Genomic DNA, 576,716 nt, shown 5'->3' with positions numbered 1-576,716 from the left:
GGAGAAGGACTTGGGTATTCTCATAACAAATAAGCTGAACAGCAGCATCAATGTCAGGCAGCAGCTGCTAAAGCAAACAAGATTTTAGGGTATATAAAAAGAGAGATTAGATCCTGTGATCCCAACGTATTGTTACCGTTCTATAAATCACTTGTAAAGGTACCGTCACACTAAGCGACGCTCCAGCGATCCCACCAGCAACCTGACCTGGCAGGGATCGCTGGAGCGTCGCTACACGGGTTGCTGGTGAGCTGTCAAACAGGCAGATCTCACCAGCAACCAGTGACCAGCCCCCAGCCAGCAGCGACGCGTGGAAGCGATGCTGTGATTGGTAACTAAGGTAAATATCGGGTAACCAACCCGATGTTTACCTTGGTTACCAGCGCACACCGCTTAGCGTTGGCTCCCTGCACTCCTAGCCAGAGTACACATCGGGTTAATTACCCAGGCATGAGAGCGGGAGCGTGCGGGGGGACCAGGCGCTACAGTACCCCCCCTTCCACCCCCTCCTTTTCAGGAATCTCTTAATGAGAACGGGGCATCAACATTCTCCTTTGGCTCCCAAGACCTCTCCTCAGGACCGAACCCTTTCCAGTGTGCCAGGTAGTAGGTAATACCTCAGATTGATTTCTCACCAAGGTTAGTCTTAACCTCAAATAAATCGCCATCATAGATCAGAGTAGGGGAGACACCTGGATCCTGGTGAAATAGACTCAGGATGACATGCTTGAGGAGAGATACGTGGAAAGAGTTGGGGATGCGTAGAGTGGGTGGCAACCTGAACTTGTACAATACTTAGTTGATCTGCTGGAGCACCTTGAAGGGACCGATAAAGTGAGGACCCAACTTGTATGATGGTATCTTAAGGCAGACGTATCTAGAAGAGAGCCATACCTTGTGTCTGGGCTGGAAGGAAGGAGAAACAGTAAAAAACTGAAAAGCGATAGTGTTGGCCCCCTTAAAAATAGTCTTGGTGAAATGGTGGAAGGGGATGAGGGTAAAGCCAACCTGCTGAATGACTTTTTTTCTACGGTTTTTATACAAGAAAATGCCATGGCAGATGACATGACCAGTGATACCATAAATTCACACTTGAATATTACCTGCTTAACCCAGCAGGAAGTACGCCGCCGCCTCGAAATCACTAAGGTTGACAAATCTCCGGGCCCGGATGGCATACACCCCAGAGTACTACAGGAATTGAGTTCTGTGATAGATAGACCATTATTTTTAATCTTCTCAGATTCCTTAATAACAGGGTCGGTACCGCAGGACTGGCGCATAGCAAATGTGGTGCCAATATTCAAAAAGGGGACAAAAACTGAGCCGGGAAATTATAGGCCGGTAAGTTTAACCTCTACGGTTGGTAAAATCCTTGAGGGTTTCTTGAGAGATGCTATATTGGAGTATCTCAAGAAAAATAACCTTATGACAGAGTATCAACATGGGTTTATGAGGGATCGATCCTGTCAAACTAATTTGATCAGCTTCTATGAAGAGGTAAGTTCAAGTCTGGACCAGGGAAATGCAGTGGATGTTGTGTATATGGACTTTTCAAAAGCTTTTGATACGGTGCCACACAAAAGGTTGGTACATAAAATGAGAATAATGGGGATAGGGGAAAATATGTGTAACTGGGTTAAAAACTGGCTAAGTGATAGGAAACAAAGGGTGGTTATTAATGGTACGTACTCGGACTGGGTCTCAGTTCATAGTGGGGTACCACAGGGGTCAGTATTGGGCCCACTTCTTTTCAACATATTTATAAATGACCTTGTTGGGGGCATGCGGAGTAGAATTTCAATATTTGCAGATGATACTAAACTCTGCAGGGTAATCAATACAGAGGAGGATAATTTTATATTACAGGGAGATTTATGTAAATTGGAGGATTGGGCTGAGAAGTGGCAATTGAAGTTTAATGTAGATAAATGTAAGGTCATGCACTTGGGTAGAGGAAATAACATTTATGATTATGTACTTAATCGTAGAACACTGGGTAAAACAGACACAGAAAAAGACTTGGGTGTATTGGTGGATGGTAAACTTCACTTTAGTGGACAGTGTCAGGCAGCTGCTGCCAGGGCTAATAAAATAATGGGATGTATTAAAAGAGGTATAAGTGTTCATGAAAAAAATATAGTTCTACCTCTGTACAAGTCACTAGTGCGACCACACTTAGAATACTGTGTACAATTCTGGTCACCGATATATAAGAAGGACATAGCTGAACTAGAGAGGGTGCAGAGAAGAGCCACCAAGATTATTAGAGGAATGGGTGGGCTGCAATACCAAGACAGGTTATTAAACTTGGGGTTATTTAGTTTGGAAAAACGAAGGCTTAGGGGGGATCTAATCACAATGTATAAATATATGAGGGGACAGTACAGAGACCTTTCCAAAGATCTTTTTACACCAAGGCCTGCGACTGGAACACGGGGGCATCCACTACGTCTTGAGGAAAGAAGGTTTAATCATAATCACAGACGAGGATTCTTTACTGTACGAGCAGTGAGACTATGGAACTCTCTGCCACATGATGTTGTAATGAGTGATTCACTACTAACATTTAAGCAGAGCCTGGACGCCTTTCTTGAAAAATGTAATATTACCAGTTATGTATATTAGATTTTATGACAGGGTATTGATCCAGGGAACTAGTCTGATTGCCGGATGTGGAGTCAGGAAGGAAATTTTTTCCCCATTGGAACTTGTTTGCCACATTGGGGTTTTTTTGCCTTCCTCTGGATCAACATGTTAGGCTACAGGTTGAACTAGATGGACTTAGAGTCTCCCTTCAACCTTAAAAACTATGAAAACTATGAGAATATAGGCATCTTTTGTCCGTGTGTCTCTTCATACAGTTGCAGGACTGCTCCAGAGCGGACTCTGCCCAGATGTCAGAGAATGACTTCACGAGGGTATCGACTGCCAGATTAGGACTTCACAAGGGTATCGGTTGCTGGAGGAACATACCATAGGACACAGAACTTTGAGTTGCTGCCCATAAACCACATGGAAAAGAGACTTGACGAAGGACTCACTCACATGATTGTAGAACTCCACCCACGGAAGAAGCTTGACCCAGTCGCTATGGTGTTCATCGATAAATGGCGGAAGTAGTTCATCAGGACTTGGTTTAAGTCTTCCAGTTGACCATTGGACTGCGAATGGTAGGTAGACAAAAAGTCCAAAGCGACATCCAGCATCTTGCAGACAGCTCTCCAGAACTGCGCCGTGAACTGTACCCCTCTATCAGACATGGTGTGGAAAGGAACACTACGGAAGATATGCTGGATGAATTGCTCAGTGAGAACCAGGGTGGAAGGTAACCCGGTGAGCGGCGTAAAATGGGCCATCTTCTAAAACCTGCCCACCATGACCCAGATTACGGTGCATCCAGAGGACCTCAGCAGGTCTATGATAAAGTCTATCCCAATGTGTTGCCACAGAGCAGATGGCACTGGTAAAGGAAGCAGAGGACCAGCAGGAAGAGTCTTTGGAGTCTTATTCCGAGCACACGAGGAACAGGATGAGACGAACTCCAAAACATCCTGTCATAGCTTAAGTCACCAGTAATGCCAAGAGATCAGCTGCAGGGACTTCCTCTGACCAACATGACCTGCCAGTCTGCATGAGTGCCCCCACCAAAGGACTCGTTCTCGATCTGCCTCGGCTACAAACATCTTACCGGGGGAACTTGGTGCACGACAACTGGTGCCACCATCAGCTTGGAAGGCTTTATGATGTGCAGAGGCTTCTCCTCCTGGTCCACCAACAGTAAAGACCGAGACAGCGTATTAGCCTTGATATTCTTTGCAGCAGGATGGAAGTTCAGGACAAAGTTGAAGCGGGTGAAGAACAGCGACCACCGGGCCTGTCGTAGGTTCAACCTCTGAGCCAACTGTAGATAGGACAGGTTCTTGCGGTCAGTGTAGATGACTGGATGCATCGACCGCTCCAGCAGGTATCGCCTCTCCTCCAGTGTCAACTTAATTGCCAGCAACTGTCAGTCGCCAATTGAGTAGTTGCGCTCTGCAGAAGAGCCCTGGAAAAAAAGCCACAGGCTACTATCTTACCCTTGCTTGTCCTCTGTGTAAGAACTGCACCGTCACTGGAGAGGCATCCACCTCCATGATAAACTGCTTGCTGGTCTCAGGTCTATGCAGCGCTGGAACAATAGCAAAGGCCCATTTGAGTGACAAGAAGGAGTCTTCTGCCTCCACGGTCCATATCTTCGGATTCTCCCCTTTTGCAGGTCAGAGCCAAGATGGGACAGACCAGAGATGAAAAGTGTTGGATGAACTGTGTGTAATAATTGGCAAAGCCCAAAAACCGCTGGATAGCCTTCAGCCCGTTCGGACGGGGCCACTTCAGTACGGCCAACACCTTGTCTGGATCCATCTTCAGGCCGTCTTAGAGACTATGTAGCCTAAGAAAGTCAACGGGATCTGCTTGAACAAGCACTTCTCAAGTTTGGCATAGAGGTGGTTCTCCCTCAACCTCTGAAGAACCAGACAAATACTCCTCCAGTGGGTAGGCAGGTCTGGAGAAAAGATGAGGATATCGTCCAGGTATACTACCACACAGGTGTCGAGAAGGTCTTGGAATATGTCATTTATGAATTTTTGGAAGACTGCAGGGGCATTACTAAGCCCAAAAGGCATCACCCTATACTCGTAGTGTCCATCACGAGTGTTGAAAGCTGTCTGCCATTCCTCACCTGACCGGATCCAGATCAGATTATATGCTCCACATAGATCAAGCTTAGAGAAGATCCTTGAGCCTCGAACCGGGATTAGACATTTCTCGTAGCAACGTGCCCCCCTCTGGAGTATATCTCCTGAATCCCAGTCCAATACCGGCTTGTGCAACCAAAGCCACAGTAATCCCAACAGCAGGGCATGAGCCATCCTAGGAAGTATGTGAAGAGAAATCTTCTCTGATTGCAACAATCCCACTCGCATCTCTAGGGTCTCGGTGACAAACCGGATGGGCTCAGAAAGTGGAAATAGGTTTAAATTACTTAAAATTAAGGAGGCATATTGGATTTACACATACAAACATTGCCAATGTCTGTACAACATTCACACCAGACTGGTCACATGGCTAAGACATCATGAAAGGTCCTGTAAGTCAGTGGTGGTTACCCGGGGGAACAGCAATGATTGGACCCGGAAGCAGAAGTGACCGGGAGACAGAGTCTGCAGGACACGTCGTGGGACTTGTAAGTATAATGACAATGCTTATTATTAACTATATTCTTTATTTTACAGCCACCCCCCCCCCCCGCCCCATCACATTTCTGTAAAATCCAAGTTCAGGGTTTGAATGCAAGTTCGCGTTATCTCTGACCCCGAACTTTATAAAATGTTCGGGCGAGGCTCCGAACATGAACATCAGGGGGTTCAACCATCACTAGCAGGGAGGTTCTGATTAGGAAGGAGACCCTGGTCCATACATCCAGATGTATAAGGTCCGTTCGGTGTAAATGAGGGCACTGATTTTATTATAAATTATTATTTTTTTATTCTATAATAAAATCATAAATTGAGAAAAATCCTTAAATGTTATATGACATGAGTAAACTTGTTATAGGACACGATCCCATAAATCGCACTGTAACCGTAATTCAACAGAACACACCACCTTCCTAACGGCGCAGCGCTCCACTTGTGCCTGGCTTTGTGCCAGGGGTTAACCAAGTTGGACCCTAAATAGGGCTCTGGCTAGTGATATGGACAGGAAACTGCTGTGGAAAAGTAGTAGAGGTAGACATACAATAATACAAGTTACTTCCACTCCATATAGCTGACAGTGTAACAAGATTGCCTCTATTATCAGAAGTTTATACTAATCATCAAGATCCTTCTGTAAAGAAAGTGACAAGTGATAATCACATCGGCCGCACAACCAGAGAGCGCCGACACTACGAGAGACCCACAAACACAAGTCAGACGTAGCTGAGCCTCAGAGGCTTTCTCAACGTGGTTCTTCCAGATTTACCTGTCTTTAATATGTTCACAAATCTGACAATTTTCAATCTTTTGTTAATGAAAGAGCTTGCAAAATCAACAATTTTCTCAACTGTAACTCCACCTATGTTGTCTAATTGAATGTATTTCTTGTAGGAAGCCATACGTAGGGTGTACGATGGGTAAGCCAAGGAAGAGAATACATAGGCTCTATTCAGATGCTCTTAATTCATCCGCTTTCAATCCATCAGCGGTCTCCAAGCATTTCACACAGGTACATCTGGGGGATTTGAATAGCTTCAGATTTAAAGCCATAAGAACATGTGACTGGACCCTTTAGGGCAGGGGTCGGGAACCTTTTTTCAGGCGGGGGCCATTTGGAAATTTCTACCAACCTTCAAGGGCCGCACAAAATTATCAATGTGAAAATGACCCTGCTATATTTGGTCAAACAATTAACTCACCCCTACTGTGGCGGCTGGAGTTGCTTCTCTTTGGTGCGGCAGTGATGTTTGGTGATACTAATCATGTATTTTCTTACAGCTGCTTTTTTATTTTTGTCTTGGTCTGGAGCGCAGTCAAGTCTTTGTGATAAGATTGGTAAATCATATACATCACATAACAGACACTGTATATACATCACAGGAGACACTGGAGGCACATACTGTATATCCCATAGGAGACACTGGGACTGCTGTATATACATTACAGGAGACACTGGGTGCACATATATCACTGGAGGGGCTGGGGGCATATACATCACTTAGGAGACACTGGTACTGCTGCATATACATCACATAGGAGACTATGGGACTGCTGTATATACATCACAGGATACACTGGGGGCACATACATCACACAAGGGGCTGGGGCCATGTATATTCCCCCAGCCACTCCTGTGATGTATATGCCCCAGCTCTCCTGGGATTATGTGCCCCCAGCCCCTTCTGTGATGTCTAAGTTACAGGAGATGCTGAGGGACATACACATCACAGGAGATGCTGGGGGCACATAATCACAAGAAACGCTGGGGGCATAAGCAACACAGGATGGGCTGGGGCGCAGAAGCCACAAGAAGGGCTGGGGCGCAGGCACCACACAAGAGGGGCTGGGGCGCAGGCCCCACACAAGAGGCACCACGGGGGGCACAGATATCACTTGCGGAGCCCTGACATCAATGGGGGGAGGAGGGACACACTAATCTGGGGTAATACACAGCATCGGGGGGCACACAGCACTGAGGGTTGCACGCAACTGTGGCGGTGTGACGGGGTATGCGTCAGAGCAGTAAGGGACAGCAGGCCGATGAACAATCCAAGAAGATTTAATGAGGCAGGGAGCATAAAACATCCAATATCCAAATGGTTCTTTAGAGTCCACACAAAGGAAACAGATCTGGGGCAATCCGACGCCAAGGAGAATGCAACAGTCCTCAGATGCGTTCCCTAAATCCAGCAGCGTGGCAGCTGATACTCAATGTCCAATCGTCCATGTACGGGCAAAAAGGAGTTGCCCTGAGCACAGGTCCTCACCCTTTACCCAACAAAGCATAACTAAACTAAAAAACGTGTCTAAATCTCCCACCTCTCCTTAGATGCACCCCCTTAACATTTGCTACTTGTAGCTACTAGTTAGAAAGAAGTTCCAAGACACAGTCTCCAAAGATTGTGTACTAGGGCAGCCCCCTGCAGAGGAGAACAATATATATGCAACCCCCACCAAATCAAGGACAATAGCTACTGCTGAAGCCCTATTGCAATATGATACAGGCTGGGGGGATATAATGTTACAACCCCTTCCCCCCTCAATTTGTGCACGGACTAGTGACCTCAACAGGTCGCTTGTCAAGTGCACGTAAACATGGCGGACCTGACTCAGGGCTCTTCTTGCCTGGACAATCAGTCTGCATTTTGGTGTTGGCTGCCCCTTCTATATTGTATTGTAAAGTTATAGGGTTGAAGAGCCAGGCTCCATCGTAGTAAGCGTCCATTGTCCCCAGAGACTCTGTTCAGCCAGGTGAGGGGATTGTGATCAGTAACCACAGTGAATTCTCGTCCATACAGATACGGCCTTAGTTTCCTAAGGGCCCACACTACAGCCAGACATTCTTTTTCAACAGTTGCATAGGCCACTTCTCGGTCCAGCAGTTTCCGGCTGAGATAGGCGATGGGGTGTTCGACCCCAGCTGCATTCACCTGGCTGAGTACAGGTCCCAGTCCATAAGAAGAGGCATCCGTGTGCACAATGAATCTCCTCTTGTAGTCTGGAGCAGCCAGAACAGGGTCGCAGACCAAGGCGTCCTTCAGCCGGTTAAAAGCCTCATCACAGGCTGGAGTCCAGACCACCAGCCGGGGCATCGTTTTCTTCGTGAGGTCTGTAAAGGGGCCTGGCCACACTGCTGAAATGAGAAACAAATTTTCGGTAATAACTGGCAGTGCCCAAAAAAGCCATAACTTGTTTCTTGGTTTGGGGGTACAGGCCAGTCTCTAATAGCCTGGATTTTGGCAGGTTCAGGACGTAACTTCCCTCCTCCTACTCTATGCCCTATGTATTAGACTTCACCCATCCCCAATTGGCATTTATCAGGTCGAATAGTTAGGCGTGCTGCGAGAATCTGGTCAAGAACAACAGCTACTTGATTCAGATGTTCCTCCCATGTGTGGCTGAAGACGGCGATATCATCCAGGTAGGCACAAACGAAGTCGCCACATCCCCGGAGGATCTGGTCCACCATTCTCTGAAAGGTTGCAGGGGCGTTTTTCATTCCGAAAGGCATGTTTAGAAATTCATACAGACCAAAGGGGGTTATAAAAGCCGACCTTTCTCTACCTTCCTCCGTCAGGGGAATTTGCCAGTATCCCTTACTGAGATCCAAGGTGGTGACGTATCGTGCCCCAGCTAGCCGGTCTAGAAGTTCATCAATGCGGGGCATTGGGTAAGCATCACTGATGGTATAGTCATTTAGTCATCTGTAGTTCACACAAAATCGAGTACTCCCATCTTTCTTGGGTACTAACACAACAGGAGAGGCCCAAGGACTATGGGAGGCTTGAATCACCACAAGCTGTAACATCTCCCCCAGCTCATGCTGCATGGTGTTTCTAACTGATTCTGGTACCCGGTAGGGAGCCTGCTGTATGGGACGAATGCCCTGAGTGTCCACATGATGTTGGGTTACTGTGGTTCGACCTAGTCGGGATGAGAAAGCAGCCTGTCTCTGATGGAGCACTCCCAGCATTTGTTTTTTCTGTAAGGAATCTAAGTTATCTCTCAGAGGAACCTGTTCCACAGTGGATGGGGCTCTGGCTGCTTCAACAAGATCAGGTAATGGGTCCTCATCCTCCTGACCATCTTCTGATGCCAGCCGACAGATTGCTATCATAGGTAATGTCCGATCATGGTACTCCTTAATCATATTCACATGGACAGTCTTTTGTCTTAGACCCTGATCATCTAGAGCAAGAAGGTAATTGGTGTCGTTTAGTTTTCTGAGAACCCGGAAGGGACCCTCCCATGTTGTCTGGAGTTTATTTTGCCGATGGGGAACACTCATTAAGACTTGTTGTCCCTCCACAAATTCTCGATAGCGTGCTTTGCAGTCATACCATGTCTTGTCTGGTTTGAGCCATCCGCACAAGATTCTGAGCCAAACTAGCAAGTTGAGCCAGGGTTTCACGAAGCTTGAGGACATATGGAACAACAGGGTTCCTGTATCTTCAACTTGCCCCTCCCAATATTCCTTTAGCAGAGTTAAGGGTCCTCTGACCTTTCTTCCATAGAGTAGTTCAAAGGGAGAAAACCCAGTGGACTCCTGGGGAACTTCCCGATAGGCGAACAGGAGATGGGGTAGGTACTTCTCCCAGTCTGAATCCCTGTCAGTGAAGGCCCTTAGCATATTTTTCAGTGTTTGATTAAACCATTCACAAAGTCCATTGGTTTGAGGATGGTATGCTGTAGTTCGAATTGCTCGTACTCCACAGGTGCGCCACAGACACTGCACCAACTCTGACATAAACTGGGAGCCTTGGTCTGATAAGATTTCACTTGGGAATCCTACTCGGGTGAAAATGGTAACAAGGGCCTCGGCCACCTTGGCTGCAGAAATACTTGACAAGGCCACAGCTTCTGGATATCGGGTGGTGTAGTCCACAACAGTGAGAATGTACTGCTTTCCAGATTTACTTGGTTTAGCCAGAGGTCCAATGATATCGACAGCTACTCTTTGAAAGGGCTTTGAAAGGGTTCTTCTATTATAGGGAGTGGTTGCAGGGGTGCCTTTGGGTGATCTCCGGGTCGCCCTCTACGCTGACATATGTCTCAAGTTTGGCAGAAATGCGCCACTGCTTGAGAAATTCCAGGCCAATAGAAAATTTGAGTCAATCGTCTCTCGGTGCGGGTTTTCCCTTGATGGCCAGCAGTAGGAATGTCATGAGCAAGGTGTAATAGGGAAACTCTGTATTTCTGAGGAACAATCAGCTGTTTGCTAAAAGTCCAGGGCTTATCTAAGGAGTCAGCGTTGGTAACCCGATATAGAAGTCCATTTTCTCTGATAATTTTTTTCCCATTTTCTCCTAACTGCCCTACTTCAGCCCGAGCTCTAAAGCTAGCCAGGGTGGGGTCAGTCTCTACCTCTTGTCTAAACTGAACTTTATCCCAAGTGACATTCATATGAGACCCACAAGAAGAATCACTCACCGGCTGTGAAGGCAGTTCAGGTGGCCTCATTTCCATTGATGGGTTGAACACGTCCACATCTGATGCTCTCTTGGCTTGACTTCTGGTTATCGCACCGACAAAGTGGCATTGAAGATTCCCCACATCATTCCCTAGAAGAACGTCTGCAGGAAGGCCGCTCATCACACCAATCATGCATTGTTTTGCCCCAAAGCCATAATTCAGGGTCACACTCGCTCTTGGAATGTATCTTTGAGTACCTCCAGCCAATTCAATGGCAATTCCTGGTCCCTTTTGCATTGCTTCTGGTTGAATTACTCGGGGATCTGCTATGGTGAGAAAAGCCCCAGTGTCACGAAAGCCAACAACTTTTTGGCCATCCAGCACGACCTCCTGTAGATGTTTATGCTGAAGATCAAAACAACGGGTGGCTGTGGCTCGCACCCCATAGACTCCTGGTAGGGAAGTCAACATATCAGAGTCACTTGGCAAATCATCAGGGAGTGAATCTAGCTCTTCTCCTGTTGAGGGTGTCTGTAGATAATGGACAGGCAAAGGGGGTCTGTAACTGTTTTGCCTCCGAACACCTGGACAGTGAGCTTGCAGATGACCTGGCTGCCCACATCCATAACATCTGCGTTCTATGATTCTTTCTCCACGTCGTACTCCCAAAAAGGAAGCAGGAGTAATGGGAGGCACATTCACACGGGGTCCGCCATGTGTTGGTAGTTTAGTGGGACGGTGGACATTGGAGGCCAAAAGGACAATGGACCACTGGTGTTGGGGAGCTGGTAGTTTTTTTTCTCACTGACTAGTAGCCTTTTCCATTGAGGCTTGATGGTGAGAAGCTCATCAGCTAGAGCGGCATCTTGTTCCACAGTTGACGGCTTTCTCTCACGCACCCATTCCCTGATTTCAGCAGGGCACCTGGCATAGAACTGCTCTTTCAGGATGACCTGGAGGAAGGTCTCCCAAGTTAAGGCCCCTCCTTAGGTCTCCCTCCAGCCAGCGATGGCATACTTGTTTCAGTCTGTGGCCATACATCTTGAAAGACACTTCTCCATCACAGGCTAATGTACAGAACTGAGTCCTATAAGTATCTGGGGTCACGGCATAATGTTCCAGAGTGGTCTGTTTTATCTCCCCATACTCACAATTCCACTGAAGGTCCATACCTCTATAGGCGTCGGCAGCTCCACCCTCCAAGAGGCCAACCAGGTGTCTGACTCGCTCTTTCTGGGACTTACATTAATCGGCACTGATGCTCAAAGTCCTGGAAGAAGCCCTCAATGTCGCCTGCAGCTTCATTAAATGGCTTAAAATCCTTGCGGGAGACTCTGGAGAATTCCCTTGTAGTGGGTGCTGTGGTTAGAGTTTGTCTGGAGGCTCTAGCTGCTTCCACAGCAAACCTCCTCTCCAGCAATGCCTTCTCTTGAGCTCTGCGAATGGCATCCATCTTGTATTCAAAGGTGACCTCATCTCCCAGCAGTGCCATCTCCTCCTCATACCACACAATCCATTGACTTTTTTGGGTATTTACCTCCAGCTCCCGTCTTTCCTCCCCTTGCTGTGGAAATTGTTCCTCGGTGCCATCTTGCAGGCAAGCGTTTTCCAATGCCTCAATTAGTTGCTCCTTGGAGAGTCCTTTGTAGCCGACTCCTAATTCACGGGCCTTTGTTTGTAGGCTCACCACAGTCCAGTTCTTGTACTCTGAGATTCTGGTTTCAGACGTTGATGGGCCGTTGTCCTCTATTTTTTCTGCTCTGATCCCGCTGCTGCCACCAGTTTGTGACGGATATGCGACAGAGCAGTAAGGGACACCAGACCGATGAATAATCCAAGAAGATTTAATGAGGCAGGGAGCATAAAACATCCAATATCCAAATGGTTCTTTAGAGTCCACACAAAGGAACCAGATCTGGGGCAATCCAACACCAAGGAGAATGCAACAGTCCTCAGATGCGTTCCCTAAATCCAGCAGCGTGGCTGGTTCTCCTCAATGTCCAATCGTCCATGTATGGGCAAAAAGGAGCTGGCCTCAGCACAGGTCCTCGCCTTTCACCCAACAAAGTATAACTAAACTAAAAAACGTGGCTGAATCTCCCACCTCTCCTTAGATGCACCCCCTTAACATTTGCTACTTGTAGCTACTAGTTAGAAAGAAGTTCCTAGACACAGTCTCCAGAGATTGTGTACTAGGGAAGCCCCCTGCAGAGGAGAACAATATATATGCAACCCCTACCAAATCAATGACAATAGCTACTGCTGAAGCCTGATTGCAATATGATACAGGCTGGGGGGATATAATGTTACGTGCCTCCAGCCCCTTCTGTGATGTCTAAGTTACAGGAGATGCTGAGGGACATACACATCACAGGAGATGCTGGGGGCATAAGCAACACAGGATGGGCTGGGGCACAGGCACCACACAAGAGGGGCTGGGGCGCAGGCCCCACACAAGAGGGGCTGGGGTGCAGGCACCACGGGGGGGGGGGGCACATATCACTTGCGGAGCCCTGACATCACTGGGGGAGGAGGGACACACTAACCTGGGGTAATACACAGCATCGGGGGGCACACAGCACTGAGGGTTGCACGGAACTGTGGGGGGAGGGGGCCACAAAGCACTCATTGGACGGGGCACACAGCAGCAGAGGGCTGGCGCTGGACACACAGCACCGCCGGACACACAGCACCGGAGAGCAGGCGCCAGTGACACAGCGCCCGAGGGCAGAGGGCGAGCACATGGCTCCGGAGGGCAGGCAACGCAGAGCGCCAAACCCGCCCACAATTAGTCCTCTCTCGCTGGCACTGGCCAGCGGAAAAACGCATTGGTAAGCACAGCAGCACATGTGCAGATTTAAAGGGCCGGTGGCCTGCAAAACGGCGGTGGCGGTTCAAGCACTGCCGCCCTTGGGAATCTGCCTGGGGGCTGCAGGAAAGGTCATGGCGGGCTGGAGGTTCCCCACCCCTGCTTTAGGGGGTGATCGGAGGCACAAACTTTTCAACAGGGAGACTCTATGGATCTTTCCTTTGGAGACTAGAATGCCATCAATTATAGACAAGATCTTATTAAGTTTATTAATCCTGCTTATTATTTCTTTGGCATTCTGATATCTATATATAGGAGGATTTTACGGATCGTTAAACTTGGTAGAGTACATTTGCATTCATTGGTCCCCTGCTAGTCAATTTATGGAATGTAATAACATTGCTGTCGTTACAGATACTGTGATAAGCACCAGCGTTGTATGAAGCTGTGGTGTATACGGATGACCAGTTCTCCTATCACATAATCCATTGAGAGCGTGAGATCGAGATGGACTACAGATTACATCGGTCAGATTGGAGTTTTTCTAGTTTGGATAGTCATTGTTTCTTCTTTTACGCACCAGTGTATAATAGCAGCTGCCATGTTTCTGGTAGGCAGTGGTCAGTAGCTTTGCTCTGACGCGTTGTCCAGTACTATGTGCCTGGTTTATTACACACCTGCGTTTCTTCGCGTTTGGCACAGCGGTCACCTCTTCTATTATATAGAATTTCTTATATTATCAGATAACATTGAATTGATATATGTAATGACTCCAGTTTATCATGTGTGGCGTGGTACTATGGTAATAGGTCACATGTATATATCATGTATATATGCACTATACCTTAAGTATTTACTGATGATAACATTTATTGTTTTTCTTTTTTCAGGATAGTGCATGCTGACAATGATCACTTAGAGTCTTCTCTTTACTAAATTATTGCTCGGAATCTGCTTTATGTGAATTTCTATGTTTTACGGGGAATTACGGCTGTCAGCTTCTGTCCTCTTTGTAATTAGCCACTAATTGGTTTCTACGTCACTTTCCCGAAAGTGTAACTTTCCTAGGAGTTAGTAGTTTCCAGGATGACGGTGATGAAGGCGGATCCGAAACGCGTCTGTCATTACTGCAGATTATACGTTGTCTCTGCCTTACTAACCATTTGTATGTGGTTATATTTATACTAGAAGGTGGCCCGATTCTACGCATCGGGTATTCTAGAATTTACGTATTGTGTAGTTAATGTATGATTTTTGTTATATATATATAGATGTTGTTGTGTGTAGTTACCAAGTGTTTGTGTAAGGGCTGTACATGTTCTGGGTGTTGTCTGGGTGTAGCGGGGGGGTGAGAGCGGTGTTGTTTGTGTATTGCGTTGTGTGTCGTTATTTGTGGAGCGCTGTGTGTCTGTATCGTTGTGTATGTGTGTTGCGCGGTTTGTGTGGGTGTGTGTGTGTGTGTTTTGGGGGGAGGTATGTGTTGTGCAATGTGTGTGTTGTGCGGTATGTGCGTATATTTGTGTGTGCCGCGGTGTTTGTGTGTTGGGTGTTGTGTGTCTGCGGCGTTGAGTGTGAGTCTGAGTGTGAGTCTGAGTGTGAGTCTGAGTGTGAGTCTGAGTGTGAGTCTGAGTGTGAGTGTGTCTGAGTGTGTGTCTGAGTCTGAGTGTGAGTGTGAGTCTGAGTGTGAGTCTGAGTGTGAGTCTGAGTGTGAGTCTGAGTGTGAGTCTGAGTGTGAGTCTGAGTGTGAGTCTGAGTGTGAGTGAGTGAGTGTGAGTCTGAGTGTGAGTCTGAGTGTGAGTGTGAGTCTGAGTGTGCGTCTAAGTGTGCGTCTGAGTGTGCATCTGAGTGTGAGTCTGAGTCTGTGTCTGACTGTGCGTCTGCGTCTGAGTCTGACTGTGCGTCTGAGTGTGCGTCTGAGTCTGAGTGTGCATCTGAGTGTGAGTGTGAGTCTGAGTGTGAGTGGCGGCCAATCCGTGCGGGGGGGCGGATCCGAGGCAAGGCGAGTGGCCAATCCATGCGGGTGGAGGAGCCGAGGCGAGTGGCGAATCCGTGCAGGGGGGCGGGGCCATGGCGAGCCCAGCGGCCAATCAGCTTTGTGTCACCGTAAGGACACAATTTTGGAGCATGACAGACAGACAGACAGACAGAATAAGGCAATTATATATATAGATTGATTTTTCTATGGAGTAAAGACAAGATTGTATTTTCATGGGCTCGCTGGAAATTCCTTCATAGGTCTCTTTTCATAACTTCAGTGAAGGTGTCTTAAGCTCAATGTTTCATATAGATAACCACACCAGATCACCCACACACAGGTCTGGACCAGGCACACGTCTACAGTCACCCGCACGCAGGTACGGACCAGGCACACGTCTACAGTCACCCACACACAGGTCTGGACCAGGCACCTCTACAATCACCCACACACAGGTCCGGACCAGGCACACGTCTACAGTCAGCCACACACAGGTCCGGACCAGGCACACATCTACAGTCACCCACACACAGGTCTGGACCAGGCACACATCTACAGTCACCCGCACGCAGCTCCGGACCAGGCACACGTCTACAGTCACCCACACACAGGTCTGGACCAGGCACCTCTACAATCACCCACACACAGGTCCGGACCAGGCACACGTCTACAGTCAGCCACACACAGGTCCGGACCAGGCACACATCTACAGTCACCCACACACAGGTCTGGACCAGGCACCTCTACAATCACCCACACACAGGTCCGGACCAGGCACACGTCTACAGTCAGCCACACACAGGTCCGGACCAGGCACACATCTATAGTCACCCACACACAGGTCCGGACTAGGCACACGTCTACAGTCACCCACACACAGGTCCGGACCAGGCACGTCTACAGTCACCCACACACAGGTCTGGACCAGGCACCTCTACAATCACCCACACACAGGTCCGGACCAGGCACACATCTACAGTCACCCACACACAGGTCCGGACCAGGCACACGTCTACAGTCACCCACACACAGGTCTGGACCAGGCACGTCTACAGTCACCCACACACAGGTCTGGACCAGGCACCTCTACAATCACCCACACACAGGTCCGGACCAGGCACACGTCTACAGTCACCCACACACAGGTCCGGACCAGGCACACGTCTACAGTCACCCACACACAGGTCCGGACCAGGCACACGTCTACAGTCACCCACACACAGGTCCGGACCAGGCACACGTCTACAGTCACCCACACACAGGTCCGGACCAGACACACGTCTACAGTCACCCACACACAGGTCCGGACCAGACACACGTCTACAGTCACCCACACACAGGTCCGGACCAGACACACGTCTACAGTCACCCACACACAGGTCCGGACCAGACACACATCTACAGTCACCCACACACAGGTCCGGACCAGGCACACGTCTACAGTCACCCACACACAGGTCCGGACCAGGCACACGTCTACAGTCACCCACACACAGGTCCGGACCAGGCACACATCTACAGTCACCCACACACAGGTCCAGACCAGACACACATCTACAGTCACCCACACACAGGTCCAGACCAGACACACGTCTACAGTCACCCACACACAGGTCCGGACCAGGCACATCTACAGTCACCCACACACAGGTCCGGACCAGGCACACGTCTACAGTCACCCACACACAGGTCCGGACCAGACACACATCTACAGTCACCCACACACAGGTCCAGACCAGACACACATCTACAGTCACCCACACACAGGTCCAGACCAGACACACGTCTACAGTCACCCACACACAGGTCCGGACCAGACACACATCTACAGTCACCCACACACAGGTCCGGACCAGACACACGTCTACAGTCACCCACACACAGGTCCGGACCAGGCACACATCTACAGTCACCCACACACAGGTCCAGACCAGACACACATCTACAGTCACCCACACACAGGTCCAGACCAGACACACGTCTACAGTCACCCACACACAGGTCCGGACCAGGCACATCTACAGTCACCCACACACAGGTCCGGACCAGACACGTCTACAGTCAGCCGCACTCTTATACTTAGAGCGCATGTCACACAAGCGCTGCTGAACCCTCTCCCATGTAGACGATAGTGCTGAGACCAATTGGTCCTCCCCAGGTTCCCCTGACAAGTGCCCCTCCAGAAACCTACAGCACTGAGGATGATGACCATAAACAAAAGAAAGGGGATACACCAGAGGATTCATGGCGGCGATTATTGCAGGAAAATTTGGCAGTAGGAAGAAACGAGGACCACTATTCCTGGCTATCAGAAACAAAACAATGAAAATACTGCTCCCAATTCTGATTCATACAGTCTATATGCCCATTAAACTGAGGATAAGACACTGATGAATGGGATAGAGGAACTCAGATGCCAACCATTGGTGGGCTTTCTGCGCTCGGTTAGGGATTAAACTATCAGAGACAATATTAGAGGGATTCCATGGAGTCTGACGATCTCCTATACAGTGGGGAGAAATAAGTATTTAGTCCACCAATTGTGCAAGTTCTCCCCCTTATAAAGATGAGAGAGGCCTGTAACTGACATCATAGGTGACCACAACTGAGACAAAATGAGGAAACAAATGCAGAAAATCCCCACGTCTCATTTGGCAAACTTTTTTTTTGCAAATTATGGTTGAAAATAATATATAATAAACAGGTGAAATAGATCCCTCTGTGTGTAATGACTCTATATGATAAACACGTGAAATAGATCCCTCTGTGTGTAATGACTCTATATAATATATAATAAACAGGTGAAATAGATCCCGCTGTGTGTAATGACTCTATATAATATACACGTGAAATAGATCCCTCTGTGTGTAATGACTCTATATACTATATAATAAACAGGTGAAATAGATCCCTCTGTGTGTAATGACTCTATATGATAAACACGTGAAATAGATCCCTCTGTGTGTAATGACTCTATATGATAAACACGTGAAATAGATCCCTCTGTGTGTAATGACTATATAATATATAATAAACAGGTGAAATAGATCCCGCTGTGTGTAATGACTCTATATAATATATAATATACACGTGAAATAGATCCCGCTGTGTGTAATGACTCTATATACTATATAATAAACAGGTGAAATAGATCCCTCTGTGTGTAATGACTCTATATAATATATGGCAATAGATCCCTCTGTGTGTAAAGACTCTATAATATATAATAAACAGGTGAAATAGATCCCGCTGTGTGTAGTGACTCTATATAATATATAATGAACAGGTGAAATAGATCCCGCTGTGTGTAATGACTCTATATAATATATAATAAACAGGTGAAATAGATCCCGCTGTGTGTAGTGACTCTATATAATAAACAGGTGAAATAGATCCCGCTGTGTGTAGTGACTATATATGGAGTTTCCCTTTTTGTAATGAATTACTGAAATAAATTAACGTTCTGCTGATATTGAAATTTATTGAGATGCACTTGTATTTCCTCAATACAGTTGTGCTCAAACGTTTTCCTCCCCCAGCAGATTTTTTGCTTTCTTGGCCTTTTTTCAGAGAATATGAATGATAACACACAATCTTTTCTCCTCTCATGGTTAGTGGTTGGGTGAAGCCATTTATTGTCATCTACTGTGTTTTTTTCTTTATAAATCATAATGGCAACCAAAAACATCCAAATGACCCTGATCAAAAGTTCCCATCCCCCAGTTCTTAATACCGTGTATTGCCACCTCTAACATCAATGACAGCTTGAAGTCTTTTATGGTGGATGAGGCACTTTATTTTCCCAGATGGTAAAGCTGCCCATTCTTCTTGGTCAGATGGTGAAGCTGCCCATTCATTCTTGGTGCCTCCAGTTCCTGTAAATTTCTGGGCTTTCTTGCATGAACTGTGTGCTTGAGTTCACCCCAGAGTGTCTCAATGATATTGAGGTTAGGAGACTGAGATGGCCGCTCCAGAACCTTCGCTTTGTTCTGCTGTAACCAATGACAGGTCGAATTGGCCTTGTGTTTTGGATCATTATCATGTTGGAACATCCAAGTACGTCCCATGTGCAGCTTCCAGGCTGATGAGTGCAAATTTGCCTCCAGTATTTGCTGATAACATGCTGCATTCATCTTTCCTTCATCTTTGACCAAGTTTCCTGTGCCTTTGTAGCTCACACATCCCCACGTCATCCGCGATCCACTGCCATGTTTTACAGTAGGAATGGTGTTCCTTTCATCATGCACCTTTTTCACACGTCTCCAAATGTAATGGTTGTGGTCTAAAAGTTCGCTTTTGCTCTCATCCCTCCAAATCACCTTGTTACAGAAGTTTGGAGGCTTGTCTCTGCGCTGTTTGGGGGCTCGTCTCTGGGATGTTCGGCGTATTGTAGGTGAGATACTTTATGGCATTTGAGTAGTAATGGGTTTCTTCTAGCGACTCGACCATGCAGTCCATTTTTCTTCACGTCCCTCCTTATTATGCATCTTGAAGCAGCCGCACCGCTAGTTTTCAGGGAGTCCTGGATTTCAGCTGATGTTATTTGTGGGTTTTTCTTTGCATCCTGAACAATCTTCCTGGCAGTTGTAGCTGACATTGTTGTTGGTCTACCTGATTGTGGTTTGGTTTTTACAGAGCCCCTGATTTTCCATTTGTTAATCACAGTTTGAACACTGCTGACCGGAATGATCAATTCCTTGGATATCTTTTTGTATCCCTTTCCTGTTTTATACAGTTCAACTATCTTTTCCCATAGATCCGTTGACAATTCTTTTGCTTTCCCCATGACTCACAATCCAGAAACGTCAGTGTCTGGATGAAAGATGCAAGAGTCTGTCTGGACCCCAGAAATCACTCAGCTTTTATGCACACACTGATTACAAGCAGACAGGTCACAGGTGAGGATGTCACCTTTATTAGCCATTCACACCCATTTGTGTCACCTTCTGTGCATGTTATCAGCCAAAATCACCAGGGTGTGAACTTTTCTTCAGGGTCATTTGGATGTTTTTGGTTGTCATCGTGATTTATAAAGAGAAAACAGAATAAATGGCTTCACCCAATCATTAACTATGAGCGGAAAAAAGATAGTGTGTTATCATTCATATTCTCTGAAAAAGGCCAAGGAAGCAAAAAATCTGCCGGGGGAGGGAGACTTGAGCACAACTGTGTGTGCATCTTAGTTTGTCCTACCTGCAGAGGTTGCTATAGGTACAAAACCTGAAATTATTTGTTCTTTTAGATAGTGGGCCAATATGGTGGTTCATTCAGACGCATAGTCTCAGTATTCTGGCAAAATCCATCCCTATATTTGCTATCAATGCTCTGCCTCTAGGACAGGGGAGTTTGACAAGTTGTACATAACTTGAAGCTTTGCATAGGGGTCTTTCACAATGAACCTATTTCATGTTGTTCTTATAAACCTTCCTGGCCCCATAGTACTGGGCCTCCATAGTACGGTGCTGGTTAGGCACAATCCGGAGGATGGTTGGCAGCCCAGAGATTATCGGGTGCAGTGATTTCTGTAAGAATAACTGTCTGAACACTCTTCTCTCTACCGTCTCCTCCTGAGCCTCATCCTCAGGATCAGAGCACATGGTGGACACCCCTGCTGCTTGTCCTTCAGGAAAATTATTTGAGCCTCAAAATTCTAAGGGAACATCATAACTTGGTTCTTGCAGGTCACCCAGGTAGTAAAGTGACCTTGGACCTCGTCGTTTTTGGTGGCCAAGGTTGCAATGAGATGTGGTTGATTCTGTGTCTTCCTGTTATGTTTGTGCGCGTTCTAAGACCTCGAATACTTGGCTGTCCGAGTCTCTCCTACCGTTGGCTATACCTTACAGACCATGGACACATTTATCCATGGATTTTATTACTGACCTTCCTTCATCCGCTGGAAAGACTAATTTTAGTAGTGGTGCATAGGTTTAGTAAAATGGCGCACTTCATGGCCTTAGCCACTCTCCCTGACGCTAAGAATTTTGCTCAAGTGTTTGTCCCAGAGATCGTGAAGCTTCACAGGGTTCTCTCCGATGTGGTGTGAGATCGGGGGACCCAGTTTGTATCTAAATTTTGGAGGGCGTTTTGTTCTCGCCTGCAGGTACACCTTTCCTTTTCTTCGGCGTTCCATCCGCAATCTTACGGTCAGACAGAACGTCTGAATCAGTCTAGAAATGTACCTTAGGTCACCGCATTTTGGTGCATACGGCTTTCACCCTCAGTTCTGTGCTTTTAGCAGAGATGGGTCTTTGGGGGTTCCTGGGGAGGAACGCTTTGCATCATCAGTCTCTTTTGTATGGCAGGGGGTACAGAACAATCTAAAGGTTACGGAGGACAGATACAAACGTATGGTTGATAAAAAAATTGTTTAAAAGAACAGAGTCCTCAGTGGTTGATACCTTTTAATGGCTAACTGAAAAGATGGTAATAATTGCAAGCTTTCGAGACTACTCAGGTCTCTTCATCAGGCATGGTAGAAGAGACCTGAGTAGTCTCGAAAGCTTGCAATTATTACCATCTTTTCAGTTAGCCATTAAAAGGTATCAACCACTGAGGACTCTGTTCTTTTAAACAATTTTTTTTTATCTCTACTGGCTAACACGGTACAAAGATATATTTTGGTTGATAAAAGACATTCAGGTCAGGACCTGTGTGTGAATGATCAAGTATGGCTGTCCACCAAAAATATCAAGTTGAAGATTACTTCTTGAAAACTAGGTCCTAGTTTCATTGGTTCGTACAAAGTAATCGCCCTTATTAATCCTGTGGTCTATCGTCTTGAGCTACCTCAAGCGCTTAAGATCCAGAATGTGTTTTTACAGGTCGCTGCTTACGAAATATGTTGCGTCTTTGGAGCCGTCACCCTTACAGCCACCTCCGGTTACTGTGGATAGCAATATAGAGTATCAGGTGGTAAAAATCATGGATGCTTCTTTTTTTTGCCGATCTCAATATTTGGAAGGGTTATAGGCCAGAGGAAAGGATGTGGGCACCAGCATTGGAAGTTAATGCCAATAGGATGGTATATTCCGTCCACGGATTTCGGCTCTGAGGCCCCTTGTAGAGGGAGTGGGGGGTTATGTTCACAAATGTGTCAAAGCCTGATGTGATCTCAGGGGGATCTGGGATCAGAAGCTCAGAGTATTGTGGATCGCAGATCTGCTTTAGTGCCCGTTCATCGTTTACCATGAGTTGGAGCATAATTAATGCCATCCAGTACTGAAGGGGTTAAGATTTATTTCTATCCTGCAGTGATCTAACAGGTAGTTGTAATCTCACCAGCAGCTGCTCCCTTCTATTCATTTCCACTCCTCACTATGCTGGCTATAGCTCATGTCTATGCTGTCCACTTTGAAGGAGCCTGTCTCTGGAGAAGCTGAGGTGTTGCTTCTGTTGTGGCTAGAGAAGCCGTGGAGTGTTACTTGTTGTGCCTTTCCGCACCTGTCTGCCTTACCTTCCTCGAGTTGTCTCATTGAGGTGGCGTCTCACTGGTCTTCACTAGTCCGGGTGAGTTCAGGGCCAGCGAGGGCCTAGGCATGTGATGGCGCACAGGGGAAAGGACCTGTGTAGGGACATTAGCGAGTGCAGGGATCAGCCTCAGGTGAGTGTTAGGAGGTGACCCCCGCTCTCTAGCACCAGGGTCTTCCATTGTATTGCTACCCTGGTGTTCCCTGTGTGTTGCGGTGCTCTCCGGGAGTCCTCTCGTACCGGGCGTGACATCGCAGTCTCGTTGTGACACTCCGCTTGCGCTTTGTTCTCTATAATTATATTATCTTTTATTGGGGCGATGCCGTCAGAATTTCTTTTTGGCATTAATTTATAAATAAATGTGGGACTTATTTTACTGTCATTTGTGATTTGTTTCTCGGCAGCCAATGTCCTGAGCTTGACCTCTTTATACGGAGACACGCCATTCCTGATTTCAAGGTTTCGGATGCCTTTGGTCTCATTATACTTTGTAATGTCGTACATATCCACGGACAATACTTATTTGTTATTAATCTCTGGGAGTCCATTCACCCCCCCGCTCTCTCAAGGGGTTCATCTTTTTCAGGCTGTTTCCTCTTGAAGAAAGCTCTGAAGAGCGCAGACACGTAGGAGATACCCTGGCCCGCTGTCCGGGCAGCTCAAAGCCGCTCACTACTAATACAAAGAAAACAAAAAGTAAAGACAAGTAAAACAGACACTACAAGAAAACAGTCAGCCAGCGCCTCCCGAGTCTTGTGCAGGGTGGGCTCAGTGGTCGGCACGTTGTGTGCACGTCCCAGAGCGGTGGGCTCAGTGGTCGGCACGTTATGTGCACGTCCCCGAGCGGTGGGCTCAGTGGTTGGCACGTTGTGTGCACGTCCCTGAGCGGTGAGAAGGACGCACCTACACCGTCAGAAGAACATGGACTGGACGGACTACATCCACCATCAGACCCCTCGCAGCCGGCCGTGCACAGGATCACAGAGGAGAACGCCGCGAGCTCACGAGGATGAACACGCCGGAGCTTGGAGAATATTTATTAGGTTATTACAAGGTGCACAAGGTTAATTTATATATAAAAATACATTTCTCTACTCCTGCACACGCGCAGGAGGACCGTGGAGGTGAGGAGACGCTGCGAGCACCAGTCCCCTCCACCTGCGGGTTATCATACATGTTATAGTGACAGGCCGTGAGATATATTATATACACGTATACATGACAGAGCAGACGTTATATACGGGTGTGGCAGCAAAGAGGGGGCTCAGTAATACACTGCCCAAGGCACACAGTAAAGCCCCGCTCCTCGCGGAGGGGCATGCAGAGCAGTGGCAGCGCTTCATGCCGCTTGTAACATACAGTAAAGCCGGTGTACAGCCATAGTGTCCCCCTTCCTACAACATGAAATATCAGGGACCGCTCTTAACACTGTCCGGAGAGAAGACCTCCCATCACACTCATCCTGCGGCGGTCATTAATCTGGAGCAGACCAACTCTGGTGCCACGTATGAATGCCAGAGCAGGCCCAACTCCAGAGTAAGGAGAACCGAGGAAACACAGAAGACGCCCGACATGCCACGGATCAACCGTCTAATCGAAGAAAGGATCACATACAATCGGCCCTGGACCCTTGGGGGGCCACGTAACACCTCTGAATATAAAGCCATAAGAACATTAAGATTTAGAAGACTCTGCAGTCCGACCCGAGAAGATGCTACAGAGACAGCTGTAATGTACCGCGCTGTCAGACCGAGGCCAAACCCAACATGTGCCGCCTGTAGATCTCACGTTCAGGTCTGAACACTGCCATCAGGACCACTGCTCAGAACGTCCCTGGCAGGGGCACACAACGAGAAGAGACCCCATGGGGCAACCTTCATGGATGCAGGCTCCTGCGACAGATCAGTGCGGCCCACGTCACCACCATACACAGCTGTAACCACAGGATCCCACAAGGCACTTGGTGGATGAGCAGGGACAGGGGGAGTGCTGGACAGGGGTGGGACATACTGCTCGGAGCGGCCGCTGTGACCTGGGTCCTGTGTGGCAGGTGATGGCTTTGCATAGTCAGGATGGGACGAGGCATTGATGGAGAGGTTACTTGTCTTGCATCTTCTCCAGGATTGGCACAATCATGTCAAATTTGGGTCTTTTGGCAGGATCCTCATTCATACAGATCTTCATGAGCTTGCAGATATGTGGAGAGATCCCTGGAGGAATGGTGGGACGTAGACCCTCCAGAGAGACCTACGACATAAGGGTAGAGATGGTGAGAAGACTTGTCCCCATACAACCCAATGAGTCGTGTTTTGGAGCAATAGTGGGCCGTAGACCCCACAGAGAGATCTGCGATATAAGGGTAGAGATGGTGAGAAGACCCGTCCCATACAAGCCAATGATGTGTGTTCTGGAGCAATAGTGGGCGGTAGACCCCACAGAGAGATCTGCGATATAAGGGTAGAGATGGTGAGAAGACCCCGTCCCATACAAGCCAATGATGTGTGTTCTGGAGCAATAGTGGGCGGTAGACCCCACAGAGAGATCTGCGATATAAGGGTAGAGATGGTGAGAAGACCCGTCCCATACAACCCAATGAGTCGTGTTTTGGAACAATAGTGGGCCGTAGACCCCATAGAGAGATCTGCGATATAAGGGTAGAGATGGTGAGAAGACCCCGTCCCATACAACCCAATGAGTCGTGTTTTGGAGCAATAGTGGGCCGTAGACCCCACAGAGAGATCTGCGATATGAGTAGAGATGGTGAGAAGACCCCGTCCCATACAAGCTAATGAGACGTGTTCTGGAGGAATGATGGGACGTAAACCCCACAGAGAGATCTGCGATATAAGGGTAGAGATGGTGAGAAGACCCCGTCCCATACAAGCTAATGAGACGTGTTCTGGAGGAATGGTGGGACGTAAACCCCACAGAGAGATCTGCGATATAAGGGTAAAGATAGTGAGAAGACCTCGTCCCATACAAGCCAATGATGTGTGTTCTGGAGGAATAGTGGGCCGTAGACCCCACAGAGAGGCCTACAACATACAGATATGGAAAGGGATCTTGTCACCTGCTGAATCAGACTGCTGTGATGTCGTTCTAGAGGTCGGGGTGGGGGTGGGGGGTTTGAGACCTACCTTCATCCCAATCTCCATGTTTGACAGATCTGCAAAAGGAACCTCTCGAGTCACCAATTCCCACAGCAGAACAGCGAAGCTCCACATGTCGGCTGAGCGACGGTTAATGTCCTCGGGGCGTTTCTGTAGGGCTGAAAACACCAGAGAGGACAGTCACAATGCGGACAGTTTTCACATTCGAGTAACTAATCCGAGGTCCCAGTCCAATAAGAAACCTCCAAGTGACCCCCATAATAAACTGCAGACCCCCATAAGATCTCATCCAGGGGACGGCTGGGGGTCTCATCCCACTGTGGCCCGTTTCATGTTTGCAGACATCTGGACCAGAAATGATCCCATGAGGGAAGGACAATAAGGAAGGAATTAATTAGACGTCCTCCTGATGCCGCAGACATTGCTGTAGACATGGAGCTCCGCCCGCACCACACACACGCTGCCTTATCCCGATAACCAAGATAATGGACAGAAAGATGGGAACAGCCCCCAGGGTTATGCAGAGGCCCGGAGTCATGGACGATCGGCCCGGAGTCACTGGCGATCGGCCCGCACATCGGTCCGGAGCTGGCACTGGTGACATGGATAAAGTCCACCATCAGACGTCACAGGACCCCCACCAAAGCTCGGCTCTGTACTCAGTCCCTGAGGAGCGACCACTTTTGGGGATCTCTCATCCTGGAAAGGAAGCCTAGAGCCTGGCAGGACACCTGGGCCATGCTGCAGAGCAGGCAATTGGTGAGTCTACGGTTCTTGTATGTCCAGAACTCACTGGGTCTATGTGGACAACGCTTCATCCGGCAGTGGGGATACAGGACCCCCCCCCTCACCATTCATCCAGGTAACTCCCAGAGGCAGGTGGTGTCATAGCGAACCAGACCCATATTATTCATTAATCCTGGTCGCTGGGGATTCTCATGACATGGGGAAGGGGCACAATACTCAGGGAATAATCCTCATCACCGGCGGTCTGTGACCGATCACACAATGTGGAGGGACAGGAGAGCGGATATTCCTGCAGGATAATCCTCATCACCGGCGGCCTGTGCCGATCACACAATGTGGAGGGACAGGAGAGCGGATATTCCTGCAGGATAATCCTCATCACCGGCGGTCTGTGACCGATCACACAATGTGGAGGGACAGGACAGCGGATATTACTGCAGGATAATCCTCATCACCGGCGGCCTGTGACCGATCACACAATGTGGAGGGACAGGAGAGCGGATATTCCTGCAGGATAATCCTCATCACCGGCGGTCTGTGACCGATCACACAATGTGGAGGGACAGGAGAGCGGATATTACTGCAGGATAATCCTCATCACCGGCGGCCTGTGACCGATCACACAATGTGGAGGGACAGGAGAGCGGATATTCCTGCAGGATAATCCTCATCACCGGCGGTCTGTGACCGATCACACAATGTGGAGGGACAGGACAGCGGATATTACTGCAGGATAATCCTCATCACCGGCGGTCTGTGACCAATCACACAATGTGGAAGGATAGGACAGCGGATATTAATGCAGGATAGTCCTCATCACTGGCGGTCTGTGACCGATCACACAATGTGGAAGGAGAGGACAGCGGATATTACTGCAGGATAATCCTCATCACCGGCGGTCTGTGCCGATCACACAATGTGGAGGGACAGGAGAGCGGATATTACTGCAGGATAATCCTCATCACCGGCAGCCTGTGACCGATCACACAATGCGGAGGGACAGGAGAGCGGATATTCCTGCAGGATAATCCTCATCACCGGCGGTCTGTGACCGATCACACAATGTGGAGGGACAGGAGAGCGGATATTACTGCAGGATAATCCTCATCACCGGCGGTCTGTGACCGATCACACAATGTGGAGGGACAGGAGAGCGGATATTCCTGCAGGATAATCCTCATCACCGGCGGCCTGTGACCGATCACACAATGTGGAGGGACAGGAGAGCGGATATTCCTGCAGGATAATCCTCATCACCGGTGGTCTGTGACCGATCACACAATGTGGAGGGACAGGAGAGCGGATATTACTGCAGGATAATCCTCATCACCGGCGGTCTGTGACCGATCACACAATGTGGAGGGACAGGAGAGCGGATATTACTGCAGAATAATCCTCATCACCGGCGGTCTGTGACCGATCACACAATGTGGAGGGACAGGAGAGCGGATATTACTGCAGGATAATCCTCATCACCGGCGGTCTGTGACCGATCACACAATGTGGAGGGACAGGAGAGCGGATATTACTGCAGGATAATCCTCATCACCGGCGGCCTGTGACCGATCACACAATGTGGAGGGACAGGGGAGCGGATATTCCTGCAGGATAATCCTCATCACCGGCGGTCTGTGACCGATCACACAATGTGGAGGGACAGGACAGCGGAGATTACTGCAGGATAATCCTCATCACCGGTGGTCTGTGACCGATCACACAATGTGGAGGGACAGGAGAGCGGATATTACTGCAGGATAATCCTCATCACTGGCGGTCTGTGACCGATCACACAATGTGGAGGGACAGGAGAGCGGATATTACTGCAGGATAATCCTCATCACTGGCGGTCTGTGACCGATCACACAATGTGGAGGGACAGGAGAGCGGATATTACTGCAGGATAATCCTCATCACTGGCGGTCTGTGACCGATCACACAATGTGGAGGGACAGGAGAGCGGATATTCCTGCAGGATAATCCTCATCACCGGCGGCCTGTGACCGATCACACAATGTGGAGGGACAGGAGAGCGGATATTCCTGCAGGATAATTCTCATCATCGGCGGCCTGTGACCGATCACACAATGTGGAGGGACAGGAGAGCGGATATTACTGCAGGATAATCCTCATCACTGGCGGTCTGTGACCGATCACACAATGTGGAGGGACAGGAGAGCGGATATTACTGCAGGATAATCCTCATCACCGGCGGTCTGTGACCGATCACACAATGTGGAGGGACAGGAGAGCGGATATTACTGCAGGATAATCCTCATCACCGGCGGTCTGTGACCGATCACACAATGTGGAGGGACAGGAGAGCGGATATTACTGCAGGATAATCCTCATCACCGGCGGTCTGTGACCGATCACACAATGTGGAGGGACAGGAGAGCGGATATTACTGCAGGATAATCCTCATCACCGGCGGTCTGTGACCGATCACACAATGTGGAGGGACAGGAGAGCGGATATTCCTGCAGGATAATCCTCATCACCGGCGGCCTGTGACCGATCACACAATGTGGAGGGACAGGACAGCGGATATTACTGCAGGATAATCCTCATCACCGGCGGCCTGTGACCGATCACACAATGTGGAGGGACAGGAGAGCGGATATTCCTGCAGGATAATCCTCATCACCGATGCAAAAGAGAAATGAGGACAGAACCGAAGGTGATGGGGGAAGCCACACTGATAATGTGCAGGGTGGACACGTTACCTTCAGGTGCAATCCACGCTGGGCAGTACATGCGTCCGGGACACTGGAAGGAAAGCTTCACGTCCGCCATGCTTATACGAGCAGTCATATCCTCATCAATCTGTGGAGGACGGAAAACAGACAGGAAACGTAAAGACCGAGAAAGACAGACACTGGCGCCGAGGCCCAGAGAGACAGACGCTGGCGCCGAGGCCCAGAGAGACAGACGCTGACGCCGAGGCCCAGAGAGACAGACGCTGGCGCCGAGGCCCAGAGAGACAGACGCTGGCACTAAGGAATTCCTCTAAGAGACAGACGCTGCATCTAGCCTATTAAGGCAACATGTTCCTGTCTGGATTCTCTCAGGGCCTTCTGTGCACCATGATCCACAGTGGTACATGGATAAGATGAGGGAGTTTGTGGAATTTGGTGATCCCTGCAATCACCTGATCACTGCAGATCTGAAACACAGGACATGATGGAGGTGAACAGCGAAGAGCGTGGTGAACTCACCATAACACTGCGACTGTTCAAATAATGGCGAGGAATAAGCGGCTCCAAAGTGTGGAGGAAGGCCATGCCACGGGCGATGTCCAGAGCAAACTTCACTGCCTGACACTGATCCACCACCAGATCTGTGCAGAAGAGACCATGAGAAGAACTACAAGACCGGGACCAGAGGTCAAGACCCCAAACTCCCAAAGGTCACATTACACCCCCCACTGCCCAGAGGTCACATTACACCCCCCACTGCCCATAATAACCACCTCCCAGAGGTCACATTACACCCCCCACTGCCCAGAGGTCACATTACACCCCCCACTGCCCAGTGGTCACATTACATCCCCCCTTGCCCATAATAACCACCTCCCAGAGGTCATATTACACCCCCCACTGCTCAGAAATGACATTTTTGTGTACTCACCGTAAAATGTCTTCCTTGGAGCCTTTCATTGGGGGACACAGACAGTGGGTATTATGGTGTCTCCAGGGAGGCGTGACACTAGATTTGCAAAAGTGTTAGCTCCTCCCCCCACAGCATATACCCTAGCTAGGCAGGAACTAGCTCAGTTTGGTGTAAAAGCAGTAGGAGAAGGACAACCAATACCACAAGGGTGGGAGCTGTGTCCCACAATGAAAGGCTCCAAGGAAGACATTTTAAGTTAAGTACACAAAAATGTCCTTTCCTTTCTCGCCTTTTCATTGGGGGACACAGACATTGGGACGTCCCAAAGCAGTCCCTGGGTGGGAACTGAACTATTAACAGTGTATAACATCAGACTAAGAGCTGACTAACGACTGCAACTGCAGTGAACACATATCAACACTGTCAAGAACCGAGCAGTGGCCACTTATAAATGGGCCACTGCCGCCTGAAGGACTTGTCTTCCAAGAACAGCATCCGCGGAGGCATGCGTATGCACTCTGTAGAATTTTGTAAACGTGTGCACACTGGACCAAGTAGCAGCCTTGCAAAGTTGGGCCACCGAAGCCTTATGGCGGATAGCCCAGGAAGCACCCACTGCTCGCGTAGAGTGGGCCCGCACAGATTGAGGAGCAACAACACCTCGTGTTTTGTAAGCCTCACAGATGGCAGTCCCGATCCATCGAGAAATCGTGGATTTAGAAGCCTGGTTGACCTTTTTGTGTCCTTCTGAGAGGACGAAGAGGGCATCGGACTTGCGCAACGGCGCTGTTCTTGGGATGTAGATCCACAGAGCCCTGACAAGATCTAGAGTGTGAAGGGCTTTTTCAAAAGAGTGGACCGGGACCGGGCAGAATGACGGCAACACAATGTCCTCGTTTAAGTGGAAACAAGATACGACCTTCGGGAAAAAAGAGCGGGAAGGCCAAAGGACCACCTTATCACGATGGAAAATGAGGTAAGGTGAGCGACAGGAAAGAGCCGCTAGTTCGGACACTCGCCTGATAGAGGTAATGGCGACTAAAAAGGCAACCTTCCAGGACAGTCGTTGAAGAGAGATTTCTCTCACAGGTTCGAAGGGAGGAAGCTGAAGAGCTCCGAGAACCAGATTCAGATCCCAGGGATCTAAGGGGTGGCGATAAGGAGGGACCAAATGCGCCACCCCTTGAAGAAAGGTACGGACTTGAGGGCGAGAAGCCAGCAGCTTCTGGAAAAATACTGACAAGGCAGAAACCTGTCCTTTAAGGGTACTGAGAGCCAGTCCAGAGTCCAGACAGTCTTGCAGAAAGGCAATAACATTAGGGATTGAAAAGGTAAGGGGCGACCGATTATGATGGTCACACCAGGAAAGATAGGTCTTCCAGGTCCTGTGATAAATGCTGGCGGAGGAAGGCTTGCGAGCATTAAGCATGGTATGAACTACCTTAGAAGAAAGACCTGACTTGGCTAGAATCAAGGATTCAAGTGCCACGCCGTCAAATGCAGCTGTGCTGTATTCTGGTGGAATATTGGACCTTGCGACAGAAGATCCGGGCGGTCGTGAAGACGCCAGGGAGTGTCGCCGAGCAGTTGGAGAAGCTAAGGGTACCAGGCTCTCCTGGGCCAGTCCGGGGCCACGAGGATCACCGGGATTCCCTCCTCTTTGATTTTCTTGATTACTCTCGGAATGAGAGGAAACGGAGGGAAGATGTAGGGTAGGTGGAACTGCGCCCACGGAAAGACTAGGGCGTCGGAAGCCGATCGCTAGCGGGTCTCTCGACCGGGATATGAAGGGACGTCCGTATTTTGGCATTCATTCGAGACGCTATGAGGTCCACATCCAGGAGTCCCCAACGAAGAGTGATCTGATGGAACACTTCGTCGTGGAGGGACCATTCCCCTGCCGCTAGACCTTGCCTGCTGAGAAAGTCTGCGGCCCAGTTGTCTACCCCTAGGATATGGACAGCTGAAATAATGTGCATCTCTGCCCAAAGAAGAATCCTGGATACTTCCTTCATCGCTGCCTTGCTGCGAGTTCCTCCCTGACGGTTGATGTAAGCCACGGCCGTGGCATTATCTGACTGGATCCGAACAGGGAGGCCCAATAGTAAGGGTTGAAAATTCTGAAGGGCCAAAAATATGGCTCTGATCTCCAGAACATTGATGTGCAGGGAGCGCTCGGAAGGAGACCAGCGTCCGTGAACAGTGTGGTGGAGAAACACCGCCCCCCAGCCTATCAGGCTGGCATCCGTCGTGACTACTTGCCAGTAGACCGGGCGGAAGGACTTCCCTTGAGATAGGGAGGAGGCATGAGTCCACCAGACGAGGGAGCTGAGCGCAGACCGAGATAGGCGGACTGACCGGTCTAGGGAAGCTGTATTCTTGTCCCAGGAGGATAGAAGATCCAGTTGTAGAGGGCGCAGATGGAATTGGGCAAAGGACACGGCTTCTATGACCGTCACCATCTTGCTTAACACTCTCATTCCATTCTGAAGGGATGTGTGACGGCGACAGCGGAGGGATTGGGCGGCCCGGATCAGGGAAGACCTCATGTCCACTGGAAGAAAAACCCGGGACTGAGCTGTGTCTATCAGCATACCAAAAAAGGTGATGCGCTGATGAGGAATGAGGGATGACTTGTTGAAGTTGATAAGCCACCCTAGCCTTGACAGCGTGTCTAGGCAAATCTGCACGCTTTCTGAGCAAACTTGAAGAGAGCTCCCTTTGACAAGAAGGTCGTCCAAATAGGGAACGACCAGGATGCCTCTGGGGTGTAAAATGGACATGACGGCCGCCATGACCTTTGTGAAGGCCCGAGGCGCAGTGGCCAGTCCAAAGGGGAGGGCCCTGAATTGGAAAGGACGGTGTCCTACAGCAAAGCGAGGGAACCGTTGATGAGAGACACATAAAGGAATGTGTAAATAAGTATCTTGAACGTCTATGGAAGCTAGGAATTCTCCAGGTTCCATAGCGGCTAGCACTGTTCTCAATTTCATTCGGAAAGTTTGAATCCGTACAAATTTGTTCAGCCGTTTGAGGTCCAAGATAGGACGTACAGAGCCATCTTTTTTGGGAATGACAAAAAGGTTTGAATAGAAACCTTTGCCGCACTGTTCCAGGGGCACTGGAATGATAACATTTGCTTTCTGTAAAGAGGCTATGGCCTGAAATAAGGCCTGTCTTTGCGTTTTGGACTTTGGGAGACAAGAACGCAGAAACCTGTTGGCCGGCAGGGAATGTAATTCAATCTTGTAACCTGAGGTGACGATTTCTCGAACCCAAGCATCGTGAGTGTGGTCTAGCCAGATATCCCGAAAAAGCAGAAGCCGCCGTCCAACAGGAGTCGGATCTGAGGGATACCTGGCGTCATGCTGAGGGGGCCTGTACAGAGCGAGGTCCTTGGGGTTTAGGTTGCTTGGAGTGGGAACACCAAGAAGAGCCCCTTGAGGGACCGGATCCTCGATCTGAGCGTTGGGACGAACCTTGGACTGATTGGCCTGCCCCCCAAAAACAAAAGGACTGCATGCGCCAAGGAGATTTTTTTTAAATTCCTGGATACAGGCCGCTTTTGAGGTAGAATGGTACTTTTACCACCCGTCGTCTCAGATGAGTTTGTCCAGGGATTCTCCAAACAGACGCAGGCCATGGAAGGGGAGTGTGGACAGGGATTTCTTGGAGGCACTGTCCGCATTCCATATTTTTAGCCAAAGGACTCTGCGGGCAAAGACAGCATTGGCCGCCGATAGGGCTGACAAACTAGCTGCACTTAGGGAGCCGTGAAGAAAATAATTAGAGGCTAGAGAGAACAAATCAAGGATCTCAAAAGCCACCGGGGGAATATTACAAGAGTGAAGCATCCTGCGTAGGTTCTTGCTCCACACCCCCATAGCTCTCGCGACCCATGTTAAGGAAAACAGGGGACGAAGAGAGGAGCCCGAAGCCTGGAAAATAGATTTCACCGCAGCATCAACTGCGCGGTCGGATGAGTCCTTGAGATACGCGTTGTCTGAAACGGACATAACCGTGTGTTTAGCCAGCCTGGATGCTGGCGGATCCACAACGGGGGGTACTGACCAGGGCTTAACCATTTCAGAGGGAAAGGGATAAGCGAATGAAGAGAAGGGTTTTTTATTAAACCTATCAGGGTGATCCCACCGTTTGGATATAATTTGCCGAAAAACCGGATCCTGAGCAAAGGATTTAGGAGGCTTCTTGGCCCGCTTGATTAGCGACTGAGAAGTCGGGTCAGGAGGCTGATCAGAGATCGACAGAGTGATTGACAGCCGAAATTAGTGTGTCTTCTATATGCCTAGACTCAGAAAGGACATCTGAATCAGAATCAGAGTCTTGGGAATCGTGACTACTAAACGTCACAGAGCCCGGGTCAGACTGACCATCGTCCGAGTCGGATGAGACGTAGAGGTCGCAATGGCGCCTTTTGGAAACAGCCTTTTTACGTTCTGGGGAAGAGGGACCAGACGAAGCAGGCGGGCTCCTCTGAGGGAGCTGAGCCGGGGGAAGGCTGTGGGAGCCTGAGGACGGCTGGGATATCTGAGTGGCAAGGTCATCTAACCTTTTAGACAGCAGGCATTACGTCATCAGACGGGGGAGCTGCCTGGCCGGTGGCTGGAGCAGAATCCAGAGACTGCACGGCATCCTGGTCCGGCAATGGGGTCTGTTGGGACACGGTAGAAGGGGCATCGGAGCCCCGGCATAGTGGATAGCTTCGGCCATTAGAAAACGAGCGTCCACAGGTGGTACAGGCATAGTACAGGTCCATAGAGGACACCTGGGAAGCTTTATCACCCTTACGGTTACGCATGTCAGCAATAGAGTCCTACATCCCTATAGGGGTAGAGTTATATGAGTGAGGAGCCACTAGCAGTATTATAAAGTGACTGCTATGCAGAGCCGGTATATACCGTAGCAAAATGGCATATACTGTCAAACAGCCGGCATATATCTGCAGGCAGAGCCAGTATATACCGCTAATAGCTGATATACACCGCTAGCCAGCAGGCACACATCGCTAGAGAGACAGCGATATACCGCTGAGCAGAGCGGTATATAGCGCTGCAGAAGTGCAGAGCCAAGGAGGCGATCTCACCAGTGTCTGCTCCCCACGTGGAAAATGGCGTCCAGTGTTCCTGGCAGCCTGGAGGAGAGAGACGGCTTCCGGAGGCTGATTGGTCTCAGGGCTGGGACTAAGTGTGACGGCCAATCGGAAAGGAGCTGCTCCTGAGTGAGGGAGCGGCTTCCAGAGCAGTGAGAGGGAGCGTTGCTAGAATGCAGGCCGAAGCCGGGGGCTAAATTAATGATGCTCCCTGGGATCACAGCATGCATTGCCCCACCGGCGCCTCCTCCGGCGGTGGTTTGGATGCAGGGGACTGATTCGTCGTCTCCCTACCTGCTCCTGGCACCGTCTGAAGACGTGTCGGTGATGGATGCGGGGATCTCAGGGACGCATCTTCGGCTCAAGGCTGAAGCAGGTCCTCGGCTCTGCTAGTCCTCTAGAGCTACCTTGGTGTGAGGTGCTTCCAGGGAGTCTGGAGGGGTACGCAGACCCGACCACTTGGGTGCGAGGGAAGACTGATGGCTTGTGCACGCCAGGTTTCCTCTGCCCGTACGCGGGGGGAACGGGGGTGGCAAGGCACCCTGGTATTGCCCCTATCAAAAATAGAATGAATAAGAAAAAGAAACAAAATAAAAAGTAAAAATAAAAACAAAATAAGCTGGGCTGAGGCACCTCTGGTGGAGCTCAGGCCAGACATGTCAGCCTCCCCGCTGACACTAGAAAAAACTGAGCTAGTTTCCTGCCTAGCTGGGGTATATGCTGTGGGGGGAGGAGCTAACACTTTTGCAAATCTAGTGTCACGCCTCCCTGGAGACATCATATAACCACCTCCCAGAGGTCACATTACACCCCCCACTGCCCATAATAACCACCTCCCAGAGGTCACATTACACCCCCCACTGCCCATAATAACCACCTCCCAGAGGTCACATTACACCCCCCACTGCCCATAATAACCACCTCCCAGAGGTCACATTACACCCCCCACTGCCCATAATAACCACCTCCCAGAGGTCACATTACACCCCCCACTGCCCATAATAACCACCTCCCAGAGGTCACATTACACCCCCCACTGCCCATAATAACCACCTCCCAGAGGTCACATTACACCCCCCACTGCCCATAATAACCACCTCCCAGAGGTCACATTACACCCCCCACTGCCCATAATAACCACCTCCCAGAGGTCACATTACACCCCCCACTGCCCATAATAACCACCTCCCAGAGGTCACATTACACCCCCCACTGCCCATAATAACCACCTCCCAGAGGTCACATTACACCCCCCACTGCCCATAATAACCACCTCCCAAAGGTCACATTACACCCCCCACTGCCCATAATAACCACCTCCCAGAGGTCACATTACACCCCCCACTGCCCATAATAACCACCTCCCAGAGGTCACATTACACCCCCCACTGCCCATAATAACCACCTCCCAGAGGTCACATTACACCCCCCACTGCCCATAATAACCACCTCCCAGAGGTCACATTACACCCCCCACTGCCCATAATAACCACCTCCCAGAGGTCACATTACACCCCCGCCCCTCAATACTCACTGGTTCCCTCATGCAGGACATTGTACAGGGAGCCGTACGGCATCCAATGGGTGATTAGGACCGGGTGCGGGGCCGGTGGTGACTGACAGGCTCCCAATACGGGGAGAACATTGGGATGGGAAAATATCCTAAATAAGAGAAAGAACATGTAACCAATCATGTAATCAGAAAATAAATCTGTGGGTGGAGCCAACAATTCACAGGACAACATAGAACTGCAGCCCCCCCCTCCCCCGCAGAGCGAGGGGCCGCAGCTCCCCCCCTTCCCCCCGCAGAGCGAGGGGCCGCAGCTCCCCCCCCTTCCCCCCGCAGAGCGAGGGGCCGCAGCTCCCCCCCCTTCCCCCCGCAGAGCGAGGGGCCGCAGCTCCCCCCCTTCCCCCCGCAGAGCGAGGGGCCGCAGCTCCCCCCCTTCCCCCCGCAGAGCGAGGGGCCGCAGCTCCCCCCGCAGGGAGTTACCTCAGTTTGGGGTACTCTTCATTGAAGTCTCGGCTCTTCCTGGTGCTCCAGTCCCGGATCTTTAGCACTTTGATGATTATGTCGTTGCCTTGCCAGCGACCTTTCCAGAGCTGCAGGAATAATCATCAGCCCCACTCATCATCATTGCCCCCTCCACCATCATCACTACGGGGGGCCTCAGCGGCACTCACCTCTCCGGAGTGGTTGTCGTTCAGCTTGTGGCTGAGCATCAGCTGCTTATAGTCGATCCCGGCCTGTTTATTCAGAGTACCGTTCCCTGAAGACAAGATGGAGAGAGGTGAAGAGCCGCAAGAAAGCCGCACAGACGCCCCCCCCCCTGCAAGAAAGCCGCACAGATGCCCCCCCCCCCCCTGCAAGAAAGCCGCACAGATGGCCCCCCCCCTGCAAGAAAGCCGCACAGACGCCCCCCCCCTGCAAGAAAGCCGCACAGACGCCCCCCCCTGCAAGAAAGCCGCACAGACGCCCCCCCTGCAAGAAAGCCGCACAGACGCCCCCCCCTGCAAGAAAGCCGCACAGACGCCCCCCCTGCAAGAAAGCCGCACAGACGCCCCCCCTGCAAGAAAGCCGCACAGACGCCCCCCCCCCCCGTGCAAGAAAGCCGCACAGACGCCCCCCCCTGCAAGAAAGCCGCACAGACGCCCCCCCTGCAAGAAAGCCGCACAGACGCCCCCCGCCGCCAGGGAGCCGCACAGACGCCCCCCCCCCCCCCGCCAGGGAGCCGCACAGACGCCCCCCCCCCCGCCAGGGAGCCGCACAGACGCCACCAGGACATAATACAGAAGGCAGAGGAGGCAGTGTGGACCCAGTACAGACAGCAGGGAGGAGGACGCCGGTATAACCCGGACGGCGTGTGGATGGTGCAGTCGGGTTCCCCGGGGCCTGAGGTTACAGCGAGAAGCACAAAGCGGCCACTACAAGGAAGGAGCCTCACGTGGTCGAGTTCTGGTTGTTCCTTTCCAGAATGTGTCCTTGTACGGGATTCTACTCATACTCTGCCCCATCTTCTCTGCCCGATCTGTGGGGACAAAAGGTACAAACCATCACCACACCGACACCGCACATACTCCGCTCCAGCAACACACCGTCCTCACCACACCGACACCGCACATACTCCCCTCCAGCAACACACCGTCCTCACCACACCGACACCGCACATACTCCGCTCCAGCAACACACCGTCCTCACCACACCGACACCGCACATACTCCGCTCCAGCACACACAGTCCTCACCACACCGACACCGCACATACTCCGCTCCAGCAACACACCGTCCTCACCACACCGACACCGCACATACTCCCCTCCAGCAACACACCATCCGCAACACACCATCCTCACCACACGTAGTCCCCTCCAGCAACACACCGTCCTCACCACACTGACACCGCGTGTACTCCCCTCCAGCACACACAGTCCTCACCACACCGACACCGCACGTAGTCCCCTCCAGCACACAGTCCTCACCACACGGAAACCGCACGTACTCCGCTCCAGCACACACAGCGTCCTCACCACACGGACACCGCACGCACTCCGCTCCGCTCCAGTGCACAGCGTCCTCAGCACACCCACACCGCACGTACTTCGCTCCAGCGCACAGCGTCCTCAGCACACCCACACCGCACATACTCCGCTCCAGCACACACCGTCCTCACCACACGGACACCACACGTACTCCCCTCCAGTACACACAGTCCTCACACCGACACTGCACGTACTCCCCTCCAGCACACAGTCCTCACTACACCGACACCGCACGTACTCCGCTCCAGCACACACAGCGTCCTCAGCACACCGACACCGCACGTACTCCGCTCCAGCACACACAGCGTCCTCAGCACACCGACACCGCACGTACTCCGCTCCAGCACACAGCGTCCTCAGCACACCCACACCGCACGTACTCTGCTCCAGCACACACAGCGTCCTCAGCACACCGACACCGCACGTACTCCGCTCCAGCACACAGCGTCCTCAGCACACCCACACCGCACGTACTCCGCTCCAGCACACACCGTCCTCAGCACACCCACACCGCACGTACTCCGCTCCAGCACACACAGCGTCCTCAGCACACGTACTCCGCTCCAGCGCACAGCGTCCTCAGCACACCCACACCGCACGTACTCCGCTCCAGCACACACATACACAGTCCTCACCACACAGACACAATTATACACACATACAGCTTTTCCACACGTCCGTCACTCACCCCGCAGCAGCTCGCGGAGATGGGGTTTTCCCTTGTCCAGTGGGGTCTCCCCATACTTGTTACAGATGTAAATCAGAGCAGAATTATTAACTAGGTCCTGAAAACAGAAACACGGGAGATCACAGACAGCCATGAGACGATGGGAGGCGGAGGTGAGGATTAGGTGGAGCCCGGGGCCCCAAGCTTACCTCGGCCACGTCGTCCTGGCCCCAGAAGCAGGCGTAGTGCAGGGGGGAGTTCCCGTGCTCATTCACCGCGTTCACATCAGCCTTATACTGGATGAGCTGCGGAGAGAGAAGCAACCAGTCACCGGAGAGCAACGGTACATGGCGGGGGGGGGCTGGCGGCACAGAGTCAACTCCACGGGAGGGCACACCGAGCCAACCCCAGAAAGGGCCACACAGAGGGGAAGAGGCACGCAGAGCAGACCCCACACGGGGGGCACAGGGAGAGCAGACCCCACGGGGGGGGGGCACTCAGTCAGCTCCACGGGGGGGGGGGGGGGGCACACAGAGCCGACTCCACGTGGGACACGCACAGAGCCGACCCCACGGGGGGGCACGCACAGAGCCGACCCCACGGGGGGGCACGCACAGAGCCGACCCCACGGGGGGGCACGCACAGAGCCGACCCCACGGGGGGGCACGCACAGAGCCGACCCCACGGGGGGGCACGCACAGAGCCAACTCCATGGGGGGGGAGCACACAGAGCCAACTCCACGGGGGGGGGAGCACACAGAGCCAACTCCACGGGGGGGGAGCACACAGAGCCAACTCCACGGGGGGGGAGCACACAGAGCCAACTCCACGGGGGGGGGAGCACACAGAGCCAACTCCACGGGGGGGGGAGCACACAGAGCCAACGCCACGGGGAATCCCTTATTACTAATATAATAGGCAACCAGAAAACTAGCATAGAAATTAATGAAGATGAGAATGTCAGATTAAATGAGATCGATAGGAAAAACATGGCAGATCTCTTCTCTGACTATGAACGAAATTGCAAACTAGAAATTATCAACCATCTTAATAAAATATTCCTGGAAAAATACCTACTAGAAAATTTAATACCAATAGAATTTAAATTAAATCAGAAATCACCCTTTCCTAATGACAAGGATTTTACAACTAAATGGGAAGAATACTCACAAAAATGTTCACAAGGGCTTATTACAATTACTATAGGACAAAATAATTTAGAAATTGAATAATCTAAACCTAACTCTGGATATTTATTCCCTGTCATACGATTACAAAGAAATAGACCTCATACTAAAGATAACACTGAATAAATATGAAGAACTAATAAAGAAAAAAGCTATAAATTACATAAAAGCTAGATATGAAAATAATAAGGATAGCGATATTATGGAAATTGATAACTCCACAGATTCAGAAATCATAGATGACAGTATTATTTCAAACAACGATATAAATAGATTAAGAGATAAAACAAAAAGATCTGACCAAGGATAAACCTAACAAGAATAAAAATAAAAATACTAAAAATATTAAAAATATAAAAAATACAGAATCCACTAGTTACTTAACATCGGAAAAACAGAGAAATTACTATGAAATCCATAAATCCAAACTGAAAAACAGTAGAATAAATAGTAAAGGGTATAATACCCCCACCATAGAAAAATCATACCTTCAAGACCCCGATTTACTACTCACTCCGTGCAGCCCCATGAAATATAATGGGACTGTATCTAGAAGTAATATGGAAGCTCCGACAACACAATGTAATGTAACGGAAGTGAATAATGATGATAGGGAAGAAATTCCTAATACAGAAACCGTTACCACACACAGTAATAACGACACAAATAAATCTAATGCAGTAGATGAGAACAGTATTCAGCTACTCGATCTAGCTTTATTCACAGTACACGGAGAAAACGAATCACAAAATCTCCTACAACCACATACACCCCCTTCTACAATAGACAATTCGAATAGTCATCTAAGAGAAAAAAGCCCTAAAAAGTCAACTCATTTAAATACCATGAAATTCACTCATTATTTTCGGGTGGCCCCAGGACGCCACTTCAAGAGAAAAGAGAAGGAGAGGAGGAATCAGATGTAATCAGGGAAGAAGAAACGAACGATCAGAAAACCTTCCAGAAAAAAACACAATAGATCAATTAAGGAGACAACCAATTATACCTAATAGAGATAAAACACAATTATCAGATAGACTAGATGAAAACCCAAAAGAAATAAATGAAATAAATGGATTTAAAGATAAAGTCGAAAATAAAACAGGGATTTTCAATATTTCTAACCACATACTAACAGATGAAGAAAAATCACTCCTGGGTCATGGCTTATCCTTTAGCCCGACAGCAGGACTGGACACACTCATTATACCTTGATTTAAATGAAATTTTTAAAAAAATCACCATACAAAGACATTTTCTGATTGAAGAAAAAGGAAAAACAGGACAACATCCTTCAAAAAATCAGGATACTAACGAAGCAACACAATTGAACATTAAACGTGTTGACCCAAAGAATCCAAGGAGTAATTTTTACCCACTACATCATAAAGGGTCCCACATTGAGACATTCCAACAATTGATATTGAAGGACATCAGATCCTTTAATAACTCAAAAATAAAAATTAACCTCACAAAAGGAGAACAAAGGGCTATTACCATACTACAAGAGAATAAAAATATTATCATCAAAAGAGCAGATAAGGGGGGAGGGATAGTAATAATGAATAGGACATGGTACATAGATGAGGGTAAAAAGATCCTAAATGATAATAATTATTATTTACCCCTGGACAAGGACCCCTCAATCCAAATACTAGAGGATTATAATATGATCATAAAAGAAGCTTCAGAAATTGGAATATTAAACAAAAAAAGAGAATACATTTCTTGACACCAAAAAATACTCAGTGCCATACTTTTATTATTTACCAAAAATACATAAAGACCTGATTAATCCGCCAGGACGCCCAATAATTTCAGGGGTTAATTCCATAACCAGCAATCTCTCTCATTTTGTGGATCTGTTCCTACAAGAATACGTGGTAAAGTTAGTCATATTTGAAAGATTCAACCCAATTGATTAGGGAAGTATTAGCCCTACCCCCATTGAAGAATAGTGTACTCCTCACGATGGAGGTTTCTTCACTATATAACACATACCAGGGGCCTATCAGCCATCGAAAAAGCACTACTAAAAGACATGGAAATTTCAACACCACAACAGAATTTTATACTAAGGGCAATACAATTCATCTTAGAGAATAATGTGTTTACTTTCGAGGGTGCCTATTACAAACAAATGAGGGGCTGCGCGATGGGGACGCGATTTGCACCAAGCTATGCCAACATCTTTATGGGTGCATTTGAATCCGTCTCCATCGCGCAATCTAGATTTAAGGAACATATAGTACACTATCGTCGTTTCATAGATGACCTCTTCATCATATGGAAAGGCCCCCTAGATAAATTATTACAATTCATAGAGGACATCAACAGAAACGAATGGGGTTTATCATTTATGGCCACACATTCAAAAAAGACCATCCAATTCATAGATCTACAAATCAATCTAAATGAAGAAGGAAAAATTACAACATCCACACACTTTAAACCAGTAGATGTGAACAGCTATTTAAAATATAACAGCGGACACCTACCAAGATGGATCAGAAATGAAGGGAATTTTGTTACTTACCGTAAATTCCTTTTCTTCTAGCTCCAATTGGGAGACCCAGACAATTGGGTGTATAGCTACTGCCTCCGGAGGCCACACAAAGCAGTACACTTAAAAGTGTAAGGCCCCTCCCCTTCTGCCTATACACCCCCCGTGGGATCACGGGCTCCTCAGTTTTAGTGCAAAAGCAAGAAGGAGGAAAGCCAATAACTGGTTTAAAAAACAAATTCGATCCGACGAAACATCGGAGAACTGAAACCATTCAACATGAAACAACATGTGTACCCGAAAAAACAAAAATCCCTAAGAAAACAGGGCGGGTGCTGGGTCTCCCAATTGGAGCTAGAAGAAAAGGAATTTACGGTAAGTAAACAAAATTCCCTTCTTCTTTATCGCTCCTAATTGGGAGACCCAGACAATTGGGACGTCCAAAAGCAGTCCCTGGGTGGGTAAAATAACACCTCGTGATAGGGCCGTAAAAACAGCCCTTTCCTACAGGTGGGCAACCGCCGCCTGAAGGACTTGTCTACCTAGGCTGGCGTCCGCCGAAGCGTAGGTATGCACCTGATAATGCTTGGTAAAAGTGTGCAGACTCGACCAGGTAGCCGCCTGGCACACCTGCTGAGCCGTAGCCTGGTGCCGTAATGCCCAGGACGCACCCACGGCTCTGGTAGAATGGGCCTTCAGCCCTGAGGGAACCGGAACCCCAGCAGAACGGTAGGCTTCAAGAATTGGTTCCTTGATCCACCGAGCCAGGGTGGATTTGGAAGCTTGCGACCCTTTACGCTGACCAGCGACAAGGACAAAGAGTGCATCCGAGCGGCGCAGAGGCGCCGTGCGGGAAATGTAGATTCTGAGTGCTCTCACCAGATCCAACAATTGCAAATCCTTTTCACATTGATGAACTGGATGAGGACACAAAGAAGGTAAGACGATATCCTGATTGAGATGAAAGGGGGATACCACCTTAGGGAGAAACTCCGGAATTGGGCGCAGAACCACCTTATCCTGGTGGAACACCAGGAAGGGAGATTTGCATGACAGCGCTGCTAGCTCGGACACTCTCCGAAGAGACGTGACCGCTACTAGAAAAACCACTTTCTGTGACAAGCGAGAAAGGGAAACATCCCTCATAGGCTCGAAAGGCGGCTTCTGGAGAGCAATTAGAACCTTGTTCAGATCCCAGGGCTCTAACGGCCGCTTGTAAGGAGGGACGATATGACAGACCCCTTGCAGGAACGTGCGTACCTGAGGAAGTCGTGCTAGGCGTTTCTGAAAAAATACAGACAGCGCTGAGACCTGTCCTTTAAGAGAGCCTAGCGACAAACCTTTTTCCAAACCGGATTGCAGGAATGAAAGAAGAGTAGGCAATGCAAATGGCCAGGGAGAGACTCCCTGAGCAGAGCACCAAGATAAGAAAATCTTCCACGTCCTGTGGTAGATCTTGGCGGAAGATGGTTTTCTAGCCTGTCTCATGGTGGCAATGACCTCTTGAGATAATCCTGAAGACGCTAGGATCCAGGACTCAATGGCCACACAGTCAGGTTCAGGGCCGCAGAATTCTGATGGAAAAACGGACCTTGGGACAACAAGTCTGGTCGGTCTGGAAGTGCCCACGGTTGGCATACCGTGAGGTGCCAGAGATCCGGGTACCACGACCTCCTCGGCCAGTCTGGAGCGACGAGGATGGCGCGGCGGCAGTCGGACCTGATCTTGCGCAGCACTCTGGGCAACAGTGCCAGAGGTGGGAACACATAAAGGTAGCCGGAACTGCGACCAATCTTGAACTAAGGCGTCCGCCGCCAGAGCTCGGTGATCGTGAGAGCGTGCCATGAAAGCCGGGACCTTGTTGTTGTGCCGGGACGCCATTAGGTCGACGTCCGGCATCCCCCAGCGGTGACAGATCTCCTGAAACACGTCCGGGTGAAGAGACCATTCTCCTGCGTCCATACCCTGGCGACTGAGGAAGTCTGCTTCCCAGTTTTCCACGCCTGGGATGTGAACTGCGGATATGGTGGATGTCATGTCTTCCACCCACGTCAGAATCCGCTGGACTTCCTGGAAGGCTTGCCGACTGCGTGTTCCTCCTTGGTGGTTGATATATGCCACCGCTGTGGAGTTGTCCGACTGAATTCGGATTTGCTTGCCTTCCAGCCACTGCTGGAAGGCTAGTAGGGCAAGATACACTGCTCTGATTTCCAGAACATTGATCTGAAGGGTGGACTCTTACTGAGTCCACGTACCTTGAGCCCTGTGGTGGAGAAAAACTGCTCCCCACCCTGAAAGACTCGCGTCTGTCGTAACCACCGCCCAGGATGGGGGTAGAAAGGACCTTCCTTTTGACAATGAGGTGGGAAGAAGCCACCACCGAAGAGATTCCTTGGCCGCCTGAGAAAGAGAGACGTTCCTGTCGAGGGACGTCGACTTCCCGTCCCATTGGCGGAGAATGTCCCATTGTAGTGGACGCAGATGAAACTGCGCGAAAGGGACTGCCTCCATTGTTGCTACCATCTTCCCTAGGAAGTGCATGAGGCATCTCAAGGGGTGTGACTGGCCTTGAAGGAGAGATTGCACCCCTGTCTGTAGTGAACGCTGTTTGTCCAGCGGAAGCTTCACTATCGCTGAGAGAGTATGAAACTCCATGCCAAGATATGTTAGCGATTGGGTCGGGGTCAGATTTGACTTTCAAAAGTTGATGATCCACCCGAAACTCTGGAGAGTCTCCAGCACAACGTTCAGGCTGTGTTGGCATGCCTCTTGAGAGGGTGCCTTGACCAGTAGATCGTCCAAATACGGGATCACAGAGTGACCTTGAGAGTGCAGGACTGCTACTACTGCTGCCATGACCTTGGTGAAGACCCGTGGGGCTGTCGCCAGCCCGAAAGGCAGAGCTACGAACTGAAGGTGTTCGTCTCCTATAACGAAGCGTAGAAAACGCTGATGCTCTGGAGCAATCGGCACGTGGAGATAAGCATCCTTGATGTCTATTGATGCTAGGAAATCTCCTTGAGACATTGAGGCGATGACGGAGCGGAGGGATTCCATCCGGAACCGCCTGGTTTTCACGTGCTTGTTGAGCAGTTTTAGATCCAGAACGGGACGGAAAGACCCGTCCTTTTTTGGCACCACAAACAAATTGGAGTAAAAACCGTGACCTTGCTCCTGAAGAGGAACAGGGGTCACCACTCCTTCTGCCTTTAGCGTGCACACCGCTTGCAGAAGAGCATCGGCTCGGTCGGGAGGTGGAGAAGTTCTGAAGAATCGAGTTGGAGGACGAGAACTGAACTCTATCCTGTACCCGTGAGACAGAATGTCTCTCACCCAACGGTCTTTGACCTGTGGCAGCCAAATGTCGCCAAAGCGGGAGAGCCTGCCACCGACCGAGGATGCGGAGAGAGGAGGCCGAAAGTCATGAGGAAGCCGCCTTGGTAGCGGGTCTTCCGGCTGTCTTTTTTGGGCGTGACTGAGCCCGCCAAGAATCTGAGCTCCTCTGATCCTTTTGAGTCCTTTTGGACGAGGAGAATCGGGACCTGCCCGAGCCTCGAAAGGACCGAAACCCCGACTGTCCCCTCCTCTGTTGGGGTTTGTTTTGTCTGGGCTGAGGCAAGGATGAATCCTTACCCTTGGACTGTTTAATGATTTCATCCAAACGCTCACCAAACAGTCGGTCACCAGAAAATGGCAAACTGGTTAAGCACTTTTTGGAAGCAGAATCTGCCTTCCATTCCCTTAACCACAAGGCTCTGCGTAAAACCACGGAGTTGGCGGACGCCACTGCCGTACGGCCCGTAGAGTCCAGGCCAGCATTAATCGCGTAAGACGCAAATGCAGACATTTGAGAGGTTAAGGATGCCACCTGCGGAACAGATGTACGTGTGACCGTGTCAATCTGTGTAAGACCAGCTGAAATAGCTTGGAGTGCCCATACGGCTGCGAATGCTGGAGCAAACGACGCGCCGATAGCTTCATAGATGGATTTCAACCAGAGCGCCATCTGTCTGTCAGTGGCATCTTTAAGTGCAGCCCCATCTTCCACTGCAACTATGGATCTAGCCGCAAGCCTGGAGATTGGAGGATCCACCTTGGGACACTGGGTCCAGCCCTTGACCACGTCAGGGGGAAAGGGATAACGTGTATCCTTAAGCCGTTTGGAGAAACGCTTATCTGGATAAGCGTGGTGTTTCTGGACTGACTCTCTAAAGTCAGAGTGGTCCAGAAAAGTACTTAATTTACGCTTGGGATATCTGAAATGGAATTTCTCCTGCAGCTGACTCCTCCACTGGAGGAGCTGAGGGAGAAATATCCAACATTCGATTGATGGACGCTATAAGATCATTCACTATGGCGTCACCATCAGGAGTATCCAGATTGAGAGCGGTCTCAGGATCAGAATCCTGATCAGCTACCTCCGCCTCATCATACAGAGAGTCCTCCTGCTGGGACCCTGACCAGTGTGATGAAGTCGAGGGCCGCTCATAGCGAGCCCGCTTAGGCTGTCTGGGACTGTCGTCCGTGTCAGAGCCTTCACCCTGGGATGCATGGGACACCCCCGGATCCCGGAGCTGTTCCAACTGAGGGGGACCAGGGAGCAATGATTCAACAGTGCCCATGGTCTGAGTTACTGGTCTAGACTGCAAAGTTTCTAGAATTTTAGTCATAGTCACAGACAATCTATCCGCAAAAACTGCAAACTCCGTCCCCGTCACCTGGACAGTATTCACAGGTGGTTCTCCCTGGGTCACCTCTAGCAGAGGCCCCGGCCGAGCAAGTGCCACAGGGGCCGAGCACTGCACACAATGGGGGTCAGTGGAACCTGCAGGTAGAGTAGCCTCACATGCGGTACAAGCAGCATAGAAAGCCTGTGCCTTGGCACCCTTGCTTTTTGCGGATGACATGCTGTTGTCTCCTCTGAGTAATCTAGGAGGGTATATAGCCAAGAATCACCAGCGACCGTACAGTGCAATGTATAGCATGCAAGTATAAAAATACAAATGAACACTTCGGCACTAGTGGGGTCAGCACCAGAGGTGCCGCTTACCGCCCGCGGAAACGCGGGTGTGTGGTCGCCAGAACCCCGTGTCTGGGTCTCCCAGAACTTGTCTCCCCTCTCCAGCTCAGACTGCACACAGGAATGGCTGCCGGCGTTCTGTGAAGAGGGGCGGACCGTGGGCGTGCCTCAGACAAAGTGCGGGAAACTGGCGTCCCACTGTGTCCAGTGTGAGGGCTGGAGTATGTAAAATAGACTCCAGCCCCCTGCGCTGATGTTCTGTACAGCGTCCCGCCCTTCCCCTGACTGGCAGGCCTGGGGGCGGGAACGAAGCGAAACTAGGCCGCAAAAGCCGGGGACTCGAGTAATAAGCGCGGCCGTCATATATGCACGGCCAGCGCGGAAGTCCCCGGCGCACCACAAGTCCCAGCCGCACCGCAGTGTAAACTGACAGCAGCGGCCGGCGCGGCAGTTCCCAATACATTAACTCACTCAGCAGAGCTGTAGTGAGTAGTGGCACAAGCGCGCAGCGCTGTTGTCCCCGGTGCACTAACACACCCAGCAATGCTGCAGTGTGTCTGCGCGCGGTCTGTACGGGGACACAGAGTACCTTGACGTAGCAGGGCCATGTCCCTGACGATACTCAGCTCCATATCCAGCAGATTCCCCAGCGGTTGTGGATGGAGCACGGTCTCAGTGCCTGGAGACCGGTAAAATCCCACTTCACCCAGAGCCCTAAGGGGGATGGGGAAGGAAGCAGCATGTGGGCTCCAGCCTCCGTACCCGCAATGGGTACCTCAACCTTAACAAACACCGCCGACAAAAGTGGGGTGAGAAGGGAGCATGCTGGGGGCCCTAGTATGGGCCCTCTTTTCTTCCATCCGACATAGTCAGCAGCTGCTGCTGACTAAACAGTGGAGCTATGCGTGGATGTCTGACCTCCTTCGCACAAAGCATGAAAACTGAGGAGCCCGTGATCCCACGGGGGGTGTATAGGCAGAAGGGGAGGGGCCTTACACTTTTAAGTGTACTGCTTTGTGTGGCCTCCGGAGGCAGTAGCTATACACCCAATTGTCTGGGTCTCCCAATTAGGAGCGATAAAGAAATACCATATGGGCAATATAGAAGAATTAGAAAGAACTGTACAGCAGATACGGATTATAAGAAAGAGTGCAAAATCCTTAAACACAGATTCCTGGAAAAGGGATATCCTAAAAGACTGATACAGGATGCATACAAAAGAACAAATCCCCTTACCCAGGCAATATGTGTACAACCTAAACAAATGAATGATACGAACAAGAATGAAAAATCCAAATTATCTAAATGGAGTCTCGTTACTACATTCTGCCAACCAAGAACTCATATTGAGAGACTAATCAAAAAATATTGGTTTATATTAAAAAGTGACCCCATATTAACAGATTATATACCAAACAGACCCATTATCATATACAAGAAAAATAGGAGTCTGGGTAATTTAATTGCACCAAGTAACACTGTTCAGAAACCTCTAACTGCTAAGATGAGCAACCCAAACCACTGGGGTTGCTACCCATGCCATACATCAAAATGTCTATGTTGCCAGGTAATCACAAGAGGAGAAAAAACATACATGTCAAAAACTACAAGGGAAACCTTTACAATAAAACACAGATATGATTGCCACTCTACATATGTAGTTTATTTGTTGGAGTGCCCATGTGGTATCCAATACGTGGGAAGAACCATTCAAGAAATGCATGCACGGTTGAATAAACACCGGCAGAATATAAAAAATGGATACCCCCTACATAGTGTATCAAGACACTACAATAATTTACATAATAGGGATCCAAAAATGAAACTTACAATTATAGATTCTATTGATAATAAAGATCCACAGGCAGTGAATAAACTCATCAAAAAAGAAAGCTATTGGATCTTCAAATTGGGCACGTTAGCTCCGGAAGGCCATAATGTAATGATAGATAATGTTGCTAAATATTGATAATAACTATATCCATTCAGAAAATAATTTCATAGGAGAATACGTGCATAAGAATAAATATACATGGGATTATATATATATGTGCACATATAATATATATGCATATAAACAAGTAAATAATTTAAAAATAAATAAAGGATAAAAAGAAAAAATATGAATAAAATATGATATCAATAAGCTGTATATATGGCGAGAGAAAAAATACAAATGTATTGAAAAATCAAAAGAGTTACTGGTAATATTACAAAATAAATGGGTAAAATAAATTTTGACATAAAAGAACATGCTAATAAGAACCTGATAATCTCCCATATCTGTATATTTGCACATACATACATACATATATAATATATGTATACACATACTATAATAGAAAAAGGGTAGACTATTTTTAACAATTTTATTATGATACCATATTATATTATATTTCAGAAAAAGCTGTATATATCCCGTTTTTATTAGATAATTATGTTCTATGGTTTTTATAGACTTCATATAACTTTTATAGATCTTATATAATTTTATCCGACTTTTTATAACCTACCCAAGAAAATCCTTTTAATATTTAAGGGTTAAATTATTTGTATGTATGACACACCCATAAGCCCTATCTAAGGGGTTTGTTTCACCTATAAATTTAATGTGTATTGGCTCTTGTTACACCTGAGGAAAGCAAGTGGATCTTGCTGAACGCGTTGTGAAAAGAGAATTTTGTTACTTACCGTAAATTCTTTTTCTTATAGTTCCGTCATGGGAGACCCAGCACCCTCCCTATTGCCTGTTGGCAGGTTTCTTGTTCCGTGTGTCTTCACCGGCTGTTATTGTTGTAGACAGAGGTTCCGGTTCTTCCGGATTTTACTCTGTCTCTTCTTGTGGGTGGATGTCCCCCTTCAGCTTTTGCACTAAACTGGCTAGGACTGGCTAGCAGGGGGTGTATATGCTAGGAGGGAGGAGCTACACGTTTTGAGTGTAGTAACTTTGTGTGTCCTCCGGGGGCAGTAGCTATACACCCATGGTCTGGGTCTCCCATGACGGAACTATAAGAAAAAGAATTTACGGTAAGTAACAAAATTCTCTTTTTTTCTTTATCGTTCCTATGGGAGACCCAGACCATGGGACGTTCAAAAGCAGTCCATGGGTGGGAATAAACAGACAACTGAGAAGCAGGCAAACCTAACTTCACAAATGGGCGACAGACGCCGGAAAAATGCGTCTGCCCAAGCCCGCGTCTGCCAAAGCATGAGCATGCCTTGGGTAGTGCTCCGAAAAAGTATGCAGACTATTTCGAGCTGCAGTCTGACAGACCTACTGAGCCGTAACCTGGTGCCTGAAAGGCCAAAAAGGCGCCGACAGGTCTGATCAAATGTGCTCTGATCCCCAGCGGGGAACGCACTTGAGTACACTTGTAGGTCTCGGAAATGGCCGACCTAAGCCAACGAACTAGGGTCGGCTTAGATGCCGAGAGACCGCTACGCTGACTAGCAGTCAGCACCAGAGAAAGGTGCACCGCCTAATAACGGCGGTGCGAGACACATAGATCCGGAGCGCCCGCACCAGATCCAGGATATGCAACGCTTCCTCAAGCGATGAACAGGAGCCGGACAAAAGGAAGGCAGGAAAATTGCCCCGGATAAGGTGGAAGCAGTAACCACCTTAGGGAAAAAAGTCCGGAGTCGGACGAAGACCACCTTGTCTTGATGCAAAAGACCAAAAAAAGGGGGTGACTCCGAGAGAGTGCAGCCAGAACTCTCTGGCGGGAAAATATAGCCACTAGAAAGAATACTTTCTGTGAAAGATGAAACAAAGAAACCTCCCCAAGAGGCGCATAGGGGGGTTTCCGGGACCCGGAAGGACCGGATTAAGGTCCCAGGGCTCCATAGGCCGCCGGAAAGGCGGAATGATGTTGAGATGCGCCCTCAAAGGAGCGCACCGGAGCCAGCCGGACGATACGCCGCTGGCACATACTGACAGAGCCGAGACCTGTCCCTTAATGAGGGATAGTCCTATCTGTAGACCGGACTGTGGAAGGGACAGGAGGGTCGGCAAGGCCAAAAAGGTCAAAGGACACTTTGGAGCTCGAGTCATAGCGGAGATGACTTCAGGAAGGATATCAGAAGTCGCCAAGATCCAGGACTCAAGAGCTACGCCGTCAATCTGAGAATTCAGAATTCTGACGGAAAAAAACGGACCTTTTGAGAAAAGGTCTGAACGGTCCGGAAGATGCCATGGCAACCCAAAGGACAGAAGGAGCAGGTCAGAGTACCAAGCCTGCCTGGGTCAGTCTGGAGTATGAGAATGACCCGACGGCCCCCTTTACTGATCTTGCGCAGGACTCTGAACAAGAGGTAGAGGGTGAAATACGTAAAGAGACGAAGCTGGGATCAAACATGAACCAGTGTGTCTACCGCAAAACCTGAGGATTGTGGACCACGGTTGGACAGCTGAAATAGTCTGCCTCGCAGTTTTCACATCTAGGATGTGGGCTGCGGATACGGTGTACTAGGAGTCCCTTGTCCACTGAAGAATGTTGAGCCGCCAAGATTGCCAGGCGGCTGAGAGACCCGCCCTGGAAGCTGATGTAGGAAAACGCTGTCACGTTGTCCGACTGGACTCGAATGTGCCTAGCCGCCAACAGATGGTGAAGGCTTAGAGAGCTAGAAATACAGCTCTGATTTCCAGCACATTGATCCAGAGGGCTGATTCGGACAGAGTCCAAGCGCCCTGCGCTCCACGGTGGAGATATACTGCTCCCAAGGCGGATAGGCTAGCATCCTGGTGAGGATCACCCGGGACGGGGCCAGGAAGGAGCGCCCCTGAGACAGAGTGGCCGAAGCCACCACTGAAACGAGCCCCTGGTCAGTGGCGAAGCCACCACCCCGTGGGAGGAGGGAGTTCGCTTGTACAGCGGAAAACATCCAGTCTCAGAGGACGCAGGAGAAACTGGGCAAGGAATCGCTTCCATTGACGCCACCGTCTGACCAGCACCTGTATATGGTGTCTGATAGAACGACGTCGACCGCCAGCGGAGGGACTACTGATCGACTAAGAGCAGCTTCACAAGTGCCGACAGAGTCTCAAGAAGGCCATCCAGGGCAAAAGATCACTGCAAATCCCTAGGGGTGCAGGACCTTAATCACAGCTGCCCCAATGAGAATACTCGAGGGGCCGTGGCTAACCCCAAGGGAAGAGCCACGAATTGGACCACTCCGATTGTCAAAACGTAGTCAACGCTGGTGTGAAACTGCGATTGACTCCTGCAGATAGGCATCTCTGATGCCGATGGCTGCTAGGGAATCTCCTTGGGTTCTTGATTGATCCGGTGAAAAACACACGGAACAAAACCGAGACTCCATGTGAAAAACGCCACACCTGACTATGCTTGAAAAGCTAAAGATCCAGGTCGGAAGGCACCGCCCTCTTCGGGGACTAGTAATAGATTTAAGCAAAAATCTCAGAACCGTTCCCAGTCGGGAACCGGTACAATTACTCCATTGGCCTGCAAGAAATGCCACGGCCTGTGAGAAGGCGGCGGCCTTGGAGCCGGGAGGAGTTGACAGAAAAAATCTGTTTGGCGGGTGGACAGAATTCCATCCTGTAGCCATGGGAGATATAATCCCGCCCCCACTGAACGGAGACGTGTTAGAACCCTACGTCGCCAAGTGGAGAGAGCCTGCCCCCGACCAAGGAGGTTGTTGGCGTGGCTAGATAGCTCGGAGGAAGCTGACTCAGTGGCAGCATCTCCTGCGGTCTTCTGAAGACGCAGCTACGAGTCATTTGGTTCTATGAACCTAGGCCGAGCTAGAGGACGATCAGATGGAGGAACGGAAACCACCGAAACCTCAACTGATTCCTGCCCTGGACAGGTTCCCTGGTTTAGGTTTGTGGCAAGGAAGAACACTCCCCGCCAAGAGCTTCCTTAATTTCATCCAGTTGGTTCCGAGGAAACTGGTCCCTCCGAAGCCACAGGGGCCTGCGGATAGCGAGAAAAGTAGCCAAGACCACCGCCGTGCGGAGTCCAGCATGGCAGACCTGGCAGAGGATGAAAAGACTGAAGTTCAGGCAACCGTTTTGGGCATAGAGTCCCTGTGAGGGAACGCATCTCCTCCAGAAAAGTAGAGAAGGTACAAAAAAACCCGCCTGCTGTAAAGCTGAGGAGAACGAAGCTCCTGCCACCCCCATACCGACTTGGCCAAAAGGACAACCGGGCGGACCGCAAAATCCTTTAGTGAGGAGCCATCAGCCACTGACATAACGGTCCGGGCTGAGCCACCTGAGGTGAATGAGCCCACTTCTTGACCACCATTGGTGGACAGGGGAAACACAGTCCTCAGAATCACGCTTCATGGGAAGCGACTGTCAGAGCGGACCCTGGGCTGGTCACAGGGGTCTGAAAACTGGAGTGGTTAAGGAACACACGTTGTGTTCACCTAGATAAGGTAATTCCGGCGGATTGAGGTCCAGTACAAAATTAATGTACCGTGGATCCTTATAGAGGTGCCGTCAGCCACTGATACAACTATCCGGGCTGAAAGTCTAGACACCGGAGTGGCCACCCTTGGCGAATGAGTACACTCCTTGACCACCTCTGATGGGAGGGGGAGACAGGCAGCAGAACCCCGCTGTGGGGTCTGCAGGACAGGCTGTGGGCTTGGACGCAGCGGGCTGAAAACTGGAGTGGTTAAGGAACACACTCCTCGTCCTGTTAAAGGTATACTGATGCCTTTCTGCCAGCGGGGAATACTCCCCTGATACAGGCGGATGGATGTCCAGTACAAGTATAATGGACGCAATCCAATCATTCGCATCTGCGTCACCTACGGACGGATCAATGTACATAAAGTAGCGTCCGAGCCCCTGTAGAGACATCCTCCTCGTCCAGTGAGTCAGCTCGTAATCGGAGCTGCGGGACGGGGAGGACAGGGGACCCTGCGTCTCCCTGTCAGGAGGACGGGGTCTGAGCCCAGAAGGAGAGTCCCTTGTGAGCTTTGCTGAGCGAGCTGAAGCAGAAAACACCCTGAGAAGGGGGCTGCATGCTCAGCAGATGCCGGGACAGCCGACCCCTAAAAATAGATTCCCCCAGGGGTCAGCCACCGAAACCGGAGCAGCTGGAGGGACCATTAATGAGCCTCCAAGCTGAGGGGCCACAGTGGTTATGAGCTCGGTACAGCCGTACGAGACTACCTGCAGTGGGTAATAAAAACAGCCTGCAGCCTCGCTCTGTGAGACATGCTGCAGAGGTGGGGGCTCTGTCTAGAATACCCAAGACAGGGGTTCAGCCTGGGGAGACTCCAGGCTGAGGCACCACCACATAAGAACCATTACAGTGTGGGTCTGTGCCGGTTCAGGCAATATGAGGTTACATGCAGAACATGTAGTGTACAGCCTTGGAGCTTTGCTCCTAGTGTGAGACATGCTGCTGAGGAGGAGGTTCTATAATAAAGAATTAACTCCTTCAGAATGCCCTGAGAGTGTATAAAAGTGCACAACCAGAGGTTGTGACTTATCAGGCCGCTATATGAGTGCCCCCCGGATTCCAAGCCTGGACCCCCAGCCAGATATTCACTCCCTCTGCACTGCAGAGCAGCCAGCGCCGACCAGTGTACAAAGGACGCTGAGAAAATGGCGCCAGAGTGAGGGGGAGGGCGGGGGTTAACCCAGGAGCGGGAATCGGAGGGCTAAGGAGATGTACAGGGGAGGGAATCATCTCCTCAAAAAGGAGTGTCCTCCCCTGTGCAGAGCGGCCGGCGCTGCAGTGTCCCCCTGCATGACTGACATGCAGGGGAACGAAACGAAACTAGGCCGCGGCTGAAGCCGGGGCCTAGAGTTATGCATGCGGCCGACAATCAGGCATCATCGGCGCGGTTCTCAGTAAAAACCGTGGAACCGGCCGGAAACACAGTAAAACGCAGCATTATCAAAGTAAATCACTGTTCCCTCCAATAAAAGTGCCCCACATTGCAGAAGGACCCTCTGAATAACGTCTCTATACTTAGCTTTACGACGCAGGGCCCAGTCCCTGGGTGGGGTGGGGGGTTCAGTGCTCCGTCCAGCAGGGTCCTGCAAAAGGGCTGCGGATGGAGGCCGGTCTCCTGCAAGGCAGTGAGAACCGTGTTGGCTCTAACTTCAAGCCAGAGCCCCTAAGGGATGGTGAAGGAGCGCGGCATGAAGGGCTCCTGCCCTGAAGTCAACCTTAACAGCACCGCCGCCAGGGGGGTGAGAAGGGACATGCCGGGAGTCCAGTGGACCCGCTTTTCTTCCAAATCTTTAGAAAAAATGAAAAATCAAAAAAGGATGCATGTGTGTGTGTGATCCTCCTGACACAAAGCATGAAACTGGCTAGGACTGGCTAGCAGGGGGTGTATATGCTAGGAGGGAGGAGCTACACGTTTTGAGTGTAGTAACTTTGTGTGTCCTCCGGGGGCAGTAGCTATACACCCATGGTCTGGGTCTCCCATAGGAACGATAAAGAAACAAGAGCTTTATTTTAACAATAAAGCCTTAATATCTATAAAAAAATCCTAGATCTAAGATCTATTATTAGCGCTCATAGACCGGTCATTACACACTCACCACCGAGGTTGTGCGAGGGCGCACAACCTATACAGGGGAGCGGTTATATATTATAATCTAAAGAAAATTATCCACGGGTGCTCCTCATATTGCGCTATCATTATTTTACAGTAACGCCACGGGGGGGGCACACAGAGCCAACTCCACGGGGGGGCACGCACAGAGCCGACTCCACGAAGGGGGGGGCACGCACAGAGCCGACTCCACGAAGGGGGGGGGCACGCACAGAGCCGACTCCACGAAGGGGGGGGCACGCACAGAGCCGACTCCACGGGAAGGGGGGCACGCACAGAGCCGACTTCGGGGGGGGGGGGGGGTTGGGGGGAGGGCACGCAGCGGGGAAGAGGCACACAGAGCCGACCCCTGAAAGGGCCACACAGGGGGAAAGGGGCACGCAGAGCCGACCCCACGGGGGGGGGGGGGTTGGGGGGTGGACTTGGACACAGAGCCGACCGCACAAGGGGGGCACAGTGGGGAAGGGGCACACAAAGCTGACTCCACAGGGGGTTAGGGTTAGCATGGCGGAGACGATCCCGGAAGCAGAGGGGCGGGGCGCACACACACAGCCGGCCCCCCTGGTGAGGCGGCATACACAGAGCTGACCCACCCGGGCGCGCGCACACACACACACACACACACACACACACACACACACACACACACACACACACACACTATTCCCCAAATATCCACTCCGCCCAGTATAACGCCCCCCAATACCCATAGACCGCCTAGCTGCCCAGTGTCACACCACCCAATGCCCATAAAAACACCCACGCCCACAAATACATACTCAAGTCTACCCCCAGTATCACACACTACTGCCTAATGCCCCCCAGCCCCTCCCCCAGTATCACACCCATCACCTTCTGCACGATGTCGCGGTGCCCATGACTGGCTGCCAGGTGCAGCGGAGTGTCGTCTCCCCGGTTCATGACATTGATTCGGGCGCCCCTCATTATCAGCATATCCACGATGTTACTCCTGCCTTCGCGACAAGCCCAGTGCAGGGGGCTGAAGCCGTGATCATCGCTGGAAAACACAGACTGAAGAATGAAGACCCCACACATGCGAAAGGCAAAGTAGAAGGATGAGCCCACTTACCCCTGGTTCAGGTCATTCTCCGTGTTGTCCAACCACAGACGCACAGCCACCGCGTTCCCTTCTCGACACTGTGTGAAGATGTCGTCCATGATGAGGGCAGTCACGTGTCCGCTCCTGTAAAGAACATCGGCATATGAGAGGCTTGGACTATGGAGGACCTTCACAAAGTATCGGTGTGTTCCTCACCAGCATCCCTTTCTTGTACAGTGATCACCGTGACTACAGATGGAACTAAAGCTGATGTAGAAGTTTTGCTAGAGCCCAGAAGCTAGCACTCTAATCACAGCCAGATCTGCCGTCCTACAGAGAATTACGAATAACTTCCTCTTACATCAGAGATCATTTCTAATCTCCACCAAACACCATTACCCCAGAGAGTAAGAGTCAGCAGCAGCCGCCCTGCCCAGAGGAAGGCTCACCCAGGAGGGTACTAAACTGTCCCCTACCAGCACCCCAGAGAGTAAGAGTCAGCAGCAGCTGCCCTGCCTAGAGGAAGGCTCACCCAGGAGGGTACTAAACTGTCCCCTACCAGCACCCCAGAGAGTAAGAGTCAGCAGCAGCTGCCCTGCCTAGAGGAAGGCTCAGCCAGGAGGATACTAAACTGTCCCCTACCAGCACCCCAGAGAGTAAGAGTCAGCAGCAGCTGCCCTGCCTAGAGGAAGGCTCAGCCAGGAGGATACTAAACTGTCCCCTACCAGCACCCCAGAGTGTAAGAGTCAGCAGCAGCCGCCCTGCCCAGAGGAAGGCTCAGCCAGGAGGATACTAAACTGTCCCCTACCATTACCCCAGAGTGTAAGAGTCAGCAGCAGCCGCCCTGCCCAGAGGAAGGCTCAGCCAGGAGGATACTAAACTGTCCCCTACCATTACCCCAGAGAGTAAGAGTCAGCAGCAGCCGCCCTGCCCAGAGGAAGGCTCAGCCAGGAGGATACTAAACTGTCCCCTACCATTACCCCAGAGAGTAAGAGTCAGCAGCAGCCGCCCTGCCCAGAGGAAGGCTCAGCCAGGAGGATACTAAACTGTCCCCTACCAGCACCCCAGAGTGTAAGAGTCAGCAGCAGCCGCCCTGCCCAGAGGAAGGCTCAGCCAGGAGGATACTAAACTGTCCCCTACCAGCACCCCAGAGTGTAAGAGTCAGCAGCAGCCGCCCTGCCTAGAGGAAGGCTCAGCCAGGAGGATACTAAACTGTCCCCTACCAGCACCCCAGAGAGTAAAGGCTACTTTACATGCTGCGACATCGCTAGCGATCTCATTAGCGATGTGAAATTCTACATCGCTAGTGCGATCTTTCGAGATCGCACATGCGTAAAATGACCTATGTGCGATCTCAAAAGATCGCACTTGCGATCTAGATTTTCACATCGCTAACGAGATCACTAGCAATGTCGCAGCATGTAAAGTACCCTTAAGAGTCAGCAGCAGCCGCCCTGCCCGGGGAAAGGCTCAGCCAGAAGGATACTAAACTGTCCACTACCAGTATCCAGAGTGTAAGGCTAATGTGCGCACGCTGCATTTTTTTTTTTTTTTAACCACAAAGATGCAGCGTTTTTGGCCAAAAACAAAAAAAGTAGGAATCCTCCACCTGTTTGGCCTCTACTGAAGTGAGACGTGGGATTAGCACTGTCACTCAGGTGATGTGTGGTGAAAGCTGGAGTCCTCCACCTGTCACCGCAAACCATATGAGTGACGTCACACCGCTGATCCTGCGGCTTACTTCAGCCGCGGCCTGATATGTGGTCACAAGTGGAGGACTCCAGCTGTCACCGCACATCACCTGATTGAAGTCACCGCTGATCTTGCGTGGCTCACTTCAGCCGCAGCCTGATTTGCGGTAACAGGTGGAGGACTCCAGTCAGGTGATGTGCGATGATAGCTGGAGTCCTCCACCTGTTACCGCAAATCAGGCTGCGGCTGAAGTGAGCGCGAGATCAAATGGTGACTTCAGTCAAGTGATGTGAGGTGACAGCTGAAGTCACCGCTGATCCCACGCGGCTCACTTCACTTGTAGCCTGACCCTCACAGCGAGCAGTCATATTCTATGGCCGCTCGCTGTGATGGTCAGATGTAGCCGAGCTGGAAGCGCCATGGGACTTTGTGTGGATTACGTCGGACCTGGAAGGGTGTTTTAGGGGGTTAATAAAGTGGTGAAAGAGGGGTCTTTTGTGTGTTTTATTTGAAAGAGATAGACATAGTTCCAGCAGGTCCCTCCTGCAGACTATGGTTAGCAAAGTGGGAATATTGGTTATTGCTGCCAGAACCCCTAAAATTGATTTCATCTTAAAGAGACGTGCTGGAAAAAGGGGCAATTGTCCATCAAACTACTCGATGGGGCAGCAATTAGTGATTGAGCTGAAACCCTTTCTTTGGCCTCTTTCAAAGATCAGTGTTTTGCATCAGTCTTTGATCAGTATTTAGACGCCAAAATCAGGAGCTGAACTTACAATGAAGAACTGTAATTGAAAGATTGACACCTTTTCTGTGTTTCAGACACTCTGATTTTGGCATCCAAACACTGATGCAAAATACTGACATGTGAAAGAGGTCTTATAGAGATGGCCGACCCTCAGGTAACACTAAATGAAGGTCAAGGGACACAGGTGGCTGAACTGAAAGAATTGCTTCATTACCCATTTACGTGAATTAAAAAAAAAAAAAAAAAAAACACAAAGCTGAGGATTTAATGTCTGACATTTTTATAAAAGGCATGGAAGAACTTGCTGTTTTGCCTGTCCCAAAGAGGAGGATTAATCACAGATGGCATTGCTGCAAAGAAAAAGAGAGTCACTGCTATTAAAAAAATTGAATTCTTCTTACAGCTGTGTATGTGCAGCCAAGTCATCGTATATTGCTGGATGATCACCAGCTTACTGAAGGAAAAGAAGCTCTGACAGAGGTAGAGATCAGGATGAGCGGCTACAGGACGGACAAGAGCAAGAGGAGTTGTGTCATCCAGGCCTACTGCTCCATATCTTCAGCCTCATTAGATGAGGAGTTGTGTCATCCAGGCCTACTGCTCCATATCTTCAGCCTCATTAGATGAGGAGTTGTGTCATTCAGGCCTACTGCTCCATATCTTCAGCCTCATTAGATGAGGAGTTGTGTCACCCAGGCCTACTGCTCCATATCTTCAGCCTCAGATGAGTTGTGTCATCCAGTGCTACTGCTGCCGTATCTTCATCCTCAGATGAGTTGTGTCATCCAGTGCTACTGCTGCCATAACGTCGGGAGTTTAATTTTGAAAAGTATTTGGACAACATGGAGCAGTAAAGTGTTGCCGAGGGAAAAAGATTCCATTCCCATAGTAAAACAGATTGACAACATTTCAGCAATTTTTTTTTTTTTTACTTGCTTTCATAGAAGTAGAAGAGTTTAACCGTTCATCAAAACTGACTGTGCATGAGGCAATTCCTTTATACCCTGAAGTTAGAGATGGTGCCCATGTGGTTACCATTTTGCCTCCAACCCGAGTTAGTGTAGATAGGCTGTTCTCCAGCCTTAAAACGAGGTCAGATTTGAGGTCCTCTATGAAGGAGGATCTGATGGAGGCCATACTATTTCTCAGAACGAATTCATCAACGGCACAAATGTTATTCAGGATGTTTTTGTTGAAAACTTTTCTCTCCTCTTGTGTTCTAAAGTTGTATCCAATAAATATAATTTTATGTTCTAATAGCCTGATTATTGTATCATAATAATGATACACAGAAGGATGTCACCATTGTACTACAGGAAATAGATCACTTAAACATGAGCGATGTATGAGGGAGTCAGAGCCGGAGTCAGGGATGTTGAGGACTCAGAGGTTTAGATTACTGACTGCACAGTCCTGTATAATACGCCCCGATTTCGCACAGTCTGTATCCCACAATACTGGCCAAAGTTTGGCGACCGGCGCATTGTAGTTTTCACATTTTATGACTTGTATATCAAATCGGTCAAGCCAATCCCCACAATTAATCGTTGGTGCAGACATGCGAAACGTGCGTCGGGGGTCCTATCCCGGGGTCTTGACCGATTCTGTGCAGGCACTTTGTGTGCCTATTTGATTTTTTTTTTTTTAAATCACTGTCTATATATTCTCACAGATGATTACGTGTTCTATTATCCCTATGATTTAAACAGACATATAAATGAAGTTTTATATAGGCTTGACATCATAGCACGGATAGACCTCTAGCCCACTATCTTTTTATGTGTAATGCTAGGTCTTTGTGTACACTGTGAATTTTTGGACTGTTTATAAATTTGTGCTGTTTTGTATTTCATAAAACTTTGACTATTTTAATGACCAACATACTTGCGGTTTTCCCGTCTTCATTATGTGTCACAGTTCTGGCAGAGCCTCAATATTGTGCCGCTCTGCATCTGTAGCTGGACATCATGGCTCAACAGCAGGCAAACGTCTTCTGATGGTTTGTGTAGGCTCAGTGATTATAGGCTTTATATAGGATATCCAATTTTACTTGCAGCACAGACAGATGAATCATGGAACCAGTGGTCTCTACAAAGTGTCCCAGGAGTGGGGTTTTTATTTTTCAACACGAGGACCTCAGGGCACATGTTTCTGGTACTTCTGTGATCAGCCCGTGTGGCCTAAATAATCACTCATTGCTGCAGCGCCTCCGGCCTGGTCCGCCGTGGCGGCAGCGCCTCCGGCCTGGTCCGCCGTGGCGGCAGCGCCTCCGGCCTCGTCCGGCGTGGCGGCAGCGCCTCCGGCCTCGTCCGGCGTGGCGGCAGCGCCTCCGGCCTCGTCCGGCGTGGCGGCAGCGCCACCGGCCTGGTCTCCGGCGTGGCGGCAGCGCCTCCGGCCTCGTCCGGCGTGGCGGCAGCGCCTCCGGCCTCGTCCGGCGTGGCGGCAGCGCCTCCGGCCTCGTCCGGCGTGGCGGCAGCGCCTCCGGCCTCGTCCGGCGTGGCGGCAGCGCCTCCGGCCTCGTCCGGCGTGGCGGCAGCGCCTCCGGCCTCGTCCGGCGTGGCGGCAGCGCCTCCGGCCTCGTCCGGCGTGGCGGCAGCGCCTCCGGCCTGGTCTCCACCTAGCACATCTTGATATCATTGGTCGGTGATTACACAGAACCTGCTGACAATGGATCCTGGCGATTTACACTCAGAGGCAGAATCTCTCAGACGACCAGTAATAACCTCAGTGATGGCAGCCGGGGCTGGAGGTGCCGGTATTTCTGCACGAGGCTCACATTCCAGACAGTGAAAATGTTGCTTCCATTTTTGCTTATCTGTAAGTTGTCTACGGATCCTTTAATTTCCATAATTCAAAGCCCCTCCTTGTTGGTGTTGTCATTTCAATGTTGGAGCGTATGTATGACAGCCTATACATTTTATGTCCAGTATATGGCATACAGTACAGGCGATGTATACCACTCTGGATATTTATGCACATTACACAAAGTATTCAGATCTGTATAACATTAGACAGTGTAGAAATACACTTACACCTGTAGAGCTCACTCCATGTTTAAATTATACATTTACGAGGGGCTGCTGATAAGTCTTTGGCTTTACCCAGAAAGAAACGAGATAGGATGATGAAACTTTCTATTTCTTCCACATTCTCTCCACTGATGACAACGCACTTCTTACATCGGTATTCCAAGTTCTGTAAGCCGAGCAAAAAGAAGGATTTCAGTTGTGCCTCAAACCAAGCATCCGTAGCAGCAATGGGTATCAGAAATGGAGTGACATTTGGTACCTTGAGATGTTTCTTCAGGTTTAGAAACAGATGGAAGTTGGAGGGAGCTAGATCTGGTGAATAAAGGTGGGTAGTCAACCAGCTCTGCCATGGTCGCTTGTGCAGTGTGAGAGGAGGCGTTGTCTTGTAGGAACAAGATTCCTTTGGACAGCTTGCCGCGCCTTTAGGCCCTCAGAGCTGCCTTCAATTGGTCCAAACGTTCAATGTAATACCTTGCATTGATGGTGGAACCCTTTTGAAGATAGTCCACTAGCAGCACACCCTCCTTATCCCAGAACACAGACGCCATCACCTTAGTGGCTGATTTTTGCACCCTGAACTTCTTTGGATGAGGAGAACCCTGTGCCTCCACTCTTTTGACTGCTCCTTGTTTTCAGAGTCATACAAATAAATCCAGGTGTCATCCATAGTGACCGGTCGCTCCAAGAAGTTCTTATCAGTCCGGAAAGGCTGACAAATGGACCGGGAAGTCTTTACTCGATGCTTCTCTGATCTGTTGTCAGACATTTGGGATCCACTTTGCAGATCGCTTCCTCATGTCCAAATGTTCATGGATAATGACACAAACACGATCCCGGGAAATCCCCATGATGTCTGCTATTGCTTTAGCTGAAATTGGTGGATTCTCCAGTATGAGGTTGTGCACAGCATCGACGATCTCCAGAACAACAACCACTCTCGGGCGTCCAGGACGTTCCTCATCATTGGGGCTGAAGTGGCCCGGTTTACATTTGGCAACCCGATTCTTACCTGTGGAATATGAAGGGCATTGATCCCCCAATGTCTGCGACATATCATCATGAATATCGGCCGCGGACTTTCCTTGTAGAAACCGGACTTTTATCCTCCTCTGCTCTCAGTTGCTGTGAATATCGCATTAAAATCCGTCATTTTGTTTCCCGTGTGCGTACAACACTGTTGCCATAAGCAACAAACATAAAATTTCAAAAACATATTAGACACATAAGGCTTCATGTGATGTAACATTCGTTACCATAGAAACAAAAAAGATCACAAAGCCAGGGACTTGTCAGCAGCCCCTTGTATAATTATGACTTGGCACTGTATACTCCACATAATCTATATATTACCCACGATGCATTAGGACTGGTGTTGCACACTCCAGTGTTGATGAGGGAGGTGCAGGAGTAACATCTTACCCTGGACGTGCGTCTGGGCACTTTGTTTTACTACAGTCAAAGATGGAGAACATTTGCGGCTCAAGTGAACTTTTGAGAAATGAGAGAAGAGGGTTCGGCACGCGGTGTCCAGCCCGTGCGCCGGTCACTCCACTTCATCTTGTCAGGACTGCCGTGAAAACGGCAAAAGTTACACGCCGAATGGGCAACTTTTCAAAGAGTTTTACATGAGAAATCATTTCACAGGACGGCACCAACTCCTCCACACGTCAGTCACATCCGAGGAGATGAAGGAGGAGCAGCCGCTGATTGGCTGCAGGACTAAAGGCCGCTTTACACGCTGCGATATTGTGACCGATATCGCTAGCGTGGGCACCCACCCGCATCGGTTGTGCGACACGGGCAAATCGCTGCCCGTGACGCACAACATCGCCCAGACCCGTCACACTACTTACCTGCCCTGCGACGTCGCTGTGACCGGCGAACCGCCTCCTTTTTAAGGGGGCGGTTCGTTCAGCGTCAAAGCTGCGTCACTGAACTGCAGCCCAATAGAAGCGGAGGGGAGGAGATGAGCGGCCGGAACATCCCGCCCACCTGCTTCCTTCCGCATTGCGGGCGAGATGCAGGTAAGGAGAGGTTCCTCGCTCCTGCGGTGTCACACGGAGCGATGTGTGCTGGCGCAGGAGCAACGAACAACATCGTTACTGCTGCAGCAACGATATTAGAGAATAGACCCCCATGTCACCGATGAGCGATTTTGCAACTATGCAAAATCGCTCAAAAGGTGTCACACGCAACGGCATCGCTAAAGCGACCGGATGTGCGTCACAAATTCCGTGACCCCAATGAGATCGCTTGAGCGATGTCACAACGTGTAAAGCGGCCTTAAAGTGACAACACTCGGCCCCAGGAGCGCAGCAATAACGCCGGGGACTGGAGCTGCTATTTTACATGGGGAAATCTAGTGACTGAGAAGGGGATGTGTGACAAGTGGACAATGTAACGGAAAATGCTGCCAAGCTCTGTTCTATGGGATGAAATGTCGCGTTCTGTACATTTTACACACCTTTATTGGAATCGGGTTGTAACCTTATATCTGACACATTGTGCAGTCATATACCCACATAATGTGCTGTGCATAGAGAATATTTACACACCCCTGGTAAAATACCTTGTTTTTGTCATGAAAAGAAAAGAAAAAAAAAATTCTACCAAGAAACATCTCAGGACTTTTTTCCCCAATTTAGTGTCACCCATAAGTTGTACAAGTCAAATGAGAAAAACTGAGGTCATTTTAGTAAGGAAAAAAGAAAAACAAAAACTACAATACTGTGGTTGCATAAGTGATCACACCCTGTTATAATTGTGAATGTGCTTGTGCTCAGGATCACATTTCCCCCATATCACACAGTATCAGAGCCCGGCCGCCGGCATTTACACCAATTCTGATTAACCACAGAAAGTGTCGCCGTTCTAGGATTTCCCCACTTTTTCAGGTCCATAAACAGCTGATAACACAGCAAAGGATCTCACTGTAGAAAGTTATTAGTACAGAGATTGGGCCAAAAACATTTACAAAGGATTAGCTACAGTACATCATCAAGAAGAGTGAAATATGGCTCAGTGACACTACCGAGAACGGGACGTCCCTTACATACAGAGGCTGCAAGAGGCGACAGCAACATTAAAAGAGCTGCAGGAATTTCTGGCCAGTCCTGGTTATGTCCTGCACGTGACATCAATCTGCAGTCTTCATATGTCTGGCCCGTGGGGGAGGGGGGGGGGGGTGTCAAGACAGCCTCTTTTTACAGAGAAAAAACATAGAAGCTGGTTATTTTCTGCCAAAACCTCCATTGTCAGCCAATAGCATGAGAGATATAGAGATAGATAGATACACTCATATGAAAAAGTTTGTGCACCCCTATTAATGATAACCTTTTTTCTTTATAACAATTTGGGTTTTTGCTATTCCAGTTTCATATATCTAATAACTGATGGACTGAGAAATATTTCTGGATTGAAATGAGGTTTATTGTACTAACAGAAAATGTGCAATCCGCATTTAAACTAAATTTGACCGGTGCAAAAGTATGGGCACCCTTCTCAATTTCTTGATTTGAACCCTCCTAACTACTTTTTACTGACTTACTAAAGCACTAAATTGGTTTTGTAACCTCATTGAGCTTTGACCTTCATAGGCAGATGTATCCAATCATGAGAAAAGGTATTTAAGGTGGCCACTTGCAAGTTGTTCTCCTATTTGAATCTCCTATGAAGAGGGGCATCATGGGCTCCTCAAAACAACTCTCAAATGATCTGAAAACAAAGATTATTCAACATAGTTGTTCAGGGGAAGGTACAAAACGTTGTCTCAGAGATTTAACCTGTCAGTTTCCACTGTGAGGAACATAGTAAGGAAATGGAAGAACACAGGGACAGTTCTTGTTAAGCCCAGAAGTGGCAGGCCAAGAAAAATATCAGAAAGGCAGAGAAGAAGAATGGTGAGAACAGTCAAGGACAATCCACAGACCACCTCCAAAGACCTGCAGCATCATCTTGCTGCAGATGGTGTCAATGTGCATCGGTCAACAATACAGCGCACGTTGCACAAGGAGAAGCTGTATGGGAGAGTGATGCGAAAGAAGCCGTTTCTGCAAGCACGCCACAAACAGAGTCGCCTGAGGTATGCAAAAGCACATTTGGACAAGCCAGTTACATTTTGGAAGAAGGTCCTGTGGACTGATGAAACAAAGATTGAGTTGTTTGGTCATACAAAAAGGCGTTATGCATGGAGGCAAAAAAACACAGAATTCCAAGAAAAGCACTTGCTACCCACAGTAACATTTGGTGGAGGTTCCATCATGCTTTGGGGCTGTGTGGCCAATGCCGGCCCCGGGAATCTTGTTAAAGTTGAGGGTCGCATGGATTCAACTCAGTATCAGCAGATTCTTGACAATAATGTGCAAGAATCAGTGACGAAGTTGAAGTTACGCAGGGGATGGATATTTCAGCAAGACAATGATCCAAAACACCGCTCCAAATCTACTCAGGCATTCATGCAGAGGAACAATTACACTGTTCTGGAATGGCCCATACTTTTGCACCGGTCAAATTTTGTTTAAATGCGGATTGCACATTTTCTGTTAGTACAATAAACCTCATTTCAATCCAGAAATATTACTCAGTCCATCAGTTATTAGAGATATGAAACTGAAATAGCAAAACCCAAATTGTTATAAAGAAAAAAGGGTAACATTAATAGGGGTGCCCAAACTTTTTCATATGACTGTAGATAGATCTACTTTTGGACACACCTTCTCATTGAAAGAGTTTTCGTTATCTTCAGGACTCTGAAAATTGTAGATTCACATTGAAGGCATCAAAACTATGAATTATCACATGTGGAGTGAAATACTTAACAAAAAAGTGTGAAACAACTGAAAATATGTCTTATATTCTAGGTTCTTCACAGTCGCCGCCTTTTGCTTTGATTACTGCTTTGCACACTCTTGGCATTCTCTTGATGAGCTTCAAGAGGTAGTCACCGGAAATGGTCTTCCAACAGTCTTGAAGAAGTTCCCAGACATGCTTAGTACTTGTTGGCCCTTTTGCCTTCACTCTGCGGTTCAGCTCACCCCAAACCATCTTGATTGGGTTCAGGTCTGGTGACTGTGGAGGCCAGGTCATCTGGCGTAGCACCCCATCACTCTCCTTCTTAGTCACATAGCCCTTACACAGCCTGGAGGTGTGTTTGGGGTCATTGTCCTGACGAAAAATAAATGATGGTCCAACTAAACGCAAACTGGATGCAATAGCATGCTGCTGCAAGATGCTGTGGTAACCATGCTGGTTCAGTATGCCTTCAAGTTTGAATAAATTCCCAACAGTGTCACCAGCAAAGCACCCCCCACACCATCACACCTCCTCCTCCATGCTTCACGGTGGGAACCAGCCATGTAGAGTCCATCTGTTCACCTTTTCTACAAAGACACGGTGGTTGGATCCAAAGATCTCAAATTTGGACTCCTCAGACCAAGGCACAGATTTCCACTGGTCTAATGTCCATTCCTTGTGTTCTTTACCCAAACAAGTCTCTTCTGCTGGTTGCCTGTCCTTCCTTAGCAGAGGTTTCCTAGCAGCTATTTTACCATGAAGGCTGCTGCACAAAGTCTCCTCTTAACAGTTGTTCTAGAGATGTGTCTGCTGCTAGAACTCTGTGTGGCATTGACCTGGTCTCTAATCTGAGCTGCTGTTAACCTGCGATTTCTGAGGCTGGTGACTCGGATGAACTTATCCTCCGCAGCAGAGGGGACTCTTGGTCTTCCTTTCCTGGGGCGGTCCTCATGTGAGCCAGTTTCTTTGTTGGGTTTGATGGTTTTTGCCACTGCACTTGGGGACACTTTCAAAGTTTTCCCAATTTTTCAGACTGACTGACCTTCAATTCTTAAATTAAATGATGGCCACTCGTTTTTCTTTACCTAGCATTTGTATTATGGCAAGAAAAAAGCAGCTAACAGTCTATTCAGTAGGACTATCAGCTGTGTATCCACTAGACATCTGCACAACACAACTGATGGTCCCAACCCCATTTATAAGGCAAGAAATCCCACTTATTAACCCTGACAGGGCACACCTGTGAAGTGAAAACTATTTCCAGTGACTACCTCTTGAAGCTCATCAAGAGAATGCCAAGAGTGTGTAAAGCAGTAATCAAAGCAAAAGGTGGCTACTGTGAAGAACCTAGAATATAAGACAGATTTTCAGTTGTTTTACACTTGTTTGTTAAGTATTTCATTCCACATGTGTTAATTCATAGTTTTGATGCCTTCAATGTGAATCTACAATTATCAGAGTCATGAAAATAAAGAAAACTCTTTGAATGAGAAAGTGTGTCCAAACTTTTGGTCTGTACTGTATTTATATATTTTTATTATGTTCTGTCTGTTACTGAGGGGGACTTTCTGGCCATAATTCCAAAAAGTGCAAAGTCAGCAGAAGATCCCCCTCCCACAGCGAGGGCTGGTGGGAGCAGCATAGCCTGCGGCTTACGGCAGATAGAAATAGGCATTAGCCAACGGGGATGGGATTGTGGACATTAACAATCCTGAGCGACCATCAAGTCACCAAAAGAAAGACCGCTTCTCCAGAAGATGGAAGTTCTGCAACGGCCGAGCCGGACCTGAGGCCAAGGGAGAATCTGTGGTGACCTGAGGAGGGCGCTGTATACAGGGGATCCCCGCAATCCCACAGAGGTGGACCTACTACAGGGGAGCGGGCAACGATCGGCCATTCTACAGGTGATAGACCCCAACACACAGAGACTGAAAACGTCAGAAAGTCACAGGGGACTTCACCAAAGTATTAGTGTAGGGCGTGTAGATTTATGCAAATACATTATGTTACTTCATTTTTCCACCTGAAAAGATTTCAGTTTGTTTCTCACTAGGTCTGTACAGATGAGGGGGATCACCTACATAGCAAACAGCTGGAGTCATGTATCAGCGGCGTGTACACGTATAGCCACTAATATATATATATATATATATATATATATATATATGACACCATATGTCATCCTGTACAGACCACTCTATATCCAACAAGCTGTGTATATCCCGCCCTGTATTTATATAACATACTGTGTATACTACACATATTACGCAACACCCTGTATACAGTATGTAGGCCATATTTCACCCTCCGTATATACACAACGCCATATATCAGCCCCTCATATACACACACTTACATTATTATTATTATAGAGCCATTTATTCCATGGCGCTTTACATGTGAAGGGGTGTACATAATAGTGACAAGTACCATAATCATAAACAGTACAAGGCACAGACTGGTACAGGAGGAGAGAGGACCCTGCCCGCGAGGGCTCACAGTCTACAGAGGAGAGAGGACCCTGCCCGCGAGGGCTCACAGTCTACAGGAGGAGAGAGGACCCTGCCCGCGAGGGCTCACAGTCTACAGGAGGAGAGAGGACCCTGCCCGCGAGGGCTCACAGTCTACAGGAGGAGAGAGGACCCTGCCCCCGAGGGCTCACAGTCTACAGGAGGAGAGAGGACCCTGCCCGCGAGGGCTCACAGTCTACAGGAGGAGAGAGGTCCCTGCCCGCGAGAGCTCACAGTCTACAGGAGGAGAGAGGACCCTGCCCCCGAGGGCTCACAGTCTACAGGAGGAGAGAGGACCCTGCCCCCGAGGGCTCACAGTCTACAGGAGGAGAGAGGACCCTGCCCGCGAGGGCTCACAGTCTACAGGAGGAGAGAGGACCCTGCCCGCGAGGGCTCACAGTCTACAGGAGGAGAGAGGACCCTGCCCCCGAGGGCTCACAGTCTACAGGAGGAGAGAGGACCCTGCCCGCGAGGGCTCACAGTCTACAGGAGGAGAGAGGACCCTGCCCGCGAGGGCTCACAGTCTACAGGAGGAGAGAGGACCCTGCCCGCGAGGGCTCACAGTCTACAGGAGGAGAGAGGACCCTGCCCGCGAGGGCTCACAGTCTACAGGAGGAGAGAGGACCCTGCCCGCGAGGGCTCACAGTCTACAGGAGAGAGGACCCTGCCCCCGAGGGCTCACAATCTACAGGAGGAGAGAGGACCCTGCCCGCGAGGGCTCACAGTCTACAGGAGGAGAGAGGACCCTGCCCGCGAGGGCTCACAGTCTACAGGAGGCGAGAGGACCCTGCCCGCGAGGGCTCACAGTCTACAGGAGGCGAGAGGACCCTGCCCGCGAGGGCTCACAGTCTACAGGAGAAAAGAGGACCCTGCCCGCGAGGGCTCACAGTCTACAGGAGAAAAGAGGACCCTGCCCGCGAGGGCTCACAGTCTACAGGAGAAAAGAGGACCCTGCCCACGAGGGCTCACAGTCTACAGGAGAAAAGAGGACCCTGCCCACGAGGGCTCACAGTCTACAGGAGAAAAGAGGACCCTGCCCGCGAGGGCTCACAGTCTACAGGAGGAGAGAGGACCCTGCCCGCGAGGGCTCACAGTCTACAGGAGAAAAGAGGACCCTGCCCGCGAGGGCTCACAGTCTATAGGAGGCGAGAGGACCCTGCCAGCGAGGGCTCACAGTCTACAGGAGAAAAGAGGACCCTGCCCACGAGGGCTCACAGTCTACAGGAGAAAAGAGGACCCTGCCCGCGAGGGCTCACAGTCTACAGGAGAAAAGAGGACCCTGCCCGCGAGGGCTCACAGTCTACAGGAGGAGAGAGGACCCTGCCCGCGAGGGCTCACAGTCTACAGGAGGAGAGAGGACCCTGCCCGCGAGGGCTCACAGTCTACAGGAGGAGAGAGGACCCTGCCCACGAGGGCTCAGTGTCTACAGGAGGAGAGAAGCCACTGCCCGCGAGGGCTCACAGTTTACAGGAGGAGAGAGGACCCTGCCCGCGAGGGCTCACAGTCTACAGGAGGAGAGAGGACCCTGCCCGCGAGGGCTCACAGTCTACAGGAGGAGAGAGGACCCTGCCCGCGAGGGCTCAGTGTCTACAGGAGGAGAGAAGTCACTGCCCGCGAGGGCTCACAGTCTACAGGAGGAGAGAGGACCCTGCCCACGAGGGCTCACAGTCTACAGGAGGAGAGAGGACCCTGCCCGCGAGGGCTCACAGTCTACAGGAGGAGAGAGGGCCCTGCCCGCGAGGGCTCACAGTCTACAGGAGGAGAGAGGACCCTGCCCGCGAGGGCTCACAGTCTACAGGAGGAGAGAGGACCCTGCCCGCTAGGGCTCACAGTCTACAGGAGGAGAGAGGACCCTGCCCGCGAGGGCTCACAGTCTACAGGAGGAGAGAGGACCCTGCCCGCTAGGGCTCACAGTCTACAGGAGGAGAGAGGACCCTGCCCGCGAGGGCTCACAGTCTACAAGGGATAGGTGAGGATACAGTAGGTGAGGGTGGAGATGGTTCTGCGACGTTATATCAGACTGAGGATTATGGCAGGTTGAAGGCCCCTGTATACACATTACCCCATATATCACCCCCCTGTATACACATTACCCCATATATCACCCCCCTGTATACACATTACCCCATATATCACCCCCCTGTATACACATTACCCCATATATCACCCCCCGTATACACATTACCCCATATATCACCCCCCGTATACACATTACCCCATATATCACCCCCCGTATACACATTACCCCATATATCACCCCCTGTATACACATTACCCCATATATCACCCCCCGTATACACATTACCCCATATATCACCCCCCTGTATACACATTACCCCATATATCGCCCCCCTGTATACACATTACCCCATATATCGCTCCCCTGTATACACATTACACTATATATCACCCCACTGTATACACATTACACTATATATCACATATATCACCCCCTGTATACACGTTACCCCATATATCACCCCCCTGTATACACGTTACCCCATATATCACCCCCTGTATACACATTACACTATATATCACCCCCTGTATACACGTTACCCCATATATCACCCCCTGTATACACATTACACTATATATCACCCCCTGTATACACATTACCCCATATATCGCCCCCCTGTATACACATTACCCCATATATCGCCCCCCTGTATACACATTACCCCATATATCACCCCCTGTATACACGTTACCCCATATATCACCCCCTGTATACACATTACACTATATATCACCCCCTGTATACACATTACACTATATATCACCCCCTGTATACACATTACCCCATATATCGCCCCCCTGTATACACATTACCCCATATATCGCCCCCCTGTATACACATTACCCCATATATCGCCCCCCTGTATATACATTACCCCATATATCACCCCCCTGTATACACATTACACTATATATCACCCCACTGTATACACACTACAGCATATATCACCCCCCTGTATACACATTACCCCATATATCACCCCCTGTATACACATAACCCCATATATCACCCCCTGTATACAAGTTACCCCATATATCACCCCCTGTATACACATTACCCCATATATCACCCCCCTGTATACACGTTACCCCATATATCACCCCCCTGTATACACATTACCCCATATATCACCCCCTGTATACACGTTACCCCATATATCACCCCCTGTATACACGTTACCCCATATATCACCCCCCTGTATACACACTACAGCATATATCACCCCCCTGTATACACATTACCCCATATATCACCCCCTGTATACACATTACCGCATATATCACCCCCTGTATACACATTACCCCATATATCACCCCCCTGTATACACATTACACTATATATCACCCCACTGTATACACATTACACTATATATCACCCCACTGTATACACATTACACTATATATCACCCCACTGTATACACATTACACTATATATCACCCCACTGTATACACATTACACTATATATCACCCCCCTGTATACACGTTACCCCATATATCACCCCCTGTATACACGTTACCCCATATATCACCCCCGTATACACATAACCCCATATATCACCCCCCTGTATACACATAACCCCATATATCACCCCCCTGTATACACATTACCCCATATATCACCCCCTGTATACACATTACCCCATATATCACCCCCGTATACACATAACCCCATATATCACCCCCCTGTATACACATTACCCCATATATCACCCCCTGTATACACATTACCGCATATATCACCCCCTGTATACACACTACAGCATATATCACCCCCACTGTATACACATTACCCCATATATCACCCCCTGTATACACACTACAGCATATATCACCCCCCTGTATACACATTACCCCATATATCACCCCCCTGTATACACACTACAGCATATATCACCCCCCTGTATACACACTACCCCATATATCACCCCCCTGTATACACATTACCCCATATATCACCCCCTGTATACACGTTACCCCATATATCACCACCCTGTATACACACTACCCCATATATCACCCCCCTGTATACACATTACCCCATATATCACCCCCTGTATACACGTTACCCCATATATCACCACCCTGTATACACACTACAGCATATATCACCCCCCTGTATACACATTACCCCATATATCACCCCCTGTATACACACTACAGCATATATCACCCCCCTGTATACACATTACCCCATATATCACCCCCTGTATACACATAACCCCATATATCACCCCCTGTATACACATAACCCCATATATCACCCCCTGTATACACATTACCCCATATATCACCCCCCTGTATACACGTTACCCCATATATCACCCCCCTGTATACACATTACCCCATATATCACCCCCTGTATACACATTACCCCATATATCACCCCCTGTATACACGTTACCCCATATATCACCCCCTGTATACACGTTACCCCATATATCACCCCCCTGTATACACACTACAGCATATATCACCCCCCTGTATACACATTACCCCATATATCACCCCCTGTATACACATTACCGCATATATCACCCCCTGTATACACATTACCCCATATATCACCCCCCTGTATACACATTACAGCATATATCACCCCCTGTATACACATTACCGCATATATCACCCCCCTGTATACACATTACCCCATATATCACCCCCCTGTATACACATTACCCCATATATCACCCCCCGTATACACATTACCCCATATATCACCCCCCTGTATACACATTACCCCATATATCACCCCCTGTATACACGTTACCCCATATATCACCCCCTGTATACACATTACCCCATATATCACCCCCCTGTATACACGTTACCCCATATATCACCCCCTGTATACACGTTACCCCATATATCACCCCCCTGTATACACGTTACCCCATATATCACCCCCCTGTATACACACTACAGCATATACCACCCCCCTGTATACACACTACAGCATATATCACCCCCCTGTATACACATTACCCCATATATCACCCCCTGTATACACATTACCGCATATATCACCCCCCTGTATACACATTACCCCATATATCACCCCCTGTATATACATTACCCCATATATCACCCCCCTGTATACACATAACCCCATATATCACCCCCTGTATATACATTACCCCATATATCACCCCCCTGTATACACATTACCCCATATATCACCCTCTATATACACATTACACTATATATCCCGCCTGTACACACATTACACTATATATTAAGCCCTGTACACACTGCGCCTCATACACCTGCGGTTCCGTACACTATTTTCTGTACACAGACACCGCACACACCTCACCTCTCCGCTCGCTCCCGCCTGCCCCGTTACGTGCGCGCCCCCTCGGACACGTCACATTCCGCAGCTAGGCGTCGCTACTAGGTGGAGTCTACTCCGGGTGTTCCAATAGCGATGATTTGTGGGCGGGGCTTCTATGCCTGCAGCCAATAGACTACAGTCTGGAGTGAAGCAAGGCGGGGCGGAGATGAATGACAGGGCGGGCAAACAACAGTCATTAACCAATAGGAGCAAGCGGAAACTTTATCTCCGCCCATTACTAGAGCTGAGCTCATTGACCATATATAGGGAGGTGGAGAGAGACGAGGCGATCACGTGGTGCTGAGGATTTACCGCCGTACGCGGCTCAGGGCCATGGGCGGTGCCGTGTGTCATCCTGAGGAGAGTGGAAATGTAAAGCTGGAGGCGGCAGAAAGTGACGAGGGCGAGGTGTGAGGAGAGAGAGGGGTGAGGAGGGCGAGGTGTGAGGAGGGCGAGGTGTGAGGAAAGAGAGGGCTGAGGAGGGCGAGGAGAGAGAGGGGTGAGGAGGGCGAGGTGTGAGGAAAGAGAGGGGTGAGGAGGGCGAGGAGAGAGAGGGGTGAGGGGGGCGAGGTGTGAGGAAAGAGAGGGGTGAGGAGGGCGAGGTGTGAGGAAAGAGGGATGAGGAGGGCGAGGAGAGAGAGGGGTGAGGAGAGAGAGGGGTGAGGGGGGCGAGGTGTGAGGAAAGAGAGGGCTGAGGAGGGCGAGGTGTGAGGAAAGAGGGATGAGGAGGGCGAGGTGTGAGGAAAGAGGGATGAGGAGGGCGAGGTGTGAGGAAAGAGGAATGAGGAGGGCGAGGTGTGAGGAAAGAGAGGGGTGAGGAGGGCGAGGAGAGAGAGGGGTGAGGGGGGCGAGGAGAGAGAGGGGTGAGGGGGGCGAGGTGTGAGGAAAGAGAGGGGTGAGGAGGGCGAGGTGTGAGGAAAGAGAGGGGTGAGGAGGGCGAGGAGAGAGAGGGGTGAGGGGGGCGAGGTGTGAGGAAAGAGAGGGCTGAGGAGGGCGAGGTGTGAGGAAAGAGGGATGAGGAGGGCGAGGTGTGAGGAAAGAGGGATGAGGAGGGCGAGGTGTGAGGAAAGAGGGATGAGGAGGGCGAGGTGTGAGGAAAGAGAGGGGTGAGGAGGGCGAGGTGTGAGGAAAGAGAGGGGTGAGGAGGGAGAGGTGTGAGGAAAGAGGGATGAGGAGGGCGAGGTGTGAGGAGAGAGAGGGGTGAGGAGGGCGAGGGGTGAGGAAAGAGAGGGGTGAGGAGGGCGAGGGGTGAGGAAAGAGAGGGGTGAGGAGGGCGAGGTGTGAGGAAAGAGAGGGGTGAGGAAAGAGAGGGGTGAGGAGGGCGAGGGGTGAGGAGGGCGAGGTGTGAGGAAAGAGGGATGAGGAGGGCGAGGTGTGAGGAAAGAGAGGGCTGAGGAGGGCGAGGTGTGAGGAAAGAGGGATGAGGAGGGCGAGGTGTGAGGAAAGAGAGGGGTGAGGAGGGCGAGGTGTGAGGAAAGAGAGGGGTGAGGAGGGCGAGGTGTGAGGAAAGAGGGATGAGGAGGGCGAGGTGTGAGGAGAGAGAGGGGTGAGGAGGGCGAGGGGTGAGGAAAGAGAGGGGTGAGGAGGGCGAGGGGTGAGGAAAGAGAGGGGTGAGGAGGGCGAGGTGTGAGGAAAGAGAGGGGTGAGGAAAGAGAGGGGTGAGGAGGGCGAGGGGTGAGGAGGGCGTGGTGTGAGGAAAGAGGGATGAGGAGGGCGAGGTGTGAGGAGAGAGAGGGGTGAGGAGGGCGAGGGGTGAGGAAAGAGAGGGGTGAGGAGGGCGAGGTGTGAGGAAAGAGAGGGGTGAGGAAAGAGAGGGGTGAGGAGGGCGAGGTGTGAGGAAAGAGAGGGGTGAGGAAAGAGAGGGGTGAGGAGGGCGAGGTGTGAGGAAAGAGAGGGCTGAGGAGGGCGAGGTGTGAGGAAAGAGAGGGGTGAGGAAAGAGAGGGGTGAGGAGGGCGAGGTGTGAGGAAAGAGGGATGAGGAGGGCGAGGGGTGAGGAAAGAGAGGGCTGAGGAGGGCGAGGAGAGAGAGGGGTGAGGAGAGAGAGGGGTGAGGAGGGCGAGGAGAGAGAGGGGTGAGGAGGGCGAGGAGAGAGAGGGGTGAGGAGGGCGAGGTGTGAGGAAAGAGAGGGCTGAGGAGGGCGAGGTGTGAGGAAAGAGGGATGAGGAGGGCGAGGTGTGAGGAAAGAGAGGGGTGAGGAAAGAGAGGGGTGAGGAGGGCGAGGTGTGAGGAAAGAGGGATGAGGAGGGCGAGGGGTGAGGAAAGAGAGGGGTGAGGAGGGCGAGGTGTGAGGAAAGAGAGGGGTGAGGAGGGCGAGGTGTGAGGAAAGAAAGGGCTGAGGAGGGCGAGGTGTGAGGAAAGAGGGATGAGGAAAGAGAGGGGTGAGGAGGGCGAGGTGTGAGGAAAGAGAGGGGTGAGGAAAGAGAGGGGTGAGGAGGGCGAGGTGTGAGGAAAGAGGGATGAGGAGGGCGAGGTGTGAGGAAAGAGAGGGGTGAGGGGGGCGAGGTGTGAGGAAAGAGAGGGGTGAGGAGGGCGAGGTGTGAGGAAAGAGAGGGGTGAGGAAAGAGAGGGGTGAGGAGGGCGAGGTGTGAGGAGAGAGAGGGATGAGGAGGGCGAGGTGTGAGGAGAGAGAGGGCTGAGGAGGGCGAGGTGTGAGGAAAGAGAGGGATGAGGAGGGCGAGGTGTGAGGAAAGATAGGGATGAGGAGGGCGAGGTGTGAGGAGAGAGAGGGATGAGGAGGGCGAGGTGTGAGGAAAGAGAGGGGTGAGGAGAGAGAGGGGTGAGGAGGGCGAGGTGTGAGGAAAGAGAGGGGTGAGGAGGGCGAGGTGTGAGGAAAGAGAGGGCTGAGGAGGGCGAGGTGTGAGGAAAGAGAGGGCTGAGGAGGGCGAGGTGTGAGGAAAGAGAGGGCTGAGGAGGGCGAGGTGTGAGGAAAGAAAGGGCTGAGGAGGGCGAGGTGTGAGGAAAGATAGGGATGAGGAGGGCGAGGTGTGAGGAAAGATAGGGATGAGGAGGGCGAGGTGTGAGGAAAGATAGGGATGAGGAGGGCGAGGTGTGAGGAAAGATAGGGATGAGGAGGGCGAGGTGTGAGGAAAGAGGGATGAGGAGGGCGAGGTGTGAGGAAAGATAGGGATGAGGAGGGCGAGGTGTGAGGAAAGAGGGATGAGGAGGGCGAGGTGTGAGGAAAGGGATGAGGAGGGCGAGGTGTGAGGAAAGAGGGATGAGGAGGGCGAGGTGTGAGGAAAGAGGGATGAGGAGGGCGAGGTGTGAGGAAAGAGGGATGAGGAGGGCGAGGTGTGAGGAAAGAGGGATGAGGAGGGCGAGGTGTGAGGAAAGAGAGGGGTGAGGAGGGCGAGGTGTGAGGAGAGAGAGGGGTGAGGAGGGCGAGGGGTGAGGAAAGAGAGGGGTGAGGAGAGAGAGGGGTGAGGAGGGCGAGGTGTGAGGAAAGAGGGATGAGGAGGGCGAGGTGTGAGGAAAGAGGGCTGAGGAGGGCGAGGTGTGAGGAAAGAGGGATGAGGAGGGCGAGGTGTGAGGAAAGAGAGGGCTGAGGAGGGCGAGGGGTGAGGAAAGAGAGGGCTGAGGAGGGCGAGGTGTGAGGAAAGAGGGATGAGGAGGGCGAGGTGTGAGGAAAGAGGGATGAGGAGGGCGAGGAGTGAGGAAAGAGGGATGAGGAGGGCGAGGTGTGAGGAAAGAGGGATGAGGAGGGCGAGGTGTGAGGAAAGAGGGATGAGGAGGGCGAGGTGTGAGGAAAGAGGGATGAGGAGGGCGAGGTGTGAGGAAAGAGAGGGGTGAGGAAAGAGAGGGGTGAGGAGGGCGAGGTGTGAGGAGAGAGAGGGGTGAGGAGGGCGAGGGGTGAGGAGGGCGAGGGGTGAGGAGGGCGAGGGGTGAGGAAAGAGAGGGGTGAGGAGGGCGAGGGGTGAGGAAAGAGAGGGGTGAGGAGGGCGAGGGGTGAGGAAAGAGAGGGGTGAGGAAAGAGAGGGGTGAGGAGAGAGAGGGGTGAGGAGGGCGAGGGGTGAGGAAAGAGAGGGGTGAGGAGGGCGAGGTGTGAGGAAAGAGAGGGGTGAGGAGGGCGAGGTGTGAGGAAAGAGAGGGGTGAGGAGGGCGAGGGGTGAGGAAAGAGAGGGGTGAGGAAAGAGAGGGGTGAGGAAAGAGAGGGGTGAGGAAAGAGAGGGGTGAGGAGGGCGAGGTGTGAGGAAAGAGAGGGGTGAGGAGGGCGAGGTGTGAGGAAAGAGAGGGGTGAGGAGGGCGAGGTGTGAGGAAAGAGAGGGGTGAGGAAAGAGAGGGGTGAGGAGGGCGAGGTGTGAGGAAAGAGAGGGGTGAGGAAAGAGAGGGGTGAGGAGGGCGAGGTGTGAGGAAAGAGGGGTGAGGAGGGCGAGGTGTGAGGAAAGAGAGGGATGAGGAGGGCGAGGTGTGAGGAAAGAGGGATGAGGAGGGCGAGGTGTGAGGAAAGAGGGATGAGGAGGGCGAGGTGTGAGGAAAGAGAGGGGTGAGGAGGGCGAGGTGTGAGGAAAGAGAGGGGTGAGGAAAGAGATGGGTGAGGAGGGCGAGGTGTGAGGAAAGAGAGGGGTGAGGAGGGCGAGGTGTGAGGAAAGAGAGGGGTGAGGAGGGCGAGGGGTGAGGAGGGCGAGGTGTGAGGAAAGAGAGGGGTGAGGAGGGCGAGGTGTGAGGAAAGAGGGATGAGGAGGGCGAGGTGTGAGGAAAGAGGGATGAGGAGGGCGAGGTGTGAGGAAAGAGGGATGAGGAGGGCGAGGTGTGAGGAAAGAGGGATGAGGAGGGCGAGGTGTGAGGAAAGAGGGATGAGGAGGGCGAGGTGTGAGGAAAGAGGGGTGAGGAGGGCGAGGTGTGAGGAAAGAGGGATGAGGAAAAAGAGGGCGAAATAGAGGGGTGTGAGGAGAAAGGGGGAGAAAGAGGGATGAGGAGGGCGAGGTGTGAGGAGAGGGGTGAGGAGGGCGAGGTGTGAGGAAAGAGAGGGGTGAGGAGGGCGAGGGGTGAGGAAAGAGAGGGGTGAGGAGGGCGAGGTGTGAGGAAAGAGAGGGCTGAGGAGGGCGAGGTGTGAGGAAAGAGAGGGCTGAGGAGGGCGAGGTGTGAGGAAAGAGGGCTGAGGAGGGCGAGGTGTGAGGAAAGAGAGGGATGAGGAGGGCGAGGTGTGAGGAAAGAGAGGGATGAGGAGGGCGAGGTGTGAGGAAAGAGGGATGAGGAGGGCGAGGTGTGAGGAAAGAGGGATGAGGAGGGCGAGGTGTGAGGAAAGAGAGGGATGAGGAGGGCGAGGTGTGAGGAGAGAGAGGGATGAGGAGGGCGAGGTGTGAGGAAAGAGGGGTGAGGAGGGCGAGGTGTGAGGAAAGAGGGATGAGGAAAAAGAGGGCGAAATAGAGGGGTGTGAGGAGAAAGGGGGAGAAAGAGGGATGAGGAGGGCGAGGTGTGAGGAGAGGGGTGAGGAGGGCGAGGTGTGAGGAAAGAGAGGGGTGAGGAGGGCGAGGTGTGAGGAAAGAGGGATGAGGAGGGCGAGGTGTGAGGAAAGAGGGATGAGGAGGGCGAGGTGTGAGGAAAGAGAGGGGTGAGGAGGGCGAGGTGTGAGGAAAGAGGGATGAGGAGGGCGAGGTGTGAGGAAAGAGGGATGAGGAGGGCGAGGTGTGAGGAAAGAGAGGGATGAGGAGGGCGAGGTGTGAGGAAAGAGAGGGATGAGGAGGGCGAGGTGTGAGGAAAGAGAGGGATGAGGAGGGCGAGGTGTGAGGAAAGAGAGGGATGAGGAGGGCGAGGTGTGAGGAGAGAGAGGGATGAGGAGGGCGAGGTGTGAGGAAAGAGAGGGTTGAGGAGGGCGAGGGGTGAGGAGAAAGAGGTGTGAGGAGGGCGAGGAGAAAGAGAGGGATGAGGAGGGCGAGGTGTGAGGAAAGAGGGATGAGGAGGGCGAGGTGTGAGGAAAGAGGGATGAGGAGGGCGAGGTGTGAGGAAAGAGGGATGAGGAGGGCGAGGTGTGAGGAAAGAGAGGGCTGAGGAGGGCGAGGTGTGAGGAAAGAGAGGGCTGAGGAGGGCGAGGTGTGAGGAGAAAGAGAGGGCTGAGGAGGGCGAGGTGTGAGGAGAAAGAGAGGGATGAGGAGGGCGAGGGGTGAGGAGAAAGAGGGGTGAGGAGAAAGAGAGGGATGAGGAGGGCGAGGGGTGAGGAGAAAGAGAGGGATGAGGAGGGCGAGGGGTGAGGAGAAAGAGAGGGATGAGGAGGGCGAGGGGTGAGGAGAAAGAGAGGGGTGAGGAGGGCGAGGTGTGAGGAGGGCGAGGTGTGAGGAAAGAGAGGGATGAGGAGGGCGAGGGGTGAGGAGAAAGGTGTGAGGAGGGCGAGGAGAAAGAGAGGGATGAGGAGGGCGAGGTGTGAGGAAAGAGGGATGAGGAGGGCGAGGTGTGAGGAAAGAGGGATGAGGAGGGCGAGGTGTGAGGAAAGAGGGATGAGGAGGGCGAGGTGTGAGGAAAGAGGGATGAGGAGGGCGAGGTGTGAGGAAAGAGAGGGCTGAGGAGGGCGAGGTGTGAGGAAAGAGAGGGCTGAGGAGGGCGAGGTGTGAGGAAAGAGAGGGCTGAGGAGGGCGAGGTGTGAGGAAAGAGAGGGCTGAGGAGGGCGAGGTGTGAGGAAAGAGAGGGATGAGGAGGGCGAGGTGTGAGGAAAGAGAGGGGTGAGGAGAGAGAGGGGTGAGGAGGGCGAGGTGTGAGGAAAGAGAGGGATGAGGAGGGCGAGGTGTGAGGAAAGAGAGGGGTGTGAGGTGTGAGGAAAGAGAGGGATGAGGAGGGCGAGGTGTGAGGAAAGAGAGGGGTGAGGAGAGAGAGGGGTGAGGAGGGCGAGGTGTGAGGAAAGAGGGATGAGGAGGGCGAGGTGTGAGGAAAGAGAGGGGTGAGGAGGGCGAGGTGTGAGGAAAGAGAGGGGTGAGGAAAGAGATGGGTGAGGAGGGCGAGGTGTGAGGAAAGAGAGGGGTGAGGAGGGCGAGGTGTGAGGAAAGAGGGATGAGGAGGGCGAGGTGTGAGGAAAGAGAGGGGTGAGGAGGGCGAGGGGTGAGGAGGGCGAGGTGTGAGGAAAGAGAGGGGTGAGGAGGGCGAGGTGTGAGGAAAGAGGGATGAGGAGGGCGAGGTGTGAGGAAAGAGGGATGAGGAGGGCGAGGTGTGAGGAAAGAGGGATGAGGAGGGCGAGGTGTGAGGAAAGAGGGATGAGGAGGGCGAGGTGTGAGGAAAGAGGGATGAGGAGGGCGAGGTGTGAGGAAAGAGGGATGAGGAGGGCGAGGTGTGAGGAAAGAGGGATGAGGAGGGCGAGGTGTGAGGAAAGAGGGGTGAGGAGGGCGAGGTGTGAGGAAAGAGGGATGAGGAAAAAGAGGGCGAAATAGAGGGGTGTGAGGAGAAAGGGGGAGAAAGAGGGATGAGGAGGGCGAGGTGTGAGGAGAGGGGTGAGGAGGGCGAGGTGTGAGGAAAGAGAGGGGTGAGGAGGGCGAGGGGTGAGGAAAGAGAGGGGTGAGGAAAGAGAGGGGTGAGGAGGGCGAGGTGTGAGGAAAGAGAGGGCTGAGGAGGGCGAGGTGTGAGGAAAGAGAGGGCTGAGGAGGGCGAGGTGTGAGGAAAGAGAGGGATGAGGAGGGCGAGGTGTGAGGAAAGAGAGGGATGAGGAGGGCGAGGTGTGAGGAAAGAGGGATGAGGAGGGCGAGGTGTGAGGAAAGAGGGATGAGAGGGGTGAGGAGGGCGAGGTGTGAGGAAAGAGGGATGAGGAGGGCGAGGTGTGAGGAAAGAGGGATGAGGAGGGCGAGGTGTGAGGAAAGAGAGGGATGAGGAGGGCGAGGTGTGAGGAAAGAGAGGGATGAGGAGGGCGAGGTGTGAGGAAAGAGAGGGATGAGGAGGGCGAGGTGTGAGGAGAGAGAGGGATGAGGAGGGCGAGGTGTGAGGAAAGAGAGGGGTGAGGAGGGCGAGGGGTGAGGAGAAAGAGGTGTGAGGAGGGCGAGGAGAAAGAGAGGGATGAGGAGGACGAGGTGTGAGGAAAGAGGGATGAGGAGGGCGAGGTGTGAGGAAAGAGGGATGAGGAGGGCGAGGTGTGAGGAAAGAGGGATGAGGAGGGCGAGGTGTGAGGAAAGAGAGGGCTGAGGAGGGCGAGGTGTGAGGAAAGAGAGGGCTGAGGAGGGCGAGGTGTGAGGAGAAAGAGAGGGATGAGGAGGGCGAGGGGTGAGGAGAAAGAGGGGTGAGGAGAAAGAGAGGGATGAGGAGGGCGAGGGGTGAGGAGAAAGAGAGGGATGAGGAGGGCGAGGGGTGAGGAGAAAGAGAGGGATGAGGAGGGCGAGGGGTGAGGAGAAAGAGAGGGGTGAGGAGGGCGAGGTGTGAGGAGGGCGAGGTGTGAGGAAAGAGAGGGATGAGGAGGGCGAGGGGTGAGGAGAAAGAGGTGTGAGGAGGGCGAGGAGAAAGAGAGGGATGAGGAGGGCGAGGTGTGAGGAAAGAGGGATGAGGAGGGCGAGGTGTGAGGAAAGAGGGATGAGGAGGGCGAGGTGTGAGGAAAGAGGGATGAGGAGGGCGAGGTGTGAGGAAAGAGGGATGAGGAGGGCGAGGTGTGAGGAAAGAGAGGGCTGAGGAGGGCGAGGTGTGAGGAAAGAGAGGGCTGAGGAGGGCGAGGTGTGAGGAAAGAGAGGGCTGAGGAGGGCGAGGTGTGAGGAAAGAGAGGGCTGAGGAGGGCGAGGTGTGAGGAAAGAGAGGGCTGAGGAGGGCGAGGTGTGAGGAAAGAGAGGGATGAGGAGGGCGAGGTGTGAGGAAAGAGAGGGGTGAGGAGAGAGAGGGGTGAGGAGGGCGAGGTGTGAGGAAAGAGAGGGATGAGGAGGGCGAGGTGTGAGGAAAGAGAGGGGTGTGAGGAAAGAGAGGGCTGAGGAAAGAGAGGGCTGAGGAGGGCGAGGTGTGAGGAAAGAGAGGGCTGAGGAGGGCGAGGTGTGAGGAAAGAGAGGGATGAGGAGGGCGAGGTGTGAGGAAAGAGAGGGGTGAGGAGAGAGGGGTGAGGAGGGCGAGGTGTGAGGAGGGTGAGAAGAAAGAGAGGGATGAGGAGGGCGAGGTGTGAGGAAAGAGAGGGATGAAGAGGGCGAGGTGTGAGGAAAGAGAGGGATGAGGAGGGCGAGGTGTGAGGAAAGAGAGGGATGAGGAGGGCGAGGTGTGAGGAGAGAGGGATGAGGAGGGCGAGGTGTGAGGAGGAAAGAGGGATGAGGAGGGCGAGGTGTGAGGAGGAAAGAGGGATGAGGAGGGCGAGGTGTGAGGAGGAAAGAGGGATGAGGAGGGCGAGGTGTGAGGAGGAAAGAGGGATGAGGAGGGCGAGGTGTGAGGAAAGAGAGGGATGAGGAGGGCGAGGTGTGAGGAAAGAGAGGGATGAGGAGGGCGAGGTGTGAGGAAAGAGAGGGATGAGGAGGGCGAGGTGTGAGGAAAGAGAGGGATGAGGAGGGTGAGGTGTGAGGAAAGAGAGGGATGAGGAGGGCGAGGTGTGAGGAAAGAGAGGGATGAGGAGGGCGAGGTGTGAGGAAAGAGAGGGATGAGGAGGGCGAGGGGTGAGGAGAAGGTGAGGAGGGCGAGGGGTGAGGAGAAGGAGAGGGATGAGGAGGGTGAGGAGAAGGAGAGGGATGAGGAGGGCGAGGGGTGAGGAGAAAGAGAGGGGTGAGGAGGGCGAGGTGTGAGGAAAGAGAGGGATGAGGAGGGCGAGGGGTGAGGAAAGAGAGGGGTGAGGAGGGCGAGGTGTGAGGAAAGAGAGGGCTGAGGAGGGTGAGGTGTGAGGAAAGAGGGATGAGGAGGGCGAGGTGTGAGGAAAGAGGGATGAGGAGGGCGAGGTGTGAGGAAAGAGGGATGAGGAGGGCGAGGTGTGAGGAAAGAGGGATGAGGAGGGCGAGGTGTGAGGAAAGAGGGATGAGGAGGGCGAGGTGTGAGGAAAGAGGGGTGAGGAGGGCGAGGTGTGAGGAAAGAGAGGGCTGAGGAGGGTGAGGTGTGAGGAAAGAGGGGTGAGGAGGGCGAGGTGTGAGGAGAGAGAGGGGTGAGGAGGGCGAGGTGTGAGGAAAGAGAGGGCTGAGGAAAGAGAGGGCTGAGGAAAGAGAGGGGTGAGGAGAGAGGGGTGAGGAGGGCGAGGTGTGAGGAAAGAGAGGGCTGAGGAAAGAGAGGGGTGAGGTGTGAGGAAAGAGGGCTGAGGAAAGAGAGGGGTGAGGAGGGCGAGGTGTGAGGAAAGAGAGGGCTGAGGAGGGTGAGGTGTGAGGAAAGAGAGGGGTGAGGAGGGCGAGGTGTGAGGAAAGAGAGGGGTGAGAAGGGCGAGGTGTGAGGAAAGAGAGGGCTGAGGAGGGCGAGGTGTGAGGAAAGAGAGGGCTGAGGAGAGAGAGGTGTGAGGAGGGCGAGGTGTGAGGAAAGAGAGGGGCGAGGAGAGAGGGCTGAGGAGAGAGAGGTGTGAGGAGGGTGAGGTGTGAGGAAAGAGAGGTGTGAGGAGGGCGAGGTGTGAGGAGAGAGAGGTGTGAGGAGAGAGAGGTGTGAGGAGAGAGAGGTGTGAGGAAAGAGGGCTGAGGAGGGCGAGGAGTGAGGAAAGAGAGGGATGAGGAGGGCGAGGTGTGAGGCGAGGGGGATGAGGAGGGCGAGGTGTGAGGAGAGAGAGGGGTGAGGAGGGCGAGGTGTGAGGAAAGAAAGGGATGAGGAGGGCGAGGTGTGAGGAAAGAGGGAGGAGGGCGAGGTGTGAGGACAGAGGTGTGAGGAGGGCGAGGTGTGAGGAAAGAGGGATGAGGAGGGCGAGGTGTGAGGAAAGAGGGATGAGGAGGGCGAGGTGTGAGGAAAGAGAGGGGTGAGGAGGGCGAGGTGTGAGGAAAGAGGGATGAGGAGGGCGAGGTGTGAGGAAAGAGGGATGAGGAGGGCGAGGTGTGAGGAAAGAGAGGGGTGAGGAGAGAGAGGTGTGAGGAAAGAGAGGGCTGAGGAGGATGAGGTGTGAGGAAAGAGAGGGCTGAGGAGGGCGAGGTGTGAGGAAAGAAAGGGCTGAGGAGGGCGAGGTGTGAGGAAAGATAGGGATGAGGAGGGCGAGGTGTGAGGAGAGAGAGGGGTGAGGAAAGAGAGGGATGAGGAGGGCGAGGTGAGAGGAGAGGTGTGAGGAGAGAGAGGGGTGAGGAAAGAGAGGGGTGAGGTGTGAGGAAAGAGAGGGATGAGGAGGGCGAGGAAAGAGGGGTGAGGAGGGCGAGGTGTGAGGAGAAAGAGAGGGATGAGGAGGGTGAGGTGTGAGGAGAAAGAGAGGGATGAGGAGGGCGAGGAGAAAGAGAGGGATGAGGAGGGCGAGGAGAAAGAGGGATGAGGAGGGCGAGGAGAAAGAGAGGGATGAGGAGGGCGAGGAGAAAGAGAGGGATGAGGAGGGCGAGGAGAAAGAGAGGGATGAGGAGGGCGAGGAGAAAGAGAGGGATGAGGAGGGCGAGGAGAAAGAGAGGGATGAGGAGGGCGAGGAGAAAGAGAGGGATGAGGAGGGCGAGGAGAAAGAGAGGGATGAGGAGGGCGAGGAGAAAGAGAGGGATGAGGAGGGCGAGGAGAAAGAGAGGGATGAGGAGGGCGAGGAGAAAGAGAGGGATGAGGAGGGCGAGGAGAAAGAGAGGGATGAGGAGGGCGAGGAGAAAGAGAGGGATGAGGAGGGCGAGGAGAAAGAGAGGGATGAGGAGGGCGAGGAGAAAGAGAGGGATGAGGAGGGCGAGGAGAAAGAGAGGGATGAGGAGGGCGAGGAGAAAGAGAGGGATGAGGAGGGCGAGGAGAAAGAGAGGGATGAGGAGGGCGAGGAGAAAGAGAGGGATGAGGAGAAAGAGAGGGATGAGGAGGGCGAGGAGAAAGAGAGGGATGAGGAGGGCGAGGAGAAAGAGAGGGATGAGGAGGGCGAGGAGAAAGAGAGGGATGAGGAGGGATGAGGAGAGGGATGAGGAGGGTGAGGAGAAGGAGAGGGATGAGGAGGGCGAGGGGTGAGGAGAGAGAGGGGTGAGGAAAGAGAGGGATGAGGAGGGCGAGGTGTGAGGAGAGGTGTGAGGAGAGAGAGGGGTGAGGAAAGAGAAGGGTGAGGTGTGAGGAAAGAGAGGGATGAGGAGGGCGAGGAAAGAGGGGTGAGGAGGGCGAGGTGTGAGGAGAAGGAGAGGGATGAGGAGGGCGAGGGGTGAGGAGAAGGAGAGGGGTGAGGAGGGAGAGGGGTGAGGAGGGCGAGGGGTGAGGAGAAGGAGAGGGATGAGGAGGGCGAGGGGTGAGGAGAAGGGGAGGGGTGAGGAGGGAGAGGGGTGAGGAGGGAGAGGGGTGAGGAGGGCGAGGGGTGAGGAGAAGGAGAGGGGGATGAGGGGGGTTAGGGTTATAATGTGTGTGTATATATATATATACTAGAAGGTGGCCCGATTCTACGCATCGGGTATTCTTGAATTTACGTATTGTGTAGTTAATGTATGTTTTTGTTTTATATTTATATATATATAAATGTTGTGTGTAGTTACCAAGTGTTTGTGTAGGGGCTGTACATGTTCTGGGTGTTGTCTGGGTGTGGCGGGGGGTGAGAGCGGTGTTGTTTGTGTGTTGCGTTGTTTGTAGAGCGCTGTGTGTCTGTAGCGTTGTGTGTGTGTGTTGCGCGGTTTGTGTGGGTGTGGTGTGTTTTGGGGGAGGTATGTTTTGCGCAATGTGTGTGTTGTGCGGTATGTGCGTATATTTGTGTGTGCCGCGGTGTTTGTGTGTTGGGTGTTGTGTGTGTGTGTGTGCGCGGCGTTGTCTGTGTGTGTGGGTGTCTGTAGGGCAGTGTTTGTGGTTCCCAGTGTGTGTGTGGTGTGTATGTGTGTGTGTGTGTGTTTTGGGGGGAGGTGTGCACCCCCCATCGTGCTCCATCCCCCATGCTGCGCACCCCCCATCGTGCTCCATCCCCCATGCTGTGCACCCCCCATCGTGCCCCATCCCCCATGCTGCGCACCCCCCATCGTACTCCATCCCCCATGCTGCGCACCCCCCATCGTGCTCCATCCCCCATGCTGCGCACCCCCCATCGTGCTCCATCCCCCATGCTGCGCACCCCCCATCGTGCTCCATCCCCCATGCTGCGCACCCCCCATCGTGCTCCATCCCCCATGCTGCGCACCCCCCATCGTGCTCCATCCCCCATGCTGCGCACCCCCCATCGTGCTCCATCCCCCATGCTGCGCACCCCCCATCGTGCTCCATCCCCCATGCTGCGCACTCCCCATCGTGCTCCATCCCCCATGCTGCGCACTCCCCATCGTGCTCCACAGTCACACATCAGACAGTATACACGCACACATCTGATAGCATACACTCACACACACACCCCACTTCTCCCTGTGCCCACCGGTGGGTGGTCCCAGCAGCTGTGCTGCCCGCCGTGCTCCTCTGCCGACACTCACAGATCCGATCGCATACACTCACACACACACTCACACATCAGAACACACTCACACACATCCGATCGCATACACGCACACACACACTGACGATATCGCACATACGCGCTCACACAATCACAATATCCGGAGATACCACATGCTTCCGGCCATGTGATCCTCCGGCAGGTCCTGGAAGATCACTGCACGCACAGGATCGCCGCCGAGAATCAAGCGATATCACGGGATGTTGTGAGTGTGTGGATGCGATCTGATGTGTGTGTGTGTGTGTGTGTGTGTGTGTCTGTTCTTATGTGTGTGCGTGTGTGTGTGTTCCGCCGCTGCAGGACCTTGATGCGCTCACCTGGGAGCCGGTGTACGCTGATAACCATGCTACAATATTACATGGTTACCAGCGTACCCCACTCGCACGGGAGCCCACACCAGCGTACGCCGATGTGGGCTCCCGGGGGTACAGCACTCACCTGGGAGTCGGTTCGGGGAATGCATGGGGGGGCGGGGCCAGAGCGAGCGTGAAATGCGTGAGGGGGCGGGGCGTGGCCGAGTTGCCAATGGGGGCCGGGGCGAGAGGCAAATCCGTGTGAGGGGGCGGAGCCAAGGCGAGCGGCCAATCCGTGCGGGGGGGGGCGGGGCCATAGCGAGCCCAGCGGCCAATCCGCTGTTTGTCACCGTAAGGACACAATTTTGGAGCAAGACAGACAGAATAAGGCAATTATATATATATATATATATATATAGATATATATATATACAGCAGTGTCAGTGTGCAGTGTGCACAGCTATGCCTGTTAGTGACGGCCATCATGCAGTGCAGCCACATTCCCTGGAGGAGCTAGACGGAGACAAGCGGGGGCTTCCCCATATTAATACCTATGTGTCTGTGTGTGTGTGTGTATGATGTGTATATCCATGTATGTCAGTGTATATGACTGTATGGATTTGTCTGTTTATATGTATTTTTGTGAATTTGTCTTCAAATATGTATATGCATTTTTACATACCTTGGCTGTCTTAACATTGGAATCAATAAAAAAATGTGAGTAACTTTACTCTGTGTATAAGTGACGGCTGTGAGTGATCCTGGACTGTATCTGTATTGTACTGTGTGTATAAGTGACGGCTGTGAGTGATCCTGGACTGTATCTGTATTGTACTGTGTGTATAAGTGACGGCTGTGAGTGATCCTGGACTGTATCTGTATTGTACTGTGTGTATAAGTGACGGCTGTGAGTGATCCTGGACTGTGTCTGTATTGTACTGTGTGTATAAGTGACGGCTGTGAGTGATCCTGGACTGTATCTGTATTGTACTGTGTGTATAAGTGACGGCTGTGAGTGATCCTGGACTGTATTGTATTGTGTGTGTATAAGTGACGGCTGTGAGTGATCCTGGACTGTATCTGTATGGTACTGTGATTTATCCTGGACTGTATCTGTATTGTAGTGCTGTAAATCTGAATGTGGCAGCACAGGATAAGATCCATGCTCTTTGGATTTATATCTAAATGCTACAGTTCAAACTCTACTGTTATGGCTAAGAATGTTAATGTTTTTGGGGCCCCACCAGACTTTCCGCCCAGGGGCCCCAATCAACCTTAATCTGGCCCTGTCTGTATATATAATATATACCCAGCAATAGCCCATACATTCTGCTGGATATAACAATATACGAGTATACCCGCCGGGGGCCCATACATTCTGTATATATAATAATATAGACCAGGCAGGGGCTCATATATTCTGTATATAATAAAGTATACTCGGCAGGGACCCATACACTCCATATATACAGTACAGTATAATATATACCCAGCAGGGGCCCATAGACTCTGGATATATAATGTATGCCCGGCAGGGGTCCATACATTCTCTATATATATAATAATATATACCAGGCAGGGGCCTATAGACTCTGGATATATAATGTATGCCCGGCAGGGGCCCATACATTCTGTATATATAATAATATATACCAGGCAGGGGCCTATAGACTCTGGATATATAATGTATGCCCGGCAGGGGCCCATACATTCTCTATATATAATAATATAGACCAGGCAGGGGCCCATATATTCTGTATATAATAATGTATACTCGGCAGGGACCCATACACTCCATATATACAGTACAGTATAATATATACCCAGCAGGGGCCCATAGACTCTGCATATATAATGTACGCCCGGCAGGGGTCCATACATTCTCTATATATAATAATATAGACCAGGCAGGGGCCTATAGACTCTGGATATATAATGTACGCCCGGCAGGGGCCCATACATTCTCTATAATAATATAGACCAGGCAGGGGCCCATAGACTCTGGATATATAATGTATGCCCGGCAGGGACCCATAGACTCTGGATATATAATGTATGCCCGGCAGGGGCCCATACATTCTGTATATATAATAATATAGACCAGGCAGGGGCCCATAGACTCTGGATATATAATGTATGCCCGGCAGGGGCCCATAGACTCTGGATATATAATGTATGCCCGGCAGGGGCCCATAGACTCTGGATATATAATGTATGCCCGGCAGGAGCCCATAGACTCTGGATATATAATGTATGCCTGACAGGAGCCCATAGACTCTGGATATATAATGTATGCCCGGCAGGGGCCCATAGACTCTGGATATATAATGTATGCCCGGCAGGGACCCATAGACTCTGGATATATAATGTATGCCCGGCAGGAGCCCATAGACTCTGGATATATAATGTATGCCCGGCAGGGGCCCATAGACTCTGGATATATAATGTATGCCCGGCAGGGGCCCATAGACTCTGGATATATAATGTATGCCCGGCAGGAGCCCATAGACTCTGGATATATAATGTATGCCCGGCAGGAGCCCATAGACTCTGGATATATAATGTATGCCCGGCAGGGGCCCATAGACTCTGGATATATAATGTATGCCCGGCAGGAGCCCATAGACTCTGGATATATAATGTATGCCCGGCAGGGGCCCATAGACTCTGGATATATAATGTATGCCCGGCAGGGGCCCATAGACTCTGGATATATAATGTATGCCCGGCAGGGGCCCATAGACTCTGGATATATAATGTACGCCCGGCAGGGGCCCATAGACTCTGGATATATAATGTACGCCCGGCAGGGGCCCATAGACTCTGGATATATAATGTACGCCCGGCAGGGACCCATAGACTCTGGATATATAATGTACGCCCGGCAGGGGCCCATAGACTCTGGATATATAATGTATGCCCGGCAGGAGCCCATAGACTCTGGATATATAATGTATGCCTGACAGGAGCCCATAGACTCTGGATATATAATGTATGCCCGGCAGGGACCCATAGACTCTGGATATATAATGTATGCCCGGCAGGGGCCCATAGACTCTGGATATATAATGTATGCCCGGCAGGGACCCATAGACTCTGGATATATAATGTATGCCCGGCAGGAGCCCATAGACTCTGGATATATAATGTATGCCCGGCAGGGGCCCATAGACTCTGGATATATAATGTATGCCCGGCAGGGGCCCATAGACTCTGGATATATAATGTATGCCCGGCAGGGGCCCATAGACTCTGGATATATAATGTATGCCCGGCAGGGACCCATAGACTCTGGATATATAATGTATGCCCGGCAGGAGCCCATAGACTCTGGATATATAATGTATGCCCGGCAGGGGCCCATAGACTCTGGATATATAATGTATGCCCGGCAGGGGCCCATAGACTCTGGATATATAATGTATGCCCGGCAGGGGCCCATAGACTCTGGATATATAATGTATGCCCGGCAGGGGCCCATAGACTCTGGATATATAATGTATGCCCGGCAGGAGCCCATACATTCTCTATATATAATAATATAGACCAGGCAGGGGCCCATAGACTCTGGATATATAATGTATGCCCGGCAGGGACCCATAGACTCTGGATATATAATGTATGCCCGGCAGGGGCCCATAGACTCTGGATATATAATGTATGCCCGGCAGGAGCCCATAGACTCTGGATATATAATGTATGCCCGGCAGGGGCCCATAGACTCTGGATATATAATGTATGCCCGGCAGGGGCCCATAGACTCTGGATATATAATGTATGCCCGGCAGGGGCCCATAGACTCTGGATATATAATGTACGCCCGGCAGGGACCCATAGACTCTGGATATATAATGTACGCCCGGCAGGGACCCATAGACTCTGGATATATAATGTATGCCCGGCAGGGACCCATAGACTCTGGATATATAATGTATGCCCGGCAGGGGCCCATAGACTCTGGATATATAATGTATGCCCGGCAGGGGCCCATAGACTCTGGATATATAATGTATGCCCGGCAGGGGCCCATAGACTCTGGATATATAATGTATGCCCGGCAGGGAACCATAGACTCTGGATATATAATGTATGCCCGGCAGGGGCCCATAGACTCTGGATATATAATGTACGCCCGGCAGGGACCCATAGACTCTGGATATATAATGTATGCCCGGCAGGGAACCATAGACTCTGGATATATAATGTATGCCCGGCAGGGACCCATAGACTCTGGATATATAATGTATGCCCGGCAGGGGCCCATAGACTCTGGATATATAATGTATGCCCGGCAGGGGCCCATAGACTCTGGATATATAATGTATGCCCGGCAGGGGCCCATAGACTCTGGATATATAATGTATGCCCGGCAGGGAACCATACGTTTTACCAGGATAGCCAATTAGTGAGTCTATGTCCTGAAAGCTCTTTACAATACATAGGGTATGTGCAGATGTTGCGGTAGCGTTTAATATTTTGCGTGGTGCCATTTTTCCCATCTTTATATAATGACATTTGCGGAGGACTATATAGAATGTTTTCCCATCTGTGATGTAATGATGTGGTTCTATAGGCACAGCCGTCCCTCCGTGGTGTTCATTATTACCGCTGTCTGGTGATATTACTGTATAATAATTAGGGGTAGAACATTTCTCTCCTCTGTTTGTAGCAGTCACCTATATATTCACCCTTCGTATACTGTATGGCAATTCCGCTGTTCCAGGGAGTTGTACAGAGATGGCTTCATAATGTACATTTTCTGTTTGGTATCTGCGGCTTTACATGATTCTAGCGTTACCACTGATTAGTTAGATCATCTGCTTATTTCATTTTATGGGTAAATGTGCAGTCATTATTCGCTGCATGTCCCGTAATTCACATTTTGTGCAGTTGTGTGGAGGTAATGCTGCAAGTCCATTGCTTATACCATATCCTTTGTGTGTGTATGACGGGCCCCACGGGGTCTTGGGGAATACTCGTCATCGGGCCGGTGGGGGTCAGGATATGTCACGGGTGGCCCTGCCCGGTTTTGTGACCCCATCGCTGTTAATAAAAGGGATGGACAATGGGATGATGGTTTGGATGTTGGGAGTATTATTCTCGTGATGCCATCTGTGGTGTGCAGCCAGGGATTAGCCGCCGCTGCGGGTGCTGTCCTCTGGGTCTGTCCAGCTCAGATGGTTAGGCTCCCCACAGACCCCAGGAAAGGATGATGGAGGTGGTAGTGGCCAAGGACGGGCTGACACAATGGTTGTGGTTCAAGGTCTTTACTCACTGTATGATAGCCGCCCACGGAATGCCGGTTTCTGCTGTGATGGGCCCCAGCCGATCCCGGACAAGTCGGAGGTTACCAGCGGTGTTAAAGTGTGTCCTTTCACAAGGGTTACCCCTTGATGAAGTGAATAACCCAGGCTGAGCTTCCTGCTCCAAGCCCCCGGCTCTAAGAAGAAAGAAGTTGAAGAGAATGGTGTCGTGTTGCCAGAACTGTAGTCCCGACTTGACTGTAGATTGTGTGAAGGTTGCTCCTATTTCTACTGTGGCGCCCCAGGATCTGGTTGCCACAACAGTGTTGCCCCTCCAAAGGGTTAATGCTGAGCCTAGAGGTAATTGGGGAAGTCTATTGGCCAGTAAGTACCAACATTCAACACCGTTTCTCCCTCAGGCCAGCAGAGGGAGCTCTAAACCTGGAGTTCCAGGGAGCACTTCCTTAAGCTCTGACCTCAGGGAGGAGTTAAGTAGTCTGTTATAGTGATGGGCAGTCCGGCTCTTTTTAGTGATCCGGTTCCTATGGCTCCGTTCACCAAAAAGAGACGACTTTTTTAGCTCGTTTTCGGCTCCTTATTAAATATGTGTTCACCGCAGGTGAACACATATTTAAGATTATAGTAACGCTGAAAAAAGCCCCGCCCACCCGCGGCTAAGCCCCACTTACTTACAAGCGCCCAATTAGATTGCTGAGTAGGCGGAGTTTAGCCGCGGGTGGGCGGGGTTTTGACGGCGAAAAGAGCCGTTTAGTGATTTCAGTGGCTCACCCTGGTGATCCGACTCCTCTCGTTCACAGCAGGGAGCCGGATCTTTGTGTCAGATCATTCGCGACCGACACATCACTAGTCTGTTAGGGAAGTTCAAGGAGAGAGGAGCTGAGTAAACGGTCTTGTGAGCTGGGGTTTGGAGCTAGGCTAGCTCAACCCAGGAAAAGCAGGAGCCGTAGCGAGGCACGTAGAGAAGATTCTAGGGGAGAACGGGTCAGAACCTGTTCGCCTCAGAAGAACACACTAAAAATTAGACATCGGAGTCTGTGGTTGCCAGGGTGTTAGATCCCCCAGTAACCGAATCCGAAGGGCAGGAGGACTGTAGGTCTCCTGGCCCCCAAAACAACCTGAAGGTACAGCTGCATCACCAGAGCCCAGTGTGGACCCCAGCAGGGAAGCATCAGAGAGGGCCTGCGCAGCCTATCCTACGACAAAGGGACGTGTGTCGCCCTGGGCGAGCCAGGGGACACAGATAACAACACCACTACACCCCACACTCCAGGTAGGCACACCTGCTAACCAGAAATCCTTGTTGCCTCCCTCCAGGAGTCTGTGATGCACACCAGGGGGTGGGCCAGGCGGTTGGCTCCGCCCACCAAGGAGCTCACAACTCTGGAGGCAGGAAGTAACCAGGCAGAAAGCTCAGGGACATGAAGGAGTGAAGAGCAGATTAGCCCAGGCAGGGCTTGAGTGAACAGCAGAGTAGCCCAGGCAGGGGCTAGAGGAAACAACCAGAAGTGAAAGTGAAGGAAAGGAAAGTGGAAAAGGAGGAAAGCAAGAAGTGGTGACAGAGCAGAGAGAAGGAGAAGCCTGAGAGCCCAGCTGTGTGTAGGGCTAGAACAGCAAGGTCAGCGACGGCGGTGACTGTCCGGAGGGGGACCGTTTGGAAGTTCCTGGAAGGACCCCGTTGGCTGTGTGCCCGGTGGTCTGGAGCAGTGTTCCGAAGGACAGTCAGCACCAGGGCAGGGGCCTCTCGGACCCCGGCAAGGCTAGGAGTCGCCCAATTTGCCGAATCCGTCAGTGAAGGGGACGCAGATCCCCCAGCAACAAAGTCCCGATTGACGGCAACAGCCCGACCATTACCGGGGAGACACCGCCACCGCCAAGGCACCAGTTTCCCCAGGGCCAGCGCCTGCGGGCAAAGTGTAGAGCTCCTCCGGACCAGATTGCAGTCGGGGAGCGGGTAACCGGAGGGAATCCACCGCTACCATCAGTCAAACAGGTGCAAGGAAGAGAGACGTCACCGTCACCTACCGGGAGTGCAGGTGCAACCGTCTGTGGGACCGTCCTACCAGCCGTTGGTTTACCGTACAAACTGTGTCCGTGTCTCAGGCTGAGTGAGTACCACAGTGCCGCAAGGCACAGCGCTGCCCCCGCGTCCCTGCGCCCTCCAGGCCCTACACTTCACATCTCTTCACCGGGCCCCGGGATCACCAACCCCTACCCACGGAGGGGCAACACAACACCTGGCTGCTCCAATCACCATACCCGGGACCCCCACACTGAGCAGCGGTGGTGCCATCACCACAACCGTGGGTGGCGTCACGAACTATAATCCCAACAAACACACCCCCCTTTTCACTCACGGGCGAGGAGTGTCGCTCGAGACACCCCGGGATCCGGCCCGCAGCTCGAGCCACCAGGAGCAACTGCCGGACCCGAGCAGAAGGGGTGAGCGCGGTGTGCTGACACCCTCCTCCCCGCCCGCGACAGACGTACCACCCGTCCCAGCAGCAAGAGGGCCATTGCTAACCCAGAGTGCAGGGTCCTGCAAAAGCAAAGGAAGAACAGGGAGTAGGCCTCAATACTCGACTGGCCAAGGTGATCACCCCAGGTACTTCCAGGCCGACCGGATCCCCTTCACCACCTGTGACGGTCTCCCAGGACTGGACTGTTACAAAGTAAAAGAAAAGAAGGTAAAGAGACTGTTGTTTGTGTCGGTTCTTTACACTACCTGGTTATCCCTGCACCATTTCCAAAGCACCATAGACTTTAATAAGCACCAACGGTTGCCCCAGGGTACCGCTCCACCTGTGGGGAGCAGAACCATCCCAGCTGCCATTACATCAGCCCCGGAGGTCTCATCCAGCAGCGGCGGCCCCATAGTCGCAATCCACAGGTGGCGTCACGAATATTTCCACAAACTTTAATTACAGTTACCACTCCCACAACTGCCTTATTAGTTGACCCCGCCAGGGTCACTGAGTCGGGCCCCGCCACCACTGACTACCCCCGGATTAGTCCGGCCCGACACCAGGTGTCTCAAAGCCCAGGGGTGGGCAAGTCAGCCTTGGCGTCACGAACAGGATCTCGTGCCCGGTCCCACCGGGAATTGTGCGCCTTACAGAACTGTGCTTTATAGACTGTTTCACTTGTGTGTAAAAACTGCCGCCGCCATTAGCCTCGCTGAGCGCAGGAAGAAGGGGGTCATGCCCGAAAAAGAGCGCGAAGAGAGCGCGCCATCAGAGCGGAGGTTTGTTAACCCTGCGCGACTCAGAGGAGATTTGAAAAAAAAAAGAGAGCGGAGCCTGGTAAGGTCCACTAAGGGGGAAGGAAGATGTCCGACTCAGAGGGGGAACAGGTGGCTGCTATAGCCCAAGACGCAGCAGCACCGGCCAATGTAATCCCAGTCGCCGTCGCCCCAGCTCCCGCTGCAGCAACTGTAATGCCGCTCACAATGCCATACCTCCCGGGCGCGGACTCGCTACCACAGTACTCCGGGGAGTCACATACCCTGAGCGACTTCAGAGAAAGGCTGCATAGCTTGTTTAAGGTGTACCCTCTAACTGAGAGCCAGAAAATGGGCATAATAATGGGGCAGCTAGCCGGCGCGGCCCAGCGTGAAGTGAAGTCCTGGCCTGACACTGATAAAGGGACAGTAACCCAGATACTGGCCAAGTTAAAGAGTACTTTTGACACCCGCACCGCAGCAGAAATAAAAATGAAATTCTTTGGGTGCAAACAAAGGGCTAAAGACAGCATAAGGGACTATGCCTTAAACTTGCAGGAGGCCCTGAAAGCAATTAAACAGGTGTACCCAGAGAGTGTACGTGAAGAAGACAAACTCCTAACTGTGCAGTTTATAGAAGGGCTCCTGTCAGATGCCCACAGGACACAGCTGCGTATCCTGGTCCTGCAGAACCCTGCTCTGGACTTTGCAAAGTTTAAGGACCAGGCCATTCGGGTGCTGAGAGAATCTACACAAAATGACACAGTACCCCTCCGGCATCTTGCCATCACATACCCAAAGGAAGTGCCTGCAACCCGAGCCACTGCTGGGGCTGAGGCGCAGACCCTGGAAAAGGATCCCGCTGCAGAGTTCAGACATCAGTTCCAGGAGCTGACCAAAACTGTGGCTGCCCTTGCAAAAACAGTGCAGTCTCTACAAGTCACCCCATCGCTGGCGAGAATCGAGTTGGCCTCCAGTCCAGATGACATCCCATGGATGCGGCAAAGGAGGATTCCGCAACTCGAGGAAAAGACACAGACCGGTATGAATCAGCTGGACAACCGATTTGCTCCGCTGCAGCCAGGCGGGCCACTACGCAAGGCACTGTCCTTTAAACGGGCCGAACCTGGGGTCAGGAGCCAACCCCCAGGTGTAAGAAATCCCGGCTCGACTGCCTGGCGCAACAAGTATGTGGGGGGACGACCGGTCCTTTCTGTTGTGCTGGATGGGATCCCTTTGTATGCCCTACTGGATACAGGGTCCCAGGTAACAACCATACCTTATAAACTGTACAAGAGATACTGGGTTGATTCAGACATTGACCATGGCCCAGATGATGATTTAACGATTGTAGCCAGTAATGGCCAGCCCGTGCCTCAAATTGGGTATAAAGAAGTAACCATTAAAGTGGGGCGGGTAGAATTGCCATGTCAGGGGATGATAATAGTAGATATTGATCGCAAAGAATCTAACCCACTTCTAACCATTGGTACAAATGTGATGGAAAATTGTATTGCCGGAGTGATAATTTTGTTGCATCAGGCGTCCGAAACTGCCAGCTCCGGGCAGCAGCGTGCCCTACAGAGGGAGATCAGAGCCCTGATGAGGAGGCAGCAGGTAGAGCTGGCCGGAGGAGAAATTGGCAGTGTGAGGGTAAATGACCCTCTCCCCATTGCAATACCCCCAAGAAGTGAAATGTTGATATGGTGTCGGGCAGCAATAGGCCTCAAGGGACAAGATTACTAGGCCCTGGTAGAACCTGTGTATTCAGACAGTAGGCCTGGAGTCCTGATAGCCAGAGGGGTAGCAGACGTCCGCAAGGGAAGAGTACCCGTCCGTGTCCTGAATTGTGGGGAGGAGGAGGCTAAATTGCCCCGGTATGCCACAGTAGCTAAGCTGTACACTGTCAGTAATAATACCATAAGAACCATGGAACCCTTGATCCCGTCCGACCAGGCGGAAGACAATGGTTCCAAGGGACAGCTGGAGGACTGGTGCCATAGATTGCATGTGGGCACTGACTCCAACCCTTCACACCAAAAGAATGGAGTTTACCGGGTGGTACAGGAATACGAGCGGGTCTTCAGCAAACACCCTCTAGACCAGGGGTATCAAACTCGTCAGAGTAAGTGGGCCGCACATAAAAAAAATTTAGGGCAGAGGGCCGCATTCCTTTCAAATTTAATACAATACAATATAATTGTTAATCAATTATTTCAACTATTATAACAATGCTACATGAGTATGCGCTGAGAATCAAAAATACCGTGAAGCGAAACGTCATTTTTTTATATTATTTATTTGTCAAAGAGAGTGGGCATCTGTGATTGGCATCAGCATCAAAATGTATAAGCAGGTTATTCCAACAGCCAAGCACAGACACTCATTCTCTGTCACAGCATCCGTGATTGGCTGTTGGGTCTGTCACACATAGTAGTGTAAAAAGAAATATATAAAAAAAATGACATAGCGCTCCGCAGTATTTTTGATTCTCAGCGCAGATAAAGCGGACAGCTACGGGCTTCCACCCCCAGCTGCCTGGCTTTACCTTAGCTGGCAATCAAAATACAGGGAAGCCCAATTGTTTTTTAATTAAATAATGGAAAAAAGAATGTGTGGGCTTCTGACATATTTTGATCAACAGCCAGGTAAAACCAGACAGCTGAGGGCTGGGATTCTCAGCGTGGTAAGGCCCAAGCATTTTGGGCCCCCCACGCTGAAAATCGAAGCCCACAACCGCCCCTGGAAATGGCGCATTCATCACAGCGCCATTTCCAGGTGCTTTACCTGGCTCATCCAGTGTCTTTGGTGGCAGTGGCAAGCTGGGTAATAATGGGGTTAATACCGGCTTTGTATTCTCAGCTGGTAGTAAACCCGAAATTCATGGCGTCATGTCAAATTAGATGTGATCACCATGAATTTCTAGTAAACAGTAAAAAAAACACAACACAGAAAAATATTTTATTAGAAATTAAACAAAAAACACATTTAGGGACTCCATGTTTTTTAGAAAAAAAAAAACTTCCCTCTGACGTAGTTCAAAGTCAGTGTCAGCTCAGCTTCATCGCTCTGAACAGATGAGAGTCTGTCCAGACCGACAAGAAGGCTGAGACCGAAAGTAACATTTTCCGGTCTTCCAGTCACCATCATCATCAAAATCATTTTTATCATCATCATACACACACAGCCACCTTCATCATCATACAAACACACACGTCAATAATCATCATCATTATACACACACACAGCCAACATCATCATCATACACAGCCATCGTCATCATCATCATCGTCACTCACAAACAACCACCACCACGATCATCATCAGTCACACACAGCCACCACCATCATCATCATCAGTCACACACAGCCACCACCACCATCATCAGTCGCACACAGTCACCACCACCATCATCAGTCACACACAGAACACATCACCATCAACACACACAAACATCATCATCCACACACACATACAGCTATCATCATCACAATCAACACACACACAGCCATCATCATCATCAACACACAGCCATCATCATCATCCACACACATACAGCCATCATCATCAACACACACAGCCATCATCATCCACACACACATACAGCCATCATCACCATCAACACACACAGCCATCATCATCATACACACACACACACAGCCATCATCATCACCATCAATACACACAGCCATCATCATCCACACACAAAGCCATCATCATCCACACACACATACACAATTATCATCATCCACACACACATACAGCCATCATCATCACCATCCACACACACGGCCATCATCATCATCCACACACACACAGCCATCATCATACACACACACACACATACGCAGCCATCATCATCATCCACCCACAGCCATCATCATCCACACACACATACACAGCCATCATCATCATCATCCACACACACACAGCCATCATCATACACACACACACGCACACACACTCATCATCATCAGACACACACACACCCCACACAAACACAGACACCACAAACGTTCTAACGTGCCATATGCTCTTGTTCATTCCGCTGCACCCGCCGGCAAAGCAGCTGACGTCAGCGCTGCTCGGGTCGCGCTGCTGAGCTCGAGTTGAACGCCGCTGTCGATTGGTTCGGCCTGACATCTGATTGAAAGCCACCTTTGATTGCTTCTCCCTGGCGGTGTCTCCAGTGCGGAAGTGCGGCCGGCCGCGGCTGCAATGTGAAAGTGCGACTGGCGACCGCTAAATGACTGGAGGCAGTGGAGAGCAAATATCAAGTGTTCTGCACTGTTTGTCTGCAGGCCGCATAAATCAGACTGGCGGGCTGCATGCGGCCCGGGGGCCGCGTGTTTGAGACCCCTGCTCTAGACTTTGGGCAGGTAAAAGGGGTTAAACATCAAATCCCCACTGGTGACCATCATCCCATTAAAGACAGATACCGCCCTGTACCCCCAGTTCAATATCAGCGTGCCAAAGAGATGTTACGGGAAATGAAGGAGGCTGGGGTGATCAGAGATAGTTGTAGCCCCTGGGCAGCTCCACTAGTGCTCGTAAAGAAAATAGATGGCACAATGAGAATGTGCGTTGATTACAGGCAAATTAACTGCATTACACATAAAGATGTTTATCCACTACCCAGAATAGAAGAGTCATTAGCAGCTTTAAAATCAGCTATTTCTCCACCCTGGATCTCACTAGTGGGTATTGGCAGGTTCCCGTGGCAGAGGCGGACAAGGAGAAGACTGTATTCACTACACCAATGTGCCTCTGCGAGTTCAACTGTATGCCTTTCGGGCTCTGCAACGCCCCAGGGACATTTCAGAGATTAATGGAGTGCTGCTTGGGCCATTACAACTTTGAAACCGTGTTATTGTACCTAGATGACGTCATAGTCTACTCGAAGACCTATGAAGACCACCTGAGGCACTTGGCAGAAGTGTTTGAGTCCTTGTCCGAGTATGGCCTGAAGATAAAGCCATCCAAATGTCACCTCTTGAAGCCAAAGGTACAGTACCTGGGTCATGTAGTCAGTGCAGAAGGTGTGGCACCTGATCCAGAGAAAGTCACAGTAATCAAGGACTGGCCAAGAAGACCCACCACGATAAAGGAGGTGCGGCAGTTTCTTGGGCTGGTGGGCTACTACCGAAGGTTTATTGACGGTTTCACGAAAATAGCAGCGCCTCTTCAAGATCTCCTGGTGGGTCAGCCAAAGAAGGCTAAGAAGCATAGTCCTCCATTCAAGTGGAACAGCTAAGTAGAAACATCCTTTGTCCGGTTGAAGATGGCTCTCATGGGAGAAGAAATTCTGGCCTACCCTGACTATAGCCAACCGTTTGTACTATACACAGATGCCAGTAACGTGGCATTGGGCGCAGTTCTGTCCCAGGTACAAGAAGGCAGAGAGAAAGTGATAGCCTACGCCAGTAGAAAGCTTCGTCCAACAGAAAGGAATCCAGAAAACTACAGTTCCTTTAAACTGGAGTTCCTCGCTATTGTCTGGGCAGTGACTGAACGCTTCAAGCACTATCTGGCGTCGGCCAAGTTTACCATCTTCACAGACAACAATCCGTTGACCCACCTGGCAACAGCCAAGCTAGGTGCGCTAGAACAGCGATGGATGGCTCGACTGTCCAACTTTGACTTTACCATCAAGTACCGGGCTGGCCGAAAGAATAACAATGCTGATGCGCTGTCCAGAATTCCTCACTTACTCGAGTCTGGAGAAGACCTGGATGAACTCGAAGAGATAGAGTTACCGGCTTTCCATCACCAAGGTGTCTCCCAGTGTGAGCATGCTGATAACAGAGAGTGATAGAAGAAGGGTCTTAATTCCGCGCCAAGGACTCAATGGATCCAGGAAGAGATTAATGCTTCTTTAATAACATGCACAAGTCTACGCGTTTCTGGAGACACAGCTCCCATCATCAGGACATTGGCAAGAGAACATCAATGATTTGATGTTCTCTTGCCAATGTCCTGATGAAGGGAGCTGTGTCTCCAGAAACGCGTAGACTTGTGCATGTTATTAAAGAAGCATTAATCTCTTCCTGGATCCATTGAGTCCTTGGCGCGGAATTAAGACCCTTCTTCTATCACTCTCTGTTATCAGCCAACTTTGGGACTGCTGCCTGGACCTGGATCTTATATATGCCTGTATAGTGGTTGTGACTGGCACAACCATTATAGGTGAGTGTGTTTTTATTACTATCTTCCTCCCTTTTTGGGGTAAGACCCTATTGCGCTTTTCTTTCCACAGTTTCTCATCTAGTGTGAGCATGCTGTAAGAGGGAAGCGCTCGAGCCAACACGAGGTGTCGGTCAACCCATTACTCCACCATAAATGGGAAGAAACACAGAACAGTGACCCGGCCGTCCAATTAGTCAAAGAAAAGCTAGCACAAGCTGAAAAGTGAAGTGGTGCCGAGACTGTGGTCCGTGTAACCTGAGGCGAAAAGATGATACTAGCCAGAGGTCGCCCCTGCAGCCAATTATCACGAAGCAGCCCCTTGAATTAGTGGCCATGGACCACGTGAAACTAACACCAAGCCGGTCAGGCTATGTCTATGCCCTTACCATAGTGGGCCATTACTCTCGTTTCCTGGTAGTAGTGCCTGTGAAGGACCAAACAGCCAGAACAGCAGTTAGGGCATTTCAAGCATACTTTTGTCGACCCCACGGTTATCCTGAAAGGGTACTGACTGATCAAGGCCATGCATTCGAGGCAGAAGTGTTCCAAGAATTCTGTAACATGTACGGCTGTAAGAAAATAAGAACAACACTGTACCACCCTCAAACCAATGGATTATGTGAGAAGATGAACCATGTGGTTATTGATTTGCTCAAGACTCTACCTCTAGAAGAAAGAAACCAATGGCCAGAGAAGTTGCCAGATCTAGTGGACTTGTACAATCATATACCGGTAAATTCCACCCACTGCAGCCCCGCTTACTTGATGCGAGCAAGACCTGGCAAGTTACCTGTAGACTTTGAAATGGGAACTGTGTCACCTGAAGCGGTTCAACAGATAGAAGATTGGAATATAGAGCGACAACAACAATACCACCAAGTTCAGGAATGTGTGGAAAAGAACCTGTCCCAAGCCAGAATGAGATAAGAAAAGAACTACAATCAAACAGCCCCAGCAACTCCCTTAGCACCTGGAGAACAGGTCCTCAAGAAAAATGAGAGAATGCACAAATTAGATGACTAGTGGGAAAATGAGCCCTACACAATTATCCCCTCAAATTTTGACAACAGCAAAGTGTGTCTCATAAGTAAAGACGGAGGCAGTACTTATCAAGCAGTTTCCAGAGATCGTCTGAAGGTATGCCCTGAACGGTGTAAAATCCAAGAAGAAGTTCAAGAAAGTCCCCAACTTCAAGAAAAAGAGGAAGATATGATCCAAACACTACTCGGAAAATTCCCCAAAACATGGACCCAAATAAATAAGGCTATAGTGGTACAAGTATTGACATTCCCGCAAGTGGTCGTGCCAGAAGCAGAAGAAGTCCCAGAGCCACCTGAAGAACTGTCAGTCCCACCAATAGATGTCACGCCAGCAGTGGAACAGGAGAATCAACCCCCTGTCATTGGTGAACCTGTCATACCCTTGGTGAATCAAAGACCCCGTAGGCAACAATCATGCATACCTATCAGAGTTAGGCCTACCAGCAACACTGAGGTAGTACACCCCCCAAGTAGTAGTGAATCAACACCAGTACTACGCAGGTCCCAACGTAGCACCCGGGGACAGCCCCCTCCAAAGTATAGAAAATAGAATACCGATCAGAGTGTAAATAGTTATTTGAAATGTGTTGTATAAAATGCTTTTTATTTTAGGTGATTAAGTAAATGGACAACTGGGCCACTGGACTAGGAGTGACCAAAACTTTAAGTGTATATAGTTAGCACCAGTGTGCTCACCACCCCAGAAGAAAAACCCGTCCGGCGTGCATACAATGGGGTCATCGATGCTCTGACGCACGCCCAGAGCCTACGTTGGGGGTTTTATCGCGGCGGGTCCCCCATGGAGCAGTGTAATGGACACCCGGCAGGGAGCCACACTAGACTCATAATAGTTGTCATTTAAGTTTGTAACGTTTAAGAAATGTGCATCCCATAAAGGGATGAAATGTTCTAATATCCTCTGTTTATGTTTCCTCAGTCCGGGAGTACTGGTTTTAACTAAGGGGGAGTGTGGTGCCCCAGGATCTGGTTGCCTCAACAGTGTTGCCCCTCCAAAGGGTTAATGCTGAGCCTGGAGGTAATTGGGGAAGTCTATTGGCCAGTAAGTACCAACATTCAACACCGTTTCTCCCTCAGGCCAGCAGAGGGAGTTCTAAACCTGGAGTTCCAGGGAGCACTTCCTTAAGCTCTGACCTGAGGGAGGAGTTAAGTAGTCTGTTAGGGAAGTTCAAGGAGAGAGGAGCTGAGTAGACGATCTTGTGAGCTGGGGTTTGGAGCTAGGCTAGCTCAACCCAGGAAAAGCAGGAGTCGTAGCGAGGCACGTAGAGAAGATTCTAGGGGAGAACGGGTCAGAACCTGTTCGCCTCAGAAGAACACACTAAAAATTAGACATCGGAGTCTGTGGTTGCCAGGGTGTTAGATCCCCCAGTAACCGAATCCGAAGGGCAGGAGGACTGTAGGTCTCCTGGCCCCCAAAACAACCTGAAGGTACAGCTGCATCACCAGAGCCCAGTGTGGACCCCAGCAGGGAAGCATCAGAGAGGGCCTGCGTAGCCTATCCTACGACAAAGGGACGTACCACCATTCCCAGCAGCAAGAGGGCCATTGCTAACCCAGAGGGCAGGGTCCTGCAAAAGCAAAGGAAGAACAGGCAGTAGGCCTCAATACTCGACTGGCCAAGGTGATCACCCCAGGTACTTCCAGGCCGACCGGATCCCCTTCACCACCTGTGACGGTCTCCCAGGACTGGACTGTTACAAAGTAAAAGAAAAGAAGGTAAAGAGACTGTTGTTTGTGTCGGTTCTTTACACTACCTGATTAGCCCTACACTATTTCCAAAGCACCATAGACTTTAATAAGCACCAACGGTTGCCCCGGGTACCGCTCCACCTGTGGGGAGCAGAACCATCCCAGCTGCCATTACATCAGCCCCGGAGGTCTCATCCAGCAGCGGCGGCCCCATAGTCACAATCCAGAGGTGGCGTCACGAATATTTCCACAAACTTTAATTACAGTTACCACCCCCACAACTGCCATATTAGTTGACCCCGCCAGGGTCACGAAGTTGGGCCCCGCCACCACTGACTACCCCTGGACTAGTCCGGCCCGACACTGAGTGTCCCAAAGCCCTGGGGTGGGCGAGTCACTACCCCAAGTTGTACCCGCCCCCCAGGTGGTTGTCCTAGTGACCGGGAAAGTCCCATGCCTCGTGATGGTGACCCCCAGCCTTTGCCGCCGCAGCCAGCGTGCACAAATGTTTCGGTGTTCCTGTGCTCCCCGCTCTCCTTCTTCCGTTGGAGACACCTCTCACCACCGCACATGTGTCCCGCCATCTTCCTCCTCCATGTGTACGCTCCCTGCTTCCCCCTCCTGGGGCCTTTGCGTACGGCACAGGTCCTTCGGGAATGTTCCTAGGGTATGTGTGCACATCAATTGCTGAGAGGCACTGGGTACATAAGGCCAGCTCCCACTAGGGGAGTTACCTGATCAACGTGTTTAGTTAGCTACAGTTCCTGTGCTCTAGCCACCTAGTTGTCAGGTCCCCTTGCCCGCTGTGTCTTAAGCCTTACAGTGTACTACTTCCCTCAGCTACCCTGGTGGCTTACACCACACCAGAGACTGTGCCTGTCCACCCCAGCCATGCCTCGAGCCTCAGCTACCCCAGTGGCTTGCTATGCCAGAGACTGTGCCTATACCGCCTGGCCATACCTTGAGTCTCAGCTACCTCCGTAGTCCTCGCTACACCAGGGACTGTGCCGGTTGTAATAGCGTGTCCCTCCCCCGCCTGTGCTCATGGTGTAATAGTCTGTCCCTCCTTGACTGTCCTGTATGTACTACTGGTGATAGATTGTTTGTTGTTCTCAGCATGGGACTTCTCCAATCCACAACTTGGTAAACAGAACAGAGCCAGGATGTCTAAGTCCTTTCATGTATCAAATATCCAGGGGGTGGATCTAAGGAGAGGGGGAAGAATCAATCACATGTTTTAGAGTTAGTTGATGTTTTGTTGGGGAAAGGCGAAGATCTGTGCTGAGGGCAGGTCCTTGGGCCTGTGTATGGACTATGGGACATTGAAGGTCAGCTGCTACGTGGGATTGTGTTGTCTCAGCCACGCTATCGGATTTAAGGAATACATCTAAGGACTGTTGTTGCATTTTCCTTGGCGTCGGATTGCCCTGGATCTTGTTTCCTTTGTGTGGACTCTAAAGAACCATTTTAATATTGGATGGTTTATGCTCCCTGCCTCATTAAATCTTCTTGGATTGTTCATCGGTCTGGTGTCCCTTACTGCTCTGCCGCATACCCCCTCACACCTATCCCACCTGGCCATGCCACGAACCTCAGCTACTCAGGTGGCTTATGCCATACCAAAGACTTTGCCTGTCCATCCTGGCCATGCCACCTGCTACTGCCTGTCAGCTCCTGTGACTGTCCTTGCTTTTTTGGTCAGCTGCCACAGTCACGGTCCCTGCCCTGGGAGTAGCATCTGGCAACCGTGGGCGCTTAGTGAAGCCCCTCCCATGTCATAGGGTAGGCCCCGGGTCCTCCTGTGGCCCAGTGGGTCCATTCTAGCTTGCCACTTTACCATCTGCAGCAGTGAGCATTACAGCTTGATCAGGCCATGGACTCTGCTGACGCCAGTCTTCTGACTCTGGCATAAATGTATTGTGAGATATCACAGATGCGTAAACAGCAAAGTCAAATTTTGACCCATCTACGGTCTGTGAATATCCGCCTGAACGCCCCAGCTTCTGCTCCACTGGCATCCGTACCTCTTCTGGCAGCCCCTCTTCGCTTTGACACTGACCCCAAGCAATGTCGGGGTTTCATTAACCAGTGCATCCTGCACTTTGAACTGCTGGCCCACCAGTTTTCTTGAGACCGGTCCAAGGTGGCGTACCTGATTTTGCATCTTGGTGGAGATGCTCTAGCGTGGGTCAGTACCCCTATGAGAAAGAAACAACCCAATTACCGCTGATGTTCTGGAATTCCTGCAGGCCTTCCGAAGAGTCTTTGATGAGCTAGACCATGTCGTGTTGGATGCGTCTTTGCTTCTACAGCTGCGCCAAGGAGTCAAGTCTGTGGGTCAATTTGCGGTCCAATTCCGTACCCTCTCATCTGAACTTGGATGGAATAATCAGGCTCTGGTGTCCGCCTTTTTGGGAAGATTTATCTGGGAGGATCAAGGATAAACTGGCCGGCCATGACATACCCGTCTCTTTGGATGATCTTATCTCCTTAACCACACGGGTCAATCACAGGTTCCAAAACTGATCCAAGGAAGTCGCCCTTCAAAGGAAGTCTACGTGTTTGGCTCCAGCCTTTCAGAAATTGCTAAATCCTCGAGCTCCTGCTTCAGTCCGGTTCCCGAGCCCATGCAATTAGATGACATCAAGATGGGGGAACAGTAACAAGACCATGCTAAGCCCTGGGATTATGCTTCTACTGTGGAGGAGCAGAGAACTTCGTCCAGGCCTGTCCCCTAAGACCTGAACCCTCTTATCTTGGCCTGGTAGGAGGGGTCTCCTTCAGCGAGTGCAGTTCTTCACTTTTAGCCTTATCCATGTCTATTTCGTATAAAGGGATAGAGTTCTTTGAAACGGCTCATCTGGACTCTGGTTCTGTGGGAAATTTCATTCAATGAGCTGTGATGGAGCGTCTCCAGATTCCCATCCGATGTCTTCGGAGGCCATTGACAGTGTCGTGAGGATGGAAGGCTCCTGTCTGAGCCCATACGTTTCATCTCTGAGCCGATGGAACTACATGTGGGAGATGCCCATTTCGTAGATTTCCTTCCTTGTTCTTTCCGACTTGTCTTGTCCCTTTCTTTTAGGTCTGTCTTGGCTCCGTACCCATGAGACCATTCTAGACTGGAAATCCGGCGAGGAACTCCATTGGGGGCAGAGATGTCACGAGAAGTGTTTGGAAAAAAAACATCCAACCAGTCCTGCCAAGGTACGATCCTGCCAGTTTGTCCCATCTCCTGCCTGTCTACCTGCTACCGCTTCTGCAAATTGGGATTCTGATCTGGCTTATATATCCTGAGTCATATTGCAAAGGATTGTTAAAAATCCACTTGTGACTTTTAGGATCGCTACTTCCAATAGGTGGCGCTGTGCTAGAGTTTGTCTCCTTTACTGGAGAGACAATTTGAATACCTGCTACCAGTGACTTTGTGGAAAATAGTGAGGAATTTCTGAATGTTACAGAGCCCTCTGTGATGTCTCTTCAAGTCATCAGTGCCGTACCCAAGAGGACTTCCTCAGAAAGGGGTGTCAAATCACACCCCTTTCTGAGGAAGCGACGGCGAAACGCGCGTCAAAGGGAGGTCCTGCGGTAATTATCTCTTTACTATATCCACTTTTGACTGCTCTGTTAGTGTCTCCTTATATTGGTGGGTTGTCCTTGCCATTACCTATATGAATTTATGTCCCTGAGTCTATACTCCTTACGGAGTTAGATGTCTCCTGTGTGGACTTCACTTATTTAGTTTTTCCATGGACTTAACCATTTGCTGCCATCTAGTGGAACTAGCTATGCACTGAACTTTAATATGTCATATTGTGGACTGTTGATTGTTTTGTACTTTTTGTAAACCGCATGGACCAAGGTGTATCTTGTGTTCATCTCTCCTTTTTTTAAATTGATTTTAACTATTGAATCTAATAAAGATATATTTTTTAATATATTTATATGTGGAGTTTTTCCTTGTAGGCTTTAATGTTATTATTTAACTCCCTTACTGATTTCTTTTGATCGGTTTATCGCTGAGAGGCACTGGGTACATAAGACCAGCTCCCACCAGGGGAGTTGCCTGATCAACGTGTTTAGTTACCTAGAGCTCCTGTTCCCTTGCCAGCTATTGTTACTGCACCCTAGCCAGCTAGTTGTCAGTTCCTCTTGCCTGCTGTGCCTTACAGTGTACTACTTCCCTCAGCTACCCAGTGACTTATGCCTGTGTGCCGTGCCGCTCCAGCAGCAGATCGAACCACTCGGATCCGGGGGTGGTGATCGTTCGTAGCTCGAGGGACTCCGGACCCGGGGGCTTAGGGGCCACACTCAAATGGAAAGGGAGTATTTACAGGGGGATTTGATGTACTTTGTGACGCCACCCGTGGTGTGCGGTAATTGGGGAGTTACCGCTGCTGCCGTTGAGAGTACCCGAGGTGATGGAGTGGGGCAGCTTGGTAACGTTGCCCTCCACGGGTAGGGGTAGGCCCCAGGACTCTGGTGGGAGATGCGGGGACGCAGTGCAGGGGTCAGTCGTGTACTCACTCAGCAATGAAGCAGACGCTGACAACAGGGTAAACCAAGTCTCTGTCTGAATGCCGTTGCCTCTCGAGGGAAGCTCGTCCAGGTCCCGTCCCCCACAGTACTGCCGGTGGTCCGTAATCTGCCTCCTGGCACTAAATTTTAGATTGTCCGTTGTGGCCCGGTAGCTTGGAGCTGTCCGGGCCCCGCTCCCCACTGTGGCTAAGTGGAGGAGCCTGCTCTCAGGGGCTCACGCTTGGGATTTCAGTGGGCTGCTTGCTAGGAAAGCCCTATCCACCTCGTTGCGCTAGTGCCCCTGATCTCTGAGCTGGTGGGAACAGTCCATAAAGGCCCCGTTCTCCGCAGGTTAATTGCCGGGTTGCCTAAAGCTTCTCCCCGACCTAGGGTCCATTTACCCGTTGTGCCCTCAGTCCCAGACCGGTGATAGGACCAGGCTACTGACCGTCCTTCTTGACAGGTCCCAGGCACCTAGCCTCAATCCCCTGTTACTGGGGGTTCGACTCCTCTAGGTCCAGACCACCATCTGCGACCTAGTTTACTTCTCCTCTGGGAGCTCCAACTCCCAGCTTCCTCAGAGCTCCTCACAGCTCGAGGGCTCCTACTCGACTCCTTTGACACTTCCCACCTCCCTGCCTGACCCCTAGGTGGCTGCCCTATTTCTGCTTAAGCAGCCCACTAGTGTGCCTGACAGGTGTGGTGCAAGGTGTATCTAGGATTTGGGAATGCTGATGGAGGCAGTTCTGTAGGGTAGAGACCCAGAACCATGAGGGGTTGAATACTGCATGGGTAGGGCAGTTTGTGCAGTACCCTGTGACAACCTGAATAGTCCAGGGGTGTCACACTTGTACCTGTTCATCCCAGCTATGCCTCCACCCGTAGCTACCCTGGTGGCTTACGTTACACCACAGACTGTGCCTGTCTGCCCCGGCTGTTCCTCGAGCGTCAGCTACCCTGGTGGCTTACGCCACACCACAGGCTCTGCCTGTCCGCCCCAGCCGTGCCCCCAGCCTCAGCTACCATGGTGGCTTGCTACACCAGAGACTGTGCCTTTACCACCTGGCCGTAACTCGAGCCTCAGCTACCTCCGTAGTCCTCACTACACCAGGGACTGTGCCTATCCTACATGGCTGTGCATTGAGCCTCACCCACACGAGTGGCTAAAGCCACACCAGAGACTGTGCCTGTCCGCCCCGCCGTGCCTCCAGCTTCAGCTACCGCAGTGGCTTGTGCCACACCAGTGACTCTGCCTGTCCATCGTGGCTGTGCAACCTGCTACTGCCTGTCACCTCCTGTCTCGGTCTCGGTCCCTATTCTGGAAGTAGCACCTGGCGTCCGCCTCAGAGTGGGCGCTTAGTCAAGACCCTCCCACGTAATAGGGTAGGCCCGGGTTCTCTGTCCACTCTAGCTAGCTACTTTACCATCTGCCGCGGCGAGCGTTACAGTACTATTTAAGGACTTACCTTTCGGCATTAGCTCTATCACTATCCCTGAGGAAGCCACACAGGTGGCGATACACGTGGGATCGTGGCTTTTTCCTTCCCTCCATCACCTTTACTCTATGGGATTTCAGGTTTTTCGTGATGCTATCCTGTGCCAGGATTAATCTCCTTTGGGGAGGACTTTATCACGTAATTATTGTCATTTTGTTGTGCCAGTACCCTTATTTTCTTCCCCGTTTGTGTTGGAGGGGGGTGTGACAGTGTCCTTCTCCCATATCACATAATCAACAGAGTGAGAGATGATGGAACAATCCAAAGAGCATTTATTCCAAGCAAATCAAACGGTTCTCCACCATACAGAGGGTAAAAATAGTCTAGAAACACAAATATAGTCCAGTAAGCGATAAATGTCCAGGTCTCTCTGGGGAGCCGCAGCTTCTGCCCCAGAGAATGACTCGTCCTGCTTCTCTTGAAGTTCTCAAATAGACTGACCAATTCTTCAGGCAAGCAGAGAGTTTAGGTGGATCCCAGGCTCCCCTCCCCCAGACTTAAGGACAGAAAGACTACAGGGAGTGATTGCCTACAGACAAAACAATGTACACACAAGGAATACACAGAATGGACAGTGAACCACGCCTAAAATACGAACCTACACAACATGATACACAATCCCCCATATTCCACTATCATAACCTGTCCCTCCTTCTTAATAAGTGAGTACTCCATGAAGTCTACACAGACCTCGGGCCACCTCACTTAAGTCCATTTTGCTCAGCTGTGGATAGTCCATTCTCCAGCAGATCAGTTGTTAAGACAAGCTTCCCTTTGTGTCCTCCTTCACTGAAACTGTGCTTCCTGCACCCACAAATTGGCATTGTAGATTTCCCACATCATTTCCTAGGAGAATATCTGCAGGCAGGACGCTCATCACCCCAACCACACATTGCCTGACCCCAAAGCCAAAGTCCAGATCTACAGTCGCCTTTGGGATATTCCTCCTTTGTCCTCCAGCCAATTCAATAACAATCCCTGGTCCATGATGTATCGCCTCTGGCAGAACCACCCAGGGATCAGCTATTGTGAGAAATGCCCCAGAGTCACAAAATCCAATGACTCTCTGTCCATCCAGCACAACCTCCTGTAAGTGCTAACTTTGATGGTAAGAGGAACTCGGGGCTGTGGCTCGCACCCCATAAACCCCTTGTGGTCGACCATGAGTGTCTGAGCCATTAGGCAAGACCACTTGAAGGGGTGAAAACTCGTCCCCCATTGTGTTTGGCTGTAGAGAATGAACAGGTCGATTTAGTGCTGGGTCATTCCTCGATCGACAAGCAGGGCAAGTGTTTTGCAGATGCCCAGGCTGCCCACATCGATAACATCTCCTCTGCGTCGTGTTCCTTCCAATGTGCATTCTGGAGAAGGCAGTAGGAGAACCTGGTGACAAAGGTCAGAGGCCATACACTCCAACAGGGGCATCCATGGTGCAGGGGTCAGCGGTGCACTCCAGTAGAGGTGGTGGTAACTCTTCCTCAGGTAGGATGGAATGCACAAAACGCACCAGATGAGGTGGAGGTGCATGGGGGTCCCTCCGAGTCCTTGCGGGACAACTGGATTGCAGGTGCCCAGGATGCCCGCACCCATAACATCTCCTCTCTGTGATCCCCCCAGGGCGCGGTCAGAACTGTTGGGGCCCAGGAATGTGAGGCGTGGTTGTCATCGGCCTGTGGCTGGTTGGAGGGGCAGGGGAAGGGAGGAAAAGGCCTGGGAAAGCCATACAGGTGACAAATACTATTGAAAACTCTGCTGTTAGAAATGGAAAGGAAGAACTAAGACAAAAAAAATCAAAATAATTAAAATATGGGGGAAAGAATACGCAATCACAAACTAAAATGTTTTTCTACAAATGCACAGAGCATGGGTGTGAGGTAAATCCGGAGATATGACGATAAATCATGATATTCAAGTTATGTCAGGAAGCCCTCTCCTGGTGTCACCCCCCCTTTCCTTCACACAACTCCTTCAATCAGAAAATTTACCACAGGGATAAACGATTTGTTTAGCAGATAGGTGTCAAAGGAACTGGTCTGTGTTCCACTTACACCTCCAACAGCCATCTCCTCTGATATGGAGATTAGTGTTCTCTCAGGCCTCTAAAACAAAGAGAGAGAGGAAGAGCCCCTGGGAGCTGTGTCCGCTCATCAAAGAAAGTGGACAGTGACCTGGCAAAACCAAAAGGGAGCTAGTCACCACAGGAGAGCATACTGCTGGCTCCATAATATCATACCCAGTTATGATATTACCGTGCGTCTCAGCCATACACCCCCTACATCGTTAGAATCGGGACTTCGAGACGAATCTGTGCATATCCTCGGAGTGTATATGGCACCCTGGGGCAGCGAGATATAGAGATCTGCTAGTAGGAGTCCGGTAAATGAGTCGTGCTTGGACTCAAAATGCAGAGGGGACCCGGGCGGATCTGATGGCACCAGAACCGTCCCGATCGGACCTCCCAGTCCGGAGTTGCAGGTAATAGCCCCTTCTGGGATATTACATTGACTCCATGCAGGGGGAGTGGCAGTGCTTCCCTGTGAGGTCACTAAGGTAGGAGGGGACCTGGATTTGCCCAGGTTGATAACCCTACTTCGGCCATTTTCCAGTGTTCTTTTGCTCGGGGGCCTGGTTGGGAAAGACCTGTGAGGGAGATCCTGGAAACCTGGTCCACGGCGCCCCCCTGTGGCCAGACGCACAAGGTAACTGCTGGAACTGTGTATGCCTGTTTGTAAACCATGCTTTTTCTGTAACTGTACTCTGACATAACTGTATATTCTGTAGATTCCCTATTGTATATATTGTAGTTTCTAGTGTGCTTTAGGCTGATTAAATTATATAATTAATCTCGGGCTGTTCTGTTATCTCGATCTTGAATCCCATGTCTGTGTGTTCGGCTAATAGTTACCGTGAAGCGGTTGGTGGCAGCGAGTTTGTGCCAAGGATTATTGTGGGGAGGCCAGTGAGATTCGGGGAGATTTTATATATTCCGCCCGCGGAGGTCGGGGGAATATATACCCTACTCTCACCGGGGACCCTTCAATAATCGGCATAAGTAGTATAGCGGCCTCCTTGCTTATTGTCGGGCAATTCCATAATTGGCCTGACTATAAGAGGGGCGCTAGAGAGCGCATCACGTGCTCTGTCTGTCGGTCGGGAGGTATAAAGGAGGGGTGACCCCCACTTGTTACCCCCCGATTGTGACGTACTGGTAGCCAGCGCGGGGGATTTCTGAGTGACCCCCCCGGTGGTTCGTGACAATGGGCAACAAACAAGGAGAATTGGAGTTAATAACTCAGGAAAGGAAATATGAAGTCATTGGCATCACTGAAACTTGGTGGAATGATACACACGACTGGAATACAAGGCGAGAAGGATACAACTTATTTGCAAGAAACAGACCTAAGAAATGAGGAGGAGGAGTCGCATTGTATGTTAGACAATCCTATTATCTCCACAGAGATTGAAGCTGCAGAGACTGGGAGTTCTGTGGAAGTTGTTTGGGTAAGAATACAAGGAGAAAACGAGGGAAAGAACACCATTGTAGGCGTGTACTACAGGCCGCTTCAACAAGCCGAGGATATGGATGAACTCTATACATCAGATGACCAACTTCTCAAAAAAATATGATGCTGTGATCATGGGAGATTTCAACTATCCGGACATTTGTTGGGAATCTCTCTCAGGCAAAAGTAACAGTTCCAACAAATTGTTATCCTCTGTTACTGACAACTTTATCTTCCAAAAGGTAGAGGAGAAAACAAGGGGATCTGCTACCTTGGATCTAATCCTTACAAACAGGGAGGACATGGTTGAGGAGGTGAGGGTGGCTGGGACCCTGGGAAGTAGTGACCATGCTATCATAGAGGAGGTAAGGGTGGCTGGGACCCTGGGAAGCAGTGACCATGCTATCATAGAGGAGGTAAGGGTGGCTGGGACCCTGGGAAGCAGTGATCATGCTATCATATTGGAGGTAAGGGTGGCTGGGACCCAGGGAAGCAGTGACCATGCTATCATAGAGGAGGTAAGGGTGGCTGGGACCCTGGGAAGCAGTGACCATGCCATCATAGAGGAGGTAAGGGTGGCTGGGACCCTGGGAAGCAGTGACCATGCTATCATAGAGGAGGTAAGGGTGGCTAGGCCCTGGGAAGCAGTGACCATGCTATCATAGAGGAGGTAAGGGTGGCTGGGACCCTGGGAAGCAGTGACCATGCTATCATAGAGGAGGTAAGGGTGGCTGGGACCCTGGGAAGCAGTGACCATGCTATCATAGAGGAGGTAAGGGTGGCTGGGACCCTGGGAAGCAGTGACCATGCTATCATAGAGGAGGTAAGGGTGGCTGGGACCCTGGGAAGCAGTGACCATGCTATCATAGAGGAGGTAAGGGTGGCTAGGACCCAGGGAAGCAGTGACCATGCTATCATAGAAGAGGTAAGGGTGGCTGGGACCCTGGGAAGCAGTGACCATGCCATCATAGAGGAGGTAAGGGTGGCTGGGACCCTGGGAAGCAGTGACCATGCTATCATAGAGGAGGTAAGGGTGGCTAGGCCCTGGGAAGCAGTGACCATGCTATCATAGAGGAGGTAAGGGTGGCTGGGACCCTGGGAAGCAGTGACCATGCTATCATAGAGGAGGAAAGGGTGGCTGGGACCCTGGGAAGCAGTGACCATGCTATCATAGAGGAGGTAAGGGTGGCTGGGACCCTGGGAAGCAGTGACCATGCTATCATAGAGGAGGTAAGGGTGGCTGGGACCCTGGGAAGCAGTGACCATGCTATCATAGAGGAGGTAAGGGTGGCTGGGACCCTGGGAAGCAGTGACCATGCTATCATAGAGGAGGTAAGGGTGGCTGTGACCCTGGGAAGCAGTGACCATGCTATCATAGAGGAGGTAAGGGTGGCTGGGGCCCTGGGAAGCAGAGACCATGCTATCATAGAGGAGGTAAGGGTGGCTGGGGCCCTGGGAAGCAGTGACCATGCTATCATAGAGGAGGTAAGGGTGGCTGGGACCCTGGGAAGCAGTGACCATGCTATCATAGAGGAGGTAGGGGTGGCTGGGACCCTGGGAAGCAGTGACCATGCTATCATAGAGGAGCTAATGGTGGCTGGGACCCTGGGAAGCAGTGACCATGCTATCATAGAGGAGCTAATGGTGGCTGGGACCCTGGGAAGCAGTGACCATGCTATCATAGAGGAGGTAAGGGTGGCTGGGACCCTGGGAAGCAGCGACCATGCTATCATAGAGGAGGTAAGGGTGGCTGGGACCCTGGGAAGCAGTGACCATGCTATCATAGAGGAGGTAAGGGTGGCTGGTACCCTGGGAAGCAGTGACCGTGCTATTATAGAGGAGGTAAGAGTGGCTGGGACCCTGGGAAGCAGCGACCATGCTATCATAGAGGAGGTAAGGGTGGCTGGGCCCTGGGAAGCAGTGACCATGCTATCATAGAGGAGGTAAGGGTGGCTGGGACCCTGGGAAGCAGTGACCATGCTATCATAGAGGAGGTAAGGGTGGCTGGGACCCTGGGAAGCAGTGACCATGCTATCATAGAGGAGGTAAGGGTGGCTGGGACCCTGGGAAGCAGTGACCATGCTATCATAGAGGAGGTAAGAGTGGCTGGGACCCTGGGAAGCAGTGACCATGCTATCATAGAGGAGGTAAGGGTGGCTGGGACCCTGGGAAGCAGTGACCATGCTATCATAGAGGAGGTAAGGGTGGCTGGGACCCTGGGAAGCAGTGACCATGCTATCATAGAGGAGGTAAGGGTGGCTGGGGCCCTGGGAAGCAGAGACCATGCTATCATAGAGGAGGTAAGGGTGGCTGGGGCCCTGGGAAGCAGTGACCATGCTATCATAGAGGAGGTAAGGGTGGCTGGGACCCTGGGAAGCAGTGACCATGCTATCATAGAGGAGGTAGGGGTGGCTGGGACCCTGGGAAGCAGTGACCATGCTATCATAGAGGAGCTAATGGGGCTGGGACCCTGGGAAGCAGTGACCATGCTATCATAGAGGAGCTAATGGTGGCTGGGACCCTGGGAAGCAGTGACCATGCTATCATAGAGGAGGTAAGGGTGGCTGGGACTCTGGGAAGCAGCGACCATGCTATCATAGAGGAGGTAAGGGTGGCTGGGACCCTGGGAAGCAGTGACCATGCTATCATAGAGGAGGTAAGGGTGGCTGGGACCCTGGGAAGCAGTGACCGTGCTATTATAGAGGAGGTAAGGGTGGCTGGGACCCTGGGAAGCAGCGACCATGCTATCATAGAGGAGGTAAGGGTGACTGGGACCCTGGGAAGCAGTGACCATGCTATCATAGAGGAGGAAAGGGTGGCTGGGAACCTGGGAAGCAGTGAACATGCTATCATAGAGGAGGTAAGGGTGGCTGGGACCCTGGGAAGCAGTGACCATGCTATCATAGAGGAGCTAATGGTGGCTGGGACCCTGGGAAGCAGTGACCATGCTATCATAGAGGAGGTAAAGGTGGCTGGGACCCCGGGAAGCAGCGACCATGCTATCATAGAGGAGGTAAGGGTGGCTGGGACCCTGGGAAGCAGTGACTGTGACGACATGGACTCTCATGGGTTAAAATTTCTTAACATTCAGCCAGACTATTGTTCTTATGTGTGCTAAGTCATGTTTGCTTAGCTATTGCTCTCCATACTTTTCCAGTAATCATTGTATTGTAGTTGTGTATTGATAATGTAATTACCTTAGTAGCCATTGTCTAGTCGGTGACTTGCCGACTCCATGTAGATATACTGAGTCTTTCTATGCACATCATTTAAATGAACATTATCCATGCAGCTTGAAATTCATCCAATGGGAGAAGCAATCTTGTCCAACCAATCGATGAGGACGCAGTGTATCCTAAGGGAAGGTTATGGCTATAAAAGGGACTTCTTGAAGCCACCAGGGTTGATGAAGGTTGATGGATGCTGAAGGATCCAGTCTAAGCTCTTTGGAGCTGACTAGAGGATCAGGATATCTTATGACTTCAATCTAGGGACTCCGGTTCCGGTTGGAGACCATATCCACAGCCTAGGGCAGTGATGGCGAACCTGTGGCACTCCAGCTGTTGCAAAACTACAATTCCCATCATGCCTGGCCATTCAAAGCAAAAGCTTTGGCTGTGAAGACATGATGGGAATTGTAGTTTTGCAACAGCTGGAGTGCCACAGGTTCGCCATCACTGGCCTAGGGATTTTGACTCCGGCTGCCAGGATTGTATCATCATACCAGGACTACCTAAGGAGGACACTCAGGTTGGGACAGTTCAGTCACCTGTTACAGACTTTGCAGACCTCAGCCAGCTTCCTAAATCTGGCATTATTCCTTTCTCGGTGGGTGCCCGCCAAAAGCGGGGTGCTGCTGGATTGGAGTAAGCGGCCCTGGAACCTCTGAGGCAAGGACATTCTAAATCCCTGGTGAGCCAGCGGAAGGGTGAGACTCTGTTGCCTGTTACATTTGTGTTTTTTGCTGGTTATGTGCTATGTGCCGTTAATTGTTTGGGGATCCAATAAAGTCTAATTATTGTGGTTCCCTCACCCTGTGTTGTCTGAGTAGTGTTACGCCCATGGTTAAGGAGGCCGGCGTTCAGTTGGGATGAGCCCTGAGCCACGCTGTCTTTCTAAAGTTTTAGTGGACGAGAGCACCCACTGAGCCCCATGTCTCCACAGTGACCATGCCATCATAGAGGAGGTAAGGGTGGCTGGGACCCTGGGAAGCAGTGACCATGCTATCATAGAAGAGGTAAGGGTGGCTGGGACCCTGGGAAGCAGTGACCATGCTATCATAGAGGAGGTAAGGGTGGCTGGGACCCTGGGAAGCAGTGACCATGCTATCATAGAGGAGCTAATGGTGGCTGGGACCCTGGGAAGCAGTGACCATGCTATCATAGATGAGGTAAGGGTGGCTGGGACCCTGGGAAGCAGTGACCATGCTATCATAGAGGAGGTAAGGGTGGCTGGATCCTGGGAAGCAGTGACCATGCTATCAGAGTTTTGGATAACTAGAGGAGGAAGACCAGTGAAAACTCAGACTTCAAGGCTGGATTTCAGAAAGGCAGATTTTAAGGGACTCAGAAAGAGGATAGCAGGGTGTAAAAACATTAAAATTAATACATCTAGTTATCAAATATTTCATAGTAAGACATATACGTTCATAGTTCTGTTTATGTTGGAGGGCATAGGTTATTAATAAAGTTTATAAGGGATAATTATTAAAATGCCCATATTGAATATACTTGAGTGTTGAGCATGGAAGGATATATTTAAATCCTTCCCGAAGCTTTCCGAAGTTTCCAGAAGGTTACGTAATATGGAACTATATTCAACTGTGTTCCACTAAACACCCTATATGGACTGAGCAGCTGGTATATAATACACGATGGAGGGGGCTACTGGGGGCTCCTCCACATTGCCTGCTGTGAGAAGACTCGAGGCTGCAAAGATGAAGACACGCTAAGAGATGACATCCCCTGCATTGCCGTTCAGGACCCAAAGAAAGATGGGTAAAGACTTCCCATTGATCATTATGGACTAAATGAACTCTTTGCGTAAGCCATCAAAGTATATTATTTTTTCCTTTCTGTAACTGAACTCTGGCAACTATTTTTAAATAGATAAAATACATTTATTTTCTTTACATTTTTGGAAGTTCTTTCTTTCATGCGGCTTTACGTATTTGAAGAAAAATATATTTAAGAGTATATTTTTTAACATTTTGGTGAGCCACCCATTCGTCATTTTTTTTGCATTTTTTGTTGTTCCTTCACTTTGCATAAGGGGGGTATCTCAAGTATCTCCTGCAAAGGATCAGGAATCGACAATTTATAAAAATCACGCAGAACCTAGGAAATACGTATAAGTCAAGTTGCATGAAAGTTTTTTTAATGAACTTTAAAGTTTTTACAAAGCCACAGAAGTTAACTTTTGACGTATTTTTGAGTAAGAAAGATAAAGTCAGTCCATAAGAAGTATTGGACCTTCTGAGTAAGGTGAATCAAGTCTTAGAGGATCATCCATCAGATCATCTGATCATTTCAGGTAAGAAAATGGATTTTATCTCTTCATATGTTAAGCAGAGTAAACTTCAGTTCACTTATTCAGATATTTCTAATGTAGAGGAGCTTTGGTTACGCTTTTATGGTGAGTGTGAACTTGAGAATTCACGTATAGAATGTGCAAGGTCTTTTAATAGAGAGAAACAGAAAATCAGAAATGTCTGTCATTTAGTCTATGATTTTCACAAGTTAATCGTAGAAAAGTGTAAAAATGGTGTGTCATGATGTATTTTACCTTCTCACTGTATTTGCTGTAATACTATGTCAGGATGTGATGTCACTTTCCTTTGGTTGTACTTACTGAACACTTTGAAATGTCTTGGGATGTAAGTAACCATACCTTCCCCCCATCTCCTGTGTCTCTGGGCCCATAATGCAATTATCTCTTGTCCACACAGCCAGGGGAACTTCTCATTGTTTCGTAAGCAGTGGATAACGCCAACTACACAAACCTGTAGACATCTCGGAGCCAACCTTCTAGAATCTTCTAGTGGGCCCAACCATTGCATAGACCCCTACCCTTGAGGGGCGGGCCCACGAGCTCAAACAATTCACTCCTGTTTCTAAATGCAGTTGGGAGTTGAGTTTTTGAAGAGGAAGGGAGCGAGATCTGATTCTGCGGACAGACCTCGCCGTCCAGTGGATTGTGTGGGATTTCTGGGACTCTGAAAAGGACTATTACGTTGTGATCTGGCACTTTGGATTATCGGGAGGTGCCCCCGAATCTGTTTTATTTGGACTTGTCGTGTGCTGTTCCTGTATTCCTGTTAGTAAACCTGTTGGATCATCCTCGGCCTGTTGTCTCTCTTTGCTCTGATGTACACCCCGTCACAAACTGGTGGCAGCGGCGGGATCAGAGCAGAAGAAATGGAGGACAACAGCCAATCGACGTCTGAAACCAGAACCTCAGGATACAGGAACTGGACTGTGGCGAGTCTACAAACAAAGGCCCGTGAATTAGGTGTCGGCTACAAAGGACTCTCTAAGGAGCAACTAATTGAGGCATTGGAACACGCTTGCCTGCAAGATGGCACCGAGGAACAATTTCCACAGCAAGGGGAGCAAAGACGGGAGCCGGAGGTAAATACCCAAAAAAGTCAATGGGTTGTGTGGTACAAGGAAAAGATGGCACTGCTTGGAGATGAGGCCACCATAGAAGATAAGAGGGAGGCCATGCGTGGAGCTGAAGAGAAGGAGCGCAGGATGGAGGAGATGGCATTGCTGGATAAGCAGCTCGCTGTGGAAGCCGCGAGAGGTTCCAGACAGACTGTAACCCCAGCACCCATCATGAGGGAACTTCCCAGAGTGTCCCGCAAAGACTTCAAGCAGTTTAATGAGGCTGCTGGTGACATTGAGGGCTTCTTCCAGGACTTTGAGCATCAGTGTCGATTAATGGAAGTCCCAGAAAGGGAGCGCGTCCGGCATCTGGTTGGGCTCTTAGAGGGTGGAGCTGCTGCAGCCTATAGAGCTATGGACCCTCGGTGGAACTGTGAGTATGCGGATATTAAACAGACTATTCTAGAACATTATGCTGTAACGCCAGACACTTACAGGACTCAGTTCCGTACTCTAGCATGTGATGAGGAAGTGTCCTTCAAGATGTATGCCCACAAACTCAAACATCTGTGGCATCGTTGGTTGGAGGCAGAGGAGGCCTTAACCTTGGAGACCGTCCTCCAGGTCCTCCTAAAAGAGCAGTTTTACTTCAAGTGCCCCGCTGAGATCCGGGAATGGGTGCGTGAAAGGAGACCAGCCACTGTGGAGGAAGCTGCAGCTCTAGCTGATGAGGCTCTCACCATCAAGCCTCAGTGGAAAAAACTACTACCCAGTGAGAAAAAAAACACCAACCCCCCAACGCTGGTGGCCCCTGGTCCTTCTGGCCCCAATGTTCACCATCACCCTAGACCGTCAACTCATGGGGACCTTCGTGTGACTGTGCCTCGCATTACTCATGCTCCACCTTTGGGAATACGACGCGGAGGAAGAATCCCAGAGCGCAGATGTTATGGATGTGGGCAGCCTGGGCACATGCAATTCTAATGTCCAGGTGTTCGTAGACAGAACAGCTACAGACCGCCTTTGCCTGTTCATTACCTACAGACACCTTCACCAGGAGAAGAGCTGGATTCTGTGCCTGATGACTTGCCAAGTGACTCAGATATCCTGGCTCCCCTACCCGGAGTCTATGGGGTGCGAGCTCCAGCCACCTGTTCTTCTGATCTTCAGGACAAACATCTACAGGAGGTCGTGCTGGATGGCCAAAAAGTTGTTGGCTTCCGTGACACTGGGGCTTTCCTCACCATAGCCGATCCCCGAGTAATTCAACCACAAGCAATTCAAAAGGGACCAGGAATTGCCATTGAACTGGCAGGAGGTACCCAGAGATATATTCCAAGAGCGAGTGTGACCCTGGATTATGGCTTTGGGGCAAAACAATGTGTGGTCGGTGTGATGAGCGGCCTCCCTGCAGACGTTCTTCTAGGAAATGATGTGGGGAATCTTCATTGCCACTTTGTCGGTGCGGTAACCAGAAGTCAAGCCAAGAGAGCAGCCCATGTGGACGTGTACAACCCATCCATGGAACTGAGGCCACCAGAACTGCCATTACAGCCGGTGAGTGATTCTTCTTGTGGGGATAATATGAATGTTACTTGGGATAAAGTTCAGTTTAGACAAGAAGTAGAGACTGACCCCACCCTTGCTAGTTTTAGAACTCGGGCTGAAATAGGGCAGCTAGGGGAAAACGGAGAAAGAATTATCAGAGAAAATGGACTTCTGTATCGGGTTGCCAATGCCGACTCCCTAGATAAGCCCTGGACTTATAGCAAACAGCTGATTGTTCCTCAGAAGTACAGAATTCCCCTATTACACCTGGCTCATGACATTCCTACGGCTGGCCATCAAGGCAAAACCCGCACCGAGAGACGATTGACTCAAACTTTTTATTGGCCGGGGATTTCCCAAGCAGTGGCGCATTTCTGCCGAACTTGTGACATATGTCAGCGTAGAGGGCGACCCGGAGATCACCCAAAGGCACCCCTGCAACCGCTCCCTATAATAGAAGAACCCTTTCAAAGAGTAGCTGTTGATATCATTGGACCTCTGGCTAAACCAAGTGTATCTGGAAAGCAGTACATTCTCACTGTTGTGGACTACGCCACCCGATATCCAGAAGCCGTGGCCTTGTCAAGTATCTCTGCAGCCAAGGTGACCGAGGCCTTGGTTATTATTTTTACCAGAGTAGGATTCCCCAGTGAGATCTTGTCGGACCAAGGCTCCCAGTTTATGTCAGAGTTGGTCCAGTGTCTGTGGCGCACCTGTGGAGTACGAGCGATCCGAACGACCCCGTATCATCCCCAAACAAATGGACTTTGTGAACGATTCAACGGCACTCTGAAGAATATGCTGAGGGCCTTCACGGACCGAGATTCAGACTGGGAGAAGTACCTACCCCATCTCTTGTTTGCCTATCGGGAAGTTCCCCAGGAGTCCACTGGGTTCTCCCCCTTTGAACTACTCTATGGAAGAAAGGTCCGAGGACCCTTAACCCTGCTCAAGGAATACTGGGAGGGGCAAGTTGAAGATACAGGAACCCCTGTTGTCCCTTATGTCCTAAAGCTGCGAGAAACCTTGGCCCAACTTGCTAGTTTTGCACAGAGTCATTTGCGTATGGCTCAAACCAGACAGAAGACATGGTATGACCGTAACGCACGCTATCGGGAGTTTGTAGAAGGACAACAAGTCTTAATGATTGTTCCCCATCGGCAGAATAAACTGCAGACCACATGGGAGGGTCCCTTCCGGGTTCTCAGAAAACTGAATGATACCAATTACCTTCTTGCTTTAGATGATCAGGGGCTAAGGCAAAAGACTGTCCATGTGAATATGATTAAGGAGTACCATGACCGGAACATTCCAATGATAGCAAGCTGTCGGTTGGCTTCAGAAGATGGTCAAGAGGATGAGGACTCTCTACCTGATCTCGTGGAAGCAGCGAGAGCCCCATCCACTGTGGAACAGGTTCCCCTGGGAGATTACCTGGACTCCTTACAGAAAATCCAGATGCTGGAAGTGCTTCAACAGAGACGGGCTGCTTTCTCATCCCAACCAGGTCGAACCACCGTCACCCAACATCATGTGGACACTCAGGGCATCCATCCCATACAACTGGCTCCTTACCGGGTACCTGAATCAGTTCGAAACACCATGCAGCACGAACTGGAGGAGATGTTACAGCTTGGGGTAATCCAGGCCTCCCATAGCCCTTGGGCCTCCCCTGTGGTGTTAGTACCCAAGAAGGATGGGAGTACTCGATTTTGTGTGGACTATCGGCGACTAAACGACCATACCGTCAGCGATCCTTACCCAATGCCTCGTATTGACGAACTTCTAGACCGACTGGCTGGGTCCCGATATGTCACTACCTTGGATCTCAGTAAGGGATACTGGCAGATCCCTCTAACGGACGAAGGGAGAGAACGGTCCGCTTTTATAACCCCCTTTGGTCTGTATGAATTTCTAAGCATGCCTTTTGGAATGAAAAATGCCCCGGCCACCTTCCAGAGAATGGTGGATCAGATCCTCCGGGGATGTGATGACTTTGCTTGTGCCTACTTGGATGATATCGCCGTCTTCAGCCACACATGGGAGGAACATCTGAATCAAGTAGCCATTATTTTGGACCTGATTCTTGCAGCCGGCCTAACTATTCGACCCGATAAATGCCAATTGGGGATGGGGGAAGTCCAGTACCTAGGACATAGAGTGGGAGGAGGGAAGCTCCGACCTGAGCCTGCCAAAATCCAGGCTATTAGAGACTGGCCTGTACCCCAAACTAAGAAACAAGTTATGGCTTTTCTGGGCACTGCCAGTTATTACCGAAAATTTGTTTCTCATTTCAGTACTGTGGCCAAGCCTCTTACCGACCTGACCAAGAAAACAATGCCCCGGCTGGTGATCTGGACTCCAGCCTGTGATGAGGCTTTTAACCGGCTGAAGGATGCTTTGATCTGCGATCCTGTCCTGGCTGCTCCAGACTACAAGAGGAGATTCATTGTGCAAACGGATGCCTCTGCTTATGGACTGGGAGCTGTCCTCAGCCAGGTGAATGCAGCTGGGGACGAGCATCCCATCGCCTATCTCAGCCGGAAACTGCTGGACCGAGAAGTGGCCTATGCAACTGTTGAGAAGGAATGTCTGGCTGTAGTGTGGGCCCTTAAGAAACTACGGCCGTATCTGTATGGACGGGAATTCACTGTGGTTACTGATCACAATCCCCTCACCTGGCTGAACAGAGTCTCTGGGGACAATGGACGCTTACTGCGATGGAGCCTGGCTCTGCAGCCCTATAACTTTACCATACAATATAGAAGGGGCAGCCAACACCAAAATGCAGATGGACTGTCCAGGCAAGAGGAGCCTTGAGTCCTGTCAGCCATGCCTGCGTGTACTTAACCAGCGACCTGTAGAGGTCCCTAGTACGTACACAAGTTGGGAGGGGAAGGAATTGTCATGATGTATTTTACCTTCTCACTGTATTTGCTGTAATACTATGTCAGGATGTGATGTCACTTTCCTTTGGTTGTACTTACTGAACACTTTGAAATGTCTTGGGATGTAAGTAACCATACCTTCCCCCCATCTCCTGTGTCTCTGGGCCAATAATGCAATTATCTCTTGTCCACACAGCCAGGGGAACTTCTCATTGTTTCGTAAGCAGTGGATAACGCCAACTACACAAACCTGTAGACATCTCGGAGCCAACCTTCTAGAATCTTCTAGTGGGCCCAACCATTGCATAGACCCCTACCCTTGAGGGGCGGGCCCACGAGCTCAAACAATTCACTCCTGTTTCTAAATGCAGTTGGGAGTTGAGTTTTTGAAGAGGAAGGGAGCGAGATCTGATTCTGCGGACAGACCTCGCCGTCCAGTGGATTGTGTGGGATTTCTGGGACTCTGAAAAGGACTATTACGTTGTGATCTGGCACTTTGGATTATCGGGAGGTGCCCCCGAATCTGTTTTATTTGGACTTGTCGTGTGCTGTTCCTGTATTCCTGTTAGTAAACCTGTTGGATCATCCTCGGCCTGTTGTCTCTCTTTGCTCTGATGTACACCCCGTCACATGGTGGAAATAGACAACCTGAATGGTCAGGAGAGTCAGTGACAGAGAAATCCAAAGACTGCTTAGAACCTGGAATGTCAGTCAGTGATATTGTGAATTCTGACTGTAATGTTGGCTGTAATTTTGCAAATCAGAATCTTGATAATGGCGGCAGACATGTGCTACGTGATCAAGGTCATTTTCAGGACACTGGGAAAGAAGCAGGAAATGACGTAGAGAAGCCAGAAGGGGGAGGAGCCAGAGTGGGACACGTGCAGAAAGGACATGTGGAGAGAGAAAATGGCGACGATCAGTTTCTAAAAATAGAACAGGCTAAGTTAGGGATTACACTTAGGAAAAATTTATTGGACATATGCAAATTAATTCCCGCATATAATCCTAAAATACATGTTTGCAGAAATTCAGAGATATTTGAAAGTTCCATCGAGAAGTTAAATTTAACCAATAGTGAGACGAATCAGTTATTCCGTATGTGGTTACCTCAGCATTTCTTTAGACAATTGGCATTAAAAAAGTTTTCTGACAATGAGACATTTGATTGTTCAAATGATAACGATATCATAAGGCTGAAAAATCTCATCTTCTGTGCAAGGAATGAATCTGATCCAAACTATGAGATGTTGAAAGAATTACAAATTGAACAGAATGAGAGTACGTTCTCATTTATGTCCGTTTTTGAACGTTTGTATAGGGCGGTTATTCCAAATGTGGGATTGGATGGAATGATACGTTTATTCATCAAGAAATTTAATTTCCTTGACAATGCCGCCTGTGCAGTGGCATTAAATAAAAAGTCCCTATTCGAATGTACGACATTTATCGATTTTGTTAGAAATCGCCAAAGTCAATCAAAACAGAAATTAATTAATTCTGAAAAACCAATACAAAAAAGGGAGAGTTTTTGTGAAAAACCAACAGTGTCTCCCAGATCCAGATATTTCTGGGACAGGGTATATGAAGTTCGGAGGAAAATGCATACGTGTTATAAACCATACAATCCACCCCAATTTTTGTCATCTAAAAGTCTTTTTCCACAGGAAAAACCCTTGTCACCAGTGACGGGATCGGTCACTGGGATTGAAAATCCCGGACAAATGATGAGTAATAGCTTTGAAATACAGAAACAGGTGTCTTGTGCAGATTCTCTCCCTGGGTTAGAATTTCATAGCCAGTGGCAGCTGGGTGGTCTTTCAGAGAGAGACGTTCTTTCTCATATAAGAAAAAACCTTGAATTACATAAGTTCCGAGATTCCTATAAGTTCAAAGGGAATCTAATAAATCGAATCTTTGAAGGAAAAATTAGGTATGGTCTTCAGTTAAATGAAGTGGATTTCTGGGTAAATTAATTTTATTGTTTGAGAAATATGTTTATTCATATACAGTGAATCAATACATATATATATATGTATATATATATATATATATATTAAAAGTAGTGATAGTAAATCAAGGTCATATTTTCATTTAGTAAAATGATAGTTTAACGTTATAAATTAATAATTTGATCTCTGTATATGAGCAATAATATTTAAAATAAAATAATAAGAGAAAGTAACGGATTTTAAGTGTTTCATTTTTATCATAAATATGATAATAATTTTATTCTTTTATTTCCCTCAGAATTTATCAGTAAAGCAAATTGATGGAGTATTAACTTTTTATTTTTTTTTACATATGTTCTTGTCCTCAATCAGGTAACATATATTTTCTTGTGTAAGGTTAATTCGCGAAAGCATGATTGATAATAATTATTATTTTCTCAGGTACCAATGGTCAGAGAAGTATACTTGAACGTTTCTTTTATGAATATATATATCTTCTATAGAGTTATTAGAAATGTAATCTGAGCTTTGGAGTAGTAAAACTGCTTGCTGTTTTGGAATGGTGTTCTTTGCACGTATCAGAGCATGTGACTTGGTACTAAAGCTAATAATAAATGTTTGTTTCATGGTGATATGTATAGTAGGTAATACATTGGAATTTGTTTTTTTCGAGAAGTACTTCAATTTAGTAACATAATCTTTGAAATGCGCATAGAATAATTGGGAAAACAGGGATTTGTGTCCGTCAATGTTTTTATGTGAAAGTATATGTTAAAGAACCATGACAGTCTTGTGTGTATAGATGTGTCTATGAATGATTGATTGTTTGAGCAGCTGCTAAAGTCAGAGTACTTGGATCCAGAGAGAGAGAGAAAAAAAAAAAAGGGGAATTTTTGTTTTAACTTCGAGGTTATTCTTAGACATATTTCTTTAGTATAGAGATATTAGGATTCTTTTTTATTAAGGGTTTATTCTGAAGAGTTACATTCTAGAATAAGGTTATAACGTTTTGATTTTTTTTTATATCTTTTGTGTTAGTCACTTCTTTTATTGGTACATAGATTGAAAATCATTTTTCTTTTCAAATATGGAAGTGATATTTATAATATGGTCTTGAAGATATACCACACAAATTTTAATTTAATTTAATCTAAACATAGTAATTTTTATAATATCATATTTCATGATATTGTAAGGGGGAGGTTTGGTCTCAATCACACATTTATATTTGATAAATATATGTGTTTACAGGATACTTTAATAATTAATATTTCAAGTACAAAGGAAGAATTGGGAATAAAAAAAAAATATATATTTGAAGTATATCATAATGCATAGTTATGGTAATCCTATAAGATACTGGTAACATTAAGGTTATGTATTATTTTTATTTCATTTTTTTATTTTTATTCCAATTTTCATTTTTTCTTTTATTCCTATTTTTATATTAATTATTATTTAATATTCACATTTTTAATTAAAATCTTAATTTTACAATTTTTATTTTTTCTTCAGATTTTAAATATCTCAATTGAGAAAACACTTCAATATTTAGTTCAGTAATATCTAATATAAGAATATTACTTTATTAAATATGAATCATATTAAAAGGGAAAAGTTCCATTTTTTGGAAGAAAAGATACTTCCTTCATCAATATATACAATTGTTTATTTCCTAGTAATACATTATTTTTATATTAATATGTTAACACAATAAGGATGAAATATTACTTATAGTTACACATTTCCTTATAGTAGGTTATTTAATAAATAATAGACAAATCAAATAAATTAAATTAGAGTAATAAAGATGGAAGATCGAGGTACATCTAGGTTTACCTTCCTATATTTATAAATAATATATATTATATTTTTAATCAATAATAATTTATAATGGGTATTATTGTGTTTTGATGGTATCATCCAGTCTTTTCTAAAAGGTTATTTGCTTTGATTTATAATTTACAAATGATCTAACTAAAAGCCACATTGTTGCCTTTCATATTTATAATATGATACATGTTATAGGTACACATTATATTATTTCATACTTTATATTATATTTTGGTTACATTCAACACATTGCCACCTATGGGTTTGGAAGGGTAATACACCAATGGTAAAAAAGGTCATTACAAGAGAATACTATCGTCTATACCATTATGCAGTATTTTATCATTCTGAGTATCAATCATATTAATACTTCTACGATAATAATAATGACATGGTATTACAGTATTAGAAGTTATGATACGCTGTGACATTTATTAGTGATAGTTATTGCCATATTTGGTATTTAGATTAGGGAGTGAAATCTTCAATCAAGATTACAAAAGATAAAACGACTTTATATTTTTTTTTCTAAAGTTAAAAGGGATTCTGCAAAAAGGTCCAAAAGGTAACGTCTCAAATAAGACTGTGTAACATACAAAATACACTCACTGTGCTTGCATCTCAGAAACATAGTGCTCTTTTGGTTCAAGGATGGACAATGACACATGGTCTGTGCATTAAGACCTCCCTAAAGTTACTAAGAAGAGCAATGACGTGTTAAAGTTAACCCCTGTCGTGCTGACCAAGAACGTCTTAACATCTGTCCAAAAGGATTTGACAACAGGCAGCATGGAGGATAAAAGGTGACTAATGTAAATTGCACTGCACAGACATCAAAGACTTTTGCTATTCTTCTACATTCATGAACTGTGGTTTATCAACATTGGCTATGGACTTTGTAATAAAGAATAAAGTTTATGGACTTTGATCTAACGATGATAAACGCAATACGGGACTGTATTAAATTGGTAACCATTCATTTTTATCAAAGGATTTATTTCTAAGAGATTGTGTTTATGCCGGATTACATCGGAGATAAGAGGACATCAACTCAGAGGACATCATATGGTGACCGGATTTGGTTTTTGCATTTCTTTTTAGGTCTAGCGAAGTATAGTTTTATACATTTTTATATGATTGATCAGTCACAGCCTGTCATAACATGAATCCACATTATTATATTATTGAACTTACATGAATAATGCAAATTAATTATTCTTCATCATTATTATTGATATTAATCCGTTATTGCCAAATAAGGAAAGACGATTTGTTATTTCAATGATGTATTAATTAATTTCGGGGTTACTCCACCCGCTTCAAGGGGGGTTTGTAAAAACATTAAAATTAATACATCTAGTTATCAAATATTTCATAGTAAGACATATACGTTCATAGTTCTGTTTATGTTGGAGGGCATAGGTTATTAATAAAGTTTATAAGGGATAATTATTAAAATGCCCATATTGAATATACTTGAGTGTTGAGCATGGAAGGATATATTTAAATCCTTCCCGAAGCTTTCCGAAGTTTCCAGAAGGTTACGTAATATGGAACTATATTCAACTGTGTTCCACTAAACACCCTATATGGACTGAGCAGCTGGTATATAATACACGATGGAGGGGGCTACTGGGGGCTCCTCCACATTGCCTGCTGTGAGAAGACTCGAGGCTGCAAAGATGAAGACACGCTAAGAGATGACATCCCCTGCATTGCCGTTCAGGACCCAAAGAAAGATGGGTAAAGACTTCCCATTGATCATTATGGATTAAATGAACTCTTTGCGTAAGCCATCAAAGTATATTATTTTTTCCTTTCTGTAACTGAACTCTGGCAACTATTTTTAAATAGATAAAATACATTTATTTTCTTTACATTTTTGGAAGTTCTTTCTTTCATGCGGCTTTACGTATTTGAAGAAAAATATATTTAAGAGTATATTTTTTAACACAGGGACTCAATGGCCGTATGTCCTTAAGGACAGAAATGTCCAGGAAGGATGGGACATCTTGAAAAATGAGATTCTCAAAGCCCAATTGTTAACAATCCCTAAAAGAGGGAAGAATAAGAAACATTTAAGGAAATCAGGCTGGATGAACACAGAACTTAAACACATGCTAAAAAGGAAGAAAGAAATGTTTATTAAATGGAAAGAGGGAGGCAAATCTAAAGAAGAATATAACACAGTCTGCAAAACCTGCAGGGCACACATCAGATTAGCCATAGCTGATAATGAAATAAGGCAGCAAGAGAGGTCACAAGCAATAAAAAAGGATTTGGAGTTATGTCAAAAATAAAAGAAAAGTCAAAGATGTTATAGGAATTTTACAGGATGAGAATTGTGAAGTTGTAAAAAATGATGTTGAGAAGGCCGAACTTTTTAAATTGTTATTTTGCATCTGTTTTCTATGAAAAAGTAAATGTAAAATCAACTGATCTTCACCGTTCTATTGTAGGATTAGAAGAATCCAGGCCATCAATAAACAAAGAGATAGTGAGGGAATACTCAGCTAACATTAATGAATTCAAATCCCCAGAGCACTGAAGGAGATAGAGGAAATATTAGAACCACTCTTCATAATTTTTGAAAATTCTTGGAGAAAAGGAGAAGTTCCAGAAGACTGGAGAAGAGCAAATGTTGTCCCTATCTTCAAAAAGGGGAAGAAGGTGAACCAGGGAACTACAGGCCTGTGAGCCTGACTTCCCATCCAGGAAAGATCTTTGAACAAATTATTAAACAACATTTATGCAAGTGCCTGGAGCCTGTACATTCTGCCCTCCAACCATCAGGAGCCTGTACATTCTGCTCTCCAACCACCAGGAGCCTGTGCATTCTGCCCTCCAACCACCAGGAGCCTGTACATTCTACCCTCCAACCACCAGGAGCCCGTACATTCTGCCCTCCAACCACCAGGAGCCCGTACATTCTGCCCTCCAACCATCAGGAGCCCGTACATTCTGCCCTCCAACCACCAGGAGCCCGTACATTCTGCCCTCCAACTACCAGGGGCCCGTACATTCTGCCCTCCAACCACCAGGAGCCCATACATTCTGCTCTCCAAACACCAGGAAACCATACATTCTGCCCTCCAAACACCAGGAGCCCGTACATTCTGCCCTCCAACCACCAGGAGCCCGTACATTCTGCCCTCCTGTCATGATGTATGTGCTTTTCTCCATCCCATATTTTTTGTATAAGATGCCATGTGATGTATTTTACCTTCTCACTGTATTTGCTGTAATACTATGTCAGGATGTGATGTAACTTTCCTTTGGTTGTACTTACTGAACACTTTGAAATGTCTTGGGATGTAAGTAACCATACCTTCCCCCCATCTCCTGTGTCTCTGGGCCCATAATGCAATTATCTCTTGTCCACACAGCCAGGGGAACTTCCCATTGTTTCGTAAGCAGTGGATATCGCCAACTACACAAACCTGTAGACATCTCGGAGCCAACCTTCTAGAATCTTCTAGTGGGCCCAACCATTGCATAGACCCCTACCCTTGAGGGGCGGGCCCACGAGCTCAGACAATACACTCCTGTTTCTAAGTGCAGTTGGGAGCTGAGCTTTGAAGAGGAAGGGAGCGAGATCTGATTCTGCGGACAGATCTCGCCGGCCAGTGGATTGTGTGGGATTTCTGGGACTCTGAAAAGGACTATTACGTGTACAACCCATCCATGGAAATGAGGCCACCAGAACTGCCATTACAGCCGGTGAGTGATTCTTCTTGTGGGGATAATATGAATGTCACTTGGGATAAAGTTCAGTTTAGACAAGAAGTAGAGACTGACCCCACCCTTGCTAGTTTTAGAGCTCGAGCTGAAATAGGGCAGCTAGGGGAGAACGGAGAAAGAATTATCAGAGAAAATGGACTTCTGTATCGGGTTGCCAATGCCGACTCCCTAGATAAGCCCTGGACTTATAGCAAACAGCTGATTGTTCCTCAGAAGTACAGAATTCCCCTATTACACCTGGCTCATGACATTCCTACTGCTGGCCATCAAGGCAAAACCCGCACCGAGAGACGATTGACTCAAACTTTTTATTGGCCGGGGATTTCCCAAGCAGTGGCGCATTTCTGCCGAACTTGTGACATATGTCAGCGTAGAGGGCGACCCGGAGATCACCCAAAGGCACCCCTGCAACCGCTCCCTATAATAGAAGAACCCTTTCAAAGAGTAGCTGTTGATATCATTGGACCTCTGGCTAAACCAAGTAAATCTGGAAAGCAGTACATTCTCACTGTTGTGGACTATGCCACCCGATATCCAGAAGCCGTGGCCTTGTCAAGTATTTCTGCAGCCAAGGTGGCCGAAACCTTGGTTATTATTTTTACCAGAGTAGGATTCCCCAGTGAGATCTTGTCGGACCAAGGCTCCCAGTTCATGTCAGAGTTGGTCCAGTGTCTGTGGCGCACCTGTGGAGTACGAGCGATCCGAACAACCCCGTATCATCCCCAAACAAATGCACTTTGTGAACTATTCAATGGCACTCTGAAGAATATGCTGACCGAGATTCAGACTGGGAGAAGTACCTACCCCATCTCTTGTTTTCCTATCGGGAAGTTCCCCAGAAGTCCACTGGGTTCTCCCCCTTTGAACTACTCTATGGAAGAAAGGTCCGAGGACCCTTAACCCTGCTCAAGGAATACTGGGAGGGTCAAGTTGAAGATACAGGAGCCCCTGTTGTCCCTTATGTCCTAAAGCTGCGAGAAACCCTGGCCCAACTTGCTAGTTTTGCCCAGAGTCATTTGCGTATGGCTCAAACCAGACAGAAGACATGGTATGACCGTAAAGCACGCTATCGGGAGTTTGTAGAAGGACAACAAGTCTTAATGATTGTTCCCCATCGACAGAATAAACTGCAGACCACATGGGAGGGTCCCTTCCGGGTTCTCAGAAAACTTAATGATACCAATTACCTTCTTGCTTTAGATGATCAGGGGCTAAGGCAAAAGACTGTCCATGTGAATATGATTAAGGAGTACCATGACCGGAACATTCCAATGATAGCAAGCTGTCGGTTGACTTCAGAAGATGGTCAAGAGGATGAGGACTCTCTACCTGATCTCGTGGAAGCAGCAAAAGCCCCATCCATTGTGGAACAGGTTCCCCTGGGAGATCACCTGGATTCCTTACAGAAAATCCAGATGCTGGAAGTGCTTCTATCGTGGGCGGAGGAGGGGACGCTGCGCTCTCCCACTGCTCGGGTCCGGCTGCTGCGGCTGCTGCTGCTCGGTGGTGGCTCGAGCGGTGGGCCGGATCCCGGGGACTCGAGCGGCGTTCCTCGCCCGAGAGTGAAAATGGGGTTTGATTGTGGGGATTTTAGATATTGTCCGTGACGCCACCCATGGTTGTGGTGAGATTGGTGACACCACCGCTGCTCTGGACGGGGATCCCGGGAGCGGTGACAGGGAGCAGCTTTGATGTTAGTTCTCCCCTCCGTGGGTAGGGGGTTTGGTTGTCCCGGGGCCCGGTGATGGGGTTCGTAGGGATGGATGGCAGGCGGGTTGCGGGGCCTGGTGAGGTGCAGGGTCGCAGGGGCAGCGCTGTGCCGCACGGCACGGTGGTACTCACTCAGCCAATGATGAGGACACAGTTCTCGGTAAAACACACGGCTGGATGGACGGGTCCCACAGACGGCTGCAGTGTTGTTTCTCCCGGCAAGTTGATGGTGACTGCCTTTCCCTGCACCTGTGTACTGTTTAGTTCCGATGGGTTCCCACCGGTAACCCGCTCCCCAGCTTGGATATGGGCTGGAGGAGCCCCTTTTGCCCGCAGGCTCTGGCCCTGGGAAGTTTAGCCTTGGCGGTGACTGTGTTTCCCTCTCTCGGTTGGACTGTTGCCTTCTGTCGGGTCTTGGCTGCTGGGAAACCCAGGAGGTTCCCTTCGCTAACGAATTTGGCAAATTCACGGTGACTCCTAGCCTTGCCGGGGTCCGTAAGCCCCTGCCAGATGGTGCTGACGTCTCTTTGCGTACCGGTCCGGTACCGCCGGGCCACCGCCCGTCCACGGTCCTTACGGTAAACTCCGCTAGGCCACTCCTGCAGACGGTCACCACCATCTGCCAACCTTGCTGATCCGTCCGGGCCACACACCCGGACCAACTTTAGTCTGCTCAGCTGCTACTTCGCTTCCTTCCACTTTCACCTCTCCAACTAATCTCACTGTTTTCCCTCCTCCAGGACTGTAAACTCCTCGGTGGGCGGAGACCAACCGCCTGGCTCCACCCCCTGGTGTGGACATCAGCCCCTGGAGGAAGGCAACAAGGGTTTCTGTCTGACTTCGGTGTGCCTGACCGGGAGTGTGGGGTGTGTTGGTGTTGTTCTCTGTGGCCCCTGGCTTGTCCAGGGCGCCACACTTCAACAGAGACTGGCTGCTTTCTCATCCCAACCAGGTCGAACCACCGTCACCCAACATCCTGTGGACACTCAGGGCATCCGTCCCATATAACAGGCTCCTTACCGGGTACCTGAATCAGTTCGAAACACCATGCAGCAGGAACTGGAGGAGATATTACAGCTTGGGGTAATCCAGACCTCCCATAGCCCTTGGGCCTCCACTGTGGTGTTAGTACCCAAGAAGGATGGGAGTACTCGATTTTGTGTGGACTATCGGCGACTAAACGACCATACCGTCAGCGATCCTTACCCAATGCCTCGTATTGACGAACTTCTAGACCGACTGGCTGGGTCCCGATATGTCACTACCTTGGATCTCAGTAAGGGATACTGGCAGATCCCTCTAACGGAGGAAGGGAGAGAACGGTCCGCTTTTATAACCCCCTTTGGTCTGTATGAATTTCTAAGCATGCCTTTTGGAATGAAAAATGCCCCGGCCACCTTCCAGAGAATGGTGGATCAGATCCTCCGGGGATGTGGTGACTTTGTTTGTGCCTACTTGGATGATATCGCCGTCTTCAGCCACACATGGGAGGAACATCTGCATCAAGTAGCCGTTATTCTGGACCTGATTCTTGCAGGAGGCCTAACCATTCGACCCGATAAATGCCAATTGGGGATGGGTGAAGTCCAGTACCTAGGGCATAGAGTGGGAGGAGGGAAGCTCCGTCCTGAGCCTGCCAAAATCCAGGCTATTAGAGACTGGCCTGTACCCCAAACTAAGAAACAAGTTATGGCTTTTCTGGGCACTGCCAGTTATTACCGAAAATTTGTTTCTCATTTCAGTACTGTGGCCAAGCCTCTTACCGACCTGACCAAGAAAACAATGCCCCGGCTGGTGATCTGGACTCCAGCCTGTGATGAGGCTTTTAACCGGCTGAAGGACGCTCAGATCTGCGATCCTGTCCTGGCTGCTCCAGACTACAAGCGGAGATTCATTGTGCAGACGGATGCCTCTGCTTATGGACTGGGAGCTGTCCTCAGCCAGGTGAATGCAGCCGGGGAGGAGCACCCCATCGCCTACCTCAGCAGGAAACTGCTGGACCGAGAAGTGGCCTATGCAACTGTTGAAAAAGAATGTCTGGCTGTAGTGTGGGCCCTTAGGAAACTAAGGCCGTATCTGTATGGGTGAGAATTCACTGTGGTTACTGATCACAATCCCCTCACCTGGCTGAACAGAGTCTCTGGGGACAATGGACGCTTATTACGATGGAGCCTGGCTCTGCAGCCCTATAACTTTACCATACAATATAGAAGGGGCAGCCAACACCAAAATGCAGACGGACTGTCCAGGCAAGAGGAGCCTTGAGTCCTGTCAGCCATACCTGCATGTACTTAACCAGCGACCTGTAGAGGTCCCTAGTACGTACACAAGTTGGGAGGGAAAGGGATTGTCATGATGTATGTGCTTTTCTCCATCCCATATGTTTTGTATAAGATGCCATGTGATGTATTTTACCTTCTCACTGTATTTGCTGTAATACTATGTCAGGATGTGATGTAACTTTCCTTTGGTTATACTTACTGAACACTTTGAAATGTCTTGGGATGTAAGTAACCATACCAACCCCCCCCCCATCTCCTGTGTCTCTGGGCCCATAATGCAATTATCTCTTGTCCACACAGCCAGGGGAACTTCCCATTGTTTCGTAAGCAGTGGATAACGCCAACTACACAAACCTGTAGACATCTCGGAGCCAACCTTCTAGAATCTTCTAGTGGGCCCAACCATTGCATATGTCGCGGGCGGGGAGGGTGCTGCGCTCACCCACTGCTCGGGTCCGGCTGCTGCTGCTGCTCGCTCGGTCGGTGGCTCGAGCGGTGGGCCGGATCCCGGGGACTCGAGCGGTGCTCCTCGCCCGTGAGTGAAAGGGGTGGTTTGGTTTGGGGATATTGTCCGTGACGCCACCCACGGTTTGTGGTGAGGTTGGGACACCACCGCTGCTCTGTACGGGGATCCCGGGAGCGATGTCAGGGAGCAGCTGAGTTGTTTTCTCCCCTCCGTGGGTAGGGGGGTTTGGTGGTCCCGGGGCCCGGTGATGGAGGTTGGAAGGTGGGTTGCGGAGCCTGGCCGGGTGCAGGGTTGCGGGACAGCGCAGTGCCAGACGGCACAGTGGTACTTACTCAGCCAGTAACACACACGGAGTCTCCGGTAAAACAAACGGCTGGATGGACGAGTCACACAGACGGCTGCGGCGGTCACTCCTGGTAAGTAGGCGGTAACTGTCTCTCCCTGCACCGGTGTTATGTTCTCGGCCCCAATGGCTTCCCACTGATAGCCCGCTCCCCAGCGGTATGTTGGCTAAGGGAGCCCTTTCTTTGCCCGCAGGCTCTGGCCCTGGGAGCTCTAGCTTTGGCGGTAGCTTTATCTCCCTCACGGTTTGGACGGTTGCCTTCAGTCGGGTCTTTACTGCTGGGAAACCCCGGAGGTTCCCGTTGCTGACGGATTTGACCGGTTTAACGGCGACTCCAAGCCTGGTCGGGGTCCGTAGGCCCTGCCGAATGGTGCTGGCTTCTCTTCGCTCCCCTGTTCGGTACCGGCGTGTCACCGCCCGACCCCGGTCCTACGGTTCCGCGTCGATCGGCCTCGCCTGCAGACGGTCACCACCGTCTGCCAACCTTGCTGTATGTGCCCAGGCCACGTACCCGGACACGATCAGACTGCTCCTTTACCACTTCACTTCCTTACACTTTCCCTCTCGGAACTACTCTCACTGTTCTCCAAACTAAAACTGACTTCCTTTTTCTGCCTCCAGGACTGTAAACTCCTCAGTGCTTGGGGCCAACCGCCTGGCTCCACCCCACCTGGTGTGGACATCAGCTCCTGCAGGGAGGCAACAAGGATTTGTGTGTGCGGCTGATGTGCCTAACCGGGGTGTGGGGTGTGTTGTTGCAGTACCTGTGACGTCCTGGCTTGTCCAGGGCGCCACACATAGACCCCTACCCTTGAGAGGCGGGCCCACGAGCTCAGACAATACACTCCTGTTTCTAAGTGCAGTTGGGAGCTGAGCTTTGAAGAGGAAGGGAGCGAGATCTGATTCTGCGGACAGATCTCGCCGTCCAGTGGATTGTGTGGGATTTCTGGGACTCTGAAAAGGACTATTGTGGCGCCCTGGACAAGCCAGGTCGTCACAGAACAACACCAACACACCCCACACCCCGGTTAGGCACACCAAAGCCAAACACAAAACCCTTGTTGCCTCCCTCCAGGGGCTGATGTCCACACCAGGGGGTGGGCCAGGCGGTTGGTCCCGCCCACCGAGCAGTTCACAGTCCTGGAGGCGGGAAAACAGAGCAGATTAGTTGTGGAGGAGAAAGTGAGAAGAAGGAAAGTGGCAAGAGAGCAGTCTGAAGTTGGTCCGGTTGTGTGGCCCGGACGGTACAGCAAGGTTGGCAGACGGTGGTGACCGTCTGCAGGAGAGGCTGATTGGAGCGAAACGAAAGGACCGTGGATGAGCGCGGCGGTACCGGACCGGCGAGCAAAGAGAAGCCAGCACCATCCGGCAGGGCTTACGGACCCCGACAAGGCTAGGAGTCGCCGTGGTATTGTCAAATCCGTTAGCGAAGGGAACCTCCTGGGTTTCCCAGCAGCTAAGTCCCGATAGAAGGCAACAGTCCAACCGTTAGAGGGAAACACAGCCACCGCCAAGGCTACAGTTCCCAGGGCCAGAGCACCTGCCCCCGCGACCCTGCACCTCACCAGGCCCCGCAACCCGCCTGCCATCCATCCCCACCTACCCTCACCGGGCCCCGGGACAACCAACCCCCTACCCACGGAGGGGAGAACCAACATATAAGCTGCTCCCAGTCATCGCTCCCGGGATCCCCGTCCAGAGCAGCGGTGGTGTCACAATCTCACCACAACCGTGGGTGGCGTCACGGACAATATAAATCCCCAAAACCAATCTCCCCTTTTCACTAACGGGCGAGGAGCGCCGCTCGAGGCCCCGGGATCCGGCCCGCCGCTAGAGCCACCACCGAGCAGCGAGCAAGCAGGCCGCAGCAGAGCCAGACCCGAGCAGTGGGCGAGCGCAGTGCCCTCCCCGCCCGCGACAACTTGGCGTCACGAACAGGATCTTACCTCTCTGCCGTCTGGTAGAGGTGCGCCTTGTGACCGCCGGAGGTGTCCGGCCGAAAATTTTGAGAAGCCGCCATCTTGGGCGCGAAGAATTCCCACTCGAGCGTCTCCTCAAGCAGTGGAAGCGCGAAGGCCTAAACCCTGCCCCTGTAGAGGAGGAGCCGGAAAAAGAGACTAAGGGGGACGGAATGGCGGCTGGCCGCATGTGAGCGCGGCTATAAAAGCAGGGACGCCAGGACTCTGCAGCCGTACTGAGTTCCTGGAAGGCACCATTGCTGAGATGTCTAGTCCAACTAACAACCGCGAAACCCCCGCGCCCGGCACAGCGGCGTGGGTGGAGGACCGGACCGCCCCGCTGAGTCACCGTCTGCAGGCCCGCATGCAGCTCCTCCTAGAGGAGTGGGAGGCCGACATGGCGGACGTGGTGGCTGCTATGCGAAGACGCGAGGTGGAGGGAGATCTGGAGGAGCGGGTAAGAGACCCACGCCCCTGTATTCCCGAGGGATCGGCCACTGCGGCTGAGGGGCCCGACCTGCACCCGCTCACCCTGCTGCCTCCCCCGCTACCCGCGTCAGTCGCTGCCGCCCCGCCACTAGGCCCGCTACCTGTCCAACCGGTAGCGGTACCCTGCCCGTCCGCCCGAGCGGACCAACCGGCTGCAGATGCCTGGGGCCACTCTGAACTGCTTCCCCAGGAGCCACCGAAGCTGCGGCCCCTTAACGAAAACGTATCAGAGGCCCCGGCATTGGTTGCACCAGGTTCCGTGCCCGGGACCGTGGCATGGATGAGGGCCAGAGTAGTTGAATTCAACCAACGTCAACAAAATCAAATCTCCCTCATGATGGAGCAGTGGACCAACGAGGTGGAAGCGCTGGTTGCGACTGCCCCGATGTATGCGATGGGAGCCGGCGTGATGGAACCGACGGGTGACCCACGCCTCCATGTCCCACAGGGACCGGCCACTGCGGCTGGGGGGCCTGGTCCGGTCTCGGCTCTTGTACCGTCCCTGCCATTGCCTACGGGGCGCCCCAGTGTTGACCAACCTGATCTGCTGCACCATGCTACGGCAGTAGAGCCTGATGTGCCGAGGGCCGGGGACCTGGAGACTGCAGCAGCTGGCGGCAACCCGCCTGACGCAGGGACAATTGATAATGACTCCGGACCTGTTGCCGAGCCCATCTCTGAGTTCGAGAGGGCAAGTGAACGTCTCCGCTATGAAGGAGACCAAGTGGTTTTCTATAGCCCACGCACTGGTGGAAATGGATACCGGGCACCCCTCTCTCAACAGGCCTGTCACTGCATGTTTGACATGCTGGTAGCAGAGGATGAAGCAGACACCGAAGAGTCCGAGTGATGGCAGCGGAGCCCCGCTGCAGTTGTCCCCGTTGGGACCACCAGTAACGTTTAAAGTTTCAAATGATAAGAAAAGAATGATTAACTGAAGATGTCACCTGATTTGCAACCTGATTATAACCGGTCGTTGCCGGCAAATGGTCCCCATTGGGACCCCTTTACACAAATGCGTAGAAACTGCTATGGACAAGCCCGAGAACTAGCAGGGCAACCACGAACTTGTGGTTTGTAAATAAAAATATTTGTTGGCTTTACCGTGACCGCCACCGGAAAGGCAGATTGGAGGAAGGGCCCGCAGTGGAGCAGGCTGGGGCCCAGCCACCACCGGAACCGGTGGCGATCCTCTGGAGGGGTTCAGGGGTCCCCATGGACGCGGGTCCCCTGAAAAGGACAGAACCCGCTCGGGTAACTTGTGCTGGACTGGGGTCAAGGGGTGCTGCCCATTTGCTTAGGGGCAGCATCAGGGCCAGGTTGCTTGGGTGGGAGAGAGCGGAAGCCGTTACCGTTAGCAACGTTTAAGAAATGTGCCTCCCGATGTGGGAAGAGTTATTATACTTGTATTATATGTTTACCGTTTATCTCTTTTCAGTTGTGAAAATAAAACCGGTGATGGATGGCAGCCCGCGGACGGTCTGCGTTTTACTAAGGGGGAATGTGGCGCCCTGGACAAGCCAGGTCGTCACAGAACAACACCAACACACCCCACACCCCGGTTAGGCACACCAAAGCCAAACACAAAACCCTTGTTGCCTCCCTCTAGGGGCTGATGTCCACACCAGGGGGTGGGCCAGGTGGTTGGTCCCGCCCACCGAGGAGTTCACAGTCCTGGAGGCGGGAAAACAGAGCAGATTAGTTGTGGAGGAGAAAGTGAGAGGAAGGAAAGTGGCAAGAGAGCAGTCTGAAGTTGGTCCAGGTGTGTGGCCCGGACGGTACAGCAAGGTTGGCAGACGGTGGTGACCGTCTGCAGGAGAGGCTGATTGGAGAGAAACGAAAGGACCGTGGACGGGCGGTGGCCCGGCGGTATCGGACCGGCGAGCAAAGAGAAGCCAGCACCATCCGGCAGGGCTTACGGACCCCGACAAGGCTAGGAGTCGCCGTGGAATTGTCAAATCCGTTAGCGAAGGGAACCTCCTGGGTTTCCCAGCAGCTAAGTCCCGATAGAAGGCAACAGTCCAACCGTTAGAGGGAAACACAGCCACCGCCAAGGCTACAATTCCCAGGGCCAGAGCACCTGCGGGCAAAAGGGGCTCCTTCAGCACATATCCAAGCTGGGGAGCGGGTTACCGGTGGGAACCCATTGGAGCCGTCTACACTACACAGGTGCAGGGAAAGGCAGTCACCATCAACCTACCGGGAGCAGAAACCACCGCAGCCGCCTGTGGGACCCGTCCATCCAGCCGTGTGTTTTACCAAGAACTGTGTCTTCATCATTGGCTGAGTGAGTACCACCGTGCCGTGCGGCACAGCGCTGCCCCCGCGACCCTGCACCTCACCAGGCCTCGCAACCCGCCTGCCATCCATCCCCACCTACCCTCACCGGGCCCCGGGACAACCAACCCCCTACCCACGGAGGGGAGAACCAACATCTAAGCTGCTCCCAGTCATCGCTCCCGGGATCCCCGTCCAGAGCAGCGGTGGTGTCACAATCTCACCACAACCGTGGGTGGCGTCACGGACAATATAAATCCCCAAAACCAATCTCCCCTTTTCACTCACGGGCGAGGAGCGCCGCTCGAGGCCCCGGGATCGGGCCTGCCGCTCGAGCCACCACCGAGCAGCGAGCAAGCAGGCCGCAGCAGAGCTGGACCCGAGCAGTGGGCGAGCGCAGCGCCCTCCCCGCCCGCGACACTATTACGTCGTGATCTGGCACTTTGGATTATCGGGAGGTGCCCCCGAATCTGTTTTATTTGGACTTGTCGTGTGCTGTTCCTGTATTCCTGTTAGTAAACCTGTTGGATCATCCTCGGCCTGTTGTCTCTCCTTGCTCTGCTGTACACCCCGTCACAGTGTAAAGCGGCAATTCCGTGACCCCGGTGATATCTCGTTAGCGATGTCGCTGCGTGTAAAGCGGCAATTCCATGACCCCGGCGATATCTCGTTAGCGATGTCACTGCGTGTAAAGCGGCAATTCCGTGACCCCGGCGATATCTCGTTAGCGATGTCACTGCATGTAAAGCGGCAATTCCATGACCCCGGCGATATCTCGTTAGCGATGTCACTGCGTGTAAAGCGGCAATTCCGTGACCCCGGCGATATCTCGTTAGCGATGTCACTGCGTGTAAAGCGGCAATTCCATGACCCCGGCGATATCTCGTTAGCGATGTCACTGCGTGTAAAGCGGCAATTCCGTGACCCCGGCGATATCTCGTTAGCGATGTCACTGCGTGTAAAGCGGCAATTCCGTGACCCCGGCGATATCTCGTTAGCGATGTTGCTGCATGTAAAGCGGCAATTCCGTGACCCCGGCGATATCTCGTTAGCGATGTCGCTGCGTGTAAAGCTGCAATTCCGTGACCCCGGCGATATCTCGTTAGTGATGTCACTGCGTGTAAAGCTGCAATTCCGTGACCCCGGCGATATCTCGTTAGCGATGTCACTGCGTGTAAAGCGGCAATTCCGTGACCCCGGCGATATCTCGTTAGCGATGTCGCTGCGTGTAAAGCGGCAATTCCGTGACCCCGGCGATATCTCGTTAGCGATGTCGCTGCGTGTAAAGCGGCAATTCCGTGACCCCGGCGATATCTCGCTAGTGATGTCACTGCATGTAAAGCGGCAATTCCGTGACCCCGGCGATATCTCGTTAGCGATGTCGCTGCGTGTAAAGCGGCAATTCCGTGACCCCGGCGATATCTCGTTAGCGATGTCGCTGCGTGTAAAGCGGCAATTCCGTGACCCCGGCGATATCTCGCTAGTGATGTCACTGCGTGTAAAGCGACAATTCCGTGACCCCGGCGATATCTCGTTAGCGATGTCGCTGCGTGTAAAGCGGCCGTTAGACTCCGCTCAGGATCTAGCACACTATAGAAAGAACAAGGCTACAAGCGACCACGTGACCATGTGACGTCATGCCTACTATCCGCGCGTGCATTCTATCTGCTGCAAACATACAGCACCGGAGTCCTCCACCGCAAGGGGGAAACCTGCTGAGCACTGAGCCGCTCTATGCACAGGAGACTCGATGGTCAGTGCGCTCGGAGCGCTGCATTCCTCCACCTCTAGGGGCTGAGACTCCCCGGACCGCTCTGTACGGCGTCTCACTCTATGGTGATCCAGAGCCGCTCTGTCTGCTCTTGCTCTCCTCTATGGTTATCACACAGGACACGGAGGAAAGCGTGAGAGGCAGCGGAAGAGGTGATATACTGTGTACTGTCTATATATACTGTGTGTGTACTGTATACTGTCTATATATACTGTGTGTGTACTGTATACTGTCTATATATACTGTGTATATACTGTATACTGTGTGTGTACTGTATACTGTCTATATATACTGTGTGTACTGTATACTGTGTGTGTACTGTATACTGTCTATATATACTGTGTATATACTGTATACTGTGTGTGTACTGTATACTGTCTATATATACTGTGTATATACTGTATACTGTGTGTGTACTGTATACTGTCTATATATACTGTGTGTGTGTACTGTATACTGTCTATATATACTGTGTGTGTGTACTGTATACTGTCTATATATACTGTGTATATACTGTATACTGTGTGTGTACTGTATACTGTCTATATATACTGTGTGTGTGTACTGTATACTGTCTATATATACTGTGTGTGTGTACTGTGTACTGTCTATATATACTGTGTGTACTGTATACTGTCTATATATACTGTGTGTACTGTATACTGTCTATATATACTGTGTGTACTGTATACTGTCTATATATACTGTGTATATACTGTATACTGTGTGTGTGTACTGTATACTGTCTATATATACTGTGTACTGTCTATATATACTGTGTGTGTACTGTATACTGTCTATATATACTGTGTATATACTGTATACTGTGTGTGTACTGTATACTGTCTATATATACTGTGTGTGTACTGTATACTGTCTATACTGTGTGTATATACTGTATACTGTGTGTGTGTACTGTATACTGTCTATATATACTGTGTATATACTGTATACTGTGTGTGTACTGTATACTGTCTATATATACTGTGTGTGTGTACTGTATACTGTCTATATATACTGTGTGTGTGTACTGTATACTGTCTATATATACTGTGTATATACTGTATACTGTGTGTGTACTGTATACTGTCTATATATACTGTGTGTGTGTACTGTATACTGTCTATATATACTGTGTGTGTGTACTGTGTACTGTCTATATATACTGTGTGTACTGTATACTGTCTATATATACTGTGTGTACTGTATACTGTCTATATATACTGTGTGTACTGTATACTGTCTATATATACTGTGTATATACTGTATACTGTGTGTGTGTACTGTATACTGTCTATATATACTGTGTACTGTCTATATATACTGTGTGTGTACTGTATACTGTCTATATATACTGTGTATATACTGTATACTGTGTGTGTACTGTATACTGTCTATATATACTGTGTGTGTACTGTATACTGTCTATACTGTGTGTATATACTGTATACTGTGTGTGTGTACTGTATACTGTCTATATATACTGTGTGTACTGTATACTGTCTATACTGTGTGTATATACTGTATACTGTGTGTGTGTACTGTATACTGTCTATATATACTGTGTACTGTATACTGGCTATATATACTGTATACTGTCTATATATACTGTGTGTGTACTGTATACTGTCTATATATACTGTGTGTGTACTGTATACTGTCTATATATACTGTGTGTACTGTATACTGTCTATATATACTGTGTGTACTGTATACTGTGTGTGTACTGTATACTGTCTATATATACTGTGTATATACTGTATACTGTGTGTGTACTGTATACTGTCTATATATACTGTGTGTGTGTACTGTATACTGTCTATATATACTGTGTGTGTGTACTGTATACTGTCTATATATACTGTGTGTGTGTACTGTGTACTGTCTATATATACTGTGTGTACTGTATACTGTCTATATATACTGTGTGTACTGTATACTGTCTATATATACTGTGTGTACTGTATACTGTCTATATATACTGTGTATATACTGTATACTGTGTGTGTGTACTGTATACTGTCTATATATACTGTGTACTGTCTATATATACTGTGTGTGTACTGTATACTGTCTATATATACTGTGTATATACTGTATACTGTGTGTGTACTGTATACTGTCTATATATACTGTGTGTGTACTGTATACTGTCTATACTGTGTGTATATACTGTATACTGTGTGTGTGTACTGTATACTGTCTATATATACTGTGTGTACTGTATACTGTCTATACTGTGTGTATATACTGTATACTGTGTGTGTGTACTGTATACTGTCTATATATACTGTGTACTGTATACTGGCTATATATACTGTATACTGTCTATATATACTGTGTACTGTATACAGGCTATATATACTGTGTGTGTGTACTGTATACTGTGTATATATACTGTGTGTGTACTGTGTACTGTGTGTGTACTGTATACTGTCTATATATACTGTGTATATACTGTATACTGTGTGTGTGTACTGTCTATATATACTGTGTATATACTGTATACTGTGTGTGTACTGTATACTGTCTATATATACTGTGTATATACTGTATACTGTGTATATACTGTATACTGTGTATATACTGTATACTGTCTATATATACTGTGTACTGTATACTGGCTATATATACTGTATACTGTCTATATATACTGTGTACTGTATACAGGCTATATATACTGTGTGTGTGTACTGTATACTGTGTATATATACTGTGTGTGTACTGTGTACTGTGTGTGTACTGTATACTGTCTATATATACTGTGTATATACTGTATACTGTGTGTGTGTACTGTCTATATATACTGTGTATATACTGTATACTGTGTGTGTACTGTATACTGTCTATATATACTGTGTATATACTGTATACTGTGTATATACTGTATACTGTCTATATATACTGTGCATATACTGTATACTGTGTGTGTACTGTATACTGTCTATATATACTGTGTATATACTGTATACTGTGTGTGTGTACTGTCTATATATACTGTGTATATACTGTATACTGTGTGTGTACTGTATACTGTCTATATATACTGTGTATATACTGTATACTGTGTGTGTACTGTATACTGTCTATATATACTGTGTATATACTGTATACTGTGTGTGTACTGTATACTGTCTATATATACTGTGTATATACTGTATACTGTCTATATATACTGTGTATATACTGTATACTGTGTGTGTACTGTATACTGTCTATATATACTGTGTATATACTGTATACTGTCTATATATACTGTGTATATACTGTATACTGTGTATATACTGTATACTGTGTGTGTACTGTCTATATATACTGTGTATATACTGTATACTGTGTGTGTACTGTATACTGTCTATATATACTGTGTATATACTGTATACTGTGTGTGTACTGTATACTGTCTATATATACTGTGTATATACTGTATACTGTGTGTGTACTGTATACTGTCTATATATACTGTGTATATACTGTATACTGTGTGTGTACTGTATACTGTCTATATATACTGTGTATATACTGTATACTGTGTGTGTACTGTATACTGTCTATATATACTGTGTATATACTGTATACTGTCTATATATACTGTGTATATACTGTATACTGTGTGTGTACTGTATACTGTCTATATATACTGTGTATATACTGTATACTGTGTGTGTGTACTGTCTATATATACTGTGTATATACTGTATACTGTGTGTGTACTGTATACTGTCTATATATACTGTGTATATACTGTATACTGTGTGTGTACTGTATACTGTCTATATATACTGTGTATATACTGTATACTGTGTGTGTACTGTATACTGTCTATATATACTGTGTATATACTGTATACTGTCTATATATACTGTGTATATACTGTATACTGTGTGTGTACTGTATACTGTCTATATATACTGTGTATATACTGTATACTGTGTGTGTGTACTGTCTATATATACTGTGTATATACTGTATACTGTGTGTGTGTACTGTATACTGTCTATATATACTGTGTATATACTGTATACTGTGTGTGTACTGTATACTGTCTATATATACTGTGTATATACTGTATACTGTGTGTGTGTACTATCTATATATACTGTGTATATACTGTATACTGTGTGTGTACTGTATACTGTCTATATATACTGTGTATATACTGTATACTGTGTGTGTGTACTGTCTATATATACTGTGTATATACTGTATACTGTGTGTGTACTGTATACTGTCTATATATACTGTGTATATACTGTATACGGTCTATATATACTGTGTATATACTGTATACTGTGTGTGTACTGTATACTGTCTATATATACTGTGTATATACTGTATACTGTGTGTGTGTACTGTCTATATATACTGTGTATATACTGTATACTGTGTGTGTGTACTGTATACTGTCTATATATACTGTGTATATACTGTATACTGTGTGTGTACTGTATACTGTCTATATATACTGTGTATATACTGTATACTGTGTGTGTACTGTATACTGTCTATATATACTGTATACTGTGTGTGTGTACTGTATACTGTCTATATATACTGTGTATATACTGTATACTGTGTGTGTACTGTATACTGTCTATATATACTGTGTATATACTGTATACTGTGTGTGTACTGTATACTGTCTATATATATTGTGTACTGTGTGTACTGTATACTGTCTATATATATTGTGTAGATACTGTGTACTGTGTGTGTAGATACTGTGTGTGTACTGTATACTGTCTATATATACTGTGTATATACTGTGTGTACTGTCTATATATACTGTGTATATACTGTATACTGTGTGTAGATACTGTGTACTGTGTGTGTATATACTGTGTGTGTGTACTGTATACTGTCTATATATACTGTGCATATACTGTATACTGTGTGTGTACTGTATACTGTCTATATATACTGTGTATATACTGTATACTGTGTGTGTGTACTGTATACTGTCTATATATACTGTGTATATACTGTATACTGTGTGTGTGTACTGTATACTGTCTATATATATTGTGTAGATACTGTGTACTGTGTGTGTAGATACTGTGTGTGTACTGTATACTGTCTATATATACTGTGTATATACTGTATACTGTGTGTAGATACCGTGTACTGTGTGTGTATATACTGTGTGTGTACTGTATACTGTCTATATATACTGTGTATATACTGTATACTGTGTGTACTGTCTATATATACTGTGTATATACTGTATACTGTGTGTAGATACTGTGTACTGTGTGTGTGTGTATATACTGTGTGTACTGTATACTGTCTATACTGTGTGTAGATACTGTGTACTGTGTGTGTGTAGATACTGTGTGTGTAGATACTGTGTGTGTAGATACTGTGTGTGTAGATACTGTGTGTGTAGATACTGTGTGTGTAGATACTGTATACTGTGTGTGTAGATACTGTGTGTGTAGATACTGTGTGTGTAGATACTGTGTGTGTAGATACTGTGTGTGTAGATACTGTGTGTGTAGATACTGTATACTGTGTGTGTAGATACTGTGTGTATACTGTCTATATATACTGTGTGTACTGTATAATGTCTATATATACTGTGTATATACTGTATAGTGTGAGTGTAGATACTGTATACTGTTTATATACTGTGTACTGTGTGTACTGTATACTGTCTATATATACTGTGTATATACTGTATACTGTGTGTGTAGATATAGTGTGTAGATACTGTGTGTAGATATTGTGTACATACTGTGTAGATACTGTATACTGTGTGTATATACTGTGTGTATACTGTCTATATACTGTGTGTATCCTGTATACTGTGTGTATACTGTCTATATATTTACTGTATACTGTGTGTGTGTACTGTATACTGTCTATATATACTGTGTATATACTGTGTACTGTGTGTGTACTGTATACTGTCTATATATACTGTGTACTGTGTGTGTACTGTATACTGTCTATATATACTGTGTATATACTGTGTACTGTGAGTGTAGATACTGTATACTGTTTATATACTGTGTACTGTGTGTAGATACTGTATACTGTCTATATATACTGTGTATATACGATTACTGTATACTGTGTGTGTACTGTGTGTGTGTGTGTACTGTGTATAGATACTGTATACTGTGTGTAAATACTGTATGCTGTGAGTGTAGATACTGTATACTGTTTATATACTGTGTAGCTACTGTATACTGTGTGTGTAGATACTGTATATTGTGTGTGTGCTGTATACTGTGTATCTACTGTCTATATATACTGTGTATATACTATCTACTGGATACTGTGTATAAACTATACTGTATGTATACTATCTATATATACTGTGTGAGTAGATACTGTATACTGTGGTGTAGATACTGTGTGTGTGTATACTGTGTGTAAAAGCTTTATACTGTGTATATACTGTCTATATATACTGTATACTGTGTATAAACTATACTGTGTGTATACTATCTATATATACTGTGAGTAGATACTGTGTGTGTGTATACTGTGTGTAAAAGCTTTATACTGTGTATATACTGTCTATATATACTGTCTATATATACTGTGTATATACAATCTACTGTATACTGTGTATAAACTATACTGTGTGTAAACTATATATACTGTGTGTGTAGATACTGTATACTGTGTGTGTATATACTATACTCTCTGTGTACTGTATGTAAATAAACTATCTATATATACTGTGTACTGTATGTAAATACTGTATAGTGTGTGTGTGTGTGGATACTGTATACTGTGAGTGTAGATACTTATACTGTTTATATACTATGTGTAGTTACTGTGTGTGTAGATACTGTATACTGTTTATATACTGTGTACTGTGAGTGTAGATACTGTATATTGTGTGTATACTGTGTGTAGGTACTGTATACTGTGAGTGTAGATACTGTATATATACTGTGTACTGTGAGTGTAGATACTGTATACGGTGTGTGTAGATACTGTATACTGTGAGTGTAGATACTGTATACGGTGTGTGTGTGTAGATACTGTATACTGTTTATATACTGTGTACTGTGAGTGTAGATACTGTATACGATGTGTGTGTAGATACTGTATACTGTTTATATACTGTATACGATGTGTGTGTAGATATTGTATACTGTTTATATACTGTATACGATGTGTGTGTAGATAATGTATACTGTGAGTGTAGATACTGTATACGGTGTGTGTGTAGATACTGTATACTGTTTATATACTGTGTTGTGTGTGTGTAGATACTGTGTACTGTGAGTGTAGATACTGTATACGGTGTGTGTGTAGATACTGTATACTGTTTATATACTGTGTTGTGTGTGTGTAGATACTGTGTACTGTGAGTGTAGATACTGTATACGGTGTGTGTAGATACTGTATACTGTTTGTATACTGTATATGATGTGTGTGTAGATACTGTATACTGTTTATATACTTTGTATAGATACTGTGTACGGTGTATGTGTGTAGATACTGTATACTGTTTATATACTGTGTTGTGTGTGTGGATACTGTGTACTGTGAGTGTAGATACTGTATACGCTGTGTGTGTAGATACTGTGAGTGTAGATACTGTTTATATACTGTATACGGTGTGTGTGTAGATACTGTATACTGTTTATATACTGTGTACTGTGAGTGTAGATACTGTATATTGTGTGTGTAGATACTGTATACGGTGTGTGTAGATACTGTTTATATACTGTATACGGTGTGTGTAGATACTGTATACGGTGTGTGTGTAGATACTGTATACTGTTTATATACTGTGTACTGTGAGTGTAGATATTGTATATTGTGTGTGTATACTGTGTGTAGGTACTGTATACTGTGAGTGTAGATACTGTATATATACTGTGTACTGTGAGTGTAGATACTGTATACGGTGTGTGTAGATACTGTATACTGTTTATATACTGTATACGGTGTGTGTAGATACTGTATACTGTGAGTGTAGATACTGTATACGGTGTGTGTGTGTAGATACTGTATACTGTTTATATACTGTGTTGTGTGTGTGTAGATACTGTGTACTGTGAGTGTAGATACTGTATACGGTGTGTAGATACTGTATACTGTTTATATACTGTATACGATGTGTGTGTAGATACTGTATACTTTGAGTGTAGATACTGTATACGGTGTGTGTGTAGATACTGTATACTGTTTATATACTGTGTTGTGTGTGTAGATACTGTGTACTGTGAGTGTAGATACTGTATACGGTGTGTGTAGATACTGTATACTGTTTGTATACTGGAGATGATGTGTGTGTAGATACTGTATACTGTTTATATACTTTGTGTGTAGATACTGTGTACGGTGTATGTGTGTAGATACTGTATACTGTTTATATACTGTGTTGTGTGTGTGGATACTGTGTACTGTGAGTGTAGATACTGTATACGGTGTGTGTGTAGATACTGTATACTGTTTGTATACTGTGAGTGTAGATACTGTATACGGTGTGTGCAGATACTGTTTATATACTGTATACGGTGTGTGTGTAGATACTGTATACTGTTTATATACTGTGTACTGTGAGTGTAGATACTGTATATTGTGTGTGTAGATACTGTATACGGTGTGTGTAGATACTGTTTATATACTGTATACGGTGTGTGTAGATACTGTATACGGTGTGTGTGTAGATACTGTATACTGTTTATATACTGTGTACTGTGAGTGTAGATATTGTATATTGTGTGTGTATACTGTGTGTAGGTACTGTATACTGTGAGTGTAGATACTGTATATATACTGTGTACTGTGAGTGTAGATACTGTATACGGTGTGTGTAGATACTGTATACTGTTTATATACTGTATACGGTGTGTGTAGATACTGTATACTGTGAGTGTAGATACTGTATACGGTGTGTGTGTGTAGATACTGTATACTGTTTATATACTGTGTTGTGTGTGTGTGTAGATACTGTGTACTGTGAGTGTAGATACTGTATACGGTGTGTAGATACTGTATACTGTTTATATACTGTATACGATGTGTGTGTAGATACTGTATACTGTGAGTGTAGATACTGTATACGGTGTGTGTGTAGATACTGTATACTGTTTATATACTGTGTTGTGTGTGTAGATACTGTGTACTGTGAGTGTAGATACTGTATACGGTGTGTGTAGATACTGTATACTGTTTGTATACTGGAGATGATGTGTGTGTAGATACTGTATACTGTTTATATACTTTGTGTGTAGATACTGTGTACGGTGTATGTGTGTAGATACTGTATACTGTTTATATACTGTGTTGTGTGTGTGGATACTGTGTACTGTGAGTGTAGATACTGTATACGGTGTGTGTGTAGATACTGTATACTGTTTGTATACTGTGAGTGTAGATACTGTATACGGTGTGTGCAGATACTGTTTATATACTGTATACGGTGTGTGTGTAGATACTGTATACTGTTTATATACTGTGTTGTGTGTGTGTGTAGATACTGTGTACTGTGAGTGTAGATACTGTATACGGTGTGTGTAGATACTGTATACTGTTTATATACTGTATACGGTGTGTGTAGATACTGTATACTGTTTATATACTGTGTTGTGTGTGTGGATACTGTGTACTGTGAGTGTAGATACTGTATACGGTGTGTGTAGATACTGTTTATATACTGTATACGGTGTGTGTGTAGATACTGTATACTGTTTATATACTGTGTTGTGTGTGTGTGTAGATACTGTGTACTGTGAGTGTAGATACTGTATACGGTGTGTGTAGATACTGTATACTGTTTATATACTGTATACGGTGTGTGTAGATACTGTATACGGTGTGTGTGTAGATACTGTATACTGTTTATATACTGTGTTGTGTGTGTGGATACTGTGTACTGTGAGTGTAGATACTGTATACGGTGTGTGCAGATACTGTTTATATACTGTATACGGTGTGTGTGTAGATACTGTATACTGTTTATATACTGTGTTGTGTGTGTGGATACTGTGTACTGTGAGTGTAGATACTGTATACGGTGTGTGTAGATACTGTATACTGTTTATATACTGTATACGGTGTGTGTAGATACTGTATACGGTGTGTGTGTAGATACTGTATACTGTTTATATACTGTGTTGTGTGTGTGGATACTGTGTACTGTGAGTGTAGATACTGTATACGGTGTGTGTAGATACTGTATACTGTTTATATACTGTATACGGTGTGTGTAGATACTGTATACGGTGTGTGTGTAGATACTGTATACTGTTTATATACTGTGTTGTGTGTGTGGATACTGTGTACTGTGAGTGTAGATACTGTATACGGTGTGTGTAGATACTGTTTATATACTGTGTACTGTGAGTGTAGATACTGTGTGTGTAGATACTGTTGAGGAGAGCCATAAGATGAAATACTTAGTTAACTTCTTGGCAAGGGATTGTGGGAAATATGTGATTTGCCTTACATAATTCAGGTTTCAGGTCATACACATGACACAGATATAAAGGTGGCTGCCATTGCCTGTTTCTCCACACCTTGCCTGGAATGCAAGGAATGTCCAGATGTAAGAAGATACCATATAAGGGAAGACCCCTGGTCAAGCTAGAAGACCAACCCACAGATCAGATGACATCACAGACCAAACCATCAGCATGGATCCACCAGATGACGTCCCTCCCATCACCATCACCATGGATCCATCCAATGATGTCATAGACCCGCCTACAATGACGCCCACCAATCAGCTCATGGACTAACACATTGTTCGACCTACTGACCAATGAACACATCCGGACATGCCCCTTTGCAAGGTTATATCAGAGCAAGCTCAGTTGTAATAAAGGGAGAGCATGGGCTGACTTCTGTCGAGGAAAGATGAATATCCGACTGTGTCTGATCTCATTTTTCAAGCATGCACTCGACACACACCAATTAGACCAGGCAGTAGGCAACTAGTGATCTCTGGTTAAGAGTTCACCTTAACAATACTGTATACTGTGAGTGTAGATACTCTATACTGTTTATATACTGTATACGATGTGTGTGTAGATACTGTGTACTGTGAGTGTAGCTACTGTATACTGTTTATATACTGTATACGATGTGTGTGTAGATACTGTATACTGTTTAGATACTGTATACGGTGTGTGAGTAGATACTGTATACTGTTTATATACTGTGTACTGTGTGTGTAGATACTGTATACTGTGTGTAGATACTGTATACTGTTTATATACTGTGTGTGTGTAGATACTGTGTACTGTGTGTGTGGATACTGTATATACCGCTCCATGTTTTGCACATGGGAAATCTGTCGAAGCAGCAGTGGATATTGTTAATTTCCGCACTGTACATATATATACAGTGTATGTGTGGAGGTCGTGGTGTCGGACGGGGGTGTCCACACGTGTTCCTCAGAGTGGCGTGGACATTGCGGATATCTTTGTGCTCAGTTGTGGCTTCTAGATCTTTCTGTGCCACCTATGGGGTGGGGGGGAGGGTCAGAAACCTAATCCAGGTTGATATTTCATTATTCTTGGTTTCGGCTTTGCAGTGTGGTTTAGTGTAAGATGGAGGGGAGTCCGGACAGAGCCATCTCTAATATGTCCTCAGCAGTGGGCTGCTGCATGGTAGGTGTTGGTTGCGCTGTCTGGGCAGTTGGTGTTGGTTGCGCTGTCTGGGCAGTTGGTGTTGGTAGCGCTGTCCGGCTCCCCCGATGTCCCTGGACAATTAGTCACCTGTGTGAGTGATATCTGTGCGTGGGCTTGCAGGGGACAGGTCTGGACTCTGGTGTAACAGTGTGTCCCTCCCCCGCCTGTGCTCATGGTGTAATAGTCTGTCTCTCCTTGACTGTCCTGTATGTACTACTGGTGGGGGATTGTTTGTTCTTCTCAGCATGGGACTTCTCCAATCCACAACTTGGTAAACAGAACAGAGCCAGGAGTCTAAAGTCCATTCATGTATCAAGTGTCCAGGCGGAGTTGGACTCTTCTGCCCACCTAAGGGTATGTGCGCACGTTGCTTTTTACCTGCTTTTTACCTGCTTTTTTGCTGCTTTTTCTTCTGCGCTGTTTAATGCCAAAATGGATGTGTTCTTCTATTCAAGCAAAGTCTATGGGAATTTGGGTTTCTTGTTCACACTATGTTGTTCAAAATGCTGCCTTTTTGTGGCAGAACTTTGGTCAAAAACTCAGCTTTGCAGTGCAAAACCCAAATGGCAAAAACAATTGACATGTTGCTTCTTTGAAAAGCTGAGTTTTTGACCATAGTTCTGCCTCAAAAAGGCAGCATTTTGAACAACATAGTGTGAACAAGAAACCCAAATTCCCATAGACTTTGCTTGAATAGAAGAACACATCCATTTTGGCATTAAACAGCGCAGAAGAAAAAGCAGCAAAAAAGCAGGTAAAAAGCAGGTAAAAAGCAATGTGCGCACATACCCTAAGGGGCTGATCCCAGGAGAGAAGAACAATGAGACCCATGTTAGTTCAGTTAGTTGGATCTTGGCTGGAGAAGGACTAGGATCTATAGATGAGGCTGGATCCTAGAGCCTGTGTATGGACAGTTACAGACTGGAGATCAGTGGCCAAGTGGGATTGTGTTTTGTTGTTCACTCTGTTGGACTCAAGGAACACATATAAGGACCATTGCTATATTTTCCCTGGCATCGGAATACCGGGCGGTGCCCCTGGATCTTTTGTTTTGTTGTGGACTCCTTGCAGACTTTAAGGATCTATATTTATGTTTGGTGCTTTATCTTTGTGGTTCCAATAAAGCCCTTTGGATTGTTCCTTGGCCTGGCATCCCTTACTGCTCTGCCGCATACCCCGTCACAAAGTGGTTGGCAGCGGCTGGATCAGAGCAGAAAGAATGGAGGACAACGGCCCATTAACATCTGGAATCAGAACCTCAGGATACAGGAACTGGACTGTGGGGAGCCTACAAACAAAGGAGCAACTAATTGAGGCATTGGAAAACGCTTGCCTGCAAGATGGCACCGAGGAACAATTTCCACAGCAAGGGGAGGAAAGATTAGAGGTAAATACCCAAATAAGTCAACGGGTTGTGTGGTATGAGGAGGAGATGGCACTGCTTGGAGATGAGGCCACCATAGAAGATAAGAGGGAGGCCATTCACAGAGCTCAAGAGAGGGCAGCATTGCTGGAGAGGAGATTTGCTGTGGAAGCAGCTAGAGGCTCCAGACAAACTGTAACCACAGCACCCACTATGAGGGAATTCTCCAGAGTGTCCTGCAAGGACTTTAAGCCATTTAATGAAGCTGCAGGTGACATTGAGGGATTCTTCCAGGGCTTTGAGCATCAGTGCCGATTAATGGAAGTCCCAGAAAGAGAGTGAGTCAGACTCCTGGTTGGCCTCTTGTAGGGTGGAGCTGCCGACGCCTATAGAGCTATGGACCCTCAGTGGAATTGTGAGTATGGGGAGATAAAACCGACAATTCTAGAACATTATGCCGTGACCCCAGATACTTATAGGACTCAGTTCCGTACGTTAGCCTTTGATGGGGAAGTGTCTTTCAAGATGTTTGCCAACAGACTGAAACAAGTATGCCATCGCTGGCTGGAGGGAGAGGGGGCCTTAACTTGGGAGACCTTCCTCCAGGTCATCCTAAAAGAACAGTTTTATGCCAAGTGTCCTACTGAGATAAGGGAATGGGTGCGCGAGAGGAGACCAGAGACAGTGGAACAAGCTGCTGCTCTAGCTGATGAGGTACTCACTATCAAACCTCAGTGGAAGAAGCTGCTAGTGGAGGGAGAAAAAATGACCAGCACCCCAACATCAGAGGTTCCTTGTCCTTCAGTGCCCAATGTTCCTCGACCGCCTAGATCACCACCTCATGTGGATACCTGTGTGAATGTGCCTCCAGTTGTTTCTACCACATTTTCTGGAATGCGACGAGGAGAGAAAGTAGAAGAGCGAAGATGTTATAGCTGTGGGCATCCCGGGCATCTGCGGGCCACATGCCCATCTATCCAGTGAGTCATCCTTCAAATCGACAACCACCTCCAGCACCTGCATCTCAATATCAGTCACCAAGGTCTCCTACCCACTTCTCCAAAAGGCAAACTGGAAGGAGTGAGATGTAGCGCAGATGTTATCGATGTGGGCAGCCTGGTCATCTGCAAGCTCACTGTCCAGGTGTTCAGAGGCAGAACAGCTGCAGACCACCTTTTGCCTGTCAATTATCTACAGACACAGTAGGAGAAGAGCTGGATTCAGGCCCTGAAGATTTGCCAAGTGACTCTGATATGTTGACTTCCCTACCAGGAGTCTATGGAGTGCGAGCCACAGTCACCCGTTCTTCTGATCTTCAGCATAAACATCTACAGGAGTTCGTGCTGGATGGCCAAAAAGTTGTTTGCTTTCGTGACACTGGGGCTTTTCTCACCATAGCAGATCCCCGAGTAATTCAACCAGAAACAATTCAAAAGGGACCAGCAATTACCATTGAATTGGCTGGAGGTACTCAGAGATACATTCCAAGAGCGAGTGTGACCCTGGATTATGGCATTGGGGCAAAACAATGCATGATTGGTGTGATGAGCGGCCTTCCTGCAGACATACTCCTAGGCAATGATGTGGGAGATATGCAATGCCGATTTGTGGGTGCAGGAAGCAGAGTTTAAGTGGAGGACACAAACTGGAGCCAAAAATTCAACCTTAAGGTACTGTCACACATAACGAGATCGCTAGCGAGATCGCAGCTGAGTCACCGTTTTGGTGACGCAGTAGCGATCCCGTTAGCGATCTCGTTATGTGTGACACTTACCAGTGATCAGGCCCCTGCTGTGAGATCGCCGGTCGTTGCTGAATGGTCCAGGTCATTTTCTTCAAAGGCGATGTCCTGCTGGGCAAGACACATCGCTGTGTTTGACACTGTGTGACAGGATCACAGTGACTGCTGAGATCGTTATACAGGTCGCTACCGCGACCTGTATTGTTCCTGCATCGCTGGTAAGATCTGACTGTGTGACATCTCACCTGCGATCTCCCAGCGACTTACCTGCGATCCCTATCAGGTCGCATCGTTTTCGGGATCGCTGGTAAGTCGTTGTGTGTGACTGGGCCTTTACATCTTCACCATACACTAAAGAAGATGGAGCCAACACCAAAATGCAGATGGATTGTCCAGACAGGAGGAGCCCTGAGTCAGTGTCTGCATGTTTATGTGTACTTGACAAGCGACCTGTTGAGGTCACTAGTCCGTACACAAATGGAAGGGGGAAGGGGTTGTAACAGCGTCTCCCTCCCCCGCCTGTGCTCATGGTGTAATAGTCTGTCTCTACTTGACTGTCCTGTATGTACTACTGGTGGGGGGATTGTTTGTTCTTCTCAGCATGGGACTTCTCCAATCCACAACTTGGTAAACAGAACAGAGCCAGGAGTCTAAAGTCCATTCATGTATCAAGTGTCCAGGCGGAGTTGGACTCTTCTGCCCACCTAAGGGGCTGATCCCAGGAGAGAAGAACAATGAGACCCATGTTAGTTCAGTTAGTTGGATCTCGGCTGGAGAAGCACTAGGATCTATAGCTGAGGCTGGATCCTAGAGCCTGTGTATGGACTGTTACAGATTGGAGATCAGTGGCCACGTGGGATTGTGTTTTGTTGTTCACCCTGTTGGACTCAAGGAACTCATATAAGGACCATTGCTATATTTTCCCTGGCATCGGAATACCGGGCGGTGCCCCTGGATCTTTTGTTTTGTTGTGGACTCCTTGCAGACTTTAAGGATCTATATTTATGTTTGGTGCTTTATCTTTGTGGTTCCAATAAAGCCCCGTCACATTTGTTTTTTTGGAGGGGGTTTCTCTACCACCTGCATCTTGGGGTAACGTGTATGGGGGGGTCTTGTGTCTGCGCCATTACCTCTGGTTTCATATAAGGAGAGGCCACTAATATCTTTGGCCTCTCTGCGTACAATTCGCTCTCCTTCTGCATCCTCTGTCCCTCTCATATAGGTGGAGACTGATAGTTTGCCCCGGTGGGCAGTGAGAAGCCTGGAGCAGCTCTAGCTTAGGCTTCTCCCTGAGGCTGAGAGACATATCTGCTGAGAAATCTGGTCTTTGTGTCCTCTGATCATGTGCCTCGTCAGGGTCCTCACCTGTCCGGGCATCCACAGTGTGTAGGGACCATCCCAAATCTGAGCCGGTTTGCTGTTCCTGCCATCCCCAGATACTTGGATCCTTCCTTATATCGGTTCCACACAATTATGTTTATGCTCCCGTTCTTTGTCATTGCTCCACATCCGTCCGTCTTGGGCCAATCCAGCTCTTTTTTTATCTTTGCAGTATCTTTCACTGCCCAGGAAGCAAGGCGTGATTTAACCCCCGGCACATCGACCTTTTCTGGTTTCCCTCCTGCCGTCCCATTCCCACTGTCCATTGCTACTGAGGCCATATGTTCTCCAATAAAAGTTCCCTCCAGACGTGCTGGCGGTGTCCTCAGAAATCCTCTCCACACCTATCCACGGTACACAAAATGCTCCACCGGTCACTTCTTAGGCTATGTGTCCACGGTAGAATGTACCTGCGGATTTTTCTGCATGAAAATCCGCGACTTTCGCGGCAAATCCGCACCTTGTTTTGCCGCGGATTTGCCGCAGATTTTTTTTCCCCATTCTATACCCAAAATCTGCACCAAAATCCGCAACAATAATTGACCTGCTGCAGATTTTTCCGGATCAAAATCCGCGGCAAATCCGCCGCGGAAAAATCCGCAGCATGGGCACAGCATTTCCAAAATGCCATAGAAATGGCTGGGAAGTGCCGCTGCTGCAGATTTTCGGAAAATCCGCGGTAAATCCGCGGCAAAATCCGCGCAAAATCCGCAGCGTGGGCACATAGCCTTAAGGTCACTCACAAATTAAAACTGCCTTCCGTGTTTTCCCATTTTTTTGCTCCTTTAGTTGGCTGTTTCTGATGTTACAGATGGATTATTATTAGCATTCCATACGTTTTTCCACTTTTACTCAATACATGAAGTTTCTGTAAAAACTGAATATTTTCATACTTTTGCCCTTTAGTGGCTCAGTGAACAAAACAGTGACATTTTGGGTCCACGGCAGGGAACCTCCTGTTCTCGGCCTCATTGAGATCCTGCGGTCGATCCTTAAAAAGCGACAAAATCCAGAACTTGTGATAACTCTGAGCCCTGATGAGAACAGAACGGGTTATCCGGTCAGGATCTGCCCAGAGGCCGACATCCATCCACCGTAGACACCAGAGGAGATATCCCAGCTGGTCACCAGACCAACACGGGCTACATCCCAGCAGACAATGAGCCTTCAGGCAGCAGATGGGACCCTCACTGAGACCAGAACGGGTCACCAGTAAGCACGTGCCCAGAAGACGACATCTAACCACTGTAGACATCAGAGAACACATCACAGGGAGGCCAATTACCAGATCAACATGGGCCTCTGCCCTGGCAAATGACGAGCCTGCAGACTCCTGCAGCAGATGGGACCCTCACTGATGAGACCAGACCGGGTCACCAGTAAGGATATGCCCAGAAGACCACATCTAGCCACTAGATACAAGAGGAGACATCACAGGGCGTCCGGTCACCAGACTAAAAGCAGGCTCCATTCCGGCAGGTGACAAGCCTTCAGGCAGCAGATGGGACTCTCACTCATGAGACCAGAACGGGTCACCAGTCAAGATCTGCCCAGGAAACGACATCCAGCCGCTGTAGATACCAGAGAAGACATCACAGGGCGTCCGGTCACCAGACCAACACAGGGCTCCATCCTGGCAGACAATGAGCCTTCACTGATGTGACCAGAACAGGTCACTGTTGAGGATCTGCCCAGGAGACCACATCCAGCCGCTGTAAACCCCAGAGAAGACATCCCAGGGCGGCCGTCACCATACCAATACTGGGCTCCATCCTGGCAGACAAGGAGCCTTCACTGATGTGACCAGAACAGGTCACTGTTGAGGATCTACCCAGAAGACGATATCCAGCTGCTGGGCGAAGGGCCGAGTGTGGAGAAATCAGGGGCAGCGCTGGGAATATTCAGTCTGGACAGAAACTTCATGGATTTGAAAATGTAACAATTCTGGAATGTTAATAATTATGTCAGTAACCATAGAAACGCCCGACTTAAAGAACAAGAAACACTGAAACCACAAAATGTGAAAACCAAGATTTTTGTCCTTTTCAGAAGTTTTGTCCACCTCTGTAGAGAGAGTTTCTGACGACGCGGGCTCTGCTGAGCGGACAGCAAGGGAACGCTTTTGGTTTTAACTTTTCTGGGGTCTCGATTCCTGTGTGCCACCACATGAGCCCCCATATCACTTGCAGGAGCAATGGGTTTGGCTCATACAGCGCCTGACATCACAAGTGTCTGTTGCCTGGCCCACTGCTGGTTGCCATGTTCTATATACCACTAGTGAGTAGAGACTGGTCAGTGTGGCACGTGGACATCATTACCTCAGAGCAGCAGATCCTCGTGGCTGAATGGCTTGTGGGCTCAGTGAATGCTTATCTCCACCTCACACTCCAGCCACGAGTTCCCACATCTTTCCTTCCATGCCCTCATTTCCTCCAATGGGTTTTATTTAAATAACAGCCAGAAGTCTGAACGGAGCAAGGTCTTCAAGAGGTCGTCCTGTGACAAGCAAGTCCTCCACTCACCACAGCACAGATCGGCACAGCAGTGGATTGTTATACAATGGAGCGGCAGGTGGAGGCCTCACAGCTCCTCTGCCCATCGGTGCGGGGTTATTCCCACCAAGCAATAGTTCAAACGCCTATTCACTGGACGGCCCCTATGTGGCTTGTGGCTCCGGGTGATCTGAACGTTGTTGTGTCCTCTCTGCCGGTGTGGCTCCGGGTGATCTGTACGTTGTTGCATCCTCTCTGCTGGTGTGGTGCTGGGTCATCTGTACATTGTTGACTCCTCTCTGCTGGTGTGGCTTTGGGTCATCTGTACGTTGTTGTGTCCTCTTTGCCGGTGTGGCTCTGGTTGATTTGTACGTTGTTGCATCCTCTCTGCCGGTGTGGTTCCGGTTTATCTGTACATTGTTGCGTCCTCTCTGCTGGTGTGGCTCTGGGTGATCTGTACGTTGTTGCGTCCTCTCTGCCTCTGTGGCTCCGGGAGATCTGTACGTTGTTGCGTCCTCTCTGCCGGTGTGGCTCTGGGTCATCTGTACGTTGTTGCGTCCTCTCTGCCAGTGTGGCTCTGGGTGATCTGTACATTGTTGCGTCCTCTCTGCCTCTGTGGCTCCTGTTGATCTGTACGTTGTTGCATCCTCTCTGCCGGTGTGGCTCTGGGTCATCTGTACATTGTTGCGTTCTCTCTGCTGGTGTGGCTCTGGGTGATCTGTACGTTGTTGCGTCCTCTCTGCCGATGTGGCTCCGGTTGATCCCTCCTCTCTGCCGGTGTGGCTCCAGTTGATCTGTACGTTGTTGCGTCCTCTCTGCCGATGTGGCTCTGGGTGATCTGTACGTTGTTGCGTCCTCTCTGCCGGTGTGGCTCCGGGTGATCTGTACATTGCTGGGTCCTCTCTGCCGGTGTGGCTCCGGTTGAGCTGTACGTTGTTGCGTCCTCTCTGCCGATGTGGCTCTGGTTGATTTGTACGTTGTTGCGTCCTCTCTGCCGGTGTGGCTCCGGGTGATCTGTACGTTGTTGCCTCCTCTCTGCTGGTGTGGCTCCGGTTGATCTGTACGTTGTTGCGTCCTCTCTGCCGATGTGGCTCCGGTTGATTTGTACGTTGTTGCGTCCTCTCTGCCGGTGTGGCTCCGGGTGATCTGTACATTGCTGGGTCCTCTCTGCCGGTGTGGCTCCGGTTGAGCCGTACGTTGTTGCGTTCTCTCTGCCGATGTGCCTCTGGTTGATTTGTACGTTGTTGTGTCCTTTCTGCCGGTGTGGCTCTGATTGATTTGTACGTTGTTGCGTCCTCTCTGCCGGTGTGGCTCCGGGTTATCTGTACATTGTTGGGTCCTCTCTGCCGGTGTGGCTCCGGGTGATCTGTACATTGCTGGGTCCTCTCTGCCGGTGTGGCTCCGGTTGAGCTGTACGTTGTTGCGTCCTCTCTGCCGATGTGGCTCTGGTTGATTTGTACGTTGTTGCATCCTCTCTGCCGGTGTGGCTCCGGTTGAGCTGTACGTTGTTGCGTCCTCTCTGCCGATGTGGCTCTGGTTGATTTGTACGTTGTTGCGTCCTCTCTGCCGGTGTGGCTCCGGGTGATCTGTACGTTGTTGCGTCCTCTCTGCCGGTGTGGCTCCGGGTGATCTGTACATTGGTGGATCCTCTCTGCCGGTGTGGCTCCGGTTGAGCTGTACGTTGTTGCGTCCTCTCTGCCGCTGTGGCTCCGGGTGATCTGTACATTGCTGGATCCTGTCTGCCGGTGTGGCTCCGGTTGAGCTATACGTTGTTGCGTCCTCTCTGCCGATGTGGCTCTGGTTGATTTGTACGTTGTTGCGTCCTCTCTGCCGGTGTGTCTCCGGGTGATCTGTGCGTTGTTGCGTCCTCTCTGCCGCTGTGGCTTGTGGCTTTGGATGACTGTGTATTTTTCTCCCCAGGTCTTTTCTGTCTTCTCCTCCGGTGACGCCGCCATGTTTGACACATGTGAGTGGAACGAGGAGTGCGATGACCAAACCCGGAGTCCAGGAACCATGGAGCAGAAAACGTCCCGCGCCCAAGAGAAGGTGCGACATTGTCATAGGAGACTCCCGGGTGGGGGAGGGGATGGGGCAGACTGTTTCTACCAGGGACCACGTCGCTGTGCGCCTTCTGCTTATTCCAGGGGCCGCAGTCTGCAGAGTATACAGCGACACCAGTCATATCCTCTCTGTAACTACTCATTATACACAGATCCGGGCTATGTCATGTCTTATCCTCTAGAGCTGCACTCACTATTCTGCTATTACATCATGATCCACATGCCATTAAGGCCTCATTCAGACTCGTACGATCGGGTTTTGATCCGCATTTCATCAGTTGGTGTGTCCAGATCTTCTCCACATCCCAGCCACGGGCCGCAGTGACTCTAATCACAACCAGCCGCTTCTCTGTGATATTTTGCAGATCAGTCATGAAGCACAGGCGTGTGAATGGCTCCAGTTTCTATAATGGAGCCAGGATGCATTACACTTAGCTACAGTTTGTACCCTTGATACATTGCATTCTGGGAATGTAGGACCGCCTCAGTATACACTTGTTGTAGTGTCTGTGCAGCTGGGTTTATGGATATCTGCTGTATGATGGAGTCTTGTACCTGGGCTGGAGTATAACTGTGAGAGGTAACAATAGTGATGGTCTCTCCTCCACATATCAGCAGGTGAATACTAGCAGAAAGAAGCGTCTAAAGAGAAATCGCCAGCTCCTAGAGGTTCTCCGCACCCTCAGCATACCCAGTACACTGCTCCCCGACCTCCCAACTCCTCCAGACGCCACATCACCCAAGAAACGGAAGAAAACCGCCCCAGGTCTGATCAGTGTGGCAGTATCATCTCAAGCGACCGTTCCCGCCTCGTGAGGAGGGAGGGGAAGCGACCGTTCCCGCCTCGTGAGGAGGGAGGGGAAGCGACCGTTCCCGCCTCGTGAGGAGGGAGGGGAAGCGACCGTTCCCGCCTCGTGAGGAGGGAGGGGAAGCGACCGTTCCCGCCTCGTGAGGAGGGAGGGGAAGTGACCGTTTTTTTTATTCCGCAGGTGCATCTATTTCTGAAGTTGCCTCCAGAACTGAGCCCCCCCCAGAATCTGAAGAGCGACTGAGCCGCCAACAGTGGAGAAACAAGATAAAGAATAAGAGGAGGAATCGGAACAAGTTCAAAGTCATGTCAGTGACAGGAGGAGAAACAGAGGGCCAGGAGAGGTTTGCTGGTGGAAATGGGGAAGCAGAGGCCTCAGCAGCTCAAGAGAAAAATTCCAAAAATCAGAGAAGCAAGAGAGACAAATCCCGAGGGAAGCATAATGGGGTTGTGTCTGGGAAAAGAGGCGAGAAAGAGACTCCGTGTCTCGTGAGGAGTTCTGCCAGCAAACGGTTGCAGAAGTCACAATGTCTGACAGCGGTTGACCGGAGGACCCCCAGAGATGCTGTGGCAACTAATCAACCTGCCGTCCACAAGCAGCAAGTAACCCCTCAAGATAGATCTAGACTACAAAAGCTGAAGCAGATAATGCAGCGTAACACCCCAGAGACCCCCGGTGAAGAGGACCCCCATGTAACTAACCGTAAAGGAGAGCAGCCAGAGGCTGACAATCGTGTGGCTGCAAGGGACCTGTCAGCAGAGCTGCGCTCTCGTATGGAGCTGAGACTGAATTCTGCTCGCTTCCGCTACATTAACCAACAGCTGTACGAGTCGGACAGTCATGACGCTGTCAACCTCTTCAAGCAGGACCCAGAAGCCTTCACAATCTACCACAGCGGCTTCTCCCAGCAAGTCCAGCGCTGGCCAGTCAATCCCATCACTGAGATCATCAAGTACATCAAGCACAGGTCAGTGCCATCAGTATCATGACCCCTGGAAATGTAGCTTTTTTTTTTTTTGGTGGGGGGGGGGGGTCCCATGGCTCAGGGACACGGTGCTAATGCAACTGTGGCTGATGGTAGTGATGGATTTTCCGCCGTTGATTCCTTTATAGCAACAACATCCATTGTTCATAAACTAAATGCTCTACATTGCCAACCAGCTGCAGCGAAGACTCAAATATTGTATGAAGAGAAGAAGGATTGTGTGTCCACTGTGAGTGTGGTGTCCACCTCTGGTAAGTCCTGGAGCCGCCACTTGTGCCATATCCTCCTCTGGTTAGCCCTGGAGCTGCCGCCTCCTCTGGTTAGCCCTGGAGCTGCCGCCTCCTCTGGTTAGCCCTGGAGCCGCCGCCTCCTCTGGTTAGCCCTGGAGCCGCCGCCGCCTCCTCCTCTGGTTAGCCCTGGAGCCGCCGCCTCCTCCTCTGGTTAGCCCTGGAGCCGCCACCTCCTCCTCTGGTTAGCCCTGGAGCCGCCGCCTCCTCTGGTTAGCCCTGGAGCCGCCGCCTCCGCCTCTGGTTAGCCCTGGAGCCGCCGCCGCCGCCTCTGGTTAGCCCTGGAGCCGCCGCCGCCTCCTCTGGTTAGCCCTGGAGCCGCCGCCGCCGCCTCTGGTTAGCCCTGGAGCCGCCGCCTCTGGTTAGCCCTGGAGCCGCCGCCTCTGGTTAGCCCTGGAGCCTCCGCCTCTGGTTAGCCCTGGAGCCGCCGCCGCCGCCTCTGGTTAGCCCTGGAGCCGCCGCCGCCTCCTCTGGTTAGCCCTGGAGCCGCCGCCGCCGCCTCTGGTTAGCCCTGGAGCCGCCGCCTCTGGTTAGCCCTGGAGCCGCCGCCTCTGGTTAGCCCTGGAGCCGCCGCCGCCTCTGGTTAGCCCTGGAGCCGCCGCCGCTTCTGGTTAGCCCTGGAGCCGCCGCCGCCTCTGGTTAGCCCTGGAGCCGTCGCCTCCTCTGGTTAGCCCTGGAGCCGCCGCCTCCTCTGGTTAGCCCTGCAGCCGCCGCCGCTTCTGGTTAGCCCTGCAGCCGCCGCCGCCTCTGGTTAGCCCTGGAGCCGCTGGTTAGCTCGTGTATTCTTTGCTGGTCCTGCCTCTGTGGTCATGTGATGCTCTCACTCTTCTAGGCCATCCTCCCTGGAGATCGCTGATTTCGGCTGTGGAGACGCCCTCTTGGCCCGCAGTGTGAGGAACAGGGTACATTCCTTTGACCTGGTGGCGCTAAATGAACATGTGACTGTATGCAACATGGCCAAGGTACATAGCTTCCCAACATGCCTCACTTCTACAGGATGGGTGACATTTAGGGAGGGGTCCTGTCAGGATATACAGAGATGAGGCTTTCTGCCCACAGGGAGAGTCTGCTTCTGCAGCCGGTCCTGCCTGTCTCTGCAGCCGCTCCTTCCTGTCTCTGCGGCCGCTCCTGCCTGTCTCTGCGGCCGCTCCTGCCTGTCTCTGCGGCCGCTCCTGCCTGTCTCTGCGGCCGCTCCTGCCTGCCTCTGACTGTCTCTCTTACCTCAGGTGCCGCTGCTGGACAGTTCAGTGGACATCGCCGTCTTTTGTCTCTCTTTGATGGGCAAGAATCTCTCGGCTTTCCTGGAGGAAGCAAATCGCGTCTTAAAGCCGGAGTGAGTATCTGATGTGTAGTGTCACACGTGATCTCATCATCTTGTGGCTGTAGTGTGTGTGTGTGTGTGTGTGTGTATATATAACATAATATATATATATACACACACACACACACGCAGTCATAACCCACCAGAGGGCGTTATATATATATATATATATATATATATATTATAATATAATAATATAATCTCTGCTGACACATGCACTAGCTGTACAGGATCTCTGCAGGACGCCCTCTGGTGGGGTATGACTGCCGTCCTCTCTCACGGAGTGTTAATCACTGCTGCACCCCTTGTTACATTCTATGTCCATTTCATATTTCTGTCTCTCTATGGAATGTAAACTCTCTGCTTTTTTAGAGGTGTTACTTAGTACAGCACTTAATACGGAGGTGAGCAACATATATACTTATCGTATATGACACAGAAGGGTGGTAGAAAGATGACATCTAGGGTTGTGCAGAACTGTGGAGGGGACAGGTAGGTGATAGAGATGAGGAGATGTAGGGTGGTGCAGAACTGTGGAGAGGATAGGCAGAGTGATACACAGATGATGAGGAGATGTAGGGTGGTGCAGAACTGTGGAGAAGATGGGTAGGTGATAGACAGATGATGGAGGAGGAGATGTAGAGCAGTGCAGCACTGTGGAGAAGATGGGTAGGTGATAGACAGAGACGGGAGGATATGTAGGGTGGTGCAGAACTGTTGAGAGGACGGGTAGGTGATAGAGATGAGGGAGGAGATGTAGGGTGGTGCAGAACTGTGGAGAAGATGGGTAGGTGATAGACAGAGATGGAAGGAGATGTAGGGGGTGCAGCACTGTGGAGAAGATGGGTAGGTGATAGATGATGGAGGAGGTGCAGCACTGAGGTTCTCTCTCACCCTCTTTGTATTTACAGTGGGGTGTTGCTTGTTGCCGAGGTGAGCAGTCGATTTGAGGATGTCAGACAGTTCCTTAATGCGATGTCACAGTTGGGCTTCAAGAGTGTCAATAAGGTAATGCCTTCACCTTGTGATATCTGATTTAGGCAGATAAAAACAATTCCACCCCATATTAACTCCTCATGCCTCAGCAAACAGGCAGAGCTCGCTGCGCCCTCGGTCACTCGGTAGACAAGTGACAATACGGGGACGGTCACCAGAACTTGTTGGGTCTGGATTATAAATCATGATCAATGTGGGGGAGCCGTGATGTGGGCAGTGATTACCGGACGCTGCCGCACGGCTCTGTCCTGGGTGGGGTAATGATTTATTACCGGACGCTGCCGCACGGCTCTGTCCTGGGTGGGGTAATGATTTATTACCGGACGCTGCCGCACGGCTCTGTCCTGGGTGGGGTAATGATTTATTACCGGACGCTGCCGCACGGCTCTGTCCTGGGTGGGGTAATGATTTATTACCGGACGCTGCCGCACGGCTCTGTCCTGGGTGGGGTAATGATTTATTACCGGACGCTGCCGCACGGCTCTGTCCTGGGTGGGGTAATGATTTATTACCGGACGCTGCCGCACGGCTCTGTCCTGGGTGGGGTAATGATTTATTACCGGACGCTGCCGCACGGCTCTGTCCTGGGTGGGGTAGTGATTTATTACTGGACGCTGCCGCACGGCTCTGTCCTGGGTGGGGTAATGATTTATTACCGGACGCTGCCGCACGGCTCTGTCCTGGGTGGGGTAATGATTTATTACCGGACGCTGCCGCACGGCTCTGTCCTGGGTGGGGTAATGATTTATTACCGGACGCTGCCGCACGGCTCTGTCCTGGGTGGGGTAATGATTTATTACTGGACTCTGCCGCACGGCTCTGTCCTGGGTGGGGTAATGATTTATTACCGGACGCTGCCGCACGGCTCTGTCCTGGGTGGGGTAATGATTTATTACTGGACTCTGCCGCACGGCTCTGTCCTGGGTGGGGTAATGATTTATTACTGGACTCTGCCGCACGGCTCTGTCCTGGGTGGGGTAATGATTTATTACTGGACGCTGCCCCACGGCTCTGTCCTGGGTGGGGTAATGATTTATTTCTGGACGCTGCCGCACGGCTCTGTCCTGGGTGGGGTAATGATTTATTACCAGGCGCTGCCGCACGGCTCTGTCCTGGGTGGGGTAATGATTTATTACCGGACTCTGCCGCACGGCTCTGTCCTGGGTGGGGTAATGATTTATTACCGGACGCTGCCGCACGGCTCTGTCCTGGGTGGGGTAATGATTTATTACTGGACTCTGCCGCACGGCTCTGTCCTGGGTGGGGTAATGATTTATTACTGGACTCTGCCGCACGGCTCTGTCCTGGGTGGGGTAATGATTTATTACTGGACGCTGCCCCACGGCTCTGTCCTGGGTGGGGTAATGATTTATTTCTGGACGCTGCCGCACGGCTCTGTCCTGGGTGGGGTAATGATTTATTACTGGACTCTGCCGCACGGCTCTGTCCTGGGTGGGGTAATGATTTATTACCGGACGCTGCCGCACGGCTCTGTCCTGGGTAGGGTAATGATTTATTACTGGACTCTGCCGCACGGCTCTGTCCTGGGTGGGGTAATGATTTATTACCGGACGCTGTCGCACAACTCTGTCCTGGGTGGGGTAATGATTTATTACCGGACGCTGCCCCACGGCTCTGTCCTGGGTGGGGTAATGATTTATTACCGGACGCTGCCGCACGGCTCTGTCCTGGGTGGGGTAATGATTTATTACCGGACGTTGCCGCACGGCTCTGTCCTGGGTGGGGTAATGATTTATTACCGGACGCTGCCGCACGGCTCTGTCCTGGGTGGGGTAATGATTTATTACCGGACGCTGCCGCACGGCTCTGTCCTGGGTGGGGTAATGATTTATTACCGGACGCTGCCGCACGGCTCTGTCCTGGGTAGGGTAATGATTTATTACTGGACTCTGCCGCACGGCTCTGTCCTGGGTGGGGTAATGATTTATTACCGGACGTTGCCGCACGGCTCTGTCCTGGGTGGGGTAATGATTTATTACCGAACGCTGCCGCACGGCTCTGTCCTGGGTGGGGTAATGATTTATTACCGGACGCTGCCGCACGGCTCTGTCCTGGGTGGGGTAATGATTTATTACCGGACGCTGCCGCACGGCTCTGTCCTGGGTGGGGTAATGATTTATTACTGGACTCTGCCGCACGGCTCTGTCCTGGGTGGGGTAATGATTTATTACCGGACGTTGCCGCACGGCTCTGTCCTGGGTGGGGTAATGATTTATTACCGGACGCTGCCCCACGGCTCTGTCCTGGGTGGGGTAATGATTTATTACCGGACGTTGCCGCACGGCTCTGTCCTGGGTGGGGTAATGATTTATTAGCGGACGCTGCCGCACGGCTCTGTCCTGGGTGGGGTAATGATTTATTACCGGACGCTGCTGCACGGCTCTGTCCTGGGTGGGGTAATGATTTATTACCGGACGCTGCCGCACGGCTCTGTCCTGGGTGGGGTAATGATTTATTACCGGACGCTGCCCCACGGCTCTGTCCTGGGTGGGGTAATGATTTATTACTGGACGCTGCCCCACGGCTCTGTCCTGGGTGGGGTAATGATTTATTACCGGACGCTGCCCCACGGCTCTGTCCTGGGTGGGGTAATAATTTATTACTGGACGCTGCCCCACGGCTCTGTCCTGGGTGGGGTAATGATTTATTACTGGACGCTGCCCCACGGCTCTGTTCTGGGTGGGGTAATGATTTATTACCGGACGCTGCCGCACGGCTCTGTCCTGGGTGGGGTAATGTTTTATTACCGGACGCTGCCGCACGGCTCTGTCCTGGGTGGGGTAATGATTTATTACTGGACGCTGCCCCACGGCTCTGTTCTGGGTGGGGTAATGATTTATTACTGGACGCTGCCGCACGGCTCTGTCCTGGGTGGGGTAATGTTTTATTACCGGACGCTGCCGCACGGCTCTGTCCTGGGTGGGGTAATGATTTATTACTGGACGCTGCCGCACGGCTCTGTCCTGGGTGGGGTAATGATTTATTACCGTACGCTGCCGCACGGCTCTGTCCTGGGTGGGGTAATGATTTATTACTGGACGCTGCCCCACGGCTCTGTCCTGGGTGGGGTAATGATTTATTACTGGACGCTGCCGCACGGCTCTGTCCTGGGTGGGGTAATGATTTATTACTGGACGCTGCCCCACGGCTCTGTCCTGGGTGGGGTAATGATTTATTACTGGACGCTGCCGCACGGCTCTGTCCTGGGTAGGGTAATGATTTATTACTGGACGCTGCCCCACGGCTCTGTTCTGGGTGGGGTAATGATTTATTACTGGACGCTGCCGCACGGCTCTGTCCTGGGTAGGGTAATGATTTATTACTGGACGCTGCCCCACGGCTCTGTTCTGGGTGGGGTAATGATTTATTACTGGACGCTGCCGCACGGCTCTGTCCTGGGTGGGGTAATGATTTATTACTGGACGCTGCCGCACGGCTCTGTCCTGGGTGGGGTAATGATTGATTTCCGGGCAGTGGAGGCTAGTGACATGCTGACGTAGACTTGCACTTTGGTGATTACTGTTTATTTCTCATCTCCAGAACACAGAAAATTCGCATTTCTTCCTCTTTGAATTCAATAAGACAGGACGAGCGCGAGATGCGGCCAAACATCCGGGCCTCCAGCTGAAGCCGTGCCTGTACAAGAAGAGATGAGCGCCGCTCTGAGGCCAAACATCCGGGCCTACAGTTGAAGCCGTGCCTGTACAAGAAGAGTTGAGCGCCGCTCTGCGGCCACTCAAGAAAATCAACTATGCTGCACAAATAAATTATATTTTAGAATATTTATTTTAATTTGGATGTGGATGCCTCATGCCTCGTTTTACCTATTCATCCATGACAGCCTCATTGTGTGTTGGGCTTTGAATGATGTATGCACAGAATACTTCTCGTCGTACGACGTACTGGGCTCTGAATGATTTATACAGAGAACTTGTCTCATGGTACGGCGTGCTGGGCTCCGAGTGATGTATGCAGAGACCTCGTCTAATGGTACGGTGTGCTGGGCTCCGAGTGATGTATGCAGAGACCTCGTCTAATGGTACGGTGTGCTGGGCTCCGAGTGATGTATGCAGAGACCTCGTCTAATGGTACGGCGTGCTGGGCTCCGAGTGATGTATGCAGAGACCTCGTCTAATGGTACGGCGTGCTGGGCTCCGAGTGATGTATGCAGAGACCTCGTCTAATGGTACGGTGTGCTGGGCTCCGAGTGATGTATGCAGAGACCTCGTCTAATGGTACGGTGTGCTGGGCTCCGAGTGATGTATGCAGAGACCTCGTCTAATGGTACGGTGTGCTGGGCTCCGAGTGATGTATGCAGAGACCTCGTCTAATGGTACGGCGTGCTGGGCTCCGAGTGATGTATGCAGAGACCTCGTCTAATGGTACGGCGTGCTGGGCTCCGAGTGATGTATGCAGAGACCTCGTCTAATGGTACGGTGTGCTGGGCTCCGAGTGATGTATGCAGAGACCTCGTCTAATGGTACGGTGTGCTGGGCTCCGAGTGATGTATGCAGAGACCGCGTCTAATGGTACGGTGTGCTGGGCTCCGAGTGATGTATGCAGAGACCTCGTCTAATGGTACGGTGTGCTGTGCTCCGAGTGATGTATGCAGAGACCTCGTCTAATGGTACGGTGTGCTGGGCTCCGAGTGATGTATGCAGAGACCGCGTCTAATGGTACGGTGTGCTGGGCTCCGAGTGATGTATGCAGAGACCTCGTCTAATGGTACGGTGTGCTGGGCTCCGAGTGATGTATGCAGAGACCTCGTCTAATGGTACGGTGTGCTGGGCTCCGAGTGATGTATGCAGAGACCTCGTCTAATGGTACGGTGTGCTGGGCTCCGAGTGATGTATGCAGAGACCGCGTCTAATGGTACGGTGTGCTGGGCTCCGAGTGATGTATGCAGAGACCGCGTCTAATGGTACGGTGTGCTGGGTTCCGAGTGATGTATGCAGAGACCGCGTCGCATGGTACGGTGTGCTGGGCTCCGAGTGATGTATGCAGAGACCTCGTCGCATGGTACGGTGTGCTGGGCTCCGAGTGATGTATGCAGAGACCGCGTCTAATGGTACGGTGTGCTGGGCTCCGAGTGATGTATGCAGAGACCGCGTCGCATGGTACGGTGTGCTGGGCTCCGAGTGATGTATGCAGAGAACTTGTCTAATGGTACGGTGTGCTGGGCTCCGAGTGATGTATGCAGAGACCGCGTCGCATGGTACGGTGTGCTGGGCTCCGAGTGATGTATGCAGAGAACTTGTCTCATGGTACGGTGTGCTGGGCTCCGAGTGATGTATGTGTGGCGCCACAGAGGTACTGCACCTCAGCCAGAGGTGTTATATCCCATCCTTGGTAAGAAGGGCGTCATCTATCGGTTCAATGACAAAACCTGCACACACCAATTGTTAGGTCACACACTGGGTCAGGGTTTAAAGCAGGTACTCCATTAATGCTGAGAAGCAGCGACCAGTATACCTGGTTATGGAGCCTTAAGTCCCATTCACTGGCCTGAAGGGGTGGAGCCTGGCAGGGGGGAGTGTAGGAGGAGTCAGTGGGTCAGTTAGAAAAACCGGATAGTTCAAGTTTGAACCAGACAGTCTGTGAGGAAGGGTCAGTGTGAGGCAGTCTGTCAGAGAAGTGACAGGGGACAGGAAGATCTAGTCAGAGAGGAGTGTAGCCAAAAGAAAGTTTTAGGTGAAGATCCTGGGGTCTTGTTAGGTCCAGGTGACACCGATTGAAGGGATTCCAGAGTGCCACGGATGTGCGGGAGGCCTCCGTGGACTTGTTCCACCAAGAACACCGGGGTGGAGGAATCTGGTCGCAATAATGCGGACGGACCCCAGGCTAAAGAAGAAAGACATTTCCTTTAGCAATCCGACGGTCCCGGAAGGTTGCTTCAGGCACCCGAGGCCACGACCTGCCACCCATCCCCTTCAAACGGGGGAGCAATAAAAGGACTGAGGTCAGACCGAGAGTACACTCATTTCTCCCACGTCCATAACACATGGTCTAGAATAGACTATTTTCTACTAACACAGGGTCTACTCAACAAAATGAGGAGGATCGACATACACGATCTGGTGATATCAGATCACGCCCCATTACTCCTAGACCTAGAAGAAACCTACCCCAAGGGAACAGACATACTGTGGAGATTCCCTTCACACTTAGCCCAGGACGAGAACTTCCAAAAACTGGTGAAAATGTGGTGGCAGGAATATACATGGGATAATAAGGCGCATGAGGAGAACTCCCATTTTTACTGGGACGCAGCTAAGGCAGTACTAAGGGGAAGAATAATGGGATATGTGAAAGCATTGCGAAACAAAACAACTAAAGCATACACTGAAGCCAGCAGAAGCATACACTGAAGCCAGCAGAAGGACCAGAGAAGCACACACTGAAGCCAGCAGAAGGCCCAGAGAAGCATACACTGAAGCCAGCAGAAGGACCAGAGAAGCATACACTGAAGCCAGCAGAAGGCCCAGAGAAGCACACACTGAAGCCAGCAGAAGGACCAGAGAAGCACACACTGAAGCCAGCAGAAGGACCAGAGAAGCACACACTGAAGCCAGCAGAAGGACCAGAGAAGCACACACTGAAGCCAGCAGAAGGCCCAGAGAAGCATACACTGAAGCCAGGAGAAGGCCCAGAGAAGCATACACTGAAGCCAGCAGAAGGACCAGAGAAGCACAAACTGAAGCCAGCAGAAGCATACACTGAAGCCAGCAGAAGGCCCAGAGAAGCATACACTGAAGCCAGCAGAAGCATACACTGAAGCCAGCAGAAGCATACACTGAAGCCAGCAGAAGGCCCAGAGAAGCATACACTGAAGCCAGCAGAAGGCCCAGAGAAGCATACACTGAAGCCAGCAGAAGGACCAGAGAAGCATACACTGAAGCCAGCAGAAGGCCCAGAGAAGCATACACTGAAGCCAGCAGAAGCATACACTGAAGCCAGCAGAAGGCCCAGAGAAGCATACACTGAATCCAGCAGAAGCATACACTGAAGCCAGCAGAAGGCCCAGAGAAGCATACACTGAAGCCAGCAGAAGGACCAGAGAAGCATACACTGAAGCCAGCAGAAGGACCAGAGAAGCACACACTGAAGCCAGCAGAAGCATACACTGAAGCCAGCAGAAGGCCCAAAGAAGCATACACTGAAGCCAGCAGAAGGACTAGAGAAGCATACACTGAAGCCAGCAGAAGGCCCAGAGAAGCATACACTGAAGCCAGCAGAAGGACCAGAGAAGCATACACTGAAGCCAGCAGAAGGCCCAGAGAAGCATACACTGAAGCCAGCAGAAGGACCAGAGAAGCATACACTGAAGCCAGCAGAAGGACCAGAGAAGCATACACTGAAGCCAGGAGAAGGCCCAGAGAAGCATACACTGAAGCCAGGAGAAGGCCCAGAGAAGCATACACTGAAGCCAGCAGAAGGACCAGAGAAGCATACACTGAAGCCAGCAGAAGCATACACTGAAGCCAGCAGAAGGCCCAGAGAAGCATACACTGAAGCCAGCAGAAGGACCAGAGAAGCACACACTGAAGCCAGCAGAAGCATACACTGAAGCCAGCAGAAGGCCCAGAGAAGCATACACTGAAGCCAGCAGAAGGACCAGAGAAGCATACACTGAAGCCAGCAGAAGGACCAGAGAAGCATACACTGAAGCCAGCAGAAGGCCCAGAGAAGCATACACTGAAGCCAGCAGAAGCATACACTGAAGCCAGCAGAAGGACCAGAGAAGCATACACTGAAGCCAGGAGAAGGCCCAGAGAAGCATACACTGAAGCCAGCAGAAGGCCCAGAGAAGCCTACACTGAAGCCAGCAGAAGGACCAGAGAAGCATACACTGAAGCCAGCAGAAGGACCAGAGAAGCACACACTGAAGCCAGCAGAAGCATACACTGAAGCCAGCAGAAGGACCAGAGAAGCATACACTGAAGCCAGCAGAAGGCCCAGAGAAGCATACACTGAAGCCAGCAGAAGGACCAGAGAAGCATACACTGAAGCCAGCAGAAGGCCCAGAGAAGCATACACTGAAGCCAGCAGAAGCATACACTGAAGCCAGCAGAAGGCCCAGAGAAGCATACACTGAAGCCAGCAGAAGCATACACTGAAGCCAGCAGAAGGACCAGAGAAGCACACACTGAAGCCAGCAGAAGCATACACTGAAGCCAGCAGAAGCATACACTGAAGCTAGGAGAAGGCCCAGAGAAGCATACACTGAAGCCAACAGAAGGCCCACAGAAGCATACACTGAAGCCAGCAGAAGCATACACTGAAGCCAGCAGAAGGACCAGAGAAGCATACACTGAAGCCAGCAGAAGGCCCAGAAGCATACACTGAAGCCAGCAGAAGGACCAGAGAAGCATACACTGAAGCCAGCAGAAGGACCAGAGAAGCATACACTGAAGCCAGCAGAAGGACCAGAGAAGCATACACTGAAGCCAGCAGAAGGACCAGAGAAGCATACACTGAAGCCAGGAGAAGGCCCAGAGAAGCATACACTGAAGCCAGCAGAAGGACCAGAGAAGCACAAACTGAAGCCAGCAGAAGCATACACTGAAGCCAGCAGAAGGCCCAGAGAAGCATACACTGAAGCCAGCAGAAGGACCAGAGAAGCATACACTGAAGCCAGGAGAAGGCCCAGAGAAGCACACACTGAAGCCAGCAGAAGGCCCAGAGAAGCATACACTGAAGCCAGCAGAAGGCCCAGAGAAGCATACACTGAAGCCAGCAGAAGGACCAGAGAAGCACAAACTGAAGCCAGCAGAAGCATACACTGAAGCCAGCAGAAGGCCCAGAGAAGCATACACTGAAGCCAGCAGAAGCATACACTGAAGCCAGCAGAAGCATACACTGAAGCCAGCAGAAGGCCCAGAGAAGCATACACTGAAGCCAGCAGAAGGACCAGAGAAGCACAAACTGAAGCCAGCAGAAGCATACACTGAAGCCAGCAGAAGGCCCAGAGAAGCATACACTGAAGCCAGCAGAAGGACCAGAGAAGCATACACTGAAGCCAGCAGAAGCATACACTGAAGCCAGCAGAAGCATACACTGAAGCCAGCAGAAGGCCCAGAGAAGCATACACTGAAGCCAGCAGAAGCATACACTGAAGCCAGCAGAAGGCCCAGAGAAGCATACACTGAAGCCAGCAGAAGGCCCAGAGAAGCATACACTGAAGCCAGCAGAAGGACCAGAGAAGCATACACTGAAGCCAGCAGAAGGCCCAGAGAAGCATACACTGAAGCCAGCAGAAGCATACACTGAAGCCAGCAGAAGGCCCAGAGAAGCATACACTGAATCCAGCAGAAGCATACACTGAAGCCAGCAGAAGGCCCAGAGAAGCATACACTGAAGCCAGCAGAAGGACCAGAGAAGCATACACTGAAGCCAGCAGAAGGACCAGAGAAGCACACACTGAAGCCAGCAGAAGCATACACTGAAGCCAGCAGAAGGCCCAAAGAAGCATACACTGAAGCCAGCAGAAGGACTAGAGAAGCATACACTGAAGCCAGCAGAAGGCCCAGAGAAGCATACACTGAAGCCAGCAGAAGGACCAGAGAAGCATACACTGAAGCCAGCAGAAGGCCCAGAGAAGCATACACTGAAGCCAGCAGAAGGACCAGAGAAGCATACACTGAAGCCAGCAGAAGGACCAGAGAAGCATACACTGAAGCCAGGAGAAGGCCCAGAGAAGCATACACTGAAGCCAGGAGAAGGCCCAGAGAAGCATACACTGAAGCCAGCAGAAGGACCAGAGAAGCACACACTGAAGCCAGCAGAAGCATACACTGAAGCCAGCAGAAGGCCCAGAGAAGCATACACTGAAGCCAGCAGAAGGACCAGAGAAGCATACACTGAAGCCAGCAGAAGGACCAGAGAAGCATACACTGAAGCCAGCAGAAGGCCCAGAGAAGCATACACTGAAGCCAGCAGAAGCATACACTGAAGCCAGCAGAAGGACCAGAGAAGCATACACTGAAGCCAGGAGAAGGCCCAGAGAAGCATACACTGAAGCCAGCAGAAGGACCAGAGAAGCACACACTGAAGCCAGCAGAAGCATACACTGAAGCCAGCAGAAGGACCAGAGAAGCATACACTGAAGCCAGCAGAAGGCCCAGAGAAGCATACACTGAAGCCAGCAGAAGGACCAGAGAAGCATACACTGAAGCCAGCAGAAGGCCCAGAGAAGCATACACTGAAGCCAGCAGAAGGCCCAGAGAAGCATACACTGAAGCCAGCAGAAGGCCCAGAGAAGCTGTCACAAACCACCGGGGGGGTCACTCAGAAATTCCCCGCGCTGGCTACCAGTACGTCACAATCGGGGGGTAACAAGTGGGGGTCACCCCTCCTTTATACCTCCCGACCGACAGACAGAGCACGTGACGCGCTCTCTAGCTCCCCTCTTATAGTCAGGCCAATTATGGAATTGCCCGACAATAAGCAAGGAGGCCGCTATACTACTTATGCCGATTATTGAAGGGTCCCCGGTGAGAGTAAGGTATATATTCCCCCGACCTCCGCGGGCGGAATATATAAAACCTCCCCGAATCTCACTGGCCTCCCCACAATAATCCTTGGCACAATTCGCTGCCACCAACCGATTTACGGTAACTATTAGCCGAACACACAGACGTGGGATTCAAGATCGAGATAACAGAACAGCCCAAGATTAATTATATCATTTAATCAGCCTAAAGCACACTAGAACTACAATATATACAATAGGGAATCTACAGAATATACATATGTCAGAGTACAGTTACAATCAAAGCATGGGTTACAAACAGGCATACACAGTTCCAGCAGTTACCTTGTTGCGTCTGGCCACAGGGGGGCGCTGTACCCAGGTTTCTAGGATCCTTCCCACAGATGTTTCCTACACGTGCCCCCAGCGAGAAGAACACTGGAAAATGGCCGAAGTAGGGTTATCAACCTGGGCAATCCAGGTCCCCTCCTACCTTAGTGACCTCACAGGGAAGCACTGCCACTCCCCCTGCATGGATCAGAATTATCCAGCAAAGGGGATATTGGCCATAACTTTGCCTGGGAGCGTCGTAGGCAGACGCCAATGCTCTCATTGTGACAGTTATGAATTTAGCTACAGAACGAGGGGACTCATGACCTGTCTGCCAGTTCCCCATTGGCTGATATCACGCCTGGGGCATTTCCCAATGTCCTGCTCCCATAAAAAGGGTGTGCCGGCATCGCCCGCATGCGGAGACACCATTTTTATGGTTGCCATATTTATCGGAAATATGGCTTGCGAGATATGAACCATTTTTTACTGGAGTCGTTCTGTCTGGCTATTTCCATAGCCTTGCTAATGAGATACAACTCTTGTTACAGGGTGACGGCAGGGAGTCATCCTGTGTCCATTGTTCCCACACCACCTCATCTCCATATCACAGGACATGGCCATGGAGGTGTAAGTGGAACACTGAGAACAAGAAGGGAGGGGGGCACTGCCAGGGAGTGATGAGGGATTATGACTGGAGTCATAATTCATCTTCATATCCCGGGATTTGCCTCACACCTCCCCCCTTTTGAGGGCGCTAGGGGGCAGCACACTCCGGTGTTCCCCCGTGCGCCCGTCCGCGACCTCTCCTTGTCGGGACAGCCCGTCTGCGTTACCGTGGTCACGGCCCCTTTTGTGGCGAATGGTGAAGTTGTATTGCTGGAGCGCAAGGCTCCATCGCAACAATCGCCCATTCGTCCCAGAGACGGTGTGCAACCAGCTGAGGGGATTGTGGTCCGTCTCCACGATGAAGTGGCGCCCGTATAGATAGGGTTGCAGACGCTGCAGGGCCCACACTATGGCCAGGCACTCCTTCTCCATCGTGGAATAGGCAACTTCCCTTGGTAACAGCTTCCTGCTCAGGTACAAGACTGGGTGCTCTTGGCTCGCAGAGTCCACCTGGCTGAGCACCGCACCGAGGCCGAAGTCACTGGCGTCGGTCTGTACTACAAACGGCCGCGTGAAGTCGGCTGCCTGTAGCACGGGCGGGCTGGACAGGGCGTCCTTTAGGGCCCGGAAGGCTGTCTCGCAGTCCATTGTCCAATCGACTGCAGAGGGCAGCTTCTTCTTGGTGAGGTCCGTCAAGGGCTTTGCCAGGCTACTATAGCATGGAACAAACCTCCTATAGTACCCAGCGGTCCCCAAGAAGGACATCACCTGCTTCTTGGTCCTGGGGGTGGGCCAGGATGCGATGGCTTCCACTTTCTCAGGCTCGGGCTTCAGTGTTCTCCCACCTACCCGGTGACCGAGGTACTGGACCTCGCTCATGGCCAGCTGACACTTTCCCGGCTTGATGGTCAAACCTGCCCGGTGGATCCGCCTGAGCACCTGTGCTAGATGCTCTAGGTGGTCCTCCCAGGTGGGACTGAAGACGGCAATGTCATCCAGGTACGCGGCCGCGTACCCTTCAAGTCCCTTGAGCAGGGTGTTGACCATCCGCTGGAAAGTGGCAGGGGCATTCCTCATCCCGAATGGCATCACCGTGGACTCGTACAGTCCAAATGGGGTAATAAAGGCAGAGCGTTCCCTGGCCTTGCGAGTCAGGGGGATCTGCCAATATCCCCGGCTCAGGTCCATGATGGTCAGGTACTGAGCCCCGGCCAACTGATCGAGCAGGTCATCGATGCGTGGCATTGGGTACGCATCGGCGACCGTGACAGCATTGAGCCCCCTGTAGTCCACGCAGAACCGAGTGGTTCGATCCTTCTTAGGGACGAGGACTACAGGCGAGGCCCAAGCGCTGTTGGATGCCTGGATCACCCCCAGCTTCAGCATCTCGTCAATCTCCTGGCGCATGTGTTGCTGCACCTCCAGGGAGACCCGATATGCTGAACGCCGGATCGGGGGATGATCCCCAGTGTCCACGTGATGGACAGCCAAGTCAGTCCTTCCGGGCTGGTTGGTAAACAACCCCCGGAAGGGGTGTAGGGTGGCCCACAGCTGGGACCGTTGGTCCTCCAAGAGCTGGTGGCCAACCTCCACATCCTCAATGGATCCGCCTGCCCTAACCTGGGCTAGCATATCCAAGAGGGTTTCCGCTTCTCCCTCCTCGGGCAGGTTGCACACGGGGAGCGCACATGCCTCCCGCTCATGATGTGCCTTCATCATGTTCACATGGAAGGGCTTCCGCCTTCCACGGGCAGGGTCCAGGGTGACCAGGTACGTTACAGGGTTGAGCTGCTGGTACACGAGGTATGGGCCTTCCCAGGCTGCCTGAAGCTTGTCCTGTGGTACGGGGACCAGTACCCACACCTTTTGACCCACTTGGTAGGTCCTCTCACAAGCGTTCTGGTCGTACCAACGCTTCTGATCGGCCTGGGCTTGAGCCATATTGTCGTGTACCAGTTGCGTCAAGGCCTGCATTTTGTCCCGGAAGCGCATGACATACTCGATAACCGACACTCCAGGGGTGGCCAAATCCCCTTCCCAAGCCTCTTTCACCAGAGCCAGGGGGCCCCGCACACGTCGCCCGTACAGGAGCTCAAACGGTGAGAATCCTGTTGAGGCCTGTGGAACCTCCCGGTAAGCAAATAACAGGTGTGGGAGATACCGCTCCCAGTCACGCCCATGGGAGTCGACCAACATCTTAAGCATCTGCTTTAAGGTGCCATTAAACCGCTCGCACAGGCCATTAGTCTGTGGATGGTACGGGCTGGCCACCAGATGTCGCACCTGGACTTGCTTACAGAGGGCCTCCATCAGCTGGGACATGAATTGGGTCCCCCGGTCAGTGAGCATTCCCTGGGGAAAACCCACTCGGGAGAAAATCTCCAGCAATGCGGTGGCCACCTTGTCAGCCCGAATGGACGACAAGGCCACTGCTTCTGGGTACCGGGTGGCATAGTCCACTACCGTCAGTATGAAGCGTTTCCCGGAGCTGCTGGGGATGGCCAGCGGGCCGACCAGATCCACAGCCACCCTCCTGAAAGGCTCATCGATGATGGGCAGAGATACCAGTGGGGCTTTGGGGCGTGGCCCCGCCTTCCCCACTCTCTGACAGGTTTCACACGAACGGCAGTAGGCAGCCACATCGGCCCCCATTTTTGGCCAGTAGAAATGCTGGTTTAACCTGGCCTTGGTCTTAGCGATCCCTAGGTGTCCGGCCATCGGAATCTCATGTGCGATCCGCAACAACTCCGTCCGGAACGGATAGGGTACCACCAACTGTCGGTCCCTGGGCCACGCCTCCGGTGAACCCTGCTGGACCGTGGCCCGGTACAGCCGTCCTTGGTCCCAGACCACTCGCTCCGGGTCCGAGTCCGAGGGAGGCTGTGCCGCCTGCTCCTTAAGAGCTTTCAGGCTGTCGTCAGCTTCTAACGCTGCCTGAAACCCCTGACTAGATGTGGCCAGAATCGACGAGACTGTCACATCTTCAGTCAGTACCCCGGGACCTGTGTCCTGGCCTCCACCTGACTCGGCTGCCACTTGGTCAGAAGGGGAAGAGCTATCGGACCTCCGGGAGGCCCCTTGGCTCCCAGCACTCCCACTGCGGGTGACAGCGGCCACAGCCGCTGCGACCGTGGGTCGTGCCTGCTCCTCCTCCGTTCCTGACCAAGTCGCCGGTTCAGGCAGACCTACCTGGCTTCCTGACACCCCGGTTGTGGGGGAACCATGCACCGAGATCTTACCTGGGAGCACTTCCGCTCCTGGACCGGCCCCAATCTCACCTGCCTGTTCCCCTCCTGCAGCAACAGAACCCCGCTGTGAAATCTCTGGGGACCCCACATTGGCTGTGGTAGCCCCCACCCCACACACTGGTCCTCCCCCTGCAGCACCCTGCTCTCTGCTTATCCCTGCAGAGGGCAGCAGATCCCAGCTCACAGGCTGATTACTTGTAGAGGCATTGTCACACCTTTCTCTGACCCCCTCCCCTGTCACAGCTGCAGCTGTGTGTGTGTCTATGGTGTCTGTGCAAGCAGAAATATCAGAGTTCACTCCCTCCTCCCTTACATCATTCATAGATAACACATTAACATTGTCCGGAGGCATGTCAGTACGGGCTGAAGGTTCAGCCCTTGGTTGGGGCCCAAACTGGGAGGTTATCTGCCCCAAATCTGTCCCAAGTAGCACGTTTGCAGGGATCCGATCAGTTACCCCCACCTCCCTCACCCCTCGCCCTGCGCTCCAGTCCACATAAATGTCAGCAACAGGCAGCGCCGGGTCAGTGCCTCCAATCCCGGAGACAGCGAGGGTTTTTCCAGGGATCAAGTCTTGGGGGGACACCATCTCAGGCCGCACCAGAGTCACCTCCGAGGCGCTGTCTCGCAGTCCTATGGTCACAGACCGGCCGACGGTGACAGGTTGGAAGCTGTCCAGGGACCTACCACCACCCCCACCCACACAATACACCTTGGGCGGCCCTTGGGACGGGGACGGAGCCGGGGCCTTGGGACGCTGAGGGCACATGGCCTTGAAGTGTCCAGGTAGGTTGCACTGGTGGCACCGTCTTGGTTCTGCCACGGGCCTGGAGAGGGGAGTTGAGGGGGACACCCCCTGCAGTCTAGGGGCAGGTGGGGCAGTCGCAGAATTCATCTTACCCCCTCTCCAGGTGCTGCTGGGGGCTGCTCTCCTGGCTTCAGGAGCCCGATTGTTGGTGTAGTCATCGGCCAGGGCAGCTGTAGCCGTGGACCCCTTTGGCTTCTGGTCTCGGATGAACTGGCGGAGATCCTCAGGGCAGTTCCACAAGAGTTGCTCCGTGATGAACAAGTCCAGGATCTCCGGTCCGGTGGAAAGCTGCAGGCCTTGGGTCCAGTGGTCGGCAGCTCGGGCAAGTGCCCGCCGGTGGTCAGCCCAGGAGTCCTTTGGTCCCTTCTGTAGGCTCCGGAACTTCTTGCGGTAGGACTCTGGAGTGAGGTTGTACTGTTGGATCAGGGCCCGCTTGATGGTGTCGTAGCCCTGATCTGCCTCAGCAGGCAAGTCACCAAGGATATCCAGGGCCTTACCCCTTAAACGGGGGGTCAGGTATTTGGCCCACTGGTCCTTGTCCAGATGGTGCTGCAAGCAAGTCCGTTCAAAAGCAGTCAAGAAAGAGTCCAAGTCTCCATCCTTCTCCAGCACTGGGAAGTCCTCAACACGGACCTTTGGAAGTTTGGTGTCTCGAAGGTCACGTGTGGCTGATGAGGGCCGGAGCTGAGCTAGCTGCAGCTGGTAGTCACGGTCTGCCTGTCGCTCTCGCTCTCGCTCTTCACGCGCTGCCTGCCGCTCTCGCTCCGCAGCCTCACGCTCTGCGTGCCGCTCCGCAGCCTCAGCGTCACGCGCTGCCTGCCGCTCTGCCCTGCGCTCTGCCAGGAGTTCCTTGTAGCCCTTCTGGTCTCCAGCCTGGAGAAGGGCCATAGCCATTTGAAGAAGGCTATCCGAGCCTCCCAGGCTCGGTGGAATGGCACGTGGTGATCTGCGGCACGCTGCAGAGCTAGGCGATTCACTGTCCCTTTCAGAGCGGAGGGCTGGCATCTGGCTCGTTGAGGAACCTTGGGTGAGCTCCTCCTCATCTTGTCCAGCAGTGCCAGGTTGCGCAATGTCCTCGGCAGAACGGTTTTCTGGCGTCGAGCTCCTGGAGGACTCGTGGGCAACCTCCTCATTGCTGTCCACAGCACCGTCCTCCCTCTCTTCGGCTCCTGCCTTAGCATTGGCCAGTTGCATAGCTCTGCTCCTGGTGCCATCAGCCATTCTTGCAGACTTTTGGTCACTGACACAGAACTGACACCTGATGCCTCCACACACCTTACAGTATCTGCACTCTGACACTCTAGTGTTGAGCTAGTCTGAAGACCCCAGCAGCCACAGCTGCTGCAGGCAGTCTTTAGTGTCTGGGAGTATGGGTCTCACACTCACACACACTATTATCTCGATCCCACCGCTATGCCACCAATATGTCACAAACCACCGGGGGGGTCACTCAGAAATTCCCCGCGCTGGCTACCAGTACGTCACAATCGGGGGGTAACAAGTGGGGGTCACCCCTCCTTTATACCTCCCGACCGACAGACAGAGCACGTGACGCGCTCTCTAGCGCCCCTCTTATAGTCAGGCCAATTATGGAATTGCCCGACAATAAGCAAGGAGGCCGCTATACTACTTATGCCGATTATTGAAGGGTCCCCGGTGAGAGTAAGGTATATATTCCCCCGACCTCCGCGGGCGGAATATATAAAATCTCCCCGAATCTCACTGGCCTCCCCACAATAATCCTTGGCACAATTCGCTGCCACCAACCGATTTACGGTAACTATTAGCCGAACACACAGACGTGGGATTCAAGATCGAGATAACAGAACAGCCCAAGATTAATTATATCATTTAATCAGCCTAAAGCACACTAGAACTACAATATATACAATAGGGAATCTACAGAATATACATATGTCAGAGTACAGTTACAATCAAAGCATGGGTTACAAACAGGCATACACAGTTCCAGCAGTTACCTTGTTGCGTCTGGCCACAGGGGGGCGCTGTACCCAGGTTTCTAGGATCCTTCCCACAGATGTTTCCTACACGTGCCCCCAGCGAGAAGAACACTGGAAAATGGCCGAAGTAGGGTTATCAACCTGGGCAATCCAGGTCCCCTCCTACCTTAGTGACCTCACAGGGAAGCACTGCCACTCCCCCTGCATGGATCAGAATTATCCAGCAAAGGGGATATTGGCCATAACTTTGCCTGGGAGCGTCGTAGGCAGACGCCAATGCTCTCATTGTGACAGTTATGAATTTAGCTACAGAACGAGGGGACTCATGACCTGTCTGCCAGTTCCCCATTGGCTGATATCACGCCTGGGGCATTTCCCAATGTCCTGCTCCCATAAAAAGGGTGTGCCGGCATCGCCCGCATGCGGAGACACCATTTTTATGGTTGCCATATTTATCGGAAATATGGCTTGCGAGATATGAACCATTTTTTACTGGAGTCGTTCTGTCTGGCTATTTCCATAGCCTTGCTAATGAGATACAACTCTTGTTACAGGGTGACGGCAGGGAGTCATCCTGTGTCCATTGTTCCCACACCACCTCATCTCCATATCACAGGACATGGCCATGGAGGTGTAAGTGGAACACTGAGAACAAGAAGGGAGGGGGGCTCTGCCAGGGAGTGATGAGGGATTATGACTGGAGTCATAATTCATCTTCATATCCCGGGATTTGCCTCACAGAAGCATACACTGAAGCCAGCAGAAGCATACACTGAAGCCAACAGAAGGCCCAGAGAAGCATACACTGAAGCCAGCAGAAGGACCAGAGAAGCACAAACTGAAGCCAGCAGAAGCATACACTGAAGCCAGCAGAAGGCCCAGAGAAGCATACACTGAAGCCAGCAGAAGCATACACTGAAGCCAGCAGAAGCATACACTGAAGCCAGCAGAAGGCCCAGAGAAGCATACACTGAAGCCAGCAGAAGCATACACTGAAGCCAGCAGAAGGCCCAGAGAAGCATACACTGAAGCCAGCAGAAGGACCAGAGAAGCACAAACTGAAGCCAGCAGAAGCATACACTGAAGCCAGCAGAAGGCCCAGAGAAGCATACACTGAAGCCAGCAGAAGCATACACTGAAGCCAGCAGAAGCATACACTGAAGCCAGCAGAAGGCCCAGAGAAGCATACACTGAAGCCAGCAGAAGCATACACTGAAGCCAGCAGAAGGCCCAGAGAAGCATACACTGAAGCCAGCAGAAGGCCCAGAGAAGCATACACTGAAGCCAGCAGAAGGACGAGAGAAGCATACACTGAAGCCAGCAGAAGGCCCAGAGAAGCATACACTGAAGCCAGCAGAAGCATACACTGAAGCCAGCAGAAGGCCCAGAGAAGCATACACTGAATCCAGCAGAAGCATACACTGAAGCCAGCAGAAGGCCCAGAGAAGCATACACTGAAGCCAGCAGAAGGACCAGAGAAGCATACACTGAAGCCAGCAGAAGGACCAGAGAAGCACACACTGAAGCCAGCAGAAGCATACACTGAAGCCAGCAGAAGGCCCAAAGAAGCATACACTGAAGCCAGCAGAAGGACTAGAGAAGCATACACTGAAGCCAGCAGAAGGCCCAGAGAAGCATACACTGAAGCCAGCAGAAGGACCAGAGAAGCATACACTGAAGCCAGCAGAAGGCCCAGAGAAGCATACACTGAAGCCAGCAGAAGCATACACTGAAGCCAGAAGGACCAGAGAAGCATACACTGAAGCCAGCAGAAGGACCAGAGAAGCATACACTGAAGCCAGGAGAAGGCCCAGAGAAGCATACACTGAAGCCAGGAGAAGGCCCAGAGAAGCATACACTGAAGCCAGCAGAAGGACCAGAGAAGCACACACTGAAGCCAGCAGAAGCATACACTGAAGCCAGCAGAAGGCCCAGAGAAGCATACACTGAAGCCAGCAGAAGGACCAGAGAAGCATACACTGAAGCCAGCAGAAGGACCAGAGAAGCATACACTGAAGCCAGCAGAAGGCCCAGAGAAGCATACACTGAAGCCAGCAGAAGCATACACTGAAGCCAGCAGAAGGACCAGAGAAGCATACACTGAAGCCAGGAGAAGGCCCAGAGAAGCATACACTGAAGCCAGCAGAAGGACCAGAGAAGCACACACTGAAGCCAGCAGAAGCATACACTGAAGCCAGCAGAAGGACCAGAGAAGCATACACTGAAGCCAGCAGAAGGCCCAGAGAAGCATACACTGAAGCCAGCAGAAGGACCAGAGAAGCATACACTGAAGCCAGCAGAAGGCCCAGAGAAGCATACACTGAAGCCAGCAGAAGCATACACTGAAGCCAGCAGAAGGCCCAGAGAAGCATACACTGAAGCCAGCAGAAGCATACACTGAAGCCAGCAGAAGGACCAGAGAAGCACACACTGAAGCCAGCAGAAGCATACACTGAAGCCAGCAGAAGCATACACTGAAGCTAGGAGAAGGCCCAGAGAAGCATACACTGAAGCCAACAGAAGGCCCAGAGAAGCATACACTGAAGCCAGCAGAAGCATACACTGAAGCCAGCAGAAGGACCAGAGAAGCATACACTGAAGCCAGCAGAAGGCCCAGAAGCATACACTGAAGCCAGCAGAAGGACCAGAGAAGCATACACTGAAGCCAGCAGAAGGACCAGAGAAGCATACACTGAAGCCAGCAGAAGGACCAGAGAAGCATACACTGAAGCCAGCAGAAGGACCAGAGAAGCATACACTGAAGCCAGGAGAAGGCCCAGAGAAGCATACACTGAAGCCAGCAGAAGGACCAGAGAAGCACAAACTGAAGCCAGCAGAAGCATACACTGAAGCCAGCAGAAGGCCCAGAGAAGCATACACTGAAGCCAGCAGAAGGACCAGAGAAGCATACACTGAAGCCAGGAGAAGGCCCAGAGAAGCATACACTGAAGCCAGCAGAAGGACCAGAGAAGCACACACTGAAGCCAGCAGAAGCATACACTGAAGCCAGCAGAAGCATACACTGAAGCCAGGAGAAGGCCCAGAGAAGCATACACTGAAGCCAACAGAAGGCCCAGAGAAGCATACACTGAAGCCAGCAGAAGCATACACTGAAGCCAGCAGAAGAACCAGAGAAGCATACACTGAAGCCAGCAGAAGGCCCAGAAGCATACACTGAAGCCAGCAGAAGAACCAGAGAAGCATACACTGAAGCCAGCAGAAGGACCAGAGAAGCATACACTGAAGCCAGCAGAAGGACCAGAGAAGCATACACTGAAGCCAGGAGAAGGCCCAGAGAAGCATACACTGAAGCCAGCAGAAGGACCAGAGAAGCATACACTGAAGCCAGCAGAAGGCCCAGAGAAGCACACACTGAAGCCAGCAGAAGCATACACTGAAGCCAGCAGAAGGCCCAGAGAAGCATACACTGAAGCCAGCAGAAGGACCAGAGAAGCATACACTGAAGCCAGGAGAAGGCCCAGAGAAGCATACACTGAAGCCAACAGAAGGACCAGAGAAGCACACACTGAAGCCAGCAGAAGCATACACTGAAGCCAGGAGAAGGCCCAGAGAAGCATACACTGAAGCCAACAGAAGGCCCAGAGAAGCATACACCGAAGCCAGCAGAAGCATACACTGAAGCCAGCAGAAGGACCAGAGAAGCATACACTGAAGCCAGCAGAAGGCCCAGAAGCATACACTGAAGCCAGCAGAAGAACCAGAGAAGCATACACTGAAGCCAGCAGAAGGACCAGAGAAGCATACACTGAAGCCAGCAGAAGGACCAGAGAAGCATACACTGAAGCCAGCAGAAGGCCCAGAAGCATACACTGAAGCCAGCAGAAGAACCAGAGAAGCATACACTGAAGCCAGCAGAAGGACCAGAGAAGCATACACTGAAGCCAGCAGAAGGCCCAGAAGCATACACTGAAGCCAGCAGAAGAACCAGAGAAGCATACACTGAAGCCAGCAGAAGGACCAGAGAAGCATACACTGAAGCCAGCAGAAGGACCAGAGAAGCATACACTGAAGCCAGCAGAAGGCCCAGAGAAGCACACACTGAAGCCAGCAGAAGAACCAGAGAAGCATACACTGAAGCCAGCAGAAGGACCAGAAGCATACACTGAAGCCAGCAGAAGAACCAGAGAAGCATACACTGAAGCCAGCAGAAGAACCAGAGAAGCATACACTGAAGCCAGCAGAAGGACCAGAGAAGCATACACTGAAGCCAGCAGAAGGACCAGAGAAGCATACACTGAAGCCAGCAGAAGGACCAGAGAAGCATACACTGAAGCCAGGAGAAGGCCCAGAGAAGCATACACTGAAGCCAGCAGAAGGACCAGAGAAGCACACACTGAAGCCAGCAGAAGCATACACTGAAGCCAGCAGAAGCATACACTGAAGCCAGGAGAAGGCCCAGAGAAGCATACACTGAAGCCAACAGAAGGCCCAGAGAAGCATACACTGAAGCCAGCAGAAGCATACACTGAAGCCAGCAGAAGGACCAGAGAAGCATACACTGAAGCCAGCAGAAGGACCAGAGAAGCATACACTGAAGCCAGCAGAAGGACCAGAGAAGCATACACTGAAGCCAGCAGAAGGACCAGAGAAGCATACACTGAAGCCAGCAGAAGGCCCAGAGAAGCATACACTGAAGCCAGCAGAAGGACCAGAGAAGCATACACTGAAGCCAGCAGAAGGACCAGAGAAGCATACACTGAAGCCAGCAGAAGGACCAGAGAAGCATACACTGAAGCCAGCAGAAGGACCAGAGAAGCATACACTGAAGCCAGCAGAAGGACCAGAGAAGCATACACTGAAGCCAGCAGAAGGACCAGAGAAGCATACACTGAAGCCAGGAGAAGGCCCAGAGAAGCATACACTGAAGCCAGCAGAAGGACCAGAGAAGCACACACTGAAGCCAGCAGAAGCATACACTGAAGCCAGCAGAAGCATACACTGAAGCCAGGAGAAGGCCCAGAGAAGCATACACTGAAGCCAACAGAAGGCCCAGAGAAGCATACACTGAAGCCAGCAGAAGCATACACTGAAGCCAGCAGAAGGACCAGAGAAGCATACACTGAAGCCAGCAGAAGGACCAGAGAAGCATACACTGAAGCCAGCAGAAGGACCAGAGAAGCATACACTGAAGCCAGCAGAAGGCCCAGAGAAGCATACACTGAAGCCAGCAGAAGGACCAGAGAAGCATACACTGAAGCCAGCAGAAGGACCAGAGAAGCATACACTGAAGCCAGCAGAAGGACCAGAGAAGCATACACTGAAGCCAGCAGAAGGACCAGAGAAGCATACACTGAAGCCAGCAGAAGGACCAGAGAAGCATACACTGAAGCCAGCAGAAGGCCCAGAGAAGCATACACTGAAGCCAGCAGAAGGACCAGAGAAGCATACACAAACTACATTAATAATCCATCTATTGGTAATAGGAACAAGTGGATAAAAGAGAAAGCAGAATTTGACTTGTGGGTGGACAGGGCAGAGAGGATGAGGGGCAGAGAGGATGAGGGGCAGAGAGGATGAGGGGCCAGAGAGGATGAGGGGCAGAGAGGATGAGGGGCAGAGAGGATGAGGGGCCAGAGAATTGCATCACATTATTTTAGATTTGGGAACAAGGCAGGTTCGCTTCTGGCACGAATGGCAAAGGGAATAACTCCTTTAACATCCATAACTCATTTGAGGGACCCATCTGGGGCTAGCCACAATGACCCAAAGAAAGTCAATGACCTATTTGGAGAATTCTACAAAAACCTGTATGAACAAGGGCCAGCAAATGACACAGAAGGAGGCAACTTCCTAAACAATCTGTCATTACCCACAATTACGGAGTTGGACAGGGAAATGTTAAATGCCCCAATAAACGAGGAGGAAGTGAGAACAGTTGTGAAAAACCTTAAAAATAACAAGGCCCCAGGCCCCGATGGAATGACGGGGAATTTTATAAAATACTACAGGAAGATGTTATGCCCACTTTAGTAAAAGTTTTCAACTACACTCACCAAAATAAAATTCTACTACAGTCTGGCCGTATGGCGTATATAAAGGTAATACACAAACAAGGAAAAGACCCCTCGGACCCTTCATCATACAGGCCCATATCGCTGATAAATCAAGATATTAAAATAATCTCTACAATCCTGGCAGACGGCTAGCATTGATCCTCCCATCGATAGTAGGACCACATCAAGTGGGGTTCGTTAAAAATAGGTCAGCAGTATTCAACATTCGCACAGTGTTGGCGGTACTAGACGGAACAAAAAGACCGGGCCTGATAAAGGGGAACCCTGCGTTATTGGCCTTAGACGCGGAAAAGGCCTTTGACAATGTAAATTGGCATTGGTTAGGGCTAGTATTAGATAATTTTGGCATAATGGGTACTTTTCGGAACTATATGGAGGCACTTTACGCTACGCCTGAAGCTAGAATTTCCACAATGGGCTTTCTGTCACAATCTTTTCAGCTCCAGAAGGGGACTAGTCCGGGTGCCCCCTGTCCCCTCTTCTGTTTGACTTGGCCCTTGAACCACTAGCCCAATACTTAATAAAATCAGAAGATTTCTCAGGAGTCAAGGTGGGAATAGTGAGATAAAACTAACCTGCTCTGCAGACGATCTGCTTTTATTTATGTCAGACCCAGACAAGCATCTGAAGAAGGTAATAGACAAACTGCCGGACTCTGGCTCCTTCTCAGGCTACAGGATAAATATCAGTAACAGTCAGATTCTATATGTGACCCCCCTGGGAAATAGGCAAGGTGAGGGATAGAGGTAGCCATAGCCCCCCACTACATCACTTATTTAGGAATTAAAATAGGCAGAGACTCAATGTCATTATATTGACTGAACTATCCACACCTAATGGATAAAATATCTAAAAAGCTAGACCGGTGGAGAAGTCTGTCCCTGTCCCTGTGCGGCAGAGCACATCTGATAAAGATGATAAGCGTCTCCCGCTTGCTCTATCCTCTATAAACTATCCCCTTACTGATAAAACACCGATATCAACAAGGTGCAAAAAGCGTTTGTAAAATTTTTATGGCAGGGAAAGAGACGAACAGTATCCTACTCAAAGCTGTGTCTACAGAAACAAGACGGAGGGTACAAATGCCCATGATTAGATTGTACAACCTAGCGGCACTTGCCAGACATATAAAAGACTGGATCAATGGGACAAGCTTCTCTTCTAACGTTCAGCTGGAGAGGGCGCTAACAAGCCCTTATAACCTGGTAGCGGTATTACATATGAAGCTAGATAAAATACCAGCGTACGGGAAACAGAGCTGTTTAATAAAGGACACGGTGGGGGCCTGGAGAGCACTGAGAACACTGTACAGACTCCCTTATTGTCTGTCAAAATTTACCCCGTTGTGGGAGGATCCAAATTTTATTCAAGGGTCTCAAAACAAATTATTCCAAGGATGGAAGCAGAGGGGGATACGGAGGTTGGGTGATTTACTGACAACGGAGGAGGGGAGAGTTCTGAGCTGGGCGGAGGAGGGAAGAGTTCTGAGCTGGGCGGAGGAGGGGAGAGTTCTGAGCTGGGCGGAGGAGGGGAGAGTTCTGAGCTGGGCGGAGGAGGGGAGAGTTCTGAGCTGGGCGGAGGTATCGGAAAAATTTAACATGGAAAATCACCATTACCTACAATATTTACAAATAACAACACATTACACATCAGTGGTAAAAGAGGTCGGGAAGGCGGAGAAGACGGGAGTTGTGATGTATTGATTGGTCAGGGAGCGGGACATGAATCCCTTTCCATCATATACCAACGATTGAGAGATCAAGTACAGGGCCCCTGGAAAGAGCCAATATATAAACCCTGGGAGACTGCTCTAGGCGATCCGGACATCTATGATAAAATACTAAGGGGGTTGGCATCTGTTAAAGTAATGATAAATGAACAATGGAGGGAGATGCACTTTAAGCTCGTACACAACGCAACATACGCCTTTATATACCACATAGCAGCGCACCAGTGCATTTCTTGGACCATTGCCCTAAATGTGGACTCCATAAAGCAAAACGGTTTCACTGCATATGGGAATGCCCACAGGTGAGGGGGGTATGGGAGGACGCGGGGGCTACATATTGAGGATTTGGAAAGTAGTTATACCCGTCACCCCTCAGGCCTGTTTGTTTCACTGTATAGAAGCCCCTACGGAAAGTGACAGAGCCAGTGCTCACATTCCAGATGTAATACACGTAGTATCGCTTGTAGTCAAGAAATGCCTACTTAGGAATTGGCTGATAAGACAGACACCGAGAAATACAGAAATAGCCGATACCCTAAAAACAATAATGAGGTACGACAAACTGGATTCGGAGAAACATAAGGAAAAGTCCACTAAAAGATTCTTCAAAAAGTGGAGAACATTTATTGAGCAAAGCTTCACACAAACGGAAATCACCAGGTAATGAAAGCATTGGAGCACACGTCTTGGGGGGACGACATTGAGGGGGATGCTGCAGTCGCATAGATAAATGTACACGGGGAGGGCAATAATGGAAAGCTGCTAATTGGAGATTGCTATGTCTCCTAACATCCACTTGAGATCAAAATTAGAGAACAGCACACAATGTTCTAAATGTTGTGGTCATTGTGTTGTCCTATGTGATTGTATCCTTTCATGAGGAAACTCGCAGGATTTTCCACTTATTTCATATAATTTCCTTAATTATTTGACAATCCCCATGTAACCGGCGCTGAACTTTCCAGTTTGCACTAACCTTTGCCATTCCACAGTGACTGAAACCTTCCACCAGCAGGCTGTCCAGATGAAGGCCAAGCGGGTGACTCTATCAGCCATAAAAAAAGAAGTTGGTCTTTCCAAGTCTGTGTTTTCGAGAAAATTGCATCTTTATAACATCACAAACTCTTTCAAGTCCCCCTAAGAAGGCTGGTCACCCTAGAAAGACAAATGCGAGAGAGGACAGGATAATGCGGAGAGTCTCTATGGGTAATAGTTTCCACACTGCAGTTGGAATTGCTTGGCAGTTCCACACTGAACAGGGTATCTGTCTTGTCATACAGTGTCAAGACGCTTAAGGGCATTTGGACTGAAAGCCCACTCTGCAGTGACCAAACCTTTCATTAGCAGAACAAATCATAAGGCTAGACTCCCCTTTGGTGAGGAGCATGTTGTGTGGACAGAGGAGAAGTTGCCAAAGTTTAGTTTAGTGATGAAAGCAAGTTTAATGCATTTGGGTCTGATGGGAAACATTTTTTATCGACAAACTGAGGAAAGACTGAACCCAAAGTGTGTTAAGAAGTCAGTGCGCGTCGATGAAGGAAGGGTCATGGTTTGGGGAATGTTTTCTGCAGCAGGAGTTGGACCTCTCATACAGCTACATGGCAGAGTGATAAAAGTGTGGATCAGAACCTTCACAACATGTGGCTCCTTACTCGTGTCCATCACTCAATCAGCCAGCAATTTTCATGTAGGACAATGCCCCCTGTCACACAGCAAAATGGGGAAAGCAGATCCTGGAAACCATGAAATGGCCACAGCCCAGAGTCCTGATCTAAACCCAATAGAAAACCTCTGGAAAATCCTTGGTGACAAAGTTATGGCCAAGAAACCCCCAACAGTCAAAGAACTGTGGAAGAGACCGTAAGAAGAGTGGACCAAAAACCCCCCAGAGCAATGTAAGAGACTAGTGATGTCCTGTGGCCGCAGATGTGCTGAAGTCATTCACAGCGCCGGCCGGTACACGTCCTACTGATTGTGACTGTTGTTACCTGCAGAACATTTACTGATCGTCTCTCTCTACAGTCATTGTTGCTCTCTAATTATCAGCATCACGTTTTGAGCAAAATAACATAAAGGCTTTATGGTGATAAACGTTGGATCTTTTGTAAAACCCTGTTCTAGTGGCACAGTGCACCCCTTATCCAAAACCTCCACATGTTCATCAATGGAGATTACGGTACATTATTTCTGAAAAAAAGCAAGTGATTAGACATTGTGCTTTCATTTTCAGCTCTAGTGTAGTTGAACAGGTGGAGGGTGAAATGCTGCAGCAAATAATAATCGGGCCCTTATGGGAGATTTCAACTATCCAGACATTCAGTGAGACATAGAATCTTCAGGTTCTGCTAAAAGCTGTAAGTTCTTATCTACAATTCAGGACAATTTCCTGTCTCAGATGGTAGATGAACCGACCAGGGGAGATAATAATCTGCATGATTTGGTCCTGTCAAACAGACCAGATTCAATCTCAGATCTACAGGTCCTAGAGCACTTGACAGGTCTGGGAGCACTTGGCCAGCAGTTACCACAATATGGAAAGTTTCAATGTAATATACAATAGAACATTTCCCAGGGGAAATGCTAAAACCTAAAATTTTAGGATAGCTGATTTCAACAAATTAAGGGAAGAGCTTAATCATGTAGATTGAGACAATGTCATGGGGATACCAAACATAAATGGGGTAAGTTTAAGGATATACTACTAGATTCCTGTAAAAAACTTTTACCCTCTTGTAAAATGTCCAGGAATGAAAAGAAACCACTATGGATAAATAAGACTGTACAAAGTATAAAAAAACAAAGGGCCGAGAAATCTTGAAAGCTGAGAATACAGAATAATTAATAATAATAATTATAATAATAATAAGAAATAAATAGCAGAAATAGCATTCTGGAAAAAAAAGGATGTTATTGGCCCCATAAAAGATAACAGGATAATTATAGAGGAGAAAGAAAAGGCTGAGATATTAAACAGGCACTTTTCATCGATGTTCACCAGGAACTGACTTCCAGGGATCATTCAACAAGGAAAAAATCAAAGTGCCCCTCATATAACTCATTTAACACAAGACGAAGGATGCCTGCATTTCAGTAAATTAAACATTGACAAATCCCCGGGCCTGATGGTATTCATCCACAAATATTGAGAGAATTGAGCTCAGTAATTGAAAGACTGCTGTATCTCATCTTAGACTCGCTTGTAACAGGGTTGGTACCTGAAGATTGGAGAACGGCTGACGTGGTACCGATATTTAAGAAAGGAAAAAGCAAAAACTGTGGAGAAAAGAAGCGCAATAGGGTCTTACCCGAGTAAAATACGGGGTGAATAGAGCAGATACACTCACCGAATCGAGTTGTGAGAGTCACAACTACTATGCACGTGTAAGACCTGTTAACATTTACATATATAGGTTAGAAGACTGTGGACTTTTCCTTGTTATGCTGCCACCTGCTGTCAAAACAAAGAACAGCGAGCACAAACCCCCTGCTGCTTGATTTACTTGGTACAGTCCTGAACAGGATGTGAAGAGGAGCTAGTTTTGTTTGGTAGCTGTTTATGCAGAGAAGTGTGTGTTCGGACGTGCTGAAGAAGGCAAGGCCGCATTCTGCCCTGCTGAACAAGGTCCAAGTACCTGAGTGTTGCGTGACATCTCCCCAAGACACAGATCCAAGAAAGGCTGGATGTGGAGCGAGGTGCCAGACAGCACGGGCAAATTACAGATCCGGGACAAAGACTGAACTTTAGAGGTGTCTGCGGCGGAATACGGGCCCCAACGGTGACGAGGTACCCCCCGCTGAAACCTGCAGTTAAGTGTGCACACTAATTTTAGTTAGGGACAGATAGGAAAAGACTCTGCACTGTGTTATACAAGTAAGGTAACAAGGACCCTGCGGTTGTTTTTGCTTAATAAGGATTTTTGTGTTTTGCTTTTGGGAGTACAATCTGAGGCTTCCCACCATTGACAAGCTATTCAAAGTGGTTGTATGTATATTACATTATATCTACTGCTGTGCACCTTCCCGCTTTTCTTCCCCTCCTTTCCCACACTATTCCTCCACCTGTGTTGGGCAATATGTTATTAAATTTGCATTGATATACCCCGTAGTTCCGTGCAGTACTTGCGTATCCCGTTACCTGCAGGTTATTACACACGCATGATAATCCAGGTCAACGGCAGCAGCACCCAGGATGGCTGATAACGGAGAGTAATAGAGTTGGGCTTTCAAAGCCGCGCCAATGACCGCTATGACCGATTGTAAGATTAATGTTACTTTTTATTTACATATTCAGGTCAACGCGTTTCCGGAGTCTCTGCTCCCTTCCTCAGGACATACAGGAAAAAGTACATCAAATCTCAATTATATTTAAGAAAGGTAAGATGGTGGATTCAGGCAATCCAGATCCAGGTGGATCCAGCTGACATGCAACGATATATTAGAGAGAATAATATAATAAATGACAACCAGCATGGATTTCTGAAAGACAAGTCGTGTCTAACCAGCATGCTGGGTGTCTATGAGGAGGTAAGTGCAAATCTGGATATTGGTAATGCAGTTAATGGGCTCCGAGTGATGCAGGCAGGTAACTCGTCTCGTTGTACAGCATGCTGGGCTCTGAGTGATGCAGGCAGGTAACTCGTCTCGTACGATGTGCTGGGCTCTGAGTGATGCAGGCAGAGAACTCGTCTCATGGTATGCTGTGCTGGGCCCCGAGTGATGCAGGCAGAGAACTCCTTGTACAGTGTGGTGGACTCCGAATGATGCAGATAGGGAACTCGTCTTGTGGTATGCTGTGCTGGGCTCCGAGTGATGCAGATAGGGAACTTGTCTTGTGGTATGCTGTGCTGGGCCCCGAGTGATGCAGATAGGGAACTCATCTCGTGGTATGCTGTGCTGGGCTCCGAGTGATGCAGATAGGGAACTCGTCTTGTGGTATGCTGTGCTGGGCCCCGAGTGATGGAGGCAGAGAACTCGTCTCGTGGTATGCTGTGCTGGGCTCCGAGTGATGCAGATAGGGAACTCGTCTCATTGTACAGCATGCTGGGCCCCGAGTGATGCAGGCAGAGAATGCGTCTCGTACGATGTGCTGGGCTCCGAGTGATGCAGATAGGGAACTCGTCTCGTGGTATGCTGTGCTGGGCCCCGAGTGATGCAGGCAGAGAACTCCTTGTACAGTGTGCTGGGCCCCGAGTGATGCAGGCAGAGAATGCGTCTCGTACGATGTGCTGGGCCCCGAGTGATGGAGGCAGAGAACTCGTCTCGTGGTATGCTGTACTGGGCTCCGAGTGATGCAGATAGGGAACTCGTCTCATTGTACAGCATGCTGGGCCCCGAGTGATGCAGGCAGAGAATGCGTCTCGTACGATGTGCTGGGCTCCGAGTGATGCAGGCAGAGAACTCGTCTCGTGGTATGCTGTGCTGGGCCCCGAGTGATGCAGGCAGAGAACTCGTCTCGTGGTATGCTGTGCTGGGCTCCGAGTGATGCAGGCAGAGAACTCGTCTCGTGGTATGCTGTGCTGGGCTCCGAGTGATGCAGGCAGAGAACTCGTCTCGTGGTATGCTGTGCTGGGTCCCGAGTGATGCAGATAGGGAACTCGTCTTGTGGTATGCTGTGCTGGGCCCCGAGTGATGCAGGCAGAGAATGCGTCTCGTACGATATGCTGGGCTCCGAGTGATGCAGATAGGGAACTCGTCTTGTGGTATGCTGTGCTGGGCCCCGAGTGATGCAGGCAGAGAACTCGTCTTGTGGTATGCTGTGCTGGGCTCCGAGTGATTCAGATAGGGAACTCGTCTCATTGTACAGCATGCTGGGCCCCGAGTGATGCAGGCAGAGAATGCGTCTCGTACGATGTGCTGGGCTCCGAGTGATGCAGATAGGGAACTCGTCTCGTGGTATGCTATGCTGGGCTCCGAGTGATGCAGGCAGAGAACTCGTCTCGTGGTATACTGTGCTGGGCTCCGAGTGATGCAGATAGGGAACTCGTCTCGTGGTATGCTGTGCTGGGCCCCGAGTGATGCAGGCAGAGAACTCGTCTCGTGGTATGCTATGCTGGGCTCCGAGTGATGCAGGCAGAGAACTCGTCTCGTGGTATGCTGTGCTGGGCCCCGAGTGATGCAGGCAGAGAACTCGTTTCTCGTGGTATGCTATGCTGGGCTCCGAGTGATGCAGGCAGAGAACTCGTCTCGTGGTATGCTGTGCTGGGCCCCGAGTGATGCAGGCAGAGAACTCCTTGTACAGTGTGGTGGACACCGAATGATGCAGGCAGAGCACTCGTCTCATTGTACGGTGGGCTGGGCTCCAAGTGATGCAGGCAGAGAACTCGTCTCGTGGTATGCTGTGCTGGGCCCCGTGTGATGTACGTGGGGCATATGCTTTGTCCTATAGTCCGCTGGACGTCTGATGATCTATATGGGGATAAATAAAGATGTCTGTGTCACCTTGTCAGACAATTGCTCCTGTACCGTCACTTAGCACTTCATGCAACGATCGCTGCGCTCATGTAGCAGGCAGCCATCTGTTGGGCACAAAGTTAAAATGTGTTGCTCACCTGTCCCTAGACCATCACTGGGACCTGCTTCATCCTTCCCTTGTGCTAGTCAGCATCGGCTTATTATAGAACCTTGGCTTGCACCTCTTATGCATGATCCAAGCCTTTAAAAAAAAAAAAAGACAACTTAGGTAGTTGTGTGTTGTCTGAGTATTCAGGTGGTAGTGCGTGCTGCTGCGACTCCATGTTTTCCAGTTTAGCCACACTTCTCACTACTCTGCTTCAGTCAGGTGTCCGTAATCTCAGCTGCTCGAGTGCTAACCAGCATCCAACTACCACTCAGCTCTCCTGTGCCTTATTTTGTCCACATGCGGCCCGATTAATCCACCTGTCCCCTCGCTATTCCCCAGCCTCACCACTCTGCCAATCCCTTCACTGGCTTCCCATTGCCCAAAGACTTCCGTTCAAAACACAAACCATGACATACAAAGCCATCCACAACCTGTCTCCTCCTTACATCTGTGACCGAGTCTCCCAGTACCTACCTGCACGCAACCTCAGATCCTCACATGATCTCCCTCTCTACTTCCTTATCTCCTCTTCCCACAATCGCGTACAAGATTTCTCCCGTGCCTCCCCCATACTCTGGAATGCCCTACCCCAGCATATCAGACTCTCACCTACCTTGACAAGCTTCAAAAAGAACCTGAAGACCCACCTCTTTCAACAAGCCTACAACCTACAATAACCCTCAGTCCAGTACACCACTGCGCAACCAGCTCTGTCCTCACCTGTTGTACCCTCACTCATCCCCTGTAGACTGTGAGCCCTCGCGGACAGGGTCCTCTCTCCTCCTGTAGACTATGAGCCCTCGTGGGCAGGGTCCTCTCTCCTCCTGTAGACTGTGAGCCCTCGCGGGCAGGGTCCTCTCTCCTCCTGTAGACTGTGAGCCCTCGCGGGCAGGGTCCTGTCTCCTCCTGTAGACTGTGAGCCCTCGCGGTCAGAGTCCTCTCTCCTCCTGTAGACTGTGAGCCCTCGCGGGCAGGGTCCTCTCTCCTCCTGTAGACTGTGAGCCCTCGTGGGCAGGGTCCTCTCTCCTCCTGTAGACTGTGAGCCCTTGTGGGCAGGGTCCTCTCTCCTCCTGTAGACTGTGAGCCCTTGCGGGCAGGGTCCTCTCTCCTCCTGTAGACTGTGAGCCCTTGCGGGCAGAGTCCTCTCTCCTTCTATACCAGTCTGTTTTTATAATTTTTATAATTATTGTACCTGTTTTTATGTATACTCTTTTCACTTGTAAAGCAACATGGAATAAATGATGCTATAATAATAATTATTATTATTATTATTATTATTAACAATAATAATAATAATAATGCTCAGCTCTGCTGTATCATTGTACCTGTTGGCCTACTTCAGTTATATTCCAAGGTGCACTCTCTCCTCTCAACTTTTTTTTAACAATCCTCTGAAACCCCTGGAGTAAGGCATCTACCCACATAACTATGCTCTGCACTTCTAATAAAAGGAGACCCATATAACTGGAAGGAAAAAAACCGCTCCCCAATCTATGTGGAAAATGACAAATCTGTAGTGTGATGCACGAAGCAAAGAGCCGGGTCTCCAGACATGAACGTACGCCAATGAAAAAGTAAAGGATCCAGCAACAAGAACTTATAAAACCAAATATTTTCTGCTAAACCATAAAAATACAAAAAATGGAGGAAAAAGAACAGACAAAAATGAGAAGCCCGTGCGTGTGTCAGACCTTCATGTCCTTAGTATAGGTATATAGACACTTGTGGAGGAGCCGCACATAGTTATACATGGGAGTGAGATTAATGACCACAAATCCTCAGCAAAAGAACAGATGAATATTTCCATACTGGAAAGCGAGTCACATATGTATATAATGCGCTTATACAGGAAAAACATGTCACTACAAATCCATCAGATCGGCGCGGTGGTGGCGTCCTGTGCAGCGCATGGCACTGGAGGATCCGGACGCTTCTCCGGTGACGTCTTCACCTATCTCCACCCTCCTGGATCGGTCACATGGTCCATGCCGATTCCTCTCAGGCGCTTTCAGCCGTCCGTGTTTAAATACGTACAAGCCACACGCACCGGTATGGTCATCCGTGTGCCGTCCGTGTTTGCATACATGTGACATCCGTGTGACTGATACTGGTAAAAAATGCATGATACTAAAATTAATGGTTTTTAATGCGTTAAAATGAGCAAAGTCAGAAAAATTATAGATAAAATAGACAGAATATGTCATTAGATAGACAGGGGGGCAGCTTGGCCACTGTTTACAGCATTTTTACTTTTTAATTTAAAAATAATGATGTGTGGCTCCCCCCCCTTCAATTTTCATATCCAGCACAGGCGCAGCGGCAGGTGGCAACCCTCCGCTGTCTGCTGTACCTTGGCTGGTTATTAAAAATGGAGGGGATCCCACGCTTTTTTTTTTTTTTTTTAAAATTTAAAAAAAAAATGACTGTAGAGTCCCCTCCATTTTCCTAAAACCAGCCAATGTACAGCAGACAAGATTAGAGTGGGACAGGCCATTGTTATTTGGCCTCTTCCAGCCTAACAATAGCAGCCTGCAGCTGACCCAGAAGTGGCGCATCCATTAGATGTTCCAATTCTAGTGCTGGAGTGCAGTGGCAAATGGGGTAATATTTGTGGGGTTAATGCCAGCTCCAGCAGGCATCAAGCCCTGGTATTAGTAATGGGTGACATCTAGCAGACACGCCCATTACTAATCCAGTAGTTATAGGCCCTGTGCGCACACTGCAGTTTTTGCCGCAGTTTTCGTGGCAGAAATTGTGCGGTTTTTGTTCCTAACCTTGCTGCAGTCCTTCACACTGCATTTTTTTTACCTCTAGGTTTTGCTGCAGAATTTCTGCATCAAAAAGAATGAGCATGTCACTTCTTTTCTGCAGGTAACTGTGGTTTTTGCCATAGAAATGGTAAAAAAACGCAAGTACCAACCCGCAGCAAAACCGCGGGTGCGTTTTTGCCGCAGGTGCGGTATTTTGCCAGAGGTTGCGGATTTTTCTTAAGAAAAAGTTATTTCCCAGTGCGCACAGGGCCTAAAGGAGAATACAAAAGTTTAGTTGAACAAAAAGCCCCTGACTCCAGCCCTCGTTCACCAATTTGTTTTGTTTTTTAGTTTGTTTTTTTAAAATACAAAAGGTCGTAATCCATTGTGAGGTCCTACAACGTTCCACCAAAAGCGAACCTGAAAAGACAAAAAGAGAAAATTATTCAATAAAGACAAGAGACGCCCTTTTTTCCCAATTTATTTCTCTGTCAAAGCCCTAATCCTGGTCCGCCATAATCCAATTGGGGGGCCCACGTCGATCCCCTACTGCTGGCACATTCAATGGAGAACCGACCGTTCCCCATTGATTGTGAGAGCAGCCCCTGCAGGCACACTCCCTGCAGTGACCTGGACCTCATAACGTCAGCCCAGGTCACCACAGGGGCGCTCTCAGCAGTGTGTGCGGCCGTAGCAGTGACGTCACGGGTTCATCGGAGTATCCAATGAACTCTGATGACCTCCTGACGACACCCCAGCTACACCCGCGCTACCATGGATGTCGCGACAGTGACTTCACGGGTTCATCAGAGTACATTGGGAGTTCAATATGGGAAAATAAGAAATCTAGAATCTCTAAAAACATTATAACAAAAAATAAAACAGAGGAGCCTTAGTTTACCGAATATCTCTTGTTACTATTACCATAAACAGATGTAAAACTGGATAAACAGTGACATCTCAGCAGCTCCAACACTTAATTATCCCACTTCGCTCACGTCTCTCATCTTCACCCACATTTTGCACCCATCTCTGCCTCCTACTATTTTCCTCAAACTGGACACCACCGTTATGGCATGGACGAGGTTAACAACACAAAAACATCGAAAATAGAACCTATCAAAGAAACACCTTTAGGGTATGTCTGCACTCTGCAGTTTTGTCGTAACCACAAAAATGCACCGTGGTCAAAAAAACGCATCAAAAATGCATCTGTTTTTGGTATTTTTTTTTAATCACCAATAGGATAACATCAACATGTGTTTCACTCCCGCTTCTTCAGAAGTCGTGTGGACCTGAAGAAATGGGAGTGAAACGTGCGTCGAAGGCACAGGTCCTTACATACTCTCAGCCAACAAGGTTAGTAAAATTATCTGATACTGATATGCTTTTCATTCCTTACTTGTATTTGTGCTGTACATATATCTGTTCTGTTCTGGCTCATTTTTTAATTTTGACTTAGGCTACTTTCACACTTGTGTTCAGCGGAGTCCGTCACTATGGAGAATAGCGCAGTCCGTTAACGCACTGCGCTATTCTCCATAGACTTGTATGGACGACGCACTGTAATGCAAGTGTCAGCGTTGCATCCGCTGGACGACGCAGCGTCGTTATTTTGACGCTGCGTCGGGCGGATGGAATGCTGCCTGTAACGTTTTTTTGAGCAGCAGAAACCTTTATTTTTTACTGCCATTGCTCTCTTTTTTTTTTTTTATCACAAACTTTATTTTATTTCGGTGGTCGAACGTTCAGCTGAGCGCTCGGCAGCCGGCATGTCAGGGCACTCAGCTGAGCGCTCAACCGCCGGCATGTCAGGGTACTCAGCTGAGCGCTCGGCCGCCGGCATGTGAGAGCTCTCAACTGAGCGCTCGGCCGCTGGCATGTTATAGCGCTCGGCCGCCGGCTATTAAGAGCGATCAGCTGATCGTTCACAATAGTTGGCTGCCGGTACTGTAAAGAAGAAAAAATAAATAAATAAATAAATAAAGCTTTCCGTTATTTTGTACGATCCGTAGCATTGCGTTGTGCCACTATATGCAACGCATCCGTTGCATCCGTCACACAACGCAGTGCTACGGAAGCCGTCCAACGCAAGTGTGAAACTAGCCTTAATAAATCTTGTTTTGTATTTTGGAACAAAAATGTTACATCTTCTTTATTTCTGATCTTTGATTGGAATATTGCGTATACTCATTACATTGGAGTCTATGGAGGCGAACTAGGATACACACATTTACAACCCCTTCCCCCTTCAAATTGTGTAGCTTAAACAGAGGAGCAAGCAATCTCTAATAAAACATTACAATAAAATTGACATAATTGGCCCTCTATGCTGTAAAAAGTCCGAATCCCTTAGAGCTGTGTGCTCTGCTCTACGTCCATTGGTTCAATAGTCTTTAGTCCACAGCCAGGTCCTCACAGTTTGTATCAATGTGGGGGAACTAAATGCAATCTCTGCAAATTTATGATGAAATCTAATACTTTTTCCAGCAATACAAATAAAACTTAGATCTGATAGTACTGCTTAAGCAGTACTATCTCCCTCCCCACAGATATTAACCCCTGATCTATATGGACCCTCGCTGTTCCCCTGGCCGTCCTGCATATCCATCTGTACGGACCCTTGCTGTTCCACCTGCCGTCCAGCTGAATGGACCCTTGCTATTACACCTGCCGTCCAGTTGTACGGGCCCTCGCTGTTACACCTGCATATCCATCTGTACGGACCCTTGCTGTTCCACCTTCCGTCCAGCTGTATGGACCCTTGGTGTTCCCCCGGCCGTCCTGCATATTCATCTGTACGGACCCTCACTGTTCCACCTTCCATCCAGCTGACCGGCTCCACTGCATCAACGCCTCCAGTCTGTGCTTCTTACATTGACTCATGGTCAGTTTCCCTTCCGCCCCTAAGGGCAGAGCAGTTACCTGTTTCTTCCCTTTCATCTTTATGAACGCCTGTTATAAATTTCCATTTCTTGATTCAGATGTTAGTTTTGTTTTCCTGGTCGTTTGCTGAGCTCCATGATGTGTCCCCCATTAAACGGAATTTGTCAGTAGGATTTTGCAATGTAAGCTGAAGACAGCATGCTGCAAAGGTTAACATAGAAAAAACAACTGTGCTTTTCTTATCTGTGTGTGTGATCAGTTTTTTTACTAGCCTGTGATTAGCATTAGAGGAGTAGGAAGTCTCGTTCCATCCTGTCCGGCACCCCCTGCTGTGATTGACACCTCACAGTCCATGCACACTCTATAGAGAGTCGTGAAGGCGGACAGCTCTCGGCTCAGTAAACTCAGTACTGAGATAATGTCAGAATGCTGCACACAATGATCTAAGGTAACCATGGTTAGCGTCAGAATCTCCCTACATCATACTGCTCTCAGATTACACAGCAAAAACCTGCCGACAGATTCCCTTTCACATTTCCCAGTTTGTCTCCCTCTCCCTGCCCATCAGCTTTGCTCAGCGTTCAGAGATTTGTCATAGTAAGCTGACAGCGTGCACCCTGCGCTGGCCCCATACACAGGGAGGCATATTTGTGGGAAGTGGGAGGATGAGCAGGGGTCTCTCCAGATGTGGCTTGTGGCCATCGTGGCCTCCCTGAGTGTACAGGGGGCACAGGTACTGGGCAGGGCTGCCATACTCAGCATGGTTGGCTTCTGGCTCTGCAGAGACATGCACCACCGGAAGGGCACAGAGCTGAGGGGACAGAGTCTCTTGTAGTAAATTCAGACGAGTGTCCCAGAGGGCGTGACGCAGATGAATCCCGACCAGAGAGAGTGCCACCGGCTGCAGCGAGGGCGACCGTCTGCCAGACACCTGCCAATCACAGAAAAAGATGGTTACAACGCTCGGCAGGTCCGGAAGACCAAAGACACATCAGAATCTGGTCCTAAAGCTGGATATTTCATCTATGGCGTGGATGGCGCAGGAAGCGGGGGGAAAAGGGGGTGCTCTAGTTAAAAGTACTGAGCATGGCAGTGCCCACTCATCACTAGTTACCAGTACTGAGCACCCGAGCATGGTAGTGCCCGCTCATCACTAGTTACCAGTACTGAGCACCCGAGCATGGTAGTGCCCGCTCATTACTAGTTACCAGTACTGAGCACCCGAGCATGGTAGTGCCCGCTCATCACTAGTTACCAGTACTGAGCACCCGAGCATGGTAGTGCCCGCTCATCACTAGTTACCAGTACTGAGCACCCGAGCATGGTAGTGCCCGCTCATTACTAGTTACCAGTACTGAGCACCCGAGCATGGTAGTGCCCGCTCATCACTAGTTACCAGTACTGAGCACCCGAGCATGGTAGTGCCCGCTCATCACTAGTTACCAGTACAGAGCACCCGAGCATGGTAGTGCCCACTCATCACTAGTTACCAGTACTGAGCACCGGAGCATGGTAGTGCCCGCTCATCACTAGTTACCAGTACTGAGCACCCAAGCATGGTAGTGCCCGCTCATTACTAGTTACCAGTACTGAGCACCCGAGCATGGTAGTGCCCGCTCATCACTAGTTACCAGTACTGAGCACTCGAGCATGGTAGTGCCCGCTCATCACTAGTTACCAGTACTGAGCACCCGAGCATGGTAGTGCCCACTCATCACTAGTTACCAGTACTGACTACCTGAGCATGGTAGTGCCCGCTCATCACTAGTTACCAGTACTGAGCACCCGAGCATGGTAGTGCCCGCTCATCACTAGTTACCAGTACTGAGCACCCGAGCATGGTAGTGCCCGCTCATCACTAGTTACCAGTACTGAGCACCCGAGCATGGTAGTGCCCGCTCATCACTAGATACCAGTACTGAGCACCCGAGCATGGTAGTGCCCGCTCATCACTAGTTACCAGTACTGAGCACCCGAGCATGGTAGTGCCCGCTCATCACTAGTTACCAGTACTGACTACCTGAGCATGGTAGTGCCCACTCATCACTAGTTACCAGTACTGAGCACCCGAGCATGGTAGTGCCCGCTCATCACTAGTTACCAGTACTGAGCACCCGAGCATGGTAGTGCCCGCTCATCACTAGTTACCAGTACTGACTACCTGAGCATGGTAGTGCCCACTCATCACTAGTTACCAGTACTGAGCACCCGAGCATGGTAGTGCCCGCTCATCACTAGTTACCAGTACTGAGCACCCGAGCATGGTAGTGCCCGCTCATCACTAGTTACCAGTACTGACTACCTGAGCATGGTAGTGCCCGCTCATCACTAGTTACCAGTACTGAGCACCCGAGCATGGTAGTGCCCGCTCATCACTAGTTACCAGTACTGAGCACCCGAGCATGGTAGTGCCCGCTCATCACTAGTTACCAGTACTGACTACCTGAGCATGGTAGTGCCCGCTCATCACTAGTTACCAGTATTGAGCACCTGAGCATGGTAGTGCCCGCTCATCACTAGTTACCAGTACTGAGCACCCGAGCATGGTAGTGCCCGCTCATCACTAGTTACCAGTACCGAGCACCCGAGCATGGTAGTGCCCGCTCATCACCAGTTACCAGTACTGAGCACCCGAGCATGGTAGTGCCCGCTCATCACTAGTTACCAGTACTGAGCACCCGAGCATGGTAGTGCCCGCTCATCACTAGTTACCAATACTGAGCACCTGAGCATGGTAGTGCCCACTCATCACTAGATACCAGTACAGAGCACCTGAGCATGGTAGTGCCCGCTCATCACTAGTTACCAGTACCGAGCACCCGAGCATGGTAGTGTCCGCTCATCACTAGTTACCAGTACCGAGCACCCGAGCATGGTAGTGCCCGCTCATCACTAGTTACCAGTACTGAGCACCTGAGCATGGTAGTGCCCACTCATCACTAGTTACCAGTACTGAGCACCCGAGCATGGTAGTGTCCGCTCATCACTAGTTACCAGTACTGAGCACCCGAGCATGGTAGTGCCCGCTCATCACTAGTTACCAGTACTGAGCACCCGAGCATGGTAGTGCCCGCTCATCACTAGTTACCAGTACTGAGCACCCGAGCATGGTAGTGCTCGCTCATCACTAGTTACCAGTACTGAGCACCCGAGCATGGTAGTGTCCGCTCATCACTAGTTACCAGTACTGAGCACTCGAGCATGGTAGTGCCCGCTCATCACTAGTTACCAGTACTGAGCACCTGAGCATGGTAGTGCCCGCTCATCACTAGTTACCAGTACTGAGCACCCGAGCATGGTAGTGTCCACTCATCACTAGTTACCAGTACTGAGCACCCGAGCATGGTAGTGCCCGCTCATCACTAGTTACCAGTACTGAGCACCCGAGCATGGTAGTGCCTGCTCATCACTAGTTACCAGTACTGAGCACCCGAGCATGGTAGTGCCCACTCATCACTAGTTACCAGTACTGAGCACCCGAGCATGGTAGAGCCTGCTCATCACTAGTTACCAGTACTGAGCACCCGAGCATGGTAGTGCCCACTCATCACTAGTTACCAGTACTGAGCACCCGAGCATGGTAGTGTCCACTCATCACTAGTTACCAGTACTGAGCACCCGAGCATGGTAGTGCCCGCTCATCACTAGTTACCAGTACTGAGCACCCGAGCATGGTAGTGCCTGCTCATCACTAGTTACCAGTACTGAGCACCCGAGCATGGTAGTGCCCACTCATCACTAGTTACCAGTACTGAGCACCCGAGCATGGTAGTGCCCGCTCATCACTAGTTACCAGTACTGAGCACCCGAGCATGGTAGTGCCCGCTCATCACTAGTTACCAGTACTGAGCACCCGAGCATGGTAGTGCCCGCTCATCACTAGTTACCAGTACTGAGCACCCGAGCATGGTAGTGCCCGCTCATCACTAGTTACAAGTACCGAGCACCCGAGCATGGTAGTGCCCGCTCATCACTAGTTACCAGTACTGAGTTCCCGAGCATGGTAGTGCTCGCTCATCACTAGTTACCAGTACTGAGCAGCCGAGCATGGTAGTGCCCGCTCATCACTAGTTACCAGTACTGACTACCTGAGCATGGTAGTGCCCGCTCATCACTAGTTACCAGTACTGAGCACCCGAGCATGGTAGTGCCCGCTCATCACTAGTTACCAGTACTGAGCACCTGAGCATGGTAGTGCCCGCTCATCACTAGTTACCAGTACTGACTACCTGAGCATGGTAGTGCCCGCTCATCACTAGTTACCAGTACAGAGCACCTAAGCATGGTAGTGCCCGCTCATCACTAGTTACCAGTACTGAGCACCCGAGCATGGTAGTGCCCGCTCATCGCTAGATACCAGTACTGAGCACCTGAGCATGGTAGTGCCCGCTCATCACTAGTTACCAGTACTGAGCACCCGAGCATGGTAGTGCCCACTAATCACTAGTTACCAGTACCGAGCACCCGAGCATGGTAGTGCCCGCTCATCACTAGTTACCAGTACAGAGCACCTGAGCATGGTAGTGCTCGCTCATCACTAGTTACCAGTACAGAGCCTCCGAGCATGGTAGTGCCCGCTCATCACTAGTTACCAGTACTGACCACCTGAGCATGGTAGTGCCCGCTCATCACTAGTTACCAGTACTGACCACCTGAGCATGGTAGTGCCCGCTCATCACTAGTTACCAGTACAGAGCCTCCGAGCATGGTAGTGCCCGCTCATCACTAGTTACCAGTACTGACCACCTGAGCATGGTAGTGCCCGCTCATCACTAGTTACCAGTACTGAGCACCTGAGCATGGTAGTGTCCGCTCATCACTAGTTACCAGTACTGACTACCTGAGCATGGTAGTGCCCGCTCATCACTAGTTACCAGTACAGAGCACCTGAGCATGGTAGTGCTCGCTCATCACTAGTTACCAGTACAGAGCCTCCGAGCATGGTAGTGCCCGCTCATCACTAGTTACCAGTACTGACCACCTGAGCATGGTAGTGCCCGCTCATCACTAGTTACCAGTACTGACCACCTGAGCATGGTAGTGCCCGCTCATCACTAGTTACCAGTACAGAGCCTCTGAGCATGGTAGTGCCCGCTCATCACTAGTTACCAGTACTGACCACCTGAGCATGGTAGTGCCCGCTCATCACTAGTTACCAGTACTGAGCACCTGAGCATGGTGGTGTCCGCTCATCACTAGTTACCAGTACTGACTACCTGAGCATGGTAGTGCCCGCTCATCACTAGTTACCAGTACAGAGCACCTAAGCATGGTAGTGCCCGCTCATCACTAATTACCAGTACTGAGCACCCGAGCATGGTAGTGCCCGCTCATCACTAGTTACCAGTACTGAGCACCCGAGCATGGTAGTGCCCACTCATCACTAGTTACCAGTACAGAGCACCTGAGCATGGTAGTGCTCGCTCATCACTAGTTACCAGTACAGAGCCTCCGAGCATGGTAGTGCCCGCTCATCACTAGTTACCAGTACTGACTACCCGAGCATGGTAGTGTCCGCTCATCACTAGTTACCAGTACTGAGCACCTGAGCATGGTAGTGCCCGCTCATCACTAGTTACCAGTACTGAGCACCTGAGCATGGTAGTGCTCACTCATCACTAGTTACCAGTACAGAGCACCCGAGCATGGTAGTGCCCGCTCATCACTAGTTACCAGTACTGACTACCCGAGCATGGTAGTGCTCACTCATCACTAGTTACCAGTACTGAGCACCCGAGCATGGTAGTGCTCACTCATCACTAGTTACCAGTACTGAGCACCCGAGCATGGTAGTGCCCGCTCATCACTAGTTACCAGTACCGAGCACCCGAGCATGGTAGTGCCCGCTCATCACTAGTTACCAGTACTGAGCACCCGAGCATGGTAGTGCCCGCTCATCACTAGTTACCAGTACAGAGCACCCGAGCATGGTAGTGCTCACTCATCACTAGTTACCAGTACTGCGCACCCGAGCATGGTAGTGCCCGCTCATCACTAGTTACCAGTACAGAGCCTCCGAGCATGGTAGTGCTCACTCATCACTAGTTACCAGTACTGAGCACCTGAGCATGGTAGTGCCCGCTCATCACTAGTTACCAGTACTGAGCACCCGAGCATGGTAGTGCCCGCTCATCACTAGTTACCAGTACTGAGCACCTGAGCATGGTAGTGCTCACTCATCACTAGTTACCAGTACAGAGCACCCGAGCATGGTAGTGCCCGCTCATCACTAGTTACCAGTACTGAGCAGCCGAGCATGGTAGTGCCCGCTCATCACTAGTTACGAGTACTGAGCACCTGAGCATGGTAGTGCCCGCTTATCACTAGTTACCAGTACAGAGCCTCCGAGCATGGTAGTGCTCACTCATCACTAGTTACCAGTACTGAGCACCTGAGCATGGTAGTGCCCGCTCATCACTAGTTACCAGTACTGCGCACCCGAGCATGGTAGTGCTCACTCATCACTAGTTACCAGTACAGAGCCTCCGAGCATGGTAGTGCCCGCTCATCACTAGTTACCAGTACTGAGCACCCGAGCATGGTAGTGCCCGCTCATCACTAGTTACCAGTACTGAGCACCTGAGCATGGTAGTGCTCACTCATCACTAGTTACCAGTACTGAGCACCTGAGCATGGTAGTGCCCGCTCATCACTAGTTACCAGTACTGAGCACCCGAGCATGGTAGTGCCCGCTCATCACTAGTTACCAGCACTGAGCACCCGAGCATGGTAGTGCCCGCTCATCACTAGTTACCAGTACAGAGCACCTGAGCATGGTAGTGCCCGCTCATCACTAGTTACCAGTACACAGCACCTGAGCATGGTAGTGCCCGCTCATCACTAGTTACCAGTACTGACTACCTGAGCATGGTAGTGCCCGCTCATCACTAGTTACTAGTACTGAGCACCCGAGCATGGTAGTGCCCGCTCATCACTAGTTACCAGTACTGACTACCTGAGCATGGCAGTGCCCGCTCATCACTAGTTACCAGTACTGACTACCTGAGCATGGTAGTGCCCGCTCATCACTAGTTACCAGTACAGAGCACCTGAGCATGGTAGTGCTCGCTCATCACTAGTTACCAGTACTGAACACCCGAGCATGGTAGTGGCTGCTCATCACTAGTTACCAGTACTGAGCACCCGAGCATGGTAGTGCCCGCTCATCACTAGTTACCAGTACAGAGCACCTGAGCATGGTAGTGCCCGCTCATCACTAGTTACCAGTACTGACTACCCGAGCATGGTAGTGCCCGCTCATCACTAGTTACCAGTACTCAGCACCCGAGCATGGTAGTGCCCGCTCCTCACTAGTTACCAGTACTGAGCACCCGAGCATGGTAGTGCCCGCTCATCACTAGTTACCAGTACTGAGCACCCGAGCATGGTAGTGCCCGCTCATCACTAGTTACCAGTACTGAGCACCTAAGCATGGTAGTGCCCGCTCATCACTAGTTACCAGTACTGAGCACCTGAGCATGGTAGTGCCCGCTCATCACTAGTTACCAGTACTGAGCACCTGAGCATGGTAGTGCCCGCTCATCACTAGTTACCAGTACTGAGCACCCGAGCATGGTAGTGCCCGCTCATCACTAGTTACCAGCACTGAGCACCCGAGCATGGTAGTGCCCGCTCATCACTAGTTACCAGTACTGAGCACCTGAGCATGGTAGTGCCCGCTCATCACTAGTTACCAGTACAGAGCACCTGAGCATGGTAGTGCCCGCTCATTACTAGTTACCAGTACTGACTACCCGAGCATGGTAGTGCCCGCTCATCACTAGTTACCAGTACTGAGCACCCGAGCATGGTAGTGCCCGCTCCTCACTAGTTACCAGTACTGAGCACCCGAGCATGGTAGTGCCCGCTCATCACTAGTTACCAGTACTGAGCACCCGAGCATGGTAGTGCCCGCTCATCACTAGTTACCAGTACAGAGCACCCGAGCATGGTAGTGCCCGCTCATCACTAGTTACCAGTACTGAGCACCCGAGCATGGTAGTGCCCGCTCATCACTAGTTACCAGTACTGAGCACCCGAGCATGGTAGTGCCCGCTCATCACTAGTTACCAGTACTGAGCACCCGAGCATGGTAGTGCCCGCTCATCACTAGTTACCAGTACAGAGCACCCGAGCATGGTAGTGCCCGCTCATCACTAGTTACCAGTACTGAGCACCCGAGCATGGTAGTGCCCGCTCCTCACTAGTTACCAGTACTGAGCACCCGAGCATGGTAGTGCCCGCTCATCACTAGTTACCAGTACTGAGCACCCGAGCATGGTAGTGCCCGCTCATCACTAGTTACCAGTACTGAGCACCCGAGTATGGCAGTGCCCGCTCATCACTAGTTACCAGTACTGACTACCTGAGCATGGTAGTGCCCGCTCCTCACTAGTTACCAGTACTGAGCACCCGAGCATGGTAGTGCCCGCTCATCACTAGTTACCAGTACAGAGCACCTGAGCATGGTAGTGCCCGCTCATCACTAGTTACCAGTACTGACTACCCGAGCATGGTAGTGCCCGCTCATCACTAGTTACCAGTACTGAGCACCCGAGCATGGTAGTGCCCGCTCATCACTAGTTACCAGTACAGAGCACCTGAGCATGGTAGTGCCCGCTCATCACTAGTTACCAGTACAGAGCACCTGAGCATGGTAGTGCCCGCTCATCACTAGTTACCAGTACTGAGCACCCGAGCATGGTAGTGCCCGCTCATCACTAGTTACCAGTACTGACTACCTGAGCATGGCAGTGCCCGCTCATCACTAGTTACCAGTACTGACTACCTGAGCATGGTAGTGCCCGCTCATCACTAGTTACCAGTACAGAGCACCTGAGCATGGTAGTGCCCGCTCATCACTAGTTACCAGTACTGACTACCCGAGCATGGTAGTGCCCGCTCATCACTAGTTACCAGTACTGAGCACCCGAGCATGGTAGTGCCCGCTCATCACTAGTTACCAGTACTGAGCACCCGAGCATGGTAGTGCCCGCTCATCACTAGTTACCAGTACTGAGCACCTAAGCATGGTAGTGCCCGCTCATCACTAGTTACCAGTACTGAGCACCTGAGCATGGTAGTGCCTGCTGATCACTAGTTACCAGTACTGAGCACCCGAGCATGGTAGTGCCCGCTCATCACTAGTTACCAGCACTGAGCACCCGAGCATGGTAGTGCCCGCTCATCACTAGTTACCAGTACTGAGCATCTGAGCATGGTAGTGCCCGCTCATCACTAGTTACCAGTACAGAGCACCTGAGCATGGTAGTGCCCGCTCATCACTAGTTACCAGTACTGACTACCCGAGCATGGTAGTGCCCGCTCATCACTAGTTACCAGTACTGAGCACCCGAGCATGGTAGTGCCCGCTCATCACTAGTTACCAGTACAGAGCACCCGAGCATGGTAGTGCCCGCTCATCACTAGTTACCAGTACTGAGCACCCGAGCATGGTAGTGCCCGCTCATCACTAGTTACCAGTACTGAGCACCCGAGCATGGTAGTGCCCGCTCATCACTAGTTACCAGTACTGAGCACCCGAGCATGGCAGTGCCCGCTCATCACTAGTTACCAGTACTGAGCAAATGAGCATTGCAGTGCCCGCTCCTCACTAGTTACCAGTACTGAGCACCCGAGCATGGTAGTGCCCACTCATCACTAGTTACCAGTACTGAGCACCCGAGCATGGTAGTGCCTGCTCATCACTAGTTACCAGTACTGAGCACCTGAGCATGGTAGTGCACGCTCATCACTAGTTACCAGTACTGAGCACCCGAGCATGGTAGTGCCCGCTCATCACTAGTTACCAGTACTGAGCACCCGAGCATGGTAGTGCCCGCTCATCACTAGTTACCAGTACTGAGCACCCGAGCATGGTAGTGCCCGCTCATCACTAGTTACCAGTACTGAGCACCTAAGCATGGTAGTGCCCGCTCATCACTAGTTACCAGTACTGAGCACCTGAGCATGGTAGTGCCCGCTGATCACTAGTTACCAGTACTGAGCACCCGAGCATGGTAGTGCCCGCTCATCACTAGTTACCAGTACTGAGCACCCGAGCATGGCAGTGCCCGCTCATCACTAGTTACCAGTACTGAGCAAATGAGCATTGCAGTGCCCGCTCCTCACTAGTTACCAGTACTGAGCACCCGAGCATAGCAGTGCACGCTCATCACTAGTTACCAGTACTGAGCACCCGAGCATGGTAGTGCCCGCTCATCACTAGTTACCAGTACGGAGCACCCGAGCATGGTAGTGCCCGCTCCTCACTAGTTACCAGTACTGAGCACCCGAGCATGGCAGTGCACGCTCATCACTAGTTACCAGTACTGAGCACCCGAGCATGGTAGTGCCCGCTCATCACTAGTTACCAGTACTGAGCACCCGAGCATGGTAGTGCCCACTCATCACTAGTTACCAGTACCGAGCACCCGAGCATGGTAGTGCCCGCTTATCACTAGTTACCAGTACCGAGCACCCGAGCATGGTAGTGCTCGCTCATCACTAGTTACCAGTACTGAGCACCCGAGCATGGTAGTGCCCGCTCATCACTAGTTACCAGTACTGAGCAAATGAGCATTGCAGTGCCCGCTCCTCACTAGTTACCAGTACTGAGCACCCGAGCATGGTAGTGCCCGCTCATCACTAGTTACCAGTACTGAGCAAATGAGCATTGCAGTGCCCGCTCATCACTAGTTACCAGTACTGAGCACCCGAGCATGGCAGTGCCCGCTCATCACTAGTTACCAGTACTGAGCAAATGAGCATTGCAGTGCCCGCTCCTCACTAGTTACCAGTACTGAGCACCCGAGCATGGCAGTGCACGCTCATCACTAGTTACCAGTACTGAGCACCCGAGCATGGTAGTGCCCGCTCATCACTAGTTACCAGTACTGAGCACCCGAGCATGGTAGTGCCCGCTCATCACTAGTTACCAGTACTGAGCAAATGAGCATTGCAGTGCCCGCTCCTCACTAGTTACCAGTACTGAGCACCTGAGCATGGTAGTGCCCGCTCCTCACTAGTTACCAGTACTGAGCACCTGAGCATGGTAGTGCCCGCTCATCACTAGTTACCAGTACTGAGCACCCGAGCATGGTAGTGCCCGCTCATCACTAGTTACCAGTACTGAGCACCCGAGCATGGTAGTGCCCGCTCATCACTAGTTATCAGTACTGAGCAAATGAGCATTGCAGTGCCCGCTCCTCACTAGTTACCAGTACTGAGCACCTGAGCATGGTAGTGCCCGCTCATCACTAGTTACCAGTACTGAGCACCTGAGCATGGTAGTGCCCGCTCATCACTAGTTACCAGTACTGAGCACCTGAGCATGGTAGTGCCCGCTCATCACTAGTTACCAGTACTGAGCACCTGAGCATGGTAGTGCCCGCTCATCGCTAGTTACCAGTACTGAGCACCTGAGCATGGTAGTGCCCGCTCATCGCTAGTTACCAGTACTGAGCACCCGAGCATGGTAGTGCCCACTCCTCACTAGTTACCAGTAGTGAGCACCTGAGCATGGCAGTGCCCGCTCACCACTAGTTACCAGTACTGAGCACCCGAGCATGGTAGTGCCCGCTCATCACTAGTTACCAATACTGAGCACCCGAGCATGGTAGTGCCCGCTCATCACTAGTTACGAGTACCGAGCACCCGAGCATGGTAGTGCCCGCTCATCACTAGTTACCAGTACCGAGCACCCGAGCATGGTAGTGCCCACTCATCACTAGTTACCAGTACCGAGCACCCGAGCATGGTAGTGCCCGCTTATCACTAGTTACCAGTACCGAGCACCCGAGCATGGTAGTGCTCGCTCATCACTAGTTACCAGTACTGAGCACCTGAGCATGGTAGTGTCCGCTCATCACTAGTTACCAGTAGTGAGCACCCGAGCATGGTAGTGCCCGCTCATCACTAGTTACCAGTACCCAGCACCCGAGCATGGTAGTGCCTGCTCATCACTAGTTACCAGTACCCAGCACCCGAGCATGGTAGTGCCTGCTCATCACTAGTTACCAGTACCGAGCACCCGAGCATGGTAGTGCTCGCTCATCACTAGTTACCAGTACTGAGCACCTGAGCATGGTAGTGCCCGCTCATCACTAGTTACCAGTACTGAGCACCCGAGCATGGTAGTGTCCGCTCATCACTAGTTACCAGTACCCAGCACCCGAGCATGGTAGTGCCCGCTCATCACTAGTTACCAGTACTGAGCACCCGAGCATGGTAGTGCCCGCTCATCACTAGTTACCAGTACTGAGCACCCGAGCATGGTAGTGCCCGCTCATCACTAGTTACCAGTACTGAGCACCCGTGCATGGTAGTGCCCGCTCATCACTAGTTACCAGTACTGAGCACCCGAGCATGGTAGTCCCTGCTCATCACTAGTTACCAGTACCGAGCACCCGAGCATGGTAGTGCTCGCTCATCACTAGTTACCAGTACTGAGCACCTGAGCATGGTAGTGTCCGCTCATCACTAGTTAACAGTACTGAGCACCCGAGCATGGTAGTGCCTGCTCATCACTAGTTACCAGTACAGAGCACCCGAGCATGGTAGTGCCCGCTCATCACTAGTTACCAGTACTGAGCACCTGAGCATGGTAGTGCCCGCTCATCACTAGTTACCAGTACCGAGCACCCGAGCATGGTAGTGCTCGCTCATCACTAGTTACCAGTACTGAGCACCTGAGCATGGTAGTGTCCGCTCATCACTAGTTACCAGTAGTGAGCACCCGAGCATGGTAGTGCCCGCTCATCACTAGTTACCAGTACTGAGCACCTGAGCATGGTAGTGTCCGCTCATCACTAGTTACCAGTAGTGAGCACCCGAGCATGGTAGTGCCCGCTCATCACTAGTTACCAGTACCCAGCACCCGAGCATGGTAGTGCCTGCTCATCACTAGTTACCAGTACCGAGCACCCGAGCATGGTAGTGCTCGCTCATCACTAGTTACCAGTACTAAGCACCTGAGCATGGTAGTGTCCGCTCATCACTAGTTACCAGTACTGAGCACCCGAGCATGGTAGTGTCCGCTCATCACTAGTTACCAGTACTGAGCACCCGAGCATGGTAGTGCTCGCTCATCACTAGTTACCAGTAGTGAGCACCTGAGCATGGCAGTGCCCGCTCATCACTAGTTACCAGTACTGAGCACCCGAGCATGGTAGTGCCCGCTCATCACTAGTTACCAATACTGAGCACCCGAGCATGGTAGTGCCCGCTCATCACTAGTTACGAGTACCGAGCACCCGAGCATGGTAGTGCCCGCTCATCACTAGTTACCAGTACCGAGCACCCGAGCATGGTAGTGTCCGCTCATCACTAGTTACCAGTACTGAGCACCCGAGCATGGTAGTGCCCGCTCATCACTAGTTACCAGTACTGAGCACCCGAGCATGGTAGTGTCCACTCATCACTAGTTACCAGTACTGAGCACCCGAGCATGGTAGTGCCCGCTCATCACTAGTTACCAGTACTGACTACCCGAGCATGGTAGTGCCTGCTCATCACTAGTTACCAGTACCGAGCACCCGAGCATGGTAGTGCCCGCTCATAACTAGTTACCAGTACCGAGCACCCGAGCATGGTAGTGCCTGCTCATCACTAGTTACCAGTACCCAGCACCCGAGCATGGTAGTGCCCACTCATCACTAGTTACCAGTACCGAGCACCCGAGCATGGTAGTGCCTGCTCATCACTAGTTACCAGTACCCAGCACCCGAGCATGGTAGTGCCTGCTCATCACTAGTTACCAGTACCGAGCACCCGAGCATGGTAGTGCTCGCTCATCACTAGTTACCAGTACTGAGCACCTGAGCATGGTAGTGTCCGCTCATCACTAGTTACCAGTACTGAGCACCCGAGCATGGTAGTGCCTGCTCATCACTAGTTACCAGTACCGAGCACCCGAGCATGGTAGTGCTCGCTCATCACTAGTTACCAGTACTGAGCACCCGAGCATGGTAGTGCTCGCTCATCACTAGTTACCAGTACTGAGCACCTGAGCATGGTAGTGTCCGCTCATCACTAGTTACCAGTAGTGAGCACCCGAGCATGGTAGTGCCCGCTCATCACTAGTTACCAGTACCCAGCACCCGAGCATGGTAGTGCCCGCTCATCACTAGTTACCAGTAGTGAGCACCCGAGCATGGTAGTGTCCGCTCATCACTAGTTACCAGTACCCAGCACCCGAGCATGGTAGTGCCTGCTCATCACTAGTTACCAGTACCGAGCACCCGAGCATGGTAGTGCCCGCTCATCACTAGTTACCAGTACTGAGCACCTGAGCATGGTAGTGTCCGCTCATCACTAGTTACCAGTACTGAGCACCCGAGCATGGTAGTGTCCGCTCATCACTAGTTACCAGTACTGAGCACCCGAGCATGGTAGTGCTCGCTCATCACTAGTTACCAGTAGTGAGCACATGAGCATGGCAGTGCCCGCTCATCACTAGTTACCAGTACTGAGCACCCGAGCATGGTAGTGCCCGCTCATCACTAGTTACCAATACTGAGCACCCGAGCATGGTAGTGCCCGCTCATCACTAGTTACCAGTACTGAGCACCTGAGCATGGTAGTGCCCGCTCATCACTAGTTACCAGTACCGAGCACCCGAGCATGGTAGTGCCCACTCATCACTAGTTACCAGTACCGAGCACCCGAGCATGGTAGTGCCCACTCATCACTAGTTACCAGTACTGAGCACCCGAGCATGGTAGTGCCCGCTCATCACTAGTTACCAATACTGAGCACCCGAGCATGGTAGTGCCCGCTCATCACTAGTTACCAGTACTGAGCACCCGAGCATGGTAGTGCCCACTCATCACTAGATACCAGTACAGAGCACCTGAGCATGGTAGTGCCCGCTTATCACTAGTTACCAGTACCGAGCACCCGAGCATGGTAGTGCTCGCTCATCACTAGTTACCAGTACTGAGCACCTGAGCATGGTAGTGTCCGCTCATCACTAGTTACCAGTACTGAGCACCCGAGCATGGTAGTGCCCGCTCATCACTAGTTACCAGTACTGAGCACCTGAGCATGGTAGTGTCCGCTCATCACTAGTTACCAGTACTGAGCACCCGAGCATTGTAGTGCCTGCTCATCACTAGTTACCAGTACCGAGCACCCGAGCATGGTAGTGCCCGCTCATAACTAGTTACCAGTACCGAGCACCCGAGCATGGTAGTGCCCGCTTATCACTAGTTATGAGTACCGAGCATGGTAGTGCCCGCTCATCACTAGTGGCTAGGCTCACGCGGTCCCCCTTATAAAGTATATTAAGTGATGGCTAGGCTTGGATGGGCCTTCTTATACAGCGTAGGTAGAGGTGGCTAGGCTCAGGAGGTCCTTCTTATACACTGGCTAAGCTCGGCCAAGCCACCTTATACATAACAGTGGCTAGGCTGAGTGGCTCATTAGACGGTGGCCAGGCTAGGGTGATTTCTATTCTAATATAATACAAAATATATATTGTGATATCTTGGCACTGGCAGACAGACTGTCCCAATACTTCATGTACCTCCCCGTACCTGCACTCGTAGACGGTAATGCTCCAGCTCTTGGTGGTCTTCCAGTGCTTGTTCTTGCAGGAGGCTGTGGAGCAGGTGACTTGGTTGCTGGAAGACGCTCATGTTATAGCTGACGTTGAGAGGTGAGGACTGGGAAATGTATGTGGAGAGTAGCTTTAGGCGGAGGTGTAAACCCTGGATCCAGGTCTGTAGGGACACAGGCGATGCTGGGGAGTAAACGTTCCACCTCTTTGGCACTTGACCTTCACACAGCAATTTTCTGATCTCCTGACACCTCGGACAGTGGCAGGATGAAGCAGCATCTGTAACTTCCCGTGTGGCTGCTCGGAGAAGCGTGTGCAGCAGCTTCCACTCGCCACAGAGGAAGCTGATCAGAGGACGTGGCTTGGTCTGTCCGACTGGTAGCTCCTCAGTGGTAGGAGCTGACGGAATCTCCTCAGTTTCATTTTGCCACCCAGTGGTTGTAGTTTCTGCTTTGGCATTGGAGCTGCAGATCTTGCTGAGCCCTGGCTCCTGCTGACCATCCAGCAGAAGACCTCGATTGTCCATCTCCCTTTGCATCCTCTGCTTCTCATGTTCTAGCTCCAGTAGAAGATCGAGGCACTCCATTATTGAATCCTGGAGCAGTTCAGAGGGCATATGACCCGGACCTGAAGAGCGGCAGCCAGGGCGGCCCCCAAGGTTTTCATCTGTGCGGGGGCAGGACGTCCAGATGTCCTGAGTGGCGAGAAGATCACAGAGAACCTTATGACCAGACGTTTCCGTGGTCACGTTCTTCAGCCCCTCGCTCAGGCCCAGAGCTGCTGGGTCCCTCACCGAGAGCATCTTCTGTAGAGACCGTGTGATTCCAGGGATCCATGGGCCTGAAAAGCAGAAAACATCAGAGAACAAGGCACCAGAGACCGGAAAAATTAAGAAAAGTGGGAGACTGCCCCATCACATCCACGGCACGACGGAAATCTCCTGTACCCAGCATTCAGTGCAACCAGGCCTCACACGGGGGACAGCCCCATCACATCCACCGCACGACGGAAGTCTCCTGTACCCAGCATTCAGTGCAACCAGGCCTCACACTGGGACAGCCCCATCACATCCACGGCACGACGGAAGTCTCCTGTACCCAGCATTCAGTGCAACCAGGCCTCACACGGGTGACAGCCCCATCACATCCACGGCACGACGGAAGTCTCCTGTACCCAGCATTCAGTGCAACCAGGCCTCACACGGGGACATCCCCATCACATCCACCGCACGACGGAAATCTCCTGTACCCAGCATTCAGTGCAACCAGGCCTCACACGGGGACAGCCCCATCACATCCACCGCACGACGGAAATCTCCTGTACCCAGCATTCAGTGCAACCAGGCCTCACACGGGGGACAGCCCCATCACATCCACCGCACGACGGAAGTCTCCTGTACCCAGCATTCAGTGCAACCAGGCCTCACACGGGGGACAGCCCCATCACATCCACCGCACGACGGAAATCTCCTGTACCCAGCATTCAGTGCAACCAGGCCTCACACGGGGACAGCCCCATCACATCCACCACACGACGGAAGTCTCCTGTACCCAGCATTCAGTGCAACCAGGCCTCACACGGGGACAGCCCCATCACATCCACCGCACGACGGAAATCTCCTGTACCCAGCATTCAGTGCAACCAGGCCTCACACGGGGGACAGCCCCATCACATCCACGGCACGACGGAAATCTCCTGTACCCAGCATTCAGTGCAACCAGGCCTCACACGGGGACAGCCCCATCACATCCACCACACGACGGAAATCTCCTGTACCCAGCATTCAGTGCAACCAGGCCTCACACGGGGACAGCCCCATCACATCCACGGCACGACGGAAATCTCCTATACCCAGCATTCAGTGCAACCAGGCCTCACACGGGGGACAGCCCCATCACATCCACGGCACGACGGAAATCTCCTATACCCAGCATTCAGTGCAACCAGGCCTCACACGGGGGACAGCCCCATCACATCCACCGCACGACGGAAATCTCCTGTACCCAGCATTTAGTGCAACCAGGCCTCACACGGGGACAGCCCCATCACATCCACGGCACGACGGAAATCTCCTGTACCCAGCATTCAGTGCAACCAGGCCTCACACGGGGACTGCCCCATCACATCCACGGCACGACAGAAATCTCCTGTACCCAGCATTCAGTTCAACCAGGCCTCACACGGGGACAGCCCCATCACATCCACGGCACGACAGAAATCTCCTGTACCCAGCATTCAGTGCAACCAGGCCTCACACGGGGACAGCCCCATCACATCCACGGCACGACGGAAGTCTCCTGTACCCAGCATTCAGTGCAACTAGGCCTCACACGGGACAGCCCCATCACATCCACCGCACGACAGAAATCTCCTGTACCCAGCATACAGTGCAACCAGGCCTCACAAGGGGACAGCCCCATCACATCCACCGCACGACAGAAATCTCCTGTACCCAGCATACAGTGCAACCAGGCCTCACACGGGGGACAGCCCCATCACATCCACCGCACGACGGAAGTCTCCTGTACCCAGCATGCAGTGCAACCAGGCCTCACACGGGGACATCCCCATCACATCCACCGCACGACGGAAATCTCCTGTACCCAGCATACAGTGCAACCAGGCCTCACACGGGGACAGCCCCATCACATCCACCGCACGACGGAAATCTCCTGTACCCAGCATTCAGTGCAACCAGGCTTCACACGGGGGACAGCCCCATCACATCCACCGCACGACGGAAGTCTCCTGTACCCAGCATTCAGTGCAACCAGGCCTCACACTGGGACAGCCCCATCACATCCACCGCACGACAGAAATCTCCTGTACCCAGCATTCAGTGCAACCAGGCCTCACACGGGGACAGCCCCATCACATCCATGGCACGACGGAAATCTCCTGTACCCAGCATTCAGTGCAACCAGGCCTCACACGGGGACAGCCCCATCACATCCACCGCACGACGGAAATCTCCTGTACCCAGCATTCAGTGCAACCAGGCCTCACACTGGGACAGCCCCATCACATCCACCGCACGACGGAAGTCTCCTGTACCCAGCATTCAGTGCAACCAGGCCTCACACGGGGGACAGCCCCATCACATCCACCGCACGACGGAAATCTCCTATACCCAGCATTCAGTGCAACCAGGCCTCACACTGGGACAGCCCCATCACATCCACCGCACGACGGAAGTCTCCTGTACCCAGCATTCAGTGCAACCATGCCTCACACGGGGACAGCCCCATCACATCCACCGCACGACAGAAATCTCCTGTACCCAGCATTCAGTGCAACCATGCCTCACACGGGGACAGCCCCATCACATCCACAGCACGACGGAAATCTCCTGTACCCAGCATGCAGTGCAACCAGGCCTCACACGGGGACAGCCCCATCACATCCACGGCACGACAGAAATCTCCTGTACCCAGCATTCAGTGCAACCAGGCCTCACACGGGGACAGCCCCATCACATCCACGGCACGACGGAAATCTCCTGTACCCAGCATTCAGTGCAACCAGACCTCACACGGGGGACATCCCCATCACATCCACCGCACGACGGAAATCTCCTGTACCCAGCATTCAGTGCAACCAGGCTTCACACGGGGACAGCCCCATCACATCCACCGCACGACGGAAATCTCCTGTACCCAGCATTCAGTGCAACCAGGCCTCACACGGGGACATCCCCATCACATCCACGGCACGACGGAAATCTCCTGTACCCAGCATTCAGTGCAACCAGGCCTCACACGGGGGACAGCCCCATCACATCCACCGCACGACGGAGGTCTCCTGTACCCAGCATTCAGTGCAACCAGGCCTCACACGGGTGACAGCCCTATCACATCCACGGCACGACTGAAGTCTCCTGTACCCAGCATTCAGTGCAACCAAGCCTCACATGGGTGACAGCCCCATCACATCAACCGCACGACGGAAATCTCCTGTACCCAGCATTCAGTGCAACCAGGCCTCACACGGGGGACAGCCCCATCACATCCACGGCACGACGTAAATCTCCTGTACCCAGCATTCAGTGCAACCAGGCCTCACACGGGTGACAGCCCTATCACATCCACCACACGACGGAAGTCTCCTGTACCCAGCATTCAGTGCAACCAGGCTTCACACGGGGACAGCCCCATCACATCCACGGCACGACGGAAATCTCCTGTACCCAGCATTCAGTGCAACCAGGCCTCACACGGGGGACAGCCCCATCACATCCACCACACGACGGAAATCTCCTGTACCCAGCATTCAGTGCAACCAGGCTTCACACGGGGACAGCCCCATCACATCCACGGCACGACGGAAGTCTCCTGTACCCAGCATTCAGTGCAACCAGGCCTCACACGGGGACAGCCCCATCACATCCACCACACGACGGAAATCTCCTGTACCCAGCATTCAGTGCAACCAGGCCTCACACGGGGACAGCCCCATCACATCAACCACACGACGGAAGTCTCCTGTACCCAGCATTCAGTGCAACCAGGCCTCACACGGGACAGCCCCATCACATCCACGGCACGACGGAAATCTCCTGTACCCAGCATTCAGTGCAACCAGGCCTCACACGGGGACAGCCCCATCACTGTAAAATGATTGAAATTAATACATCAAGTTATCAAATATTTCATAGTAAGATATATACGTTCATAGTTCTGTTTATGTTGGAGGGCATAGGTTATTAATAAAGTTTATAAGGGATACATATGCCCATATTGAATATACTTGAGTGCTGAGCATGGAGGGATATATTTGAATCCTTCCCGAAGCTTTCCGAAGTTTCCAGAAGGTTACGTAATATGGAACTATATTCAACTGTGTTACACTAGAATGCCCTATATGGTCTGAACAGCTGGTATATAATGCACGATGGAGGGGGCTACTGGTCGCTCCCCACATTGCCTGCTGTGAGAAGACTCGAGGCTGCAAAGATGAAGACACGCTAAGAGAAGACACCCCCTGCCTTGCCACTCAGGACCCAAAGAAAGATGGGTAAAGACTTCCCATTGATCATTATGGACTAAATGAACTCTTTGCGTAAGCTTTCAACGTATATTATTTTTCCTTTCTGTAACTGAACCCTGACAACCATTTTTAAATAGATAAAATACATTTATTTTTTACATTTTTGAGGTCTTTTCATTCATGCGCCTTTACGTATTTGAAGGAAAATATATTTAAGAGTATATTTTTTTTAACATTTTGGCGAGTCAGCTATTCGTGATTTTTTTACATTTTTTTGTTGTTCCTTCACTTTGCATAAGGGGGGTCGAAGTTATCAAAGTCATAAGTATTTTAAGTATCTCCTGCAAAGGATCAGGAATCGACAATTTATAAAAATCACGCAGAACCTAGGAAATACGTATAAGTCAAGTAGCATGAATGTTTTTTTTTTAATGAACTTTAAAGACTTTATAAAGCCACAGAAGTTAACTTTTGACGTATTTTTGAGCAAGAAAGATAGAGTCAGTCCATAAGAAGTATTGGACTGGTTGAACAAGGTGAATCAAGTCTTAGAGGATCATCCATCAGATCATCTGATCATTTCAGGTAAGAAAATGGATTTTATCTCTTCATATGTTAAACAAAGTAAACTTCAGTTCACTTATCCAGATATTTCTAATGTAGAAGAGATTTGGTTACGCTTTTATGAGGAGTGTGAACTTGAGAATTCACGTGTAGAATGTGCAAGGTCTTTTAATAGAGAGAAACAGAAAATCAGAAATGTCTGTCATTTAGTCTATGATTTTCACAAGTTAATCGTAGAAAAGTGTAAAAATGGTGGAAATAGACAACCTGAATTGTCAGGAGAGTCAGAGACAGAGAAATCCAAAGACTGCTTAGACCCTGGAATGTCAGTCAGTGATATTGTGAATTCTGACTGTAATGTTGTAAATGATCAGTCAGATGATTTAGACTGTAATTCAAATCAGAATTTTGATAATGGCGGTAGACATGTGCTACGTAATCAAGGTCATTTTCAGCATACTGGGAAAGAAGCAGGAAATGACGTAGAGAAGCCAGAAGGGGGAGGAGCCAGAATGGGACACAGGCAGAAAGCTGTCAGAGAAGGACAAGTGGAGAGAGAAAATGGCGACGATCAGTTTCTAAAAATAGAACAGGCTAAGTTAGGGATTACACTTAGAAAAAATTTATTGGACATATGCAAATTAATTCCCGCATATAATCCTAAAATACATGTTTGCAGAAATTCAGAGATATTTGAAAGTTCCATCGAGAAGTTAAGTTTAACCAATAGTGAGACGAATCAGTTATTCCGTATGTGGTTACCTCAGCATTTCTTTAGACAATTGGCTTTGAAAAAGTTTTCTGACAATGAGACATTTGATTGTTCAAATGATAACGATATCATAAGGCTGAAAAATCTCATATTCTGTACAAGGAATGAATCTGATACAAACTATGAGATGTTGAAGGAATTACAAATTGAACAAAATGAGAGTACGTTCTCATTTATGTCCGTTTTTGAACGTTTGTATAGGGCGGTTATTCCAAATGTCGGATTGGATGGAATGATACGTTTATTCATCAAGAAATTTAATTTCCTTGACAATGCCGCCTGTGCGGTGGCATTAACTAAAAAGTCCCTATTCGAATGTACGACATTTATCGATTTTGTTAGAAATCGCCAAAGTCAATCAAAACAGAAATTAATTAATTCTGAAAAACCAACACAAAAAAGGGAGAGTTTCCGTGAAAAACCAACAGTGTCTCCCAGATCCAAATATTTTTGTGACAAGATATATGAAATTCGCAGGAACCTTCATGTGAATTATAAGTCATACACCCCCCCTCTTTCCTTGTCACCTTCAATGAAAGAGAAAATTGTCACAAAATCTGATACCGATTATCTCAGACAAGCGATTTTTAAAAGCCCTGAAAGACAGAAACAGGTGTCTTGTGCAGATTCTCTCCCCTGGTCACTAGTGAAAGAAAAAAGGTGGTCCAGAGAATTTGATAGCCAGCGACAGCTGGGTGGTTTTTCAGAGAAAGATATTTTTTCTCACTTAAGGACAAAAATTGAGTTACAAAATAATTTCAATTCCAATTTTCTGGAAATTACTGTAATAAACCGAATCTTGCAAAAATTGAGGTTTGGTTTTTAGCTGGATAAAAGGGGATTTCTGGATAAATTAATTTTGCTGTTTGATAATCATAATTTTTCATATACAGTGAATATATATATATATATATATATATATATATATTAAAGGTAGTGATAGTAAATCAAGGTCATATTTTCATTTAGTCAAATGATAGTTAATGTTATAAATTAATAATTTGATCTCTGTATATGAATAATAATATTTAAAATAAAACAATAAGAGAAAGTAACGGATTCAAAGTGTTTCATTTTTACCATGAATATGATAATAATTTTATTCTTTTATTTCCCTCAGAATTTATCAGTAAAGCAGATTGATGAAGTATTAACTTTTTATTTATACATATGTTCTTGTCCTCAATCAGGTAACATATATTTTCTTGTGTAAGGTTAATTCGCGAAAGCATGATTGATAATTATTATTTTCTCAGGTACCAATGGTCAGAGAAGTATACTAGAACGTTTTTTTTTATGAATATATATATCTCCTTTAGAGTGATTAGAAATGTAATCTGAGCTTTGGAAGTGTAGTAAAACTGCTTGCTGTTTTGGAATGGTGTTCCTTGCACGTAACCAGAGCATGACTTGGTACTAAAGCTAAAAATAAATGTTTGTTCCATGGTCATATGTACAGTGTGTAATACATTGGAATTTGTTTTTTTTCGAGAAGTACTTCAAATTTGTAACATAATTTTTGAAATGCGCATAGAATATTGAAAAAAAAAGGATATGTGTTTGTCAGTTTCTATGTAGAAGTGTATGTTGGAAAAAATATGACAGTCTTGTGTGCATAGATGTGTCTATGAATGATTGATTGTCTGAGCAGCTGCAAATGTCAATGTTGAGTACTTTGGATCCAGAAAAAAAAAAAAAAAGGGGAATTTTTATTTTAACTTCGAGGTTATAATATGTATGTATAATATTAGATAATAAGTTATAGTACATAAGTATAAATGAAGGAATTTATACCGGATATATATATATCTTATTCTTAGACATTTCTTTAGTATAGAGATATTAGGATTTTTTATTAAGGGTTTATTCTGAAGAGTTACATTCTAGAATAAGGTTATAACGTTTTGATTTTTTTTTTTTATATCTTTTGTGTTAGTCACTTCTTTTATTGGTACATAGATTGAAAATCATTTTTCTTTTCAAATATGGAAGTGATAATTAAAATATGGTCTTGAAGATATGCAACACAAATTTTAATTTAATTTAATCTAAACATATTAATTTTTATAATATCATATTTCATGATATTGAAAGGGGGAGGTTTGGTCTCAATCACACACATTTATATTTGATAAATATATGTGTTTACAGGATACTTTAATAATTAATATTTCAAGTACAAAGGAAGAATTGGGAATAAAAAATATATTTGAAGTATATCATAATGCATTTATATACTAAGAGAAGTGTATTATTTGCAAGGTTACATGACTTAATTATTTTTTATAGGTTACTGATAGGTATGGTAATCCTATGTATTATTTTTATTTCAATTTTTTATTTTTATTCCAATTTTCATTTTTCCTTTTATTCCAATTTTTTATATTAATTATTATTTAATATTCACGTTTTTAATCAAAATCTTAAATTATACAATTTTTATTTTTTCTTCATATTTTAAATATCTCAATTGAGAAGACACTTCAATATTTAGTTCAGTAATATCTAATATAGGAATATTACTTTATTAAATATGAATCATATTAAAAGGGAAAAGTTCCATTTTTTGGAAGAAAAGATACTTCCTTCATCAATATATATACAATTGTTTATTTCCTAGTAACACATTATTTTTATATTAGTATGTTAACACGATAAGGATGAAATATTACTTATAGTTACACATTTCCTTATAGTAGGTTATTTAATAAATAATAGACAAATCAAATAAATTAAATTAGAGTAATAAAGATGGAAGATCAAGGTACATCTAGGTTTACCTTCCTATATTTACAAATAATATATATTATATTTTTAATCAATAATAATTTATAATGGGTATTATTGTGTTTTGATGGTATCATCCAGTCTTTTCTAAAAGGTTATTTGCTTTGATTTATAATTTACAAATGATCTAACTAAAAGCAACATTGTTGCCTTTCATATTTATAATATGATACATGTTATAGGTACACATTATATTATTTCATACTTTATATTATATTTTGGTTACATTCAACACATTGCCACCTATGGGTTTGGAAGGGTAATGCACCAACGACAAAAAGGTCATTACAAGAAAATACTATCGTCTATACCATTATACAGTATTTTATCATTCTGAGTATCAATTATATTAATACTTTTACGATAATAATAATGACATGGTATTATAGTATTAGAGTTATGATACGCTGTGACATTTATTAGTGATAGTTATTGCCATATTTGGTATTTAGGTAGGGAATGAAGTCTTCAATCAAGATTATAGAAGATAAAACGACTTTATATTTTTCCTAAAGTTAAAAAGGGATTCTGCAAAAAGGTCCAAAAGGTAACGTCTCAAATAAGACTGTGAAACATACCAAATACACTTACCGTGCTTGCATCTCAAACATAGTGCTCCTATGGTTCCAAGATGGACAATGACACATGGTCTGAGCATTAAGACCTCCCTAAAGTTACTAAGAAGAGCAATGACGTGTTAAAGTTAACCCCTGTCGTGCTGACCAAGAACGTCTTAACATCTGTCCAAAAGGATTTGACAACAGGCAGCATGGAGGATAAAAGGTGACTAATGTAAATTGCACTGCACAGACATCAAAGACTTTTGCTATTCTTCTACATTCATGAACTGTGGTTTATCAACATTGGCTATGGACTTTGTAATAAAGAATAAAGTTTATGGACTTTGATCTAACAATGATAAACGCAATATGGGACTGTATAAATTGGTAACCATTCATTTTTATCAAAGGATTTATTTCTAAGAGACTGTGTTTATGCCGGATTACATCGGAGATAAGAAGACATCAACTCAGAGGACATCATATGGTGACCGGATTTGGTTTTTGCATTTCTTTTTAGGTCTAGCGAAGTATAGTTTTATACATTTTTATATGATCAGTCACAGCCTGTCATAACATGAATCCACATTATTATATTATTGAACTTACATGAATAATGCAAATTAATTATTCTTCATCATTATTATTGATATTAATCCGTTATTGCCAAATAAGGAAAGAAGATTTGTTATTTTAATGATGTATTAATTAATTTTCGGGGTTGCTCCACCCACTTCAAGGGGGAATTGTAAAATGATTGAAATTAATACATCAAGTTATCAAATATTTCATAGTAAGATATATACGTTCATAGTTCTGTTTATGTTGGAGGGCATAGGTTATTAATAAAGTTTATAAGGGATACATATGCCCATATTGAATATACTTGAGTGCTGAGCATGGAGGGATATATTTGAATCCTTCCCGAAGTTTTCCGAAGTTTCCAGAAGGTTACGTAATATGGAACTATATTCAACTGTGTTACACTAGAATGCCCTATATGGTCTGAACAGCTGGTATATAATGCACGATGGAGGGGGCTACTGGTCGCTCCCCACATTGCCTGCTGTGAGAAGACTCGAGGCTGCAAAGATGAAGACACGCTAAGAGAAGACACCCCCTGCCTTGCCACTCAGGACCCAAAGAAAGATGGGTAAAGACTTCCCATTGATCATTATGGACTAAATGAACTCTTTGCGTAAGCTTTCAACGTATATTATTTTTCCTTTCTGTAACTGAACCCTGACAACCATTTTTAAATAGATAAAATACATTTATTTTTTACATTTTTGAGGTCTTTTCATTCATGCGCCTTTACGTATTTGAAGGAAAATATATTTAAGAGTATATTTTTTTTAACAATCACATCCACCGCACGACGGAAATCTCCTGTACCCAGCATTCAGTGCAACCAGGCCTCACACGGGACAGCCCCATCACATCCACGGCACGACGGAAATCTCCTGTACCCAGCATTCAGTGCAACCAGGCTTCACACGGGGACAGCCCCATCACATCCACCACACGACGGAAGTCTCCTGTACCCAGCATTCAGTGCAACCAGGCCTCACACGGGGACAGCCCCATCACATCCACCGCACGACGGAAATCTCCTGTACCCAGCCTTCAGTGCAACCAGGCCTCACACGGAGATAGCCCCATCACATCCACGGCACGACGGAAATCTCCTGTACCCAGCATTCAGTGCAACCAGGCCTCACACGGGGACAGCCCCATCACATCCACGGCACGACGGAAATCTCCTGTACCCAGCATTCAGTGCAACCAGGCCTCACACGGGGACAGCCCCATCACATCCACCGCACGACGGAAATCTCCTGTACCCAGCATTCAGTGCAACCAGGCTTCACACGGGGACAGCCCCATCACATCCACGGCACGACGGAAGTCTCCTGTACCCAGCATTCAGTGCAACCAGGCCTCACACGGGGACAGCGCCATCACATCCACCGCACGACGGAAATCTCCTGTACCCAGCCTTCAGTGCAACCAGGCCTCACACGGGGACAGCCCCATCACATCCACGGCACGACGGAAATCTCCTGTACCCAGCATTCAGTGCAACCAGGCTTCACACGGGGACAGCCCCATCACATCCACCGCACGACGAAAATCTCCTGTACCCAGCATTCAGTGCAACCAGGCCTCACACGGGGACATCCCCATCACATCCACGGCACGACGGAAATCTCCTGTACCCAGCATTCAGTGCAACCAGGCCTCACACGGGGACATCCCCATCACATCCACGGCACGACGGAAATCTCCTGTACCCAGCATTCAGTGCAACCAGGCCTCACACGGGGACAGCCCCATCACATCCACGGCACGACGGAAATCTCCTGTACCCAGCATTCAGTGCAACCAGGCCTCACACGGGGACAGCCCCATCACATCCACCGCACGACGGAAATCTCCTGTACCCAGCATTCAGTGCAACCAGGCCTCACACGGGGACAGCCCCATCACATCCACCGCACGACGGAAGTCTCCTGTACCCAGCATGCAGTGCAACCAGGCCTCACACGGGGACAGCCCCATCACATCCACGGCACGACGGAAATCTCCTGTACCCAGCATTCAGTGCAACCAGGCTTCACACGGGGACAGCCCCATCACATCCACAGCACGACAGAAATCTCCTGTACCCAGCATTCAGTGCAACCAGGCCTCACACGGGGACAGCCCCATCACATCCACGGCACGACGAAAATCTCCTGTACCCAGCATTCAGTGCAACCAGGCCTCACACGGGGACATCCCCATCACATCCACCGCACGACGAAAATCTCCTGTACCCAGCATTCAGTGCAACCAGGCCTCACACGGGGGACATCCCCATCACATCCACCGCACGACGGAAATCTCCTGTACCCAGCATTCAGTGCAACCAGGCCTCACACGGGGACAGCCCCATCACATCCACCACACGACGGAAATCTCCTGTACCCAGCATTCAGTGCAACCAGGCCTCACACGGGTGACCGCCCCATCACATCCACCGCACGACGAAAATCTCCTGTACCCAGCATTCAGTGCAACCAGGCCTCACACGGGGACATCCCCATCACATCCACCGCACGACTGAAATCTCCTGTACCCAGCATTCAGTGCAACCAGGCCTCACACGGGGACATCCCCATCACATCCACGGCACGACGGAAATCTCCTGTACCCAGCATTCAGTGCAACCAGGCCTCACACGGGGACAGCCCCATCACATCCACCGCACGACGGAAATCTCCTGTACCCAGCATTCAGTGCAACCAGGCCTCACACGGGGACAGCCCCATCACATCCACCGCACGACGGAAGTCTCCTGTACCCAGCATTCAGTGCAACCAGGCCTCACACGGGGACAGCCCCATCACATCCACCGCACGACGGAAATCTCCTGTACCCAGCATTCAGTGCAACCAGGCCTCACACGGGACAGCCCCATCACATCCACGGCACGACGGAAATCTCCTGTACCCAGCATTCAGTGCAACCAGGCCTCACACGGGACAGCCCCATCACGTCCACGGCATGACGGAAATCTCCTGTACCCAGCATTCAGTGCAACCAGGACTCACACGGGGACAGCCCCATCACGTCCACCGCACGACGGAAATCTCCTGTACCCAGCCTTCAGTGCAACCAGGCCTCACACGGGGACAGCCCCATCACATCCACGGCACGACGGAAATCTCCTGTACCCAGCATTCAGTGCAACCAGGCCTCACACGGGGACAGCCCCATCACATCCACGGCACGACGGAAATCTCCTGTACCCAGCATTCAGTGCAACTAGGCCTCACACGGGGACAGCCCAATCACATCCACCGCACGACGGAAATCTCCTGTACCCAGCATTCAGTGCAACCAGGCTTCACACGGGGACAGCCCCATCACATCCACCGCACGACGGAAGTCTCCTGTACCCAGCATTCAGTGCAACCAGGCCTCACACGGGGACAGCGCCATCACATCCACCGCACGACGGAAATCTCCTGTACCCAGCTTTCAGTGCAACCAGGCCTCACACGGGGACAGCCCCATCACATCCACGGCACGACGGAAATCTCCTGTACCCAGCATTCAGTGCAACCAGGCTTCACACGGGGACAGCCCCATCACATCCACCGCACGACGAAAATCTCCTGTACCCAGCATTCAGTGCAACCAGGCCTCACACGGGGACATCCCCATCACATCCACGGCACGACGGAAATCTCCTGTACCCAGCATTCAGTGCAACCAGGCCTCACACGGGGACATCCCCATCACATCCACGGCACGACGGAAATCTCCTGTACCCAGCATTCAGTGCAACCAGGCCTCACACGGGGACAGCCCCATCACATCCACCGCACGACGGAAATCTCCTGTACCCAGCATTCAGTGCAACCAGGCCTCACACGGGGACAGCCCCATCACATCCACCGCACGACGGAAGTCTCCTGTACCCAGCATGCAGTGCAACCAGGCCTCACACGGGGACAGCCCCATCACATCCACGGTACGACGGAAATCTCCTGTACCCAGCATTCAGTGCAACCAGGCTTCACACGGGGACAGCCCCATCACATCCACGGCACGACAGAAATCTCCTGTACCCAGCATTCAGTGCAACCAGGCCTCACACGGGGACAGCCCCATCACATCCACGGCACGACGAAAATCTCCTGTACCCAGCATTCAGTGCAACCAGGCCTCACACGGGGACATCCCCATCACATCCACCGCACAACGAAAATCTCCTGTACCCAGCATTCAGTGCAACCAGGCCTCACACGGGGGACATCCCCATCACATCCACCGCACGACGGAAATCTCCTGTACCCAGCATTCAGTGCAACCAGGCCTCACACGGGGACAGCCCCATCACATCCACCACACGACGGAAATCTCCTGTACCCAGCATTCAGTGCAACCAGGCCTCACACGGGTGACCGCCCCATCATATCCACCGCACGACGAAAATCTCCTGTACCCAGCATTCAGTGCAACCAGGCCTCACACGGGGACATCCCCATCACATCCACGGCACGACGGAAATCTCCTGTACCCAGCATTCAGTGCAACCAGGCCTCACACGGGGACATCCCCATCACATCCACCGCACGACGGAAATCTCCTGTACCCAGCATTCAGTGCAACCAGGCCTCACACGGGGACAGCCCCATCACATCCACCGCACGACGGAAATCTCCTGTACCCAGCATTCAGTGCAACCAGGCCTCACACGGGGACAGCCCCATCACATCCACCGCACGACGGAAGTCTCCTGTACCCAGCATTCAGTGCAACCAGGCCTCACACGGGGACAGCCCCATCACATCCACCGCACGACGGAAATCTCCTGTACCCAGCATTCAGTGCAACCAGGCCTCACACGGGACAGCCCCATCACATCCACGGCACGACGGAAATCTCCTGTACCCAGCATTCCGTGCAACCAGGCCTCACACGGGGACAGCCCCATCACATCCACCGCACGACGGAAATCTCCTGTACCCAGCCTTCAGTGCAACCAGGCCTCACACGGGGACAGCCCCATCACATCCACCGCACGACGGAAATCTCCTGTACCCAGCATTCAGTGCAACCAGGCCTCACACGGGGACAGCCCCATCACATCCACGGCACGACGGAAATCTCCTGTACCCAGCATTCAGTGCAACCAGGCCTCACACGGGGACAGCCCCATCACATCCACCGCACGACGGAAATCTCCTGTACCCAGCATTCAGTGCAACCAGGCTTCACACGGGGACAGCCCCATCACATCCACCGCACGACGGAAGTCTCCTGTACCCAGCATTCAGTGCAACCAGGCCTCACACGGGGACAGCGCCATCACATCCACCGCACGACGGAAATCTCCTGTACCCAGCCTTCAGTGCAACCAGGCCTCACACGGGGACAGCCCCATCACATCCACGGCACGACGGAAATCTCCTGTACCCAGCATTCAGTGCAACCAGGCTTCACACGGGGACAGCCCCATCACATCCACCGCACGACGAAAATCTCCTGTACCCAGCATTCAGTGCAACCAGGCCTCACACGGGGACATCCCCATCACATCCACGGCACGACGGAAATCTCCTGTACCCAGCATTCAGTGCAACCAGGCCTCACACGGGGACATCCCCATCACATCCACGGCACGACGGAAATCTCCTGTACCCAGCATTCAGTGCAACCAGGCCTCACACGGGGACAGCCCCATCACATCCACCGCACGACGGAAATCTCCTGTACCCAGCATTCAGTGCAACCAGGCCTCACACGGGGACAGCCCCATCACATCCACCGCACGACGGAAGTCTCCTGTACCCAGCATGCAGTGCAACCAGGCCTCACACGGGGACAGCCCCATCACATCCACGGCACGACGGAAATCTCCTGTACCCAGCATTCAGTGCAACCAGGCTTCACACGGGGACAGCCCCATCACATCCACGGCACGACAGAAATCTCCTGTACCCAGCATTCAGTGCAACCAGGCCTCACACGGGGACAGCCCCATCACATCCACGGCACGACGAAAATCTCCTGTACCCAGCATTCAGTGCAACCAGGCCTCACACGGGGACATCCCCATCACATCCACCGCACGACGAAAATCTCCTGTACCCAGCATTCAGTGCAACCAGGCCTCACACGGGGGACTGCCCCATCACATCCACCACACGACGGAAATCTCCTGTACTCAGCATTCAGTGCAACCAGGCCTCACACGGGTGACCGCCCCATCACATCCACCGCACGACGAAAATCTCCTGTACCCAGCATTCAGTGCAACCAGGCCTCACACGGGGACAGCCCCATCACATCCACCGCACGACGGAAATCTCCTGTACCCAGCATTCAGTGCAACCAGGCCTCACACGGGGACATCCCCATCACATCCACGGCACGACGGAAATCTCCTGTACCCAGCATTCAGTGCAACCAGGCCTCACACGGGGACAGCCCCATCACATCCACCGCACGACGGAAATCTCCTGTACCCAGCATTCAGTGCAACCAGGCCTCACACGGGGACATCCCCATCACATCCACCGCACGACGGAAATCTCCTGTACCCAGCATTCAGTGCAACCAGGCCTCACACGGGGACATCCCCATCACATCCACGGCACGACGGAAATCTCCTGTACCCAGCATTCAGTGCAACCAGGCCTCACACGGGGACAGCCCCATCACATCCACCGCACGACGGAAATCTCCTGTACCCAGCATTCAGTGCAACCAGGCCTCACACGGGGACAGCCCCATCACATCCACCGCACGACGGAAGTCTCCTGTACCCAGCATGCAGTGCAACCAGGCCTCACACGGGGACAGCCCCATCACATCCACGGCACGACGGAAATCTCCTGTACCCAGCATTCAGTGCAACCAGGCTTCACACGGGGACAGCCCCATCACATCCACGGCACGACAGAAATCTCCTGTACCCAGCATTCAGTGCAACCAGGCCTCACACGGGGACAACCCCATCACATCCACGGCACGACGGAAATCTCCTGTACCCAGCATTCAGTGCAACCAGGCCTCACACGGGGACAGCCCCATCACATCCACCGCACGACGGAAATCTCCTGTACCCAGCATGCAGTGCAACCAGGCCTCACACGGGGACATCCCCATCACATCCACGGCACGACAGAAATCTCCTGTACCCAGCATTCAGTGCAACCAGGCCTCACACGGGTGAAAGCCCCATCACATCCACCGCACGACGGAAGTCTCCTGTACCCAGCATTCAGTGCAACCAGGCCTCACACGGGGGACATCCCCATCACATCCACGGCACGACGGAAATCTCCTGTACCCAGCATTCAGTGCAACCAGGCCTCACACGGGGACAGCCCCATCACATCCACCGCACGACGGAAATCTCCTGTACCCAGCATTCAGTGCAACCAGGCCTCACACGGGGACAGCCCCATCACATCCACCGCACGACGGAAGTCTCCTGTACCCAGCATTCAGTGCAACCAGGCCTCACACGGGGACATCCCCATCACATCCACCACACGACGGAAGTCTCCTGTACCCAGCATTCAGTGCAACCAGGCTTCACACGGGGACAGCCCCATCACATCCACGGCACGACGGAAATCTCCTGTACCCAGCATTCAGTGCAACCAGGCCTCACACGGGGACATCCCCATCACATCCACGGCACGACGGAAATCTCCTGTACCCAGCATTCAGTGCAACCAGGCCTCACACGGGGACATCCCCATCACATCCACCGCACGACGGAAGTCTCCTGTACCCAGCATTCAGTGCAACCAGGCCTCACACGGGGACAGCCCCATCACATCCATGGCACGACGGAAATCTCCTGTACCCAGCATTCAGTGCAACCAGGCCTCACACGGGGGACAGCCCCATCACATCCACCGCACGACGGAAGTCTCCTGTACCCAGCATTCAGTGCAACCAGGCCTCACACGGGGACAGCCCCATCACATCCACCGCACGACGGAAATCTCCTGTACCCAGCATTCAGTGCAACCAGGCCTCACACGGAGACAGCCCCATCACATCCACCGCACGACGGAAATCTCCTGTACCCAGCATTCAGTGCAACCAGGCCTCACACGGGGACAGCCCCATCACATCCACGGCACGACAGAAATCTCCTGTACCCAGCATTCAGTGCAACCAGGCCTCACACGGGGACAGCCCCATCACATCCACCGCACGACGGAAATCTCCTGTACCCAGCATGCAGTGCAACCAGGCCTCACACGGGGACATCCCCATCACATCCACCGCACGACGGAAATCTCCTGTACCCAGCATTCAGTGCAACCAGGCCTCACACGGGGACATCCCCATCACATCCACCGCACGACGGAAATCTCCTGTACCCAGCATTCAGTGCAACCAGGCCTCACACGGGTGACAGCCCCATCACATCCACGGCACGACGGAAATCTCCTGTACCCAGCATTCAGTATAACCAGGCCTCACACGGGGACATCCCCATCACATTCACCGCACGACGGAAATCTCCTGTACCCAGCATTCAGTGCAACCAGGCCTCACACGGGGACAGCCCCATCACATCCACCACACGACGGAAGTCTCCTGTACCCAGCATTCAGTGCAACCAGGCCTCACACGGAGACAGCCCCATCACATCCACCGCACGACAGAAATCTCCTGTACCCAGCATTCAGTGCAACCAGGCCTCACACGGGGGACAGCCCCATCACATCCACGGCACGACGGAAATCTCCTGTACCCAGCATTCAGTGCAACCAGGCTTCACACGGGGACATCCCCATCACATCCACCACACGACGGAAATCTCCTGTACCCAGCATTCAGTGCAACCAGGCCTCACACGGGGACAGCCCCATCACATCCACCGCACGACAGAAATCTCCTGTACCCAGCATGCAGTGCAACCAGGCCTCACACGGGGAGAGCCCCATCACATCCACCGCACGACGGAAATCTCCTGTACCCAGCATTCAGTGCAACCAGGCCTCACACGGGTGACAGCCCCATCACATCCACCGCACGTCGGAAATCTCCTGTACCCAGCATTCAGTGCAACCAGGCTTCACACGGGGACATCCCCATCACATCCACCGCACGACGAAAATCTCCTGTACCCAGCATTCAGTGCAACCAGGCCTCACACGGGGACAGCCCCATCACATCCACCGCACGACAGAAATCTCCTGTACCCAGCATGCAGTGCAACCAGGCCTCACACGGGGACAGCCCCATCACATCCACGGCACGACGGAAATCTCCTGTATCCAGCATTCAGTGCAACCAGGCCTCACACGGGGACAGCCCCATCACATCCACCGCACGACAGAAATCTCCTGTACCCAGCATTCAGTGCAACCAGGCCTCACACGGGTGACAGCCCCATCACATCCACCGCACGACGGAAATCTCCTGTACCCAGCATTCAGTGCAACCAGGCCTCACTCGGGGACAGCCCCATCACATCCACCGCATGACGGAAATCTCCTGTACCCAGCATTCAGTGCAACCAGGCCTCACACGGGGACAGCCCCATCACATCCACCGCACGACGGAAATCTCCTGTACCCAGCATGCAGTGCAACCAGGCCTCACACGGGGACATCCCCATCACATCCACCGCACGACGGAAATTTCCTGTACCCAGCATTCAGTGCAACCAGGCCTCACACGGGGACAGCCCCATCACATCCACCGCACGACGGAAGTCTCCTGTACCCAGCATTCAGTGCAACCAGGCCTTACACGGGGACAGCCCCATCACATCCATCGCACGACGGAAATCTCCTGTACCCAGCATTCAGTGCAAGCAGGCCTCACACGGGTGTCAGCCCCATCACATCCACGGCACGACGGAAATCTCCTGTACCCAGCATTCAGTGCAACCAGGCCTCACACGGGTGACAGCCCCATCACATCCACCGCACGACGGAAGTCTCCTGTACCCAGCATTCAGTGCAACCAGGCCTCACACGGGGACAGCCCCATCACATCCACCGCACGACGGAAGTCTCCTGTACCCAGCATTCAGTGCAACCAGGCCTCACACGGGGACATCCCCATCACATCCACCGCACGACGAAAATCTCCTGTACCCAGCATTCAGTGCAACCAGGCCTCACACGGGGACAGCCCCATCACATCCACCGCACGACAGAAATCTCCTGTACCCAGCATGCAGTGCAACCAGGCCTCACACGGGGACAGCCCCATCACATCCACCGCACGACGGAAATCTCCTGTACCCAGCATTCAGTGCAACCATGCCTCACACGGGGACAGCCCCATCACATCCACCGCACGACGGAAATCTCCTGTACCCAGCATTCAGTGCAACCAGGCCTCACACGGGGACAGCCTCATCACATCCACGGCACGACGGAAATCTCCTGTACCCAGCATTCAGTGCAACCAGGCCTCACACGGGGACAGCCCCATCACATCCACCGCACGACGGAAATCTCCTGTACCCAGCATTCAGTGCAACCAGGCCTCACACGGGGACAGCCCCATCACATCCACCGCACGACGGAAATCTCCTGTACCCAGCATTCAGTGCAACCAGGCCTCACACGGGGACAGCCCCATCACATACACCGCACGACGGAAATCTCCTGTACCCAGCATTCAGTGCAACCAGGCTTCACACGGGTGTCAGCCCCATCACATCCACCGCACGACGGATATCTCCTGTACCTAGCATTCAGTGCAACCAGGCTTCACACGGGGACAGCCCCATCACATCCACCGCACGACGGAAATCTCCTGTACCCAGCATTCAGTGCAACCAGGCCTCACACGGGTGTCAGCCCCATCACATCCACCGCACGACGAAAATCTCCTGTACCCAGCATTCAGTGCAACCAGGCCTCACACGGGGACAGCCCCATCACATCCACGGCACAACGAAAATCTCCTGTACCCAGCATTCAGTGCAACCAGGCCTCACACGGGGAGAGCCCCATCACATCCACCGCACGACAGAAATCTCCTGTACCCAGCATGCAGTGCAACCAGGCCTCACACGGGGACAGCCCCATCACATCCACCGCACGACGGAAATCTCCTGTACCCAGCATTCAGTGCAACCATGCCTCACACGGGGACAGCCCCATCACATCCACCGCACGACGGAAATCTCCTGTACCCAGCATTCAGTGCAACCAGGCCTCACACGGGGACAGCCCCATCACATCCACGGCACGACGGAAATCTCCTGTACCCAGCATTCAGTGCAACCAGGCCTCACACGGGGACAGCCCCATCACATCCACCGCACGACGGAAATCTCCTGTACCCAGCATTCAGTGCAACCAGGCCTCACACGGGTGTCAGCCCCATCACATCCACCGCACGACGGATATCTCCTGTACCCAGCATTCAGTGCAACCAGGCTTCACACGGAGACATCCCCATCATATCCACCGCACGACGGAAGTCTCCTGTACCCAGCATGCAGTGCAACCAGGCTTCACACGGGGACAGCCCCATCACATCCACCGCACGACGAAAATCTCCTGTACCCAGCATTCAGTGCAACCAGGCCTCACACGGGTGTCAGCCCCATCACATCCACCGCACGATAGAAATCTCCTGTACCCAGCATTCAGTGCAACCAGGCTTCACACGGGGACATCCCCATCACATCCACCGCACGACGAAAATCTCCTGTACCCAGCATTCAGTGCAACCAGGCCTCACACGGGGACAGCCCCATCACATCCACCGCACGACAGAAATCTCCTGTACCCAGCATGCAGTGCAACCAGGCCTCACACGGGGACAGTCCCATCACATCCACCGCACGACAGAAATCTCCTGTACCCAGCATTCAGTGCAACCAGGCCTCACACGGGGACAGCCCCATCACATCCACCGCACGACAGAAATCTCCTGTACCCAGCATTCAGTGCAACCAGGCCTCACACGGGGACAGCCCCATCACATCCACCGCACGACGGAAATCTCCTGTACCCAGCATTCAGTGCAACCAGGCCTCACACGGGGACAGCCCCATCACATCCACCGCACGACGGAAATCTCCTGTACCCAGCATTCAGTGCAACCAGGCCTCACACGGGGACAGCCTCATCACATCCACAGCACGACGGAAATCTCCTGTACCCAGCATTCAGTGCAAACAGGCCTCACACGGGGACAGCCCCATCACATCCACCGCACGACGGATATCTCCTGTACCCAGCATTCAGTGCAACCAGGCCTCACACGGGGACAGCCCCATCACATCCACCGCACGACGGAAATCTCCTGTACCCAGCATTCAGTGCAACCAGGCCTCACACGGGTGTCAGCCCCATCACATCCACCGCACGACGGAAATCTCCTGTACCCAGCATTCAGTGCAACCAGGCCTCACACGGGGACAGCCCCATCACATCCACCGCACGACGGAAATCTCCTGTACCCAGCATTCAGTGCAACCAGGCCTCACACGGGGACAGCCCCATCACATCCACGGCACGACGGAAATCTCCTGTACCCAGCATTCAGTGCAACCAGGCCTCACACGGGGACAGCCCCATCACATCCACCGCACAACGGAAATCTCCTGTACCCAGCATTCAGTGCAACCAGGCCTCACACGGGGACAGCCCCATCACATCCACGGCACGACGGAAATCTCCTGTACCCAGCATTCAGTGCAACCAGGCCTCACACGGGGACAGCCCCATCACATCCACCGCACGGCGGAAATCTCCTGTACCCAGCATTCAGTGCAATCAGGCTTCACACGGGTGACAGCCCTATCACATCCACGGCACGACGGAAATCTCCTGTACCCAGCATTCAGTGCAACCAGGCCTCACACGGGGACAGCCCCATCACATCCACCGCACGACAGAAATCTCCTGTACCCAGCATTCAGTGCAACCAGGCCTCACACGGGGACAGGCCCATCACATCCACCGCACGACGGAAATCTCCTGTACCCAGCATTCAGTGCAACCAGGCCTCACACGGGGACAGCCCCATCACATCCACCGCACGACGGATATCTCCTGTACCCAGCATTCAGTGCAACCAGGCCTCACACGGGGACAGGCCCATCACATCCACCGCACGACGGAAATCTCCTGTACCCAGCATGCAGTGCAACCAGGCTTCACACGGGGACATCCTCATCACATCCATGGCACGACGGAAATCTCCTGTACCCAGCATTCAGTGCAACCAGGCCTCACACGGGGACAGCCCCATCACATCCACCGCACGACGGAAATCTCCTGTACCCAGCATTCAGTGCAACCAGGCCTCACACGGGGACAGCCCCATCACATCCACCGCACGACGGAAATCTCCTGTACCCAGCATTCAGTGCAACCAGGCCTCACACGGGGACAGCCCCATCACATCCACCGCACGACGGAAATCTCCTGTACCCAGCATTCAGTGCAACCAGGCCTCACACGGGGACATCCCCATCACATCCACGGCACGACGGAAATCTCCTGTACCCAGCATTCAGTGCAACCAGGCCTCACACGGGGGACAGCCCCATCACATCCACCGCACGACGGAAATCTCCTGTACCCAGCATTCAGTGCAACCAGGCCTCACACGGGTGACAGCCCCATCACATCCACCGCACGACGGAAATCTCCTGTACCCAGCATTCAGTGCAACCAGGCCTCACACGGGTGTCAGCCCCATCACATCCACGGCACGACGGAAATCTCCTGTACCCAGCATTCAGTGCAACCAGGCCTCACACGGGGGACAGCCCCATCACATCCACGGCACGACGGAAATCTCCTGTACCCAGCATTCAGTGCAACCAGGCTTCACACGGGGGACAGCCCCATCACATCCACGGCACGAGAGAAATCTCCTGTACCCAGCATTCAGTGCAACCAGGCCTCACACGGGGGACAGCCCCATCACATCCACCGCACGACGAAAATCTCCTGTACCCAGCATTCAGTGCAACCAGGCCTCACACGGGTGACAGCCCCATCACATCCACCGCACGACGGAAATCTCCTGTACCCAGCATTCAGTGCAACCAGGCCTCACACGGGGACATCCCCATCACATCCACGGCACGACGGAAATCTCCTGTACCCAGCATGCAGTGCAACCAGGCCTCACACGGGGACATCCCCATCACATCCACGGCACGACGGAAATCTCCTGTACCCAGCATGCAGTGCAACCAGGCCTCACACGGGGACAGCCCCATCACATCCACGGCACGACGGATATCTCCTGTACCCAGCATGCAGTGCAACCAGGCCTCACACGGGTGACAGCCCCATCACATCCACGGCACGACGGAAATCTCCTGTACCCAGCATGCAGTGCAACCAGGCCTCACACGGGGACAGCCCCATCACATCCACGGCACGACGGAAATCTCCTGTACCCAGCATTCAGTGCAACCAGGCCTCACACGGGGACATCCCCATCACATCCACCGCACGACGGAAATCTCCTGTACCGAGCATTCAGTGCAACCAGGCCTCACACGGGACAGCCCCATCACATCCACCGCACGACGGAAATCTCCTGTACCCAGCATTCAGTGCAACCAGGCCTCACACGGGGACAGCCCCATCACATCCACGGCACGACGGAAATCTCCTGTACCCAGCATGCAGTGCAACCAGGCCTCACACGGGGACAGCCCCATCACATCCACGGCACGACGGAAATCTCCTGTACCCAGCATTCAGTGCAACCAGGCCTCACACGGGGACAGCCCCATCACATCCACGGCACGACGGAAATCTCCTGTACCCAGCATTCAGTGCAACCAGGCCTCACACGGGGACAGCCCCATCACATCCACAGCACGACGGAAATCTCCTGTACCCAGCATTCAGTGCAAACAGGCCTCACACGGGGACAGCCCCATCACATCCACCACACGACGGAAGTCTCCTGTACCCAGCATTCATTGCAACCAGGCCTCACACGGGGACATCCCCATCACATCCACGGCACGACGGAAATCTCCTGTACCCAGCATTCAGTGCAACCAGGCCTCACACGGGGACAGCCCCATCACATCCACGGCACGACAGAAATCTCCTGTACCCAGCATTCAGTGCAACCAGGCCTCACACGGGTGACAGCCCCATCACATCCACGGCACGATGGAAATCTCCTGTACCCAGCATTCAGTGCAACCAGGCCTCACACGGGGACATCCCCATCACATCCACGGCACGACAGAAATCTCCTGTACCCAGCATTCAGTGCAACCAGACCTCACACGGGGACAGCCCCATCACATCCACAGCACGACGGAAATCTCCTGTACCCAGCATTCAGTGCAAACAGGCCTCACACGGGGACAGCCCCATCACATCCACCGCACGACGGAAGTCTCCTGTACCCAGCATTCAGTGCAACCAGGCCTCACACGGAGACAGCCCCATCACTGTAAAAACATTAAAATTAATACATCTAGTTATCAAATATTTCATAGTAAGACATATACGTTCATAGTTCTGTTTATGTTGGAGGGCATAGGTTATTAATAAAGTTTATAAGGGATAAACATTAAAATGCCCATATTGAATATACTTGAGTGCTGAGCGTGGAAGGATATATTTAAATCCTTCCCGAAGCTTTCCGAAGTTTCCAGAAGGTTACGTAATATGGAACTATATTCAACTGTGTTCCACTAAACACCCTATATGGACTGAGCAGCTGGTATATAATACACGATGGAGGGGGCTACTGCTCGCTCCTCCACATTGCCTGCTATCAGAAGACTCCTGTGCAAGATGAAGACACGTTGTCCGGCCTAAGAGATGACATCCCCTGCATTGCCGTTCAGGACCCAAAGAAAGATGGGTAAAGACTTCCCATTGATCATTATGGACTAAATGAACTCTTTGCGTAAGCTATCAAAGTACATTATTTTTCCTTTCTGTAACTGAACCCTGGCAACCATTTTTAAATAGATAAAATACATTTATTTTTACATTTTTGAGGTCTTTTCATTCATGCGCCTTTACGTATTTGAAGAAAAATATATTTAAGAGTATATTTTTTAACATTTTGGTGAGCCACCCATTCGTCATTTTTTCTGCATTTTTTGTTGTTCCTTCATTTTGCATAAGGGGGGTATCTCAAGTATCTCCTGCAAAGGATCAGGAATTGACAATTTATAAAAATCACGCAGAACCTAGGAAATACGTATAAGTCAAGTTGCATGAAAGTTTTTTTTTAATGAACTTTAAAGTTTTTACAAAGCCACAGAAGTTAACTTTTGACGTATTTTTGAGTAAGAAAGATAAAGTCAGTCTATAAGAAGTATTGGACCTGCTGAGTAAGGTGAATCAAGTCTTAGAGGATCATCCATCAGATCATCTGATCATTTCAGGTAAGAAAATGGATTTTATCTCTTCATATGTTAAGCAGAGTAAACTTCAGTTCACTTATTCAGATATTTCTAATGTAGAGGAGCTTTGGTTACGCTTTTATGGGGAGTGTGAACTTGAGAATTCACGTATAGAATGTGCAAGGTCTTTTAATAGAGAGAAACAGAAAATCAGAAATGTCTGTCATTTAGTCTATGATTTTCACAAGTTAATCGTAGAAAAGTGTAAAAATGGTGGAAATAGACAACCTGAATGGTCAGGAGAGTCAGTGACAGAGAAATCCAAAGACTGCTTAGAACCTGGAATGTCAGTCAGTGATATTGTGAATTCTGACTGTAATGTTGGCTGTAATTTTGCAAATCAGAATTTTGATAATGGCGGCAGACATGTGCTACGTAATCAAGGTCATTTTCAGGACACTGGGAAAGAAGTAGGAAATGACGTAGAGAAGCCAGAAGGGGGAGGAGCCAGAGTGGGACACGTGCAGAAAGGACATGTGGAGAGAGAAAATGGCGACGATCAGTTTCTAAAAATAGAACAGGCTAAGTTAGGGATTACACTTAGAAAAAATTTATTGGACATATGCAAATTAATTCCCGCATATAATCCTAAAATACATGTTTGCAGAAATTCAGAGATATTTGAAAGTTCCATCGAGAAGTTAAATTTAACCAATAGTGAGACGAATCAGTTATTCCGTATGTGGTTACCTCAGCATTTCTTTAGACAATTGGCATTAAAAAAGTTTTCTGACAATGAGAAATTTGATTGTTCAAATGATAACGATATCATAAGGCTGAAAAATCTCATCTTCTGTGCAAGGAATGAATCTGATCCAAACTATGAGATGTTGAAAGAATTACAAATTGAACAGAATGAGAGTACGTTCTCATTTATGTCCGTTTTTGAACGTTTGTATAGGGCAGTCATTCCAAATGTGGGATTGGATGGAATGATACGTTTATTCATCAAGAAATTTAATTTCCTTGACAATGCCGCCTGTGCAGTGGCATTAAATAAAAAGTCCCTATTCGAATGTACGACATTTATCGATTTTGTTAGAAATCGCCAAAGTCAATCAAAACAGAAATTAATTAATTCTGAAAAACCAATACAAAAAAGGGAGAGTTTTTGTGAAAAACCAACAGTGTCTCCTAGATCCAGATATTTCTGTGACAGGGTATATGAAGTTCGGAGGAAAATGCATACGTGTTATAAACCATACAATCCACCCCAATTTTTGTCATCTAAAAGTCTTTTTCCACAGGAAAAACCCTTGTCACCAGTGACGGGATCGGTCACTGGGATTGAAAATCCCGGACAAATGATGAGTAATAGCTTTGAAAGACAGAAACAGGTGTCTTGTGGAGATTCTCTCCCTGGGTTAGAATTTCATAGCCAGTGGCAGCTGGGTGGTCTTTCAGAGAGAGACGTTCTTTCTCATATAAGAGAAAACCTTGAATTACATAAGTTCAGAGATTCCTATAAGTTCAAAGGGAATCTAATAAATCGAATCTTTGAAGAAAAAATTAGGTATGGTCTTCAGTTAAATGAAGTGGATTTCTGGGTAAATTAATTTTATTGTTTGAGAAATATGTTTATTCATATACAGTGAATCAATACATACATATATATATATATATATATTAGAGGTAGTGATAATAAGTCAAGGTCATATTTTCATTTAGTAAAATGATAGTTTAACGTTATAAATTAATAATTTGATCTCTGTATATGAATAATAATATTTAAAATAAAATAATAAGAGAAAGTAACGGATTTTAAGTGTTTCATTTTTAGCATAAATATGATAATAATTTTATTCTTTTATTTCCCTCAGAATTTATCAGTAAAGCAAATTGATGGAGTATTAACTTTTTATTTTTTTTTTTTACATATGTTTTTGTCCTCAATCAGGTAACATATATTTTCTTGTGTAAGGTTAATTCGCGAAAGCATGATTGATAATAATTATTATTTTCTCAGGTACCAATGGTCAGAGAAGTATACTTGAACGTTTCTTTTATGAATATATATATATCTTCTATAGAGTTATTAGAAATGTAATCTGAGCTTTGGAGTAGTAAAACTGCTTGCTGTTTTGGAATGGTGTTCTTTGAACGTATCAGAGCATGTGACTTGATACTAAAGTTAATAATAAATGTTTGTTTCATGGTGATATGTACAGTAGGTAATACATTGGAATTTGTTTTTTTCGAGAAGTACTTCAATTTAGTAACATAATCTTTGAAATGCGCATAGAATAATTGGGAAAACAGGGATTTGTGTCCGTCAATGTTTTTATGTGAAAGTATATGTTAAAGAACCATGACAGTCTTGTGTGTATAGATGTGTCTATGAATGATTGATTGTTTGAGCAGCTGCTAAAGTCAGAGTACTTGGATCCAGAGAGAGAGAGAAAAAAAAAGGGGAATTTTTGTTTTAACTTCGAGGTTATTCTTAGACATATTTCTTTAGTATAGAGATATTAGGATTTTTTTTTATTTTTTATTAAGGGTTTATTCTGAAGAGTTACATTCTAGAATAAGGTTATAACGTTTTGATTTTTTTTATATCTTTTGTGTTAGTCACTTCTTTTATTGGTACATAGATTGAAAATCATTTTTCTTTTCAAATATGGAAGTGATATTTATAATATGGTCTTGAAGATATACCACACAAATTTTAATTTAATTTAATCTAAACATAGTAATTTTTATAATATCATATTTCATGATATTGAAAGGGGGAGGTTTGGTCTCAATCACACATTTATATTTGATAAATATATGTGTTTACAGGATACTTTAATAATTAATATTTCAAGTACAAAGGAAGAATTGGGAATATTTTTATTTCAATTTTTTATTTTTATTCCAATTTTCATTTTTTCTTTTATTCCTATTTTTTATATTAATTATTTAATATTCACATTTTTAATTAAAATCTTAATTTTACAATTTTTATTTTTTCTTCAGATTTTAAATATCTCAATTGAGAAAACACTTCAATATTTAGTTCAGTAATATCTAATTTAAGAATATTACTTTATTAAATATGAATCATATTAAAAGGGAAAAGTTCCACTTTTTTTGGAAGAAAAGATACTTCCTTCATCATATATACAATTGTTTACTTTCTGGTAATACATTATTTTTATTTTAATATGTTAACACAATAAGGATGAAATATTACTTATAATTACACATTTCCTTATAGTAGGTTATTTAATAAATAATAGACAAATCAAATAAATTAAATTAGAGTAATAAAGATGGAAGATCGAGGTACATCTAGGTTTACCTTCCTATATTTATAAATAATATATATTATATTTTTAATCAATAATAATTTATAATGGGTATTATTGTGTTTTGATGGTATCATCCAGTCTTTTCTAAAAGGTTATTTGCTTTGATTTATAATTTACAAATGATCTAACTAAAAGCCACATTGTTGCCTTTCATATTTATAATATGATACATGTTATAGGTACACATTATATTATTTCATACTTTATATTATATTTTGGTTACATTCAACACATTGCCACCTATGGGTTTGGAAGGGTAATACACTAATGATAAAAAAGGTCATTACAAGAAAATACTATCGTCTATACCATTATACAGTATTTTATCATTCTGAGTATCAATTATATTAATACTTCTACATAACTAAGAAGTTATGATACGCTGTGACATTTATTAGTGATAGTTATTGCCATATTTGGTATTTAGATTAGGGAGTGAAATCTTCAATCAAGATTACAAAAGATAAAAACGACTTTATATTTTTTCTAAAGTTAAAAGGGATTCTGCAAAAAGGTCCAAAAGGTAACGTCTCAAATAAGACTGTGAAACATACAAAATACACTTACCGTGCTTGCATCTCAGAAACATAGTGCTCTTTTGGTTCAAGGATGGACAATGACACATGGTCTGTGCATTAAGACCTCCCTAAAGTTACTAAGAAGAGCAATGACGTGTTAAAGTTAACCCCTATCGTGCTGACCAAGAACGTCTTAACATCTGTCCAAAAGGATTTGACAACAGGCAGCATGGAGGATAAAAGGTGACTAATGTAAATTACACTGCACAGACATCAAAGACTTTTGCTATTCTTCTACATTCATGAACTGTGGTTTATCAACATTGGCTATGGACTTTGTAATAAAGAATAAAGTTTATGGACTTTGATCTAACGATGATAAACGCAATACGGGACTGTATTAAATTGGTAACCATTCATTTTTATCAAAGGATTTATTTCTAAGAGACTGTGTTTATGCCGGATTACATCGGAGATAAGAAGACATCAACTCAGAGGACATCATATGGTGACCGGATTTGGTTTTTGCATTTCTTTTTAGGTCTAGCGAAGTATAGTTTTATACATTTTTATATGATTGATCAGTCACAGCCTGTCATAACATGAATCCACATTATTATATTATTGAACTTACATGAATAATGCAAATTAATTATTCTTCATCATTATTATTGATATTAATCCGTTATTGCCAAATAAGGAAAGAAGATTTGTTATTTCAATGATGTATTAATTAATTTCGGGGTTACTCCACCCGCTTCAAGGGGGGTTTGTAAAAACATTAAAATTAATACATCTAGTTATCAAATATCTCATAGTAAGACATATACGTTCATAGTTCTGTTTATGTTGGAGGGCATAGGTTATTAATAAAGTTTATAAGGGATAAACATTAAAATGCCCATATTGAATATACTTGAGTGCTGAGCGTGGAAGGATATATTTAAATCCTTCCCGAAGCTTTCCGAAGTTTCCAGAAGGTTACGTAATATGGAACTATATTCAACTGTGTTCCACTAAACACCCTATATGGACTGAGCAGCTGGTATATAATACACGATGGAGGGGGCTACTGCTCGCTCCTCCACATTGCCTGCTATCAGAAGACTCCTGTGCAAGATGAAGACACGTTGTCCGGCCTAAGAGATGACATCCCCTGCATTGCCGTTCAGGACCCAAAGAAAGATGGGTAAAGACTTCCCATTGATCATTATGGACTAAATGAACTCTTTGCGTAAGCTATCAAAGTATATTATTTTTCCTTTCTGTAACTGAACACTGGCAACCATTTTTAAATAGATAAAATACATTTATTTTTACATTTTTGAGGTCTTTTCATTCATGCGCCTTTACGTATTTGAAGAAAAATATATTTAAGAGTATATTTTTTAACAATCACATCCACCACACGACGGAAATCTCCTGTACCCAGCATTCAGTGCAACCAGGCCTCACACGGGGACAGCCCCATCACATCCACCGCACGACGGAAATCTCCTGTACCCAGCATTCAGTGCAACCAGGCTTCACACGGGGACAGCCCCATCACATCCACCACACGACGGAAGTCTCCTGTACCCAGCATTCAGTGCAACCAGGCCTCACACGGGGGACAGCCCCATCACATCCACGGCACGACGGAAGTCTCCTGTACCCAGCATTCAGTGCAACCAGGCCTCACACGGGGACAGCCCCATCACATCCACCACACGACGGAAGTCTCCTGTACCCAGCATTCAGTGCAACCAGGCCTCACACGGGGACAGCCCCATCACATCCACGGCACGACGGACATCTCCTGTACCCAGCATTCAGTGCAACCAGGCCTCACACGGGGACAGCCCCATCACATCCACCGCACGACGAAAATCTCCTGTACCCAGCATTCAGTGCAACCAGGCCTCACACGGGGACATCCCCATCACATCCACCGCACGACGGAAATCTCCTGTACCCAGCATTCAGTGCAACCAGGCCTCACACGGGGACATCCCCATCACATCCACCGCACGACGGAAATCTCCTGTACCCAGCATTCAGTGCAACCAGGCCTCACACGGGGACATCCCCATCACATCCACCACACGACAGAAGTCTCCTGTACCCAGCATTCAGTGCAACCAGGCCTCACACGGGGACAGCCCCATCACATCCACCGCACGACGGAAGTCTCCTGTACCCAGCATTCAGTGCAACCAGGCCTCACACGGGGACAGCCCCATCACATCCACGGCACGACGGAAATCTCCTGTACCCAGCATTCAGTGCAACCAGGCCTCACACGGGGACAGCCCCATCACATCCACGGCACGACGGAAATCTCCTGTACCCAGCATTCAGTGCAACCAGGCCTCACACGGGGGACAGCCCCATCACATCCACCGCACGACGGAAATCTCCTGTACCCAGCATTCAGTGCAACCAGGCCTCACACGGGGACATCCCCATCACATCCACAGCACGACGGAAATCTCCTGTACCCAGCATTCAGTGCAACCAGGCCTCACACGGGGACAGCCCCATCACATCCACCGCACGACGGAAATCTCCTGTACCCAGCATTCAGTGCAACCAGGCCTCACACGGGTGTCAGCCCCATCACATCCACGGCACGACGGAAATCTCCTGTACCCAGCATTCAGTGCAACCAGGCCTCACACGGGGGACAGCCACATCACATCCACGGCACGACGGAAATCTCCTGTACCCAGCATTCAGTGCAACCAGGCCTCACACGGGGACAGCCCCATCACATCCACGGCACGACGGAAATCTCCTGTACCCAGCATTCAGTGCAACCAGGCCTCACACGGGGACAGCCCCATCACATCCACCGCACGACGGAAATCTCCTGTACCCAGCATTCAGTGCAACGAGGCCTCACACGGAGACAGCCCCATCACATCCACCACACGACGGAAATCTCCTGTACCCAGCATTCAGTGCAACCAGGCCTCACACGGGGACAGCCCCATCACATCCACCGCACGACGGAAATCTCCTGTACCCAGCATTCAGTGCAACCAGGCTTCACACGGGTGACAGCCCCATCACATCCACCGCACGACGGAAATCTCCTGTACCCAGCATTCAGTGCAACCAGGCTTCACACGGGGACAGCCCCATCACATCCACCGCACGACGGAAATCTCCTGTACCCAGCATTCAGTGCAACCAGGCTTCACACGGGTGACAGCCCCATCACATCCACCGCACGACGGAAATCTCCTGTACCCAGCATTCAGTGCAACCAGGCTTCACACGGGGACAGCCCCATCACATCCACCGCACGACGGAAATCTCCTGTACCCAGCATTCAGTGCAACCAGGCCTCACATGGGGACAGCCCCATCACATCCACTGCACGACGGAAATCTCCTGTACCCAGCATTCAGTGCAACCAGGCCTCACACGGGGACAGCCCCATCACATCCACCGTACGACGGAAATCTCCTGTACCCAGCATTCAGTGCAACCAGGCCTCACACGGGTGACAGCCCCATCACATCCACCGCACGACGGAAATCTCCTGTACCCAGCATTCAGTGCAACCAGGCTTCACACGGGGACAGCCCCATCACATCCACCGCACGACGGAAATCTCCTGTACCCAGCATTCAGTGCAACCAGGCCTCACACGGGGGACATCCCCATCACATCCACCGCACGACGGAAATCTCCTGTACCCAGCATTCAGTGCAACCAGGCCTCACACGGGGACAGCCCCATCACATCCACCGCACGACGGAAATCTCCTGTACCCAGCATTCAGTGCAACCAGGCCTCACACGGGGACAGCCCCATCACATCCACCGCACGACGGAAATCTCCTGTACCCAGCATTCAGTGCAACCAGGCCTCACACGGGGACAGCCACATCACATCCACGGCACGACGGAAATCTCCTGTACCCAGCATTCAGTGCAACCAGGCCTCACACGGGTGTCAGCCCCATCACATCCACGGCATGACGGAAATCTCCTGTACCCAGCATTCAGTGCAACCAGGCCTCACACGGGGACAGCCCCATCACATCCACCGCACGACGGAAATCTCCTGTACCCAGCATGCAGTGCAACCAGGCCTCACACGGGTGTCAGCCCCATCACATCCACGGCACGACGGAAATCTCCTGTACCCAGCATTCAGTGCAACCAGGCCTCACACGGGGACAGCCCCATCACATCCACGGCACGACGGAAATCTCCTGTACCCAGCATTCAGTGCAACCAGGCCTCACACGGGGACAGCCCCATCACATCCACCGCACGACGGAAATCTCCTGTACCCAGCATTCAGTGCAACCAGGCCTCACACGGGGACAGCCCCATCACATCCACCGCACGACGGAAATCTCCTGTACCCAGCATTCAGTGCAACCAGGCCTCACACGGGTGTCAGCCCCATCACATCCACGGCACGACGGAAATCTCCTGTACCCAGCATTCAGTGCAACCAGGCCTCACACGGGGACATCCCCATCACATCCACCGCACGACGGAAATCTCCTGTATCCAGCATTCAGTGCAACCAGGCCTCACACGGGGACATCCCCATCACATCCACGGCACGACGGAAATCTCCTGTACCCAGCATTCAGTGCAACCAGGCCTCACACAGGGACATCCCCATCACATCCACCGCACGACGGAAATCTCCTGTACCCAGCATTCAGTGCAACCAGGCCTCACACGGGGACAGCCCCATCACATCCACCGCACGACGGAAATCTCCTGTACCCAGCATGCAGTGCAACCAGGCTTCACATGGATGACAGCACAACTACAGAATACCCAGAACTGGAGCGTTTAGAAGGCCTGGAAGTATAGAGCACAAAGTATGTACACAGTGCCTGCACCAGCAGAATAGTGATATTGTGAGTGCATGGTAACGCTTACCGGAGATACCTGCCGCTATCAGTGCTGACATCGTGTGGGAGAGTCCGCGGCTGCCTCGCTGGTGTGATCCTTGTAGGCAGTGCCGAATAACCGCCATGACACTCTGGGCATCTTCATCTTCTACTATGTGACCACCATATATAACACCTGCAGTGTGAGGAGAGGAGAGTGATGTGGAGGTGATCGGGAGCAGAGCAGAGCACCTCAGGCACGTTCACCTGGTCGGGGGCAGAGCAGAGTACCTCAGGCACGTTCACCTGGCCGGGGGCGGAGCAGGGCACCTCAGGCACGTTTACCTGGCCAGGGGCAGAGCAGAGCACCTCAGGCACGTTCACTGGCCAGGGGCAGAGCAGAGCACCTCAGGCGTGTTCACCTGGCCAGGAGCAGAGCACCTCAGGCACGTTCACCTGGCCGGGGGCAGAGCAGAGCACCTCAGGCACGTTCCCCTGGCCAGGAGCAGAGCAGAGCACCTCAGCCACTTTCACCTGGCCGGGGGCAGAGCAGAGCACCTCAGGAATGTTCACCTGGCCAGGAGCAGAGCAGAGCACCTCAGGCACTTTCACCTGGCCGGGGGCAGAGCAGAGCACATCAGGCGTGTTCACCTGGTCGGGGGCAGAGCAGAGCACCTCAGGCACATTGACCCACCTGGCCAGGGGCAAAGCAGAGCACCTCAAGCACAGTCACCTGGCCAGGAGCAGAGCACCTCAGGCATGTTCACCTGGCCGGGGGCAGAGCAGAGCACCTCAGGCACGTTCACCTGGTCGGGGGCAGAGCAGAGCACCTCAGGCACATTCACCCACCTGGCCAGGGGCAAAGCAGAGCACCTCAAGCACAGTCACCTGGCCGGGGGCAGAGTACCTCAGGCACGTTCACCTGGCCGGGGGCAGAGCAGGGCACCTCAGGCACGTTTACCTGGCCAGGGGCAGAGCAGAGCACCTCAGGCACGTTCACTGGCCAGGGGCAGAGCAGAGCACCTCAGGCGTGTTCACCTGGCCAGGAGCAGAGCAGAGCACCTCAGGCACGTTCACCTGGCCGGGGGCAGAGCAGAGCACCTCAGGCACGTTCACCTGGTCGGGGGCAGAGCAGAGCACCTCAGGCACAGTCACCTGGCTGGGGGTAGAGTACCTCAGGCACATTCACCTGGCCGGGGGCAGAGCACCTCAGGCACATTCACCTGGCCGGGGGCAGAGCACCTCAGGCACATTCACCTGGCCGGGGGCAGAGCAGAGCACCTCAGGCACGTTCACCTTGTGATGGACTTTGATGCCTCCACGACTGACCTCAGGTACATGATAGCACGATACTCCCCTGGGACCCCACCATTTTTCTCTGTGTGGCCTCCTGTCTCCCCTGAGGGTTGGGCTTCATTTGGTCACATATATATTGGATGATTGCTCCTTCCCACACAATGCAGCGGATACTTCGCCCCACGCCTGGTGTGGAACACACTATGTACAGGTGATGCCCCCATTCGTTACCTGCAATGAAGGGCAAAGCCTCGCCCCAGTCCTGACACTGTGACATCACCATCCTCGTGGTGCACAGAGCGTTCCTCAGATCATTCTGACTCCTGTGAAGAGTTAATAGTCGATGTCAGCGTGCTCCTCCCCATTCCCCACCCTCAGTGGATGGAGGTCGCAGCAATGGCTGTCCTCATGGGTCAATGGCATGATGCCCGCACCACTCACCAGCAATACGTGTGGCGCTGTACATGGAGGCCATACTCCTGTCTTAGCAGCAGGATATTGTGCAGAATCAAGAACTTCAGGGTGAGGGGGTCCTGCTTCCTTGCGTTCTCTGCCACATCCAAACAGCCCAGAAGAAGAACATCACGGAGCGTTAATCGTAGTGCGCAGGGGATGGAGCGGGAGCCCAACCGTAGGGCAACTGAAAAACAAACCGGGATCTCGTAGAGGGAGGACAATGAAGGAGAGCTGGGAAGAATGATGTGGTGGAGAGGGGTTTATGGGGACACTGGAGATAGGGAACACTGGAATGAGTGTGGGTCTTGTCCACGGACTCTAGAAGGAGGGGGGCATCTGGGGAGACTGGATGGAGGGGAAGGGTCTGTGTGGAAACTGCAAGGACGAGGAGGGACTGGGGAGACTGGACAGAGGGTAAAGTCCGAGGAGACTGTACGGAGGTGGAAGGGAGACTGGAAGGAATGAGGTCTGGGAAGACTGAATGAAGGCCAAGGGTCTAAAGGTGGTGTCACACACAGCGACAACGACGCCGCTGCTACGTCACCATTTTCTGTGACGTTGCAGCGACGTCCCGTCGCTGTCACTGTGTGTGACATCCAGCAACGACCTGGCCCCTGCTGTGAGGTCGCCGGTCATTGCTGAATGTCCAGCTTCATTTTTTGGTCGTCGCTCTCCCGCTGTGACGCACACATCGCTGTGTGTGACAGCGAGAGAGAGCGACGAAATGAAGCGAGCAGGGAGCAGGAGCCGGCATCTGCGGTAAGCTGTAACCAAGGTAAACATCGGGTAACCAAGGTGGTTACCCGATATTTACCTTCGTTACCAGCCTCTGCCGCTCTCACGCTGCCAGCGCCGGCTCCTGCTCTCTACACATGTAGCTGCAGTACACATTGTGTAATTAACCCGATGTGTACTGTAGCTAGGAGAGCAGGGAGCCAGCGCTCAGTGTGCGCGGCTCCCTGCTCTCTGTACATGTAGCGACGTTATGATCGCTGCTTCGGCTGCTGTGTTTGACAGCTAAGCAGCGATCATAACAGTGACTTACAAGGTCGCTGCTACGTCACAGAAAATGGTGACGTAACAGCGACGTCGTTGTCGCTGTCGTTTAGTGTGACCCCAGCTTAAGGAACCTGGAATATGAGGGGGAGGGTCTGGGGAGACTGGAATATGAGGGGAAGGGTCTGGGGAGACTGGAATATGGAGGGGAGGGACTGGGGAGACTGGAATATGAAGGGGAGGGTCTGGGGAGACTGGAATATGAGGGGAAGGGTCTGGGGAGACTGGAATATGAGGGGAAGGGTCTGGGGAGACTGGAATATGAGGGGAAGGGTCTGGGGAGACTGGAATATGAGGGGAAGGGTCTGGGGAGACTGGAATATGAGGGGAAGGGTCTGGAGAGACTGGAATATGAGGGGAAGGGTCTGGGGAGACTGGAATATGAGGGGGAGGGTCTGGGGAGACTGGGGGGAGTGTTATGATCCGGAACCATGGAAGACCACCATAAATCATTGGTAAAAGGTGACAAGAGCATTGGCAACTAACCTGGCCGCCATCCCCTTACTAACCATCAACACTAGAAGTAGCTGAGACGTGAACTAACATCCTGTGCACCGCGAACCCAGCCAGAGAACTAGCTATCCTAAAGGTAGGAAAGATGAATAACTCTCTGCCTCAGAAAATAGATTGCCAAAGAATAGCAAGCCCCCCACATTCATAGACTCCGGTGATATAGGAAAACACAATACACAGATAGATGATAGGATTAGCAAAAGTGAGGCCCTACTGACTAAATAGGACAGGATAGGAAAGGGACTGATGGTGGCCAGAGAAAAACCCTACAAAAATCCAAAAACCTGATAGTACAAAAAGCCCTCAGATCACTAGATCTGAACTCCGTCCTATACCAGGCGCTCTTGTCATACCAATGAACAGAAAGCAGGAACCATACAAATTCAAGAAGCAACAAACACATGGACTTATATGAGCAATACTCCAAACATAGCTGCAGGGAGATTCCCAGCTAAGCAACTGAGAGGGAAGATTCCTGCATGCAAATAAACTGACAATAACCACAGCAAATGATAAACTCAGATAAGAGCAAAAAGAACCAAACAACAAATAAGGAGCCAAGCACTTATCTGAGGTAGATGTGGTCTGGAGCAGGATGTAGCAGGCTGGTGAACAAAGAACAACTGACATCCAGCATTGCCTATTTAAACCCTGGTTTGCTAGCAGGCTGAGAGTTAGCAATGGAAACGCCCATTGCTCAACACACCTGGTCTCTGTCCAAACCATTCCTGGCCACAAGAGGGAGCCTCACAGCAGCAAAAGCATAACTGACATTCACAACAGGGGAGGGGGAGGGTCTGGGGAGACTTGAATATGAGGGGAAGGGTCTGGGGACACTGGAATATGAGGGGAAGGGTCTGGGGACACTGGAATATGAGGGGAAGGGTCTGGGGACACTGGAATATGAGGGGAAGGGTCTGTGGAGACTGGAATATGAGGAGAAAGGTCTAGGGAGACTTGGGGGAGGGGAGAGTCTGGGGAGACTGGAATATGAGGGGAAGGGTCTGGGGAGACTGGAATATGAGGGGAAGGGTCTGGGGAGACTGGAATATGAGGGGGAAGGGTCTGGGGAGACTGGAATATGAGGGGAAGGGTCTGGGGAGACTGGAATATGAGGGGGAAGGGTCTGGGGAGACTGGAATATGAGGGGAAGGGTTTGGGGAGACTGGAATATGAGGGTTACGGAGTAGCTGCTCCAGGTGATGCAGTTACATATTAGGGAGGGTCTTACCTGGCAGGGAGCTCAGCGTCTCCTCCTCTACAGATACACAGAGTCTGAAATCTGGAGTCACCACTGCCAGGAAAAAAGAAAGCGAATGAAATAAAGTCTAATTCTCCGCAATCCTGGAATAGTGGAGTGTTACATGTCATATCCTGGTAATGATTACACGTATTATACACCGCGTCCTCGGAACAACAGCAATGATGAGATGGGACATGTCAGACGCTGCATCCATGAAATAACGGGACATGTCACAAACCCCATTCATGGAATGATGGAATCTGCTGCAGGCCGCGTCCATGGAATGACAGGACACGGAGCACACCGCATCCACGGAATGATGGGACCTATCACATGCTGCATCCACGGAATGACGGGACATGCTGCACATTGCTTCCATGGAGTGACAGGACACATAGCATGCCACATCCTTAAAATGACGGGACCAGTTGCACACCACATCCATGGAATTACAGGAAATTTCATACTCTGCATTCACCAAATGACGGGACATGTCGTACTCCACGTACACCAAATGACGGGACATGTCACACGCCACAGAATAATGGGACATGTAGTATATCGCACCCATGGAATGATGGGACAGGTCGTATTTCGCACCCATAGAATAATTGGACATGTAGTACGACGCATCAACGGGATATGTCCTTCACTGCGTCCATGGAATAACGGGACAGGTCTTACGTCATGTCCATAGACTGACGGGATATGTTGCACGCCGCACCATGTAATGATGGGACATGTCGCATGCCACGTCCACTGAATGACAGGACAAGTCATTCTCCACACCTATGGATTGATGGAACATGTCCTACACCACGTCCATGGAATGATGAAACATGTCATACTCCACGGCCATGGAATGATGGCGCCTGTTGCATGCTGCATTCACGGAATGATGGGACAATTAGTCCTCCGCATCCATGGAATGACGACAAATCCATGGAGTGACGGGACATGCCCTACGCCGCGTCAATGGAATGATGGGACACGTCGTACTCCACTCCCATGGAATAAAGGGACCTGTCTCTTGCCACACCCATGGAATGACGGGATATGTTGTATACCACATCCATGGAATAACAGGTGTAATGCTGTTACCAGCGTCCTTGCACTGTCCTGCCTCTTTTCCCTGGCGAGGACGCTGTCACACTTACCCTTCCGGCTACTCAGTGGTTGCTTTTGCGTCTCTGCTGCCAGCTTCCAGGACCTGTGCATGCTGCGCAGATCTTCTAGGAATACACTTAGTGCGTGCACCCTAACCCGGAAGTGCTTCTCAGCCTATGGCTCAGAGGCACTATGTATTTAAAGTCTCCTCCTTCTATGGGAGATGCCTGGGCAACGTGGTCTAATCTTTGAGACGCATGCTTAGTTGTCAGGTCCCGTATCCTTGTGCGGCTGCTCTGTGGCAGTATTGCTAACACCGGTCTGTATCCCAGTACCTGCCATTCCTGCTGCGGTACCTATCCATACCAGTTGTGCCGGCTATACCTGCTTCTGCATCTATCCATACCAGCTGTACCTGCCGTACTTGCAGTCCACTTTTTCCGGTCCCTGCCGTCCAGTATGCATCAGCCATCTTGGCTGCAATGGCAAATATCAGATATTGTCTGTCTCAATACCCCTGACCCCTTAGGCTAGCTGTCACAGTACCGTGTCTCCCTGAATACCTCCTGGTGGCTACCGGCAGCCAAACACAACCTTACTATCAGAGGCTCTGGTCTGGTGAATACCAGTGTGCGCATATGTCATGCCCCTCTTGTGAACCAGTCCTACGGCCCAGTGGATCCACTCCCACTTGCAACCACGAGCACTACATTTTGCCCAGGCCCTGGATCCCGCTGGCTCCATGGCTGTCCTACTTACAGGCTGGCAGCAAGAGATGGTTCATCAACATAAGCAACAAGGCCGGATTCTGACCCACTTGCGGTAGGTGGACACCATCTGCATGCTTTGACACAAGCGTCTCCATCCACCTCTGTTCCGGCTGTAGTCCCTACTCTGGCATAAAATCCAACTCCACGCTCTGGTGCTCATTTGTCTACTCTTCCGTGGTTTGAAGGTGATCCTAAGCAATGCAAGGGACTTATAAATCAGTGCTCCTTTCACTTTTTGTCCCATCAGTTCATCTAGGATCGGGACACAGTGGCCTTTATGATGTCGCACCTGACTGGTTAGGCTTGGATCAATCCATTATGTATGGGAGAGAAGCGATTCTATCGGTCTGAACCTGCAAACCTCGGCTGGAATAATGAGGCGCTGGTAGCTGCATTCTACAAGGGTCTGTCCGGTAGAATCAAGGACAAATTGGCCTTTCCTTGACGACCTGTAATCTCTGGCTATCTGCATTGATCTCAGTTTCCAAAAGGCGAACCGAGAGTGGAGGTTGTTGCGCCTGGCTCCTACCTTCCAGAGACTTATCTATCTTGCCGCAACCTGCGGTTCCAGATGCTTCTTCTGAGCCTATGGAGGTAGATCATGTGAACTTGACAAAGCATCACCTGGATGTCAGTCACACCACAAAGGGATACTTCTACTGTGGAGATCCTACTCATCTGATCCTTTTCTGTTTTTAGAAGCCAGAAAACATCCAAGCCTAGGGTCTGTAGGAGAGGCTTCCCTAGGTGAGAGCAAGACATCTCCGTCCTTATCTGCGTCCATATCTTGTGGCAGCATCCGATTCACCGAGTCGGCCAATCTGAACTCTGGATCCGCAGGGAATGTCATACAACAGGCCATTGTGGATCATTATCAAATTTCCAGCCAATGACTTCAAGCTGCTCTGGCAGGGTCATCTGTGGATGGAAAACCTCTTTCCGAGGCTATCCTGTTCATCACCAAGCAAGTTGAAATACGGGTTAATATGCTGCACACAGAGAAAATCGCTTTTTATGGGCTTCCAGGGCTATCTCCCCCATTGCTACTGGTTCTGCCATGGCTTCAGATGCATGAACCTGTCTTGGACTGGAGATTCACAGATGTACTCAGATGGGGTCAGTCCTGTCACGAAAAATGTCTCATTCCGTTTGACCTGCCCGACCACCAGTGATTGCCTCAAATCTTCCGAGTTTGTCTTCCCCCTATTAGGCCTACATGGATGTTGTGGAGACACGGCAATCAGTGGGTGGTCTCGTCCGCTCAGGCGACACAGGGTGCAGGAACCACAATAATTAGACTTAATGGGATACCCAACAATGAAAGGCATATGACACAAAACCATGCAAACCACTTGATGTAACAGGCAACAGAGTCTCACCCTTTCGCTGGCTCACCAGGGAGTAGACTATTCGTGCCTTCGGAGCTTCCAGGTCCAAATACCCCAAACCAGGAGCACCCTGCATTTGGAAGGCACTCACCGGGAACAGGATAATGACAAGCGTAGGAAGCTTCACAAGCACAGCAATGTCCGTAGCCAGGTAACCAAATTGTCCCCAACCTGGGTGTCACGGGGTCCTTTTCCCATATCACACAATCAACAGAGAGAGAGAGAGATGGCTGTACAATCCAAAGAGCATTTATTCCAATCAAATCAAATGGTCCATAAGATAATCCACAAAACAGAGGGTAAAATTAGTCCAGTAACACAAAATTAAGCGATAAATGTCCAGGTCTCCCTGAGATGCCTCAGCTTCTCCCAGAGGTTCAATCCTTATCCCTTCTATATTCAAGATCCCAACAGACTGCCCCAGGTAAGCAAAAGGTCTCTAGGCCCACCTCCCCCCACACCCACACCCTCAAGAGGCTATAACCTTGCACTATAGGGGGTGATTACTTACAAACAATACAATGTACACAGAAGCAGTACAAATAGACAGTGAACCAAGCTTGAAATAGGAATCTGTACAGCAAGATACACCTCCTCCCATATCCAACCATCACAACCTCTCCCTCCTTCTGAATAAGTGAGTATGCCATGAGGTCTACACAGACCTCTGGCCATCTCACTTAAGTTTATGTTGCTCATCTGTAGATAGTCTATGGTTCTTCTTGCCGAGACAGTCCGTCAGCATTCTAGTGTCGGCTTCTTCGCTTGTATTGGATGGAGAAGCTGTAGGTAGTCCCTTGTACAGCGATAGGGTTTGAAGGACAAGCTTCCCTTTGTGTCCTCCTTCACTCAAACTGTGTTTCCTGCACCCACAAATCGGCATTGTAGATCTCCCACATCATTTCCTAGGAGAATATCTGCAGGCAGGCCGCTCATCACCCCAACTACACATTGCTTCACCCCAAAGCCAGAGTCCAGATCTACAGTCGCCTTTGGGATATTCCTTTTTTGTCCTCCAGCCAATTCAATAACAATCCCTGGTCCATGATGTATCGCCTTTGGCCGACCCACCCGGGGATCAGCTATGAATGAGAAAAAAGTTATTCCTCAATTGACCAGCAGAGCAAGTGTTTTGCAGATGCCCAGGCTGCCCACATCGATAACATCTCCTCTGCGTCATGCTTCTTACAATGTGCATTCTGGAGAAGGCAGTAGGAGAACCTGGTGACAAAGGCCGTAGGCTATATATTCCAACAGGGGCATCTATGGTGCAGGGGTCAGCGGTACACTCCGGTGGAGGTGGTGGTACCTCTTCCTCAGGCGGGATGGAATGCACAAAATGCACCGGACGAGATGGAGCTGTGAGGGGGTCCCTCTGAGTTCTTGCGGGACAACTGGATTGTAGATGCGCAGGTTGTCCGCACCCATTACATCTTCTCTTAGTAATTCCCCCAGGGCGTGGTCGGAACTGTTGGGGCCCAGGATTGTGAGACATGGATGGCAATGCAAAAAAGAAATCAAACAAGCAAAACTAGCTACTGAAACAAAGATCGCCGATGACATTAAAATAAATCCCAAAATCTTTTATAAATACATTAATGCCAAAAGGAAAACAAAGGATAGTATTGGCCCCTTAAAATATAATAACAAGTTAGTTATAGATGACAAACAAAAGACTGAGATATTAAATAGGCATTTCTCATCTGTGTTCACCAAGGAACTGACTGTACCAGGGATCATTCAACAAGTGAAAAATCAAAGTCCACCACCCGATATAATTAATGTAACACAAGATGAAGTACGCAAACGTCTGAGTAAATTAAACATTGACAAATCCCCCGGGCCAAATGGCATTCATCCACGAATATTGAGGGAATTGAGCTCCGTAATCGACAGACCGCTGTATCTCATCTTTTTAGACTCACTTGTAACAGGGTTGGTGCCTCAGGATTGGAGGATTGCTGATGTGGTACCGATATTTAAGAAAGGTAAGAGGGTAGATCCAGGCAACTACCGTCCAGTAAGCCTGACATCAGTAGTATGCAAAGTTTTTGAGGGCATTTTAAGGGATGACATGCAAAAATATGTTGCAGAAAATAATATAATAACTGACAGACAGCATGGATTCATGAAAAATAAGTCGTGTCTAACCAACCTGTTGGGGTTCTATGAGGAGGTAAGTGCAGACCTGGATATTGGTAATGCAGCTGATGGGGTTTATCTGGACTTTGCAAAGGCATTTGCTCCTGTACCACATAATAGCCTTATACTAAAGCTCCAGAAGCAAGGACTAGGGAAACTATATGCAACTGGCTAAGGAACTGGCTAAAAGATAGGAAACAAAGAGTAGTCATAAAGGGTACATTCTCTAAATGGGCCATAGTCAGCAGTGGGGACCGCAGGGATCTGTACTGGGAATAGTGGGGACCGCAGGGATCTGTACTGGGACCAATTCTTTTTAATCTCTTTATTAATGACCTTGTGGATGGGATTGATAGTAAAGTGTCAGTCTTTGCTGATGACACCAAACTATGTAGGATATTAAAAACTGACCTTGATAGTATAATATTACAAAAAGATCTGGATAAGATGTCAGAATGGGCAGATACTTGGCAAATGAGATGTAATGTTGATAAATGTAAAGTAATGCACCTAGGACAGAGTAATCCTATAACTGCGTATACATTAAATGGAAGTAAACTCGGGACTACAGAACAGGAGAAGGACTTGGGTATTCTCATTACAAATAAGCTGAGCAGCAGCATCAATGTCAGGCAGCAGCTGCTAAAGCAAACAAGATTCTAGGGTGTATAAAAAGAGAGATTAGATCCCGTGATCCCAACGTATTGTTACCCCTCTATAAATCACTTGTAAGGCCACATCTGGAATATGGGATTCAGTTTTGGACTCCACATTTTAAAAAGGACATTCAGAAGTTAGAGTCAGTTCAAAGGCGGCAACTGGATTATTCCAAGGAATGGAGGCCGCCAGTATGATGAGTAACGGAGGCCGCCCGTATGATGAGGAATGGAGGCCGCCCGTATGATGAGTAATGGAGGCCGCCCGTATGATGAGGAATGGAGGCTGCCTGTATGATGAGGAATGGAGGCCGCCTGTATGATGAGTAATGGAGGCCGCCTGTATGATGAGGAATGGAAGCCGCCTGTATGATGAGGAATGGAGGCCTCCCATATGATGACAGGTTGAAAAAGTTAGATATGTTTAGCTTAGAAAAAAGACGTCTCAGAGGAGATCTCATTTATATGTATAAATACACGTGTGGTCAATATAAAGGACAGCGCAGGACTTATTCCTTCCAAAGACAGTACTAAGGACCAGGGGCAGTCACTGCGGGGGAAGGAGGGGGGGGCAGTCACTGCGGGGGGAGGGGGGGCACTCACTGCGGGGGGAAGACAATACTAAGGACCAGGGGGCAGTCACTGCGGGGGGAAGAAAAGCGATTCCGACACCTAAATAGGAAAGGGTTCTTTACAGTTAGAGCAGTCAGACTGTGGAATGCGACCACAAGAGGTAGTAATGGCAGATACTATAACAGCTTTATATCAGGGCCGGATGATTTCCTCAGTACACAACATTGTTGGTTATAAATGACAGTGACCAAATGTAGAACTGGTGGAGGAAGGGTGAACTAGATGGACCTAGGTCTTTTTTCAACCTTAGTAACTATGTAACTATGTAACTATGTAACTATGATGTCATCGGCCTGTGGCTGGTTGGAGGGGCAGATATAACTGGAGAGGGTCGGGGTGCAGGAGGATCAGACTATGGCTTATTATCCAGAAGCCCCCTCCATTGCGGTCGGATAGTAAGGGCCTCATCAGCCAGGGCTGCAGCTCTACCCAAGGTGCACGGCGTGCGCTCTCTGACCCACTCCCGTATTTCTGAGGGACACTTGTACAGAAATTGTTCTATAAGAAATACCTGTATAATGTCTTCCACAGTGAAGGCGCCTTCCGCTTCCAGCCATCTCCGACATGCCTGGGACATCTTATGGGCATACATCCTAAACGATCCCCCCGTGGTGCATGGGGAGAACTGTGCCCTATGTGAGTCTGGGGTGATGGTAATCCAGGATAGTCTGCTTTACAATGTTAAAAAAGAAGGAAAGAATATACCCACAAAGGGATCACCAAGGAATAATTGTAAAAATAGAAAATCTTTATTGCAAAAAAGCAGACATATGGAACTCCATACTGGAAGTAGACACACAATGAACAATTAAAAACATTTAAAACATACACGATTCCCCTAAGCCAAAGCACATATGGAATAAATGTTAGATGGATAAATATTGTACCACACCCCTACAACCAACAATCTGGTGGCTTGCAAAATAAATGATACAAATCAAGGTAAAAAATGGTTATACCCTATATAAGCAGCATGAAAATCATGGCTAACACAGCACTTATCGGTACAGGTCAGATATTCTTACACAGACATGTGAAGGACTTGTATAACACATATAGTATAGAAACAATTCTTATGGAACTTGAACCATAGGGAAATATATAGACAAGTGCCCTGAAGAGGCTTGGCTGATTCAATAAAAGATATGGTCAAAATTAAGCTACCACTCCTGCACCAAAATATGGTAGTGATAGAGCAAATGTAATAAATTTGACCAATACAACAAGACCCCACTGAAGCAATCGTTTCTGAGGGTTAGTGCATCTAGCAGGAGCATGCACACAGCACATGAGGCATAGAGTAACTAGCACATGCAGAGAGGCATAATGGCCACATGTCCTCTGCTGTGTGCAACAGTCCAAAAGTGCCTCCTCAGCCGCCCAAGTATAACAAGGTCCAAGCTCACTGTCCCAACATACCAAAAGGCAAGGAGCCAGGTCGCAAGAGGGGTGGGATGCTTTAGCAAAGCTACCCCACGCGTATCGCCCCCAAACAGGAGGCTTCCTCAGGGGAAGAAAAATAGACAGTATACCATCCAAGGTGTGTCGTATTTAAGTCATAAAGCAAATTGAATAATCACTCACCAGCCTGTGGCTTTGGGAGGTATAGCTTTGTAGAAAACAGCATTTTTGCATGGCGGCCGCCATTTTGGCCGAATCACATGATTCGGCTGCAGATCCTCCCCAAGTCTCTACAGCGCATGTCTACAAAGGACAGCACTAATCTTAATCAAATCAAACCCTACTTGAGAGTGTAGGTCCTTATTGATAGAGCATAACCATATATAAGTAAAAAATAAAAAATACAGCTTTTTACAGTTTTTTTTTTTTTTCTCTTTTTTTTTTATTTTATAGAGTAGAATAGTTTACATATAAGTATAGTGAAGCAGATTCGGCGGCGCATGCGCACTAGCTAATAATTCGGACTTAGTGCATAGCTTGTAAGGTTACAGCACGTCTTCACATCAGACGCCGGTAACCACCACCAGACTAGTCCCAATGGAAAAGGATGTTTATTAGTACTTATTCGGAGGCCCCAGAGTAAGACAAAATAGAATGTTTATATAATAAACCCCACGGTATATAGATAGAGTGGCTCCATATCCAGCTGAACCACTTAATTAAGTCCAGGACCCTCCCCAAAACTCCACACAACATGCGTTCACACGAGCACTATATTTACAATCTAGACTGATGACACTCAGACATATGTGTCCCTACAGATAGTGCGTAATGATATATAGATGGTACAATATGTTAATTAGGTGAAATAGCCAAAAAAAAAAAAAAATAAAAAAAAAAAAAAATTGTTATATCACATTAGGTGGTGTATACATAGTGATGGTGTATTCTACCTCAAAGCATGTCCCAAAATATCGCAGTATACCGGCACAGGGCATACTAATAACCACCACCAGAAAACTCTAATGGTACATAAAGTTTGTTAGTACCCATTCTACATTATTACAGCCACACTAAAAATGCACAGAATATTGTAAGTGATATCCAAAAAATGTGGATGGAAATAATATGCTTTGATAATCACTGATAAAGCATGTCAAGCTCAATAGCACATGCATAATCATGGTCTATTAGAGCTTAGAATATAGTTCGTGATGTCACAATACATCTGTACAGAACACACCGGTGTCCACCATTGATGTTCAATTTACAGCCCCATATCAAATGTATAGGGGATTAGGCATTGCACCCTAAAAATGTATAAATGCAGTTTGGTATAATTCCTGCTTAAAAAAAAAAAAAAAAAAGGGGGCATTCGTTGTATTACCCCACTATATCTCCCACATGGAGAACTTATTTTAAGGGCTCAATTATAATCTGATGTTACCCAGAGTACATTCCAATACAGCACTAGCCATAAGATATTCCGTGCTTTGAAAAAACATATGATATTGGTACACAAAAAACTCGAAGCCACCAGATGAAGACTAAAGAATCTCCCCAACTGGCGAAAACCAATCGGGAGAATACAAACGTATCAATCATCCACATTGATGTTATTTGAAAAACTAGAGAAATGTTACGCAGTCCAGGAACACTAGTCTTAGGCGGTTAGTAAAGCGTCCAAGGTTCGGGACCGCAAGAAGTATTGTCAACTGACCCTAACGCAGGCACAAAGAAAAAGATAAAAGAAAGAAAGTGGCCAGACCAGGGATTCAAATAAAGTGTCCAGAATCATGTCCCAATGCTACAAATTTCAAAGTCTATAGACCTGTAGATTAACATCAAGTTGTCCAGAGTGAGTAGGGGCGTATCTTCTTAATACGATGTTCTTTATTCGGAACTTCAGGGTCCCCAATTCTTATAACAAATCCTTCTGTTCCAGCTAACTTCATTCAATCCAGAATGCTGAAAAAAGTGCAACTTCATCTTTTCCATGGACAAGAACTGGCTTCTATAGGTGTATACCCACGACCAGTCAAAGGCTTCCAGGGCCACCAGGTTCCTTAGAAAGACCTCAGTAGCTAAAAGGCAAAGAACAAGCATTAGTATATGGTCTTGGATCACAGATCTTTATAGAAACCAGTATATAATAGCTCCTCATTCAGTCCATGTGGAGCCAAACTTCTGAGATTGTAGATCCATTTGGACTCCTTCTGTAATAGTTCTTTAACGGGGTTTCCTCCCCTAATACCTGTTTTGACTGAATCGACGACCATCACCTTTGCATTAGTATAGCGACTCCCATGATGTGTCAAAAAATGTGAGGCCACCGAGGTAAGTGTCTTCCCTTTCTTTAAATCTGCATTAGCTGTATTAATATTAGAGAAATGTTGTTGGATTCTCTTTCTTACCTCTTGACTTGTCTGGCCTACATACAGTTTTGGGCAATCGCAAATAAGTACATATATCGCATTCCTGGAGCGGCAGTTGAAATAGGAGCTGCTGGAGATCCGCCTGGGAAAAATTGATAGAAGGGCATGATCACTTGCTTGCATGTGCGGACATACTGAACATGAGCCACAGGGGAAGGTGCCTCTCAATCTGGCACCCCTTCCCAAGCTCTGTGCCGGTCTCTTAAAGTGGCTACTGGAAAGAATACCCCCCATATTTCGGGCCCTCCTCGCCACCAGACTCGGCTTCTCTTCCAAGAAAGGGACCAATTTTTTTATCACTACGTAGAATGTCCCAATTTGATTGGAAGAGTCCATACAAGTCCTGCCACTGATTATTAAATGCGGTGATCATACTCACTGTTCCTCCTCTTTGTCATATTTTTGGTTGTAGTAGAGTCTCCCGTGCTAGGGCCTTGCAATCCTGCAGGGCACTTGACACCACGTTCCTCGGGTAACCCCTCTTCCGAAATCTATTAGATAGATCAAGGGCATGTGACTCAAAGTCATTAGGCTTACTGCAGTTTCTCTTAACTCGCATAAATTGGCCCTTCGGAATACCATTTTTTACGTGGGCCGGATGGAAGCTGTTATAATGAAGCAGGCTATTTGTAGCCGTAGGTTTGCGGTATAGAGTGGTACAGATACTGTCTTCCTCTCTAGACACCCGAAGATCCAAGAATTCAATTGAATCCTGTGAGACGCTCGAGGTCAGCTTGATGTTTAGGTTGTTACTGTTCAGAGTGAATATAAAATTCTCACACTCTTCCACTGTGCCAGACCAGAGGAGCAGTATGTCATCAATATATCTGTACCATCTAATGACATTAATTTTGAAACTGTCCAGAGTGTACACTTGTGTCTCCTCCCACCACCCCAAAAAGATATTAGCATAAGGGGGCGCACAAGACGCCCCCATTGCTGTACCGGATGTCTGGCGATAGAAAGTCCTATCAAAAACAAAATAATTCTTATCCAAGACTAGATGGAGTAGGTCTAATAGGAAAGAATCGTGCTTTCTATCGCCAGTAGTCTTTCGATCCAAAAAGAAGGAGACCGCCTGTAAGCCCAGAGAGTGTCGGATTGAGGTGTAAAGTGACTCCACATCCAAAGTGACTAAAATGGTATTAGGGGGAACACTAAGACTAGCCATCTGCTCTATCAAGTGTGTGGAATCCCTGACATATGAGGGAGAGGATTGCGCCAATGGTTGTAGGTAGAAATCTAAGTACAAGCAAGGTCTTTCGAATAAGCCACCTATTCCTGAGACTATAGGCCTACCAGGAGGTTCCGGTCTACCTTTATGAATTTTAGGTAGCATGTAAAAAGTTGGTATGACCGGATACCTTGTGGTAAGGAATTTCCTTTCCTTCAAAGATATGATGCCTTGGCCATGGGCTGCAGAGGTGAGTCTATCCAGACTTTTTTTGAAGGTGACTGTGGGGTCTGAGGGCAAAGCTGTATAACACTCCCTATTTGAAAGCTTTTGTTTGGCCTCTCTGACATACATGTCTGTTGGCCAAAGGACAACATTACCTCCCTTGTCTGCTTCTTTTATAAGAAACTCCTTGTTATCTTTGAGTTTTGTTAGGGTCCGTCTCTCCTCTGATGTCAAATTGTTAGCCCTATTATTGTCTGGATGAAGACCCTCAATCTCTCTGCAGACTTTATTGAAAAAAATATTAAAGGCCTTCAGGTGGACGCATCGCGGGAATAAACGTCGACCAGTAAACCAGACCTTGAACGCAGCTAAGGTGACAACCGAACCATCATCAAGCGATTTTTTTATCCACGGATTCAAGCGACGTAGACGGCGTACCAGGAGGGGCCGCCGGAAACCCACTTCCAGGGAGGAGAGGCAGGAGGAATCGGCTATGGCAGACCCCACCACAAAGGGAGACAAGGAGCAGGAGGCGGAATTGGTAGGAGGTAATGAATGTGATTTGCAAATTGTAAATCTTTCTAGTTATCAACTATCTAAGGTGGAATGTATGTTACTTTCTAAAGGATTGTCGTTTGCGCCGATGAGCAAGCTTGATAAATTCACAGTAACAAAGGACCTTTATCTGTTCTGTAGGCAGCTCATGTTTAAATATCTGTACAGTCAACCGGAGCTTGTGGATACACTACCACCTGAGGACAGACAAGTTTTTGAAGATCTTTTGGGCCTCTTGGAAGAGAATGAAAACGTGCAAGGTAAGAAGATACCTTTTTCTGGACGACTTTTGTCACAGGCAACTCCGCCGTTCTCATTGTGCCCGGCCATTAATATTTTTTTCAATAAAGTCTGCAGAGAGATTGAGGGTCTTCATCCAGACAATAATAGGGCTAACAATTTGACATCAGAGGAGAGACGGACCCTAACAAAACTCAAAGATAACAAGGAGTTTCTTATAAAAGAAGCAGACAAGGGAGGTAATGTTGTCCTTTGGCCAACAGACATGTATGTCAGAGAGGCCAAACAAAAGCTTTCAAATAGGGAGTGTTATACAGCTTTGCCCTCAGACCCCACAGTCACCTTCAAAAAAAGTCTGGATAGACTCACCTCTGCAGCCCATGGCCAAGGCATCATATCTTTGAAGGAAAGGAAATTCCTTACCACAAGGTATCCGGTCATACCAACTTTTTACATGCTACCTAAAATTCATAAAGGTAGACCGGAACCTCCTGGTAGGCCTATAGTCTCAGGAATAGGTGGCTTATTCGAAAGACCTTGCTTGTACTTAGATTTCTACCTACAACCATTGGCGCAATCCTCTCCCTCATATGTCAGGGATTCCACACACTTGATAGAGCAGATGGCTAGTCTTAGTGTTCCCCCTAATACCATTTTAGTCACTTTGGATGTGGAGTCACTTTACACCTCAATCCGACACTCTCTGGGCTTACAGGCGGTCTCCTTCTTTTTGGATCGAAAGACTACTGGCGATAGAAAGCACGATTCTTTCCTATTAGACCTACTCCATCTAGTCTTGGATAAGAATTATTTTGTTTTTGATAGGACTTTCTATCGCCAGACATCCGGTACAGCAATGGGGGCGTCTTGTGCGCCCCCTTATGCTAATATCTTTTTGGGGTGGTGGGAGGAGACACAAGTGTACACTCTGGACAGTTTCAAAATTAATGTCATTAGATGGTACAGATATATTGATGACATACTGCTCCTCTGGTCTGGCACAGTGGAAGAGTGTGAGAATTTTATATTCACTCTGAACAGTAACAACCTAAACATCAAGCTGACCTCGAGCGTCTCACAGGATTCAATTGAATTCTTGGATCTTCGGGTGTCTAGAGAGGAAGACAGTATCTGTACCACTCTATACCGCAAACCTACGGCTACAAATAGCCTGCTTCATTATAACAGCTTCCATCCGGCCCACGTAAAAAATGGTATTCCGAAGGGCCAATTTATGCGAGTTAAGAGAAACTGCAGTAAGCCTAATGACTTTGAGTCACATGCCCTTGATCTATCTAATAGATTTCGGAAGAGGGGTTACCCGAGGAACGTGGTGTCAAGTGCCCTGCAGGATTGCAAGGCCCTAGCACGGGAGACTCTACTACAACCAAAAATATGACAAAGAGGAGGAACAGTGAGTATGATCACCGCATTTAATAATCAGTGGCAGGACTTGTATGGACTCTTCCAATCAAATTGGGACATTCTATGTAGTGATAAAAAAATTGGTCCCTTTCTTGGAAGAGAAGCCGAGTCTGGTGGCGAGGAGGGCCCGAAATATGGGGGGTATTCTTTCCAGTAGCCACTTTAAGAGACCGGCACAGAGCTTGGGAAGGGGTGCCAGATTGAGAGGCACCTTCCCCTGTGGCTCATGTTCAGTATGTCCGCACATGCAAGCAAGTGATCATGCCCTTCTATCAATTTTTCCCAGGCGGATCTCCAGCAGCTCCTATTTCAACTGCCGCTCCAGGAATGCGATATATGTACTTATTTGCGATTGCCCAAAACTGTATGTAGGCCAGACAAGTCAAGAGGTAAGAAAGAGAATCCAACAACATTTCTCTAATATTAATACAGCTAATGCAGATTTAAAGAAAGGGAAGACACTTACCTCGGTGGCCTCACATTTTTTGACACATCATGGGAGTCGCTATACTAATGCAAAGGTGATGGTCGTCGATTCAGTCAAAACAGGTATTAGGGGAGGAAACCCCGTTAAAGAACTATTACAGAAGGAGTCCAAATGGATCTACAATCTCAGAAGTTTGGCTCCACATGGACTGAATGAGGAGCTATTATATACTGGTTTCTATAAAGATCTGTGATCCAAGACCATATACTAATGCTTGTTCTTTGCCTTTTAGCTACTGAGGTCTTTCTAAGGAACCTGGTGGCCCTGGAAGCCTTTGACTGGTCGTGGGTATACACCTATAGAAGCCAGTTCTTGTCCATGGAAAAGATGAAGTTGCACTTTTTTCAGCATTCTGGATTGAATGAAGTTAGCTGGAACAGAAGGATTTGTTATAAGAATTGGGGACCCTGAAGTTCCGAATAAAGAACATCGTATTAAGAAGATACGCCCCTACTCACTCTGGACAACTTGATGTTAATCTACAGGTCTATAGACTTTGAAATTTGTAGCATTGGGACATGATTCTGGACACTTTATTTGAATCCCTGGTCTGGCCACTTTCTTTCTTTTATCTTTTTCTTTGTGCCTGCGTTAGGGTCAGTTGACAATACTTCTTGCGGTCCCGAACCTTGGACGCTTTACTAACCGCCTAAGACTAGTGTTCCTGGACTGCGTAACATTTCTCTAGTTTTTCAAATAACATCAATGTGGATGATTGATACGTTTGTATTCTCCCGATTGGTTTTCGCCAGTTGGGGAGATTCTTTAGTCTTCATCTGGTGGCTTCGAGTTTTTTGTGTACCAATATCATATGTTTTTTCAAAGCACGGAATATCTTATGGCTAGTGCTGTATTGGAATGTACTCTGGGTAACATCAGATTATAATTGAGCCCTTAAAATAAGTTCTCCATGTGGGAGATATAGTGGGGTAATACAACGAATGCCCCCTTTTTTTTTTTTTTTTTTAAGCAGGAATTATACCAAACTGCATTTATACATTTTTAGGGTGCAATGCCTAATCCCCTATACATTTGATATGGGGCTGTAAATTGAACATCAATGGTGGACACCGGTGTGTTCTGTACAGATGTATTGTGACATCACGAACTATATTCTAAGCTCTAATAGACCATGATTATGCATGTGCTATTGAGCTTGACATGCTTTATCAGTGATTATCAAAGCATATTATTTCCATCCACATTTTTTGGATATCACTTACAATATTCTGTGCATTTTTAGTGTGGCTGTAATAATGTAGAATGGGTACTAACAAACTTTATGTACCATTAGAGTTTTCTGGTGGTGGTTATTAGTATGCCCTGTGCCGGTATACTGCGATATTTTGGGACATGCTTTGAGGTAGAATACACCATCACTATGTATACACCACCTAATGTGATATAACAATTTTTTTTTTGTTTTTTTTTATTTTTTTATTTTTTTTTGGCTATTTCACCTAATTAACATATTGTACCATCTATATATCATTACGCACTATCTGTAGGGACACATATGTCTGAGTGTTATCAGTCTAGATTGTAAATATAGTGCTCGTGTGAACGCATGCTGTGTGGAGTTTTGGGGAGGGTCCTGGACTTAATTAAGTGGTTCAGCTGGATATGGAGCCACTCTATCTATATACCGTGGGGTTTATTATATAAACATTCTATTTTGTCTAAGGGTACCTTCACACTTAGCGATGCAGCAGCGATCCGACCAGCGATCTGACCTGGTCAGGATCGCTGCTGCATCGCTACATGGTCGCTGGTGAGCTGTCAAACAGGCAGATCTCACCAGCGACCAGTGAACAGCCCCCAGCCAGCAGCGACGTGTAAGCGACGCTGCGCTTGCACGGAGCCGCCGTCTGGAAGCTGCGGAGACTGGTAACTAAGGTAAACATCGGGTATGGTTACCCGATGTTTACATTAGTTACCAGTGTGAGCAGGGAGCAGGGAGCCGCGCACACTAAGCGCTGGCTCCTTGCTCTCCTAGCTACAGTACACATCGGGTTAATTAACCCGATGTGTAATGCAGCTACATGTGCAGAGAGCAGGGAGCCGCGCACACTGCTTAGCGCTGGCTCCTTGCTCTCCTAGCTGCTGTACACATCGGGTTAATTAACCCGATGTGTACAGCAGCTACATGTGCAGAGAGCCGGAGCCGGCAGCACAGGCAGCGTGAGAGCTGCGGAGGCTGGTAACTAAGGTAAATATCGGGTAACCACCTTGGTTACCCGATGTTTATCTTGGATACAGCTTACCTCAGCTGTCAGACGCCGGCTCCTGCTCCCTGCTCGCTTCATTTGTCGCTCTCTTGCTGTCACACACAGCGATCTGTGTGTCACAGCAGGAGAGCGGCTTTGAAGAAAACGAACCAGGGCTGTGTGTAACGAGCAGCGATCTCGCAGCAGGGGCCAGATCGCTGCTCAGTGTCACACACAGCGAGATCGCTAATGAGGTCACTGCTGCGTCACAAAAAGCGTGACTCAGCAGCGATCTCGGCAGCGAGCTCGCTGTGTGTGAAGCACCCCTTACTCTGGGGCCTCCGAATAAGTACTAATAAACATCCTTTTCCATTGGGACTAGTCTGGTGGTGGTTACCGGCGTCTGATGTGAAGACGTGCTGTAACCTTACAAGCTATGCACTAAGTCCGAATTATTAGCTAGTGCGCATGCGCCGCCGAATCTGCTTCACTATACTTATATGTAAACTATTCTACTCTATAAAATAAAAAAAAAGAGAAAAAAAAAAAAAACAACTGTAAAAAGCTGTATTTTTTATTTTTTACTTATATATGGTTATGCTCTATCAATAAGGACCTACACTCTCAAGTAGGGTTTGATTTGATTAAGATTAGTGCTGTCCTTTGTAGACATGCGCTGTAGAGACTTGGGGAGGATCTGCAGCCGAATCATGTGATTTGGCCAAAATGGCGGCCGCCATGCAAAAATGCTGTTTTCTACAAAGCTATACCTCCCAAAGCCACAGGCTGGTGAGTGATTATTCAATTTGCTTTATGACTTAAATACGACACACCTTGGATGGTATACTGTCTATTTTTCTTCCCCTGAGGAAGCCTCCTGTTTGGGGGCGATACGCGTGGGGTAGCTTTGCTAAAGCATCCCACCCCTCTTGCGACCTGGCTCCTTGCCTTTTGGTATGTTGGGACAGTGAGCTTGGACCTTGTTATACTTGGGCGGCTGAGGAGGCACTTTTGGACTGTTGCACACAGCAGAGGACATGTGGCCATTATGCCTCTCTGCATGTGCTAGTTACTCTATGCCTCATGTGCTGTGTGCATGCTCCTGCTAGATGCACTAACCCTCAGAAACGATTGCTTCAGTGGGGTCTTGTTGTATTGGTCAAATTTATTACATTTGCTCTATCACTACCATATTTTGGTGCAGGAGTGGTAGCTTAATTTTGACCATATCTTTTATTGAATCAGCCAAGCCTCTTCAGGGCACTTGTCTATATATTTCCCTATGGTTCAAGTTCCATAAGAATTGTTTCTATACTATATGTGTTATACAAGTCCTTCACATGTCTGTGTAAGAATATCTGACCTGTACCGATAAGTGCTGTGTTAGCCATGATTTTCATGCTGCTTATATAGGGTATAACCATTTTTTACCTTGATTTGTATCATTTAGTTTGCAAGCCACCAGATTGTTGGTTGTAGGGGTGTGGTACAATATTTATCCATCTAACATTTATTCCATATGTGCTTTGGCTTAGGGGAATCGTGTATGTTTTAAATGTTTTTAATTGTTCATTGTGTGTCTACTTCCAGTATGGAGTTCCATATGTCTGCTTTTTTGCAATAAAGATTTTCTATTTTTACAATTATTCCTTGGTGATCCCTTTGTGGGTATATTCTTTCCTTCTTTTTTGGCATATATTACTGTATACCCGGAGATCCCATCAGGCGGTGCCCTTCCTCCCCCCCTTTTCTCCACCCGCTTTACAATGTTGTAATCCCGGTTCTGCTGTGAGTCAATGGTGCGATAAGCCTCTGCCAGGCTCCGTTCAGGAGTCCCACTAACACACACATCCAGCCAGAGTGGGGAACCTCCATCACCGCACACCGCTGCCCAAAGTCCTTGAAGAACCCCACCACATCTCCAGAAGCCTCATCAAATGGCTTGAAAAAAGCCCGGGTGATCCGCACAGGCTCCTGGATCACTGGGTTTACACTCCAACTCACATTACTCCCTCTGTCGGACTCCATTGCTTCTTGTCTCCTCTGTGCTCAGCGAGCAGCCTGTTCCTCATATTCCGGAGATACACCGGAGCCAAGAGCTGCCATCTCTTCTTCATACCACACAGACCATTGGCTTTTTGGGGCAGGGATCTCCATCCCCAGGGCTTGTCCGTCAGACATCTGGGAAGAGGTGGACTGACTCGCATCCACAAGTAGATCAATTAAGGCTTCTTTACTCAGTCCCTGGTAGTTCAGGCCCAGATCTCTGGCTCTCTCCTTTAGACTGGATGCGGTCCAGTTTCTGTACTGACTCTGTGGGTGGATCTCCATTAAGCTGTGCTCTGTTGGTCCCGCCGCTGCCACCTGTTGTGACGGGGTCCTTCTCCCATATCATACAATCAACAGAGCGAGAGGTGGCTGTACAATCCAAAGAGAATTTATTCCAAGCAAATCAAATGGTCCATAACATAATCCACAAAACAGAGGGTAAAATTGTCCAGTAGTGGCATAAATGTCCCCGTCTCTCTAAGAAGTCACAGCTTCTCCCAGAGGATCAATCCTTCTTCCTTCAAGTTCTGAAAAAGACTGCCTGAATCTCCCTGGTGAGCAGAGAGTTTACACTAGTTGGACTCTAGGCCACCTGCCCCTACACCCAGGGACGGAAGCGCCTCAAGAGGCTATAACCTTGCACTACACTGGGTGATTACTTACAAACAATACAATATACACAGAAGCAGTACAAATAATGGACAGTGAAAAATAGGAATCTGCACAGCAAGATACACCTCCCCCCCATATCCCACCATCACACTGCACTGTACAGAAAGGAAGAAAAACGCCTGAAAACATTCTCTCTGCAGATACGATACGATACGATACGATACACTTTATTGATCCCGAGGGAAATTCTGGTATCAGCAGCACAACTTACATCATAACATGAATTACATAACGAGACAGTGGAGATGACAGAAGAACATTATACATTAGATTAGGTCATACACAGCGGGGACTGAACGTAGAAGAAGTAAAGCAGCCCTTCACCTGATGATGTAACTAATGTTATTATTGTACATTCCCAGAGCAGCGACACAAATGATTCCTCTATTCTCCTTCTTACACCTCAGAAGGATTCGCCGGTTACTGAAGTCTCTTCTGTCTCATGAACAGCTCATATAATGGATGTGCATTATTATTCATAACCGCCAGACACTGCTACCCCAGCACCAGAGACCCCACACTACTACCCCAGCATCAGACACCCCCACACTACTACCTCAGCATCAGACACCCGCACACTACTACCCCAGCATCAGACACCCCCATACTACTATCCCAGCATCAGAGACCGCACACTACTACCCCAGCATCAGAGACCCCCACACTACTACCCCAGCATCAGACACCCCCACACTACTACCCCAGCATCAGACCCCCACACTACTACCCCAGCATCAGAGACCGCACACTACTACCCCAGCATCAGACACCCCCATACTACTACCCCAGCATCAGAGACCGCACACTACTACCCCAGCATCAGAGACCCGCACACTACTACCCCAGCATCAGAGACCCCCACACTACTACCCCAGCATCAGACACCCCCACACTACTACCCCAGCATCAGAGACCCCACACTACTACCCCAGCATCAGACACCCCCACACTACTACCCCAGCATCAGAGACCCCACACTACTACCCCAGCATCAGACACCCCCACACTACTACCCCAGCATCAGACACCCCCACACTACTACCCCAGCATCAGAGACCCGCACACTACTACCCCAGCATCAGAGACCCGCACACTACTACCCCAGCATCAGAGACCCCACACTACTACCCCAGCATCAGAGACCGCACACTACTACCCCAGCATCAGAGACCCACACACTACTACCCCAGCATCAGAGACCCGCACACTACTACCCCAGCATCAGAGACCCGCACACTACTACCCCAGCATCAGAGACCCGCACACTACTACCCCAGCATCAGAGACCCGCACACTACTACCCCAGCATCAGAGACCCGCACACTACTACCCCAGCATCAGAGACCCGCACACTACTACCCCAGCATCAGAGACCCCCACACTACTACCCCAGCATCAGACACCCGCACACTACTACCCCAGCATCAGAGACCCGCACACTACTACCCCAGCATCAGAGACCCGCACACTACTACCCCAGCATCAGAGACCCGCACACTACTACCCCAGCATCAGAGACCCGCACACTACTACCCCAGCATCAGAGACCCCCACACTACTACCCCAGCATCAGACACCCGCACACTACTACCCCAGCATCAGAGACCCGCACACTACTACCCCAGCATCAGAGACCCGCACACTACTACCCCAGCATCAGAGACCCGCACACTACTACCCCAGCATCGGAGACCGCACACTACTACCCCAGCATCAGAGACCGCACACTACTACCCCAGCATCAGAGACCCACACACTACTACCCCAGCATCAGAGCCCCGCACACTACTACCCCAGCATCAGACACCGCACACTACTACCCCAGCATCAGAGACCCCACACTACTACCCCAGCATCAGAGACCCCACACTACTACCCCAGCATCAGACACCCCACACTACTACCCCAGCATCAGAGACCCCACACTACTACCCCAGCATCAGACACCGCACACTACTACCCCAGCATCAGAGACCCGCACACTACTACCCCAGCATCAGACACCCGCACACTACTACCCCAGCATCAGAGACCCGCACACTACTACCCCAGCATCAGAGCCCCGCACACTACTACCCCAGCATCAGACACCCGCACACTACTACCCCAGCATCAGAGACCCGCACACTACTACCCCAGCATCAGAGACCCCCGCACACTACTACCCCAGCATCAGAGACCCGCACACTACTACCCCAGCATCAGAGACCCGCACACTACCACCCCAGCATCAGAGACCCGCACACTACTACCCCAGCATCAGACACCCCCACACTACCACCCCAGCATCAGAGACCCGCACACTACTACCCCAGCATCATAGACCCGCACACTACTACCCCAGCATCAGAGAACCGCACACTACTACCCCAGCATCAGAGCCCTGCACACTACTACCCCAGCATCAGAGACCGCACACTACTACCCCAGCATCAGAGACCCGCACACTACTACCCCAGCATCAGAGACCCCCACACTACTACCCCAGCATCAGACACCGCACACTACTACCCCAGCATCAGACACCCCCACACTACTACCCCAGCTTCAGAGACCCGCACACTACTACCCCAGCATTAGACACCCGCACACTACTACCCCAGCATCAGAGACCCGCACACTACTACCCCAGCATCAGACACCCGCACACCACTACCCCAGCATCAGAGACCCGCACACTACTACCCCAGCATCAAAGACCCCCACACTACTACCCCAGCATCAGAGCCCCGCACACTACTACCCCAGCATCAGAGACCCGCACACTACCACTCCAGCATCAGAGACCCGCACACTACTACCCCAGCATCAGAGACCCGCACACTACTACCCCAGCATCAGAGACCCGCACACTACTACCCCAGCATCAGAGACCCGCACACTACTACCCCAGCATCAGACACCCGCACTACTACCCCAGCATCAGAGACCCCCACACTACTACCCCAGCATCAGAGACCCGCACACTACTACCCCAGCATCAGAGACCCGCACAATACTACCCCAGCATCAGAGACCCGCACAATACTACCCCAGCATCAGAGACCCGCACACTACTACCCCAGCATTAGAGACCCGCACACTACTACCCCAGCATCAGAGACCCGCACACTACTACCCCAGCATCAGAGACCCGCACACTACTACCCCAGCATCAGAAACCCGCACACTACCACTCCAGCATCAGAGACCCGCACACTACTACCCCAGCATCAGAGACCCGCACACTACTACCCCAGCATCAGAGACCCGCACACTAGCACCCTAGCATATGAGTGCAGAAAAGATGGCACTTGCCACTACAGACTGGTAGAACATTTCTAACATTTTGCTGCACACATTAAAAGACCTCAGTTTCCTTAGGAAATACAATCTGCTCATCCCCTTCTTGTAGACCCTCTCTGAGTGGCATCTCCAGTCCAGTTTGCTATCCAGGTGGACCCCCAAATATTTGTACCTCTCCCCCTGCTCCACCTCCTGACCAGCAATAGTGATCGGTAAATATTCCATCTTTCTCCTGCTATAGTTGGCCACCAACTACTTAGTTTTCTTAACATTTAGTTGTAGATAGTTACCATGGCACCAATCCACAAAATTCGACACCACCCTTCTATATTCCTCATCCCCCTGTTCCCCCCTAATGTGTCTATACAGTGTATCCACCCATATCCTTTCCACCACCATTAACTTGAGAACGGCGGCAGCTATAGGCATATAAGTGGTGTCTAGGTATAGTAAAGTATCCATGCGCTACGCAATGAAACCACCTATAGCGCAACCTGGTGGAAAGCAACAGAGTTCGCATTTTTATCTCAAAAACGGAACGAGATAGAGAAAAAAAATGAATAAAAAAATTGTAGGGCATGATCACTTCAATACCAATCGACAGCTTGCATACAGAAATGCTATGATATGAAACCCATGACCCCCCCCAAAACATTGAATGCTGGTCACGCATATGGCGCTCATTAGTGGCCCCCATCAGCTGCAATGCACATCTGGACTCTGCACAGCATACTGTATCTGGCTGCAATGCACATCTGGCCTCTGCACAGCATACTGTATCTTGCTGCAATGCACATCTGGCCTCTGCACAGCATACTGTATCTGGCTGTAATGCACATCTGGCCTCTGCACAGCATACTGTATCTTGCTGCAATGCACATCTGGGCTCTGCACAGCACACTGTATCTGGCTGCAATGCACATCTGGCCTCTGCACAGCATACTGTATCTTGCTGCAATGCACATCTGGCCTCTGCACAGCATACTGTATCTTGCTGCAATGCACATCTGGCCTCTGCACAGCATACTGTATCTTGCTGTAATGCACATCTGGCCTCTGCACAGCATACTGTATCTTGCTGTAATGCACATCTGGCCTCTGCACAGCATACTGTATCTTGCTGCAATGCACATCTGGCCTCTGCACAGCATACTGTATCTTGCTGTAATGCACATCTGGACTCTGCACAGCATACTGTATCTTGCTGCAATGCACATCTGGCCTCTGCACAGCATACTGTATCTTGCTGCAATGCACATCTGGCCTCTGCACAGCATACTGTATCTTGCTGTAATGCACATCTGGACTCTGCACAGCATACTGTATCTTGCTGCAATGCACATCTGGCCTCTGCACAGCATACTGTATCTGGCTGCAATGCACATCTGCACTCTGCACAGCATACTGTATCTGGCTGCAGTGCACATCTGGCCTCTGCACAGCATACTGTATCTGGCTGCAATGCACATGTGGCCTCTGCACAGCATACTGTATCTTGCTGTAATGCACATCTGGCCTCTGCACAGCATACTGTATATGGCTGCAATGCACATCTGGCCTCTGCACAGCATACTGTATCTGGCTGCAATGCACATCTGGCCTCTGCACAGCATACTGTATCTTGCTGCAATGCACATCTGGGCTCTGCACAGCACACTGTATCTGGCTGCAATGCACATCTGGCCTCTGCACAGCATACTGTATCTTGCTGCAATGCACATCTGGCCTCTGCACAGCATACTGTATCTGGCTGCAATGCACATCTGGGCTCTGCACAGCATACTGTATCTTGCTGTAATGCACATCTGGCCTCTGCACAGCATACTGTATCTTGCTGTAATGCACATCTGGCCTCTGCACAGCATACTGTATCTTGCTGCAATGCACATCTGGCCTCTGCACAGCATACTGTATCTTGCTGTAATGCACATCTGGACTCTGCACAGCATACTGTATCTTGCTGCAATGCACATCTGGCCTCTGCACAGCATACTGTATCTTGCTGCAATGCACATCTGGCCTCTGCACAGCATACTGTATCTTGCTGCAATGCACATCTGGGCTCTGCACAGCATACTGTATCTTGCTGCAATGCACATCTGGGCTCTGCACAGCATACTGTATCTTGCTGCAATGCACATCTGGCCTCTGCACATACTGTATCTGTCTGCAATGCACATCTGGCCTCTGCACAGCATACTGTATCTGGCTGCAATGCACATGTGGCCTCTGCACAGCATACTGTATCTTGCTGTAATGCACACCTGGCCTCTGCACAGCATACTGTATCTTGCTGTAATGCACATCTGGACTCTGCACAGCATACTGTATCTTGCTGCAATGCACATCTGGCCTCTGCACAGCATACTGTATCTTGCTGTAATGCACATCTGGACTCTGCACAGCATACTGTATCTTGCTGCAATGCACATCTGGCCTCTGCACAGCATACTGTATCTTGCTGCAATGCACATCTGGGCTCTGCACAGCACACTGTATCTGGCTGCAATGCACATCTGGCCTCTGCACAGCATACTGTATCTTGCTGCAATGCACATCTGGCCTCTGCACAGCATACTGTATCTGGCTGCAATGCACATCTGGGCTCTGCACAGCATACTGTATATGGCTGCAATGCACATCTGGGCTCTGCACAGCATACTGTATCTGGCTGCAATGCACATCTGGACTCTGCAGAGCATACTGTATCTGGCTGCAATGCACATCTGGGCTCTGCACAGCATACTGTATCCTGCTGCAATGCACATCTGGGCTCTGCACAGCATACTGTATCTTGCTGCAATGCACATCTGGCCTCTGCACAGCATACTGTATATGGCTGCAATGCACATCTGGGCTCTGCACAGCATATTGTATCTGGCCTCTGCACAGCATACTGTATATGGCTGCAATGCACATCTGGGCTCTGCACAGCATACTGTATCTGGCTGCAATGCACATCTGGCCTCTGCACAGCATACTGTATCTGTCTGCAATGCACATCTGGACTCTGCACAGCATACTGTATCCTGCTGCAATGCACATCTGGGCTCTGCACAGCATACTGTATATGGCTGCAATGCACATCTGGGCTCTGCACAGCATACTGTATCTGGCTGCAATGCACATCTGGGCTCTGCACAGCATACTGTATATGGCTGCAATGCACATCTGGGCTCTGCACAGCATACTGTATCTTGCTGCACGTTGTGTAATATGGTAGGTGACACGTCTGCACACATCTGTGATACGTGGTCGTAGGTCCTGCAATGTTGGTGGAGGGGTCGCATACACCTGCTGTTTGATGTGACTTCACAGAAAGAAGTCCAATGGGATCAGGTCAGGTGAGCGGAGGCCACTCCACACAGCTCCATACCCAATGACTTGTAGGAGGTCTCCATGAGGTATCGCTTCACATCCGCAGCCTTGTGAGCTTTACACGTTGTAATCATAGAATTTCTGTGCAAAGTGTCGATTCGTATTGAATTGATGAGGCCCTATAACTTTGTAATTCACTTTTTTTCTCTATCTCATTCCGTTTTCCAGATAAAAATGCTAACTCCGTTGTTTTCCACCAGGTGGCGCTATAGGTGGTTTCATTGCGTAGCGCATGGCTACTTTACTATACCTAGACACCACTTCTATGCCTATAGCTGCCGCCGTTCTCAAGTTAATCGCGGTGGACAGGATATGGGTGGATACACTGTACAGAGAGCGGAGGGAAAAACCTGCAGATGTGTCTGTATAGAGAGCGGAGGGAAAAACCTGCAGATGTGTCTGTATAGGGAATGGAGGGAAACGTCTGGTTTCAACTTTAAATGGCCTCCTCCCTCTATGGGAAGAACCATGGAAATGTGCTCTAATCTTAGAGATGTGTTGTTAGTTATCAGGTCCCTTATCCTTGTGCTGCTTACCCTGGTCTGTATCCTAGTACCTGCCATACCCGCTTCTGCATCTATCCATACTAGATGTACCTGCCGTACTTGCGGTTACAGCCCACTCCTTCCGGTACCTGCCGTCCAGTCTGCAGCAGTCGTCCTGGCTGCACTGGTCCATATCAGAGACTGTCTGGGGTCAGCTGTCGCAGGACTGTGTCTCCCTAAATAGCTCCTGGTGGCTACCGGCTGTGACGGGGTATGCGGCAGAGCAGTAAGGGACGTCAGGCAAAGGAACAATCCAAAGGGCTTTATTGAAACCACAAAGATAAAGAACCAAACATAAATATAGATCCTTAAAGTCTGCAAGGAGTCCACAACAAAACAACAGATCCAGGGGCACCGCCCGGTATTCCGATGCCAGGGAAAATATGGCAAGAGTCCTTATATGAGTTGCTTGAGTCCAACAGGTGAACAACAAAACGCAATCCCACGTGGCCACTGATCTCCAATCTGTAACAGTTCATACACAGGCTCTAGGATCCAGCCTCAGCTATAGATCCTAGTGCTTCTCCAGCCGAGATCCAACTAACTGAACTAACATGGGTCTCATTGTTCTTCTCTCCTGGGATCAGCCCCTTAGGTGGGCAGAAGAGTCCGACTCCGCCTGGACACTTGATACATGAATGGACTTTAGACTCCTGGCTCTGTCCTGTTTACCAAGTTGTGGATTAGAAAAGTCCCATGCTGAGAAGAACAAACAATTCCCCACCAGTAGTACATACAGGACACTCAAGGAGAGACAGACAATTACAACATGAGCACAGGCGGGGGAGGGACACTCTGTTACAACCCCTTCCCCCCTCAATTTGTGTACGGACTAGTGACCTCAACAGGTCGCTTGTCAAGTACACGTAAACATGGTGGACCTGACTCAGGGATCCTCCTGTCTGGACAATCCATCTGCATTTTGGTGTTGGCTCCATCTTCTTTAGTGTATGGTGAAGATGTGGGGTTGAAAGTTCGGTTCCAGTTTGTATCCTCCTTGACTTAAACTCTGCTTCCTGCACCCACAAATTGGCATTGTATATCTCCCACATCATTGCCTAGGAGAATGTCTGCAGGAAGGCCGCTCATCACACCAATCATGCATTGTTTTGCCCCAAAGCCATAATCCAGGGTCACACTCGCTCTTGGAATATATCTCTGAGTACCTCCAGCCAATTCAATGGCAATTCCTGGTCTCTTTTGCATTGCTTCTGGTTGAATTACTTGTGGATCTGCTATGGTGAGAAAAGCCCCAGTGTCACGAAAGCCAACAACTTTTTGGCCATCCAGCACGACCTCCTGTAGATGTTTATGCTGAAGATCATAAGAACAGGTGGCTGGAGCTCGCACCCCATAGACTCCTGGTAGGGAAGTCAACATATCAGAGTCACTTGGCAAATCATCAGGGCCTGAATCCAGCTCTTCTCCTGCTGAGGGTGTCTGTAGATAATGGACAGGCAAAGGTGGTCTGCAGCTGTTCTGCCTCTGAACACCTGGACAGTGAGCTTGCAGATGACCAGGCTGCCCACATCGATAACATCCGCGCTGCGTCTCACTCCTTCCAGTTTGCCTTCTGGAGAAGTAGGTAGGAGACCTTGATGACTGATATTGAGGTGCAGGTGCTGGAGGTGGTTGTTGATTTGAAGGATGACTCCGCTGGATAGATGGGCATGTGGCCCGCAGATGCCCGAAATGCCCACAGCTATAACATCTTCGCTCTTCTACTTTCTCTCCTCGTCGCATTCCAGAAAATGTGGTAGAAACAACTGGAGGCACATTCACACTGGTATCCACATGAGGTGGTGATCTAGGAGGTCGAGGAACATTGGGCACTGAAGGACAAGGAACCTCTGGTGTTGGGGAGCTGGTCATTTTTTCTCCCTCCACTAGCAGCTTCTTCCACTGAGGTTTGGTGAGCACCTCATCAGCTAGAGCAGCAGCTTATTCCACTGTCTGTGGTCTCCTCTCGCGCACCCATTCCCGGATCTCAGTAGGGCACTTGGCATAAAACTGTTCTTTTAGGATGACCTGGACGAACGTTATCCCAAGTTAAGGCCCCCTCTCCCTCCAGCCAGCGATGGCATACTTGTTTCAGTTTGTGGGCATACATCTTGAAAGATACTTCCCCATCACAGGCTAACGTACGGAACTGAGTCCTATAAGTATCTGGGGTCACGGCATAATGTTCTAGAATTGTCTGTTTTATCTCCCCATACTCACAATTCCACTGAGGGTCCATAGCTCTATAGGCGTCGGCAGCTCCACCCTCCAAGAGGCCCACCAGGTGTCTGACTCGCTCTCTTTCTGGGACTTCCATTAATCAGCACTGATGCTCAAAGTCCTGGGAGAAGCCCTCAATGTCACCTGCAGCTTCATTAAATGGCTTAAAGTCCTTGCAGGACACTCTGGAGAATTCCCTCATAGTTGGTGCTGTGGTTACAGTTTGTCTGGAGCTTCTAGCTGCTTCCACAGCAAATCTACTCTCCAGCAATGCTGCCCTCTCTTGAGCTCTGCGAATGGCATCCCTCTTATCTTCTATGGTGGCCTCATCTCCAAGCAGTGCCATCTCCTCCTCATACCACACAACCCATTGACTTTTTTGGGTATTTACCTCCAGCTCCCGTCTTTCCTCCCCTTGCTGTGGAAATTGTTCCTCGGTGCCATCTTGCAGGCAAGAGTTTTCCAATGCCTCAATTAGTTGCTCCTTAGAGAGTCCTTTGTAGCCGACTCCTAATTCACGGGCCTTTGTTTGTAGGCTCCCCACAGTCCAGTTCTTGTACTCTGAGGTTCTGGTTCCAGATGTTAATGGGCCGTTGTCCTCCATTCTTTCTGCTCTGATCCCGCCGCTGCCAACCAGTTTGTGACGAGGTATGCGGCAGAGCAGTAAGGGACGCCAGGCCAAGGAACAATCCAAAGGGCTTTATTGGAACCACAAAGATAAAGCACCAAACATAAATATAGATCCTTAAAGTTTGCAAGGAGTCAACAACAAAACAAAAGATCCAGGGGCACCGCCCGGTATTCCGATGCCAGGGAAAATATGGCAAGGGTCCTTATATGAGTTCCTTGAGTCCAACAGGGTGAACAACAAAACACAATCCCACGTGGCCACTGATCTCCAGTCTGTAACAGTCCATACACAGGCTCTAGGATCCAGCCTCAGCTATAGATCCTAGTCCTTCTCCAGCCGAGATCCAACTAACTGAACTAACATGGGTCTCATTGTTCTTCTCTCCTGGGATCAGCCCCTTAGGTGGGCAGAAGAGTCCAACTCCGCCTGGACACTTGATACATGAATGGACTTTAGACTCCTGGCTCTGTTCTGTTTACAAAGTTGTGGATTGGAGAAGACCCATGCTGAGAAGAACAAACAATCCCCCACCAGTAGTACATACAGGACACTCAAGGAGAGACAGACTATGACAACATGACCACAGGCGGGGGAGGGAGACTCTGTTACACCGGCAGCCAAACACAACCTCACTATCAGAGGCTGTGAATACCCAGTGTGCGCCTAGGCACGTCCCTCAGGTGAACCGGTGCTACGGCCCAGGGGGTCCACTCCCGCTCGCACCCACGAGCATTATAACGGAACATGCCATAAGCCATGACCATGGAATCATGGGACATGTAAGCTGAATGACAAGACATGTCCTAAGCCAAGCTCTTAGAATGACAGGACATGTTGTATGCCGCGTCCATGGAATGACGGGACATGTTGTATGCCGCGTCCATGGAATGACGAGACCTGTCACACACCACGTCCATGGAATGACGGGACGTCCTATGCCGAGCCCATGGAATGACCGGTCATATTGTACTCCTTGCCCATGGAAAAATGTGACCTGTTGCACACCATACCCATGGAATCACGGTACTTGTTGTATGCTGCGTCCATGGGATAACGGGACGTGTCGTACTCTGTGTCCATGGAATGACAGGACAAGTCTCACGCCTCAATCACAGAATGACAGGACATGTTGTATGCCGTGTCCATGGAATGACGGGACATGTATGCCGCGTCCATGGAATGACAAGACATATTGTACTCTGCACCCACGGAATGACAAGACAAGTCCTACGCTGCAACCATAGAATGACAGGGCATGTCCTATGTCGCGTCCATGGAGTAAATGGACATGCCCTACGTCGCGTCCACGGAATAGTGGGACATGTTGCACTCCATATGGGACATGTCTCATGCCATATCCATTGAATGATGGGAGATGTGATACTCCACACTCATGGAATGATAGGACATGTACTACACCCCTTCAATGGAAAAGCAGAACATCTCGTACTCCACACCCTTGAAATGATGGGACAAGTCATACGCCACAACAATGAAATGATGGGACATGTCGTACACTGCACCAAAGGAATGACAGAACATGTCGTATGTCGCACCCATGGAAGGATGGGACATGTCGTACGCAGAGTCCATGCACTAACAGGACATGTCCTACACCACATCCACGGAATGACAGAACATGTCGTATGCCAAACCCATGGAATGATGTAACATGTTGTACGCCAACTCCATGGACTGACAGGACATGTCATACACTGCACTCATGGAATGACAGGACATGTCATATGCCGAACCCATGGAATGATGGGACATGTTGTACTCTGCACCCATAGAACGAATGAATATGATGTAAATGCCAAATGGAATGATGGGACATGTCCTAAGCTGCGTCCATATAATGACAAAATATCGATCTCTCATTACACTCCTTAAGACCTTCTGCAGAGTGAGTAATAGGGGGTGTGGGGTCTCGTACCTCCTCTAGTCTCCAGACGGTCGGCCAGCCCTGGGTGCCAGTTCAGGAGAAGCCATTGTCCTTCCCGCTGGCCTTTGAGTAGGGCATCTCTCGTGGTGGCTGGAGATGTCTCATTCCAGGAGATGATCTTTACCTGTAAGGGTCAGAGTTTAGATTGCAGTGACATCTAATGAGAGGAGATCACACTGTCAGGCCATCGGAAGATTTACCACCCACCTTCTTGCCCTTCTTCTTAGCAATGTGCAGAATGTAATTAATAGACAGATCCAGTGACCCCTGAGGATGGAGGAACAGGAGCGGAGTGCAAGGCCCTGACCGACTGATGACATCTTCCTCCTCCTCACACTTGTCTTCAGGTTCTGGCCCCAGGACACATGTGGTGAGGTGAGATAAGACCAGGCCCATGCACTCAGGCTTCAGGATGCGCCACAGAATTGCTGCCTGGAAGAGCGTCAGATGAGAGAAGCTGGAGCAAGGTATGGGCCCAATAACTGTGGAGCGGAGAGTAAAATATTCCTGCCACTGCTTGGTCTGTGCACTCAGGGATGACCGGATGCCCTGGAAAGCAGAGAGCTTCTCCAGATGTGCCAACTCTTCCCAGGACTTAGCGTCCACCCACTGCGGCCTCTGGATACAGGACGCTGAAGGCTCACACAGTGATTTCCATGCCAGTCCCAAGAATGAGAACCACTCCAGAGGATGTGGCTTCCCCACCGCCAGCAGCACATGTAGGACATGCCTGTGCTCCTCTGCGATCATGAGGAGGACACGTGTGAGGATCCCGCGAGTCAGGACCTTCTCCATTTCCTGTATACTCCCTACATGGGCATGAAGAGCCCAGCAGGCCCAATCCAGGACCGAGGAAGCAGGAAAGTGATAATGTGGAGATAATCGGGACACTTCTTCCAGTCTGGAATAAAGGTGAACACAACGCCGCGCTACAGACACATACGGGGTCATGTGCTCTTCTACGCGACACTGCAAACCTTCTACATCCAGCAGTGATGGTCGCAGTGAGGCCTGGACCTCCTCACACATGCTAACTTTTCTCAAGAAATCCTTGTCTTCCACCAGGGAGCTGGTTCCTGACGAGACGTAATCCAGCAGCTTGTCCTGACATGGAAAAAGAACATGCAATGTACATTATCTATGACAGGATTGTAAAAGTACACTCTGGAAAATGGCCTGGAAGGGTCAGCGGATGAGGACTGAGTGCACAGAACAGGAAGGGTCAAGTAATGGGGACTGTGGGTGTAGAGAACAGGAAGGGTCAGGTAATGGGGACTGTGGGTGTAGAGAACAGGAAGGGTCAGGTAATGGGGACTGTGGGTGTAGAGAACAGGAAGGGTCAGGTAATGGGGACTGTGGGTGTAGAGAACAGGAAGGGTTAGGTGATGAGGCCAGAGATATTATTATGATGCACATGGTATTCTACCATCACTTCTCTGCCATCATCTAATCACCATGTCTATCCTCCCACAGGTATGTCAATTCATTCATCCTACTTTTCCATGAACTGATCTGCTATCCCCTTCTGTCTGCTGTGTGTTTTAATACATGGTATGTCAATTCATTCATCCTACTCTCCCAATATATCTGACCTGTTCTTTCTTTGCTTCAATATCTCCCTGGCATGCTCCAGCTTCTCACTGTGACCTCTCCCCCCTCATGTTCCCCAACTTCCTTTTATGACCTTTGTTTACTCTGCCTATGTGATGCTGCATCTGGCTTCTTTGATTGAGTGATCAAGGGGTTCTTGTTGCACCCCACCCCTTCACAGCTGACTGCACTTGTATGTGTATATACTGGGGCAGCTCAAAGTCTGCACCAGACTTTGTCTGCACCATATAAGTATGATGCATTGAATTAGGCCATAATTGGGCCGGAAATGACCGGAAGGTAATTGACCACATAGTCATTGTAAACAATGTTCGTGTGTCTCTTAACTTTCACCTCTATAATACTACACTTTCTACTGCCCCCTCTGATCTCTACACCCAGTAATGAACTTTTCATCTCTCCCTCCATCCTCCCCACCCATCTCTCCCTCCATCCTCCCCACCCATCTCACCTTCCCCTAAGACATTTTCCTCAACATTACACCCAGGGCCTCCAGATGCTCACGGCCATCTCACGGCCTCTCCTGCTCCCACCTACTAACACTCTCACTGCTTCTCCCCACTGCTGGAGATATCTCTCCTAATCCTGGTCCTCCTCACCACATCCCTTTTGTCACCTCAAACCCTCATCCACAACCTAACACAAATTTCCGCACCCTCTCAAACCTCATACCCATCCACCCAGCCCCCGCTCCACCAGTCCCACTAATAGGAGCTCTATGGAACACTCGCTCTGTCTGCAACAAACTATCCTACATTCATGATCTGTTCATCACTAATAAACTCTCCTTCCTCGCCATCACAGAAACCCGGCTCACCCCGTCTGACACTGCCTCTCCTGGCTCACCCCCTCTGACACTGCCTCTCCTGGCTCACCCCCTCAGACACTGCCTCTCCTGGCTCACCCCCTCTGACACTGCCTCTCCCGGCTCACCCCCTCTGACACAGCCTCTCCTGGCTCACCCCCTCTGACACAGCCTCTCCTGCTGTACTCTCTTATGGCGGTCTCCAACTCTCTCACACCCCCCGCCCCAGCAACAAGCATGGTGGAGGAGTTGGTTTGCTCCTGTCCGACCAATGCTCCTTTACACCAATTCCACTACCACCCTCTGTTACTCTTCCCTCTTTTGAGGTGCACTCTGTACGCATCTACGCCCCCTCCAACCTTCAACTGGCTGTCATTTACCGCCCTCCAGGGCCAGCCACTGCCTTTTTTGATCATTTCACCACCTGGCTACTACACTTCCTTTCCACCGACATCCCCACCATCATCATGGGTGATTTCAACATCCCAAGTGACACTTCCCACTCATCTGTCTCCAAACTTCTAACACTCGCTTCCTCCTTTGGCCTCACCCAATTGTCTTCTGCAGCTACTCACAAAGATGGCCACACGCTGGACCTCATCTTCACTCGCCTCTGTTCCCTATCTAACCTCTCTAACTCACCTCTTCCTCTGTCTGACCACAACCTACTCACATTCTCTTCCCTCTCTTCTCCAAGTACGCAACCCCCCTCCACAAACTTTTACACCCTCGCAGAAATATCAAACACATTGATTTACACGCCCTTTCACAGTCCCTTCTCCCTCTCACAGACATTGCATTTCTACACGATGCAGATGCTGCTGCAACTTTATACAACACCACAATCTCTGCAGCTCTCGAATCAGCTGCCCCCTCACACACACCAAAACCCGCACAATCAACATGCAACCCTGGCACACGAGGCAGACTAAAGAACTGAGACGGGCTTCCAGAATTGCTGAGCGCAGATGGAAGAGGTCTCATTCCACTGAGCACTTCATTGCATATAAAGAGTCCCTCACCACCTTCAAGTCCACACTCACTGCTGCAAAACAAACCTACTTCTCATCCCTCATATCCTCTCTCTCTAACAACCCTAAACAGCTATTCAACACTTTTAATTCTCTCCTCCGTCCTCCAGCACCACCTTCCTCTCCTCTCCTCCGTCCCCTGGCACCACCTCCCTCTCCTCTCCTCTCAGCTGAAGACTTTGCCTCTTTCTTCAAGCAGAAGATTGACAACATCAGAGCAAGCCTTGGCCCACAATCACCACAGCCACTCCTCACAACTACTCAGCCTTCTTCCTCCAAATCCAGCTTCTCCACCATGACAGAAAACAATCTTTCCACTCTACTCTCAAGATCACATCTAACAACCTGTGCACTGGACCCGCTCCCATCTCACCTCATCCCCAATCTCACCACAGTCTTCATCCCAGCCCTAACCCATCTCTTCAACCTATCACTAACAAGTGGTGTATTCCCTTCATGCTTTAAACATGCCTCTATTACACCCATCCTCAAAAAGCCCTCCCTTGACCCATCCTCTGCGTCAAACTATCGCCCCATATCCCTTCTCCCCTATGCCTCAAAACTACTAGAACAGCATGTCCATCTTGAATTGTCCTCATACCTCTCCTCCTGCTCCCTCTTTGACCAGCTACAATCTGGCTTCCGACCGCATCATTCCACTGAAACTGCCCTAACTAAAGTCACTAATGACCTACTGACCGCCAAAGCCAAGCGACACTACTCTATCCTCCTCCTCCTGGACCTGTCTTCTGCCTTCGACACAGTGGACCATTCCCTCCTACTACAGATTCTCTCATCTCTGGGCATCACAGACTTGGCCCTATCTTGGATTTCTACATACCTAACCGACCAAACTTTCAGCGCCTCCCATTCTCACACCACTTTCTCATCTCGTCCCCTATCTGTCGGTGTCCCCCAAGGCTCAGTTCTTGGACCCCTGTTGTTCTCGATCTACACCTTCGGCCTGGGACAGCTCATAGAGTCCCACGGCTTCCAGTATCATCTCTATGCCGACGACACACAGATCTACCTCTCTGGACCTGACATTACCTCTCTACTAACCGAAATTCCACAATGTCTGTCTGCTATTTCATCCCTCTTCTCTGCGCGATTCCTAAAACTTAACATGGACAAAACAGAGCTCATTGTCTCTCCTCTTCCTCACTCATCTCCTCCAACAAGACTTTCCATCAAACTCGATGGTTGCTCACTCTCCCCAGTCTCACAAGCTCGTTGCCTTGGAGTGACCCTCGACACTGTTCTATCATTCAAGCCACACATCCAAGCCCTCTTCAACTCATGCAGACTACAACTCAAAAACATCTCCCGGATCCGTGCTTTCCTTAACCAAGAATCAGCAAAAACATTAGTGCATGCCCTCATCATCTCCCGCCTCGACTACTGCAACCTCCTGCTCTCTGGCCTCCCTTCCAACACTCTTGCACCCCTCCAATCTATCCTAAACTCTGCGGCCCGCTTAATCCACCTCTCCCCTCGCTATTCCCCAGCCTATCCACTCTGCCAATCCCTTCACTGGCTTCCCATCGCTCAATGACTCCAGTTCAAAACATTAACCATGACATACAAAGCCATGCACACCCTGTCTCCTCCCTACATCTGTGACCTAGTCTCCCGGTACTTACCTGCACGCAACCTCAGATCCTCACAAGATCTCCTTCTCTGCTCCTCTCTTATCTCCTCTTCCCACAATCGCGTACAAGATTTCTCGCGTAATAGCCCTCAGTCCAATACACCACTGCGCAACCAGCTCTGTTCTCACCTATTGTACCATCACCCATTCCCTGTAGACTGTGAGCCCTCGCGGGCAGGGTCCTCTCTCCTCCTATAGACTGTGAGCCCGCGCGGGTAGGGTCCTCTCTCCTCCTGTACCTGTCTGTTTTGTAGTTAATGATTGTTGTACGTATACCCTCTTTTACTTGTAAAGCGCCATAGAATGAATGGCGCTATAATAATAAATAATAATAATAATAATGAGGACTCTAGGTGCAGAGAACAGGACGGGTTAGGTGATGAGGACTGTGGGTGCAGAGAACAGGACTGGTCAGGTGATGAGGACTGTGGGTGCAGAGAACAGGACGGGTCAGGTGATAAGGACTGTGGGTGCAGAGAACAGGAAGGGTCAGGTGATGAGGACTGTGGGTGCAGAGAACAGGACGGGTCAGGTGATGAGGACTGTGGGTGCAGAGAACAGGACGGGTCAGGTAATGAGGACTGTGGGTGCAGAGAACAGGACGGGTCAGGTGATGAAGACTGTGGGTGCAGAGAACAGGAAGGGTCAGGTGATGAGGACTGTGGGTGCAGAGAACAGGATGGGTCAGGTGATGAGGACTGTGGGTGCAGAGAACAGGACGGGTCAGGTAATGAGGACTGTGGGTGCAGAGAATAGGACGGGTCAGGTGATGAGGACTGTGGGTGCAGAGAACAGGACGGGTCAGGTGATGAGGACTGTGGGTGCAGAGAACAGGACGGGTCAGGTGATGAGGACTGTGGGTGCAGGGAAGAGGACGGCTCTTATGTGGACACCTGTTCCTGGCCACTCACCTCAGCGCTTTGTAGTTCCTTCCTCATTTTTATAGCGCTCCAGATCAGACTCCGCTTCTCTTCTTGCAGCCGCGGATTTTTAAGCAGCACAATATTCTGGGCCAGTTCCTCCTCTAGCTCTGAGGAGCCAAGGCTCAGGTCTATCACGGTCACATCTTTTAGGAATGATGCCCCGACCTCTGTAATGATGGATACATCTTAGGTTATGGATTTTAGAGTCACGTTTTGGTGTAGTACAGATAGGTTTTGTACCATTCACGAAGGCGCTGAGAGGCAGGCTGGTGCTGAGGAAGAGCTGGAAGGGCACCGGGGTCTCCTCATCTGGGGCCACCGGTGGGAGTGATGGGTTCTGCAGGGAGACATCACTGTTGCTGGACGGAGGCTCCTGGCTCTTTATGGTTGATAATGGATGGAGCTGGTTTTCTTGTCTGCCTTGTGGGGAAAGAATGATCTCCAGACAAGATGGCGCCTTCTCCACATTCCTTATAAGAATGCACAGACCTGTGAATGGAAAGAAAGGTGGAATCCATAGTAATCGCAGCAATGACCGACATCTCTGTTCTCTGTAGGAGCCTGGGAACTCAAGTGACCTGATCCCATCACCTCATTGTACTTTCCTACATGACATTATCCATACAAAGTGTGACGCAGTAAAGGGAAAGTGTAGCATCGGCATTGCCACAGAGACGCCGACTTACTCACCGCCCCGCCAGGTCACCTCCTCCCCCGCTGCCGCGCAGCCAATTCACATGTGCTGCTGTCTCTTTCCCCTACCATGCACAGGGTTCCCATGAGTGTGCCTAAGATGTGCGTGAGCACACTGTGCCTCCTCTTAAAGGGCCGGCATGCCATTTCCAGGAAATGCCTCTCAGCCTGTTGCTGAGAGGCACTGGGTATTTAAGGCTTCCTCCCATTAGGGGAAGTGTCTGTGCAACGCCTTAGTCAGTCACTATCCAGTCTGCTAAGTAGTTGTCAGGTCTTGAGTTCCTGTCCTGTTATTCCTGTGTCCGTTACCCAATACCTGCCTTCACATACTAGCCTATCCCTGCCATGACCCCCATTCCTGTCTGTACCCGCCAGTCCAGCCTGCCTCAGTCAGCCCGCCTATACCGGAGTCCGTCACCTGTACTGGGGGTCAGCTGCCACAGTCCCGAGGAGAGGTACCTGGCGTCTACCTAGCGGTGGACGCTTAGTCAAACCCCTCTATCTAAGGGGTAAGCCCGGGTCAACCCTGTGGTACAGTGGGTTCACTAATCCCGCTTGCTGCCACTACACCGGCTGTGAGTGCTACAGAATGGTGGTTGATGGGGCCTATATCCCTCTGAGCATGTGCCTTTTGCACTGGTTAGGGTTAGGGTTAGGCAGAGAAAAGGTTAATTCCTGATCTTCTCTGCTAGTTCAGGTTTTGAGGCCACGCCTGATGCATAAATTGTCAGTCAGAGCTTCTCAGTGTGTGGGTGGTTGGGCTGGAGAACTGAAGCAGTCTGTGCGTAAGGAAAACCATATATCTGAATGGACTGGTGAGTCCAGAACTCTCTGCGGCGCCGAGGGCAGGCTGGACTCTGCGGCGCCGAGGGCAGGCTGGACTCTGCGGCACCGAGGGCAGGCTGGACTCTGCGGCGCCGAGGGCAGGCTGGACTCTGCGGCGCCGAGGGAAGGCTGGACTCTGCGGCGCCGAGGGAAGGCTGGACTCTGCGGCGCCGAGGGAAGGCTGGACTCTGCGGCGCCGAGGGCAGGCTGGAGTTTTTCCTTTGTTTCCCTACGCTGAAGTAAGACTGTTCACTTACGTTTTTGCATTGTGTGAATAATACACTGACCATTTTGGACTGAAAACCCGTGTGTGCCTCTTTACTGCGTCCCTGCCATCGAATACCAGAACGGAGTTTTCACATTTGGTGGCTTGAAGCAGGCAAACGCAGGGAGGCCGGGGTAACTGGGTTTGTTTGCACTTCTGGCTGGGCGCCAGTGTATGTCCTGGGTAAAAGGATTGTCACAAACTCAGTCCAGGATATCTGCGGAGGTGGAGGCTGCGGTGAAAGCGCTTATAGAGGCCACTTGTCAGCAGCACTTATTTAAGGCCGGAGTCACACTCGTGCGTGACTCACATCGAATCACCCGGAACGGCCAGACGCTCTCCGGACATGAGCGTCTCAGCTACATAGAAATACATGCAGCCAACACACTCCTGTCAGTGGAGTCACGTCTCCACCAGGGTCCACAACTGCGACTTCTCCTTCAGTCACCAGACACCGCTGTGTTCCCGCCGAGGACAGTGCTGGTGATAGGAGAGGAGTCGGTGCCAGAGGCTCTGGTGGGCGTAGGCTCCGCTCATCCACTAAGCTGGGTTTCCCTGGGACCTGCAGTACCACTGGCTGACTGTAGTGGCATGTTTTCCAGCTGAAGTTACGATCTTTCAGCTACAGCCAATGGGAAGACACCACACCCTTCTTATTCCTGCTGCAGGCTGCTGGTAGCTGCCAGATATAGTCCTGTAGCTACAGCTGCTGCTTGGTACACATCCTGATTTGTACTATTGATTCCCGTGTTTGACCCCTGCCTGCTCTCTGACGACTCTCCTGCCTGCCATCTCCGGTTTGACCTTAGCCTGATTACCTGACCACTCTCTTGTCTGTCGATTTTCGTCCCTTTTGTATCTCCTGGTTTTGACCTTGCTTGGCAACTACTTTTCTCCCGATTGCAGCCTTCCATAGGGTTTGGGGGTTCTTGGGATCCTGCTGAGTGGGTGGTTAGCCTCTAGTCTGTTTGTTTCAGCTATCCCGAGTCTGTGGTCCCGGGCAGACGTCACATGATATCTGGCCCATTAAACAGACCAAAAAAAAAATAAAAAATGGTTCCACTTCAAACTGTGGTGCATCAGGTGCAGAACCTGTCCAGCCTTGTCCAAGGACTTGCAAAGCAGGTGCAGCACTATACATCAAACCAGGTTCAAGGAAATGCAACAGCTCCCCTATTTTGTCCAGGACCCCATCTATTTCAAGGGAGCGCGTCACATTTTGGTGTCCATCGAGAAGAGCTTTGACGTCGGAGAGCTTTCCTGCCCAAGAGAGTCCAAGACAGCCACCTGAAAAACGTCCACGCCTGAGTGAGCCCAAGGATACTCACTCAGGCGCCCAGGTAAAGGATCTGGGTTTACTTTTTGTTGAGACTAAATTTTTCCATTAAAATCTGTAATATTGATAATACTCTTCTCACCCAGGGTGTGGTTACGTGTGTTACTCTGGAGGTTTCCATGCTTGTTAGAGCTTTGCATTTTGTGGGGCACTCCAGGTTCTCTCACTTGCATGCCCCCTGACTGCTGTGCCCTGATAAGGTCAATAAATACTTAATTTGTCCCACGTAGTAACCTCTACCGCCTCCTCTATGACGCGTTTATCCCTCCTACATCTGCTTCCTTAAATACCCTGCCTTTTCCTCTTCCGGCCTCTCCTCCTTGTGAGACCCGGAGTTCATCTCTGCCGGTGAGAGTTCAGACCCCCTTGCTGCGGCCATCCTTCATAGACTAAGGAGCGAGGGTGATGAATGGCTCAGTGGTGATCTGAGTGAGCATCACGTCCTCTCCCCTGAGCCTCAAGCGAACACCACCGGCGGCCCGCATAGCAAACCCGCCCGCCGGAGTGCTTGAGCCCCGACTCTTATGTGCCCCTGAGACCGCGCACTTCATCTGTGCACGCTCCGAGGCAAACCCAGTCCCCACGCTGACAGTTAGCACCTGCGGTGCCTGCACGCCCAGTTCTCACCAGGGGAAACGCGGGACCGTGCGGTATAATAAGTTCATGCATCCCCTCACAAAACATCCCACTCACCACTGCCTCGGGAGCTCGTGTGTTGTGAATGTCAGGTATGCTTTTGCTGCTGTGAGGCTCCCTCTTGTGGCCAGGAATGGTTTGGACATAGACCAGGTGTGTTGAGCAATGGGTGTTTCCATTGCTAACTCTCTGGCTATTTAAACCCTGGTCTGTTAGCAGGCTATGCTGGATGTCAGTTGTTCCTTGTACACCAGCCTGCTTCATCCTGCTCCAGACCACATCTACCCCAGATAAGTGCTTTGCTCTTTATTTGTTGTTTGGTTCTTTTTGCTCTTATCTGAGTTTGTCATTTACTGTGGTTATGTTATTGTCAGCTTATTTGCATGCAGGAATCTTCCCTCTCAGTTGCTTAGCTGGGAAGCTCCCTGCAGCTATGTTTGGAGTATTGCTCCTATAAGTCCATGTGTCTGTTGCTTCTTAAATTTGTATGGTTCCTGCTTTCTGTTCATTGGTATGACAAGAACGCCTGGTATAGGACGGAGTTCAGATCTAGCGATCTGAGGGCTTTTTGTACTATCAGGTTTTTGGATTTTTGTAGGGTTTTTCTCTGGCCACCATCAGTCCCTTTCCTATCCTGTCCTATTTAGTCAGTAGGGCCTCACGTTTTGCTAATCCTATCATGTATTGTGTTTTCCTATATCACCGCAGTCTTTGAATGTGGGGGGCTTGCTATTCTTTATCTATTTTCTGAGGCAGAGAGTTATTCATCTTTCCTTCCTTTAGGATAGCTAGTTCTCCGGCTGGGGTCGCGGTGCACAGGATGTTAGTTCACCCCTCGGCTACTTCTAGTGTTGATGGTTAGTAAGGGGATGGCGGCCAGATTAGTTGCCAATGCTCTTGTCACCTTTTACCAATGATGTATGGTGGTCATCCATGGTTCCAGATCATAACACTCGTGATAGCTATAGTTCCTCGTCTGTGGAGGAGGCTGCAGTGATGATGCCGGCCCCTGTTTCTATGAACTCCACCCCCCCCCTCTCCCTAACACTTCTGTGCCCGTTGCAGATGTTGCCCAGGCATCTATTATAAATCCTCCAACCACTATATTAACCCCTCCACAAAAATGCGTATTTTGATCGCCAGTCAGGTAAAACCAGGCAGCTGGGGGCTGGGATTCTCAGTGTGGAAAGGTCCAAGCGTTCTGAGCCCCCCACGCTAAAAAACGCATCCTGCAGCCGCCCCTGGAAATGGCACATTGTTTCTTAGCGCCATTTCCAGGTGCTGATGGAGGTGGCACGCTGGGTAATAAAGGGGTTAATGCCAGCTTTGGCTTTGTATTCTCAGATGGTACCAAGCCCGAAATTCGAAATTAGACATAGCCACCATGAATTTCTAGTAAACAGTAAAAAAAAAAAAAAAAACAAACACAACACATAAAAAAAAAAATTCTATTAGAAATAAAACAAAAAAAATATTTAGAGACTCCATCTTTATTATGTAAAAAAAAAATCCTTAGCCTGACGTAGTCCACAAGTAGAGCATGGTCAGCTCTGCTTTATCACGCTGAACAGACAGTGTCTATACAAAGTGAGAAGCAGAGAGAGCCATGTCAGCTCTGCTTCATCTCTCTATACAGAGCGAGAAGCGGGCTGACAGTAAGGGGATAATTCCACTTGCGTCTCACATTGCATCACCCCGCATGGCCTGACACTCTCAGGACAGGAGAGCCTCAGCTGCATGGAAATACTGTAGCTGACCTGCTGCTGTCGGGAGATTGTGCACCATAACGGGTGATGCGATGTGACACTCGCACAGTGAAAGTCAGAGTTCAGTTAACAGGACCTTCGATGAAGTCATAGCCATGTAACCAGTTTGTAAGCCAAAGTCTGTACAACATTCACACCATACTGGTCACATGGCTATGACGTCATGGAAGGTCCTGTAGTCGGTGGTGGTCACTGGGGGGCACAGCAATGATTAGAAGCAGAAGCGGCCAGGAGACAGAGTCTGCAGGATGCGTCGCGGGACCTGTAAGTATAATGACAAAGATTATTATTAACTATATTCTTTATTTTACAACCCCCCCCCCCCGCCCCAATCCCATAACTGTAGAGCCTGAATTCGGGGTTCGGACACAAGTTTGCGTTATCTCGATCTTTAGAAAAAGTTCGGGCGAGGCTCCTAATCCTGAACATCGGAGGGGATTGCCCATCACTACCCATAATCATTCTTCATCCTGTGTAAGACGCCGGAAACAAGCACGGAAGGCCATAATATTGATGATCGCGCTCACTTACCTGTCTGAACTCCGCACATGTAAATGTTTGAGTGTGATGCTGCCGTAGGACATGCTCCACCCTTACAAGAAGGACAGGCAACCTTTTTGCAGGACATCCTCCTCTCTCCAAAAGTGACATCTCCGTAGGACATACTCCACCCTTCTAGGAGTGACAGGCAACGTCTCTGTAGGACATCCCCCCCCTCCTCGACAAGCAACATCTCCAAAAGACGTGCTCCCCCCTCCTCCTGAAACAATAGGCAACCTCTCTGTAGGACAAGCTCCATCCTGTGGTATCGACAGGCGAAGTCGCCTTACAACATGCTCCATCCACAGCGAGTGAGAGGCAACGTCTCTGCATAATTTCCTCCCTGCTGCAGGAGCGACAGGCGACACCTCCGTAAGACATATTACACCATTCTAGGAGTGAGACAACATCTTCGTACGATGTCCATCCTGCTCTAGGAGCAAATGGAAATGTCTCCACAGGTAATGTTCCCCATTGAAGAGTGAGAGGCAACATCCCCAAAGGACAAAACTCTACTTTTCCAGGAGGGACAGGTGGTGTCTCTATAGGATCTCCATCACTCTCCAAGAGCAACAGGTGATTTTTTCATATGATGCCCTCCCCTCTCCAGGAGTGACATTAGATGTGTCTGTAGCAGATCCTCCCCCTGCAGGAGGGGACAGGCGGCATCTCCATATTACGTTCTCCCCTCTCCAGAAGCGACAGGTGATGTCTCCATATTACGTCCTCCCCTCTCCAGAAGCGACAGGTGATGTCTCCATATTACTGCCTCCCTTCTCCAGGAGTGACAGGAGACATCTCCTTAGGGGTACTAGGTGCGACGATGAACGAGCACAGAAGCGTACAATATCGCTGATCTGTGTAACGTCGTTCATTTCAATAATGTCGGGTCGGCCGCAGGTACGATGTTGTTTGTCGTTCCTGCAGCTTCACACATCGCTGTGTGTGAACCCGCAGGAACGACAAACATCTCCTTACCTGCGTCCCGCCAGTAATGTGGAAGGAAGGAGATGGGCGGGATGTTATGTCCCGCTCATCTCCGCCCCTCCGCTTCTATTGGCCGGCCGATTGGTGACATCACTGTGACGCCGAACGCACCTCCCCCTAGAAGGAGGGATTGTTCGGCAGTCACAGCGACGTCGCCGACCAGGTATGTGCGTGTGACGCTGTCATAGCGATAATGTTCGCTATGGCAGCAATCACTAGATATCGCATGTGCGATGGGGGCGGGTGTTATCGCGCTGGACATCGCTAGCAGTTGCTAGTGATGTCGCAACGTGTAAAGCCCGCTTTAGGACGTCCTCTTCTCTAGAGGAGAGTCAGGTGCCATCTCTGTAGGATGGATTTTCCTCTCCTGGAGTGAGAGTCAACATCTCAGTAGGACATGTTTCCCCCTCCAGCAGTGACCACAGGGCATCTGTCCAGCATTCATGGGTTCTCACCTCGTTGTATCGCAGATGATAGTCGCTGGGAGAACTCTATATCCGATGCATCGATTATGCACAGCTCCGGGCTCATACCTACAGGACTCTGTCTCTGATGATATCCACAGAGGTACGAAGGTGACGATTTACCTGTACCAGAGAAGGAAGGGACATGACAGCTCTGATCTCAGCACAGACACTGAGGACACAAGAAATAAAAGAAGTGGCCTGACCTTCCACTTGGTCCCCAGCACCCAGCAGAATCGGCATCCATCTCTCCACCATAAAGTCGGGATCCACTATCAGCGTTGGTCTGAGAACAGAATAGAAGCCACTCGCTCGGAGCAGAGACATTCGTGTCACAGTCTCGGTGTTCTTGGGAAGCCTTTCTTTTTGCCATAGCAATCTCTCTGAGGGAGAGCTGAGCAGCTGCAGTAAATGCTCCGGGACACCCTGCTCTTGGTTTACAGAGTCCACAGCATCTCTTATGTCATCTGGTTCCATAGAAACATCATGCCCATGGCTGAGGGACCACCACTTGGCCAGCAAACTTGTACAGCGAGTCCATGGTAAACAGCCAAGATAGGAGATGGAGGCAGAAACCAGAAGTGCATCCGTCTGGAGAGACTGGAGACGTCGCTGAGCTGTCTGGAAGATCAATGAGGCCAAAATCATACAGAAATATCAACAGTATATGCACCGTAACACCACCAACACATCTACAGGACATCCGCCATAGCACTACATCTACAGCCAAACCTACCACTCCAAAACATCACAGCCACACCACCTATAGCATATCCACCATAATACCACCACATCTACAGCATATTCACCATAACACCACGGTCACGTCCACCATAACACCACTACCACATCTACAACATATCCACCGTAACACCACTATCACATCTATAGGATATCTGCCATAGCACTACATCTACAGCATATCCACCAAAACATCAGTCACACCTACAGCATATCAACCATAATACCACCGCCACATCTACAGCATATCCACCATAACACCACCGCCACATCTACAGCATATCCACCATAACACTCCCACTACATCTACAAGATATCCACCATAACACTCCCGCCACATCGACAGCCCATATAGGTGATTGAGGTACAGTGGCGGGCTCTGTGCCTTCTCTGCAGCAGTGGCTGTACAACGTCTGTGTGGTCCTGACCTTTGAAAAGCAATGTGACTGCTGTGTCCTCCAGTTACCTGTAAAGCTGCAGTCCAGGTGCTCAGGTGGGGCTGGACTGCGAACTCGCACTCTTGGGCTGCAGCTCGCTTGCCCATCATCTGCTGCAGATCCCTCTGTAAATCGCGCTCAGTGTTTTGGGCTGTCTGCAGATTATTTGCGCTTTGGGCTTTGGCCATCTTCAGTTTTTCTTGCAGCAGCCTCTGCGCTGCCATCCTCTCTGCTGCCTTCAAGTCTTCCTCTTCCAGCTGTGACAATACAGCCTTCCCCTGCTCCAGAGTACGGAGACTGCTGCAGTAGCGCTGGAGGCCCAGGAGCCACTGACACAGCGACGCTGCGGCTGCGCTCACCGGCCGGACAAGGTGGACACCAAATTCAGGACGGTTTATTGCTGTGGTCAAAGAAGCAAAACTGCTGTCCGCCATCTCATACCCATCATAAAACTGCAAATCCTGGGGGAAGAGAAAAACGTCCCTGTCACCCACCAATCACGATATCCAAAACGAGACCCTGATGGAGACCACCAGTAACACGCCGGGGTCTGACAGCATGTATAATCTGTACAGAGGAGTAGACTATAGATTCTGTGAGACCTTGGAGTGTTACTGTCTTGATTAGAGAACTACAGTCTAACATTTGATTGTTCCCATCTAACAAAGAACCCTCAGACTGGGCCTCCTGTGAGACGCTCACTGTTTAGAGGCAACAGCCAAAATGTACACTCCCGGGAAACATAAGGCTGATCCTGTTTAGTGCAGAGCCCTACAGTCAGATTAGACTTCACACAGGCAGTAGGACTTTACACTAGACAGGGAACAGGCAAACTACACTGTATTCCTGTGAAATACTAGACTGTTCCTGTCTCATGTTAGCTCTACAATCGGTGAGATATCAGACTCTTCCTGTCTCTCGTTAGTCCTACAATCGGTGAGATATCAGACTGTTCCTGTCTCGTGTTAGCTCTACAATCGGTGAGACACCAGACTGTTCCTGTATTGTGTTAGTTCTATAATTGGTGAGATATCAGACTGTTCCTGTCTCATGCTAGCTCTACAATCGGTGAGACACCAGACTGTTCCTGTCTCGTGTTAGCTCTACAATCGGTGAGATATCAGACTGTTCCTGTCTGATAACTCACCGACTGTAGGACTGATGTAAGACTGTTCCTGCCTCGCTATATTCCTACAGCCTGTGAGATATCAGACTATTTCTGTCTTGTGTCAGTCCTACAATTGGTGAGACACCAGACTGTTCCTGTCTTGTGTCAGTCCTACAGTCGGAGAGACACCAGTGTGGCGCCCTGGACTAGCCAGGTCGTCACAGGTAACACACACACACACACACCCATCCCCACTAGACAGTTACATTAGCCAAACACAAAACCCTTGTTGCCTCCCTCCAGGGTCTGATGTCCACACCGGGTGGGGCGGAGCCAAGCGGTTGGCCCCACCCACTGAGGAGTTCACAGGCCTGGAGGCGGGAAAAGTGACAGAACAGTTTAGGAGGTTGAAATGAGAGGAGTAAAGTGGAGACTATCTGGGTTTGTGGCCCAGGCACTGACAACAAGGTTGGCAGACAGTGGTGGCCGTCTGCAGAAGTGGTGGATCGACGCGGAACCGTAGGACCGGGGTCGGGCGGTGGCCCGCCGGTACCGACCGGGGAGCAAAGTGAAGCCAGCACACACAGGCAGGGCCATCGGACCCCGACTAGGCTTGGAGTCGCCGTCAACAGTCAAATCCGAGTGTGACAGGAACCCCAGGGGTTTCCTAACAACCAAAGACCCGTTAGAAGGCAACCGTCCGCACCGTGAGGGTATACAGCTACTGCCAAAGGCTAGAGACCCAAGGGCCAGCGCCTGCGGGCAAACGGGCTCCTCCGGCATCCATACACCGGGGAGCGGACTACCGTTGGGGACCCATCGTAGTCAAGACAGTACACAAAGGTGCAGGGAAAGACAGCCGCCATCATCTGTCGGGGAGATACACTGCAGCCGGCTGCGGGACCCGTCCATCCAGCCGTTTGGTTTACCGAGGACTTTGTGCATTTCTTGCTGAATGAGTACACCCGTGCCATCCGGCACCGCGCCGCGCTGTCCCTGCAACCCTGCACCTCACCTACCCTGCCTCCCGTCACACCACCGGGCCCCGGGACCACCAACCCCTACCCACGGAGGGGGAAAACAACATCCCAGCTGCTCCCTACCATCGCTCCCGGGATCCCCGTCACCAGCAGCGGTGGTGTCCATCTTCACCACAACCCGTGGCTGGCGTCACGGACTAAATCCCCCAAACCAACCACCCTTTTCACTCACGGGTGAGGAGCGCTGCTCGAGTCCCCGGATCCGGCCCACCGCTCGAGGCACCGAGCAGCAGCCGCAGCAGCGCCGGACCCGAGCGTTAGCGAGCGCGGCAGCGGCGTCCTCCCCGCCCGCGACAACTTGGCGTCACGAACAGGATTGGACCCATCTACTTACCAGTAGAAGTGCCTGCGAGGTATCAGACTGTTCCTGTCTCGTGTCAGTCCTACAGCCTGTGAGATATCAGACTGTTCCTGCCTCGCTTCATTCCTACAGCCTGTGAGATATCAGACTGTTCCTGCCTCGCTTCATTCCTACAGCCTGTGAGATATCAGACTGTTCCTGCCTCGCTTCATTCCTACAGCCTGTGAGATATCAGACTGTTCCTGTCTCGCTTCATTCCTACAGCCTGTGAGATATCAGACTGTTCCTGTCTCGTGTCAGTCCTACAGCCTGTGAGATATCAGACTGTTCCTGCCTCGCTTCATTCTTACAGCCTGTGAGATATCAGACTGTTCCTGCCTCGCTTCATTCCTACAGCCTGTGAGATATCAGACTGTTCCTGCCTCGCTTCATTCTTACAGCCTGTGAGATATCAGACTGTTCCTGCCTCGCTTCATTCCTACAGCCTGTGAGATATCAGACTGTTCCTGCCTCGCTTCATTCTTACAGCCTGTGAGATATCAGACTGTTCCTGCCTCGCTTCATTCCTACAGCCTGTGAGATATTAGACTATTCCTGCCTCACTTCATTCCTACAGCCTGTGAGATATCAGACTGTTCCTGCCTCACTTCATTCCTACAGCCTGTGAGATATCAGACTGTTCCTGCCTCACTTCATTCCTACAGCCTGTGAGATATCAGACTGTTCCTGCCTCGCTTCATTCCTACAGCCTGTGAGATATCAGACTGTTCCTGCCTCGCTTCATTCCTACAGCCTGTGAGATATCAGACTGTTCCTGCCTCGCTTCATTCCTACAGCCTGTGAGATATCAGACTGTTCCTGCCTCGCTTCATTCCTACAGCCTGTGAGATATCAGACTGTTCCTGCCTCGCTTCATTCCTACAGCCTGTGAGATATCAGACTGTTCCTGTCTCGTGTCAGTCCTACAGCCTGTGAGATATCAGACTGTTCCTGCCTCGCTTCATTCCTACAGCCTGTGAGATATCAGACTGTTCCTGTCTCGTGTCAGTCCTACAGCCTGTGAGATATCAGACTGTTCCTGCCTCGCTTCATTCCTACAGCCTGTGAGATATCAGACTGTTCCGGTCTCGCTTCATTCCTACAGCCTGTGAGATATCAGACTATTCCTGCCTCACTTCATTCCTACAGCCTGTGAGATATCAGACTGTTCCTGCCTCGCTTCATTCCTACAGCCTGTGAGATATCAGACTGTTCCTGCCTCACTTCATTCTTACAGCCTGTGAGATATCAGTTTGTTCCTGCCTCGCTTCATTCCTACAGCCTGTGAGATATTAGACTATTCCTGCCTCGCTTCATTCCTACAGCCTGTGAGATATCAGACTATTCCTGCCTCACTTCATTCCTACAGCCTGTGAGATATCAGACTGTTCCGGTCTCGCTTCATTCCTACAGCCTGTGAGATATTAGACTGTTCCTGCCTCACTTCATTCCTACAGCCTGTGAGATATCAGACTGTTCCGGTCTCGCTTCATTCCTACAGCCTGTGAGATATCAGACTATTCCTGCCTCACTTCATTCCTACAGCCTGTGAGATATCAGACTGTTCCTGCCTCACTTCATTCCTACAGCCTGTGAGATATCAGACTGTTCCTGCCTCGCTTCATTCCTACAGCCTGTGAGATATCAGACTGTTCCTGCCTCACTTCATTCTTACAGCCTGTGAGATATCAGTTTGTTCCTGCCTCGCTTCATTCCTACAGCCTGTGAGATATTAGACTATTCCTGCCTCGCTTCATTCCTACAGCCTGTGAGATATCAGACTATTCCTGCCTCACTTCATTCCTACAGCCTGTGAGATATCAGACTATTCCTGCCTCACTTCATTCTTACAGCCTGTGAGATATCAGACTGTTCCTGCCTCGCTTCATTCCTACAGCCTGTGAGATATCAGACTGTTCCTGCCTCGCTTCATTCCTACAGCCTGTGAGGTATCAGACTGTTCCTGCCTCGCTTCATTCCTACAGCCTGTGAGATATCAGACTGTTCCTGCCTCGCTTCATTCTTACAGCCTGTGAGATATCAGACTGTTCCTGCCTCGCTTCATTCTTACAGCCTGTGAGATATCAGACTGTTCCTGCCTCGCTTCATTCCTACAGCCTGTGAGATATCACACTGTTCCTGCCTCACTTCATTCTTACAGCCTGTGAGATATCAGACTGTTCCTGCCTCGCTTCATTCCTACAGCCTGTGAGATATCAGACTGTTCCTGCCTCGCTTCATTCCTACAGCCTGTGAGATATCAGACTGTTCCTGTCTCGTGTCAGTCCTACAGCCTGTGAGATATCAGACTGTTCCTGTCTCGTGTCAGTCCTACAGCCTGTGAGATATTAGACTATTCCTGCCTCGCTTCATTCCTACAGCCTGTGAGATATCAGACTGTTCCTGCCTCGCTTCATTCCTACAGCCTGTGAGATATCAGACTGTTCCGGTCTCGCTTCATTCCTACAGCCTGTGAGATATCAGACTATTCCTGCCTCACTTCATTCCTACAGCCTGTGAGATATCAGACTGTTCCTGCCTCACTTCATTCCTACAGCCTGTGAGATATCAGACTGTTCCTGCCTCGCTTCATTCCTACAGCCTGTGAGATATCAGACTGTTCCTGCCTCGCTTCATTCTTACAGCCTGTGAGATATCAGACTGTTCCTGCCTCGCTTCATTCCTACAGCCTGTGAGATATCAGACTGTTCCTGTCTCGTGTCAGTCCTACAGCCTGTGAGATATCAGACTGTTCCTGCCTCACTTCATTCCTACAGCCTGTGAGATATCAGACTGTTCCTGCCTCGCTTCATTCCTACAGCCTGTGAGATATCAGACTGTTCCAGCCTCGCTTCATTCCTACAGCCTGTGAGATATTAGACTATTCCTGCCTCACTTCATTCCTACAGCCTGTGAGATATCAGACTATTCCTGCCTCACTTCATTCTTACAGCCTGTGAGATATCAGACTGTTCCTGCCTCACTTCATTCTTACAGCCTGTGAGATATCAGACTGTTCCTGCCTCGCTTCATTCCTACAGCCTGTGAGATATCAGACTGTTCCTGTCTCGTGTTCGTTATAATCGGTGAGACACCAGACTGTTCCAGTCTTGCATCAGTTACACAGCCGGTGAGATATTAGACTATTCCTGTCTCGTGTTAAGGGCCATTTACACGCTGCGACATCGCTAACGATATATCATCGGGGTCACGGTGTTTGTGACGCACATCTAGCGCCGTTAGCGACATCGCAGCGTGTAACAGCTAGGAGCGACGATCAACGAGCGCAAAAGAGGCAAAAATCGTTTGTCTGTGAGAGGTCGTTTATTTATGAAAAATCGTTGTCTGGTCAGTAGTGATGATGTTCCTCGTTCCTGCGGCACCAAACATCGCTATGTGTGACACCGCAGGAGCGACAAACATCTCCTTACCTGCGTCCACCGGCAATGAGGAAGGAAGGAGGTGGGCGGGATGTTTCAGCCACTCATCTCCACCCCCTACACTTCTATTGGGCGGCCACCTAGTGACGCAGCACAAACCGCCCCCCTTAGAAAGGAGGCGGATCGCTGGCCAGAGCGACGTTGCAGAGCAGGTAAGTCCGTGTGATGGGTTTAAACGATGTTGTGCGCCACGGGAAGCGATTTGCCCATGATGCACAACCGACGGGGGTGGGTACGCTCGCTAGCGATATCGGTACCGATATCGCAGCGTGTAAAGTACCCTTTAGTCCTACAAACGGTGAGCCACCAGACTGTTCCTGCCTCGCTTCATTCCTACAGTCCATGAGACTATTCTTGTCTCGCGTTAGTTCTACAGCCGGTGAGACACTTCCGTCAGTCCTAAAGTTAGTGAGACATCAGAATGTTCCTGTCTCACGTCAGTCCTGCCATCGAAGAGATATCAGACTGCTCCTGTCTCGTGTAAAGGGTACGTTACACGCTGCGATATCCGTACCGCCCCCGTCGGTTGTGCGTCACGGGCAAATCGCTGCCCGTGGTGCACAATATCGCTTACACCCGTCACACAAACTTACCTTCCCTGCGACGTCGCTGTTGCCGGCGAACCGCCTCCTTTCTAAGGGGGTGGTTCGTGTGGCATCACAGCGACGTCACACGGCAGCCGTCCAATAGCAGAGGAGGGGCGGAGATGAGCGGCTGGAACATGCCGCCCACCTCCTTCCTTCCTCATTGCCGGTGGAGGCAGGTAAGGAGATGTTTGTCGCTCCTGCGGTGCCACACATAGTGATGTGTGCTGCCGCAGGAACGAGGAACAACATCGCTACTGACCAGACAACGATTTTTCATAAATAAACGACCTCTCACAGACAAACGATTTTTGCCCCTTTTGCGATCGTTTAAAGGTCGCTCCAGCCTGTCACACGCTGCGATGTCACGAACGATGCCGGATGTGCGTCACAAACACCGTGACCCCGACGATATATCGTTAGCGATGTCGCAGCGTGTAAATGGCCCTTTAGTCCTACAGCCAGTGAGACACCAGACTGTTCTGGTCTCACTTCACTCCTACAGCCGGTGAGATGCAAAACTATTCCTGTCTCGCTTCATTCCTACAGCCGAAGAGACATCAGTGTTCCAGTCTTGTGTCAGTAGGACAGTTGGTGAGACATCAGTGTTCCAGTCTTGTGTCAGTAGGACAGTTGGAGAGACTTCAGAGTGTTCCAGTCTTGTGTCAGTAGGACAGTTGGAGAGACATCAGAGTCTTCCAGTCTTGTGTCAGTAGGACAGTCGGTGAGACATCAGTGTTCCAGTCCTGTGTCAGTAGGACAGTCTGTGAGACATCAGTGTTCCAGTCTTGTGTCAGTAGGACAGTTGGTGAGACATCGGTGTTCCAGTCTTGTGTCAGTAGCACAGTCGGTGAGACATTAGAGTGTTCCAGTCTTGTGTCAGCAGGACAGTTGGAGAGAAATCAGTGTTCCAGTCTCGTGTCAGTAGGACAGTCGGTGAGACATCAGTGTTCCAGTCTTGTGTCAGTAGGACAGTTGGAGAGACATCAGTGTTCCAGTCTTGTGACAGTAGGACAGTTGGAGAAACATCAGAGTGTTCCAGTCTTGTGTCAGTAGGACAGTCGGTGAGCATTGGTGTTCCAGTCTCGTGTCAGTAGGACAGTCGGTGAGACATCGGTGTTCCAGTCTTGTGTCAGTAGCACAGTCGGTGAGACATTAGAGTGTTCCAGTCTTGTGTCAGTAGGACAGTTGGAGAGACATTGGTGTTCCAGTCTTGTGTCAGTAGGACAGTCGGTGAGCATTGGTGTTCCAGTCTTGTGTCAGTAGGACAGTTGGAGAGACATCGGTGTTCCAGTCTTGTGTCAGTAGCACAGTCGGTGAGACATTAGAGTGTTGCAGTCTTGTGTCAGTAGGACAGTTGGAGAGACATCAGTGTTCCAGTCTTGTGTCAGTAGGACAGTTGGAGAGACATCGGTGTTCCAGTCTTGTGTCAGTAGGACAGTCGGAGAAACATCAGAGTGTTCCAGTCTTGTGTCAGTAGGACAGTCGGAGAAACATCAGAGTGTTCAGTCTTGTGTCAGTAGGACAGTCGGAGAGACATCAGTGTTCCAGTCTTATGTCAGTAGGACAGTCGGTGAGACATCAGTGTTCCAGTCTCGTGTCTGTAGGACAGTCGGTGAGACATCGGTGTTCCAGTCTCGTGTCAGTAGGACAGTTGGAGAGACATCAGTGTTCCAGTCTTGTGTCAGTAGGACAGTTGGAGAGACATCAGTGTTCCAGTCTTGTGTCAGTAGGACAGTCGGTGAGACATCGGTGTTCCAGTCTCGTGTCAGTAGGACAGTTGGAGAGACATCAGTGTTCCAGTCTTGTGTCAGTAGGACAGTTGGAGAGACATCAGTGTTCCAGTCTTGTGTCAGTAGGACAGTCGGTGAGACATCGGTGTTCCAGTCTTGTGTCAGTAGGACAGTTGGAGAGACATCGGTGTTCCAGTCTTGTGTCAGTAGGACAGTCGGAGAAACATCAGAGTGTTGCAGTCTTGTGTCAGTAGGACAGTTGGAGAGACATCAGTGTTCCAGTCTCGTGTCAGTAGGACAGTCGGTGAGACATCGGTGTTCCAGTCTTGTGTCAGTAGGACAGTTGGAGAGACATCGGTGTTCCAGTCTTGTGTCAGTAGGACAGTCGGAGAAACATCAGAGTGTTGCAGTCTTGTGTCAGTAGGACAGTCGGAGAAACATCAGAGTGTTGCAGTCTTGTGTCAGTAGGACAGTTGGAGAGACATCAGAGTGTTCCAGTCATGTTTAAATTGTTATTTTATATTTGCTCTTTTGGATTTAACACGAGTGATCGATACAGAAAAGCCGATATCTCACATTATGTACTGACACTTCATGAGGGACAATAACCATGACCTGAGCAGGACTGTATACCCCCAATATCTGCAACCCACATTCTGACCTGAGCAGGACTGTATATCCCATATACCCCCAATATCTGCTACCCACATTCTGACCTGAGCAGGACTGTATATCCCATATACCCCCAATATCTGCTACCCACATTCTGACCTGAGCAGGACCGTATACCCTGTATACCCCCAATATATGCTACCCACATTCTGACCTGACCAGGACCGTATACCCCGTATAACCAAATATCTGCTACCCACATTCTGACCTGAGCAGGACCGTATACCCTGTATACCCCCAATATCTGCTACCCACATTCTGACCTGACCAGGACCGTATACCCCGTATACCCCCAATATATGCTACCCACATTCTGACCTGACCAGGACTGTATACCCCGTATAACCAAATATCTGCTACCCACATTCTGACCTGAGCAGGACTGTATACCCCGTATACCCCCAATATCTGCTACCCACATTCTGACCTGATAAAAATTGTCTTGTCCGATGAGTAGTTTTGCATTTTCCCACCCATGGTCTCTTCCAAACACCATACAGAGGACATCGGTGACCATGACGACAGGGGCCGGGGGGGCGCGGTAGCTCCGGATTTCTTCCACATCCACAATTCTCAGTTCTTTCTGGACAGCAGCCCACTGGAGACGCGCCTGGGAGCGGGGACACATGGCTTAGATACGTGGGGGTACAATGACAGGTATAACACCATGGGGCACACTGGGTCCCCCCTTCCCCCCCTCACCTGCTCCAGGTGGGCACGTCCCTGGCCCTGCAGTCGGGTCAGCCGGACCCTCACTCTCTCCCGGGCTCTCTCCAGCTCCTCACACTCCAGCTCCACGCATCTCATCTTCTGTACTGATATTGGGGTCCCCCACCTCACCTGCTCCAGGTGGGCACGTCTCTGGCCCTGCAGTTGGGTCAGCCGGACCCTCATTCTCTCCAGGGCTCTCTCCAGCTCCTCACACTCCAGCTCCACTCATCTCATCTTCAGTACTGATATTGGGGTCCCCCCTCACCTGCTCCAGGTGGGCACGTCCCTGGCCCTGCAGTCGGCTCAGCCGGACCCTCACTCTCTCCCGGGCTCTCTCCAGCTCCTCACACTCCAGCTCCACTCATCTCATCTCATCTTCAGTACTGATATTGGGGTCCCCCTCACCTGCTCCAGGTGGGCACGTCCCTGGCCCTGCAGTCGGCTCAGCCGGACCCTCACTCTCTCCCGGGCTCTCTCCAGCTCCTCACACTCCAGCTCCACTCATCTCATCTCATCTTCAGTACTGATATTGGGGTCCCCCTCACCTGCTCCAGGTGGGCACGTCCCTGGCCCTGCAGTCGGCTCAGCCGGACCCTCACTCTCTCCCGGGCTCTCTCCAGCTCCTCACACTCCAGCTCCACTCGTCTCATCTTCTGTACTGATATTGGGGTCCCCCCCCTCACCTGCTCCAGGTCGGCACGTCCCTGGCCCTGCAGTCGGGTCAGCCGGACCCTCACTCTCCCCCGGGCTCTCTCCAGCTCCTCACACTCCAGCTCCACGCGTCTCATCTTCTGTACTGATATTGGGGTCCCCCACTCACCTGCTCCAGGTGGGAACGTCTCTGGCCCTGCAGTCGGGTCAGCCGGACCCTCACTCTCCCCCGGGCTCTCTCCAGCTCCTCACACTCCAGCTGCACGTGTCTCTCGTCTTCTATACTGATATTGGTGGTCCCCCCTCCCCCGCCCTCACCTGCTCCAGGTGGGCACGTCTCTGGCCCTGCAGTCGGCTCAGCCGGACCCTCACTCTCTCTCTGGCCGTCTCCAGCTCCTCACACTCCAGCTCCACGCGTCTCTCGTCTTCTTCAATCTTCTCCAAATCTTTCCTCCAATGTTTCATCTCCTGTTAATGAAATAAAGATACTTTTTCTATGTTCCATAAATATGAAGAAGCTCAGAGCGGAATGTGATCATATCGGGATGTGGTGATATCGGGATGTGATCATATCGGGATGTGATGATATCGGGGTGTGATGATATCAAGGTGTGATGATATCGGGGATGTGGTGATATCGGGATGTGGTGATATCGGGATGTGGTGATATCGGGATGTGATGATATCGGGGTGTGATGATATCGGGATGTGGTGATATCAGGATGTGATGATATCGGGATGTGATGATATCGGGGTGTGATGATATCGGGGATGTGATGATATTGGGGTGTGATGATATCGGGATGTGATGATATCGAGATGTGATGATATCGGGGATGTGATGATATCGGGGATGTGATGATATCGGGATGTGATGATATCGGGGATGTGATGATATCGGGGATGTGATGATATCGGGATGTGATGATATCGGGATGTGGTGATATCGGGATGTGGTGATATCGGGATGTGATGATATCGCAATGTGATGATATCCGGGTGTGATGATATCGGGGATGTGATGATATCGGGGTGTGATGATATCGCAATGTGATGATATCCGGGTGTGATGATATCGGGGATGTGATGATATCGGGGATGTGATGATATCGGGATGTGGTGATATCGGGATGTGGTGATATCGGGATGTGGTGATATCAGGATGTGATGATGCGGGGTGTGGTGATAACGGGATGTGGTGATATCGGGATGTGGTGATATCAGGATGTGATGATGCGGGGTGTGGTGATAACGGGATGTGGTGATATCGGGATGTGATGATATCGGGATGTGATGATGTCGGGGTGTGATGATATCGGGGTGTGGTGATATCGGGGTGTGGTGATATCGGGATGTGGTGATATCAGGATGTGATGATATCGGGATGTGGTGATATCGGGGATGTGATTATAACGGGGTGTGATGATATCGGGATGTGATGATATCGGGATGTGATGATATCGGGATGTGATGATGTCGGGGTGTGATGATATCGGGGATGTGATGATATCGGGGTGTGATGATATCGGGATGTGGTGATATCGGGATGTGATGATGCGGGGTGTGGTGATAACGGGATGTGGTGATATCGGGATGTGGTGATATCGGGATGTGATGATATCGGGGTGTGGTGATATCGGGGTGTGGTGATATCGGGATGTGGTGATATCGGGATGTGGTGATATCAGGATGTGATGATATCGGGATGTGGTGATATCGGGATGTGATGATATCGGGATGTGGTGATATCGGGATGTGGTGATATCGGGATGTGATGATATCGGGGTGTGATGATATCGGGGATGTGATGATATCGGGGTGTGATGATATCGGGATGTGATGATATCGGGATGTGATGATATCGAGATGTGATAATGTCGGGGTGTGATGATATCGGGGATGTGATGATATCGGGGTGTGATGATATCGGGATGTGGTGATATCGGGATGTGATGATATCGGGATGTGATGATATCGGGATGTGATGATATCGGGATGTGATGATATCGGGATGTGGTGATATTGCGATGTGATGATGCGGGATGTGATGATATCAGGATGTGGTGAAATCGGGATGTGGTGAAATCGGGATGTGGTGAAATCGGGATGTGGTGATATCGGGATGTGATGATATCGGGATGTGGTGACGCGGTGTGTGGTGATATCGGGATGTGGTGATATCGGGATGTGATAATATCGGGATGTGATGATGCGGGATGTGATGATGCGGGATGTGATGATGAAGGGTGTGGTGATATCGGGATGTGATGATATAGGGATGTGGTGACGCGGGGTGTGGTGATATCGGGATGTGGTGATATCAGGATGTGATGATGCGGGGAGTGATGATATCGGGGTGTGGTGATATCGGGATGTGATGATATCGGGATGTGATGATATCGGGATGTGATGATATCGGGATGTGATGATATCGGGATGTGGTGATATCGGGATGTGGTGATATCGGGATGTGGTGATATCGGGATGTGGTGATATCGGGATGTGGTGATATCGGGATGTGGTGATATCGGGATGTGGTGACGCGGTGTGTGGTGATATCGGGATGTGATGATATCGGTATGTCATATCGGGATGTGATGATGCGGGGTGTGGTGATATTGGGATGTGATGATATAGGGATGTGGTGACGCGGGGTGTGGTGATATCGGGATGTGATGATGCGGGATGTGATGATATCGGGATGTCATGATATCGGGATGTGATGATGCGGGGTGTGGTGATATCGGGATGTGGTGATATTGGGATGTGGTGACACGGTGTGTGGTGATATCGGGATGTGATCATATCGGGATGTGATGATATCGGGGTGTGATGATATCGGGATGTGGTGATATCGGGATGTGATCATATCGGGATGTGGTGACGCGGTGTGTGGTGATATCGGGATGTGGTGATATCAGGATGTGGTGCTATCGGGATGTGATGATATCGGGATGTGGTGATATCGGGATGTGATGATATCGGGATGTGGTGATATCGGGATGTGGTGACGCGGTGCGTGATGATATCGGGATGTCATGATATCGGGATGTGGTGATATCGGGATGTGATGATATCGGGATGTGGTGATATCGGGATGTGATCATATGGGGATGTGATGATATCGGGGTGTGATGATATCGGGATGTGGTGATATCGGGATGTGATCATATCGGCATGTGGTGACGCGGTGTGTGGTGATATCGGGATGTGGTGATATCAGGATGTGGTGCTATCGGGATGTGATGATATCGGGATGTGGTGATATCGGGATGTGATGATATCGGGATGTGGTGATATCGGGATGTGGTGACGCGGTGCGTGATGATATCGGGATGTCATGATATCGGGATGTGGTGATATCGGGATGTGGTGATATCGGGATGTGGTGATATCGGGATGTGATGATATCGGGATGTGATGATATCGGGATGTGATGATATCGGGATGTGGTGATATCGGGATGTGGTGACGCGGTGTGTGGTGATATCGGGATGTCATGATATCGGGATGTCATGATATCGGGATGTGATGACGCGGGGTGTGGTGATAACGGGATGTGATGATATAGGGATGGGTGACGCGGTGTGTGGTGATATCGGGATGTGGTGAAATCGGGATGTGGTGACGCGGTGTGTGGTGATATCGGGATGTGGTGATATCGGGATGTGGTGATGCGGTGCGTGGTAATATCGGGATGTCATGATATCGGGATGTCATGATATCGGGATGTGATGACGCGGGATGTGGTGACGCGGTGTGTGATGATATCGGGATGTGGTGATATCGGGATGTGGTGACGCGGTGCGTGGTAATATCGGGATGTCATGATATCGGGATGTCATGATATCGGGATGTGATGACGCGGGGTGTGGTGATAACGGGATGTGATGATATAGGGATGGGTGACGCGGTGTGTGGTGATATCGGGATGTGGTGATATCGGGATGTGGTGACGCGGTGTGTGGTGATATCGGGATGTGGTGATATCGGGATGTGGTGATATCGGGATGTGGTGATATCGGGATGTGATGATATCGGGATGTGATGATATCGGGATGTGGTGATATCAGGATGTGATGATATTGGGATGTGATGATGCGGGATGTGATGATATCGGGATGTGGTGATATCGAGATGTGATGATATCGGGATGTGATGATATCGGGATGTGATGATATCGGGATGTGGTGATATCGGGATGTGATGATATCGGGATGTGGTGATATTGCGATGTGATGATGCGGGATGTGATGATATCGGGATGTGATGATATCGAGATGTGATAATGTCGGGGTGTGATGATATCGGGGATGTGATGATATCGGGGTGTGATGATATCGGGATGTGGTGATATCGGGATGTGATGATATCGGGATGTGATGATATCGGGATGTGATGATATCGGGATGTGGTGATATCGGGATGTGATGATATCGGGATGTGGTGATATTGCGATGTGATGATGCGGGATGTGATGATATCAGGATGTGGTGAAATCGGGATGTGGTGAAATCGGGATGTGGTGAAATCGGGATGTGGTGATATCGGGATGTGATGATATCGGGATGTGGTGACGCGGTGTGTGGTGATATCGGGATGTGGTGATATCGGGATGTGATAATATCGGGATGTGATGATGCGGGATGTGATGATGCGGGATGTGATGATGAAGGGTGTGGTGATATCGGGATGTGATGATATAGGGATGTGGTGACGCGGGGTGTGGTGATATCGGGATGTGGTGATATCAGGATGTGATGATGCGGGGAGTGATGATATCGGGGTGTGGTGATATCGGGATGTGATGATATCGGGATGTGATGATATCGGGATGTGATGATATCGGGATGTGATGATATCGGGATGTGGTGATATCGGGATGTGGTGATATCGGGATGTGGTGATATCGGGATGTGGTGATATCGGGATGTGGTGATATCGGGATGTGGTGATATCGGGATGTGGTGACGCGGTGTGTGGTGATATCGGGATGTGATGATATCGGTATGTCATATCGGGATGTGATGATGCGGGGTGTGGTGATATTGGGATGTGATGATATAGGGATGTGGTGACGCGGGGTGTGGTGATATCGGGATGTGATGATGCGGGATGTGATGATATCGGGATGTCATGATATCGGGATGTGATGATGCGGGGTGTGGTGATATCGGGATGTGGTGATATTGGGATGTGGTGACACGGTGTGTGGTGATATCGGGATGTGATCATATCGGGATGTGATGATATCGGGGTGTGATGATATCGGGATGTGGTGATATCGGGATGTGATCATATCGGGATGTGGTGACGCGGTGTGTGGTGATATCGGGATGTGGTGATATCAGGATGTGGTGCTATCGGGATGTGATGATATCGGGATGTGGTGATATCGGGATGTGATGATATCGGGATGTGGTGATATCGGGATGTGGTGACGCGGTGCGTGATGATATCGGGATGTCATGATATCGGGATGTGGTGATATCGGGATGTGATGATATCGGGATGTGGTGATATCGGGATGTGATCATATGGGGATGTGATGATATCGGGGTGTGATGATATCGGGATGTGGTGATATCGGGATGTGATCATATCGGGATGTGGTGACGCGGTGTGTGGTGATATCGGGATGTGGTGATATCAGGATGTGGTGCTATCGGGATGTGATGATATCGGGATGTGGTGATATCGGGATGTGATGATATCGGGATGTGGTGATATCGGGATGTGGTGACGCGGTGCGTGATGATATCGGGATGTCATGATATCGGGATGTGGTGATATCGGGATGTGGTGATATCGGGATGTGGTGATATCGGGATGTGATGATATCGGGATGTGATGATATCGGGATGTGATGATATCGGGATGTGGTGATATCGGGATGTGGTGACGCGGTGTGTGGTGATATCGGGATGTCATGATATCGGGATGTCATGATATCGGGATGTGATGACGCGGGGTGTGGTGATAACGGGATGTGATGATATAGGGATGGGTGACGCGGTGTGTGGTGATATCGGGATGTGGTGATATCGGGATGTGGTGACGCGGTGCGTGGTAATATCGGGATGTCATGATATCGGGATGTCATGATATCGGGATGTGATGACGCGGGGTGTGGTGATAACGGGATGTGATGATATAGGGATGGGTGACGCGGTGTGTGGTGATATCGGGATGTGGTGATATCGGGATGTGGTGACGCGGTGTGTGGTGATATCGGGATGTGGTGATATCGGGATGTGGTGATATCGGGATGTGGTGATATCGGGATGTGATGATATCGGGATGTGATGATATCGGGATGTGGTGATATCAGGATGTGATGATATTGGGATGTGATGATGCGGGATGTGATGATATCGGGATGTGGTGATATCGAGATGTGATGATATCGGGATGTGATGATATTGCGATGTGATGATATTGGGATGTGATGATATCGAGATGTGATGATATCGAGATGTGGTGATATTGGGATGTGGTGATATTGGGATGTGGTGATATCGGGATGTGGTGATATCGGGATGTGATGATATCGGGATGTGATGATGCGGGATGTGATGATGCGGGGTGTGGTGATATCGGTGTGACGGGGTATGCAACAGAGCAGTAAGGGAAGCCAGGCCAAGGAACAATCCAAGAAGATGTAATGATGCAGGGAGCATAAAACATGCAATATTAAAATGGTTCTTTAGAGTCCACACAAAGGAAATAGGTCCGGGGGCGCCAAGGAGACTGCAAAAGTCCTCAAAGTCCAATCGTCCATGTACGGGCGATAAGGAGCTGGCCTTAGCACAGGTCCTCACCCTTCACTCAACAAAGCATAACTAAAAACTAAAACATGGGGCTGAATCTCCCACCCCTCCTTAGATCCACCCCCTTAACATTTGCTACTTGTAGCTAGAAAAGGGTTCCTAGACACAGCCTCCAGAGATTGTGTACTAGGCAAGCCCCCTGCAGAGGAGAACAATATATATGCAACCCCCCCCAAATCAAGGACAATAGCTACGGCTGAAGCCTGATTGCAATATGATACAGGCTGGGGGGATATAATGTTACATCACATCCTGACATAGTATTACAGCAAATACATGACATTTCCAGGAGGGATTTTCCGGTCGTTGATTCCTATATTATTCCCAATTACCCTTACCCGGTATCAATAATACACGGACACTGCTTTCGACTTGGTAAAAAATGGCCACAGCAGCCCTTTATTGCCTATTGTTTACACACTAACACAAGGGGGCGCCGTCCAACGGGCGTCCCCAACATTTAACAATAGGTAATACCATAATAATAATAATACAGTACGTAATACAATACGTAACCCTGGGTAGGCCTGGTCCAGAAACCACCTTCCACCACCAAAACATGATCCCTGGCCGCAACACACACCGGGCCGGAGATGAGGTATGAATCACCTACGGATCAATACCCCCCACCTTGCAGGACCCATGCCTGCAAGATCCTTGTAACCGGAGCCACTATATCCTACAAGTGACTCTCCAATCAAATAACATTATCCGTTAAACCGCCTCTGGACCAGACCTACCCCCGCCATAAGTCCGGTCCAGAAGCCATACTCCACCACCAGAACACAATCCCTGGCCGCAACACACCGACCCAGAGATATGAGGCATTAATCACCTACGGATCAATACCCCAACCTTGCAGGACCCCATGCCTGCAAGATCCCTGTAACCAAAGCCACTATATCCTACAAGTGACCCTTCAAATCACACAACCGTCAGAAACACGATCCCTGGCCGCAACACACCGACCCAGAGATGGGGGCATTAATCACCTACGGATTAAAACCCCCCCAAGTAGCATCAAGTATCAACCGTGTCTCAAAACCTTACATTCCTCTTTACCTCCAACTCAATATTATCCCCGGCTGCAACCTCCAGCCCAGAGATATGAGGCATCAATCACCTACGGATCAATCCCCCATGTGCATGACAGTAACTGTGACCTCAAAAACCTTAAAGCCCGTTAGCGACTTTAATCCAACAACATCCCCGGCTGCAACCAGCCCAGAGATAAGAGGTATTAATCACCTACGGATCAAAACCCCTATGCCTTGCAGAACCACGTGCCTGCACTGCACTTGGATCCAGAACCATGACCCCAACCAGTGACTCCTCCTGCGATTACCATTTCACCAAAATGGATCACTGACCATAACAATGGTCCCATATTTAAATGAGGTAAAAGTCACCAAAGGAGTAATACCCTTACCCAAACCAAAAACACCCGTACTTTCAATTACCTATCACCTGGGGCACTATAGCCACCTGTGACTCCCTGGCAACCATCAACTCCTTAATATATAATCCTTGGCAACAACCCTGACCCATATATAAGGCATTGATCACCAACGGAGCAATACCTCCTCCCTGCAGACAACCTTGTACCTGCAGGTCACCAGTAACCGGAGCCACTGTACCTTCCCCAGTGGCTCTCCATCCAAACACCAGTAACAATTAGAGCTCCTCTGGACCAGACCTACCCCCGCTGCTGTGACAAAGAACATAATCCCCATTATTTATGCTGACCATACACATATACCTCATACACATCATATACATATACATATATTCCCACATTACCCCGATCTTATTCACCCACTTACAAGAATCCCAAATGACAATATACATCACAATCCACATAGAAATCTCTTTTGTTTCGTTTTTTTTTTTTATTATTATTTTATACACGACACTTTCTCCAATCCTTTCTTTTCTCATTTTTTTTTTGTTGTAATGACTCTAAAAATTGAATAACTATACATGCATATAAACACACCAATAATAGCAATACACAATAGAAGGGAGGGTGGGTGGGAAGCTGTCATCCAGGAAATGAAAGAGGAGGTAATTGACTCCCACCTCCTATTATATACACCATAAAGCTCCCTCCTTTCCTTCCACCACACTCCACCCCCTAACCAATCACCTTCTTTTCCTCATTGTTAAACGAACCAACACTGTTTAACCCCATCAACTCCCTACCCTCCGGGCTGTCATGTCGCCCCTACACCCTATGGGTTCCATGGCTTTCTTGACATTTCCAGGAGGGATTTTCCGGTCGTTGATTCCTATATTATTCCCAATTACCCTTACCCGGTATCAGTAATACACGGACACTGCATGCGACTTGGTAAAAAATGGCCACAGCAGCCCTTTATTGCCTATTGTTTACACACTAACACAAGGGGGCGCCGTCCAACGGGCGTCCCCAACATTTAACAATAGGTAATACCATAATAATAATAATACAGTACGTAATACAATACGTAACCCTGGGTAGGCCTGGTCCAGAAACCACCTTCCACCACCAAAACATGATCCCTGGCCGCAACACACACCGGGCCGGAGATGAGGTATGAATCACCTACGGATCAATACCCCCCACCTTGCAGGACCCCATGCCTGCAAGATCCTTGTAACCGGAGCCACTATATCCTACAAGTGACTCTCCAATCAAACAACATTATCCGTTAAACCGCCTTTGGACCAGACCTACCCCCGCCACAGAACAGGCCACGTGACACCTTGCGTGGCCTGGACCCCCACACACCCAACGCTTGCTCCCCCAACTTGCAAGCCAAACCAACCATTAAAACCTTTCCATCCATCACTTAAACTCTGAGCATCCAATATATGCACCATCCAACGTACCCAGTCCACCTTACTGCACCGCACTCCCTGATCCTTGGTGGCAGGAGCCACCGGGTCCCTCTGAAGGCCACTCAGGCCCACCATGCCACAAGCTCCCAAACTATACCGGAATCCACACCATGCCCCGCTGGCCTTATTATAACCAATTAAATGCAGTACCGACTGTACCATCGTCCTCCCCAGTACTGACCAAAGAACCACTGTACAGTCACCCTGTACAGTCAGTCCTCCTCCTGTCTCCAGCTGAATTAAACCACCACTGGGGTTGAGATACAACAACAGGATGACACTCACACTGCTTATGCTACTGGGTCACTTCGCACCCCAAACCTAGTTCTCCCAGGAAACCGCTAAAGTGAAACCCCGCTGTAAAACGACTGCAATCCATAGCCTTGAAATTTCCCCTACAGCTGACCTTGCAGCTTCCCCAGAGCCAAATATCACTACTGGTCTCCCCTGACCGATTTATTCCGCCATCACACCCTCTGACAACAACAGAGGCTCAAGCTGTCTTCCCCAGAAAATCCCAAAATCTTCCCACATACTCAACTACCACACTATTGGACCTTCTTCATCCGAAATCAGGCCCACTTAATTTCAACGAGGCCCACACGGCCTAACGGAACCATGCTCTACCCCAAAATTAACACGGCCTCAAAAAACAAAACAACCGCAACCATCGCCCTGTACCCCTTACTGAGTCGAAGATATTGAAGCATTACCTTCGATCCCAAGGTCCCCAAGAACACCTCCAGCCATAATGCATAGTCCGCTTGCCTCCGCAAACCGGACTACGACAAGCTCCCTGTACTACAATGCCCACCGGAAAATTGCAGCCACACCACTGGCCCGATTGACTCCATATGCAACTATGGGCATCAGGAGACACAACTTTACCAAACACCATGTCCGGGCCTTTCGATCTCAAGGAAAACCTTGTGACACGCAACCCCCTTTGAGCTCTCATATTACACCCCAAGATAAATTAAAACCTTGGCCACACCATAGTATCCGCTCAAAGCCGACCACCGAGGGGCGTACCACCATTTTCCCGTAACGCACAACTGCACCTTCATACCAAATACCTTCGTGCCGTGAGACCGGAGCACCACGACTCCCTAAGCAAACCCTTACCCAGATGCCCATACCTACCACCGGGCCAAGCATTCCTTTTTTTTTTTTTTTTAAATTGTATATGAATATTAAATAGACTCCACCAGCCCACAGATGCCAGGAGTCCACCCATGCAAAACACCCAATAATACCAGATGGCCCTAAGCTATCCGACTTACACTCTATGCACCACAAGTACCCAATCCTCTAGTCCAAACCAAAACTCGCATAGTCCCCACCCGTAATCACGGCTGTCCGAAGAACTCCATTATTCCGTCCGCAGCCCACCATTGCTGTTTTACCGAGTTCACCCACAGCAGCCCAAAGCTGCCCAGCACCTACATTAACACCAATTCAGTCACGCTGGACTCAACATTCCTCCCAGCACCAACCTCCACAATGGGAGAACATGCTGACTAGCCACAAATTAACCCCATGTTACCATTGATGCGGTTGCAAACCTACAAACCCATTACAGCAACCAACACTTCACCTTCTCCTACATTTCCGCTCTCCTTTATTCACTTATCCACAGCAACCCTCGCGCCATACCAGGGCCCCGCACCTACACATCACTCACAAAAACCCCCTGAACATTCCTCGCACACACCGTACCGCGGGACCCCTCGCCCCTTTTCCTGACCCACCATAATTCATCCAATAAGAACCACCATGCATCAGAAGATTAATAATGAAACACCCAGCAAACCTTCAATAACTGCGCCGTCTCACTCGCTCACATGTGCCGCAATCATCAGCCCCCTTAACCAAGTCTCACAAGACCTAAACTGCGGTAAACGCCGAACCTCGCCATCCCCAACCTGCAACTGTAACCACCGGACCTGACGCCACCTGCACCCTCACGGCCTCGCTGCCATGAGACCACCCCGTCCGTAACTCTGCCCCTGGCCTCCAGAACAACCAACCGACCTATGAACTAACCACATGCTCCAAACCCCCCCAGCTGCTACCCATATCTCCAGACACTACTCCACTACAGCGACTGTCCCCCCACCACTACAAAAAGGCTGAAACTTAAATTGATTACCGCGCCAGGCTGCCTCCAGAGGACGCCCTCAGATCAGCCGTCACCGTCCTTTTCGCCAGTCGTCCGTCGCTGATCCCGGGACAGTCCCTCAAGCTGCAGGCACCGAATACCCGCCGGGTTCGCCCCCTGACGCCAGGAGCACCGTGTCCACATGCCCTGTTTGGGCCGATTGTCGCCTCCACAATGCTGGGCACTCCCCTCCTGGGGGAAGCCGCTACTGATGAGAGCTGCACCCTTGTCCCAATGCCTGCTCCAGGATAGACAGCAGGCCTCCTGTCTCCTCCTCGTCGCCACCTGCTGCGCCCAGTCCTCCGGTCCCGATGATCCAGCCACACAGGTGAGGTGACCCTGCAGGCGCCTCCTGTCTCCTCCTCGCCGCCGCCTACTGAGCCCAGTCCTCCGGTCCCGATAATCCAGCCACACAGGTGAGGTGACCCTGCAGGCGCCTCCTGTCTCCTCCTCGCCGCCGCCTGCTGCGCCCAGTCCTCCGGTCCCAATAATCCAAGCCACACAGGTGAGGTGACCCTGTAGGCAGCCGTCCTCCGCCCCCCCGCGGAGGGAGGGGGGCGTGTTGTCCATCCACCGCCGCTGGGCGCGCTCCCTGCCGGGAGCGGCCGCATCGCTCAAAAAATCCAGCCTGAGGCCTCACACCGGAAGTAGGCCCCCGGGCTGGACACGCCCCCTTTTCGGCCGTCGCGGCCCTGCAGGAGATTCCTCCTGACAGCCAGAGCGGGCGCTGCAAGCTACCGCTGCCCACCCAGCTGCGGAGGGTCCCCACGGGAGTGGGGGCTCTCACGTTGTCCTCCTCACCCCCACCTTCCCCAAAAGACCCCGGCGAGTCCTGAAACTGCCAGCACTACAGCAAAGAGGGGGGGGGAGGGGAAGGTGCCGAGGAGACACCCAGGCAGCCTGGGTGTAGGACTGCACTACCTGGGCGCCCTGCACCGCCATGCTGACCAGATCCGAGGATTCCTCAGGACATCATGATGGAGGTTCCCCAGCCCGTCCAAGCTGCAGATCTGCGATGTCCGGATCCATCATGCTGGATGTCATGATGGAGGTTCCCCAGCCCGTCCAAGCTGTCATCCAGGAAATGCAAGAGGAGGTAATGGACTCCCACCTCCTATTATATACACCATAAAGCTCCCTCCTTTCCTTCCACCACACTCCACCCCCTAACCAATCACCTTCTTTTCCTCATTGTTAAACGAACCAACACTGTTTAACCCCATCAACTCCCTACCCTCCGGGCTGTCATGTCGCCCCTACACCCTATGGGTTCCATGGCTTTCTGTGAGAAGGTAAAATACATCACATGGCATCTTATACAAAAAATATGGGATGGAGAAAACTACATACATCATGACAATCGGGATGTGATGATTTAGGGATGTGGTGACACGGGGTGTGGTGATATCGGGATGTGATGATGCGGGGTGTGATGATATCGTGGTGTGGTGATATCGGGATGTGATGATATCGGGATGTGATGATATCGGGATGTGATGATATCGGGATGTGGTGATATCGGGATGTGGTGACGCGGTGTGTGGTGATATCGGGATGTGGTGATATCGGGATGTGATGATGCGGGGTGTGGTGATATCGGGATGTGATGATATCAGTATGTCATATCGGGATGTGGTGATATCGGGATGTGATGATATCGGGATGTGATGATGCGGGATGTGATGATGCGGGATGTGATGATATCGGGATGTGATGATATCGGGATGTGATGATGCGGGGTGTGATGATGCAGGGTGTGGTGGATGCAGGGTGTGGTGATATTGGGATGTGATGATATCGGGATGTCATGATATCAAGATGTGATGATGCGGGGTGTGGTGGTATCGGGATGTGGTGATATTGGGATGTGGTGACACGGTGTGTGGTGATATCGGGATGTGATGATATCGGGGTGTGATGATATCGGGATGTGATGATATCGGGGTGTGATGATATCGGGATGTGATGATATCGGGATGTGATGATATCGGGATGTGATGATATCGGGATGTGATGATATCGGGGTGTGATGATATCGGGATGTGATGATATCGGGGTGTGATGATATCGGGGTGTGATGATGCGGGATGTGATGATGCGGGATGTGATGATATCGGGATGTGATGATATCGGGATGTGATGATGCGGGGTGTGATGATGCAGGGTGTGGTGGATGCAGGGTGTGGTGATATTGGGATGTGATGATATCGGGATGTCATGATATCGAGATGTGATGATGCGGGGTGTGGTGGTATCGGGATGTGGTGATATTGGGATGTGGTGACACGGTGTGTGGTGATATCGGGATGTGATGATATCGGGGTGTGATGATATCGGGATGTGATGATATCGGGATGTGATAATATCGGGATGTGATAATATCGGGGCGTGATCATATCGGGATGTGATGATATCGGGATGTGGTGATATCGGGATGTGGTGACGCGGTGCGTGGTGATATCGGGATGTCATGATATCGGGATGTGATGACGCGGGGTGTGGTGATAACGGGATGTGATGATATAGGGATGGGTGACGTGGTATGTGGTGATATCGGGATGTGGTGATATCTGGATGTGGTGACGCGGTGTGTGGTGATATCAGATGTGGTGATATCGGGATGTGATGATATCGGGATGTGATGATACGGCGTGTGGTCATGCGGGGTGTAATCATGCGGGGTGTGGTGATATCGGGATGTCATGATATCGGGATGTCATGATATCGGGATGTGATGATGCGGGTTGTGGTAATATCGGGATGTGATGATATAGGGATGTGGTGACGCGGTGTGTGGTGATATCGGGATGTGGTGATATCGGGATGTGATGATGCGGGATGTGGTGATATCGGGATGTGATGATATCGTGATTTGATGATATCGGGATGTGATGATATCGGGGTGTGGTGATGCGGTGTGTGGTGATATCGGGATGTGGTGATATCTGGCTGTGGTGACGCGGTGTGTGGTGATATTGGATGTGGTGATATCGGGATGTGATGATATCGGGATGTGATGATGCGGGGTGTGGTCATGCGGGGTGTGGTCATGCGGGGTGTCGTGATATCGGGATGTCATGATATCGGGATGTCATGATATCGGGATGTGATGATGCGGGTTGTGGTAATATCGGGATGTGATCATATAGGGATGTGGTGACGCGGTGTGTGGTGATATTGGGATGTGGTGATATCGGGATGTGGTGATATCGGGATGTGGTGATATCGGGATGTGGTGATATCGGGATATGATGATATCGTGATTTGATGATATCGGGATGTGATGACATCGGGATGTGATGATATTGGGGTGTGGTGATGCGGGGTGTGGTGACATCGGGATGTGATGATATCGGGATGTCATGATATCAGGATGTGATGATGCGGGGTGTGGTAATGCGGGGTGTGGTGATATCGGGATGTGATGATATCGGGATGTGATGATCCTGTTGGAGGCGCCATGACCTGCAGCTCAGACCGAGATTCCTGCCACTCGGCAGAACATTTACCTCCAGAATGCCTGGAAAGACTTGAGATTTCATTGTACCTTGCACAGATACAAGACCCCTGAGCCCGATGCCGCAGAACCGCCCCGGACCCTCGCCGAGCCTCCTCCATGTGTTGGGCTGTATTTGGCGTTCATGCTGACCTAGAGACTTTAGGTGGTGACACCCCCTACAGGTAAGTGTGAATAAGACTGTGTACACACATTTATTTCAGGTGATCTGCTTCATAACCACCTGACAAAGCATTATATCAAGGTGACAAAGAATGACACTGTCCTGCTGGTGAGAGCGGCTCTGGTCACACGCTCAGGCTCTTACTTCAGATTTTCAATCATACAAAGGTCAAAGAAGTGACCGGAGCGTCCTACGGGCGGCTTCTGCCTGGAGATGACCACTAAGTGACTTAATGGGACCTGTCAGGTCCCCGTGCCCCCAGGGCCACCAGCAGCAGCGTCCACCTCCTTAAATTCCCTCCCTTTATTACATTGGACACTAACAGATGTATTTCTAAAGTCTGCTTATGACATGCAGAAGAACCCTGTGACCTGTCGATGGGGCATTAGTTACCCAGACTAGTCGGCCCACACGGCAGGTTATCCCGGCCCTGGCATCACCAACGCTCTTCAAATCATGGGCGCATGCGGCTTTCTTCACTTACAACATCATAGTATCATAGTATCATAGTCTTTAAGGTTGAAGGGAGACTCTAAGTCCATCTAGTTCAACCCGTAGCCTAACGTTGATCCAGAGGAAGGCAAAAAAAACCCCAATGTGGCAAACAAGTTCCAATGGGGAAAAATTTCCTTCCTTCGTCCACATCCGGCAATCAGACTAGTTCCCTGGATCAATACCCTGTCATAAAATCTAATATACATAACTGGTAATATTACATTTTTCAAGAAAGGCGTCCAGGCTCTGCTTAATGTTAGTGGTGAATCACTCATTGCAACATCATGCGGCAGAGAGTTCCATAGTCTCACTGCTCGTACAGTAAAGAATCCTCGTCTGTGATTATGATTAAACCTTCTTTCCTCAAGACGTAGCGGATGCCCCCGTGTTCCAGTCGCAGGCCTAGGTGTAAAGAGATCTTTGGAAAGGTCTCTGTACTGTCCCCTCATATATTTATACATTGTGATTAGATCCCCCCTAAGCCTTCGTTTTTCCTGTCTTGGTATTGCAGCCCCCCCATTCCTCTAATAATCTTGGTGGCTCTTCTCTGCACCCTCTCCAGTTCAGCTATGTCCTTCTTATATATCGGTGACCAGAATTGTACACAGTATTCTAAGTGCGGTCGCACTAGTGACTTGTACAGAGGTAGAACTATATTTTTTTCATATTAACATTGAGCTTCTGAAGCCGGGTGTACGTGTCCCAGCTTCAGAGAGGCGCACTGTGCTGACTGGGTGTGCAGATGATGGCTGTTCTTCAGCTCTTCTGTGTACATGAGACATCTTCTGCACTTCTGATCATGCGCAGTATACGTGTCCCGGCTCAGAGAGGCGCACTGTGCTGACTGGGTGTGCAGATGATGGCTGTTCTTCAGCTCTTCTGTGTACATGAGACATCTTCTGCACTTCTGATCATGCGCAGTATACGTGTCCTGGCTCAGAGAGGCGCACTGTGCTGACTGGGTGTGTAGATGATTGCTGTTCTTCAGATCTTCCTTGTACATGAGTCATCTTCTGCACTTCTGATCATGCGCAGTATACGTGTCCTGGCTCAGAGAGGCGCACTGTGCTGACTGGGTGTGTAGATGATGGCTGTTCTTCAGATCTTCTGTGTACATGAGACATCTTCTGCACTTCTGATCATGTGCAGTATACGTGTCCCGGCTTCAGAGAGGCGCACTGTGCTGACTGGGTGTGTAGATGATGGCTGTTCTTCAGAGAGGTGCACTGTGCTGACTGGGTGTGCAGATGATGGCTGTTCTTCAGATCTTCTGTGTATATGAGTCATCTTCTGCACTTCTGATCATGCGCAGTATACGTGTCCCGGCTTCAGAGAGGCGCACTGTGCTGACTGGGTGTGCAGATGATGGCTGTTCTTCAGATCTTCTGTGTACATGAGTCATCTTCTGCACTTCTGATCATGTGCAGTATACGTGTCCCGGCTTCAGAGAGGCGCACTGTGCTGACTGGGTGTGCAGATGATGGCTGTTCTTCAGATCTTCTGTGTACATGAGACATCTTCTGCACTTCTGATCATGTGCAGTGTACGTGTCCCGGCTCAGAGAGGCGCACTGTGCTGACTGGGTGTGCAGATGATGGCTGTTCTTCAGATCTTCTGTGTACATGAGACATCTTCTGCACTTCTGATCATGTGCAGTGTACGTGTCCCGGCTCAGAGAGGCGCACTGTGCTGACTGGGTGTGTAGATGATGGATATTCTTCAGATCTTCTGTGTACATGAGTCATCTTCTGCACTTCTGATCATGTGCAGTGTACGTGTCCCGGCTTCAGAGAGGTGCACTGTGCTGACTGGGTGTGTAGATGATGGCTGTTCTTCAGAGAGGTGCACTGTGCTGACTGGGTGTGTAGATGATGGCTGTTCTTCAGAGAGGTGCACTGTGCTGACTGGGTGTGTAGATGATGGCTGTTCTTCAGAGAGGTGCACTGTGCTGACTGGGTGTGTAGAGGATGGATATTCTTCAGCTCTTCTGTGTACATGAGACATCTTCTGCACTTCTGATCATGCGCAGTGTACGTGTCCCGGCTTCAGAGAGGTGCACTGTGCTGACTGGGTGTGCAGATGATGGCTGTTCTTCAGCTCTTCTATGTACATGAGTCATCTTCTGCACTTCTGATCATGCGCAGTGTACGTGTCCCGGCTTCAGAGAGGTGCACTGTTCCTACTGGGTGTGCAGATGATGGATATTCTTCAGCTCTTCTGTGTACATGAGTCATCTTCTGCACTTCTGATCATGCGCAGTGTACGTGTCCCGGCTCAGAGAGGTGCACTGTGCTGACTGGGTGTGCAGATGATGGCTGTTCTTCAGCTCTTCTGTGTACATGAGTCATCTTCTGCACTTCTGATCATGTGCAGTGTACGCGTCCCGGCTTTAGAGAGGCGCACTGTGCTGACTGGGTGTGCAGATGATAGCTGTTCTTCAGCTCTTCTGTGTACATGAGTCATCTTCTGCACTTTTGATCATGCGCAGTATACGTGTCCCGGCTCAGAGAGGCGCACTGTGCTGACTGGGTGTGTAGATGATGGATGTTCTTCAAATCTTCTGTGTACATGAGTCATCTTCTGCCCTTCTGATCATGCGCAGTGTATGTGTCCCAGCTCAGAGAGGTGCACTGTGCTGACTGGGTGTGCAGATGATGGCTGTTCTTCAGCTCTTCTGTGTACATGAGTCATCTTCTGCACTTCTGATCATGCGCAGTATACGTGTCCCGGCTCAGAGAGGCGCACTGTGCTGACTGGGTGTGTAGATGATGGATGTTCTTCAAATCTTCTGTGTACATGAGTCATCTTCTGCCCTTCTGATCATGCGCAGTGTATGTGTCCCAGCTCAGAGAGGTGCACTGTGCTGACTGGGTGTGCAGATGATGGCTGTTCTTCAGCTCTTCTGTGTACATGAGTCATCTTCTGCACTTCTGATCATGCGCAGTATACGTGTCCCGGCTCAGAGAGGCGCACTGTGCTGACTGGGTGTGTAGATGATGGATGTTCTTCAAATCTTCTGTGTACATGAGTCATCTTCTGCACTTCTGATCATGCGCAGTGCGCATTTCTCTGAAGCTGGGTGTGTGTGTGTCTCGGCTTTAGAGAGGCGCACTGCGCTGACTGAATGTGTAGATGATGGATGTTCTTCAGCTTTTCTGTGTACATGAGTCATCTTCTGCACTCCTGATCATGCGCACTGCCTCTCTCTGAAGCCGGGACATCTACACCTCACTTCAGAGGCTCCATGATGTCAGTGAACAGAGACATGCACGTGATTTGTAGGGCGCTGGCGATGACGCAGGCTCTTGTAAGTCAGGTTATCGGGCTGACTAGTCTGGGGAACTAATGCTTCATCAACTCTGTGACGACATGGACACTCAATGCCTAGCATGGGTTAACTTTCTTAACATTCAGCCAGACATGAAGACAGTTTGTTTATAGATGGGGGATAATCCTTCATTGTTCTTCAAGACTCTTTGGAGTTTAGTATTGAAGTTTTTGTTGACTCATGTAACTGTTTTGGCCACTGAAGGCCAGACACCCATTGTATTACGATGCGTTAATTGGATGCAATGTAACTTAGCTGTCTCTTCCTCGTCTCTGCCATTGACCATTATTACTGGGATATTCTGTATACGGCTTGAAATCTAGCCAATAAGAGCCCAGTCTTATCCAGCAATCATGAAGACCCAAATGGTCTGAATGGAGAGGTCAGGGGTATAAGAAGAAGGACTGTCCATTTCCCAGGTAGACTCTTGCTACATGCTACCAATCTAGGACCTGCGAATCTGATTGACAAGCCATAACCTGGATTATAACACTATATGGACTTCAGCATCGAATGCAAGGATTCGGCTGTGATATCAAGGACTACCTGTGACGGGGTGTACAGCAGAGCAAGGAGAGACAACAGGCCGAGGAACGATCCAACAGGTTTATTCACAAGAACACTGGAACAGCACACGATAAGTCCACGTAAAACAGATTCGGGGGCCCTTCCCGACAATCCTCGGACCGGATTACAAAGCAATCGTCCTTACAGTAGTCCAAAGAGTTCCACACAATCCCACGGGCCGCCACACAGGCCTAGCTCCGTCCGTGTCCACAGCCACACAGGCTGGAGCTCCTGCTCCCTTCAAGTTTCAGCTCACTCTGACTGAATCTCCCAGGTAAGCAGAGTTTACACTAGTTGGACTCTAGGCCCACCTCCCCCTACTCCCAGGGATGGAAGTGCCTCAAGAGGATATAACCTTGCATTTTAGGGGGTGATTACCTACAACAATAGAAATGTACACAGAAGTAGTTCAAATAAGACAATGAACCCAGCTTGAAATAGGAATCTGTACAGCATATACAGTGAGAGGGTAAATTACATCTTCACAATCCCTCCCCCTCCCAACTTGTGTACGTACTAGGGACCTCTACAGGTCACTGGTTAAGTACACACAGGCAGAGCGTTACTTACATGTGGCTTCATGCAGCCACGAATTGGCATCGTAGCTCTCCCACATCATTGCCCAGGAGAACAGCTGCAGGCAGACCACCCATCACCCCAACCACACATCGCCTGACCCCAAAACCAAAGCTCAGATCCACAGTGGCTGTGGGAATAGTCCTCCATTGTCCACCAGCCAGTTCAATGACAATCCCAGGTCCTCTATGGATTGCCTCAGGCCGAACCACTCGGGGATCAGCCAGTGTGAGGAAAGCACCCGAGTCACAAAATCCAACAAGTCTCTGTCCATCCAGCACAACCTCCTGCAAGTGCTTACCTCGATGAGCAGAAGTCGTCATAGCTGCAGGTCGCACCCCGTAAACTCCTGGTGGTGCAACATGGGGGGCTGAGTCACTAGGCCAGTCCTCACATAGCGGTGCCACATCTTCCTCCATGGCGCTGGGCTGTAAATAATTAACAATCCGATTGGGCGCAGGATCAGTCCTCATTTGAACAGCTGGGCAGGAGACTTGCCGATGCCCTGGCTGTCCACATTGATAGCATCTGAGCTGGGTCTCCCTCCATCCAAGGCGTCCTCTTGGGTAAGGGGTAGGGGAACTTGGAGGCCGACTCCCACCTGAAGGTGCTGTAGGGGTTTGAGGATGATTCCTCCATGGGCTGGCTGGGCATGAGGCCTGCAAATGCCCGGGATGCCTACAAACATAACACCTGCGCTCTGTTACTTCCTCTCCCCGGCGTATTCCAGAAAGTGCAGTAGAAGCAACTGAAGGCACATTAACACGGGTATCAACATGTGGTGGCTTAGAGGAACGGGGAACAATGGGGGCAGAATAACTGGGGGCATCCGGTGTTGTGGAGCTGTTAGGCGTCTCTCCATCCTCCAACAAAACCCTCCACTGAGGCTTGATAGTGAGCACCTCATCAGCTAGAGCAGCAGCTTCCTCCACTGTCGCTGGTTTTCTCTCACGCACCCATTCCCGGATCTCAGCGGGGCACTGGGCAAAGAATTGTTCTTTTAGGATGACCTGGAGGAAGGTCTGCCAAGTTAAGGCTCCCTCTCCCTCCAGCCAGCGATGGCACACTTGTTTCAGTCTGTGGGCAAACATCTTGAAAGACACTTCTCCATCACAGGCTAATGTACGGAACTTAGTCCTATAAGTATCTGGGGTCACGGCATAATGTTCCAGAATGGTCTGTTTTATCTCCCCATACTCACAATTCCACTGAGGGTCCATAGCTCTATAGGCGTCGGCAGCTCCACCCTCCAAGAGGCCCACCAGGTGTCTGACTCGCTCTCTTTCTGGGACTTCCATTAATCGACACTGATGCTCAAAGTCCTGGAAGAAGCCCTCAATGTCACCAGCAGCCTCATTAAACTGCTTGAAGTCTTTGCGGGACACTCTGGGAAGTTCCCTCATGATGGGTGCTGGGGTTACAGTCTGTCTGGAACCTCTCGCGGCTTCCACAGCAAGCTGCTTATCCAGCAATGCCATCTCCTCCATCCTGCGCTCCTTCTCTTCAGCTCCACGCATGGCCTCCCTCTTATCTTCTATGGTGGCCTCATCTCCAAGCAGTGCCATCTTTTCCTTGTACCACACAACCCATTGACTTTTTTGGATATTCACCTCCGGCTCCCGTCTTTGCTCCCCTTGCTGTGGAAATTGTTCCTCGGTGCCATCTTGCAGGCAAGCGTGTTCCAATGCCTCAATTAGTTGCTCCTTAGAGAGTCCTTTGTAGCCGACACCTAATTCACGGGCCTTTGTTTGTAGACTCGCCACAGTCCAGTTCCTGTATCCTGAGGTTCTGGTTTCAGACGTCGATTGGCTGTTGTCCTCCATTTCTTCTGCTCTGATCCCGCCGCTGCCACCAGTTTGTGACGGGGTGTACAGCAGAGCAAGGAGAGACAACAGGCCGAGGAACGATCCAACAGGTTTATTCACAAGAACACTGGAACAGCACACGATAAGTCCACGTAAAACAGATTCGGGGGCCCTTCCCGACAATCCTCGGACCGGATTACAAAGCAATCGTCCTTACAGTAGTCCAAAGAGTTCCACACAATCCCACGGGCCGCCACACAGGCCAAGCTCCGTCCGTGTCCACAGCCACACAGGCTGGAGCTCCTGCTCCCTTCAAGTTTCAGCTCACTCTGACTGAATCTCCCAGGTAAGCAGAGTTTACACTAGTTGGACTCTAGGCCCACCTCCCCCTACTCCCAGGGATGGAAGTGCCTCAAGAGGATATAACCTTGCATTTTAGGGGGTGATTACCTACAACAATAGAAATGTACACAGAAGTAGTTCAAATAAGACAATGAACCCAGCTTGAAATAGGAATCTGTACAGCATATACAGTGAGAGGGTAAATTACATCTTCACACTACCTAAGGAAGGAATCCAGCTTGGGACAGTCCAGTCATCTGACTACAGACTTTACAGACCTTACACAGCTTCCTAAATCTGGCATTATTCCATTCTCGGTGGGTGCCCGCCGAAAGCGGGGTGCTGCTGGATTGGAGTAAATAGCCCTGGAACCTCTGAGGCACGGACATTCTAATCCCTGGTGAGCAGCGGAAGGGGGAGACTCTGTTGCCTGTTACATTTGTGTTTTGCTGGTTATGTGTTATGTGCCGTTAATTGTTTGGGGATCCAATAAAGTCTAATTATTGTGGTTCCCTCACCCTGTGTTGTCTGAGTAGTGTTACGCCCACGGTTAAGGAGGCCGGCGTTCAGTTGGGATGAGCCCTGGGCCACGCTGTCTTTCTAAAGGCGGCGGGTTTTAGTGGACGAGGGCACCCACTGACCCCTGTGTCTCCACAATTGGTGGCAGCAGTGGGACACTACTCATCCTGGGTTATCCAGGGGAGCTGCAGAGGACTGGTGTTCGCGGACACCGTCCAGGGCTCAACAACCAGGGAGGCACATAAGCATACCCAGCAGGCCATAGGGGAGACATTCAGGTTTCGGACGCTGCCATGTCCAACCCCACCAGCTCAGCCATGGGACAAGGACAAGAGAGGAGTTACGACCGCAGCAGTAAATGGATGCTACAGGATCTGTGCCGGAGGCGAAAGATTGAATACAGGAACACCGAGACTCGGTCGGACTTGATCCAGAAATTTGTTCATTGGGATGCCCAGAATGATGCAGATAGCGATGAGGATCCCGACGATATTGACCCAGAGGATTTAAACTATGTGCCACATCATGGATCTAGTGACAATCGGGAATCAACTTGGTCCCAAATGCCCGAGCCACAGAGTTGTTGGCTGCATTGGGGCCTAAATCCTCAAGAGAAGAGAGGGCTTGTGTTCTGGAATTTGTTTATGGGGTTCCAGGTGCCGTACTGCTAACAACAGCTGCTCGAGAAGGATGGCCCCGCTACCCAGCAGAAGCTGCACCGAAACAAAGGTCTACAAACAGGGTCTGTGACTTGCCCAATCTACGGCACTGTTATACATGTGGGCGCCATGGACATATAGATAAAGATTGTCTCCAAAACCGAGGCCGCATGCTTGGAGCCCGTCTGCCAGTCCAACCAGTCAAGGTCTGTGACATACAGAGCCAGGGACTACGAGACACTGGTTCCTCCATTACCCTGGTAAGCCCAGTTATTGTTTCCCCAGAAGACCCTTTACCAGATTCCCAATTATCCATCTCCCTGGCTGAGGGCAAGCGCTCAGACGTCCCTCTGGCATGTGTGCAGTTGGACCTAAGGACCGGCCAGGGACAGGTCGAGGTGGAGCTTGTGGACAGCCTCCCCACACCTGGTATTTTGGGAAATGACCAGGGAGAGGTTGATGTGAGACTTGTGGACAGCCTCTCCACACCTGGTATTTTGGGGACTAACCAGGAAGCGATCGATGTGGGACTTGTGAACCACCTCCCCACACCTGTCATTGTGGAGACTGACCAGAGCAAGGCTGATGTGGAGCTTATGAACAGCCTCCCCACACCTGTTATTTTGGGGTCTGACAAGGAAGAGGTCCATATGGAGCTTATGGACAGAGTCCCCACACCTGTTGTTTCGGGGACTAACCAGGAGGAAGTTGATGTAGGGCTCATGGTTGGTCTCCCCACTTCTGTTATTTCGGGGACTAACCAGGAGGAAGTTGTAGTGGGGTTCATGGATGGCCCCACCAAGCCTGTTGTTTTGGATACCACCCAGAGGGAAGTGAAAGTGGGGCTTGTGAATTACCTGCTCACACCAGTCATTTTGGAGAATGACCTAAGACAAGGACTATCCAGTCAGTTTGAAACAGCCATCACCCACTTCCAAGCCAAGCAGGACCCTGATGTGGATCTTTCTAACATCTTTTACAAGGATAATTCACATTCCGGTCTCCATCATCCACTTCTGAGCCAACAACCGTGAGTAAGCCTAACCACACTGTGGCTATTGACTGGGGGAAGATTGATAGTAAGAAATGTATGCAAGCCCAACTCATGGACCCCACCTTAGTGCTTGTCCGCAATATGGCTGCTCAACCTGGGGGAGGTAATCAGGGGGCGGTGTATAGATGCGAGCCTCCTCTGATGCTGACCTCACCATTAAAAAGGACAATGTCGTCAAGAGGAGAAGGGTGATCGGAAGCCTATCATGTCTGGCTAATATTAAGAAGGGGGAGGAATGTGAGGACATGGATTCTCAGTGCCTAGCATGGGTTAACTTTCTTAAAATTCAGCCAGACATGAAGACAGTTTTATAGATGGAGGATAATCCCTCATTGTTCTACAAGACTCTTGGGAGTTTAGTATTGAAGTTTCTATTGACTCATGTAATTGTTTTGGCCACTGAAGGCCAGACACCCATTGTATTACGATGCATTTGCTGGATGTGATTTAACTTAGCTGTCTCTTCCTCGTCTCTGCCATGGACAATTATTACTGGGATATTCTGTATATGGCTTGAAATCTAGCCAATAAGAGCCCAGTCTTATCCACCAATCGTGAAGACCCAAATGGTCTGAATAGAGTGCTCAGGGGTATAAGAAGGAGGACTGTCCATTGCCCGGGTAGACTCTTGCTACATGCTACCAATCTAGGATCTGCGGATCCGATTTGCAAGCCATAGCTGAACCTGGATTATAATACTACATTGACTTCAGCATCGAATGCAAGGATTCGGCTTTGATATCAAGGACTACCTAAGGAAGGAATCCAGCTTGGGACAGTCATCTGACTACAGACTTTGCGGACCTCAGCCAGCTTCCTAAATCTGGCGTTATTCCATTCTCGGTGGGTGCCCGCTGAAAGCGGGGTGCTGCTGGATTGGAGTAAGTAGCCCTGGAAGCTCTGAGGCAAGGACATTCTAATCCCTGGTGAGCCAGGAGAAGGGTGAGACTCTGTTGCCTGTTACATTCTGTGGTTTTGCTGGTTATGTGTTATGTGCCGTTAATTGTTTGGGGATCCAAGAAAGTCTTAATATTGTGATTCCGTCACCCTGTGTTGCGGCCGCGGGTAAGGAAGTCGGGCATTCAGTTGGGATGAGCCCTGGGCCATGCTGTCTTTCTAAAGGCGGCCGGGCCAGCGAACGAGAGCACCCACTGACCCCCGTGTTTCCACAACGGGACAGGAGTGTAATGAAAGTCACAGAAATAGACAGATAGGGGAAAACCAAAACTCTGTCACACAGCGCACACATACATAGGTAAAGACAATAAGAGATTCAGGAGAAAAACAAGAGCAGGAAGGAGGCTACAAAACAACAGAGGCAAACGACACAACCGCTCCAAGCAATAAGCACAACTCTCACGACAAAGAGTGTGGGACATCACAAATCACAGACCAACATAGACAAACTATAGTTAGCATGGGTAGAAGGATTCCACCAGCATAAATAGGAGTGGAGCAGATGTGATTGGCCTCCTCTACCACATGTGATCAAAGGAACCTAACATGCAGACCAGTAGAGATTAACTCTTGCTAGCCTGCCTATGAATCAGCAAACAACAGGTAGACACCTGAATCTGCCTGTGTTGATCCCAGACAACAGAGAAACTATTGGGCGGAAACTGGAATGACAACAGAACCTGACACCGCCATGACAACCGGCAAAGTTTGTGCAAAACTCCATGTGACAACAGTCCTCCCTTATGAATTTTACCCCCAACACCATCCTCAATTATGAACTATGATCTCCACACTGTCCCCCCACGCTGCCCCTCTCCATACTTCGCACTGCAAGCTGGCCCTCTCCATACTCAGCCCTTTATGCTGCTACTTTCCATTCTTTTCCCCCACGTTGCCCAGCTCTCCAAACTGTGCCCCCCAAGCTGCTCTTAACCCTCAGTCTATAGCAGAAGTTTCAAACACGTGGCCCGTGGGCCACATGTGGCCCCTGAGGCTGCTTTTTTGCAGCCTGCAGACCCCGTGACGATCGCAGCTCCATGCCGGGAGCCGGCGCCGGCAAGCAAGGTTTTATAGTATAGTTGAATCATTTGCGGTGCCGCTCAGAGGAGCTGTCTGCACTACACCAATGGATGACGTGCCCAATCAGATGCAAGGAGGTGATGTCGCTGTATGATGTCACCTCCTTGCATCCGATTGGCCGGAGGTAGCCATTAGTATAGTGCTCAGAGCTCCTCTGAGCGGCACCACAAATGATTCAACTGTAGTATAAAGCCCTGCCTGCCGAAGGCGGCTCCCAGCATAGAGCCGAGATCGTCAGCCGCAAACAGCAAATATGTGCCCACGATCAGGACCTGCTGTGTCCTGGACACGGCGGGTCCCTACTGTGGGGCCGCGAGTCTCCTCCGCAGGAGAATACAGGAGACCGCAGCTGCTCGTACCCACTATCAGGGTTTGGTCCGCTGCAGTCTCCTCGCTGTATTCTCAGTATGGAGGACACTTGCGACCCTGAAAGCTGCACCGCAAGGCCTGGTTTCAAGGAGGGCAGCAAAGAAGCCACTTCTCTCCAGAAAAAACATCAGGGACCGACTGATATTCTGCAAAAGGTACAGGGAGTGGACTGCTGAGGCCTGGGGTAAAGTCATTATCTCAGATGAATACCCTTTTCGATTGTTTGGTACATCTGGAAACAGCTTATTAGGAGAAGAAGAGGTGAGCGCTAAGACCAGTCTTGTCTCATGCCAACTGTTAAGCATCCTGAAACCATTCATGTGTGGGGTTGCTTCTCAGCCAAGGGAATCGCACCACTCACAGTCTTGCCTAAAAACACAGCCATGAATGAAGAATGGTACCAGAATGTCCTCCAAGAGCAACTTCTCCCAACTGTCCAAGAGCAGTTTGGTGCCCAACAATGCCTTTTCCAGCATGATGGAGCACCTTGCCATAAAGCAAAGGGATCACTAAATGGCTCATGGAACAAAACAGAGATTTTGGGTCCATGGCCTGGAAACTCCCCAGATCTTAATCCCATAGAGAACTTGTGGGCAATCATCAAGAGAAGGGTGGACAAACAAAAACCAACAAATTCTGGCAAAATGCAAGCATTGCTTATGCAATAATGGACAGCTATCAGTCAGGATTTGGTCCAGAAGTTGATTGAGAGCATGCCAGGGAGAATTGCAGAGGTCCTGAAGAAGAAGGGGCAACACTGCAAATATTGACTTGCTGCAGTAACTCAATCTAACTGTCAATAGAACCTTTTGGTCTCATAATATAATTGCAATTATATTTCTGTATGTGATGTAAACATCAGATACACACAATTAAAAAACAGAGGGCAACAGATCATGGGAAAATATCATTTTGGTGTCATTCTCACAACTTTTGGCCATGACTGTACAAGGATGGGCACAATACTACAAGGATGGGCACAAAACTACTGGGCAGAATAATACAAGGATGAGCACAATACTACAAGGATGGGCACAATACTACAAGGATGAGCACAATACTACAAGGATCAGCACAATACTACAAGGATCGGCACAATGCTACAAGGATGGGCACAATACTACAAGGATGGGCACAATACTACAAGGATGGGCACAATACTACAAGGATGGGCACAATACTACAAGGATGGGCACAATACTACAAGGATGGGCAGAATAATACAAGGATGGGCAGAATAATACAAGGATGAGCACAATACTACAAGGATGGGCAGAATACTACAAGGATGGGCACAATACTACAAGGATGGGCACAATACTACAAGGATGGGCACAATACTACAAGGATGGGCACAATACTACAAGGATGGGCACAATACTACAAGGATGGGCACAATACTACAAGGATCGGCAAAATACTACAAGGATCGGCAAAATACTACAAGGATGGGCACAATACTACAAGGATGGGCACAATACTACAAGGATGGGCACAATACTACAAGGATGGGCACAATACTACAAGGATGGGCACAATACTACAAGGATGGGCACAATACTACAAGGATGGGCACAATACTACAAGGATGGGCACAATACTACAAGGATCGGCAAAATACTACAAGGATGGGCACAATACTATAAGGATGAGTGTTGTGTCCCATGAATGGGAACAATCTGTTGTATATAATTCTTGCATTGCATATGTTTCCTCCTATCAGGAAATTCCTTTATTGTTACTAGGTAGATTAGACTGTATGAAGTTTGTCCCTATGTACCTCCCTTAGTTGGCTTCTGTATAGAAAGCTCCTCCCTTCTCCTTCAGTTTAGGGTGCTTCACACACAGAGCGAGCTCACTGCCGAGATCGCTGCTGAGTCACGCTTTTTGTGACGCAGCAGTGACCTCATTAGCGATCTCGCTGTGTGTGACAATGAGCAGCGATCTGGCCCCTGCTGCGAGATCGCTGCTCGTTACACACAGCCCTGGTTCGTTTTCTTCAAAGGCGCTCTCCCACTGTGACACACAGATCGCTGTGTGTGACAGCGAGAGAGCGACAAATGAAGCGAGCAGGGGAGCAGGAGCCGGCGTCTGACAGCTGAGGTAAGCTTGTAACCAAGATAAACATCGGGTAACCAAGGTGGTTACCCGATATTTACCTTAGTTACCAGCCTCTGCAGCTCTCACGCTGCCTGTGCTGCCGGCTCCGGCTCTCTGCACATGTAGCTGCTGTACACATCGGGTTAATTAACCCGATGTGTACAGCAGCTAGGAGAGCAAGGAGCCAGCGCTAAGCAGTGTGCGCGGCTCCCTGCTCTCTGCACATGTAGCTGCATTACACATCGGGTTAATTAACCCGATGTGTACTGTAGCTAGGAGAGCAAGGAGCCAGGGCTCCCTGCTCCCTGCACACACAGCTAAGCGGTGTGCGCTGGTAACTAATGTAAACATCGGGTAACCATACCCGATGTTTACCTTAGTTACCAGTCTCCGCAGCTTCCAGACGGCGGCTCCGTGCAAGCGCAGCGTCGCTTGCACGTCGCTGCTGGCTGGGGGCTGTTCACTGGTCGCTGGTGAGATCTGCCTGTTTGACAGCTCACCAGCGACCATGTAGCGATGCAGCAGCGATCCTGACCAGGTCAGATCGCTGGTCGGATCGCTGCTGCATCGCTAAGTGTGAAGGTACCCTTAGTCTAGAGGAACCATTACTGAAGAGATATGTCTGCAACCCTGTACAGATTATTTCTTTTCACCTGCCTTTACTTTGTACTTAATACAAGATTCTAGAGGAAAACTACAGCGTTTCTCCTTGTCTTTCTACAAGTCATCGTTGGGCTGAGTTAACACTATCTGTGGAAGGCGGTAGAGTGAGTAAAATCATACAGTTATCTAAGGGACTGATAATTAGAGCGGTTGGAGTCATTGCTACCAGGAAGAGACAGAATAGTGAAAAGGACTAGCTGTGACCGGGATTAGTATACATATATCAGTAAATAACCTGTTTCCAGGAGTGCTATACTGCATACAATCCAGAGAAAGGATTACCCCAAGGGGCTGATAACAAGCCACAGCATAAAACTTTATAGCAGCTTCTTACAAAGTGCCCTGTAAAGTATTAACCTGTTATCAGAACTGTGTGCAGCTATAAACCTAGAATCCCCCATAAGCTAATTGTAAATTGCAGCCAGAGACTTTGCAAATACATCCTGCAAACACAGACTGCTGGCTGCAGAGATTGCAACATTGTATTGATCTCCCTGACAACCAGTGCAGAGCAGCATTCACCCTTCCTGATGGAGTCAAAGAGAACCCTCTCACTACCTGCTCTAAAGCAACAAGAGGAAGACATGGACTCACACTTACATTACAGTGAAAGATCTAAGCGGTTAACCAAACCAACATGGAAGGTTAAAGAGAACCTAGAAACAGCCAGAAGTGAACTGTTTACCCAGACAGCATTACTGTGGCAAAGAGTGCAAAAACAAGTGACTGTTTTATCTGCGCCTGGTGCTCATGAGCTACCCCCAGAGGGAGACCTTGAACAACTATACTCAGCATACCAGTCCTACAAAGAGATTTGTAAAAAATATTCCTCTACCCTGCTGAGAGCAAATACGTCTGAGTCTCATAAAGAACTACAGGACTTCCAACAGCTTAATGCTGAACGAGACCAAACCGTGCGCGACATTGTGAGCGAGACTGAAGCAAAAATGGTGCAAATGTCAGTAGCGGCATCTTACAAATCCAGGTCCATTAAGAGCTCAAGTCACTCACTCAAATCAGGCTCATCAAGGTACTCAACCCTCAGCGAGCAGCTCATAAAGGCGCGCGCTGAAGCAGAAACAACAAAAGTACACGCCATCTTCGCCCAGAGAGAAGCAGAGATGAAAGCAGAATCTGCACGCAGAGAGGCAGAGATGAAAGCAGAATCTGCACGCAAGGAAGCGGAGATGAAAGCAGAATCTGCACGCAAAGAAGCAGAGATGAAAGCAGAATCTGCACGCAAGGAAGCAGAGATGAAAGCAGAATCTGCACGCAAGGAAGCAGAGATGAAAGCAGAATCTGCACGCAAGGAAGCAGAGATGAAAGCAGAATCTGCACGCAAGGAAGCAGAGATGAAAGCAGAATCTGCACGCAAGGAAGCAGAGATGAAAGCAGAATCTGCACGCGAGGAAGCAGAGATGAAAGCAGAATCTGCACGCGAGGAAGCAGAAATTGAAGCCCTTCAGAAGGAATGTGAACATGTGGCGGCCATGGCAAGGCTAAAAGTCTTTGAGCAAGCTCTGGGTGGGAGCCAAGAAGGCAGCGCCAGTTTGTGTGATCTCGACACAGAAGACTCACTTAAGCGAACAAGAGATTACGTGCTGAGCCAAGCTGACGAACTGCCAACTACCATCAACATTCCTGTCAGTGCTAACACTTCTCCAGAGCCTCAAGACACTGATCCACCTACAGCTTCCAGCCTTCTAGGTCAGTCCAATGCACCTCAGACTTTCAAGCCTGAACCTGCTTCATATTCCAATGCACAGCCACACCCTGCGCATCAGCAATCTCCGTATGCCCATGTCTACATGCAACCTAACATGCCGGCAAGGCACTACACTCCCAACAACTATGTAGTTCCGGCCCCGTATACAGCAGAGATTGTACACACTAAACCGATCACTGGTCTAAACGCCTACGCCACTCCATACTTTCCCATGTTACCGAACCAAGAAGCTACGAATCACGCAACCAGCACCACGCAGCCAGCAAATGTGCCCCCAACGTCGGAAAGATCAGACATGTCCGACTTTACGAGGTACATGATCCGCCGAGAACTCACCAACACCGGTCTCACAAAGTTCGACGACCAGCCTGAAAACTACAGAGGGTGGAAGTGTGCCTTCAAAACCGCAACGCGTGACCTCGGCATTACAGCTGCTGAAGAGCTGGACTTGCTAATCAGGTGGCTAGGGCCACGGTCTACTGAGAGAATCAAGAGACTCAGATCCGTCTACATCAGCGAACCAACAACTGGTCTCGAAACCGCATGGGACAGACTAGAGAAAGGCTTCGGAAGTCCTGAAGCAATTGAAGATGCATTGCTGAAACAACTATACGACCTTCCCAAAATATCTGGCAAGGATGCTTCAAAGTACCAGGAACTCAGCGACCTGCTGTCCGAGCTCCAGCTGGCCAAAACAGACGCACACCTACCTGGCCTCAGCTACCTGGACACCGCTCGTGGGGTGAAACCAATAGTCGCCAAGTTACCTTACAACGTGCAGGAAAGGTGGACCACGGTAGGAACAAACTATAAAAAAGAGCACCAAGTGTCCTTCCCTCCATTCTCCTACTTCTGCGAGTTCATCAACGGCATCGCGGAACGTAAGGCAGTCCCCAGCTTCACCTGTGGAGAACCCACCGGCTCCACTTTACCAGCTCCCAGATATGAGAGCCCTCATCAAAATGACAGAAAACGTAGGGGCCCAGTATCAGTCAAGAAGACCGATGTTCTACCACCTACACCGTCAGCACCAGACAAGGGCAATGAAGGCGAGAAGGCAGAAAATCCAAACTGCCAGTGTCCTATTCACAAACTGCCACATCCTCTGAAGAAGTGCATTGGCTTCAGGAAGAAACCCCTTCAAGAAAGAAAAGGAACTCTTGAAAAGGTTTAGGGTATATTTCAGGTGTTCTGCCTCTACAGAACACCTTGCCAAGGACTGTAAGGTTACAATTAAGTGCATGGAGTGTGACAGCACAGATCACGTACAAGCGCTGCACCCATCTCAGCCTGATCCTGCACCTACACCTTCTCCTACCACAAGTCATGGCGGGGAGAGTACCGGCCAAGCTGCAAACCACCTCACAGTATCCTCCTCGTGCACCGCAGTCTGCGGAGAAGATCTCTGGGACAAGACTTGTGCAAAAATATGCCTAGTAAGGGTATATCCCAAAGGTCACCCAGAAAGGGCCGTGAAGGTGTACAGCATCCTGGACGACCAGAGTAACAGGTCACTTGCCAGGTCTGAACTCTTTGACTTGTTCGGCTTAAAAGGAAATGTCTACCCTTATACACTAGGCACTTGCAGCGGCATCTCAGAAGCTTGCGGAAGAAGAGCCAGTGGTCTCGTGGTAACATCTCTTGAAAATACCGTAGAGATACCTCTACCAACACTCGTCGAGTGCAACCAGATACCGGCTAACCGGGAAGAGATTCCAACACCAGAGGCAGCTCTTCACCACCCTCACCTGAGAACTATTGCCAGCAAGATCCCACCTCTTGATCATAGTGCAAAAATCCTGATTCTGATTGGAAGGGACATCCTTCAGCTACACAAAGTACGCCAACACATCAACGGGCCACACGATGCGCCATTCGCTCAGCGCTACGACTTAGGCTAGGTGATCATAGGAAACGTCTGCGTAGGCAAAATGAAGAGTCCCGACGCAATCTCCTCCTACAAGACGCACATCCTCCCAAACGGTTGCGGCACTCACTTTCAACCATGTCCGCATCACTACGGGGTAAAAGAGAGGCTGAGCGACACCAGGTGGCGACAGCAGCCTCCCGACCGCGCGGACGCATATCATCTCTGGGATGACGACTTCGGGTCAACAGTGTTCGAGTCTACAAATGAAGACAACAAATTGGCACCGACGAGAGAAGACAAGGAATTCATAAAGATTATGGATAAAGAGTTCTCTCAAAATGACTCTAACAGTTGGGTAACCCCATTACCCTTTCGGTCTCAAAGGCCAAGGTTGCCAAACAACTCCCAGCAAGCAACCGCAAGGTCCTCCTCTCTAAAACGCACTTTGGAAAGACAACCAGAGATGGAGAAATGCTTTGTCGAGATTACGCAAAATATCCTCGACAGAGATCATGCTGAACAGTGGCACCACATTCCCACCGAACAAAACCCAGCTGACCGAGGAACGAGACTCACTGCAGCAGCCAAACTCGGCGACATGTGGCTGACACCTCCAAGTATCTTATACGAGGAGACCTGCGATAACTACGCCGGCAACATGTACGAGCTGGTGGAACCAGAATCCGACAAGGAAATTAGACCGGTCGTCTCCGCTTGCTACACTTCAGTACCATCAAAACAGAAGTTGAGACCTCATCGCTTCAAGCGCTTCACAAGTTGGTCATCTGCGGTACGAGCCGTAGCTCGTCTTATTCACATCGCTCACTGTTTCACCAACTACAAGTCTTCAACGTGCCACGGCTGGCACATGTGTGTGATTCATCCTGATGTCACCGAACTCGTGCTACTTTTACCAAAGGAGGACGTTACATGAACTAACTTTGTCGTTGGGCACTGCCACGGCGGGGAGCGTACCTTTCCTTACCCCTGCTGTACGGAGACACAACTGTCCGTGTCCAATGAACCTTGAATTTTTCCTTTGGATTAAAACTTTACCGTTGGATTATTGGGTTGGAGGAAGAGTTGGCATGTTTGCGGCTTCCCCAATCTGAAGATGGGTTTGTTGAACTTGGATTCATTTTTTACATTTTTCTACTTTTATATTTTTACGCAAGGACAATGCATCATCAACCAAGCATGGACTTGAATTCAATGCATTACTGTTGCATTTTTTGTGTTTGTCTCTCTTCTCGCTACAGGTTTCGTGACATCGAGGGACAGGATCGACTCCTTACGTCGTAGAAGGACTTGTGAAATCATATGATTTCAGATGGGGAGTGTTGTGTCCCATGAATGGGAACAACCTGTTGTATATAATTCTTGCATTGCATATTTTTCCTCCTATCAGAAAATTCCTTTATTGTTACTAGGTAGATTAGACTGTATGAAGTTTGTCCCTATGTACCTCCCTTAGTTGGCTTCTGTATAGAAAGCTCCTCCCTTCTCCTTCAGTTTAGTCTAGAGGAACCATTACTGAAGAGACATGTCTGCAACCCTGTACAGATTATTTCTTTTCACCTGCCTTTACTTTGAACTTAATACAAGATTCTAGAAGAAAACTACAGCGTTTCTCCTTGTCTTTCTACAAGTCATCGTTGGGTTGAGTTAACACTATCTGTGGAAGCCGGTAGAGTGAGTAAAATCATACAGTTATCTAAGGGACTAATAATTAGAGCGGTTGGATTCATTGCTACCAGGAAGAGACAGAATAATGAGCACAATACTACAAGGATGAGCACAATACTACAAGGATGGGCACAATACTACAAGGATGGGCACAATACTACATGGATGGGCAGAATACTGCAAAGATGGGCACAATACTGCAAGGATGGGCACAATACTGCAAGGATGGGCACAATACTACAAGGATGGGCAGAATACTACAAGGATGGGCACAATACTACAAGCATGGGCACAATACTACAGGGATGGGCACAATACTACAGGGATGGGCACAATACTACAAGCATGGGTACAATACTACAAGGATAGGCACAATACTACAGGGCACAAGTATAGACAATACTACAAGGAGTGGCGCAATTCCACAGGGCACAAGGATGGGCTCATAACTACAGGGCACAAAGATATACTACAAGGATGGGCACAATACTACAAGGATGGGCACAATACTACAAGGATGGGCACAATACTACACGGATGGGCACAATACTACTGGGCAGAATACTACAAGGATGGGCACAATACTACTGGGCAGAATACTACAAGGATGGGCACAATACTACAAGGATGGGCACAATACTACTGAGCACAATACTACAAGGATGGGCACAATACTATAAGGATGAGCACAATACTACAAGGATGAGCACAATACTACAAGAATGGGCACAATACTACACGGATGGGCACAATACTACACGGATGGGCACAATACTACAAGGATGGGCACAATACTACAAGGATGGGCACAATACTACAAGGATGGGCACAATACTACAAGGATGGGCACAATACTACAAGGATGGGCACAATACTACAAGGATGGGCACAATACTACAAGGATGAGCACAATACTACAAGGATGGGCACAATACTACAAAGATGGGCACAATACTACAAGGATGGGCACAATACTACAAGGATGGGCAGAATACTGCAAGGATGGGCACAATACTACAAGGATGGGCACAATACTACAAGGATAGGCAGAATACTACAAGGATAGGCAGAATACTACTGGGCAGAATACTACAAGGATGGGCAGAATACTGCAAGGATGGGCAGAATACTGCAAGGATGGGCACAATACTACATGGATGGGCACAATACTACAAGGATGGGCACAATACTACAAGGATGGGCACAATACTACAAGCATGGGCACAATACTACAAGCATGGGCACAATACTACAAGCATGGATACAATACTACAAGCATGGGTACAATACTACAAGGATAGGCACAATACTACAGGGCACAAGTATAGACAATACTACAAGGAGTGGCGCAATTGCACAGGGCACAAGGATGGGCTCATAACTACAAGGCACAAAAGATATACTACAAGGATGGGCACAATACTACAAGGATGGGCACAATACTACACGGATGGGCACAATACTACCGGGCAGAATACTACAAGGATGGGCACAATACTGCTGGGCAGAATACTACAAGGATGGGCACAATACTACTGGGCACAATACTACAAGGATGGGCACAATACTACAAGGATAGGCACAATACTACAGGGCACAAGTATAGACAATACTACAAGGAGTGGCGCAATTCCACAGGGCACAAGGATGGGCTCATAACTACAGGGCACAAAGATATACTACAAGGATGGGCACAATACTACAAGGATGGGCACAATACTACACGGATGGGCACAATACTACTGGGCAGAATACTACAAGGATGGGCACAATACTACTGGGCAGAATACTACAAGGATGGGCACAATACTACAAGGATGGGCACAATACTACAAGGATGGGCACAATACTACTGGGCAGAATACTACAAGGATGGGCACAATACTACAAGGATGGGCACAATACTACTGAGCAGAATACTACAAGGATGGGCACAATACTACAAGGATGGGCACAATACTACAAGGATGGGCACAATACTACTGAGCAGAATACTACAAGGATGGGCACAATACTACAAGGGTGGGCACAATACTACAAGGATGAGCACAATACTACAAGGATGGGCACAATACTACAAGGATGGGCACAATACTACAAGGATGGGCACAATACTACTGAGCAGAATACTACAAGGATGGGCACAATACTACAAGGATGAGCACAATACTACAAGGATGGGCACAATACTACAAGGATGGGCACAATACTATAAGGATGGGCACAATACTATAAGGATGGGCACAATACTACAAGGATGGGCACAATACTACAAGGATGGGCAGAATACTACAAGGATGAGCACAATACTACAAGGATGAGCACAATACTACAAGGATGGGCACAATACTACAAGGATGGGCAGAATACTACAAGGATGAGCACAATACTACAAGGAGGAGCACAATACTACAAGGATGGGCACAATACTACAAGGAGGAGCACAATACTACAAGGATGGGCACAATATTACAAGGATTGGCACAATATTACAAGGATGGGCACAATACTACAAGGATGAGCACAATACTACAAGGATGAGCACAATACTACAAGGATGGGCACAATACTACAAGGATGGGCACAATACTACAAGGATGGGCACAAAACTACAAGGATGGGCAGAATACTGCAAGGATGGGCACAATACTACAAGGATGGGCTGAATACTACAAGGATGAGCACAATACTACAAGGATGGGCACAATACTACAAGGATGGGCACAATACTATAAGGATGGGCACAATACTACAAGGATGAGCACAATACTACAAGGATGAGCACAATACTACAAGGCTGGGCACAATACTACAAGGATGGGCACAATACTATAAGGATGGGCACAATACTACAAGGATGAGCACAATACTACAAGGATGGGCACAATACTACAAGGATGAGCACAATACTACAAGGATGGGCAGAATACTACTGGGCAGAATACTACAAGGATGGGCAGAATACTACAAGGATGGGCAGAATACTGCAAGGATGGGCAGAATACTGCAAGGATGGGCAGAATACTACTGGGCAGAATACTACAAGGATGGGCACAATACTACAAGGATGGGCAGAATACTACTGGGCAGAATACTACAAGGATGGGCACAATACTACATGGATGGGCACAATACTACAAGGATGGGCACAATACTACAAGGATGGACAAAATACTACAAGGATGGGCACAATACTACATGGATGGGCACAATACTACAAGCATGGGCAGAATACTACAAGGATGGGCAGAATACTACAAGGGTGGGCAGAATACTACATGGATGGGCACAATACTACAAGGATGGGCACAATACTACAAGGATGGGCAGATTACTACAAAGATGGGCACAATACTACAAGGATGGGCACAATACTACAAGGATGGGCACAATACTACTGGGCAGAATACTACAAGGATGGGCACAATACTACAAAGATGGGCACAATACTACAAGGATGGGCTGAATACTACAAGGATGGGCACAATACTACAAGGATGGGCACAATACTACAAGGATGGGCACAATACTACAAGGATGGGCACAATACTACAAGGATGGGCACAATACTACAAGGATGGGCACAATACTACAAGGATTGGCTGAATATTACAAGGAAGGGCTGAAGTATACAATTATTACACACACTTCTATGACCCACAACCTCTCCTCCCCTTCTTCCATGTACAGACCTCCCCCGCCTCCTGTAGATGGCCGGCGCACTTCTCCATCTCCTTCATGCACTCCTGTCGCACATTACAGAGCTGCTCCACCCGATGTACAGCGCGCCGGAGCCTGGAGGGGACAAACAAACATCATTAAATCAAAGAATATCGGCCAGAGCCACACAGAGGGTCCCACACCCCTCATATACGAGCAAGAGAAAAACGTAAGAAAACAACAAAGGCTCACAATGAGGTACATATGACCTCAGGCCAAACACAAGAAGAAAGTAAGTACAGCCTCACTGATTCCACAGGAATTACCAGAATAAGCAGCAGCCAATCACACGCCTGTGTCTAATTGTCTATTAATAAGTGAGAGCACCTCTATAAAAGCAGAAGTTCTGGGATTTTGCTGGTCTGGAATAGTAAGGGATGTGCTCACATCCTGCCAAGGAGGAAAGACAACAGCAAATATCTTAGCTGCTTCCCAGCATTATAAAGCCATTTCCAAATAATTTGTGCGGTATATAATTTTTTGTGGTATATGGCGGTACCTAATAAGTGGAGGTGTATGGCGGTACCCAACACAAAGAATAGAGGCGTACGGCGCTAGCTAACAAGTGGAGGTGTATGGAGATACCTAACAAGTGGAGGTATATGGCGGTACCTAACAAGTGGAGGTGTATGGAGGTACCTAACAAGTGGAGGTGTATGGAGGTACCTAACAAGTGGAGGTGTATGGCGGTACCTAACATGTGGAGGTGTATGGAGGTACCTAACAAGTAGAGGTGTATGGAGGTACCTAACAAGTGGAGGTGTATGGCGGTACCTAACATGTGGAGGTGTATGGAGGTACCTAACAAGTGGAGGTGTATGGCGGTACCTAACAAGTGGAGGTGTATGGCGGTACCTAACAAGTGGAGGTGTATGGCGGTACCTAACAAGTGGAGGTGTATGGCGGTACCTAACAAGTGGAGGTGTACAGCGCTACCTAACAAGTGGAGGTGTATGGCGGTACCTAACAAGTGGAGGTGTATGGCGGTACCTAACAAGTGGAGGTGTATGGCGGTACCTAACAAGTGGAGGTGTATGGAGGTACTAACAAGTGGAGGTGTATGGCGGTACCTAACAAGTGGAGGTGTATGGAGGTACCTAACAAGTGGAGGTGTATGGCGGTACCTAACAAGTGGAGGTGTATGGCGGTACCTAACAAGTGGAGGTGTATGGCGGTACCTAACAAGTGGAGGTGTATGGTGGTACCTAACAAGTGGAGGTGTATGGAGGTACCTAACAAGTGGAGGTGTATGGCGGTACCCAATAAGTGGTGGTTTATGGCGGTATTCAATATATTGAGGGGTAGAGCAGTATCCAATATATTGAGGGGTACAGCAGTATCCAATATATTGAGGGGTACAGCAGTATCCAATATATTGAGGGGTACAGCAGTATCCAATATATTGAGGGGTACAGCAGTATCCAATATATTGAGGGGTACAGCAGTATCTAATATATTGAGGGGTACAGCAGTATCTAATATATTGAGGGGTACAGCAGTAGCCCCTCGAGCAGGTCACATGTTAAGTCCTAACTTGTCCCTCTATGTGGAATAACTCTGCGATATTTCTAACCCGTGATTGTGAGCTGTTGGTGACACAGGACGCTGTATAGCGGTAGATTTAGGGCGATATGTTTAGCCCCCCTATATAAGTATAACAGGTGACCGCTCGCTCCCCGCTCTCGCCTCTCCTCAGCACCGGCTGTACAGCACAGCTTTATTCTGTACATTGTATGATAGCGGTAGATTTAGGGCGATATGTTTAGCCCCCCTATATAAGTATAACAGGTGACCGCTCGCTCCCCGCTGTCGGCTGTCTTCAGCGCCGGCTTTACTGTGCAGTTTGGGGGTTTATATATCAGTCCCTTCAAAAGTGGCACCATAATAAAACCGCCCCAATATATTCACTACGGCTGCCAGGGGGTTAATTAACCCTTCACATGAAGTGAAATGACAATAAAGAAACCGGCTATGGCTGACAGTGTGGCAGTATTACATGTACCGGCTATGGCTGACAGTGTGGCGGTATTACATGTACCGGCTATGGCTGACAGTGTGGCGGTATTACATGTATCGGCTATGGCTGACAGTGTGGCGGTATTACATGTACCGGCTATGGCTGACAGTGTGGCGGTATTACATGTACCGGCTATGGCCGACAGTGTGGCGGTATTACATGTACCGGTTATGGCTGACAGTGTGGCGGTAGCGGTGCTTTGCATTTCTCGGTCGCACAGTGGCTGTGATGAATTGTAATACAAGTAAAATATATCTTTGTACCGTGTTAGCCAGTAGAGATAAAAAAATTGTTTAAAAGAACAGAGAGTCCTCAGTGGTTGATACCTTTTAATGGCTAACTGAAAAGATGGTAATAATTGCAAGCTTTCGAGACTACTCAGGTCTCTTCATCATGATGAAGAGACCTGAGTAGTCTCGAAAGCTTGCAATTATTACCATCTTTTCAGTTAGCCATTAAAAGGTATCAACCACTGAGGACTCTCTGTTCTTTTAAACAATTTTTTTATGAATTGTAATAGGCAGTTTTCTTCCCGGTGCCGGAGTCCTTGTGGCGCTTGGAGCCTGGCGGCATTACCTGAGCTGTACAGAGGGGATCCTGCTTTATGGTGGTCTTCCTCTCATGTGATTGTAGCTGGTATTTAGCCCTGGTAACGCAGGCGCAGTGATAATTAGTGTTGCGGGCAGACTGGGGACGTACTGTACTTTAGGACGTGGTCTCTACCTGGTGTGATGCATTGTTACTAGAATGGCCCAAAACAGATGTCCCCCGGACTTTCCTCCATTCGGGATGTTCCCTCTGCCCTGTGTTCGGAGGTCTGAGGTGGTCTGGGTGGTCATTCTCTCTTTATATTCCTCCTTCATACTCGGCTGTATGCGTGTAACCTGTACACTGTACCTGATATTTACATTTCTTACCTCATCTCCTCCTTGTCTATGCTGTCCTGTAGTTCTGAGGAGACTTTCACATAAATGTGTATGAAGCTGATGAATGCCCTCGGTGAGGTCAGTGGGAGATGTGGCCACTGCCGGTGACTATAATCCTGGACAAGTAGATGGATGAAGGACATTAACCTGGAAAGCTTGGAGGCTGGAGAACCTGGTAAGAGAAAATACAGGTGAAAGCGAGGACATCTGTGAACACAATGCAGCATGATGGTGGCCTTCTCATAGACCCAGGGAGAACCAAGATTCCAAGACAAAAGGCATGACACTATCCCAAACATTCAGGGTGGCCTATATCCCATAAATCCATGGTGGGCCAACATCCTGAAGAGCTAAGGTGACTCAACATCCAGAAGATCCAGTGCATGTCAACATCCAATAGATCCAAGACAGGCACTGTCCCATACTTCCAGAGCGAGCCGACCCGCCATACACCTAGGGTGGCCTAACATCCCAAAGACCCAGGGCATGCCAACATCCTGTAGAAACAGAGCGGACCGACATCCGAAAGAACCATGGGGGGCCAACATCCCAAAGACCCAAGTTGGGCCAACATCCCAAAAGACCCAAGGCGGGCCAATATCCCAAAGACCCAAGGCGGGCCAACATCCCAAAGACCCAGGGCAGGCTGCTGTCCCTTTCAGCCAGGGTGAGCCAATCTTCTGTACACCCAGGGCGGGCTGACTTCTCGTGGACTTAGGGTGGGCCAGCATCCCAAATATTGGGATATCGGCCCCCCCAAACATTCAGGGTGGTCGATATCCCATAAATCCATGGTGGGCCAACATCCTGAAGAGCTAATGGCCATGGAGGGGGAGTGCATACAGGCCATGGAGGGGGAGCGCATACAGGCCATGGAGGGGGAGAGCATACAGGTCATGGAGGGGGAGTGCATACAGGTCATGGAGGGGGAGTGCATACAGGTCATGGAGGGGGAGTGCATACAGGTCATGGAGGGGGAGTGCATACAGGCCATGGAGGGGGAGCGCATACAGGCCATGGAGGGGGAGCGCATACAGGCCATGGAGGGGGAGCGCATACAGGCCATGGAGGGGCAGAGCACATACAGGCCATGGAGGGGGAGAATGTGTCGCGGGCGGCGGGGAGCTGCGCTCGCTAACGCTCGGGTCCGGCGCTGCTGCTGCTGCTGCTCGGTGGCTCGAGCGGTGGGCCGGATCCGGGGACTCGAGCGGCGCTCCTTGCCCGTGAGTGAAAAGGGGGTGGTTTGGTTTGGGGATTTTGTCCGTGACGCCACCCACGGTTGTGGTGAAGTTGGGACACCACCGCTGCTCTGGACGGGGATCCCGGGAGCGATGACAGGGAGCAGCCGAGATGTTTCTCTCCCCTCCGTGGGTAGGGGGTTTTGGGGGTCCCGGGGCCCGGTGATGGAGACTGTAAGATGGATGGCGGGGTTCGGTGAGGTGCAGGGTCGCGGGAGGGCAGCGCAGTGCCAGGCGGCACGGTAGTACTCACTCAGCCAATGACGCAGACGGAGTCTCTGATAAAACAAATGGCTGGATGGACGGGTCCCACAGCCGGCTGCGATGGTCACTCCCGGTAGGTTGGCGGTGACTGTCTCTCCCTGCATCTGTAATGTGTCTTTGGCTCCGATGGCTTCCCACCGGTAGCCCGCTCCCCAGCGGTGTATTTGCCAGAGGAGCCTCTCTTTGCCCGCAGGCTCTGGCCCTGGGAACTCTAGCTGTGGCGGTAGCTGTATTTCCCTTCACGGTTGAGCAGTTGCCTTCAGTCGGGTCTTTGCTGCTGAGAAACCCTGGAGGTTTCCATCGCTGACGGATTTGACCGGTTTAACGGCGACTCCAAGCCTGGTCGGGGTCCGTAGGCCCTGCCGAATGGTGCTAGCTTCTCTTCGCTCCCCGGTCCGGTACCGGACCGTGACCGGTCCTTACGGTTGTGCGTCAATCGACCTCGCCTGCAGACGGTCACCACCGTCTGCCAACCTTGCTCTTAGGTGCCCGGGCCACGTACCCGGACACGGTCAGTCTGCTCTTTCTCCTCAAGTACCACCACTTGTTCCTTCACTTACACTCTCCTTACTACACTCTGACTTCCTTTCCCGCCTCCAGGACTGTGAACTCCTCAGTGGGTGGGGCCAACCGCCTGGCTCCACCCCACCTGGTGTGGACATCAGCCCCTGGAGGGAGGCAACAAGGATTTGTGTGTGACTGATGTGCCTAACCGGGGTGTGGGGTGTGTTGTTGCAGTACCTGTGACGTCCTGGCTTGTCCAGGGCGCCACAAGTGCATACAGGCCATGGAGGGGGAGTGCATACAGGCCATGGAGGGGCAGAGCACATACAGGCCATGGAGGAGGAGTGCATACAGGCCATGGAGGAGGAGTGCATACAGGCCATGGAGGGGGAGCGCATACAGGCCATGGAGGGGGAGCGCATACAGGCCATGGAGGGGGAGCGCATACAGGCCATGGAGGGGGAGCGCATACAGGCCATGGAGGGGGAGCGCATACAGGCCATGGAGGGGGAGCGCATACAGGCCATGGAGGGGGAGTGCATACAGGCCATGGAGGGGGAGAGCATACAGGCCATGGAGGGGGGGAGCATACAGGCCATGGAGGGGGAGATCATACAGGCCATGGAGGGGGAGTGCATACAGGCCATGGAGGGGGAGAGCATACAGGCCATGGAGAGGGAGAGCATACAGGCCATGGAGAGGGAGAGCATACAGGCCATGGAGAGGGAGTGCATACAGGCCATGGAGGAGGAGAGCATACAGGCCATGGAGGGGGAGTGCATACAGGCCATGGAGGGGGAGCGCATACAGGCCATGGAGGAGGAGAGCATATAGGCCATGGAGGGGGAGTGCATACAGGACATGGAGGAGGAGTGCATACAGGCCATGGAGGGGGAGTGCATACAGGCCATGGAGGGGGAGTGCATACAGGCCATGGAGGGGAAGAGCGCATACAGGCCATGGAGGGGGAGCGCATACAGGCCATGGAGGAGGAGAGCATACAGGCCATGGAGGAGGAGAGCATACAGGCCATGGAGGGGGAGTGCATACAGGCCATGGAGGGGGAGTGCATACAGGACATGGAGGAGGAGAGCATACAGGCCATGGAGGGGAGCGCATACAGGCCATGGAGAAGGAGACCATACAGGCCATGGAGGAGGAGAGCATACAGGCCATGGAGGGGGAGTGCATACAGGCCATGGAGGAGGAAACCATACAGGCCATGGAGGGGAGCGCATACAGGCCATGGAGGAGGAGTGCATACAGGCCATGGAGGGGGAGCGCATACAGGCCATGGAGGGGGGAGTGCATACAGGCCATGGAGGGGGAGCGCATACAGGCCATGGAGGAGGAGTGCATACAGGCCATGGAGGGGGAGCGCATACAGGCCATGGAGGGGGGAGTGCATACAGGTCAAGGATGGAGAGTGCATACAGGCCATGTAGGAAGAGTGCATACAGGCCATGAAAGAGGAGAGCGCATACAGGCCATGGAGGGGGAGCACATACAGGCCATGGAGGGGGAGCGCATACAGGCCATGGAGGAGGAGAGCATACAGGCCATGGAGGAGGAGAGCGCATACAGGCCATGGAGGGGGAGTCCATACAGGCCATGGAGGGGGAGTGCATACAGGCCATGGAGGGGGAGCGCATACAGGCCATGGAGGGGGAGTCCATACAGGCCATGGAGGGGGAGTGCATACAGGCCATGGAGGGGGAGAGCATACAGGCCATGGAGGGAGGAGAGCATACAGGCCATGAAGGAGTGCATACAGGCCATGGAGGAGGAGAGCGCATACAGGCCATGAAGGAGGAGTGCATACAGGCCATGGAGGAGGAGAGCGCATACAGGCCATGGAGGAGGAGTGCATACAGGCCATGGAGGGGGAGTGCATACAGGCCATGGAGGGGGAGTGCATACAGGTCATGGAGGGAGAGTGCATACAGGCCATGGAGGAGGAGTGCATACAGGCCATGAAGAAGGAGAGCGCATACAGGCCATGGAGGGGGAGTGCATACAGGCCATGGAGGGGGAGCGCATACAGGCCATGGAGGGGGAGCGCATACAGGCCATGGAGGGGCAGAGCACATACAGACCATTGAGGGGGGAGTGTATTACTTATCGGTTGCTTGGAAACAATTGTCCCTGCAGATTCTCTGCAACTCTCCACACAACTCTTCTGATAATTCTCTTCACACTGTGTGAAATCTTACGGGGAGCACCTTGTCATGGCCGGTTTATGGTGAAATGATTTCTTTCTACAGTAGTTTGCAAATTCTTATCTAACCAATATCGTCAGTATGTTTTGCAATAACAAGGTTGTGAAAGTCTTGAGACAGCTCACTGGTTTTCCCCGTTATGAGATGTTTCTTGTGTCGCTCCTTGCTAATGAGACATCTTTTTATCATCCATCAGTTGCACCAGATATTATTTCTCACTTAGCGGCAGGATTGCTTTCTAGAAACTGATAGATTTCCACTAGTGTCAAGACTTTCCATGGCTTTTTGAACCTTTCTTCATGTGTTCAATACTTTTTCCTTGTGTCATTTCTCATTTTTACATATCATTTATGGACATCTATGTGTGAATTGAATGGGTTGTTACAGACATCTGGTGAGAAATTCAGGTCAATAGCACCTTTAGAAATATATATAGTTACAAAGTTGGTGACATGTTCAATACTTATTTCACTTGCTGTATGAGCAATTCTAATACTGGCCAATCTCCCCCTCCAAGAACTGGTAGATTGAGGGTGGTTGTTTCATCAGTATTTATGCATTTGTTTTTATGACCTTAATTATTTGGGAATTTTTTTAAGTGTTCATTTTACTTCTTTAGCTTTATTATTTATTCCCATAGATCCAGGGCGGTCCGACGTCCCGTACAGCCAGGGCGGGCCAACTCCCCCTAGATCTTAAGCAGTCCAACGTCCTATAGATCCAGGGCGGTCCGACGTCCCGTAGATCCAGGGCGGGCCGACGTCCCGTAGATCCAGGGCGGGCCGACGTCCCGTAGATCCAGGGCGGGCCGATGTCCCGTAGATCCAGGGCGGGCCGATGTCCCGTAGATCCAGGGCGGGCCGACGTCCCGTAGATCCAGGGCGGGCCGACGTCCCGTAGATCCAGGGCAAGATGACTTTTTAGTAGATAGTAATAAAAAGGAGACAGCTGCACTCTGTAGTGCTAAGATATGTGGAGCAATGAATACGAAAATATAGACATGCATTACTGCTATGGAAAACATGGAAAAATTGAGATACTTGGCACAAAAATGGCCAGATTTTATGTGAGCCCAACAGCCAGCGGCAAGGAGCACCTGTTCACATTAGAAAGGTAGGCTGTGCCATCAGTCTTTTTCTTAGATTACAGGGTGACGGCTTCTTATTCAGCTCCTGCTCTTCAGCCTCAGGTGACTTTAATTCTTCCCGCTGGCGGTTGGGCTTACATAAAACTGGCCGTTTTCTGTGCCAAGTATCTCACTTTTTCCATGTTCTCCATAGCAGTAATGCATGTCTATATTCCCATATTCATTGCTCCACATATCTGAGCACCGCAGAGTGCAGCTGTCTCCTTTCTGTTACTATGCTTCATGTTCAGTTTGCACCTATTCACATTAGAAAGATAGGATGTGCCATCAGTCTTTTTCTTTGACTTTTTGGTAGAGTCAGGGCGGCCATGCTTGATATAATCACCAGATATCACACAGCACAGATTAAATACTGTATGGAAAATCAGTGACACACAAGGACCCTATAGATAACGACTGACGTGATATGGTGATGTGACGTGATATGGTGATGTGACGTGATATGGTGATATGACGTGATATGTGCGGACATCGTCCTCTGCTCTCCTGAACACGGATCACTTCTCTTCCATAGTCCATGAGTGTGGCGTCCTCACCTCGTATCTGGTAACGCTCCAGAATCTTCTCCGAGACCCGTTGGAGAGACGAGAGGCTCCATGGATGATACACATCTGTGAAGGAAAATCGCTGGAGCGATGGTGACGCGGCTCCGATCCTCTGAAGGAAAATCACATGGAGGTTACTGCGCACCTGGATATTGTACCTGGGAGAAGACAAGCGGGGACCAGTAAGTGTAATGTCTTCTATGGATCCTGGTGGTATAGCACCTGCATCCACAATTACGGTGCAGGACAGTAGGTAGTATATCCCATAAACTGTCTCTTCATCCCAACTTACTGCCGCGCCATCCACAACTTCTGCCCAGTCACCCCCACCTTCTCTTGCGTGCATACCCCGCCGCCACGAACTTCCACTATGTGTTGTGTGCCACATCACCCTCACCTTCTGCCCCGTCACCCCCACAGTCTGCCCTGTCACCCCCACTTTCTGCTGTGTGCATGCCACGTCGCCACCAACTTCCACTGTGTGTCCCATCACCCCCACCTTCTGCCCCGTGTTCCATGCAGGTCACCTCCACCTTCTGCCCCGTGTTGCATGCAGGTCACCTCCACCTTCTGCCCCGTGTTGTATTCTCCGACACTCCCACCTTCTGCCCTGTGTTGTGTGCTCCATCACCCCCCCTTCTGCCCCGTGTTATGTTCTCAGTCACCCCCATGTGTGTGCAAGTAACCCCCACCTTCTGCCCCATGTTACTTCTTGCCGTGTCTTGTGTGATGTGCTGACCCCAGTATGGCCAGGTTTCTCATGGTCTTCTCACCTCTCCCTCAGTGACTGATTGCTGGCATGCCTGTTCCCACTTTTGTCACTCATGTGCAGCAGGTCCTGCAGGACGTTCTCCTCCTGTTCTGCCCCGTCACCCCCACCTTATGCCCAGTGTTACATCTTCCCCTGTGTTATGTGATGTGGTGATCCTATTTGCCTGGTCACACAGTTTTACTATCGTCAGGTTTCTTTTGGTCTTCTCACCTCTCCCTCAGTGACTTATTGCTGAGATGCCTGTTCCCACTCTTGTCACTCATGTGCAGCAGGTCCTGCAGGACAGTCTCCTCCTGTTCTACCCAGTCAGCCCCGTGTTTCATCTTATTGTGTGTTGTGTGGTGTGCGGACCCTATTGGCTCGGTCACAGTATGGCAGGGTTGCCCATGGTCTTCTCACCTCTCCCTCAGTGACTTATTGCTGGCATGCCTGTTCCCACTCTTGTCACTCATGTGCAGCAGGTCCTGCAGGACGTTCTCCTCCTGTTCTGCACTGTACAATCCTGGGAATGTTCCCTCTCGTATTAATGCTTCCAGCTCCCCCTGAGCTCCTTGTGAGGCTCCTTCTGACAGAAGAGCAGCAGGAGAACCACATACACCAGCTCTCCAGCAGGCCTCTCGGATCACACGGTGACGTTCCTCTGGGGTCTCCTTGCCACTGAGCTCCAGCAGGGCACACTGGGTGAGCTGGGCAGCTATTCGGGCCAGACTTCTCCTCCCAGTTCCCGGATGTTTTGAGAGGAGTAAAATGTGCCCCCTCGGCAAGCAGAGAACACGAGTCAGACGGGCGAGGTGGTGGCAATCCTCAGGACTCAGAGTCAGGCTGTGCTCGACCTGCATGCTGTTTAGAGCATCACTCGGTCTCTCTCTATAAGAGTCAGCTCTCACTTGACGTCCATGGCTGTAGTCCTGGAAGAAGCTGAGGTCCTGCAGATTGTCATCACTCCCCAATAGCTCCGGGGGAAAAAGGGAATTGCTGGGTGAATTGCTGTGATCACAGGAATTAATGTCTGGTTCTGAACGGACATCCTCATTGATGTTCAGACCTGTCTCCATGTTTGTAGCCCTTGGCTGAAGTTCACTCTTTCCATCACCAGATACTGGATCCACTGTCCCGGTAACACTGGCTGTTCTCTCCGGGGTGTGACATCTCCTGAATGTTCTCATGACACAACCTCGTAAGAGATCCATGAATGTGAGATTCTCCTCATAAGTCTCAAGACCATCTCCAAAGGTACGCAAAGCTTCATGCAACCAAAGCCGCACAATGCCCCATCGTGTGAGGTCTGCAGCTGGCAAACGGGTATTGGGTATTATGGGCACATTGGTCCCGGGGGATGGACACAGGAAGATTATGCTCTGGAGTAATCTGTGCAGGTGGTGAAGGGAGAAACAGTATTTCGATGGAAAAGCTTTGGTGACTTGGTGGTAAAGACTAATGGAAGCGGTAGCCAACTCTTCACTAAACTCTTTTGGTTGCTGGAGAAATATTGACTGTTTCAACCAAACCATAAAGCGCGAACTGAACAAACTAAGGAGAATGTCTGAACTAGAGGGGGTCATCGCAAGCACACAAAACAGACGACTAAGTCTTGGACATAGCAATCCATAACCGTCTTCAGGAGACGACGCGGTGGCTAAGAAGCTGCACTGTTGCCCAGAACCGTCTGACAAAATCTGACGCACGACCTCCAGTGCTGCCTGTGTCCCAGTCCCGGGGTCTGTGAAGACACAATAAATCATACAGAGGCGTAACTTCAACATGTGTGATCCGCGCCAATATTCCGCCTCAGGACCCGCGCCGATATTCCGCCTCCGGACCCGCGCCGATATTTCGCGCAGTTATTCCACCTCCAGACCCGCTGACACAATATCCCACCTACCAGTATGGGCTTCGTGCAGATCATCCAGGAGGAAGAGTCGTCTCCCCCGACGCGCCCTGGTTTGCTTAATGTTGTGAGGAGCTTCATGCTGGCTTTTCAGCAATTGTCGGAGGTGTGCAGCTTGTAGTATCGAATTAACTGGAATCTGGATGCAGGTGGCTCCAGGAGGAACCAATGATTGGGCCAGGGTGGTCTTTACACTTCCAGGAGCCCCTACTAATAATAATGGCCATCCAGACTGGACAATGCATCGAGCAGCATACAGGAGACCTTCACTCTGAAAAATTTACAGGGGAGTGGATTCAGGTTGGATATAGGAGAAAAAAAAACTATGTGAGGGGTGTGGAGTGGGGGGATAGGTGAGTGGTGGGAGACTGGGGAGTGGAGGAAAGAGAGGTGAGTTGAGGACACAGGTGGGCAATGGGAGACTGGTGGGTGGAGGAAAGAGGTGAGTGGGGGGACACAGCTTAGTGGTGGTGGACTGGTGAGTGAAGGAAAGAGGGGTGAGCGGGGGACACAGGAGAGTGGTGGGGGACTAGTGAGTGAAGGGAACAGAGGTGAGTGGGGGACACAAGTTAGTGGAAGAAAGAGAAGTGAGCGGGGGACACAGATGAATAGAAGAGATAGTTATGACCCTGCCACTCACCTAAGTGGGAAGAGGACAGGTGAGTGGAGAAAATGAAGGTGTGGTAATATCTCGGCGTGTTTGGCTCCCTCCTTACCTGTGGCCAGCCCGGGCCAGGATTTGCTGTGAGCATCAGACAATCAGTTGTGGGGCTGACCTCAAACATGGAAGCATCTTGTGGAATTTTATCTTGCAGGACACTCGATCCAAGGGAGTTCCTCAAAAATCCATCAAATTCATCGCGATGTCTGAGGAAAGCAGAGAATATTGTCTCTATGGGGCGTAGAACGTCTAGGACAAAACCTTTAGAATTGACCTATTTGTTATGTATAAAAACCTTCAATAGGGACGTAAAATCATTGAATTAATTACTGTGTCTGAGCAAAGGATACACAACGTCTCTGCATCGCACATGGCGAACATTACTGAGAGAACTCCTCCCAAAGTGGGGGCACAAGAGCCATCTAATGAGCAGAGACAGATACTGGGGAGGGAGAAAAAGACGCCAGAGATGGTGAGAACCCAGACACAACACGGAGGGAATATTCCCCTCTCTGGCCCTAATCAATCCCTATTTCCCAGGAGGAAATCCTCCCTACCTGACCGCAGGGGTTGCCACCGTAAAGAAGACCCCCATTCTCATTGTCTGCCCCATGACTTCCCTAGTGAGCCCTCATTAGCGTGCATGCAGTAATGGAGAGTTCACCAGGATGGTCTAAATCTATGGCCAGTCATCAGGAACAGATATACAGCCGGACCGTCCTGGTAATGCCCCCTTATATATTCAGCAGATATTCTGATTATCAGGGGTCCCGATTAAGACCTCACCTAACGCTTCTCCCCTCTCAGAGCTTTATAAGGGGATCCTGTGGAGGATTTCTGTTACAGACGAAGGAGGGGAGTTTGTCAAGTCGGTCAGAGGACAAAAGGCTCAAAAGGAAAACTTCAGAGCTGCTCCGTCAGATGCCAGAGGATCCCCGACCTTCACCCCTCAGCCTCTGAACAGAGATCTAGGAATCTTGTCTTACAATGGGGTCCATTGGATTTTTTCCACAGAAGTGTGGCTGCATAAGGATAATGCCAAGAGGTCATGGACAAAATTGTAAACCCATCGGATGGTCAAAATTCAAGCCGAGGTCAGAAAATTGGAGGAATCAGGAGACAACACAAGAGCAAGGATGAGAGCTACAAGCCCGGTGAGCAGAACTCACTGACTGACGGTGGAAGTCCGAGACCCAGCTGTAGAAAAGAAAAGAACCTCATACAGGGCGGATGAAACACTTTTGGGAGTGTGTTTCATCCGCCCTGTATGAGGTTCTTTTCTGGCTAATCCTGGGATCTAACGTGCTGGTTGACTGCCTCCTAATGTACCTGAACCTTTCTATTTTGCCCTACATGGCCGCTTTTGGATCTGGTAAGACCGTTCCCTTTTGTTTGGGGATTTAATATTTGTGGTTCCCAGTTCCAGGTGGCGCTCTTAATCAATCATTCCAGGTATCCCTGTACCTCCCTCTTCAAGGTTGTTTAGGGGGTTTTGTACGTGTACTATAGGGGGCTCTGGAATTCACCGCAGCTAGACATATGGTGGTGATTCTGATTGGGTCTGTTATTGTGCCCTATTTCAGCATTGGCATCATTGTTTTTGGTGACCAAGCTCCCACGTTTTTAGTCTCACGTTTTTATTATAGTGAACACGGTTTTCACTTCTTACTATTTGTCAATTAAAAGTTATGTTTTAGGTTTCTTTAATCTATGATGCTCTGTATATCATCCAGCTATCTACTATTGTGAATATTTTGGATTCCCTTGGTATTCTGCTATTTCTGCATCTGTCCTAGAGGCACCAAAGTCCCAAGAATAAAACAGAACTGATGCTGAAATGTGTCACCCAAAGGTGCGGTGCCACCTAACGGTTGATGCAGAGGCTGAGGGGACGTGAACCATCGACAGACGTCTCAGGGGGGGCTTCTGGACACTTAGGGCCGCTTTACACGCTGCGACATCGCTAGCATTTGCTGGCGATGTCAAGCGCGATAGTACCCGCCCCCATCGTATGGCCGATATGTGGTGATCGCTGCCGTAGTGAACATTATCACTACGGCAGCGTCACACGCACATACCTGCCTAGCGACGTCGCTGTGACCAGCGAACCGCCCTCTTTCTAAGACCCTGGTGGGTCGAAACGTCGTTGGATGTTGCTTGATCACCTGTTTAAAATAAATGATTTTTCACCTTCTTGCAAATTTACATATTGAGTGCAGTGAATCTATTATTATATGACTTTAGGGCATCGCCCTCTTTTCACATGCACCGCCATCTTTTTGAAATTGAGTGCAGACCATTGGTATATCATCTCTTTCTAAGGGGGGCAGTTCATTCGGCATCACAGCGACGTCACTAAGCAGCCGCCCAATCAAAGCTGAGGGGCGGAGATGAGCGGGACGAACATCCCGCCCACCTTCTTCCTTCCTCATTGCGGCCGGGACACAGGTAAGGTGAGGTTCCTCGTTCCTGCGGTGTCACACGTAGCGATGTGCGCTGCCGCAGGAACGAGGAACAACATCGTACCTGCAGCAGCAACGATAATTGGGAATAGGGGGCCATGTCACCGATTAGCGATTTTGAACATTTTTGCAACTATTCAAAATCGCTAATAGGTGTCACACACAACGACATCGCTAACGCAGCCGGAAGTGCGTCACAAAATCCGTGACCCCAACGAGATCGCTTTAGCGATGTCATAGCGTGTAAAGCAGGCTTATCAGGAAAAGACCAATGGAACTTTCTGAAAAGATTGTCAGCATTGATGTTATTGGCTGACACCCACCATCTTTCCTCTGGTCCATAGCCTTTCCAATAAACAAAGGTCCTACAAGGATCGCCTTACCATTCTGGACTCAAGGATTTCATACTTGAGGCTGACTCCAAACACCACAAGTGGAGGGGGGTTACCAACAAAGTGCATCGGCAAACAATATATTTTGGGATACAAATTGGGAATCTGGAATCAGGGGGACATTTCAAATGGAAGATTACTGGATTAATCACCTCGATTATCTCATAAACACCAATGAACTGGGGAACCAGCTTAGTGGAGGGAACCTTGAATCTGATATTTCTAGTAGAAATCGACATGCTGTCCCAATAGCAAATCTGGGCTCCTCCATTCGCCTCTTAGGCCTAAAACACAGTTCCGCAAAAAAAGTCTGTGTGACACGGTACGTTTTTCGGGTTCGTGTTCCGTTTTTTTGGGGCGTTTCGCCGGTACGTATGGCATCCGTGTGATGGCGTATGCGAGCCGTGTGTACGTGTAAAATGTCCGTGTTTGTGTGTAAAATGCCCGTGTATGTGTACGTGGAATGTCCGTGTGGAATGTCCGTTTGTGTGTTGCACAATGTCGTTGATACATGTCGGCTAACAGCAGACAGAGTTGCGCAATGAGAATGGACTCGGGTGAACTTCACCCGACTTCATTGTCATGCCGCGGCTCTGTCTATGTGCCGCGTACTGATTAGCGGTCACCTGTGAAGGACTCACCGGTGACCGCTAATCCCCCGAGTGACTGAAGTGAGCAGCCCTCTCTCATACTTACCGCTCCCCGATCACAAGCGCGGCGAGGAACAGCTGTGCAGAGAATACGCGGCAACAATTACTTTGAATATGCCGGCCGCTCATTAATCAATCTCGTATTCCCTGCTTTCCCCACCCACAGACGCCTGTGATTGGTTACAGTCAGACACGCCCCCCACGCTGAGTGACAGGTGTCTCACTGCAACCAATCACAGCAGCCGGTGGGCGTGTCTATACTGTGCAGGAAAATAAATAAATAATTAAAAAAAATGGCGTGCGGCCCCCCCCCCAATTTTAATACCAGCCAGATAAAGCCATACAGCTGAAGGCTGGTATTCTCAGGATGGGGAGCCCCACGTTATGGGGAGCCCCCCAGCCTAACAATATCACCCAGCAGCCGCCCAGAATTGCCACATACATTATATGCGACAGTTCTGGGACTGTACCCGGCTCTTCCCGATTTGCCCTGGTGCGTTGGCAAATCGGGGTAATAAGGAGTTAATGGCAGCACATAGCTGCCAATAAGTCCTAGATTAATCATGTCAGGCGTCTCCCTGAGATACCTTCCATGATTAATCTGTAAATTACAGTAAATAAACACACACACCCGAAAAAATCCTTTATTAGAAAAAAAAAACACCAACAAATTGCCTTGTTCACCAATTTAATAAGCCCGAAAAAGCCCTCCATGTCCGGCGTAATCCAGGATGGTCCAGCGTCGCTTCCAGCTGTGCTGCATGAGGGTGACCGGAGCAGCAGAAGACACCGCCGCTCCTGTCAGCTCCACGCAGCTAATGAAGGGAATAGCACAATCAGCTGTATTCAGCGGTGGCCGCGAGTAACCTCAGTGACAGCTCAGCTGATCGCGCTATTCCCTTCATTAGCTGCGTGGAGCTGACAGGAGCGGATGTGTCTTCTGCATACTCCGTGTGCGGTACGTGCAGGCACGGACCCATAGACTAAAGCGGGTCCGTGCCTGCGTGCTGCCGGCCAAAAACGGACATGTCGTCCGTGTAGAAAAGCGCACACATGTACTTACGACACGGACACATGTTCCGTGTGATTTTACGTGTGTGTGCCATCTACCATTGAATAACATGGGTCTCCGTGTGTACGTGTCTCCGGTACGTGCAAATACGTACTGCACACGTACAAAAAAAACGGATGTGTGTTGCGGGTCTAAGCTGAAGAGGTCTGTTAGATGTACTCTGACTTCAGACCAGAGAGGCTTCAGCTTGTCTGCGGATTTACCAGCCTCGTTAGTGTCAAGTTTAGATGCCACAAAGTAATCAACATGTGGAACTGAAACCTTAAATCCATAAACTAGTATGAAATCCTCTGGGACACCAGGAGTCTGTCCAGTTACTTGGATTGAACGTTACGCCCCTCGTCTTACATTGGAGACCCTGAAGGATCTTCTCAACTTCTCAAGTTCCATGTGAATGGTGAGGAGGGCAGGAGTTCGGAGCGGTGCACATCCCACCCGCTGTTATGGCTCATTTATGAGGTCATTGGTAGTAAACTTGTACACAGTATGTATCAGCGGCCACGCCCAGAAGGCACCTGGCTAGATAGACAGGTGGTAGGTATGTATCGATGCGGTAACTGCAGTTTCTGCGAATCGATGGAACGCTGCAAGATGGTGAAAAGCTCAGCTAATGGGAAGGTTTTCTATTTACGGGATTTCTTTAACTGCAAGACAACGGGTGTTGTGTATAGGGCCACCTGCACGTGTCCTTTTGACTACGTGGGGAAAACCGTGCGTGAGCTTCGGAGACGTGTGGGAGAGCACCTGTCGGATATACGAAATAAACGCGATACACCGATTGCTCGACACATGAATGGTGTGCACCAAGGTGACACAAAACTTGTGTGTTTCTCAGCATTGGAGCTCGTCAAACACAGTCCGAGGGGTGGTGATTTCGACAGAGTGCTGTTACAAAGGGAATCGGCTTGGATTTTCAGACTAGTATCACTTACTCCGGTGGGGCTCAATGAGCAGCTCTCCTTTAATTGCTTCCTCCCCACATAATGTGCAAAAATTTGATAGGTCCCTGTAGTTTAGACAGTAGGTGCCATGTTTTTGGGAGCCTGTATCCCCTTTTGGGGACTATCCATATTTATGGAACTATCTGAAGTATCTTTTCTCAAGTGTCGTGTAGTTTCTGATAATCTGAGTCAATGAATTGATCTGGTATATTTAAAATACTATGGTATATGGCTTTCTGCCAATATTAGACCTATTAACTATATTCCTATGGTGTGTACTCTGTCAGTATGGACCGGGACCGACTATATGCGAATGATATAGTATAATGGTCAGATATATGTATTGTGTAATGACCTTTGCCATATGATCAAATTGCCCTGTTTTATGCTGCCTTTTCAGGGCCCTTATGTCATCGTAGATGCTATGGTTTCACTGAATCTATTGTGGCTGCTGTGCACCTAATTGGGGGCGATTATGACTGCTGTACAATTGCATTTATATTATTTCTAAAGTAATGGCAGATTGAATCTCTTATTGCGGTGACGTCCGATATCTCCGATCATGTGACCTTATGAGTCATGAGATGGGCGTTACCGTGCAGTGTGAGAGCTTCCTTGCTGGGCGGTCACTTATCTCCGATCATGTGACCTTATGAGTCATGAGATGGGCGTTACCGGGCAGTGTGAGAGCTTCCTTGCTGGGCGGGCACTTACCTCCGATCATGTGACCGCGTGAGCTCATGGGGAGGAGGGCCCTGCTCGATGCGAGGAGAGGAGGCTTTCTTCCTCCGTGTCATACTGCCCGGACATGCGCAGTGGTGATATGGGCCGGCGCCTGCGCAGCTGCTGCTGCAGTGACGCTGTGTGGGGGAAGTCAGGGATTCCCCACAGCTGTCTAAATCAGGGGAGGGCTATTTAAGGTGGTGTATTGTATGCAGCTCCATGACGCCTGGAGGACGGGAGCATGTTATCAAGACAGTGTTTACTGCTATGCTGCTGATCTGCTGTCTGGCGCCATGGACCTGCATACCTGAAACTATATTATCTGACAAGTGAGTTATTTATCTATTGCTGTTGTCATCTTTCACCTTGTACATGTGCTGTTAAATCTATGTTTGGTGGTCTATGTATGTTTGTCATAAAGCTGATAAGATCGTACCTATTTTCCCAGCCTCCTGATGAACCACGTGTCCTAGCGTGGGGAAACGCGTCGAGGTGGAGACGTCTTGATTATTATATAGTTGGCGGTTCACTATACCTGCTTAAGGACTAACTTTCCAAACGTCATATGGATACTCCTGGATGAAAATCCTTGATTGGGACTACAGATAAGCACGCTGTGCCAACATAGTTCCATTAGGAGATACCAAGTTAAGTTTGGTTATTGCAATGTGTCCTGCTGTGAACCAACACCATGGTTATGTATTTTAAATTGTATCAATTTGTCTTTTTTGGTTATTTGTAAACCCTGGTCTTGATATTCAAGATCAGGGGTTGCCATTTAATTGGCGTAAGACAATTGAGCTGTATATCTATGTGCACATATTGGTGGTAATTTTCTAATTGAATAAAAATTTAATATTTTCACAATTGGGGATTTTTCTATGACTAAATCAGAGTATTATCCCCTGGACCCTTAGAGGTAATATTTAAACTTGATACGTAATTCCCTGGCATGGCGGGTTTTCTTACAGGGCCTATTAATACCTCAGGTTGGGTGGAGGAGGCAATTCAGGTGTTTTCCACTAATGAACCTTATATAGGGAGTAGTGGAATTAACCTAAAAGAATCTTTTAAGGAATTGTTGGCCAATTATAAAAATAATATTCGGTCCTGGTGGGAAATAAAGGGACTCGAAAATTATATCAAGCATCAAATAGTGCCAAGGGGCTTGAGAATTAATATTGTTCCATCTCCAAGAACATCGTCTGAACAATTCCTTGGTCTCTGGCGGAAGGAGTCTATTGCTTCCTCCTTGAGGTTGATGAATTTGTTACTAGAGGAGGAGAAAAAAATCTTTGCAGAGTCTACAGGGGTTTTGAATACGGGAATAGATAATATTTTGCGTCTCAAAAGTGACCCCGACTTTGCTAGACGCGAAAATCTGTTACAGACGTCTGTTGAGCGCTTTCAGAGTAATCTAAAAGAAAGAAAGCACTCACAGTTTGTACGAGATCTTGCAGAATTTAAGGAAGACAAGGCTTATCTACCCCAATATACTAATAGACAACAATCTGCGGTATCTTCATCAGATATAGACACCTCCGACTCAGAAAGACCTAGAACAACTGGTAGTATTCCTACAGAGGCTACTGGGCGTGGACCACATACATGGATCCCCCCAAAAAAACAGCGAAAGAGGAGAGGGGGACACTTTGGGCATCAGGGATCACCGCTTTTTTCATCTTCTGGTCCCTCTGGGTCTTTTTTGGAGCAGAGACAAACAGGGGGAGTGTATCCACATACGAGAGCACATCAGGCCAGGGGAGGATTTTGAATTTATCTGACTATTCACTTACTGACCGTGACTATGCAGTTCTGTCTAAGGGACTTAATTTCATACCCTCGAATCATTTTGATTGTTTTGGTTGGATCAGAGATCTTGAATTGTTTGGGAGAAGATTGAGATGGAAATTGTTCTTTGAACACAATAGCCAGGAACAACGTAAGGCTCTTGGTATTGCAGAGGAGGATTGTCATGATGTATTTTACCTTCTCACTGTATTTGCTGTAATACTATGTCAGGATGTGATGTCACTTTCCTTTGGTTGTACTTACTGAACACTTTGAAATGTCTTGGGATGTAAGTAACCATACCTTCCCCCCATCTCCTGTGTCTCTGGGCCCATAATGCAATTATCTCTTGTCCACACAGCCAGGGGAACTTCTCATTGTTTCGTAAGCAGTGGATAACGCCAACTACACAAACCTGTAGACATCTCGGAGCCAACCTTCTAGAATCTTCTAGTGGGCCCAACCATTGCATAGACCCCTACCCTTGAGGGGCGGGCCCACGAGCTCAAACAATTCACTCCTGTTTCTAAATGCAGTTGGGAGTTGAGTTTTTGAAGAGGAAGGGAGCGAGATCTGAATCTGCGGACAGACCTCGCCGTCCAGTGGATTGTGTGGGATTTCTGGGACTCTGAAAAGGACTATTACGTTGTGATCTGGCACTTTGGATTATCGGGAGGTGCCCCCGAATCTGTTTTATTTGGACTTGTCGTGTGCTGTTCCTGTATTCCTGTTAGTAAACCTGTTGGATCATCCTCGGCCTGTTGTCTCTCTTTGCTCTGATGTACACCCCGTCACAAACTGGTGGCAGCAGCGGGATCAGAGCAGAAGAAATGGAGGACAACAGCCAATCGACGTCTGAAACCAGAACCTCAGGATACAGGAACTGGACTGTGGCGAGTCTACAAACAAAGGCCCGTGAATTAGGTGTCGGCTACAAAGGACTCTCTAAGGAGCAACTAATTGAGGCATTGGAACACGCTTGCCTGCAAGATGGCACCGAGGAACAATTTCCACAGCAAGGGGAGCAAAGACGGGAGCCGGAGGTGAATACCCAAAAAAGTCAATGGGTTGTGTGGTACAAGGAAAAGATGGCACTGCTTGGAGATGAGGCCACCATAGAAGATAAGAGGGAGGCCATGCGTGGAGCTGAAGAGAAGGAGCGCAGGATGGAGGAGATGGCATTGCTGGATAAGCAGCTCGCTGTGGAAGCCGCGAGAGGTTCCAGACAGACTGTAACCCCAGCACCCATCATGAGGGAACTTCCCAGAGTGTCCCGCAAAGACTTCAAGCAGTTTAATGAGGCTGCTGGTGACATTGAGGGCTTCTTCCAGGACTTTGAGCATCAGTGTCGATTAATGGAAGTCCCAGAAAGGGAGCGCGTCCGGCATCTGGTTGGGCTCTTAGAGGGTGGAGCTGCTGCAGCCTATAGAGCTATGGACCCTCGGTGGAACTGTGAGTATGCGGATATTAAACAGACTATTCTAGAACATTATGCTGTAACGCCAGACACTTACAGGACTCAGTTCCGTACTCTAGCATGTGATGAGGAAGTGTCCTTCAAGATGTATGCCCACAAACTCAAACATCTGTGGCATCGTTGGTTGGAGGCAGAGGAGGCCTTAACCTTGGAGACCGTCCTCCAGGTCCTCCTAAAAGAGCAGTTTTACTTCAAGTGCCCCGCTGAGATCCGGGAATGGGTGCGTGAAAGGAGACCAGCCACTGTGGAGGAAGCTGCAGCTCTAGCTGATGAGGCTCTCACCATCAAGCCTCAGTGGAAAAAACTACTACCCAGTGAGAAAAAAAACACCAACCCCCCAACGCTGGTGGCCCCTGGTCCTTCTGGCCCCAATGTTCACCATCACCCTAGACCGTCAACTCATGGGGACCTTCGTGTGACTGTGCCTCGCATTACTCATGCTCCACCTTTGGGAATACGACGCGGAGGAAGAATCCCAGAGCGCAGATGTTATGGATGTGGGCAGCCTGGGCACATGCAATTCCAATGTCCAGGTGTTCGTAGACAGAACAGCTACAGACCGCCTTTGCCTGTTCATTACCTACAGACACCTTCACCAGGAGAAGAGCTGGATTCTGTGCCTGATGACTTGCCAAGTGACTCAGATATCCTGGCTCCCCTACCCGGAGTCTATGGGGTGCGAGCTCCAGCCACCTGTTCTTCTGATCTTCAGGACAAACATCTACAGGAGGTCGTGCTGGATGGCCAAAAAGTTGTTGGCTTCCGTGACACTGGGGCTTTCCTCACCATAGCCGATCCCCGAGTAATTCAACCACAAGCAATTCAAAAGGGACCAGGAATTGCCATTGAACTGGCAGGAGGTACCCAGAGATATATTCCAAGAGCGACTGTGACCCTGGATTATGGCTTTGGGGCAAAACAATGTGTGGTCGGTGTGATGAGCGGCCTCCCTGCAGACGTTCTTCTAGGAAATGATGTGGGGAATCTTCATTGCCACTTTGTCGGTGCGGTAACCAGAAGTCAAGCCAAGAGAGCAGCTCATGTGGACGTGTACAACCCATCCATGGAACTGAGGCCACCAGAACTGCCATTACAGCCGGTGAGTGATTCTTCTTGTGGGGATAATATGAATGTTACTTGGGATAAAGTTCAGTTTAGACAAGAAGTAGAGACTGACCCCACCCTTGCTAGTTTTAGAACTCGGGCTGAAATAGGGCAGCTAGGGGAAAACGGAGAAAGAATTATCAGAGAAAATGGACTTCTGTATCGGGTTGCCAATGCCGACTCCCTAGATAAGCCCTGGACTTATAGCAAACAGCTGATTGTTCCTCAGAAGTACAGAATTCCCCTATTACACCTGGCTCATGACATTCCTACGGCTGGCCATCAAGGCAAAACCCGCACTGAGAGACGATTGACTCAAACTTTTTATTGGCCGGGGATTTCCCAAGCAGTGGCGCATTTCTGCCGAACTTGTGACATATGTCAGCGTAGAGGGCGACCCGGAGATCACCCAAAGGCACCCCTGCAACCGCTCCCTATAATAGAAGAACCCTTTCAAAGAGTAGCTGTTGATATCATTGGACCTCTGGCTAAACCAAGTAAATCTGGAAAGCAGTACATTCTCACTGTTGTGGACTACGCCACCCGATATCCAGAAGCCGTGGCCTTGTCAAGTATCTCTGCAGCCAAGGTGGCCGAGGCCTTGGTTATTATTTTTACCAGAGTAGGATTCCCCAGTGAGATCTTGTCGGACCAAGGCTCCCAGTTTATGTCAGAGTTGGTCCAGTGTCTGTGGCGCACCTGTGGAGTACGAGCGATCCGAACAACCCCGTATCATCCCCAAACAAATGGACTTTGTGAACGATTCAACGGCACTCTGAAGAATATGCTGAGGGCCTTCACGGACCGAGATTCAGACTGGGAGAAGTACCTACCCCATCTCTTGTTTGCCTATCGGGAAGTTCCCCAGGAGTCCACTGGGTTCTCCCCCTTTGAACTACTCTATGGAAGAAAGGTCCGAGGACCCTTAACCCTGCTCAAGGAATACTGGGAGGGGCAAGTTGAAGATACAGGAACCCCTGTTGTCCCTTATGTCCTAAAGCTGCGAGAAACCTTGGCCCAACTTGCTAGTTTTGCACAGAGTCATTTGCGTATGGCTCAAACCAGACAGAAGACATGGTATGACCGTAACGCACGCTATCGGGAGTTTGTAGAAGGACAACAAGTCTTAATGATTGTTCCCCATCGGCAGAATAAACTGCAGACCACATGGGAGGGTCCCTTCCGGGTTCTCAGAAAACTGAATGATACCAATTACCTTCTTGCTTTAGATGATCAGGGGCTAAGGCAAAAGACTGTCCATGTGAATATGATTAAGGAGTACCATGACCGGAACATTCCAATGATAGCAAGCTGTCGGTTGGCTTCAGAAGATGGTCAAGAGGATGAGGACTCTCTACCTGATCTCGTGGAAGCAGCGAGAGCCCCATCCACTGTGGAACAGGTTCCCCTGGGAGATTACCTGGACTCCTTACAGAAAATCCAGATGCTGGAAGTGCTTCAACAGAGACGGGCTGCTTTCTCATCCCAACCAGGTCGAACCACCGTCACCCAACATCATGTGGACACTCAGGGCATCCGTCCCATACAACTGGCTCCTTACCGGGTACCTGAATCAGTTCGAAACACCATGCAGCACGAACTGGAGGAGATGTTACAGCTTGGGGTAATCCAGGCCTCCCATAGCCCTTGGGCCTCCCCTGTGGTGTTAGTACCCAAGAAGGATGGGAGTACTCGATTTTGTGTGGACTATCGGCGACTAAACGACCATACCGTCAGCGATCCTTACCCAATGCCTCGTATTGACGAACTTCTAGACCGACTGGCTGGGTCCCGATATGTCACTACCTTGGATCTCAGTAAGGGATACTGGCAGATCCCTCTAACGGATGAAGGGAGAGAACGGTCCGCTTTTATAACCCCCTTTGGTCTGTATGAATTTCTAAGCATGCCTTTTGGAATGAAAAATGCCCCGGCCACCTTCCAGAGAATGGTGGATCAGATCCTCCGGGGATGTGATGACTTTGCTTGTGCCTACTTGGATGATATCGCCGTCTTCAGCCACACATGGGAGGAACATCTGAATCAAGTAGCCATTATTTTGGACCTGATTCTTGCAGCCGGCCTAACTATTCGACCCGATAAATGCCAATTGGGGATGGGGGAAGTCCAGTACCTAGGACATAGAGTGGGAGGAGGGAAGCTCCGACCTGAGCCTGCCAAAATCCAGGGACTCTGAAAAGGACTATTACGTTGTGATCTGGCACTTTGGATTATCGGGAGGTGCCCCCGAATCTGTTTTATTTGGACTTGTCGTGTGCTGTTCCTGTATTCCTGTTAGTAAACCTGTTGGATCATCCTCGGCCTGTTGTCTCTCTTTGCTCTGATGTACACCCCGTCACAAGGATTATGAATGTTTCCAAACCTTGACGGATTTGTTGAAGGATGGCTCAAAAAAGAGAGGGGAGGGACCTTTTACTACTTTAAAAAGACCGAGTAAAAGATCCCCCCCAATACAGAGTTGTACTAGTGTAGATATCTTTTTGAAATTGGTGCAAGACGATCTTGTAAAGATTCCGCAAGGATTTCAAGGCCATTATGATTATAATCATAATCTGACTAAAGAAGAATTGAAGGCCTTGGATTCTCTATCTAAAAATACCAATTTGGTTATCAAAAAATCCGACAAGGGGGGGAACCTTGTTATTCTGAACCATTCTAGGTATCTAAGTATGTGCCAGACCCTTCTCGGTGATCGGAACACTTATGAACAGATTCCCTCTGATCCAACCAAAATATTTACTGATATTCTTGTGTCTATTTTGGAGTGTGCTAAGCAAAATAATTTGATATCATCCAATGAACTGGAATTTTTGACTCCTCAATTTCCTGTTATACCTGTTTTTTACGCCCTACCAAAGGTGCATAAGGGCCTAGACCCTCTAAAAGGCAGACCAATTGTAGCAGGCATTGATTCATTGTCTCAGAATGTCGGTATATGTATTGATAGGGTACTTAGGCCCTTTGTTACATCTTTACCCTCGTATGTACGAGATACCCCGCACCTACTTCAGATCTTGGAGGACATCAGTGTGGGGCCAGATACAATTCTGGCCTCCATTTATGTCGAGGCGTTGTACAGTTCTATTCCTCATGATTTAGGGATCCAGGCAGTTAATTTCTTCTTGAAGACAAGATCCATTGAGTGTATGAGGCACAATACTCTTATTATAGAGCTGTTGTCTTTCACCCTCCGCCATAATTATTTTTTGTTTAACACCAAGTACTTCCACCAGCTCAGGGGTACTGCAATGGGGAGCCCTTGTGCCCCCAGTTATGCAAATCTATTCCTGGGCTGGTGGGAGGAAACGGTGGTTTTTGGGGGGGAGGATGGGGAATTTCATCAATGTATCGGACTATGGGTCCGGTACATTGATGATATCCTTATCCTCTGGACTGGATCGACTTATGATTTTGAGCTTTTTGTTGGGTCTCTTAATAAGAATGCTTTGGGGTTAAGGTTTACCTATACCTGTGATCAGAACTGTATCACCTTCCTTGATCTGACTATATCGAAGGATGAAAATGGTAAGATACAGACTGCTACCTATAGGAAACCGACGGCAACTAATTCCCTGCTAAAATGGGAGAGTCATCATCCCCTTCCCCTTAGGAGAGGGATTCCCAAAGGGCAGTTTCTGCGTATCCGCAGGAACTGCTCTAGGGAATCTGATTTTAGGGTGCAGGCGTCGGACATGTTTGGGAGGTTTCTGGATAGAGGATACCCTAGACAGGTGTTTCAGCAATCCTATGCCTTTGCTAAAAACACTAATAGACATTCTTTGATGAGACCACGAAATAGAAAAGAGGATGAGAACATCTTACGCATTATCGGTACTTACGATCTTCAGGCCGAACGTGTCTTTGGAGTAATCAAAAAACATTGGGGGGTGCTAAGGGCGGACCCTGGTCTGGCCAAGTTTATCCCCAAGACCCCATGTATTACCTATAGGAGAGGTCGGTCTATAGGGGATAAACTTGTACACAGTATGTATCAGGGGCCACGCCCAGAAGGCACCTGGCTAGATAGACAGGTGGTAGGTATGTATCGATGCGGTAACTGCAGTTTCTGCGAATCGATGGAACGCTGCAAGATGGTGAAAAGCTCAGCTAATGGGAAGGTTTTCTATTTACGGGATTTCTTTAACTGCAAGACAACGGGTGTTGTGTATAGGGCCACCTGCACGTGTCCTTTTGACTACGTGGGGAAAACCGTGCGTGAGCTTCGGAGACGTGTGGGAGAGCACCTGTCGGATATACGAAATAAACGCGATACACCGATTGCTCGACACATGAATGGTGTGCACCAAGGTGACACAAAACTTGTGTGTTTCTCAGCATTGGAGCTCGTCAAACACAGTCCGAGGGGTGGTGATTTCGACAGAGTGCTGTTACAAAGGGAATCGGCTTGGATTTTCAGACTAGTATCACTTACTCCGGTGGGGCTCAATGAGCAGCTCTCCTTTAATTGCTTCCTCCCCACATAATGTGCAAAAATTTGATAGGTCCCTGTAGTTTAGACAGTAGGTGCCATGTTTTTGGGAGCCTGTATCCCCTTTTGGGGACTATCCATATTTATGGAACTATCTGAAGTATCTTTTCTCAAGTGTCGTGTAGTTTCTGATAATCTGAGTCAATGAATTGATCTGGTATATTTAAAATACTATGGTATATGGCTTTCTGCCAATATTAGACCTATTAACTATATTCCTATGGTGTGTACTCTGTCAGTATGGACCGGGACCGACTATATGCGAATGATATAGTATAATGGTCAGATATATGTATTGTGTAATGACCTTTGCCATATGATCAAATTGCCCTGTTTTATGCTGCCTTTTCAGGGCCCTTATGTCATCGTAGATGCTATGGTTTCACTGAATCTATTGTGGCTGCTGTGCACCTAATTGGGGGCGATTATGACTGCTGTACAATTGCATTTATATTATTTCTAAAGTAATGGCAGATTGAATCTCTTATTGCGGTGACGTCCGATATCTCCGATCATGTGACCTTATGAGTCATGAGATGGGCGTTACCGTGCAGTGTGAGAGCTTCCTTGCTGGGCGGTCACTTATCTCCGATCATGTGACCTTATGAGTCATGAGATGGGCGTTACCGTGCAGTGTGAGAGCTTCCTTGCTGGGCGGTCACTTATCTCCGATCATGTGACCTTATGAGTCATGAGATGGGCGTTACCGGGCAGTGTGAGAGCTTCCTTGCTGGGCGGTCACTTATCTCCGATCATGTGACCTTATGAGTCATGAGATGGGCGTTACCGTGCAGTGTGAGAGCTTCCTTGCTGGGCGGTCACTTATCTCCGATCATGTGACCTTATGAGTCATGAGATGGGCGTTACCGGGCAGTGTGAGAGCTTCCTTGCTGGGCGGGCACTTACCTCCGATCATGTGACCGCGTGAGCTCATGGGGAGGAGGGCCCTGCTCGATGCGAGGAGAGGAGGCTTTCTTCCTCCGTGTCATACTGCCCGGACATGCGCAGTGGTGATATGGGCCGGCGCCTGCGCAGCTGCTGCTGCAGTGACGCTGTGTGGGGGAAGTCAGGGATTCCCCACAGCTGTCTAAATCAGGGGAGGGCTATTTAAGGTGGTGTATTGTATGCAGCTCCATGACGCCTGGAGGACGGGAGCATGTTATCAAGACAGTGTTTACTGTAGTGCTGCTGATCTGCTGTCTGGCGCCATGGACCTGCATACCTGAAACTATATTATCTGACAAGTGAGTTATTCATTTATTGCTGTTGTCATCTTTCACCTTGTACATGTGCTGTTAAATCTATGTTTGGTGGTCTATGTATGTTTGTCATAAAGCTGATAAGATCGTACCTATTTTCCCAGCCTCCTGATGAACCACGTGTCCTAGCGTGGGGAAACGCGTCGAGGTGGAGACGTCTTGATTATTATATAGTTGGCGGTTCACTATACCTGCTTAAGGACTAACTTTCCAAACATCATATGGATACTCCTGGATGAAAATCCTTGATTGGGACTACAGATAAGCACGCTGTGCCAACATAGTTCCATTAGGAGATACCAAGTTAAGTTTGGTTATTGCAATGTGTCCTGCTGTGAACCAACACCATGGTTATGTATTTTAAATTGTATCAATTTGTCTTTTTTGGTTATTTGTAAACCCTGGTCTTGATATTCAAGATCAGGGGTTGCCATTTAATTGGCGTAAGACAATTGAGTTGTATATCTATGTGCACATATTGGTGGTAATTTTCTAATTGAATAAAAATTTAATATTTTCACAATTGGGGATTTTTCTATGACTAAATCAGAGTATTATCCCCTGGACCCTTAGAGGTAATATTTAAACTTGATACGTAATTCCCTGGCATGGCGGGTTTTCTTACAGGGCCTTTTAATACCTCAGGTTGGGTGGAGGAGGCAATTCAGGTGTTTTCCACTAATGAACCTTATATAGGGAGTAGTGGAATTAACCTAAAAGAATCTTTTAAGGAATTGTTGGCCAATTATAAAAATAATATTCGGTCCTGGTGGGAAATAAAGGGACTCGAAAATTATATCAAGCATCAAATAGTGCCAAGGGGCTTGAGAATTAATATTGTTCCATCTCCAAGAACATCGTCTGAACAATTCCTTGGTCTCTGGCGGAAGGAGTCTATTGCTTCCTCCTTGAGGTTGATGAATTTGTTACTAGAGGAGGAGAAAAAAATCTTTGCAGAGTCTACAGGGGTTTTGAATACGGGAATAGATAATATTTTGCGTCTCAAAAGTGACCCCGACTTTGCTAGACGCGAAAATCTGTTACAGACGTCTGTTGAGCGCTTTCAGAGTAATCTAAAAGAAAGAAAGCACTCACAGTTTGTACGAGATCTTGCAGAATTTAAGGAAGACAAGGCTTATCTACCCCAATATACTAATAGACAACAATCTGCGGTATCTTCATCAGATATAGACACCTCCGACTCAGAAAGACCTAGAACAACTGGTAGTATTCCTACAGAGGCTACTGGGCGTGGACCACATACATGGATCCCCCCAAAAAAACAGCGAAAGAGGAGAGGGGGACACTTTGGGCATCAGGGATCACCGCTTTTTTCATCTTCTGGTCCCTCTGGGTCTTTTTTGGAGCAGAGACAAACAGGGGGAGTGTATCCACATACGAGAGCACATCAGGCCAGGGGAGGATTTTGAATTTATCTGACTATTCACTTACTGACCGTGACTATGCAGTTCTGTCTAAGGGACTTAATTTCATACCCTCGAATCATTTTGATTGTTTTGGTTGGATCAGAGATCTTGAATTGTTTGGGAGAAGATTGAGATGGAAATTGTTCTTTGAACACAATAGCCAGGAACAACGTAAGGCTCTTGGTACTGCAGAGGAGGATTGTCATGATGTATTTTACCTTCTCACTGTATTTGCTGTAATACTATGTCAGGATGTGATGTCACTTTCCTTTGGTTGTACTTACTGAACACTTTGAAATGTCTTGGGATGTAAGTAACCATACCTTCCCCCCATCTCCTGTGTCTCTGGGCCCATAATGCAATTATCTCTTGTCCACACAGCCAGGGGAACTTCTCATTGTTTCGTAAGCAGTGGATAACGCCAACTACACAAACCTGTAGACATCTCGGAGCCAACCTTCTAGAATCTTCTAGTGGGCCCAACCATTGCATAGACCCCTACCCTTGAGGGGCGGGCCCACGAGCTCAAACAATTCACTCCTGTTTCTAAATGCAGTTGGGAGTTGAGTTTTTGAAGAGGAAGGGAGCGAGATCTGAATCTGCGGACAGACCTCGCCGTCCAGTGGATTGTGTGGGATTTCTGGGACTCTGAAAAGGACTATTACGTTGTGATCTGGCACTTTGGATTATCGGGAGGTGCCCCCGAATCTGTTTTATTTGGACTTGTCGTGTGCTGTTCCTGTATTCCTGTTAGTAAACCTGTTGGATCATCCTCGGCCTGTTGTCTCTCTTTGCTCTGATGTACACCCCGTCACAAACTGGTGGCAGCAGCGGGATCAGAGCAGAAGAAATGGAGGACAACAGCCAATCGACGTCTGAAACCAGAACCTCAGGATACAGGAACTGGACTGTGGCGAGTCTACAAACAAAGGCCCGTGAATTAGGTGTCGGCTACAAAGGACTCTCTAAGGAGCAACTAATTGAGGCATTGGAACACGCTTGCCTGCAAGATGGCACCGAGGAACAATTTCCACAGCAAGGGGAGCAAAGACGGGAGCCGGAGGTGAATACCCAAAAAAGTCAATGGGTTGTGTGGTACAAGGAAAAGATGGCACTGCTTGGAGATGAGGCCACCATAGAAGATAAGAGGGAGGCCATGCGTGGAGCTGAAGAGAAGGAGCGCAGGATGGAGGAGATGGCATTGCTGGATAAGCAGCTCGCTGTGGAAGCCGCGAGAGGTTCCAGACAGACTGTAACCCCAGCACCCATCATGAGGGAACTTCCCAGAGTGTCCCGCAAAGACTTCAAGCAGTTTAATGAGGCTGCTGGTGACATTGAGGGCTTCTTCCAGGACTTTGAGCATCAGTGTCGATTAATGGAAGTCCCAGAAAGGGAGCGCGTCCGGCATCTGGTTGGGCTCTTAGAGGGTGGAGCTGCTGCAGCCTATAGAGCTATGGACCCTCGGTGGAACTGTGAGTATGCGGATATTAAACAAACTATTCTAGAACATTATGCTGTAACGCCAGACACTTACAGGACTCAGTTCCGTACTCTAGCATGTGATGAGGAAGTGTCCTTCAAGATGTATGCCCACAAACTCAAACATCTGTGGCATCGTTGGTTGGAGGCAGAGGAGGCCTTAACCTTGGAGACCGTCCTCCAGGTCCTCCTAAAAGAGCAGTTTTACTTCAAGTGCCCCGCTGAGATCCGGGAATGGGTGCGTGAAAGGAGACCAGCCACTGTGGAGGAAGCTGCAGCTCTAGCTGATGAGGCTCTCACCATCAAGCCTCAGTGGAAAAAACTACTACCCAGTGAGAAAAAAAACACCAACCCCCCAACGCTGGTGGCCCCTGGTCCTTCTGGCCCCAATGTTCACCATCACCCTAGACCGTCAACTCATGGGGACCTTCGTGTGACTGTGCCTCGCATTACTCATGCTCCACCTTTGGGAATACGACGCGGAGGAAGAATCCCAGAGCGCAGATGTTATGGATGTGGGCAGCCTGGGCACATGCAATTCCAATGTCCAGGTGTTCGTAGACAGAACAGCTACAGACCGCCTTTGCCTGTTCATTACCTACAGACACCTTCACCAGGAGAAGAGCTGGATTCTGTGCCTGATGACTTGCCAAGTGACTCAGATATCCTGGCTCCCCTACCCGGAGTCTATGGGGTGCGAGCTCCAGCCACCTGTTCTTCTGATCTTCAGGACAAACATCTACAGGAGGTCGTGCTGGATGGCCAAAAAGTTGTTGGCTTCCGTGACACTGGGGCTTTCCTCACCATAGCCGATCCCCGAGTAATTCAACCACAAGCAATTCAAAAGGGACCAGGAATTGCCATTGAACTGGCAGGAGGTACCCAGAGATATATTCCAAGAGCGAGTGTGACCCTGGATTATGGCTTTGGGGCAAAACAATGTGTGGTCGGTGTGATGAGCGGCCTCCCTGCAGACGTTCTTCTAGGAAATGATGTGGGGAATCTTCATTGCCACTTTGTCGGTGCGGAAACCAGAAGTCAAGCCAAGAGAGCAGCCCATGTGGACGTGTACAACCCATCCATGGAACTGAGGCCACCAGAACTGCCATTACAGCCGGTGAGTGATTCTTCTTGTGGGGATAATATGAATGTTACTTGGGATAAAGTTCAGTTTAGACAAGAAGTAGAGACTGACCCCACCCTTGCTAGTTTTAGAACTCGGGCTGAAATAGGGCAGCTAGGGGAAAACGGAGAAAGAATTATCAGAGAAAATGGACTTCTGTATCGGGTTGCCAATGCCGACTCCCTAGATAAGCCCTGGACTTATAGCAAACAGCTGATTGTTCCTCAGAAGTACAGAATTCCCCTATTACACCTGGCTCATGACATTCCTACGGCTGGCCATCAAGGCAAAACCCGCACTGAGAGACGATTGACTCAAACTTTTTATTGGCCGGGGATTTCCCAAGCAGTGGCGCATTTCTGCCGAACTTGTGACATATGTCAGCGTAGAGGGCGACCCGGAGATCACCCAAAGGCACCCCTGCAACCGCTCCCTATAATAGAAGAACCCTTTCAAAGAGTAGCTGTTGATATCATTGGACCTCTGGCTAAACCAAGTAAATCTGGAAAGCAGTACATTCTCACTGTTGTGGACTACGCCACCCGATATCCAGAAGCCGTGGCCTTGTCAAGTATCTCTGCAGCCAAGGTGGCCGAGGCCTTGGTTATTATTTTTACCAGAGTAGGATTCCCCAGTGAGATCTTGTCGGACCAAGGCTCCCAGTTTATGTCAGAGTTGGTCCAGTGTCTGTGGCGCACCTGTGGAGTACGAGCGATCCGAACGACCCCGTATCATCCCCAAACAAATGGACTTTGTGAACGATTCAACGGCACTCTGAAGAATATGCTGAGGGCCTTCACGGACCGAGATTCAGACTGGGAGAAGTACCTACCCCATCTCTTGTTTGCCTATCGGGAAGTTCCCCAGGAGTCCACTGGGTTCTCCCCCTTTGAACTACTCTATGGAAGAAAGGTCCGAGGACCCTTAACCCTGCTCAAGGAATACTGGGAGGGGCAAGTTGAAGATACAGGAACCCCTGTTGTCCCTTATGTCCTAAAGCTGCGAGAAACCTTGGCCCAACTTGCTAGTTTTGCACAGAGTCATTTGCGTATGGCTCAAACCAGACAGAAGACATGGTATGACCGTAACGCACGCTATCGGGAGTTTGTAGAAGGACAACAAGTCTTAATGATTGTTCCCCATCGGCAGAATAAACTGCAGACCACATGGGAGGGTCCCTTCCGGGTTCTCAGAAAACTGAATGATACCAATTACCTTCTTGCTTTAGATGATCAGGGGCTAAGGCAAAAGACTGTCCATGTGAATATGATTAAGGAGTACCATGACCGGAACATTCCAATGATAGCAAGCTGTCGGTTGGCTTCAGAAGATGGTCAAGAGGATGAGGACTCTCTACCTGATCTCGTGGAAGCAGCGAGAGCCCCATCCACTGTGGAACAGGTTCCCCTGGGAGATTACCTGGACTCCTTACAGAAAATCCAGATGCTGGAAGTGCTTCAACAGAGACGGGCTGCTTTCTCATCCCAACCAGGTCGAACCACCGTCACCCAACATCATGTGGACACTCAGGGCATCCGTCCCATACAACTGGCTCCTTACCGGGTACCTGAATCAGTTCGAAACACCATGCAGCACGAACTGGAGGAGATGTTACAGCTTGGGGTAATCCAGGCCTCCCATAGCCCTTGGGCCTCCCCTGTGGTGTTAGTACCCAAGAAGGATGGGAGTACTCGATTTTGTGTGGACTATCGGCGACTAAACGACCATACCGTCAGCGATCCTTACCCAATGCCTCGTATTGACGAACTTCTAGACCGACTGGCTGGGTCCCGATATGTCACTACCTTGGATCTCAGTAAGGGATACTGGCAGATCCCTCTAACGGATGAAGGGAGAGAACGGTCCGCTTTTATAACCCCCTTTGGTCTGTATGAATTTCTAAGCATGCCTTTTGGAATGAAAAATGCCCCGGCCACCTTCCAGAGAATGGTGGATCAGATCCTCCGGGGATGTGATGACTTTGCTTGTGCCTACTTGGATGATATCGCCGTCTTCAGCCACACATGGGAGGAACATCTGAATCAAGTAGCCATTATTTTGGACCTGATTCTTGCAGCCGGCCTAACTATTCGACCCGATAAATGCCAATTGGGGATGGGGGAAGTCCAGTACCTAGGACATAGAGTGGGAGGAGGGAAGCTCCGACCTGAGCCTGCCAAAATCCAGGGACTCTGAAAAGGACTATTACGTTGTGATCTGGCACTTTGGATTATCGGGAGGTGCCCCCGAATCTGTTTTATTTGGACTTGTCGTGTGCTGTTCCTGTATTCCTGTTAGTAAACCTGTTGGATCATCCTCGGCCTGTTGTCTCTCTTTGCTCTGATGTACACCCCGTCACAAGGATTATGAATGTTTCCAAACCTTGACGGATTTGTTGAAGGATGGCTCAAAAAAGAGAGGGGAGGGACCTTTTACTACTTTAAAAAGACCGAGTAAAAGATCCCCCCCAATACAGAGTTGTACTAGTGTAGATATCTTTTTGAAATTGGTGCAAGACGATCTTGTAAAGATTCCGCAAGGATTTCAAGGCCATTATGATTATAATCATAATCTGACTAAAGAAGAATTGAAGGCCTTGGATTCTCTATCTAAAAATACCAATTTGGTTATCAAAAAATCCGACAAGGGGGGGAACCTTGTTATTCTGAACCATTCTAGGTATCTAAGTATGTGCCAGACCCTTCTCGGTGATCGGAACACTTATGAACAGATTCCCTCTGATCCAACCAAAATATTTACTGATATTCTTGTGTCTATTTTGGAGTGTGCTAAGCAAAATAATTTGATATCATCCAATGAACTGGAATTTTTGACTCCTCAATTTCCTGTTATACCTGTTTTTTACGCCCTACCAAAGGTGCATAAGGGCCTAGACCCTCTAAAAGGCAGACCAATTGTAGCAGGCATTGATTCATTGTCTCAGAATGTCGGTATATATATTGATAGGGTACTTAGGCCCTTTGTTACATCTTTACCCTCGTATGTACGAGATACCCCGCACCTACTTCAGATCTTGGAGGACATCAGTGTGGGGCCAGATACAATTCTGGCCTCCATTTATGTCGAGGCGTTGTACAGTTCTATTCCTCATGATTTAGGGATCCAGGCAGTTAATTTCTTCTTGAAGACAAGATCCATTGAGTGTATGAGGCACAATACTCTTATTATAGAGCTGTTGTCTTTCACCCTCCGCCATAATTATTTTTTGTTTAACACCAAGTACTTCCACCAGCTCAGGGGTACTGCAATGGGGAGCCCTTGTGCCCCCAGTTATGCAAATCTATTCCTGGGCTGGTGGGAGGAAACGGTGGTTTTTGGGGGGGAGGATGGGGAATTTCATCAATGTATCGGACTATGGGTCCGGTACATTGATGATATCCTTATCCTCTGGACTGGATCGACTTATGATTTTGAGCTTTTTGTTGGGTCTCTTAATAAGAATGCTTTGGGGTTAAGGTTTACCTATACCTGTGATCAGAACTGTATCACCTTCCTTGATCTGACTATATCGAAGGATGAAAATGGTAAGATACAGACTGCTACCTATAGGAAACCGACGGCAACTAATTCCCTGCTAAAATGGGAGAGTCATCATCCCCTTCCCCTTAGGAGAGGGATTCCCAAAGGGCAGTTTCTGCGTATCCGCAGGAACTGCTCTAGGGAATCTGATTTTAGGGTGCAGGCGTCGGACATGTTTGGGAGGTTTCTGGATAGAGGATACCCTAGACAGGTGTTGCAGCAATCCTATGCCTTTGCTAAAAACACTAATAGACATTCTTTGATGAGACCACGAAATAGAAAAGAGGATGAGAACATCTTACGCATTATCGGTACTTACGATCTTCAGGCCGAACGTGTCTTTGGAGTAATCAAAAAACATTGGGGGGTGCTAAGGGCGGACCCTGGTCTGGCCAAGTTTATCCCCAAGACCCCATGTATTACCTATAGGAGAGGTCGGTCTATAGGGGATAAACTTGTACACAGTATGTATCAGGGGCCACGCCCAGAAGGCACCTGGCTAGATAGACAGGTGGTAGGTATGTATCGATGCGGTAACTGCAGTTTCTGCGAATCGATGGAACGCTGCAAGATGGTGAAAAGCTCAGCTAATGGGAAGGTTTTCTATTTACGGGATTTCTTTAACTGCAAGACAACGGGTGTTGTGTATAGGGCCACCTGCACGTGTCCTTTTGACTACGTGGGGAAAACCGTGCGTGAGCTTCGGAGACGTGTGGGAGAGCACCTGTCGGATATACGAAATAAACGCGATACACCGATTGCTCGACACATGAATGGTGTGCACCAAGGTGACACAAAACTTGTGTGTTTCTCAGCATTGGAGCTCGTCAAACACAGTCCGAGGGGTGGTGATTTCGACAGAGTGCTGTTACAAAGGGAATCGGCTTGGATTTTCAGACTAGTATCACTTACTCCGGTGGGGCTCAATGAGCAGCTCTCCTTTAATTGCTTCCTCCCCACATAATGTGCAAAAATTTGATAGGTCCCTGTAGTTTAGACAGTAGGTGCCATGTTTTTGGGAGCCTGTATCCCCTTTTGGGGACTATCCATATTTATGGAACTATCTGAAGTATCTTTTCTCAAGTGTCGTGTAGTTTCTGATAATCTGAGTCAATGAATTGATCTGGTATATTTAAAATACTATGGTATATGGCTTTCTGCCAATATTAGACCTATTAACTATATTCCTATGGTGTGTACTCTGTCAGTATGGACCGGGACCGACTATATGCGAATGATATAGTATAATGGTCAGATATATGTATTGTGTAATGACCTTTGCCATATGATCAAATTGCCCTGTTTTATGCTGCCTTTTCAGGGCCCTTATGTCATCGTAGATGCTATGGTTTCACTGAATCTATTGTGGCTGCTGTGCACCTAATTGGGGGCGATTATGACTGCTGTACAATTGCATTTATATTATTTCTAAAGTAATGGCAGATTGAATCTCTTATTGCGGTGACGTCCGATATCTCCGATCATGTGACCTTATGAGTCATGAGATGGGCGTTACCGTGCAGTGTGAGAGCTTCCTTGCTGGGCGGTCACTTATCTCCGATCATGTGACCTTATGAGTCATGTGATGGGCGTTACCGGGCAGTGTGAGAGCTTCCTTGCTGGGCGGGCACTTACCTCCGATCATGTGACCGCGTGAGCTCATGGGGAGGAGGGCCCTGCTCGATGCGAGGAGAGGAGGCTTTCTTCCTCCGTGTCATACTGCCCGGACATGCGCAGTGGTGATATGGGCCGGCGCCTGCGCAGCTGCTGCTGCAGTGACGCTGTGTGGGGGAAGTCAGGGATTCCCCACAGCTGTCTAAATCAGGGGAGGGCTATTTAAGGTGGTGTATTGTATGCAGCTCCATGACGCCTGGAGGACGGGAGCATGTTATCAAGACAGTGTTTACTGCTATGCTGCTGATCTGCTGTCTGGCGCCATGGACCTGCATACCTGAAACTATATTATCTGACAAGTGAGTTATTTATCTATTGCTGTTGTCATCTTTCACCTTGTACATGTGCTGTTAAATCTATGTTTGGTGGTCTATGTATGTTTGTCATAAAGCTGATAAGATCGTACCTATTTTCCCAGCCTCCTGATGAACCACGTGTCCTAGCGTGGGGAAACGCGTCGAGGTGGAGACGTCTTGATTATTATATAGTTGGCGGTTCACTATACCTGCTTAAGGACTAACTTTCCAAACGTCATATGGATACTCCTGGATGAAAATCCTTGATTGGGACTACAGATAAGCACGCTGTGCCAACATAGTTCCATTAGGAGATACCAAGTTAAGTTTGGTTATTGCAATGTGTCCTGCTGTGAACCAACACCATGGTTATGTATTTTAAATTGTATCAATTTGTCTTTTTTGGTTATTTGTAAACCCTGGTCTTGATATTCAAGATCAGGGGTTGCCATTTAATTGGCGTAAGACAATTGAGTTGTATATCTATGTGCACATATTGGTGGTAATTTTCTAACTGAATAAAAATTTAATATTTTCACAATTGGGGATTTTTCTATGACTAAATCAAAGTATTATCCCCTGGACCCTTAGAGGTAATATTTAAACTTCAAGTTTAGATGCCACAAAGTAATCAACATGTGGAACTGAAACCTTAAATCCATAAACTAGTATGAAATCCTCTGGGACACCAGGAGTCTGTCCAGTTACTTGGATTGAACGTTACGCCCCTCGTCTTACATTGGAGACCCTGAAGGATCTTCTCAACTTCTCAAGTTCCATGTGAATGGTGAGGAGGGCAGGAGTCCGGAGCGGTGCACATCCCACCCGCTGTTATGGCTCATTTATGAGGTCATTGGTAGTTCAGTTTGCGGGTCTCTGGTGCGGGCTGTGGTGAGGGTCTCATTGCTGGCGTGGGGTTTATGTATGTAGACACATGGCTGCCTCGGTTCCCTTGTACGCATCTTCCACATCTGTTCTGGGTTCATTTTCATTGTGCGCTATTCGGGCAGCTCCAGCTTCCCTTCCCAATAGGCGCTTTTTCTGATGTTATTTTTCTGTCCATCGCTGTATGAGGTTTGTTTTTCCATAATGAGTTGTACGTTTTAATGGTGCAGTATATTTTACCATCCAATGTACTGGAAAACGGGAACAAATTCCAAGTGTGGCAAAATGGAAAAACATAAAAACGCAATTCCACCAATGTTTTTCGGGCGTTCATAGACAGTGCGAATGACCAGGCAGTGGGATTCACAGGTCAGGGAGGTTACGGCGAGATCAGACATACAGAAGGGTTTTATTTCCATGGTGAAAAAAAAGATTAAATTCACAAAACGACTTCTTTTGCTTGTGCCGCCGCTTTCTGATGCCGGTGATTTTCCACTTCTCCATTGATGGAGCCATGTGCTTGTGCCACCACTTTCTCTGATGCCAGTGATTTTCCACTTCTCCTTTGATGGAGCCGTGTTCTTGTGCCGCCGCTTTTTGATGCTGGTGATTTTCCACTTCTCCTTTGATGGAGCCGTGTGCTTGTGCCACCACTTTCTCTGATGCCGGTGATTTTCCGCTTTTCCTTTGATGCAGCCGTGTGCCTGTGCCGCCGCTTTCTGATGCCGGTCATTTTCCACATTTCCTTTGATGGGGCTGTGTGCTTGTGCCTCCGCTTTCTGATGCTGGTGATTTTCCACTTCTCCTTTGATGGAGCCATGTTCTTGTGCCGCCGCTTTCTGATGCCGGTGATTTTCCACTTTTCCTTTGATGGAGCAGTGTTCTTGTGTCGCCGCTTTCTGATGCCGGTCATTTTCCACATTTCCTTTGATGGAGCCGTGTTCTTGTGCCGCCGCTTTCTGATGCCGGTGATTTTCCACTTTTCCTTTGATGGAGCCATGTTCTTGTGTCGCCGCTTTCTGATGCCGGTGATTTTCCACTTTTCCTTTGATGGAGCCGTGTGCTTGTGCCTCCGCTTTCTGATGCTGGTGATTTTCCACTTTTCCTTTGATGGAGCAGTGTTCTTGTGCCGCCGCTTTCTGATGCCGGTGATTTTCCACTTTTCCTTTGATGGAGCCGTGTGCTTGTGTTGCCGCTTTCTGATGCCGGTGATTTTCCACTTTTCCTTTGATGGAGCAGTGTTCTTGTGCCGCCGCTTTCTGATGCCGGTGATTTTCCACTTTTCCTTTGATGGAGCCATGTTCTTGTGTCGTCGCTTTCTGATGCCGGTGATTTTCCACATTTCCTTTGATGGGGCTGTGTGCTTGTGCCTCCGCTTTCTGATGCCGGTGATTTTCCACTTTTCTTTTGATGGAGCCGTGTTCTTGTGCCGCCGCTTTCTGATGCCGGTGATTTTCCACTTTTCCTTTGATTGAGCCGTGTGCTTGTGCCTCCGCTTTCTGATGCCGGTGATTTTCCACTTTTCCTTTGATGGAGCGTGTGCTTGTGCCTCCGCTTTCTGATGCCAGTGATTTTCCACTTTTCCTTTGATGGGGCTGTGTGCTTGTGCCTCCGCTTTCTGATGCCAGTGATTTTCCACTTTTCCTTTGATGGAGCCGTGTTCTTGCGTCGCCGCTTTCTGATGCCGGTGATTTTCCACTTTTCCTTTGATGGAGCCTTGTGCTTGTGCCTCCACTTTCTGATGTCAGTGATTTTCCACTTTTCCTTTGGCCCCCTTCACACGCACGTGAAAAACACGTGCATGTCTTACGTTTCGTTTTTCGGGTCAGTGTTCCGTATTTTATGGCAGTTTCTCCGGTACGTGTGACATCCATGTGATTGCGTATGCCAGCCGTGTGTGCGTGAGATACGTCCGTGTAATGTCCGTGTGTTGCCCGTGTGAAATGTTCCGTGTGTGATGCACAATGACGTTGCTACATGCCGGCTGACAGCAGACAGCGATGCGTGATGAGAATGAACTCGGGTGAACTTTACCCGACTTCATTGTCATCCCGCGGCTCTGTGTGTCGCGTACTGATTAGCGGTCACCCGTGAAGGACTCACCGGTGACCGCTAATCCCCTGAGTGACTGAAGTGAGCAGCGCGATTAGCGCTGCCGTCACTCAGGATACCCGCGGCCAGCTGTAGTCCTCCACCTGAGACCGCAACTCACCTGTGACTTCATCGCTGTCACTCGGGCGACTTGCAGTCACAGTTGGAGGATCCAGCGGTGGCCAGGAGTAACCTGAATGACATCATCGCTGATCACGCTACTCACCTCAGTTGCTGCGTGGAGCTGACAGGAGCGGCGGTGTTGTACTGCAGCTCTTGTCAGCTTCCGATGTATTAGAGCTGAGAGCGTCGCGGAACCTCCGTGGATTACACCGGACCTGGAGGGGTTTTCGGGGCTTAATAAAGTGGTGAACGAGGGTGGTTTTTTTTTGTTTATTATTACAAATAAAGGATTTTTCGTTGTGTGTTTATTTTCTTTAACTTACAGGTTAATCATGGAAGTTATCTCAGGGAGACGCTTGCCATGATTAATCTTGGACTTAGTGGCAGCTATGGGTTGCTGCCATTAACTCCTTATTACCCCGATTGCCACCGCACCAGGGCAATTCGGGATGAACCGGGTACAGTCCCGGGTGTCAGGTTTCCGGGTTTTCCAGTCCTCTTTTGAAAAAGCTTGCCCTCGGTTAACATGGAGTTTTGTGTTCTGTTGCCCTACTTCCTGTCCAGCTGCTTAAAAGGCCGCCTCTAAGCTTAGTCCAGTGCCTGAGTATACTGCTTGCTGTGTGCTCCTGCTTTGCTGCTGCTGCTACTTGATTACCTTTGGATCCTCCTGGAAATCTACCGACCGACTCCTGGACCATACCCGGTTTCTTCAACTGTGCCCGGACTCCGTCTGCCGTCTTTTGTCGGCACGTCTGCCCGGTTTCTTCCGGTTCATAACCATTCTGGACTTTCATTCCGTACGGACACTTCTGGACTTTACCGCTTGCCCCTTGTGTCCCGGCTGCACCGCATTTAGGCCTTCCGGGGTTGATTGCCGGACAGTCCCTGTATAGGGGTTTGCTCTGGTGGTCTCCCTGGGGGAGTCCGGTGCGTGGCCCCGGGAATCCCCTTCGCTCCGTTTCAGAAAGGTATTTGTTTGTGTTTGTTATACTGTGTATTTCCGTTGTGTATCTACCGTGGTTACATATCATAAAAACATCTTGTACCACAAACTCGTCTCTGGCTGTCATTGCCCTAACGCTATCGAAATCCTCAAACATACAATAGTATTACACCGGGACTGTCGCATCTAATGGATGCGGCAATTCCAGGCGGCTGCTGGATGATATTGTTAGGCTGGGGGGCTCCCCATAACGTGGAGCTCCCCATCCTGAGAATACCAGCCTTTAGCCGTTCGGCTTTACCCTGGCTGGTATCAAAATTGGGGGGAACCGAACGTCGTTTTTTTAATTATTTTTTATTTTTTTTTACTGCTCAATATTGACACGCCCACCGGCGGCTGTGATTGGTTGCAGTGAGACAACTGTCACTCAGCGTGGGGGCGTGTCTCACTACAACCAATCATAGGCGCCGGTGGGCGGGGAAAGCAGGGAATACGAGATTGAATAATGAGCGGCCGGCTTTTTAAAAATAGTAAAAGCCGCCGGATTTTTTTTAACAGCTGTGCAGCGCCGCGCCGGTGATCGGGGAGTATGAGAGAGGGGGGAGACTGACCGACGGACTGAGAGGGACAGACAAGAGAGAGAGACCGACCGACGGACTGAGGGAGATAGACCGACATACACAGAAACAGAAGAATGACCGACATCGCTAGAAAAAAAGCACAAAACGTACACGGAGCATACGGAGATGCATCCGTGTCACGTACGTGTGCTCACGGACCCATTGAGTTTAATGGGTGCGAGTGGGCGTGTTCCGTGAGGAAAACGGACATGCATCCGTGTTTTACAGACAAACAAATGTATCACGGACACACGCACCGTATGGAATAACGCACGTGTAACTCCATACATTGATTAACATTGGAGTATGTTTGCCCGTGTCTCCGGTACGTGCAGGAACGGACCTAAAACGTACCGGAGACACGTGCGTGTGAAGAGGGCCTTTGATGGAGCCGTGTGCTTGTGCCTCCACTTTCTGATGACGGTGATTTTCCACATTTCCTTTGATGGAGCCGTGTTCTTGTGCCGCCGCTTTCTGATGCCGGTGATTTTCCACTTTTCCTTTGATGGGGCTGTGTGCTTGTGCCGCCGCTTTCTGATGCCGGTGATTGTCCACTTTTCCTTTGATGGAGCCGTGTGCTTGTGTGGCCGCTTTCTGATGCCGATGATTTTCCACTTTTCCTTTGATGGAGCAGTGTTCTTGTGTCGCCGCTTTCTGATGCTGGTGATTTTCCACTTTTCCTTTCATGGGGCTGTGTGCTTGTGTTGCCGCTTTCTGATACCAGTGATTTTCCATTTTTCCTTTGATTGAGCCGTGTGCTTATACCGCCGCTTTATGATGCCGGTGATTTTCCACTTTTCCATTGATGGAGTCGTGTTCTTGTGCCACCACATTCTCTGATGCCGGTGATTTTCCGTTTTTCCTTTGATTGAGCCGTGTGCTTGTGCCGCCGCTTTCTGATGCTGGTGATTTTCCGCTTTTCCTTTGATGGAGCCGTGTGCTTGTGTCGCCACTTTCTCTGATGCTGGTGATTTTCCACTTTTCTTTGATGGAGCAGTGTGCTTGTGTTGCTGCTTTTTGATGCCGGTGATTTTCCACTTTTCCTTTGATGGAGCAGTGTGCTTGTGTTGCCGCTTACTGATGCCGGTGATTTTCCACTTTTCCTTTGATGGAGCAGTGTGCTTGTGCCGCCGCTTTCTGATGCCGGTGATTTTCCACTTTTCCTTTGATGGAGCAGTGTGCTTGTGCCGCCGCTTTCTCTGATGCCGGTGATTTTCCACTTTTCCTTTGATGGAGCCGTGTGCTTGTGTCGCCTCTTTCTCTGATGCCGGTGATTTTCCACTTTTCCTTTGATGGAGCCGTGTGCTTGTGTCGCCGCTTTCTGATGCCGGTGATTTTCCACTTTTCCTTTGATGGAGCCATGTGCTTGTGTCGCCGCTTTCTGATGCCGGTGATTTTCCACTTTTCCTTTGATAGAGCCGTGTTCTTGTGTCGCCGCTTTCTGATGCCGGTGATTTTCCACTTTTCCTTTGATGGAGTCGTGTTCTTGTGCCACCACATTCTCTGATGCTGGTGATTTTCCGTTTTTCCTTTCCTTTGATTGAGCCGTGTGCTTGTGCCGCCGCTTTCTGATACCGGTGATTTTCCACTTTTCCTTTGATGGAGTCGTGTTCTTGTGCCACCACATTCTCTGATGCCGGTGATTTTCCGTTTTTCCTTTCCTTTGATTGAGCCGTGTGCTTGTGCCGCCGCTTTCTGATACCGGTGATTTTCCGCTTTTCCTTTGATGGTGCCGTGTTCTTGTGCCGCCGCTTTCTGATGCCGGTGATTTTCCACTTATCCTTTGATGGGCTTTTCTCGTGGCGAGCCATTGTTCTTATCTGCAGCTTTGGGGCAGATGAATCGTTTTCATCGGCCTCTTCTTGCATTTTTTTCACCATGTATATACAACGCTCTGCATGTTCGGTGTTGTGGTAATCGCGGTCATCCGCGGGATCTACGTACAGCCGTCTCACTGCACTATTCTGATTTTCTTTTGCATTTTTGCCGCACTTTGAATTTTTCCCATTTTGCACTACATTTACTAGTAAAATATAAAGCGTCGTGAAAAACAACTCATACTGGAAAAAACAAAAACGGATACAGTGATGTGGAGATAAAATACAACAACGATGGGATATGGCCATTCTGGGTTGTGATTTCCTTCATTACGGCTTCTATGACGGGGTACAGGGGCCTCACGTACGGATGTCATTCTTAATGGTGGAGAGGCTGGAGCCGGCCAAACCTTCATTAATTCCAGATTTTGAAAGCTTTTTTCCCTTTGTTCGTTCTGTCTGGAGAATATACAGTATATCCATCCACAGCACCGCAGCGTACAGCGGAAATCACAGTCTCCATTAAACGCAGACACGAGGGTCCACCAGCAGACCCCAGCGCTCATGTCAGCCCATTAGAACCCCATGATCACTGTTAGAGACGAGATATTGCCGGCAGTATACAGCTGTACATACAGTATGGGCTGTTGGCTGCTAATACAAGAACTTATTGTCCGTCGTGCAGGCAGAAGCGCGTGGTCGTGTGAAGTATTCCATCTGTGTACACGCGGCCATCTGCAGACTAGACTTGCTCCACCTCTGAATTTACTTGTACTGAGCAAGGCTGTTCACGTCTAGTCTGAATGTGGCTGGGAGTATGGAAATCACATACTTGTGCTCACATGACCGCCCTCTGCTGGCACCGAGATTCCTGACAGCGTGTAGTCACAGTAAACTGACAAAGGACCGGACAAAGCCTTTCTGCTCATGGGAATGGTGGAGGGGCATATACATATGTAACAGTTGTGCCATTCTCTTACCTGGGATTGAGGAGACCCCCAAATGCCCAGATGAAGGCGTAGAGGAAGCAGGTCTGTGCCCGCTGGTCGCTGTCAGGGAGCATCGATGCTGCTGCAGGGGACTGCGCTCCATCTGCAGAGAGGGAGAATGGATGAACGAGCCCCGAATCTAAACCATTGTCCATTACTTACAGTGATGAACCTACCTTCAGATCCATGTGTTCCCTGTGGATCTTCATCATCTGCCCGGGGTTCAGCCTGCTTTGGCACACAATGGGAGTTGTCCCGGCAGAGATGTTGGTCCAGCAGAGCTTGTAGGATGGAGCAGAAGGAGGAAACGTGGTGGACTCCATGTGCGCTGTGGTGAGGAGACAGGATAGAGGTGCCATGTTCCTCCAGGAAGCAGAGGGTTCTGGGTATCAGATATTCGCTAAGAGATTGCAGCTGATGCCGAGTGCTCCGTGTGATAGTGTATCTCATGCTGGACAGCCAGGCAGTCAGTATCGCCCTCCATATTTCTTGGCCCCCACAGTGTACAATGCTGCAGAGCGAAGACACAGCAGGACTTAGGGCCGCAGTGTCTATCATCTCGAAAATCAACCTAATCCTGTTAGTGAGGTGTAGTCGCTGACCACTGGCCAATGTTAAGAAGGGCTGTGGGCCAAAGAGACAAGAAATGGGCTCTACCCACTTGGGGGCGGCTGCCCCGTCCAGTATCACCCACTTCTGGACTGCAGACTCTGTTCTGTGCAGGATGCTGATGATTACACCGTCCTTGTCTGTGCCTCTTCCGAGGAACTCAGCGGCACTTAGACTATTGGGGAAGAGATGGACGCAGTGCACAGTTTGGCAAGATGGGCCAATGGTAGCATTCACGGCTGCTTTTGTGCTCCCTTCACTGGGAGCCAGATGGTTGAGTGCCCGTTGCAAAGTCTTCCAGCATGTCGTCTTACCACTGCCTGGAGGACCAGTCAGGAGGACTCCGGGACTCTGCTGTATGGCTTGATAAAGCCTGGTAACGTTATGACTGAGTTCAGTGTGACCCTCCAGCCCTGCTTCATGAAGGTAAAGCTGTACTGCGTGGGACAGCTGAGCCATGGTCTGACTGCCGGGAAACAAGGTCACCGACATGGGGAACACACGTCTAAGGACGTCCATCAGATGACTGGACCAAGGGGATGAGGCCAGGAGAGCTCTCACCACACTTGTCTCCTCTTGTACACCAGTGCTCTCACTCTGTCTGCTGCCATTTAAGCCCAGGCCTGGTGATAATCGTTGCTGGCCCGAATCTCCAGCTGCCCTCATGGATTCTCCATCTGACCGTAGTGACACTATGGCTTTCTGGATTATGCTTTTCAGGAGAGGAAGGGCACTCGCCGCAGTCACTGCTCCCGATTCCTGGGCCAGTCCGAGGACGAAGGATAACTTCTTGGCTAAAAGTGAATGTTCTTGGAAACCTGCAGACAGAAGAGCTAGTTCTGTGATGTTCTGCAGGTCCGGAGGGCAAAACGATACTGGTCTGAGGAGAAGACGGAGGTTACCCGGCAGGACGAGAGAGGAGTGCATGTGAGGGAGAGTGATAAAGCAGCCATAGCCCCTCACCACTGACCATGGTCTATCCTCCACCTGGATGTGTTGTGGTCTCGCCACTCTTCTGTCCATATGCTCCAAACAATCTTCTTCCTTCATCAAAGCTTGGCAGGATGTCTGGATGTCACCCAGTGTTTGTCCCAGTGATGCCAGCACATTGCCTTTCAATTTGTGGGCATTGTCCAGCACGAGCCATGCGCCAGCCTGAAGAGCACCCTGCAGATGAAGCATCAGCCGGGCAACATTCAACCCGGCCCAGCACTTCAACACCACTACCTGACGCCCGAGGGCACCACCGAGAGACAGCAGAGTCTGGGTCCTGAGGCCATCATCGTACCCGATCACAGCCCCACACTGATAGTGCTCCAGTGCCAGGATCACCCCCAGAGAGGTCCTATCCGAGACTGCCGAGTTCATGACCTCCAGGTCTAACCCGACATACTCATATTCATATGGTAATAGATGCCCCAACACATCCACAACACACAGAGGAGGTGTGGGCACCCTCGATTCTTCTGTGTGGGCTGTAAGTGTTGTCCCGCTGACATCCGCCTGTGCTTCTAACCGTGGTGGTGCCCGATACTTCATCAGCTTGGCCCACAAGAAGGAATCCTGTGTCTGTATCCCCGAATCCAGAAGAACTAATGTCCTGTCCCGCTGCAGAACGGCCAGGCTAATCCATGCAGATAAGAAGGTCTGATCCTGAAGGTCAGAAAGGCATTTTGGTCTCGTCCTGTGTCTTAGCATCTGTGACAGAATCTCCACCTTCATATTGTGCCAGTCTCTGAGCCGTGACCTCTGGTCGGTGAGGATCAGTGTCTCCACATCTTCACACCACACCACCTCCTCCGTTACGATCAAGCACTGGAGATGGTAGGACCTGCCGCGCTGTGTCCAGTGCCTCAGGTCTTCATGATTCAAGCTCTGGAGGAGGCCACTCTGCCGACCGTCTGTTAGACACGCTGTGAATTCTTCTTTAAGACTTTTTCCCACTTTGTGTTCCAGTTCTATCAGCCACGAGACTGTCCTGGGGTTCCATGTAACAGGCGATGTTAACTCCAGGGCTTCTCCACATTTCCCGATCACAGCCACAGTCACATTGCTGCTGATAAGTGGGAAGGAAGACGATCCTGTAGACTCAGTGTGAAAGATGACATCAGAGAACTGTGGGAAGCAGAGAAGGGCACAGGACAGCCGATCAGGAGGGTCAGGAGAGGCAGCGAGGACATCAACCACATCCTGATCACTGAGGAAGAAAAGTCGTGGGAAGTCACAGCGTGAGACACTCAGTACATCCTTTGTCATCTCCATCATCTCCTCCATGACATTGATGCCACTCTGAAGGGCAGAGCACAAAGAATCACCATAAAACTGCCACTCTCGCCTCCGGATTGGGGTCAGGACGGACAATACCAGTGGATCAAGGAGTGTGACTTCCAGGAAGGAGCGGTAACTCTGGTCCACGGACTGGAATTGCAAGTCCTGAAAGCAACACAAGGAAGTCAGTGTGGACAGGCCCCTAACTCACTATGACAAGGATGTACATTCTGTGCCATCAACACTCACCATCTCTGACCGCAGCACGGACAGCTCCAACTCATGCTGAACTCGAGTCAGGAAAACCCAGAACCTCTGAAAAGTGACCAATAGATCCAGAATGTGGCCTGAAAATAAGAGAAGAGACAAAAGATGTCCAAGAAGCTCCATGTCCTCCCTTCACTAGAGGAACACATACAATCCACTGTAGCTCCTCCTATCACTAGAGGGATACAACAAAATTCACTCCTCGTCCTCGCATCATCAGAGGGATACAGCAGCAGATGCTCCAGATTCTCTCATTCCTGGAGGAACACGAAACACACGCCACATCCTCCCATCACCAGATGAACACAGCGGCAGAGGATCCATACCTCCCATCACTAGAGGAACACGGAAAAAATGTGCTTCACATCCTCCCATCAGCAGATGAACACAGCGGCAGAGGATCCATACCTCCCATCACCAGAGGAACATGGCAAAATGCACTTCACGTCCTCCCATCACTAGAGGAACATGGAAAAAATGTGCTTCACATCCCCCCCATCACCGGAGGAACATGGCAGCAGACACTCCACATCCCCCATCACCTGAGGAACACGGCAGCAGGCGCTCCACATCCTCCGATCCCCAAAGCAACACGGAGGCAGGAGTCATACCTCCCATCACTAGAGGAATATGACAAAATGTGCTTCATGTTCTCAGAGGGACACAGCAGCAGATGCTCCATATTCTCTCTTCCCCAGAGGAACACGAAACACATTCCACATCCTCCCATCACCAGATGAACACAGCAGCAGATGCTCTATAACCATGTTCTCCAGTCACCAAAGGAACAAAGCTCTACATCCTCCAGTCACTAGAGGAACACCGTGATACAGGCTCCATGTTCTCCTGTCACCAGAGGAACACGGTAGTAGGTGCCCCATGTCCTCCCTGAACTAAAGGAACCTGGTGGCAGGCACTAATCCTCCCATCACTCAAGTGACATAACGGCAGATGCTTCCTATACTTCCATCACCAGAGGAACACAGCAGCAGACACCCCACATACGCCCGTCACCAGAGGAACATGGTTGCAGGCACCCTACACCCACCTGTCATCAGAGGAACACTGCAGTAGATGTTCCACAATCCCCGTCACCAAAGGAACATGACGAAACACACTCTACATCTCCCCATCACCAAAGAAATTTGGCGACAGGTGCTCCATGCCCTCCCATCACCAGAGGAACAAGATATTACATGCTCCCCATCCTCTCCTGTCACCAGAGAAACACGATGACAGGCGCTCCACATCCCCCTATCACTAGAGGAACACGGCAGAAGGCGCTCCACATCCTCCCATCACTAGAGGAATACGTCAGCATGCGCACCACATCCTCCCATCACCAGAGGAACACGGCAGCAGGCACTCCACATCCCCCCATCACCAGAGGAACACGGCAGCAGGCGCTCCACATCCTCCCATCACTAGAGGAACACGGCAGCAGGCGCTCCACATCCTCCCATCACTAGAGGAACACGGCAGCAGGCACTCCACATCCCCCCATCACTAGAGGAACACGGCAGCAGGCGCTCCACATCCTCCCATCACTAGAGGAACACGTCAGCAGGCATTCCACATCCCCCCATCACTAGAGGAACACGGCAGCAGGCGCTCCACATCCTCCCATCACTAGAGGAACACGGCAGCAGGCATTCCACATCCCCCCATCACTAGAGGAACACGGCAGAAGGCGCTCCACATCCCCCCATCACTAGAGGAACACGGCAGCAGGTGCTCCACATCCTCCCATCACCAGAGGAACACGGCAGCAGGCACTCCACATCCTCCCATCACTAGAGGAACACGTCAGCAGGCGCTCCACATCCTCCCATCACCAGAGGAACACGGCAGCAGGCACTCCACATCCTCCCATCACCAGAGGAACACGGCAGCAGGCGCTCCACATCCCCCCATCACTAGAGCAACACGGCAGAAGGCGCTCCACATCCCCCCATCACTAGAGGAACACGGCAGCGGGCACTCCACATCCTCCCATCACTAGAGGAACACGGCAGCAGGCGCTCCACATCCCCCCATCACCAGAGGAACACGGCAGCAGGCGCTCCACATCCCCCCATCACCAGAGGAACACGGCAGCAGGCGCTCCACATCCTCCCATCACTAGATGAACACGTCAAAAGGCGCTCCACATCCTCCCATCACCAGAGGAACACGGCAGCAGGCACTCCACATCCTCCCATCACCAGAGGAACACGGCAGCAGGCGCTCCACATCCTCCCATCACCAGAGGAACACGGCAGCAGGCACTCCACATCCTCCCATCACCAGAGGAACACGGCAGCAGGCGCTCCACATCCTCCCATCACCAGAGGAACACGGCAGCAGGCACTCCACATCCTCCCATCACCAGAGGAACACAGCAGCAGGCGCTCCACATCCCCCCATCACTAGAGGAACACGTCAGCAGGCGCTCCACATCCTCCCATCACCAGAGGAACACGGCACCAGGCGCTCCACATCCTCCCATCACTAGAGGAACACGGCAGCAGGCACTCCACATCCCCCCATCACTAGAGGAACACGGCAGCAGGCGCTCCACATCCTCCCATCACTAGAGGAACACGGCAGCAGGCACTCCACATCCCCCCATCACTAGAGGAACACGGCAGAAGGCGCTCCACATCCCCCCATCACTAGAGGAACACGGCAGCAGGCGCTCCACATCCTCCCATCACTAGAGGAACACGGCAGAAGGCGCTCCACATCCCCCCATCACTAGAGGAACACGGCAGCAGGCGCTCCACATCCTCCCATCACCAGAGGAACACGGCAGCAGGCACTCCACATCCCCCCATCACTAGAGGAACACGGCAGCAGGCGCTCCACATCCTCCCATCACCAGAGGAACACGGCAGCAGGCGCTCCACATCCTCCCATCACTAGAGGAACACGTCAGCAGACACTCCACATCCCCCCATCACTAGAGGAACACGGCAGCAGGCGCTCCACATCCTCCCATCACCAGAGGAACACGGCAGCAGGCGCTCCACATCCTCCCATCACCAGAGGAACACGGCAGCAGGCACTCCACATCCTCCCATCACCAGAGGAACACAGCAGCAGGCGCTCCACATCCCCCCATCACTAGAGGAACACGGCAGCAGGCACTCCACATCCCCCCATCACTAGAGCAACACGGCAGAAGGCGCTCCACATCCCCCCATCACTAGAGGAACACGGCAGCAGGCACTCCACATCCTCCCATCACCAGAGGAACACGGCAGCAGGCACTCCACATCCTCCCATCACCAGAGGAACACGGCAGCAGGCGCTTCACATCCTCCCATCACCAGAGGAACACGGCAGCAGGCGCTCCACATCCTCCCATCACTAGAGGAACACGGCAGCAGGCACTCCACATCCTCCCATCACCAGAGGAACACGGCAGCAGGCACTCCACATCCCCCCATCACTAGAGGAACACGGCAGCAGGCGCTCCACATCCTCCCATCACTAGAGGAACACGGCAGCAGGTGCTCCACATCCTCCCATCACCAGAGGAACACGGCAGCAGGCGCTCCACATCCTCCCATCACTAGAGGAACACGGCAGCAGGCGCTCCACATCCCCCCATCACTAGAGGAACACGTCAGCAGACACTCCACATCCCCCCATCACTAGAGGAACACGGCAGCAAGAGCTCCACATCCTCCCATCACCAGAGGAACACGACAGCAGGCACTCCACATCCTCCCATCACCAGAGGAACACGGCAGCAGGCGCTTCACATCCTCCCATCACCAGAGGAACACGGCAGAAGGCGCTCCACATCCCCCCATCACTAGAGGAACACGGCAGAAGGCACTCCACATCCCCCCATCACTAGAGGAACACGTCAGCAGGCACTCCACATCCTCCCATCACCAGAGGAACACGGCAGCAGACACTCCACATCCCCCCATCACTAGAGGAACACGTCAGCAGGCGCTCCACATCCTCCCATCACCAGAGGAACACGGCAGCAGGCACTCCACATCCTCCCATCACCAGAGGAACACGGCAGCAGGCGCTTCACATCCTCCCATCACCAGAGGAACACGGCAGAAGGCGCTCCACATCCCCCCATCACTAGAGGAACACGGCAGAAGGCACTCCACATCCCCCCATCACTAGAGGAACACGTCAGCAGGCACTCCACATCCTCCCATCACCAGAGGAACACGGCAGCAGACACTCCACATCCCCCCATCACTAGAGGAACACGGCAGCAGGCACTCCACATCCTCCCATCACCAGAGGAACACGTCAGCAGGCACTCCACATCCCCCCATCACTAGAGGAACACGTCAGCAGGCGCTCCACATCCTCCCATCACTAGAGGAACGCGTCAGCAGGCACTCCACATCCTCCCATCACCAGAGGAACACGGCAGCAGACACTCCACATCCCCCCATCACTAGAGGAACACGTCAGCAGGCACTCCACATCCTCCCATCACCAGAGGAACACGGCAGCAGGCGCTTCACATCCTCCCATCACCAGAGGAACACGGCAGCAAGCGCTCCACATCCTCCCATCACTAGAGGAACGCGTCAGCAGGCACTCCACATCCTCCCATCACCAGAGGAACACGGCAGCAGACACTCCACATCCCCCCATCACTAGAGGAACACGTCAGCAGGCACTCCACATCCTCCCATCACCAGAGGAACACGTCAGCAGGCACTCCACATCCCCCCATCACTAGAGGAACACGTCAGCAGACACTCCACATCCCCCCATCACTAGAGGAACACGGCAGCAGGCGCTCCACATCCTCCCATCACTAGAGGAACACGGCAGCAGGCGCTCCACATCCTCCCATCACCAGAGGAACACAGCAGCAGGCGCTCCACATCCTCCCATCACTAGAGGAACACGGCAGCAGGCACTCCACATCCTCCCATCACTAGAGGAACACGGCAGCAGGCGCTCCACATCCTCCCATCACCAGAGGAACACGGCAGCAGGCACTCCACATCCTCCCATCACTAGAGGAACACGGCAGCAGGCGCTCCACATCCTCCCATCACCAGAGGAACACGGCAGCAGGCACTCCACATCCTCCCATCACCAGAGGAACACGTCAGCAGGCACTCCACATCCCCCCATCACTAGAGGAACACGGCAGAAGGCGCTCCACATCCCCCCATCACTAGAGGAACACGGCAGAAGGCGCTCCACATCCTCCCATCACTAGAGGAACACGGCAGCAGGCACTCCACATCCTCCCATCACTAGAGGAACACGGCAGCGGGCGCTCCACATCCTCCCATCACTAGAGGAACACGGCAGCAGGCACTCCACATCCCCCCATCACTAGAGGAACACGGCAGCAGGCGCTCCACATCCTCCCATCACCAGAGGAACACGTCAGCAGGCGCTCCACATCCTCCCATCACCAGAGGAACACGGCAGCAGGCACTCCACATCCTCCCATCACCAGAGGAACACGGCAGCAGGCGCTCCACATCCCCCCATCACTAGAGGAACACGGCAGCAGGCGCTCCACATCCTCCCATCACTAGAGGAACACGGCAGCAGGTGCTCCACATCCTCCCATCACTAGAGGAACACGTCAGCAGGCACTCCACATCCTCCCATCACCAGAGGAACACGGCAGCAGGCGCTCCACATCCTCCCATCACTAGAGGAACACGGCAGCAGGCGCTCCACATCCTCCCATCACTAGAGGAACACGGCAGCAGGCGCTCCACATCCTCCCATCACTAGAGGAACACGGCAGCAGGCACTCCACATCCTCCCATCACTAGAGGAACACGGCAGCAGGCGCTCCACATCCTCCCATCACTAGAGGAACACGGCAGCAGGCGCTCCACATCCTCCCATCACTAGAGGAACACGGCAGCAGGCGCTCCACATCCTCCCATCACTAGAGGAACACGGCAGCAGGCGCTCCACATCCTCCCATCACTAGAGGAACACGGCAGCAGGCGCTCCACATCCTCCCATCACTAGAGGAACACGTCAGAAGGCACTCCACATCCTCCCATCCCCAGAGGAACACGGCAGCAGGCACTCCACATCCTCCCATCACTAGAGGAACACGGCAGCAGGCGCTCCACATCCCCCCATCACTAGAGGAACACGGCAGCAGGCGCTCCACATCCTCCCATCACTAGAGGAACACGGCAGCAGGCGCTCCACATCCTCCCATCACTAGAGGAACACGGCAGCAGGCGCTCCACATCCTCCCATCACTAGAGGAACACGGCAGCAGGCGCTCCACATCCTCCCATCACTAGAGGAACACGTCAGAAGGCACTCCACATCCTCCCATCCCCAGAGGAACACGGCAGCAGGCACTCCACATCCCCCCATCACCAGAGGAACACGGCAGCAGGCACTCCACATCCCCCCATCACCAGAGGAACACGTCAGCAGGCGCTCCACATCCTCCCATCACTAGAGGAATACGACAGCAGGCGCTCCACATCCTCCCATCACTAGAGGAACACGGCAGCAGGCGCTCCACATCCCCCCATCACTAGAGGAACACGGCAGCAGGCGCTCCACATCCTCCCATCACCAGAGGAACATGGCAGCAGGCACTCCACATCCTCCCATCACTAGAGGAACACGGCAGCAGGCGCTCCACATCCTCCCATCACCAGAGGAACACGGCAGAAGGCACTCCACATCCTCCCATCACCAGAGGAACACGGCAGCAGGCGCTCCACATCCCCCCATCACTAGAGGAACACGGCAGCAGGCGCTCCACATCCTCCCATCACTAGAGGAACACGGCAGCGGGCGCTCCACATCCCCCCATCACTAGAGGAACACGGCAGCAGGTGCTCCACATCCTCCCATCACCAGAGGAACACGGCAGCAGGCGCTCCACATCCTCCCATCACTAGAGGAACGCGTCAGCAGGCACTCCACATCCTCCCATCACCAGAGGAACACGGCAGCAGGCACTCCACATCCTCCCATCACCAGAGGAACACGGCAGCAGGCATTCCACATCCCCCCATCACTAGAGGAACACGGCAGCAGGCACTCCACATCCTCCCATCACCAGAGGAACACGTCAGAAGGCGCTCCACATCCTCCCATCACCAGAGGAACACGGCAGCAGGCACTCCACATCCTCCCATCACCAGAGGAACACGGCAGCAGGCGCTCCACATCCCCCCATCACTAGAGGAACACGGCAGCAGGCGCTCCACATCCTCCCATCACTAGAGGAACACGGCAGCGGGCGCTCCACATCCCCCCATCACTAGAGGAACACGGCAGCAGGCACTCCACATCCTCCCATCACCAGAGGAACACGTCAGAAGGCGCTCCACATCCTCCCATCACCAGAGGAACACGGCAGCAGGCACTCCACATCCTCCCATCACCAGAGGAACACGGCAGCAGGCGCTCCACATCCCCCCATCACTAGAGGAACACGGCAGCAGGCGCTCCACATCCTCCCATCACTAGAGGAACACGGCAGCGGGCGCTCCACATCCCCCCATCACTAGAGGAACACGGCAGCAGGCACTCCACATCCTCCCATCACCAGAGGAACACGGTAGCAGGCGCTCCACATCCTCCCATCACTAGAGGAACGCGTCAGCAGGCGCTCCACATCCCCCCATCACTAGAGGAACACGGCAGCAGGCACTCCACATCCCCCCATCACTAGAGGAACACGGCAGCAGGCGCTCCACATCCCCCCATCACTAGAGCAACACGGCAGAAGGCGCTCCACATCCCCCCATCACTAGAGGAACACGGCAGCAGGCGCTCCACATCCCCCCATCACTAGAGCAACACGGCAGAAGGCGCTCCACATCCCCCCATCACTAGAGGAACACGGCAGCAGGCACTCCACATCCTCCCATCACTAGAGGAACGCGTCAGCAGGCACTCCACATCCTCCCATCACCAGAGGAACACGGCAGCAGGCACTCCACATCCTCCCATCACCAGAGGAACACGGCAGCAGGCACTCCACATCCTCCCATCACCAGAGGAACACGTCAGAAGGCGCTCCACATCCTCCCATCACCAGAGGAACACGGCAGCAGGCACTCCACATCCTCCCATCACCAGAGGAACACGGCAGCAGGCGCTCCACATCCTCCCATCACTAGAGGAACACGGCAGCAGGCGCTCCACATCCTCCCATCACTAGAGGAACACGGCAGAAGGCGCTCCACATCCCCCCATCACTAGAGGAACACGGCAGCAGGCACTCCACATCCTCCCATCACCAGAGGAACACGGCAGCAGGCACTCCACATCCCCCCATCACTAGAGGAACACGGCAGCAGGCACTCCACATCCTCCCATCACTAGAGGAACACGGCAGCAGGCGCTCCACATCCTCCCATCACTAGAGGAACACGGCAGTGGGCGCTCCACATCCCCCCATCACTAGAGGAACACGGCAGCAGGCGCTCCACATCCTCCCATCACCAGAGGAACACGTCAGAAGGCGCTCCACATCCTCCCATCACCAGAGGAACACGGCAGCAGGCACTCCACATCCTCCCATCACCAGAGGAACACGGCAGCAGGCGCTCCACATCCTCCCATCACTAGAGGAACACGGCAGCAGGCGCTCCACATCCTCCCATCACTAGAGGAACACGGCAGCAGGCACTCCACATCCTCCCATCACCAGAGGAACACGGCAGCAGGCACTCCACATCCTCCCATCACCAGAGGAACACGTCAGAAGGCGCTCCACATCCTCCCATCACTAGAGGAACACGGCAGCAGGCGCTCCACATCCTCCCATCACTAGAGGAACACGGCAGCGGGCGCTCCACATCCCCCCCATCACTAGAGGAACACGGCAGCAGGCACTCCACATCCTCCCATCACCAGAGGAACACGGCAGCAGGCACTCCACATCCTCCCATCACCAGAGGAACACGTCAGAAGGCGCTCCACATCCTCCCATCACTAGAGGAACACGGCAGCAGGCACTCCACATCCTCCCATCACCAGAGGAACACGTCAGAAGGCGCTCCACATCCTCCCATCACTAGAGGAACACGGCAGCAGGCGCTCCACATCCTCCCATCACTAGAGGAACACGGCAGCGGGCGCTCCACATCCCCCCCATCACTAGAGGAACACGGCAGCAGGCACTCCACATCCTCCCATCACCAGAGGAACACGGCAGCAGGCACTCCACATCCTCCCATCACCAGAGGAACACGTCAGAAGGCGCTCCACATCCTCCCATCACTAGAGGAACACGGCAGCAGGCGCTCCACATCCTCCCATCACTAGAGGAACACGGCAGCAGGCACTCCACATCCTCCCATCACCAGAGGAACACGTCAGCAGGCACTCCACATCCTCCCATCACTAGAGGAACACGGCAGAAGGCGCTCCACATCCCCCCATCACTAGAGGAACACGGCAGCAGGCGCTTCACATCCTCCCATCACTAGAGGAACACGGCAGCAGGTGCTCCACATCCTCCCATCACCAGAGGAACACGGCAGCAGGCACTCCACATCCTCCCATCACCAGAGGAACACGGCAGCAGGCGCTCCACATCCTCCCATCACTAGAGGAACACGGCAGCAGGTACTCCACATCCCCCCATCACTAGAGGAACACGGCAGCAGGCGCTCCACATCCTCCCATCACTAGAGGAACACGGCAGCAGGCACTCCACATCCCCCCATCACTAGAGGAACACGGCAGAAGGCGCTCCACATCCCCCCATCACTAGAGGAACACGGCAGCAGGCGCTCCACATCCTCCCATCACTAGAGGAACACGGCAGAAGGCGCTCCACATCCCCCCATCACTAGAGGAACACGGCAGCAGGCACTCCACATCCTCCCATCACCAGAGGAACACGGCAGCAGGCACTCCACATCCTCCCATCACCAGAGGAACACGGCAGCAGGCGCTCCACATCCTCCCATCACTAGAGGAACACGGCAGCAGGCGCTCCACATCCTCCCATCACTAGAGGAACACGGCAGCAGGCGCTCCACATCCTCCCATCACTAGAGGAACACGTCAGAAGGCGCTCCACATCCTCCCATCACTAGAGGAACACGTCAGCAGGCGCTCCACATCCTCCCATCACTAGAGGAACACGGCAGCAGGCACTCCACATCCCCCCATCACTAGAGGAACACGGCAGCAGGCGCTCCACATCCTCCCATCACTAGAGGAACACGGCAGCAGGCGCTCCACATCCCCCCATCACTAGAGGAACACGGCAGAAGGCGCTCCACATCCTCCCATCACTAGAGGAACACGGCAGCAGGCGCTCCACATCCTCCCATCACTAGAGGAACACGGCAGCAGGCACTCCACATCCTCCCATCACTAGAGGAACACAGCAGCAGGCGCTCCACATCCTCCCATCACTAGAGGAACACGGCAGCAGGCACTCCACATCCTCCCATCACCAGAGGAACACGTCAGAAGGCGCTCCACATCCTCCCATCACCAGAGGAACACGGCAGCAGGCACTCCACATCCTCCCATCACTAGAGGAACACGGCAGAAGGCGCTCCACATCCCCCCATCACTAGAGGAACACGGCAGCAGGCGCTTCACATCCTCCCATCACTAGAGGAACACGGCAGCAGGCGCTCCACATCCTCCCATCACTAGAGGAACACGGCAGCGGGCGCTCCACATCCCCCCATCACTAGAGGAACACGGCAGCAGACACTCCACATCCCCCCATCACTAGAGGAACACGGCAGCAGGCGCTCCACATCCTCCCATCACTAGAGGAACACGGCAGCAGGCACTCCACATCCCCCCATCACTAGAGGAACACGTCAGCAGGCGCTCCACATCCTCCCATCACTAGAGGAACACGGCAGCAGGCGCTCCACATCCTCCCATCACTAGAGGAACACGGCAGCAGGCACTCCACATCCTCCCATCACTAGAGGAACACGGCAGCAGGCGCTCCACATCCTCCCATCACTAGAGGAACACGGCAGCAGGCACTCCACATCCTCCCATCACTAGAGGAACACGGCAGCAGGCGCTCCACATCCTCCCATCACCAGAGGAACACGGCAGCAGGCACTCCACATCCTCCCATCACTAGAGGAACACGGCAGCAGGCGCTCCACATCCTCCCATCACTAGAGGAACACGTCAGCAGGCGCTTCACATCCTCCCATCACCAGAGGAACACGGCAGCAGGCGCTCCACATCCTCCCATCATCAGAGGAACACGTCAGCAGGCGCTTCACATCCTCCCATCACCAGAGGAACACGGCAGCAGGCGCTCCACATCCTCCCATCACCAGAGGAACACGTCAGCAGGCGCTTCACATCCTCCCATCACCAGAGGAACACGTCAGCAGACGCTCCACATCCTCCCATCACTAGAGGAACACGGCAGCAGGCGCTCCACATCCCCCCATCACCAGAGGAACACGGCAGCAGGCGCTCCACATCCTCCCATCACTAGAGGAACACGGCAGCAGGCACTCCACATCCCCCCATCACCAGAGGAACACTGTAGAATGATTATTACCAAGACTGTGAAGTCTTTGGATCCAACTGGAGATTTCATCTTGCTGAGAAGAAGAATATGGAGAAGTCCTGATGGCCTGAAGAGACAGCAGACTGTCATGGAGGAGACTGCAGAGAGCGCGTGTGTCTGGAGGAGAAGAGACGACAGATAAGGAGGAACCATGAGATGTCAGAGGAAGCGATGAGGAAGAAAATAAGGAGACGGGTCACGAGCGTCATCACAGATGTGTATATACAGATATGTGATGTACAAGAGTATACAGTCAGCGAGCAGACGTGATGTACAGGGGTATACAGTCATGTCCGCTCACCAGTCAGGAGGAATGTGCCGCTGTCCCTCGTGCCCGGCCCGCTGGCTCGTGGCCTTAATTTGCCGCTCATCGGCCTTTTGGACGCGTCCGGTGCTGGATCTTCTCTGGCGACACAAAGGAAGAATCTCACAAGACGGAATTCTCTCTGTCTCCAAAATGTCTGAATTTTCTGAAATTCCTGCAAGATGGAGAATTCTGCACGAGCCCCGAACAGCACCTGACAAAGCAGAACATCACCGTGAGATCGGGCAGAGAGCGCGCAGCCCTGGAGGTGACTGGAGGATAAGACACAATTTAACAGCAGACTAGTGAGTTCAGCTCTGGATGTGACTAGAGGATAAGACATGATATAATAGCAGAATTGTGACCGCAGCTCTGGAGGTGACTGGAGGATAAGACACGATGTAACAGCAGAGTAGTGACTGCAGCTCTGGAGGCGACTGGAGTATAACTGGTAGCTCCCCACCCCCTCACCTTCTGGAGGTCTTCCTGCTCGATGTGCAGGAGGCCGGACAGCAGCTCCCTCAGTGTCAGCGTTTCTGGCCCAGCAGAGACTTTCCCTATAACTAATGACATGAACCATTTAGTAATCAGCAGTGACACCTATGATGGACACTGACCCTCCACCTCCCCAAGTTACCAGCAAAGATGGCGTCCCAATGCTTGTGCTTCACAGCGGGGTCCAGCATTGCCTGGAGCAGGGGAAGGTGCTGAGAGAAATCCTGAAGGTTGCCCATGACACCCTGTAGGATGGGGTCCTCGCCCGGGAGGATGAGCAGCAGCTCCTGCAGACTCTTCTCCCACTGCTGCAGCTTCCCTTTCACCTGCTCCAAATTCACCTACAGAGAGGTGGTCAATCGATGGGTGAGCACTAGGGGCGTTCATCCTGGGTACACCATGCCCAGGGAATAAGCCTACTGGTTACCTTCAAGAAGGGTCTGAGCTTCCAGGCAGCAATCTGCTCCTGGCACCTGGACAGCAGCTTCCAGGAGTCCTTCTGCGCTTGAATCTTTTGCTCCCCAAGAGAAATCGCAGAGAAGTCAAAGCTTTTTCCTAAAAATACACAAGTTATCTGTCCACAAGGCTGACAGATCAAGGAGAACACGCAACCCAGAAAACACACTATCTGCAGAACAGAAGGTTTAGAACACACAACCCGGAGAACATGCAATCCTGAGAACACGAGGTGGGGAATACACAACCTAGAGATTCCAAAGTGGAGAACACAAAACTTAGAGAACACACAACCCGGAGAACACAGGTTGAACATGTTGCACAGCACAGCTTCTAGCTTCCCAGTTGCAGAAGAAAGTTCACAGAGCAGCTTACATGGGATAACAAACGCTTTACTTCTTGAGAGAACATGAGGTAATGATAAGCACAGTCATACAGCATTGCATCAGAAAGAGAACGCAAAACCAAAAAACAAAACACAAGATACTTTTTACAGTTACAGTAAGGAAAACGTTTACACAACATCGCCATCTACTGTTAGATCAGCATAAACTCCTTCACTCAAAAATAGAAGTCCTTGTCTGTTGCATATACCAAAACCCTTTCTCAATAGTAAGGACTTATTCAATTAAGCCTAATTTATTCATTAGTCTCTGATGTCTTTCAGCATTCAATGCCTTTGTGAAAATATCTGATGTCATATCTTCAGTTGGACAATATTCTAATTTCAGGATTCCTTGTTCATGGTGATCCCTCAAGAAATGATACTTCACATTTCCCAAGTCTTTGATCTCGAAATGTTGATTCAGACTCCTTAATATGTCTTTATCACTTTCTTTTTCAAAACAAAACTAAGATATCCTCAACATATATGAGTACATAGATCCATCTGTCCATCAGTCTTTTTGTGTATAAGCAAGGATCAGCTTTGCTTCTTTGACATTTTTCATTTGTGAGCACTTCTGTGATTTCATCATTCCATGCTTTAGCAGCTTGTTTTAAATTGTATATACTTTTCTGTTCGGGTTCCTTTTATCTTTGAATCCTGGAGGTTGTTCCATGTAAACATCTTCTGTTAAATCTCCATACAAAAATGCTGTCTTTACATCCAGATGCTTCAACTCCATTTGTTTCATTGCTGCAACTGCAAACAAAGTTCTTATTGTAGTATGTTTGACAACTGGAGCAAATGTTTCATCATAGTTGTCTCCATATTTTTGAGAATAACCTTTAGCTACGAGTCTTGATCGGTATCGTTCAGCTGTGCCATCTGTTTGGTATTTTACTTTAAAAAACCCATTTACATCCTATAGCTTTTCTTCCTTCTGGTAATTCTGTCAGTGTCCATGTCTTTGAGTCATGCATGGATTTTATTTCTGTTTCTGTTGCCTTTATCCATTTATTAGCTTCTTCTTGAGGAAGTCGAGATAGGTCTTCCCAAGAGGTAGGTTCATAAATTTTGCTTGTACTTGCCTTGTAAGAAAGACGATTGGTGGTTTTCCTTTGTTTTCTCTTATTGAACGTCTTGGTTCTGTGTCTGTTTGTAGTTTGTAGCTCTTCACTTTCAGTATTCTGTTTTTCATCAATTTCTACTTCTTTTTCATCAGATGTTCTTTCAGCTATGTCACTGCAGTTTTTCTCATTTTTTCTTTCTAGTGAAATCATAGTGTCTTCATTTAGATCCTCAATGAATGTCACACTGTTACTTACTGTAACTCTGTTTTGGGATCTAGGATTCTATATCCTTTGCAATTTTCACTGTATCCAACAAATATTCCTTCTATGGATCTGTTTAGAAGTTTGGAGCGTTTTTCTGTTGGAATAAATACAAAAACTTTACATCCAAAAACTCTTAAATGATTCACACTTGGTTTCTTACCCTGCCACAGTTCATATGGGGTTTTTCAGTTTTCTAGAAAAAAGTCGGTTTTGTAGATATGTAGCTGTCATTGCTGCTTCACTCCAATATTTCTCTGGTAGTTTGGAATCTGTTAGCATACATCTTATCATTTGAGTCAGAGTTGTGTTTTTGCTTTCTGCTACAGCCTTTTGTTCAGGTGTGTATGGAACAGTTTTTTGATGCTCTATACCATTTTGTCTTAAGTAGTTTCCTATTTTGTGTCCTGTGAATTCACCTCCATTATCCCTTCTAATGACAATTGCCTTCCGCTGAAACTTGTTATTTGACTTTGTCACGTAATCTACTAATCAAGCATGTGACTGTGTATATTGAGTAGTCATCTATAAAAGTCAGCATATATCTATTGCCTTCTGATGTAGTCACTTTCATGGGTCCACATATGTCAGTATGCACCAAATCAAGTGGTCTTGTGCTTTTCGTCTCACTTTCTTTAGGTATAGATATTCTTGTAGCTTTAGATTTTATACAACATTCACATCTTAAGCCTGCTTTACACGTTGCAATTTCGCATACGATATCACATGCGATTTGCAATGCCCCCATCGTATGTGCAGCACGTTCAATTTGTTGAATGTGCCACACAAACGATTAACCCCCGTCACACATACTTACCTTCCATACGACCTCGATGTGGGCGGCGAACGTCCACTTCCTGGAGTGGGAGGGACGTTCGGCGTCACAGCGACGTCACGCGGCAGCCGGCCAATAGAAGCGGAGGGGCGGAGCTGAGCGGGACGTAAACATCCCGCCCACCTCCTTCCTTCCGCATTACCGGCCGGGAGCCGCAGGACGTAGGTAAGATCTGTTCATCGTTCCTGGGGTGTCACACACTGCAATGTGTGCTACCCCGGGTACGATGAACAATCTGATGTACTATTCATGAGGAATAGACGACGTGCATGCGATGAACGTTTTACCGTTCAATCGCAATCGCACGTAGCTGTTACACACTGCAATGTAACTTACGATGCTGGATGTGCGTCACTTACGACGTGACCCCGCCGACACATTGTAAGATACATTGCAGCGTGTAAAGCGGGCTTTACGGTAATTGAGCAATCCGATATCAATAGATCCTTTGTCAATTGTTTCTTTTGTAGCTCCATTATACTTTCAGGATGTCTGTGTCCTAGACATCTATGCCACATGTGAATACAATTGTGATCATGTGTACACAACTTCATCTGTTCCTTTAGTGTGTCTAGATGATATACAGTGCCTTGTGAAAGTATTCGGCCCTTTGAGTTTTTCAACCTTTTCCCACACTTCAGGCTTCAAACAAAAGATAAAAAAGTAAAATTTTATGATGAAGAATCAACAAGTGGGACACAATTGTGAAGTTGAACAAAATGTATTGCTTATTTTAAACTTTTATAAAAAATAAATAACTGAAAATTGGGGAGTGCAATATTATTCATCCCCTTTAAGTTAATACTTTGTAGCGCCCCCTTTTGCTGCGATTACAGCACAAGTCTCTTGGGGTATAGGCTGCTTTACACACAACGATATCGCTAGCGATCTCGTTAGCGAAGTGACACGCCAGATCGTAGATACGATTTGCCGAGATCGCACATAGGTCGTTTTTGTAGCGCCGATCACAAAATGACCTATGTGCGAACTCGGCAAATCGTATCTATGATCTGGTGTGTCACATCGCCAACGAGATCGCTAGCGATATTGTTGTGTGTAAAGCAGCCTTTAGTGTCTATCAGTTTTGCACATGGAGAGACTGAAATTCTCGTCCATTCTTCCTTTGTAAACATGTGGAGCTCAGTGAGGTTGGATGGAGGCGTTTGTGAACAGCAGTTTTCAGCTCTTTCCACAAATTCTCGATTGGGTTCAGGTCTGGACTGTGACTTGGCCATTCTAACACGTGGATACGTTTATTTGTGAACCATTCCATTGTAGACTTTGCTTTATGTTTGCGATCATTGTCTTGTTGGAAGACAAATCTCCGTCCCAGTCTCATGTCTTTTGCAGACTCCAACAGGTTTTCTTCAAGAATGGTCCTGTATTTGGCTCCATCCATCTACCCATCAATTTTAACCATCTTCCCTGTCCCTGCTGAAGAAATGCAGGCCCAAACCATGATGCTGCCACCACCATGTTTGACAGTGGGGATGGTGTGTTCAGGGTGATGAGCTGTGTTGCTTTTACGCCAAACATATTGTTTGGCATTGTGCCCAAATAGTTCGATTTTGGTTTCATCTGACCAGAGCACCTTCTTCTTCCGCATGTTTGGTGTCTCCAGGTGGCTTGTGGCAAACTTTAAACAACACTTTTTATGGATATCTTTGAGAAATGGCTTTCTTCTTGCCACTCATCCATAAAGGTCAGATTTGTGCAGTGTACGACTGATTGTTGTCCTATGGACAGACTCTCCCACCTCAGCTGTAGATCTCTGCAGATCATCCGGAGTGATCATGGGCCTCTTGGCTGCATCTCTGATCAGTCTTCTCCTTGTGTGAGATGACAGTTTGGATGGACGGCCGGGTCTTGGTAGATTTGCAGTGGTATGATTCTCCTTCCATTTCAATATGATCGCTTGCACAGTGCTCCTTATTTAAAGTTTTGGAAATCTTTTTACAACCAAATCCAGCTTTAAACTTCTCCACAACAGTATCACGGACCTGCCTGTTGTGTTCCTTGGTCTTCATGATGCTCTCTGCGCTTTACACAGAAACCTGAGACTATCACAGAGCAGGGGCATTTATACGGAGACTTGATTACACACTATCTATATATATAATTGCCTTATTCTGTCTGTCTGTCTGTCTGTCTGTCTGTCATGCTCCAAAATTGTGTCCTTACGGTGACACAAAGCTGATTGGCCGCTGGGCTCGCCATGGCCCCGCCCCCCCACACGGATTGGCCTCTCGCCCCGGCTCTCTGCAGGCCCCGCCCACCTCACGCAATGCACGCTCGCTCTTGCCCAACTGACACGGAGCTCCGACTCCCAGGTGAGTACACACACACACACATCAGATCACACTCACTCTCACACACACCTCACACATCACATCCACACACTCACAACATCCTGGGATATTGCTTGCTTCTACACCGGCTCCGTCACGATCCCAGCAGCGCCAGACATAACCTTGCGATGCTGGGATCTTGACGGAGCCCGTGAACGCTGGTAACCATTATACACATCGGGTAACTAAGGTCCCTTGGTTACCAGATGTGTATCATAGTTACCAGTGTACACCGGCTCAGACATAACCTTGCGATGCTGGGATCTTGACGGAGCCCGTGAACGCTGGTAACCATTATACACATCGGGTAACTAAGGTCCCTTAGTTACCCGATGTGTATCATAGTTACCAGCGTACACCGGCTCCCGGTACACATGTGCAGGGAGCCGGCATTATACTCCTCTCCCCCCAGGACTACTCCTCCTATTACAGTCCTCCTATTATACTCCTCTCTGAGTATAATAGGAGAACTATTATAGCATGGGGGATGTAGCACGATGGGGGGTGCGCAGCATGGGGGATTGTCACGCTCCCCGGGTCCCCTGCCTTGCTTCCCGGCTCCCCTGCCTTGCTTCCCGGCTCCCCGGCTCACCTGCCACGCTCCCCGGCTTCCCTGCCTCGCTCCCCGGCTCCTCTATCAGGCGTCCCCCGCTCCACAGCCTCCAGCCCCCATCACCTGCTCTCCCCAGGCGGCTCGGTCCCCACTCCCGGCGCCCGTCGGCAGCTCTGCTCCAGGCCGGCTCCCCTGCCTCCTGTTCACCGCTCCCTGCCCTGGCTTCTGGCACCCGGGCCTCGCGCATGCGCATTAGGGCGCGCGCGCGGTCATTGACCCTTTCTTAAAGGGCCAGTGTCCTCCAACAGGATATTGAAGGATCAGGTACTGGGTATATAGGGGGATCCTTTCCAAGTGGGCGGGGCCTGTTCTTCGTGTTTTCTAAGCTAGGAGTCAGGTCTCCTTGTGTCTGTGATATAATCACCTATCTCTCTCCTAGAGCCGCTCCTGCCTCGCCAACCGGTCCTGACGATACCCGAACCCCGAACGGTGACGGCCTGCCATCCCGTCAGCTCCTGCCATCTCCGATCCCTGTGGTGACCCGTCTTCTCGCTCCATTGGTTCCGGACTCTGCCTGACGACAACTCGGCCTCCGAACCTGAGCTCCGTCACCCGGACTACCATCAGAGACCCCGTGGTCCCAGGGACTTCTTTACTCCACTCCTCTAAACGGACTGTCCTGCTAGTGCTCCGGCTACCGGACACCTTGCCCTCGGTGAGGTGTTCAGCCCAGTGGATCCACCTCCTGGGTCTGCCCGTCCTCCTGGTCCTAACAGTAAGAACAGGCCATGGATCCCGCCGAAGAACTAGCGGCCTTGCAGCAGGAACTCACACGCCAGCGCGAGACCCAGACCCGCATGCTGAACTTCATGTCTTCTGTGGATACCCGCCTGAACACGCTACAAACGACGGCCACATCCTTGGCATCTCAGGTTTCCACTGTACAATCCACGGCCACAGCTCCCGTGGCAGCCTCCTCGGATGCTTCCAGACTTCGTTTGGCTTCACCACCCCGGTACGCCGGAGATCCCAAGACCTGCAGGGGATTCCTAAACCAGTGCTCCCTTCATTTCAAGCTGCTTCCGCACTTTTTTGCCTCCGACCAAGCCAAGATGGCGTTTGTGATGTCACATCTAGAGGGTGAGGCACTGGCCTGGATGAACCCCTTGTGGGAAAAGGAGGACCCTGTAACTACCAACATCCAGGACTTCCTGCAGGCATTCAGAAACACCTTTGACGAACCTGGACGTGCCGCTGCATCCGCCTCATCACTCCTCAGGCTACGTCAGGGGACTACGACGGTAGGGCAGTATGCCATCCGCTTCCGCACTTTGGCCTCAGAATTGGGGTGGAACAATGAAGCCCTCACATCCGCCTTCTGGGAAGGACTCTCCGGCCGTATTAAGGACAAGCTGGCAGGCCGCGATGTTCCTTCCACCCTGGATGCCCTGATCGCACTAGCCACCCGCGTGGACCTCAGATTCCAGGAACGATCCAAAGAGGTGTCCCGTGAGAGACGTCCGATACGGCATTCCTCTCCTCCGCAGAAGCCCGCCGTACTTCAGTCAGCGTCGTCTGGTGTCTCTGTCCACGAGCCCATGCAGATTGACCGTTTGCGGCAGTCTGAACAACGCCGAGCGGAGCAGCTCGCCAAGGGTCTCTGCTTCTACTGCGGAGAGGGCACACACCTTCTACGCTCCTGTCCAGAGAGGCCGGGAAACTCCAAAGCCTAGGGTTGGTAGGAGAGGCCACCCTAGGTGCTGGGACTCTCTCAGACCCGGTTACGTGGACTGTTCAAGTGACAACGGGAGAGACGCGGTTCACGGCCGAGGCGTACCTCGATTCCGGGGCAGCAGGCAATTTCATCCAGCAGGCCACGGTGGACAAGTACCAGGTGCCTGTTACTCCACTCGACAAACCCCTCGTGATTGCCTCTGTAGATGGGAGACCCCTCTCTGACACCATCTCGTGGATCACCAAGCCGGTGGAACTACGTATCGGTGCCCTGCACACCGAGAACATCGCTCTCTACGTCCTCCCACACATGTCCCATCAAATCCTGCTGGGACTCCCCTGGTTACGGACACACGAACCGTCAGTCAGCTGGGGTACTGGTGAAATCACCCGATGGGGCTCCTCTTGCCACGAGAATTGTCTGAAGACTATACAGCCCATCTGACGACCTCCGGTTCCGGAGTCCCTACCGGGACTGCCCTCGGCCTATTGGTCCTTCGCGGACGTCTTTGATAAAAAGGAGTCAGAGGTACTGCCGCCACATCGTCCTTATGACTGTAACATCGACCTACTCCCGGGAACTACACCACCTCGAGGACGGATATATCCGTTGTCTCCTGCTGAAACTAGGGCCATGTCTGCCTACATCACGGAGAACCTAGCAAGGGGATTCATTCGGAGGTCCTCCTCTCCTGCAGGAGCAGGCTTCTTCTTCGTTAAGAAGAAAGAGGGCGATCTACGCCCATGCATTGACTACCGGGGATTAAACCAAATCACCGTGAAAAATAAATACCCCCTGCCGCTCATCCCCGAATTGTTTGATCGGCTTAGAGGAGCTCGTGTGTTTACCAAGTTGGATCTTCGGGGTGCCTACAACCTGGTCCGCATCCGCTCTGGGGACGAATGGAAGACCGCATTCAATACTCGGGATGGGCACTATGAATACTGTGTGATGCCCTTCGGCCTCTGTAACGCACCAGCAGTGTTTCAGGAATTGGTGAACGACGTGTTCCGGGACCTTCTCTACGTCTGTGTGGTGGTGTATCTTGACGATATCCTGGTCTTCTCTCCGGACCTCCAGACCCACAGAGAGAACGTGCAGCTGGTACTACAAAGACTGAGAGAGAATCGCCTGTACGCCAAGTACGAGAAGTGTGTATTCGAGCAGTCTTCTCTTCCCTTCTTAGGTTACGTGATCTCCGATACCAGTCTGCAGATGGACCCGGAGAAGGTCTCTTCCATTCTCAACTGGCCCCCTCCTTCCGGACTGAAGGCAATCCAACGCTTTCTGGGATTCGCAAACTATTATCGTCAGTTCATCCCTCACTTCTCTGCTCTGACTGCACCTCTCTCCGCCTTGACCAAGAAGGGGGCTAATCCAAAGGACTGGTCACCTGCGACCGACGCCGCGTTTGGCTCCCTGAAACAGGCATTTGCTTCTTCCCCTGTGCTCCACCGTCCTTAGTTAAACCGACAGTTTACCTTGGAGGTGGATGCCTCCTCCTCGGGAGCCGGAGCAGTGCTCATGCAGAAGTCCTCCTCCGGGAAGATGGTTACTTGCGGTTTCTTCTCCAAGAGCTTCTCAGCGCCTGAACGCAACTACACCATCGGTGACCGAGAGCTATTGGCAGTCAAACTGGCTCTGGAGGAATGGCGCTACCTTCTGGAGGGAGCAGTGTACCCCGTGATCATTTACACGGACCACAAGAACCTAGAATACCTGCGGTCCGCTCAGCGACTGAACTCACGGCAGGCCAGGTGGTCCTTGTTCTTTGCCAGGTTCGATTTTCAGCTCCATTTTCGACCCGCGGACAAGAATGTACGAGCAGATGCCTTGTCCAGGTCATTCATGCCCATGGAGCAGGAGGAGGAGACATCCCAGCCCATCATCTGTCCTAGTAAGATCATTCCGGTGGCTCCTGTCACCCTGGCCCAGATACCACCTGGGAAGACCTATGTCTCTGAGACTGACAGGAAAAAAGTGTTGCACTGGGGCCATGCCTCGAAAATAGCCGGCCATGCTGGTCAGAAGAAAACATGGAGTACAATTGTACGTCACTACTGGTGGCCATCCCTTCGCACGGACGTCGCTTCTTTTGTCTCAGCCTGCTCCTCTTGTGCCAGGAACAAGACGCCCAAACACCTGCCATATGGTCGTCTTCTGCCTCTGCCTATACCCTCCGTTCCGTGGCAACACATTGTGATGGACTTTATTACGGACTTGCCCCTGTCCTCCGGACACACAGTCATATGGGTCGTGGTGGATCGGTTCTCCAAAATGGCTCATTTCGTCCCTATGGCTGGACTGCCCTCTGCCCAGGAACTCGCTGACGCTTACATACAGTACATCTTCCGGTTGCATGGCTTTCCATCACACATTGTGTCCGATAGAGGAACTCAGTTTACCTCCCACTTCTGGAGGGCTCTCTGCAAACATCTGAGAGTGACTCTGGACTTTTCTTCAGCCTACCATCCTCAGTCGAATGGCCAAGTGGAACGAGTCAATCAGATCTTGACCTCCTTCTTACGTCACTACGTCAACGCCCATCACGACGACTGGTCCACGCTTCTTCCTTGGGCTGAATTCTCCCATAACCACCACGTCAGTGAGTCCTCCTCCAGCTCTCCCTTCCATGTCGTTTACGGTCTTCAGCCTTCCGTCCCATTACCTGTATCCTCTTCCTCGGATGTCCCTGCTGCTGATGCTGTAGTCCGTGACTTTTCTACAATTTGGGACTCTGTCAAGACGTCCCTTGGACGTGCTTCCCTGTGGATGAAGAGACACGCAGACAAGAGGTGCCTGGATCCCCTGTGTTTCTCTCCAGGAGATCTGGTCTGGCTTGCTTCCAAGTACGTCCGATTGAAGCTACCATCATACAAGCTGGGTCCTCGCTACATCGGGCCGTTTAAGGTCATCAGCAAAATAAATGAGGTCTCCTACAAGCTGCAGCTCCCGGCCACGATGAGAATACCCAACTCCTTCCACGTCTCCCTGCTCAAGCCAGTTGTCCTTGGTCCCTTCTCCTCTGCTGCCAGTTCTGCTCATCCTCCTATTGCTGATGATGAAATCTATGCGGTAAGGGATATCGTGGCCATGAAAACCGTACGAGGCCGACAGTTCTTCCTGGTGGACTGGGCAGGGTATGGTCCTGAGGATAGGTCCTGGGAACCCCGGGAAAATGTGGGTACTCCTCTGATACGTGCCTTCCTGTCCCGGTTGCGGGGAGGGGGGCGTAGGTGGGTACTGTCACGCTCCCCGGGTCCCCTGCCTTGCTTCCCGGCTCCCCTGCCTTGCTTCCCGGCTCCCCTGCCTCGCTTCCCGGCTCACCTGCCACGCTCCCCGGCTTCCCTGCCTCGCTCCCCGGCTCCTCTATCAGGCGTCCCCCACTCCACAGCCTCCAGCCCCCATCACCTGCGCTCCCCAGGCGGCTCAGTCCCCGCTCCCGGCGCCCGTTGGCAGCTCTGCTCCAGGCCGGCTCCCCTGCCTCCTGTTCACCGCTCCCTGCCCTGGCTTCTGGCACCCGGGCCTCGCGCATGCGCATTAGGGCGCGGTCATTGACCCTTTCTTAAAGGGCCAGTGTCCTCCAACAGGATATTGAAGGAACAGGTACTTGGTATATAGGGGGATCCTTTCCAAGTGGGCGGGGCCTGTTCTTCGTGTTTTCTAAGCTAGGAGTCAGGTCTCCTTGTGTCTGTGATATACTCACCTATCTCTCTCCTAGAGCCGCTCCTGCCTCGCCATCCGGTCCTGCCGACTCCCGAACCCCGAACAGTGACGGCCTGCCATCCCGTCAGCTCCTGCCATCTCCGATCCCTGTGGTGACCCGTCTTCTCGCTCCATTGGTTCCGGACTCTGCCTGACGACATCTCGGCCTCCGAACCTGAGCTCCGTCACCCGGACTACCATCAGAGACCCCGTGGTCCCAGGGACTTCTTTACTCCACTCCTCTAAACGGACTGTCCTGCTAGTGCTCCGGCTACCGGACACCTTGCCCTCGGTGAGGTGTTCAGCCCAGTGGATCCACCTCCTGGGTCTGCCCGTCCTCCTGGTCCTAACAGGGATGTAGCACGATGGGGAGTGCGCAGCATGGGGGATGTAGCACGATGGGGAGTTCGCAGCATGGGGGATGTAGCACGATGGGGAGTTCGCAGCATGGGGGATGTAGCACGATGGGGAGTGTGCAGCATGGGGGATGTAGCACGATGGGGAGTGCGCAGCATGGGGGATGTAGCACGATGGGGAGTGTGCAGCATGGGGGATGTAGCACGATGGGGAGTGCGCAGCATGGGGGATGTAGCACGATGGGGAGTGCGCAGCATGGGGGATGTAGCACGATGGGGAGTGCGCAGCATGGGGGATGTAGCACGATGGGGAGGTGCGCAGCATGGGGGATGTAGCACGATGGGGAGTGCGCAGCATGGGGGATGTAGCACGATGGGGAGTGCGCAGCATGGCGGATGGAGCACGATGGCGGGTGCGCAGCATGGGGGATGTAGCACGATGGGGAGTGCGCAGCATGGGGGATGTAGCACGATGGGGGATGTAGCACGATGGGGGGTGCGCAGCATGGGGGATGTAGCACGATGGGGAGGTGCGCACCTCCCCCCAACACACACACACACACACACACACACACACATACACACACAGGGAACCACAAACACCGCCATACACAGACACCCACACACACAGACAACGCTGCACACACACAACACCAAACACACAAACACCGCGGCATACATAAATATACGCACATACTGCACAACACACACATTGCACAAAACATACCTCCCCCCAAAACACACCACACCCACACAAACCGCGCAACACACACACACACACACACACACACACAGAACGCTGCAGACACACAGCGCTCCACAAACAACGCAACACACATACAACACCGCTCTCACCCCCCGCCACACCCAGAACATGTACAGCGCCCTACACAAACACTTGGTAACTACACACAACAACATCTATATATATATATATATATATATTTATATCTATATCTATAACAAAAATCATACATGAACTACACAATACGTAAATTCTAGAATACCCGATGCGTAGAATCCGGCCACCTTCTAGTAGATTATATTTATCATCATCAGTCATTTAGGACAACATTGGATCATTCAGAGATCCTTAATGAACGTCTGGAGTGAGTTTGCTGCACTGAAAGTAAAGGGGATGAATAATATTGCATGCCCCAATTTTTAGTTTATTCTTTTTTACAAAAGTTTAAAATAAGCAATAAATTTCGTTCATCTTCACAATCGTGTCCACTTTTTGTTGATTCTTCACCAGAACATTCACATTTTTATCTTTATGTTTGAAGCCTGAAATGTGGGAAAAGGTTGAAAAATTCAAGGGGCTGAATACTTTTGCAAGGCACTGTAATTGTTCATCTGCCTTGACATTGGTTATCTTATTTCCCGCTAGGATTGTACATTCATCATCTTTGAATTTTACAGTAATTCCTTTAGCTGTTAGGGTACCTTCACACTTTAGCGATGCAGCAGCGATCCGACCAGCGATCTGACCTGGTCAGGATCGCTGCTGCATCGCTACATGGTCGCTGGTGAGCTGTCAAACAGGCAGATCTCACCAGCGACCAGTGAACAGCCCCCAGCCAGCAGCGACGTGCAAGCGACGCTGCGCTTGCACGGAGCCGCCGTCTGGAAGCTGCGGAGACTGGTAACTAAGGTAAACATCGGGTATGGTTACCCGATGTTTACATTAGTCACCAGTGTGAGCAGGGAGCAGGGAGCCGCGCACACTGAGCGCTGGCTCCTTGCTCTCCTAGCTGCATTACACATCGGGTTAATTAACCCGATGTGTAATGCAGCTACATGTGCAGAGAGCAGGGAGCCGCGCACACTGAGCGCTGGCTCCTTGCTCTCCTAGCTGCTGTACACATCGGGTTAATTAACCCGATGTGTACAGCAGCTACATGTGCAGAGAGCCGGAGCCGGCAGCACAGGCAGCGTGAGAGCTGCGAAGGCTGGTAACTAAGGTAAATATCGGGTAACCACCTTGGTTACCCGATGTTTATCTTGGATACAGCTTACCTCAGCTGCCAGACGCCGGCTCCTGCTCCCTGCTCGCTTCATTTGTCGCTCTCTTGCTGTCACACACAGCGATCTGTGTGTCACAGCAGGAGAGCGGCTTTGAAGAAAACGAACCAGGGCTGTGTGTAACGAGCAGCGATCTCGCAGCAGGGGCCAGATCGCTGCTCATTGTCACACACAGCGAGATCGCTAATGAGGTCACTGCTGCGTCACAAAAAGCGTGACTCAGCAGCGATCTCGGCAGCGAGCTCGCTGTGTGTGAAGCACCCCTTAGACGTTTTACAGATAACAATCCTCCTTCTAATCCTGGAACATATAACACATCCTGTACAAGTATGTTTGAATCATGCCCAAACTTATTAGAACAGTTTAGCATTCTTTGTCCAATACCTTCCGCAGTTATTTTGCTCTCATCTGCAAGATAAATGACTTCCTTCTTATTTAAATCAATATTAGTAAATAAACTTTCATTACTTGTCATATGACTTCTTGCTCCTGAATCAATAAACTAATCTGATGATGATTTCTTATCAGTTACTTTAAATGTGCCATTCCAATTATTTACACATGAATCGGAGATTGTGTTTTTCACTTTCTGTGTATTCTCTTTATGGTGTAATCTCTGTTGTTCTGCTTTCCATATAGCACAGTCTTTCTTTAAATGTCCCTTTTTCTTACATCTGAAACATTCTTCTGTCTCTTTAATATAGGATCTCTTTGATTCTGTAGCTTTAAGAGCATTTCCACCATCTTTTTCAGTAGAATCATTTGCTCTTTCCTTCATTGATATTCATCTATGAGTCTGGTCTTCACAAACTCTAATATGATGTCTGTTTCAGGTCTTCTCTCTAGTGCATTTATTAAAGCAGTGTATGAATCTGGTAAACTGCATAATAATATGCTGTTATGTGGCTATCTTTAATATCTTCACCGATTGATCTCAGCTGTGATATCACGTCCATCATAGCGAATATCTGCTTCTGCATGTCATTGTCTGCACTCAGTCTCATGCTGTAAAGCTTTCTTAGCAGAAATAACTTGTGATTTAAGCTGGGTCGTTCATGTAGGTTTCTTAATGCCTCCCACATTCCCTGTGCTGTATCCTCATTCCTTATGTGGATTAATTAAGAATATTCCACTAATAAGCTGATAGTAGCTCTTGCTTGTCTATTTTTCTTATCCCATGTCTGATTATTATCATTGGGTCTATCTGTAGTGATTACTTCCCATAAATCATCTTTAGACAATAACATCTCCACTTTGAACTTCCATAACTGATAGTTCTCACTATTCAGCTTAGCTACTGTGAGTTTTAGCTCTGTGCTATTCATCATTATTAACTTGTCTTACTTGTTTGGAGAGAATTGTACTGAAGAATTCTCCTGCATTCACCAGGGTCTTGCTGAGCTTTCTGGTGTGCTGGGTGTGTGGTATCCTGGGATCTTGGGGTGCCTGGGATTCTTTTGGGTGTCTGGGATTCTTGTGTGCCTGGGCCCACAGAAGCTGTGCTGTGCAACAGGTTATCTTCCCAGATGCAGAAGAAAGTTCAGAGCAGCTTACATGGGATAACAAACTCTTTGCTTCTTGAGAGAAAATGAGGTAATAATAAGCACAGTCATACAGCATTGCATCAGAAAGAGAAAGCAAAAAGAAAACACGAGACTTTTTACAGTTACAATGAGTAAGGAAAACTTTTACACAACATCGCCATCTACTGTTAGATCAGCATAAAGTCCTCCTTCACACAAACATAGAAGTCCTTGTCTGTTGCATAAAGCAACAGAACACACGATCCGGAGAACATGCAACCCCAAGAACACAAAGTGGAGAACACAAGACTTATAGACAATTCATCCCAGAGAACACGAGGTGAACACACAACCCGGAGAACAGGAGGTGGAGAACACACAATATGGAAAACATGAGGTAGAGAACACACAACCCAGAGAACATGAGTTGGAGAACACAAAACCCGTAAATCATAAGGTGGGGAAAACACAATGTGGAAAACAAAAAGTGGAAAACAGAAGGTGGAAAACAGAAGGTGGAGAGCACACAACTGGGAGAACATACAACTTGGAGAATAGAAGGTTTAGAATACAGAACACAAAGATTGAGAGGTGGAGAACAAGAGTTGGAGAACACACAACTTGGAGAACAGGCAACCTGGAGAACAGAAGGTTTAGAACACACTACCCACAGAACACACAACCCAGAGAACACGAGGTAGAGATCAAACAAACAACCCAGAGAACACATAGTGGAGAACATAAAACTTAGAGAACATGCTACCCGGAGAACATGTGGCGGAAAACACACAACTCTGAGAATATGCAACTCTGAGAACATGAGATGGAGAGCATACAATATGGAAAACTTGAGGTGGAGAACAAACAACCCGAAGAACACAAGGTGGCAAACATACAACCCCGAGATTGAGAGGTGGAGAATACACAACTTGGAGAACATGCAACCTGGAGAACAGAAGGTTTAGAAAACACAATCCAGAGAACACACGACCTAGAGAACACAAGATGCAGAACAAACAACCCGGAGACAAAGCAACCTGGAGAACATGAGGTGATAAACACACAACCCAGAGATTGATAGGTGGAGAACATGAGGTGGAGAACACACAACTAGGAGAACATAAAATCTGGAGAACAAAAGGTTAAGAACACAGAACACAAAAAACACACAACTCAGAACACGAGGTGGAGAACAAACAACCCGGAGAAAAGGCAACCTGAAGAATATGAGGTGGTGAACACACAACCCAGAGATTGCGAGGTGGAGAACACAAAGTTGAGGTGGAACAGAAGGTTTAGAACTCATAATCAAGAGAACATGAGGTGGAGGACACACAACTTAGAGAACATGCAACCCGGAGAACAAAAGAAGAACACAAGGAGGAGAACACACAACTCTGAGAATATGTAACCCATAGAGCACCACACCACACTGAGAACATGCAACCTAGAGAACATGATTTAGAGAACACACAACCAGGAAAACACATAACCCATAGAAAATGGAGGTGGACAACACAAGGCTCTGAGAACACTCAACTACGAGAACATGCAAGCAGGAGAGCACGAGGTGGAGAACAAGAGGTGGAGAACAAGAGGTGGAGAACACGAGGTGGAAAACACGAGGTGGAAAACACGAGGTGGAAAACACGAGGAGGAAAACACGAGGAGGAAAACACGAGGAGGAAAACACGAGGTGGAAAACACGCGGTGGAAAACACGAGGTGGAAAACACGAGGTGGAAAACACGCGGTGGAAAACACGCGGTGGAAAACACGCGGTGGAAAACACGCAACCCAGAGAAAATTAAGTGGAGCCCATGCAACCAGAAGAACATGAGGTGAAGAGCATCAACCCAGAGAACACGAGAAGAAGACACACAACATGAAGAACACAATGTTGAGATTTCATGGTGGAGACAAAACATCATGGAGAATATGGTGATGGTATGCATATTGAACAGGATATGGAGATAGTGGAGTACAAAGAAGACTTTACATTAAGATAATGGTAGATTTTGCTCTTACCTTGTAAGATCTGACGTGAGCGACTAAAGTCTTGCAGCTGCGACAGAGAAGAACACAACTTGTGGTGCAGCGTTCCCACATCTCTCAAAATCAGGGCCACATTCTGTCCAGGATCTCGAAAATGTGAGGCAGAAGAGGCTGCAATCAGATCTTTTGCCTCTTTATAACTGGCCTGGAATGACTGTTCCAAGCTGCTGGACATGGATGGGAGGTGACCACTGAGGAACTCCGATGAGGTCTTCAGGGAATGCTGGTACATGTCCAAAATGTCAGTCAGCTGTAAATAGACCACAAGTCATGGAAAAGGGTTCTAGAGGATATTGATCACACGCCAAAAAGAGGCTTTCCCAAGTAACTTGTTTTATCACCTACTTAGGACTTCCACCAGTGACATGGGCTGTCACCTACACGGGGCCTCCATCACTGACATGGACTGCCACTTACACAGGGCCTCCACCAGTTATATGGGGCACTACCTAAACAGGGCCTCCACCAGTGATATGGGTCGCCACCTAACCAGGGCTTCCATCAGTGATACGGGCCACTGCCTAGCCATGTCCTCCACTAGTGACATGGACCGCCACCTACCCAGGGCCTCCACTAGTAACATAGGCTATCGCCTACCCATGCCCTCCACCAGTGATATGAGCTAACAACTACTCAGGACCTCCACCAGTGATATGGGCTGCCATCTAACCAGGGCCTCCACTAGAGACATGACCTGCCGCATACCCAGGGCCTCCACCAGTGATACGGGCTGCCGCACAGACGGGCCTCCACCAGTGAGGCTGATATGTTGGGATGCCTTGTTGAGGTCTACCTTGCTGTTGACTTCCTGCTCTTTTGCCGTTTGTTGCCGGTAGTTCATGCGGATGACCTCATGGAGGGAGCGGACATGTTCTACTTGCTCCTGTAATTCATGACTTATCATTCTGTGCTCAGCAACCTAAGAAATAACAGAACGTGGAAAGTTACGTGGAGAAACAGTAAAGAGAAAACTGCCAAACTCCACAACGAAAAGACAGAACATCCCACAAGGAAAAGAGGAGACATCCCACAAGGAAAAAAAGAGAGGACATCCCATGAGGAGAAGAGAGGACATCCCATGAGGAGAAGAGAGGACATCCCACGAGAAGAGAGGACGTCGCATGAGGAGAAGAGAGGACATCGCATGAGGAACACTGGAGAACATTCTCACCCGCCCCTTAGGCCTCTTTCACACATCATTTTTTTTGCCATCAGTCATAATCCATTTTGTGACTGATGCGATGGATCCGTCTCAGGATTGTGGTAAAACTAATGTGACGGATACTGTAAAAAAACAGATCCGTCGTACCCTTTTTTTTCCCTTCTGAAAGGTTATTTGTTATTAAAAACCTATAAGAACAAAGAGAGGAGAGGGAGAGGGAGAGATGATACTAAGATAGGAGGAGTAGCCAACACTAGAGAGGAAAGAGATCGTATTTGAAAGGATCTAGACACACTCAAACAATGGGCCAAGGAGAACAGAATGGTTTTTAACAGGGACAAATGTAAAGTCCTACATGTGGGTAAAAGAAATGTAAAAAGCATATATAGCATGGGAGGAATAGAACTAGGTGATAGCACCGGGGAAAGGACTTGGGCATTATAGTGGATTCCAGATTCAATATGAGCCAACAATGCAGAACTGCAGCTAAAAAGGCCAACAACATTCTGGGATGTATCAAGACAAGCTGTTGAATCTAGATCAAGAGAGGTAATTATTTCCTTATATTCTGCACTGGTCAGACCACACGTGGAATACTGTGTACAGTTCTGGGCGCCCCAATTCAAGAAAGACATCGATATATTGGAGCAAGTCCAGAGAAGAGCAACCAAGATAGTAGATGGTCTGCAAACTATGTCACATGAAGAACGGCTGAAAGAACTAGGGATGCTTAGTTTGAAAAGAGAAGGCTGAGAGGAGACTTAATAGCGGTCTACAAATATCTGAAAGGTAGAGAAGCAATGGGATAAAACTTAAAGGAAGGAGATTCAGATTAGACATTTGGAAAAACTTTCTGACAGGGAGGGTAGTCAGGGAGTGTAACAGGCGACCACGGGAGGCGGTGAGATCTCCATCAATGGAAATCTTCAAGCGGAAACTGGATAAACATATAGCTGGGATGATTTAGGAAAGCCTGCACTTGCAGGGGGTTGGACACTATGGCCCTTGAGGTCCCTTCCAACTCTACCATTTTATGATTCTATGATTGCTTGGGTGGCCCCAGTGGTCCTGGTATGCAAGAAGGACGGGTCCCTCAGGTTCTGTGTTGACTACAGAAAATTGAACGCCAACATGGTGCGGGACGCCTGTCTCCTCCCCCGAATTGAAGAATCGCTATCTGCTTTGGGGCACGCTAAGTACTTTTCCATCCTTGACCTAGTCAGTACTGGCAAGTGCCAAAGCCAAGATGGCATTCATTCTACCAATGGAACGCTATGAGTTCAGCTGGATGCCATTTGACCTCTCAAATGCACCTAGAACCTTCCAGCGACTGATGGAACATTGCCTTGGCGACATGAACTTTAAGTCTGTATTAATCTACCTGGATGATGTGCTGGTATTCGGGACCTCACTCGAAATCATCTGCAGAAGATATGGCAGGTCCTGCAATGACTGAGATTACAGGCTCAAGATCAAGCCGAAAAAATGTCAATTTTTCGGAAGACGTATAGAATACCTAGGGCATGTGGTGACTCCTGATGGGGTGAAACCAGCAATCAGCAAAGTGGAGGCCGTCCAGAAATGGCCCACACCGCATACACTATGAGAGGTGGAAGCATTTGTGGGATTGGCCGGATACTACCGGCGATTCATTCCAAAGTTTGCCCATCAAGCGGGTCTCTTGAACAAGTTGTGGCGGGGTATGGCGGGAGGTCCTAGGAACCGCCCCGTCTTGTTGGGGTCCACAACAACAGAAGGCCTTGACTGAGTGCTTTGTAGAGTTCCTGACAGGGGCTGAAGTAATAACAGATAATAACCCTTTGGCTCACCTTGAGAATGCTAAGTTGGGGGCGTTAGAGCAAAGGTGGATTGCCCGCCTGTCTAAGTTCAATTACTGGATTAAGTTCCGACTGGGAGAGAAAATAGTAATGCAGATGCTCTATCTCGAGTACCAACAGGGCTCCCAAGGGCTCCCAGCTAGCAGTGTTGACTATGAACTAGAGGATACTGAGACTACGGACCTTGGTTGACTGCCTTCCCTCTGGGACCTGGCACACTCAAGTGGGGTGGCCACTGGGATGTCCATGGTGCTTTAAAATACTCCCGCTGACTGGGTGTGGACCCAGATTGATAGCAAAGAGTTGTGGTGGTTGAAGCACTGGATCCACACAAAAACTTGGCCCCAGCCAGAAGAGAGGGAGGGTCTATCTCCGGATGGCCAAAAATTGTTGCACCAATGAGATAAGCTGAGTGTAGTACAAGACCTCCTGTGTCACAAGATCTACTTAAAATTGGAGCTGCAGTACCGTCAGCAGATTGTGATCCCAATGGCGGTGGGTCCAGCAGTTGCTCAATAGGCCCACGAGGGAGGCGCTCACTTTGGTAGTGAAAAAAAAACTTACCAGTGGTTATGTCTGCTTGTGTACTGCCCGGGGCTGGAAAACATGGTAAAGGAAGCATGTCGAACAGTGTCGAACAGCAGGCTCCTGTGCAAACCATTAAAGACGTCAGCCCCACTGGACTTGCTCATGATAGACTATGTACAATTAGGATACTCCAGCTCAGGATACTCTTACTGCTTGGTGATGACTGATCATTTTACCAAATATGCGGTATCAGTACCACCTAAAGACCAGACGGCGGAGTCAGCCGCAGAGGCAGTATTTCAGCATTTCATTTACGTATTCAGGGTGTCAACGGAGGATCCACTAACCAGGGAGCATGTTTCCAGGGTGCCTTGATGAAGGACCTCTACCATCTGTATGGGATTGAACAATCCCAGACAACACCCTATCATCCACAAGGCAATGGAGCGTGAGAATGTTTTAATCGCATACTTCTACAAAAACTACAGTCTCTAGAAGATGGTCAAAAAGCACACTGGCTAGAATACCTGCCTGAACTCATGTGGGCGTACAATAACTGAATACATAGCACCACAGGGTACTCGGCCCACATGCTAATGTTCGGGAGGACATGTGTGGCGCCCCTGACCTGGTCAGGCACCACTGAGTACTGCACCCATGCTGGGGGCGGGACAATACAGGTAATCCAGAAGGCTGACCGAGGTGTGGTTACACAGGCGCATAGTAATCAGGTCTTCCACATGGATCTTTGAGTGGACCTCTGGGGAATCCAGGAGGGGATGTGGCCTCCATCTCCACTCAAAGGGTGTGGTAGAGAGCCTGGTTGCTAGGTTGCGTAGGCAGGCACAGAGGGGAGGAAGTAGTGAGCCAGTCAGGTAGTGCAGCTCAGGGAGAGCAGTCACAAGAAGCAGACTCTGCAGGCTGTCACGATCCTGACAACGCACGTGCAGTGGCTACTGACAGGGGAGAACGGTCACCTGGTAGTGCCGACTGAAAACCACCCGAGGCTGGAGGCAAAGAGGTGGCTGAGTATGGGGACTGCCAGGGAGGTACCAGGCCCGTACGGGTTACAGGTTCCCAGAGCAGGGGCCCATTCAGTTGGCCTGCTCAACCTGCCGGTGTGGGCACTTCAGACCCTCACCATAACACCACAGAGTCCGCAGCCACGTAGCAACGAGAGGGCCCATAGTTCACAAGAGGCAAGCAGCCGGAGTGACCTGGTCCAGGCTACAAGCAGACGGGCTGAAAAAGGGGAGAACAGGCAGCAGCAACTTCCCTAAATGATCCCAGCAGGACTGCAAGTCGGGGTCACCCCAAAAACACAAGGGCTAGGAAGGCGAGTCGGTAGCCACCCTCACAAGTCAGCCTGAAGGAGCCTGGTTCCCTACTTGGTGCATCACAGCTACGCCCAGGTTATTCACCCTGCCACCTGACGTAAGTAAAAACCCTGAAAGACATTCTGCTTGTGCGTGAGAGTCATTCTGCGACCTGTGGTTCCACACACTCAAATCGAGCCCTGGGGCCAGCCCCACTCTCGGGGGGCCACACCATCTAACTGGCTCTACCAACAGCCCCAGGTGTCCCCTAATCTGCAGTGGCGGTCCCCTGACCGCAATACCGAGAGTGGCGTCACGAATCCTAAAGAAGACAACCTACTTGTGACCAGATTGTCCCTCCACGTGGAGCCCCTGAAGGTAATGCAGACCTGGGCTGAGCTCCACACATGTACAGAGATTGAGGATTTACATATGCCTAACCCCATGGCTGACCCTCCCCGGACCACAACCACATGGTCACAGAAGCACCGACGCTGGCTAAGAACAGTGCATAGGGTGGTAGGTGACCGGTTGAGACAGACTGTACACCATGACCAGGAACCGGTACAGGAGGATATGTTTGTTCCAGGTGAAAGGGTACTGGTTTAGGACTAAGATGGTCATGGAAAACTAGATGGTCGATGGGAGGTAGTGCTTTTGTTGTAAAGAGGAGGGTAGGACCCAATATTCCTGTGTATGAAGTGGAACCAGTGGGACCTCGGGGTCAGACCATAAATATCCAACGTAACATGCTTAGAAGGTGTCAATTTGAGGATCCTGCACCTGCAGAGGTGACACCTAACCCTGAAGTAATGGGAGTGGAACCGCCTGTGGATGCTGACTGGTGGGTTGTACTCACTCCTCCACAGCCTGAAAGCCCCATGACCATGGTCTTGTCCCCCAAAGAAGGTGTTATACCACCCGCGGTTCTCCCAGCAGATAGTGTCCCAAAGCAAGTGGATGTTCCACTGCTGCAGAGGACCACTAGGTCTTTAGCATGTGTTCCTCCACAGCGCTATGCACAGCAGGAGTTCATTTGGGGAGGTATGTCGGGGATGTGAGAGGGTGAGAGTATATTAGTAACCTTTATCCACTGTGAACTGCTGCAAAACGTTTATTTATGGTTCGTTGTTCATTGTATGCATTGTTAGGCGGTTTCACACTACGTTTTTTTAACATGCGTCCTGAACGTTTTTTTAACGCAAAAACGGATCCAGTGCAAATGTGTTTTCATTTCAATGCATTTGCAATGGACTCGCGTCAACATGCGTTCACTTGCGTTTGCGTGCGTTATAGTGAGGATCCAGCGACTTGCAGTTTTTTAACTTTTTTCAAAAACGCTACTTGTAGCATTTTTGAACTGCGTCCAAATAATGCAAATCGCTGGATCCTGACTAAACAGCATGCAAACGCATGTGAACGCTGGCATGCTGATAGACAGGATCCTGCTTGTCCGGAAACCAGCCTGGCGTGATCACAGTCTCTCTCTCTTTCTCCTCTCTTCTCACTCTCTTCCACTCTCTCTCTGTCCTCTCTTCTGTTCTCCTCTATTCTCTCTTCTCATCTCCTCTCCTCCTCTCCTCTCTCCTCCTCTCCTCTCTCTCTGTCCTCTCTTCTCCTCTCTTCTCTCACTCTCTTCTTCCACTTTCTCTCTGTCCTCTCCTCTCCTCTCTTCTCTCCTCTCTTCTTCCACTTTCTCTCTGTCCTCTCCTCTTTTCTCCTCTCCTCTCTTCTTCCACTCTCTCTCTGTCCTCTCTTCTGTTCTCCTCTATTCTCTCTTCTCATCTCCTCTCCTCCTCTCTCCTCCTCTCCTCTCTCTCTGTCCTCTCTTCTCCTCTCCTCTCTTCTCTCACGCTCTTCTTCCACTTTCTCTCTGTCCTCTCCTCTCCTCTCTTCTCTCCTCTCTTCTTCCACTTTCTCTCTGTCCTCTCCTCTTTTCTCCTCTCCTCTCTCTTTTGCCCCCAGCTGTGTCTGAATTTCTAGTCTGTCACGTTCAGTTCCTCTCACTCCCGATCACATGACTCGAATGCCCGCCCATAAACGTCAAGTGACAGGATCCAGTAAAATAACACTTGCGTTTGCATGCGTTTTTTTTTGTAAAAACAGGATCCGCTTTTGCAGCAAAAAAACGTTCATGAGGCATGTTAATAAAACGTAGTGTGAAAGCCGCCTTACTGACCAGCCAGAAGAGGCCGCTGTTTTGCATCTGCATTCAACTGTTTGGTTACTATAGCAACATCTCAATGGGCGTCTCCACTGGACTGAGAGGGCGGAGGAGGCGGTGTGTGAGAGGTGTGCGGCACGGAAAGGAGGTGCCGCAGAAACACCTTAAGTTAGCTGTGCAGCAGCTGTCGCAGATTCCTAATGCTGGGGCTTCTGCGGGTAGGTAGGTCCAGCTGGAGCCTACAATAGCCACTGTGCTGCAGACTTTGGTCTTACTCCTTTAGAGATGAGGAGCAGCGGGTGGGGATTGTGATCTCACTGTTGCAGGGGATCCACAATGCTGGGCTTTCTCGTTACCACATGGCTCCAGTTTTCTCCGGCCGGTGGATGAATTTTTTGAGGCCTTAGGTTTCATCTATGAAGATCCCGACCGAGTCTCCTTGGCTTAGTCCAGGCTGCGTCGCCTCCAGCAGGGAGATCAGTCAGCGGAGGGGTTTGGGGTTAATAAAGTGGTGAAAGGGGGTATATTTTTGTCTTTTATTTTAAATAAAAAAGAGTTTTTCGGTGTTTGTGCTTATTTACTTTCACTTACACATTAGTAATGGGGGTGTCTCAGACGCCTGCCATCACTAATCTTGGACTTAAGGGGGCTTTACACGCTACGATATCGTTAATGTTTTGTCGTCGGGGTCAAGTTGTTAGTGACGCACATCCGGCGTCATTAACGATATCGCAGCGTGTGACACTGACCAGCGACCTTAAGCGACCTCAAAAATGGTGAAAATTGTTCACCATGGAGAGGTCGTCCCAAACTCAAAAATTTTTAAGGGTTGTTTATCCAGGTGATTCATCGCTCATGCGGCAGCACACATCGCTATGTGTGACACCGCAGGAGTGAGGAACGTCTCCTTACCTGCCGCTGTCCCCAATGGGGAAGGAAGGAGGTGGGCGGGATGTTACGTCCTGCTCATGTCCGCCCCTCCGCTTTAATTGGCCGGCCGCTTAGTGACGTTGCGGTGACGTCGCTATGATGCCGAACGTCCCTCCCCGTTGAAGGAGGGATTGTTCGGCAGTCACAGCGACGACGACGACCAGGTAAGTATGTGTGACGCTGCCGTAGCGATAATGTTCGCTACGGCAGCGATCACAAACAATCGCATGCGCGACGGGGGCGGTTACTTACACGCTCGCTATCGCTACAAATTGCTAGCGATATCGCTACCGTGTAAAGCCCCCTTTAGTGGCTGCTATTATCTCCCTCATTACCCAAATTACCACTGCACGAGGGCAATCGGGAAGAGCCGCGTAAAGTGCTGGGACTGTCGCATCTAATAGATGCGGCAATTCCTGATATTTTTAGGCTGGGGGCGCCCAATAACCATGGGTTTTCCCAGCCTGAGAATACCAGCCCCCAGCTGTTGGGCTTTATCTGTGCTGGTATCATAATATGAGAGGATCCTACGCCAATTTTTTTATTTATTTTACTGTACGATATAGACCTGCCCACCCGACGTCTGTGATTGGAAGCCTCAGACACACTGTCACTCAAAGTGGGGGCTCATCTGACTGCAACTAATCACAGACACCAGTGGACAGGGGAAGCAGTGAATATGTATGAGCCTAATTAGCGACCCAGGAAGAAGAATGAGAGGCTGTGGGAGCAGTGGAACCGCCGCCCTGGTGACTTGGTTAGTATGAAGCGCTTGCTCCTCCCCCTTTGCACAAGATTCTGGTCCCCATAGACTTTATATAGGGCCTGTCATCTGGCCAGATACCAAGGATCATACCCCCGGTGACCCGGAGTCACCGGAGGATTGATCTGCAAATCCTCCGAAACACGGGGACAAAATGTAAAAATAATTGACACATTGCATCTTTGTGGTCACCTAATTTGTGCCGTAAAATAATTGTAGAACATCCCAATACTGTACTTGCAGGTCATCCAGGTAGTAAAGCAATCTTGGACCTCCTGTCTCGTAGTTTTTGGTGACCGAGGTTGCATCTGGATGTTGTTGACTATGTATCTGCTGGCAGTATTTGCGCATGTTCCAAGGTTACGCATACTCAGCCGTCTGGTTCTCTCCTGCCATTGGCTATCCCTAGTAGACCTTGGACGCATTTATCCATGGATGTCATTACTGACCTACTTTTTCAGGTAAAACTTTGGTCTTAGTGGTTGAGGATAAGTTTAGTAAGATGGTACATTTCATGACATTACTGCCACTTCTAAATGCCAAGACTCTGGCTCAGGTGTTCATCAATGAGATCATGAAGCTTCACCGGGTTTCTTCTGATGTGGCTTCAGATTGGGGAACCTTGCTTGTTTCCAAGATTTGGAAAGTGTTTTGTGATCGACTGGGGGTGTAGTTGTCTTTTTCTTCTGACTTCCACCCTCAGTCGAATTGTCAGACCGAGCACATAAATCAAAATTTGGAAACTTACCTTAGGTGCTTTGGGAGTTCCTGAGGAGGAACATTTTGCCTCATTGCCCTTTTCTGTATGGGGTTCAAAGTAATTTCAAGTTGATGGGAGACAGATACAGACGTATGACTGACAAAAAATGCTTGCCCGGTCCGGACCTAAGTGTGAATGACTATGTGTTGTCGACCAGGAATATCAAGTGGAAGGATTGTTCCTGAAAGTAGGGACCAAGGTATATTGGTCCCTATAAAACTAATTCAGTTGCGTTTTGTCTGGAGTTACATCAGGCTCTTGGGATCCACAATGTGTTCCACAGGTCTATGCTTAAGAAGTATATGGTGGGGGGCGTGTCTGGGACTCCATGGAGCAGGACGTGTAGAGGCTGAGCTCCTCCACCCGGGATACCAAAAATCCCTTTGCATAAGCCTTACATAAACAGGAATGGGGAAGAAGAGACCCCCAAAAACTACTAAAGACCCTGTGACTCCAGCACTGCTCACCCTGGACTCCTACCTTACAATGGAGCCGCCAGGGGAGCGGGAACAAGAGAAGGCGCAGGCAGCAGGAGCGCCACAAAGCACTTACCCCGGGACAACCGCGATGGAGGATTGTGCAGGAGGGACGGAGCGGGGATTACCCACCCGCGCCGCAGACGGAGGAGGAGGAAGAGATCGGGAGCCGGTGGATCCCGGCGGGAACGGGCCTTCCCTCGTGGGCAAGATGGCGGCGGAGGTGGTGGAGGCGGCGTGCAGCAACTTATCAGCACAGCTGCACGAGCCGGGGCATCGCCAGTCAAGTGACGCTGCGTGTCTCCAGAATGCCAGCCCAGGTGAGAAGTATGTGTTCCCCCCTGACGCGAGCACCGGTGATTCAGAGGAGATGGAGGTGATCATGCCGCCCCTCCCCCCCATAGAACTGTTAGAGCGTGGCGGTGGCTGGAGCCCGGCCGCCCACACAGATAGCGCGCAAGGGGGGTTGGAGGAGGCAGAGTGGGCATATGAGGATATGGAGCTGAGGAGTGATGGCCCTGAGGAAACAAGAGAGGAGGAAAGGAGCGACGGGGAGACTCTGGGGGAAAACTTAGAGCATGATAGGTCAGACCTTCAGCCTGCTGGAACCCCCCAGCTCCCAGGGGATAAAGTAAATATAACAGCAAATGACATGCTCTCCCCATCGGAACCTCCAACATTACTAAGTGATGCCCTTACACCCAGACCTCAAAGAGCCCATAAACCACTCAGGGACATAGGGCTCCGGAACCCGGGCCCCGCGGCTCGATGGAGGGGAGACCCTGAGCCACCCCCTGGCCCACCTGCTCTGGAAAGCAACAAAAAAAAGGCCCCCAGACAGTATGAAGGCCAGATCAATGACCACACAACCGGGGTGCCCTCCACCAGAGTGGTGGGAATTTATCAAACAAGTCCCCACCAAGACAGACTTCCAAACACTCATCTCAGAAGTCAAGGACGCCTGCAAATCTGAAATAGCAGCAGTCCGACAAGACGTTCTTTCCATCTCCAAACGAATAAACCAACTGGAGAATGAACATGGTGAAGCTAGAACAACCATCCGCCACCTCCAATCCCAAACCTCCTCTCAAGCTGACGTCATAAGAGAGTTACAGCGCCATGTTGAAGATCTGGATAACAGAGGCAGGCGACATAACATACGGGTCAGGGGCGTGCCTGAGGTCCAATCAAAGGAAGACGTCACCACAATCTTGCAAACCATATTTAATTCGCTCCTCCAACGGCCCCCAGACAACCCAATACCCATGGACAGAGCGCATAGAGCTCTCCGCCCCAAAAATCTAAAGGGGAACCCAAGAGACATTATATGTCACATCATTGACTTTCAACTTAAAGAAGAAATAATGCTCAAAGCCCGACCGCCAAAACAAGTGATGTATCAGGGCACCAAGATCCAGCTTTTTCAAGACCTATCGTGGATAACATGACAACAACGGAGGGCTCTCCGCCCTCTACTGTCATCCTTGCAGGCCCATAAGGTTCTTTATAGATGGGGGTTCCCGTTTAGCCTCACTGCACGGCGTGGAGAGGCGTCGGCCACCCTCCGGGCCCCTGCAGACCTGGAGCCTTTTTGTCGGGTTTTTGATCTTCCTGTTCCAGACTTACCAGACTGGACTCTGCCTCAACAGATGCCGCTGCTTCCTCTGAGGTGGCAACCAACTACCTCACCCCGCAAACGGCGGCCTAGGAGTTCAAGAGAAAAGGGCCCTACTTGACAGTGCCCTCCTGCACATTTATGGCTACTTATAGTCTTCAATTGGGGTTGATGGGCTCATTTTTATAGTTTTTTCTGTGATCTTTTGCCTTACTTTTGGGGGGAGGAATGTCTCCCCATTCCGGAATCCTGGGGGAGGGCGAGGACCCGAAGGACTGTTCTGTGGAGTTTCACCACTCACCCACTAGCAGAGTTTGACTAGTATAGTCGCACGTTGGTTTACAATGCAGGTTGTACTTAGTGTGTCAGTTTCTATTTAGAGTGAATGCGAGTCGGCTCTGATACTGGGATAGTGGACGAGTGGTGTCGTTTGCCATACACCTATCTCATAACTGAAAAGTTTCTATTTTTTCTGTCGAACATAGTTATGTTTTTTTCTGTTTTTCTATGTCTATCTTCTACCTACAGGTATGCGCCTCGCCAAATGCAGAGGGGTTCATGGAGTGCAGTTCTTACACACACCAAGTGGAGGTACCGGGCATTAGCCTTTACATTAGAGTATGCTGAGATTTTGGAATGGCTAGGTTAATGAGCCTTAATGTTAAGGGGCTGAATTCTGATGTAAAGAGGAGGCTGGTCCTCCAAGAGATGCGAAAATCAAAGGCGGGGGTGGTGTTTCTGCAGGAGACGCACTTCACAGAGAAAAGTTCCTTTAACTTTGCCCGCCATTGGTTTCCCCAATCCTTCTCAGCCACAACCACAAAGAAGAAGGCAGGGGTGGCAATACTGATCTCTCGCACCTGCCCACTCCAAGTGAGTAAGTGGGAAGCAGATCCCTCAGGTCGTTTCTTGATCGTCCAAGGCACTCTAAATGGAATACCACTAATTTTGTGTAACCTGTATGCACCAAACTCTAACCAGCTTAGATTTATTTCTTCAACGTTGTCACGCCTCCCGAGGGACCGTGGGACCATCCACATCATAGGAGGAGACTTTAATATGGTATTCTCAGACAAGGCTGATAGAATGCTTGCACCTTCACATTCGGCAGGCTCACATAGATCACCACATTTATCCACTGGGTTCCGCAAATTGATCCGCAAACATCAATTATTTGATCTTTGGAGAATCGATAACCCGACGGCGAGACAATATACCTTCTTCTCACATCCCCATAAATCTCATAGCCGAATTGATTACTTTTTGGGCAACACAACTTTTTCCTTACACTTAGAACACTCCAACGTGCACAAATTGGCAGTATCACTTGGTCGGACACCGCCCCTGTGTTGATATCTCTTAATCTGACAACCCCTCTCCTGAAACGCACCCACTGGAGACTGAACGAATCCTTACTCACTAACACCACCTCTCGAGAATCTCTTCGTAAAGTCATACAGAACTACTTTACAGAGAATTCTCAGTCCCTCCCATCTTTCCCATTAATATGGGAGGCCCACAAAGCAGTAGTTAGAGGGGAATGCATAGCCCTGTCTTCTAAACTCAAAAAAGATTCACAACAGCGGTACCGTCAGTGCGAAAGGGACCTCCGCACAGCAGAGAATCAGCTTCAAACTCACCCCACTAAAACTCGCCTGAAAAAAGTGATAGACTTGAGAACTAAACTAAAAGAGATCTCACATGGAAACATAGAAAGACTCTTGCGTTACTCCCGCCAGAAATACTATGAATACGGTAATAAGCCCCATACGATGCTAGCTAGAAAGCTTAGAGACCAAGCGATAACTAGTGCCCCATGCGCAATAAAAGATACTGCAGGCACCCCTCACTATGACCCCACGAAAATAGCTCAACTTTTCCACACATACTATACGTCGCTGTATTCTATCCCCCCGCGGTTACCAATGACACATCCGAATAGAACAAAAATATTAAATGACTATTTGACTGAATGTCACCTCCCAAAACTGTCTCAGGAGGCATTAGAGGACCTTAATCGAAAGGTGGAGCCAGAGGAAATTCATCAAATCATTAAGGACTTACCAGGCCACAAAGCCCCGGGTCCTGACGGGTTTACCTATCTATATTATAAGACCTTTGAGGGGGAGCTGTCCACCCATCTAACACACCTTTTTAACCTTTTCATGGAGGGTGACGCCATTCCAAACACATTTCTACACTCATATATAACTGTTATTCCTAAAGCAGGAAAAGATCCTTTGGAGTGTGCGAGTTACCATCCTATTAGCCTTCTAAACTCGGATCTTAAGATATTCACTAAACTACTGGCTGACCGCCTAAACAATTGGCTCCCACATCTGATCCATAAGGATCAGGTAGGTTTTGTCCGTTATCGCCAGGCAGGAGACAACACTCGAAGGATTTTGAATTTGGTGGACGTGGTAAATAAGGGGGGAATTGAAGCACTTCTTGTGGGGCTAGATGCGGAGAAGGCTTTCGACAGGCTGGACTGGTCCTTCATGTTCTCTGTTTTGGACCATTTCGGCCTGTCGGGGCCATTTGTTTCGGCGCTCAGGGGATTGTATTCTTCTCCTGCGGCAACAATCCGCCTCCCCAATGCACATTCGGGGCCCCTCCCTATCAGAAACGGAACTAGGCAGGGATGCCCGTTGTCCCCCCTGCTTTACGTTCTTAGCATTGAACCACTGGCGGCGCATATCAGACATAACCCAGATATTATGGGGATCAAAGTGCGGGAGAAATCCTTCAAAATAGCCTTATTTGCGGATGACGTCCTGCTGTCTCTGACCAACCCTGTGATCTCCCTACCAAATCTCCACAAGGTAATAGCCCAATACGCTAGGCTTTCGGGATATAAACTTAATTCGGACAAAACTGAGGCCTTACCTCTCAACATTCCGGAGGCTAAATTACAGTCCCTTAAACAAAATTTTAAGTACTCTTGGCGCACAGACTCTCTGCGATATCTCGGAGTCAAGATAACTTCTAATTACAAGACCATATATCAGGCAAATTTCCCACCCTTGATACGAGAAGTTGAAAATAGTCTAAAGAAATGGTCTTCCCTGCAGATCTCTTTTCTGGGTAAAATTGCCACAATTAAAATATCAATCATTCCTAAATTCCTGTACTTGTTTGAAACTCTCCCAGTACGAGTACCCCTAGGGGTGCTAAGAAAGGTTCAATCATCGCTCTTGCGTTTTATTTGGCACTCGGGAAGACATCGAATTCCAGATTCTGTCCTATGTACACCACGCACTAAGGGAGGCTTGTCTTGCCCGAATATTACACTTTATTACTATGCTTCACACCTACGTTGCCTGGCCTCCTGGACGACCTTACCAGCTTTCAATAAATGGACAGAAATAGAGAAGCTTTGGATGGCTCCTTTTCATCCAAGCTCTCTAATCTGGGGTCGACCTGTCGAAACCCCCTCTAGAGATCTCCTGGGCCCAATGGCATTCACAAGAGACTTATGGCGACAGTGTAGGATGAAGTTCCAGTTGGCATCACAATCTTCCCTGTTGACCCCCTTCCTGTTCACCCCACATCTAACTTCAGGCATGAACCCAGAAGTGGTCGGGCGGTGGGCAGAGGCAGGTCTCTATTGCTTTCGGGATATAGTTAATCCAACCACATTAAAGTTCAAGCCATTTTCGGATTTGCAACACCAATATAAGCTACCTTTCCATCTATATTTCTCGTATCAACAGATATCACACTTCTATGCGGATGTTATGGGACAGAGGGAGGTAGGCCGCCCCTCGGCATTTGAGACTCTCTGCTCAGGCCGGTCCTCGACTAGGGGACTAATCTCAGCCATTTATGCAATACTGGTGGCGGGGAATTCCTCGGACACAGTGAGACATTCATATATGAGGAGATGGGAGGGCTGGGTGGGGAGACCGCTGTCGGAGGCACTCTGGTCGGTCATTTGGGCGAGGACATTCAGGTCCTCAATTAGTACTCTCTATAAGGAAAACCAAGTTAAAGTCCTTATGACATGGTACCATACCCCGGAGTTATTGCATAAGTTTAACCGTGCTTGCCCAGATGTCTGTTGGAGATGTGGGCTCAGCGGGGCATCCTTATATCATATATTTTGGACATGCCCAGCCATAGAAGGTTTCTGGGGGGAGGTGGAAACCCTGATATGCAGATTGGGCGGTAAAAATATAAGCAGGGATCCGGTGGTCTACCTGTTGAATGCCCTCCCATCGTTTCTAAGTAAGCCAGAGATAAAATTGCTGCTTCTTTTCCTCACAGCTGCCAAGTGCTTGGTGTCACTGTTCTGGAAAAGAGTGGCGCCTCCGTCTGTCTCAGATCTGTACGCGCGAATAATAGATGTCAGAAATATGGAGAGATTAACGGCCCAGCTTCATAACACAATGGAAGGGTTTATAACAACTTGGTCTTTGTGGGACACTTTTGCGGACTCATACCAGATATAGGGTAGTGAAGGTCTCTATTGTATTGGATGTTTTTGCGCTATATATTAACGGGATCTGAGAATTTGCTATCGAGACCTCCAGGTTGGGCCCTGACCTCTATCTTCTCTTACTCTTATATGGGATAACAAACTGTTTACTTTCCATTTATCTTCTGATATGCCCCTTTTGCATTGTATTTGACTGCATGCCTGAGAATTATTTCTGATACCTGTGTATTTGTCCTAATTTTTGGTTGTAAAATATGTTGAAAAATCTTTTCAAAATAAAAAAGTTGAAGAAAAAAAAAGTATATGGTACCCTTGGAGCCGTTCCCCTGGCCGCTGGCTGCAATCATGGTTGATGGCAATTTAAAGTTTCAAATAGCTAAGATTGTTGATTCTCGTTTTCTGCATCGGTCCCTTCAATATTTGTGCACTGGAGGGGCTATGGACTGGAGGGGCTATGGACTGGAGGGGCTATGGACTGGAGGGGCTATGGACTGGAGGGGCTATGGGTCCCAGCATAAGATGTGAATGCCACAAGGTCGGCTTGTTAATTTTATGCTGGCCATCTGGATAAGCCTGGCCCTGAGTGTCTGCAGACCACTCGTAGAAGGTGGGGTACTGTCATGCGTGACAGACAGTCCTGTGGTGTTCAGCTATAGAAAGTTACAGCATTTAGCTGCGTAAACTATGCCCTGACCTTCCATTATTTCTGCTTGGTTTTCATACCTTTCTCTTTAGGACCCTATGGAATTCCTCAGCCTTTCAGCTGTTTTTCATCAGCACTTCCTTGGGGTTTCATTTTTCATTACTCTTTGCTGGAGATAGTTCCTATACCTTTAACAAGTCCTCAGTGCACGCAGTTGGCTTGAATACATCTGGAGAAAGGTTGTTGTTGTTGCAATTCCTCCCCCTGAATCATCTGGAGATAAGTTACTCGTTCACTTTCCCATTTGTTATCCCTGTGTCTTCTTTAGAACTTAGTGGGTATCATGGGGTGTGACCGGTAACTAGGAATGGGGGTGTCTGGATTGGCCCTCAGACTAATGACCCTAAATTGTCCCTTATTACATAGGTACGTCTGATGGTGGCGAGGTCTGGACTGCCAGCGTAGCCCTAACTCCTGCTCAGGCCCTGGACTAATATCACCTCTCCCCCACCACCGGAGAGGGTCAGGACAAGAGTGATGATGAATCCCACAGAAACAGGCAGACTAGGGAAAACCAAAGCACAAGCTCACTGGAAGCACACACAGGGGTAAAGACAATACGTGCTCAGGGAGAAATAAAGTACAGGGAGGAAATAAAACAATGCGGATATTTTCACAGCTACCAAATAACACTCAGCAGTTCACCAAAAGCTGGATCTCAACGAACAAAGACCGCAAAAGCTATAGTCGGCATGGAGGAACAGGTTCCAACGTCTTTAAAGGGTGGAGGCTGCTGTAATAGGTCTTCCTGTGACCCTAGCAGCAATTCACAGGCCAGCAGGAATTAACTCCTGCTAGACCAATCACCAGTGAATACAAAACTTGTTGACGCCTGGCTCTGACTGAGCAACTCAAAAGCACGAGGTGACATGTCAGACTCTGCAGTGTGAACAGGGGCAGAAATCGCCATGACACCTGGTGAGTGTACAGCAGAACACTGCATGACATGGGGTTGACGAAGCACTCATCCCATCCGCTCCCCTATCTAGGGCCTATTTCAGGGTCAGGCATCCAGCTCAGCGCATAGATGCGGAACCTATCTAGGGTGAGGGCCCAGTGGTAGGGTCGGTCAGGGGTCACCATCTCCCCTTCTCTAGACACAGGGCTTCCCTTCCCTACACTTTTGCTTGGTATTTTCTCATACCTAGCGTGACAGCACCATTTTGGAAGTAACAAAAATATGCTAACACTCATGGCGGGAATGGGCCCTTAGTGTTACAAGGTGTCAAATGTGAATGGGGAGCAGGGGTGTTACATTTGGTGTTATCGCTCACACACTCTCTCACACTGGTCACTGCAAGCTCAACATGGCGCCTCATAGCAAAGAGTTCTCTGAGGGGCGAAAAAAAAAGAATAATTGCTCTACATAGAGATGGCTGGGGCTACACGGGTGGGGGTGTGGGGGTCCGCCTGTCAGTGCTCAGACCATACGCCGCACACTGCAGAAGCTACAAAGGTGGGGGGTCCGCCTGTCAGTGCTCAGACCATACACCACACACTGCAGAGGTTACAGGGGTGTGGGGGTCCGCCTGTCAGTGCTCAGACCATACACCACACACTGCAGAGGTTACAGGGGTGGGGGGGTCCGCCTGTCAGTGCTCAGACCATACACCACACACTGCAGAGGTTACAAGGGTGGGGGGTCCGCCTGTCAGTGCTCAGACCATACGCCGCACACTGCAGAGGCTACAGGGGTGGGGGGTCCGCCTGTCAGTGCTCAGACCATACACCACACACTGTAGGTTACAGGGGTGTGGGGGTCCGCCTGTCAGTGCTCAGACCATACCCTGCACACTGCAGAGATAACAGGGGTGGGGTGTCCGCCTGTCAGTGCTCAGACCATACACCACACACTGCAGAGGTTACAGGGGTGGGGGGTCCGCCTGTCAGTGCTCAGACCATACCCTGCACACTGCAGAGGTTACAGGGGTGGGGGGTCTGCCTGTCAGTGCTCAGACCATACCCTGCACACTGCAGAGGTTACAGGGGTGGGGGGTCCGCCTGTCAGTGCTCAGACCATACACCGCACACTGCAGAGGTTACAGGGGTGGGGGGGTCCGCCTGTCAGTGCTCAGACCATACACCACACACTGCAGAGATTACAGGGGTGGGGGGTCCGCCTGTCAGTGCTCAGACCATACCCTGCACACTGCAGAGGTTACAGGGGTGGGGGGTGTGACGACATGGACACCCAATGCCTAGCATGGGTTAAAGTTTCTTAAAATCCAGCCAGACAGCATGATAGATTGTCTATGAGGGACTTCTCCCCCGTCTATTGTTTTTACAAGACTCTTGTTGACTCAATGTAATTGTGTTGGCCACTGAAAGCCAGACGTATTGTTCTCCAGACATTTCCAGTAACCATTGTATTGTAGTTGTGTATTGCTAATGTGATTACCTTAGTAGCCATTGTCTAGTCGGTGACTTGCCGACTCCATGTAGATATACTGAGTCTTTCTATGCACATCATTTAAATGAACATTATCCATGCAGCTTGAAATTCATCCAATGGGAGAAGCAATCTTGTCCAACTAATCGATGAGGACCCAGTGTATCCTAAGGGAAGGTTATGGCTATAAAAGGGACATCTTTAAGCCACCAGGGTTGATGAAGGTTGATGGATGCTGATGGATCCAGTCTAAGCTCTTTGGAGCTGACTAGAGGATCAGGATATCTTATGGCTTCAATCTAGGGGCTCCGGTTCCGGTTGGAGACCATATCCACAGCCTAGGGATTTCGACTCCGGCTGCCAGGATTGTAACATCATACCAGGACTACCTAAGGAGGACACTCAGGTTGGGACAGTTCAGTCACCTGTTACAGACTTTGCAGACCTCACACAGCTTCCTAAATCTGGCGTTATTCTAGTCACGGTGGGTGCCCGCCAAAAGCGGGGTGCTGCTGGACTGGAGTGAGTAGCCCTGGAACCTGTGAGGCATGGACATTCTAAATCCCTGGTGAGCAGCGGAAGGGTGAGACTCTGTTGCCTGTTACATTTGTGTGTTTTGCTGGTTATGTGTTATGTGCCGTTAATTGTTTGGGGATCCAATAAAGTCTAATTATTGTGGTTCCCTCACCCTGTGTTGTCTGAGTAGTGTTACGCCCACGGGTAAGGAGGCCGGCGTTCAGTTGGGATGAGCCCTGAGCCACGCTGTCTTTCTAAAGGCGGCAGGTTTTAGTGGACGAGAGCACCCACTGAGCCCCGTGTCTCCACAGGGGGGTCCGCCTGTCAGTGCTCAGACCATACCCTGCACACTGCAGAGGTTACAGGGGTGGGGGGGTCCGCCTGTCAGTGCTCAGACCATACACCGCACACTGCAGAGGTTACAGGAGTGGGGGGTCCGCCTGTCAGTGCTCAGACCATACACCACACACTGCAGAGGTTACAGGGGTGGGGGGTCCGCCTATCGGTGCACAGACCATACACCACACACTGCAGAGGTTACAGGGGTGGGGGGGTCCACCTGTCAGTGCTCAGACCATACCCAGCACACCCACCGAAGAGGTTACAGGGGTGGGGGGTCCACCTGTCAGTGCACAGACCATACACCGCACACTGCAGAGGTTACAGGGGTGGGGGGTCCGCCTGTCAGTGCTCAGACCATACACAACACACTGCAAAGGTTACAGGGGTGGGGGGTCCGCCTGTCAGTGCTCAGACCATACACCACACACTGTAGAGGTTACAGGGGTGTGGGGTCCACCTGTCAGTGCTCAGACCATACCCCGCACACTGCAGAGGTTACAGGGGTGGGGGGGTCCACCTGTCAGTGCTCAGACCATACACCACACACTGTAGAGGTTACAGGGGTGTGGGGTCCACCTGTCAGTGCTCAGACCATACCCCGCACACTGCAGAGGTTACAGGGGTGGGGGGTCCACCTGTCAGTGCTCAGACCATACACCACACACTGTAGAGGTTACAGGGGTGTGGGGTCCACCTGTCAGTGCTCAGACCATACCCCGCACACTGCAGAGGTTACAGGGGTGGGGGGGTCCACCTGTCAGTGCTCAGACCATACACCACACACTGCAGAGGTTACAGGGGTGGGGGGTCCGCCTGTCAGTGCTCAGACCATACACCGCACACTGCAGAGGTTACAGGGGTGGGGGGTCCACCTGTCAGTGCTCAGACCATACACCACACACTGCAGAGGTTACAGGGGTGGGGGGTCTGCCTGTCAGTGCTCCGACCATACACCGCACACTGCAGAGGTTACAGGAGTGGGGGGGTCCACCTGTCAAGTGCTCAGACCATACCACGCACACTGCAGAGGTTACAGGGGTCCACCTGTCAGTGCTCAGACCATACACCGCACACTGCAGAGGTTACAGGAGTGGGGGGTCCACCTGTCAGTGCTCAGACCATACACTGCACACTGCAGAGGTTACAGGAGTGGGGGGTCCACCTGTCAGTGCTCAGACCACACCCCGCACACTGCAGAGGTTACAGGAGTGGGGGGTCCACCTGTCAGTGCTCAGACCATACCCCGCACACTGCAGAGGTTACAGGGGTGGGGGGTCCACCTGTCAGTGCTCAGACCATACCCCGCACACTGCAGAGGTTACAGGGGTGGGGGGTCCACCTGTCAGTGCTCAGACCATACACCGCACACTGCAGAGGTTACAGGAGTGGGGGGTCCACCTGTCAGTGCTCAGACCATACCCCGCACACTGCAGTACTATGCTCTACATGGCTGTCATTTCAGAAGGAAGCCACTTCTAAATATGATGCACAAGAAAGCAGCAGTTTGGGGGAGACAAGCAGACTAAGGACCTGGATTACTGGAACCGTTCCTTGTCTGATGAGACAAAGATAAACTTATTTGGTTCAGATGATGTCAGCGAGTGCGGCGCCTCCAGGTGAGGAGAACAAAGACAGGTGTGCCCTGTCTACAGTCAGGCATGGTGGTGTAGGGTCATGATTTGGGGCCATGAATGCTGCCGGCTGTGGGGGCTACAGATCATTGAGGGAACCATAAATGCCACCATGTCCTGTGACACTGAAGCAGAGCAGGATCCACTGCCTTCATATTCCAATATGATAACGAACCCAAACACCTCCAGGACCCCCACTGCCTCGCTACAGAACCTGAGGGTAAAGGTGCTGGACCGGCCGAGGGTGCAATGTGGCCAGTTTCACTTAGGGATGTGCTCACTTTTGTTGGCAGTGGTTTAGACATTAATGGCTGTGTGATGAGTTATTTACACTGTTATACAAGCTGCGCACTGACACTGCACACTGTATCACAGGGTCAGATCTGCAGTACTGTCCCAGGAGAAGGTATAATAAAATCTATACAGAGATGTGAGGGGTGTACTCACTTTTGTGATATATTGTGTACACACACCGACTGCCCCTTATGTCTGATCCCAACACATCGGTTATTCTCCCTCAGATGCTCCAGACGTCTGCGCCCTTCACCCTCGGACATCTTACCTTCTGCGCACATTGAGAGAATGATGAGATTTCCGTCGAGACCCCTCTGAAGATCTCCAGAGCTTGTGATAGGTCGCAGATCAGGGAGTGAGACTTGTCGGCCACCTCTGAGGTCAGGAGGACGAGGATATCCTGCAGTATGCCAGCCAGGCCTGGACCTGACAGAGATGGCATCAGTACACATGCTCGGTGCACTCCTTACAGCACAGGTATGTCCGTCTGCAGACACCACAGACATGGTCCTCAGAGCAGCGTTCATCCTTCTTACCTGTCAGTGTATGCAGGAGCTCACAGCTGACTTCAATCAAGGAGGTGGTGATAGAATCCTTCAGTCCGCGGACTCGTCGTTCCCAATGCTGAACTTTAAGGATCAGGTCCTCATAATCTCCGGAAGAACTTCCCTGTAGATTCTCCAGACTTTGAGGAGACCAGGATTGGACATAGCGGTGGATGTCAGACAGCCAGGCATGCTCCTCACAGAATGCTCCGACCTCTAGAAGAGATTCCTGCAGAAGAGACACCAAGAGTTCGAGAGATGAAACCCACCAGCCAGAGCGGCCTCTGTGAGTCTCCACTCTGAGCAGCCTCTCGTGAACATGCACCTGTGCCTGCTGCCTCTCTCGACTATGGACCAGTGGCTGCAGGCTCTCCTGACCATACACCGATGCCTTCAGGCTCTCCTGACCATACACCGATGCCTACAGCCTCTCCTGACCATTCAATGGTGCCTACAGCCTCTCTCAACCATGCACCTGTGCCTGCAGCCTCTCTTGACCATGCACCAATTTATGTAGTCTCTCACAACCATGCAACAGTGTCTGCAGCCTGTCTTGACCGTGTATGACTAATGCAGCCTCTCTTCACCATGCACTGGTGCCTGCAGTGTCTCTTGACCATGCACTAGTGACTGCAGCATCCCTCAACCATCCACTGGTGCCTATAGCTTTTCCTGACCATGGACCTATATCTACAGTATTTCTTGACCATGCACTCATAACTGCAACCTCTCCAGATGTTGCAGTGGTGCCTGCAGCCTCTCCTAACCATGCACCGAAGCCTGAAGCCTTTTCTGAACATGCTTCGGTGCCTGCAGCCTCTCATAACCATGCACTTCTACCTACAGCCTCCCCTGACCATGCATCGGTGCCTACAGCCTCTTCCGACCATGCACTAGTGCTTACAGGCTCTCCTTACCATGCACCGGTGCCTACAGCCTCTCCGAACCATGCACCAATGCCTACAGCTTCTCCCGACCATGCATCAGTGCCTGAAGCCTCTCCCGACCATGCAGCGATGCCTACAACCTTCCTTGAGCATGTACGAGTGCCTACAGGATCTCCTGACCATGCAGCGGTGCCTACAGGCTCTGCTCACCATGCAGCGGTGCCTACAGGCTCTGCTCACCATGCAGCGGTGCCTACAGGCTCTCCTGACCATGCACTGGTGCCGACAGGCTCTCCTGACCATGCACTGGTGCCTACTGGCTCTCCTGACCATGCAGCGGTGCCTACAGGCTCTCCTCACCATGCAGCGGTGCCTACAGGCTCTCCTCACCATGCACCGGTGCCTACAAGCTCTCCTGACCATGCACTGGTGCCGACTGGCTCTCCTGACCATGCACTGGTGCCGACTGGCTCTCCTGACCATGCACTGGTGCCGACTGGCTCTCCTGACCATGCACTGGTGCCTACAAGCTCTCCTGACCATGCACTGGTGCCTACAGGCTCTCCTGACCATACATTGGGGCCTACAAGCTCTCCTGACCATACATCGGGGCCTACAGGCTCTCCTGACCATACATCGGGGCCTACAGGCTCTCCTGACCATACATCGGGGCCTACAGGCTCTCCTGACCATACATCGGGGCCTACAGGCTCTCCTGACCATACATCGGGGCCTACAGGCTCTCCTGACCATACATCAGGGCCTACAGGCTCTCCTGACCATACATCGGGGCCTACAGGCTCTCCTGACCATACATCGGGGCCTACAGGCTCTCCTGACCATACATCGGGGCCTACAGGCTCTCCTGACCATACATCGGGGCCTACAGGCTCTCCTGACCATACATCGGGGCCTACAGGCTCTCCTGACCATACATCGGGGCCTACAGGCTCTCCTTACCATACATCGGGGCCTACAGGCTCTCCTGACCATAGACCAAGGCCTACAGGTGGCTCTCTTGACCATACACCGGGGCCTACAGGCTCTCCTGACCATACACCAGGGCCTACAGGTTCTCCTGACCATACACCGGGGTCTACAGCCTCTCTTGATCATGCACCGGTGCCTACAGCCTCTCTTGACCATGCACCAGTCCCTGAAGCATCTCCTAACCATGCACTGATGCCTGCAGCCTCTCCCAACCATGCACAGGTTCCTGCAGCCTCTCCAAACCATGCACAAGTTCCTCTAGCCTCATTTGACCATGCACTGGTGCCTATAACTTCTCTTGATCATGCACCGATGTCTACAGGCTCTCCTGACCATGCACCGATGCCTACAGCGTCTCTTAACCATGCACGGGTGCTTGCACTCCCTCCGGCCCATGAACCGATGCCTACTGCCTCTCCCAACCATTCACCGATGCCTGCATCCTCTCCTGACCATGCACCAATACCTGCAGCCTCTCCTGACCATGCACCAATACCTGCAGCCTCTCCTGACCAAGCACTGATGCTTGCAGTCCCTCCTGACCATGCACGGGTGCTGGCAGCCTCTCCTGACCATGCACGGATACCTACAGCCTTTCCTGACCATTCACTGGTGCCTGCAGCCTCTTTTGACCATGCACTTGTGCATGCAGCTTTTCGCAACCATGCACTGAAACCTGCAGCCTCTCCTAACAATGCACCTGTGCCTGTAGCTTTTTGCAACCATGCAGCGAAACCTGCAACCTCTCCTGACATACACTGGTGCCTGCAGCCTCTCCTGACCATTCAGCAATACCTGCAGCCTCTACCTACAATGCACCGATATGACGCGGGCAAGGGGTGACTGACCACGTCAGGGAAGGGCTGCCCAAGGCGCTCAGATCCGTGATCGTGGCTGGGGCTCGAGTGGCAGCCAGATCGGGGGCTCGTGCAGCGGCCCGTCGCCCACAACAAATAAAAGCGGTTATTTACAGGGGAAGAGTTTGTCAGTGACGCCACCAGTGGGTTGCGGTGATGGTGGGTGACACCGCCGCTGCCTTGGTATGGGATGCCCGGGGCTGATTGAGTGAGGCAGCAAGGTAGAATCCCCTCCACGGGTAGGGGAGGTGTAGTCCCGGGGCCCGGAGGATGGTGCGGGTTTGCAGGGAGCAGTTTTTAGGAAGGGACCGGATGGTACCGGTGTACTCACTGTGGTAATAAAGCACACAAAGGCCGTATTGTAAACCAAGGCCGGATGCCGGGAGCCTCTGAAGGGGTGTGCTGGTCCCGCACACGGGTTGACAGGGCAGGGGCCCTTCCTCCTGCACTTGTAGTTTCTTGTGTGTTGACTTAACCCGCATAAAACAGGAGAAATCCGCCCCTCTGTGTTTTGTATACAGTGGGAGCTGTTGCCCGCAAAATCTGACCCGTGGGATCTCTGTGGGCTCTGGCGGACACCCTATCCCCCGCGTTGGGCTTCCGTTTCGCTCTCTGGGCTACTTGTGGGACAAAGTCTGGAACCTTGTCCCCTGCTGGCTAATCAGTAAGGTGCTTGAAGCGGTCCTTACCCTGGGGTCCAGGTACCCCGACGGTGCACGGCCTCCGGACCGGATTCCCGCTATCGGCACTGGCGGGCTACAACCCTGCCCCGGTCTACTTTAGGTCTCCCGTGACCGGATCTCCGTGGCGTGTGGCCCTGCTCTGCCATCTGCCACCTAGTCAGCTCAAGTAGTCCAGAGGCTCCAACCCCCGACTACCACTTCACTCCACACTCCTCTCACTTTCACTGTCTGGACTCATCTCCTGTGTCCCCTCCCTTGACACCTCAGGACCCCTAGGTGGGCGTTTGCCATCTGCCTGGTCAAGCCCACTGGTGTGTCCCTATTATCCCAGGGGGGTGACTAGGCTTTGTGGCTGGTGTTACCTATGCGTGGGGGTGTTGGTAGAATCCCAAGGAGAATATGATTCCTCACCCAGGAGGGGGTACAGTCATCTGTGACTACCTGGTTTTGCCAGGGCGTCACAGATACATGCAGCCTCTCCTGACCATGCACTAATACCTGCAGCCTCTCACGACTATGCATCAATACCTGCAGCCTCTCCTGACCATGCACCGGTCCCTCATGACTCTCCCAACCATGCACTGATACCTACAGCCTCTCCTGACCATGCACTGGTTCCTGCAGCTTTTCTTGACCATGCACCAATACATGCAGCCTCCCCCTACCATGCACCGATACCTGCAGCCTCTCCTGACCGTGCAACAATACCTGCAGCCTCTCCTGATCATGCACCAATACATGCAGCCTCTCCTGACCATGCACTGGTTCCTGCAGCTTTTTTTGACCATGTACCAATACATGCAGCCTCTCCCTACCATGCACCGATACCTGCAGCCTCTCCTGACCGTGCAACAATACCTGCAGCCTCTCCTGACCATGCACCAATACATGCAGCCTCTCCTGACCATGCACTGGTTCCTGAAGCTTTTTTTGACCATGTACCAATACATGCAGCCTCTCCCTACCATGCACCGATACCTGCAGCCTGTCCTGACCGTGCAACAATACCTGCAGCCTCTCCTGACCGTGCAACAATACATGCAGCCTCTCCTGACCATGCACTGGTTCCTGAAGCTTTTTTTGACCATGTACCAATACATGCAGCCTCTCCCTACCATGCACCGATACCTGCAGCCTGTCCTGACCGTGCAACAATACATGCAGCCTCTCCTGACCGTGCAACAATACATGCAGCTTCTCCTGACCATGCACTGGTTCCTGCAGCCTTTTTTGACCATTCACCAATACATACAGCCTCTCCTCACCATGCTCCCTTAGTTAGCCCTCTTTCTCACCTCGACCAGTCTGTGTAGTTTCTCTCGAGCCTCCTGTATAGAACTGTCCATGTGGAGCATGTGGGGCAGGGCCTGGAAGTTCAGGGGCAGGTAGTGAGCGCTCTGCTGGTGCCCCTCAATCTTCAGTAGTCCAAGCTTTGGCATTTCTTTGCCTTCTCCAGGTGGCAGGGCATGTGCTGCAGCAATCTGGTGGAGATTCTGCTCACAAAGAGCCGGGGGAACAGGAGGTCCTGGAAAAGAAGCTACCATCATGGATAAAGCAGTGAGTGACCGCTTGCAGATCTCAGTGGCCCCCCACGCTTCTATCTGTAACACATGTGGACACGTCAGTATCTGCTGTGGGACATTACCATGGTCTGTGCGAGGATGCATCATGGCAGGTTCCTGGTCTGTGGGATCCATCACCTGTGGATGAAGACACAATCCCCCGATCATTAGAAGATTCACAAGTCCTCAGACGAGCGCTCAATCTCCTCACCATGCGGTAATCAATTGCACCGGATCATGTGATCTGCGGTGACCTTATTATGGCGGAATAAGAACATAAATATAAGAAGTGACTGCTCCCATCATGAAAACACCTGGAACATTGAAACGAGTGGCACCAAAATGCCAAAAACTGTGCCAGGAATAGCATCGACCTCCATCCAGAGAACAGTAAAGAAGGTGCTCAGTATTATCGGAGACCCAACAAGCCCCTCAGAGCACAAATGCTCCGGACAAAACTGCCGGATGCACAATCCTCCTCCAGATCCTCAAACTAAAAACAAAACATGGTTTGTGCTCAAAATGGACGGACTAAGGAAAAGAGAAAAGCTCCTATCTTCTCTGCAAGAGGGGACTATACCTGCAACCCCACCACCTACGAGACCAGCATAAAGAACGGAGGACAACCGGAGGGACAACTGACTGCCAACACCAAGATTTATGGGTCACATGTCTATAAAGTGAACGTTTACTCCTCCGCTAGAGGAAATGAGACCGACAAGTTTATTAGGGAAGGAGGGGATAAAAAAAATGAGAAAAGACTGAAAATACATAAAAGATTGCACCAAAGAAAAGTAGAGCCAGTTAGGAGAAGGGAACAGTAGCCGTCACCAAGGGTCATTCCGAATACAGCACACACCCGGAGGAAGGAACAGAAGAATATGGGGAGGAAGGAAGGGAGGACACCGAGGATACGAAGAATTAGCTCCAAAGTCAGAAAAACTAGAGACCCCGAGGCTTTATCACTCACAGGAGACTGGACTGAGAAGGAGAACACCTGGAGGAAGAAACAGAAGAATATGGGGAGAAAGGGAGGACACCGAGGATACGAAGCATTAGCTCCAAAGACAAAAAAACCTGAGACCCCGAGGCTTTATCACTCACAGGAGACCGGACCAAAGAGGAGAACACCCGGAGGAAGGAACAGAAGAATATGGGGAGAAAGGGAGGACACCGAGGATACGAAGCATTAGCTCCAAAGACAGAAAAACCTGAGAACCCGAGGCTTTATCACTCACAGGAGACCAGATCGAAGAGGAGAACACCCAGAGGAAGGAACAGAAGAATATGGGGAGAAAGGGAGGACACCGAGGATACGAAGCATTAGCTCCAAAGACAGAAAAACCTGAGACCCCGAGGCTTTATCACTCACAGGAGACCAGATCGAGGAGGAGAACACCCGGAGGAAGAAACAGAAGAATACGGGGAGGAAGGAAAAGACACCAAGGATACGAAGCATTAGCTCCAAAGACAGAAAAACCTGAGATCCCGAGGCTTTATCACTCACAGGAGACCAGATCGAAGAGGAGAACACCCGGAAGAAGAAACAGAAGAATACGGGGAGGAAGGGAAGACATCGAAGATACGAAGAATTAGCTCCAAAGACAGAAAAACCTGAGACCTCGAGGCTTTATCACTCACAGGAGACCAGATCGAAGAGGAGAACACCCGGAAGAAGAAACAGAAGAATACGGGGAGGAAGGGAAAGACACCGAGGATACGAAGAATTAGCTCCAAAGTCAGAAAAACCTGAGACCTCGAGGCTTTATCACTCACAGGAGACTGGACTGAGGAGGAGAACACCCGGAGGAAGAAACAGAAGAATATGGGGAGAAAGGGAGGACACAGAGGATACAAAGAATTAGCTCCAAAGACAGAAAAACCCGAGACCCTGATACTTTATCACTCACAGGAAACTGGACTGAGGAGGAGAACACCCGGAGGAAGGAACAGGAGAATACGGGGAGGAAGGGAAGACACCGAGGATACGAAGAATTACCTCTAAAGACAGAAAAACCTGATACCCCGAGGCTTTATCACTTACAGGAGACCGGGCCGAGGAAGAGAACACCCGGGGGAAGAAACAGGAGAATACGGGGAGGAAGGGAAGACTGTGACGATGTGTCCCTCCCCAAGCCCCGGCCTGTATTCATGTACTCTATGCCATATAGGGTCATGTAGGTTGCTTGGCTGTCTTTGTTCTTCTCAGCTGGGGGTGACTCCAATAGACAGGGCTTCTGGAGACTTCTCCAGACATAGCCACTACTCAAAAGTGGGTGTAAACCCTTCCCATCCAGGGGGTAGATCTAAGGGGAGAGGGGAGATTTAGCCACATGTTTTGAGTTAGTTGATGCTTTGCTGGCTGAAGGACGAGGATCTGTGCTGAGGGCAGATCCTGGTGTCCGGGTATGGACTATGGGACAGCTGCTACGTGGGATTGTGTTGTCCCAGTCACACTACTGGATTTAAGGAACTCATCTAAGGACTGTTGTTGCATTTTCCTTGGCGTCGGATTGCTGGGTGGCGCCCCCCGGATCTGTTTTCTTTGTGTGGACGCTAAAGAACCATTTGGAAATTGGATGTTTTATGCTCCCTCACTGCCCAGAGGAGGAGATTTATTATCCTGCAAGACACCCGGGACAGAGGAGGAGATTTATTATCCTGCAAGACACCTGGGACAGAGGAGGAGATTTATTATCCTGCAAGACACCCGGGACCGAGGAGGAGATTTATTATCCTGCAAGACACCCGGGACCGAGGAGGAGATTTATTATCCTGCAAGACACCCGGGACCAAGGAGGAGATTTATTATCCTGCAAGACACCCGGGACCAAGGAGGAGATTTATTATCCTGCAAGACACCCGGGACAGAGGAGATTTATTATCCTGCAAGACACCCGGGACCGAGGAGGAGATTTATTATCCTGCAAGACACCCGGGACCAAGGAGGAGATTTATTATCCTGCAAGACACCCGGGACCAAGGAGGAGATTTATTATCCTGCAAGACACCCGGGACCGAGGAGGAGATTTATTATCCTGCAAGACACCCGGGACCAAGGAGGAGATTTATTATCCTGCAAGACACCCGGGACCAAGGAGGAGATTTATTATCCTGCAAGACACCCGGGACCGAGGAGGAGATTTATTATCCTGCAAGACACCCGGGACCGAGGAGGAGATTTATTATCCTGTAAGACACCCGGGACCAAGGAGGAGATTTATTATCCTGCAAGACACCCGGGACAGAGGAGGAGATTTATTATCCTGCAAGACACCCGGGACAGAGGAGATTTATTATCCTGCAAGACACCCGGGACCAAGGAGGAGATTTATTATCCTGCAAGACACCTGGGACAGAGGAGGAGATTTATTATCCTGCAAGACACCCGGGACCGAGGAGGAGATTTATTATCCTGCAAGACACCCGGGACCGAGGAGGAGATTTATTATCCTGTAAGACATCCGGGACCGAGGAGGAGATTTATTATCCTGAAATACACCTGGGACTGAGGAGATTTATTATCCTGCAAGACACCCGGGACCAAGGAGGAGATTTATTATCCTGCAAGACACCCGGGACCGAGGAGGAGATTTATTATCCTGCAGGACACCCGGGACCAAGGAGGAGATTTATTATCCTGCAAGACACCCGGGACCGAGGAGGAGATTTATTATCCTGCAAGACACCCGGGACCGAGGAGGAGATTTATTATCCTGAAAGACACCCGGGACCAAGGAGGAGATTTATTATCCTGAAAGACACCCGGGACTGAGGAGGAGATTTATTATCCTGCAAGACACCCGGGACCAAGGAGGAGATTTATTATCCTGAAAGACACCCGGGACAGAGGAGGAGATTTATTATCCTGTAAGACACCCAGAACCGAGGAGGAGATTTATTATCCTGCAAGACACCCAGAACCGAGGAGGAGATTTATTATCCTGCAAGACACCCGGGACCAAGGAGGAGATTTATTATCCTGCAAGACACCCGGGACCAAGGAGGAGATTTATTATCCTGAAAGACACCCGGGACCAAGGAGGAGATTTATTATCCTGCAAGACACCCGGGACAGAGGAGGAGATTTATTATCCTGTAAGACACCCGGGACCAAGGAGGAGATTTATTATCCTGCAAGACACCCGGGACCGAGGAGGAGATTTATTATCCTGCAAGACACCCGGGACGAAGGAGGAGATTTATTATCCTGCAAGACACCCGGGACCGAGGAGGAGATTTATTATCCTGAAAGACACCCGGGACCAAGGAGGAGATTTATTATCCTGCAAGACACCCAGAACCGAGGAGGAGATTTATTATCCTGTAAGACACCCGGGACCAAGGAGGAGATTTATTATCCTGCAAGACACCCGGGACCAAGGAGGAGATTTATTATCCTGCAAGACACCCGGGACCAAGGAGGAGATTTATTATCCTGCAAGACACCCGGGACCAAGGAGGAGATTTATTATCCTGAAAGACACCCGGGACCGAGGAGGAGATTTATTATCCTGCAAGACACCCGGGACCAAGGAGGAGATTTATTATCCTGCAAGACACCTGGGACAGAGGAGGAGATTTATTATCCTGCAAGACACCCGGGACCAAGGAGGAGATTTATTATCCTGCAAGACATCCGGGACCGAGGAGGAGATTTATTATCCTGCAAGACACCCGGGACCGAGGAGGAGATTTATTATCCTGCAAGACACCTGGGACAGAGTAGGAGATTTATTATCCTGCAAGACACCCGAGACCGAGGAGGAGATTTATTATTCTGCAAGACACCCGGGTCAAGGAGGAGATTTATTATTCTGCAAGACACCCGGGACAGAGGAGGAGATTTATTATCCTGCAAGACACCTGGGACAGAGGAAGAGATTTATTATTCTGCAAGACACCCGGGACAGAGGAGGAGATTTATTATCCTGCAAGACACCTGGGACAGAGGAGGAGATTTATTATCCTGCAAGACACCTGGGACTGAGGAAGAGATTTATTATCCTGCAAGACACCCGGGACCAAGGAGGAGATTTATTATCCTGCAAGACACCCGGGACCAAGGAGGAGATTTATTATCCTGCAAGACACCTGGGACAGAGGAGGAGATTTATTATTCTGCAAGACACCCGGGACCGAGGAGGAGATTTATTATCCTGCAGGACATCCGGGACCGAGGAGGAGATTTATTATCCTGCAAGACATCCGGGACCGAGGAGGAGATTTATTATCCTGCAAGACACCTGGGACAGAGTAGGAGATTTATTATCCTGCAAGACACCCGAGACCGAGGAGGAGATTTATTATTCTGCAAGACACCCGGGTCAAGGAGGAGATTTATTATCCTGCAAGACACCCGGGACCGAGGAGGAGATTTATTATCCTGTAAGACACCCGGGACCAAGGAGGAGATTTATTATCCTGCAAGACACCTGGGACCAAGGAGGAGATTTATTATCCTGAAAGACACCCGGGACCGAGGAGGAGATTTATTATCCTGCAAGACACCCGGGACCAAGGAGGAGATTTATTATCCTGAAAGACACCCGGGACCGAGGAGGAGATTTATTATCCTGCAAGACACCCGGGACCGAGGAGGAGATTTATTATCCTGTAAGAGACCCGGGACCAAGGAGGAGATTTATTATCCTGCAAGACACCCGGGACCAAGGAGGAGATTTATTATCCTGCAAGACACCTGGGACAGAGGAGGAGATTTATTATCCTGCAAGACACCCGGGACAGAGGAGATTTATTATCCTGCAAGACACCCGGGACCAAGGAGGAGATTTATTATCCTGCAAGACACCCGGGACCGAGGAGGAGATTTATTATCCTGCAAGACACCCGGGACCGAGGAGGAGATTTATTATCCTGCAAGACACCCGGGACAGAGGAGGAGATTTATTATCCTGCAAGACACCCGGGACCGAGGAGGAGATTTATTATCCTGCAAGACACCCGGGACAGAGGAGGAGATTTATTATCCTGTAAGACACCCGGGACAGAGGAGGAGATTTATTATCCTGCAAGACACCCGGGACCAAGGAGGAGATTTATTATCCTGCAAGACACCTGGGACCAAGGAGGAGATTTATTATCCTGCAAGACACCCGGGACCGAGGAGGAGATTTATTATCCTGCAAGACACCCGGGACCGAGGAGGAGATTTATTATCCTGCAAGACACCCGGGACCGAGGAGGAGATTTATTATCCTGCAAGACACCCGGGACCGAGGAGGAGATTTATTATCCTGCAAGACACCCAGAACCGAGGAGGAGATTTATTATCCTGCAAGACACCCGGGACCGAGGAGGAGATTTATTATCCTGCAAGACACCCGGGACAGAGGAGGAGATTTATTATCCTGCAAGACATCCGGGACCGAGGAGGAGATTTATTATCCTGTAAGACACCCGGGACCGAGGAGGAGATTTATTATCCTGCAAGACACCCGGGACCGAGGAGGAGATTTATTATCCTGCAAGACACCCGGGACCAAGGAGGAGATTTATTATTCTGCAAGACACCCGGGACCGAGGAGGAGATTTATTATCCTGCAAGACACCCGGGACCAAGGAGGAGATTTATTATCCTGCAAGACACCCGGGACCGAGGAGGAGATTTATTATCCTGCAAGACACCCGGGACCGAGGAGGAGATTTATTATCCTGCAAGACACCCGGGACCGAGGAGGAGATTTATTATCCTGCAAGACACCCGGGACCAAGGAGGAGATTTATTATCCTGCAAGACACCCGGGACCGAGGAGGAGATTTATTATCCTGCAAGACACCTGGGACAGAGGAGGAGATTTATTATCCTGCAAGACATCCGGGACCGAGGAGGAGATTTATTATCCTGCAAGACACCCGGGACCGAGGAGGAGATTTATTATCCTGCAAGACACCCAGAACCGAGGAGGAGATTTATTATCCTGCAAGACACCCGGGACCGAGGAGGAGATTTATTATCCTGCAAGACACCCGGGACAGAGGAGGAGATTTATTATCCTGCAAGACATCCGGGACCGAGGAGGAGATTTATTATCCTGTAAGACACCCGGGACCGAGGAGGAGATTTATTATCCTGCAAGACACCCGGGACCGAGGAGGAGATTTATTATCCTGCAAGACACCCGGGACCAAGGAGGAGATTTATTATCCTGCAAGACACCCGGGACCGAGGAGGAGATTTATTATCCTGCAAGACACCCGGGACCGAGGAGGAGATTTATTATCCTGCAAGACACCCGGGACCAAGGAGGAGATTTATTATCCTGCAAGACACCCGGGACCGAGGAGGAGATTTATTATCCTGCAAGACACCCGGGACCAAGGAGGAGATTTATTATCCTGCAAGACACCCGGGACCGAGGAGGAGATTTATTATCCTGCAAGACACCTGGGACAGAGGAGGAGATTTATTATCCTGCAAGACATCCGGGACCGAGGAGGAGATTTATTATCCTGAAAGACACCCGGGACAGAGGAGATTTATTATCCTGCAAGACACCCGGGACCGAGGAGGAGATTTATTATCCTGCAAGACACCCGGGACCGAGGAGGAGATTTATTATCCTGCAAGACACCCGGGACAGAGGAGGAGATTTATTATCCTGCAAGACATCCGGGACCGAGGAGGAGATTTATTATCCTGAAAGACACCCGGGACAGAGGAGATTTATTATCCTGCAAGACACCCGGGACCGAGGAGGAGATTTATTATCCTGCAAGACACCCGGGACCGAGGAGGAGATTTATTATCCTGCAAGACACCCGGGACAGAGGAGGAGATTTATTATCCTGCAAGACACCCGGGACCGAGGAGGAGATTTATTATCCTGCAAGACACCCGGGACCGAGGAGGAGATTTATTATCCTGCAAGACACCCGGGACAGAGGAGGAGATTTATTATCCTGCAAGACATCCGGGACCGAGGAGGAGATTTATTATCCTGAAAGACACCCGGGACCGAGGAGATTTATTATCCTGCAAGACACCCGGGACCGAGGAGGAGATTTATTATCCTGCAAGACACCCGGGACCGAGGAGGAGATTTATTATCCTGCAAGACACCCGGGACAGAGGAGGAGATTTATTATCCTGAAAGACATCCGGGACCGAGGAGGAGATTTATTATCCTGCAAGACACCCGGGACAGAGGAGATTTATTATCCTGCAAGACACCCGGGACAGAGGAGGAGATTTATTATCCTGCAAGACACCCGGGACAGAGGAGGAGATTTATTATCCTGCAAGACATCCGGGACCAAGGAGGAGATTTATTATCCTGCAAGACACCCGGGACCAAGGAGGAGATTTATTATCCTGCAAGACACCCGGGACCGAGGAGGAGATTTATTATCCTGCAAGACACCCAGAACCGAGGAGGAGATTTATTATCCTGTAAGACACCTGGGACAGAGGAGGAGATTTATTATTCTGCAAGACACCCGGGACCAAGGAGGAGGTTTATTATCCTGCAAGACACCCGGGACCGAGGAGGAGATTTATTATCCTGCAAGACATCCGGGACAGAGGAGGAGATTTATTATCCTGCAAGACACCTGGGACAGAGGAGGAGATTTATTATTCTGCAAGACACCCGGGACAGAGGAGGAGATTTATTATCCTGCAAGACACCCGGGACCGAGGAGGAGATTTATTATCCTGTAAGACACCTGGGACAGAGGAGGAGATTTATTATTCTGCAAGACACCCGGGACAGAGGAGGAGATTTATTATCCTGCAAGACATCCGGGACCGAGGAGGAGATTTATTATCCTGTAAGACACCTGGGACAGAGGAGGAGATTTATTATTCTGCAAGACACCCGGGACCAAGGAGGAGGTTTATTATCCTGCAAGACACCCGGGACCGAGGAGGAGATTTATTATCCTGCAAGACATCCGGGACAGAGGAGGAGATTTATTATCCTGCAAGACACCTGGGACAGAGGAGGAGATTTATTATTCTGCAAGACACCCAGAACCGAGGAGGAGATTTATTATCCTGCAAGACACCCGGGACCAAGGAGGAGATTTATTATCCTGCAAGACACCCGGGACCGAGGAGGAGATTTATTATCCTGCAAGACATCCGGGACCGAGGAGGAGATTTATTATTCTGCAAGACATCCGGGACAGAGGAGGAGATTTATTATCCTGCAAGACATCCGGGACCGAGGAGGAGATTTATTATTCTGCAAGACACCTGGGACACAGGAGGAGATTTATTATCCTGCAAGACACCTGGGACAGAGGAAGAGATTTATTATTCTGCAAGACACCTGGGACACAGGAGGAGATTTATTATCCTGCAAGACACCCGGGACCAAGGAGGAGATTTATTATCCTGCAAGACACCCGGGACAGAGGAGAAGATTTATTATTCTGCAAGACACCTGGGACAGAGTAGGAGATTTATTATCCTGCAAGACACCCGAGACCGAGGAGGAGATTTATTATTCTGCAAGACACCCGGGACCAAGGAGGAGATTTATTATCCTGCAAGACACCCGGGACCGAGGAGGAGATTTATTATCCTGAAAGACACCTGGGACTGAGGAGATTTATTATCCTGTAAGACACCCGGGACCAAGGAGGAGATTTATTATCCTGCAAGACACCCGGGACCAAGGAGGAGATTTATTATCCTGCAAGACACCCGGGACCGAGGAGGAGATTTATTATCCTGAAAGACACCCGGGACAGAGGAGGAGATTTATTATCCTGCAAGACACCCGGGACAGAGGAGGAGATTTATTATCCTGCAAGACACCCGGGACAGAGGAGGAGATTTATTATCCTGCAAGACACCCGGGACCAAGGAGGAGATTTATTATCCTGCAAGACACCCGGGACCGAGGAGGAGATTTATTATCCTGCAAGACACCCGGGACCGAGGAGGAGATTTATTATCCTGCAAGACACCCGGGACAGAGGAGGAGATTTATTATCCTGCAAGACACCCGGGACCGAGGAGGAGATTTATTATCCTGCAAGACACCCGGGACCGAGGAGGAGATTTATTATCCTGCAAGACACCCAGGACCGAGGAGGAGATTTATTATCCTGCAAGACACCCGGGACCAAGGAGGAGATTTATTATCCTGCAAGACACCCGGGACCGAGGAGGAGATTTATTATCCTGCAAGACACCCGGGACCGAGGAGGAGATTTATTATCCTGCAAGACACCCGGGACCGAGGAGGAGATTTATTATCCTGCAAGACACCCGGGACCGAGGAGGAGATTTATTATCCTGCAAGACACCCGGGACCGAGGAGGAGATTTATTATCCTGCAAGACATCCGGGACCGAGGAGGAGATTTATTATCCTGTAAGACACCCGGGACCAAGGAGGAGATTTATTATCCTGCAAGACACCCGGGACCGAGGAGGAGATTTATTATCCTGCAAGACACCCGGGACAGAGGAGGAGATTTATTATCCTGCAAGACACCCGGGACAGAGGAGGAGATTTATTATCCTGCAAGACACCCGGGACAGAGGAGGAGATTTATTATCCTGCAAGACATCCGGGACCGAGGAGGAGATTTATTATCCTGAAAGACACCCGGGACAGAGGAGATTTATTATCCTCCAAGACACCCGGGACCGAGGATGAGATTTATTATCCTGCAAGACACCCGGGACCAAGGAGGAGATTTATTATCCTGCAAGACACCCGGGACAGAGGAGGAGATTTATTATCCTGCAAGACACCCGGGACAGAGGAGGAGATTTATTATCCTGCAAGACACCCGGGACTGAGGAGGAGATTTATTATCCTGCAAGACATCCGGGACCGAGGAGGAGATTTATTATCCTGCAAGACACCCGGGACCGAGGAGGAGATTTATTATCCTGCAAGACACCCGGGACCGAGGAGGAGATTTATTATCCTGCAAGACACCCGGGACAGAGGAGGAGATTTATTATCCTGCAAGACACCCGGGACCGAGGAGGAGATTTATTATCCTGCAAGACACCCGGGACCGAGGAGGAGATTTATTATCCTGCAAGACACCCGGGACCAAGGAGGAGATTTATTATCCTGCAAGACACCCGGGACCAAGGAGGAGATTTATTATCCTGCAAGACACCCGGGACCAAGGAGGAGATTTATTATCCTGCAAGACACCCGGGACCGAGGAGGAGATTTATTATCCTGCAAGACACCCGGGACCGAGGAGGAGATTTATTATCCTGCAAGACACCCGGGACCAAGGAGGAGATTTATTATCCTGCAAGACACCCGGGACAGAGGAGGAGATTTATTATCCTGCAAGACACCCGAGACTGAGGAGGAGATTTATTATCCTGCAGGACACCCGGGACCAAGGAGGAGATTTATTATCCTGTAAGACACCCGGGACAGAGGAGGAGATTTATTATCCTGCAAGACACCCGGGACCAAGGAGGAGATTTATTATCCTGCAGGACATCCGGGACCGAGGAGGAGATTTATTATCCTGCAAGACATCCGGGACCGAGGAGGAGATTTATTATCCTGAAAGACACCCGGGACCGAGGAGGAGATTTATTATCCTGCAGGACATCCGGGACCGAGGAGGAGATTTATTATCCTGCAAGACATCCGGGACCGAGGAGGAGATTTATTATCCTGAAAGACACCCGGGACAGAGGAGATTTATTATCCTGCAAGACACCCGGGACCGAGGAGGAGATTTATTATCCTGCAAGACACCCGGGACCGAGGAGGAGATTTATTATCCTGCAAGACACCCGGGACAGAGGAGGAGATTTATTATCCTGCAAGACATCCGGGACCGAGGAGGAGATTTATTATCCTGCAAGACACCCGGGACAGAGGAGGAGATTTATTATCCTGCAGGACACCCGGGACCGAGGAGGAGATTTATTATCCTGCAAGACACCCGGGACCGAGGAGGAGATTTATTATCCTGCAAGACACCCGGGACAGAGGAGGAGATTTATTATCCTGCAAGACATCCGGGACCGAGGAGGAGATTTATTATCCTGCAAGACACCCGGGACAGAGGAGGAGATTTATTATCCTGCAGGACACCCGGGACAGAGGAGGAGATTTATTATCCTGCAAGACATCCGGGACCGAGGAGGAGATTTATTATCCTGCAAGACACCCGGGACCGAGGAGGAGATTTATTATCCTGCAAGACACCCGGGACCGAGGAGGAGATTTATTATCCTGCAAGACACCCGGGACAGAGGAGGAGATTTATTATCCTGCAAGACACCCGGGACAGAGGAGGAGATTTATTATCCTGCAAGACACCCGGGACCGAGGAGGAGATTTATTATCCTGCAAGACATCCGGGACCGAGGAGGAGATTTATTATCCTGCAAGACACCCGGGACAGAGGAGGAGATTTATTATCCTGCAAGACACCCGGGACCAAGGAGGAGATTTATTATCCTGTAAGACACCCGGGACCGAGGAGGAGATTTATTATCCTGCAAGACACCCGGGACCAAGGAGGAGATTTATTATCCTGTAAGACACCCGGGACCGAGGAGGAGATTTATTATCCTGCAAGACACCCGGGACCAAGGAGGAGATTTATTATCCTGTAAGACACCCGGGACCGAGGAGGAGATTTATTATCCTGTAAGACACCTGGGACAGAGGAGGAGATTTATTATCCTGCAAGACACCTGGGACAGAGGAGGAGATTTATTATCCTGCAAGACACCCGGGACCAAGGAGGAGATTTATTATCCTGCAAGACACCCGGGACCGAGGAGGAGATTTATTATCCTGCAAGAGACCAAAGACCGAGGATGAGATTTATTATCCTGCAAGATATATGATTTCACCCACATTGTACCTGAGGAGGAGTTCTCCAGCTTCATCCTCATTGAGGAAGATGAACTCGGCGAAAACCCCCATTGTGCTGAACGAGGAAGAGATATATCGCTTCACAAATCCAAGCCGTGCTGACTGAGGTATGTGTGATACAGCTCGTGTCAGCTGACACACAGGTCTCAGGAGCTGTAAGTCTTCAGTCTGCATCCCATATTGACATGTCAGTACGACTATGGCTGCAGTTCTCAGAGAACCCCTTTAATGCTTTTTTTGTTCAATGTTTTGTTCTTTACTTTCTAAGGGTGTGATATCTTGCTTTGCAGTGGAGTAGTATTCTAGATATGTAATATACAGGTACCTCCAGCACAGAGTCCAGCAGAGTCCCCAGCATCCGCTCTGCGCTCCGCTGTATCTGAGAGACAGGGGGGCAGAGGCGCAGGTCACCATCTTCTCCAAACTCCAGGCTGACGAGCAGAAAGGGCCTTCCAGTGATGGGCACCATCTGTAGAGAGCGGGAGGTGAGATTGCACCTGGACAAGACGACAGGATTAGGTGCTGTGCAGAGCATCTCACCTGGACAACCTCGGACACAAAAGTGCCAACACTTTGCTGCAGGATGGATGTCAGGTTCTCACAGATCATCAGTTGAACAAGAGATGAAAGACCCCCAAGTCTATGTAGCCATGACTTCACGTGCTGCAGTCGCCCCCTGGAGGCAGCTTTGTGGCTGCTCGCCGCGTCCTCCTGAGTGGTCTGCACCATGATGTAGGTGTCCTGTCTGACCTTTAGGAGAAAGGGCACACTGATCATGACACGAGTCACATCTACAGCTCCCCTCCACACTCCAGAGTGACGGCCGAGGTTCAGGGGGTGACACCAGGCTATACCCCATCTTTTCCTAAATACTTGGTCAGTGTGTCCACAGCTATAATGACATGAAGCTGAGCCATCACATCAGGAAAACTATCATTCCTGCCTACACAGCCATGCACCATGCTGTACCCTTCCACATCACTCACCTTATATCAGTCCTTCCTGTCCATCATACTTGCTGGTAACACTGCCGAGCACCATTGCCCCATCATCAGTCTTCTGCACTGATCACCTGCATCACCCTCTTATATTTGATTGATCATCCTTCTAGATCTCCTACCCCCATGCTCCACATCCTACTAGAGAGACCTCCGACTACTACTCCCCTCATCATGCAGTATACAGACACCTTCTTCTGTTGCCATGTCCTGATTACTCTGGTCTGGGCTACTGTACTGACAGTGCGGACCTGCAAACTCAGGACATGGGACAGAAGGTGTACTCCTACAGTACTGCAATACTCACAGCTATAATATCCCCGATCTCCCCTCCCCCTAGACAGACAGTTATCCCCCAATGTCCCCTCCCCCTAGACAGACCGTTATCCCCCGATGTCCCCTCCCCCTAGACAGACCGTTATCCCCTGATGTCCCCTCCCCCTAGACAGACCGTTATCCCCCGATGTCCCCTCCCCCTAGACAGACCGTTATCCCCCGATGTCCCCTCCCCCTAGACAGACAGTTATCCCCCGATGTCCCCTCCCCCTAGCCAGACCATTATCCCCCGATGTCCCCTCCCCCTAGCCAGACCATTATCCCCCGATGTCCCCTCCCCCTAGACAGACCGTTATCCCCCAATGTCCCCTCCCCCCTACATATACCGTTATCCCCCAATGTCCCCTCCCCCTAGACAGACCGAGATCCCCCGATGTCCCCTCCCCCTAGACAGACAGTTATCCCCGATGTCCCCTCCCCCTAGACAGACCATTATCCCCCGATGTCCCCTCCCCCTAGACAGACCATTATCCCCCGATGTCCCCTCCCCCTAGACAGACCGTTATCCCCCGATGTCCCCTCCCCCTAGACAGACCGTTATCCCCCAATGTCCCCTCCCCCCTACATATACCGTTATCCCCCAATGTCCCCTCCCCCTAGACAGACCGTTATCCCCCAATGTCCCCTCCCCCTAGACAGACCGTTATCCCCCAATGTCCCCTCCCCCTAGACAGACCGTTATCCCCCGATGTCCCCTCCCCCCTACATACAGTCAGGGCCAGAAATATTTGGACAGTGACACAAGTTTTGTTATTTTAGCTGTTTACAAAAACATGTTCAGAAATACAATTCTATATATAATATGGGCTGAAAGTGCACACTCCCAGCTGCAATATGAGAGTTTTCACATCCAAATCGGAGAAAGGGTTTAGGAATCATAGCTCTGTAATGCATAGCCTCCTCTTTTTCAAGGGACCAAAAGTAATTGGACAAGGGACTCTAAGGGCTGCAATTAACTCTGAAGGCGTCTCCCTCGTTAACCTGTAATCAATGAAGTAGTTAAAAGGTCTGGGGTTGATTACAGGTGTGTGGTTTTGCATTTGGAAGCTGTTGCTGTGACCAGACAACATGCGGTCTAAGGAACTCTCAATTGAGGTGAAGCAGAACATCCTGAGGCTGAAAAAAAAGAAAAAATCCATCAGAGAGATAGCAGACATGCTTGGAGTAGCAAAATCAACAGTCGGGTACATTCTGAGAAAAAAGGAATTGACTGGTGAGCTTGGGAACTCAAAAAGGCCTGGGCGTCCACGGATGACAACAGTGGTGGATGATCGCCGCATACTTTCTTTGGTGAAGAAGAACCCGTTCACAACATCAACTGAAGTCCAGAACACTCTCAGTGAAGTAGGTGTATCTGTCTCTAAGTCACCAGTAAAGAGAAGACTCCATGAAAGTAAATACAAAGGGTTCACATCTAGATGCAAACCATTCATCAATTCCAAAAATAGACAGGCTAGAGTTACATTTGCTGAAAAACACCTCATGAAGCCAGCTCAGTTCTGGAAAAGTATTCTATGGACAGATGAGACAAAGATCAACCTGTACCAGAATGATGGGAAGAAAAAAGTGTGGAGAAGAAAGGGAACGGCACATGATCCAAGGCACACCACATCCTCTGTAAAACATGGTGGAGGCAACGTGATGGCATGGGCATGCATGGCTTTCAATGGCACTGGGTCACTTGTGTTTATTGATGACATAACAGCAGACAAGAGTAGCCGGATGAATTCTGAAGTGTACCGGGATATACTTTCAGCCCAGATTCAGCCAAATGCCGCAAAGTTGACCAGACGGCGCTTCATAGTACAGATGGACAATGACCCCAAGCATACAGCCAAAGCAACCCAGGAGTTCATGAGTGCAAAAAAGTGGAACCTTCTGCAATGGCCAAGTCAATCACCAGATCTTAACCCAATTGAGCATGCATTTCACTTGCTCAAATCCAGACTTAAGACGGAAAGACCCACAAACAAGCAAGACCTGAAGGCTGCGGCTGTAAAGGCCTGGCAAAGCATTAAGAAGGAGGAAACCCGGCGTTTGGTGATGTCCATGGGTTCCAGACTTAAGGCAGTGATTGCCTCCAAAGGATTCGCAACAAAATATTGAAAATAAAAATATTTTGTTTGGGTTTGGTTTATTTGTCCAATTACTTTTGACCTCCTAAAATGTGGAGTGTTTGTAAAGAAATGTGACAATTCCTACAATTTCTATCAGATATTTTTGTTCAAACCTTCAAATTAAACGTTACAATCTGCACTTGAATTCTGTTGTAGAGGTTTCATTTCAAATCCAATGTGGTGGCATGCAGAGCCCAACTCGCGAAAATTGTGTCACTGTCCAAAGATTTCTGGACCTAACTGTATACCGTTATCCCCAATGTCCCCTCCCCCTAGACAGAGATCCCCCGATGTCCCCTCCCCCTAGACAGACCGTTATCCCCCAATGTCCCCTCCCCCTGGACAGACCGTTATCCCCCAATGTCCCCTCCCCCTAGACAGACCGTTATCCCCCAATGTCCCCTCCCCCTAGACAGACCGTTATCCCCCAATGTCCCCTCCCCCCTACATATACCATTATCCCCCAATGTCCCCTCCCCCTAGACAGACCGTTATCCCCCAATGTCCCCTCCCCCTAGACAGACCGTTATCCCCCAATGTCCCCTCCCCCTAGACAGACCGTTATCCCCCAATGTCCCCTCCCCCTAGACAGACCGTTATCCCCCAATGTCCCCTCCCCCTAGACAGACCGTTATCCCCCAATGTCCCCTCCCCCTAGACAGACCGTTATCCCCCAATGTCCCCTCCCCCTAGACAGACCGTTATCCCCCGATGTCCCCTCCCCCCTAAATATACCATTATCCCCCAATGTCCCCTCCCCCCTACATACACAGTTATCCCCCAATGTCCCCTCCCCCTAGACAGACCGTTATCCCCCCAATGTCCCCTCCCCCTAGACAGACCGTTATCCCACGATGTCCCCTCCCCCTAGACAGACAGTTATCCCCCCAATGTCCCCTCCCCCTAGACAGACCGTTATCCCCCAATGTCCCCTCCCCCTAGACAGACCGTTATCCCCCAATGTCCCCTCCCCCTAGAAAGACCATTATCCCCCCATGTCCCCTCCCCCTTACATATACCGTTATCCCCCGATGTCCCCTCCCCCTAGACAGACCGTTATCCCCCGATGTCCCCTCCCCCCTAAATATACCATTATCCCCCGATGTCCCCTCCCCCCTACATACACCGTTATCCCCCAATGTCCCATCCCCAATAGACAGAACGTTATCCCCCAATCTCCCCTCCCCCTATACCGTCTCCTCCAGTGATGGGTCATTACTGAGCTGTCTGCTGTCTCCTCTGCTGGACTATCTGTAGCACGCCAAGTAGTCCTGTAATGATAATCTCCAGCTAATTTATCAGAGATATTATCATAACTACACAAAGCAGCCCAGTAAGTGACACATCGGTGGAATCAGGATCTCTGCCTCTATGTTATGCTGCTCTCAGATTAAGTGAAAAAACCTGGCGATTCCCTTTAAATGGGACGATTTTGAAGGACTCTCTGAACAGGCCGCTGCATCTGTATTATTATGTGAGGAGTCTTTGTTCATCGGTGGTGTCAGATTTGGACCCTTTTTCCTCATGAGCTTTTGTTACTGTTTGGGTATGTAATGTGCGGGACAAGACAAAGGTTCTTCCAATGTGGCCTTATACATGACAAAAGGTTGGACACCTCGGACCTACCCCTCTATGAAGGCTCTCACCATTTCCAGGACTCGGGAGGTCAGGCCGAGGAGGCGGCACACGTGGCTCTTGGTCGTGGACTTTATGAGGAGCTGATCCGTTTCTAGTTGATCTATAGGAATGGGATTTGGGACACGTATAGGAATCGATAGCAACAAGTCCATCTCCTGGAGAAACCTGGAAACGAGCAACAAAGACGACGACATCTTTATCACATGAGGCAAATAGGAAGGGAAGGACCCAGCACCAATTCACTTAGAAATAAAACCTTATGACATCTGTATCAGTACCTGCCCTTCCTGCTGCAGTCACCACGCATAGGGCGGCACTTGTAGTTTTGTGTCCCCTGGGATTTGTAGTCCCATCCATTCTGGGAGATACAGTGTTATCTGCTGTGTGGCCTGGGTGGGGCTGCAGTTATTGAGGATCTGGACAGATACAGTGTTATCTGCTGTGTGGCCTGGGTGGGGCTGCAGTTATTGAGGATCCGGACAGATATAATGATATCTGCTGTGTGGCCTGGGTGGGGCTGCAGTTATTGGGGATCTGGACAGATACAGTGATATCTGCTGTGTGGCCTGGGTGGGGCTGCAGTTATTGAGGATCCGGACAGATACAGTGATATCTGCTGTGTGGCCTGGGTGGGGCTGCAGTTATTGAGGATCCGGACAGATACAGTGTTATCTGCGGTGTGGCCTGGGTGGGGCTGCAGTTATTGAGGATCCGGACAGATACAGTGTTATCTGCTGTGTGGCCTGCGTGGGGCTGCAGTTATTGAGGATCCGGACAGATACAGTGATATCTGCTGTGTGGCGTGAGTGGGGCTGCAGTTATTGAGGATCTGGACAGATACAGTGATATCTGCTGTGTGGCCTGGGTGGGGCTGCAGTTATTGAGGATCCGGACAGATATAGTGTTATCTGCTGTGTGGGGCTGCAGCTATTGAGGATCAGGACATGTACAGTGATATCTGCTGTGTGGCCTGGGTGGGGCTGCAGTTATTGAGGATCCGGACAGATATAATGTTATCTGCTGTGTGGCCTGGGTGGGGCTGCAGTTAGTGAGGATCCGGACAGATACAGTGTTATCTGCTGTGTGGCCTGGGTGGGGCTGCAGTTATTGAGGATCCGGACAGATACAGTGTTATCTGCTGTGTGGCCTGGGTGGGGCTGCAGTTATTGAGGATCCGCACAGATACAGTAATATCTGCTGTGTGGCCTGGGTGGGGCTGCAGTTATTGAGGATCCGCACAGATACAGTAATATCTGCTGTGTGGCCTGGGTGGGGCTGCAGTTATTGAGGATCCGGACAGATATAAGGTTATCTGCTGTGTGGCCTGGGTGGGGCTGCAGTTATTGGGGATCCGGACAGATATAATGTTATTTGCTGTGTGGCCTGAGTGGGGCTGCAGTTTTTGAGGATCGACACAGATACAGTGATATCTGCTGTGTGGCGTGAGTGGGGCTGCAGTTATTGAGGATCTGGACAGATACAGTGATATCTGCTGTGTGGCGTGAGTGGGGCTGCAGTTATTGAGGATCTGGACAGATACAGTGATATCTGCTGTGTGGCCTGGGTGGGGCTGCAGTTATTGAGGATCCGGACAGATATAGTGTTATCTGCTGTGTGGGGCTGCAGCTATTGAGGATCAGGACATGTACAGTGATATCTGCAGTGTGGCCTGGGTGGGGATGCAGTTATTGAGGATCCGGACAGATACAGTGTTATCTGCTGTGTGGCCTGGGTGGGGCTGCAGTTATTGAGGATCTGGACAGATATAATGATATCTGCGGTGTGGCCTGGGTGGGGCTGCAGTTATTGGGGATCTGGACAGATACAGTGTTATCTGCTGTGTGGCCTGGGTAAGGCTGCAGTTATTGAGGATCTGGACAGATATAATGATATCTGCTGTGTGGCCTGGGTGGGGTTGCAGTTATTGAGGATCTGGACAGATATAATGATATCTGCTGTGTGGCCTGGGTGGGGCTGCAGTTATTGAGGATCCGGACAGATACAGTGATATCTGCTGTGTGGCGTGAGTGGGGCTGCAGTTATTGAGGATCTGGACAGATACAGTGATATCTGCTGTGTGGCCTGGGTGGGGCTGCAGTTATTGAGGATCCGGACAGATATAGTGTTATCTGCTGTGTGGGGCTGCAGCTATTGAGGATCAGGACATGTACAGTGATATCTGCTGTGTGGCCTGGGTGGGGCTGCAGTTATTGAGGATCCGGACAGATATAATGTTATCTGCTGTGTGGCCTGGGTGGGGCTGCAGTTAGTGAGGATCCGGACAGATACAGTGTTATCTGCTGTGTGGCCTGGGTGGGGCTGCAGTTATTGAGGATCCGGACAGATACAGTGTTATCTGCTGTGTGGCCTGGGTGGGGCTGCAGTTATTGAGGATCCGCACAGATACAGTAATATCTGCTGTGTGGCCTGGGTGGGGCTGCAGTTATTGAGGATCCGCACAGATACAGTAATATCTGCTGTGTGGCCTGGGTGGGGCTGCAGTTATTGAGGATCCGGACAGATATAATGTTATCTGCTGTGTGGCCTGGGTGGGGCTGCAGTTATTGGGGATCCGGACAGATATAATGTTATTTGCTGTGTGGCCTGAGTGGGGCTGCAGTTTTTGAGGATCGACACAGATACAGTGATATCTGCTGTGTGGCGTGAGTGGGGCTGCAGTTATTGAGGATCTGGACAGATACAGTGATATCTGCTGTGTGGCGTGAGTGGGGCTGCAGTTATTGAGGATCTGGACAGATACAGTGATATCTGCTGTGTGGCCTGGGTGGGGCTGCAGTTATTGAGGATCCGGACAGATATAGTGTTATCTGCTGTGTGGGGCTGCAGCTATTGAGGATCAGGACATGTACAGTGATATCTGCAGTGTGGCCTGGGTGGGGATGCAGTTATTGAGGATCCGGACAGATACAGTGTTATCTGCTGTGTGGCCTGGGTGGGGCTGCAGTTATTGAGGATCTGGACAGATATAATGATATCTGCGGTGTGGCCTGGGTGGGGCTGCAGTTATTGGGGATCTGGACAGATACAGTGTTATCTGCTGTGTGGCCTGGGTAAGGCTGCAGTTATTGAGGATCTGGACAGATATAATGATATCTGCTGTGTGGCCTGGGTGGGGCTGCAGTTATTGAGGATCTGGACAGATATAATGATATCTGCTGTGTGGCCTGGGTGGGGCTGCAGTTATTGAGGATCCGGACAGATACAGTGTTATCTGCGGTGTGGCCTGGGTGGGGCTGCAGTTATTGAGGATCCGGACAGATATAATGTTATCTGCTGTGTGGCCTGGGTGGGGCTGCAGTTATTGGGGATCCGGACAGATATAATGTTATTTGCTGTGTGGCCTGAGTGGGGCTGCAGTTTTTGAGGATCGACACAGATACAGTGATATCTGCTGTGTGGCGTGAGTGGGGCTGCAGTTATTGAGGATCTGGACAGATATAATGATATCTGCGGTGTGGCCTGGGTGGGGCTGCAGTTATTGGGGATCTGGACAGATACAGTGTTATCTGCTGTGTGGCCTGGGTAAGGCTGCAGTTATTGAGGATCTGGACAGATATAATGATATCTGCTGTGTGGCCTGGGTGGGGCTGCAGTTATTGAGGATCTGGACAGATATAATGATATCTGCGGTGTGGCCTGGGTGGGGCTGCAGTTATTGAGGATCCGGACAGATACAGTGATATCTGCGGTGTGGCCTGGGTGGGGCTGCAGTTATTGAGGATCCGGACAGATACAGTGTTATCTGCTGTGTGGCCTGGGTGGGGCTGCAGTTATTGAGGATCCGGACAGATACAGTGATATCTGCGGTGTGGCCTGGGTGGGGCTGCAGTTATTGAGGATCCGGACAGATACAGTGTTATCTGCGGTGTGGCCTGGGTGGGGCTGCAGTTATTGAGGTTCTGGACGTCCTGCTGTCCATTGCCGTTAATAGTGACTCCTGCAGAAGTTCTCACTTTCCAGCTTTTGTACAGATTCCTGACTTTGCTCATGGTTTGTTTTTTGGCTTCTCTTCTGACATGTGATTTTATCCCTGCACTGATATGCTGGTTCTGTCCAGGCTACCGGACCATTCTTCTTGTTAGCTCTCAGCACCGACCAGCAGCTATATCTGTAGCCCCAGCCTTGGGTGACTGATAAGGGTGAAGGCCAGGGTAACTCCTGGGACCTGGACAATGGAGTAGCTTGTGACAAACCTGTTTGTGGAAGTCCTCTTTAGTTACACAACCACCACTCGCAAGGAGAAGGCCCAGTAAAGTCTGACCCTGTAGACCTCAAATAAGGAAAGATAAGCGAGGGGACTGGAGGACCTGAAAGCACAATTTGGGGAAAGCAGCATACCAACACCTCTACCTGGTCTGTGCTCAGGGCTAGGGGTGTGAGAAAATTAAAGGCCACCGTAAGAGAGCAGCAACGACTGTGGTGACCGACTGCTGGATCCAGGTCACTAAGAGACAGGGGGTGAAGGGAATTGGAAAGGAAAAAGTCATGGATGAAGGAGAGATTGTTACCTGCTGATCGTGGGTTCCAGGGGGAACAGTTAAAGGAGACAGACGGCATACAAGAAATATTAAAGAAATTCACAGGGTTTCAGAAAGTAACAGGGAAGGAGTTAAATTTACTATTATACATAGGGCCTGGGTTAGGGGAGATACCTCCTGCGACTAAGAAGAATAGAGAGAGCAAGCAGATGGTTAACTGATGTGTGAGTGTCTCTTGTGTTATATAGTGGGAGTCAATGGATCTATATGGTATGAGAATATGTAACGAGCATGAGAGCGGTACATAGGAGAGTAGAGGTGAGAGGGACTGATAAAGATGCCGAATGTGAGCTGTACATGGGGGAGGGGAGGAGAGAGGGACTGATATAGATGGAGAATGTGAGCTGTACATGGGGGAGGGGAGGAGAGAGGGACTGATATAGATGGAGAATGTGAGCTGTACATGGGGGAGGGGAGGACAGAGGGACTGATATGGATGGAGAATGTGAGCTGTACATGGGGGAGGGGAGGAGAGAGGGACTGATATGGATGGAGAATGTGAGCTGTACATGGGGGAGGGGAGGAGAGAGGGACTGATATAGATGGAGAATGTGAGCTGTACATGGGGGAGGGGAGGAGAGAGGGACTGATATAGATGGAGAATGTGAGCTGTACATGGGGGAGGGGAGGACAGAGGGACTGATATAGATGGAGAATGTAAGCTGTACACGGGAGAGGGGAGGAGAGAGGGACTGATATGGATGGAGAATGTGAGCTGTACATGGGGGAGGGGAGGAGAGAGGGACTGATATAGATGGAGAATGTAAGCTGTACACAGGAGAGGGGAGGAGAGAGGGACTGATATGGATGGAGAATGTGAGCTGTACATGGGAGAGGGGAGGAGAGAGGGACTGATATGGATGGAGAATGTAAGCTGTACACAGGAGAGGGGAGGAGAGAGGGACTGATATGGATGGAGAATGTGAGCTGTACATGGGAGAGGGGAGGAGAGAGGGACTGATATAGATGGAGAATGTGAGCTGTACATGGGAGAGGGGAGGAGAGAGGGACTGATATGGATGGAGAATGTGAGCTGTACATGGGGGAGGGGAGAAGAGAGGGACTGATATGGATGGAGAATGTGAGCTGTACATGGAGGAGGGGTGGAGAGATGGACTGATATGGATGGAGAATGTGAGCTGTACATGGGGAGAGGAGGAGAGAGGGACTGATATGGATGGAGAATGTGAGATGTACATGGAGGAGGGGTGGAGAGATGGACTGATATGGATGGAGAATGTGAGCTGTACATGGGGAGAGGAGGAGAGAGGGACTGATATGGATGGAGAATGTGAGCTACATATCAGGGAAGGGAGGAGAGAGGGACTGATATGGATAGAGAATGTGAGCTGTACATGGGGAGGGGAAGAGAGAGGGACTGATATGGATGGAGAATGTGAGCTGTACATGGGGGAGGGGAGGAGAGAGGGACTGATATGGATGGAGAATGTGAGCTGTACATGGGGGAGGGCAGGAGAGAGGGACTGATATGGATGGAGAATGTGAGCTGTACATGGGAGAGGGGAGGAGAGAGGGACTGATATGGATGGAGAATGTGAGCTGGACATGGGGAGGGGAGGAGAGAGGGACTGATATAGATGGAGAATGTGAGCTGTACATGGGGGAGGGGAGGAGAGAGGGACTGATATGGATGGAGAATGTGAGCTGTACATGGGGAGGGGAGGAAAGAGGGACTGATATGGATGGAGAATGTGAGCTGTACATGGGAGAGGGGAGCAGAGAGGGACTGATATAGATGGAGAATGTGAGCTGTACATGGGGGAGGGGAGGAGAGAGGGACTGATATGGATGGAGAATATGAGCTGTATATAGAGGGGAGCAGAGAGGGACTGACAGATGGAGAATGTGAGCTGTACATGGGAGAGGGGAGGAGAGAGGGACTGATATGGATGGAGAATGTGAGCTGTACATGGGGAGGGGAGGAGGGAGGGACTGATATAGATGGAGAATGTGAGCTGTACATGGAGGAGGGGTGGAGAGATGGACTGATATGGATGGAGTATGTGAGCTGTATATGGGGGAGGGGAGGAGAGAGGGACTGATATGGATGGAGAATGTGAGCTGTACATGGGAGAGGGGAGGAGAGAGGGACTGATATAGATGGAGAATGTGAGCTGTACATGGGGAGGGGAGGAGAGAGGGACTGATATAGATGGAGAATGTGAGCTGTACATGGAGGAGGGGAGGAGAGAGGGACTGATATGGATGGAGAATGTGAGCTGGACATGGGAAGGGGAGGAGAGAGGGACTGATATGGATGGAGAATGTGAGCTGTACATGGGGGAGGGGAAGAGAGAGGGACTGATATGGATGGAGAATGTGAGCTGTACATGGGGGAGGGGAGGAGAGAGCGACTGATATGGATGGAGAATGTGAGCTGTACATGGAGGAGGGGTGGAGAGATGGACTGATATGGATGGAGAATGTGAGCTGTACATGGGAGAGGGGAGGAGAGAGGGACTGTTATGGATAGAGAATGTGAGCTGTACATGGGGAGGGGAGCAGAGAGGGACTGAAATGGATGAGAATGTGAGCTGTACATGGGGGAGGGGAGCAGAGATGAACTGAAATGGATGAGAATGTGAGCTGTACATAAGGGAGGGGAGGAGAGAGGGACAGATATAGATGGAGAATGTGAGCTGTACATGGGAGGAGTGTGACGGGGTCCTTCTCCCATATCACACAATCAACAGAGCGAGAGGTGTACAATTCAATAAGCAAACCAAACGGTCCACAGTATAATCCACCACACAGAGGGTAAAATTAGTCCAGAAATATGAATATAATCCAATAAACGATAAATGTCCAGATCTCTGCGGGGAGCCGCAGCTTTTCCCTCAGAGGTTCAATCTTCTTCCTTCTCTCTTCAAGTTCTCAAACAGACTGACTCTACCCCCCAGGTAAGCAGAGTTTACAGTAGGTGGATTCCACGCCCACCTCCCCCCACACCTAGGGACAGAAGCGCTTTGTGAAGCTAGAACCTTGCACTACAGGGGGTGATTACCTACAGACAATACAATCTACACAGAAGCAGTACAAATAATAGACAGTGAACCAAGCTTAAAATAGGAATCTGCACAACATGATATGGATGGAGAATGTGAGCTACATATCAGGGAAGGGAGGAGAGAGGGACTGATATGGATGGAGAATGTGAGCTGTACATGGGGGAGGGGAGGAGGGAGGGACTGATATGGATGGAGAATGTGAGCTGTACATGGAGGAGGGGAGGAGAGAGGGACTGATATGGATGGAGAATGTGAGCTGTACATGGGGGAGGGGAGGAGAGAGGGACTGATATGGATGGAGAATGTGAGCTACATATCAGGGAAGGGAGGAGAGAGGGACTGATATGGATGGAGAATGTGAGCTGTACATGGGGAGGGGAAGAGAGAGGGACTGATATGGATGGAGAATGTGAGCTGTACATGGGGAGGGGAGGAGAGAGGCACTGATATGGATGGAGAATGTGAGCTGTACATGGAGGGGAGGAGAGAGGGACTGATATAGATGGAGAATGTGAGCTGTACATGGGGAGGGGAAGAGAGAGGGACTGATATGCATGGAGAATGTGAGCTGTACATGGGGGAGGGGAGGAGAGAGGGACTGATATGGATGGAGAATGTGAGCTGTACATGGAGGGGAGGAGAGAGGGACTGATATAGATGGAGAATGTGAGCTGTACATGGGGAGGGGAAGAGAGAGGGACTGATATGGATGGAGAATGTGAGCTGTACATGGGGGAGGGGAAGAGAGAGGGACTGATATGGATGGAGAATGTGAGCTGTACATGGGGGAGGGGAGGCGAGAGGGACTGATATGGATGGAGAATGTGAGCTACATATCAGGGAAGGGAGGAGAGAGGGACTGATATGGATGGAGAATGTGAGCTGTACATGGGGAGGGGAAGAGAGAGGGACTGATATGGATGGAGAATGTGAGCTGTACATGGGGGAGGGGAGGAGAGAGGGACTGATATGGATGGAGAATGTGAGCTACATATCAGGGAAGGGAGGAGAGAGGGACTGATATGGATGGAGAATGTGAGCTGTACATGGGAAGGGGAAGAGAGAGGGACTGATATGGATGCAGAATGTGAGCTGTACATGGGGGAGGGGAGGAGAGAGGGACTGATATGGATGGAGAATGTGAGCTGTACATGGGGAGAGGAGGAGAGAGGGACTGATATGGATGGAGAATGTGAGCTGTACATGGGGAGGGGAGGAGAGAGGGACTGATATGGATGGAGAATGTGAGCTGTACATGGGAGAGGGGAGGAGAGAGGGACTGATATGGAAAGAGAATGTGAGCTGTACATGGGGAGGGGAGGAGACAGGATGATATAGATGGAGAATGTGAGCCGTACATGGTAGAGGAGAGGGGCGAGACTGATATGGATGGAGAATGTGAGCTGTACATGGGGGAGGGGAGGAGAGAGGGACTAATATGGAAAGAGAATGTGAGCTGTACATGGGGGAGGGGAGGAGAGAGGGACAGATATGGATGGAGCATGTGAGCTGTACATGGGGAGGGAAGGAGAGAGGGAGTGATATGGATGGAGAATGTGAGCTGTACATGGGGGAGGGGAGGAGAGAGGGAGTGATATGGATGGAGAATGTGAGCTGTACATGGGGGAGAGAAGAGAGAGGGACTGATATGGATGGAGAATGTGAGCTGTACATGGGGGAGGGGAGGAGAGAGGGAGTGATATGGATGGAGAATGTGAGCTGTACATGGGGGAGGGGAGGAGAGAGGGACTGATATGGATGGAGAATGTGAGCTGTACATGGGGGAGGGGGGAGAGAGGGACTGATATGGATGGAGAATGTGAGCTGTACATGGGGGAGGGGGGAGAGAGGGACTGATATGGATGGAGAATGTGAGCTGTACATGGGGGAGGGGAGGAGAGAGGGACTGATATAGAAAGAGAATGTGAGCTGTACATGGGGAGGGGAGGAGAGAGGATGATATAGATGGCGAATGTGAGCCGTACATGGTAGAGGAGAGGGGCGAGACTGATATGGATGGAGAATGTGAGCTGTACATGGGGGAGGGGAGGAGAGAGGGACTAATATGGATGGAGAATGTGAGCTGTACATGGGGGAGGGGGGAGAGAGGGACTGATATGGATGGAGAATGTGAGCTGTACATGGGGGGGAGGGGGGAGAGAGGGACTGATATGGATGGAGAATGTGAGCTGTACATGGGGGAGGGGGGAGAGAGGGACTGATATGGATGGAGAATGTGAGCTGTACATGGGGGAGGGGAGGAGAGAGGGACTGATATGGATGGATAATGTGAGCTGTACATGGGGGGGTGGGGGGAGAGAGGGACTGATATGGATGGAGAATGTGAGCTGTACATGGGGAGGGGAGGAGAGAGGATGATATAGATGGAGAATGTGAGCCGTACATGGTAGAGGAGAGGGGCGAGACTGATATGGATGGAGAATGTGAGCTGTACATGGGGGAGGGGAGGAGAGAGGGACTAATATGGAAAGAGAATGTGAGCTGTACATGGGGGAGCGGAGGAGAGAGGGACAGATATGGATGGAGCATGTGAGCTGTACATGGGGGAGGGGGGAGAGAGGGACTGATATGGATGGAGAATGTGAGCTGTACATGGGGGGGAGGGGGGAGAGAGGGACTGATATGGATGGAGAATGTGAGCTGTACATGGGGGAGGGGGGAGAGAGGGACTTATATGGATGGAGAATGTGAGCTGTACATGGGGGAGGGGAGGAGAGAGGGACTAATATGGAAAGAGAATGTGAGCTGTACATGGGGGAGCGGAGGAGAGAGGGACAGATATGGATGGAGCATGTGAGCTGTACATGGGGGAGGGGGGAGAGAGGGACTGATATGGATGGAGAATGTGAGCTGTACATGGGGGGGAGGGGGGAGAGAGGGACTGATATGGATGGAGAATGTGAGCTGTACATGGGGGAGGGGGGAGAGAGGGACTTATATGGATGGAGAATGTGAGCTGTACATGGGGGAGGGGAGGAGAGAGGGACTGATATGGATGGATAATGTGAGCTGTACATGGGGGGGAGGGGGGAGAGAGGGACTGATATGGATGGAGAATGTGAGCTGTACATGGGGGAGGGGGGAGAGAGGGACTGATATGGATGGAGAATGTGAGCTGTACATGGGGGAGGGGAGGAGAGAGGGACTAATATGGAAAGAGAATGTGAGCTGTACATGGGGGAGCGGAGGAAAGAGGGACAGATATGGATGGAGCATGTGAGCTGTACATGGGGGAGGGGGGAGAGAGGGACTGATATGGATGGAGAATGTGAGCTGTACATGGGGGGGAGGGGGGAGAGAGGGACTGATATGGATGGAGAATGTGAGCTGTACATGGGGGAGGGGGGAGAGAGGGACTTATATGGATGGAGAATGTGAGCTGTACATGGGGGAGGGGAGGAGAGAGGGACTGATATGGATGGATAATGTGAGCTGTACATGGGGGGGAGGGGGGAGAGAGGGACTGATATGGATGGAGAATGTGAGCTGTACATGGGGGAGGGGGGAGAGAGGGACTGATATGGATGGAGAATGTGAGCTGTACATGTGGGAGGGGAGGAGAGAGGGACTAATATGGAAAGAGAATGTGAGCTGTACATGGGGGAGCGGAGGAGAGAGGGACAGATATGGATGGAGCATGTGAGCTGTACATGGGGGAGGGGAGGAGAGAGGGAGTGATATGGATGGAGAATGTGAGCTGTACATGGGGGAGGGGAGGAGAGAGGGACTGATATGGATGGAGAATGTGAGCTGTACATGGGGGAGGGGAGGAGAGAGGTACTGATATGGATGGAGAATGTGAGCTGTACATGGGGGAGGGGAGGAGAGAGGGACTGATATGGATGGAGAATGTGAGCTGTACATGGGGGAGGGGAGAAGAGAGGGAGTGATATGGATGGAGAATGTGAGCTGTACATGGGGAGGGGAGGAGAGAGGGACTGATATGGATGGAGAATGTGAGCTGTACATGGGGAGGGGAGGAGAGAGGGGCTGATATAGATGGAGAATGTGAGCTGTACATGGGGGAGGGGGGAGAGAGGGACTGATATAGATGGAGAATGTGAGCTGTACATGGGGGAGGGGGGAGAGAGGGACTGATATGGATGGAGAATGTGAGCTGTACATGGGGAGGGGAGGAGAGAGGGACTGATATGGATGGAGAATGTGAGCTGTACATGGGGAGGGGAGGAGAGAGGGGCTGATATAGATGGAGAATGTGAGCTGTACATGGGGGAGGGGGGAGAGAGGGACTGATATGGATGGAGAATGTGAGCTGTACATGGGGAGGGGAGGAGAGAGGGACTGATATGGATGGAGAATGTGAGCTTTACATGGGGGAGGGGGGAGAGAGGGACTGATATAGATGGAGAATGTGAGCTGTACATGGGGAGGGGAGGAGAGAGGGACTGATATGGATGGAGAATGTGAGCTTTACATGGGGGAGGGGAGGAGAGAGGGACTGATATGGATGGAGAATGTGAGCTGTACATGGGGAGGGGAGGAGAGAGGGACTGATATGGATGGAGAATGTGAGCTGTACATGGGGAGGGGAGGAGAGAGGGACTGATATGGATGGAGAATGTGAGCTGTACATGGGGGAGGGAGGAGAGAGGGACTGATATGGATGGAGAATGTGAGCTGTACATGGGGAGGGGAGGAGAGAGGGACTGATATGGATGGAGAATGTGAGCTGTACATGGAGGAGGTGAGGAGAGAGGGACTGATATAGATGGAGAATGTGAGCTGTACATGGGGGAGAAGAGGAGAGAGGGACTGATATGGATGGAGAATGTGAGCTGTACATGGGGAGGGGAGGAGAGAGGGACTGATATGGATGGAGAATGTGAGCTGTACATGGGGGAGGGGAGGAGAGAGGGACTGATATGGATGGAGAATGTGAGCTGTACATGGGGGAGGGGAGGAGAGAGGTACTGATATGGATGGAGAATGTGAGCTGTACATGGGGGAGGGGGGAGAGAGGGACTGATATGGAAAGAGAATGTGAGCTGTACATGGGGAGGGGAGGAGAGAGGGACTGATATGGATGGAGAATGTGAGCTGTACATGGGGGAGGGGGGAGAGAGGGACTGATATGGATGGAGAATGTGAGCTGTACATGGGGGAGGGGGGAGAGAGGGACTGATATGGAAAGAGAATGTGAGCTGTACATGTGGAGGGGAGGAGAGAGGGACTGATATGGATGGAGAATGTGAGCTATACATGGGGAGGGGAGGAGAGAGGGACTGATATGGATGGAGAATGTGAGCTGTACATGGGGAGGGGAGGAGAGAGGGACTGATATGGATGGAGAATGTGAGCTATACATGGGGAGGGGAGGAGAGAGAGACTGATATGGATGGAGAATGTGAGCTGTACATGGGGGAGGGGGGAGAGAGGGACTGATATGGATGGAGAATGTGAGCTGTACATGGGGAGGGGAGGAGAGAGAGACTGATATGGATGGAGAATGTGAGCTGTACATGGGGAGGGGAGGAGAGAGGGACTGATATGGATGGAGAATGTGAGCTGTACATGGGGGAGGGGGGAGAGAGGGACTGATATGGATGGAGAATGTGAGCTGTACATGGGGAGGGGAGGAGAGAGAGACTGATATGGATGGAGAATGTGAGCTGTACATGGGGAGGGGAGGAGAGAGGGACTGATATGGATGGAGAATGTGAGCTGTACATGGGGAGGGGAGGAGAGAGAGACTGATATAGATGGAGAATGTGAGCTGTACATGGGGGAGGGGAGGAGAGAGGGACTGATATGGATGGAGAATGTGAGCTGTACATGGGGGAGGGGAGGAGAGAGGGACTGATATAGATGGAGAATGTGAGCTGTACATGGGGGAGGGGAGGAGAGAGGGACTGATATAGATGGAGAATGTGAGCTGTACATGGGGGAGGGGAGGAGAGAGGGACTGATATAGATGGAGAATGTGAGCTGTACATGGGGAGGGGAGGAGAGAGGGACTGATATGGATGGAGAATGTGAGCTGTACATGGGGAGGGGGGAGAGAGGGACTGATATGGATGGAGAATGTGAGCTGTACATGGGAGAGGGGAGGAGAGAGGGACTGATATGGATGGAGAATGTGAGCTGTACATGGGGGAGGAGAGGAGAGAAGGACTGATATGGATGGAGAATGTGAGCTGTACATGGGGAGGGGAGGAGAGAGAGACTGATATAGATGGAGAATGTGAGCTGTACATGGGGGAGGGGAGGAGAGAGGGACTGATATGGATGGAGAATGTGAGCTGTACATGGGGGAGGGGAGGAGAGAGGGACTGATATGGATGGAGAATGTGAGCTGTACATGGGGAGGGGAGGAGAGAGAGACTGATATGGATGGAGAATGTGAGCTGTACATGGGGGAGAAGAGGAGAGAGGGACTGATATGGATGGAGAATGTGAGCTGTACATGGGGGAGGGGAGGAGAGAGGGACTGATATGGATGGAGAATGTGAGCTGTACATGGGGGAGGGGGGAGAGAGGGACTGATATGGATGGAGAATGTGAGCTGTACATGGGGGAGGGGAGGAGAGAGGGACTAATATGGATGGAGAATGTGAGCTGTACATGGGGGAGGGGGGAGAGAGGGACTGATATGGATGGAGAATGTGAGCTGTACATGGGGGGGAGGGGGGAGAGAGGGACTGATATGGATGGAGAATGTGAGCTGTACATGGGGGAGGGGGGAGAGAGGGACTGATATGGATGGAGAATGTGAGCTGTACATGGGGGAGGGGAGGAGAGAGGGACTGATATGGATGGATAATGTGAGCTGTACATGGGGGGGTGGGGGGAGAGAGGGACTGATATGGATGGAGAATGTGAGCTGTACATGGGGAGGGGAGGAGAGAGGATGATATAGATGGAGAATGTGAGCCGTACATGGTAGAGGAGAGGGGCGAGACTGATATGGATGGAGAATGTGAGCTGTACATGGGGGAGGGGAGGAGAGAGGGACTAATATGGAAAGAGAATGTGAGCTGTACATGGGGGAGCGGAGGAGAGAGGGACAGATATGGATGGAGCATGTGAGCTGTACATGGGGGAGGGGGGAGAGAGGGACTGATATGGATGGAGAATGTGAGCTGTACATGGGGGGGAGGGGGGAGAGAGGGACTGATATGGATGGAGAATGTGAGCTGTACATGGGGGAGGAGGGAGAGAGGGACTTATATGGATGGAGAATGTGAGCTGTACATGGGGGAGGGGAGGAGAGAGGGACTGATATGGATGGATAATGTGAGCTGTACATGGGGGGGAGGGGGGAGAGAGGGACTGATATGGATGGAGAATGTGAGCTGTACATGGGGGAGGGGGGAGAGAGGGACTGATATGGATGGAGAATGTGAGCTGTACATGGGGGAGGGGAGGAGAGAGGGACTAATATGGAAAGAGAATGTGAGCTGTACATGGGGGAGCGGAGGAGAGAGGGACAGATATGGATGGAGCATGTGAGCTGTACATGGGGGAGGGGAGGAGAGAGGGAGTGATATGGATGGAGAATGTGAGCTGTACATGGGGGAGGGGAGGAGAGAGGGACTGATATGGATGGAGAATGTGAGCTGTACATGGGGGAGGGGAGGAGAGAGGTACTGATATGGATGGAGAATGTGAGCTGTACATGGGGGAGGGGAGGAGAGAGGGACTGATATGGATGGAGAATGTGAGCTGTACATGGGGGAGGGGAGAAGAGAGGGAGTGATATGGATGGAGAATGTGAGCTGTACATGGGGAGGGGAGGAGAGAGGGACTGATATGGATGGAGAATGTGAGCTGTACATGGGGAGGGGAGGAGAGAGGGGCTGATATAGATGGAGAATGTGAGCTGTACATGGGGGAGGGGGGAGAGAGGGACTGATATAGATGGAGAATGTGAGCTGTACATGGGGGAGGGGGGAGAGAGGGACTGATATGGATGGAGAATGTGAGCTGTACATGGGGAGGGGAGGAGAGAGGGACTGATATGGATGGAGAATGTGAGCTTTACATGGGGGAGGGGGGAGAGAGGGACTGATATAGATGGAGAATGTGAGCTGTACATGGGGGAGGGGAGGAGAGAGGGACTGATATAGATAGAGAATGTGAGCTGTACATGGGGGAGGGGAGGAGAGAGGGACTGATATGGATGGAGAATGTGAGCTGTACATGGGGAGGGGAGGAGAGAGGGACTGATATGGATGGAGAATGTGAGCTGTACATGGGGAGGGGAGGAGAGAGGGACTGATATGGATGGAGAATGTGAGCTGTACATGGGGGAGGGAGGAGAGAGGGACTGATATGGATGGAGAATGTGAGCTGTACATGGGGAGGGGAGGAGAGAGGGACTGATATGGATGGAGAATGTGAGCTGTACATGGAGGAGGTGAGGAGAGAGGGACTGATATAGATGGAGAATGTGAGCTGTACATGGGGGAGAATAGGAGAGAGGGACTGATATGGATGGAGAATGTGAGCTGTACATGGGGAGGGGAGGAGAGAGGGACTGATATGGATGGAGAATGTGAGCTGTACATGGGGGAGGGGGGAGGGAGGGACTGATATGGATGGAGAATGTGAGCTGTACATGGGGGAGGGGGGAGAGAGGGACTGATATGGATGGAGAATGTGAGCTGTACATGGGGGAGGGGAGGAGAGAGGGACTGATATGGATGGAGAATGTGAGTTTTACATGGGGGAGGGGAGGAGAGAGGTACTGATATGGATGGAGAATGTGAGCTGTACATGGGGGAGGGGGGAGAGAGGGACTGATATGGAAAGAGAATGTGAGCTGTACATGGGGAGGGGAGGAGAGAGGGACTGATATGGATGGAGAATGTGAGCTGTACATGGGGGAGGGGGGAGAGAGGGACTGATATGGATGGAGAATGTGAGCTGTACATGGGGGAGGGGGGAGAGAGGGACTGATATGGAAAGAGAATGTGAGCTGTACATGGGGAGGGGAGGAGAGAGGGACTGATATGGATGGAGAATGTGAGCTATACATGGGGAGGGGAGGAGAGAGGGACTGATATGGATGGAGAATGTGAGCTGTACATGGGGAGGGGAGGAGAGAGGGACTGATATGGATGGAGAATGTGAGCTATACATGGGGAGGGGAGGAGAGAGAGACTGATATGGATGGAGAATGTGAGCTGTACATGGGGGAGGGGGGAGAGAGGGACTGATATGGATGGAGAATGTGAGCTGTACATGGGGAGGGGAGGAGAGAGAGACTGATATGGATGGAGAATGTGAGCTGTACATGGGGAGGGGAGGAGAGAGGGACTGATATGGATGGAGAATGTGAGCTGTACATGGGGGAGGGGGAGAGAGGGACTGATATGGATGGAGAATGTGAGCTGTACATGGGGAGGGGAGGAGAGAGAGACTGATATGGATGGAGAATGTGAGCTGTACATGGGGAGGGGAGGAGAGAGGGACTGATATGGATGGAGAATGTGAGCTGTACATGGGGAGGGGAGGAGAGAGAGACTGATATAGATGGAGAATGTGAGCTGTACATGGGGGAGGGGAGGAGAGAGGGACTGATATGGATGGAGAATGTGAGCTGTACATGGGGGAGGGGAGGAGAGAGGGACTGATATAGATGGAGAATGTGAGCTGTACATGGGGGAGGGGAGGAGAGAGGGACTGATATAGATGGAGAATGTGAGCTGTACATGGGGGAGGGGAGGAGAGAGGGACTGATATAGATGGAGAATGTGAGCTGTACATGGGGAGGGGAGGAGAGAGGGACTGATATGGATGGAGAATGTGAGCTGTACATGGGGAGGGGGGAGAGAGGGACTGATATGGATGGAGAATGTGAGCTGTACATGGGAGAGGGGAGGAGAGAGGGACTGATATGGATGGAGAATGTGAGCTGTACATGGGGGAGGAGAGGAGAGAAGGACTGATATGGATGGAGAATGTGAGCTGTACATGGGGAGGGGAGGAGAGAGAGACTGATATAGATGGAGAATGTGAGCTGTACATGGGGGAGGGGAGGAGAGAGGGACTGATATGGATGGAGAATGTGAGCTGTACATGGGGGAGGGGAGGAGAGAGGGACTGATATGGATGGAGAATGTGAGCTGTACATGGGGGAGGGGAGGAGAGAGGGACTGATATGGATGGAGAATGTGAGCTGTACATGGGGAGGGGAGGAGAGAGAGACTGATATAGATGGAGAATGTGAGCTGTACATGGGGGAGGGGAGGAGAGAGGGACTGATATGGATGGAGAATGTGAGCTGTACATGGGGGAGGGGAGGAGAGAGGGACTGATATGGATGCAGAATGTGAGCTGTACATGGGGGAGGGGAGGAGAGAGGGACTGATATGGATGGAGAATGTGAGCTGTACATGGGGAGGGGAGGAGAGAGAGACTGATATGGAAAGAGAATGTGAGCTGTACATGGGGGAGGGGAGGAGAGAGGGACTGATATGGATGGAGAATGTGAGCTGTACATGGGGGAGGGGAGGAGAGAGGGACTGATATGGATGCAGAATGTGAGCTGTACATGGGGGAGGGGAGGAGAGAGGGACTGATATGGATGGAGAATGTGAGCTGTACATGGGGAGGGGAGGAGAGAGGGACTGATATGGATGGAGAATGTGAGCTGTACATGGGGAGGGGAGGAGAGAGGGACTGATATGGATGGAGTGCACAAAGTGTGTGAAAGGGCGGTAGAAGTGACTAATTGAAGCAGCTATAACATAAATGAGACACATACATGGGGTGAATGCATTTCGCAGCACGTTTGTTTGAGTGTCTTGCATGACTTGTCTCTTGTCATGTGTGACTGCCATGTGTGACTGCCATGTGTGACTGCCATGCGTGACTGCCATGCGTGACTGCCATGCGTGACTGCCATGCGTAACTGCCATGCGTAACTGCCATGTGTGACTGCCATGCGTAACTGCCATGCGTAACTGCCATGTATAACTGCCATGCGTAACTGCCATGCGTAACTGCCATGCGTAACTGCCATGCGTAACTGCCATGCGTGACTGCCATGCGTAACTGCCATGTATGACTGCCATGTATGACTGCCATGTATAACTGCCATGTATAACTGCCATGTATAACTGCCATGTGTAACTGCCATGTGTAACTGCCATGTGTAACTGCCATGTGTGGCTGCCATGTGTAACTGCCATGTGTGACTGCCATGTGTGACCGCCATGTATAACTGCCATGTATAACTGCCATGTATAACTGCCATGTGTGGCTGCCATGTGTGACCGCCATGTGTGACCGCCATGTATGACCGCCATGTGTAACCGCCATGTGTGACCGCCATGTGTGACTGCCATGTGTGACCGCCATGTGTGACCGCCATGTGTGACCGCCATGTGTACCTGCCATGTGTGACCGCCATGTGTAACTGCCATGTGTGACCGCCATGTGTAACTGCCATGTGTGACCGCCATGTGTAACTGCCATGTGTGACCGCCATGTGTAACTGCCATGTGTGACTGCCATGTATGACTGCCATGTGTGACTGCCATGTGTGACTGCCATGTATAACTGCCATGTGTGACTGCCATGTGTGACTGCCATGTGTGACCGCCATGCGTAACTGCCATGCGTGACTGCCATGTATAACTGCCATGTGTGACTGCCATGTGTAACTGCCATGTGTGACTGCCATGTATAACTGCCATGTGTGACTGCCATGTGTAACTGCCATGTGTGACTGCCATGTGTGACTGCCATGTATAACTGCCATACGTGACTGCCATGTATAACTGCCATGTGTGACTGCCATGTGTAACTGCCATGTGTGACTGCCATGTATAACTGCCATGTGTGGCTGCCATGTGTAACTGCCATGTGTAACTGCCATGTGTAACTGCCATGTGTGACCGCCATGCGTAACTGCCATGCGTGACTGCCATGTGTGACTGCCATGTACAACTGCCATGTGTGACTGCCATGCGTAACTGCCATGTGTGACTGCCATGTATAACTGCCATGTGTGACTGCCATGTGTAACTGCCATGTGTAACTGCCATGCGTGACTGCCATGTGTGACTGCCATGTACAACTGCCATGTGTGACTGCCATGCGTAACTGCCATGTGTGACTGCCATGTATAACTGCCATGTGTGACTGCCATGTGTAACTGCCATGTGTGACTGCCATGCGTAACTGCCATGTATGACTGCCATGTGTAACTGCCATGTGTGACTGCCATGCGTAACTGCCATGTGTGACTGCCATGTGTGACTGCCATGTGTGGCTGCCATGCGTAACTGCCATGCGTGACTGCCATGTGTGACTGCCATGTGTGACTGCCATGCGTGACTGCCATGTGTGACTGCCATGTGTGACTGCCATGCGTAACTGCCATGCGTGACTGCCATGTGTGACTGCCATGTGTGACTGCCATGCGTAACTGCCATGTGTGACTGCCATGTACAACTGCCATGTGTGACTGCCATGTGTGACTGCCATGTGTGACTGCCATGCGTAACTGCCATGTGTGACTGCCATGTATAACTGCCATGTGTGACTGCCATGTGTAACTGCCATGTGTAACTGCCATGCGTGACCGCCATGCGTGACTGCCATGTGTAACTGCCATGTGTGACTGCCATGCGTAACTGCCATGTATGACTGCCATGTGTAACTGCCATGTGTGACTGCCATGCGTAACTGCCATGTGTGACTGCCATGTGTGACTGCCATATGTGGCTGCCATGCGTAACTGCCATGCGTGACTGCCATGTGTGACTGCCATGTGTGACTGCCATGTGTGACTGCCATGTGTGACTGCCATGTGTGACTGCCATGTGTGGCTGCCATGCGTGACTGCCATGTGTGACTGCCATGTGTGACTGCCATGTGTGACTGCCATGCGTGACTGCCATGTGTGACCGCCATGTGTGACTGCCATGCGTAACTGCCATGTGTGACTGCCATGTGTGACTGCCATGTGTGACTGCCATGCGTAACTGCCATGTGTGACTGCCATGTGTAACTGCCATGTGTAACTGCCATGCGTGACCGCCATGCGTGACTGCCATGTGTAACTGCCATGTGTGACTGCCATGCGTAACTGCCATGTATGACTGCCATGTGTGACTGCCATGTATAACTGCCATGTGTGACTGCCATGCGTAACTGCCATGTGTGACTGCCATGTGTGACTGCCATGTGTGACTGCCATGTGTAACTGCCATGTGTGACTGCCATGCGTAACTGCCATGTGTGACTGCCATGTGTGACTGCCATGTGTGGCTGCCATGCGTAACTGCCATGTGTGACTGCCATGTGTGGCTGCCATGCGTGACTGCCATGTGTGACTGCCATGTGTGACTGCCATGCGTGACTGCCATGTGTGACTGCCATGTGTGGCTGCCATGCGTGACTGCCATGTGTGACTGCCATGTGTGACTGCCATGTGTGACTGCCATGCGTGACTGCCATGTGTGACTGCCATGTGTGACCGCCATGTGTAACTGCCATGTGTGACCGCCATGTGTGACTGCCATGCGTGACTGCCATGTGTGACTGCCATGCGTGACTGCCATGCGTGACTGCCATGCGTGACTGCCATGTGTGACTGCCATGTGTAACTGCCATGCGTGACTGCCATGCGTGACTGCCATGCGTGACTGCCATGTGTGACCGCCATGTGTGACCGCCATGTGTGACTGCCATGTGTGACTGCCATGTGTGACTGCCATGTGTGACTGCCATGTGTGGCTGCCATGTGTGACTGCCATGTGTGACTGCCATGTGTGACTGCCATGTGTGACTGCCATGCGTGACTGCCATGTGTAACTGCCATGTGTGACTGCCATGTGTGACTGCCATGTGTAACTGCCATGTGTGACTGCCATGTGTAACTGCCATGTGTGACCGCCATGTGTAACTGCCATGTGTAACTGCCATGCGTGACCGCCATGCGTGACTGCCATGTGTGACTGCCATGTGTGACTGCCATGTATAACTGCCATGTGTGACTGCCATGTGTAACTGCCATGTGTAACTGCCATGCGTGACCGCCATGCGTGACTGCCATGTGTAACTGCCATGTGTGACTGCCATGTGTGACTGCCATGTGTAACTGCCATGTGTGACTGCCATGTGTAACTGCCATGTGTGACCGCCATGTGTAACTGCCATGTGTAACTGCCATGTGTGACCGCCATGTGTGACTGCCATGCGTGACCGCCATGCGTGACTGCCATGTGTGACTGCCATGTGTGACTGCCATGTGTAACTGCCATGTGTGACTGCCATGTATAACTGCCATGTGTGACTGCCATGTGTGACTGCCATGTGTAACTGCCATGTGTGACTGCCATGTGTGACTGCCATGTGTGACTGCCATGTGTAACTGCCATGTGTGACTGCCATGTGTGACTGCCATGCGTGACCGCCATGCGTGACTGCCATGTGTAACTGCCATGTGTGACTGCCATGCGTGACCGCCATGCGTGACTGCCATGTGTAACTGCCATGTGTGACTGCCATGTGTGACTGCCATGTGTGACTGCCATGTGTGACTGCCATGTGTGACTGCCATGTGTGACTGCCGGCCACTGCTCATCAGTTGTTCGGTATCGTCATGGTATCGGCCTGGTGTCATGATGTCAGAGGGTCAGCAGCGTGATGAGGGCGGTTTATTACTAATTCTACTTTAACCCCTAAATGCACCCGCTGTGAATTTTGCCTTTAAGCTCCTTATTAAAGAACAGCAAATTCTAAAACGTCCTGAGACATTGAACCGTGACGTGACCCGAGCGTGCACAGAAGGTCACAGTGAGGTCACCGGCAAAGGTCAGAGGGCGTCTCAGGATCATCCTGCAATGTCACCCAAAATCCAGATATCCCGACCCTTCTGTGAGTAGTGTGTGCAGAGTACGGAGGGTAAGGTGGTGTGCGCACAGCAATGGAGCGCTGTGAAGCCGCTGTGGATGTGGCGGAGTACAAGACATGGTCCTTGGAGGACGGGGCTCCATGTTACCTGCTGATATGATGCAGGGCGGCCATATAGTGGGGAACGCTCATCAGCAGCCTCCGGCGCAGCACGGCTCTCCTCCGGAGAAAACAAGTTCTCCTCACACTGCACTGCCATCTGCAGACAAAGAAGACACTGAAATACTCTGTGCTGCTGTCACACATAATCCAGCCATGTACCCTCTATACACCACAATCCCTGCCTGAAATACTCTGTGCTGCTATCACACATAATCCAGCCATGTACCCTCTATACACCACAATCCCTCCCTGAAATACTCTGTGCTGCTGTCACACATAATCCAGCCATGTACCCTCTATACACCACAATCCCTGCCTGAAATACTCTGTGCTGCTATCACACATAATCCAGCCATGTACCCTCTATACACCACAATCCCTGCCTGAAATACTCTGTGCTGCTGTCACACATAATCCAGCCATGTTCCCTCTATACACCACAATCCCTGCCTGAAATACTCTGTGCTGCTGTCACACATAATCCAGCCATGTTCCCTCTGTACACCCCAATCCCTGCCTGAAATACTCTGTGCTGCTATCACACATAATCCAGCCATGTACCCTCTATACACCACAATCCCTCCCTGAAATACTCTGTGCTGCTATTACAAATAATCCAGCCATGTTCCCTCTATACACCACAATCCCTGCCTGAAATACTCTGTGCTGCTGTCACACATAATCCAGCCATGTTCCCTCTATACACCACAATCCCTCCCTGAAATACTCTGCACTGCTATTAGACATAATCCAGCCATGTTCCCTCTATACACCACAATCCCTCCCTGAAATACTCTGTGCTGCTATTACACATAATCCAGCCATGTTCCCTCTATACACCACAATCCCTCCCTGAAATACTCTGTGCTGCTATTACACATAATCCAGCCATGTTCCCTCTATACACCACAATCCCTCCCTGAAATACTCTGTGCTGCTATTACACATAATCCAGCCATGTTCCCTCTATACACCACAATCCCTCCCTGAAATACTCTGTGCTGCTATCACACATAATCCAGCCATGTTCCCTCTATACACCACAATCCCTGCCTGAAATACTCTGTGCTGCTATTACACATAATCCAGCCATGTTCCCTCTATACACCACAATCCCTCCCTGAAATACTCTGCGCTGCTATTACACATAATCCAGCCATGTTCCCTCTATACACCACAATCCCTGCCTGAAATACTCTGTGCTGCTATTACACATAATCCAGCCATGTTCCCTCTGTACACCACAATCCCTGCCTGAAATACTCTGTGCTGCTGTCACACATAATCCAGCCATGTTCCCTCTATACACCACAATCCCTGCCTGAAATACTCTGCACTGCTATTAGACATAATCCAGCCATGTTCCCTCTATACACCACAATCCCTCCCTGAAATACTCTGCGCTGCTATTACACATAATCCAGCCATGTTCCCTCTATACACCACAATCCCTGCCTGAAATACTCTGTGCTGCTATTACACATAATCCAGCCATGTTCCCTCTATACACCACAATCCCTCCCTGAAATACTCTGCGCTGCTATTACACATAATCCAGCCATGTTCCCTCTATACACCACAATCCCTCCCTGAAATACTCTGTGCTGCTATTACACATAATCCAGCCATGTTCCCTCTATACACCACAATCCCTGCCTAAAATACTCTGTGCTGCTGTCACACATAATCCAGCCATGTACCCTCTATACACCACAATCCCTGCCTGAAATACTCTGCGCTGCTATTACACATAATCCAGCCATGTTCCCTCTATACACCACCATCCCTCCCTGAAATACTCTGTGCTGCTGTCACACATAATCCAGCCATGTTCCCTCTATACACCACAATCCCTCCCTGAAATACTCTGTGCTGCTATCACACATAATCCAGCCATGTTCCCTCTATACACCACAATCCCTGCCTGAAATACTCTGCACTGCTATTACACATAATCCAGCCATGTTCCCTCTATACACTACAATCCCTGCCTGAAATACTCTGTGCTGCTATTACACATAATCCAGCCATGTTCCCTCTATACACCACAATCCCTGCCTAAAATACTCTGTGCTGCTGTCACACATAATCCAGCCATGTACCCTCTATACACCACAATCCCTCCCTGAAATACTCTGTGCTGCTATCACACATAATCCAGCCATGTACCCTCTATACACCACAATCCCTCCCTGAAATACTCTGTGCTGCTGTCACACATAATCCAGCCATGTTCCCTCTATACACCACAATCCCTCCCTGAAATACTCTGTGCTGCTGTCACACATAATCCAGCCATGTTCCCTCTATACACCACAATCCTTGCCTGAAATACTCTGTGCTGCTGTCACACATAATCCAGCCATGTTCCCTCTATACACCACAATCCCTGCCTGAAATACTCTGTGCTGCTATTACACATAATCCAGCCATGTACCCTCTATACACCACAATCCCTCCCTGAAATACTCTGTGCTGCTATTACACATAATCCAGCCATGTTCCCTCTATACACCACAATCCCTCCCTGAAATACTCTGTGCTGCTATCACACATAATCCAGCCATGTTCCCTCTATACACCACAATCCCTGCCTGAAATACTCTGCACTGCTATTAGACATAATCCAGCCATGTTCCCTCTATACACCACAATCCCTCCCTGAAATACTCTGCGCTGCTATTACACATAATCCAGCCATGTTCCCTCTATACACCACAATCCCTGCCTGAAATACTCTGCGCTGCTATTACACATAATCCAGCCATGTTCCCTCTATACACCCCAATCCCTGCCTGAAATACTCTGTGCTGCTATTACACATAATCCAGCCATGTTCCCTCTATACACCACAATCCTTGCCTGAAATACTCTGTGCTGCTGTCACACATAATCCAGCCATGTTCCCTCTATATACCACAATCCCTGCCTGAAATACTCTGCACTGCTATTACACATAATCCAGCCATGTTCCCTCTATACACCACAATCCCTCCCTGAAATACTCTGTGCTGCTATTACACATAATCCAGCCATGTTCCCTCTATACACTACAATCCCTGCCTGAAATACTCTGTGCTGCTATTACACATAATCCAGCCATGTTCCCTCTATACACCACAATCCCTGCCTAAAATACTCTGTGCTGCTGTCACACATAATCCAGCCATGTACCCTCTATACACCACAATCCCTGCCTGAAATACTCTGCGCTGCTATTACACATAATCCAGCCATGTTCCCTCTATACACCACCATCCCTCCCTGAAATACTCTGTGCTGCTGTCACACATAATCCAGCCATGTTCCCTGTGTATACCACAATCCCTGCCTGAAATACTCTGTGCTGCTATTACACATAATCCAGCCATGTTCCCTCTATACACCACAATCCCTCCCTGAAATACTCTGTGCTGCTGTTACACATAATCCAGCCATGTACCCTCTATACACCACAATCCCTCCCTGAAATACTCTGTGCTGCTGTTACACATAATCCAGCCATGTACCCTCTATACACCACAATCCCTCCCTGAAATACTCTGTGCTGCTGTTACACATAATCCAGCCATGTTCCCTCTATACACCACAATCCCTGCCTGAAATACTCTGTGCTGCTATTACACATAATCCAGCCATGTTCCCTCTATACACCACAATCCCTCCCTGAAATACTCTGTGCTGCTGTTACACATAATCCAGCCATGTTCCCTCTATACACCACCATCCCTCCCTGACATACTCTGTGCTGCTATTACACATAATCCAGCCATGTTCCCTCTATACACCACAATCCCTCCCTGAAATACTCTGTGCTGCTGTTACACATAATCCAGCCATGTACCCTCTATACACCACAATCCCTCCCTGAAATACTTTGTGCTGCTATTACACGTAATCCAGCCATGTTCCCTCTATACACCACAATCCCTGCCTGAAATACTCTGCGCTGCTATTACACATAATCCAGCCATGTTCCCTCTATACACTACAATCCCTGCCTGAAATACTCTGTGCTGCTATTACACATAATCCAGCCATGTTCCCTCTATACACTACAATCCCTGCCTGAAATACTCTGTGCTGCTATTACACATAATCCAGCCATGTTCCCTCTATACACCACAATCCCTGCCTAAAATACTCTGTGCTGCTGTCACACATAATCCAGCCATGTACCCTCTATACACCACAATCCCTGCCTGAAATACTCTGCGCTGCTATTACACATAATCCAGCCATGTTCCCTCTATACACCACCATCCCTCCCTGAAATACTCTGTGCTGCTGTCACACATAATCCAGCCATGTTCCCTGTGTATACCACAATCCCTGCCTGAAATACTCTGTGCTGCTATTACACATAATCCAGCCATGTTCCCTCTATACACCACAACCCCTCCCTGAAATACTCTGTGCTGCTGTTACACATAATCCAGCCATGTACCCTCTATACACCACAATCCCTCCCTGAAATACTCTGTGCTGCTGTTACACATAATCCAGACATGTACCCTCTATACACCACAATCCCTCCCTGAAATACTCTGTGCTGCTGTTACACATAATCCAGCCATGTACCCTCTATACACCACAATCCCTCCCTGAAATACTCTGTGCTGCTGTTACACATAATCCAGCCATGTTCCCTCTATACACCACAATCCCTGCCTGAAATACTCTGTGCTGCTATTACACATAATCCAGCCATGTTCCCTCTATACACCACAATCCCTCCCTGAAATACTCTGTGCTGCTGTTACACATAATCCAGCCATGTTCCCTCTATACACCACCATCCCTCCCTGACATACTCTGTGCTGCTATTACACATAATCCAGCCATGTTCCCTCTATACACCACAATCCCTGCCTGAAATACTCTGTGCTGCTGTTACACATAATCCAGCCATGTTCCCTCTATACACCACAATCCCTGCCTGAAATACTCTGTGCTGCTATTACACATAATCCAGCCATGTTCCCTCTATACACCCCAATCCCTGCCTGAAATACTCTGTGCTGCTGTTACACATAATCCAGCCATGTACCCTCTATACACCACAATCCCTCCCTGAAATACTTTGTGCTGCTATTACACGTAATCCAGCCATGTTCCCTCTATACACCACAATCCCTCCCTGAAATACTCTGTGCTGCTATCACACATAATCCAGCCATGTGTTCTCTATACACCACCATCCCACCCTGAAATACTTTGTGCTGCTATTACACGTAATCCAGCCATGTTCCCTCTATACACCACAATCCCTCCCTGAAATACTCTGTGCTGCTGTTACACATAATCCAGCCATGTTCCCTCTATACACCACCATCCCTCCCTGACATACTCTGTGCTGCTGTGGCCCGCGTGCACTCAGTTTAGTTACCGTCTGAAGGTCCGCCTCTTCAGGAAGTCTCGGTAGTAGGGGATCTTCCTCAGGGTCCGGCACAGGACGGCCTCCCGATGCCAGCCCCCGAGCTCCTGCACCTCTGCGCCCGTCACCGGATCCATATGGAGAATGCCGAAGGGTGAAAACACGGAGTGCTCCGGGTGAAGGTGGGAGAGCGGGACAACCCTGAGGTCATAGCGGCTGCAGAGACAAGACACGTCCATGATGGCGGGAACATGTGCAGCCCCAGCGGTCACCGCACACGTCACTGCACACGTCACCGCCGGAGATATCCAGCCCTCTATAGGGGATCACCACGGAGGACATCACTTTCCAGGCCAGGCTGTCTGCAGCCCCAGCGGTCACCGCACACGTCACCGCACACGTCACCGCACACGTCACCGCACACGTCACTGCACACGTCACCGCCGGAGATATCCAGCCCTCTATAGGGGATCACCACGGAGGACATCACTTTCCAGGCCAGGCCTGTCTGCAGCCCCAGCGGTCACCGCACACGTCACTGCACACGTCACCACATACGTCACCGCACACGTCACCACATACGTCACCGCACACGTCACCGCCGGAGATATCCAGCCCTCTATAGGGGATCTCCACAGAGGACATCACTTTCCAGGCCAGGCCTGTCTGCAGCCCCAGTGGTCACTGCACACGTCACCGCACACGTCACCGCACACGTCACCGCACACGTCACTGCACACGTCACTGTCGGAGATATCCAGCCCTCTATAGGGGATCTCCACAGAGGACATCACTTTCCAGGCCAGGCTGTCTGCAGCCCCAGCGGTCACCGCACACGTCACTGCACACGTCACCGCCGGAGATATCCAGCCCTCTATAGGGGATCTCCACAGAGGACATCACTTTCCAGGCCAGGCCTGTCTGCAGCCCCAGTGGTCACCGCACACGTCACCGCACACGTCACCACACACGTCACTGCCGGAGATATCCAGCCCTCTATAGGGGATCTCCACAGAGGACATCACTTTCCAGGCCAGGCTGTCTGCAGCCCCAGCGGTCACCGCACACGTCACTGCACACGTCACCGCACACGTCACTGCACACGTCACTGTCGGAGATATCCAGCCCTCTATAGGGGATCTCCACAGAGGACATCACTTTCCAGGCCAGGCCTGTCTGCTGCCCCAGCGGTCACTGCACACGTCACTGTCGGAGATATCCAGCCCTCTATAGGGGATCTCCACAGAGGACATCACTTTCCAGGCCAGGCTGTCTGCAGCCCCAGCGGTCACCGCACACGTCACTGCACACGTCACTGTCGGAGATATCCAGCCCTCTATAGGGGATCACCACGGAGGACATCACTTTCCAGGCCAGGCCTGTCTGCAGCCCCAGCGGTCACCGCACACGTCACCGCACACGTCACTGCACACGTCACCGCACACGTCACTGCACACGTCACCGCCGGAGATATCCAGCCCTCTATAGGGGATCTCCACAGAGGACATCACTTTCCAGGCCAGGCCTGTCTGCAGCCCCAGCGGTCACTGCACACGTCACCACACACGTCACCGCACACGTCACCGCACACGTCACCACACACGTCACCACACACGTCACTGCCGGAGATATCCAGCCCTCTATAGGGGATCTCCACAGAGGACATCACTTTCCAGGCCAGGCCTGTCTGCAGCCCCAGCGGTCACCGCACACGTCACTGTCGGAGATATCCAGCCCTCTATAGGGGATCTCCACAGAGGACATCACTTTCCAGGCCAGGCCTGTCTGCAGCCCCAGTGGTCACCGCACACGTCACCACACACGTCACCACACACGTCACCGCACACGTCACCGCACACGTCACCGCACACGTCACCACACACGTCACCACACACGTCACTGCCGGAGATATCCAGCCCTCTATAGGGGATCTCCACAGAGGACATCACTTTCCAGGCCAGGCTGTCTGCAGCCCCAGCGGTCACCGCACACGTCACTGCACACGTCACCGCACACGTCACTGCACACGTCACCGCCGGAGATATCCAGCCCTCTATAGGGGATCTCCACAGAGGACATCACTTTCCAGGCCAGGCCTGTCTGCAGCCCCAGTGGTCACTGCACACGTCACCGCACACGTCACCACACACGTCACCGCACACGTCACCGCACACGTCACCACACACGTCACCACACACGTCACTGCCGGAGATATCCAGCCCTCTATAGGGGATCTCCACAGAGGACATCACTTTCCAGGCCAGGCTGTCTGCAGCCCCAGCGGTCACCGCACACGTCACTGCACACGTCACCGCACACGTCACCGCACACGTCACTGCACACGTCACTGTCGGAGATATCCAGCCCTCTATAGGGGATCTCCACAGAGGACATCACTTTCCAGGCCAGGCCTATCTGCAGGCGGTCAGCCATCATGGAGGCTGCCTCCACCCACTCCCGAGCCTGACCAGCACCACAAGTCGTCTCCATGTGCGCCAGGAACAGACGACAGTGGTCATCTTGGGTCACCTTTAATAGGACAGGGGCTGGTGAGCATGTGCAGTGGGATGTGCAGGTCACATGATGGAGCTTCACACTGCACGTGCTCACTGGCAGTGTCTGTGGGGTGACAACATGGCGCACATTAACCCTATAGTGATTCCCTGCCTGGACACCAGCAATGCGCTGAGCTGACCTCCGGCCTCCAGGGACTCTGCTCTTTATTATTTGTATTTGCAGAAGATGCCTTAAAATAAAGAATGATGGTGCAGATAGAGGGACGACAAACAGCCATTCTCCAAGCGCACAGACACCGCTCATCAGCAGCACGTCCTCCGCTTACACCACGTGCAATGTGCTGCGGAGAACCAAGATTATCACTGCATCAAACAGCGTCTTCATCCACCAATCATTACTGCCTATCACTCCAGAGCTGTGCTCACTATTCTGCTGTCACATCACATTTTATACTCCAGTCACCTCCAGAGCTGCACTCACTACTCTGCCGCTACATCATGTCTTATCCCCCAGTCACATCCAGAGCTGCATTCACTATTCTGCTATTACATTGTGTCACCTCCAGAGCTGCACGCTCTATTCTGCTGCTACATCATGTGTTATTGTTCTGTCACCTCCAGAGCTGCACTCACTATTCTGCTCTGGACGGGCCTATACTCACCAGTCCTGGACTTCTCGGCTTCTGTTCAGATACAGGAAGATGACTTTCCCCAGGTGTCTACACTTCACCAGCAGCTCGGCAGCTTCGTAGCCCGTCAGATGGTGACTTGTGGCCCCCGCGCTCCTCTCAGGCTCCACGTCTTGGTGCAGGATATCGAGGGCCCCGCTGCTGAATGAGAGATAAACAAACACTCACATGGGGGCCCCTAGTTGGAGACATAGAACAGTCGAGGCTCGTGGTGGGCCGGCTGCTGAGCGGGGGCGCTGTGTGACCGCTCAGCTTCGTTTTCAGCAGTCTTCCCAGCGCCTCCAGTTGTGATGACGCAGAGAACAGCTGTTAAACGAGGGGCTGCTAACTTTTGGACCAATCGAAGGCAGCTCTGAACGCCAAAAGGCGCGGCAAGCTGTCCAAAGGAATCTTGTTCCTGCAAGACAATGCCTCCGCTCACACTGCACAAAGGACCACGGCAAAACTGGCAGAGCCGGGCTTCCAGCTGGTGACCACCCACCTTATTCACCAGATCTAGCTCCCTCCAACTATCATCTGTTTCCAAACCTAAAGAAAGAAACACCTCATGGGACCAAATGTCACTCCATTTCTGATGTCATAGCTGCTACGGATGCCTGGATTGAGGCACAACCAAAATCCTTTTTGCTCGGCTTACAGAACTTGTAATACCGATGTAAGAAGTGCGTTGTCATCAGTGGAGAATATGTGGAATAAATGAAAAGTTTCATCATCCTAGCTCATTTTTTTCTGGGTAAAGCCAAAGTCTTATCAGCAGCCCCTCATATATCCAGAGATAACACCTGGGAGGTCCTTACTTCAGAGAACACCAAATAATAATCAGGACTGGGACAGGAAAACATATAGACAAGAGAAAAGTGGTGGAAAACGACAACTGATGCACTGTAGACATGAATGTGGCTGAAGACATAAGAGATCTACTGCAAGAGCCAAAGGATCCAATCAAATCAGCACAAATCTGTACCAAGTCAGACTCCACAGAGAGGACAAGGAACAGTAACTGCTGCTCTGGGAGGGATCAGACCAGCGAAAGCAATGGGTGAGGATATAAAAGACGAACAAACCCTAAATACTGCTCTACAGACCCAGCCCAAGACTGATCGGACACAAGAATCTGAACAGACCCGGCCTGAGACTGACCAGACACAAGAATCTGCACAGACCCGGCCTGAGACTGACCAGACACAAGAATCTGCACAGACCCAGCCTGAGACTGACCGGACACAAGAATCTGCAGAGACCCAGCCTGAGACTGACCGGACACAAGAATCTGCAGAGACCCAGCCTGAGACTGACCGGACACAAGAATCTGCAGAGACCCAGCCTGAGACTGACCGGACACAAGAATCTGCACAGACCCAGCCTGAGACTGACCAGACACAAGAATCTGCAGAGACCCAGCCTGAGACTGACCGGACACAAGAATCTGCAGAGACCCAGCCTGAGACTGACCAGACACAAGAATCTGCAGAGACCCGGCCTGAGACTGACCGGACACAAGAATCTGCAGAGACCCAGCCTGAGACTGACCAGACACAAGAATCTGCACAGACCCGGCCTGAGACTGACCAGACACAAGAATCTGCAGAGACCCAGCCTGAGACTGTAAAAACATTAAAATTAATACATCTAGTTATCAAACACTTTATAAAGGAACATATTATATATGATGGCAGTCATGTCTATATTGAAGGCCATAGCTTATTGATAACAGTATTTATAAGGAATTAATATTTTGAGTCTGTATTGAATATAGATAGTTGCGGACATAGTCATATATATAACTATATATAGTTGTGGAAGCTGCTAGTGAGTGACCTCATGTGTTCAGCAGAATCACCCTATATGGTTTGGACAGCTGCCATATATAACATGGTTATATATGGCAGCTGTGGGAGGGGGGCTCACTCTTGCACATGTCGCCAGTTTGCTGAAGCAGATCCATGCATCCATCCCTCCAAGATGAAGTAACTTATGCTACAGCATATCACCCTTGCGTCCGTTCAGGAACTAAGGAAAGATGAATGAAGATTTCTATTGATTTTGAAAGACTATTATTGAACTCTTTACGTAAGCTAAAAAAAAATACTATTTTTTCCTTTTCTGTAACTTGTGAGGAAAGAGTTAACCTTTTTCACTGACTTAGAAAATAATAGAAATTCATTCTCCCTGGCAAGACCGAACCAGACTTATTTGCGTAATAAACTATGAGACCAACTTCAAGGACGCAGAATGTTTTGACTTAGAAACGACTGACAAACATCTTGTTATGGAAAAAGAAACGTCATAGACTGTTATGGGAGTATAAGTCATTATATTAATTTCTCTTGCTGGGAATATGCAATCCACGCCTTAATGAATGTAGATTAATGAATATGTATGTTGCATAGTTACGCCCTAATCAACTTTGTATAACTTTGAAATGTAAACAAAATAATACAGTCTTTCTATTCGGAGCCGCACATCTCCTAGCCTTTACGTGTATAACGGTGTCTGCCTGTTTTCATTGAAGGCTAAAGGGAGGGCAGAGGGGGGTCACCGGTACCCTCTCTGCATTCGGACATCGCTGGCAACAGCTGTGACCGTTAGGTCAACCTAACATTATCTGGCGCCCGAAAAGCAGGGACCCGTGTTTCTAATCCCAGGACGCAGTGGACTGTCTTGCCATTCAGAGGAGGAGTGGACCAGACGTGGGGACCAGAAACACCTGGCCAGGTAAGAGTTGAACCTTATTCTTCTCTTTATGCTCCCCACATCTGATCTCCCCTCTCCTCAACGCGCAAAATGGTGCACTGTGAGTAGATACTGGGTTATTGGCGGGTTTCCACTGAACTCTGAGAGAGCCTTGCCAGCTGATGTTTTCTGTGCCTTGTTTGGTTGTTTGTTTGTTTGTTTGTTTCTCTGTGTTTCTCTGCCTCTCCGTGTGTCGCGTGTCTGCTCTCCTGCGCTTTACTTCTGTGCTGTTGTCCTTGTTGGTTGTCATAGATCCCATACATCAGTGAGTGTTGAAAGGGAATAGTGTACCTGCTCTGTCCAATGGATGTGATATTCACTGCCCTAGTGTTAGTGGGAATAGCCCTGTTTGCCATTGCCATCGGATATAGAGTGTATCTCTGTTACAAGAAGGCTAACCCAGCGCCATTCAACATTCTCAGCCCCCTCTGAAGTTAGGACACCACCTTTCAGTAGGAATACACATCAAGAATCAGTCTTTGGGTATCTCCAGGAAAGGTGGTTCTAGACCTCACCTTAGGTAGGAATACAAAAGGAGTTAGTCTCTGAGTATCTCCAGGATAGGTGGGTTTAGTCCAAAGGACGTTCAAGGGTCTAAAAGCTGAAGAAGATAGAAGAAGAAGAATGGTGCAAGGAATATCAAAAGACAGAAGAGCTGGATGCACCCTGCAACATCTCATTACGTGTCATCATGGCAAAAGAACAGCCAGTCAGTCCAAGGAAGTTTTCAAGACATTTGGATTGAAGGGGAAGGATCAATTGGACCCCAACAAATGGGACACAATAACAGCTACTAGAGCAGGAGTGATAGCAGATAAATCATGGACTAAACTGGTCAGAACTCTTTCTGACATTGCAAAAACAGCCCACGATCAAGGTTGGATATATCATGAAGAATCAGACACATGGGAGGAAGCTGGGAAGCAAGCTAATAAGGATCCGCAGCCCCCTCCGTACCTGTCAGCTACTCCTGGAACAGCTCCAAAAATAGCAGAATCCCCGGGATGGACCTGCACAAACTGTGGCCAACAAAATCCGGACTGGAGTGAAACATGCCTAGCCTGTGCAGCCCCACAGCACAAGCTACAAGCCACAGCACCAGTGCCTCTTTATCCCGTAGTGGAAAGAAGAGTCCTGATAAGACCACCTGTTAATTCACAAAATCCAGATGCTCCCAGAGATGCAGTTCCCCGTACATATGAAGACTACGTACGCTGGACTCCAGCCGAGCAGATGGCTTTTCTGCAAAATGCTCCAGACCCGACTAGAAACCCAGTCAGTTTTTCACGTTACCTGAACCAAATACAGGTCTCCTACAGAAGCACTTGGTTGGACATGGAAGGTTTGTGTAGAGTTAAAATGTCTCCCGAACTGTATGCCAAACTCACTGCCCACCTGACAGGACATGCTCCGGACGATACCCGTAATGTGGAATCGGGCCAAGACTTCATGATAAGACTCAATCTCTTCTGCGCCCAGGAGCAAAGAACTAAGGGCACAATGGGACCAGTGCATCAAGGTCCTGTGGAGAATGTCAGCTCATTTTACTACAGATTGATGCAGTCATTCGCAGATGAAGAGCTGGACTTACAAGCGGGTGCAATACGTCGCCTGATGGTAAGATCCTTCATGGATGGAATACATGCACCTCTGGCAGAAAGATTGAAAGCGTGCTGCCCAGAATGGAGAAACATGGAAGACATAGATCTTCTAGTCAACAAAGCAAGTGGCTTAGAAACCGACGCAAAGGATAAAAGGAGCAACAAGAAAGTTGTCATAGCAGCAGTGGACGGCCAGCCAGAAGGTACAAGAAAGAAGGCACCGACCTGCTACTATTGTGGAGTCAGAGGACGTGATCAGAGACTGTAGAAAGAAGAAGAGGGACACTCAAAACCGACCCGAGAGTCAGGAGGAGAAGACTGCCTGACTTGCGGCAGCACGGGATAGGGATGCCAGAGGTCCATTTATACATGTCCCCCTTCACATTGGCAACAAGGAAATAAGAGCTTTGGTGGACTCAGGAGCCTCACGCTCCTGAACCCCAGGAACCTAGTGCCTGAAGGATCCATCTCATCTGAAGCTACTGTAGTATCCGGATTTGATGGACAAGCCCAGATAATCCCAATAACACATCCACTGAAGGTGAAACTGGGACCACACATGTTCGTGTCTAAATTCTTAGTGTCCCCCCTGGGTGGAGATGCCCTAGTGGGAGCAGATCTACTATCAAGACTACAAGCTCAGATTGTCTACAATGAAGATGGATCTGCTATCCTGCAAATTCCAAAAGATATCCCAGAAGAAGTCCTGTGCACTCTTCAGATGATAGAAGACCAACCAGAATCTGAAGTTACACATGAAGTAAACACGGACCCAATACTTCTACAAGTTCCTGCAAAACTCTGGTCCACATCAAAAACTGACCTCGGCACACTACCCGTGCCCCCCGTAAAGGTTTCAGTCAAGCCTGGAATTATACCACCGCAGCTGAGACAATACCCTCTTAATGTTCAACAGGAAGCTGCCCTGGATTACCAGATAAAAGAACTGTTGAAGTCTGGAGCCCTCAGAATTACTAAGTCTCCTTACAACACTCCGTTGTTTCCTGTTAAGAAGAGACAAGTAAAAAAAGGTGATCCAGTTACGTACCGGATGGTACACGATCTGAGGGCAGTGAACTCAATACTGGAGCCCCTCACCCCTGTTGTACCAAATCCACATACGCTGCTTACACAGGTGCCGGCTACATCCACCCATTACACGGTCATAGACCTTGCTAATGCTTTTTTCTCAGTACCACTGGACCCAGCATGCCAAGATTTCTTTGCATTCACACACAAGCAAAATCAATATACATGGACACGCCTGCCCCAAGGTATGCAACATTCTCCTACGCTATATACTCAGGCAATGAGCAATGTACTTCGGGGCTGGGAACCCCCTGAGCACTGTGTCCTTCTTCAGTACGTGGATGATTTACTACTGTGTTGCCCTAGTGAAGAAAAATGTAAAACGGCTTCAATAAGTCTTCTTACCTTTCTGGCAGAAGTAGGATGCAAAGCGAGCAGAGATAAGTTGCAGTTCTGCAAAACGAGGGTCACTTTCTTGGGTCATTGCCTTTCTGCGGGACAAAAACACCTCAGCCCGGACAGACAAGAAGTTATCAGGAAAGCAAGCATTCCTAGAAATCTCAAACAACTCAGAGGATTTTTAGGGCTAATATCTTTCTGCAGACAGTGGATTCCCAATGCATCGCTACTCATGCAACCGCTGTATGATTGCACAAAGAATATTCCTTTCTCCCTCACAGAAGAAGCTCAACAAAATTTTCAAAAGCTCAAGGAACTAGTGATTGATGCACCTGCTCTGGCACTCCCAAACTATGATCTCACCTTTAATCTGTTCGTAGCAGAGCTTCAAGGATTTGCTGTGGGAGTACTCACCCAGAAGACGGACAAACATCACATAATCGGGTACTACTCCTCTCAACTCGACAACGTCACCAGAGCAGCACCAACCTGTGTCCGTGCTGTTACAGCAGTTTCAAACATACTGCAGAAAGCATCTGAGATCTCACTAGATTTCCCGACTACCATCCTTACTAGCCATTACATCTATGCTGTTCTCAATCAAGTGCAGCTGAAACACCTCTCCATGGCAAGACAAGTCAGACTTCAGTGCACGCTGTTGCTACCCCCAAACATCTCATTTGCTCGAGTTACAAGTCTAAACCTTGCTGATCTGCTGATCTTCACAAGTTTAGAAGGGGGGACAGAAGAGAGGACAGAAGAGAGTGACAAACGTACCAGCGCACCATTTGATCATGATTGTCAGGAACTCATTGAACATGAGGCAAAGCCCCTGCACAATATTCAGGCAACACCGCTTACAAATCCAGACTTTGAACTTTTTGTGGATGTAGCAGATACGCTGATGAAGCAGGCAAGTTCCACACCGGATTTGCAGTAGTGACTCTATATGCAGTCCTAGCCAAACAACCGCTACCTCCACGCATATCTGCTCAAGAAGCAGAACTTCTTGCCCTCATTTGGGCAATTGAGTTTCTGGAAGAACGAACAGCGAACATCTACACGGACTCAGCCTATGCACACGGCATTGTGCACGATTTTGGCACTATCTGGCAGACTAGAGGATTCCTCACAGCAACAGGAAATCCCATCAGGCATGGAGCCTCAGTGAAGAAACTAATGGAAATAGCCTTGATACCAAAACAGCTAGCAATCATAAAGGTTGCTGCCCACACCAAGGCTCAAACACCCGAGGCAAGGGGAAATCGCTTGGCCGACCAAACAGCAAAACAAGCAGCCTTACTCCCTTTGAAGGAGACGGAAACAGTGTCAACGACGGAGGAAGAAATGCAGAACCTCTTTGAGACACAAGAAAACGCCTCTGAGGAAGAAAAGGCCGGATGGCGGGCCAAGGGGGCAGAAAAGGTGGAGGGGATTTGGCGCCTAAACGGACTTCCCGTCCTGCCACGCAGTTGGTTCCCTGCCATTTTCCAAGTACTCCACTACCCCACACATGGAAGCACAAACTCAATCATGAACCAGATGCAACCTTATTGGGTAGCCCCCGGCTTCAGACAATACGCCTCCCAGAGAATAAAGGATTGTCACATCTGTCAACAACACAATCCAGGCCAGCTAACTAAAACCCCGCAAAGACACATGCCAAAGACGTTTGCCCCATTCCAAAGAGTACAAATAGACTATATACAGTTGCCAAGACATGGCATCTACGAGTTTGTACTTGTCTGTGTAGACCTCTTCTCAGGATGGCCAGAGGCCTACCCTGTCAGCTCAGCCACGGCCCGAATTACAGCAAAGAAATTGGCCTGTGAGCTGGTACCCCGGTTTGGACTCCCTGAAGTCATAGAGTCGGACTGAGGTACTCATTTCACTGGACAAGTTTTCCAGAACACCTGTGCCCTGTTAGGCATTCAGTCAGCCTTACACACACCTTACCACCCACAGTCATCAGGGAAAGTGGAAAGGTTAAATGGAACTCTAAAGCTCAAACTAGCCAAGGCAGTGGAGGAGACTGGTAGACCATGGACAGAATGTCTCCCCATAGTTCTTTACTCTATAAGGACTACCCCACAGGGAAAGCACAGGCTCTCACCCTTTGAAATACTCTTTGGTAGTGCACCCAGATTAGGATGCTACTTCCCGCAGGAGTTACACCTGCAATGTGATAGCCTAACGTCTTATGTTGTTTCCCTGCAGAAGAGACTAACTGAAACCCATCAAAGGGTCTACTCTTCTCTACCTGATCCTGATGCCATTCCAGGAACCCACTCTCTAAAGCCTGGCGACCGGGTCTACCTAAAGAAGCACGTGAAAAAGACCCTTGAGCCACGATTCGAAGGGCCTTTGACTGTCCAGCTGACCACTCCAACCTCCGTCAAACTTGAGGGGAGATCGACATGGGTCCATGCCAGCCACTGCAAGAAGGCCTAATACTGCTGATAAGTATTTCTATGTGTACTCCCTTTTTGGGGCCTTCTACACCATGGCAGAATTAATTTGAGACCCATCATGAAGTGTTAGCTGAAAAACTTGAGATCACAGACTGCTGGATATGTACACACGCACTTGTGACAGCCTCTTCCATGCCATACTTAGCCATACCAGTCCCAATAAACAAAGTGTTTCAATGGGGAGGCTGTTACAACAGACTATCAGTGTTCCAAGTGTTACTCTGTTTACTAGTTGCTTATGTAGGGTTCAAGTTGCTAATGGCTTTGTTTTCCCGCTGCTTGAAGCAATGTAGATGCAATGATTATTCAGCACCCATATGAAATCACTAATATGCCTTTTTTCTCTTCTCTACTCTTTCCTCTAGAAATCACCTTGGCGTATCATGATGAGACTCCTATCGAGAGGCATGCAGGCAGTCCTGGGTGACGGATGTGAGACGACACTCCCTGAGCAAACCCGCGGCTCAGAAAGTATCTGGAGGCTAGCCTGCTTTCTCTATAGTCCAAAGCTTCTCGATGGCCCCCTGTCCATCAATCACGCCAATAGGGGGGATTGTGAGGAAAGAGTTAACCTTTTTCACTGACTTAGAAAATAATAGAAATTCATTCTCCCTGGCAAGACCGAACCAGACTTATTTGCGTAATAAACTATGAGACCAACTTCAAGGACGCAGAATGTTTTGACTTAGAGACGACTGAAAAACATTCTTGTTATGGAAAAAGAAACGTCATAGACTGTTATGGGAGTATAAGTCATTATATTAATTTCTCTTGCTGGGAATATGCAATCCACGCCTTAATGAATGTAGATTAATGAATATGTATGTTGCATAGTTACGCCCTAATCAACTTTGTATAACTTTGAAATGTAAACAAAATAATACAGTCTTTCTATTCGGAGCCGCACGTCTCCTAGCCTTTACGTGTATAACGGTGTCTGCCTGTTTTCATTGAAGGCTAAAGGGAGGGCAGAGGGGGGTCACCGGTACCCTCTCTGCATTCGGACATCGCTGGCAACAGCTGTGACCGTTAGGTCAACCTAACAAACTTTATAATTTTGCAACCATTTTTTTAGATATAAAATACATCTATATTTTTTGAAGTTTGTCTTTCATGCGCCTTATCACGTATTTGAAGAAAAATATATTTAAGGGATATATTTTTATCATTTGGTGACCCAGCTATTCGTGTTTTTTTTTAATTTTTGGTACTTATTCCTTCACTTTGCACAACGGGGGACACAAGTAATGAATATCTCTTGCAAAGTGTCAGGAATCGACAATTTTTAAAAATCACGCAGGACCTAAAGAAAATACGGATACGTTTCAAGACGCATAAGTGTTTTTTTAAATGAAGTTTGAAGAGTTTTCAAAGCCACAGAAGCTCATCCTTTAACATGTCTTTGAAGGAAAAAGAAAAGTCAGTCCATAAAGTATTGGACATGCTGAACGGGGATCATCAATTCACGGTTGGATCATTCCAGGTAAGAAAATGGATTTTATCTCTTCTTATTCTAAACAAAGTAAAATACAGTTCAGATATTCAGATATTTGTAATGTAGAGACGCTCTGGGTAAGCCTTTATGGGAAATGTGAACTTGAGAATTCACGTGTAGAATGTGCAATGTCTTTTAATAGAGAGAAACAGAAAATCAGGAATGTCTGTCATTTAGTCCATGAATTTCACAAGTTAGTATTAGAAAAATTGAAAGATGGTGGAAATGGACAACCTGAAATGTCAGTAAGTGATATTGTTGATTTTGACTGTAATGTCTCTAATGAAAATCGAAATCAAGATGGCTGCAGACATGTGTTGTCTATTGAAGGTGACAGCGGAAAAGCAGGAAATGACAGAGAAGCCAGAAGGGGGAGGAGTCAGAGAAGGAAATGACATGGAGAAGCCAGAAGGGGGAGGAGCCAGAGTAGGAGACGTGCAAAGAGTAGTCAGAGAGCATGGCGACGATTAGTTTCTAAAAATAGAACAGACTAAATTAGGAATTAAACTTCGAAAGAATCTTTTGGACTTATGCAAATTAATTCCCGCATATGATCCCAAGATACATGTGTGCAGAAATTCAGAAATATTTGAAAGTTCTGTTGAAAAGCTAAATTTAACCAATAATGAGAAGACTCAGTTATTCCGTATGTGGATAGCACAACAATTTTTCAGACAGCTAGCATTAAAAAAAAGTCTTCTGACAATGAGACATTTGATTGTTCAAATAATGATGATGACATCACAAGGCTGAGAAATCTTATCATTTGTGAAAGAAATGAGCCTAGTCCAAATTATGAGATGTTGAAGGAATTACAAATTGAACAGAATGAGAGTACATTCTCTTTTATGTCCGTTTATATAGGACGGTCATTCCAAATGTCAGACCGAATGCAATGGTACATTTGTTCGTCAAGAAATTTAATAAAATTCTTGATACTAAAACCTGTGCTATAGCGTTAAAGAAACGGAATCTCTTTGAAAGTACCCAATTTATCGATTTTGTTAGAAATCACCAAACTCAATTAAAACAGAAATTAATTAATTCAATAAAACCAAAAAAGGAGAAATTCTGTGAAAAATCAACATTGTCTCCCAGATTCAGATATTCCTGTGACAAAATGTATGAAATTCGTAGGAAATTGCATGTAAATTACAAATCATACAATCCTTTTTCCCCAGAAAAAAAACACTCTCTTTCCTTGTCTCCATTGAAGGAGAAAATGGTCACAAGATCCGATACTGATGATCTCAGACAAGTTCTTTTTAAAAGCCCTGACAGACAGAAACAGGTGATGAACTCTCCTGAAAGAAATATTTTGTCTCATGAGTTACCGGAGTTACAAAATAATTTCATAGATTCCAATAGTTTTAAAATGGTTTTATTAGATCAGATCTTGGAAGAAAAAATTAGGTTGGTTTTCAGTTTGGGTAGAAGGGGATTTCTGAATTAACCAAATATGGTGATTCGTATTTTGATATTCATAATTATTCATATACAGTGAATCTATGCATTACATGTTGTATGAGTACACATATATATATATATATATATATATATATATATATATATATATATATATATATATATATATTATATATACACATACATACATACATACATACATACATACATACACACACACACACACACACACACACACACACACACACACACACACACACACACATATATACACATATACAGTCATATGAAAAAGTTTGGGCACCCCTATTAATGTTAACCTTTTTTCTTTATAACAATTTGGGTTTTTGCTATTTCAGTTTCATATATCTAATAACTGATGGACTGAGTAATATTTCTGGATTGAAATGAGGTTTATTGTACTAACAGAAAATGTGCAATCCGCATTTAAACTAAATTTGACAGGTGCATAAGTATGGGCACCTCAACATAAAAGGGACATTAATATTTTGTAGATCCTCCTTTTGCAGAAATCACAGCCTCTAGTCGCTTCCTGTAGCTGTTAATGAGTTCCTGGATCCTGGATGAAGGTATATTTGACCATTCATGTTTACAAAACAATTCCAGTTCAGTTAAGTTTGATGGTCGCTGAGCATGGACAGCCGCTTCACATCATCCCACAGATGTTCAATGATATTCAGGTCTGGGGACTGGGATGGCCATTCCAGAACATTGTAATTGTTCCTCTGCATGAATGCCTGAGTAGATTTGGAGCGGTGTTTTGGATCATTATCTTGCTGAAATATCCATCCCCTGCGTAACTTCAACTTCGTTACTGATTCTTGTACATTATTGTCAAGAATCTGCTGATACTGAGTTGAATCCATGCGACCCTCAACTTTAACAAGATTCCCGGTGCTGGCATTGGCCACACAGCCCCAAAGCATGATGGAACCTCCACCAAATTTTACTGTGGGTAGCAAGTGTTTTTCTTGGAATGCCGTGTTTTTTTGCCTCCATGCATAACGCCTTTTTGTATGACCAAACAACTCAATCTTTGTTTCATCAGTCCACAGGACCTTCTTCCAAAATGTAACTGGCTTGTCCAAATGTGCTTTTGCATACCTCAGGCGACTCGGTTTGTGGCGTGATTGCAGAAACGGCTTCTTTCGCATCACTCTCCCATACAGCTTCTCCTTGTGCAAAGTGCACTGTATTGTTGACCAATGCACAGTGACACCATCTGCAGCAAGATGATGCTGCAGGTCTTTGGAGGTGGTCTGTGGATTGTCCTTGACTGTTTTCACCATTCTTCTTCTCTGCCTTTCTGATATTTTTCTTGGCCTGCCACTTCTGGGCTTAACAAGAACTGTACCTGTGTTCTTCCATTTCCTTACTATGTTCCTCACAGTGGAAACTGACAGTTTAAATCTCTGAGACAACGTTTTGTACCTTCCCCTGAACAGCTATGTCGAATAATCTTTGTTTTCAGATCATTTGAGAGTTGTTTTGAGGAGCCCATGATGCCACTCTTCATAGGAGATTCAAATAAGAGAACTACTTGCAAGTGGCCACCTTAAATACCTTTTCTCATGATTGGATTCACCTGCCTATGAAGTGCAAAGTTCAATGAGGTTACAAAACCAATTTAGTGCTTTAGTAAGTCAGTAAAAAGTAGTTAGGAGTGTTCAAATCAAGAAATTGATAAGGGTGCCCATACTTTTGCACCTGTCAAATTTAGTTTAAATGTGGATTGCACATTTTCTGTTAGTACAATAAACCTCATTTCAATCCAGAAATACTGAGTCCATCAGTTATTAGATATATGAAACTGAAAAAGCTGTTGCAATACCCCTAATTGTTATAAAGAAAAAAGGTTAACATTAATAGGGGTGCCCAAACTTTTTCATATGACAGTATGTAATATATATATATATATATATATATAAGCTATGTTCATATAGCATATTATATACTTAGAATTAGTGACCATAAAATAAAATCAAAAGTTATATTTTCATGTAGGTAAATGATCATTTAATTTTATAAATTAATAATTTGATCTCTGTATATGAATAATAATATTTAAAATTTAATAAGAAAAACTATAGCTTATTTTAAGTTTATTTTTTATCATAAATATGATAATAATTTTATTGTTTTATTTCCCTCAGAATTTCTCAGTAAAGCAAATTGATGAAGTATTAAATTCTATTTATAAATTTGTTCATATCCTCAAACAGGTAGTATATATCTTATGTTGTGTAAGGCTAATCGCGAAAGCATGCTTAATTATTATTTTCTCAGGAGGAAGATAATTTGTTTTTAACATTTTTCTTTTAGGAATATGAGTACATATATCTTCCTTAGTGCTATTAGAAATGTAATCTTAGTTTTTGGAGTGGAATGCGTAAACTTGCTTGCCTTGTTGGAATGTTTTTTTAACCAAAAGCATGTGACTTTGAATACTGAGCTAATAAAAAAAAAGTGACTGTCCTGTTAGTGGCCAAACGTACAGTATGTGACTATCAAAAGGTACCTGTTATTCAGTAGTATTTAGTATATGGGATAAATAAAATGTAATTCAAGAAGTACTTCAAATTAGTATCATATCTTTGAAATGCATAGCAAAATTGAAAATCAAAACTGGATATGTGTCTGTCAATGTTTTGCATATCGATGTATATGTTAAAGAACCGTGACAGTCTATATATATATATATATATATATATATATATATATATATATATATATATATTATATATATATATATATATATATAATATGTACTGTCTGAGCAGCTGCTGACTGAAATTCTATCCAGTGAAGTCTTTGAAGCTTCCAAAGAAAAAAAAAAGGGGAAACATTTTTTTTAACTTCATGGTTATAATATATAGTATATTATATAAATAAGTTATAGTACATAAGTATTAATAATGAAGGAATGTATACAGAATATATATCTTATTCATAGACATATTTCTTTAGTGTAGATGTGTCAGGACCCATATGAAAGGTTTACTCTGAAGAATCACATTCTAGAATAAGTCTTTTTAATGTCTTGACTTTTATACAGTTTTGTTCAAATTGTCTCTCCAGTAAAGGAGACAAACTCTAGCGCAGCGCCACCTATTGGAAGTAGCGATCCTAAAAGTCACAAGTGGATTTTTAACAATCCTTTGCAATATGACTCAGGATATATAAGCCAGATCAGAATCCCAACAACAAACACTAAGGGGGAACACTATTCTATACAGTTTTGTGTTACTTATTTTACTGATACACAGATTGGTAATCATTTTCTTTTTAAATAGAAGTAATATTTAGAATATGGTCTTGAAGACAAACATAAATTTAATTTAATTTAATCTTGATATATTAATTTTTTTCATAACATTTCATGATATTAAAAGAAAAGGATTTGGTCCTAATTACATATTTATATTTGATTCAGATACATGTCTATATAATATTTGAATCATGAATATTAATGAAGTACAAAGATAAATTATTGGAAATAAAATAAAAAAAAATTGAAGTATGGTAATCACAATGCATTTATATACTAAAGAAGAGTATTGTCAGCAAGGTTACTGACTTAATTATTTCTATACGTTAATGATATGACAGGTATGGAAATCATAAGATATTGGTAATATTAAGGTTATGTGTTAAGGACATAAGCGTCATATACATAGAAGGCCTTATGTTTATTCAAATTTTTAATTTTTTTACTTTTATTCCGATTTTCATTTTTTTTCTTTTTATTCCTATTTTTTTATTTTGATTATTTTTATTCAATATTCAAATTTTGAATCAAAATTTTAATTCCATAATTTTTATTTTCCTAATTTTTAATATCTCAATTGAGAAAACACTTCAATATTTAGTTATATTAGATATTACTTAAGAATATTACTTTATAAATATGAATCATATTAAAAGGGAAAGTTCCAATTTTTGGAAGAAAAGAACACTTCATTTATTAATATATTCAATTATTTACTTCCTAGTAATACATTATTCTTAGATTAGTATGTTAACACAATAAGGATGAAATATTGGTTATAGTTACACAGTTTCTTATATATTAGGTTATTTAATAAATAATAGACAAATCAAATAAATTAAATTAGAGTAATAAAAATGGAATAAGATCGAGGTATATCTAGGTTTACCTTCCTATAGTAAAATATTATATTTTTAATCAATAATAATCATCATTTATAATGAGTAATATTGTGTTTTGATGGAATCATCCAGTCTCTCTGAAAGGTTATTTGCTTTGGTTTATAATTTTACAAATGATCTAACTAGAGGAAATAACATTTATGATTATGTACTTAATTGTAGAACACTGGGTAAAACAGACACAGAAAAAGACTTGGGTGTATGGGTGGATGGTAAACTTCACTTTAGTGGACAGTGTCAGGCAGCTGCTGCCAGGGCTAATAAAATAATGGGATGTATTAAAAGAGGTAGAAGTGTTCATGAAAAAAATATAGTTCTACCTCTGTACAAGTCACTAGTGCGACCGCACTTATATACTGTGTACAATTCTGGCCACCGATATATAAGAAGGACATAGCTGAACTGGAGAGGGTGCAGAGAAGACCACCAAGATTATTAGAGGAATGGGGGGGCTGCAATACCAAGACAGGAAAAACGAAGGCTTAGGGGGGATCTAATCACAATGTATAAATATATGAGGGGACAGTACAGAGACCTTTCCAAAGATCTCTTTACACCTAGGCCTGCGACTGGAACACGGGGGCATCCGCTACGTCTTGAGGAAAGAAGGTTTAATCATAATCACAGATGAGGATTCTTTACTGTACGAGCAGTGAGACTATGGAACTCTCTGCCGCATGATGTTGTAATGAGTGATTCACTACTAACATTAAGCAGAGCCTGGACGCCTTTCCTGAAAAATGTAATATTACCAGTTATGTATATTAGATTTTATGACAGGGTATTGATCCAGGGAACTAGTCTGATTGCCGGATGTGGACGAAGGAAGGACATTTTTTCCCCATTGGAACTTGTTTGCCACATTGGGGTTTTTTTGCCTTCCTCTGGATCAACATGTTAGGCTACGGGTTGAACTAGATGGACTTAGAGTCTCCCTTCAACCTTAAAAACTATGATACTATGATGATACTATGAACTAAATAAGCCACATTGTTGCCTTTCATATTTATAATAGGTACATATTATATTATTTTATATTACATTTTGGTTACAGTCAACACATTGCCACCTATGGGTTGTAAAGGTAATTACACCAATGACAAAAAAGGTTATTACATGAGAATACTATTGTCTATACCATTATGCAGTATTATTTCATCATTCTAAGCATCAATTATATTAATACTTCTACGATAATAATAATGACATGGTATTATAGTATTAGAGTTATGATACGCCGTGACATTTATTAGTGGTAGTATCATTACCATATTTGGTATCTAGATTAGGGAATGAAGTCTTCAATCAAGGTTACAGAAAGATGAAAGACTTTTATTATTTTTTTAACCCCTTCACGACCATGGACAAATATATCCGTCATGGAGCGTGTCCCGTTAAGCCCCGCCCCCGCGGGCAGGCGGCGTTGAAAACAGCTGATATGTGTGCCGATCAACAGCTGACATGTGTGCCTGCATGTTACGAGTGGAATCGCATTCCACCCGTAACATTAACCCCTTACATCTCGCTGCCAAAGTCTGGCAGCGAGATGTATATACGCGCGGTGAAGACTTTCACTTACCGACGCCCCCACCGGAAGTCACGTGAGTGATCACGTGACCTTCGGTGGTTGCCATCGTAGCACAGGGTCATGTGATGACGCCTGCGGCTATGACGTTTCACTTTCGTTTTCCCTCTAGCCAGAGCAGAGGGAAACAGGAAGTGACTGTATCTGCTGTTTACAGCTGTATAACTGTGATCAGCAGATAAGAGCGATCGGCTTGCTGATCGCTATAGCCCCCTAGGGGGACTAGTAAAATAAAAAAAAGTAAAAAAAAGTTTTAAAAAATAAAAAACAACAAAAAAAACAAAAGTTCAAATCACCACCCTTTCCCCCCATTGAAAATTAAAGGGTTAAAAAAAAATAAATATACACATATTTGGTATCGCCGCGTTCAGAAATGCCCGATCTATCAAAATATAAAATCAGTTAATCTGATTGGTAAACGGCGTAGTGGCAAAAAAATTCCAAAACGCCAAAATTGCGTTTTTTGGTCGCCGCAAGTTTTACGCAAAATGCAATAACAGGCGATCAAAACGTAGCATCTGCGCAAAAATGGTACCATTAAAAATGTCAGCTTCAGACCCAAAAAATAAGCCGTCACTGAGCCAAAGATCCCAAAAAATGAGAACTCTACGGGTTTCGGAAAATGGCACAAAACGTACGCCACTTTTATTGGACAAGCTTGTGAATTTTTTTTAACCCCTTAGATAAAAGTACAAGTACACATGTTTGGTGTCTACAAACTTGCACCGACCTCAGGCATCATACCCACACATCAGTTTTACCATACAGTGAACACCGTGAATAAAACATCCCAAAAACTATTGTGCCATCACACTTTTTTTTGCAGTTTTTCCACACTTGGAAATTTGTTGCTGTTTTCCAGTACACCATATAGTAACACTTATGGTTTAATTTAAAAGTACAACTTGTTCCGCAAAAAATAAGCCCTCATATGGGAAGATTGACGGAAAAATAAAAAAAAAACTAAAAAAAAAACAAACGTACGGCTCTTGGAAGAAGGGGAGCAAAAAACAAAAATGCAAAAACGGAAAGTGCCCCGGGGCTGAAGGGGTTAAATCAAAAAGGGATTCCACTAAAAGTTGCAAAAGCTGAAACTCAAAAGGTCGAAAAGGTAACATCTCAAATAAGACTGAGTTAAATACAATACACTTACCACTTCTGAACATCAGCAAAGATGGTGATCTTATGGTGCCAGGATGGACAATGTTACAACACATGTTCTGTGCATTAAGACTTCACCACAGTTACCAAGGAGAACAATAAAGTGTTAAAGTTAACCCCTGTCGTGCTGACCAAGAATGTCTCAACACCTGTTCAAGGAATGACAGCAGGCAGCGCGGAGGATAAAGGTGACTAATGTAAATTACACTGCACAGACATCATATTCTTCTACACTTATAAACTGTGGTTTATCAACATTGATTATGGACTTTGCAATAAAGAATAAAGTTTATGGATCTAACAATGATAAATGCAATATGGAACTGTATCAAATTGATAACCATTCATCTTTTATCAAAGGATTTATTTTAAAAGACTGTGTTTATGCCAGATTACATTGGAGATAAGAAGAAATCATCCCAGAGGACATCAGATGGTGACCGGATCTGTTTTGCATCTTTTTTAGTTTTAGGAAAGTATAATTATGTATTTTATATGATTGATCAGTCACAGCCTACCATAACATGAATCCACATTATTATATTGTTAAACATACAACATGAATAATGCAAATTGATTATTATTATTATTATTATTATTATTGACATTTATCCACTATCACCAAGAAAGGAAAGAAGATCTGTTATCTCAATGATGTATTAATTTATTTTGGGGGTTTCATTAATAATTTACCCGCCTCAAGGGGGAATTGTAAAAACATTAAAATTAATACATCTAGTTATTAAACACTTTATAAGGAACATATTATATATGATGACAGTCATGTCTATATTGAAGGCCATAGCTTATTGATAACAGTATTTATAAGGAATTAATATTTTGAGTCTGTATTGAATATAGATAGGTGCGGACATAGTCATATATATATAAATATATATAGCTTTGGAAGCTGCTAGTGAGTGACCTCATGTGTTCAGCAGAATCACCCTATATGGTTTGGACAGCTGCCATATATAACATGACACGGTGGGAGGGGGGCTCACTCTTGCACATGTCGCCAGTTTGCTGAAGCAGATCCATGCATCCATCCCTCCAAGATGAAGTAACTTATGCTGTCAGGCCTACAGCATATTGTGACGACATGGACTCTCATGGGTTAAAGTTTCTTAAAATCCAGCCAGACAGCATGATAGATTGTCTATAGATGGGGGAGAAGTCCCTCATTGTTTTTACAAGACTCTTGTTGACTCAATGTAATTGTGTTGGCCACTGAAAGCCAAACGTATTTGTGAGGTAAATCCGGAGATATGACGATAAATCATGATATTCAAGTTATGTCAGGAAGCCCTCTCCTGGTGTCACCCCCCCTTTCCTTCACACAACTCCTTCAAGCAGAAAATTTACCACAGGGATAAACGGTTTGTTTAGCAGATAGGTGTCAAAGGAACTGGTCTGTGTTCCACTTACACCTCCATGGCCATCTCCTGTGATATGGAGATTAGATGATGTGGGAACAATGGACACAGGATGACTCCCTGCCGTGACCCTGTGGTAGGGGCTGCTATCTAACTAGCAAGGCTATGGAAGTATCCAGACAGGACGACTCCAGTAAAATATGGTTCATATCTCACAAGCCATATTTCCGATAAATGTGGCAACCATAAAAATGGTGTTTGCGCATGCGGACGATGCTGGCACACCTTTTTTATGGGAGCGGGAGCTTGGGAAGTACCCCAGGCGTGATATCAGCCAATGGGGAACTAGTAGACAAGTCATGAGTCCTCTCGTTCTGTAGCTAAATTCATAACTGTCACAATGAGAGTGTTGGCGTCTGCCTACGACGCTCCCAGGCCAAGTTATGGCCATATCCCCTGTTGTGGATATTGTCCATAACTCCAGCCAGGGGTGGAGCAGTGCTCCCTCTGAGGTCACTAAGGTAGGAGGGGACCTGGATTTGCCCAGGTTGATAACCCTACTTCGGCCATTTTCCAGTGTTCTTTCGCTGGGGGTCACGTGTAGGAAACATCTGTGGGAAGGATCCTAGAAACCTGGTCTACAGCGCCCCCCTGTGGCCAGACGCACAAGGTAACTGCTGGAACTGTGTATGCCTGTTTGTAAACCATGCTTTATCTGTAACTGTACTCTGACATATGTATATTCTGTAGATCTCCTATTGTATATATTGTAGTTCTAGTGTGCTTTAGGCTGATTAAATTATATAATTAATCTTGGGCTGTTCTGTTATCTCGATCTTGAATCCCACGTCTGTGTGTTCGGCTAATAGTTACCGTAAATCGGTTGGTGGCAGCGAGTTGTGCCAAGGATTATTGTGGGGAGGCCAGTGAGATTCGGGGAGGTTTTATATATTCCGCCCGCGGAGGTCGGGGGAATATATACCCTACTCTCACCGGGGACCCTTCAATAATCGGCATAAGTAGTATAGCGGCCTCCTTGCTTATTGTCGGGCAATTCCATAATTGGCCTGACTATAAGAGGGGCGCTAGAGAGCGCGTCACGTGCTCTGTCTGTCGGTCGGGAGGTATAAAGGAGGGGTGACCCCCACTTGTTACCCCCCGATTGTGACGTACTGGTAGCCAGCGCGGGGGATTTCTGAGTGACCCCCCCCGGTGGTTCGTGACATATTGGTGGCATAGCGGTGGGATCGAGATAATAGTGTGTGTGAGTGTGAGACCCATGCTCCCAGACACTAAAGACTGCCTGCAGCAGCTGTGGCTGCTGGGGTCTTCAGACCAGCTCAACACTAGAGTGTCAGAGTGCAGATACTGTAAGGTGTGTGGGTGCATCAGGTGGCAGTTCTGTGTCAGTGACCAAAGTCTGCAAGAATGGCTGATGGCACCAGGAGCAAAGCCAAAGGGATGGCCGATGCTAAGGCCAGAGACGATGAGGAGGTTGTCCACGAGCCCTCCAAGAGCCCGACGCCAGAGAACAGCTCTGCAGAGGACATTGCACAACCTGGCAATTATGGACAAGATGAGGAGCAGCTCACCCAAGGGTCCTCAACGAGCCAGATGCCAGCCCTCCGCTCTGCAATGGACAGTGAATCACCAGGCTCCGCAGCGGGCCGCAGTTCACCACGTGCCATTCCACCGAGCCTGGGAGGCTCGGATAGCCTTCTTCAAATGGCTATGGCCCTACTCCAGGCTGGAGACCGGGAGGGCTACAAGGAACTCATGGCAGAGCGCAGGGCAGAACGTGAAGCTGCGGAGCGCAGGGCAGCGTGTGAGGCTGAGGCTGCGGAGCGGCAGGCAGCGCGTAAAGAGCGAGAGCGCCAGGCAGAGCGTGACTACCAGCTGCAGCTAGCTCAGCTCCGGCCCTCATCAGCCACATGTGACCTTCAAAACACCAAACTTCCAAAGGTCCGTGTTGAGGACTTCCCAGTGCTGGAGAAGGATGGAGACTTGGACTCTTTCCTGACTGCTTTTGAACGGACTTGCCTGCAGCACCATCTGGACAAGGATCAGTGGGCCAAATACCTGACCCCCCGTCTAAGGGGTAAGGCCCTGGATATCCTTGGGGACTTGCCTGCTGAGGCAGATCAGGGCTACGACACCATCAAGCGGGCCCTGATCCAACAGTACAACCTCACTCCGGAGTCCTACCGCAAGAAGTTCCGGACCCTGCAAAAGGGACCAAAGGACTCCTGGGCTGACCACCGGCGGGCACTTGCCCGAGCTGCCGACCACTGGACCCAAGGCCTGCAGCTTTCCACCGGACCGGAGATCCTGGACTTGTTCATCACGGAGCAACTCTTGTGGAACTGCCCTGAGGATCTCCGCCAGTTCATCCGAGACCAGAAGCCAAAGGGGTCCACGGCTACAGCTGCCCTGGCCGATGACTACACCAACAATCGGGCTCCTGAGGCCAGGAGAGCAGCCACCAGCAGCACCTGGAGAGGGGGTAAGATGAATTCTACGACTGCCCCACCTGCCCCTAGACTGCAGGGGGTGTCCCCCTCAACTCCCCTCTCCAGGCCCGTGGCAGAGCCAAGACGGTGCCACCAGTGCAACCTACCTGGACACTTCAAGGCCATGTGCCCTCAGCGTCCCAAGGCCCCGGCTCCGTCCCCGTCCCAAGGGCCGCCCAAGGTGTATTGTGTGGGTGGGGGTGGTGGTAGGTCCCTGGACAGCTTCCAACCTGTCACCGTCGGCCGGTCTGTGACCATAGGACTGCGAGACAGCGCCTCGGAGGTGACTCTGGTGCGGCCTGAGATGGTGTCCCCCCAAGACTTGATACCTGGAAAAACCCTCGCTGTCTCCGGGATTGGAGGCATTGACCCGGCGCTGCCTGTTGCTGGCATTTATGTGGACTGGGGCGCAGGGCGAGGGGTGAGAGAGGTGGGGGTAACTGATCGGATCCCTGCAAACGTGCTACTTGGGACAGATTTGGGGCAGATAACCTCCCAGTTTGGGCCCCCCCCAAGGGCTGAACCTTCAGCCAGTACTGACAGGCCTCCGGACAATGTTAATGTGTTATCTATGAATGATGTAAGGGAGGAGGGAGTGAACTCTGATACTTCTGCTTGCATAGACACCATAGACACACACACAGCTGCAGCTGTGACAGGGGAGGGGGTCAGAGAAAGGTGTGACCATGCCTCTACAAGTGATCAGCCAGTGAGCTGGGATCTGCTGCACTCTGCAGGGATAAGCAGAGAGCAGGGTGCTGCAGGGGGAGGACCAGTGTGTGGGGTGGGGGCTACCACAGCAAATGTGGGGTCCCCAGAGATTTCACAGCGGGGTTCTGTTGCTGCAGGAGGGGAACAGGCAGGTGAGATTGGGGCCGGTCCCGGAGCGGAAGTGCTCCCAGGTAAGATCTCGGTACATGGTTCCCCCACAACCGGGGTGTCAGGAAGCCAGGTAGGTCTGCCTGAACCGGCGACTTGGTCAGGAACGGAGGAGGAGCAGGCACGACCCACGGTCGCAGCGGCTGTGGCCGCTGTCACCCGCAGTGGGAGTGCTGGAAGCCAAGGGGCCTCCCGGAGGTCCGATAGCTCTTCCCCTTCTGACCAAGTGTCAGCCGAGTCAGGTGGAGGCCAGGACACAGGTCCCGGGGTACTGACTGAAGATGTGACAGTCTCGTCGATTCTGGCCACATCTAGTCAGGGGTTTCAGGCAGCGTTAGAAGCTGACGACAGCCTGAAAGCTCTAAAGGTGCAGGCGGCACAGCCTCCCTCGGACTCGGACCCGGAGCGAGTGGTCTGGGACCAAGGACGGCTGTACCGGGTCACGGTCCAGCAGGGTTCACCGGAGGCGTGGCCCAGGGACCGACAGTTGGTGGTACCCTATCCGTTCCGGACGGAGTTGTTGCGGATCGCACATGAGATTCCGATGGCCGGACACCTAGGGATCGCTAAGACCAAGGCCAGGTTAAACCAGCATTTCTACTGGCCAAAAATGGGGGCCGATGTGGCTGCCTACTGCCGTTCGTGTGAAACCTGTCAGAGAGTGGGGAAGGCGGGGCCACACCCCAAAGCCCCACTGGTATCTCTGCCCATCATCGATGAGCCTTTCAGGAGGGTGGCTGTGGATCTGGTCGGCCCGCTGGCCATCCCCAGCAGCTCCGGGAAACGCTTCATACTGACGGTAGTGGACTATGCCACCCGGTACCCAGAAGCAGTGGCCTTGTCGTCCATTCGGGCTGACAAGGTGGCCACCGCCTTGCTGGAGATTTTCTCCCGAGTGGGTTTTCCCCAGGAAATGCTCACTGACCGGGGGACCCAATTCATGTCCCAGCTGATGGAGGCCCTCTGTAAGCAAGTCCAGGTGCGACATCTGGTGGCCAGCCCGTACCATCCACAGACTAATGGCCTGTGCGAGCGGTTTAATGGCACCTTAAAGCAGATGCTTAAGATGTTGGTCGACTCCCATGGGCGTGACTGGGAGCGGTATCTCCCACACCTGTTATTTGCTTACCGGGAGGTTCCACAGGCCTCAACAGGATTCTCACCGTTTGAGCTCCTGTACGGGCGACGTGTGCGGGGCCCCCTGGCTCTGGTGAAAGAGGCTTGGGAAGGGGATTTGGCCACCCCTGGAGTGTCGGTTATCGAGTATGTCGTGCGCTTCCGGGACAAAATGCAGGCCTTGACGCAACTGGTACACGACAATATGGCTCAAGCCCAGGCCGATCAGAAGCGTTGGTACGACCAGAACGCTTGTGAGAGGACCTATCAAGTGGGTCAAAAGGTGTGGGTACTGGTCCCCGTACCACAGGACAAGCTTCAGGCAGCCTGGGAAGGCCCATACCTCGTGTACCAGCAGCTCAACCCTGTGACGTACCTGGTCACCCTGGACCCTGCCCGTGGAAGGCGGAAGCCCTTCCATGTGAACATGATGAAGGCACATCATGAGCGGGAGGCATGTGCGCTCCCCGTGTGCAACCTGCCCGAGGAGGGAGAAGCGGAAACCCTCTTGGATATGCTAGCCCAGGTTAGGGCAGGCGGATCCATTGAGGATGTGGAGGTTGGCCACCAGCTCTTGGAGGACCAACGGTCCCAGCTGTGGGCCACCCTACACCCCTTCCGGGGGTTGTTTACCAACCAGCCCGGAAGGACTGACTTGGCTGTCCATCACGTGGACACTGGGGATCATCCCCCGATCCGGCGTTCAGCATATCGGGTTTCCCTGGAGGTGCAGCAACACATGCGCCAGGAGATTGACGAGATGCTGAAGCTGGGGGTGATCCAGGCATCCAACAGCGCTTGGGCCTCGCCTGTAGTTCTCGTCCCTAAGAAGGACCGAACCACTCGGTTCTGCGTGGACTACAGGGGGCTCAATGCTGTCACAGTCGCCGATGCGTACCCAATGCCACGCATCGATGACCTGCTCGATCAGTTGGCCGGGACTCAGTACCTGACCATCATGGATCTGAGCCGGGGATATTGGCAGATCCCCCTGACTCGCAAGGCCAGGGAACGCTCTGCCTTTATTACCCCATTTGGACTGTACGAGTCCACGGTGATGCCATTCGGGATGAGGAATGCCCCTGCCACTTTCCAGCGGATGGTCAACACCCTGCTCAAGGGACTTGAAGGGTACGCGGCCGCGTACCTGGATGACATTGCCGTCTTCAGTCCCACCTGGGAAGATCACCTAGAGCATCTAGCACAGGTGCTCAGGCGGATCCACCAGGCAGGTTTGACCATCAAGCCGGGAAAGTGTCAGCTGGCCATGAGCGAGGTCCAGTACCTCGGTCACCGGGTAGGCGGGAGAACACTGAAGCCCGAGCCTGAGAAAGTGGAGGCCATCGCGTCCTGGCCCACCCCCAGGACCAAGAAGCAGGTGATGTCCTTCTTGGGGACCGCTGGGTACTATAGGAGGTTTGTTCCATGCTATAGTAGCCTGGCAAAGCCCTTGACGGACCTCACCAAGAAGAAGCTGCCCTCTGCAGTCGATTGGACAATGGACTGCGAGACAGCCTTCCGGGCCCTAAAGGACGCCCTGTCCAGCCCGCCCGTGCTACAGGCAGCCGACTTCACGCGGCCGTTTGTAGTACAGACTGACGCCAGTGACTTCGGCCTCGGTGCGGTGCTCAGCCAGGTGGACTCTGCGAGCCAAGAGCACCCAGTCTTGTACCTGAGCAGGAAGCTGTTGCCAAGGGAAGTGGCCTATTCCACGATGGAAAAGGAGTGCCTGGCCATAGTGTGGGCCCTGCAGCGTCTGCAACCCTATCTATACGGGCGCCACTTCATCGTGGAGACGGACCACAATCCCCTCAGCTGGTTACACACGGTCTCCGGGACGAATGGCAGATTGTTGCGATGGAGCCTGGCGCTCCCGCAATACAACTTCACCATTCGACACAAAAGGGGCCGTGACCACGGTAACGCAGACGGGCTGTCCCGACAAGGAGAGGCCGCGGACGGGCGCACGGGGGAACACCGGAGTGTGCTGCCCCCTAGCGCCCTCAAAAGGGGGGAGGTGTGAGGTAAATCCGGAGATATGACGATAAATCATGATATTCAAGTTATGTCAGGAAGCCCTCTCCTGGTGTCACCCCCCCTTTCCTTCACACAACTTCTTCAAGCAGAAAATTTACCACAGGGATAAACGGTTTGTTTAGCAGATAGGTGTCAAAGGAACTGGTCTGTGTTCCACTTACACCTCCATGGCCATCTCCTGTGATATGGAGATTAGATGATGTGGGAACAATGGACACAGGATGACTCCCTGCCGTGACCCTGTGGTAGGGGCTGCTATCTAATTAGCAAGGCTATGGAAGTATCCAGACAGGACGACTCCAGTAAAATATGGTTCATATCTCACAAGCCATATTTCCGATAAATGTGGCAACCATAAAAATGGTGTTTGCGCATGCGGACGATGCTGGCACACCTTTTTTATGGGAGCGGGAGCTTGGGAAGTACCCCAGGCGTGATATCAGCCAATGGGGAACTAGTAGACAAGTCATGAGTCCTCTCGTTCTGTAGCTAAATTCATAACTGTCACAATGAGAGTGTTGGCGTCTGCCTACGACGCTCCCAGGCCAAGTTATGGCCATATCACCTGTTGTGGATATTGTCCATAACTCCAGCCAGGGGTGGAGCAGTGCTCCCTCTGAGGTCACTAAGGTAGGAGGGGACCTGGATTTGCCCAGGTTGATAACCCTACTTCGGCCATTTTCCAGTGTTCTTTCGCTGGGGGTCACGTGTAGGAAACATCTGTGGGAAGGATCCTAGAAACCTGGTCTACAGCGCCCCCCTGTGGCCAGACGCACAAGGTAACTGCTGGAACTGTGTATGCCTGTTTGTAAACCATGCTTTATCTGTAACTGTACTCTGACATATGTATATTCTGTAGATCTCCTATTGTATATATTGTAGTTCTAGTGTGCTTTAGGCTGATTAAATTATATAATTAATCTTGGGCTGTTCTGTTATCTCGATCTTGAATCCCACGTCTGTGTGTTCGGCTAATAGTTACCGTAAATCGGTTGGTGGCAGCGAGTTGTGCCAAGGATTATTGTGGGGAGGCCAGTGAGATTCGGGGAGGTTTTATATATTCCGCCCGCGGAGGTCGGGGGAATATATACCCTACTCTCACCGGGGACCCTTCAATAATCGGCATAAGTAGTATAGCGGCCTCCTTGCTTATTGTCGGGCAATTCCATAATTGGCCTGACTATAAGAGGGGCGCTAGAGAGCGCGTCACGTGCTCTGTCTGTCGGTCGGGAGGTATAAAGGAGGGGTGACCCCCACTTGTTACCCCCCGATTGTGACGTACTGGTAGCCAGCGCGGGGGATTTCTGAGTGACCCCCCCGGTGGTTCGTGACAGTATTGTTTCTCCAGACATTTCCAGTAACCATTGTATTGTAGTTGTGTATTGATAATGTAATTACCTTAGTAGCCATTGTCTAGTCGGTGACTCCCAGTTTACATGTACACCCTCAGTCTTTCTATGCACATCATTTAAATGAACATTATCCATGCAGCTTGAAATTCCTCCAATGGGAGAAGCAATCTTGTCCAACCAATCGATGAGGACGCAGTGTATCCAAGTGGAAGGTTGTGGCTATAAAAAGGACTTCTTTAAGCCACCAGGGGCTGTTGATGGATGCTGATGGATCCAGTCTAAGCTCTTTGGAGCTGACTAGAGGATCAGGATATCTTATGGCTTCAATCTAGGGACTCCGGACCCGGTTGGAGACCATATCCACAGCCTAGGGATTTCGACTCCGGCTGCCAGGATTTTATCATCAAACCAGGACTACCTAAGGAGGACACTCAGGTTGGGACAGTTCAGTCACCTGTTACAGACTTTGCAGACCTCAGACAGCTTGGAACCTGTGAGGCATGTACATTCTAATCCCTGGTGAGCCAGCGGAAGGGTGAGACTCTGTTGCCGGTTACATTTGTGTGTTTTGCTGGTTATGTGTTATGTGCCGTTAATTGTTTGGGGATCCAATAAAGTCTAATTATTGTGGTTCCCTCACCCTGTGTTGTCTGAGTAGTGTTACGCCCACGGTTAAGGAGGCCAGCGTTCAGTTGGGATGAGCCCTGAGCCATGCTGTCTTTCTAAAGGCGGCGGGTTTTGGTGGACGAGAGCGCCCACTGAGCCCCGTGTCTCCACACATATCACCCTTGCGTCTGTTCAGGAACTAAGGAAAGATGAATGAAGATTTCTATTGATTTTGAAAGATATGGACTATTATTGAACTCTTTACGTAAGCTAAAAAAAATAATTACTATTTTTTCCTTTTCTGTAACTTTATAATTTGGCAACCATTTTATTAGATATAAAATACATTTTTTTCATATTTTTTGAAGTTTGTCTTTCATGCGCCTTATCACGTATTTGAAGAAAAATATATTTAAGGGATATATTTTTAACAGAGATTGACCAGACATAAGAATCTGCACAGACCCAGCCTGAGACTGACCAGACACAAGAATCTGCACAGACCCAGCCTGAGACTGACCAGACACAAGAATCTGCACAGACCCAGCCTGAGACTGACCAGACATAAGAATCTGCACAGACCCAGCCTGAGACTGACCAGACACAAGAATCTGCACAGACCCAGCCTGAGACTGACCAGACATAAGAATCTGCACAGACCCAGTCTGAGACTGACCAGACACAAGAATGTGCACAGACCCAGCCTGAGACTGACCGGACACAAGAATCTGCACAGACCCAGCCCGAGACTGACCGAACACAAGAATCTGCACAGACCCAGCCCAAGACTGACCGGACACAAGAATGTGCACAGACCCAGCCCGAGACTGACCGGACACAAGAATCTGCACAGACCCAGCCTGAGACTGACCGGGCACAAGAATCTGCACAGACCCAGCCTGAGACTGACCAGACACAAGAAAATGCACAGACTCAGCCTGAGACTGACCGGACACAAGAATCTGCACAGACCCAGCCTGAGACTGACCGGGCACAAGAATCTGCACAGACCCAGCCTGAGACTGACCGGACACAAGAATCTGCACAGACCCAGCCTGAGACTGACCAGACACAAGAATCTGCACAGACCCAGCCTGAGACTGACCAGACACAAGAATCTGCACAGACCCAGCCTGAGACTGACCAGACATAAGACTCTGCACAGACCCAGCCTGAGACTGACCGGACACAAGAATCTGCACAGACCCAGCCTGAGACTGACCAGACACAAGAATCTGCACAGACCCAGCCTGAGACTGACCAGACACAAGAAAATGCACAGACTCAGCCTGAGACTGACCGGACACAAGAATCTGCACAGACCCAGCCTGAGACTGACCGGGCACAAGAATCTGCACAGACCCAGCCTGAGACTGACCGGACACAAGAATCTGCACAGACCCAGCCTGAGACTGACCAGACACAAGAATCTGCACAGACCCAGCCTGAGACTGACCAGACACAAGAATCTGCACAGACCCAGCCTGAGACTGACCAGACACAAGAAAATGCACAGACTCAGCCTGAGACTGACCGGACACAAGAATCTGCACAGACCCAGCCTGAGACTGACCGGGCACAAGAATCTGCACAGACCCAGCCTGAGACTGACCGGACACAAGAATCTGCACAGACCCAGCCTGAGACTGACCAGACACAAGAATCTGCACAGACCCAGCCTGAGACTGACCAGACACAAGAATCTGCACAGACCCAGCCTGAGACTGACCAGACATAAGACTCTGCACAGACCCAGCCTGAGACTGACCAGACACAAGAATCTGCACAGACCCAGCCCAAGACTGACCGGACACAAGAATCTGCACAGACCCAGCCTGAGACTGACCGGACACAAGAATCTGCACAGACCCAGCCTGAGACTGACCGGACACAAGAATCTGCACAGACCCAGCCTGAGACTGACCAGACACAAGAATCTGCACAGACTCAGCCTGAGACTGACCGGACACAAGAATCTGCACAGACCCAGCCCAAGACTGACCAGACACAAGAATCTGCACAGACCCAGCCTGAGACTGACCGGGCACAAGAATCTGCACAGACCCAGCCTGAGACTGACCGGACACAAGAATGTGCACAGACCCAGCCCAAGACTGACCGGACACAAGAATCTGCACAGACCCAGCCTGAGACTGACCGGGCACAAGAATCTGCACAGACCCAGCCTGAGACTGACCAGACACAAGAAAATGCACAGACTCAGCCTGAGACTGACCGGACACAAGAATCTGCACAGACCCAGCCTGAGACTGACCGGGCACAAGAATCTGCACAGACCCAGCCTGAGACTGACCAGACACAAGAATCTGCACAGACCCAGCCTGAGACTGACCGGACACAAGAATCTGCACAGACCCAGCCTGAGACTGACCAGACACAAGAATCTACAGAGACTCAGCCTGAGACTGACCAGACACAAGAATCTGCACAGACCCAGCCTGAGACTGACCGGGCACAAGAATCTGCACAGACCCAGCCTGAGACTGACCAGACACAAGAATCTGCACAGACCCAGCCTGAGACTGACCAGACACAAGAATCTGCACAGACCCAGCCTGAGACTGACCAGACATAAGACTCTGCACAGACCCAGCCTGAGACTGACCAGACACAAGAATCTGCACAGACCCAGCCCAAGACTGACCGGACACAAGAATCTGCACAGACCCAGCCTGAGACTGACCGGACACAAGAATCTGCACAGACCCAGCCTGAGACTGACCGGGCACAAGAATCTGCACAGACCCAGCCTGAGACTGACCAGACACAAGAATCTGCACAGACCCAGCCTGAGACTGACCAGACACAAGAATCTGCACAGACCCAGCCTGAGACTGACCAGACATAAGACTCTGCACAGACCCAGCCTGAGACTGACCAGACACAAGAATCTGCACAGACCCAGCCCAAGACTGACCGGACACAAGAATCTGCACAGACCCAGCCTGAGACTGACCGGACACAAGAATCTGCACAGACCCAGCCTGAGACTGACCGGACACAAGAATCTGCACAGACCCAGCCTGAGACTGACCGGACACAAGAATCTGCACAGACCCAGCCCAAGACTGACCAGACACAAGAATCTGCACAGACCCAGCCCAAGACTGACCAGACACAAGAATGTGCACAGACTCAGCCTGAGACTGACCAGACACAAGAATGTGCACAGACCCAGCCTGAGACTGACCGGACACAAGAATCTACAGAGACTCAGCCTGAGACTGACTGGACACAAGAATCTGCACAGACCCAGCCTGAGACTGACCAGACACAAGAATCTGCACAGACCCAGCCTGAGACTGACCGGACACAAGAATCTGCGCAGACCCAGCCTGAGACTGACCGGACACAAGAATCTGCACAGACCCAGCCTGAGACTGACCGGACACAAGAATCTGCGCAGACCCAGCCTGAGACTGACCAGACACAAGAATCTGCCCATACATGGAGGTTTGTAGTCCAAATAGTGGCATTTTGCCCAGATACGGATGTTTTTAACCTAGATAGTATCATTTAAGTTAGGTTCCCGGATTACAGAGATATACCTTGCCGTTGGTTTCCGGGCTTACATGCATTGGCCAATACATAAACTAAATATCTCTCTCTTTTGCAGTAATGCAGTGCCATATTTTCTCTTGTACATTTTTGGCTTTTTTCAGAGTGCAACTGTATGCATTTATAGTTACAAGAATCTGCACAGACCTGGCCTGAGACTGACTGGACACAAGAATCTGCTCAGACCCAGCCTGAGACTGACCGTTGACACACTGCTCCCGCAGATTCTCCTGCTTTTGAAAATGCCGGCAGCTCATTATTCCATCTTGTATTCACTGCTTCCTCCGCCCACCGGCGGCTGTGATTGGTTGCATTCCCGCGAGCACCCATGCAGAGTGACAGCTGTCTCACTTCAACCAATCACAGCCGCTGGTGGGCGGGTCAAAATCTTGCAGTTAAAATAAACAAATTGTGTGCGGTCACCCCAATTTTCATACCAGCCAAAGTAAAGCCACAGGGCTGAAGGCTGGAATTCTCAGGATGGGGAGCACCACGTTATGGGGAGCCCCCCAGCCTAAAAATATCAGGCAGCAGCCGCTCGAAAATGCCGCATCCATTAGATGCAACATTCCCGGGACTCTACCCGGCTCATCCTGATTGTCTTGGTGCGTTGGCAATCGGGGTAATAAGGAGTTAATGGCAGCCCATAGCTGCCACTAAGTCCTAGCTTAGTGATGGAAGGTGTCTATGAGACACCCCCATCACTAAACTGTAGTGAAAGTAAATAAAACACAAACACCGAAAAATCCTTTATTTGAAATAAAAAAGACAAATAAAAAAAAAAAAAAACACCCTTTCTCACTACTTTATTAAAATCCCCAAATACCCCTCCAGATCCGGCGTAATCCACACGATGTCCCACGACACTTTCAGCCCTGCTACATCGAAAGCTGACAGGAGCGTCCGCAGAACACCGCCGCTCACTGTGAGCTCCATAGACCAACTGAAATGAGTTGCGCTGTCAGCGGTGGCATCACTCAGGTTACCTGCGGTCGCAGCTATCAGGTGGCGGACTCAAGCTGCCCGTGGGTAACCTGAGTGACGGCACCACTGATTGCATGGCTCACTTCAGTCACTCAGGGTATTTGCAGTCACTGGTGAGTCCTTCACCGGTGACCGCAAATCAGGCTGCGACACACAGACAATGACAATGAAGTCAGGTGAAGTTCATCCGAGTTCATTCTGATCGCGCGGCTCTGTCTCGCAGCCAGCCATGCCTTATGGGGATGTAGCAGAGCCAAGTGGGACCACACTGTCAAAAATGCATCCAAAATGCATGCGTTTTGGATGCATTTTTTTTTTGTCACTCTCAGGGTTTACAGTCTCAGAGGGCATTTTTTTCTGCACCTGACAGAACGCAGTGTGCGCACATACACTGAGACTGACCGCACATGAGAATCTACATCTGGCCCGAGACTGACTGGACACAAGAAAATTGTGTCCTGAAGAAACAGGAATGGAAGCATGTGACCCAGAGAAAGAACAGGACTGGGGGGCAGTCAGCACCCATACTGCTCAGGAACAAGGCACTAACGTAGGCGATGATCAGGTACATCAAGAGAAGGATAACTTTGTAAGGTGGATGGAGAAAGGAAAATGCTGTTATGGAGAAGAAAGTGAGAGTGGTGCTCATGGAGGATTCCCTGTTGAAAGGAACAAAATCTGTGGAGATACGGGGCTCAGTGGGTGCTCTCGTCCACTAAAACCCGCCGCCTATAGAAAGTCAGCGTGGCTCAGGGCTCATCCCAACTGAACGCCGGCCTCCTTAACCGTGGGCGTAACACTACTCAGACAACACAGGGTGAGGGAACCACAATAATTAGACTTTATTGGATCCCCAAACAATTAACGGCACATAACCAGCAAAACACACAAATGTAACAGGCAACAGAGTCTCACCCTTCCGCTGGCTCACCAGGGATTTAGAATGTCCATGCCTCAGAGCTTCCAGGGCCGCTTACTCCAATCCAGCAGCACCCCGCTTTTGGCGGGCACCCACCGAGAAAGGAATAATGCCAGATTTAGGAAGCTGTCTGAGGTCTGCAAAGTCTGTAACAGGTGACTGAACTGTCCCAACCTGAGTGTCCTCCTTAGGTAGTCCTGGTTTGAGGTTACAATCCTGGCTGCCGGAGTCGAAATCCCTAGGCTGTGGATATGGTCTCCAACCGGAACCGGAGCCCCTAGATTGAAGCCATAAGATATCCTGATCCTCTAGTCAGCTCCAAAGAGCTTAGACTGGATCCATCAGCATCCAACAACCTTGATCAACCCTGGTGGCTTAAAGAAGTCCCTTTTATAGCCATAACCTTCCCTTAGGATACACTGCGTCCTCATTGATTGGTTGGGCAAGATTGCTTCACCCATTGGATGAATTTCAAGCTGCATGGATAATGTTCATTTAAATGATGTGCATAGAAAGACTGAGTATATCTACATGGAGTCAGCAAGTCACCAACTAGACAATGGCTACTAAGGTAATTACATTATCAATACAAAACTACAATACAATGATTACTGGAAAAGTCTGGAGAGCAATAGCTAAGCAAACATGACTTAGCACACATAAGAACAATAGTCTGGCTGAATGTTAAGAAACTTTAACCCATGAGAGTCCATGTCGTCACAATGGCCACCCCCCTATCTACCTGAGGCCATTCCCCCGGTGGGAGGGCACCTGACTGTGGTGTGTGAATGTGAGAATCGCCAGCGATTAACCTCTCCTTACCCGGGATGAGTACTACATCTTAAAGGAGATGCAGTACCCTTTGGCGACTGAATTCTCAGGGGCGCCACAATATCACAAGGTCACTATATAGATTACAAATACACAGTCCTAAAAATAATTTTAAGAATCAAAAACCCTGTACTAAACCCATTCCATTAAAAATATATATCAATAAATGAGTTTACAATTCACAGATTGACTTTCAAAATTAACAATGGTGACAACATGGAAGACTGAGTCCAGACACCATCGCATCCAGATATGAGCTCAGCCCGCCAGTGTCACCAGGGTTACATCACGAGGTCACCGTATATCAAAAACACGATCCCAGTTAGAGTTAAAGTGGGGATTGAAAGCTGCACTTAACCCATTGTATAAACCATAGAAGGTAAATTAATAAGTTAACAGTTTCAAGTAAACTTACAAAGATAAACAATGGTGGCAGCGTGGTAAGCTGGGTCCAGACACTGGCAGTCTGACGTATGTTTCGGTAATAGGATTACCTTTGTCGGGCGCGTGGTTATTGGGACATGGAAGGGAGTTTAAATACCCCCAACCTCCAATCAAAATATAGCACTTCTTATGACGCGCACGTCGTCATGGCAAATGTCCGACGCACAACTGGTTCCGGTCAGCTGATCCCAGGTCATGTGACCCGGAAGCAGCAGACCAGACAGATACAGCGAGCCGGCAGGCATTGGACAACCATTAGCGTGCGCGCGTACACGTGCATAGTACAAAACATCACATTTAGAAGCATGAAGTGGTGTCCAGCACAAGAGCTTCCCCTGCTCAACCACCACATCACCACCGGCTTCATCACATAAGAAGCGAGCTCTAGGACAAAAATCTCCCTAATAATATCACAAGGAAACCTCAGAAATATAAGATTATATATCCATGTCCAATACCCGCCCGCACATCAAAATAATTGTATATTTCTATAGATCATTTCTGACAATTATAGCAAAATATGCATGTCCACGGAAAATTATACCCATGACCAATATATTAATAGAAAATGAAAAGCACGTACAGAAAGACAATGCCTAAATATTCCAATTAAAAGATATACAAAATCACATCTATAAATATTGTCCCATCCAAGTCCATGGTAAAGTCAACATCACCCCAATTATGTTACGCCCACGGTTAAGGAGGCCGGCGTTCAGTTGGGATGAGCCCTGAGCCTCGCTGTCTTTCTAAAGGCGGCGGGTTTTAGTGGACGAGAGCACCCACTGAGCCCCGTGTTTCCACAGCCATCACGAAGAATGGGACTTTCCTGGTGACTGGCTTCACTTGGGTACAGGGAAGAAGCATCTTTACACATAGTCAGTTAGCCCCGGGCACAGCTTGGGGTGAGATGCACACTGGGACTCCGGCCCACTTTCTTCTACCTCACACTTCTGGGACCGCCATAGGACCCGTGGCTTGGAGCAGACAGCTCAGCCCGGGTTCTCCACAGCTACACGGGATTCCAGGGTCTGCGGAGAGTGCAGGAAATTCCCGCAGCCCATTCCATATTCCACATACATCGGGATTGGAGGGACCCGACCAGAAAGGACTCACAGTGGGAACACCTGCGGTGACCTCAAATTGCTCAGGATCGACTGGGGCCCATCACAGCAGTGGCCGATGCTTCAGAAGCTGCAACCAGGTTAGCTAAAGAACTGTGAGTAAAAAACCTGGAACCCGCAGAGACTGTGTCCGTCTGGGATTCCTGGTGCCGCCGCCCCACACTTCGGCACCCGCCATTACTACTTCCCTCATCATCCTTCCCGGGGCCCGAACCACCTGTGGGAGAAGAAACACCTCAGCTGCTACTACCATCCACCCCGGAGGACAGCGACAGCATCGGAAGCTAATTCCCTGGCTGCATACCCCAGGTGGCGTCACAAAATCAACCTCCACCATCACAACCCCCTCCTTTTTTTATACACCTCAGGGCCACGAAACCGGGCAAAAGGGCCACCCTGTGATATCCCCAGACCTGACATCACCAGGCCCGGTGACGAGTAAAGTTAACTCCTTGCCCTATGGGTGTTACAATTTGGCATCACAAACAGGCTAGCGTCTGGCAACAACCAGGTACTGTGCGCCTTAACGAACGGTGTTAAACTGTACCCTTGAAAAAGGACAGTCGCCATTACTCGCGCAGAGTGGGAAACGAGGGTGCGTGCTTTCGTGGGCGGAGCCTGAAAAGCACGTGAAAGGAGAGCCCCGCTGCCGGAAACCAGCAGGAAACCCATGCAGAGACATGTCCAGGGAGTCTGTTTGGTCTCTGTCCCTGTTGCTGCAGCATTGACCCCAGCTCGGGTGCTGCAGTTTACCATGCCATACCTCCCAGGAGCAATGTGGCTACCCCAGTTTTCCGGGGAGGCATATACCCTGGCTAACTTCAAGCAGAGACTGTACAGTTTATTCCGGGTGTACCCTATGACGGAGGACCAGAAAGCCAGCGTCCTTATTGGCCAACTGACCGGGGAAGCCCGTCGAGTAGGCAAGTCCTGGCCGGAGACTGATAAAAAAAGAGTAGCAAAGGACATTTTGACTAAACTCAGGTAAACCTGTGATACCCGTACAGCAGCCGAGATACAGCTAATCCCCTGACCACATACCGCAGGTGGCATCACAAAATCAACCTCCACCATCATCCTTCCTGGGGCCCGCTCTACCTGTGGGGAGCAGAAATACCTCAGCTGCTACTACCATCCGCCCCGGAGGACAGCGGCAACAGCGGAAGCTAATTCCCTGGCCGCGCACCGCAGGTGGCGTCACAAAATCAATCTCCACCATCATCCATCACCACCCCTTCCTTTGTTGTACACCTCGGGGCCACGAAACCGGGCGAAAGGGCCACCCTGTGACATCCCCAGACCTGACATCACCAGGCCCAGGGACAAGTAAAGTTAACCCCTTGCCCCGTGGGTGCTGCAATATAATCTACACTACATTGGGTCACTGATTTATTATTATAATAAGGGTGAGCTGGGCCCAGACTTGTTTGTCTAGTTTGCTTGAGCACCTCTACGAAATTCTTGTCTACAATATTTAATAAAATAAAAATTGCAGTAATTGGGTTTTTTGATCATTTTTCTCCTGTTTTTCACAGTGGAGGAGAGGCAGCCTAATGCCTCTTTCACACGTCCGTGTCTTTGGCACGTGTTTGGTACGTTTCCTCACGTACCGGAGACACGGGAACACGTAGACCCATTAAAATCAATGGGTCTGCGCTCACGTGTGTGTTCGGCCATGGATCGCGTGTACGTGTGGAACATATGTGTATCCGTGTGCTCCACAAGTCAACATGTCCGTTTTTCCCTCAGCATCACACGAACGCAAACGGACCACACGGAGGTGTTCCGTGTGACACGCGCCGGAGAAAACACACGTGTTTGAGAAAAAGAAAACAAAACCTTTACTCACCTTCTCCAGCCCTCCTGTCTCTGCCGCTGCTGTCACTTGCTGCCGACCGCCACTCATGATGCTCATTGCATATTCACTTCACTGCGGCCGGAAGCAGCAGCAGCGGGGAGTTGGCATGGCTGGAGACCGAAGTTCAGCACCACGGACAGCGACGCCAGGGACAGGTGAGTATAAAGTTCCCATTCTCCGTGTGTTATCACGGATAACACACGGAGAACACATGTGTGCTATACACACGGCTCACGGAGGGCAAAACGCACCACTGACACGTCCGTGAAAAACGTGCGTGGTTTTTCACGGACGTGTGAAAGATGCCTAATAGATAGTGGTGGTGACCTCAACGCTATCGCTGTCAGTATATACAGTACAGTGCCTACAAGTAGTATTCAACCCCCTGCAGATTTAGCAGGTTTGATAAGATGCAAATAAGTTAGGGCCTGCAAACTTCAAACAAGAGCAGGATTTATTAACAGATGCATAAATATTACAAACCAACAAGTTATGTTGCTCAGTTAAATTTTAATAAGTTTTCAACATAAAAGTGTGGGTCAATTATTATTCAACCCCTAGGTTTAATATTTTGTGGAATAACCCTTGTTTGCAATTACAGCTAATAATCGTCTTTTATAAGACCTGTTCAGGCCAGCACAGGTCTCTGGAGTTATCTTGGCCCACTCCTCCATGCAGATCTTCTCCAAGTTATCTAGGTTCTTTGGGTGTCTCATGTGGACTTTAATCTTGAGCTCCTTCCACAAGTTTTCAATTGGGTTAAGGTCAGGAGACTGACTAGGCCACTGCAACACCTTGATTTTTTCCCTCTTGAACCAGGCCTTGGTTTTCTTGGCTGTGTGCTTTGGGTCGTTATCTTGTTGGAAGATGAAATGACGACCCATCTTAAGATCCTTGATGGAGGAGCGGAGGTTCTTGACCAAAATCTCCAGGTAGGCCGTGCTATCCATCTTCCCATGGATGCGGACCAGATGGCCAGGCCCCTTGGCTGAGAAACAGCCCCACAGCATGATGCTGCCACCACCATGCTTGACTGTAGGGATGGTATTCTTGGGGTCGTATGCAGTGCCATCCAGTCTTCAAACGTCACGTGTGTGGTTGGCACCAAAGATCTCGATCTTGGTCTCATCAGACCAGAGAACCTTGAACCAGTCTGTCTCAGAGTCCTCCAAGTGATCATGAGCAAACTGTAGACGAGCCTTGACATGACGCTTTGAAAGTAAAGGTACCTTACGGGCTCGTCTGGAACGGAGACCTGTTATGATCCAGAACCATGGAAGACCACCACAAATCATTGGTAAAAGGTGACAAGAGCATTGGCAACTAATCTGGCCGCCATCCCCTTACTAACCATCACAACTAGAAGTAGCCGAGGGGTGAACTAACATCCTGTGCACCGCGAACCCAGCCGGAGAACTAACTATCCTAAAGGTAGGAAAGATGAATAACTCTCTGCCTCATAAAATAGACAAGAATAGCTAGCCCCCCACATTGAAAGACTGCGGTGATATAGGAAAAACACAATACACAGATAGATGACAGGATTAGCAAAAGGTGAGGCCCCCGCTGACTAAAATAGGAAAGGACAGGAAAGGGACTGATGGTGGCCAGAGAAAAACCCTGCAAAATACCAACTTCCTGATAGTACAAAAAGGCCCTCAGATCACTCGATCTGAACTCCGTCCTATACCAGGTGCCCTTGTCATACCAATGAACAGAAAACAAGAATTATAACAAAGTCAACAAGCCACAAACACATGGACTCAAAGGAGCTATACTCCACACAGAACTGCAGGGAGTTCCTCAACAATCCACTGAGGGGGAAAATCCCTGCAAGCGAATAAACTGAAAATAACCACAGCAAATGACAAACCCAGATAAACAAAAGAACCAGACAATAAATAAAGAGCAAGCACTTATCTGGCGAAGATGTGGTGTAGAGCAGGATTAAGCAGGCTGGAGATACAAAGAACAACTGACATCTGGCAACAGCCTGCAATCAGACCAGGACTTAAATAAGCAGAGAGTTAGCAAAGGAAACACCCACTGCACAACACACCTGGTCCAAGTCCAAACCATTCCTGGCCACCAGAGGGAGCCTCCCAGCAGCCAAAACATAACTAACATTCACAACAGAGACCATTGCGGTGGAGTACGTTACTTATGGTATTGACTGAAACCAATGTCCCCACTGCCATGAGATCTTCCCGGAGCTCCTTACTTGTTGTCCTTGGGTTAGCCTTGACTCTTCGGACAAGCCTGGTCTCGGCACGGGTGGAAACTTTCAAAGGCTGTCCAGGCCGTGGAAGGCTAACAGTAGTTCCATAAGCCTTCCACTTCCGGATGATGCTCCCAACAGTGGAGACAGGTAGGCCCAACTCCTTGGAAAGGGTTTTGTACCCCTTGCCAGCCTTGTGACCCTCCACGATCTTGTCTCTGATGGCCTTGGAATGCTCATTTGTCTTTCCCATGTTGACCAAGTATGAGTGCTGTTCACAAGTTTGGGGAGGGTCTTAATTAGTCAGAAAAGGCTGGAAAAAGAGACAATTAATCCAAACATGTGAAGCTCATTGTTCTTTGTGCCTGAAATACTTCTTAATACTTTAGGGGAACCAAACAGAATTCTGGTGGTTTGAGGGGTTGAATAATAAATGACCTCTGAATAAACTTTTCACAATTTAAAAAAAAAAATAAAAAAAGAAATAACATTCTTTTTTGCTGCAGTGCATTTCACACTTCCAGGCCGATCTACAGTCCAAATGTCACAATGCCAAGTTACTTCCGAATGTGTAAACCTGCTAAATCTGCAGGGGGTTGAATACTACTTGTAGGCACTGTATATGGGGAACAGCGGCAAAAGCCAACCACGCTCAACCAGCGCAGTTACACAGTAGAGGAAGCCTAATATACAGCCGTGGTGACCCCAACGCTTTCTCTGCCGGTATATATGTGAGGAACGGCAGAAGCCAACCACGCTCAACCAGCACAGCTACACAGTAGAGGAGAGGCAGCCTAATATACAGCCGTGGTGACCACAATGCTAATCACTGCTGGTATATATGTGGGGAACAACGCCAGCCAACCATGCTCAACCAGCGCAGCTACACAGTAGAGGAGAGGCAGCCTAATATACAGCCGTGGTGACCACAATGCTAATCACTGCTGGTATATATGTGGGGAACAACGCCAGCCAACCATGCTCAACCAGCGCAGCTACACAGTAGAGGAGAGGCAGCCTAATATACAGCCGTGGTGACCACAACGCTATCACTGCTGGTATATATGTGGGGAACAATGCCAGCCAACCATGCTCAACCAGCGCAGCTACACAGTAGAGGAGAGGCAGCCTAATATACAGCCGTAGTGACCCCAACGCTATCTCTACCGGTATATACAGTCTTATGAAAAAGTTTGGGCACCCCTATTAATGTTAACCTTTTTTCTTTATAACAATTTGGGGTTTTGCTATTTCAGTGTCATATATCTAATAACTGATGGACTGAGTAATATTTCTGGATTGAAATGAGGTTTATTGTACTAACAGAAAATGTGCAATCCGCATTTAAACAAAATTTGACAGGTGCAAAAGTATGGGCACCCTTATCAATTTCTTGATTTGAACACTCCTAACTACTTTTTACTGACTTACTAAAGCACTAAATTGGTTTGTAACCTCATTGAGCTTTGAACTTCATAGGCAGGTGTATCCAATCATGAGGAAAGGTATTTAAGGTGGCCACTTGCAAGTTGTTCTCCTATTTGAATCTCCTATGAAGAGTGGCATCATGGGCTCCTCAAAACAACTCTCAAATGATCTGAAAACAAAGATTATTCAGCATAGTTGTTCAGGGGAAGGTACAAAAAGTTGTCTCAGAGAGTTAAACTGTCAGTTTCCACTGTGAGGAACATAGTAAGGAAATGGAAGAACACAGGTACAGTTCTTGTTAAGGAAAAAATGGAGGACAAAAAGGAGTTTTAAAGGTGAAAAAGTTAAAAATACATTTTATTGAAACAAAGTGTTAAAAAGGGAATTTTTACATTTCCATGTGACACAGAATTATATAGTTATAAAAATGAAAACAGTACAAAGAGGAAGTACAGTGGGTAAGCAGAGCAAAAGTAACCTGAATTGCGCCCAGTGTCAGGTAATCTATTAGTAATCTTATTAGGAATGTACGGCTACCAATAAAGGTCAGAAATAATACATAGGGCGCCTGGTATACAAAAGCCCGTGGGTGGGAGCGATGGAAAGGCAAGCGGCAGTGACCGCAGATACGCCCTGTACCTAGCCTGAAAGTAATCGCCGGGTGAGCGGCTAACAAGGAGTCAGCGGTAATACCTGGGGCGCCGGTGCACACAGCCTGCAGATGGAATTTCCTATCAGGAAATTCCTTTATTGTTACTAGGTAGATTTAGACTGTATGAAGTTTGTCCCTATGTTCCTCCCTTAGTTGGCTTCTTTATAGAATGTTCCTCCCTTCTCCTTCAGTTCAGTCTAGAAGAACCATTGCTGAAGACACATGTCTACAACCCTGTACAGATTATTCCTTTTCACCTGCCTTTACTTTGTACTTAATACAAGATTCTAGAAGAAAACTACAGCGTTTATCCTGGTCTTTCTACAAGTCATTGTTTCTGGCTGAGTTAAAACTATCTGTTGATGCCGGAAGTGTGAGTACAAGCATACATTTATATAAAGGGACTGATAATTAGAGCACTTGGGATTCACAGCTTCTAGGAAGAGACAGAATAGTGAAAAGGACTAGCTGTGACCGGGATTAGTATACATACATCAGTAAAGAACCTGTTGTGCTATACTGCATACAATCCAGAGAAAGGATTACCCCAAGGGGCTGATAACAAGCCACAGCATAAAACTTTATAGCAGCTTCAGACAAAGTGCAATGGAAAGTATTAACCTGTTATCAGAACTGTGTGCAGCTATAAATCTAGAATCACCCATAAGCTAATTGTAAGCAGCAGCCAGAGACTCTGCAAATACATTCTGCAAACACAGGCTGCTCCCAGATCAGATTACAACATTGTATTGATCTCCCTGACAACCAGTGCAGAGCAGCATTCACTCTTCTTGATGGAGGCAAATAGAACCCTCTTACTGCCTGTCCTAGAGCAACAAGAGAAAGACATGTACTCACACTTAAATTACCATGAAAGATCTAAGCGGTTAACCAAACCAACATGGATGGTTAAAGAGAACCTAGAAACAGCCAGAAGTGAACTGGTTAACCGCACAACATTATTGCAGAGAAGAGCCACCAAGATTATTAGAGGATTGGGTGGGCTGCAATACCAAGACAGGTTATTAAACTTGGGGTTATTTAGTTTGGAAAAACGAAGGCTTAGGGGGGATCTAATCACAATGTATAAATATATGAGGGGACAGTACAGAGACCTTTCCAAAGATCTTTTTACACCTAGGCCTGCGACTGGAACACGGGGCCATCCGCTACGTCTTGAGGAAAGAAGATTTAATAATAATCACAGACGAGGATTCTTTACTGTACGAGCAGTGAGACTATGGAACTCTCTGCCGCATGATGTTGTAATGAGTGATTCACTACTAACATTAAGCAGAGCCTGGATGCCTTTCTTGAAAAATTTAATATTACCAGTTATGTATATTAGATTTTATGACAGGGTGTTGATCCAGGGAACTAGTCTGATTGCCGGATGTGGAGTCAGGAAGGAAATTTTTTCCCCATTGGAACTTGTTTGCCACATTGGGTTTTTTTTGCCTTCCTCTGGATCAACATGTTAGGCTACGGGTTGAACTAGATGGACTTAGAGTCTCCCTTCAACCTTAAAAACTATGATACTATGATACTATGATTGTGGCAAAGAGTGCAAAAACAAGTGACTGTTTTATCTGCGCCCGGTGCTCATGAGCTACCCCCAGAGGGAGACCTTGAACAACTATACTCAACATACCGGCCTTACAAAGAAATTTGTAAAAAATATTCCTCTACCCTGCTGAGAGCAAATACGTCTGAGTCTCAAAAACAACTACAGGACTTCCAACAGCTTAATGCTGAACGAGACCAAACCGTGCGCGACATTATGAGTGAGACTGAAGCAAAAATGGCGCAAATGTCAGGAGCGGCATTTTACAAATCCAGGTCCATTAAGAGCTCAAGGCACTCACTCAAATCAGGCTCATCAAGGTACTCAAACCTCAACGAGCAGTTCATAAAGGTGCGCTCTGAAGCAGAAACAAAAGTACAAGCCATCTTCGCCCAGAGAGAAGCAGAGATGAAAGCAGAATCTGCACGCAGAGAAGCAGAGATGAAAGCAGAATCTGCACGTAAAAAGGAAGAAATTGAAACCTTACAGAAGGAATGTGAACATGTAGCGGCCATGGCAAGGCTAAAGGTCTTTGAGCAAGCTCTGGGTGGGAGCCAAGAAGGCAGCGCCAGTTTGTGTGATCTCGACACAGAAGACTCACTTAAGCGTACAAAAGATTACGTGCTGAGCCAAGCTGACGAACCGCCAACTACCATCAACATTCCCGTCAGCGCTAACACTTCTCCAGAGCCTCAAGACACTGATCCACCTACAGCTTCCAGCCTTCTAGGTCAGTCCAATGCACCTCAGACTTTCAAGCCTGAACCTGCTTCATATTCCAATACACAGCCACACCCTGCGCATCAGCAACCACTGTATGCCCATGTCTACATGCAACCTAACATGCCGGCAAGGCGCTATACTCCCAACAATTGTGTAGCTCTGGCACCGCATACAACAGAGACTGTACACACCAAACCGGCGGTTGCTGGTCTAAACGCCTACGCCACTCCGTACTTTCCCATGTTTCCGAACCAAGAAGCTACGAACCACGCAACCAGCACCACGCAGTCAGCAAATGTGCCCCCAATGTCGGAAAGATCAGATATGTCCGACTTTGTGAGGTACATGATCTGCCGAGAACTCACCAACACCAGTCTCACAAAGTTTGATGACCAGCCCGAAAACTACAGAAGGTGGAAGTGTGCCTTCAAAACCGCAACACGTGACCTCGGCATTACGGCTGCTGAAGAGCTGGACTTGCTAATCAGGTGGCTAGGGCCACGGTATACCAAGAGAATCAAGAGACTCAGATCCGTCTACATCAGTGACCCAACAACTGGTCTCGCAACCGCATGGGACAGACTAGAGAAAGGCTTTGGCAGTCCTGAAGCAATTGAAGATGCATTGCTGAAACAACTATATGACCTTCCCAAAATATCTGGCAAGGATGCTTCAAAGTACCAGAAACTCAGCGACCTGCTGTCCGAGCTCCAGCTGGCCAAAACAGACGCACACCTACCTGGCCTCAGCTACCTGGACACCGCTCGTGGGGTGAAACCCATAGTCGCCAAGTTACCTTACAACGTGCAGGAAAGGTGGACCACTGTAGGAACAAACTATAAAAAAAAAGAGCACCAAGTCTCCTTCCCTCCATTCTCCTACTTCTGCGAGTTCATCAATGGCATCGCGGAACGTAAGGCAGACCCCAGCTGCACCTGTGGAGAACCCACTGACTCCACTTCACCAGCTCACAGGTATGAGAGCACTCATCAAAATGACAGAAAATGTAGGGGCCCAGTATCAATCAAAAAAAACGATGTTCTACCACCTACACCAACGTCAGCACCAGACAAGGGCAATGAAGGCGGGAAGGCGGAAAATCCGAACCGCCAGTGACCTATTCACAAACTGCCACACCCTCTCAAGAAGTGCATTTGCTTCAGGAAGAAACCCCTTCAAGAACGAAAGGAACTCTTGAAAAGGTTTGGGGTATATTTCAGGTGTTCTGCCTCTACAGAACACCTTGCCAAGGATTGTAAGGTTACAATTAAAGTGCATGGAGTGTGACAGCACGGATCACGTACAAGCGCTCCACCCATCTCAGCCTGATCTTGCACCTACACCTTCTCCTACCACAAGACATGGCGGGGAGAGTACAGGCCAAGCTGCAAACCAAATCACAGTATCCTCCTCGTACACCGAAGTCTGCAGAGAAGATCTCTGGGACAACTCTTGTGCGAACATATGCCTAGTAAAAGGTATATCCCAAAGGTCACCCAGAAAGGGCTGTGAAGGTGTACAGCATCCTGGACGACCAGAGCAACAGGTCACTGACCAGGTCCGAACTTTTCGACTTGTTCGGCTTAAAAGGAAATGCCTACCCTTACACACTTGGTACTTGCAGCGGCATCTCAGAAGCTTGCAGAAGAAGAGCTAGTGGTCTCATGGTAACATCTCTTGAAAATACCATAGAGATACCTCTACCAACACTCATCGAGTGCAACCAGATACCGGCTAACCGGGAAGAGATTCCGACACCGGAGGCAGCTCTTCACCACCCTGACCTGAGAACTATCGCCAGCGAGATCCCAGCTCTCGATCATAGTGCAAAGATCCTTATTCTGCTTGGAAGGGACATCCTCCGGCTACACAAAGTACGCCAACAAATCAACGGGCCACACGACGCGCCATTTGCTCAGTGCTACGACTTAGGCTGGGTGATCATAGGAAAGGTCTGCATGGGCAGAATGAAGAGTCCCGACGTGATCTCCTCCTACAAGACGCACATCCTCCCAAACGGTCACGACACTCACTTTCAACCATGTCCGAGTCACTACTGAGTGAAAGAGAGGCTGAGTGACACCACGTGGAGACAGCAGCCGTCAGACTGCACGGATGCACACCACCTCTGGGATGACGACTTCGGGTCAACAGCGTTGGAGTCTACAAACGAAGACAAAAAATTGGCACCGACAAGAGAAGACAAGGAATTCATAAAGATTATGGATAAAGAGTTCTCTCAAAATGACTCTAACAGTTGGGTAGCCCCATTACCCTTTCGGTCTCCAAGGCCAAGGTTGCCAAACAACTTCCAGCAAGCAACCGCAAGGTTCTCCTCTCTAAAACGCACCTTGAAAAGACAACCAGAGATGGAGAAATACTTTGTCGACTTCATGCAAAATATCCTCGATAGAGATCATGCTGAACAGTGGCATCACATTCCCACCAAACAAAACCCAGCTGACCGAGGAATGAGACTCATTGCTATGTCCAAGCTCGGCGATAACATGTGGCTGACACCTCCAAGTATCTTATACAAGGAGACCTGCGATAACTATGTCGGCAACATGTACGAGCTGGTGGAACCAGAATCCCTCAAGGAAATTAGACCAATCGTCTCTGCTCGCTACACTTCAGTGACATCAAAATAGAAGTTGAGACCTCATCGCTTCGAGCGCTTCTCAAGTTGGTCATCTGCGGTACGAGCCGTAGCTCGTCTTATTCACATCGCTAACTGTTTCTACAAATCTTCAATATGCCACGGCTGGCACATGTGCGTGACTCATCCTGGTGTCATCGACAAAGAGCGTGCCAAACAATTCCTGTCCGACTGTGGAACTAATTTCACAGGGGCTTGTAAGGAACTGAAGCTAAACAACTTCTTGGCTAGCAATGGCTGTACCTGGGTGTTCAATCCCCCACACTCGTCACACATAGGTGGATCCTGGTGTGGATCCTGGCGTGATAGGAATCGCACGAAGAATCCTTGATTCCATGCTACTAAATCACAAATTTCCTCTCACCCACGAAGTGTTGGTGACCTTCCTCACAGAGGTATCCAATATAATAAACGACAGACCTCTGGTTCCTGTATCATCCAACCCCGACGATCCAATGTTTCTCACTCCAGCCACACTCCTCACACGGAAAATTGGAGCTGTTTCAGTCCCTCCCGGGGATTTCAATCAAAAGGACATTTTCAGACGTCAATGGAAGCAAGTACAACATCTGTCCAACGTGTTCTGGCATCGGTGGAAGACCGAGTATTTGCATCAGTTTCAAAGCAGTCACAAATGGCAGAAGTCATCTCCTAACCTGCAAGTAGGAGACATTGTCTTGCTGAAAGACAGAGAGGCTCATCGCAACGAGTGGCCAATGGGACACATCACCAAGGCTGTATTTAGCGACGATGGAAAAACCCGGAAGGTAGAAGTGAAGGTGATAAAGGGCGGTTCAACCCGAATCTTCTTTCGTCCAGTCACCGAACTCGTGCTACTTTTACCGAAGGAGGACGTTACATGAACTAACTTTGTTGTTGGACACTGCCACGGCGGGGAGCGTACCTTCTCTTACCCTTGCTGTACTGAGACACAACTGTTCATACCCAATTGAACCTTGAACTTTTCCTTTGGACTAAAACTTTACCGTTGGTTATTGGGTTGGAGGAAGAGTTGACATGTTAGTGGCTTCCCCAATCTGAAGATGGGTTTGTTGAACTTGAATTCATTTTCCTACTTTTACATTTTTACGCAAGGACTATGCATCATCAATCAAGCATGGACTTGAATTCAGTGTATTACTGTTGCATTTTTTGTTTGTCTCTTTCTCATTACAGGTTTCGTGACATTAAATCAGATGATTTCAGACGGGGAGTGTTGTGTACCATGAATGGGAACAACCTGTTGTATATATTTCTTGCATTGCATATTTTTCCTCCTATCAGGAAATTCCTTATTGTTACTAGGTAGATTTAGACTGTATGAAGTTTGTCCCTATGTTCCTCCCTTAGTTGGCTTCTTTATAGAATGCTCCTCCCTTCTCCTTCAGTTCAGTCTAGAGGAACCATTACTGAAGACACATGTCTACAACCCTGTACAGATTATTCCTTTTCACCTGCCTTTACTTTGTACTTAATACAAGATTCTAGAAGAAAACTACAGCGTTTCTCCTGGTCTTTCTACAAGTCATCGTTTCTGGCTGAGTTAAAACTATCTGTTGATGCCAGAAGTGGGAGTACAAGCATACATTTATCTAAGGGACTGATAATTAGAGCGCTTGGGATTCACAGCTTCTAGGAAGAAACAGAGTAATTATGATGTATATGATACCCGTACGTGGTGTACATTATGATGTATATGATTCACTTGTGGAGACACGGGGCTCAGTGGGTGCTCTTGTCCGCTGGCCCAGCCGCCTTTAGAAAGACAGCGTGGCTCAGGGCTCATCCCAACTGAACGCACGACCTCCTTAACCGTGGGCGGAACACTACTCAGACAACACAGGGTGAGGGAATCACAATATTAAGACTTTATCGGATCCCCAAAATATTCACGGCACATAACACATAACCAGCAAAACACACAAATGTAACAGGCAACAGAGTCTCACCCTTCCGCTGGCTCACCAGGAATTTAGAATGTCCATGCCTCAGAGGTTCCAGGGCTATTTATCCAATCCAGCAGCACCCCGCTATTGGCAGGCACCCACCGAGAATGGAATAACGCCAGATTTAGGAAGCTGGCTGAGGTCTGCAAAGTCTGTAGCCAGGTGACTGGATTGTCCCAACCTGGGTTTCCTCCTTAATAGTCTCTGGTATGATGATATGATATAATCCTGGCAGCCGGAGACAAAATCCCTAGACTGTGGATATGGTCTCCAATCGGAACCGGAGTCCCTAGGTTGAAGCCATGTAGCCAAGTGATCCTGTAGTCGGAGCCAAAGTCCCTAGACTGAGTCTACAAGGTATCTTTGTCCTGATCCCCTAGCCAGCTCCTAAGAGCTTAGACTGGATCATGCACATCCATCAACCACTGGTGACTTAAAGAAATCCCTTTTATAGCCATAACCTTCCCTTAGGATAAACTGTGCCCTTGTCGGATTGGTTGTACAAGATTGCTTCTCTTATTGGATGAATTTCAAGCTGCATGGATAATGTTCATTTAAATGGTGTGGATAGAAAGACTGAGGATATCTACATTTGGTCTGGAATGCACAGACTAGACAATGGTCACTGAGGTAATTTACATTAGATTAGCAATACACAACTACATTACAATGAATGCTCAGAGGGTCTGGTCCCAAATAGTTTAGTAAACATGAATTAACACAGAAGAACAATACGTCTGGTTGAATCTTAAGAAACTTTAAGCCATGCTAGGCATTGGGTGTCCATGTCGTCACAACCCCTACGTGGTGTATATTATGATGTATATTTGTTCACGTGATCCCTTCTCGGAATTGGATCCATGAATTCCATCGTTTGTAATATGGGGTGAATACATTATTTGTAATAGCATAATGTTTTTCATATTTTTCATGAAGGGCAAGTGTTTTAACAATTTGTGATCTATTGGGGACGTCGATTTTCTTCCAATTGGCTGCAATTCGGTTTTTAGTAGTGAGGAAAATATGGCTAATAATGGGTCTGTATATGGGATCTATTTCTTCTAGGGCTTTTTGAGGGGTGAGGACAATGTCTGAACAACTGATGTTATGGATTAATTTCGATACCCACCTGGAATGTGTCCTGGGCTCCGTGTCATGGCGTACTATCACCGGGAGGTCTGTGCGGAGGGCCCGGGCAACACCTTTCTGGCCACACTGCCACATGGACTCCAGAGCTGCCAGCTCGGCTCCGACATCCCCCACATAATGCGCCAGTTCATGTACATAGATGGGGGACTGCTTGGTTGGGTACCGCTTCTCCAGATCGAGGGGTAGTCTGTACAAGGCTGAGGTGTCAGGCGGGAAGGCAGTGCGCAATGCACCCGGGACATCCAGGTCACTCAGGAGGAGGCGCTGTCGTTCATACTGTCGGTTCAGCTGCTCCACAGATCGCAGGAGGTGCCCACGTTCACTCACCAGAGCGTCCCGGAATGGGCGTAAGAGCCTGAGAACATCCAGCAGCTCTAGCCACCAGGACCGGCTACAGTCAGACCTGGACAGAAACTGGACCAGTGCCGTGGCCAGGGCCGACATGTCACCCGAAGCACCACGAGCGGACGACGGCTGCACCTGGGTGAGGAGACGCCGCAGCTCCCTGCTGGCTGGACAACCGACACCACCATCCTGAGGCCCTGTCAAAGTGAGAGAGAAATGTCACCACTCACATCCAGCACCACTACTCTACAAGGCAGATAACAGCGAGTGCGACCCACGGCGGGGGGAGGGGGATGTCTGATGACAGTCGCTACCATGACTGCCAGATTCTGTATAATGTGACCACAAGTCGCTGCACAGCCCGAGCCTCCCGATGACATCACGTACCGGGGGGAGTGGCGGTGAGGTGTGGGGGCAGCGGGGGAAGTCGCGTCCTCCTTGGCCATTGTGGTGATTCCATTACAGCAACACGTTGAAAAGCATCCTGGGAAAACAGGAAACATGAAGGACAAGAGCTGGTTAATATAGGCAACCCCCAATAGACACAAACATAAGGTGCAAGGCTGCCATAGGCCCCGATATACTGTCACCAGTACAGACACCGGGGGCCCCATAGGCTGTCACCAGTACAGACACCAGGGGCCCCATAGCCCAACATCAGGGGCCCCATAGCCCATCACCAGTACAGACACCAGGGGCCCCATAGGCTGTCACCAGTACAGACACTGCAGGCCACATAGCCCAGTACAGATACAAGGAGATCCATGTACAGAACCACTACAGACACCAGGGGGCCCCATACCCCGTCACCGGTACAGACACCGGGGGCCCCATAGCCCGTCACCGGTACAGACACTGGGGGCCCCATAGCCCCTCACCGGTACAGACACTGAGGGCCCCATAGCCCCTCACCGGTACAGACACTGAGGGCCCCATAGCCCCTCACCGGTACAGACACTGGGGGCCCCATAGCCCCTCACCGGTACAGACACTGTGGGCCCCATAGCCCCTCACCGGTACAGACACTGGGGGCCCCATAGCCCCTCACCGGTACAGACACTGGGGGCCCCATAGCCTATCACCGGTACAGACACTGGGGGCCCCATAGCCCCTCACCGGTACAGACACTGGGGGCCCCATAGCCCATCACCGGTACAGACACTGGGGGCCCCATAGCCCGTCACCGGTACAGACACTGGGGGCCCATAGCCCGTCACCGGTACAGACACTGGGGGCCCCATAGCCCGTCACCGGTACAGACACTGGGGGCCCCATAGCCCGTCACCGTACAGACACTGGGGGCCCCATAGCTTGTTACCAGTACAAACACCAGGGGCCCAGTTACTTCTGCAGAGGATATAGGCAACAGATCGATCTTACTGTGAGGCGATTCTCATAAATGAGGCCCTAGTTACTTCTGCAGAGGATATAGACAACAGATCAATCTGACTGAGAGGCGATTCTCATAAATGAGGCCCTAGTTACTTCAGCAGAGGCTAACTTTTAAAACTAAAAAAATTAAATGGCCAATTAAACGGTTCGATCCTTTACTAAACAGACAGAAATGTTAATTATGAAAACTAAGAAAGGTAAAGTAATGGAAGCGTTTGGCCTCGTGTACCGTGCAGCGCGGATCTGCTCTATACAGTGATGACTGATCAGTGGAGTGATGGAGGCTCGTCGTCTCCTTACTCCAGGGCCTTTTGATAAACGACGGTCTCTGTTTCGGATTTTTGGCAGCTCCGCCTCGTGAACAGGCCATGTAACGCTGACCACGAGGAAAGCATGGGTTCTGCAGACCGGTTCCTGCTGCTTTCAGGACTTGCCCTCACACTTATGTTTTTTTTGTGAATATCTAAAGTGTGGGGTGTAACAGGCCCGTCTGTCGCCTCCGATTGCTCAGTGACCGTAATCCAGCTTTCCTCTTAGGGGTACTTTGCATGCTGCGACATCGCTAGCCGATTGTGTGGCGCCCTGGACAAGCCAGGTCGTCACAGAACAACAACCACACACCCCACACTCCCGGTCAGGCACACCAAAGTCAGACAAAAACCCTTGTTGCCTTCCTCCAGGGGCTGATGTCCACACCAGGGGGTGGAGCCAGGCAGTTGGTCTCCGCCCACCGAGGAGTTCACAGTCCTGGAGGCGGGAAAACCAGGCAGATTAGTTGGAGAGGAGAAAGTGAGAGGAGTGAAGTAGCAGCAGAGCAGACTGAAGTTGGTCCGGGTGTGTGGCCCGGATGGAGCAGCAAGGTTGGCAGACGGTGGTGACTGTCTGCAGGAGTGGCCTATTGGAGCTAGGCGTAAGGACCGTGGACGGGCGGTGGCCTGGCGGTACCGGACCGGTATGCAAAGAGAAGCCAGCACCATCCGGCAGGGGCTTACGGACCCTGACAAGGCTAGAAGTCGCCGTGAATTTGTCAAATCCGTTAGCGAAGGGAACCTCCTGGGTTTCCCAGCAGCCAAGTCCCAACAGAAGGCAACAGTCCAACCGAGAGAGGGAAACACAGCCACCGCCAAGGCTACCGTTCCCAGGGCCAGAGCCTGCGGGCAAAAGGGGCTCCTCCAGCCCATATCCAAGCTGGGGAGCGGGTTACCGGTGGGAACCCATTGGAACCAAACATTACATAGGTGCAGGGAAAGGCAGTCACCATCAACCTGCCGGGAGCAGAAACCACTGCAGCCGCCTGTGGGACCCGTCCATCCAGCCGTGTGTTTTACCAAGAACTGTGTCTTCATCATTGGCTGAGTGAGTACCACCGTGCCGTACGGCACAGCGCTGCCCCCGCGACCCTGAACCTCATCAGGCCCCGCAACCTGCCTGCCATCCATCCCTACCTAACCCTCACCGGGCCCCGGGACAACCAACCCCCCTACCCACGGAGGGGAGAACCAACATCCAAGCTGCTCCCTGTCATCGCTCCCGGGATCCGCGTCCAGAGCAGCGGTGGTGTCACAAACTCACCACAACCGTGGGTGGCGTCACGGACAATCAAATCCCCACAATCAACCCCCTTTTCACTCACGGTCGAGGAGCGCTGCTCGAGGCCGCGGGATCCGGCCCGCCGCTCGAGCCACCACCGAGCAGCGAGCAAGCAGGCCGCAGCAGAGCCGGACCCGAGCAGTGGGTGAGCGCAGCGTCACCTCCTCCGCCCGCGACAACTGAAGTGATGCTGAGCGCGATAGTCCCCGCCCCCGTCGCACATGCAATATCTTGTGATAGCTGCCGTAGCGAACATTGTCGCTATGCCAGCTTCAACACGCACTTACCTTCCCTGCGACGTCGCTCTGGCCGGCGACCCGCCTCCTTCCTAAGGGGGCGGGACATGCGGCGTCACAGCGACGTCACACGGCAGGCGGCCAATAGCAGCGGAGTGGTGGAGATGAGCGGGACGTAAACATCCCGCCCACCTCCTTCCTTCCGCATTGCAGGCGGGACGCAGGTAGGAGATGTTCCTCGTTCCTGCGGCTTCATACACAGCGATGTGTGCTGCCGAAGGAACAATATCACATCTCCTATTGGTGTGACATTATGGAAATGACCGACGCTGCACAGATCACCGATTTACCACGCTTTTGCAATCGTTTATCGGTGCTTCTAGGCTTTACACGTTGCGACGTCGTTACCGGCGCCGGATGTGCGTCACTTTCGATTTGACCCCGACGATATCGCAGTAGCGATATCACAACGTGAAAAGTACCCCTAAATGTCTGACAACAATCACCACATTGTATATAAAACGCCACACAATTAGTATACAGTAATGTGATGTGACTGCCATCAGCCTCTACAGCATCGATGGCTGAGAGTCACCACCACCACTACGGTACCCGCTGCTCCCGGCACAGATCCCCGCTGCTCCCGGCACAGATCCCCGCTGCTCCCGGCACAGATCCCCGCTGCTCCCGGCACAGATCCCCACGGTCCCCGCTGCTCCCGGCAGAGATCCCCGCTGCTCCCAGTACAGATCCCTGCGGTCCCCGCTGATCCCAGTACAGATCCCTGCGGCCCCCGCTGCTCCCAGTACAGATCCCTGCAGTCCCCACTGCTCCCAGTACAGATCCCTGCAGTCCCCACTGCTCCCAGTACAGATCCCTGCAGTCCCCACTGCTCCCAGTACAGATCCCTGCGGCCCCCACTGCTCCAAGTACAGATCCCTGCGGCCCCCACTGCTCCCAGTACAGATCCCTGCGGCCCCCACTGCTCCCAGTACAGATCCCTGCAGTCCCTACTGCTCCCAGTACAGATCCCTGCGGCCCCCACTGCTTCCAGTACAGATCCCTGCGGTCCCCACTGCTCTCAGTACAGATCCCTGCGGTCCCCACTGCTCCCAGTACAGATCCCTGCGGTCCCCACTGCTCTCAGTACAGATCCCTGCGGTCCCCACTGCTCCCAGTACAGATCCCTGCGGCCCCCACTGCTCCCAGTACAGATCCCTGCGGTCCCCACTGCTCTCAGTACAGATCCCTGCGGCCCCCACTGCTCCCAGTACAGATCCCTGCGGCCCCCACTGCTCCCAGTACAGATCCCTGCGGCCCCCACTACTCCCAGTACAGATCCCTGCGGCCCCCACTACTCCCAGTACAGATCCCTGCGGCCCCCACTACTCCCAGTACAGATCCCTGCGGCCCCCACTACTCCCAGTACAGATCCCTGCGGTCCCCACTGCTCCCAGTACAGATCCCTGCGGTCCCCACTGCTCCCAGTACAGATCCCTGCGGCCCCCACTACTCCCAGTACAGATCCCTGCGGCCCCCACTGCTCCCAGTACAGATCCCTGCGGCCCCCACTACTCCCAGTACAGATCCCTGCGGTCCCCACTGCTGACTATAGCCCATTTAGAGAATGTACCATTTATGACTACTCTTTGTTTCCTATGTTTTAACCAATTCCTTACCCAGTTGCATATAGTTTCCCCTGGTCCTGGCTTCTGGAGCTTTAGTATAAGGCTATTATGTGGTACAGGATCAAATGCCTTTACAAAGTCCAAATAAATCACATCAGCTGCATTACCAATATCTTTGCCACAATTCTGTCTCTGAGCTCCTTGGGCAGTTCCTTTGACCTCATGATCCTCATTTGGTGTGACATGCAGTGTGAGCTGGGAGGTGTTACAGTTAGGTCCAGAAATATTTGGACAGTGACAGAAGTTTTGTTATTTTAGCTGTTTACAAAAACATGTTCAGAAATACAATTCTATACATAATATGGGCTGAAAGTGCACACTCCCAGCTGCAATATGAGAGTTTTCACATCCAAATCAGAGAAAGGGTTTAGGAATCATAGCTCTGTAATGCATAGCCTCCTCTTTTTTAAGGGACCAAAAGTAATTGGACAAGGGACTCTAAGGGCTGCAATTAACTCTGAAGGCGTTTCCCTCGTTAACCTGTAATCAATGAAGTAGTTAAAAGGTCTGGGGTTGATTACAGGTGTGTGGTTTTGCATTTGGAAGCTGTTGCTGTGACCAGACAACATGCGGTCTAAGGAACTCTCAATTGAGGTGGAGCAGAACATCCTGAGGCTGAAAAAAAAGAAAAAATCCATCAGAGAGATAGCAGACATGCTTGGAGTAGCAAAATCCACAGTCGGGTACATTCTGAAAAAAAAGGAAAGGAATTGACTGGTGAGCTTGGGAACTCAAAAAGGCCTGGGCGTCCACGGATGACAACAGTGGTGGATGATCGCCACATACTTTCTTTGGTGAAGAAGAACCCGTTCACAACATCAACTGAAGTCCAGAACACTCTCAGTGAAGTAGGTGTATCTGTCTCTAAGTCAACAGTAAAGAGAAGACTCCATGAAAGTAAATACAAAGGGTTCACATCTAGATGCAAACCATTCATCAATTCCAAAAATAGACAGGCCAGAGTTAAATTTGCTGAAAAACACCTCATGAAGCCAGCTCAGTTCTGGAAAAGTATTCTATGGACAGATGAGACAAAGATCAACCTGTACCAGAATGATGGGAAGAAAAAAGTTTGGAGAAGAAAGGGAACGGCACATGATCCAAGGCACACCACATCCTCTGTAAAACATGGTGGAGGCAACGTGATGGCATGGGCATGCATGGCTTTCAATGGCACTGGGTCACTTGTGTTTATTGATGACATAACAGCAGACAAGAGTAGCCGGATGAATTCTGAAGTGTACTGGGATATACTTTCAGCCCAGATTCAGCCAAATGCCGCAAAGTTGATCGGACGGCGCTTCATAGTACAGATGGACAATGACCCCAAGCATACAGCCAAAGCTACCCAGGAGTTCATGAGTGCAAAAAAGTGGAACCTTCTGCAATGGCCAAGTCAATCACCAGATCTTAACCCAATTGAGCATGCATTTCACTTGCTCAAATCGAGACTTAAGACGGAAAGACCCACAAACAAGCAAGACCTGAAGGCTGCGGCTGTAAAGGCCTGGCAAAGCATTAAGAAGGAGGAAACCCAGCGTTTGGTGATGTCCATGGGTTCCAGACTTAAGGTCGTGATTGCCTCCAAAGGATTCGCAACAAAATATTGAAAATAAAAATATTTTTTTTGGGTTTGATTTATTTGTCCAATTACTTTTGACCTCCTAAAATGTGGAGTGTTTGTAAAGAAATGTGACAATTCCTACAATTTCTATCAGATATTTATGTTCAAACCTTCAAATTAAATGTTACAATCTGCACTTGAATTCTGTTGTAGAGGTTTCATTTCAAATCCAATGTGGTGGCATGCAGAGCCCAACTCGCCAAAATTGTGTCACTGGCCAAAGATTTCTGGACCTAGCTGTATATAGACAGATGTGCGCCTTTCCAAATCACCTCCTATCAGTTTAATGACACACAGCTGGACTCCAATGAAGGAGGAGAACCATCTCAAGGAGGATCACAAGGAAATGGACAGCATGTGACTTACGTATGAGTGTCTGAGCAAAGGGGCTGAATACTTATCACCATGGGATATTTCAGTTTTTCTTGTTTAATAAATTTGCAAATATTTCTACATTTCTGTTTTACTCTGTCAGGATGGGGGATGGGAAGATGGGGGATGTGGGATGGGAAGATGGGGGGATGGGGCGCAGAGTGCACATTAATGAGAAAAAAAATACCAAATGACTGCAATGAAACTAAGGCTAATTTCACACATCAGTTTTTTTCCATCAGGCACAATCCGGAAAAAAATGGGTAAAACGGATCCGGCGCCGGATCCGTTTTATCCCCATTGATTTGTATTAGCGCCGGATTGTGCGTGATGGCCTTGCGTTGCATCCAGCTTTTGCCGTATCCGTCATAATTGCTTAAAGCGGCGGCTGGAGGGAACGTATCTTGTAACATTTTTTTGTCCGGCAAAAAAAAACGCATCGCGCCGGATCCGGCACGATACGGCGTGTTTTACAATGGAAGCCTATGGACGCCGGATCCAGCGTAATGCGGCAAAAAACGGATGCGGCTGCCGGATCCTTTTTTGTAAACTGAACATGCTCCAATGTTTTGGAAAAACGAATACAGCAAAAAAAAAAAAAACGGACAAAACGGATGCAAAACGGATCCAACGGATCCGTTTTTTTTACGCATCCGGCATAATGGATCCGTTAAAAAACTGATCCAGGGAATACGGTTTTTACATTTTTTTGCCGGATCCGTTGGATCAGGAAAAAAAGGATTGTGCCTGAATGCAGAAAACTGATGTGTGAAAGTAGCTTAAGGCTACTTTCACACATCCGGTTTTTGCTCTGCGGCACAATACGGCACTCTGCAGAAAAACCGCAACCGTTTTTTTTGCCGCCGGTTGCGTTTTTTTTTGCATAGACTTACATTAGTGCCATTAGTGCCGTACTGTGCCGCATGGGCTTGCGTTCGGTCCGGTTTTTGCCGCATGCGGCAGATTTAGCCGATGCCGCGGCCGGATGGAACGTTGCCTGCAACGTTTTTTGCTCCGGCAAAAAAAACCGCATTGCGCCGCATCCGGCCGCTGCGGCGCATTTTCAATGCATGCCTATGGACGCCGGATGCGGCGCGATGCTGAAAAAAACGCATCCGGCCGCCGCATGCGGTTTCTTCTACTGCGCATGCTCAGTAGCGTGCCGCAACCGGAAAAAACCGGACCGGCCGCATGTAAAAACTTATGCAAAGGATGCGGTGTTTTCGCCGCATCCGTTGCATAGGTTTCACAGCCGGATTGAGCCGCAATGCTCAAACCGGATGTGTGAAAGTAGCCTAAGAGGGAAATATGTAAAGGGGTCTGAATACTTTCTGTACCCACTGTGTATAATATAATATATATATATATATATATTATATTATATATATATAGCGCCCCTGAGGCTACAGTCGCTGCAGAGGTACTGTACCTCAGTCAGAGGTGTGGAGCCCCATCCTGGGTAAGAGAGGCCATCTATCGGGTCACGCACCAGAAGCCTGCAGACCCCCAGTTATTAGCTCACACATTAGGTCAGGGCCGGGGCAGGGGCCATTGACGCTGCGACCAGTAATATCTGGTTCTGGCACTGAAGCCCCTGCACTGTTTCTAGAACCATCCGGGGGGTGGAGCTTAGTGGCTGAGCTCTGAGGTAAAATAGGCGGAGCTAAGTTTTGAACATTGGTGGTTAGGAGAGTCAGTCAGGAGGAGGGAGGAGACCGACGCAGGGTGAGGTCCTCAGGGGTCCTGCTCAACTCTGAGGAGAGGGAAGAAAGGATCCCAGAGACTTAGGGGAGGGGTGTCAGACCCCCTATAGTCACGTTTCAGAGACAGTAGCTCAAAGTGAAGGGATTTAGTCGCAAATGGGGTTCCAGACCCTAGGCTAGAAAGATACTTCAGGACTTCCTAGTAACACCGGAGGTCAGGGTGACTGTATGTACCTTTGGGCCACAAGCAGCACATGAATCCGCTGGAAGGGGCCACAGAGGAGCAGGGAGCCAGGCAGGCAGAAGTCCCATTGCTGGTCTGCGGTCCCTGGCTCTGGGCACTGTGTGTGGAGGCACAGGACAGGAGTAAAACCACCTCAGCTGCACCCTCATCACCTGCCCCGGGAAACCTACAACGCAGCAGCGGCCCACATACCCGCAAAACCACAGGTGGCGCCACAAACTTTACATATCTAAAAATACAACTCCCATCATCTTCCCCCTTATTATTTAAAAGACACCGGCAGGAGATGGACCCCACCACCACTGACGTCCCTGGACTAGTCCAGCCCGGTTCTGAGTACCTCCCCGGCCCTGGGCAGGGTGTGTCATTATATTATATTAGATATATATCTATTTATTTATCTATATCTATCTATTTATATCTATCTATTTATCTATCTATAGCTACAGTTAGGTCCAGAAATCTTTGGCCAGTGACACAATTTTGGCGAGTTGGGCTCTGCATGCCACCACATTGGATTTGAAATGAAATCTCTACAACAGAATTCAAGTGCAGATTGTAACGTTTAATTTGAAGGTTTGAACAAAAATATCTGATAGAAATTGTAGGAATTGTCACATTTCTTTACAAACACTCCACATTTTAGGAGGTCAAAAGTAATTGGACAAATAAACCAAACCCAAACAAAATATTTTTATTTTCAATATTTTGTTGCGAATCCTTTGGAGGCAATCACTGCCTTAAGTCTGGAACCCATGGACATCACCAAACGCTGGGTTTCCTCCTTATTAATGCTTTGCCAGGCCTTTACAGCCGCAGCCTTCAGGTCTTGCTTGTTTGTGGGTCTTTCCGTCTTAAGTCTGGATTTGACCAAGTGAAATGCATGCTCAATTGGGTTAAGATCTGGTGATTGACTTGGCCATTGCAGAATGTTCCACTTTTTTGCACTCATGAAATCCTGGGTAGCTTTGGCTGTATGCTTGGGGTCATTGTCCATCTGTACTATGAAGCGCCATCCGATCAACTTTGCGGCATTTGGCTGAATCTGGGCTGAAAGTATATCCCGGTACACTTCAGAATTCATCCGGCTACTCTTGTCTGCTGTTATGTCATCAATAAACACAAGTGACCCAGTGCCATTGAAAGCCATGCATGCCCATGCCATCACGTTGCCTCCACCATGTTTTACAGAGGATGTGGTGTGCCTTGGATCATGTGCCGTTCCCTTTCTTCTCCACACTTTTTTCTTCCCATCATTCTGGTACAGGTTGATCTTTGTCTCATCTGTCCATAGAATACTTTTCCAGAACTGAGCTGGCTTCATGAGGTGTTTTTCAGCAAATGTAACTCTGGCCTGTCTATTTTTGGAATTGATGAATGGTTTGCATCTAGATGTGAACCCTTTGTATTTACTTTCATGGAGTCTTCTCTTTACTGGTGACTTAGAGACAGATACACCTACTTCACTGAGAGTGTTCTGGACTTCAGTTGATGTTGTGAACGGGTTCTTCTTCACCAAAGAAAGTATGCGGCGATCATCCACCACTGTTGTCATCCGTGGACGCCCAGGCCTTTTTGAGTTCCCAAGCTCACCAGTCAATTCCTTTTTTCTCAGAATGTACCCGACTGTTGATTTTGCTACTCCAAGCATGTCTGCTATCGCTCTGATGGATTTTTTCTTTTTTTTTTTCAGCCTCAGGATGTTCTGCTTCACCTCAATTGAGAGTTCCTTAGACCGCATGTTGTCTGGTCACAGCAACAGCTTCCAAATGCAAAACCACACACCTGTAATCTACCCCAGACCTTTTAACTACTTCATTGATTACAGGTTAACGAGGGAGACGCCTTCAGAGTTAATTGCAGCCCTTAGGGGCACTTTGCACCCTTCGACATCGCAGGTGCGATGTCGGTGGGGTCAAATTGAAAATGACGCACTTCCGGCATCGAATGCGACATCGCAGTGTGTAAAGGCTGGATGATACGATTAACGAGCGCAAAAGCGTCGTAATCGTATCATCGGTGCAGCGTCGGCGTAATCCATGATTACGCTGACGCGACGGTCCGATGTTGTTCCTCGCTCCTGCGGCTGCACACATCGCTGTGTGTGAAGTCGCAGGAGCGAGGAACGTCTCCTACCGGCCTCACTGCGGCTTCCGTAGGATATGCGGAAGGAAGGAGGTGGGCAGGATGTTTACATCCTGCTCATCTCCGCCCCTCCGCTCTGATTGGCTGCCTGCCGTGTGACGTCGCAGTGACGCCGCACGACCTGCCCCCTTAACAAGGAGGCGGGTCGCCGGCCACAGGGACGTCGCACGGCAGGTGAGTGTGTGTGTGAAGCTGGCGTAGCGATAACTTTCGCTACGCCAGCTATCACCACATATCGCTGCTGCGACGGGGGCGGGCACTATCGCACTCGGCATCGCAGCATCGGGCTGCGATGTCGTAGTGTGCAAAGCCCGCCTTAGAGTCCCTTGTCCAATTACTTTTGGTCCCTTGAAAAAGAGGAGGCTATGCATTACAGAGCTATGATTCCTAAACCCTTTCTCCGATTTGGATGTGAAAACTCTCATATTGCAGCTGGGAGTGTGCACTGTCAGCCCATATTATATAT

The 576,716-nt window shown here is 49.8% G+C and overlaps 3 protein-coding genes across 7 annotated transcripts; 1 reads left to right on the top strand and 2 right to left on the bottom strand.

Moving 5' to 3' along the window:
• Positions 1 to 23,906: 23,906 nt before the first annotated feature.
• ILK (integrin linked kinase) lies at positions 23,907 to 76,163 on the bottom strand. Of its 2 annotated transcripts, none has more exons than XM_075334789.1 (13): positions 76,109 to 76,163; positions 58,036 to 58,149; positions 57,798 to 57,963; positions 39,892 to 39,987; positions 39,704 to 39,800; positions 38,422 to 38,505; positions 37,661 to 37,746; positions 37,470 to 37,579; positions 37,014 to 37,141; positions 29,976 to 30,097; positions 29,484 to 29,583; positions 26,041 to 26,171; positions 23,907 to 25,150 (listed from the first exon to the last, which is right to left on the bottom strand). In XM_075334789.1, exons 2-13 carry the CDS (start codon positions 58,122 to 58,124, stop codon positions 25,001 to 25,003), a joined length of 1,359 nt encoding a protein of 452 aa, XP_075190904.1. In that variant the 5' UTR covers positions 58,125 to 58,149; positions 76,109 to 76,163; the 3' UTR covers positions 23,907 to 25,000. The 2 variants fall into 2 exon arrangements, with proteins under 2 accessions (XP_075190904.1, XP_075190905.1); XM_075334790.1 differs by having other exon boundaries at positions 76,104 to 76,138.
• A 70,497-nt stretch (positions 76,164 to 146,660) lies between these two features.
• Positions 146,661 to 175,446, top strand: RRP8 (ribosomal RNA processing 8). 4 transcript variants are annotated; one of them, XM_075337736.1, is made up of 10 exons: positions 146,718 to 146,741; positions 157,019 to 157,355; positions 167,092 to 167,217; positions 167,847 to 167,997; positions 168,221 to 169,007; positions 170,145 to 170,274; positions 170,539 to 170,645; positions 171,545 to 171,641; positions 175,191 to 175,286; positions 175,351 to 175,446. In XM_075337736.1, the coding sequence occupies exons 2-10, from the start codon at positions 157,341 to 157,343 to the stop codon at positions 175,366 to 175,368; spliced, it is 1,527 nt and encodes a 508-aa protein (XP_075193851.1). In that variant the 5' UTR covers positions 146,718 to 146,741; positions 157,019 to 157,340; the 3' UTR covers positions 175,369 to 175,446. The 4 variants fall into 4 exon arrangements, with proteins under 4 accessions (XP_075193853.1, XP_075193852.1, XP_075193851.1 ...); XM_075337737.1 differs by having other exon boundaries at positions 146,717 to 146,741; positions 167,850 to 167,997; positions 175,191 to 175,446; XM_075337735.1 differs by having other exon boundaries at positions 146,719 to 146,741; positions 175,191 to 175,446.
• A 34,161-nt stretch (positions 175,447 to 209,607) lies between these two features.
• DNHD1 (dynein heavy chain domain 1) lies at positions 209,608 to 565,355 on the bottom strand. The gene is made up of 42 exons (XM_075334063.1): positions 564,892 to 565,355; positions 514,841 to 515,005; positions 511,675 to 511,878; positions 506,272 to 506,382; positions 483,694 to 483,850; positions 479,137 to 479,346; positions 478,922 to 479,065; positions 465,827 to 465,881; positions 465,477 to 465,706; positions 460,756 to 460,993; positions 460,488 to 460,645; positions 439,145 to 439,270; positions 438,325 to 438,601; positions 421,473 to 421,600; positions 421,188 to 421,386; positions 421,022 to 421,113; positions 420,548 to 420,764; positions 420,238 to 420,363; positions 408,738 to 408,817; positions 405,770 to 408,635; positions 405,585 to 405,696; positions 372,261 to 372,411; positions 371,539 to 371,815; positions 370,056 to 371,376; positions 368,876 to 369,042; positions 362,959 to 363,139; positions 359,997 to 360,099; positions 321,276 to 321,425; positions 320,023 to 320,205; positions 310,708 to 311,139; positions 309,707 to 310,121; positions 309,492 to 309,623; positions 302,229 to 302,477; positions 301,977 to 302,155; positions 296,175 to 297,071; positions 295,959 to 296,091; positions 264,386 to 264,448; positions 261,571 to 261,769; positions 261,361 to 261,452; positions 259,883 to 260,029; positions 224,573 to 225,435; positions 209,608 to 209,967 (listed from the first exon to the last, which is right to left on the bottom strand). Exons 1-42 carry the CDS (start codon positions 565,353 to 565,355, stop codon positions 209,629 to 209,631), a joined length of 13,032 nt encoding a protein of 4,343 aa, XP_075190178.1. The 3' UTR covers positions 209,608 to 209,628.
• Positions 565,356 to 576,716: the final 11,361 nt, after the last annotated feature.

Source organism: Anomaloglossus baeobatrachus, chromosome 2, assembly GCF_048569485.1.
Source record: "Anomaloglossus baeobatrachus isolate aAnoBae1 chromosome 2, aAnoBae1.hap1, whole genome shotgun sequence".
NCBI lineage: Eukaryota > Metazoa > Chordata > Amphibia > Anura > Aromobatidae > Anomaloglossus > Anomaloglossus baeobatrachus.
Note: the sequence above shows the minus strand (reverse complement) of the source record. Positions and strands in the feature narration are given on the sequence as shown.

Bases quoted from the DNA above. Each gene is read 5' to 3' on its own strand.
- RRP8 (XM_075337736.1), top strand. The intron at 170,646-171,544 runs GTGAGTATCTGA...TTGTATTTACAG, and splicing joins AATCGCGTCTTAAAGCCGGA to TGGGGTGTTGCTTGTTGCCG. The intron at 171,642-175,190 runs GTAATGCCTTCA...TCTCATCTCCAG, and splicing joins GCTTCAAGAGTGTCAATAAG to AACACAGAAAATTCGCATTT.
- DNHD1 (XM_075334063.1), bottom strand. From the start codon at position 565,355: ATGTCGGCCCTGGCCACGGCACTGGTCCAGTTTCTGTCCAGGTCTGAC. The intron at 371,377-371,538 runs GTAGGTGGGATA...GTGTCTTCACAG, and splicing joins TCTGCACGAAGCCCATACTG to ACCCCGGGACTGGGACACAG. The intron at 309,624-309,706 runs GTCAGGCCACTT...TCTCTGGTACAG, and splicing joins TGCTGGGGACCAAGTGGAAG to GTAAATCGTCACCTTCGTAC.
- ILK (XM_075334789.1), bottom strand. From the start codon at position 58,124: ATGGACGACATCTTCACACAGTGTCGAGAAGGGAACGCGGTGGCTGTG. The intron at 37,747-38,421 runs GTGAGGCTCCTT...TCTTGTCTTCAG, and splicing joins AACAACCAGAACTCGACCAC to GGAACGGTACTCTGAATAAA. The intron at 30,098-37,013 runs GTGAGTATTGAG...TCTTCTGCACAG, and splicing joins TGTCCTGCATGAGGGAACCA to ATCTGGTGGTGGATCAGTGT.